At 47.8% G+C, this 483,253-nt stretch overlaps 19 protein-coding genes, 4 long non-coding RNA genes, 207 other non-coding genes and 1 pseudogene across 250 annotated transcripts; 154 read left to right on the top strand and 77 right to left on the bottom strand.

Annotated features, from left to right (window-relative positions):
- Window positions 1-381: 381 nt before the first annotated feature.
- Window positions 382-6,147, top strand: LOC148660806 (uncharacterized). 3 transcript variants are annotated; one of them, XM_088638059.1, is made up of 3 exons: window positions 382-1,054; window positions 2,062-2,422; window positions 3,639-6,147. In XM_088638059.1, the coding sequence occupies exon 3, from the start codon at window positions 3,786-3,788 to the stop codon at window positions 5,472-5,474; it is 1,689 nt and encodes a 562-aa protein (XP_088494185.1). In that variant the 5' UTR covers window positions 382-1,054; window positions 2,062-2,422; window positions 3,639-3,785; the 3' UTR covers window positions 5,475-6,147. The 3 variants fall into 3 exon arrangements, with proteins under 3 accessions (XP_088494185.1, XP_088494182.1, XP_088494184.1); XM_088638056.1 differs by lacking the exon at window positions 2,062-2,422; XM_088638058.1 differs by lacking the exon at window positions 2,062-2,422 and having other exon boundaries at window positions 382-1,232.
- A 1,105-nt stretch (window positions 6,148-7,252) lies between these two features.
- LOC148660805 (uncharacterized) lies at window positions 7,253-14,365 on the bottom strand. 2 transcript variants are annotated; one of them, XM_088638037.1, is made up of 3 exons: window positions 13,529-14,361; window positions 11,885-12,214; window positions 7,253-10,727 (listed from the first exon to the last, which is right to left on the bottom strand). In XM_088638037.1, exons 1-3 carry the CDS (start codon window positions 13,875-13,877, stop codon window positions 8,977-8,979), a joined length of 2,430 nt encoding a protein of 809 aa, XP_088494163.1. In that variant the 5' UTR covers window positions 13,878-14,361; the 3' UTR covers window positions 7,253-8,976. The 2 variants fall into 2 exon arrangements, with proteins under 2 accessions (XP_088494163.1, XP_088494166.1); XM_088638040.1 differs by lacking the exon at window positions 11,885-12,214 and having other exon boundaries at window positions 13,529-14,365.
- A 1,393-nt stretch (window positions 14,366-15,758) lies between these two features.
- On the bottom strand, window positions 15,759-24,065 carry LOC148660804 (uncharacterized). Its single transcript, XM_088638078.1, has 4 exons — window positions 23,591-24,065; window positions 22,575-22,904; window positions 21,657-21,944; window positions 15,759-19,484 (listed from the first exon to the last, which is right to left on the bottom strand). The coding sequence occupies exons 1-4, from the start codon at window positions 23,937-23,939 to the stop codon at window positions 19,030-19,032; spliced, it is 1,422 nt and encodes a 473-aa protein (XP_088494204.1). The 5' UTR covers window positions 23,940-24,065; the 3' UTR covers window positions 15,759-19,029.
- Window positions 24,066-27,304: 3,239 nt separating this feature from the next.
- trnam-cau (transfer RNA methionine (anticodon CAU)) lies at window positions 27,305-27,377 on the top strand. Its single transcript has one exon. It is a non-coding gene; the product is annotated as a tRNA-Met (tRNA).
- A 504-nt stretch (window positions 27,378-27,881) lies between these two features.
- On the top strand, window positions 27,882-27,954 carry trnaa-agc (transfer RNA alanine (anticodon AGC)). The gene has a single exon. It is a non-coding gene; the product is annotated as a tRNA-Ala (tRNA).
- A 735-nt stretch (window positions 27,955-28,689) lies between these two features.
- Window positions 28,690-28,761, bottom strand: trnap-cgg (transfer RNA proline (anticodon CGG)). Its single transcript has one exon. It is a non-coding gene; the product is annotated as a tRNA-Pro (tRNA).
- A 189-nt stretch (window positions 28,762-28,950) lies between these two features.
- trnaa-ugc (transfer RNA alanine (anticodon UGC)) lies at window positions 28,951-29,023 on the top strand. Its single transcript has one exon. It is a non-coding gene; the product is annotated as a tRNA-Ala (tRNA).
- Window positions 29,024-29,430: 407 nt separating this feature from the next.
- trnam-cau (transfer RNA methionine (anticodon CAU)) lies at window positions 29,431-29,503 on the top strand. The gene has a single exon. It is a non-coding gene; the product is annotated as a tRNA-Met (tRNA).
- Window positions 29,504-30,815: 1,312 nt separating this feature from the next.
- On the bottom strand, window positions 30,816-30,887 carry trnap-cgg (transfer RNA proline (anticodon CGG)). The gene has a single exon. It is a non-coding gene; the product is annotated as a tRNA-Pro (tRNA).
- Window positions 30,888-31,082: 195 nt separating this feature from the next.
- Window positions 31,083-31,155, top strand: trnaa-ugc (transfer RNA alanine (anticodon UGC)). Its single transcript has one exon. It is a non-coding gene; the product is annotated as a tRNA-Ala (tRNA).
- A 407-nt stretch (window positions 31,156-31,562) lies between these two features.
- trnam-cau (transfer RNA methionine (anticodon CAU)) lies at window positions 31,563-31,635 on the top strand. The gene has a single exon. It is a non-coding gene; the product is annotated as a tRNA-Met (tRNA).
- A 504-nt stretch (window positions 31,636-32,139) lies between these two features.
- Window positions 32,140-32,212, top strand: trnaa-agc (transfer RNA alanine (anticodon AGC)). Its single transcript has one exon. It is a non-coding gene; the product is annotated as a tRNA-Ala (tRNA).
- Window positions 32,213-32,947: 735 nt separating this feature from the next.
- Window positions 32,948-33,019, bottom strand: trnap-cgg (transfer RNA proline (anticodon CGG)). The gene has a single exon. It is a non-coding gene; the product is annotated as a tRNA-Pro (tRNA).
- A 195-nt stretch (window positions 33,020-33,214) lies between these two features.
- Window positions 33,215-33,287, top strand: trnaa-ugc (transfer RNA alanine (anticodon UGC)). The gene has a single exon. It is a non-coding gene; the product is annotated as a tRNA-Ala (tRNA).
- A 407-nt stretch (window positions 33,288-33,694) lies between these two features.
- trnam-cau (transfer RNA methionine (anticodon CAU)) lies at window positions 33,695-33,767 on the top strand. Its single transcript has one exon. It is a non-coding gene; the product is annotated as a tRNA-Met (tRNA).
- A 1,273-nt stretch (window positions 33,768-35,040) lies between these two features.
- trnap-cgg (transfer RNA proline (anticodon CGG)) lies at window positions 35,041-35,112 on the bottom strand. Its single transcript has one exon. It is a non-coding gene; the product is annotated as a tRNA-Pro (tRNA).
- Window positions 35,113-35,301: 189 nt separating this feature from the next.
- On the top strand, window positions 35,302-35,374 carry trnaa-ugc (transfer RNA alanine (anticodon UGC)). The gene has a single exon. It is a non-coding gene; the product is annotated as a tRNA-Ala (tRNA).
- Window positions 35,375-35,781: 407 nt separating this feature from the next.
- Window positions 35,782-35,854, top strand: trnam-cau (transfer RNA methionine (anticodon CAU)). The gene has a single exon. It is a non-coding gene; the product is annotated as a tRNA-Met (tRNA).
- A 983-nt stretch (window positions 35,855-36,837) lies between these two features.
- On the top strand, window positions 36,838-36,910 carry trnaa-ugc (transfer RNA alanine (anticodon UGC)). The gene has a single exon. It is a non-coding gene; the product is annotated as a tRNA-Ala (tRNA).
- Window positions 36,911-37,317: 407 nt separating this feature from the next.
- Window positions 37,318-37,390, top strand: trnam-cau (transfer RNA methionine (anticodon CAU)). The gene has a single exon. It is a non-coding gene; the product is annotated as a tRNA-Met (tRNA).
- A 1,312-nt stretch (window positions 37,391-38,702) lies between these two features.
- Window positions 38,703-38,774, bottom strand: trnap-cgg (transfer RNA proline (anticodon CGG)). Its single transcript has one exon. It is a non-coding gene; the product is annotated as a tRNA-Pro (tRNA).
- A 189-nt stretch (window positions 38,775-38,963) lies between these two features.
- Window positions 38,964-39,036, top strand: trnaa-ugc (transfer RNA alanine (anticodon UGC)). The gene has a single exon. It is a non-coding gene; the product is annotated as a tRNA-Ala (tRNA).
- Window positions 39,037-39,443: 407 nt separating this feature from the next.
- trnam-cau (transfer RNA methionine (anticodon CAU)) lies at window positions 39,444-39,516 on the top strand. The gene has a single exon. It is a non-coding gene; the product is annotated as a tRNA-Met (tRNA).
- A 1,312-nt stretch (window positions 39,517-40,828) lies between these two features.
- On the bottom strand, window positions 40,829-40,900 carry trnap-cgg (transfer RNA proline (anticodon CGG)). The gene has a single exon. It is a non-coding gene; the product is annotated as a tRNA-Pro (tRNA).
- A 189-nt stretch (window positions 40,901-41,089) lies between these two features.
- On the top strand, window positions 41,090-41,162 carry trnaa-ugc (transfer RNA alanine (anticodon UGC)). Its single transcript has one exon. It is a non-coding gene; the product is annotated as a tRNA-Ala (tRNA).
- Window positions 41,163-41,569: 407 nt separating this feature from the next.
- On the top strand, window positions 41,570-41,642 carry trnam-cau (transfer RNA methionine (anticodon CAU)). Its single transcript has one exon. It is a non-coding gene; the product is annotated as a tRNA-Met (tRNA).
- A 1,312-nt stretch (window positions 41,643-42,954) lies between these two features.
- On the bottom strand, window positions 42,955-43,026 carry trnap-cgg (transfer RNA proline (anticodon CGG)). Its single transcript has one exon. It is a non-coding gene; the product is annotated as a tRNA-Pro (tRNA).
- Window positions 43,027-43,215: 189 nt separating this feature from the next.
- Window positions 43,216-43,288, top strand: trnaa-ugc (transfer RNA alanine (anticodon UGC)). Its single transcript has one exon. It is a non-coding gene; the product is annotated as a tRNA-Ala (tRNA).
- Window positions 43,289-43,695: 407 nt separating this feature from the next.
- On the top strand, window positions 43,696-43,768 carry trnam-cau (transfer RNA methionine (anticodon CAU)). The gene has a single exon. It is a non-coding gene; the product is annotated as a tRNA-Met (tRNA).
- A 1,312-nt stretch (window positions 43,769-45,080) lies between these two features.
- On the bottom strand, window positions 45,081-45,152 carry trnap-cgg (transfer RNA proline (anticodon CGG)). Its single transcript has one exon. It is a non-coding gene; the product is annotated as a tRNA-Pro (tRNA).
- A 189-nt stretch (window positions 45,153-45,341) lies between these two features.
- Window positions 45,342-45,414, top strand: trnaa-ugc (transfer RNA alanine (anticodon UGC)). The gene has a single exon. It is a non-coding gene; the product is annotated as a tRNA-Ala (tRNA).
- Window positions 45,415-45,821: 407 nt separating this feature from the next.
- On the top strand, window positions 45,822-45,894 carry trnam-cau (transfer RNA methionine (anticodon CAU)). Its single transcript has one exon. It is a non-coding gene; the product is annotated as a tRNA-Met (tRNA).
- A 504-nt stretch (window positions 45,895-46,398) lies between these two features.
- On the top strand, window positions 46,399-46,471 carry trnaa-agc (transfer RNA alanine (anticodon AGC)). The gene has a single exon. It is a non-coding gene; the product is annotated as a tRNA-Ala (tRNA).
- Window positions 46,472-47,204: 733 nt separating this feature from the next.
- trnap-ugg (transfer RNA proline (anticodon UGG)) lies at window positions 47,205-47,276 on the bottom strand. The gene has a single exon. It is a non-coding gene; the product is annotated as a tRNA-Pro (tRNA).
- Window positions 47,277-47,465: 189 nt separating this feature from the next.
- Window positions 47,466-47,538, top strand: trnaa-ugc (transfer RNA alanine (anticodon UGC)). The gene has a single exon. It is a non-coding gene; the product is annotated as a tRNA-Ala (tRNA).
- A 407-nt stretch (window positions 47,539-47,945) lies between these two features.
- trnam-cau (transfer RNA methionine (anticodon CAU)) lies at window positions 47,946-48,018 on the top strand. Its single transcript has one exon. It is a non-coding gene; the product is annotated as a tRNA-Met (tRNA).
- Window positions 48,019-48,522: 504 nt separating this feature from the next.
- On the top strand, window positions 48,523-48,595 carry trnaa-agc (transfer RNA alanine (anticodon AGC)). Its single transcript has one exon. It is a non-coding gene; the product is annotated as a tRNA-Ala (tRNA).
- A 735-nt stretch (window positions 48,596-49,330) lies between these two features.
- Window positions 49,331-49,402, bottom strand: trnap-ugg (transfer RNA proline (anticodon UGG)). The gene has a single exon. It is a non-coding gene; the product is annotated as a tRNA-Pro (tRNA).
- Window positions 49,403-49,591: 189 nt separating this feature from the next.
- Window positions 49,592-49,664, top strand: trnaa-ugc (transfer RNA alanine (anticodon UGC)). Its single transcript has one exon. It is a non-coding gene; the product is annotated as a tRNA-Ala (tRNA).
- A 3,319-nt stretch (window positions 49,665-52,983) lies between these two features.
- LOC148660767 (baculoviral IAP repeat-containing protein 1-like) lies at window positions 52,984-73,325 on the top strand. 3 transcript variants are annotated; one of them, XM_088638024.1, is made up of 15 exons: window positions 52,984-53,146; window positions 54,644-55,193; window positions 57,257-57,356; window positions 58,973-59,054; window positions 59,462-59,525; window positions 59,897-60,025; window positions 60,870-60,969; window positions 61,350-61,416; window positions 62,376-62,430; window positions 62,727-64,841; window positions 66,492-66,659; window positions 67,739-67,897; window positions 68,525-68,611; window positions 69,972-70,136; window positions 71,097-73,325. In XM_088638024.1, the coding sequence occupies exons 1-15, from the start codon at window positions 53,144-53,146 to the stop codon at window positions 71,459-71,461; spliced, it is 4,209 nt and encodes a 1,402-aa protein (XP_088494150.1). In that variant the 5' UTR covers window positions 52,984-53,143; the 3' UTR covers window positions 71,462-73,325. The 3 variants fall into 3 exon arrangements, with proteins under 3 accessions (XP_088494150.1, XP_088494151.1, XP_088494152.1); XM_088638025.1 differs by having other exon boundaries at window positions 52,984-53,488; XM_088638026.1 differs by lacking the exons at window positions 66,492-66,659; window positions 67,739-67,897; window positions 68,525-68,611; window positions 69,972-70,136; window positions 71,097-73,325 and having other exon boundaries at window positions 62,727-62,817; window positions 64,157-64,263.
- A 760-nt stretch (window positions 73,326-74,085) lies between these two features.
- trnaa-agc (transfer RNA alanine (anticodon AGC)) lies at window positions 74,086-74,158 on the top strand. The gene has a single exon. It is a non-coding gene; the product is annotated as a tRNA-Ala (tRNA).
- A 971-nt stretch (window positions 74,159-75,129) lies between these two features.
- trnaa-ugc (transfer RNA alanine (anticodon UGC)) lies at window positions 75,130-75,202 on the top strand. Its single transcript has one exon. It is a non-coding gene; the product is annotated as a tRNA-Ala (tRNA).
- A 407-nt stretch (window positions 75,203-75,609) lies between these two features.
- trnam-cau (transfer RNA methionine (anticodon CAU)) lies at window positions 75,610-75,682 on the top strand. The gene has a single exon. It is a non-coding gene; the product is annotated as a tRNA-Met (tRNA).
- A 504-nt stretch (window positions 75,683-76,186) lies between these two features.
- trnaa-agc (transfer RNA alanine (anticodon AGC)) lies at window positions 76,187-76,259 on the top strand. Its single transcript has one exon. It is a non-coding gene; the product is annotated as a tRNA-Ala (tRNA).
- Window positions 76,260-76,994: 735 nt separating this feature from the next.
- Window positions 76,995-77,066, bottom strand: trnap-cgg (transfer RNA proline (anticodon CGG)). Its single transcript has one exon. It is a non-coding gene; the product is annotated as a tRNA-Pro (tRNA).
- Window positions 77,067-77,735: 669 nt separating this feature from the next.
- On the top strand, window positions 77,736-77,808 carry trnam-cau (transfer RNA methionine (anticodon CAU)). The gene has a single exon. It is a non-coding gene; the product is annotated as a tRNA-Met (tRNA).
- A 1,312-nt stretch (window positions 77,809-79,120) lies between these two features.
- On the bottom strand, window positions 79,121-79,192 carry trnap-cgg (transfer RNA proline (anticodon CGG)). Its single transcript has one exon. It is a non-coding gene; the product is annotated as a tRNA-Pro (tRNA).
- Window positions 79,193-79,381: 189 nt separating this feature from the next.
- trnaa-ugc (transfer RNA alanine (anticodon UGC)) lies at window positions 79,382-79,454 on the top strand. Its single transcript has one exon. It is a non-coding gene; the product is annotated as a tRNA-Ala (tRNA).
- A 407-nt stretch (window positions 79,455-79,861) lies between these two features.
- trnam-cau (transfer RNA methionine (anticodon CAU)) lies at window positions 79,862-79,934 on the top strand. Its single transcript has one exon. It is a non-coding gene; the product is annotated as a tRNA-Met (tRNA).
- A 504-nt stretch (window positions 79,935-80,438) lies between these two features.
- Window positions 80,439-80,511, top strand: trnaa-agc (transfer RNA alanine (anticodon AGC)). The gene has a single exon. It is a non-coding gene; the product is annotated as a tRNA-Ala (tRNA).
- Window positions 80,512-81,507: 996 nt separating this feature from the next.
- Window positions 81,508-81,580, top strand: trnaa-ugc (transfer RNA alanine (anticodon UGC)). The gene has a single exon. It is a non-coding gene; the product is annotated as a tRNA-Ala (tRNA).
- A 407-nt stretch (window positions 81,581-81,987) lies between these two features.
- Window positions 81,988-82,060, top strand: trnam-cau (transfer RNA methionine (anticodon CAU)). Its single transcript has one exon. It is a non-coding gene; the product is annotated as a tRNA-Met (tRNA).
- Window positions 82,061-82,564: 504 nt separating this feature from the next.
- On the top strand, window positions 82,565-82,637 carry trnaa-agc (transfer RNA alanine (anticodon AGC)). The gene has a single exon. It is a non-coding gene; the product is annotated as a tRNA-Ala (tRNA).
- Window positions 82,638-85,004: 2,367 nt separating this feature from the next.
- Window positions 85,005-85,076, bottom strand: trnap-cgg (transfer RNA proline (anticodon CGG)). The gene has a single exon. It is a non-coding gene; the product is annotated as a tRNA-Pro (tRNA).
- Window positions 85,077-85,265: 189 nt separating this feature from the next.
- On the top strand, window positions 85,266-85,338 carry trnaa-ugc (transfer RNA alanine (anticodon UGC)). The gene has a single exon. It is a non-coding gene; the product is annotated as a tRNA-Ala (tRNA).
- A 407-nt stretch (window positions 85,339-85,745) lies between these two features.
- On the top strand, window positions 85,746-85,818 carry trnam-cau (transfer RNA methionine (anticodon CAU)). Its single transcript has one exon. It is a non-coding gene; the product is annotated as a tRNA-Met (tRNA).
- Window positions 85,819-86,322: 504 nt separating this feature from the next.
- On the top strand, window positions 86,323-86,395 carry trnaa-agc (transfer RNA alanine (anticodon AGC)). The gene has a single exon. It is a non-coding gene; the product is annotated as a tRNA-Ala (tRNA).
- Window positions 86,396-88,762: 2,367 nt separating this feature from the next.
- trnap-ugg (transfer RNA proline (anticodon UGG)) lies at window positions 88,763-88,834 on the bottom strand. Its single transcript has one exon. It is a non-coding gene; the product is annotated as a tRNA-Pro (tRNA).
- A 189-nt stretch (window positions 88,835-89,023) lies between these two features.
- On the top strand, window positions 89,024-89,096 carry trnaa-ugc (transfer RNA alanine (anticodon UGC)). The gene has a single exon. It is a non-coding gene; the product is annotated as a tRNA-Ala (tRNA).
- A 407-nt stretch (window positions 89,097-89,503) lies between these two features.
- Window positions 89,504-89,577, top strand: trnam-cau (transfer RNA methionine (anticodon CAU)). The gene has a single exon. It is a non-coding gene; the product is annotated as a tRNA-Met (tRNA).
- A 504-nt stretch (window positions 89,578-90,081) lies between these two features.
- trnaa-agc (transfer RNA alanine (anticodon AGC)) lies at window positions 90,082-90,154 on the top strand. The gene has a single exon. It is a non-coding gene; the product is annotated as a tRNA-Ala (tRNA).
- Window positions 90,155-90,889: 735 nt separating this feature from the next.
- trnap-cgg (transfer RNA proline (anticodon CGG)) lies at window positions 90,890-90,961 on the bottom strand. The gene has a single exon. It is a non-coding gene; the product is annotated as a tRNA-Pro (tRNA).
- Window positions 90,962-92,018: 1,057 nt separating this feature from the next.
- LOC148660744 (baculoviral IAP repeat-containing protein 1e-like) lies at window positions 92,019-117,470 on the top strand (annotated as a pseudogene).
- Window positions 117,471-119,044: 1,574 nt separating this feature from the next.
- trnap-cgg (transfer RNA proline (anticodon CGG)) lies at window positions 119,045-119,116 on the bottom strand. Its single transcript has one exon. It is a non-coding gene; the product is annotated as a tRNA-Pro (tRNA).
- Window positions 119,117-119,305: 189 nt separating this feature from the next.
- On the top strand, window positions 119,306-119,378 carry trnaa-ugc (transfer RNA alanine (anticodon UGC)). The gene has a single exon. It is a non-coding gene; the product is annotated as a tRNA-Ala (tRNA).
- Window positions 119,379-119,785: 407 nt separating this feature from the next.
- Window positions 119,786-119,858, top strand: trnam-cau (transfer RNA methionine (anticodon CAU)). The gene has a single exon. It is a non-coding gene; the product is annotated as a tRNA-Met (tRNA).
- Window positions 119,859-121,170: 1,312 nt separating this feature from the next.
- trnap-ugg (transfer RNA proline (anticodon UGG)) lies at window positions 121,171-121,242 on the bottom strand. The gene has a single exon. It is a non-coding gene; the product is annotated as a tRNA-Pro (tRNA).
- Window positions 121,243-121,431: 189 nt separating this feature from the next.
- On the top strand, window positions 121,432-121,504 carry trnaa-ugc (transfer RNA alanine (anticodon UGC)). Its single transcript has one exon. It is a non-coding gene; the product is annotated as a tRNA-Ala (tRNA).
- A 407-nt stretch (window positions 121,505-121,911) lies between these two features.
- trnam-cau (transfer RNA methionine (anticodon CAU)) lies at window positions 121,912-121,984 on the top strand. The gene has a single exon. It is a non-coding gene; the product is annotated as a tRNA-Met (tRNA).
- A 504-nt stretch (window positions 121,985-122,488) lies between these two features.
- On the top strand, window positions 122,489-122,561 carry trnaa-agc (transfer RNA alanine (anticodon AGC)). Its single transcript has one exon. It is a non-coding gene; the product is annotated as a tRNA-Ala (tRNA).
- Window positions 122,562-123,296: 735 nt separating this feature from the next.
- Window positions 123,297-123,368, bottom strand: trnap-ugg (transfer RNA proline (anticodon UGG)). Its single transcript has one exon. It is a non-coding gene; the product is annotated as a tRNA-Pro (tRNA).
- Window positions 123,369-124,037: 669 nt separating this feature from the next.
- On the top strand, window positions 124,038-124,110 carry trnam-cau (transfer RNA methionine (anticodon CAU)). The gene has a single exon. It is a non-coding gene; the product is annotated as a tRNA-Met (tRNA).
- Window positions 124,111-124,614: 504 nt separating this feature from the next.
- trnaa-agc (transfer RNA alanine (anticodon AGC)) lies at window positions 124,615-124,687 on the top strand. Its single transcript has one exon. It is a non-coding gene; the product is annotated as a tRNA-Ala (tRNA).
- A 735-nt stretch (window positions 124,688-125,422) lies between these two features.
- trnap-ugg (transfer RNA proline (anticodon UGG)) lies at window positions 125,423-125,494 on the bottom strand. Its single transcript has one exon. It is a non-coding gene; the product is annotated as a tRNA-Pro (tRNA).
- A 189-nt stretch (window positions 125,495-125,683) lies between these two features.
- Window positions 125,684-125,756, top strand: trnaa-ugc (transfer RNA alanine (anticodon UGC)). The gene has a single exon. It is a non-coding gene; the product is annotated as a tRNA-Ala (tRNA).
- Window positions 125,757-126,161: 405 nt separating this feature from the next.
- Window positions 126,162-126,234, top strand: trnam-cau (transfer RNA methionine (anticodon CAU)). The gene has a single exon. It is a non-coding gene; the product is annotated as a tRNA-Met (tRNA).
- Window positions 126,235-126,738: 504 nt separating this feature from the next.
- Window positions 126,739-126,811, top strand: trnaa-agc (transfer RNA alanine (anticodon AGC)). Its single transcript has one exon. It is a non-coding gene; the product is annotated as a tRNA-Ala (tRNA).
- A 735-nt stretch (window positions 126,812-127,546) lies between these two features.
- On the bottom strand, window positions 127,547-127,618 carry trnap-ugg (transfer RNA proline (anticodon UGG)). Its single transcript has one exon. It is a non-coding gene; the product is annotated as a tRNA-Pro (tRNA).
- A 189-nt stretch (window positions 127,619-127,807) lies between these two features.
- trnaa-ugc (transfer RNA alanine (anticodon UGC)) lies at window positions 127,808-127,880 on the top strand. The gene has a single exon. It is a non-coding gene; the product is annotated as a tRNA-Ala (tRNA).
- Window positions 127,881-128,285: 405 nt separating this feature from the next.
- Window positions 128,286-128,358, top strand: trnam-cau (transfer RNA methionine (anticodon CAU)). Its single transcript has one exon. It is a non-coding gene; the product is annotated as a tRNA-Met (tRNA).
- Window positions 128,359-128,862: 504 nt separating this feature from the next.
- On the top strand, window positions 128,863-128,935 carry trnaa-agc (transfer RNA alanine (anticodon AGC)). The gene has a single exon. It is a non-coding gene; the product is annotated as a tRNA-Ala (tRNA).
- A 735-nt stretch (window positions 128,936-129,670) lies between these two features.
- trnap-ugg (transfer RNA proline (anticodon UGG)) lies at window positions 129,671-129,742 on the bottom strand. Its single transcript has one exon. It is a non-coding gene; the product is annotated as a tRNA-Pro (tRNA).
- Window positions 129,743-130,411: 669 nt separating this feature from the next.
- trnam-cau (transfer RNA methionine (anticodon CAU)) lies at window positions 130,412-130,484 on the top strand. Its single transcript has one exon. It is a non-coding gene; the product is annotated as a tRNA-Met (tRNA).
- A 504-nt stretch (window positions 130,485-130,988) lies between these two features.
- Window positions 130,989-131,061, top strand: trnaa-agc (transfer RNA alanine (anticodon AGC)). The gene has a single exon. It is a non-coding gene; the product is annotated as a tRNA-Ala (tRNA).
- A 735-nt stretch (window positions 131,062-131,796) lies between these two features.
- On the bottom strand, window positions 131,797-131,868 carry trnap-ugg (transfer RNA proline (anticodon UGG)). The gene has a single exon. It is a non-coding gene; the product is annotated as a tRNA-Pro (tRNA).
- A 669-nt stretch (window positions 131,869-132,537) lies between these two features.
- Window positions 132,538-132,610, top strand: trnam-cau (transfer RNA methionine (anticodon CAU)). Its single transcript has one exon. It is a non-coding gene; the product is annotated as a tRNA-Met (tRNA).
- Window positions 132,611-133,114: 504 nt separating this feature from the next.
- Window positions 133,115-133,187, top strand: trnaa-agc (transfer RNA alanine (anticodon AGC)). The gene has a single exon. It is a non-coding gene; the product is annotated as a tRNA-Ala (tRNA).
- A 996-nt stretch (window positions 133,188-134,183) lies between these two features.
- trnaa-ugc (transfer RNA alanine (anticodon UGC)) lies at window positions 134,184-134,256 on the top strand. Its single transcript has one exon. It is a non-coding gene; the product is annotated as a tRNA-Ala (tRNA).
- Window positions 134,257-134,661: 405 nt separating this feature from the next.
- On the top strand, window positions 134,662-134,734 carry trnam-cau (transfer RNA methionine (anticodon CAU)). The gene has a single exon. It is a non-coding gene; the product is annotated as a tRNA-Met (tRNA).
- Window positions 134,735-135,238: 504 nt separating this feature from the next.
- Window positions 135,239-135,311, top strand: trnaa-agc (transfer RNA alanine (anticodon AGC)). Its single transcript has one exon. It is a non-coding gene; the product is annotated as a tRNA-Ala (tRNA).
- A 735-nt stretch (window positions 135,312-136,046) lies between these two features.
- trnap-ugg (transfer RNA proline (anticodon UGG)) lies at window positions 136,047-136,118 on the bottom strand. The gene has a single exon. It is a non-coding gene; the product is annotated as a tRNA-Pro (tRNA).
- A 669-nt stretch (window positions 136,119-136,787) lies between these two features.
- On the top strand, window positions 136,788-136,860 carry trnam-cau (transfer RNA methionine (anticodon CAU)). Its single transcript has one exon. It is a non-coding gene; the product is annotated as a tRNA-Met (tRNA).
- A 504-nt stretch (window positions 136,861-137,364) lies between these two features.
- trnaa-agc (transfer RNA alanine (anticodon AGC)) lies at window positions 137,365-137,437 on the top strand. Its single transcript has one exon. It is a non-coding gene; the product is annotated as a tRNA-Ala (tRNA).
- A 735-nt stretch (window positions 137,438-138,172) lies between these two features.
- trnap-ugg (transfer RNA proline (anticodon UGG)) lies at window positions 138,173-138,244 on the bottom strand. Its single transcript has one exon. It is a non-coding gene; the product is annotated as a tRNA-Pro (tRNA).
- Window positions 138,245-138,913: 669 nt separating this feature from the next.
- Window positions 138,914-138,986, top strand: trnam-cau (transfer RNA methionine (anticodon CAU)). The gene has a single exon. It is a non-coding gene; the product is annotated as a tRNA-Met (tRNA).
- Window positions 138,987-139,490: 504 nt separating this feature from the next.
- Window positions 139,491-139,563, top strand: trnaa-agc (transfer RNA alanine (anticodon AGC)). Its single transcript has one exon. It is a non-coding gene; the product is annotated as a tRNA-Ala (tRNA).
- A 735-nt stretch (window positions 139,564-140,298) lies between these two features.
- Window positions 140,299-140,370, bottom strand: trnap-ugg (transfer RNA proline (anticodon UGG)). The gene has a single exon. It is a non-coding gene; the product is annotated as a tRNA-Pro (tRNA).
- A 669-nt stretch (window positions 140,371-141,039) lies between these two features.
- On the top strand, window positions 141,040-141,112 carry trnam-cau (transfer RNA methionine (anticodon CAU)). Its single transcript has one exon. It is a non-coding gene; the product is annotated as a tRNA-Met (tRNA).
- Window positions 141,113-141,616: 504 nt separating this feature from the next.
- Window positions 141,617-141,689, top strand: trnaa-agc (transfer RNA alanine (anticodon AGC)). Its single transcript has one exon. It is a non-coding gene; the product is annotated as a tRNA-Ala (tRNA).
- A 996-nt stretch (window positions 141,690-142,685) lies between these two features.
- Window positions 142,686-142,758, top strand: trnaa-ugc (transfer RNA alanine (anticodon UGC)). The gene has a single exon. It is a non-coding gene; the product is annotated as a tRNA-Ala (tRNA).
- A 407-nt stretch (window positions 142,759-143,165) lies between these two features.
- trnam-cau (transfer RNA methionine (anticodon CAU)) lies at window positions 143,166-143,238 on the top strand. Its single transcript has one exon. It is a non-coding gene; the product is annotated as a tRNA-Met (tRNA).
- A 504-nt stretch (window positions 143,239-143,742) lies between these two features.
- trnaa-agc (transfer RNA alanine (anticodon AGC)) lies at window positions 143,743-143,815 on the top strand. Its single transcript has one exon. It is a non-coding gene; the product is annotated as a tRNA-Ala (tRNA).
- Window positions 143,816-144,811: 996 nt separating this feature from the next.
- On the top strand, window positions 144,812-144,884 carry trnaa-ugc (transfer RNA alanine (anticodon UGC)). The gene has a single exon. It is a non-coding gene; the product is annotated as a tRNA-Ala (tRNA).
- Window positions 144,885-145,291: 407 nt separating this feature from the next.
- On the top strand, window positions 145,292-145,364 carry trnam-cau (transfer RNA methionine (anticodon CAU)). Its single transcript has one exon. It is a non-coding gene; the product is annotated as a tRNA-Met (tRNA).
- A 2,929-nt stretch (window positions 145,365-148,293) lies between these two features.
- Window positions 148,294-148,365, bottom strand: trnap-ugg (transfer RNA proline (anticodon UGG)). Its single transcript has one exon. It is a non-coding gene; the product is annotated as a tRNA-Pro (tRNA).
- Window positions 148,366-148,554: 189 nt separating this feature from the next.
- Window positions 148,555-148,627, top strand: trnaa-ugc (transfer RNA alanine (anticodon UGC)). Its single transcript has one exon. It is a non-coding gene; the product is annotated as a tRNA-Ala (tRNA).
- Window positions 148,628-149,034: 407 nt separating this feature from the next.
- trnam-cau (transfer RNA methionine (anticodon CAU)) lies at window positions 149,035-149,107 on the top strand. Its single transcript has one exon. It is a non-coding gene; the product is annotated as a tRNA-Met (tRNA).
- Window positions 149,108-152,036: 2,929 nt separating this feature from the next.
- Window positions 152,037-152,108, bottom strand: trnap-ugg (transfer RNA proline (anticodon UGG)). The gene has a single exon. It is a non-coding gene; the product is annotated as a tRNA-Pro (tRNA).
- Window positions 152,109-152,297: 189 nt separating this feature from the next.
- trnaa-ugc (transfer RNA alanine (anticodon UGC)) lies at window positions 152,298-152,370 on the top strand. Its single transcript has one exon. It is a non-coding gene; the product is annotated as a tRNA-Ala (tRNA).
- A 407-nt stretch (window positions 152,371-152,777) lies between these two features.
- On the top strand, window positions 152,778-152,850 carry trnam-cau (transfer RNA methionine (anticodon CAU)). The gene has a single exon. It is a non-coding gene; the product is annotated as a tRNA-Met (tRNA).
- Window positions 152,851-155,779: 2,929 nt separating this feature from the next.
- Window positions 155,780-155,851, bottom strand: trnap-ugg (transfer RNA proline (anticodon UGG)). The gene has a single exon. It is a non-coding gene; the product is annotated as a tRNA-Pro (tRNA).
- Window positions 155,852-156,040: 189 nt separating this feature from the next.
- Window positions 156,041-156,113, top strand: trnaa-ugc (transfer RNA alanine (anticodon UGC)). Its single transcript has one exon. It is a non-coding gene; the product is annotated as a tRNA-Ala (tRNA).
- A 407-nt stretch (window positions 156,114-156,520) lies between these two features.
- Window positions 156,521-156,593, top strand: trnam-cau (transfer RNA methionine (anticodon CAU)). The gene has a single exon. It is a non-coding gene; the product is annotated as a tRNA-Met (tRNA).
- A 504-nt stretch (window positions 156,594-157,097) lies between these two features.
- trnaa-agc (transfer RNA alanine (anticodon AGC)) lies at window positions 157,098-157,170 on the top strand. Its single transcript has one exon. It is a non-coding gene; the product is annotated as a tRNA-Ala (tRNA).
- A 735-nt stretch (window positions 157,171-157,905) lies between these two features.
- On the bottom strand, window positions 157,906-157,977 carry trnap-cgg (transfer RNA proline (anticodon CGG)). The gene has a single exon. It is a non-coding gene; the product is annotated as a tRNA-Pro (tRNA).
- Window positions 157,978-159,004: 1,027 nt separating this feature from the next.
- LOC148660691 (baculoviral IAP repeat-containing protein 1e-like) lies at window positions 159,005-177,350 on the top strand. Of its 2 annotated transcripts, XM_088638015.1 has the most exons (14): window positions 159,005-159,636; window positions 161,702-161,801; window positions 163,624-163,705; window positions 164,112-164,175; window positions 164,544-164,672; window positions 165,512-165,611; window positions 166,003-166,069; window positions 167,039-167,093; window positions 167,399-169,528; window positions 170,801-170,968; window positions 171,760-171,918; window positions 172,555-172,641; window positions 174,008-174,172; window positions 175,137-177,350. In XM_088638015.1, exons 1-14 carry the CDS (start codon window positions 159,090-159,092, stop codon window positions 175,499-175,501), a joined length of 4,218 nt encoding a protein of 1,405 aa, XP_088494141.1. In that variant the 5' UTR covers window positions 159,005-159,089; the 3' UTR covers window positions 175,502-177,350. The 2 variants fall into 2 exon arrangements, with proteins under 2 accessions (XP_088494141.1, XP_088494142.1); XM_088638016.1 differs by lacking the exons at window positions 159,005-159,636; window positions 161,702-161,801 and having other exon boundaries at window positions 163,628-163,705; window positions 164,544-164,682.
- A 766-nt stretch (window positions 177,351-178,116) lies between these two features.
- On the top strand, window positions 178,117-178,189 carry trnaa-agc (transfer RNA alanine (anticodon AGC)). The gene has a single exon. It is a non-coding gene; the product is annotated as a tRNA-Ala (tRNA).
- Window positions 178,190-178,924: 735 nt separating this feature from the next.
- On the bottom strand, window positions 178,925-178,996 carry trnap-ugg (transfer RNA proline (anticodon UGG)). Its single transcript has one exon. It is a non-coding gene; the product is annotated as a tRNA-Pro (tRNA).
- Window positions 178,997-179,182: 186 nt separating this feature from the next.
- On the top strand, window positions 179,183-179,255 carry trnaa-ugc (transfer RNA alanine (anticodon UGC)). The gene has a single exon. It is a non-coding gene; the product is annotated as a tRNA-Ala (tRNA).
- A 407-nt stretch (window positions 179,256-179,662) lies between these two features.
- trnam-cau (transfer RNA methionine (anticodon CAU)) lies at window positions 179,663-179,735 on the top strand. The gene has a single exon. It is a non-coding gene; the product is annotated as a tRNA-Met (tRNA).
- Window positions 179,736-181,047: 1,312 nt separating this feature from the next.
- On the bottom strand, window positions 181,048-181,119 carry trnap-cgg (transfer RNA proline (anticodon CGG)). The gene has a single exon. It is a non-coding gene; the product is annotated as a tRNA-Pro (tRNA).
- A 669-nt stretch (window positions 181,120-181,788) lies between these two features.
- On the top strand, window positions 181,789-181,861 carry trnam-cau (transfer RNA methionine (anticodon CAU)). The gene has a single exon. It is a non-coding gene; the product is annotated as a tRNA-Met (tRNA).
- A 1,312-nt stretch (window positions 181,862-183,173) lies between these two features.
- On the bottom strand, window positions 183,174-183,245 carry trnap-cgg (transfer RNA proline (anticodon CGG)). Its single transcript has one exon. It is a non-coding gene; the product is annotated as a tRNA-Pro (tRNA).
- Window positions 183,246-183,914: 669 nt separating this feature from the next.
- On the top strand, window positions 183,915-183,987 carry trnam-cau (transfer RNA methionine (anticodon CAU)). The gene has a single exon. It is a non-coding gene; the product is annotated as a tRNA-Met (tRNA).
- A 1,313-nt stretch (window positions 183,988-185,300) lies between these two features.
- trnap-ugg (transfer RNA proline (anticodon UGG)) lies at window positions 185,301-185,372 on the bottom strand. The gene has a single exon. It is a non-coding gene; the product is annotated as a tRNA-Pro (tRNA).
- A 186-nt stretch (window positions 185,373-185,558) lies between these two features.
- On the top strand, window positions 185,559-185,631 carry trnaa-ugc (transfer RNA alanine (anticodon UGC)). The gene has a single exon. It is a non-coding gene; the product is annotated as a tRNA-Ala (tRNA).
- A 407-nt stretch (window positions 185,632-186,038) lies between these two features.
- trnam-cau (transfer RNA methionine (anticodon CAU)) lies at window positions 186,039-186,111 on the top strand. Its single transcript has one exon. It is a non-coding gene; the product is annotated as a tRNA-Met (tRNA).
- Window positions 186,112-187,423: 1,312 nt separating this feature from the next.
- trnap-ugg (transfer RNA proline (anticodon UGG)) lies at window positions 187,424-187,495 on the bottom strand. Its single transcript has one exon. It is a non-coding gene; the product is annotated as a tRNA-Pro (tRNA).
- A 668-nt stretch (window positions 187,496-188,163) lies between these two features.
- Window positions 188,164-188,236, top strand: trnam-cau (transfer RNA methionine (anticodon CAU)). Its single transcript has one exon. It is a non-coding gene; the product is annotated as a tRNA-Met (tRNA).
- A 1,312-nt stretch (window positions 188,237-189,548) lies between these two features.
- On the bottom strand, window positions 189,549-189,620 carry trnap-ugg (transfer RNA proline (anticodon UGG)). The gene has a single exon. It is a non-coding gene; the product is annotated as a tRNA-Pro (tRNA).
- Window positions 189,621-189,809: 189 nt separating this feature from the next.
- trnaa-ugc (transfer RNA alanine (anticodon UGC)) lies at window positions 189,810-189,882 on the top strand. Its single transcript has one exon. It is a non-coding gene; the product is annotated as a tRNA-Ala (tRNA).
- Window positions 189,883-190,289: 407 nt separating this feature from the next.
- Window positions 190,290-190,362, top strand: trnam-cau (transfer RNA methionine (anticodon CAU)). The gene has a single exon. It is a non-coding gene; the product is annotated as a tRNA-Met (tRNA).
- A 504-nt stretch (window positions 190,363-190,866) lies between these two features.
- Window positions 190,867-190,939, top strand: trnaa-agc (transfer RNA alanine (anticodon AGC)). Its single transcript has one exon. It is a non-coding gene; the product is annotated as a tRNA-Ala (tRNA).
- A 735-nt stretch (window positions 190,940-191,674) lies between these two features.
- Window positions 191,675-191,746, bottom strand: trnap-ugg (transfer RNA proline (anticodon UGG)). The gene has a single exon. It is a non-coding gene; the product is annotated as a tRNA-Pro (tRNA).
- A 1,053-nt stretch (window positions 191,747-192,799) lies between these two features.
- Window positions 192,800-211,122, top strand: LOC148660672 (baculoviral IAP repeat-containing protein 1-like). 2 transcript variants are annotated; one of them, XM_088638014.1, is made up of 14 exons: window positions 192,800-193,405; window positions 195,471-195,570; window positions 197,393-197,474; window positions 197,881-197,944; window positions 198,313-198,441; window positions 199,284-199,383; window positions 199,775-199,841; window positions 200,811-200,865; window positions 201,171-203,300; window positions 204,640-204,741; window positions 205,533-205,691; window positions 206,328-206,414; window positions 207,780-207,944; window positions 208,909-211,122. In XM_088638014.1, exons 1-14 carry the CDS (start codon window positions 192,859-192,861, stop codon window positions 209,271-209,273), a joined length of 4,152 nt encoding a protein of 1,383 aa, XP_088494140.1. In that variant the 5' UTR covers window positions 192,800-192,858; the 3' UTR covers window positions 209,274-211,122. The 2 variants fall into 2 exon arrangements, with proteins under 2 accessions (XP_088494140.1, XP_088494139.1); XM_088638013.1 differs by having other exon boundaries at window positions 204,574-204,741.
- A 1,574-nt stretch (window positions 211,123-212,696) lies between these two features.
- trnap-cgg (transfer RNA proline (anticodon CGG)) lies at window positions 212,697-212,768 on the bottom strand. Its single transcript has one exon. It is a non-coding gene; the product is annotated as a tRNA-Pro (tRNA).
- Window positions 212,769-212,957: 189 nt separating this feature from the next.
- trnaa-ugc (transfer RNA alanine (anticodon UGC)) lies at window positions 212,958-213,030 on the top strand. The gene has a single exon. It is a non-coding gene; the product is annotated as a tRNA-Ala (tRNA).
- A 407-nt stretch (window positions 213,031-213,437) lies between these two features.
- Window positions 213,438-213,510, top strand: trnam-cau (transfer RNA methionine (anticodon CAU)). The gene has a single exon. It is a non-coding gene; the product is annotated as a tRNA-Met (tRNA).
- A 1,312-nt stretch (window positions 213,511-214,822) lies between these two features.
- Window positions 214,823-214,894, bottom strand: trnap-cgg (transfer RNA proline (anticodon CGG)). The gene has a single exon. It is a non-coding gene; the product is annotated as a tRNA-Pro (tRNA).
- A 669-nt stretch (window positions 214,895-215,563) lies between these two features.
- Window positions 215,564-215,636, top strand: trnam-cau (transfer RNA methionine (anticodon CAU)). The gene has a single exon. It is a non-coding gene; the product is annotated as a tRNA-Met (tRNA).
- A 1,311-nt stretch (window positions 215,637-216,947) lies between these two features.
- trnap-cgg (transfer RNA proline (anticodon CGG)) lies at window positions 216,948-217,019 on the bottom strand. Its single transcript has one exon. It is a non-coding gene; the product is annotated as a tRNA-Pro (tRNA).
- A 189-nt stretch (window positions 217,020-217,208) lies between these two features.
- Window positions 217,209-217,281, top strand: trnaa-ugc (transfer RNA alanine (anticodon UGC)). The gene has a single exon. It is a non-coding gene; the product is annotated as a tRNA-Ala (tRNA).
- Window positions 217,282-217,688: 407 nt separating this feature from the next.
- Window positions 217,689-217,761, top strand: trnam-cau (transfer RNA methionine (anticodon CAU)). Its single transcript has one exon. It is a non-coding gene; the product is annotated as a tRNA-Met (tRNA).
- A 1,312-nt stretch (window positions 217,762-219,073) lies between these two features.
- Window positions 219,074-219,145, bottom strand: trnap-ugg (transfer RNA proline (anticodon UGG)). The gene has a single exon. It is a non-coding gene; the product is annotated as a tRNA-Pro (tRNA).
- Window positions 219,146-219,334: 189 nt separating this feature from the next.
- Window positions 219,335-219,407, top strand: trnaa-ugc (transfer RNA alanine (anticodon UGC)). The gene has a single exon. It is a non-coding gene; the product is annotated as a tRNA-Ala (tRNA).
- A 405-nt stretch (window positions 219,408-219,812) lies between these two features.
- Window positions 219,813-219,885, top strand: trnam-cau (transfer RNA methionine (anticodon CAU)). The gene has a single exon. It is a non-coding gene; the product is annotated as a tRNA-Met (tRNA).
- Window positions 219,886-220,389: 504 nt separating this feature from the next.
- Window positions 220,390-220,462, top strand: trnaa-agc (transfer RNA alanine (anticodon AGC)). The gene has a single exon. It is a non-coding gene; the product is annotated as a tRNA-Ala (tRNA).
- A 735-nt stretch (window positions 220,463-221,197) lies between these two features.
- Window positions 221,198-221,269, bottom strand: trnap-ugg (transfer RNA proline (anticodon UGG)). Its single transcript has one exon. It is a non-coding gene; the product is annotated as a tRNA-Pro (tRNA).
- A 189-nt stretch (window positions 221,270-221,458) lies between these two features.
- trnaa-ugc (transfer RNA alanine (anticodon UGC)) lies at window positions 221,459-221,531 on the top strand. The gene has a single exon. It is a non-coding gene; the product is annotated as a tRNA-Ala (tRNA).
- A 405-nt stretch (window positions 221,532-221,936) lies between these two features.
- trnam-cau (transfer RNA methionine (anticodon CAU)) lies at window positions 221,937-222,009 on the top strand. Its single transcript has one exon. It is a non-coding gene; the product is annotated as a tRNA-Met (tRNA).
- Window positions 222,010-222,513: 504 nt separating this feature from the next.
- Window positions 222,514-222,586, top strand: trnaa-agc (transfer RNA alanine (anticodon AGC)). The gene has a single exon. It is a non-coding gene; the product is annotated as a tRNA-Ala (tRNA).
- A 735-nt stretch (window positions 222,587-223,321) lies between these two features.
- On the bottom strand, window positions 223,322-223,393 carry trnap-ugg (transfer RNA proline (anticodon UGG)). The gene has a single exon. It is a non-coding gene; the product is annotated as a tRNA-Pro (tRNA).
- Window positions 223,394-223,582: 189 nt separating this feature from the next.
- trnaa-ugc (transfer RNA alanine (anticodon UGC)) lies at window positions 223,583-223,655 on the top strand. Its single transcript has one exon. It is a non-coding gene; the product is annotated as a tRNA-Ala (tRNA).
- A 405-nt stretch (window positions 223,656-224,060) lies between these two features.
- Window positions 224,061-224,133, top strand: trnam-cau (transfer RNA methionine (anticodon CAU)). The gene has a single exon. It is a non-coding gene; the product is annotated as a tRNA-Met (tRNA).
- A 504-nt stretch (window positions 224,134-224,637) lies between these two features.
- trnaa-agc (transfer RNA alanine (anticodon AGC)) lies at window positions 224,638-224,710 on the top strand. Its single transcript has one exon. It is a non-coding gene; the product is annotated as a tRNA-Ala (tRNA).
- Window positions 224,711-225,445: 735 nt separating this feature from the next.
- Window positions 225,446-225,517, bottom strand: trnap-cgg (transfer RNA proline (anticodon CGG)). Its single transcript has one exon. It is a non-coding gene; the product is annotated as a tRNA-Pro (tRNA).
- Window positions 225,518-225,706: 189 nt separating this feature from the next.
- On the top strand, window positions 225,707-225,779 carry trnaa-ugc (transfer RNA alanine (anticodon UGC)). The gene has a single exon. It is a non-coding gene; the product is annotated as a tRNA-Ala (tRNA).
- Window positions 225,780-226,186: 407 nt separating this feature from the next.
- trnam-cau (transfer RNA methionine (anticodon CAU)) lies at window positions 226,187-226,259 on the top strand. The gene has a single exon. It is a non-coding gene; the product is annotated as a tRNA-Met (tRNA).
- A 1,311-nt stretch (window positions 226,260-227,570) lies between these two features.
- Window positions 227,571-227,642, bottom strand: trnap-ugg (transfer RNA proline (anticodon UGG)). Its single transcript has one exon. It is a non-coding gene; the product is annotated as a tRNA-Pro (tRNA).
- Window positions 227,643-227,831: 189 nt separating this feature from the next.
- Window positions 227,832-227,904, top strand: trnaa-ugc (transfer RNA alanine (anticodon UGC)). Its single transcript has one exon. It is a non-coding gene; the product is annotated as a tRNA-Ala (tRNA).
- A 405-nt stretch (window positions 227,905-228,309) lies between these two features.
- On the top strand, window positions 228,310-228,382 carry trnam-cau (transfer RNA methionine (anticodon CAU)). The gene has a single exon. It is a non-coding gene; the product is annotated as a tRNA-Met (tRNA).
- Window positions 228,383-228,886: 504 nt separating this feature from the next.
- trnaa-agc (transfer RNA alanine (anticodon AGC)) lies at window positions 228,887-228,959 on the top strand. Its single transcript has one exon. It is a non-coding gene; the product is annotated as a tRNA-Ala (tRNA).
- Window positions 228,960-229,694: 735 nt separating this feature from the next.
- Window positions 229,695-229,766, bottom strand: trnap-ugg (transfer RNA proline (anticodon UGG)). Its single transcript has one exon. It is a non-coding gene; the product is annotated as a tRNA-Pro (tRNA).
- A 669-nt stretch (window positions 229,767-230,435) lies between these two features.
- On the top strand, window positions 230,436-230,508 carry trnam-cau (transfer RNA methionine (anticodon CAU)). The gene has a single exon. It is a non-coding gene; the product is annotated as a tRNA-Met (tRNA).
- Window positions 230,509-231,012: 504 nt separating this feature from the next.
- trnaa-agc (transfer RNA alanine (anticodon AGC)) lies at window positions 231,013-231,085 on the top strand. Its single transcript has one exon. It is a non-coding gene; the product is annotated as a tRNA-Ala (tRNA).
- A 735-nt stretch (window positions 231,086-231,820) lies between these two features.
- trnap-ugg (transfer RNA proline (anticodon UGG)) lies at window positions 231,821-231,892 on the bottom strand. The gene has a single exon. It is a non-coding gene; the product is annotated as a tRNA-Pro (tRNA).
- Window positions 231,893-232,918: 1,026 nt separating this feature from the next.
- On the top strand, window positions 232,919-243,653 carry LOC148660640 (baculoviral IAP repeat-containing protein 1-like). 4 transcript variants are annotated; one of them, XM_088638030.1, is made up of 10 exons: window positions 232,919-233,551; window positions 235,618-235,717; window positions 237,334-237,415; window positions 237,823-237,886; window positions 238,258-238,386; window positions 239,228-239,327; window positions 239,708-239,774; window positions 240,723-240,777; window positions 241,074-241,164; window positions 242,504-242,626. In XM_088638030.1, exons 1-10 carry the CDS (start codon window positions 233,005-233,007, stop codon window positions 242,508-242,510), a joined length of 1,242 nt encoding a protein of 413 aa, XP_088494156.1. In that variant the 5' UTR covers window positions 232,919-233,004; the 3' UTR covers window positions 242,511-242,626. The 4 variants fall into 4 exon arrangements, with proteins under 4 accessions (XP_088494156.1, XP_088494153.1, XP_088494157.1 ...); XM_088638027.1 differs by having other exon boundaries at window positions 241,074-243,651; XM_088638031.1 differs by lacking the exons at window positions 240,723-240,777; window positions 242,504-242,626 and having other exon boundaries at window positions 241,074-241,235.
- Window positions 243,654-243,928: 275 nt separating this feature from the next.
- Window positions 243,929-250,318, top strand: LOC148660639 (baculoviral IAP repeat-containing protein 1e-like). The gene is made up of 4 exons (XM_088638091.1): window positions 243,929-244,891; window positions 245,519-245,605; window positions 246,969-247,133; window positions 248,098-250,318. The coding sequence occupies exons 1-4, from the start codon at window positions 244,537-244,539 to the stop codon at window positions 248,460-248,462; spliced, it is 972 nt and encodes a 323-aa protein (XP_088494217.1). The 5' UTR covers window positions 243,929-244,536; the 3' UTR covers window positions 248,463-250,318.
- A 1,824-nt stretch (window positions 250,319-252,142) lies between these two features.
- trnaa-ugc (transfer RNA alanine (anticodon UGC)) lies at window positions 252,143-252,215 on the top strand. The gene has a single exon. It is a non-coding gene; the product is annotated as a tRNA-Ala (tRNA).
- Window positions 252,216-252,622: 407 nt separating this feature from the next.
- On the top strand, window positions 252,623-252,695 carry trnam-cau (transfer RNA methionine (anticodon CAU)). Its single transcript has one exon. It is a non-coding gene; the product is annotated as a tRNA-Met (tRNA).
- A 504-nt stretch (window positions 252,696-253,199) lies between these two features.
- On the top strand, window positions 253,200-253,272 carry trnaa-agc (transfer RNA alanine (anticodon AGC)). Its single transcript has one exon. It is a non-coding gene; the product is annotated as a tRNA-Ala (tRNA).
- A 725-nt stretch (window positions 253,273-253,997) lies between these two features.
- On the bottom strand, window positions 253,998-254,069 carry trnap-ugg (transfer RNA proline (anticodon UGG)). The gene has a single exon. It is a non-coding gene; the product is annotated as a tRNA-Pro (tRNA).
- A 669-nt stretch (window positions 254,070-254,738) lies between these two features.
- Window positions 254,739-254,811, top strand: trnam-cau (transfer RNA methionine (anticodon CAU)). The gene has a single exon. It is a non-coding gene; the product is annotated as a tRNA-Met (tRNA).
- A 510-nt stretch (window positions 254,812-255,321) lies between these two features.
- Window positions 255,322-255,394, top strand: trnaa-agc (transfer RNA alanine (anticodon AGC)). The gene has a single exon. It is a non-coding gene; the product is annotated as a tRNA-Ala (tRNA).
- A 723-nt stretch (window positions 255,395-256,117) lies between these two features.
- On the bottom strand, window positions 256,118-256,189 carry trnap-ugg (transfer RNA proline (anticodon UGG)). Its single transcript has one exon. It is a non-coding gene; the product is annotated as a tRNA-Pro (tRNA).
- A 669-nt stretch (window positions 256,190-256,858) lies between these two features.
- On the top strand, window positions 256,859-256,931 carry trnam-cau (transfer RNA methionine (anticodon CAU)). The gene has a single exon. It is a non-coding gene; the product is annotated as a tRNA-Met (tRNA).
- Window positions 256,932-257,451: 520 nt separating this feature from the next.
- On the top strand, window positions 257,452-257,524 carry trnaa-agc (transfer RNA alanine (anticodon AGC)). Its single transcript has one exon. It is a non-coding gene; the product is annotated as a tRNA-Ala (tRNA).
- Window positions 257,525-258,259: 735 nt separating this feature from the next.
- On the bottom strand, window positions 258,260-258,331 carry trnap-cgg (transfer RNA proline (anticodon CGG)). Its single transcript has one exon. It is a non-coding gene; the product is annotated as a tRNA-Pro (tRNA).
- Window positions 258,332-259,000: 669 nt separating this feature from the next.
- Window positions 259,001-259,073, top strand: trnam-cau (transfer RNA methionine (anticodon CAU)). The gene has a single exon. It is a non-coding gene; the product is annotated as a tRNA-Met (tRNA).
- Window positions 259,074-259,577: 504 nt separating this feature from the next.
- Window positions 259,578-259,650, top strand: trnaa-agc (transfer RNA alanine (anticodon AGC)). The gene has a single exon. It is a non-coding gene; the product is annotated as a tRNA-Ala (tRNA).
- A 723-nt stretch (window positions 259,651-260,373) lies between these two features.
- trnap-ugg (transfer RNA proline (anticodon UGG)) lies at window positions 260,374-260,445 on the bottom strand. Its single transcript has one exon. It is a non-coding gene; the product is annotated as a tRNA-Pro (tRNA).
- A 189-nt stretch (window positions 260,446-260,634) lies between these two features.
- On the top strand, window positions 260,635-260,707 carry trnaa-ugc (transfer RNA alanine (anticodon UGC)). The gene has a single exon. It is a non-coding gene; the product is annotated as a tRNA-Ala (tRNA).
- Window positions 260,708-261,114: 407 nt separating this feature from the next.
- trnam-cau (transfer RNA methionine (anticodon CAU)) lies at window positions 261,115-261,187 on the top strand. Its single transcript has one exon. It is a non-coding gene; the product is annotated as a tRNA-Met (tRNA).
- Window positions 261,188-261,691: 504 nt separating this feature from the next.
- trnaa-agc (transfer RNA alanine (anticodon AGC)) lies at window positions 261,692-261,764 on the top strand. Its single transcript has one exon. It is a non-coding gene; the product is annotated as a tRNA-Ala (tRNA).
- Window positions 261,765-262,490: 726 nt separating this feature from the next.
- Window positions 262,491-262,562, bottom strand: trnap-ugg (transfer RNA proline (anticodon UGG)). The gene has a single exon. It is a non-coding gene; the product is annotated as a tRNA-Pro (tRNA).
- Window positions 262,563-263,231: 669 nt separating this feature from the next.
- trnam-cau (transfer RNA methionine (anticodon CAU)) lies at window positions 263,232-263,304 on the top strand. The gene has a single exon. It is a non-coding gene; the product is annotated as a tRNA-Met (tRNA).
- Window positions 263,305-264,607: 1,303 nt separating this feature from the next.
- On the bottom strand, window positions 264,608-264,679 carry trnap-cgg (transfer RNA proline (anticodon CGG)). The gene has a single exon. It is a non-coding gene; the product is annotated as a tRNA-Pro (tRNA).
- A 669-nt stretch (window positions 264,680-265,348) lies between these two features.
- Window positions 265,349-265,421, top strand: trnam-cau (transfer RNA methionine (anticodon CAU)). Its single transcript has one exon. It is a non-coding gene; the product is annotated as a tRNA-Met (tRNA).
- Window positions 265,422-265,925: 504 nt separating this feature from the next.
- On the top strand, window positions 265,926-265,998 carry trnaa-agc (transfer RNA alanine (anticodon AGC)). The gene has a single exon. It is a non-coding gene; the product is annotated as a tRNA-Ala (tRNA).
- Window positions 265,999-266,724: 726 nt separating this feature from the next.
- On the bottom strand, window positions 266,725-266,796 carry trnap-ugg (transfer RNA proline (anticodon UGG)). The gene has a single exon. It is a non-coding gene; the product is annotated as a tRNA-Pro (tRNA).
- Window positions 266,797-267,465: 669 nt separating this feature from the next.
- trnam-cau (transfer RNA methionine (anticodon CAU)) lies at window positions 267,466-267,538 on the top strand. The gene has a single exon. It is a non-coding gene; the product is annotated as a tRNA-Met (tRNA).
- Window positions 267,539-268,042: 504 nt separating this feature from the next.
- Window positions 268,043-268,115, top strand: trnaa-agc (transfer RNA alanine (anticodon AGC)). The gene has a single exon. It is a non-coding gene; the product is annotated as a tRNA-Ala (tRNA).
- Window positions 268,116-268,841: 726 nt separating this feature from the next.
- On the bottom strand, window positions 268,842-268,913 carry trnap-cgg (transfer RNA proline (anticodon CGG)). The gene has a single exon. It is a non-coding gene; the product is annotated as a tRNA-Pro (tRNA).
- Window positions 268,914-269,582: 669 nt separating this feature from the next.
- On the top strand, window positions 269,583-269,655 carry trnam-cau (transfer RNA methionine (anticodon CAU)). The gene has a single exon. It is a non-coding gene; the product is annotated as a tRNA-Met (tRNA).
- Window positions 269,656-270,159: 504 nt separating this feature from the next.
- Window positions 270,160-270,232, top strand: trnaa-agc (transfer RNA alanine (anticodon AGC)). The gene has a single exon. It is a non-coding gene; the product is annotated as a tRNA-Ala (tRNA).
- A 726-nt stretch (window positions 270,233-270,958) lies between these two features.
- Window positions 270,959-271,030, bottom strand: trnap-cgg (transfer RNA proline (anticodon CGG)). Its single transcript has one exon. It is a non-coding gene; the product is annotated as a tRNA-Pro (tRNA).
- A 669-nt stretch (window positions 271,031-271,699) lies between these two features.
- trnam-cau (transfer RNA methionine (anticodon CAU)) lies at window positions 271,700-271,772 on the top strand. Its single transcript has one exon. It is a non-coding gene; the product is annotated as a tRNA-Met (tRNA).
- Window positions 271,773-272,276: 504 nt separating this feature from the next.
- trnaa-agc (transfer RNA alanine (anticodon AGC)) lies at window positions 272,277-272,349 on the top strand. Its single transcript has one exon. It is a non-coding gene; the product is annotated as a tRNA-Ala (tRNA).
- Window positions 272,350-273,075: 726 nt separating this feature from the next.
- Window positions 273,076-273,147, bottom strand: trnap-cgg (transfer RNA proline (anticodon CGG)). Its single transcript has one exon. It is a non-coding gene; the product is annotated as a tRNA-Pro (tRNA).
- A 669-nt stretch (window positions 273,148-273,816) lies between these two features.
- On the top strand, window positions 273,817-273,889 carry trnam-cau (transfer RNA methionine (anticodon CAU)). Its single transcript has one exon. It is a non-coding gene; the product is annotated as a tRNA-Met (tRNA).
- A 504-nt stretch (window positions 273,890-274,393) lies between these two features.
- On the top strand, window positions 274,394-274,466 carry trnaa-agc (transfer RNA alanine (anticodon AGC)). Its single transcript has one exon. It is a non-coding gene; the product is annotated as a tRNA-Ala (tRNA).
- Window positions 274,467-275,192: 726 nt separating this feature from the next.
- On the bottom strand, window positions 275,193-275,264 carry trnap-ugg (transfer RNA proline (anticodon UGG)). Its single transcript has one exon. It is a non-coding gene; the product is annotated as a tRNA-Pro (tRNA).
- A 669-nt stretch (window positions 275,265-275,933) lies between these two features.
- trnam-cau (transfer RNA methionine (anticodon CAU)) lies at window positions 275,934-276,006 on the top strand. The gene has a single exon. It is a non-coding gene; the product is annotated as a tRNA-Met (tRNA).
- A 504-nt stretch (window positions 276,007-276,510) lies between these two features.
- Window positions 276,511-276,583, top strand: trnaa-agc (transfer RNA alanine (anticodon AGC)). The gene has a single exon. It is a non-coding gene; the product is annotated as a tRNA-Ala (tRNA).
- Window positions 276,584-277,309: 726 nt separating this feature from the next.
- On the bottom strand, window positions 277,310-277,381 carry trnap-ugg (transfer RNA proline (anticodon UGG)). Its single transcript has one exon. It is a non-coding gene; the product is annotated as a tRNA-Pro (tRNA).
- Window positions 277,382-278,050: 669 nt separating this feature from the next.
- Window positions 278,051-278,123, top strand: trnam-cau (transfer RNA methionine (anticodon CAU)). Its single transcript has one exon. It is a non-coding gene; the product is annotated as a tRNA-Met (tRNA).
- A 504-nt stretch (window positions 278,124-278,627) lies between these two features.
- On the top strand, window positions 278,628-278,700 carry trnaa-agc (transfer RNA alanine (anticodon AGC)). The gene has a single exon. It is a non-coding gene; the product is annotated as a tRNA-Ala (tRNA).
- Window positions 278,701-279,435: 735 nt separating this feature from the next.
- Window positions 279,436-279,507, bottom strand: trnap-ugg (transfer RNA proline (anticodon UGG)). The gene has a single exon. It is a non-coding gene; the product is annotated as a tRNA-Pro (tRNA).
- A 669-nt stretch (window positions 279,508-280,176) lies between these two features.
- Window positions 280,177-280,249, top strand: trnam-cau (transfer RNA methionine (anticodon CAU)). Its single transcript has one exon. It is a non-coding gene; the product is annotated as a tRNA-Met (tRNA).
- A 486-nt stretch (window positions 280,250-280,735) lies between these two features.
- Window positions 280,736-280,808, top strand: trnaa-agc (transfer RNA alanine (anticodon AGC)). The gene has a single exon. It is a non-coding gene; the product is annotated as a tRNA-Ala (tRNA).
- Window positions 280,809-284,268: 3,460 nt separating this feature from the next.
- On the bottom strand, window positions 284,269-287,215 carry LOC148660596 (avidin-like). Its single transcript, XM_088638103.1, has 4 exons — window positions 287,042-287,215; window positions 285,732-285,948; window positions 285,142-285,262; window positions 284,269-284,439 (listed from the first exon to the last, which is right to left on the bottom strand). The coding sequence occupies exons 1-4, from the start codon at window positions 287,132-287,134 to the stop codon at window positions 284,406-284,408; spliced, it is 465 nt and encodes a 154-aa protein (XP_088494229.1). The 5' UTR covers window positions 287,135-287,215; the 3' UTR covers window positions 284,269-284,405.
- Window positions 287,216-293,555: 6,340 nt separating this feature from the next.
- Window positions 293,556-297,185, top strand: LOC148660595 (uncharacterized). Its single transcript, XR_015939807.1, has 4 exons — window positions 293,556-293,819; window positions 294,114-294,180; window positions 295,944-296,067; window positions 296,520-297,185. It is a non-coding gene; the product is annotated as an uncharacterized LOC148660595 (long non-coding RNA).
- Window positions 297,186-299,794: 2,609 nt separating this feature from the next.
- Window positions 299,795-299,866, bottom strand: trnap-ugg (transfer RNA proline (anticodon UGG)). The gene has a single exon. It is a non-coding gene; the product is annotated as a tRNA-Pro (tRNA).
- Window positions 299,867-303,389: 3,523 nt separating this feature from the next.
- On the top strand, window positions 303,390-303,462 carry trnam-cau (transfer RNA methionine (anticodon CAU)). Its single transcript has one exon. It is a non-coding gene; the product is annotated as a tRNA-Met (tRNA).
- Window positions 303,463-305,766: 2,304 nt separating this feature from the next.
- On the bottom strand, window positions 305,767-315,737 carry btr30 (bloodthirsty-related gene family, member 30). The gene is made up of 9 exons (XM_088638055.1): window positions 314,834-315,737; window positions 311,878-312,671; window positions 310,697-310,792; window positions 309,893-310,126; window positions 309,547-309,703; window positions 309,099-309,167; window positions 308,552-308,578; window positions 307,600-307,626; window positions 305,767-307,500 (listed from the first exon to the last, which is right to left on the bottom strand). Exons 2-9 carry the CDS (start codon window positions 312,460-312,462, stop codon window positions 306,968-306,970), a joined length of 1,728 nt encoding a protein of 575 aa, XP_088494181.1. The 5' UTR covers window positions 312,463-312,671; window positions 314,834-315,737; the 3' UTR covers window positions 305,767-306,967.
- A 10,398-nt stretch (window positions 315,738-326,135) lies between these two features.
- rpusd4 (RNA pseudouridine synthase D4) lies at window positions 326,136-333,033 on the bottom strand. Its single transcript, XM_088638085.1, has 7 exons — window positions 332,451-333,033; window positions 330,752-330,917; window positions 330,254-330,455; window positions 330,015-330,108; window positions 328,513-328,663; window positions 327,657-327,754; window positions 326,136-326,562 (listed from the first exon to the last, which is right to left on the bottom strand). The coding sequence occupies exons 1-7, from the start codon at window positions 332,769-332,771 to the stop codon at window positions 326,377-326,379; spliced, it is 1,218 nt and encodes a 405-aa protein (XP_088494211.1). The 5' UTR covers window positions 332,772-333,033; the 3' UTR covers window positions 326,136-326,376.
- Window positions 333,034-336,312: 3,279 nt separating this feature from the next.
- Window positions 336,313-339,411, bottom strand: LOC148660590 (uncharacterized). The gene is made up of 7 exons (XM_088638171.1): window positions 339,408-339,411; window positions 339,253-339,300; window positions 338,118-338,165; window positions 337,798-337,845; window positions 337,243-337,290; window positions 336,881-337,018; window positions 336,313-336,482 (listed from the first exon to the last, which is right to left on the bottom strand). The coding sequence occupies exons 1-7, from the start codon at window positions 339,409-339,411 to the stop codon at window positions 336,376-336,378; spliced, it is 441 nt and encodes a 146-aa protein (XP_088494297.1). The 3' UTR covers window positions 336,313-336,375.
- A 539-nt stretch (window positions 339,412-339,950) lies between these two features.
- Window positions 339,951-341,342, bottom strand: LOC148660589 (uncharacterized). Its single transcript, XR_015939808.1, has 3 exons — window positions 341,293-341,342; window positions 340,965-341,012; window positions 339,951-339,981 (listed from the first exon to the last, which is right to left on the bottom strand). It is a non-coding gene; the product is annotated as an uncharacterized LOC148660589 (long non-coding RNA).
- A 7,362-nt stretch (window positions 341,343-348,704) lies between these two features.
- LOC148660588 (uncharacterized) lies at window positions 348,705-353,044 on the bottom strand. The gene is made up of 6 exons (XR_015939837.1): window positions 353,030-353,044; window positions 352,295-352,370; window positions 351,389-351,436; window positions 349,878-349,925; window positions 349,086-349,133; window positions 348,705-348,805 (listed from the first exon to the last, which is right to left on the bottom strand). It is a non-coding gene; the product is annotated as an uncharacterized LOC148660588 (long non-coding RNA).
- Window positions 353,045-356,926: 3,882 nt separating this feature from the next.
- LOC148660587 (uncharacterized) lies at window positions 356,927-365,960 on the bottom strand. 2 transcript variants are annotated; one of them, XM_088638100.1, is made up of 11 exons: window positions 365,677-365,954; window positions 364,741-364,816; window positions 364,423-364,470; window positions 361,939-361,986; window positions 361,237-361,284; window positions 360,689-360,736; window positions 359,861-359,908; window positions 359,393-359,440; window positions 357,952-357,999; window positions 357,697-357,834; window positions 356,927-357,104 (listed from the first exon to the last, which is right to left on the bottom strand). In XM_088638100.1, exons 2-11 carry the CDS (start codon window positions 364,787-364,789, stop codon window positions 356,998-357,000), a joined length of 630 nt encoding a protein of 209 aa, XP_088494226.1. In that variant the 5' UTR covers window positions 364,790-364,816; window positions 365,677-365,954; the 3' UTR covers window positions 356,927-356,997. The 2 variants fall into 2 exon arrangements, with proteins under 2 accessions (XP_088494226.1, XP_088494227.1); XM_088638101.1 differs by lacking the exon at window positions 361,237-361,284 and having other exon boundaries at window positions 365,677-365,960.
- Window positions 365,961-368,554: 2,594 nt separating this feature from the next.
- Window positions 368,555-376,592, top strand: LOC148660586 (butyrophilin subfamily 1 member A1-like). 2 transcript variants are annotated; one of them, XM_088638084.1, is made up of 9 exons: window positions 368,555-368,864; window positions 370,071-370,175; window positions 370,541-370,690; window positions 371,045-371,392; window positions 372,791-373,072; window positions 373,509-373,616; window positions 373,882-373,899; window positions 374,510-374,536; window positions 375,395-376,592. In XM_088638084.1, exons 3-9 carry the CDS (start codon window positions 370,639-370,641, stop codon window positions 375,898-375,900), a joined length of 1,341 nt encoding a protein of 446 aa, XP_088494210.1. In that variant the 5' UTR covers window positions 368,555-368,864; window positions 370,071-370,175; window positions 370,541-370,638; the 3' UTR covers window positions 375,901-376,592. The 2 variants fall into 2 exon arrangements, with proteins under 2 accessions (XP_088494210.1, XP_088494209.1); XM_088638083.1 differs by lacking the exon at window positions 370,071-370,175 and having other exon boundaries at window positions 368,556-368,864.
- A 12,643-nt stretch (window positions 376,593-389,235) lies between these two features.
- LOC148660585 (uncharacterized) lies at window positions 389,236-393,490 on the bottom strand. Its single transcript, XR_015939809.1, has 2 exons — window positions 392,744-393,490; window positions 389,236-389,959 (listed from the first exon to the last, which is right to left on the bottom strand). It is a non-coding gene; the product is annotated as an uncharacterized LOC148660585 (long non-coding RNA).
- A 4,371-nt stretch (window positions 393,491-397,861) lies between these two features.
- On the bottom strand, window positions 397,862-405,367 carry LOC148660584 (E3 ubiquitin-protein ligase TRIM39-like). 6 transcript variants are annotated; one of them, XM_088638068.1, is made up of 9 exons: window positions 405,067-405,358; window positions 404,696-404,784; window positions 403,237-403,346; window positions 402,769-403,155; window positions 402,193-402,288; window positions 401,185-401,418; window positions 400,107-400,254; window positions 399,833-399,859; window positions 397,862-399,704 (listed from the first exon to the last, which is right to left on the bottom strand). In XM_088638068.1, the coding sequence occupies exons 3-9, from the start codon at window positions 403,342-403,344 to the stop codon at window positions 399,151-399,153; spliced, it is 1,554 nt and encodes a 517-aa protein (XP_088494194.1). In that variant the 5' UTR covers window positions 403,345-403,346; window positions 404,696-404,784; window positions 405,067-405,358; the 3' UTR covers window positions 397,862-399,150. The 6 variants fall into 6 exon arrangements, with proteins under 6 accessions (XP_088494194.1, XP_088494191.1, XP_088494190.1 ...); XM_088638065.1 differs by having other exon boundaries at window positions 402,769-403,525; window positions 405,067-405,360; XM_088638064.1 differs by having other exon boundaries at window positions 402,769-403,346; window positions 405,067-405,359.
- Window positions 405,368-406,566: 1,199 nt separating this feature from the next.
- LOC148660583 (butyrophilin subfamily 1 member A1-like) lies at window positions 406,567-425,222 on the bottom strand. 4 transcript variants are annotated; one of them, XR_015939806.1, is made up of 10 exons: window positions 424,787-425,220; window positions 424,409-424,484; window positions 422,019-422,093; window positions 420,538-420,885; window positions 419,804-420,073; window positions 418,222-418,329; window positions 416,785-416,802; window positions 415,705-415,731; window positions 409,222-409,812; window positions 406,567-408,831 (listed from the first exon to the last, which is right to left on the bottom strand). XR_015939806.1 is itself a non-coding variant. In XM_088638081.1 (9 exons), exons 3-9 carry the CDS (start codon window positions 422,089-422,091, stop codon window positions 409,307-409,309), a joined length of 1,350 nt encoding a protein of 449 aa, XP_088494207.1. In that variant the 5' UTR covers window positions 422,092-422,093; window positions 424,409-424,513; window positions 424,787-425,222; the 3' UTR covers window positions 409,117-409,306. The 4 variants fall into 4 exon arrangements, 3 of the variants coding, with proteins under 3 accessions (XP_088494207.1, XP_088494206.1, XP_088494208.1); XM_088638081.1 differs by lacking the exon at window positions 406,567-408,831 and having other exon boundaries at window positions 409,117-409,812; window positions 424,409-424,513; window positions 424,787-425,222; XM_088638080.1 differs by lacking the exon at window positions 406,567-408,831 and having other exon boundaries at window positions 409,117-409,812.
- Window positions 425,223-426,049: 827 nt separating this feature from the next.
- Window positions 426,050-426,122, bottom strand: trnam-cau (transfer RNA methionine (anticodon CAU)). The gene has a single exon. It is a non-coding gene; the product is annotated as a tRNA-Met (tRNA).
- Window positions 426,123-426,529: 407 nt separating this feature from the next.
- trnaa-ugc (transfer RNA alanine (anticodon UGC)) lies at window positions 426,530-426,602 on the bottom strand. The gene has a single exon. It is a non-coding gene; the product is annotated as a tRNA-Ala (tRNA).
- A 190-nt stretch (window positions 426,603-426,792) lies between these two features.
- trnap-ugg (transfer RNA proline (anticodon UGG)) lies at window positions 426,793-426,864 on the top strand. The gene has a single exon. It is a non-coding gene; the product is annotated as a tRNA-Pro (tRNA).
- A 735-nt stretch (window positions 426,865-427,599) lies between these two features.
- trnaa-agc (transfer RNA alanine (anticodon AGC)) lies at window positions 427,600-427,672 on the bottom strand. The gene has a single exon. It is a non-coding gene; the product is annotated as a tRNA-Ala (tRNA).
- A 1,792-nt stretch (window positions 427,673-429,464) lies between these two features.
- LOC148660578 (avidin-like) lies at window positions 429,465-432,565 on the bottom strand. The gene is made up of 4 exons (XM_088638104.1): window positions 432,379-432,565; window positions 430,600-430,816; window positions 430,010-430,130; window positions 429,465-429,629 (listed from the first exon to the last, which is right to left on the bottom strand). Exons 1-4 carry the CDS (start codon window positions 432,469-432,471, stop codon window positions 429,596-429,598), a joined length of 465 nt encoding a protein of 154 aa, XP_088494230.1. The 5' UTR covers window positions 432,472-432,565; the 3' UTR covers window positions 429,465-429,595.
- Window positions 432,566-452,067: 19,502 nt separating this feature from the next.
- LOC148660577 (uncharacterized) lies at window positions 452,068-462,875 on the top strand. The gene is made up of 5 exons (XM_088638105.1): window positions 452,068-452,170; window positions 455,437-455,535; window positions 456,245-456,385; window positions 456,977-457,032; window positions 458,779-462,875. The coding sequence occupies exons 1-4, from the start codon at window positions 452,083-452,085 to the stop codon at window positions 457,018-457,020; spliced, it is 372 nt and encodes a 123-aa protein (XP_088494231.1). The 5' UTR covers window positions 452,068-452,082; the 3' UTR covers window positions 457,021-457,032; window positions 458,779-462,875.
- An 11,779-nt stretch (window positions 462,876-474,654) lies between these two features.
- Window positions 474,655-480,582, bottom strand: LOC148660576 (beta-2-microglobulin-like). Its single transcript, XM_088638107.1, has 4 exons — window positions 480,411-480,582; window positions 476,832-477,110; window positions 476,081-476,126; window positions 474,655-475,526 (listed from the first exon to the last, which is right to left on the bottom strand). Exons 1-3 carry the CDS (start codon window positions 480,478-480,480, stop codon window positions 476,113-476,115), a joined length of 363 nt encoding a protein of 120 aa, XP_088494233.1. The 5' UTR covers window positions 480,481-480,582; the 3' UTR covers window positions 474,655-475,526; window positions 476,081-476,112.
- Between the last annotated feature and the right edge of the window lie 2,671 nt (window positions 480,583-483,253).

The raw sequence follows: 483,253 nt of genomic DNA, 5'->3' as shown, positions 1-483,253 counted from the left end.
TTGGAATTAGTAATAAAACAGAATTTGCATTATATAAACAGGACTGGCTGACGCTGGTGCAGGAGGGAAACCATCCAGGACATTTTATACATCTCCAGTGTCTTATCACCTGTAACAACTGCGTTTTGTCCACTTAAGCAGGCTACTTGAGCAATTTAATAGTTTAGAGACAATTTGCAATGTCAATTCCATCAAGTCTCTAATTTGATCAAAAAATTTCTCATGTCTTCCAACTTCTTACAAATTGGTGAACAAAGAGAAACTTATAAGACCTACTGTATGTTTTAGATAGATTTAGATAAATTTAGAGAAATTCATCGTTTGTGCTGTCTGTAGGGGGGACAACTTCACAGAGCTACTTGGAGAACCTCGCAGCCTCTAGGTGACTCCAAGTCCCATGATGCAACGCTTCGCCTGGACGGAAGTGCCAATGTTGACGCGTCTGAGAACTTTTCCTGGCAGTAGTTACCATAAAACGAAGAAAACACAAACTTAACAAAATGGTGGAGGTGATTAAAAAACTTGAAATGTCGTTTGCAAAGCAACTCGCTGAAGATCTGAAGCTGAAGTCTGTAGTACTATCAGCTCAGTATTTGGATCCACTCAACAGGGGGAAAAACAACTATCAATCGAAATGGATGTGCGCGTATATACGAGAACTTGCGGGGTCTGTGCTTCTGCAGGAGGCCACTGCAATCTTGTCTTGAACATATGAAAGTTTACAAACAATAAGAGGTCTTTTCCTCTAACTCGCTCGTTTGGTTGCGAGTAGCCGTGGCGGTGAGGCAGATCACGGACAGTGTGGGACACAGCCTGGGCGCCCTGCTGCTCCTCATCGCCAGCACGGAGCAGGAGAACCGCGGACTGAGGCGGCGAATGCAGACCTGCCGCCCCGGACAGGCGCCTCCTGCGACCCGGGCTGGGGAGACCGAGAGCGCAGCGGCCCCCAGCAAGACGGCATCGCCTTCATCGCCGCCATCCTCCTCCTCCTCGGGCTGTGAGCGCCCCAAGCCCCCAGACACGGAGAGACAGGAGCAGAGAGCCCGGGTGCTGGGTGAGGGGCTCTTTCTCAGTTACACTCCTCCGTGATCCTGAAAACTGGTGACACTATTCTCATCAGTCACATTCCTCGCAGGATAGTTTTATTCTGGGTACACAGTAGAAATACGTCGGATAATTTTGATGTTTCTGCTTGCCATCGGGAAGAAACGGCACTGTCTCTGCTGTTCAACGTGAGTTTGAAATTCGCAGACGCAACATCTCCACGTTTCTGAAGCTTTTTTTTTTAAAAAAAAAATCAAATTCAGCTACACTGAAACGTCATGCATCCGTTGCTTCTCCGTTATCGAGAGCCCGGTTATACTCACATGCGTTAACCGTAATAATAATAATAATAATAATAATAATAATAATTGCTTACACTTATATAGCGCTTTTCTGGACACTCCACTCAAAGCGCTTTACAGGTAATGGGGACTCCCCTCCACCACCACCAATGTGGAGCCCCACCTGGACGATGCGACGGCAGCCATAGTGCGCCAGAACGCTCACCACACATCAGCTATTAGTGGGGAGGAGAGCAGAGAGTAATGAAGCCAATTCATAGATGGGGATTATTAGGAGGCCATGATTGGTAAGGGCCAATGGGAAATTTGGCCAGGACACCGGGGTTACACCCCTACTCTTTTTCGAGAAACGCCCTGGGATTTTTAATGAACACAGAGAGTCAGGACCTCGGTTTTACGTTTCATCCGAAGTTTGTACCAGATTAAACGGTGTGTATTTTCACAGGCGAAACGCCTGACAGTACATATTCTGTTACAGAGCCTGTTCTCTCTCTCCTTCAGTAAGATTGAGATATATAATCTGTCTTGATAGGCAGGAGCTTCAGTCATGTAATTTAGGATGCCATCCATCCAGCCATTGCTCAATCCAGTACAGGCTCACAGGGAAGATGGAGTATATCCCAGCAAGCAACAGGCACGGGGCAAGGTACCCCCTGGACAGGACACCAGTCCATCTCGGGACACACACTCACAGCAGGGCCAATTCTCCCAGCAGGTCTTTGGACTGGGGGAGGAAGCCCACCCAATCTGGGGAGAACATGCGAACTCCACCCAGATAGGACCCCAGGAGTTGAACCTGGAGCCCCGGGGCTGTGAAGCAGCAGTGCTGAGCAATGTGCCCCCCTGTCGCCCCTCGATGACCTAGAAGACCATTTCTCTTGTGGGTGTTGCCGTAGTTCTCTGGGCTGATCCTGACTCCTGGCTCAGTACTTTAGAGAAGAGAAGCTGCTGTCCTTCTGTCTTCCAGCAGAAAGGCCAGGTTCACGGCAGATCCCCACCCACAGCTACAAGGGGCAGGACCTCAGACTGGGGAGGAGGACAGCCCAGCGCAGGACACCCAGGCACACAACGATCAGGTGGAATCGGCCAGTTAAACCAGCCTGCACCGGTGTATTCAATTAAAAAGGCACAATCATAATAGATAGAATATATTACATATGTGTAGTAGTAGCATTTTCCACAAAATTCTGAAATCAAATGAACAAGGTTTACAGTACAAGTAACACCTGAAAAAAGTGATTAAATCAAAATCTATAACCATCCCAGATGGTTCAAATACTCGGTTAGCAATGTGGCTCGGATGAGAACTGGAAACAACACCGGTCACAAACGGGAGGCGGCCATTTGGCCCATGCAGCCAGTTTGGCAGCTAGTAGCTGATCAGTCCCAGGAGGCATTGATCCACAGTCATCTTATCTCCTGCTGCTCTCCGACACTTGCCCCTGACGAAAGGGTACTGAGAGGACTCCTGCTGACAGACTGCAGGAGCTTGTTGCTTTGTTTTTCCCAGGAGACCTCCTGGAAAAACTAAGGTTGCTGCTGGAAGAGGTGTTAGTGGGGCCAGCAGGGGGCGCTCACCCTGCAGTCTGTGTGGGTCCTAATGCTCCAGTATAGTGACAGTGACAAGGCGCCGTCCTTTGGATGAGACGTAAAACCGAGGTCCTGACTCTCTGTGGTCATTAAAAATCCCAGGGCGTTTCTTGAAAACGTTTCCTGGCCAAATTTCCCCCTGGCCTTTACCAGTCACAGCCTCCTAATAACCCCCCTCTCTGAACTGGCTTCATCACTCTGCTCTCCTCCCCACTGAGAGCTGGTGTGTGTGAGCAGACTGGAGCATCATCCAGGTGGGGCTGCACACTGGTGGTGGTGGAGGGGAGTCCCCATTACCTGTAAAGAGCTTTGAGTGGAGTGTCCAAAAAAGCGCTATTTAAGTGTAAACAATTATTATTATTAATTATTGTTGCAGGTCCAGGGGCTGAACTCTCCTAAAAGACCAGTGAGATGAGCAAAAGCACAAAATGGTCACAGGGGGTGTGTAGCTGTTCAGACACCTGAGGGGCAAAGATGTCAAGAAAGTGATAAAGAATTGTAGGTGGTTGTTTTAGGAACTTATTATCTAGCTGCTAAAACCTTTATTAGATTTACTGATTTTACAAATTAACTGTTACAGATGCACCGTGTGACGACTTTTTAACTTCTGCCTAGTGTGCTGTATATAAGCTGCCTGCACACTCATTGTCAGTGTCAGAGCTGCTGCTCACAGGCTCGTTCTGCTGTCTGCTTGTTCCCCAGGAGCTGGAGAGGCCGGCGCTCTCCCTGACACTGGGGAAAGGGCTCCCACTGAGCAGCAGCACTGGGAGCAGGAGTGGGGCTCCAGTCTGAGGCAGGACACAGAGCCCACAGCTACTGGAGGAGCTCGGGGGACTGGAGTCTGTCCACATGGCAGAGACAGACATGGAGGGCGTCCCACGGGGACTCCCCATGCCGGGATCTGATCTGAGCTCCATTAACGTTGCGCGTCATTCCAGGATACTGTCCAGCCCAAGGTCTTCTCAAATGGGAAAACAGACTGATAATCTGAATCTCATTAAACCAGAACATCACAATGACCTACCGTCCTTCAATGGCTCTGAGCTCAGTTCCATTAAAACAGAGATCGAACCCAGTCTGGTGTCTGATTACATTAAATTAGAGATGACTGGGCTGGAATCTGCTGGCACAGCAGACTCAAGGGAGTGTCCAAGTGTTGACAGACTTGTTGAGGTCAGATCAGGTTCTATTAAACCTGAGTCTGTTACAGAACAAGTCATTAAATCAGAGCCCGAGCCCGATGCTGAAGGCCAGTGTGTCCTGCAGTCTGCGGGCTCAGGAGAGGGGCTCAGTGCAGGGAGTCAGAGCCCTGAACCCTCCAGCACACCCTCCCCCTCCACGCTGTCTGTGAGCACCAGCACAGTGGAGACCCCCGGAGACCCTGCGGACTGCCATCGCTGTCCCCAGTGCGGGAAGACCTTCAGGACTTTGAAATACCTGAGGAGACACCAGCGCATCCATACAAAAGAGAGACCACATTCCTGCAGCCAGTGTGGGAAGAGTTTTACTCTGTTCGCATCATTGAAAACACACCAGCGCATCCACACAGGTGAGAAACCGCACTGCTGCCTCCAGTGTGGAAAGAGGTTCAGCCGTTTAGGGGACCTGAAAAACCACGAGCAGATTCACACCGGTGAGAAACTGTTCTGCTGCACTGAATGTGGGAGGAGTTTCAGTGAATTAGGATCCCTGACAGGACATCGGCGCATCCACACAGGAGAGAGACCCTATTCCTGCTCCCAGTGTGGGAAGAGCTTTCGAGAGTTAGGACACCTGAAAAGACACCAGCGCATCCACACGGGAGAGAGACCGTACTGCTGTACCCAGTGCGGGAAGAGCTTCAGTGAGTTAGGACACCTGAAAACACACCAGCGCATCCACACGGGAGAGAGACCCTATTCCTGCTCCCAGTGTGGGAAGAGCTTCAGTCGATTAGCAAACCTCAAACCACATCAGCTCATCCACACAGGAGAGAGACCGCACTGCTGCTCCCAGTGTGGGAAGAGCTTCAATAGATTAGCAAACCTGAGAACCCATCAGCGCATCCACACAGGAGAGAGACCCTATTCCTGCTCCCAGTGTGGGAAGAGCTTCAGTGAGTTAGGACAACTGAAAAAACACCAGCGCATCCACACGGGAGAGAGACCGTACTGCTGTTCCCAGTGCGGGAAGAGCTTCAGCGAGTTAGGACACCTGAAGCGACATCAACGAATGCACACAGGAGAGAGACCCTACTGCTGCTCCCAGTGCGGGAAGAGCTTCAGCGAGGTAGGACACCTGAAAACACATCAGCGCATCCACACGGGAGAGAGACCGTACTTCTGTACCCAGTGCGGGAAGAGCTTCAGAACATCGGGAAACCTGAAAATACACCAACAGTTCCACAGAGGGGAGAGGCGCTTCTGCTGCTGCGAGTGTGGGAAGAGCTTCATCGATTCATCGAGTCTGAAACGTCACCAGCTGATCCACGAGAGAGAGAAATCGGACAGGCGAGCAGCTCGCTCTCCTGATGCAGAGTCACAGGACTGTGGGGCGTGATCCTGGAATCTGGCTCCAGTAGAATATGAGGTCAAGGTCCATCGACACTCATGGTGAAAGCTAACACCAGGCCAAAGCAAAGTAACACTGCATTTAGTGAGAGAGAGAGTCTTCATTGTCCCCAAGGGGGAAAGTTGTTTTACAGCAGCAGTGTTGGTGTACAGATGGACAGAAGAAGAAAAACAACAGGAACAACTATATACAATATACATACATATTTGCATAGAAAGTCAAGTGTTAAGTAAGGATATGGCTACAGGTATGAATGAGAACTTAAATCTGTTGGTTTTGGTGTTTGGGAGTCGGTATCTGCATTCTGATGGGAGTAACTGGAAATTATTAAACAATGGGTGTGAGGGATCCTCACAGATTTTACTTTACGCAAAAAGTCCTTCTGAAAGATCAGTGTTTAAGCTGTTGTCCTGTGTCTCGGACTCTGGGTTGTTACTGCCTTGGTGTGGATTTGAAACCACTGAGGGCAGAAACATTCGTTTCCATGAAAAGCATGTTGTCCATTTTCACACCTTGTCAGGTGAGAAACTGTATTCTTGGTTTAAAAAAATCATTTTTGTTACCATGGAAAAATAAAAATACTCAGTTGATACTCTTGTGTTATAGCTTTAATTTGAAATAAATTAACATTCCAGACATTCCATCTGGGGACCTACCGAAACCTTGGGTCATTTTTATCTCTTATATTAACTCAGTCCTTTACCTCACTGAAACAAAAGATCTCTCAACACCAGAGCAAACAGGAACTCTATTTCTGATTTCTTTACACACCTGTTTTTTTTATTTCCCCTCGGGTCTCTTATAAAGCCTAGCTACACCTAACTTAATACACACTTGGCCTGAATGATTTAGGTCATCAGAGTCAAGTCATGGTCTCCCAGTACAATAGTAGAAAAAAGAAATGCATTTCAGCTGTGGAACCTCCTTCAGGTGGCAGTGACTTGTTCGTGTTAATGAAAGATTCAAAGTTAGTTACCTGAGCACTCAGCTGTTCATAAACCCTCGTAATATGTTTGCCATCAATTTTTTTTACAACAGTCAATGGTTGAAATTTGAATTAACTTTGAAATTTCAGTAATTGTCTACTAGTCAGTTTGTTCTAGGGGTTCACTTATATCAGGGTGGATTCTGCGAGGTTCAATTGCTGCAGCTCTCTCCGTGTGGTGCTCGTATGTTCTGTCTGTGTACGTGTGGGTTTTCTGCCGTGCTCTGGTTTCCTCCCACAGTCCAAAGGCATGCTGGTAGGTTCATGTGCTTCTGGGAATATTGGTCCTGGTGTGTGTTTGTGTCCCTGTTATGGACTGGCGTTCCGACCAGGTTGGACCCCACAACGTGCCTGTTCCTTGCTGGGATATTCACACATGTAAAATGAGGATGGCAATACAGAAAATCCTCAATCCGTTTGGACAGCCTGCGCGAATGATATTGTTGCTTCTTAATCAAAGCGTTCAACAGTGCTATGCTATATGGTAAACGTTTCATTAAAGCTTTTTGGTCCAAAGCAGATGTAATAAATTAGATGTTATTCAGCTATCCACTTTCTAGTAACGAACTGCGTCAGCGTGCGTAGGCTGCAAAGGAACAATAGGTTTATTCCGTGCCGAAAAGAGAAGAACGGAACAACGTACACTGGAGCACCCCAGACCTTTGCAAACTGTTGTCCCACGATTTCTAATGAGCTGTTCAGGGGAAAAATTGTGAGCAGTAGTTGACACACTGGAAGTGCGATACAGATGAAAATAAAAAAAACAGAATGAAGACATGAATAGGGTATTGAAATTTTATTTAAAAGGGACGGGAGTTTTCTTCTTGTCACGTGCTCAGAGCGAAGTAGACATCTGGTTAGTGTCACGTGTTATGTAAGTGGTAACAGAAAACAGCAGGCAAATCTAATTAGGTTAGAGTGCGGTATATTGTGTAAAACTCATCTGCAGATAGTAATAATGCTCTCTTCCGAAACTGGGTGTCTGAGACTGGAGTCACTGATAATGGGGTACCCAAAGACTTACTGTGACAGACTTACTGACATAACTGCAGTGGTTTCTGGGATCGCTGTGGAAACAATCGCGCAATGATGTCACTTCCACCTCACTTCGACCAATCGAAAGTGACACCAGTCTGTAGCTCCGACTGTGAATCATGGGAGATGGAAAGTTTGGGTTTTGTTACCAGAACGGACAGCTTGTAGCTCTTGGCTTTGGTTTAAGATGATGGTGGCCCGAGACTTGGGAAAGTTAATTTTTGCAGCAAAGAAAGCTTTACTTTGTCTTAAAAAGGGAAAGGAAATAATGCATCATACAACAGCCAAAATTTAATAATTTAAATAATTATAATTATTGTGTGTTTATTTACAGGTGACAGTCCATAAAGGCTGTATCCCATTAATCGGGTTCGGAAAAAAGAGAATCCCGGAAACAGCCAAACCTTTTCTGTCCAGTATTAAAAGTCTATGACCTAACTTAAATTCCCTCTTTAAGGGGAAATAAAAAAAACTTGTATTTTCGAATCCAGTTGAAGTGTCCACCTTGTGCATGATTATTTTTCTTAAGTGAAAATGTATGAAAAAGAAAAACAATCATTTTTACATAAACCTGACATTAATAGTTTGAAATGGTGCCGTTAGAGAAGAAGCTGCACACATTTGTAGAAAGTAGGGACAAGCCAATCATGATCGCGATTCTTTTCAGATCTGGGCGCTTGCTGGCGCAGATGAATCGGGGGTGAAAAGCGTCTGTGCTGATCTCTAGATCTCCGCGACAGCTTTACGGTGCTCCAGTATTTCTGCAAGGCAGTAATGTTTATTAATGGAAATTTATCCATTCAACAGAATTTTGAAACACGTCTGATTTTTGCTGTTATACGCAGTACTTCTGCACTTTAAGCCTCTCTCAGTCTAGGGGGGGCAGCTAAGCTTGCCACATGTGGCCGCACGGGTTTCTGGGAGATGTAGGCATTGCTTATGCAGTATAACCGGACTTTCTCCCGTTGGGAAAGCTCTCACATTAATACCCACTGAATTCAAATCAAGCAATTCCCACTCTGCTGCCAGTTTCAAACCCAGAGAGCCTGTGTGAACGCTCTCTGACACTTCAAGCATCAGAAGATCCTGTTAATAAATGGCTATCAAATCCATCAAGCACTGGACCAAATAATCAACAGCAGCGTTCCTTGAAGCAAGCTCACATTTCCCAGTAGTGTTCTTAAGAAAGCTGAGGGTCATTTCTCCTTAGAAAAGCCATCTACACTTTCAGCTTGAAATAAATATTTCCAGCCCTGTGAACAAAATCATTCAGGACATTAAAAGATGCTGCAAGAGGAGAAGGTTTGGGAAGCAATGCTTGAGGGCAAAAACAGGAAACCATCAGCCCTCGCAGCTTCACTGGGCACGGGTGAAATGTCAGCCCTTGAACCCGGATCGGTCCAGAAGGTTCGTTTGTAATATTTTTGCTAGACTAAGCAAGGCTGGCAGCCACCGTGACCCTGCTGGTGCTCAGCGAGCCCCGTTAGAGTCGACGAGCCCCTCGCTCGCCACTTCCCCCACGGCGGACTCTTGCGCGGGAAGTGCGATTTCCCACAATGCCACCAGCGGGGCGGTGATGAAATTCGGCAGCAGGCAGGCCGGTGGCGCTGCTCCGGCGTCCACCCCTCCTCCTCTTCCTCCTCCCCCCACCGCCGCCGCAGCCTGCCGGGCGCGTTTCAGGCACTTGGAGCAGCAGCAGGGCCGCTCCGCCGAGTGGGCGCTCTGGTGCTTTGACAGACAGCCGGACGTGATGAACCGCCTCCCGCAGCGGTCGCAGCCGAAGGGCTTCTCCCCCGTGTGGAGGCGCTGGTGCGCCCTCAGGCTGTCCGAGGCGGCGAAGCTCTTCCCGCACTGGGCGCAGCGGTAGGGCTTCTCCCCCGTGTGGATGCGCTGGTGCTTCTTCAGGTGGGTCCTGACCCGGAAGCTCTTGCCGCAGTGGGCGCAGGGGAAGGGCCGCTCCGCCGCGTGGGTGCGCAGGTGCTCAGTCAGCCGACCTTTGGCGCGGAAGCCCTTGCCGCAGCGGTCGCAGGAGAAGGGCCGCTCGCCCGTGTGGATGCGCTGGTGCTCGGTCAGCCGGGCCTTGGCGCGGAAGCCCTTGCCGCAGTGGCCGCAGCCGAAGGGGCGCTCGCCCGTGTGGCTCTGCTCGTGGTTCTTGAGGTTGTTGGCGGTGGTGTACTTCTTGCCGCACTGGGCGCAGCCGTACAGCCGCTCCCCGGTGTGGGTGCGCTGGTGGATCTTCAGGCCCGCGGACGTGACGTAGCCCTTCCCGCACTGGGAGCAGCGGAAGGGCCTCTCCCCGGTGTGCGTCCGCTGGTGAGTCTTCAGGGTCCCCAGCACCCTGAAGCTCTTGCCGCACTCCGTGCAGCGGTACGGCTTCTCGCCCGTGTGGATGCGCTGATGCGTTTTTAGCACCGCCAGCACCACGAACGTCTTCCCACACAGGGCGCAGGAATAGGGCCTCTCTCCCGTGTGGATGCGCTGGTGTCTCTTCAGGTATTTCACGGTTTTGAAGGTCTTCCCACACTGGGCACAGTGTTGGCGCTCCGGAGGGTCTCCGGGGGTCTCCACTGTGCTGGCGCTCACAAACGGTGTTGAGGGGGAGGGTGTGCTGGAGGGTTCAGGGCTCTGACTCCCTGCACTGAGCCCCTCTCCTGAGCCCGCAGACTCCAGGACACACTGGCCTTCAGCACCGGACTCGGGCTCCGATTTAATGACTTGTTCTGTAACTGACTCGGGTTCTAATTTAACTGGTACTTCTATGAGCGACTCAGGTTCTAATTTAATGGATCCTTTTGTCACGGATTCAGATCTGTGCCCTCTGAGTCGGCTGTGAAACTCCTCACCTGACTCTGTTGTGTCTGCAGACTCCAGTCCGCTCACCTCTACTTTAATGAAATCAGTGACTGGACTGGGTTCGTACTCTGTTTTAATGGAGTCATTGTGATGTTCTGGTTTGAAGTGATTCTGTTTATGACTCTCAGATTCTGAGAATTTCAAACCAAGATCCACACTGTTGAGGGACAGTATCCTGCAACAACCAGTGGCAGCCTCTGCCATGTGGACAGACTCCAGTCCTCTGAGCTCTTCCTCACCCTGTTTGCCTCCAGTAGCTGTGGGCTCTGGGTCCTGCCTCAGACTGGAGCCCCACTCCTGCTCCCAGTGCTGCTGCTCAGTGGGAGCCCTTTCCCCAGTGTCAGGGAGAGCGCCGGCCTCTCCAGCTCCTGGGGAACAAGCAGACAGCAGAACGAGCCTGTGAGCAGCAGCTCTGACCCTCAGACAGGTCAGCAGGTCCTGACTGGTGAGACTGAGACTCCTGACCAGCTGCCCCTTCCTGTCTGTGAGCTCGGCTGTGCTCCAAGCCTCTCAGGAGGAGCAATTCCTGGATCCTATCAAGGAATTTATTGGTTTCTTGGAAGCCCGACCTCTAGGTTCAAAGAATATTTTTACCACTCAGTCATAACACTCCTAAACTCCAGCTCTTAAATCCTCCTACCCCCATTTAAACCCTCTGTTTTTGCACTAAACTCAAAACATTGCCACTGCTTGCAATTTGCACACAGCTGGTATCTGAACGCTGCTTACAATTATAGTTGCAACCCTGTTCCTGTCTCCAACAATTTGTTAGCATTACGTCATTTGTCATGTGAGGAAAACACGCACATAAGCATTTCATTGTACTCAGGTACATATGGAGATAAACTTGAACTTACTTAATCATGTGGCTGCTAAGACAAATATAAACATCACTGAACAAGCATAGAGGAAAAGAAGACTGTGAGCAGCAGCAATCAGACAGACACAGGATATGAATTGATACTCTAATTAGATCTGATGAAGACATGGACACTGTTACCAAAACCTGGAGTGGATCAGACTGCTGTGCACTGGGAGCCTGTCTAATAGCAATGTAAGATCTGGAGTGGATCAGACTGCTGTGCACTGGGAGCCTGTCTAATAGCAATGTAAGATCTGGAGTGGATCAGACTGCTGTGCACTGGGAGCCTGTTAGTAACACTGTAAGTCCTGGCATGGATCAGACTGCTGTGCACTGGAAGCCTGTTAGTAACACTGTAAGTCCTGGCATGGATCAGACTGCTGTGCACTGGAAGCCTGTCTAGTAACACTGTAAGATCTGGAGTGGATCAGGCTGCTGTGCACTGGGAGCCTGTCTAGTAACACTGTAAGATCTGGAATGGATCAGACTGCTGTGCACTGGGAGCCTGTCTAATAGCAATGTAAGTCCTGGAGTGGATCAGACTGCTGTGCACTGGGAGCCTGTTAGTAACACTGTAAGTCCTGGAGTGGATCAGACTGCTGTGCACTTGGACTTGTTTCTCTCCATCAATCATTGAATTAAGTGAATTAAGAGAACAGTTACCAGCTGCTTCCAGACTGGGCCCTCTCTGTGTGCCCTCGCTCTCTGCACGGTCAGCACAGCCCAGCGGCTCCTGCTGTGTCTCGGCCTTCTGACAGTGGGCAGCTGCACTGGGAGTGCTGGGAGAGCTGGGGCTGCCTGCAGTTGGTAACGAGTCCTCTGGCCCAGCCGCCGCCCCCTCTGTGGACAGCTGGAGCCTCAGCTGCAGGCTCCTGTTCTTTCTCTCCTTGGCTGCCAGTTCGCTCAGCAGGTCGTCGAAGGTGTGCTCCACGTACTGCCTGACTTCGCTCGCAGCGGCCTGCAGCACGTGGTCCAACACCACCTGCAGCTGGGCTGGAAGAAAGGGGATTCCCACTGTGAGTCTCTGCTCAGTCCAGTCAAGACAGGTGGCACCGCTTTACACACACAGTGGTGGGGGTGTGGAACACGCTGCCCAGCCATGTTGTTGAGGCTGACACCTTGACTTCTTTCAAGAAACCGCCAAGATCAAAGAGCTGCCAACTATGAAAAGGATTGGAGGGGCTGAATGACCTCCAGTTTGCAACCTGTCTTATGTTCTTATGTTCCTAAAGGGCTGCTAAACGTTTCTGCATTTCTCAAGCTCTTCTTCCGAGGGAGATGAATTTGAACCTGCAGTATCAATCCACCATATCGCAGCCCCGACCACTGGCTGAGATAATAGGAATGATGTCAAGAGTCTCCACCTGACCCCTACTCAAGTCAAGAGCTGGCTCAAATAACTAAAATCAGCTTGATGGGTTAAACGCGTTAAGTGCTGGAATAATTCTCAAGTACCTCAAAACCGCTGGGACTTGGGTTTGGCCACCAAGCCTCCTGAGTAAAACACAGGGGTACTTCAATACTCTGTATTGGGGGCAAGGTATTTAAGTAATTTTACAAACAATAATCACCCCAAGGTATTTATACTAATTGACTGTTTCAATACCCATTCCATTCACAGTTAACAGGGGTCATAGGAATAGACCAGTTCCTTCTGAAATCAAAGATCATTTCCTTTGTTTTGTTTGTGTTTAAAACAGTGACTTATCCTGACACCAGTTACAAAAGAAATATTTATCTCCTGCTTGTAATTGGATTTTCCATCATTCACAAGTTCAATCGAGGCAACATCATCAGAACACTTTGTAATTGAACAGCTGTCGAAGTGGCTTACTCAATCACTGGTGTACAGTGTGAAAAGCAGTGGGCACCGCTGGTTCTGATGGTGGGAGACTTCCCCGAGCTCACTCGCTCATACCGCCGCCGATCAGTAAGAAAACTCTACAGGTATATCCGCCGAGTTAGTGTACTCCCATATCCAAAAGCTTCCCTACTCACCTGTTTGCCTGAATAGTGTAAACCGCCGACAAAAAAAATAGCAAAATGTATACGCGCATAGCATGATGGAGTTACTAAATGCGTAGAGCACCGATTTGCCGAATAAAAGTGGTACAAAACTATTCATTCAAACCATTTCATTGCGACTGAAGTTAGTGCTACTGGAGACGGAAATCTTTTCATTCAACAGGTTTTGCTGTTTTAGGCGTAGCTACAATTGTGGATGTTTTCCACAAGCTCGGAACTGTAAATGTGTCCCGAGACTGTGTGCGGGTGTCAGTGCGGTGTCGTGGAGAAAGAGCCCCTCACCCAGCACCCGGGCTCTCTGCTCCTGTCTCTCCGTGTCCGGGGGCTTGGGGCGCTCACAGCCCGAGGAGGAGGAGGATGGCGGCGATGAAGGCGATGCCGTCTTGCTGGGGGCCGCTGCGCTCTCGGTCTCCCCAGCCCGGGTCGCAGGAGGCGCCTGTCCGGGGCGGCAGGTCTGCATTCGCCGCCTCAGTCCGCGGTTCTCCTGCTCCGTGCTGGCGATGAGGAGCAGCAGGGCGCCCAGGCTGTGTCCCACACTGTCCGTGATCTGCCTCACCGCCGCCTGCACCACCCGCTCCAGCACCGACTCCAGCTGGCCCTGGAAGAAGGACAAATACAGCGCCTCGGCCATGCTCTCCGCGGTTCCCCGGAGTTTATCGGGCTCCTCTCCTCGCCTCTCACTCGGCTCCGCTGGTCGCGTCACCCCCCTGCCTCTCGCACGGTCCGGGCATGGCGCATCTTTCTCCACGACCAGAGACAAGCGAGCACTCCACTCACAGCTCGGTGCGAACGGATTTTATATTTTCTCTCAACGTTTATGTATTACAATATATCTTTCAGCTTTAATATATTACTCGTCCCAGACTTTGACAGACACCGAGCCGGTGAGGAGAGCTGAAATGGACTATCTAAGGGTAACAGGTAAACATCTGCACAGAAATTTCTAATTCTCATTCCGGCACCCATCTCATAGGGTTCATTTTGCCGTAGCCAAGCAAAGCAACACTAGGTTTCCACTACGAGCCTCATGTTTCCCGACCAGGTTTGTTTTTATTCCGTGTCCGACGCGGGGGTTCGAACAGCGCCCCCGCTGGCGAGGAGGATTAACTCCAACAACGTCCTTCTGCCCGGCTTCGGTCTGCTGCACCCCATGTCGTTAAAATTAATACATTCCTTGAGTTTCTACAGCGGTTTACTGTCATGGAGTGACAAAATACGGATCAAGGGCTCTGCTTGCTTGCGTTTTTACATACAATGGCCCGTGTTTTGTCAGGTTTGTCCCGGTTCCTTCTGATTTTCAGGTCTGCCTCTCTAGCACAAACAGTACAGCAGTGGACAACCCCGACAGACAGAGGGACACCCTGTTGGCTCAGAGACCTGTCACTGACCGCACAGTTAGAGGAGACACGTTAGATCACGGGGGGGGGGGCTGAGCAGACTGGGAGCTGAGGGACGAAGAGAAGAAATACGGGAGAGGAGCAGGAAGGAGAGACAGTGCACTGTGATACATCCAGCTCCGCATTCATTTTCATTCGCTGCTTCTTCAATTCAGGGTCACGGTGGCCCAGAGAGAGCAGGCGAGCGAAGGGGGGGGGGGGGCTGGCGATGGACTAACGCTACAGACTTCCTGTTGCTCCCCCAGGGAACATGGGGCTGTAACAGGCCTGAGCCGGGGTCAGGACTGATGGCACCCCCTGTGTCACCTGGACAGGACATGGTGTGTTCTGGTCTGGCAAGCCAGAGTTGTCCCCAGTTGTCACCTGTGTGTGCTAGGGACCCCCAAGCAATTTCTCAACTGTAAAACGCGTGAGATCGTTTTTGAAAAACACATGACATGGAAGCCCTTGCATTTTGTAGTAATTTGCTCAACATTCCTGTTCACACTGTCACCTGGAGATCTACAGTCTACTGGTCACCTCCTCCACACTCCTGTTCACACTGACACCTGGAGATCTACAGTACTGATCACCTCCTCCACACTCCTGTTCACACTGACACCTGGAGATCTACAGTCCCCTGATCACCTCCTCCACACTCCCCTGTTCACACTGACAACTGGAGATTTACAGTACTGATCACCTCCTCCACACTCCTGTTCACACTGACACCTGGAGATCTACAGTACTGATCACCTCCTCCACACTCCTGTTCACACTGACACCTGGAGATCTACAGTCCCCTGATCACCTCCTCCACACTCCCCTGTTCACACTGACAACTGGAGATTTACAGTACTGATCACCTCCTCCACACTCCTGTTCACACTGACACCTGGAGATCTACAGTACTGATCACCTCCTCCACACTCCTGTTCACACTGACACCTGGAGATCTACAGTCCCCTGATCACCTCCTCCACACTCCCCTGTTCACACTGACACCTGGAGATCTACACTCTACTGATCACTCAATGCATGGTGCCAGTAATTTTAAATTGTATTAATAATACACTGAATTTCCTCCTGGCAACCCAAAGAATTCTAACTGTAAAGAAGCATGAGCTGAGTAAATCTCACAAGACAATAATAATGTTTTATTTTTTAAAGGCAAATGCAGCAAGTCCATATGAATTGCACAGTTGATTGACAGTGGTTTGGCTTTTTCCCACTGATACTGAAATTAGTTTGCGTGAGAGTGGTTACTGGAAGAAAACCACAGCTCTGAGCCACACCTAAACCGTCTTCTAACGATTTGATAAACAGCACCCTCACCCCTCCTCTATATCCTGCCTGTGTCTGTAATCTTGTGCGAGAATCCATGTGTTTCCACTCAGGAACTCAAAACGATTCCATACAAGGGGGAACATTTGGCCCATGTGACTTATTGTTTTTTTTTCAGTAGCTAATCTAATCCAGCTGTGTCTTGAAAGAAGCCAGGAACAACATGGCTGCTTGTTCCACACTCCCCCCACCCTTCGTGTAAAAAAGTGCCTCTTGTTCTCAGTTCTGAATGCACTTCCCCACAGTTTGCTCTCTTGTTCTCTGGTTCATACACTGTGGTTGACTTTCATAAGGAGCATTGTCACAATGTCAGTGGAGCGGAAGTCAACATCATCACTGTAATCACCATCATAACCTTTATCATCATGACCATCACCATCATCATCTGCACATCAGCACCACCATCATCATAACTATTACCATCAGCACTATCACCATCACCATTGTCATCTTCATCATGACCACGTCACTGTCATCATCTTCATCATCAGCACCATCATCATCATGACCATCACCATCAGCACTATCACCATCACCATTGCTATCTTCATCATGACCATCACCATCATCATTGTTATCGTCATCATGACCACGTCACCGTCATCATCTTCATCATCAGCACCATCATCATCATGACCATCACTGTCACCATCATTATCTTCCTCGTCATGACCATCACTATTATCATCTTCAAATAGTTACCATCATTACAGAACATAACCCCCTCCATCCAGTTCACGGCATGGGAACAAAACTACGTTCTGGCCCATTCTGTTGTATGGATTTTATTCCTTACTCCACAGGCTACACGCTCGGCAGCAGATTCATAGAATCCAGCCCATGTCTGCTCCTAATTTCCCACCAGCTGGAGAAGATATTTAAAACCTCATTTCCAGGTACAGCTGTCAAACCTTCCCCTTTCAAAGCTCATTATTTTGTTGCAAATGACTCGTAGATCAGACCAGACCGAAACACCTATTAAATTGTTATTGATTATTGTGAAATGGGGATTATCTCCTATATGAAATGGTTTTATTCCTTTAACTATTCGCATTTCACTGTGGGAAAGTAAGGAATCTTGTCCGTGATCTTATTTCCAGGAAGGAGGTGATTGTCAAATCCAACTCTCAAATTCTCCCAAACACAGGGGATCAGATTATAACTGTAAAGGGTTTGGATAGCTGATGGTTTTAAAACACAACAACCGAAGAACTACGCCGCAGATTCAAAAAGGAGGGCATTTTTTTAATGGAAATAAATGACAGAAAGGGGGAAGTGAAACCTGAGGACACAGGGAAGTGCATTTCAAACCTAGGAGATAGTTCTTTACACCAAGGGGGTGGGAGTGTGGAACAAGCTGCCCAGCCATGTTGTTGAGCCAACACCCTGACTTCTCTCAAGCAACAGCTGGATGAGATCCTGGATTCAATTAACTACTATTAAACTGGGAGGATGGGTTGAATGGCCTCTCCTCGTTTGTGACCTGTCTTCCGACAGGCAGTTTAACACACTTAATCCCAACAATCGTTATTAAAAAGTTTTATTCATGTTAGTTGTAATAAGAAAAAAAAAAGTTTTTTTTTTTGCTCCATGAGCTGGTCAGAATAAAATCTATCTTAAAATCTCACGCATTTAGATCACATTAATTTAGTAAATGTGGTACCTTAATTACATAATCAGCAAACCCAGCAACACTGTAGAGGAGTGTGGTTTCATCAGTCCTTACAAAATACACTGTCCAAAACACCTTCAGGGAGACTTCCACACAAAGTGGAATAACGATGCTGGGAGCTACTGGAGTAATCTCTTCCCACAGATGCAGGATCTGAAAGCAAGGATTCGAGCACATCAGTGTTAAGGAGTTGGAAATCAGGAATACTCCTGGCCAGGCACGATTCCAGCAGTCTCAGTGACACACGTGATTTTTGTGCCTCAGAGCGACTCCTATCTTATGTTCTATATTGTATTTATATACAGCAGGGTGACGATACCCTGGCAGATTCAAAGACGCTGCGTTCAGGGTGACTCTGTGCCCCAGTCTGGGGGACTCCTGCTCTCCCCAGAACTCCCTACACACAGACAAACTGCTGGGACGCCCAGCAGTGGAGACCTGTTTGGATTTTGCGTTCGGATAAGAAGAAGGAAAAAGAGTTATAATTGAAGCAGGTTTTGAGGATGGGGGGCAGATAGCGTGCTGTGTGAAGAGTCGCTGTAAAGAGGAGAGTGCTTCTTTAAAAAAATACAAAACACAAAGATTAAAAGTAATACCCTGCATCAAGCTTCGATACCGTTACATATGCTATGAAACAGGATGGAGGATAATACCGATCTTTTGCGGTATACAGTCCAATATTTGTCAATTCTGGCAGAGGCGGGGAGGGTTTTGGCCTAACGTGACTGAACAGTGGACAGAGAGCACAGCTCATATGAAACAAAGACTCCATGGCTTTTAAAAGGACGCGCAAAAAAACTGCATCTCGCAGGCGGTCCTCCTTCCCCACGTATGGTTTTTTGCTTGGAAACAAGGAAGTTCAGTACAGGACTTAGAAAACAAAGATCCTCAGAAGGAATTGGCCCACACACCTTCCTCGCTCAGCTTTCTCAGTCTGGTTGAATATATAAGGGACAGCGATCAGGGAAAATCAGAATTACTCCCCCTCTGCGAAGGGAAAGAGCATCCTGTTCTCTTCCCTGATTGGGTGTATCTTTTTCTCTTCTCTGATTGGGTGGTGTATCCAGCTCTCTCCCCTGATTGGGTGGTGCATCCTGTTCTCTTCCCTGATTGGGTGGTGTATTTAGCTCTCTCCTCTGACTGGAAGATGCGTCCTGTTCTCTTCCCTGATTGGGTGGTGTATCCAGCTCTCTTCCCTGACTGGGTGACGGGATGGCGCCGAGGAAGCTGCACGCCACTGTGCCGCCTATAGTGCCGCGCCTGCCTGCGCCAACAGGTCCTTAGAAAATGCTCTGCGCCTGAAGTCCTCATGTGGACTGTGCACGAGGGCAGGTCTTGAAGTCCCGTTCGCCAGCAGGCCCAGGAGCGCGGCGCAGGCCAGCGGGGGGGCGTCAGTGCTTCTTGCCGGTGTGGAGCTGCTGGTGAGACTGCAGCCGCGCCGACTGCAGGAAGTGCTTCCCACAAGCCCCGCAGTGGAAAGGGCCGTCTCCCGCGTGGTTGAGCTGGTGCGACTTCAGGAGGGGCAGCCGGCTGAACTTCTTACCGCAGCGGCTGCACTGATGCCCCCTCGGCCCCGCCTGCGGGCGCTGCGGCGCCCCCTGGCTGTCGGCCTGCTCCCCCTCGCCCGCGGGAAGGGGCCCGCCCTCCGCGCTGAGGTTCTCGTTGCAGTCCAGCTGCGGGTCGCGGTCCGTCTGCAGCACCTCCATCTCAGTCTCGGTGAGCAGCCTGTGCAGCATGGAGGAGCCCGGCGGCGGGTCCTGCTCCGCCATCGCGCTGCCGGGAGACCGCCGCCCACTTCCTCCGCCGCAGGCAGCCTGGTCCGGGGAGGGGGAGGAGTGCCCTTCACCTGCGTCGCCCGGGTTCGAAAGCCCAACGAGACAGAGAGAGACAGAGAGAGAGAGGGACGTTACGGGCTGTTTCTTCTTCCCCTCTCATTACCCAGCTGGCAGAATCACCGCAGACAACTTTTTGTACTAAAAAGCTGTACAGTGGAATGCAAAACAAATGTAATTCTAATTGACAGAGAGGAATACCTAACAATCAGCTACATAAATCAAACCTTCCTCTTGTTACGTCTATCCTTTAGTGACTTTGCTTAATTTATTTAGTCCTGGTATCAAATGGCGTAGTGGGAGGGCAATGCCAGCTACAGATCTCTCTTAACTCTTCACTCAAGACAGCAGTGTTCTCCACCCTGTAGACTGATCCAGTCGGATCTCAGGAGCCCAGCAGGACTGGGCCGGGTCAGTACGGTCAGACCTCTAAGGAAAATCAAGCTGCTGCAGTAAGTGGAAGTGGTGTTGGTGGATCAGTAGGGGGTTCTAGACCAGAATCTTCAAGCAGGACTCCAGTATGGTGACATATGTGGGGACACTGTGCTCTACAGCTGCGCTCCGGATATATTCTCAGGGTTAGAAATGAGAATGTAATTTGCTGGGTACAGATGCATATCATAGCTAGCAGACATATCACCCTGCAACTCACCACTGGCAACCCACTGAAGCTCAGCAGGTGTGAGCCTGGTCAGTACCTGGAGGGGAGACTCCTGGGAAAGAAGTGTTAGTGGGGCCAGTAGGGGGTGCTCACCCTGCGGTCTGTGTGTGTTCTTATGCTCCTGTATAGTGATGGGGACACTATACTGTAACAAGGTGCTGTCCTTTGGATGAAATGAAGGTCTTGACTCTTTGTGGTCATTAAAAATCCCTGGGTCTTTCCTGAAAAGAGTAGGGGTGTTACCCTGGAGTCCTGGTCAAATCTCTCATTGGCCCTTACCAATCATGGCCTCCTAATAATCCCCATCTATGAACTGGCTTCATTACTCTGCTCTCCTCCCCACTATTGTGGGGTGAGTGTTCTAGCGCGCTATGGCTGCCCTTGCATCAGACTGGCGCATCATCCAGGTGGGGCTGCACACTGGTGGTGGTGGAGGGGAGTCCCCATTACCTGCAAAGTGCTTTGAGTGGAGTGTCCAGGATAGCGCTATATATAAATGTAAGCAATTATTATAATTGTATCTGCAAACAATTAATCCTTCTGTCTTCAGATGCCCCTGTAATGAAGTAAAACCTGGGACAATCATCAACAGTTCACTTGGAAACTCTTGGATCCAGGGCTCAATTCTGGATTGTAACTCACAGAAAGTTGGCTGCACAGCTGGGATTCAAACCTGGAACCACCTGCCCATGAACCTTCAGCTTTATTCAGCAAGCCACCACTGACTGGGGTTGTCTTCAAACCAACTGTGTTCCCGGAGCATTGTTTTGAAACTAACCTGGCTGCTGCCAGAGACGATATTTTGCAGCCAGTTTCACCGTCAAACATCAGCGCTGCTTCAGCTCTGCTCGAAACACACAGGTGTGGCCCCAGCGCGAAACAGAACGCTTTGTTCCAGATGAAAGGCAAGAAAAACCGCAAAGGAACAGCCTGATCACTCCCACCTTCTGTGCGGCCAGCTCATCTCAGGCCTTATCACCTCCATCTTGACCCGAAACGCCTTGTTCAGAAGCCAGTTCTCAGTCATCAGTTTCTGTTGTCAGACGGGCAGCCAGTGGCTCGGTGCTCGGGCTGCCTGTGCTCTGCATTTCCTGCAGCCTCAAGACAGACAGGCGCCAGTGCCGATGCCAGCGCTCGCTCGATCCCTGCTGTCTGGTTCTGCTCCTACACACCAGGTTGGACCACTTTGCTAGGTCACAGCTGGTGTGGACAAGGACAGCGGCATCGCCACTTTGTGGCCTGATCCTGTCAGATCTCTAAAGCTCAGCAGGGCTGGTCCCAGTCAGTAGTGGGTAGGGGACACCTAAGGAAAATTAGGTTGCATTAAGTTGCAACTGTGAGAATATTGGTGGACCTGTTGGGGGCGCTCTTCCTTCTGGTCTGTAGGCTTGTAGTAGGCTTTAGATGAGACAACATACTGAGATCCTCAATTAGTTGTTGAAGATTTCCTGGTACTACTCAGGAGAGCAGTGGTGTTTAAATTCCTCTGAGGCTGCCAGTCTTAAATGCCCTAATTGCCACCCACCTGCTGCAGTGACTGCCGCTCCTCCCTGGGGGTCCCGCTCGGGTCTCTCCGCTCGGCCCCAGTCCGGCCCCAGGCTCCCATCTGGCGCGGGCTCCCTGCTCTCCTCGCGACTGGGCTCAGAGCCGGCACTGAGAAAGCACTCCGGGTCGGCGCCACCCCCCTGGCAGTCAGAGGGCGCCAGCTCCCTCACCTGCCACCAGAGCTCACTGCACCACCTCTGCCCGAACACCCTGTCGAGAACGGGAACCCAGTCCTGGGCATCGGAGAGGACGGTCTGCTGCTCGGACACTGCGGAGAGACGAGGACAGGGGCTCGGGCTGGGGCAGAGAGCACTGCATGAAAAACCCCCAAGAGTCCAATACTAACCGCTCTGTATAGTGGGTTTGTCTGATAACACAGTAAGACCTGGACTGCTTCAGACTACTATTCAATTGAAGCCTGTCTAATAACACTGGAAGACCTGGAGTGGATCAGACTGCTGTGCACTGGGAGCCTGTTTAGTAACACTGTAAGATCTGGAGTGGATCAGACTGCTGTGCACTGGGAGCCTGTCTAGTAACACTGTAAGATCTGGAGTGGATCAGACTGCTGTGCACTGGGAGCCTGTCTAGTAACACTGTAAGATCTGGAGTGGATCAGGCTGCTGTGCACTGGGAGCCTGTCTAGTAACACTGTAAGATCTGGAGTGGATCAGGCTGCTGTGCACTGGGAGCCTGTCTAGTAACACTGTAAGATCTGGAGTGGATCAGACTGCTGTGCACTGGGAGCCTGTCTAATAGCAATGTAAGTCCTGGAGTGGATCAGACTGCTGTGCACTGGGAGCCTGTTAGTAACACTGTAAGTCCTGGAGTGGATCAGACTGCTGTGCACTTGGACTTGTTTCCCTACATCAATCATGTGAATTAAGAGAACAGTTACCAGCTGCTTCCAGACTGGGCCCTCTCTGTGTGCCCTCGCTCTCTGCCCGGTCAGCACAGCCCAGCGGCTCCTGCTGTGTCTCGGCCTTCTGACAGTGGGCAGCTGCACTAGGAGTGCTGGGAGAGCTGGGGCTGCCTGCAGTTGGTAACGAGTCCTCTGGCCCAGCCGCCGCCCCCTCTGTGGACAGTTGGAGCCTCAGCTGCAGGCTCCTGTTCTCTTTCTCCTTGGCTGCCAGTTCGCTCAGCAGGTCGTCGAAGCTGTTTTCTACAATCTTTCTCACCTCCGTAACAGCAGTCTGGAGTACGTGGTCCAACACCGCCTGCAGACGGGCTGGAACAGAGGGGATTCCCACTGTGAGTCTCTGCTCTGTCCAGTCAGGGCAGGAGGCACTGCTTTACACACAGGGTGGCGGGAGTGTGGAACACGCTGCCCAGCCTCGTTGTTGAAGCAGATACCTTGACTTCTTTCAAGAAACAGTTTGACAAGGTCTTGGGTTAGCTATTAACTGCTAAAAGGGGTTGGAGGGGCAGGTCGTTTCTGACCTGTTTTGTGTGTCTATTTTCATAAAGGCCTGCTAAAGTATCTGCATTTCTCTACTGAAAGAGATTTGAACCCGCAGCACCAGTAAGTATACGTCAGCTATGCCCACTGGATATAGTGATGTAGCTGGCTTGAGCAGACTAGAGACAGACTTCAATCACCTTCCCGACAGTCAATCCCCCAAACATACCCTGGTCACACCCTCAGCTGAAGAGGTCCTTTTTAAGAAATGGGTGGAACTCATATCTAAAAACCTGTACAACACATGCCACTCACTGCTCCCTGAACCTCGGCACCATACTTGCCATATTGGGACGACATCCCTATTATTGCAGATAATGTACGACAGTAAAATCAAATCTAGACATAGAGGTTGACAGATATGTGTGATCAAACTCGTACAGAGTCACTGCAATCAGAACTGACTGAGCCAAAGCACAGTCACCGAGCAGAGCAATGGAGAAAGAGCCCCTCACCCAGCACCCGGACTCTCTGCTCCTGTCTCTCCGTGTCTGGGGGCTTGGGGCGCTCACAGCCCGAGGAGGAGGAGGATGGCGTCGATGAAGGCGATGCCGTCTTGCTGGGGGCCGCTGCGCTCTCGGTCTCCCCAGCCCGGGTCGCAGGAGGCGCCTGTCCAGGGCGGCAGGTCTGCATTCGCCGCCTCAGTCCGCGGTTCTCCTGCTCCGTGCTGGCGATGAGGAGCAGCAGGGCGCCCAGGCTGTGTCCCACACTGTCCGTGATCTGCCTCACCGCCGCCTGCACCACCCGCTCCAGCACCGACTCCAGCTGGCCCTGGAAGAAGGACAGATACAGCGCCTCGGCCATGCTCTCCGGTCCCCGCAGCGATCTGGTGTTCCCCGGTGTTGATCGGGCTCCACTCCTCTCTCATTCTCTTCGCCACAGCGGTTCAGGCAGGTTCAGCTCCCCGCCTCCTACACGTCCTGTACTAGCCAGGATGCCCCCGTATGAACCCGTATATACGCGCACTACCTTTCCATTCCCGGGGAAATTTAGTTCCCAGTATGGAGTCAGTACTGGGGACCCGGGACTGACCAACACGTGTCTCGAGAATGGCCGATGCGCTCCGGAACCGAGCTGGACAGTCCGCTGAGCTTGGATAGTCTCGGGAGTCTCGGTTTACTGTCCATTTTCAGGTTTCAACGATGAAATAAATAGTTTAATTTTGTTTTCAGAACCCGGGTTTTCATTTTTAACAATAATGTTTTATTTTGGGGCTCTGAGCTCCAGACCATCTACCAGTGACCCACAGGAATGGAGCCGAGCAGGGTAACCATGGTTACGGGCGTCAGCGAGCACTTTTGTGTTGTTTTGTTAAAAAATGGTCGTTTTCACGTTTTATTCATTTGATTATTAATCATTTCAAGACAGGGTTCTTCACCCAGGTTTTGGACCTGCTAGCTTTCCTTCCAGCAGAGCTCCCACGTACTGTACATAACTGACCCCCAAAACTGAAATAAAACGGGGATCGATTTGAGCTCTAATCGTTTTCAGGCGCTTTTTTTATTTTTCGCAAGTAACTTAAGATATCTGAGATTTTAATGGAAATGGCACTCAAGGGTTTTGTTTTTTAAAAGTAATTCAGCGTCCTGTTAGCTCAGGATTCAATTAAGCCCAGAGCGCGACAGCAGCGATAACCAGTAGGCTCGTCAGCCCCCGGCCCGGGTCGGAAGCCCCTGACTCAGGACAAGGAAAGAAACCAACGCATTCAGCACCAGGTTTGCTCTCATTTCCGGGACGGGGGCAGAAGTGGTCAGCGTGGCTCAGGGAGGGACACACGCCGAGCCTTGAAGAGGTCAGAAACTGAATGAGGTCAGTCTGAGTACGTGAAGATTCTTAAGGTGTTAAAGCCAGAAAAGTTTTCCCTCAGCCGGTTGAGGAATTTAAATGTTTTGATTTTCAACACGCTTAAATTGAGGATTTATCTAAGACCAGAAAGAAGGGTAATTGTAACGTGTTCGATGGAGAAATGACCCGCGCGTTTCACTTTTTAATTTCACTATCCCCCCCCCACACACACACACAGAAAAGTGCGCTCCTCTTCTTTGATTTACGGTAGTCGTTGTCAAATTTGCTCCAATCATCTAAAAGCATATTATTTCCTGGTTCTGAATTTCGTTGTTTGTTGTTAGCATTTCTGGGCGGCGAAACCTTAGTATTTGCGCCCCCGGATGGCTTGGAGGACTCATTCCAGCGCCCGGAATTCCTCATTTGAGCAGCGGGGGAGCTGGTATTCAATTCAATTCAATTCAATTCAATTCAACTTTATTGTCCTTAAACTTACACAGGTGCATAGTATAATGAAAAGTGTTTCTCATTAGTCACTCAGGTGCAGTATATAAATAGGACAGAAGATAAGACAATAGACAGTTACACAATAGCAATAATAGTAACATGTAATAACATAACATAAATAACATGTAATCAAGTAATCGAAAACTGCAAAATTCCACAAACAGAGAAAATATAACAGGACAAAAACAGTGCAAGGTAATTCTTGGAACAGTGCAAACAATAGTATGGTTAAAAGTAGTATGGTTAATTAATAAATATTAAATATTATTATGCCTGTTACAGTTTTACTGGGCTATCGAGGGGACAGTACAATTTCGGCTTACATGTGCGTGTGGTGGTGTAGGAGTACAGTCGTTGTGGGTACAGGAGGACGTTAGGAGAGATCATAATAAGGTGGAAGGGAGTGGGGGAGTCACCAACTTGACAGCTCTGGGGAAGAAGCTATTTTGGAGTCTAGTTGTGTGTGACTGGAGTGACCGGAACCTTCTGCCAGATGGTAGGGGAATAAACAAGTTATGACTGGGGTGAGTGGGGTCAGACATAATTTTGGTGGCTTTTTTCAGACTCCTGGTGTTGTAGATTTCCTGGATGGATGGTAAGGCACTGCCGATGATGTGTTGGGCAGTTTTGACCACCCGCTGTAGTGCCTTACGGTCGGATGCGGTGCAGTTGCCGTACCAGACTGTGATGCAGGTGGTCAGTATGCTCTCCACCGTACATCTGTAGAAGTTGGTGAGGATCAGTGGGTGTAGGTGTATTTTCTTCAGCCTTCTCAGGAAGTACAGCCGCTGTAGTGCCTTCTTGATGAGACTGGAGGTGTTCAGTGTCCATGTAAGGTCCTTAGAGATGTGAATGCCTAGGAATTTGAAGTTATTCACCATCTCCACCGCAGACCCTTCTATGTAGATGGGGGAGTGAACTTTTCCTTGTCTTCTGAAGTCAACAATCAGCTCTTTGGTTTTGGTATGCGAAGATTGCTCCTGTTCTCCCAACACCTGGATCCTGGACATTCTTGAGCGGCTGCTCTGGATGGTCCAGCGTGTTTTAGTGAACATACAGTCTTGTTACCGGGAAGCATCTTGTTGATCCCTTTTATACCCTTTTTAAAGTAATGAAATCCTTCACGTGGTATGTTCAGCAAATCTCGGCACCATATCCTCGGTGACGTCTTTACCGCTGTGAAACATTTGAGATGTTCACATGATAGGAGATCAACACACCCATCCTGCTTAGGTTAGGTTGTTAACCAGTTCCTGAGTTCAAATGTCTCGTCCAGCTGTAGTCTTAAAGATCCCCAGTGAATCGACAGAATGAGGTATGTATTCTTTATTTGCTCCATGGAAAATATTGTGATATTTGAAATTGCAACTTCCTTCTGCACCCATCCGTTTTCTAACGGGTTTATCTAGTACAGGATTGTGTGTGAGCCAGGGATTGTACTAGAACAGCGCCAGGCAGGGTACACCCTGGATGGACTGTTCAGGGCTTCTTGATCACCTGTTTGTGGACAGATGGCCAGGTGTAACGATGCACTGTCCATTTTATCCCCTGTTCCAGAGGCCCAGTCAGGCATGTCACACACCTCTGACCTGGGTGGCAGCGACTGAATGTCTCAGCAAGGAAGCTCTAGAACAAGGACAGCTGAATGCAGCACCTTTAATGAGGCACAGGACATTAAATGCACACTTCAACGATTTCAAACGAGGCTCATACTCCCTTTTCAAGTGGGCTCTGGCGCCACCTGCTGGAGATATATTAAGAATCGCTTTTATTTACTGGATGCTTAAAGAATAAATCTTCACAGTGAAAAGTCACAGTGGTGATGAGTTTTCAGGACGTGATTGAACAAGCTATCAGGTGAGCAACTTGGATAACTGGTCTCGTTGGCGTCGTAGGTAGCGCATCAGACTCATAATCTGAAGGTCGTGAGTTCGATCCTCACACGGGGCAGGGCCACTTGCTTTCTTGCTCTTTTCAGACACTTGCAGCAACTATTCGCTCAGAACCACGTCTGCGTGCCTACCACGTGGAAAGCGTCACCTTTACACGGGAGAGGAGCAAAGCCGCACCCCTTTCCTACATAACACTCACATTCAGAGTTAAATCCCCAAATTTGCCCTAACTTTCGCTGGCGCTGCTGTCAGCCTGCCCCTGTTGCCGATGAAAGGCTCACACAGCGTCATGACAGTTGCAAAACAATGTTCCACACTCCGTAAGCGACAACTTCAGTGTTTCAAGTCACCCGATATGCCGAGAGTCAAAGGAGCGCAAAACCCCAAGCGTCAAAAGACAAGATGAGTTGATGGAAAGAGCATTGAATTGAGGAGCACAAAAGTTCAGCTCGTACAATAGGCAACGAAGGTCTATTCGTGCGTCTTCATCGCACTTGAAAGGACTGCCTTGCAGACCAAGGGCAGCGGGCGGTAAGACATGATGGCGAGAAGCCTGAAGCGAGGGGGATTAGCTCAAATGGTAGAGCGCTCGCTTAGCATGCGAGAGGTAGCGGGATCGATGCCCGCATCCTCCAGGTGCGAGTCTGGAGCTCTGGGAGCCAGGTGCTCTCCTTTAGCCTCTGCGACTTCTGATAGGTTCTCCTCCGCTCAACGTCCTTCAGCTGTCAAGTATTGAAGGGCCACGCCTCCTTCCCCACCTCAGTCTGCACCGAGTGCGTCTCCGGCATTTTCTCGTCCGATTTGGCAGCTTAGCAAATGAAAAGTATATCCGAGTGAAAACGGTGGTGAGAATACTCTCACGAATCCTTAGAAGACGTGCGTTTGATCAACGATTGCTTAACATTCCCATTCGAGCCATCAAGCTCGTAGTTTTCCTTCAAATATTGAAAGCTGTCAGCGAGCACATCACGCTCTGCAGGACGGTGAAGTATTTTGAGTACTTCAACAGAAAGAAGAGCAGACAGCTCCGCAAATATGCGAGGCGCAGAGAGCGCAAGGCGAGCCCCGCACACGTTTCGGTGGCTGAGAGAGGGCGGTTTTTGCTTCTGCATTTCTCAAGTAATGGCGCATGACAACAAGCGATCGCGGTGCTCATTTACGACATAGCGGTGAGGAGTTTTCAGGACGGGTTCTTTTGAACGAGCAACGAGGTTGCCGCCTTGGACAGCTGACTGCACGCTGGCATTGTGCCACGTGATGAGGATTGACCAGGCTCCTTCAGTCATCAGTCACCTTCCATCGTTTGCCGTAAGCAGACGCTGCGAGGTGATGTGGATATCAGTTCCCAGAAGTGAGGAAGAGGAGGAAAAGGGCTCGTCCGGGATTTGAACCCGGGACCTCTCGCACCCGAAGCGAGAATCATACGCCTAGACCAACGAGCCACAGCAACTCTTCCGCTTTTGTGTTGTCAGCGAGCTGGAGGACGGGGGGAGGCGTCATTCGCTCGTCCCGTCAGACCTTCATCAATTAGTCAAGAAAGCCGACTGCCTTGCAGGCGAAGGGCAGTGGACGGCGCCCGGTAAGAGGGGAACAAGCGGCACAAGGCGACGCCGAGGAGGAAAGCACAGCGAGGGGGATTAGCTCACATGGTAGAGCGCTCGCTTTGCATGCGAGAGGTAGCGGGATCGATGCCCGCATCCTCCAGGTGTACGCTGAGCGCTCGGTGTGCCGAGAGGTGTCCTTTAACCCCTGATCACGCCTTGCGAGGAGAGTGTGAAGCGTTTGGCAGCCACGCCCCCTTTTCATCTTCTCTCTGGTTTAAGTGCGTCTCCGCCACTCTCTCTTGACACTTCATGGCAGCATGTCAGGGGTCCGAGTGATGTTTTTAATGGCTGAGTGAGGGCACGACGCTGAAGCAGAGAGGCCATTTCAGCCAGAGAGACTTGTGCTAGGTGAGCTGTGAAAGACAGACTCGCGACAGAAACAAAGCCCCAAAGTCTCGGGTGAGATCAAAAGGCAAATGCAACACCCAGCAGAGGGTGTCGCAAGATTAGGGAACAGGCGTCTGAAATCCCTGTGAGGCAAACTTTCCGGCCCGAGCACCGCAGCTGGCCTCGTTGGCGTAGTAGGTAGCGCGTCAGTCTCATAATCTGAAGGTCGTGAGTTCGATCCTCACACGGGGCAGGGCCACTTCCTTTCTTGCTCTTTTCAGACACTTGCAGCAACTATTCGCTCAGAACCACGTCTGCGTGCCTACCACGTGGAAAGCGTCACCTTTACACGGGAGAGGAGCAAAGCCGCACCCCTTTCCTACATAACACTCACATTCAGAGTTAAATCCCCAAATTTGCCCTAACTTTCGCTGGCGCTGCTGTCAGCCTGCCCCTGTTGCCGATGAAAGGCTCACACAGCGTCATGACAGTTGCAAAACAATGTTCCACACTCCGTAAGCGACAACTTCAGTGTTTCAAGTCACCCGATATGCCGAGAGTCAAAGGAGCGCAAAACCCCAAGCGTCAAAAGACAAGATGAGTTGATGGAAAGTGCATTGAATTGAGGAGCACAAAAGTTCAGCTCGTACAATAGGCAAGGAAGGTCTATTCGTGCGTCTTCATCGCACTTGAAAGGACTGCCTTGCAGACCAAGGGCAGCGGGCGGTAAGACATGATGCCGAGAAGCCTGAAGCGAGGGGGATTAGCTCAAATGGTAGAGCCCTCGCTTAGCATGCGAGAGGTAGCGGGATCGATGCCCGCATCCTCCAGGTGCGAGTCTGGAGCTCTGGGAGCCAGGTGCTCTCCTTTAGCCTCTGCGACTTCTGATAGGTTCTCCTCCGCTCAACGTCCTTCAGCTGTCAAGTATTGAAGGGCCACGCCTCCTTCCCCACCTCAGTCTGCACCGAGTGCGTCTCCGGCATTTTCTCGTCCGATTTGGCAGCTTAGCAAATGAAAAGTATATCCGAGTGAAAACAATGCTGAGAATACTCTCACGAATCCTTAGAAGACGTGCGTTTGATCAACGATTGCTTAACATTCCCATTCGAGCCATCAAGCTCGTAGTTTTCCTTCAATTATTGAAAGCTGTCAGCGAGCACATCACGTTCTGCAGGACGGTGAAGTATTTTGAGTACTTCAACAGAAAGAAGAGCAGACAGCTTCGCAAATATGCGAGGCGCAGAGAGCGCAAGGCGAGCCCCGCACACGTTTCGGTGGCTGAGAGAGGGCGGTTTTTGCTTCTGCATTTCTCAAGTAATGGCGCATGACAACAAGCGATCGCGGTGCTCATTTACGACATAGCGGTGAGGAGTTTTCAGGACGGGTTCTTCTGAACGAGCAACGAGGTTGCCGCCTTGGACAGCTGACTGCACGCTGGCATTGTGCCACGTGATGAGGATTGACCAGGCTCCTTCAGTCATCAGTCACCTTCCATCGTTTGCCGTAAGCAGACGCTGCGAGGTGATGTGGATATCAGTTCCCAGGAGTGAGGAAGAGGAGGAAAAGGGCTCGTCCGGGATTTGAACCCGGGACCTCTCGCACCCGAAGCGAGAATCATACGCCTAGACCAACGAGCCACAGCGACTCTTCCGCTTTTGTGTTGTCAGCGAGCTGGAGGACGGGGGGAGGCGTCATTCGCTCGTCCCGTCAGACCTTCATCAATAAGTCAAGAAAGCCGACTGCTTTCAGGCGACAGGCGAAGGGCAGTGGACGGCGCCCGGTAAGAGGGGAACAAGCGGCACAAGGCGACGCCGAGGAGGAAGGCACAGCGAGGGGGATTAGCTCACATGGTAGAGCGCTCGCTTTGCATGCGAGAGGTAGCGGGATCGATGCCCGCATCCTCCAGGTGTACGCTGAGTGCTCGGTGTGCCGAGAGGTGTCCTTTAACCCCTGATCACGCCTTGCGAGGAGAGTGTGAAGCGTTTGGCAGCCACGCCCCCTTTTCATCTTCTCTCTGGTTTAAGTGCGTCTCCGCCACTCTCTCTTGACACTTCATGGCAGCATGTCAGGGGTCCGAGTGATGTTTTTAATGGCTGAGTGAGGGCACGACGCTGAAGCAGAGAGGCCATTTCAGCCAGAGAGACTTGTGCTAGGTGAGCTGTGAAAGACAGACTCGCGACAGAAACAAAGCCCCAAAGTCTCGGGTGAGATCAAAAGGCAAATGCAACACCCAGCAGAGGGTGTCGCAAGATTAGGGAACAGGCGTCTGAAATCCCTGTGAGGCAAACTTTCCGGCCCGAGCACCGCAGCTGGCCTCGTTGGCGTAGTAGGTAGCGCGTCAGTCTCATAATCTGAAGGTCGTGAGTTCGATCCTCACACGGGGCAGGGCCACTTCCTTTCTTGCTCTTTTCAGACACTTGCAGCAACTATTCGCTCAGAACCACGTCTGCGTGCCTACCACGTGGAAAGCGTCACCTTTACACGGGAGAGGAGCAAAGCCGCACCCCTTTCCTACATAACACTCACATTCAGAGTTAAATCCCCAAATTTGCCCTAACTTTCGCTGGCGCTGCTGTCAGCCTGCCCCTGTTGCCGATGAAAGGCTCACACAGCGTCATGACAGTTGCAAAACAATGTTCCACACTCCGTAAGCGACAACTTCAGTGTTTCAAGTCACCCGATATGCCGAGAGTCAAAGGAGCGCAAAACCCCAAGCGTCAAAAGACAAGATGAGTTGATGGAAAGTGCATTGAATTGAGGAGCACAAAAGTTCAGCTCGTACAATAGGCAAGGAAGGTCTATTCGTGCGTCTTCATCGCACTTGAAAGGACTGCCTTGCAGACCAAGGGCAGCGGGCGGTAAGACATGATGCCGAGAAGCCTGAAGCGAGGGGGATTAGCTCAAATGGTAGAGCGCTCGCTTAGCATGCGAGAGGTAGCGGGATCGATGCCCGCATCCTCCAGGTGCGAGTCTGGAGCTCTAGGAGCCAGGTGCTCTCCTTTAGCCTCTGCGACTTCTGATAGGTTCTCCTCCGCTCAACGTCCTTCAGCTGTCAAGTATTGAAGGGCCACGCCTCCTTCCCCACCTCAGTCTGCACCGAGTGCGTCTCCGGCATTTTCTCGTCCGATTTGGCAGCTTAGCAAATGAAAAGTATATCCGAGTGAAAACAATGCTGAGAATACTCTCACGAATCCTTAGAAGACGTGCGTTTGATCAACGATTGCTTAACATTCCCATTCGAGCCATCAAGCTCGTAGTTTTCCTTCAATTATTGAAAGCTGTCAGCGAGCACATCACGTTCTGCAGGACGGTGAAGTATTTTGAGTACTTCAACAGAAAGAAGAGCAGACAGCTTCGCAAATATGCGAGGCGCAGAGAGCGCAAGGCGAGCCCCGCACACGTTTCGGTGGCTGAGAGAGGGCGGTTTTTGCTTCTGCATTTCTCAAGTAATGGCGCATGACAACAAGCGATCGCGGTGCTCATTTACGACATAGCGGTGAGGAGTTTTCAGGACGGGTTCTTCTGAACGAGCAACGAGGTTGCCGCCTTGGACAGCTGACTGCACGCTGGCATTGTGCCACGTGATGAGGATTGACCAGGCTCCTTCAGTCATCAGTCACCTTCCATCGTTTGCCGTAAGCAGACGCTGCGAGGTGATGTGGATATCAGTTCCCAGGAGTGAGGAAGAGGAGGAAAAGGGCTCGTCCGGGATTTGAACCCGGGACCTCTCGCACCCGAAGCGAGAATCATACGCCTAGACCAACGAGCCACAGCGACTCTTCCGCTTTTGTGTTGTCAGCGAGCTGGAGGACGGGGGGAGGCGTCATTCGCTCGTCCCGTCAGACCTTCATCAATAAGTCAAGAAAGCCGACTGCTTTCAGGCGACAGGCGAAGGGCAGTGGACGGCGCCCGGTAAGAGGGGAACAAGCGGCACAAGGCGACGCCGAGGAGGAAGGCACAGCGAGGGGGATTAGCTCACATGGTAGAGCGCTCGCTTTGCATGCGAGAGGTAGCGGGATCGATGCCCGCATCCTCCAGGTGTCCGCTGAGCGCTCGGTGTGCCGAGAGGTGTCCTTTAACCCCTGATCACGCCTTGCGAGGAGAGTGTGAAGCGTTTGGCAGCCACGCCCCCTTTTCATCTTCTCTCTGGTTTAAGTGCGTCTCCGCCACTCTCTCTTGACACTTCATGGCAGCATGTCAGGGGTCCGAGTGATGTTTTTAATGGCTGAGTGAGGGCACGACGCTGAAGCAGAGAGGCCATTTCAGCCAGAGAGACTTGTGCTAGGTGAGCTGTGAAAGACAGACTCGCGACAGAAACAAAGCCCCAAAGTCTCGGGTGAGATCAAAAGGCAAATGCAACACCCAGCAGAGGGTGTCGCAAGATTAGGGAACAGGCGTCTGAAATCCCTGTGAGGCAAACTTTCCGGCCCGAGCACCGCAGCTGGCCTCGTTGGCGTAGTAGGTAGCGCGTCAGTCTCATAATCTGAAGGTCGTGAGTTCGATCCTCACACGGGGCAGGGCCACTTGCTTTCTTGCTCTTTTCAGACACTTGCAGCAACTATTCGCTCAGAACCACGTCTGCGTGCCTACCACGTGGAAAGCGTCACCTTTACACGGGAGAGGAGCAAAGCCGCACCCCTTTCCTACATAACACTCACATTCAGAGTTAAATCCCCAAATTTGCCCTAACTTTCGCTGGCGCTGCTGTCAGCCTGCCCCTGTTGCCGATGAAAGGCTCACACAGCGTCATGACAGTTGCAAAACAATGTTCCACACTCCGTAAGCGACAACTTCAGTGTTTCAAGTCACCCGATATGCCGAGAGTCAAAGGAGCGCAAAACCCCAAGCGTCAAAAGACAAGATGAGTTGATGGAAAGAGCATTGAATTGAGGAGCACAAAAGTTCAGCTCGTACAATAGGCAAGGAAGGTCTATTCGTGCGTCTTCATCGCACTTGAAAGGACTGCCTTGCAGACCAAGGGCAGCGGGCGGTAAGACATGATGCCGAGAAGCCTGAAGCGAGGGGGATTAGCTCAAATGGTAGAGCCCTCGCTTAGCATGCGAGAGGTAGCGGGATCGATGCCCGCATCCTCCAGGTGCGAGTCTGGAGCTCTGGGAGCCAGGTGCTCTCCTTTAGCCTCTGCGACTTCTGATAGGTTCTCCTCCGCTCAACGTCCTTCAGCTGTCAAGTATTGAAGGGCCACGCCTCCTTCCCCACCTCAGTCTGCACCGAGTGCGTCTCCGGCATTTTCTCGTCCGATTTGGCAGCTTAGCAAATGAAAAGTATATCCGAGTGAAAACGGTGGTGAGAATACTCTCACGAATCCTTAGAAGACGTGCGTTTGATCAACGATTGCTTAACATTCCCATTCGAGCCATCAAGCTCGTAGTTTTCCTTCAATTATTGAAAGCTGTCAGCGAGCACATCACGTTCTGCAGGACGGTGAAGTATTTTGAGTACTTCAACAGAAAGAAGAGCAGACAGCTTCGCAAATATGCACACGTTTCGGTGGCTGAGAGAGGGCGGTTTTTGCTTCTGCATTTCTCAAGTAATGGCGCATGACAACAAGCGATCGCGGTGCTCATTTACGACATAGCGGTGAGGAGTTTTCAGGACGGGTTCTTCTGAACGAGCAACGAGGTTGCCGCCTTGGACAGCTGACTGCACGCTGGCATTGTGCCACGTGATGAGGATTGACCAGGCTCCTTCAGTCATCAGTCACCTTCCATCGTTTGCCGTAAGCAGACGCTGCGAGGTGATGTGGATATCAGTTCCCAGGAGTGAGGAAGAGGGCTCGTCCGGGATTTGAACCCGGGACCTCTCGCACCCGAAGCGAGAATCATACGCCTAGACCAACGAGCCACAGCGACTCTTCCGCTTTTGTGTTGTCAGCGAGCTGGAGGACGGGGGGAGGCGTCATTCGCTCGTCCCGTCAGACCTTCATCAATAAGTCAAGAAAGCCGACTGCCTTGCAGGCGAAGGGCAGTGGACGGCGCCCGGTAAGAGGGGAACAAGCGGCACAAGGCGACGCCGAGGAGGAAGGCACAGCGAGGGGGATTAGCTCACATGGTAGAGCGCTCGCTTTGCATGCGAGAGGTAGCGGGATCGATGCCCGCATCCTCCAGGTGTACGCTGAGCGCTCGGTGTGCCGAGAGGTGTCCTTTAACCCCTGATCACGCCTTGCGAGGAGAGTGTGAAGCGTTTGGCAGCCACGCCCCCTTTTCATCTTCTCTCTGGTTTAAGTGCGTCTCCGCCACTCTCTCTTGACACTTCATGGCAGCATGTCAGGGGTCCGAGTGATGTTTTTAATGGCTGAGTGAGGGCACGACGCTGAAGCAGAGAGGCCATTTCAGCCAGAGAGACTTGTGCTAGGTGAGCTGTGAAAGACAGACTCGCGACAGAAACAAAGCCCCAAAGTCTCGGGTGAGATCAAAAGGCAAATGCAACACCCAGCAGAGGGTGTCGCAAGATTAGGGAACAGGCGTCTGAAATCCCTGTGAGGCAAACTTTCCGGCCCGAGCACCGCAGCTGGCCTCGTTGGCGTAGTAGGTAGCGCGTCAGTCTCATAATCTGAAGGTCGTGAGTTCGATCCTCACACGGGGCAGGGCCACTTGCTTTCTTGCTCTTTTCAGACACTTGCAGCAACTATTCGCTCAGAACCACGTCTGCGTGCCTACCACGTGGAAAGCGTCACCTTTACACGGGAGAGGAGCAAAGCCGCACCCCTTTCCTACATAACACTCACATTCAGAGTTAAATCCCCAAATTTGCCCTAACTTTCGCTGGCGCTGCTGTCAGCCTGCCCCTGTTGCCGATGAAAGGCTCACACAGCGTCATGACAGTTGCAAAACAATGTTCCACACTCCGTAAGCGACAACTTCAGTGTTTCAAGTCACCCGATATGCCGAGAGTCAAAGGAGCGCAAAACCCCAAGCGTCAAAAGACAAGATGAGTTGATGGAAAGAGCATTGAATTGAGGAGCACAAAAGTTCAGCTCGTACAATAGGCAAGGAAGGTCTATTCGTGCGTCTTCATCGCACTTGAAAGGACTGCCTTGCAGACCAAGGGCAGCGGGCGGTAAGACATGATGCCGAGAAGCCTGAAGCGAGGGGGATTAGCTCAAATGGTAGAGCCCTCGCTTAGCATGCGAGAGGTAGCGGGATCGATGCCCGCATCCTCCAGGTGCGAGTCTGGAGCTCTGGGAGCCAGGTGCTCTCCTTTAGCCTCTGCGACTTCTGATAGGTTCTCCTCCGCTCAACGTCCTTCAGCTGTCAAGTATTGAAGGGCCACGCCTCCTTCCCCACCTCAGTCTGCACCGAGTGCGTCTCCGGCATTTTCTCGTCCGATTTGGCAGCTTAGCAAATGAAAAGTATATCCGAGTGAAAACAATGCTGAGAATACTCTCACGAATCCTTAGAAGACGTGCGTTTGATCAACGATTGCTTAACATTCCCATTCGCTCGTCCCGTCAGACCTTCATCAATAAGTCAAGAAAGCCGACTGCCTTGCAGGCGAAGGGCAGTGGACGGCGCCCGGTAAGAGGGGAACAAGCGGCACAAGGCGACGCCGAGGAGGAAAGCACAGCGAGGGGGATTAGCTCACATGGTAGAGCGCTCGCTTTGCATGCGAGAGGTAGCGGGATCGATGCCCGCATCCTCCAGGTGTACGCTGAGCGCTCTGTGTGCCGAGAGGTGTCCTTTAACCCCTGATCACGCCTTGCGAGGAGAGTGTGAAGCGTTTGGCAGCCACGCCCCCTTTTCATCTTCTCTCTGGCTTAAGTGCGTCTCCGCCACTCTCTCTTGACACTTCATGGCAGCATGTCAGGGGTCCGAGTGATGTTTTTAATGGCTGAGTGAGGGCACGACGCTGAAGCAGAGAGGCCATTTCAGCCAGAGAGACTTGTGCTAGGTGAGCTGTGAAAGACAGACTCGCGACAGAAACAAAGCCCCAAAGTCTCGGGTGAGATCAAAAGGCAAATGCAACACCCAGCAGAGGGTGTCGCAAGATTAGGGAACAGGCGTCTGAAATCCCTGTGAGGCAAACTTTCCGGCCCGAGCACCGAGGCTGGCCTCGTTGGCGTAGTAGGTAGCGCGTCAGTCTCATAATCTGAAGGTCGTGAGTTCGATCCTCACACGGGGCAGGGCCACTTGCTTTCTTGCTCTTTTCAGACACTTGCAGCAACTATTCGCTCAGAACCACGTCTGCGTGCCTACCACGTGGAAAGCGTCACCTTTACACGGGAGAGGAGCAAAGCCGCACCCCTTTCCTACATAACACTCACATTCAGAGTTAAATCCCCAAATTTGCCCTAACTTTCGCTGGCGCTGCTGTCAGCCTGCCCCTGTTGCCGATGAAAGGCTCACACAGCGTCATGACAGTTGCAAAACAATGTTCCACACTCCGTAAGCAACAACTTCAGTGTTTCAAGTCACCCGATATGCCGAGAGTCAAAGGAGCGCAAAACCCCAAGCGTCATAAGACCAGATGAGTTGATGGAAAGAGCATTGAATTGAGGAGCACAAAAGTTCAGCTCGTACAATAGGCAACGAAGGTCTATTCGTGCGTCTTCATCGCACTTGAAAGGACTGCCTTGCAGACCAAGGGCAGCGGGCGGTAAGACATGATGGCGAGAAGCCTGAAGCGAGGGGGATTAGCTCAAATGGTAGAGCGCTCGCTTAGCATGCGAGAAGTAGCGGGATCGATGCCCGCATCCTCCAGGTGCGAGTCTGGAGCTCTGGGAGCCAGGTGCTCTCCTTTAGCCTCTGCGACTTCTGATAGGTTCTCCTCCGCTCAACGTCCTTCAGCTGTCAAGTATTGAAGGGCCACGCCTCCTTCCCCACCTCAGTCTGCACCGAGTGCGTCTCCGGCATTTTCTCGTCCGATTTGGCAGCTTAGCAAATGAAAAGTATATCCGAGTGAAAACAATGCTGAGAATACTCTCACGAATCCTTAGAAGACGTGCGTTTGATCAACGATTGCTTAACATTCCCATTCGAGCCATCAAGCTCGTAGTTTTCCTTCAAATATTGAAAGCTGTCAGCGAGCACATCACGCTCTGCAGGACGGTGAAGTATTTTGAGTACTTCAACAGAAAGAAGAGCAGACAGCTCCGCAAATATGCGAGGCGCAGAGAGCGCAAGGCGAGCCCCGCACACGTTTCGGTGGCTGAGAGAGGGCGGTTTTTGCTTCTGCATTTCTCAAGTAATGACGCATGACAACAAGCGATCGCGGTGCTCATTTACCACATAGCGGTGAGGAGTTTTCAGGACGGGTTCTTTTGAACAAGCAACGAGGTTGCCGCCTTGGACAGCTGACTGCACGCTGGCATTGTGCCACGTGATGAGGATTGACCAGGCTCCTTCAGTCATCAGTCACCTTCCATCGTTTGCCGTGAGCAGACGCTGCGAGGTGATGTGGATATCAGTTCCCAGGAGTGAGGAAGAGGAGGAAAAGGGCTCGTCCGGGATTTGAACCCGGGACCTCTCGCACCCGAAGCGAGAATCATACGCCTAGACCAACGAGCCACAGCGACTCTTCCGCTTTTGTGTTGTCAGCGAGCTGGAGGACGGGGGGAGGCGTCATTCGCTCGTCCCGTCAGACCTTCATCAATAAGTCAAGAAAGCCGACTGCCTTGCAGGCGAAGGGCAGTGGACGGCGCCCGGTAAGAGGGGAACAAGCGGCACAAGGCGACGCCGAGGAGGAAGGCACAGCGAGGGGGATTAGCTCACATGGTAGAGCGCTCGCTTTGCATGCGAGAGGTAGCGGGATCGATGCCCGCATCCTCCAGGTGTACGCTGAGCGCTCGGTGTGCCGAGAGGTGTCCTTTAACCCCTGATCACGCCTTGCGAGGAGAGTGTGAAGCGTTTGGCAGCCACGCCCCCTTTTCATCTTCTCTCTGGTTTAAGTGCGTCTCCGCCACTCTCTCTTGACACTTCATGGCAGCATGTCAGGGGTCCGAGTGATGTTTTTAATGGCTGAGTGAGGGCACGACGCTGAAGCAGAGAGGCCATTTCAGCCAGAGAGACTTGTGCTAGGTGAGCTGTGAAAGACAGACTCGCGACAGAAACAAAGCCCCAAAGTCTCGGGTGAGATCAAAAGGCAAATGCAACACCCAGCAGAGGGTGTCGCAAGATTAGGGAACAGGCGTCTGAAATCCCTGTGAGGCAAACTTTCCGGCCCGAGCACCGCAGCTGGCCTCGTTGGCGTAGTAGGTAGCGCGTCAGTCTCATAATCTGAAGGTCGTGAGTTCGATCCTCACACGGGGCAGGGCCACTTGCTTTCTTGCTCTTTTCAGACACTTGCAGCAACTATTCGCTCAGAACCACGTCTGCGTGCCTACCACGTGGAAAGCGTCACCTTTACACGGGAGAGGAGCAAAGCCGCACCCCTTTCCTACATAACACTCACATTCAGAGTTAAATCCCCAAATTTGCCCTAACTTTCGCTGGCGCTGCTGTCAGCCTGCCCCTGTTGCCGATGAAAGGCTCACGCAGCGTCATGACAGTTGCAAAACAATGTTCCACACTCCGTAAGCAACAACTTCAGTGTTTCAAGTCACCCGATATGCCGAGAGTCAAAGGAGCGCAAAACCCCAAGCGTCATAAGACCAGATGAGTTGATGGAAAGAGCATTGAATTGAGGAGCACAAAAGTTCAGCTCGTACAATAGGCAACGAAGGTCTATTCGTGCGTCTTCATCGCACTTGAAAGGACTGCCTTGCAGACCAAGGGCAGCGGGCGGTAAGACATGATGGCGAGAAGCCTGAAGCGAGGGGGATTAGCTCAAATGGTAGAGCGCTCGCTTAGCATGCGAGAAGTAGCGGGATCGATGCCCGCATCCTCCAGGTGCGAGTCTGGAGCTCTGGGAGCCAGGTGCTCTCCTTTAGCCTCTGCGACTTCTGATAGGTTCTCCTCCGCTCAACGTCCTTCAGCTGTCAAGTATTGAAGGGCCACGCCTCCTTCCCCACCTCAGTCTCCACCGAGTGCGTCTCCGGCATTTTCTCGTCCGATTTGGCAGCTTAGCAAATGAAAAGTATATCCGAGTGAAAACAATGCTGAGAATACTCTCACGAATCCTTAGAAGACGTGCGTTTGATCAACGATTGCTTAACATTCCCATTCGAGCCATCAAGCTCGTAGTTTTCCTTCAAATATTGAAAGCTGTCAGCGAGCACATCACGCTCTGCAGGACGGTGAAGTATTTTGAGTACTTCAACAGAAAGAAGAGCAGACAGCTCCGCAAATATGCGAGGCTCAGAGAGCGCAAGGCGAGCCCCGCACACGTTTCGGTGGCTGAGAGAGGGCGGTTTTTGCTTCTGCATTTCTCAAGTAATGGCGCATGACAACAAGCGATCGCGGTGCTCATTTACGACATAGCGGTGAGGAGTTTTCAGGACGGGTTCTTTTGAACGAGCAACGAGGTTGCCGCCTTGGACAGCTGACTGCACGCTGGCATTGTGCCACGTGATGAGGATTGACCAGGCTCCTTCAGTCATCAGTCACCTTCCATCGCTTGCCGTAAGCAGACGCTGCGAGGTGATGTGGATATCAGTTCCCAGGAGTGAGGAAGAGGAGGAAAAGGGCTCGTCCGGGATTTGAACCCGGGACCTCTCGCACCCGAAGCGAGAATCATACGCCTAGACCAACGAGCCACAGCGACTCTTCCGCTTTTGTGTTGTCAGCGAGCTGGAGGACGGGGGGAGGCGTCATTCGCTCGTCCCGTCAGACCTTCATCAATAAGTCAAGAAAGCCGACTGCCTTGCAGGCGAAGGGCAGTGGACGGCGCCCGGTAAGAGGGGAACAAGCGGCACAAGGCGACGCCGAGGAGGAAAGCACAGCGAGGGGGATTAGCTCACATGGTAGAGCGCTCGCTTTGCATGCGAGAGGTAGCGGGATCGATGCCCGCATCCTCCAGGTGTACGCTGAGCGCTCGGTGTGCCGAGAGGTGTCCTTTAACCCCTGATCACGCCTTGCGAGGAGAGTGTGAAGCGTTTGGCAGCCACGCCCCCTTTTCATCTTCTCTCTGGTTTAAGTGCGTCTCCGCCACTCTCTCTTGACACTTCATGGCAGCATGTCAGGGGTCCGAGTGATGTTTTTAATGGCTGAGTGAGGGCACGACGCTGAAGCAGAGAGGCCATTTCAGCCAGAGAGACTTGTGCTAGGTGAGCTGTGAAAGACAGACTCGCGACAGAAACAAAGCCCCAAAGTCTCGGGTGAGATCAAAAGGCAAATGCAACACCCAGCAGAGGGTGTCGCAAGATTAGGGAACAGGCGTCTGAAATCCCTGTGAGGCAAACTTTCCGGCCCGAGCACCGCAGCTGGCCTCGTTGGCGTAGTAGGTAGCGCGTCAGTCTCATAATCTGAAGGTCGTGAGTTCGATCCTCACACGGGGCAGGGCCACTTGCTTTCTTGCTCTTTTCAGACACTTGCAGCAACTATTCGCTCAGAACCACGTCTGCGTGCCTACCACGTGGAAAGCGTCACCTTTACACGGGAGAGGAGCAAAGCCGCACCCCTTTCCTACATAACACTCACATTCAGAGTTAAATCCCCAAATTTGCCCTAACTTTCGCTGGCGCTGCTGTCAGCCTGCCCCTGTTGCCGATGAAAGGCTCACACAGCGTCATGACAGTTGCAAAACAATGTTCCACACTCCGTAAGCGACAACTTCAGTGTTTCAAGTCACCCGATATGCCGAGAGTCAAAGGAGCGCAAAACCCCAAGCGTCATAAGACCAGATGAGTTGATGGAAAGAGCATTGAATTGAGGAGCACAAAAGTTCAGCTCGTACAATAGGCAACGAAGGTCTATTCGTGCGTCTTCATCGCACTTGAAAGGACTGCCTTGCAGACCAAGGGCAGCGGGCGGTAAGACATGATGGCGAGAAGCCTGAAGCGAGGGGGATTAGCTCAAATGGTAGAGCGCTCGCTTAGCATGCGAGAAGTAGCGGGATCGATGCCCGCATCCTCCAGGTGCGAGTCTGGAGCTCTGGGAGCCAGGTGCTCTCCTTTAGCCTCTGCGACTTCTGATAGGTTCTCCTCCGCTCAACGTCCTTCAGCTGTCAAGTATTGAAGGGCCACGCCTCCTTCCCCACCTCAGTCTGCACCGAGTGCGTCTCCGGCATTTTCTCGTCCGATTTGGCAGCTTAGCAAATGAAAAGTATATCCGAGTGAAAACAATGCTGAGAATACTCTCACGAATCCTTAGAAGACGTGCGTTTGATCAACGATTGCTTAACATTCCCATTCGAGCCATCAAGCTCGTAGTTTTCCTTCAAATATTGAAAGCTGTCAGCGAGCACATCACGCTCTGCAGGACGGTGAAGTATTTTGAGTACTTCAACAGAAAGAAGAGCAGACAGCTCCGCAAATATGCGAGGCTCAGAGAGCGCAAGGCGAGCCCCGCACACGTTTCGGTGGCTGAGAGAGGGCGGTTTTTGCTTCTGCATTTCTCAAGTAATGGCGCATGACAACAAGCGATCGCGGTGCTCATTTACGACATAGCGGTGAGGAGTTTTCAGGACGGGTTCTTTTGAACGAGCAACGAGGTTGCCGCCTTGGACAGCTGACTGCACGCTGGCATTGTGCCACGTGATGAGGATTGACCAGGCTCCTTCAGTCATCAGTCACCTTCCATCGTTTGCCGTAAGCAGACGCTGCGAGGTGATGTGGATATCAGTTCCCAGGAGTGAGGAAGAGGAGGAAAAGGGCTCGTCCGGGATTTGAACCCGGGACCTCTCGCATCCGAAGCGAGAATCATACGCCTAGACCAACGAGCCACAGCGACTCTTCCGCTTTTGTGTTGTCAGCAAGCTGGAGGACGGGGGGAGGCGTCATTCGCTCGTCCCGTCAGACCTTCATCAATAAGTCAAGAAAGCCGACTGCCTTGCAGGCGAAGGGCAGTGGACGGCGCCCGGTAAGAGGGGAACAAGCGGCACAAGGCGACGCCGAGGAGGAAAGCACAGCGAGGGGGATTAGCTCACATGGTAGAGCGCTCGCTTTGCATGCGAGAGGTAGCGGGATCGATGCCCGCATCCTCCAGGTGTACGCTGAGCGCTCGGTGTGCCGAGAGGTGTCCTTTAACCCCTGATCACGCCTTGCGAGGAGAGTGTGAAGCGTTTGGCAGCCACGCCCCCTTTTCATCTTCTCTCTGGTTTAAGTGCGTCTCCGCCACTCTCTCTTGACACTTCATGGCAGCATGTCAGGGGTCCGAGTGATGTTTTTAATGGCTGAGTGAGGGCACGACGCTGAAGCAGAGAGGCCATTTCAGCCAGAGAGACTTGTGCTAGGTGAGCTGTGAAAGACAGACTCGCGACAGAAACAAAGCCCCAAAGTCTCGGGTGAGATCAAAAGGCAAATGCAACACCCAGCAGAGGGTGTCGCAAGATTAGGGAACAGGCGTCTGAAATCCCTGTGAGGCAAACTTTCCGGCCCGAGCACCGCAGCTGGCCTCGTTGGCGTAGTAGGTAGCGCGTCAGTCTCATAATCTGAAGGTCGTGAGTTCGATCCTCACACGGGGCAGGGCCACTTGCTTTCTTGCTCTTTTCAGACACTTGCAGCAACTATTCGCTCAGAACCACGTCTGCGTGCCTACCACGTGGAAAGCGTCACCTTTACACGGGAGAGGAGCAAAGCCGCACCCCTTTCCTACATAACACTCACATTCAGAGTTAAATCCCCAAATTTGCCCTAACTTTCGCTGGCGCTGCTGTCAGCCTGCCCCTGTTGCCGATGAAAGGCTCACACAGCGTCATGACAGTTGCAAAACAATGTTCCACACTCCGTAAGCAACAACTTCAGTGTTTCAAGTCACCCGATATGCCGAGAGTCAAAGGAGCGCAAAACCCCAAGCGTCAAAAGACAAGATGAGTTGATGGAAAGAGCATTGAATTGAGGAGCACAAAAGTTCAGCTCGTACAATAGGCAACGAAGGTCTATTCGTGCGTCTTCATCGCACTTGAAAGGACTGCCTTGCAGACCAAGGGCAGCGGGCGGTAAGACATGATGCCGAGAAGCCTGAAGCGAGGGGGATTAGCTCAAATGGTAGAGCGCTCGCTTAGCATGCGAGAAGTAGCGGGATCGATGCCCGCATCCTCCAGGTGCGAGTCTGGAGCTCTGGGAGCCAGGTGCTCTCCTTTAGCCTCTGCGACTTCTGATAGGTTCTCCTCCGCTCAACGTCCTTCAGCTGTCAAGTATTGAAGGGCCACGCCTCCTTCCCCACCTCAGTCTGCACCGAGTGCGTCTCCGGCATTTTCTCGTCCGATTTGGCAGCTTAGCAAATGAAAAGTATATCCGAGTGAAAACAATTCTGAGAACACTCTCACGAATCCTTAGAAGACGTGCGTTTGATCAACGATTGCTTAACATTCCCATTCGAGCCATCAAGCTCGTAGTTTTCCTTCAAATATTGAAAGCTGTCAGCGAGCACATCACGCTCTGCAGGACAGTGAAGTATTTGGAGTACTTCAACAGAAAGAAGAGCAGACAGCCCCACAAATATGCGAGGCGCAGAGAGCGCAAGGCGAGCCCCGCACACGTTTCGGTGGCTGAGAGAGGGCGGTTTTTGCTTCTGCATTTCTCAAGTAATGGCGCATGACGACAAGCGATCGCGGTGCTCATTTACCACATAGCGGTGAGGAGTTTTCAGGACGGGTTCTTTTGAACGAGCAACGAGGTTGCCGCCTTGGACAGCTGACTGCACGCTGGCATTGTGCCACGTGATGAGGATTGACCAGGCTCCTTCAGTCATCAGTCACCTTCCATCGTTTGCCGTAAGCAGACGCTGCGAGGTGATGTGGATATCAGTTCCCAGGAGTGAGGAAGAGGAGGAAAAGGGCTCGTCCGGGATTTGAACCCGGGACCTCTCGCACCCGAAGCAAGAATCATACGCCTAGACCAACGAGCCACAGCGACTCTTCCGCGATTGTGTTGTCAGCGAGCTGGAGGACGGGGGGAGGCGTCATTCGCTCGTCCCGTCAGACCTTCATCAATAAGTCAAGAAAGCCGACTGCCTTGCAGGCGAAGGGCAGTGGACGGCGCCCGGTAAGAGGGGAACAAGCGGCACAAGGCGACGCCGAGGAGGAAGGCACAGCGAGGGGGATTAGCTCACATGGTAGAGCGCTCGCTTTGCATGCGAGAGGTAGCGGGATCGATGCCCGCATCCTCCAGGTGTACGCTGAGCGCTCGGTGTGCCGAGAGGTGTCCTTTAACCCCTGATCACGCCTTGCGAGGAGAGTGTGAAGCGTTTGGCAGCCACGCCCCCTTTTCATCTTCTCTCTGGTTTAAGTGCGTCTCCGCCACTCTCTCTTGACACTTCATGGCAGCATGTCAGGGGTCCGAGTGATGTTTTTAATGGCTGAGTGAGGGCACGACGCTGAAGCAGAGAGGCCATTTCAGCCAGAGAGACTTGTGCTAGGTGAGCTGTGAAAGACAGACTCGCGACAGAAACAAAGCCCCAAAGTCTCGGGTGAGATCAAAAGGCAAATGCAACACCCAGCAGAGGGTGTCGCAAGATTAGGGAACAGGCGTCTGAAATCCCTGTGAGGCAAACTTTCCGGCCCGAGCACCGCAGCTGGCCTCGTTGGCGTAGTAGGTAGCGCGTCAGTCTCATAATCTGAAGGTCGTGAGTTCGATCCTCACACGGGGCAGGGCCACTTGCTTTCTTGCTCTTTTCAGACACTTGCAGCAACTATTCGCTCAGAACCACGTCTGCGTGCCTACCACGTGGAAAGCGTCACCTTTACACGGGAGAGGAGCAAAGCCGCACCCCTTTCCTACATAACACTCACATTCAGAGTTAAATCCCCAAATTTGCCCTAACTTTCGCTGGCGCTGCTGTCAGCCTGCCCCTGTTGCCGATGAAAGGCTCACACAGCGTCATGACAGTTGCAAAACAATGTTCCACACTCCGTAAGCAACAACTTCAGTGTTTCAAGTCACCCGATATGCCGAGAGTCAAAGGAGCGCAAAACTCCAAGCGTCAAAAGACAAGATGAGTTGATGGAAAGAGCATTGAATTGAGGAGCACAAAAGTTCAGCTCGTACAATAGGCAAGGAAGGTCTATTCGTGCGTCTTCATCGCACTTGAAAGGACTGCCTTGCAGACCAAGGGCAGCGGGCGGTAAGACATGATGCCGAGAAGCCTGAAGCGAGGGGGATTAGCTCAAATGGTAGAGCGCTCGCTTAGCATGCGAGAGGTAGCGGGATCGATGCCCGCATCCTCCAGGTGCGAGTCTGGAGCTCTGGGAGCCAGGTGCTCTCCTTTAGCCTCTGCGACTTCTGATAGGTTCTCCTCCGCTCAACGTCCTTCAGCTGTCAAGCATTGAAGGGCCACGCCTCCTTCCCCACCTCAGTCTGCACCGAGTGCGTCTCCGGCATTTTCTCGTCCGATTTGGCAGCTTAGCAAATGAAAAGTATATCCGAGTGAAAACGGTGGTGAGAATACTCTCACGAATCCTTAGAAGACGTGCGTTTGATCAACGATTGCTTAACATTCACATTCGAGCCATCAAGCTCGTAGTTTTCCTTCAAATATTGAAAGCTGTCAGCGAGCACATCACGCTCTGCAGGACGGTGAAGTATTTGGAGTACTTCAACAGAAAGAAGAGCAGACAGCCCCACAAATATGCGAGGCGCAGAGAGCACAAGGCGAGCCCCGCACACGTTTCGGAGGCTGAGAGGGCGGTTTTTGCTTCTGCATTTCTCAAGTAATGGCGCATGACGACAAGCGATCGCGGTGCTCATTTACCACATAGCGGTGAGGAGTTTTCAGGACGTGTTCTTTTGAACGAGCAACGAGGTTGCCGCCTTGGACAGCTGACTGCACGCTGGCATTGTGCCACGTGATGAGGATTGACCAGGCTCCTTCAGTCATCAGTCACCTTCCATCGTTTGCCGTAAGCAGACGCTGCGAGGTGATGTGGATATCAGGTCCCAGGAGTGTGGAAGAAGAGGAAAAGGGCTCGTCCGGGATTTGAACCCGGGACCTCTCGCACCCAAAGCGAGAATCATACGCCTAGACCAACGAGCCACAGCGACTCTTCCGCTTCTGTGTTGTCAGCGAGCTGGAGGACGGGGGGAGGCGTCATTCGCTCGTCCCGTCAGACCTTCATCAATAAGTCAAGAAAGCCGACTGCCTTGCAGGCGAAGGGCAGTGGACGGCGCCCGGTAAGAGGGGAACAAGCGGCACAAGGCGACGCCGAGGAGGAAGGCACAGCGAGGGGGATTAGCTCACATGGTAGAGCGCTCGCTTTGCATGCGAGAGGTAGCGGGATCGATGCCCGCATCCTCCAGGTGTACGCTGAGCGCTCGGTGTGCCGAAAGGTGTCCTTTAACCCCTGATCACGCCTTGCGAGGAGAGTGTGGAGCGTTTAGCAGCCACGCCCCCTTTTCATCTTCTCTCTGGCTTAAGTGCGTCTCCGCCACTCTCTCTTGACACTTCATGGCAGCATGTCAGAGGTCCGAGTGATGTTTTTAATGGCTGAGTGAGGGCACGATGCTGAAGCAGAGAGGCCATTTCAGCCAGAGAGACTTGTGCTAGGTGAGCTGTGAAAGACAGACTCGCGACAGAAACAAAGCCCCAAAGTCTCGGGTGAGATCAAAAGGCAAATGCAACACCCAGCAGCAGGTGTCGCAAGATTAGGGAACAGGCGTCTGAAATCCCTGTGAGGCAAACTTTCCGGCCCGAGTGCCGCAGCTGGCCTCGTTGGCGTAGTAGGTAGCGCGTCAGTCTCATAATCTGAAGGTCGTGAGTTCGATCCTCACACGGGGCAGGGCCACTCGCTTTCTTGCTCTTTTCAGACACTTGCAGCAACTATTCGCTCAGAACCACGTCTGCGTGCCTACCACGTGGAAAGCGTCACCTTTACACGGGAGAGGAGCAAAGCCGCACCCCTTTCCTACATAACACTCACATTCAGAGTTAAATCCCCAAATTTGCCCTAACTTTCGCTGGCGCTGCTGTCAGCCTGCCCCTGTTGCCGATGAAAGGCTCACACAGCGTCATGACAGTTGCAAAACAATGTTCCACACTCCGTAAGCAACAACTTCAGTGTTTCAAGTCACCCGATATGCCGAGAGTCAAAGGAGCGCAAAACCCCAAGCGTCAAAAGACAAGATGAGTTGATGGAAAGAGCATTGAATTGAGGAGCACAAAAGTTCAGCTCGTACAATAGGCAAGGAAGGTCTATTCGTGCGTCTTCATCGCACTTGAAAGGACTGCCTTGCAGACCAAGGGCAGCGGGCGGTAAGACATGATGCCGAGAAGCCTGAAGCGAGGGGGATTAGCTCAAATGGTAGAGCGCTCGCTTAGCATGCGAGAGGTAGCGGGATCGATGCCCGCATCCTCCAGGTGCGAGTCTGGAGCTCTGGGAGCCAGGTGCTCTCCTTTAGCCTCTGCGACTTCTGATAGGTTCTCCTCCGCTCAACGTCCTTCAGCTGTCAAGCATTGAAGGGCCACGCCTCCTTCCCCACCTCAGTCTGCACCGAGTGCGTCTCCGGCATTTTCTCGTCCGATTTGGCAGCTTAGCAAATGAAAAGTATATCCGAGTGAAAACGGTGGTGAGAATACTCTCACGAATCCTTAGAAGACGTGCGTTTGATCAACGATTGCTTAACATTCACATTCGAGCCATCAAGCTCGTAGTTTTCCTTCAAATATTGAAAGCTGTCAGCGAGCACATCACGCTCTGCAGGACGGTGAAGTATTTGGAGTACTTCAGCAGAAAGAAGAGCAGACAGCCCCACAAATATGCGAGGCGCAGAGAGCGCAAGGCGAGCCCCGCACACGTTTCGGAGGCTGAGAGAGGGCGGTTTTTGCTTCTGCATTTCTCAAGTAATGGCGCATGACGACAAGCGATCGCGGTGCTCATTTACCACATAGCGGTGAGGAGTTTTCAGGACGTGTTCTTTTGAACGAGCAACGAGGTTGCCGCCTTGGACAGCTGACTGCACGCTGGCATTGTGCCACGTGATGAGGATTGACCAGGCTCCTTCAGTCATCAGTCACCTTCCATCGTTTGCCGTAAGCAGACGCTGCGAGGTGATGTGGATATCAGGTCCCAGGAGTGTGGAAGAAGAGGAAAAGGGCTCGTCCGGGATTTGAACCCGGGACCTCTCGCACCCAAAGCGAGAATCATACGCCTAGACCAACGAGCCACAGCGACTCTTCCGCTTCTGTGTTGTCAGCGAGCTGGAGGACGGGGGGAGGCGTCATTCGCTCGTCCCGTCAGACCTTCATCAATAAGTCAAGAAAGCCGACTGCCTTGCAGGCGAAGGGCAGTGGACGGCGCCCGGTAAGAGGGGAACAAGCGGCACAAGGCGACGCCGAGGAGGAAGGCACAGCGAGGGGGATTAGCTCACATGGTAGAGCGCTCGCTTTGCATGCGAGAGGTAGCGGGATCGATGCCCGCATCCTCCAGGTGTACGCTGAGCGCTCGGTGTGCCGAAAGGTGTCCTTTAACCCCTGATCACGCCTTGCGAGGAGAGTGTGAAGCGTTTGGCAGCCACGCCCCCTTTTCATCTTCTCTCTGGTTTAAGTGCGTCTCCGCCACTCTCTCTTGACACTTCATGGCAGCATGTCAGGGGTCCGAGTGATGTTTTTAATGAGTGAGGGTTCACGATGCTGAAGCAGAGAGGCCATTTCAGCCAGAGAGACTTGTGCTAAGTGAGTTATGAAAGACAGACTCGCAAAAATAGCTCACTCCCCATAATTTCTATCCCTTTATTTCATTCTGTTGGTGCATGTTTTTGCAGATAACCTGTTTCCTTTTTAACCTGTGTTCACGCCTGAGAGCATCATGCAATTCGTCACGCTAGCCTTTAGTAGCCCCACCTAGTTTTCATCTTTTGTCTGGATGCAAATGTTTTGTATCTTGTTTATGGCCTTATTTTTTTTTAAAGTAAGAATGTGTTAATTCTTTGAAATATTTCAGATCACTTATATGGTTCTTGTTGATTTAATAAATGTCTGATTCTCTTGTTGCCCGTTGCTACAGCTGCTGCAGAATAGTGTTCTTAAAACTAATTTGCCCTGTTTCCTTGCTTGTTGTAAACCAACCTGGGCAATAGTTACCCTGGTGAATCTTTAGTGTGATTACAATTATTTTGTCTTAATGTTATTATGGTGATTTTATTATGGCAGGCCGCTGTCTTGCACTGAAGCTTCATGCAGTGATCTGTCTCTCCTCTGAGTTCAGTGTTTTCTCCCTGCAGCAGCAGTATGAGGGCAAGGTACTCTTAAAGCAGAGCTTTCAGTCAGTCCTTGCAATGACATGGAAGAGTTTCTCCTGGAACTTTGTGTTTTTGTCTTATTTTACCTTTCTGATGACCAAAAAAGTTTGATTTTTATTAAATACAGACTGAGTGAATCAAATGGGTATTTCCACCAGTCCTGAGGTCTGTACTCAGAAACTCTACAGGTATGCTTGTGCATGCTTCTGAAAGGTTTTGTGCTAAATTTACTAAACGAAAGAATGATTAACAAGATATTTCTAGTTGGAGTCCTGTAACAAGTACTGTACAAAATTCTGGATGTTTTTTGTACTCTGCTTAATAGCATTCATTTCTTTAACATCTGCTGCATTCTGTTTCTCGGGTTCATTGTGACAAATGTTGTGCCCTTATAACTTCATCTGTTGACGAAATGTAGTGAAACAATTGTAGAGAAAGGTTCCTAGGTCTGTATTTCACAAAACAGTGTCTTTTGGGTATAAAAACCCGAATGGGGTCATAGGATTTTGAATTGATATTGACCTTTCCTCAGGGCGCGTGTAAGAAAAGTGCTGTGTACAGTTCAAGACTTCAAAGAGGAAATTCAGTGACTGAGAAAGTTAGTATCTGCTGCTCATCACGCAGATTTTCTAGTTCTTACTGAAACGAGTTCTGCTGCTGCGAAGCTGCGGGTGAGTTTTTGCCACTGTTCTTTTGGTTTTTGGCTAGCTGTGTGGGGTTGTTTTTCAAAAACATGTTTAACGAATACTGCATTGCTGGTGATTGGATCGCAGTGACATTTAATTTGGTTAGGTGTTTAAGAGGTAACATTTAATAGGTTACAATTAAGCAGGTGGTGAATCAGCATTCACACTGTGAATCGCCTGTAGATTTCGACGTAGATATATTCACATTATTAATATTGTGTCTTGATGGATGCCAGGGGTGGCAGAATGGTCAGCATAGCTATCTTGAAGTGCTGAGGCCCTGGGGTGCTCTCTGTGTTTTTATGTTCTTCCTGTGTTCACATGGGTTTCCTCCCACAATCCAAAGACATGCTGGTGGGTTAACTGGCTTCTGGAAAAAATGGCCATCGTGTGAATGTCTGTCTGCCCTGTAATATCCTGGTGTCTTGTTTAGGGTGTTTCTGGGATAGACACCATCTCCCCCATGACCCTGAAATTGATAAATCTGTTAGAACATGGATGAATGGAATAATGGCATTGTTAAGAATGGCAGTTTTGTTTTATATTTATAATTATCAGTTAGGAGGTACTTGTTGAAAGGGATCCATTGAAAACTTTGACCTCTGCCCAATATGAGTGTAGTGTATTAGAAGAGACTAATATATGTAATAAATGTGTTCTTTCTTGTGCATTGATTCAGTGATCCCAGGGTTAGGGTAGGGATTAGATTAGACACAGATCTCTGTGTCACGTATGTGTCACGTATGTTGGAAGGGACGAACCGTGGAGAGGCAGGAGAGCGGAAAAAGACCCTATGACCCTACGCGGGGGGGTTAGCGCGGGCTCAGCAGTTCAGGAGTCATGTTGAAACCTGTGCCCTCAGGCAGCGGACACGGGGCGACCTGGTGCCAGGCGGGTCTCAGGACATCCAAACGTTAATGCTGAGCGAAGGGGAATGAGTGATCCAGAAATATAGAGCCCCAGACAGAGAGACACCAGAAGGAGAGCAGAGCACAGGAAACTAGGGTCAGGACAGAGTAGGAGCGCCCTCTGGCTGCAGAGGGCGTGGCACTCTGTGACTTTTCCAAGTGTCTGCAGTGAAACGAAAACAAGAGGACACCGACGGAAACCTAGATAGACGTTTATTTAAAACCAAGAACAGAAGCCACCACTTTATCACAAAGGGTGGTGGGAGTGTGGAACATGCTGCCCCTCCGAGTTGCTGAAGCCGATAACACGATGGGACCCTGGAATCAATTAACTTCAATGTAGTAGGTCTTGGGTAGGTTCACAGTGACATCAGTAAAGACTGTGAGCCATGACATAAACACACTGTGGGGGGATCAAATTTGAGTTACTGTATAATAAATAATTGGCAGTTCCAAATAAAAAAAATGTACTTGTGCTAAACTGACTCTTAACTCAAAAGTAAATATTAAATGTTAAAGATTGCATAGAATTTTTAACATTTAGTTCACTGGGACAAATGGACGGAACAGTGTTTGAGTTAGTGAACTGTGACTTACCTTTAAGGATGAATTTCACCCTGACATGCCTTTAAAGACAAATACAAGGTACTACAGGCAATATAGTACTGTATGTTAAGAAAATGCAAAGATAAATACTTCATGTTTGTTTGTCCAGTGCTGAAGTATCAACTTAAGCATATCACAATTTGTACAGCTTCTCTACAGTGTGTTTTAGGAGTGTGTTTTGGTACCAGCTTCATGTAATCAGACCAAAGCCCCTTTAAGAAGGCGTAGACTTCACCCAGTCACTTAACCACTCACTTTACCTGTTCACCACCACACCCTCAGCTCTCTTATCTTAGGACTATCTTCCCTTCACTCAGTGCTCAGTATTGGGTTTTACCTTGCGAGCTAACTACCTGCGTCCTTTGATTTCTGTTCTATTGTGTTAGGATTCTCGGCGACTGGATTTCTGTACACTCCTACACTTTGACTTCTGGATTTCGTCTTTGGTTTGTTCCCTAGTGCTTTACATGGTGATTGAACTTTGGTTTGTCTTTTACCTCGATTTCTGGATCATCCCTCGGCTGTTTGTATGGGTTTGTTCACAGACCCGGAGTTCCTCATTCCTCGGCTTTTGCTCTCTCACAGTTACCTACTTTCTCATAGGCTCCATCTTTTACATAACAATAAGCTCGTGGTCTTAACAGAGGGTCTGTGCAGTAGAAAGTTTTGATTATCACTTCATTACCATACGGAGGTTTTTTTTTCACTTAAACATCTTCACTTTTCACCTTCTGGTTGTGCAGGATATTTCTTTTGCCTTCAGTAGAATCCTTTTAGCATATTCACCCTGCTTCGTCTCTCTGGCTGAGCAGGTATGTATGTTGCCGGTCAGGCTAAACAAGTCTCCCGTGTTTGCTGCTACCTGACATCTAGTTTTTTTGTTTAGGAATTAGACACTGAAAAGGAGACTGACTTTCATGCAGTCATAAATTCCATTGATTCCATTCATGAGACGGAATGGAACATCTTTCATATCACAGCAGGGTAGTTGTCTCAGGACAGCGGTAATATCCTAATAATCGCAGGTTTAGCAGCAGGAGTGTGCTGATCTCCAGTTTATTTTGGTTTCTGAGCTCCACCCTTTCCAGGATTAATAACTGAATGGCTTCCCCTTAAAAACCCAATTTCTACTTGTGTCCAAGTTCTTCTTCGGTCCTTGTATTGCTGTAGAGTTGAAAAAAACTGCCCTGAGCTGTCTGGGTCACAGTCTTTCAGGACTGAATATTTGAAAGACATTTCCATGCTTTTCTGGTCAGACAGAACAGACAATTACTGTGTTTTTCAATAGCTGGCTTATAAAGCAACTAGAAATTGCCACGTGATCAGCAAAAAAGAAGACTAACAGAATTCAGACCTTGACCCTAAGGTTCTTAGATAAATGTTTATGTTAGAAACAATGATAATTCTGGGATATAAGCAGAAGCACATAAGCTAGTATTTGCAGTGGAAATAATGTATTTACAGTACATTATTTAAATAATGGTTATATTGTACATCCATCCGTATTCTAACCACATCATCCAATTCAAGGTTGCGTAGGAACTGGAGCCTATCCCAGCAAGCAAGGGACGCATGGTAGTACTGGGGCCCTGTGTTCATGTCCTATAATATGATGGATTGGCGACATGGTGTATCTTGCCTTGTGCCTGTTGCTTGCTGGGATAGGCTCCTGCATCCCTCACAAACCCTGTTCACGATAATATGGTTTAGAAAATGGATGCATGATTGTGATATGATTGTTTACTATCGGTGTTTTGATTCTTGTCCAGTTTCATATTACGAAACAGTGTTCTAGTTTACCACAGTGAACAAAACATGTGGTCACAGTTGGAAATGTTGCATGACATTTTCATCACTGACTCAGATTCTTTTGTTTTCTTTTTTGTTTTCTGACTAACACATTGATAGGCAGTCGAGTTTCAATTCAGCAGTGATCTCTGACAATGCTTTTGTTTGTTTTCTCCTAGAGCATGGAGCACGCCAGGAAAGAGCCAGATCCTGAAATTGAGCTTGAGGACTGGGAATTACGTTGCTCTTCTCATTTGAATCTTAGTGCGAAAGCGATTTCAGAATTCTACAGCCGCAGTCTGAAAGCAGCTGTCAAAGACAACACACGGGGATATGATTACAAAATGAGGAGCGAACTGGCCAGGCTGAAATCGTTTGAGAGCTATCCCTCTCTTTCCCCCTTTGCGCCTGAAGAGCTGGCCGGTGCTGGGTTCTTTTACTTTGGATATGGATCGGCTGTGCAGTGTTTCTGTTGTGGGGTTGTCGTCACTATCGCAAGCTTTCAAACCCCCACACAGTTGCACCAAAAATACCAGGAGGACTGTACGTTCCAGAAGGGGCTGGAAGTGGGAAACATTAATAAGTACGACATCCGGGTCAAAGGTCTTGAAAGCAGTGGTCCAGTAGGTTATACAGAAGACAGCGAGAGGCTTGGGACTTTCAGCAACTGGCCCTACTACTGCGAGACAGAGCCAGCTGTGCTGTCTGACTGTGGATTTTTCTATACTGGTAAGATCCTGAATTGATTCTGTTAGTGATTCGAATTTATTAGAAGTAAATTTGAACCTAGAATGCAGAGGAAGACCCTCTTCAGTAGTCGAGGGAGAGGATTTTTTAAAGTAGTTTTATTTTTAATGTCTTTATTTCACAGCGTGCTTTCCTTAGTTAACTGAAGTCTGTTCCCCGGTAACAGTTTGGCGATGTGAATGATGTAAGGAGCAGGAGGTGTTAGGTGAATGCTGGACATTTGTGCAGGCTTTCTGATTCTGGGTAGGGCTCCCTTGAAGCGTAGCTCCGGACCCAATGCAGATGGTATAATCTGGAAGTACAGATGCAGCCATTCAAAATGCACGGTACGAACCTGTACCGTGGGCATCTACGCATGCGCCACCGCGCCCTACTGCGGTATGTGATTGGCTGGCCAAAATGACCGACAGGGGCACTCGTGGTGCGTTGGTTGGTTGTGGAAAGATTTAATCATTTAATCTCTTTACTGTGCTCGTTTTAATCCGCTTAGTATTGAATATTTATATGGAATTTTACCACTTAAGGGAAATTTTAGTAGCTGAGCATAAAAAGAATAGGAGCATAACGCATCTAAAGGTCATAAACGATATTAATTTAGGAACATAAACATATTATGTAAACTGTGTATTGCTGGTCTTGGTATTTTAAAGAAAAAATACACACCAGTATTCCATTTCTCCCTAAACATTTTAAGCATCAAAGTCTTACATGTGGTTATTTCGGAAACGTTTTTACGTGCTCCTTGCTCCCTCTGATGATGTTACTGACCGTTTATACAATATATAGTACTTTGTGAGAAAAGTGATAGTTTTAAGCTTTTCTGCGAATACACTCGATATTGGAGTAAAGAGAAGCATACTTTTAGAATTTGATTAATAGGGAATATAATATGGAATCACGTATCTAAAGAAATTAATAATGGTATAACTATATTCATGTACTGTTGCACAAATAGTAGTATAAGACTTTCCATTGAGCTATGCTCATCACATGACTCCCTTGGTGGTGTGATCGCTTAAGTGGCTGAGCTGTAATCCTGAGGTCAAGTGTTCAAACCCAGCTGTTGCCATTTGTTTTCTTCTTACAAATAAAAATGTCTTTGAAAAACTAAAATAGCAAATATTATCATCATTATATTGACATTTTTATATTTCTAAATCTCACAACATGTTCGTACTGTATGTACACAGTGGTAGGGCGCAAATTTACTTGAGCCCAAAAGCCCTACTTTAATGAGCAAAGTTATCGTATTTCTCACTCTCTCTCACTCTCTCTCTGTGTGACTACATTGTAAAGGAACCAGTTTCACAGGTATTTTCAAAGTAGAATAAGGGAAAGTCCACCTCCCCCACTCACATGTTTTCTTAGAAAAAGATTCACAACACGAAGCTGTGTCAGTCTTCTGTGTAAAAGAAAATCGGTTTGACCACCATGGGTGCTGGTTTTAAGACGCTGCTGAGTAAAGGAATTTTCCTGCTGTCAGCAGTATTGTGTATATAGTTGACCCTTACCTGAATGAAAACAGGACATAAAGAAAGGGTTTCAGAAATCAAACAAAGTTTTATTCCTTTGTTTTTGTGGTCTGGGTAATTGGAGGCTATGCTGTTATGCTTCCTATGGTGATATACGAGTTTTTCACATGAAGTTGTATTGAGCAGTATTTCTCACATTGTGAATGTGTGTACACAGCGGTCCCCCTGGGTTCCAGTTAGTGCGTAATTACGCATCGATGAAAAACCGGAGGTTTAAAAAAAGAGAATTAGTTCACTGATAGTTTTATGTGGAGACTGTGAACATTTTCACATGTCGTGGTCTTTAAAATGCATTTGGTTTGAAGGCTTTCTGTGTTTCCCTTCCAAAGATATGGACAGATGAATATTCGAGCGTGGTAAAAAACATGGCTTAAAAACGACATATACAGCTATATTATCAATGTACTGTAATCAATATTTAATCATAATAATATAATAAATATATAATTAAATAGAAGACCGTTGAAGAGGTTGCGCCTGCTCTTGATTTTGCTGTTCGTTCTGCGGCTGCAGGTGTTAAGGATCACGTGCAGTGCTTCTCCTGCGCAGGCCAGCTGGGAGACTGGGAGGTGGCCAGTGACCCCTGGAGGGAGCACGCCAAGTGGTTTCCAGAGTAAGCGATGCGGATTCGCTGTGTTTGACGACAGGGAGGAGAAAGAGCACACCCAATAGCACTTTAATCACTTCCAGGTCATCGCATCAATTTCAGTTCCCCTTTATCCAGTTCAGGGTTCCAGTGGCTCAGAGCAGCAGTGCCAACCCCTGCGCCCCCTGTGCTGCCCTGCCCACCGCTTCAGGTGCTGAGGTGTAACTTCTAAATTCTGTGACCATCGGCACTGAGCATCAAAAGAAACTAGAACCCTGAATGCCTGCAAGCTTCAGAAAAAAAACAAATATTAGGTTTCAAGATATCTACTATACAGATTTTGGATATTGATTAAAACTTTGTCCTCTTCTTATTTCATCATTCATGGCTGTCTAGGACGCACTGTACTTGAGTGACTTTGCCTGTTCCACTAGCGCTCAGCCACCTCATTACATCTTGGAACCTGGAAGCTGGAGTCGGTCACCTCTGGTGCACCTGCCTGCAGTGGAGCAGAGTCCTCTGTGACAATGGCCTTTGTGTGGACTGATAAGAGCCTGAAACAGATCTGCCTAAACAATATGAGTGTCTAGTCACTACAGAGCTCTTGAGTGCACTTTAGTACTTTGTTCAGGCCCTGAGAGCACTGCTGCACATGTTACAGGCTCGTTTCAGTGTGACCGAGTTCCAGGAGCACAACACGCGTTACTCACCTCTTTAGCCATCAATCAAGCCATTGTGTGGATTTATGGGAGCCTGTAATGCAGACCTGCCAATACACTATGAGTGACACTACAGAGGTCTATTTGTAGTGACTGATGGCAGCTTGATTGCACTGTCCTCTGGGAGCCCATGTGTTGTACACCTTACAGGCTCATTTCAAAGTGACTGTGTGCAACACGTTACACAAAGAGCTTGAGAAAACAGCTGCCTTCAGAGATGAGATGCATGCAGTAAATGCCCTACTTAAAAAAACTTACAAAACCCCAGAGGAAGTTTGTGGGACACACTGAGACAGTGTGTTGTCTAGAGCTGAGAGATCACTGAACAGCTTTGCACTTATCCTCCATAAAGGACATAATGGACAGGAATGGGACTGACACCCAAAAGACAGTATGTGTAACCTGGTACCCAAAATAATAGAGTTTGTGATGTTCCCATCTTTTTTATATTTGGTTCCAAGGAAAGAGCCACAGGGGCAGCAAAATGGTAGAATCTGTGTTACTGTGTTACAGTGTAGTAAAGCCAATCTCCCATCAGAACAAAAGCTTTTCTCCAGTTTGAAAGTCGAGCTGACTATGACTATTCTCTCTTGATACTAATACCAAAGCTGCTAATATTCTGCAAAACGAGAGTATCCTCTGTCTCTCTAATACATTACATTGACTCATCCTCACGGAGGGGCTTTATATTCTGGACCCCAGGAAGAGATGCACACAAACACAGGAAGACCATGCAAACTCCACACACATAGAGCCCCAGGAAGTTAGCCCAGGGCCCCAGCGCTATGCAACAGTAATGTTATTCAGTGCCACCAGCAAACTCCAAAGTGCAGTAGTCAGCAGTGTTGATTCTGATGAAAAATTAAGTGAGAAATATTCAGTTGATTTTCTTTTCTAACCGAAAAATATAATTTTTCTTCGTAGGTGTGACTACCTCCATAGCAGACTCTCAGAAAGGGAGATTTTAGAACATATCCGTTCATATGTTGGATTCCACGGAATAACGGTATGGGTACACAGTACATAAGATTTTTTGTTATCAGGTTCAAACTGTTTTACTTTTTATTTCAGTTTACTTAATATTTTTGTATTTTCAAAATATTATGTAATTTTGATCTGCTATGGTAATCATATATGGGATGAAATCATAGTATTTGATTTATTTAAATAGCATGTTAAAATAACAAATCTCAACCATTTTTCCATGATGGTCAAAAGCTGTCTGTTTGTCATGTGAAAATGAACTCTTCAAACTGACCCTTTTGAAATTTTGCCTTTAAATCCACAACAGTGTGTAAGATATTCATTGGAATCTAACATGGTTTCTTCGTCTTATTTGGTTTGAAGATGCTACCTTTTCAGGAATATTATTTTTCATTAATTATGCTGTTACTCTTTTTTATGTGACTATAGGCCAAACATTACTTTGTCGACAAAGTGAGTGAAGAAACTGAGATAGCAGAGCAGAGTCAGAAAGGTGAGTACAGAATGACTGGTCTAGCAAAGACTACCTGGAGAACCTGAACTTTACTCCAGACTCAACAGGATTTAGAATTATTATTTCAATCCATCCATTTTTTAACTGCTTCAGCCAGTACAGGGTAATGGGAGAGCAAGAGCCAATCCCAGCAAGCAACAGGTGCAAGACCTGCCCAGGCACACACCCTGGACACCCAGTCCATCACAGGGGACACACACTCACAGCAGGGCCAGTTTTCCCAGAATCCAGTTCACCTACCAGCATGTCTTTGGTACCCCAGGAGTTGAACCTCCGGCCCAGTGTTGCGTGGCAGTAGTGCCCACCATTGCCCTACCATACCCTCACCAAGGCCATTTCCGTCCCCACAGCCTCGTCAGAAGAGATCCTTCGTAGCATATTTGAGAATGAGTGCTCTCGAATGGAGTCCTACTCCCAATGGCCAAGCGACTCAGCTGCAGTCCCATCCAAACTGGCGAAAGCTGGCTTCTTCTACACAGGTGAAGAATGGTAATTTAAAAATCTAAAAACGCCAACACTGACATCTTGCATCTGTGCTCACCCAATGTCAGGCTTTTTATACATATCAGTTTAGTAACAATTTTGTTATTTTTAATAGAAACACTGGTGTGCTCATCCCATATATAATCACAACTGTTTTTTCTAAAGTCTGCTGTTCTTATCTTTTTATCAGTGTTTTTGTTGCGGAATTAGTGGACAAATTTAATTTTGGTGTGGCTGGTAATTTTAAATCAATCGTTCAGTCTTTTGTTTTCTCTAGAGCCCTTTGTAAAAGAATGCCACAGAGTGCCTTACAGATTGCTATAGCAGGTAAACGGCACCTGACCATGTGGCCAGGAAAGAGAAGAAAACAACCCCCCCCCCCCGTGGGTGACAAGAAACCTCTGGAGGTCCCAGGCCCCAGTGGCGACGCCCCCCACCCCTCCTTCCCCTAATGAGTTTTTTGGCACATAGATCATATTAAACCTGGGTCCACTATGTACCACTGTGTTCTGCTTGGTATGTGATGTTTTTAGCGGATCACTTAAATAAGGGGGCTCTAGACCCTTTAGTGTTTTGTGGAGAAGAAGAAATGCTTTAAAGTCTGTCCTAAAACAAACCAGGAGCCTCTGTGTGGATGCTGAAATTGAAGAGTTGTACTCTTGTTTTTTAATTCAAGTTGAGAGACACATTTCAACATTTTAAACAGGGTGAAGTCTGGATATAGTGCAGTCTTCTGAACCAGACAGCAGCAGGTTACAACAGTCTGGTCTCTGTAGAAAAGAAGTCAATCTTGTAAAGATCTTTCTGATGTGTCGATGTAACTTAAAAATGTATGTGTAGGTGACGAGGAAACTGTTCAGTGTTTTCAGTGTGGTGGGAGGATTTCACATTGGCCTGAAGGAGCTGATCCAGTACAGGAGCATCAGAAGATCTTCTCACAGTAAGTTATTCTTCCACAGATAAAAGAGATTTCCTTTTATCTATAGATAAAAGTTGCTACCTCCGCTCAAATCCACCTGTCAAACACCTGTAATAAAACATCTAACTGCAGTTATTAATGTCCTGCAGCACTGAGTAGCATAAGCCATTTTCTACAAGTTTTGACTTTCAGAGACGCAAATTTTTCTTTGCGCATATCAGTCTATGAGCTTGAGAATGGAAGCAGCTAGACGTATAGAATTGTAAATCTTTTTGCATCTGTCTGTAATGGGATTGAATTTCCTCAGGAAGGATTTTTAAGGCCTTTACATATCTTTATAAAGTGTCAAGATACCTCATTAATCTTATGTTATTAATACACAAATAAACGTCTGCTTTCAGATGCCAATATGTTATTAACATCGGTCAAAATCCTCAACAAAGTGAGACTGCCGTTAGCCTCAAAAAGGTAAGGGTTTGGATAGCTTTTAAAACTTCCACCTTTCCGTCTTGATTATTCAGCTATGATCCTTGGAGTGCTATCTGTTTCCAACTTGCTCAGAATCAGCCGGAGCACTAAAAAGACCTGAGAGGTACTGAGATCAAAGACCTATAGAGGAAAAAGGAGGGAGGATTAGCAGATGACTTCCGACAATTCAAAAATCCTGAGTTTCCAACTGCTTGTTTTCGGTTCCCCACCCTCTTAATTACCTAACTGAAGGCTTAATTTAAATAACGTGTTGATTCATTGGAGTATTTTTAGAAGTTTTATTTTTCTACCCAAAATTTTGGAATTTGAGATTACTTATGAGTAAGTGTTAAAAGCGACCAGACGTTGTCATTTCAAATTAATCCTATTGCTGAGTCAGTAAAGGATTCAAGTGTGTAACTGAAAGCTTGGTTGGAACAAAATCCAGTTCCAACCATCAGCACAGTGATTGGAGAGTGATTAGAGAACCTTTAAAACTTAAAACCTTAAGCAGAAAACTTTCTTCCCACTCATTGCAAAATTCTATGAAAAACAGGAACACAAAGACGTATGCAAAATCCAGCTAAATAATAATATTAAATGGTGAAAAAGAAAGAAGCTAGAATCACTATCAGGAAAACAGGGCATCAGGAAATTTTGGGGATTTTCCAAGACGTTATTTTAGAGGCATCAGGCTAAAAGACCAAATACTGTAAATCACTAAGCTTAGAGGAAACATCAGATATCACTCAGGAAGTGAAAGTGCATGAAACATTTGAGGTATCAAGTGATATCATGAAAGGAAGACATGAAAATAAATATTGGCACAAAGTTTCCCAGATATCATCAGTGATTTCAGGGCTTTATTTTAGATTAGCATTTGAGAAAATAATCTAGGAAACTAGTTGTCTTTCAGCGTGTATCGGTGTATTTAGAGATGCCTGTCTTCTCTTTGTAAGGAGCACAATCAAGATACTGGTGTTTCTGCCCAGCTTCTCCTCTCGTCTTCCACAGGTAGTAAATAGTTTATTTGGTATTTGACAATACTTGGGTCAGAACTCATGTATTTGTCTCTGTGAGCTGTATTCTACTCACTCATACCTTATTTATTTTTGTGTCACTCTATAGTGGCAGCAGCATTGGGAAAAATATACAGTACGTTTCCTGCAGTTCATTTGTAAATGTCTTGCACGGTGTATAGTTCAGTTTCATTTTACTGATGAATTTACCAGCTCGTAGGATTAACATGCAATTCAAGGAATCATTATGCAAGCTTGGTTCAGTTGTCTTTTATTTAATCATTATTTCAGAGTCTCGGCTGGAATTAAATATGTTGGAGAAGAAAGCCAGGAATCTGCAATTCCTCCTCAAGAAGGCCTACGCAACCAAGGAGTTCAGCAGGTCCTTCCCGTTCTCCGATATCCATATTCCTTTTGATATCCGCCTGCTGTACACGCAGGTAGTCATGGAGACGAAGGACTTCAGGAACATTCCTCTTGCTCGGGTCACTCTGCCTGAAGTGCTGAGAGACCTGCGAAACATCACAGTGTTAGAGGGCCAGTTAGGGAGTGGGAAGACAGCCTGTCTGAAAATGATAGCTATGCTCTGGGCTCAGGGGGCGTGTCCCGTTCTGAGGCGATTTGAATTAGTGTTTTATATTCCCTTGAACTGTGCCCCTGAAAAACTCAGCGTGACTGAAATACTTAGGGATCATCTTCTCAAAGAGGAGCTGGGTATTTCAGAGTCAACCTTCCGGGAATTGATCCGTCATTATCGAGAACGTGTCCTGTTCCTGCTTGATGAATTTGGGAAGGATGCAAGTCCTCTTCCCATGCTGATAGAGGAGTTGATTCATCGGACCCACTTGTGGAAAATCCCAGTAATCGTTGGTGTAAGAACCCAAAGCCTTTACCTTATCCGGAAGCATGCTGAGCTCCTGATCGCTATCCTAGATTTTCCTCTGCATGGCACCATTAGCATCTTACGGAGTGTGCTGTCTTTTAACATGGTCCAAGTGGAGGATGTTTACAAAAGATTATATACATTCCCTGCCATCTGCCCCATCATCAAGACCCCCCTCTTTGGGTTAGCAGCCTGTGTGTCAAGGATTAAGTTCCCCAACAGAGAGTTTACCAGCATCTGCCTCCTCGACTGCTACCTGCAGTTCATAAGGAAAGACTCCGCTGGGCAGACGGGTGTCTGCGTCGACACGGTGTCCAGCGTGGGGGAGCTCTGTCTGAGAGGGCAGTTCCGTGGGCAGTTTGAATTCACAGAGGCTGACCTTCTCCAGGCGGGAGTGAAGGAGCCAGAGGCCCTCAGGCTGGGGCTTCTGAACAGACTCACAGCCCAGAGAATCCAGCCAGTGTATCGGGTCTTTCACGTCTGTTTCCAGGAGTATCTGGCCGCGGTGCGCATGAACGAGCTCATGACCTCCAGCGTCCCTGAGGAGAGGGAACAAAGTCAGAAATACTTAGAAGAGATTGATTCTTTAGCTACTTTTTTATGCTTTGGGCATTTCCTTACCTTCACCTCTACAAGGTCAGAAAGAGCAGCTACAATCGTCACGGACCATACACTGAACAGGATTAACAAGAACGCTGCTTTTAGTGCTGACGAGGCAATCAAAGCGTTCCATACTCATCACCCTGAGATCCGGGTTTATATTGATACTTTCCTGCATGCTATGAATGCCGCCCCAGATTTACGCACCACTGTTACAGATACTTTTCTCTTCGACCAGGTTTTAAGAATGCTGATTGACTCCCTGTATTTACCGTCCTGTTCGCCAATAATCACAGAGGGCATGAAAGGGAAAAGCTTTCTCATCAACCAAATTCCATTACACGGACTGTTTTATTTCATAAATCAGTATCCAGAGAGCATTAAGGGGATCAAGAGCTTTCACCTCCATTTTTTCAAGGAAATTACCTATTTCAATGAGAATGAGGATCGCTTTCAAATAACAGAACCACCGGCTGTTGAAGAGGAGTTCGCTGGTTCATTTCGTGATCCTGAGAGATTGAGAATGAAAAAAAGGACATTAAATCATTTGTTTAATTTGGCAATCAGTTTTTTCTCTGCTCCCATACCTGAGGAGTTTATTGATGTGCTGTGTTCGGCTTACAACAGACATGAATATAAAATTCCCCTTCTGCACGTGTCCATCGTGCAGATGAGACAACTGGCGGAGAAAGAGCTGGAAAACTTGAGCCTGTTGTTCTTCCTGTCAGACTCTGTGGTTCTGGATGTCCTGGACAGTTCAGGAATAGTTCAAGAACTGCATCTTGTTCTGGAAAAATATGCAGCAAAGGTCAAGAGGTTGCTTGTGTTATCCAAACGAATGAGTGAAGAAGAACAGGCAATTCTTGCCTCACTGACCAATTTGAGGTCCTTAACACTATTTTGCATGAAAGCAGATATTCCAGGTAAGAGGTCAGTGGTGTTGTAATGGTGTGGTCAGCAGGCCCGGATCAAGTGTCAGGAAACTCTGTTTCAAGGACATCTTGACTGTTTCAGAAGGGATAAGGATGCTTCTCTTCATTCAATAACAAAGATACCTACTGAATTTCTAAACACATTGCAGATCTTTTCTACGTAGGCTATGTTATTTAAGTTATTTAAAACTCTCAGAATTTGTTTTTATGTTTATAAGAATCCATGGGAATCAGACTGCTGTAGTATGTTCAATGTACAGAACAGTCTGCCATCATGCTGTGTCAGATGATTTTAGACTCACACGTTAGCATTGTGCTTTCAGCAGTGAGGAAAAACAATGCTTAATTAGCATCTTAGTAATAAGAATAATGTGTAATTTTCTAAATGCACTTAAAAATCCCTGTAATTCAGGTATAATTTAGATCTAATATATCAAATAGTGTGGTGTAGAATAGCTTTCCTCATGAGCTGGACAGCTTTCTGACCTTTTTTATTTGGCAGCTAGTAGTGAATTGATCCCAGGATGTCATCCAATTGTTTCCTGAAAGAAAACTATCCCACCACCCTTTGTGAGCTATTGTCTCCCATGCTCATTTTTAAATGTATTTCCCTGTGGTTTCCATTTGTGAAACAACTTGAATATTTAGCTTGTTCCATGCTCCCACATCCCTTTGTGTAAAGGAGTGCCTCCATTCCTGGCTGGAGGACCTCATCCAGCTGTCTTGAATGAAGTCAGGGTATCGGCTTTAACACTATCGCTGGGCAGCATGTTCCACACACCTATAGCTGCTTTCGTAAAAAAGCCAGTTTGAAATTCACTTGTGCCCTCTAGTGTACTAGTACAGTGTACAGTAACACTTCGGTATTTATGAGGGTTAGGTGGCTTGAGGTCTCCTCAGATGGTGAATTTTCAAACATGGAACTTAATGCCTTGCTGGGAAATAATGTGTGGTTCCACAGTTCACAAAACCATAATAATGTTTTGTTATAACTTTTAACTATATCAGAAATAAGTGATATTAGTTATTAGTATTTTTTAAAAAAATTAGTACTGAAAACTTCAGAAAAGCATTCCGTCCTCCCTATAATTCTAATTATTGTATGTACAAACTAATAAGATCACTGCTGTATAACAGCTTACCATGTACTGGACTTAGTTTTTCTTTTCATTGTTGTGTGTATTTTCTTTCCTTTTAGATCTTGTTTTTATTATTGTTAAAAAATGCAGCACTATCGTCTTGTAATGACGTTTATTACCTCACAGGAATAACTGAAAGGAAAGTGAATTGAAACTGATAGCTTAGGGATACGTGGAAGGTATTTGTTTTAATAACATTTCTTTTATCTGGCAGCACAACACTGAGTCACGCACACGCACTGCTCTGGTAACAGGTCCACACACAAGCCACTTCTAACGCTTTCCTGAAGGAAACTGAACAACTGAAGCGTTACCCAGGATGCAGTGCTCCAGAATCCTGTTAAATCATGTTAGCGCAGCTGTGCCTTATAACATTGTATAACCTTATAACACTTTTGTGCAAAGAAGCGAAATCAAGAATATTGAACACGGTTTTACTACAGAAAGTTGTCTGTTGGTAGTTTACAGTTTAATAAATAAACCGCCTTTTCTAATTTTCCAGAATTACTACTCCGTCAAATGGACACATTTTCAAAACTGGAGGAACTGAAATTAGTACTGGGTCCATCTTCTGGAATTTTGTGTGCCCTACCAGTTGGATTCAGCAAGGTGGTTACTCTAAGGAAACTGTACTTGAATATTAACATACAAGAGGAAGACACTATATTAGGTAAGATCAGGTTAATCCATCCATCCACCCATTTTCTAAAGTGCTTTATACAGTACAGGGTCGTGAGGAAGCCAGAGCCTATCTAGCAACAGGGGTAAGGCAGGATACACCCTGGATGGGATGCCAGCCCACTGCAGAGCAGACAGATACAAGCATACATGCACACTCAGATCGGGGTCTGTTCACCTTCCAGCACTGCCAGTGGACTGTGGGAGGAAACTGCATCACCTGGAGGAAGCCCACATGAGCGCAGGGAGACATGCAAACTCCATGCAGACAGCACTGAAATTGAACCCAGGGCCACTGTGCTACAAGGCTAACCCTAACCCTGAACTGGAATAAGTGGTTAGGAAAAGGGTGGATGGATGAGTCAGACCAACAAAGATCTGTTGGAATGAATGGCTACTCCTGACCAAGACTGGGAAGCACTGTTTTTTAGGTGATCAAAACATGATTCCGAAAATATTGTGCCAGAGCAAACAAATATGGGCGTTTGGACTGCATTTTCTTCTAAAACATCAAACCATTTTGTCTTTAAAAACACTTAACATGACCGAACAGATGTGTTCCTTGGAGCAATACGAATGCAAAAAACATTGCTGCATGAATCTAAATATCTGCCTTAACTGCATTTCATCTAAAATTTCCAAACTCATTTATGTAATCAACTACAGCCTTCCCTTTATAGATTCGATAGTGTGTGACAAGTAGAAGCTACATTAATGCTTACAAATAACCAAAATGTAAGTCTTACAAAAGTGCTGATGAAAAGTTAAAGGACGAAGGAATAGAATGCACTTTGGGTGTTGTCACAGCATTGTTTGAAAAGGCACAAGCAGATAAATTAAGAATGCAAAGACCAAAATGAATCAAGGTAAGGACAATGCTGAGGTCAAATCAATATACAGTAATTATTATTGGGAAAGATCCTACTGTATTATTGCAGCGTGATTGCACTGCCCTGCTTGATGAAAGAACCAGCGGCTGTGGTTTTCAGGAGGAGTGGCCAGTCATCGTCTGCACCAGTAACAGTATGAAGCTTCTGATTTTTTTGTTTCGTTTTTTTGTTTCTGTTTTAGCGTGGCTTTTCGCACATTTCCCACTCTTGTCCAGCTTTGTATTGGAAAGTGACTCCTGTCCTGGGTTGGAAGGCATCATCGGCGCCCTGCCTTGCGCTAGCCTGCAGGAGCTCAAACTGGGCTGCATAGTGTTTACCGGTTCTCAGCTGAGCTCTTTTGGTGAGCCGTTTCCTTCTGCCAATGAGTCTGCGCCATGTTCTTATGGATCACATTCCAGATTGTTGTTCTAGCAGTTCTTATCCAGCGGGTTTTATAGAGGTTATCAAAACTAGTCACCCTGGCCTAGACTTTTTCACATATTACTGACAAAATAATGTCAAAATAAAAACAAAGGTCTACAGCTCATCCCAAATCAATTAGAAATATAAGACAGAATGTAACTTGCATGAGTAGTTAACTGCTTTTGCTATGAAACACTTGAATCCAGGGCATTATCCTCAACAACATGCCCGGGTATCTTGTTCTGCACTCTCATAGTTTCCTTCTGTGCTCTTTGGTTCACATTTCACTGTTCATTCTGAAGATGCCCAGCCAGAGTTTCTATTTCATTTTCATTTGCAATTACTGTTCAGAGCGTCTGACCATTTGTTTTTCACTTGGAAGACGTATTTTACAGTGTGTAAATAAAGGTAAAATAAATTGTGATTTTAGGTTTATTTCTCCTGCACAACCTTTTCACAGATCAAACTGTTCAGAGGGTATTCTATTTCTGGACTTAATAGAAGAGAAAATGTAAGAGTTGTAGTTGTGATCTCTGCTAATTGTAAAGTTTTGTTTTTTTCTCAGTTGCACAGCTGGGGAGATTCACAAATCTGAAAGTGCTGAAGCTGTGTAATGAAGTGTTTGACTCTGTGGAAGTAATGCCAGCTTTCGGTTGGTGGAAACTGACTTGGCGAAAGGCCAGGCACTTCTCGCTGAGTTACTGAAGCTTTCATGTGAACCACTCGTCTTATTGACAATGAGACTGTAACATATTCATGATTTGATCTTAAGTTCTATGACTTTTTTAATATAGGCTAATTGATTGGTTGATATGCAGTTCAGCTCCAATTTCTTCGAGATGCTGGGCATGATTGTGTTGACCTAAAATCAGTTTGCTTGCTCTGCATGGGTGGCACGGTGGCTCCCTGGGGTGTATTGCTGGGACATTGGCATTGCCTGTCATTGCACTAGCAGTTCTGGAGCCCTGGGTTTAATTCTGGACCTGGGTGTTGTCTGTGGGGAGTTTGCATGTTCTCTTCGGTTTAGTGTGGGTTTCATTCAGATGCTCTGGTCTCCTCCCTCAGTCCAAAGACATGCTGGTAGGTTATGTAGATCTGTGCATCCAGGATGTATCTGCCAGGCACCTGTTTCTTGCTGGGATAGACTCCAGCTGCCATGCAGCCCTGTACTGGATAACATGGCTAGAAAATGGATGGATGAATTTGGTTTACAGAATTATTAGTTCTTTAAAATACATCGCATAGATATTGTATTGTATGTGTGCCTATAAAACATTTAAGTATCTACAGCTGGCATCTATATGTGCCCTGTGATGGAAAACCAAATGATGAAAACATTTGACTGTCCATTGGACTTGTTGTAACAGTCTTGAAACACAGGCTAATGCAGAGAAACAGACATACAGACATAAGGCTCAGAAACAGCACTGTTTATTCATAGTGCAGGGAAATAAAAAACTCCAAAGTAAAAGCCTAGCTCTTTTTCAGTCCCTCACTATCAGGAGTGGGCAGCTAAGCGTATTGCCCTCCTCAAAGAACCGAACAACTCTTAACTCCAGTCTCTCTCTCTCTGTGACTCTTCACCAACAAAAAACATTTCCCTGAGTCTCTTCATACTAAACACTTCCAGAACCTTGCAGCTCTGTCCTCTGTGTCTTTCTCTTGGTCCCTCAGATGCACAAAGCCTAATGGAGGATCTGCCGTCTGTCTTCAAATGGCAGAAAGCACAGCAACTGACTTTTGGAAGCTTGAGCTTCCTTCTCTGTGATTTGACACCTGACCAATAATCTTCCACCAGCAGGTCAAGGGTCAAGTGACAGCGGGCAGCAGCTCACACCCCCCAGCAGTCTGGGAAATGTGGTCCAGACAAGAACCTCCAGTTTGTCTTGACTTACTCCCCTCTTGCACATATTTGTACAGTACGTATAGTAAAGAGACTGAATGTCCTGAAGGGATAGGCCGTCCTGAAAAGATATGAGTAAATAAGTGCTGCTAATTATCTGTGTTATCAGCTTGTGCTCTGCAGAAACTTAAAAACCTTGAAGTCTTGCATCTGCCATTTGGAAGAGGCATGAAGGAGGCAGCTGAGATGATTATTAAAGCTTGTCAAACTCTGCCGTGCTTGAGGTCCCTTCGAATGCACTCCTGTTTGAACGATGACAGTCTTGTCACATTTGGTAAGTTGTACCAAGATCCTTTACGTTTAGAATAGATCTGCAACAGAATAAGTGCTTGTTATGACAAGTCTACTGTATGATTTTCAAATGGTGTAAAAATAACTAAATCAAACCTGTGCTGGGGCCCTGGGTTCAGTTCCTAAGATGCTATCTGACTGGCGTTTGTTTGTTCTCTCTGTGTTGATGTGGGCTTCCACGCACATGCTGGTAGGTTAATTAGCCTAAGTCAAGAGTGTGTGTGCATCTGCCCTGTAATGGACTGGTGTGCCATCCAGGGTGTATCCTGCCCTACGCCTGTTGCTTGCTGAAATAGGCTCCAGCTCTCCTGCGCCCCCGTGTGGGATATTCTGGTTAGGAAGTGGATGGGTCACAGAACGCAGCCAGAAGGTTCAGAAACAGTATTCTCTACTTTATCATATTTTTTCTTTTCTATGTAATTTTTCAAATACATTGCTTAGGATGCATCCTACAGTACGTCTGTTTATAAAACATTCAAAACATCTAAATAAAGTAAGTGCTTTTAGTTATTTTAATCAGGCATAGGAAATCATAAAATTGAGCTTTTTCTAATTTTTGATAAGCTTCATGCCAGAATTGTTATCCTATTGATTTAGGACTGTGTTGTAATAAAACAGTAGTTCTGTTTCTAACAATAGTGCATTTCATTTTCCAATGCAATTGAAGATTTATTATTAGAAATATAAACAACATAGTAGTATTAGTATTCTAAAAAAATAATATTGTTTAAACCTATCTATCAGGAAAACATTATCTTGGTTAATACTACTGTTTTTAAACAGTAAAAATAGATTTTCATGGTAATGCTATATCAAATTTAGATAACTAATTTGTGGAAATGAAATTCAAATGAATTAAAATGCTTGATTAGCTGCCCTTACCTACAGCTGCAATACCACAACTGTATTCCATGTAGTAAACAAATATAAATCTATTTTTTAGCAAAGGCAACCCAAAATGGCCATTTCCTTGGACTTCATAAACTCATTATAGACTGCAGCATCAACACCACAGAGAGAGGCTGGCAGGAATTGTTCCACTGTCTGGGGCGCCTGAGTAACCTGGTGAAGGTGGACATCTCCAGACCCGTGTCTCATCTGATGAAACCTTCTTCCCGTCTTGTCATCACCTTTGTAAGGGCCATCGCGCAGCTCCCCAGAATCCAGCATGTTCTTCTGCTGGGCTGGCTGCTGGACGAAATGGACCGGAAGCTGTTTGAAGACATGAAGAAGAGGCATCCTCAGTCACAACACATTAGTTTGACCTACAAGTTCCACGTTCAGCCAAAGATTGTAGAGAGCGTTTGAGCTTTAGTTGGCAACACGTACCACAACTTAAACAACAGAAATCCATCCCCTTTCGACCATCGCTTTCAGACGCTGTTGGCACATGATGAAGTACAGGTGTACTTGAAATGAAATGAGATTTGTACTTGTACTAATTAACTGCTGTCTCTGTGTTTTTCTATTATTGGAAAATAAGACTGAAAAACCTCTAAATATATTAATATTAATTATATTTTCATTTTCCTGAGCAAGGTCTGAAACAACTCCTTAAGCCTTGCAATCTAACACTGACTGTTCTTGGATCCTATGGGGAAATAGAAAGGGCAGAAGGGTCATGATCTGTTTTGTAACCAAGTGTATTCTGTAAAAGGATGTGATGAACTGTCTCCAGTCATTCGTCCTGCTCTCCTAATATGGACTAGCTGTAGATTGCTGTAATATCTCTCGCTGTGCTGTTGTTACCGAGGGAGCTTGGTAAAGTCCCTGATTATCTCCAGCTGGCAGAAGAAATAAAGCTGCAGACTGTTGTTCGCTGTAATCTCCTGAGAGCTGGTATCCCATGACACCAGTTAACTGAGGCTCGTCACGTTATTGCTCATGCAAGCACATCACCAGTTGGGTCATCTGTCATTCCAGCATCCAGCATCCCAACAACTGGAGCTACTTGTGGGAATAGGTACTGGCCAGAAGGAGCCCCAATTGGAAATGGCTTCGCCCAGAGGTTGAATGAACATTCAAGCGCTTGTGAAGGGCAGGGTCTTTATTAACAGCAGTACATCTCTGATATCCACAAAATGTGTCCTCTCAGACATTTCCAAAGGTGTGTGTCCAGTGTTGTACACTGGGCCATGGAAGTGTCAGGGAATGACGATGCCTCAATAACGGAGTTACTTTTATTTTGTAACAAACTGCACGGCCGAGCAGTAGGAAAGGGTGCCAGGACACTCTACACATGTGTCTCTCGGGGGAAAGCAGGGATATTGGGGATTTGGGGGTACAGAGAATTAAGTTGTGGTGGCAAATGTATGGGGACGTTCAAGAAAAGAACATTCTACATCTTTTTGAAAGTGATTATTTACGGTAGTTCTTTGGAACACCGCCCCTTCTCTGTCCTGTGGCTGTGGTCCAGTTCTACACAGCCAGAGTGCTGCAAGTCTTGCAGACGGAAGAGGAGACTCCTCCTGTTCTGTACTGTACTGCAAGGCGGTGTAGGAGAGCACACGTCCCAGTGACTGTGCGGCTCCTACTGGACCGGTCCGCAGAGCAAGTGAGAGGCGAGCAACACGCTGCTCTGAATTTCCTGAGGCTCATTCCCAAGGTCAGAGGACTGACCTGAAAAGATCTATTACAAAAGTCTCTGAAGTTGATCTTTTTAGAGCTGCAAATACAATAAATTTGCAAATATAATTTGTTTTTTACTTGTAAGTCATATAATGCTACACAGGAGAGACCTCTGTAACTGCAGTGAACTAAAATGACCTGAAACGATCTGCTCCTCTGACCTTGTGAGTGAGTGGGAGAAGTGAGACTGTTCACAACTGTCTTTAATAATGACTTTTAAAAAGAGGACGTGTCCTTGCACTGGCCTACGAACGTTACACTCGGAATCCCCAAATCCTATCCATTTTCACACTCAGAAGTGTAGAGTACCATCCTAATGAAAAAGTAACAAATCTATTAAGTTAACAGTCAGAGGGGGCAGATCACATTTAAGACATACACTGAATTTAAATATGTATTTAATTTTTGTTCTTAATTAACCAGGAATTCTGAAAATTCACTATTGCATACTAAAGGCTCTACATCTATCAGATGAAATATAGAATCTTATAGACATTACAATATATTGTTAAATTGCACTGATTAATAAACATGAATTAATAAACTTCATTGTGTATATTTGTGGTGTGTCTATAAAGCAATTTTAGGGAAATATTACAATAAAATTCAAGCGACTGATGCAAGTTCATTTCTGACTGGGGATATTATTTCCACTGTATTCAGAAACGTTCTAATATCTGGTGTTCTCCTTAGTCCCCTACATCACCAAAGACTACAGGGCAGCAGCTGTTACTTTGGATTCATTATATATGAGTGACCTCTCGCACCCTCATAATCTCATCTTCAGAAAGTCGTGAGTTTAAGGGCAGGGCCTCTTGCTCTTTTCAGACACTTGCAGCAACTATTCGCTCAGAACCACGTCTGCGTGCCTACCACGTGGAAAGCGTCACCTTTACACGGGAGAGGAGCAAAGCCGCACCCCTTTCCTACATAACACTCACATTCAGAGTTAAGTCCACAAATTTGCCCTAACTTTCGCTGGAGCTGCTGTCAGCCTGCCCCTGTTGCCGATGAAAGGCTCACACAGCGTCATGACAGTTGCAAAACAATGTTCCACACTCCGTAAGCAACAACTTCAGTGTTTCAAGTCACCCGATATGCCGAGAGTCAAAGGAGCGCAAAACCCCAAGCGTCAAAAGACAAGATGAGTTGATAGAAAGAGCATTGAATTGAGGAGCACAAAAGTTCAGCTCGTACAATAGGCAAGGAAGGTCTATTCGTGCGTCTTCATCGCACTTGAAAGGACTGCCTTGCAGACCAAGGACAGCGGGCGGTAAGACATGATGCCGAGAGGCCTGAAGCGAGGGGGATTAGCTCAAATGGTAGAGCGCTCGCTTAGCATGCGAGAGGTAGCGGGATCGATGCCCGCATCCTCCAGGTGCGACTCTGGAGCTCTGGGAGCCAGGTGCTCTCCTTTAGCCTCTGTGACTTCTGATAGGTTCTCCTCCGCTCAACGTCCTTCAGCTGTCAAGCATTGAAGGGCCACGCCTCCTTCCCCACCTCAGTCTGCACCGAGTGCATCTCCAACATTTTCTCGTCCGATTTGGCAGCTTAGCAAATGAAAAGTATATCCGAGTGAAAACGGTGGTGAGAATACTCTCACGAATCCTTGCGTTTGATCAACGATTGCTTAACATTCACATTCGAGCCATCAAGCTCGTAGTTTTCCTTCAAATATTGAAAGCTGTCAGCGAGCACATCACGCTCTGCAGGACGGTGAAGTATTTTGAGTACTTCAACAGAAAGAAGAGCAGACAGCTCCACAAATACGCAAGGCGAGCCCCGCACACGTTTCGGTGGCTGAGAGAGGGCGGTTTTTGCTTCTGCATTTCTCAAGTAATGGCGCATGACGACAAGCGATCGCGGTGCTCATTTACCACATAGCGGTGAGGAGTTTTCAGGACGTGTTCTTTTGAACGAGCAACGAGGTTGCCGCCTTGGACAGCTGACTGCACGCTGTCATTGTGCCACGTGATGAGGATTGACCAGGCTCCTTCAGTCATCAGTCACCTTCCATCGTTTGCCGTAAGCAGACGCTGCGAGGTGATGTGGATATCAGTTCCCAGGAGTGAGGAAGAGGAGGAAAAGGGCTCGTCCGGGATTTGAACCCAGGACCTCTCGCACCCGAAGCGAGAATCATACGCCTAGACCAACAAGCCACAGCGACTCTTCCGCTTTTGTGTTGTCAGCGAGCTGGAGGACGGGGGGAGGCGTCATTCGCTCGTCCCGTCAGACCTTCATCAATAAGTCAAGAAAGCCGACTGCCTTGCAGGCGAAGGGCAGTGGACGGCGCCCGGTAAGAGGGGAACAAGCGGCACAAGGCGACGCCGAGGAGGAAGGCACAGCGAGGGGGATTAGCTCACATGGTAGAGCGCTCGCTTTGCATGCGAGAGGTAGCGGGATCGATGCCCGCATCCTCCAGGTGTACGCTGAGGGCTCGGTGTGCCGAGAGGTGTCCTTTAACCCCTGATCACGCCTTGCGAGGAGAGTGTGAAGCGTTTAGCAGCCACGCCCCCTTTCCATCTTCTCTCTGGTTTAAGTGCGTCTCCGCCACTCTCTCTTGACACTTCATGGCAGCATGTCAGGGGTCCGAGTGATGTTTTTAATGGCTGAGTGAGGGGACGACGCTGAAGCAGAGAGGCCATTTCAGCCAGAGAGACTTGTGCTAGGTGAGCTGTGAAAGACAGACTCGCCACAGAAACAAAGCCCCAAAGTCTCGGGTGAGATCAAAAGGCAAATGCAACACCCAGCAGAGGGTGTCGCAAGATTAGGGAACAGGCGTCTGAAATCCCTGTGAGGCAAACTTTCCGGCCCGAGCACCGCAGCTGGCCTCGTTGGCGTAGTAGGTAGCGCGTCAGTCTCATAATCTGAAGGTCGTGAGTTCGATCCTCACACGGGGCAGGGCCACTTGCTTTCTTGCTCTTTTCAGACACTTGCAGCAACTATTCGCTCAGAACCACGTCTGCGTGCCTACCACGTGGAAAGCGTCACCTTTACACGGGAGAGGAGCAAAGCCGCACCCCTTTCCTACATAACACTCACATTCAGAGTTAAATCCCCAAATTTGCCCTAACTTTCGCTGGCGCTGCTGTCAGCCTGCCCCTGTTGCCGATGAAAGGCTCACACAGCGTCATGACAGTTGCAAAACAATGTTCCACACTCCGTAAGCAACAACTTCAGTGTTTCAAGTCACCCGATATGCCGAGAGTCAAAGGAGCGCAAAACCCCAAGCGTCAAAAGACAAGATGAGTTGATGGAAAGAGCATTGAATTGAGGAGCACAAAAGTTCAGCTCGTACAGTAGGCAAGGAAGGTCTATTCGTGCGTCTTCATCGCACTTGAAAGGACTGCCTTGCAGACCAAGGGCAGCGGGCGGTAAGACATGATGCCGAGAAGCCTGAAGCGAGGGGGATTAGCTCAAATGGTAGAGCGCTCGCTTAGCATGCGAGAGGTAGCGGGATCGATGCCCGCATCCTCCAGGTGCGAGTCTAGAGCTCTGGGAGCCAGGTGCTCTCCTTTAGCCTCTGCGACTTCTGATAGGTTCTCCTCCGCTCAACGTCCTTCAGCTGTCAAGTATTGAAGGGCCACGCCTCCTTCCCCACCTCAGTCTGCACCGAGTGCGTCTCCGCCATTTTCTCGTCCGATTTGGCAGCTTAGCAAATGAAAAGTATATCCGAGTGAAAACAATGCTGGGAATACTCTCACGAATCCTTAGAAGACGTGCGTTTGATCAACGATTGCTTAACATTCCCATTCGAGCCATCAAGCTCGTAGTTTTCCTTCAAATATTGAAAGCTGTCAGCGAGCACATCACGCTCTGCAGGACGGTGAAGTATTTTGAGTACTTCAACAGAAAGAAGAGCAGACAGCTCCGCAAATATGCGAGGCGCAGAGAGCGCAAGGCGAGCCCCGCACACGTTTCGGTGGCTGAGAGAGGGCGGTTTTTGCTTCTGCATTTCTCAAGTAATGGCGCATGACAACAAGCGATCGCGGTGCTCATTTACGACATAGCGGTGAGGAGTTTTCAGGACGTGTTCTTTTGAACGAGCAACGAGGTTGCCGCCTTGGACAGCTGACTGCACGCTGGCATTGTGCCACGTGATGAGGATTGACCAGGCTCCTTCAGTCATCAGTCACCTTCCATCGTTTGCCGTAAGCAGACGCTGCGAGGTGATGTGGATATCAGTTCCCAGGAGTGAGGAAGAGGAGGAAAAGGGCTCGTCCGGGATTTGAACCCGGGACCTCTCGCACCCGAAGCGAGAATCATACGCCTAGACCAACGAGCCACAGCGACTCTTCCGCTTTTGTGTTGTCAGCGAGCTGGAGGACGGGGGGAGGCGTCATTCGCTCGTCCCGTCAGACCTTCATCAATTAGTCAAGAAAGCCGACTGCCTTGCAGGCGAAGGGCATTGGACGGCGCCCGGTAAGAGGGGAACAAGCGGCACAAGGCGACGCCGAGGAGGAAGGCACAGCGAGGGGGATTAGCTCACATGGTAGAGCGCTTGCTTTGCATGCGAGAGGAAGCGGGATCGATGCCCGCATCCGCCAGGTGTACGCTGAGCGCTCGGTGTGCCGAGAGGTGTCCTTTAACCCCTGATCACGCCTTGCGAGGAGAGTGTGAAGCGTTTGGCAGCCACGCCCCCTTTTCATCTTCTCTCTGGTTTAAGTGCGTCTCCGCCACTCTCTCTTGACACTTCATGGCAGCATGTCAGGGGTCCGAGTGATGTTTTTAATGGCTGAGTGAGGGCACGACGCTGAAGCAGAGAGGCCATTTCAGCCAGAGAGACTTGTGCTAGGTGAGCTGTGAAAGACAGACTCGCGACAGAAACAAAGCCCCAAAGTCTCGGGTGAGATCAAAAGGCAAATGCAACACCCAGCAGAGGGTGTCGCAAGATTAGGGAACAGGCGTCTGAAATCCCCGTGAGGCAAACTTTCCGGCCCGAACACCGCAGCTGGCCTCGTTGGCGTAGTAGGTAGCGCGTCAGTCTCATAATCTGAAGGTCGTGAGTTCGATCCTCACACGGGGCAGGGCCACTTGCTTTCTTGCTCTTTTCAGACACTTGCAGCAACTATTCGCTCAGAACCACGTCTGCGTGCCTACCACGTGGAAAGCGTCACCTTTACACGGGAGAGGAGCAAAGCCGCACCCCTTTCCTACATAACACTCACATTCAGAGTTAAATCCCCAAATTTGCCCTCACTTTCGCTGGCGCTGCTGTCAGCCTGCCCCTGTTGCCGATGAAAGGCTCACACAGCGTCATGACAGTTGCAAAACAATGTTCCACACTCCGTAAGCAACAACTTCAGTGTTTCAAGTCACCCGATATGCCGAGAGTCAAAGGAGCGCAAAACCCCAAGCGTCAAAAGACAAGATGAGTTGATGGAAAGAGCATTGAATTGAGGAGCACAAAAGTTCAGCTCGTACAATAGGCAACGAAGGTCTATTCGTGCGTCTTCATCGCACTTGAAAGGACTGCCTTGCAGACCAAGGGCAGCGGGCGGTAAGACATGATGGCGAGAAGCTTGAAGTGAGGGGGATTAGCTCAAATGGTAGAGCGCTCGCTTAGCATGCGAGAAGTAGCGGGATCGATGCCCGCATCCTCCAGGTGCGAGTCTGGAGCTCTGGGAGCCAGGTGCTCTCCTTTAACCTCTGCGACTTCTGATAGGTTCTCCTCCGCTCAACGTCCTTCAGCTGTCAAGTATTGAAGGGCCACGCCTCCTTCCCCACCTCAGTCTGCACCGAGTGCGTCTCCGGCATTTTCTCGTCCGATTTGGCAGCTTAGCAAATGAAAAGTATATCCGAGTGAAAACAATGCTGAGAATACTCTCACGAATCCTTAGAAGACGTGCGTTTGATCAACGATTGCTTAACATTCCCATTCGAGCCATCAAGCTCGTAGTTTTCCTTCAAATATTGAAAGCTGTCAGCGAGCACATCACGCTCTGCAGGACGGTGAAGTATTTTGAGTACTTCAACAGAAAGAAGAGCAGACAGCTCCGCAAATATGCGAGGCGCAGAGAGCGCAAGGCGAGCCCCGCACACGTTTCGGTGGCTGAGAGAGGGCGGTTTTTGCTTCTGCATTTCTCAAGTAATGGCGCATGACAACAAGCGATCGCGGTGCTCATTTACGACATAGCGGTGAGGAGTTTTCAGGACGTGTTCTTTTGAACGAGCAACGAGGTTGCCGCCTTGGACAGCTGACTGCACGCTGGCATTGTGCCACGTGATGAGGATTGACCAGGCTCCTTCAGTCATCAGTCACCTTCCATCGTTTGCCGTAAGCAGACGCTGCGAGGTGATGTGGATATCAGTTCCCAGGAGTGAGGAAGAGGAGGAAAAGGGCTCGTCCGGGATTTGAACCCGGGACCTCTCGCACCCGAAGCGAGAATCATACGCCTAGACCAACGAGCCACAGCGACTCTTCCGCTTCTGTGTTGTCAGCGAGCTGGAGGACGGGGGGAGGCGTCATTCGCTCGTCCCGTCAGACCTTCATCAATAAGTCAAGAAAGCCGACTGCCTTGCAGGCGAAGGGCAGTGGACGGCGCCCGGTAAGAGGGGAACAAGCGGCACAAGGCGACGCCGAGGAGGAAGGGACAGCGAGGGGGATTAGCTCACATGGTAGAGCGCTCGCTTTGCATGCGAGAGGTAGCGGGATCGATGCCCGCATCCTCCAGGTGTACGCTGAGCGCTCGGTGTGCCGATAGGTGTCCTTTAACCCCTGATCACGCCTTGCGAGGAGAGTATGAAGCGTTTAGCAGCCACGCCCCCTTTTCATCTTCTCTCTGGCTTAAGTGCGTCTCCGCCACTCTCTCTTGACACTTCATGGCAGCATGTCAGAGGTCCGAGTGATGTTTTTAATGGCTGAGTGAGGGCACGATGCTGAAGCAGAGAGGCCATTTCAGCCAGAGAGACTTGTGCTAGGTGAGCTGTGAAAGACAGACTCGCGACAGAAACAAAGCCCCAAAGTCTCGGGTGAGATCAAAAGGCAAATGCAACACCCAGCAGCGGGTGTCGCAAGATTAGGGAACAGGCGTCTGAAATCCCTGTGAGGCAAACTTTCCGGCCCGAGTGCCGCAGCTGGCCTCGTTGGCGTAGTAGGTAGCGCGTCAGTCTCATAATCTGAAGGTCGTGAGTTCGATCCTCACACGGGGCAGGGCCACTCGCTTTCTTGCTCTTTTCAGACACTTGCAGCAACTATTCGCTCAGAACCACGTCTGCGTGCCTACCACGTGGAAAGCGTCACCTTTACACGGGAGAGGAGCAAAGCCGCACCCCTTTCCTACATAACCCTCACATTCAGAGTTAAGTCCACAAATTTGCCCTAACTTTCGCTGGCGCTGCTGTCAGCCTGCCCCTGTTGCCGATGAAAGGCTCACACAGCGTCATGACAGTTGCAAAACAATGTTCCACACTCCGTAAGCAACAACTTCAGTGTTTCAAGTCACCCGATATGCCGAGAGTCAAAGGAGCGCAAAACCCCAAGCGTCAAAAGACAAGATGAGTTGATGGAAAGAGCATTGAATTGAGGAGCACAAAAGTTCAGCTCGTACAATAGGCAAGGAAGGTCTATTCGTGCGTCTTCATCGCACTTGAAAGGACTGCCTTGCAGACCAAGGGCAGCGGGCGGTAAGACATGATGCCGAGAAGCCTGAAGCGAGGGGGATTAGCTCAAATGGTAGAGCGCTCGCTTAGCATGCGAGAGGTAGCGGGATCGATGCCCGCATCCTCCAGGTGCGAGTCTGGAGCTCTGGGAGCCAGGTGCTCTCCTTTAACCTCTGCGACTTCTGATAGGTTCTCCTCCGCTCAACGTCCTTCAGCTGTCAAGCATTGAAGGGCCACGCCTCCTTCCCCACCTCAGTCTGCACCGAGTGCGTCTCCGGCATTTTCTCGTCCGATTTGGCAGCTTAGCAAATGAAAAGTATATCCGAGTGAAAACGGTGGTGAGAATACTCTCACGAATCCTTAGAAGACGTGCGTTTGATCAACGATTGCTTAACATTCACATTCGAGCCATCAAGCTCGTAGTTTTCCTTCAAATATTGAAAGCTGTCAGCGAGCACATCACGCTCTGCAGGACGGTGAAGTATTTGGAGTTCTTCAACAGAAAGAAGAGCAGACAGCCCCACAAATATGCGAGGCGCAGAGAGCGCAAGGCGAGCCCCGCACACGTTTCGGTGGCTGAGAGAGGGCGGTTTTTGCTTCTGCATTTCTCAAGTAATGGCGCATGACGACAAGCGATCGCGGTGCTCATTTACCACATAGCGGTGAGGAGTTTTCAGGACGTGTTCTTTTGAACGAGCAACGAGGTTGCCGCCTTGGACAGCTGACTGCACGCTGTCATTGTGCCACGTGATGAGGATTGACCAGGCTCCTTCAGTCATCAGTCACCTTCCATCGTTTGCCGTGAGCAGACGCTGCGAGGTGATGTGGATATCAGGTCCCAGGAGTGTGGAAGAAGAGGAAAAGGGTTCATCCGGGATTTGAACCCGGGACCTCTCGCACCCAAAGCGAGAATCATACGCCTAGACCAACGAGCCACAGCAACTCTTCTGCTTCTGTGTTGTCAGCGAGTTGGAGGACGGGGGGAGGCGTCATTCGCTCGTCCCGTCAGACCTTCATCAATAAGTCAAGAAAGCCGACTGCCTTGCAGGCGAAGGGCAGTGGACGGCGCCCGGTAAGAGGGGAACAAGCGGCACAAGGCGACGCCGAGGAGGAAGGCACAGTGAGGGGGATTAGCTCACATGGTAGAGCGCTCGCTTTGCATGCGAGAGGTAGCGGGATCGATGCCCGCATCCTCCAGGTGTACGCTGAGCGCTCGGTGTGCCGAAAGGTGTCCTTTAACCCCTGATCACGCCTTGCGAGGAGAGTGTGGAGCGTTTAGCAGCCACGCCCCCTTTTCATCTTCTCTCTGGCTTAAGTGCGTCTCCGTCACTCTCTCTTGACACTTCATGGCAGCATGTCAGAGGTCCGAGTGATGTTTTTAATGGCTGAGTGAGGGCACGATGCTGAAGCAGAGAGGCCATTTCAGCCAGAGAGACTTGTGCTAGGTGAGCTGTGAAAGACAGACTCGCGACAGAAACAAAGCCCCAAAGTCTCGGGTGAGATCAAAAGGCAAATGCAACACCCAGCAGCGGGTGTCGCAAGATTAGGGAACAGGCGTCTGAAATCCCTGTGAGGCAAACTTTCCGGCCCGAGTGCCGCAGCTGGCCTCGTTGGCGTAGTCGGTAGCGCGTCAGTCTCATAATCTGAAGGTCGTGAGTTCGATCCTCACACGGGGCAGGGCCACTCGCTTTCTTGCTCTTTTCAGACACTTGCAGCAACTATTCGCTCAGAACCACGTCTGCGTGCCTACCACGTGGAAAGCGTCACCTTTACACGGGAGAGGAGCAAAGCCGCACCCCTTTCCTACATAACCCTCACATTCAGAGTTAAGTCCACAAATTTGCCCTAACTTTCGCTGGCGCTGCTGTCAGCCTGCCCCTGTTGCCGATGAAAGGCTCACACAGCGTCATGACAGTTGCAAAACAATGTTCCACACTCCGTAAGCAACAACTTCAGTGTTTCAAGTCACCCGATATGCCGAGAGTCAAAGGAGCGCAAAACCCCAAGCGTCAAAAGACAAGATGAGTTGATGGAAAGAGCATTGAATTGAGGAGCACAAAAGTTCAGCTCGTACAATAGGCAAGGAAGGTCTATTCGTGCGTCTTCATCGCACTTGAAAGGACTGCCTTGCAGACCAAGGGCAGCGGGCGGTAAGACATGATGCCGAGAAGCCTGAAGCGAGGGGGATTAGCTCAAATGGTAGAGCGCTCGCTTAGCATGCGAGAGGTAGCGGGATCGATGCCCGCATCCTCCAGGTGTGAGTCTGGAGCTCTGGGAGCCAGGTGCTCTCCTTTAGCCTCTGCGACTTCTGATAGGTTCTCCTCCGCTCAACGTCCTTCAGCTGTCAAGCATTGAAGGGCCACGCCTCCTTCCCCACCTCAGTCTGCACCGAGTGCGTCTCCGGCATTTTCTCGTCCGATTTGGCAGCTTAGCAAATGAAAAGTACAGTGCCTTGCGAAAGTATTCGGCCCCCTTGAACTTTTCAACCTTTTGCCACATTTCAGGCTTCAAACATAAAGATATAAATTTTTTATTTTATGTGAAGAATCACCAACAAGTGGGACACAATTGTGAAGTGGAACGAAATCTATTGGATTTTTGAAACTTTTTTAACTAATAAAAAAATGAAAAGTGGGGCGTGCAAAATTATTCGGCCCCCTTGCGTTAATACTTTGTAGAGCCACCTTTTGCTGCGATTACAGCTGCAAGTCGCTTGGGGTATGTCTCTATCAGTTTTGCACATCGAGAGACTGAAATTCTTGCCCATTCTTCCTTGCAAAACAGCTTGAGCTCAGTGAGGTTGGATGGAGAGCGCTTGTGAAGAGCAGTTTTCAGCTCTTTCCACAGATTCTCGATTGGATTCAGGTCTGGACTTTGACTTGGCCATTCAAACACCTGGATACGTTTATTTGTGAACCATTCCTTTGTAGATTTTGCTGTATGTTTGGGATCATTGTCTTGTTGGAAGATAAATCTCCGTCCCAGTTTCAGGTCTTTTGCAGACTCCAACAGGTTTTCATCCAGAATGGTCCTGTATTTGGCTGCATCCATCTTCCCCTCAATTTTAACCATCTTCCCTGTCCCTGCTGAAGAAAAGCAGGCCCAAACCATGATGCTGCCACCACCATGTTTGACAGTGGGGATGGTGTGTTGAGGGTGATGAGCTGTGTTGCTTTTACGCCAAACATATCGTTTTGCATTGTGGCCAAAAAGTTCGATTTTGGTTTCATCTGACCAGAGCACCTTCTTCCACATGTTTGGGGTGTCTCCCAGGTGGCTTGTGGCAAACTTTAGACGAGACTTTTTATGGATATCTTTGAGAAATGGCTTTCTTCTTGCCACTCTTCCATAAAGGCCAGATTTGTGCAGTGTAAGACTGATTGTTGTCCTATGGACAGACTCTCCCACCTCAGCTGTAGTTCTCTGCAGTTCATCCAGAGTGATCATGGGCCTCTTGGCTGCATCTCTGATCAGTCTTCTCCTTGTCTGAGCTGAAAGTTTAGAGGGACGGCCAGGTCTTGGTAGATTTGCAGTGGTCTGATACTCCTTCCATTTCAAGATGATCGCTTGCACAGTGCTCCTTGGGATGTTTGAAGCTTGGGAAATCTTTTTGTATCCAAATCCGGCTTTAAACTTCTCCACAACAGTATTACGGACCTGCCTGGTGTGTTCCTTGGTCTTCATGATGCTCTCTGCGCTTTCAACAGAACCTTGAGACTATCACAGAGCAGGTGCATTTATACAGAGACTTGATTACACACAGGTGGATTCTATTTATCACCATCAGTCATTTAGGAAAACATTGGATCATTCAGAGATCCTCGCTGAACTTCTGGAGTGAGTTTGCTGCACTGAAAGTAAAGGGGCCGAATAATTTTGCACGCCCCACTTTTCATTTTTTTATTAGTTAAAAAAGTTTCAAAAATCCAATAGATTTCGTTCCACTTCACAATTGTGTCCCACTTGTTGGTGATTCTTCACATAAAATAAAAAAATTATATCTTTATGTTTGAAGCCTGAAATGTGGCAAAAGGTTGAAAAGTTCAAGGGGGCCGAATACTTTCGCAAGGCACTGTATATCCGAGTGAAAACGGTGGTGAGAATACTCTCACGAATCCTTAGAAGACGTGCGTTTGATCAACGATTGCTTAACATTCACATTCGAGCCATCAAGCTCGTAGTTTTCCTTCAAATATTGAAAGCTGTCAGCGAGCACATCACGCTCTGCAGGACGGTGAAGTATTTTGAGTACTTCAACAGAAAGAAGAGCAGACAGCTCCGCAAATATGCGAGGCGCAGAGAGCGCAAGGCGAGCCCCGCACACGTTTCGGTGGCTGAGAGAGGGCGGTTTTTGCTTCTGCATTTCTCAAGTAGTGGCGCATGACGACAAGCGATCGCGGTGCTCATTTACCACATAGCGGTGAGGAGTTTTCAGGACGTGTTCTTTTGAACGAGCAACGAGGTTGCCGCCTTGGACAGCTGACTGCACGCTGGCATTGTGCCACGTGATGAGGATTGACCAGGCTCCTTCAGTCATCAGTCACCTTCCATCGTTTGCCGTAAGCAGACGCTGCGAGGTGATGTGGATATCAGTTCCCAGGAGTGAGGAAGAGGAGGAAAAGGGCTCGTCCGGGATTTGAACCCGGGACCTCTCGCACCCGAAGCGAGAATCATACGCCTAGACCAACGAGCCACAGCGACTCTTCCGCTTCTGTGTTGTCAGCGAGCTGGAGGACGGGGGGAGGCGTCATTCGCTCGTCCCGTCAGACCTTCATCAATAAGTCAAGAAAGCCGACTGCCTTGCAGGCGAAGGGCAGTGGACGGCGCCCGGTAAGAGGGGAACAAGCGGCACAAGGCGACGCCGAGGAGGAAGGGACAGCGAGGGGGATTAGCTCACATGGTAGAGCGCTCGCTTTGCATGCGAGAGGTAGCGGGATCGATGCCCGCATCCTCCAGGTGTACGCTGAGCGCTCGGTGTGCCGAAAGGTGTCCTTTAACCCCTGATCACGCCTTGCGAGGAGAGTATGAAGCGTTTAGCAGCCACGCCCCCTTTTCATCTTCTCTCTGGCTTAAGTGCGTCTCCGCCACTCTCTCTTGACACTTCATGGCAGCATGTCAGAGGTCCGAGTGATGTTTTTAATGGCTGAGTGAGGGCACGATGCTGAAGCAGAGAGGCCATTTCAGCCAGAGAGACTTGTGCTAGGTGAGCTGTGAAAGACAGACTCGCGACAGAAACAAAGCCCCAAAGTCTCGGGTGAGATCAAAAGGCAAATGCAACACCCAGCAGCGGGTGTCGCAAGATTAGGGAACAGGCGTCTGAAATCCCTGTGAGGCAAACTTTCCGGCCCGAGTGCCGCAGCTGGCCTCGTTGGCGTAGTAGGTAGCGCGTCAGTCTCATAATCTGAAGGTCGTGAGTTCGATCCTCACACGGGGCAGGGCCACTCGCTTTCTTGCTCTTTTCAGACACTTGCAGCAACTATTCGCTCAGAACCACGTCTGCGTGCCTACCACGTGGAAAGCGTCACCTTTACACGGGAGAGGAGCAAAGCCGCACCCCTTTCCTACATAACCCTCACATTCAGAGTTAAGTCCACAAATTTGCCCTAACTTTCGCTGGCGCTGCTGTCAGCCTGCCCCTGTTGCCGATGAAAGGCTCACACAGCGTCATGACAGTTGCAAAACAATGTTCCACACTCCGTAAGCAACAACTTCAGTGTTTCAAGTCACCCGATATGCCGAGAGTCAAAGGAGCGCAAAACCCCAAGCGTCAAAAGACAAGATGAGTTGATGGAAAGAGCATTGAATTGAGGAGCACAAAAGTTCAGCTCGTACAATAGGCAAGGAAGGTCTATTCGTGCGTCTTCATCGCACTTGAAAGGACTGCCTTGCAGACCAAGGGCAGCGGGCGGTAAGACATGATGCCGAGAAGCCTGAAGCGAGGGGGATTAGCTCAAATGGTAGAGCGCTCGCTTAGCATGCGAGAGGTAGCGGGATCGATGCCCGCATCCTCCAGGTGCGAGTCTGGAGCTCTGGGAGCCAGGTGCTCTCCTTTAGCCTCTGCGACTTCTGATAGGTTCTCCTCCGCTCAACGTCCTTCAGCTGTCAAGCATTGAAGGGCCACGCCTCCTTCCCCACCTCAGTCTGCACCGAGTGCGTCTCCGGCATTTTCTCGTCCGATTTGGCAGCTTAGCAAATGAAAAGTACAGTGCCTTGCGAAAGTATTCGGCCCCCTTGAACTTTTCAACCTTTTGCCACATTTCAGGCTTCAAACATAAAGATATAAATTTTTTATTTTATGTGAAGAATCACCAACAAGTGGGACACAATTGTGAAGTGGAACGAAATCTATTGGATTTTTGAAACTTTTTTAACTAATAAAAAAATGAAAAGTGGGGCGTGCAAAATTATTCGGCCCCCTTGCGTTAATACTTTGTAGAGCCACCTTTTGCTGCGATTACAGCTGCAAGTCGCTTGGGGTATGTCTCTATCAGTTTTGCACATCGAGAGACTGAAATTCTTGCCCATTCTTCCTTGCAAAACAGCTTGAGCTCAGTGAGGTTGGATGGAGAGCGCTTGTGAAGAGCAGTTTTCAGCTCTTTCCACAGATTCTCGATTGGATTCAGGTCTGGACTTTGACTTGGCCATTCAAACACCTGGATACGTTTATTTGTGAACCATTCCTTTGTAGATTTTGCTGTATGTTTGGGATCATTGTCTTGTTGGAAGATAAATCTCCGTCCCAGTTTCAGGTCTTTTGCAGACTCCAACAGGTTTTCATCCAGAATGGTCCTGTATTTGGCTGCATCCATCTTCCCCTCAATTTTAACCATCTTCCCTGTCCCTGCTGAAGAAAAGCAGGCCCAAACCATGATGCTGCCACCACCATGTTTGACAGTGGGGATGGTGTGTTGAGGGTGATGAGCTGTGTTGCTTTTACGCCAAACATATCGTTTTGCATTGTGGCCAAAAAGTTCGATTTTGGTTTCATCTGACCAGAGCACCTTCTTCCACATGTTTGGGGTGTCTCCCAGGTGGCTTGTGGCAAACTTTAGACGAGACTTTTTATGGATATCTTTGAGAAATGGCTTTCTTCTTGCCACTCTTCCATAAAGGCCAGATTTGTGAAGTGTAAGACTGATTGTTGTCCTATGGACAGACTCTCCCACCTCAGCTGTAGTTCTCTGCAGTTCATCCAGAGTGATCATGGGCCTCTTGGCTGCATCTCTGATCAGTCTTCTCCTTGTCTGAGCTGAAAGTTTAGAGGGACGGCCAGGTCTTGGTAGATTTGCAGTGGTCTGATACTCCTTCCATTTCAAGATGATCGCTTGCACAGTGCTCCTTGGGATGTTTGAAGCTTGGGAAATCTTTTTGTATCCAAATCCGGCTTTAAACTTCTCCACAACAGTATTACGGACCTGCCTGGTGTGTTCCTTGGTCTTCATGATGCTCTCTGCGCTTTCAACAGAACCTTGAGACTATCACAGAGCAGGTGCATTTATACAGAGACTTGATTACACACAGGTGGATTCTATTTATCACCATCAGTCATTTAGGAAAACATTGGATCATTCAGAGATCCTCGCTGAACTTCTGGAGTGAGTTTGCTGCACTGAAAGTAAAGGGGCCGAATAATTTTGCACGCCCCACTTTTCATTTTTTTATTAGTTAAAAAAGTTTCAAAAATCCAATAGATTTCGTTCCACTTCACAATTGTGTCCCACTTGTTGGTGATTCTTCACATAAAATAAAAAAATTATATCTTTATGTTTGAAGCCTGAAATGTGGCAAAAGGTTGAAAAGTTCAAGGGGGCCGAATACTTTCGCAAGGCACTGTATATCCGAGTGAAAACGGTGGTGAGAATACTCTCACGAATCCTTAGAAGACGTGCGTTTGATCAACGATTGCTTAACATTCACATTCGAGCCATCAAGCTCGTAGTTTTCCTTCAAATATTGAAAGCTGTCAGCGAGCACATCACGCTCTGCAGGACGGTGAAGTATTTTGAGTACTTCAACAGAAAGAAGAGCAGACAGCTCCGCAAATATGCGAGGCGCAGAGAGCGCAAGGCGAGCCCCGCACACGTTTCGGTGGCTGAGAGAGGGCGGTTTTTGCTTCTGCATTTCTCAAGTAGTGGCGCATGACGACAAGCGATCGCGGTGCTCATTTACCACATAGCGGTGAGGAGTTTTCAGGACGTGTTCTTTTGAACGAGCAACGAGGTTGCCGCCTTGGACAGCTGACTGCACGCTGGCATTGTGCCACGTGATGAGGATTGACCAGGCTCCTTCAGTCATCAGTCACCTTCCATCGTTTGCCGTGAGCAGACGCTGCGAGGTGATGTGGATATCAGGTCCCAGGAGTGTGGAAGAAGAGGAAAAGGGCTCGTCCGGGATTTGAACCCGGGACCTCTCGCACCCAAAGCGAGAATCATACGCCTAGACCAACGAGCCACAGCGACTCTTCCGCTTCTGTGTTGTCAGCGAGCTGGAGGACGGGGGGAGGCGTCATTCGCTCGTCCCGTCAGACCTTCATCAATAAGTCAAGAAAGCCGACTGCCTTGCAGGCGAAGGGCAGTGGACGGCGCCCGGTAAGAGGGGAACAAGCGGCACAAGGCGACGCCGAGGAGGAAGGGACAGCGAGGGGGATTAGCTCACATGGTAGAGCGCTCGCTTTGCATGCGAGAGGTAGCGGGATCGATGCCCGCATCCTCCAGGTGTACGCTGAGCGCTCGGTGTGCCGAAAGGTGTCCTTTAACCCCTGATCACGCCTTGCGAGGAGAGTGTGGAGCGTTTAGCAGCCACGCCCCCTTTTCATCTTCTCTCTGGCTTAAGTGCGTCTCCGCCACTCTCTCTTGACACTTCATGGCAGCATGTCAGAGGTCCGAGTGATGTTTTTAATGGCTGAGTGAGGGCACGATGCTGAAGCAGAGAGGCCATTTCAGCCAGAGAGACTTGTGCTAGGTGAGCTGTGAAAGACAGACTCGCGACAGAAACAAAGCCCCAAAGTCTCGGGTGAGATCAAAAGGCAAATGCAACACCCAGCAGCGGGTCTCGCAAGATTAGGGAACAGGCGTCTGAAATCCCTGTGAGGCAAACTTTCCGGCCCGAGTGCCGCAGCTGGCCTCGTTGGCGTAGTAGGTAGCGCGTCAGTCTCATAATCTGAATGGCCTTGAGTTCGATCCTCACACGGGGCAGGGCCACTCGCTTTCTTGCTCTTTTCAGACACTTACAGCAACTATTCGCTCAGAACCACGTCTACGTGCCTACCACGTGGAAAGCGTCACCTTTACACGGGAGAGGAGCAAAGCCGCACCCCTTTCCTACATAACCCTCACATTCAGAGTTAAGTCCACAAATTTGCCCTAACTTTCGCTGGCGCTGCTGTCAGCCTGCCCCTGTTGCCGATGAAAGGCTCACACAGCGTCATGACAGTTGCAAAACAATGTTCCACACTCCGTAAGCAACAACTTCAGTGTTTCAAGTCACCCGATATGCCGAGAGTCAAAGGAGCGCAAAACCCCAAGCGTCAAAAGACAAGATGAGTTGATGGAAAGAGCATTGAATTGAGGAGCACAAAAGTTCAGCTCGTACAATAGGCAAGGAAGGTCTATTCGTGCGTCTTCATCGCACTTGAAAGGACTGCCTTGCAGACCAAGGGCAGCGGGCGGTAAGACATGATGCCGAGAAGCCTGAAGCGAGGGGGATTAGCTCAAATGGTAGAGCGCTCGCTTAGCATGCGAGAGGTAGCGGGATCGATGCCCGCATCCTCCAGGTGCGAGTCCGGAGCTCTGGGAGCCAGGTGCTTTCCTTTAGCCTCTGCGACTTCTGATAGGTTCTCCTCCGCTCAACGTCCTTCAGCTGTCAAGTATTGAAGGGCCACGCCTCCTTCCCCACCTCAGTCTGCACCGAGTGCGTCTCCGGCATTTTCTCGTCCGATTTGGCAGCTTAGCAAATGAAAAGTATATCCGAGTGAAAACAATGCTGAGAATACTCTCACGAATCCTTAGAAGACGTGCGTTTGATCAACGATTGCTTAACATTCCCATTCGAGCCATCAAGCTCGTAGTTTTCCTTCAAATATTGAAAGCTGTCAGCGAGCACATCACGCTCTGCAGGACGGTGAAGTATTTTGAGTACTTCAACAGAAAGAAGAGCAGACAGCTCCGCAAATATGCGAGGCGCAGAGAGCGCAAGGCGAGCCCCGCACACGTTTCGGTGGCTGAGAGAGGGCGGTTTTTGCTTCTGCATTTCTCAAGTAATGGCGCATGACAACAAGCGATCGCGGTGCTCATTTACCACATAGCGGTGAGGAGTTTTCAGGACGTGTTCTTTTGAACGAGCAACGAGGTTGCCGCCTTGGACAGCTGACTGCACGCTGGCATTGTGCCACGTGATGAGGATTGACCAGGCTCCTTCAGTCATCAGTCACCTTCCATCGTTTGCCGTAAGCAGACGCTGCGAGGTGATGTGGATATCAGTTCCCAGGAGTGAGGAAGAGGAGGAAAAGGGCTCGTCCGGGATTTGAACCCGGGACCTCTCGCACCCGAAGCGAGAATCATACGCCTAGACCAACGAGCCACAGCGACTCTTCCGCTTTTGTGTTGTCAGCGAGCTGGAGGACGGGGGGAGGCGTCATTCGCTCGTCCCGTCAGACCTTCATCAATAAGTCAAGAAAGCCGACTGCCTTGCAGGCGAAGGGCAGCTGTCTCAGGACAGCGGTAATATCCTAATAATCGCGGGTTTAGCAGCAGGAGTGTGCTGATCTCCAGTTTATTTTGGTTTCTGAGCTCCACCCTTTCCAGGATTAATAACTGAATGGCTTCCCCTTAAAAACCCAATTTCTACTTGTGTCCAAGTTCTTCTTCGGTCCTTGTATTGCTGTAGAGTTGAAAAAAACTGCCCTGAGCTGTCTGGGTCACAGTCTTTCAGGACTGAATATTTGAAAGACATTTCCATGCTTTTCTGGTCAGACAGAACAGACAATTACTGTGTTTTTCAATAGCTGGCTTATAAAGCAACTAGAAATTGCCACGTGATCAGCAAAAAAGAAGACTAACAGAATTCAGACCTTGACCCTAAGGTTCTTAGATAAATGTTTATGTTAGAAACAATGATAATTCTGGGATATAAGCAGAAGCACATAAGCTAGTATTTGCAGTGGAAATAATGTATTTACAGTACATTATTTAAATAATGGTTATATTGTACATCCATCCGTATTCTAACCACATCATCCAATTCAAGGTTGCGTAGGAACTGGAGCCTATCCCAGCAAGCAAGGGACGCATGGTAGTACTGGGGCCCTGTGTTCATTTCCTATAATATGATGGATTGGCGACATGTACATGGTCTATCTTGCCTTGTGCCTGTTGCTTGCTGGGATAGGCTCCTGCATCCCTCACAAACCCTGTTCACGATAATATGGTTTAGAAAATGGATGCATGATTGTGATATGATTGTTTACTATCGGTGTTTTGATTCTTGTCCAGTTTCATATTACGAAACAGTGTTCTAGTTTACCACAGTGAACAAAACATGTGGTCACAATTGGAAATGTTGCGTGACATTTTCATCACTGACTCAGATTCTTTTGTTTTCTTTTTTGTTTTCTGACTAACACATTGATAGGCAGTCGAGTTTCAATTCAGCAGTGTTCTCTGACAATGCTTTTGTTTGTTTTCTCCTAGAGCATGGAGCACGCCAGGAAAGAGCCAGATCCTGAAATTGAGCTTGAGGACTGGGAATTACGTTGCTCTTCTCATTTGAATCTTAGTGCGAAAGCGATTTCAGAATTCTACAGCCGCAGTCTGAAAGCAGCTGTCAAAGACCACACACGGGGATATGATTACAAAATGAGGAGCGAACTGGCCAGGCTGAAATCGTTTGAGAGCTATCCCTCTCTTTCCCCCTTTGCGCCTGAAGAGCTGGCCGGTGCTGGGTTCTTTTACTTTGGATATGGATCGGCTGTGCAGTGTTTCTGTTGTGGGGTTGTCGTCACTATCGCAAGCTTTCAAACCCCCACACAGTTGCACCAAAAATACCAGGAGGACTGTGCGTTCCAGAAGGGGCTGGAAGTGGGAAACATTAATAAGTACGACATCCGGGTCAAAGGTCTTGAAAGCAGTGGTCCAGTAGGTTATACAGAAGACAGCGAGAGGCTTGGGACTTTCAGCAACTGGCCCTTTTACTGCGAGACAGAGCCAGCTGTGCTGTCTGACTGTGGATTTTTCTATACTGGTAAGATCCTGAATTGATTCTAGGTTAGTGATTTGAATTTATTAGAAGTAAATTTGAACCTAGAATGCAGAGGAAGACCCTCTTCAGTAGTCGAGGGAGAGGATGTTTTAAAGTAGTTTTATTTTTAATGTCTTTATTTCACAGCGTGCTTTCCTTAGTTAACTGAAATCTGTTCCCCGGTAACAGTTTGGCGATGTGAATGATGTAAGGAGCAGGAGGTGTTAGGTGAATGCTGGACATTTGTGCAGGCTTTCTGATTCTGGGTACGGCTCCCTTGAAGCGTAGCTCCGGACCCAATGCAGATGGTATAATCTGGAAGTACAGATGCAGCCATTCAAAATGCACGGTACGAACCTGTACTGTGGGCATCTACGCATGCGCCACCGCGCCCTACCGCGGTATGTGATTGGCTGGCCAAAATGACCGACAGGGGCACTCGTGGTGCGTTGGTTGGTTGTGGAAAGATTTAATCATTTAATCTCTTTACTGTGCTCGTTTTAATCCGCTTAGTATTGAATATTTATATGGAATTTTACCACTAAAGGGAAATTTTAGTAGCTGAGCATAAAAAGAATAGGAGCATAACGCATCTAAAGGTCATAAACGATATTAATTTAGGAACATAAACATATTATGTAAACTGTGTATTGCTGGTCTTGGTATTTTAAAGAAAAAATACACACCAGTATTCCATTTCTCCCTAAACATTTTAAGCATCAAAGTCTTACATGTGGTTATTTCGGAAACGTTTTTACGTGCTCCTTGCTCCCTCTGATGATGTTACTGACCGTTTATACAATATATAGTACTTTGTGAGAAAAGTGATAGTTTTAAGCTTTTCTGCGAATACACTCGATATTGGAGTAAAGAGAAGCATACTTTTAGAATTTGATTAATAGGGAATATAATATGGAATCACGTATCTAAAGAAATTAATAACGGTATAACTATATTCATGTACTGTTGCACAAATAGTAGTATAAGACTTTCCATTGAGCTATGTTCATCACATGACTCCCTTGGTGGTGTGATCGCTTAAGTGACTGAGCTGTAATCCTGAGGTCAAGTGTTCAAACCCAGCTGTTGCCATTTGTTTTCTTCTAACAAATAAAAATGTCTTTGAAAAACTAAAATAGCAAATATTATCATCATTATATTGACATTTTTATATTTCTAAATCTCACAACATGTTCGTACTGTATGTACACAGTGGTAGGGTGCAAATTTACTTGAGCCCAAAAGCCCTACTTTAATGAGCAAAGTTATCGTATTTCTCACTCTCTCTCACTCTCTCTCTGTGTGACTACATTGTAAAGGAACCAGTTTCACAGGTATTTTCAAAGTAGAATAAGGGCAAGTCCACCTCCCCCGCTCACATGTTTTCTTAGAAAAAGATTCACAACACGAAGCTGTGTCAGTCTTCTGTGTAAAAAAAAATCGGTTTGACCACCATGGGTGCTGGTTTTAAGACGCTGCTGAGTAAAGGAATTTTCCTGCTGTCAGCAGTATTGTGTATATAGTTGACCCTTACCTGAATGAAAACAGGACATAAAGAAAGGGTTTCAGAAATCAAACAAAACTTTATTCCTTTGTTTTTGTGGTCTGGGTAATTGGAGGCTATGCTGTTATGCTTCCTATGGTGATATACGAGTTTTTCACATGAAGTCGTATTGAGCAGTATTTCTCGCATTGTGAATGTGTGTACACAGCGGTCCCCCTGGGTTCCAGTTAGTGCGTAATTACGCATCGATGAAAAACCGGAGGTTTAAAAAAAGAGAATTAGTTCACTGATAGTTTTATGTGGAGACTGTGAACATTTTCACATGTCGTGGTCTTTAAAATGCATTTGGTTTGAAGGCTTTCTGTGTTTCCCTTCCAAAGATATGGACAGATGAATATTCGAGCGTGGTAAAAAACATGGCTTAAAAACGACATATACAGCTATATAATCAATGTACTGTGATCAATATTTAATCATAATAATATAATAAATATATAACTAAATAGAAGACCGTGGAAGAGGTCGCGCGTGTTCTTGATTTTGCTGTTCATTCTGCGGCTGCAGGTGTTAAGGATCACGTGCAGTGCTTCTCCTGCGGAGGCCAGCTGGGAGACTGGGAGGTGGCCAGTGACCCCTGGAGGGAGCACGCCAAGTGGTTTCCAGAGTAAGCGATGCGGATTCGCTGTGTTTGACGACAGGGAGGAGAAAGAGCACACCCAATAGCACTTTAATCACTTCCAGGTCATCGCATCAATTTCAGTTCCCCTTTATCCAGTTCAGGGTTCCAGTGGCTCAGAGCAGCAGTGCCAACCCCTGCGCCCCCTGTGCTGCCCTGCCCCCCACTTCAGGTGCTGAGGTGTAACTTCTAAAGTCTGTGACCATTGACACTGAGCATCAAAAGAAACTAGAACCCTGAATGCCTGCAAGCTTCAGAAAAAAAACAAATATTAGGTTTCAAGATATCTACTATACAGATTTTGGATATTGATTAAAACTTTGTCCTCTTCTTATTTCATCATTCATGGCTGTCTAGGACGCACTGTACTTGAGTGACTTTGTCTGTTCCACTAGCGCTCAGCCACCTCATTACATCTTGGAACCTGGAAGCTGGAGTCGGTCACCTCTGGTGCACCTGCCTGCAGTGGAGCAGAGTCCTCTGTGACAATGGCCTTTGTGTGGACTGATGGGAGCCTGAAACAGATCTGCCTAAACAATATGAGTGTCTAGTCACTACAGAACTCTTGAGTGCACTTTACTACTTTGTTCAGGCCCTGAGAGCACTGCTGCACACGTTACAGGCTCGTTTCAGTGTGACCGAGTTCCAGGAGCACAACACGCGTTACTCACCTCTTTAGCCATCAATCAAGCCTTTGTGTGGATTTATGGGAGCCTGTAATGCAGACCTGCCAATACACTATGAGTGACACTACAGAGGTCTATTTGTAGTGACTGATGGCAGCTTGATTGCACTGTTCTCTGGGAGCCCATGTGTTGTACACCTTACAGGCTCATTTCAAAGTGACTGTGTGCAACACGTTACACAAAGAGCTTGAGAAAACAGCTGCCTTCAGAGATGAGATGCATGCAGTAAATGCCCTACTTAAAAAAACTTACAAAACCCCAGAGGAAGTTTGTGGGACACACTGAGACAGTGAGACAGTGACAGTGAGACTGAGACAATGTGTTGTCTAGAGCTGAGAGATCACTGAACAGCTTTGCACTTATCCTCCATAAAGGACATAATGGACAGGAATCGGACTGACACCCAAAAGACAGTATGTGTGACCTGGTACCCAAAATAACAGAGTTTGTGATGTTCCCATCTTTTTTATATTTGGTTCCAAGGAAAGAGCCACAGGGGCAGCAAAATGGTAGAACCTGTGTTACTGTGTTACAGTGTAGTAAAGCCAATCTCCCATCAGAACAAAAGCTTTTCTCCTGTTTGAAAGTCTAGCTAACATCCATAGACAGTCATAGTTTCCAGAAAAAGGACAGAAATTACGAGTTCTGGGACAGGTGCAACGGACACAACATTTTTGCCAATTGATGATAACAAAAATAAGAGACTGGCATCCAGCACATCCAACAACTAGAAAGATCTCTCCCAGTCCGAATGAGGTTTTCCATAAAAAAGTCCTTGTAGTCCCATACAGAAAAGGAGAAAAACATTAGAGTTGGAGATGGCAACATTGGAGGGTCAGTGTGTTTAAAGGCCTCAGTGAGCCAAAGCCCCAGGTTCAGCAAAGGAGGTCTGATTTAAGTAGAGATACCAAAAAATGAACACGCATCAGCCCAGGTTAACAGCTGCGCTTCACATCCTGCAATCTCCAACTTAACCCCAGCGCTATGCAACAGTAATGTTATTCTGTACCACCAGGAAACTCCACAGTGCAGTAGTCAGCAGTGTTGATTCTGATGAAAAATTAAGTGAGAAATATTCAGTTGATTTTCTTTTCTAGCCGAAAAATATAATTTTTCTTCGTAGGTGTGACTACCTCCATAGCAGACTCTCAGAAAGGGAGATTTTAGAACATATCCGTTCATATGTTGGATTCCACGGAATAACGGTATGGGTACACAATACAGAAGATTTTTTGTTTTCAGGTTCAAACTGTTTTACTTTTTATTTCAGTTTACTTAATATTTTTGTATTTTCAAAATATTATGTAATTTTGATCTGCTATGGTAATCATATATGGGATGAAATCATAGTATTTGATTTATTTAAATAGCATGTTAAAATAACAAATCTCAATCATTTTTCCATGATGGTCAAAAGCTGTCCGTTTGTCATGTGAAAATGAACTCTTCAAATTGACCCTTTTGAAATTTTGCCTTTAAATCCACAACAGTGTGTAAGATATTCATTGGAATCTAACATGGTTTCTTCGTCTTATTTGGTTTGAAGATGCTACCTGTTCAGGAATATTATTTTTCATTAATTATGCTGTTACTCTTTTTATGTAACTATAGGCCAAACATTACTTTGTCGACAAAGTGAGTGAAGAAACTGAGATAGCAGATCAGAGTCGGAAAGGTGAGTACAGAATGACTGGTCTAGCAAAGACTACCTGGAGAACCTGAACTTTACTCCAGACTCAACAGGATTTAGAATTATTTCAATCCATCCATTTTTTAACTGCTTCAGCCAGTACAGGGTCTTGGGAGAGCCGGAGCCAATCCCAGCAAGCAACAGGTGCAAGACCTGCCCAGGCACACACCCTGGACACCCAGTCCATCACAGGGGACGCACACTCACAGCAGGGCCAGTTTTCCCAGAATCCAGTTCACCTACCAGCATGTCTTTGGTACCCCAGGAGTTGAACCTCTGGCTCAGTGTTGTGTGCCAGCAGTGCTCACCCCTGCGCTACCATACGCTCACCAAGGCCATTTCCGTCCCCACAGCCTCGTCAGAAGAGATCCTTCGTAGCATATTTGAGAATGAGTGCTCTCGAATGGAGTCCTACTTCCAATGGCCAAGCGACTCAGCTGCAGTCCCATCCAAACTGGCGAAAGCTGGCTTCTTCTACACAGGTGAAGAATGGTAATTTAAAAATCTAAAAACGCCAACACTGACATCTTGCATCTGTGCTCACCCAATGTCAGGCTTTTTATACATATCAGTTTAGTAACAATTTTGTTATTTTTAATAGAAACACTGGTGTGCTCATCCCATATATAATCACAACTGTTTTTTCTAAAGTCTGCTGTTCTTATCTTTTTATCAGTGTTTTTGTTGCGGAATTAGTGGACAAATTTAATTTTGGTGTGGCTGGTAATTTTAAATCAATCGTTCAGTCTTTTGTTTTCTCTAGAGCCCTTTGTAAAAGAATGCCACAGAGTGCCTTACAGATTGCTATAGCAGGTAAACGGCACCTGACCATGTGGCCAGGAAAGAGAAGAAAACAACCCCCCCCCCCCCCCCCCGTGGGTGACAAGAAACCTCTGGAGGTCCCAGGCACCAGTGGTGACGCCCCCCACCCCTCCTTCCCCTAATGAGTTTTTTGGCACATAGATCATATTAAACCTTGGTCCACTATGAACCACTGTTCTGCTTGGTATGTGATGTTTTTAGCGGATCACTTAAATAAGGGGGCTCTAGACCCTTTAGTGTTTTGTGGAGAAGACGAAATGCTTTAAAGTCTGTCCTAAAACAAACCAGGAGCCTCTGTGTGGATGCTGAAATTGAAGAGTTGTACTCTTGTTTTTTTATTCAAGTTGAGAGACACGTTTCAACATTTTAAACACGGTGAAGTCTGGATATAGTGCAGTCTTCTGTACCAGACAGCAGCAGGTTACAACAGTCTGGTCTCTGTAGAAAATAAGTCAATCTTGTAAAGATCTTTCTGATGTGTCGATGTAACTTAAAAATGTATGTGTAGGTGAAGAGGAAACTGTTCAGTGTTTTCAGTGTGGTGGGAGGATTTCACATTGGCCTGAAGGAGCTGATCCAGTACAGGAACATCAGAAGATCTTCTCACAGTACGTTATTCTTCCACAGATAAAAGAGATTTCCTTTTATCTATAGATAAAAGTTGCTACCCCCGCTCAAATGAACCTGTCAAACACCTGTAATAAAACATCTAACTGCAGTTATTAATGTCCTGCAGCACTGAGTAGCATAAGCCATTTTCTACAAGTTTTGACTTTCAGAGATGCAAATTTTTCTTTGCGCAAATCAGTCTGTGAGCTTGAGAATGGAAGCAGCTAGACGTATAGAATTGTAAATCTTTTTGCATATATCTGTAATGGGAGTGAATTTCCTCAGGAAGGATTTTTTCAAGGTTTTTAAGCCCTTATATATCTTTATAAGGTGACAAGATTCCAGATTAATCCTTCTGTTATTAATACACAAATAAACGTCTGCTTTCAGATGCCAATATATTGTTAACATCAGTCAAAATCCTCAACAAAGTGACACTGCCGTTAGCCTCAAAAAGGTAAGGGTTTGGATAGCTTTTAAAACTTCCACCTTTCCGTCTTGATTATTCAGCTCTGATCCTTGGAGTGCTATCTGTTTCAAAATTGCTCAGAATCAGCTGGAGCACTAAAAAGACCTGAGAGTTACTGAGATCAAAGACCTATAGAGGAAAAAGGAGGGAGGATTAGCAGATGACATCTAACAATTAAAAAATCCTGAGTATCCAGCTGCTTGTTTTCAATTCCTCACCCTCTTAATTACCTAACTGAAGCCTTGATTTAAATAACGCGATGATTCATTGGAGTATTTTTAGAAGTTTTATTTTTCTACCCAAAATTTTGGAATTTGAGATTACTTATGAGTAAGTGTTAAAAGCGACCAGACATTGTCATTTCGAATTAATCCTATTGCTGAGTCAGTAAAGGATTCAAGTGTGTAACTGAAAGCTTGGTTGGAACAAGATCCAGTTCCGACCATCAGCACAGTGATTGGAGAGTGATTAGAGAACCTGTCTTGATTTAAAAACTTAAAACCTTAATCAGAAAACTTTCTTCCCACTCATTGCAAAATTCTATGAAAAACAGGAACACAAAGACATATGCAAAATCCAGCTAAATAATGATAATAAATGGTGAAAAAGAAAGAAGCTAGAATCACTATCAGGAAAACAGGGCATCAGGAAATTTGGGGGATTTTCCAAGACATTATTTTAGGGGCATCAGGCATGAAGACCAAATACTGTAAATCACTAATCTTAGAGAAAACATCAGCTATCACTCAGGAAGTGAAAGTGCATGAAAAATTTGAGGTATCAAGTGATATCATGAAAGGAAGATATGAAAAAGAAATATTAACACAATGTTTCCCAAATATCATCAGTGATTTCAGGGCTTTATTTTACATTAGCATTTGAGAAAACAATCTAGGAAACTAGTTGTCTTTCAGCGTGTACCGGTGTATTTAGAGATGCCTGTCTTCTCTTTTTAAGGAGCTCAATCAAGATACTGGTGTTTCTGCCCGGCTTCTCCTATCGTCTTCCACAGGTAGTAAATAGTTTATTTGGTATTTGACAATACTTCCCATATTGTCAAACCTAATATATTTGTCTCTGTGAGCTGTATTCTACTCACTCATTATACTTTATTCATTTTTGTGTCACTCTTTAGTGACAGTAGCATTGGGAAAAATATACAGTACGTTTCCTGCAGTTCATTTGTAAATGTCTTGCACGGTGTTTAGTTCAGTTTCATTTGACTGATGAACTTACCAGCTCGTAGGATTAACATGCAATTCAAGGAATCATTATGCAAGCTTGGTTCAGTTGTCTTTTTTTTAATCATTATTTCAGAGTCTCGGCTGGAATTAAATATGTTGGAGAAGGAAGCCAGGAATCTGCAATTCCTCCTCAAGAAGGCCTACGCAACCAAGGAGTTCAGCAGGTCCTTCCCGTTCTCCGATATCCATATTCCTTTTGATATCCGCCTGCTGTACACGGAGGTAGTCATGGAGACGAAGGACTTCAGGAACGTTCCTCTTGCTCGGGTCACTCTGCCTGAAGTGCTGAGAGACCTGCGAAACATCACAGTGTTAGAGGGCCAGCTAGGGAGTGGGAAGACAGCCTGTCTGAAAATGATAGCTATGCTCTGGGCTCAGGGGGTGTGTCCCGTTCTGAGGCGATTTGAATTAGTGTTTTATATTCCCTTGAACTGTGCCCCTGAAAAACTCAGCGTGACTGAAATACTTAGGGATCATCTTCTCAAAGAGGAGCTGGGTATTTCAGAGTCAACCTTCCAGGAATTGATCCGTCATTATCGAGAACGTGTCCTGTTCCTGCTTGATGAATTTGGGAAGGATGCAAGTCCTCTTCCCATGCTGATAGAGGAGTTGATTCATCGGACCCACTTGTGGAAAATCCAAGTAATCGTTGGTGTAAGAACCCAAAGCCTTTACCTTATCCGGAAGCATGCTGAGCTCCTGATCGCTATCCTAGATTTTCCTCTGCGTGGCACCATTCGCATCTTACGGAGTGTGCTGTCTTTCAACATGGTCCAAGTGGAGGATGTTTACAAAAGATTAAATACATTCCCTGCCATCTGCCCCATCATCAAGACCCCCCTCTTTGGGTTAGCAGCCTGTGTGTCAAGGATTAAGATCCCCAACAGAGAGTTTACCAGCATCTGCCTCCTCGACTGCTACCTGCAGTTCATAAGGAAAGACTCCGCTGGGCAGACGGGTGTCTGCGTCGACACGGTGTCCAGCGTGGGGGAGCTCTGTCTGAGAGGGCAGTTCCGTGGGCAGTTTGAATTCACAGAGGCTGACCTTCTCCAGGCGGGAGTGAAGGAGCCAGAGGCCCTCAGGCTGGGGCTTCTGAACAGACTCACAGCCCAGAGAATCCAGCCAGTGTATCGGGTCTTTCACGTCTGTTTCCAGGAGTATCTGGCCGCGGTGCGCATGAACGAGCTCATGACCTCCAGCGTCCCTGAGGAGAGGGAACAAAGTCAGAAATACTTAGAAGAGATCGATTCTGTAGCTACTTTTTTATGCTTTTTGCATTTCCTTACCTTCACCTCTACAAGGTCAGAAAGAGCAGCTACAATCGTCACGGACTATACACTGGACAGGATTAACAAGAACGCTGCTTTCAATGCTGACAAGGCAATCAAAGCGTTCCATACTCATCACCCTGAGATCCGGGTTTGTATTGATACTTTCCTGCATGCTATGAATGCCGCCCCAGATTTACGCATCACTGTTACAAATACTTTTCTCTTCGACCAGGTTTTAAGAATGCTGATTGACTCCCCGTATTTACCCTCCTGTTCGTCAATAATCACAGAGGGAATGAAAGGGAAAACCTTCCTCATTTGCTTCTTTCCATTGTACGGACTGTTTTATTTCATAAGTCAGTATCCAGAGAGCATTAAGGGGATCAAGAGCTTTCACCTCCAAATTACAAAGAAAATTACCTCTTTTGATGAGAACGATGATGCAAAGTGAGATGATCGCTTTCAAATAACAGAACCACCAGCTGTTGAACAAGAACTTGCTGGCTCATTTAGTGATCCTGAGAGATTGAGGACAGAAAAAAGAATGTTTAATCATTTGTTAAATTGGGTAATCGGTTTTTTCTCTGCTCCCATACCTGAGGAGTTTATTGATGTGCTGTGTTCAGCTTACAACAGACATGAATTTAAAATCCCCCTTCTGCACGTGACCATCGTGCAGACGAGACAACTGGCGGAGAAAGAGCTGGGAAACTTGAGCCTGCTGTTCTTCCTCTCAGACTCTGTGGTTCTGGATGTCCTGGACAGTTCAGGAATAGTTCAAGAACTGCATCTTGTTCTGGAAAAATATGCAGCAAAGGTCAAGGGGTTGCTTGTGTTATCCAACCGAATGAGTGAAGAAGAGCAGCCAATTCTTGCCTCACTGCCCAATTTGAGGTCCTTAACTCTGATATGGACGAAAGCAGACATTCCAGGTAAGAGGTCAGTGGTGTTGTAATGGTGTGGTCAGCAGGCCCGGATCAAGTGTCAGGAAACTCCCTTTCAAGGACAGCTTGACTGTTTCAGAAGGGATTAGGATGCTTCTCTTCATTCAATAACAAATGTACCTACTGAATTTTAAACACAATGCAGATCTTTTCAGTTATTTAAAACTTTGAGAATTTGTTTTTATGTTTATAAGAATCCATGGGAATCAGACTGCTGTAGTATGTTCAATGTACAGAACAGTCTGCCATCATGCTGTGTCAGATGATTTTAGACTCAGGCATGTTAGCATTGTGCTTTCAGCAGTGAGGAAAAACTGCTTAATTAGCATCTTAGTAATAATAATGTATAATTTTCTAAATGCAGCTAAAAATCCCTGTAATTCTGGGGTAGGTTAGATATAGAATATCAGATAGTGTAGTGTGGAATAACTTTTCGTCAAAAGAACCTTTCCTACATAGAAAGCCATCGAGTTCATTTTGTAGTTATTAGTGAATTGATCCAAGGATCCAGCTGTTTCCTGAAAGAAAACTCTCCCACCACCCTTTGTGTGAAGTGTTGTCTCCTATGCTATACTTTAAATGTGCTTCCCTGTAGCTTCCATCTGAGCAGCTCGTTGCACACTCCCACCATCCTTTCTGTAAAATAGAGCCTCCTGGCTTGACTGAAGGATCTCATCTAGCTGTTTCGAAATGCACTTGCATGTTGTTTCTACTTGTGCAAGGGTTAGCTTGATGTCTCCACAAATGGAGAATTCTCGAGCAGGGACTTAATGCTTATGAGGAAAAATGGGGTGTGGTTACCTGTGTTACAAAACTGTACATTTCGGTACTTATATTTTTTTATCATTGTTAAATGTTAAGTTTATGAGAAATAGTAAAGTGTTAGTAAATCTTACTAATGAGTATCATTGATGAAAATGAGTACTGTAAACTTCCAAAAAGATTTTTTTCTCCTATAATTCAAATCATGCTTTTGTGCAAACAAATTATATCAATGCTATGTGATAGTTTACTTACAGTATATTTGTTTTTTGTTTCATTTTTGTAGTGAACATTTCCTTTACTTTTTATATCTTGTTTGCATTACTATTATAAATGCAGCACTATCGTCCTGTAATAAAGTTTATTTCTGCACAGTAATAAGAGATTGATAGCTTAAGGGACCACAGAGGGTATTTGTTATTTAACTTTTCTTAGTTTCTTAGTAATGACTTACTAATTCATAGTTTAACAATTTAAATTGCCTTTTCTAATGTTCCAGAATTACTACTCCGTCAAATGGACAAATTTGCAAAACTGGAAGAACTGAAATTAGTTCTGTCTTCAGCTCCAGGAAGTTTGTGTGCCCTACCAGCTGGATTCAGCAAAGTGGTTACCCTAAGGAAGCTGCACTTGACTAATAACATGCAAGAGGAAGACACTATTCTGGGTAATATTAAGTGAATCCATCCATCCATTTTGTAAAGTGCCTTATACAGTACAGGGTCGTGAGGAAGCCAGAGCCTATCCCAGCAAATAAAGGGCGCAAGACAGGATTGACCCAATCAGACTGGATGCGACGCCAATCCGTTGTAAATCAGACTCAGACACAGACACAAACACACACACACCAGAGCCAATCTTCACAGAGGACAATTAACCTACCAGAGTGTCTTTGGACCGTGGGAGGAAACCCACATGAACATGGGGTGAACATACAAACTCCACATAGACAGCAGTCCAGGTGCAGAATTGAACCCAGTGTCCCAGTGCTACAAGACAGCTGCCCTGTGCCCCTGAATTGGAATAAACATTTAGGAAAATAAACTAAAAATAAAAATCAATCAAAACAAATATATATTTAAAAACAAAACACTTAATGTGACCAAACAAATCAAATGTTGTTGCTGCTTGAATTTAAATATCTGCCCAACCTGCGTTCCAGGTCTTAATTTTTCAAATTTGATTATGTAACCAACTACAGTATAAGTTACTTTCATTATTAATACCAATAACCAAAAGTAACTAAAATATTGGAAAGTACGATGCCGAAGTCAAATCAATATACAGTAATTATTATTGGGAAAGATCCTACTGTATTATTGCAACGTGATTGCACTGCCCTGCTTGGTGAAAGAACCAGCAGCTCTGGTTTTCAGGAGGAGTGGCCAGTCATCGTCTGCACCAGTAACAGTATGAAGCTGCTGATGGGTGGTTTTCGATTTTTTGTTTCTGTTTTAGCGTGGCTTCTTGCGCATTTCCCACTCTTGTCCAGCTTTGTACTGGAAAGTGACTCCTGTCCTGGGTTGGAAGGCATCATCGGCGCCCTGCCTTGCGCTAGCCTGCAGGAGCTCAAACTGGGCTGCATAGTGTTTACCGATTCTCAGCTGAGCACTTTTGGTGAGCCGTTTCCTTCTGCCAATGAGTCTGCGCCATGTTCTGATGGATCACATTCCAGATTGTTGTTCTAGCAGTTCTTATCCACACCAGCAGGTTTTATAGAGGTTATCAAAACTAGTCACCCTGCCCTAGACATTTTCACATATTACTGACAAAATAATGTCAAAATAAAAACAAAGGTCTACAGCTCATCCCAAATCAATTAGAAATATAAGACAGAATGTAACTTGCAAGAGTAGTTAACTGCTTTTGCTATGAAACACTTGAATCCAGGGCATTATCCTCAACAACATGCCCGGGTATCTTGTTCTGCACTCTCATAGTTTCCTTCTGTGCTCTTTGGTTCACATTTCACTGTTCATTCTGAAGATGCCCAGCCAGAGTTTCTATTTCATTTTCATCGCAATTACTGTTCAGAGCATCTGACCATTTGTTTTTCACTTGGAAGACGTATTTTACAGTGTGTAAATAAAGGTAAAATAAATTGTGATTTTAGGTTTATTTCCCCTGCACAACCTTTTCACAGATCAAACTGTTCAGAGGGTATTCTATTTCTGGACTTAATAGAAGAGAAAATGTAAGAGTTGTAGTTGTAGTGTAGTCTCTGCTAATTGTAAAGTTTTGTTTTTTTCTCAGTTGCACAGCTGGGGAGATTCACAAATCTGAAAGTGCTGAAGCTGTGTAATGAAGTGTTTGACTCTGTGGAAGTAATGCCAGCTTTCGGTAGGTGGAAACTGACTTGCGAAAGGCCAGGCACTTCTCGCTGAGTTACTGAAGCTTTCATGTGAACCGCTCGTCTTATTGACAATGAGACTGTAACGTATTTATGATTTGATCTTGATTTCTATGACTTTTTTAATATAGGCTAATTGATTGGTTGATACGCAGTTCAGCTCCAGTTTCTTCGAGATGCTGGGCATGATTGTGTTGACCTAAAATCAGTTTGCTTGCTCTGCATGGGTGGCACGGTGGCTCCCTGGGGTGTATTGCTGGGACATTGGCATTGCCTGTCATTGCACTAGCAGTTCTGGAGCCCTGGGTTTAATTCTGGACCTGGGTGATGTCTGTGGGGAGTTTGCATGTTCTCTTCGGTTTAGTGTGGGTTTTTTTCAGATGCTCTGGTCTCCTACCACAGTCCAAAGACATGCTGGTAGGTTATATAGATCTGTGCACATCTAGATACATCCAGGATGTATCTGCCAGGCACCTGTTTCTTGCTGGGATAGACTTGTAGTGATTCATAGCCGTTCAGGGACGCCAAATATGTAAGAAAACTGGCTCTCTGAAGGCACCAGTTCTGTAGGGTTTGGGCATTTACTGAGACAATTATTAATTGTAGCAGTAAATCACAAAGTTGATTCTTTTGATGGCTTTAGAGTCCAACCATGCGACATAACTCAAACAACGCACACACACAGGTACTAATACACGAGGATACATTTATTAATACATAGAATATGCCTATAAACCTAACAGATCTTATCGAGAGGGTTATCAGAATACAAAAGGTATATATTCAATCAGTTACAAAGTGTTACACATATCAAGAGGACATACGTTCAGTATATCATTCATTAAGACCGTTTCGTAAATGAACTTGGTTATAACTTCTACATTAGATACTCGAAACAAGTACATAACTCTTAGGAATTAAATTGATATCAACTGGTTGGGATAACAATTGAATTCTTGAGCTGTAATGCATTGAAGTTGAATACTCATCCAATCTTTGGGGATTCAGATCTCCTGCAGGCACAAAGAAACAGTTGCAGGCTGTTGCTGTCCAATCCGCGCTCTCTGGCTCGGTGCCAGGCTGTGCTGTGCGGCTTGCGACGGTGCGCTGCTGATGCTCACTGACCGGCTAGTTAGTGTTGGCTTTAACTAGCAAAGTTTGTGCACAGGAGAAAAGATGACTGTGGGTCCCAGCAAGTCAGGAAGAGGACCGGTTCGTTCCTGATGAAGAGATTGTTCTGAATAGTGATTCAGCTGTCCACAGTTCCGACCTGTTCACGAGGCCTGCTGCTGGGTACTCCCTGGCAACCTCCTCTCTAGACTCTCAGAACAAAGGAAAGTTCTGGCACTCGGACACACTGGCCGTTCCGTGGTTGTCCGGGCTGAGTCTCAGGATGGTCAGGAGGCGCGCTGCGAGAATGTCCTGCCCTTGGGAGCCTTCTTCTCCTGGGCCGTCCTGCCCTGGAATTCTCACAGAATCTTGTTGAATCTGAATCTGAATCCGAATCTGAATCTTGTCTGAATCTCTCAGGCTCTCTGTGTTGCCTGTTTTTACCTGGAGGAACTTTAGCTCATTGATTGGCTGAAAGTTCCATGGGCATCAGAGTCCCACGTGGGTTACTCGGCCCTACCAGTCCCTGATTGGTTGATCAAGGTGAGATATGAGTCACTTAGTCCTGACACTTAGTAATGCAGTCCAGATGTCCAACTGGCACTCCCTAGACAGATAGGCACCAATGGATGACCATTGATCATGATAGCCAGGCTTAGCTAAGTGCATCCCCCTTTGGGAGCAGTCCTTGGACCTTAAATCACCTTGCATGAATGGTTTCTCTTTGGCTGCACCACAGAGATGAACAGAGAAATGAGGCCTAATTTGGGAAAGCTCAGAAACACTTAATTCTGCCTTATTATTAAGCCTCGCCGCTACATATCCCCCCTTTTTGAAGGTCACGAGGTCCTGAGGCGTTGTTGCCTTCAAAACAAAACAGAGTTAAGTGATGTCCCTTGCCATTAGAACATTAATCTTAAATGTCTACATTACTCCTCGAGAATTCATACCGGAACCAGCATTGGATACAAACAGGATGACTAACATCTGGAGTATGTATAAACACGGTAGGAGACATTATCTCAGTCTAGGAATTACACATCAGGAAGTTCACTGTCAATATCTGATACCTCTGTGGTAGATATTTGGGGAGAAGTCACTTCCTTTCTTTTGACATGCTACCTTTGACTCATTCATGCTACCCAGAGTACATCTTGATGTGAGAGTACATCATTCAGAGTACACTGTCAGTCATGATCCAGCTACCTGGCAGTAGTGTTAAAATAACAACGGTTCCTGTTCCCAGCCCTCCGATAAACCACAACACCTGTGTTGGGTATCTGCTAGGGTGGTTTGGAGGTTTGTTCCATTAAAGCAAACTAACTACCTGTACCTCTTCAGGGCTTACTGTTTCTTGGATTTCTATCCAATTCCTTAGTGTGGCACCTGAAGGCATCCACGACCTCAAGTTTGGTCTTAAATTGTCTGGTTCCAGACCGTACAGTATTAAGTTCAAGAACACTGTGGCCTCCTCGGGAACTTGCAGGAAACTGTTTGATTAGGTAGCTGCATTGCGGTAGCTGTATCATGCCTGTCACAAGTCATAGTGTCAGTTAAATGTGGTGTGCTGACCAGCCATTTACTTCCCACCTGCTCTTCGTGGGGTTCATTAACCTCCCTCTGCTCGTTAGTAGCTTTACACCCTTCATTGGTGAATCGTTTAGACACAGCCAATGGATAGCTTTGGTAGCCATACCCATCTCAAGATTTGGAACCAAATTCAATCTTGGATTGCCTTCTGGGTGAGCTATGAGCGATGGGGTTAATGTCACATACTCCTCTACTGAGAAGAGTGGAATCAAGTGGGTTGGGAATTGTGCCATGGCTAGACTGGCCACAGTGGCACTAAACTCCCTTAACAGGTCTTGTGTCAACATTCTGGCCTGTTGCACACAAGCATAAACCCACTGTATAACACCAACAATCATGTCCACTGGTTGGGGAATAAGATTTAACCCTGTTGCATAGGAAGTTGCCTGTAGGGTTTCCCCTAAGCTTTCCAACTTTTGCTGCTGTTGATACAGTCTGTCACTACCCTCTGGCATCTCTGACACCTGCCTTCTTGGGGCAGTCAGGGTGAGAGTGCCAGTAGCACACAAGCCTACCAGAAATAGCAAACGTGCAACAGTGGCGGCAGCAATCAGTCCTCCCAAAAGTCTTTTCGGGTGGCTGATCCCAGTCATCTCCTTCTGAGTGACTGTTGCCTTTCTAAGCTGGTGCAGCGTGTACATGGTGTCTTTCTCAGTATGCCATGTGGCATCTTGGGCACCAACATCCTGGAAATCTGTGGAGATCTGACGCAGCTGCTGATGCTGCTCCTCCTTTTCCAGGGCATTTGCTTTTTCGATTTGTTCATGCCTGTGCTCTAGGAACCCTGCAGGGGGCGGTGCAGTGGTGGAGCATGCCTGACCCTCGGCTGAGTGGTCATCTGGAGCACCTGAGTGATCTGGGATTGTTACCCTATTCTCACTGTTCAGGTCCACCCTGCACACTTCCTGATTGAGGAATTCCTCTATCGGCATGTTTACAATCGTTTGCTGGGGGTAGGTGTAGGACACCTGCTCGCTCCCCCCTTCCCTCGCTAGGGGTTCAGGGAGCTGCCCCAGCAGTGGGATAGCTAGTTCACTGTCTTTGAACTTACTATCACTCACCAGGCCCATGTCAGTGCAGGCGGGGATTCTGACACCTCTCTTTGCGATGTCCTGCACTGGCAGGCGGGTGACTTGACCATCCAGCTCCAGTCTGGCTGAACCACTGTTGGTCAGACTCAGACTGACAGACTGAGCTGGTGGCTGTAAGAAAACCGGCTCGGCTTTCATTCCCTGTCCCTTCTGGGGGACTGGGTGTGTTGGAAACCCTGCCATTGAGGCAGGAACAATCAGGTCAGTCTCACTCACTACCTGGTAGTCGTGAGAAATAATGTTACCTGACTGCAGGTTCCCTGGGTCAAAGCAGAGGGAATCAGCATCTGGGATCAGGTGTGTCCACAGCGCAGTAGTCTCAGCGTCCAGCTGGACCTCCTGTCTAACCTGTGAATGTTGCACCAGGGGCACCTGGCGGTGGCCCTGTGACAGCTGCTCAAGCAGATCCTCACTAATAGAGGACCTCTCAGGGCTAAGGGTGAGGGCTACATCACCAACCTGCTCTCCTGCCATCTGGATCCCTTCCACCACTGCAGGGTGGTGGTCCTGACCCCTCTTGGGTGCCAGGGTGCACAGGGAAAGCTCCTTTTCATCGCCAGGTGGGGAGATCTGCTCCTCTTTAGGGACATAAAAGGTGTGTGCTTTACCTGGTGGATCAGGCGGCTGCTTGGAGCACCGCTCCTGTGGCATGGAGGCTGTTGGGACCTCAGCCGGGACACGACTTCCCTGTATATCCGGGGAACAAGGAAATATTTTTATTTCTTGTCCAGAGGGAACAGAAGGAATCTTCACATAGGCTTCTGTGTTCGGTGGGCACTGTGTGAGCACAGTCTGCCTCTTGGCCCCCCTTTCCTTCTGTACAGAAGACTTAGGAGCCTTGACCTGTTTCCACACTTTGCCTTTCTGGTGATCCACCAAAGGTTCCTCTCTGAGTCGCATGCCCTTTTCTTTTTCTACCCGTTTGAGCTTGCCGTGTGACATCAAACACCTCTCAACCTCAGTGTCAATCAGTGTCTCACTGTGTAAGACATCTCCCATGGCAGCCTTGAGGTAAAAGCTTCTTGCTTTTCCTCTGTGTTTTACTGCCTGCTCTGTGACTTCAGGGGTGGAGTCAGCACTCACTTGGGAGTGGCTGAATTCATCCAGGCAGGAACTCTTCCGCTCAATCAGATAGACTGAGGGAGGGAGAGGGGGCGGGTCTCCGCCTCCTCCAGTGGAGAGTATCAGCTCATTCACGCTTCCGGCAGCCTTGGGGAGCGGTTGTCCCTGTCCTAATAAAGCTTGTTCAAGCCTGGCCAGGCGGGCGGCTACTGAATTCTTTTGTTCAGCCTTTTCTAGCCCTTTCCCTGCCCCGGTGTTCTCATGGCACTTAGGACGCTGGGTGCGGTCCTGTGTGCCTGCTTTGGAACGGGGCTTAGCCAGCTCAGGAGCCTGTGCTCCTTCGAGCAGGAGGGAGTTAACCCTGCTGGCTCTGACGGCGAACACAGTCGCTTTAACAGCTTTTTGCTCAGAGCGACTTTGGACATCATACTCCCAGGCTTTCTGCACGAATCTCTTAATATCAGTCATTTTCATGGTCTGGGCATCTATATGCATTAAGATCATCTTTCTGACTGACGGGTGGAGATTCGCAATGAATAAACCCTTGAAATGTGTGTTCTCTTCGCAACCCTCATCATTTCGCCCTGCAAAATAAGTTCGTCTAAGTCTCTCGTAATATTCGCGAGGGGACTCTGCTCTCTCGTGCTTAATGTTAAGAGCGGCGGCTATCGCAGCAGTCGGGTCAATAAACGCACTGTATTCTTCGATAAGTACTTGACAAAGCTGCTCAAAGTCATTGCAGACTTCTTTCATCTGCCTAGCCATCCACTCATGTACAGCTCTGCTGGTAGTTTTCCTGACCAGAAACACTTTCTCCTGTTCTGTGGCGTTTGGCAGGTACTGCAGGGTATACCTGAGGTCTTTAATATAACTCTCGATATTATTCTCTGACACTGCTGGGTCAAATCTCTCTATGTCCTTCGCTAGCTCTCTCAGAGAATGGAGATTTATCCTTCTAGCTTCTCCGCTGACGGAGATATGGAAGAGATCGTGGTCAGACCTGTCGCTTCTAGAGAGAGTGCTTAATAGCGACTCGAATTCAGACCTTTTAGCAACCATCGTTAAACTTAAAGAGTATTACTTTTAAGTACGAAATTACAGTTTTACCACAGAAAACCACAAGATCAAGTATGCAATCAACCCGGTAGATTGCAAAAGATCACAAAACAATCAAGCACTGCTTAAAGAGCAAGGGGAACTTTTTTTTCCTTTCGGCTTTCAGCACACTGTATTGTCGTGTATGAAACCCGCGGCGTTTTATATTGAATTATTCCGCTTGGTTGACTCATTTCAGTCTTGCCACGCCCGTGCCAGGGACGCCAAATAAATGTAGTGATTCATAGCCGTTCAGGGACGCCAAATATGTAAGAAAACTGGCTCTCTGAAGGCACCAGTTCTGTAGGGTTTGGGCATTTACTGAGACAATTATTAATTGTAGCAGTAAATCACAAAGTTGATTCTTTTGATGGCTTTAGAGTCCAACCATGCGACATAACTCAAACAACGCACACACACAGGTACTAATACACGAGGATACATTTATTAATACATAGAATATGCCTATAAACCTAACAGATCTTATCGAGAGGGTTATCAGAATACAAAAGGTATATATTCAATCAGTTACAAAGTGTTACACATATCAAGAGGACATACGTTCAGTATATCATTCATTAAGACCGTTTCGTAAATGAACTTGGTTATAACTTCTACATTAGATACTCGAAACAAGTACATAACTCTTAGGAATTAAATTGATATCAACTGGTTGGGATAACAATTGAATTCTTGAGCTGTAATGCATTGAAGTTGAATACTCATCCAATCTTTGGGGATTCAGATCTCCTGCGGGCACAAAGAAACAGTTGCAGGCTGTTGCTGTCCAATCCGCGCTCTCTGGCTCGGTGCCAGGCTGTGCTGTGCGGCTTGCGACGGTGCGCTGCTGACGCTCACTGACCGGCTAGTTAGTGTTGGCTTTAACTAGCAAAGTTTGTCCACAGGAGAAAAGATGACTGTGGGTCCCAGCAAGTCAGGAAGAGGACCGGTTCGTTCCTGATGAAGAGATTGTTCTGAATAGTGATTCAGCTGTCCACAGTTCCGACCTGTTCACGAGGCCTGCTGCTGGGTACTCCCTGGCAACCTCCTCTCTAGACTCTCAGAACAAAGGAAAGTTCTGGCACTCGGACACACTGGCCGTTCCGTGGTTGTCCGGGCTGAGTCTCAGGATGGTCAGGAGGCGCGCTGCGAGAATGTCCTGCCCTTGGGAGCCTTCTTCTCCTGGGCCGTCCTGCCCTGGAATTCTCACAGAATCTTGTTGAATCTGAATCTGAATCCGAATCTGAATCTTGTCTGAATCTCTCAGGCTCTCTGTGTTGCCTGTTTTTACCTGGAGGAACTTTAGCTCATTGATTGGCTGAAAGTTCCATGGGCATCAGAGTCCCACGTGGGTTACTCGGCCCTACCAGTCCCTGATTGGTTGATCAAGGTGAGATATGAGTCACTTAGTCCTGACACTTAGTAATGCAGTCCAGATGTCCAACTGGCACTCCCTAGACAGATAGGCACCAATGGATGACCATTGATCATGATAGCCAGGCTTAGCTAAGTGCATCCCCCTTTGGGAGCTGTCCTTGGACCTTAAATCACCTTGCATGAATGGTTTCTCTGTGGCTGCACCACAGAGATGAACAGAGAAATGAGGCCTAATTTGGGAAAGCTCAGAAACACTTAATTCTGCCTTATTATTAAGCCTCGCCGCTACAGACTCCAGCTGCCATGCAGCCCTGTACTGGATAACATGGCTAGAAAATGGATGGATGAATTTGGTTTACAGAATTATCAATTTTTAAAAATACACCGCATAGATATTGTATTGTATGTGTGCCTATAAAACATTTAAGTATCTACAGCTGGCATCTATATGTGCCCTGTGATGGAAAACCAAATGATGAAAACATTTGACTGTCCATTGGACTTGTTGTAACAGTCTTGAAACACAGGCTAATGCAGAGAAACAGACATACAGACATAAGGCTCAGAAACAGCACTGTTTATTTATAGTGCAAGGAAATAAAAAAAACTCCAAAGTAAAAGCCTAGCTCTTTTTCAGTCCCTCACTATCAGGAGAGGGCAGCTAAGCTAATTGCCCTCCTCAAAGAACCAAACAACTCTTAACTCCAGTCTCTCTCTCTGTGACTCTTCACAAAAAAAATGTTTCCCTGAGTCTCTTCATACTAAACACTTCCAGAACCTTGCAGCTCTGTCCTCTGTGTCTTTCTCTTGGTCCCTCAGATGCACAAAGCCTAATGGAGGATCTGCCGTCTGTCTTCAAATGGCAGAAAGCACAGCAACTGACTTTTGGAAGCTTGAGCTTCCTTCTCTGTGATTTGACACCTGACCAATAATCTTCCACCAGCAGGTCAAGGGTCAAGTGACAGCGGGCAGCAGCTCACACCCCCCAGCAGTCTGGGAAATGTGGTCCAGACAAGAACCTCCAGTTTGTCTTGACTCACTCCCCTCTTGCACATATTTGTACAGTACGTATAGTAAAGAAACTGAATGTCCTGAAGGGATAGGCCGTCCTGAAAAGAGCTGAGTAAAGTAAGTGCTGCTAATTATCTGTGTTCTCAGCTTGTGCTCTGCAGAAACTTAAAAACCTTGAAGTCTTGCATCTGCCATTTGGAAGAGGCATGAAGGAGGCAGCTGAGATGATTATTAAAGCTTGTCAAACTCTGCCGTGTTTGAGGTCCCTTCGAATGCACTCCTGTTTGAACGATGACAGTCTTGTCACATTTGGTAAGTTGTACCAAGATCCTTTACGTTTAGAATAGATCTGCAACAGAATAAGTGCTTGTTATGACAAGCCTACTGTATGATTTTCAAATGGTGTAAAAATAACTAAATCAAACCTGCTAGTGCTGGGGCCCTGGGTTCAGTTCCTAAGATGCTATCTGTGTGGCATTTGTATGTTCTCTCTGTGTTGATGTGGGCTTCCACGCACATGCTGGTAGGTTAATTAGCCTAAGTCAAGAGTGTGTGTGCGTCTGCCCTGTAATGGACTGGTGTGCCATCCAGGGTGTATCCTGCCCTACCCCTGTTGCTTGCTGGGATAGGCTCCAGCTCCCCTGTGACCCCATGTGGGATATTCTGGTTAGGAAGTGGATGGGTCACAGAACGCAGCCAGAAGGTTCAGAAACAGTATTCTCTACTTTATCATATTTTTTGTTTTCTATGGAATTTTTCAAATACATTGCTTAGGATGCATCCTACAGTATGTCTGTTAAAAAACATTCAAAACATCTAAATAAAGTAAGTGCTTTTAGTTATTTTAATCAGGCATAGGAAATCATAAAATTGAGCTTTTTCTAATTTTTGATAAGCTTCATGCCAGAATTGTTATCCTATTGATTTAGGATTGTTGTAATAAAACAGTAGTTCTGTTTCTAACAATAGTGCATTTCATTTTTCAATGCAATTGAAGATTTATTATTAGAAATATAAACAACATGGTAGTATTAGTATTCTAAAAAAATAATATTGTTTAAACCTATCTATCAGGAAAACATTATCTTGGTTGATACTACTGTTTTTAAACATTTTAAGCATTAAATTTTCATGGTAATGCTATATCAAATTTAGATAACTAATTTGTGGAAATGACATTCAAATGAATTAAAATGCTTGATTAGCTGCCCTTACCTACAGCTGCAATACCACAACTGTATTCCATGTAGTAAACAAATATAAATCTATTTTTTAGCAAAGGCAACCCAAAATGGCCATTTCCTTGGACTTCATAAACTCATTATAGACCACAGCATCAACACCACAGAAAGAGGCTGGCAGGAATTGTTCCACTGTCTGGGGCGCCTGAGTAACCTGGTGAAGGTGGACATCTCCAGACCTGTGTCTCATCTGATGAAACCTTCTTCCCGTCTGGTCATCACCTTTGTGAGGGCCATCGCGCAGCTCCCCAGAATCCAGAATGTTCTTCTGCTGGGCTGGCTGCTGGACGAAATGGACTGGAAGCTGTTCGAAGACATGAAGAAGAGGCATCCTCAGTCACGACACATTAGTTTGACCTACAAGATGCATGTTCAGCCAAAGATTGTAGAGAGCGTTTGAGCTTTAGTTGGCAACACGTACCACAACTTAACAGAAATCAATCCCCGTTCAACCATCGCTTTCAGACGCTGTTGGCACCCGGTACAGGTGTACTTGAAATGAAATGAGATGTGTACTTGTACTAATTAACTGCTTTCTCTGTGTTTTTCTATTATTGGAAAATAAGACTGCAAAACCTCTAAATATATTAATATTAATTATATTTTCATTTCCCTGAACAAGGTCTGAAACAACTCCTTAAGCCTTGCAGTCTTACACTGACTGTTCTTGGATCCTATGGGGAAATAGAAAGGGCAGAAGGGTTGTGATCTGTTTTGTAACCAAGTGTATTCTGTAAAAGGATGTGATGAACTGTCTCCAGTCATTCGTCCTGCTCTCCTAATATGGACTAGCTGTAGATTGCTGTAATATCTGTCGCTGTGCTGTTGTTGCCGAGGGAGCTTGGTAAAGTCCCTGATTATCTCCAGCTGGCAGAAGAAATAAAGCTGCAGACTGTTGTTCGCTGTAATCTCCTGAGAGCTGGTATCCCATGACACCAGTTAACTGAGGCTCACGCAAGCACATCACCAGTTGGGTCATCTGTCATTCCAGCATCCAGCATCCCAACAACTGGAGCGACTTGTGTTAATAGATACTGGCCAGAAGGAGCCCCAATTGGAAATGGCTTCGCCCAGAGGTTGAATGAACATTCAAGTGCTTGTGAAGGGCAGGGTCTTTATTAACAGCCGTTCATCTCTGATATCCACAAAATGTGTCCTCTCAGACATTTCCAAAGGTGTGTGTCCAGTGTTGTACACTGGGCCATGGAAGTGTCAGGGAATGACGATGCCTCAATAACGGAGTTACTTTTATTTTGTAACCGACTGCACCGCCTAGCAATTTGAAAGGGTGCCAGGACTCTATACACTTGTGTTTCTCGAGGGAAAGCAGGGATATTGGGGATTTGGGGGTACAGAGAATTAAGTTGTGGTGGCAAATGTAAGGGGACGTTCAAGAAAAGAACCTTCTACGTCTTTTTAAAAGTGATTATTTATGGTAGTTCTTTGGAACACCGCCCCTTCTCTGTCCTGTGGCTGTGGTCCAGTTCTACACAGCCAGAGTGCTGCAAGTCTTGCAGACGGAAGAGGAGACTCCTCCTGTTGATCTCAAGGCGGTGTAGGACTCCACACGTCCCAGTGACTGTGCGGCTCCTACTGGACAGGTCCGCAGAGCAAGTGAGAGGCGAGCAACACGCTGCTCTGAATTTCCTGAGGCTCATTCCCAATGTTCGGAGAAGCAGCACTGAACTGAAATTACCTGAAAAGATCTGTTACAGAAGTCTCTGAAGTTGATCTTCTAAGAGCTGCAAATACAATTAATTTGCAAATATAATTTGTGTTTTACTTGCAAGTCATAAATGCTACACAGGAGAGACCTCTGTAACTACAGTGAACTAAAATGACCTGAAACGATCTGCTCCTCTGACCTTGTGAGTGAGTGGGAGAAGTGAGACTGTTCACAACTGTCTTAAATAATGACTTTTAAAAAGAGGACGTGTCCTTGCACTGGCCTACGAACGTTACACTCGGAATCCCCAAATCCTATCCCTTTTCACACTCAGAAGTGTAGAGTACCATACTAATGAAAAAGTAACAAATCTATTAAGTTAACAGTCAGAGGGGGCAGATCACATTTAAGACATACACTGAATTTAAATATGTATTTAATTTTTGTTCTTAATTAACCAGGAATTCTGAAAATTCACTATTGCATACTAAAGGCTCTACATCTATCAGATGAAATATAGAATCTTATAGACATTACAATATATTGTTAAATTGCACTGCTTAATAAACATGAATTAATAAACTTCATTGTGTATATTTGTGGTGTGTCTATAAAGCAATTTTAGGGAAATATTACAATAAAATTCAAGCGACTGATGCAAGTTCATTTCTGACTGGGGATATTATTTCCACTGTATTCAGAAACGTTCTAATATCTGGTGTTCTCCTTAGTCCCCTACATCACCAAAGACTACAGGGCAGCAGCTGTTACTTTGGATTCATTATATATGAGTGACCTCTCGCACCCTCATAATCTCATCTTCAGAAAGTCGTGAGTTTAAGGGCAGGGCCTCTTGCTCTTTTCAGACACTTGCAGCAACTATTCGCTCAGAACCACGTCTGCGTGCCTACCACGTGGAAAGCGTCAACTTTACACGGGAGAGGAGCAAAGCCTCACCCCTTTCCTACATAACACTCACATTCAGAGTTAAATCCCCAAATTTGCCCTAACTTTCGCTGGCGCTGCTGTCAGCCTGCCCCTGTTGCCGATGAAAGGCTCACACAGCGTCATGACAGTTGCAAAACAATGTTCCACACTCCGTAAGCAACAACTTCAGTGTTTCAAGTCACCCGATATGCCGAGAGTCAAAGGAGCGCAAAACCCCAAGCGTCAAAAGACAAGATGAGTTGATGGAAAGAGCATTGAATTGAGGAGCACAAAAGTTCAGCTCGTACAATAGGCAACGAAGGTCTATTCGTGCGTCTTCATCGCACTTGAAAGGACTGCCTTGCAGACCAAGGGCAGCGGGCGGTAAGACATGATGGCGAGAAGCCTGAAGCCTGAAGCGAGGGGGATTAGCTCAAATGGTAGAGCGCTCGCTTAGCATGCGAGAAGTAGCGGGATCGATGCCCGCATCCTCCAGGTGCGAGTCTGGAGCTCTGGGAGCCAGGTGCTCTCCTTTAGCCTCTGCGACTTCTGATAAGTTCTAATCCGCTCAACGTCCTTCAGCTGTCAAGTATTGAAGGGCCACGCCTCCTTCCCCACCTCAGTCTGCACCGAGTGCGTCTCCGGCATTTTCTCGTCCGATTTGGCAGCTTAGCAAATGAAAAGTATATCCGAGTGAAAACAATGCTGAGAATACTCTCACGAATCCTTAGAAGACGTGCGTTTGATCAACGATTGCTTAACATTCCCATTCGAGCCATCAAGCTCGTAGTTTTCCTTCAAATATTGAAAGCTGTCAGCGAGCACATCACGCTCTGCAGGACGGTGAAGTATTTGGAGTACTTCAACAGAAAGAAGAGCAGACAGCTCCGCAAATATGCGAGGCGCAGAGAGCGCAAGGCGAGCCCCGCACACGTTTCGGTGGCTGAGAGAGGGCGGTTTTTGCTTCTGCATTTCTCAAGTAATGGCGCATGACAACAAGCGATCGCGGTGCTCATTTACGACATAGCGGTGAGGAGTTTTCAGGACGTGTTCTTTTGAACGAGCAACGAGGTTGCCGCCTTGGACAGCTGACTGCACGCTGGCATTGTGCCACGTGATGAGGATTGACCAGGCTCCTTCAGTCATCAGTCACCTTCCATCGTTTGCCGTAAGCAGACGCTGCGAGGTGATGTGGATATCAGTTCCCAGGAGTGAGGAAGAGGAGGAAAAGGGCTCGTCCGGGATTTGAACCCGGGACCTCTCGCACCCGAAGCGAGAATCATACGCCTAGACCAACGAGCCACAGCGACTCTTCCGCTTTTGTGTTGTCAGCGAGCTGGAGGACGGGGGGAGGCGTCATTCGCTCGTCCCGTCAGACCTTCATCAATAAGTCAAGAAAGCCGACTGCCTTGCAGGCGAAGGGCAGTGGACGGCGCCCGGTAAGAGGGGAACAAGCGGCACAAGGCGACGCCGAGGAGGAAGGCATAGCGAGGGGGATTAGCTCACATGGTAGAGCGCTCGCTTTGCATGCGAGAGGTAGCGGGATCGATGCCCGCATCCTCCAGGTGTACGCTGAGCGCTCGGTGTGCCGAGAGGTGTCCTTTAACCCCTGATCACGCCTTGCGAGGAGAGTGTGAAGCGTTTGGCAGCCACGCCCCCTTTTCATCTTCTCTCTGGTTTAAGTGCGTCTCCGCCACTCTCTCTTGACACTTCATGGCAGCATGTCAGGGGTCCGAGTGATGTTTTTAATGGCTGAGTGAGGGCACGACGCTGAAGCAGAGAGGCCATTTCAGCCAGAGAGACTTGTGCTAGGTGAGCTGTGAAAGACAGACTCGCGACAGAAACAAAGCCCCAAAGTCTCGGGTGAGATCAAAAGGCAAATGCAACACCCAGCAGAGGGTGTCGCAAGATTAGGGAACAGGCGTCTGAAATCCCTGTGAGGCAAACTTTCCGGCCCGAGCACCGCAGCTGGCCTCGTTGGCGTAGTAGGTAGCTCGTCAGTCTCATAATCTGAAGGTCGTGAGTTCGATCCTCACACGGGGCAGGGCCACTTGCTTTCTTGCTCTTTTCAGACACTTGCAGCAACTATTCGCTCAGAACCACGTCTGCGTGCCTACCACGTGGAAAGCGTCACCTTTACACGGGAGAGGAGCAAAGCCGCACCCCTTTCCTACATAACACTCACATTCAGAGTTAAATCCCCAAATTTGCCCTAACTTTCGCTGGCGCTGCTGTCAGCCTGCCCCTGTTGCCGATGAAAGGCTCACACAGCGTCATGACAGTTGCAAAACAATGTTCCACACTCCGTAAGCAACAACTTCAGTGTTTCAAGTCACCCGATATGCCGAGAGTCAAAGGAGCGCAAAACCCCAAGCGTCAAAAGACAAGATGAGTTGATGGAAAGAGCATTGAATTGAGGAGCACAAAAGTTCAGCTCGTACAATAGGCAACGAAGGTCTATTCGTGCGTCTTCATCGCACTTGAAAGGACTGCCTTGCAGACCAAGGGCAGCGGGCGGTAAGACATGATGGCGAGAAGCCTGAAGCGAGGGGGATTAGCTCAAATGGTAGAGCGCTCGCTTAGCATGCGAGAAGTAGCGGGATCGATGCCCGCATCCTCCAGGTGCGAGTCTGGAGCTCTGGGAGCCAGGTGCTCTCCTTTAGCCTCTGCGACTTCTGATAGGTTCTCCTCCGCTCAACGTCCTTCAGCTGTCAAGTATTGAAGGGCCACGCCTCCTTCCCCACCTCAGTCTGCACCGAGTGCGTCTCCGGCATTTTCTCGTCCGATTTGGCAGCTTAGCAAATGAAAAGTATATCCGAGTGAAAACAATGCTGAGAATACTCTCACGAATCCTTAGAAGACGTGCGTTTGATCAACGATTGCTTAACATTCCCATTCGAGCCATCAAGCTCCTAGTTTTCCTTCAAATATTGAAAGCTGTCAGCGAGCACATCACGCTCTGCAGGACGGTGAAGTATTTGGAGTACTTCAACAGAAAGAAGAGCAGACAGCCCCGCAAATATGCGAGGCGCAGAGAGCGCAAGGCGAGCCCCGCACACGTTTCGGTGGCTGAGAGAGGGCGGTTTTTGCTTCTGCATTTCTCAAGTAATGGCGCATGACGACAAGCGATCGCGGTGCTCATTTACCACATAGCGGTGAGGAGTTTTCAGGACGTGTTCTTTTGAACGAGCAACGAGGTTGCCGCCTTGGACAGCTGACTGCACGCTGGCATTGTGCCACGTGATGAGGATTGACCAGGCTCCTTCAGTCATCAGTCACCTTCCATCGTTTGCCGTGAGCAGACGCTGCGAGGTGATGTGGATATCAGGTCCCAGGAGTGTGGAAGAAGAGGAAAAGGGCTCGTCCGGGATTTGAACCCGGGACCTCTCGCACCCAAAGCGAGAATCATACGCCTAGACCAACGAGCCACAGCGACTCTTCCGCTTCTGTGTTGTCAGCGAGCTGGAGGACGGGGGGAGGCGTCATTCGCTCGTCCCGTCAGACCTTCATCAATAAGTCAAGAAAGCCGACTGCCTTGCAGGCGAAGGGCAGTGGACGGCGCCCGGTAAGAGGGGAACAAGCGGCACAAGGCGACGCCGAGGAGGAAGGGACAGCGAGGGGGATTAGCTCACATGGTAGAGCGCTCGCTTTGCGTGCGAGAGGTAGCGGGATCGATGCCCGCATCCTCCAGGTGTACGCTGAGCGCTCGGTGTGCCGAAAGGTGTCCTTTAACCCCTGATCACGCCTTGCGAGGAGAGTGTGGAGCGTTTAGCAGCCACGCCCCCTTTTCATCTTCTCTCTGGCTTAAGTGCGTCTCCGCCACTCTCTCTTGACACTTCATGGCAGCATGTCAGAGGTCCGAGTGATGTTTTTAATGGCTGAGTGAGGGCACGATGCTGAAGCAGAGAGGCCATTTCAGCCAGAGAGACTTGTGCTAGGTGAGCTGTGAAAGACAGACTCGCGACAGAAACAAAGCCCCAAAGTCTCGGGTGAGATCAAAAGGCAAATGCAACACCCAGCAGCGGGTGTCGCAAGATTAGGGAACAGGCGTCTGAAATCCCTGTGAGGCAAACTTTCCGGCCCGAGTGCCGCAGCTGGCCTCGTTGGCGTAGTCGGTAGCGCGTCAGTCTCATAATCTGAAGGTCGTGAGTTCGATCCTCACACGGGGCAGGGCCACTCGCTTTCTTGCTCTTTTCAGACACTTGCAGCAACTATTCGCTCAGAACCACGTCTGCGTGCCTACCACGTGGAAAGCGTCACCTTTACACGGGAGAGGAGCAAAGCCGCACCCCTTTCCTACATAACCCTCACATTCAAAGTTAAGTCCACAAATTTGCCCTAACTTTCGCTGGCGCTGCTGTCAGCCTGCCCCTGTTGCCGATGAAAGGCTCACACAGCGTCATGACAGTTGCAAAACAATGTTCCACACTCCGTAAGCAACAACTTCAGTGTTTCAAGTCACCCGATATGCCGAGAGTCAAAGGAGCGCAAAACCCCAAGCGTCAAAAGACAAGATGAGTTGATGGAAAGAGCATTGAATTGAGGAGCACAAAAGTTCAGCTCGTACAATAGGCAAGGAAGGTCTATTCGTGCGTCTTCATCGCACTTGAAAGGACTGCCTTGCAGACCAAGGGCAGCGGGCGGTAAGACATGATGCCGAGAAGCCTGAAGCGAGGGGGATTAGCTCAAATGGTAGAGCGCTCGCTTAGCATGCGAGAGGTAGCGGGATCGATGCCCGCATCCTCCAGGTGCGAGTCTGGAGCTCTGGGAGCCAGGTGCTCTCCTTTAGCCTCTGCGACTTCTGATAGGTTCTCCTCCGCTCAACGTCCTTCAGCTGTCAAGCATTGAAGGGCCACGCCTCCTTCCCCACCTCAGTCTGCACCGAGTGCGTCTCCGGCATTTTCTCGTCCGATTTGGCAGCTTAGCAAATGAAAAGTATATCCGAGTGAAAACGGTGGTGAGAATACTCTCACGAATCCTTAGAAGACGTGCGTTTGATCAACGATTGCTTAACATTCACATTCGAGCCATCAAGCTCGTAGTATTCCTTCAAATATTGAAAGCTGTCAGCGAGCACATCACGCTCTGCAGGACGGTGAAGTATTTGGAGTATTTCAACAGAAAGAAGAGCAGACAGCCCCACAAATATGCGAGGCGCAGAGAGCGCAAGGCGAGCCCCGCACACGTTTCGGAGGCTGAGAGAGGGCGGTTTTTGCTTCTGCATTTCTCAAGTAATGGCGCATGACGACAAGCGATCGCGGTGCTCATTTACCACATAGCGGTGAGGAGTTTTCAGGACGTGTTCTTTTGAACGAGCAACGAGGTTGCCGCCTTGGACAGCTGACTGCACGCTGTCATTGTGCCACGTGATGAGGATTGACCAGGCTCCTTCAGTCATCAGTCACCTTCCATCGTTTGCCGTGAGCAGACGCTGCGAGGTGATGTGGATATCAGGTCCCAGGAGTGTGGAAGAAGAGGAAAAGGGCTCGTCCGGGATTTGAACCCGGGACCTCTCGCACCCAAAGCGAGAATCATACGCCTAGACCAACGAGCCACAGCGACTCTTCCGCTTCTGTGTTGTCAGCGAGCTGGAGGACGGGGGGAGGCGTCATTCGCTCGTCCCGTCAGACCTTCATCAATAAGTCAAGAAAGCCGACTGCCTTGCAGGCGAAGGGCAGTGGACGGCGCCCGGTAAGAGGGGAACAAGCGGCACAAGGCGACGCCGAGGAGGAAGGGACAGCGAGGGGGATTAGCTCACATGGTAGAGCGCTTGCTTTGCATGCGAGAGGTAGCGGGATCGATGCCCGCATCCTCCAGGTGTCCGCTGAGCGCTCGGTGTGCCGAAAGGTGTCCTTTAACCCCTGATCACGCCTTGCGAGGAGAGTGTGGAGCGTTTAGCAGCCACGCCCCCTTTTCATCTTCTCTCTGGCTTAAGTGCGTCTCCGCCACTCTCTCTTGACACTTCATGGCAGCATGTCAGAGGTCCGAGTGATGTTTTTAATGGCTGAGTGAGGGCACGATGCTGAAGCAGAGAGGCCATTTCAGCCAGAGAGACTTGTGCTAGGTGAGCTGTGAAAGACAGACTCGCGACAGAAACAAAGCCCCAAAGTCTCGGGTGAGATCAAAAGGCAAATGCAACACCCAGCAGCGGGTGTCGCAAGATTAGGGAACAGGCGTCTGAAATCCCTGTGAGGCAAACTTTCCGGCCCGAGTGCCGCAGCTGGCCTCGTTGGCGTAGTAGGTAGCGCGTCAGTCTCATAATCTGAAGGTCGTGAGTTCGATCCTCACACGGGGCAGGGCCACTCGCTTTCTTGCTCTTTTCAGACACTTGCAGCAACTATTCGCTCAGAACCACGTCTGCGTGCCTACCACGTGGAAAGCGTCACCTTTACACGGGAGAGGAGCAAAGCCGCACCCCTTTCCTACATAACCCTCACATTCAGAGTTAAGTCCACAAATTTGCCCTAACTTTCGCTGGCGCTGCTGTCAGCCTGCCCCTGTTGCCGATGAAAGGCTCACACAGCGTCATGACAGTTGCAAAACAATGTTCCACACTCCGTAAGCAACAACTTCAGTGTTTCAAGTCACCCGATATGCCGAGAGTCAAAGGAGCGCAAAACCCCAAGCGTCAAAAGACAAGATGAGTTGATGGAAAGAGCATTGAATTGAGGAGCACAAAAGTTCAGCTCGTACAATAGGCAAGGAAGGTCTATTCGTGCGTCTTCATCGCACTTGAAAGGACTGCCTTGCAGACCAAGGGCAGCGGGCGGTAAGACATGATGCCGAGAAGCCTGAAGCGAGGGGGATTAGCTCAAATGGTAGAGCGCTCGCTTAGCATGCGAGAGGTAGCGGGATCGATGCCCGCATCCTCCAGGTGCGAGTCTGGAGCTCTGGGAGCCAGGTGCTCTCCTTTAGCCTCTGCGACTTCTGATAGGTTCTCCTCCGCTCAACGTCCTTCAGCTGTCAAGCATTGAAGGGCCACGCCTCCTTCCCCACCTCAGTCTGCACCGAGTGCGTCTCCGGCATTTTCTCGTCCGATTTGGCAGCTTAGCAAATGAAAAGTATATCCGAGTGAAAACGGTGGTGAGAATACTCTCACGAATCCTTAGAAGACGTGCGTTTGATCAACGATTGCTTAACATTCACATTCGAGCCATCAAGCTCGTAGTTTTCCTTCAAATATTGAAAGCTGTCAGCGAGCACATCACGCTCTGCAGGACGGTGAAGTATTTGGAGTATTTCAACAGAAAGAAGAGCAGACAGCCCCACAAATATGCGAGGCGCAGAGAGCGCAAGGCGAGCCCCGCACACGTTTCGGAGGCTGAGAGAGGGCGGTTTTTGCTTCTGCATTTCTCAAGTAATGGCGCATGACGACAAGCGATCGCGGTGCTCATTTACCACATAGCGGTGAGGAGTTTTCAGGACGTGTTCTTTTGAACGAGCAACGAGGTTGCCGCCTTGGACAGCTGACTGCACGCTGTCATTGTGCCACGTGATGAGGATTGACCAGGCTCCTTCAGTCATCAGTCACCTTCCATCGTTTGCCGTGAGCAGACGCTGCGAGGTGATGTGGATATCAGGTCCCAGGAGTGTGGAAGAAGAGGAAAAGGGCTCGTCCGGGATTTGAACCCGGGACCTCTCGCACCCAAAGCGAGAATCATACGCCTAGACCAACGAGCCACAGCGACTCTTCCGCTTCTGTGTTGTCAGCGAGCTGGAGGACGGGGGGAGGCGTCATTCGCTCGTCCCGTCAGACCTTCATCAATAAGTCAAGAAAGCCGACTGCCTTGCAGGCGAAGGGCAGTGGACGGCGCCCGGTAAGAGGGGAACAAGCGGCACAAGGCGACGCCGAGGAGGAAGGGACAGCGAGGGGGATTAGCTCACATGGTAGAGCGCTCGCTTTGCATGCGAGAGGTAGCGGGATCGATGCCCGCATCCTCCAGGTGTACGCTGAGCGCTCGGTGTGCCGAAAGGTGTCCTTTAACCCCTGATCACGCCTTGCGAGGAGAGTGTGGAGCGTTTAGCAGCCACGCCCCCTTTTCATCTTCTCTCTGGCTTAAGTGCGTCTCCGCCACTCTCTCTTGACACTTCATGGCAGCATGTCAGAGGTCCGAGTGATGTTTTTAATGGCTGAGTGAGGGCACGATGCTGAAGCAGAGAGGCCATTTCAGCCAGAGACTTGTGCTAGGTGAGCTGTGAAAGACAGACTCGCGACAGAAACAAAGCCCCAAAGTCTCGGGTGAGATCAAAAGGCAAATGCAACACCCAGCAGCGGGTGTCGCAAGATTAGGGAACAGGCGTCTGAAATCCCTGTGAGGCAAACTTTCCGGCCCGAGTGCCGCAGCTGGCCTCGTTGGCGTAGTAGGTAGCGCGTCAGTCTCATAATCTGAAGGTCGTGAGTTCGATCCTCACACGGGGCAGGGCCACTCGCTTTCTTGCTCTTTTCAGACACTTGCAGCAACTATTCGCTCAGAACCACGTCTGCGTGCCTACCACGTGGAAAGCGTCACCTTTACACGGGAGAGGAGCAAAGCCGCACCCCTTTCCTACATAACCCTCACATTCAGAGTTAAGTCCACAAATTTGCCCTAACTTTCGCTGGCGCTGCTGTCAGCCTGCCCCTGTTGCCGATGAAAGGCTCACACAGCGTCATGACAGTTGCAAAACAATGTTCCACACTCCGTAAGCAACAACTTCAGTGTTTCAAGTCACCCGATATGCCGAGAGTCAAAGGAGCGCAAAACCCCAAGCGTCAAAAGACAAGATGAGTTGATGGAAAGAGCATTGAATTGAGGAGCACAAAAGTTCAGCTCGTACAATAGGCAAGGAAGGTCTATTCGTGCGTCTTCATCGCACTTGAAAGGACTGCCTTGCAGACCAAGGGCAGCGGGCGGTAAGACATGATGCCGAGAAGCCTGAAGCGAGGGGGATTAGCTCAAATGGTAGAGCGCTCGCTTAGCATGCGAGAGGTAGCGGGATCGATGCCCGCATCCTCCAGGTGCGAGTCTGGAGCTCTGGGAGCCAGGTGCTCTCCTTTAGCCTCTGCGACTTCTGATAGGTTCTCCTCCGCTCAACGTCCTTCAGCTGTCAAGCATTGAAGGGCCACGCCTCCTTCCCCACCTCAGTCTGCACCGAGTGCGTCTCCGGCATTTTCTCGTCCGATTTGGCAGCTTAGCAAATGAAAAGTATATCCGAGTGAAAACGGTGGTGAGAATACTCTCACGAATCCTTAGAAGACGTGCGTTTGATCAACGATTGCTTAACATTCACATTCGAGCCATCAAGCTCGTAGTTTTCCTTCAAATATTGAAAGCTGTCAGCGAGCACATCACGCTCTGCAGGACGGTGAAGTATTTTGAGTACTTCAACAGAAAGAAGAGCAGACAGCTCCGCAAATATGCGAGGCGCAGAGAGCGCAAGGCGAGCCCCGCACACGTTTCGGTGGCTGAGAGAGGGCGGTTTTTGCTTCTGCATTTCTCAAGTAATGGCGCATGACAACAAGCGATCGCGGTGCTCATTTACCACATAGCGGTGAGGAGTTTTCAGGACGTGTTCTTTTGAACGAGCAACGAGGTTGCCGCCTTGGACAGCTGACTGCACGCTGTCATTGTGCCACGTGATGAGGATTGACCAGGCTCCTTCAGTCATCAGTCACCTTCCATCGTTTGCCGTGAGCAGACGCTGCGAGGTGATGTGGATATCAGGTCCCAGGAGTGTGGAAGAAGAGGAAAAGGGCTCGTCCGGGATTTGAACCCGGGACCTCTCGCACCCAAAGCGAGAATCATACGCCTAGACCAACGAGCCACAGCGACTCTTCCGCTTCTGTGTTGTCAGCGAGCTGGAGGACGGGGGGAGGCGTCATTCGCTCGTCCCGTCAGACCTTCATCAATAAGTCAAGAAAGCCGACTGCCTTGCAGGCGAAGGGCAGTGGACGGCGCCCGGTAAGAGGGGAACAAGCGGCACAAGGCGACGCCGAGGAGGAAGGGACAGCGAGGGGGATTAGCTCACATGGTAGAGCGCTCGCTTTGCATGCGAGAGGTAGCGGGATCGATGCCCGCATCCTCCAGGTGTACGCTGAGCGCTCGGTGTGCCGAAAGGTGTCCTTTAACCCCTGATCACGCCTTGCGAGGAGAGTGTGGAGCGTTTAGCAGCCACGCCCCCTTTTCATCTTCTCTCTGGCTTAAGTGCGTCTCCGCCACTCTCTCTTGACACTTCATGGCAGCATGTCAGAGGTCCGAGTGATGTTTTTAATGGCTGAGTGAGGGCACGATGCTGAAGCAGAGAGGCCATTTCAGCCAGAGACTTGTGCTAGGTGAGCTGTGAAAGACAGACTCGCGACAGAAACAAAGCCCCAAAGTCTCGGGTGAGATCAAAAGGCAAATGCAACACCCAGCAGCGGGTGTCGCAAGATTAGGGAACAGGCGTCTGAAATCCCTGTGAGGCAAACTTTCCGGCCCGAGTGCCGCAGCTGGCCTCGTTGGCGTAGTAGGTAGCGCGTCAGTCTCATAATCTGAAGGTCGTGAGTTCGATCCTCACACGGGGCAGGGCCACTCGCTTTCTTGCTCTTTTCAGACACTTGCAGCAACTATTCGCTCAGAACCACGTCTGCGTGCCTACCACGTGGAAAGCGTCACCTTTACACGGGAGAGGAGCAAAGCCGCACCCCTTTCCTACATAACCCTCACATTCAGAGTTAAGTCCACAAATTTGCCCTAACTTTCGCTGGCGCTGCTGTCAGCCTGCCCCTGTTGCCGATGAAAGGCTCACACAGCGTCATGACAGTTGCAAAACAATGTTCCACACTCCGTAAGCAACAACTTCAGTGTTTCAAGTCACCCGATATGCCGAGAGTCAAAGGAGCGCAAAACCCCAAGCGTCAAAAGACAAGATGAGTTGATGGAAAGAGCATTGAATTGAGGAGCACAAAAGTTCAGCTCGTACAATAGGCAAGGAAGGTCTATTCGTGCGTCTTCATCGCACTTGAAAGGACTGCCTTGCAGACCAAGGGCAGCGGGCGGTAAGACATGATGCCGAGAAGCCTGAAGCGAGGGGGATTAGCTCAAATGGTAGAGCGCTCGCTTAGCATGCGAGAGGTAGCGGGATCGATGCCCGCATCCTCCAGGTGCGAGTCTGGAGCTCTGGGAGCCAGGTGCTCTCCTTTAGCCTCTGCGACTTCTGATAGGTTCTCCTCCGCTCAACGTCCTTCAGCTGTCAAGCATTGAAGGGCCACGCCTCCTTCCCCACCTCAGTCTGCACCGAGTGCGTCTCCGGCATTTTCTCGTCCGATTTGGCAGCTTAGCAAATGAAAAGTATATCCGAGTGAAAACGGTGGTGAGAATACTCTCACGAATCCTTAGAAGACGTGCGTTTGATCAACGATTGCTTAACATTCACATTCGAGCCATCAAGCTCGTAGTTTTCCTTCAAATATTGAAAGCTGTCAGCGAGCACATCACGCTCTGCAGGACGGTGAAGTATTTTGAGTACTTCAACAGAAAGAAGAGCAGACAGCTCCGCAAATATGCGAGGCGCAGAGAGCGCAAGGCGAGCCCCGCACACGTTTCGGTGGCTGAGAGAGGGCGGTTTTTGCTTCTGCATTTCTCAAGTAATGGCGCATGACAACAAGCGATCGCGGTGCTCATTTACCACATAGCGGTGAGGAGTTTTCAGGACGTGTTCTTTTGAACGAGCAACGAGGTTGCCGCCTTGGACAGCTGACTGCACGCTGTCATTGTGCCACGTGATGAGGATTGACCAGGCTCCTTCAGTCATCAGTCACCTTCCATCGTTTGCCGTGAGCAGACGCTGCGAGGTGATGTGGATATCAGGTCCCAGGAGTGTGGAAGAGGAGGAAAAGGGCTCGTCCGGGATTTGAACCCGGGACCTCTCGCACCCAAAGCGAGAATCATACGCCTAGACCAACGAGCCACAGCGACTCTTCCGCTTCTGTGTTGTCAGCGAGCTGGAGGACGGGGGGAGGCGTCATTCGCTCGTCCCGTCAGACCTTCATCAATAAGTCAAGAAAGCCGACTGCCTTGCAGGCGAAGGGCAGTGGACGGCACCCGGTAAGAGGGGAACAAGCGGCACAAGGCGACGCCGAGGAGGAAGGGACAGCGAGGGGGATTAGCTCACATGGTAGAGCGCTCGCTTTGCATGCGAGAGGTAGCGGGATCGATGCCCGCATCTTCCAGGTGTACGCTGAGCGCTCGGTGTGCCGAAAGGTGTCCTTTAACCCCTGATCACGCCTTGCGAGGAGAGTGTGGAGCGTTTAGCAGCCACGCCCCCTTTTCATCTTCTCTCTGGCTTAAGTGCGTCTCCGCCACTCTCTCTTGACACTTCATGGCAGCATGTCAGAGGTCCGAGTGATGTTTTTAATGGCTGAGTGAGGGCACGATGCTGAAGCAGAGAGGCCATTTCAGCCAGAGAGACTTGTGCTAGGTGAGCTGTGAAAGACAGACTCGCGACAGAAACAAAGCCCCAAAGTCTCGGGTGAGATCAAAAGGCAAATGCAACACCCAGCAGCGGGTGTCGCAAGATTAGGGAACAGGCGTCTGAAATCCCTGTGAGGCAAACTTTCCGGCCCGAGTGCCGCAGCTGGCCTCGTTGGCGTAGTAGGTAGCGCGTCAGTCTCATAATCTGAAGGTCGTGAGTTCGATCCTCACACGGGGCAGGGCCACTCGCTTTCTTGCTCTTTTCAGACACTTGCAGCAACTATTCGCTCAGAACCACGTCTGCGTGCCTACCACGTGGAAAGCGTCACCTTTACACGGGAGAGGAGCAAAGCCGCACCCCTTTCCTACATAACCCTCACATTCAGAGTTAAGTCCACAAATTTGCCCTAACTTTCGCTGGCGCTGCTGTCAGCCTGCCCCTGTTGCCGATGAAAGGCTCACACAGCGTCATGACAGTTGCAAAACAATGTTCCACACTCCGTAAGCAACAACTTCAGTGTTTCAAGTCACCCGATATGCCGAGAGTCAAAGGAGCGCAAAACCCCAAGCGTCAAAAGACAAGATGAGTTGATGGAAAGAGCATTGAATTGAGGAGCACAAAAGTTCAGCTCGTACAATAGGCAAGGAAGGTCTATTCGTGCGTCTTCATCGCACTTGAAAGGACTGCCTTGCAGACCAAGGGCAGCGGGCGGTAAGACATGATGCCGAGAAGCCTGAAGCGAGGGGGATTAGCTCAAATGGTAGAGCGCTCGCTTAGCATGCGAGAGGTAGCGGGATCGATGCCCGCATCCTCCAGGTGCGAGTCTGGAGCTCTGGGAGCCAGGTGCTCTCCTTTAGCCTCTGCGACTTCTGATAGGTTCTCCTCCGCTCAACGTCCTTCAGCTGTCAAGCATTGAAGGGCCACGCCTCCTTCCCCACCTCAGTCTGCACCGAGTGCGTCTCCGGCATTTTCTCGTCCGATTTGGCAGCTTAGCAAATGAAAAGTATATCCGAGTGAAAACGGTGGTGAGAATACTCTCACGAATCCTTAGAAGACGTGCGTTTGATCAACGATTGCTTAACATTCACATTCGAGCCATCAAGCTCGTAGTTTTCCTTCAAATATTGAAAGCTGTCAGCGAGCACATCACGCTCTGCAGGACGGTGAAGTATTTGGAGTATTTCAACAGAAAGAAGAGCAGACAGCCCCACAAATATGCGAGGCGCAGAGAGCGCAAGGCGAGCCCCGCACACGTTTCGGAGGCTGAGAGAGGGCGGTTTTTGCTTCTGCATTTCTCAAGTAATGGCGCATGACGACAAGCGATCGCGGTGCTCATTTACCACATAGCGGTGAGGAGTTTTCAGGACGTGTTCTTTTGAACGAGCAACGAGGTTGCCGCCTTGGACAGCTGACTGCACGCTGTCATTGTGCCACGTGATGAGGATTGACCAGGCTCCTTCAGTCATCAGTCACCTTCCATCGTTTGCCGTGAGCAGACGCTGCGAGGTGATGTGGATATCAGGTCCCAGGAGTGTGGAAGAAGAGGAAAAGGGCTCGTCCGGGATTTGAACCCGGGACCTCTCGCACCCAAAGCGAGAATCATACGCCTAGACCAACGAGCCACAGCGACTCTTCCGCTTCTGTGTTGTCAGCGAGCTGGAGGACGGGGGGAGGCGTCATTCGCTCGTCCCGTCAGACCTTCATCAATAAGTCAAGAAAGCCGACTGCCTTGCAGGCGAAGGGCAGTGGACGGCGCCCGGTAAGAGGGGAACAAGCGGCACAAGGCGACGCCGAGGAGGAAGGGACAGCGAGGGGGATTAGCTCACATGGTAGAGCGCTTGCTTTGCATGCGAGAGGTAGCGGGATCGATGCCCGCATCCTCCAGGTGTCCGCTGAGCGCTCGGTGTGCCGAAAGGTGTCCTTTAACCCCTGATCACGCCTTGCGAGGAGAGTGTGGAGCGTTTAGCAGCCACGCCCCCTTTTCATCTTCTCTCTGGCTTAAGTGCGTCTCCGCCACTCTCTCTTGACACTTCATGGCAGCATGTCAGAGGTCCGAGTGATGTTTTTAATGGCTGAGTGAGGGCACGATGCTGAAGCAGAGAGGCCATTTCAGCCAGAGAGACTTGTGCTAGGTGAGCTGTGAAAGACAGACTCGCGACAGAAACAAAGCCCCAAAGTCTCGGGTGAGATCAAAAGGCAAATGCAACACCCAGCAGCGGGTGTCGCAAGATTAGGGAACAGGCGTCTGAAATCCCTGTGAGGCAAACTTTCCGGCCCGAGTGCCGCAGCTGGCCTCGTTGGCGTAGTAGGTAGCGCGTCAGTCTCATAATCTGAAGGTCGTGAGTTCGATCCTCACACGGGGCAGGGCCACTCGCTTTCTTGCTCTTTTCAGACACTTGCAGCAACTATTCGCTCAGAACCACGTCTGCGTGCCTACCACGTGGAAAGCGTCACCTTTACACGGGAGAGGAGCAAAGCCGCACCCCTTTCCTACATAACCCTCACATTCAGAGTTAAGTCCACAAATTTGCCCTAACTTTCGCTGGCGCTGCTGTCAGCCTGCCCCTGTTGCCGATGAAAGGCTCACACAGCGTCATGACAGTTGCAAAACAATGTTCCACACTCCGTAAGCAACAACTTCAGTGTTTCAAGTCACCCGATATGCCGAGAGTCAAAGGAGCGCAAAACCCCAAGCGTCAAAAGACAAGATGAGTTGATGGAAAGAGCATTGAATTGAGGAGCACAAAAGTTCAGCTCGTACAATAGGCAAGGAAGGTCTATTCGTGCGTCTTCATCGCACTTGAAAGGACTGCCTTGCAGACCAAGGGCAGCGGGCGGTAAGACATGATGCCGAGAAGCCTGAAGCGAGGGGGATTAGCTCAAATGGTAGAGCGCTCGCTTAGCATGCGAGAGGTAGCGGGATCGATGCCCGCATCCTCCAGGTGCGAGTCTGGAGCTCTAGGAGCCAGGTGCTCTCCTTTAGCCTCTGCGACTTCTGATAGGTTCTCCTCCGCTCAACGTCCTTCAGCTGTCAAGCATTGAAGGGCCACGCCTCCTTCCCCACCTCAGTCTGCACCGAGTGCGTCTCCGGCATTTTCTCGTCCGATTTGGCAGCTTAGCAAATGAAAAGTATATCCGAGTGAAAACGGTGGTGAGAATACTCTCACGAATCCTTAGAAGACGTGCGTTTGATCAACGATTGCTTAACATTCACATTCGAGCCATCAAGCTCGTAGTTTTCCTTCAAATATTGAAAGCTGTCAGCGAGCACATCACGCTCTGCAGGACGGTGAAGTATTTGGAGTATTTCAACAGAAAGAAGAGCAGACAGCCCCACAAATATGCGAGGCGCAGAGAGCGCAAGGCGAGCCCCGCACACGTTTCGGAGGCTGAGAGAGGGCGGTTTTTGCTTCTGCATTTCTCAAGTAATGGCGCATGACGACAAGCGATCGCGGTGCTCATTTACCACATAGCGGTGAGGAGTTTTCAGGACGTGTTCTTTTGAACGAGCAACGAGGTTGCCGCCTTGGACAGCTGACTGCACGCTGTCATTGTGCCACGTGATGAGGATTGACCAGGCTCCTTCAGTCATCAGTCACCTTCCATCGTTTGCCGTGAGCAGACGCTGCGAGGTGATGTGGATATCAGGTCCCAGGAGTGTGGAAGAAGAGGAAAAGGGTTCGTCCGGGATTTGAACCCGGGACCTCTCGCACCCAAAGCGAGAATCATACGCCTAGACCAACGAGCCACAGCGACTCTTCCGCTTCTGTGTTGTCAGCGAGCTGGAGGACGGGGGGAGGCGTCATTCGCTCGTCCCGTCAGACCTTCATCAATAAGTCAAGAAAGCCGACTGCCTTGCAGGCGAAGGGCAGTGGACGGCGCCCGGTAAGAGGGGAACAAGCGGCACAAGGCGACGCCGAGGACGAAGGGACAGCGAGGGGGATTAGCTCACATGGTAGAGCGCTCGCTTTGCATGCGAGAGGTAGCGGGATCGATGCCCGCATCCTCCAGGTGTACGCTGAGCGCTCGGTGTGCCGAAAGGTGTCCTTTAACCCCTGATCACGCCTTGCGAGGAGAGTGTGGAGCGTTTAGCAGCCACGCCCCCTTTTCATCTTCTCTCTGGCTTAAGTGCGTCTCCGCCACTCTCTCTTGACACTTCATGGCAGCATGTCAGAGGTCCGAGTGATGTTTTTAATGGCTGAGTGAGGGCACGATGCTGAAGCAGAGAGGCCATTTCAGCCAGAGACTTGTGCTAGGTGAGCTGTGAAAGACAGACTCGCGACAGAAACAAAGCCCCAAAGTCTCGGGTGAGATCAAAAGGCAAATGCAACACCCAGCAGCGGGTGTCGCAAGATTAGGGAACAGGCGTCTGAAATCCCTGTGAGGCAAACTTTCCGGCCCGAGTGCCGCAGCTGGCCTCGTTGGCGTAGTAGGTAGCGCGTCAGTCTCATAATCTGAAGGTCGTGAGTTCGATCCTCACACGGGGCAGGGCCACTCGCTTTCTTGCTCTTTTCAGACACTTGCAGCAACTATTCGCTCAGAACCACGTCTGCGTGCCTACCACGTGGAAAGCGTCACCTTTACACGGGAGAGGAGCAAAGCCGCACCCCTTTCCTACATAACCCTCACATTCAGAGTTAAGTCCACAAATTTGCCCTAACTTTCGCTGGCGCTGCTGTCAGCCTGCCCCTGTTGCCGATGAAAGGCTCACACAGCGTCATGACAGTTGCAAAACAATGTTCCACACTCCGTAAGCAACAACTTCAGTGTTTCAAGTCACCCGATATGCCGAGAGTCAAAGGAGCGCAAAACCCCAAGCGTCAAAAGACAAGATGAGTTGATGGAAAGAGCATTGAATTGAGGAGCACAAAAGTTCAGCTCGTACAATAGGCAAGGAAGGTCTATTCGTGCGTCTTCATCGCACTTGAAAGGACTGCCTTGCAGACCAAGGGCAGCGGGCGGTAAGACATGATGCCGAGAAGCCTGAAGCGAGGGGGATTAGCTCAAATGGTAGAGCGCTCGCTTAGCATGCGAGAGGTAGCGGGATCGATGCCCGCATCCTCCAGGTGCGAGTCTGGAGCTCTGGGAGCCAGGTGCTCTCCTTTAGCCTCTGCGACTTCTGATAGGTTCTCCTCCGCTCAACGTCCTTCAGCTGTCAAGCATTGAAGGGCCACGCCTCCTTCCCCACCTCAGTCTGCACCGAGTGCGTCTCCGGCATTTTCTCGTCCGATTTGGCAGCTTAGCAAATGAAAAGTATATCCGAGTGAAAACGGTGGTGAGAATACTCTCACGAATCCTTAGAAGACGTGCGTTTGATCAACGATTGCTTAACATTCACATTCGAGCCATCAAGCTCGTAGTTTTCCTTCAAATATTGAAAGCTGTCAGCGAGCACATCACGCTCTGCAGGACGGTGAAGTATTTTGAGTACTTCAACAGAAAGAAGAGCAGACAGCTCCGCAAATATGCGAGGCGCAGAGAGCGCAAGGCGAGCCCCGCACACGTTTCGGTGGCTGAGAGAGGGCGGTTTTTGCTTCTGCATTTCTCAAGTAATGGCGCATGACAACAAGCGATCGCGGTGCTCATTTACCACATAGCGGTGAGGAGTTTTCAGGACGTGTTCTTTTGAACGAGCAACGAGGTTGCCGCCTTGGACAGCTGACTGCACGCTGTCATTGTGCCACGTGATGAGGATTGACCAGGCTCCTTCAGTCATCAGTCACCTTCCATCGTTTGCCGTGAGCAGACGCTGCGAGGTGATGTGGATATCAGGTCCCAGGAGTGTGGAAGAGGAGGAAAAGGGCTCGTCCGGGATTTGAACCCGGGACCTCTCGCACCCAAAGCGAGAATCATACGCCTAGACCAACGAGCCACAGCGACTCTTCCGCTTCTGTGTTGTCAGCGAGCTGGAGGACGGGGGGAGGCGTCATTCGCTCGTCCCGTCAGACCTTCATCAATAAGTCAAGAAAGCCGACTGCCTTGCAGGCGAAGGGCAGTGGACGGCACCCGGTAAGAGGGGAACAAGCGGCACAAGGCGACGCCGAGGAGGAAGGGACAGCGAGGGGGATTAGCTCACATGGTAGAGCGCTCGCTTTGCATGCGAGAGGTAGCGGGATCGATGCCCGCATCTTCCAGGTGTACGCTGAGCGCTCGGTGTGCCGAAAGGTGTCCTTTAACCCCTGATCACGCCTTGCGAGGAGAGTGTGGAGCGTTTAGCAGCCACGCCCCCTTTTCATCTTCTCTCTGGCTTAAGTGCGTCTCCGCCACTCTCTCTTGACACTTCATGGCAGCATGTCAGAGGTCCGAGTGATGTTTTTAATGGCTGAGTGAGGGCACGATGCTGAAGCAGAGAGGCCATTTCAGCCAGAGAGACTTGTGCTAGGTGAGCTGTGAAAGACAGACTCGCGACAGAAACAAAGCCCCAAAGTCTCGGGTGAGATCAAAAGGCAAATGCAACACCCAGCAGCGGGTGTCGCAAGATTAGGGAACAGGCGTCTGAAATCCCTGTGAGGCAAACTTTCCGGCCCGAGTGCCGCAGCTGGCCTCGTTGGCGTAGTAGGTAGCGCGTCAGTCTCATAATCTGAAGGTCGTGAGTTCGATCCTCACACGGGGCAGGGCCACTCGCTTTCTTGCTCTTTTCAGACACTTGCAGCAACTATTCGCTCAGAACCACGTCTGCGTGCCTACCACGTGGAAAGCGTCACCTTTACACGGGAGAGGAGCAAAGCCGCACCCCTTTCCTACATAACCCTCACATTCAGAGTTAAGTCCACAAATTTGCCCTAACTTTCGCTGGCGCTGCTGTCAGCCTGCCCCTGTTGCCGATGAAAGGCTCACACAGCGTCATGACAGTTGCAAAACAATGTTCCACACTCCGTAAGCAACAACTTCAGTGTTTCAAGTCACCCGATATGCCGAGAGTCAAAGGAGCGCAAAACCCCAAGCGTCAAAAGACAAGATGAGTTGATGGAAAGAGCATTGAATTGAGGAGCACAAAAGTTCAGCTCGTACAATAGGCAAGGAAGGTCTATTCGTGCGTCTTCATCGCACTTGAAAGGACTGCCTTGCAGACCAAGGGCAGCGGGCGGTAAGACATGATGCCGAGAAGCCTGAAGCGAGGGGGATTAGCTCAAATGGTAGAGCGCTCGCTTAGCATGCGAGAGGTAGCGGGATCGATGCCCGCATCCTCCAGGTGCGAGTCTGGAGCTCTGGGAGCCAGGTGCTCTCCTTTAGCCTCTGCGACTTCTGACAGGTTCTCCTCCGCTCAACGTCCTTCAGCTGTCAAGCATTGAAGGGCCACGCCTCCTTCCCCACCTCAGTCTGCACCGAGTGCGTCTCCGGCATTTTCTCGTCCGATTTGGCAGCTTAGCAAATGAAAAGTATATCCGAGTGAAAACGGTGGTGAGAATACTCTCACGAATCCTTAGAAGACGTGCGTTTGATCAACGATTGCTTAACATTCACATTCGAGCCATCAAGCTCGTAGTTTTCCTTCAAATATTGAAAGCTGTCAGCGAGCACATCACGCTCTGCAGGACGGTGAAGTATTTTGAGTACTTCAACAGAAAGAAGAGCAGACAGCTCCGCAAATATGCGAGGCGCAGAGAGCGCAAGGCGAGCCCCGCACACGTTTCGGTGGCTGAGAGAGGGCGGTTTTTGCTTCTGCATTTCTCAAGTAATGGCGCATGACAACAAGCGATCGCGGTGCTCATTTACGACATAGCGGTGAGGAGTTTTCAGGACGTGTTCTTTTGAACGAGCAACGAGGTTGCCGCCTTGGACAGCTGACTGCACGCTGTCATTGTGCCACGTGATGAGGATTGACCAGGCTCCTTCAGTCATCAGTCACCTTCCATCGTTTGCCGTGAGCAGACGCTGCGAGGTGATGTGGATATCAGGTCCCAGGAGTGTGGAAGAAGAGGAAAAGGGCTCGTCCGGGATTTGAACCCGGGACCTCTCGCACCCAAAGCGAGAATCATACGCCTAGACCAACGAGCCACAGCGACTCTTCCGCTTCTGTGTTGTCAGCGAGCTGGAGGACGGGGGGAGGCGTCATTCGCTCGTCCCGTCAGACCTTCATCAATAAGTCAAGAAAGCCGACTGCCTTGCAGGCGAAGGGCAGTGGACGGCGCCCGGTAAGAGGGGAACAAGCGGCACAAGGCGACGCCGAGGAGGAAGGGACAGCGAGGGGGATTAGCTCACATGGTAGAGCGCTCGCTTTGCATGCGAGAGGTAGCGGGATCGATGCCCGCATCTTCCAGGTGTACGCTGAGCGCTCGGTGTGCCGAAAGGTGTCCTTTAACCCCTGATCACGCCTTGCGAGGAGAGTGTGGAGCGTTTAGCAGCCACGCCCCCTTTTCATCTTCTCTCTGGCTTAAGTGCGTCTCCGCCACTCTCTCTTGACACTTCATGGCAGCATGTCAGAGGTCCGAGTGATGTTTTTAATGGCTGAGTGAGGGCACGATGCTGAAGCAGAGAGGCCATTTCAGCCAGAGAGACTTGTGCTAGGTGAGCTGTGAAAGACAGACTCGCGACAGAAACAAAGCCCCAAAGTCTCGGGTGAGATCAAAAGGCAAATGCAACACCCAGCAGCGGGTGTCGCAAGATTAGGGAACAGGCGTCTGAAATCCGTGTGAGGCAAACTTTCCGGCCCGAGTGCCGCAGCTGGCCTCGTTGGCGTAGTAGGTAGCGCGTCAGTCTCATAATCTGAAGGTCGTGAGTTCGATCCTCACACGGGGCAGGGCCACTCGCTTTCTTGCTCTTTTCAGACACTTGCAGCAACTATTCGCTCAGAACCACGTCTGCGTGCCTACCACGTGGAAAGCGTCACCTTTACACGGGAGAGGAGCAAAGCCGCACCCCTTTCCTACATAACCCTCACATTCAGAGTTAAGTCCACAAATTTGCCCTAACTTTCGCTGGCGCTGCTGTCAGCCTGCCCCTGTTGCCGATGAAAGGCTCACACAGCGTCATGACAGTTGCAAAACAATGTTCCACACTCCGTAAGCAACAACTTCAGTGTTTCAAGTCACCCGATATGCCGAGAGTCAAAGGAGCGCAAAACCCCAAGCGTCAAAAGACAAGATGAGTTGATGGAAAGAGCATTGAATTGAGGAGCACAAAAGTTCAGCTCGTACAATAGGCAAGGAAGGTCTATTCGTGCGTCTTCATCGCACTTGAAAGGACTGCCTTGCAGACCAAGGGCAGCGGGCGGTAAGACATGATGCCGAGAAGCCTGAAGCGAGGGGGATTAGCTCAAATGGTAGAGCGCTCGCTTAGCATGCGAGAGGTAGCGGGATCGATGCCCGCATCCTCCAGGTGCGAGTCTGGAGCTCTGGGAGCCAGGTGCTCTCCTTTAGCCTCTGCGACTTCTGATAGGTTCTCCTCCGCTCAACGTCCTTCAGCTGTCAAGCATTGAAGGGCCACGCCTCCTTCCCCACCTCAGTCTGCACCGAGTGCGTCTCCGGCATTTTCTCGTCCGATTTGGCAGCTTAGCAAATGAAAAGTATATCCGAGTGAAAACGGTGGTGAGAATACTCTCACGAATCCTTAGAAGACGTGCGTTTGATCAACGATTGCTTAACATTCACATTCGAGCCATCAAGCTCGTAGTTTTCCTTCAAATATTGAAAGCTGTCAGCGAGCACATCACGCTCTGCAGGACGGTGAAGTATTTTGAGTACTTCAACAGAAAGAAGAGCAGACAGCTCCGCAAATATGCGAGGCGCAGAGAGCGCAAGGCGAGCCCCGCACACGTTTCGGTGGCTGAGAGAGGGCGGTTTTTGCTTCTGCATTTCTCAAGTAATGGCGCATGACAACAAGCGATCGCGGTGCTCATTTACCACATAGCGGTGAGGAGTTTTCAGGACGTGTTCTTTTGAACGAGCAACGAGGTTGCCGCCTTGGACAGCTGACTGCACGCTGTCATTGTGCCACGTGATGAGGATTGACCAGGCTCCTTCAGTCATCAGTCACCTTCCATCGTTTGCCGTGAGCAGACGCTGCGAGGTGATGTGGATATCAGGTCCCAGGAGTGTGGAAGAAGAGGAAAAGGGCTCGTCCGGGATTTGAACCCGGGACCTCTCGCACCCAAAGCGAGAATCATACGCCTAGACCAACGAGCCACAGCGACTCTTCCGCTTCTGTGTTGTCAGCGAGCTGGAGGACGGGGGGAGGCGTCATTCGCTCGTCCCGTCAGACCTTCATCAATAAGTCAAGAAAGCCGACTGCCTTGCAGGCGAAGGGCAGTGGACGGCGCCCGGTAAGAGGGGAACAAGCGGCACAAGGCGACGCCGAGGAGGAAGGGACAGCGAGGGGGATTAGCTCACATGGTAGAGCGCTCGCTTTGCATGCGAGAGGTAGCGGGATCGATGCCCGCATCTTCCAGGTGTACGCTGAGCGCTCGGTGTGCCGAAAGGTGTCCTTTAACCCCTGATCACGCCTTGCGAGGAGAGTGTGGAGCGTTTAGCAGCCACGCCCCCTTTTCATCTTCTCTCTGGCTTAAGTGCGTCTCCGCCACTCTCTCTTGACACTTCATGGCAGCATGTCAGAGGTCCGAGTGATGTTTTTAATGGCTGAGTGAGGGCACGATGCTGAAGCAGAGAGGCCATTTCAGCCAGAGAGACTTGTGCTAGGTGAGCTGTGAAAGACAGACTCGCGACAGAAACAAAGCCCCAAAGTCTCGGGTGAGATCAAAAGGCAAATGCAACACCCAGCAGCGGGTGTCGCAAGATTAGGGAACAGGCGTCTGAAATCCCTGTGAGGCAAACTTTCCGGCCCGAGTGCCGCAGCTGGCCTCGTTGGCGTAGTAGGTAGCGCGTCAGTCTCATAATCTGAAGGTCGTGAGTTCGATCCTCACACGGGGCAGGGCCACTCGCTTTCTTGCTCTTTTCAGACACTTGCAGCAACTATTCGCTCAGAACCACGTCTGCGTGCCTACCACGTGGAAAGCGTCACCTTTACACGGGAGAGGAGCAAAGCCGCACCCCTTTCCTACATAACCCTCACATTCAGAGTTAAGTCCACAAATTTGCCCTAACTTTCGCTGGCGCTGCTGTCAGCCTGCCCCTGTTGCCGATGAAAGGCTCACACAGCGTCATGACAGTTGCAAAACAATGTTCCACACTCCGTAAGCAACAACTTCAGTGTTTCAAGTCACCCGATATGCCGAGAGTCAAAGGAGCGCAAAACCCCAAGCGTCAAAAGACAAGTTGAGTTGATGGAAAGAGCATTGAATTGAGGAGCACAAAAGTTCAGCTCGTACAATAGGCAAGGAAGGTCTATTCGTGCGTCTTCATCGCACTTGAAAGGACTGCCTTGCAGACCAAGGGCAGCGGGCGGTAAGACATGATGCCGAGAAGCCTGAAGCGAGGGGGATTAGCTCAAATGGTAGAGCGCTCGCTTAGCATGCGAGAGGTAGCGGGATCGATGCCCGCATCCTCCAGGTGCGAGTCTGGAGCTCTGGGAGCCAGGTGCTCTCCTTTAGCCTCTGCGACTTCTGATAGGTTCTCCTCCGCTCAACGTCCTTCAGCTGTCAAGCATTGAAGGGCCACGCCTCCTTCCCCACCTCAGTCTGCACCGAGTGCGTCTCCGGCATTTTCTCGTCCGATTTGGCAGCTTAGCAAATGAAAAGTATATCCGAGTGCAAACGGTGGTGAGAATACTCTCACGAATCGTTAGAAGACGTGCGTTTGATCAACGATTGCTTAACATTCACATTCGAGCCATCAAGCTCGTAGTTTTCCTTCAAATATTGAAAGCTGTCAGCGAGCACATCACGCTCTGCAGGACGGTGAAGTATTTTGAGTACTTCAACAGAAAGAAGAGCAGACAGCTCCGCAAATATGCGAGGCGCAGAGAGCGCAAGGCGAGCCCCGCACACGTTTCGGTGGCTGAGAGAGGGCGGTTTTTGCTTCTGCATTTCTCAAGTAATGGCGCATGACGACAAGCGATCGCGGTGCTCATTTACCACATAGCGGTGAGGAGTTTTCAGGACGTGTTCTTTTGAACGAGCAACGAGGTTGCCGCCTTGGACAGCTGACTGCACGCTGTCATTGTGCCACGTGATGAGGATTGACCAGGCTCCTTCAGTAATCAGTCACCTTCCATCGTTTGCCGTGAGCAGACGCTGCGAGGTGATGTGGATATCAGGTCCCAGGAGTGTGGAAGAAGAGGAAAAGGGCTCATCCGGGATTTGAACCCGGGACCTCTCGCACCCAAAGTGAGAATCATACGCCTAGACCAACGAGCCACAGCGACTCTTCCACTTCTATGTTGTCAGCGAGTTGGAGGACGGGGGGAGGCGTCATTCGCTCGTCCCGTCAGACCTTCATCAATAAGTCAAGAAAGCCGACTGCCTTGCAGGCGAAGGGCAGTGGACGGCGCCCGGTAAGAGGGGAACAAGCGGCACAAGGCGACGCCGAGGAGGAAGGAACAGCGAGGGGGATTAGCTCACATGGTAGAGCGCTCGCTTTGCATGCGAGAGGTAGCGGGATCGATGCCCGCATCCTCCAGGTGTACGCTGAGCGCTCGGTGTGCCGAAAGGTGTCCTTTAACCCCTGATCACGCCTTGCGAGGAGAGTGTGGAGCGTTTAGCAGCCACGCCCCCTTTTCATCTTCTCTCTGGCTTAAGTGCGTCTCCGCCACTCTCTCTTGACACTTCATGGCAGCATGTCAGAGGTCCGAGTGATGTTTTTAATGGCTGAGTGAGGGCACGATGCTGAAGCAGAGAGGCCATTTCAGCCAGAGAGACTTGTGCTAGGTGAGCTGTGAAAGACAGACTCGCGACAGAAACAAAGCCCCAAAGTCTCGGGTGAGATCAAAAGGCAAATGCAACACCCAGCAGCGGGTGTCGCAAGATTAGGGAACAGGCGTCTGAAATCCCTGTGAGGCAAACTTTCCGGCCCGAGTGCCGCAGCTGGCCTCGTTGGCGTAGTCGGTAGCGCGTCAGTCTCATAATCTGAAGGTCGTGAGTTCGATCCTCACAAGGGGCAGGGCCACTCGCTTTCTTGCTCTTTTCAGACACTTGCAGCAACTATTCGCTCAGAACCACGTCTGCGTGCCTACCACGTGGAAAGCGTCACCTTTACACGGGAGAGGAGCAAAGCCGCACCCCTTTCCTACATAACCCTCACATTCAGAGTTAAGTCCACAAATTTGCCCTAACTTTCGCTGGCGCTGCTGTCAGCCTGCCCCTGTTGCCGATGAAAGGCTCACACAGCGTCATGACAGTTGCAAAACAATGTTCCACACTCCGTAAGCAACAACTTCAGTGTTTCAAGTCACCCGATATGCCGAGAGTCAAAGGAGCGCAAAACCCCAAGCGTCAAAAGACAAGTTGAGTTGATGGAAAGAGCATTGAATTGAGGAGCACAAAAGTTCAGCTCGTACAATAGGCAAGGAAGGTCTATTCGTGCGTCTTCATCGCACTTGAAAGGACTGCCTTGCAGACCAAGGGCAGCGGGCGGTAAGACATGATGCCGAGAAGCCTGAAGCGAGGGGGATTAGCTCAAATGGTAGAGCGCTCGCTTAGCATGCGAGAGGTAGCGGGATCGATGCCCGCATCCTCCAGGTGCGAGTCTGGAGCTCTGGGAGCCAGGTGCTCTCCTTTAGCCTCTGCGACTTCTGATAGGTTCTCCTCCGCTCAACGTCCTTCAGCTGTCAAGCATTGAAGGGCCACGCCTCCTTCCCCACCTCAGTCTGCACCGAGTGCGTCTCCGGCATTTTCTCGTCCGATTTGGCAGCTTAGCAAATGAAAAGTATATCCGAGTGAAAACGGTGGTGAGAATACTCTCACGAATCCTTAGAAGACGTGCATTTGATCAACGATTGCTTAACATTCACATTCGAGCCATCAAGCTCGTAGTTTTCCTTCAAATATTGAAAGCTGTCAGCGAGCACATCACGCTCTGCAGGACGGTGAAGTATTTGGAGTACTTCAACGGAAAGAAGAGCAGACAGCCCCACAAATATGCGAGGCGCAGAGAGCGCAAGGCGAGCCCCGCACACGTTTCGGAGGCTGAGAGAGGGCGGTTTTTGCTTCTGCATTTCTCAAGTAATGGCGCATGACGACAAGCGATCGCGGTGCTCATTTACCACATAGCGGTGAGGAGTTTTCAGGACGTGTTCTTTTGAACGAGCAACGAGGTTGCCGCCTTGGACAGCTGACTGCACGCTGGCATTGTGCCACGTGATGAGGATTGACCAGGCTCCTTCAGTCATCAGTCACCTTCCATCGTTTGCCGTAAGCAGACGCTGCGAGGTGATGTGGATATCAGGTCCCAGGAGTGTGGAAGAAGAGGAAAAGGGCTCGTCCAGGATTTGAACCCGGGACCTCTCGCACCCAAAGCGAGAATCATACGCCTAGACCAACGAGCCACAGCGACTCTTCCGCTTCTGTGTTGTCAGCGAGCTGGAGGACGGGGGGAGGCGTCATTCGCTCGTCCCGTCAGACCTTCATCAATAAGTCAAGAAAGCCGACTGCCTTGCAGGCGAAGGGCAGTGGACGGCGCCCGGTAAGAGGGGAACAAGCGGCACAAGGCGACGCCGAGGAGGAAGGGACAGCGAGGGGGATTAGCTCACATGGTAGAGCGCTCGCTTTGCATGCGAGAGGTAGCGGGATCGATGCCCGCATCCTCCAGGTGTACGCTGAGCGCTCGGTGTGCCGAAAGGTGTCCTTTAACCCCTGATCATGCCTTGCGAGGAGAGTGTGGAGCGTTTAGCAGCCACGCCCCCTTTTCATCTTCTCTCTGGCTTAAGTGCGTCTCCGCCACTCTCTCTTGACACTTCATGGCAGCATGTCAGAGGTCCGAGTGATGTTTTTAATGGCTGAGTGAGGGCACGATGCTGAAGCAGAGAGGCCATTTCAGCCAGAGAGACTTGTGCTAGGTGAGCTGTGAAAGACAGACTCGCGACAGAAACAAAGCCCCAAAGTCTCGGGTGAGATCAAAAGGCAAATGCAACACCCAGCAGCGGGTGTCGCAAGATTAGGGAACAGGCGTCTGAAATCCCTGTGAGGCAAACTTTCCGGCCCGACTGCCGCAGCTGGCCTCGTTGGCGTAGTAGGTAGCGCGTCAGTCTCATAATCTGAAGGTCGTGAGTTCGATCCTCACACGGGGCAGGGCCACTCGCTTTCTTGCTCTTTTCAGACACTTGCAGCAACTATTCGCTCAGAACCACGTCTGCGTGCCTACCACGTGGAAAGCGTCACCTTTACACGGGAGAGGAGCAAAGCCGCACCCCTTTCCTACATAACCCTCACATTCAGAGTTAAGTCCACAAATTTGCCCTAACTTTCGCTGGCGCTGCTGTCAGCCTGCCCCTGTTGCCGATGAAAGGCTCACACAGCGTCAATGTTCGACACTCCGTAAGCAACAACTTCAGTGTTTCAAGTCACCCGATATGCCGAGAGTCAAAGGAGCGCAAAACCCCAAGCGTCAAAAGACAAGATGAGTTGATGGAAAGAGCATTGAATTGAGGAGCACAAAAGTTCAGCTCGTACAATAGGCAAGGAAGGTCTATTCGTGCGTCTTCATCGCACTTGAAAGGACTGCCTTGCAGACCAAGGGCAGCGGGCGGTAAGACATGATGCCGAGAAGCCTGAAGCGAGGGGGATTAGCTCAAATGGTAGAGCGCTCGCTTAGCATGCGAGAAGTAGCGGGATCGATGCCCGCATCCTCCAGGTGCGAGTCTGGAGCTCTGGGAGCCAGGTGCTCTCCTTTAGCCTCTGCGACTTCTGATAGGTTCTCCTCCGCTCAACGTCCTTCAGCTGTCAAGCATTGAAGGGCCACGCCTCCTTCCCCACCTCAGTCTGCACCGAGTGCGTCTCCTGCATTTTCTCGTCCGATTTGGCAGCTTAGCAAATGAAAAGTACAGTGCCTTGCGAAAGTATTCGGCCCCCTTGAACTTTTCAACCTTTTGCCACATTTCAGGCTTCAAACATAAAGATATAAATTTTTTATTTTATGTGAAGAATCACCAACAAGTGGGACACAATTGTGAAGTGGAACGAAATCTATTGGATTTTTGAAACTTTTTTAACTAATAAAAAAATGAAAAGTGGGGCGTGCAAAATTATTCGGCCCCCTTGCGTTAATACTTTGTAGAGCCACCTTTTGCTGCGATTACAGCTGCAAGTCGCTTGGGGTATGTCTCTATCAGTTTTGCACATCGAGAGACTGAAATTCTTGCCCATTCTTCCTTGCAAAACAGCTCGAGCTCAGTGAGGTTGGATGGAAAGCGCTTGTGAACAGCAGTTTTCAGCTCTTTCCACAGATTCTCGATTGGATTCAGGTCTGGACTTTGACTTGGCCATTCAAACACCTGGATACGTTTATTTGTGAACCATTCCTTTGTAGATTTTGCTGTATGTTTGGGATCATTGTCTTGTTGGAAGATAAATCTCCGTCCCAGTTTCAGGTCTTTTGCAGACTCCAACAGGTTTTCATCCAGAATGGTCCTGTATTTGGCTGCATCCATCTTCCCCTCAATTTTAACCATCTTCCCTGTCCCTGCTGAAGAAAAGCAGGCCCAAACCATGATGCTGCCACCACCATGTTTGACAGTGGGGATGGTGTGTTGAGGGTGATGAGCTGTGTTGCTTTTACGCCAAACATATCGTTTTGCATTGTGGCCAAAAAGTTCGATTTTGGTTTCATCTGACCAGAGCACCTTCTTCCACATGTTTGGGGTGTCTCCCAGGTGGCTTGTGGCAAACTTTAGACGAGACTTTTTATGGATATCTTTGAGAAATGGCTTTCTTCTTGCCACTCTTCCATAAAGGCCAGATTTGTGCAGTGTAAGACTGATTGTTGTCCTATGGACAGACTCTCCCACCTCAGCTGTAGTTCTCTGCAGTTCATCCAGAGTGATCATGGGCCTCTTGGCTGCATCTCTGATCAGTCTTCTCCTTGTCTGAGCTGAAAGTTTAGAGGGACGGCCAGGTCTTGGTAGATTTGCAGTGGTCTGATACTCCTTCCATTTCAAGATGATCGCTTGCACAGTGCTCCTTGGGATGTTTGAAGCTTGGGAAATCTTTTTGTATCCAAATCCGGCTTTAAACTTCTCCACAACAGTATTACGGACCTGCCTGGTGTGTTCCTTGGTCTTCATGATGCTCTCTGCGCTTTCAACAGAACCTTGAGACTATCACAGAGCAGGTGCATTTATACAGAGACTTGATTACACACAGGTGGATTCTATTTATCACCATCAGTCATTTAGGAAAACATTGGATCATTCAGAGATCCTCGCTGAACTTCTGGAGTGAGTTTGCTGCACTGAAAGTAAAGGGGCCGAATAATTTTGCACGCCCCACTTTTCATTTTTTTATTAGTTAAAAAAGTTTCAAAAATCCAATAGATTTCGTTCCACTTCACAATTGTGTCCCACTTGTTGGTGATTCTTCACATAAAATAAAAAAAATTATATCTTTATGTTTGAAGCCTGAAATGTGGCAAAAGGTTGAAAAGTTCAAGGGGGCCGAATACTTTCGCAAGGCACTGTATATCCGAGTGAAAACGGTGGTGAGAATACTCTCACGAATCCTTAGAAGACGTGCGTTTGATCAACGATTGCTTAACATTCACATTCGAGCCATCAAGCTCGTAGTTTTCCTTCAAATATTGAAAGCTGTCAGCGAGCACATCACGCTCTGCAGGACGGTGAAGTATTTGGAGTACTTCAACAGAAAGAAGAGCAGACAGCCCCACAAATATGCGAGGCGCAGAGAGCGCAAGGCGAGCCCCGCACACGTTTCGGTGGCTGAGAGAGGGCGGTTTTTGCTTCTGCATTTCTCAAGTAATGGCGCATGACGACAAGCGATCGCGGTGCTCATTTACCACATAGCGGTGAGGAGTTTTCAGGACGTGTTCTTTTGAACGAGCAACGAGGTTGCCGCCTTGGACAGCTGACTGCACGCTGTCATTGTGCCACGTGATGAGGATTGACCAGGCTCCTTCAGTCATCAGTCACCTTCCATCGTTTGCCGTGAGCAGACGCTGCGAGGTGATGTGGATATCAGGTCCCAGGAGTGTGGAAGAAGAGGAAAAGGGCTCGTCCGGGATTTGAACCCGGGACCTCTCGCACCCAAAGCGAGAATCATACGCCTAGACCAACGAGCCACAGCGCCTCTTCCGCTTCTGTGTTGTCAGCGAGTTGGAGGGCGGGGGGAGGCGTCATTCGCTCGTCCCGTCAGACCTTCATCAATAAGTCAAGAAAGCCGACTGCCTTGCAGGCGAAGGGCAGTGGACGGCGCCCGGTAAGAGGGGAACAAGCGGCACAAGGCGACGCCGAGGAGGAAGGGACAGCGAGGGGGATTAGCTCACATGGTAGAGCGCTCGCTTTGCATGCGAGAGGTAGCGGGATCGATGCCCGCATCCTCCAGGTGTACGCTGAGCGCTCGGTGTGCCGAAAGGTGTCCTTTAACCCCTGATCACGCCTTGCGAGGAGAGTGTGGAGCGTTTAGCAGCCACGCCCCCTTTTCATCTTCTCTCTGGCTTAAGTGCGTCTCCGCCACTCTCTCTTGACACTTCATGGCAGCATGTCAGAGGTCCGAGTGATGTTTTTAATGGCTGAGTGAGGGCACGATGCTGAAGCAGAGAGGCCATTTCAGCCAGAGAGACTTGTGCTAGGTGAGCTGTGAAAGACAGACTCGCGACAGAAACAAAGCCCCAAAGTCTCGGGTGAGATCAAAAGGCAAATGCAACACCCAGCAGCGGGTGTCGCAAGATTAGGGAACAGGCGTCTGAAATCCCTGTGAGGCAAACTTTCCGGCCCGACTGCCGCAGCTGGCCTCGTTGGCGTAGTAGGTAGCGCGTCAGTCTCATAATCTGAAGGTCGTGAGTTCGATCCTCACACGGGGCAGGGCCACTCGCTTTCTTGCTCTTTTCAGACACTTGCAGCAACTATTCGCTCAGAACCACGTCTGCGTGCCTACCACGTGGAAAGCGTCACCTTTACACGGGAGAGGAGCAAAGCCGCACCCCTTTCCTACATAACCCTCACATTCAGAGTTAAGTCCACAAATTTGCCCTAACTTTCGCTGGCGCTGCTGTCAGCCTGCCCCTGTTGCCGATGAAAGGCTCACACAGCGTCAATGTTCGACACTCCGTAAGCAACAACTTCAGTGTTTCAAGTCACCCGATATGCCGAGAGTCAAAGGAGCGCAAAACCCCAAGCGTCAAAAGACAAGATGAGTTGATGGAAAGAGCATTGAATTGAGGAGCACAAAAGTTCAGCTCGTACAATAGGCAAGGAAGGTCTATTCGTGCGTCTTCATCGCACTTGAAAGGACTGCCTTGCAGACCAAGGGCAGCGGGCGGTAAGACATGATGCCGAGAAGCCTGAAGCGAGGGGGATTAGCTCAAATGGTAGAGCGCTCGCTTAGCATGCGAGAAGTAGCGGGATCGATGCCCGCATCCTCCAGGTGCGAGTCTGGAGCTCTGGGAGCCAGGTGCTCTCCTTTAGCCTCTGCGACTTCTGATAGGTTCTCCTCCGCTCAACGTCCTTCAGCTGTCAAGCATTGAAGGGCCACGCCTCCTTCCCCACCTCAGTCTGCACCGAGTGCGTCTCCTGCATTTTCTCGTCCGATTTGGCAGCTTAGCAAATGAAAAGTACAGTGCCTTGCGAAAGTATTCGGCCCCCTTGAACTTTTCAACCTTTTGCCACATTTCAGGCTTCAAACATAAAGATATAAATTTTTTATTTTATGTGAAGAATCACCAACAAGTGGGACACAATTGTGAAGTGGAACGAAATCTATTGGATTTTTGAAACTTTTTTAACTAATAAAAAAATGAAAAGTGGGGCGTGCAAAATTATTCGGCCCCCTTGCGTTAATACTTTGTAGAGCCACCTTTTGCTGCGATTACAGCTGCAAGTCGCTTGGGGTATGTCTCTATCAGTTTTGCACATCGAGAGACTGAAATTCTTGCCCATTCTTCCTTGCAAAACAGCTCGAGCTCAGTGAGGTTGGATGGAAAGCGCTTGTGAACAGCAGTTTTCAGCTCTTTCCACAGATTCTCGATTGGATTCAGGTCTGGACTTTGACTTGGCCATTCAAACACCTGGATACGTTTATTTGTGAACCATTCCTTTGTAGATTTTGCTGTATGTTTGGGATCATTGTCTTGTTGGAAGATAAATCTCCGTCCCAGTTTCAGGTCTTTTGCAGACTCCAACAGGTTTTCATCCAGAATGGTCCTGTATTTGGCTGCATCCATCTTCCCCTCAATTTTAACCATCTTCCCTGTCCCTGCTGAAGAAAAGCAGGCCCAAACCATGATGCTGCCACCACCATGTTTGACAGTGGGGATGGTGTGTTGAGGGTGATGAGCTGTGTTGCTTTTACGCCAAACATATCGTTTTGCATTGTGGCCAAAAAGTTCGATTTTGGTTTCATCTGACCAGAGCACCTTCTTCCACATGTTTGGGGTGTCTCCCAGGTGGCTTGTGGCAAACTTTAGACGAGACTTTTTATGGATATCTTTGAGAAATGGCTTTCTTCTTGCCACTCTTCCATAAAGGCCAGATTTGTGCAGTGTAAGACTGATTGTTGTCCTATGGACAGACTCTCCCACCTCAGCTGTAGTTCTCTGCAGTTCATCCAGAGTGATCATGGGCCTCTTGGCTGCATCTCTGATCAGTCTTCTCCTTGTCTGAGCTGAAAGTTTAGAGGGACGGCCAGGTCTTGGTAGATTTGCAGTGGTCTGATACTCCTTCCATTTCAAGATGATCGCTTGCACAGTGCTCCTTGGGATGTTTGAAGCTTGGGAAATCTTTTTGTATCCAAATCCGGCTTTAAACTTCTCCACAACAGTATTACGGACCTGCCTGGTGTGTTCCTTGGTCTTCATGATGCTCTCTGCGCTTTCAACAGAACCTTGAGACTATCACAGAGCAGGTGCATTTATACAGAGACTTGATTACACACAGGTGGATTCTATTTATCACCATCAGTCATTTAGGAAAACATTGGATCATTCAGAGATCCTCGCTGAACTTCTGGAGTGAGTTTGCTGCACTGAAAGTAAAGGGGCCGAATAATTTTGCACGCCCCACTTTTCATTTTTTTATTAGTTAAAAAAGTTTCAAAAATCCAATAGATTTCGTTCCACTTCACAATTGTGTCCCACTTGTTGGTGATTCTTCACATAAAATAAAAAAAATTATATCTTTATGTTTGAAGCCTGAAATGTGGCAAAAGGTTGAAAAGTTCAAGGGGGCCGAATACTTTCGCAAGGCACTGTATATCCGAGTGAAAACGGTGGTGAGAATACTCTCACGAATCCTTAGAAGACGTGCGTTTGATCAACGATTGCTTAACATTCACATTCGAGCCATCAAGCTCGTAGTTTTCCTTCAAATATTGAAAGCTGTCAGCGAGCACATCACGCTCTGCAGGACGGTGAAGTATTTGGAGTACTTCAACAGAAAGAAGAGCAGACAGCCCCACAAATATGCGAGGCGCAGAGAGCGCAAGGCGAGCCCCGCACACGTTTCGGTGGCTGAGAGAGGGCGGTTTTTGCTTCTGCATTTCTCAAGTAATGGCGCATGACGACAAGCGATCGCGGTGCTCATTTACCACATAGCGGTGAGGAGTTTTCAGGACGTGTTCTTTTGAACGAGCAACGAGGTTGCCGCCTTGGACAGCTGACTGCACGCTGTCATTGTGCCACGTGATGAGGATTGACCAGGCTCCTTCAGTCATCAGTCACCTTCCATCGTTTGCCGTGAGCAGACGCTGCGAGGTGATGTGGATATCAGGTCCCAGGAGTGTGGAAGAAGAGGAAAAGGGCTCGTCCGGGATTTGAACCCGGGACCTCTCGCACCCAAAGCGAGAATCATACGCCTAGACCAACGAGCCACAGCGCCTCTTCCGCTTCTGTGTTGTCAGCGAGTTGGAGGGCGGGGGGAGGCGTCATTCGCTCGTCCCGTCAGACCTTCATCAATAAGTCAAGAAAGCCGACTGCCTTGCAGGCGAAGGGCAGTGGACGGCGCCCGGTAAGAGGGGAACAAGCGGCACAAGGCGACGCCGAGGAGGAAGGGACAGCGAGGGGGATTAGCTCACATGGTAGAGCGCTCGCTTTGCATGCGAGAGGTAGCGGGATCGATGCCCGCATCCTCCAGGTGTACGCTGAGCGCTCGGTGTGCCGAAAGGTGTCCTTTAACCCCTGATCACGCCTTGCGAGGAGAGTGTGGAGCGTTTAGCAGCCACGCCCCCTTTTCATCTTCTCTCTGGCTTAAGTGCGTCTCCGCCACTCTCTCTTGACACTTCATGGCAGCATGTCAGAGGTCCGAGTGATGTTTTTAATGGCTGAGTGAGGGCACGATGCTGAAGCAGAGAGGCCATTTCAGCCAGAGAGACTTGTGCTAGGTGAGCTGTGAAAGACAGACTCGCGACAGAAACAAAGCCCCAAAGTCTCGGGTGAGATCAAAAGGCAAATGCAACACCCAGCAGCGGGTGTCGCAAGATTAGGGAACAGGCGTCTGAAATCCCTGTGAGGCAAACTTTCCGGCCCGACTGCCGCAGCTGGCCTCGTTGGCGTAGTAGGTAGCGCGTCAGTCTCATAATCTGAAGGTCGTGAGTTCGATCCTCACACGGGGCAGGGCCACTCGCTTTCTTGCTCTTTTCAGACACTTGCAGCAACTATTCGCTCAGAACCACGTCTGCGTGCCTACCACGTGGAAAGCGTCACCTTTACACGGGAGAGGAGCAAAGCCGCACCCCTTTCCTACATAACCCTCACATTCAGAGTTAAGTCCACAAATTTGCCCTAACTTTCGCTGGCGCTGCTGTCAGCCTGCCCCTGTTGCCGATGAAAGGCTCACACAGCGTCAATGTTCGACACTCCGTAAGCAACAACTTCAGTGTTTCAAGTCACCCGATATGCCGAGAGTCAAAGGAGCGCAAAACCCCAAGCGTCAAAAGACAAGATGAGTTGATGGAAAGAGCATTGAATTGAGGAGCACAAAAGTTCAGCTCGTACAATAGGCAAGGAAGGTCTATTCGTGCGTCTTCATCGCACTTGAAAGGACTGCCTTGCAGACCAAGGGCAGCGGGCGGTAAGACATGATGCCGAGAAGCCTGAAGCGAGGGGGATTAGCTCAAATGGTAGAGCGCTCGCTTAGCATGCGAGAAGTAGCGGGATCGATGCCCGCATCCTCCAGGTGCGAGTCTGGAGCTCTGGGAGCCAGGTGCTCTCCTTTAGCCTCTGCGACTTCTGATAGGTTCTCCTCCGCTCAACGTCCTTCAGCTGTCAAGCATTGAAGGGCCACGCCTCCTTCCCCACCTCAGTCTGCACCGAGTGCGTCTCCTGCATTTTCTCGTCCGATTTGGCAGCTTAGCAAATGAAAAGTACAGTGCCTTGCGAAAGTATTCGGCCCCCTTGAACTTTTCAACCTTTTGCCACATTTCAGGCTTCAAACATAAAGATATAAATTTTTTATTTTATGTGAAGAATCACCAACAAGTGGGACACAATTGTGAAGTGGAACGAAATCTATTGGATTTTTGAAACTTTTTTAACTAATAAAAAAATGAAAAGTGGGGCGTGCAAAATTATTCGGCCCCCTTGCGTTAATACTTTGTAGAGCCACCTTTTGCTGCGATTACAGCTGCAAGTCGCTTGGGGTATGTCTCTATCAGTTTTGCACATCGAGAGACTGAAATTCTTGCCCATTCTTCCTTGCAAAACAGCTCGAGCTCAGTGAGGTTGGATGGAAAGCGCTTGTGAACAGCAGTTTTCAGCTCTTTCCACAGATTCTCGATTGGATTCAGGTCTGGACTTTGACTTGGCCATTCAAACACCTGGATACGTTTATTTGTGAACCATTCCTTTGTAGATTTTGCTGTATGTTTGGGATCATTGTCTTGTTGGAAGATAAATCTCCGTCCCAGTTTCAGGTCTTTTGCAGACTCCAACAGGTTTTCATCCAGAATGGTCCTGTATTTGGCTGCATCCATCTTCCCCTCAATTTTAACCATCTTCCCTGTCCCTGCTGAAGAAAAGCAGGCCCAAACCATGATGCTGCCACCACCATGTTTGACAGTGGGGATGGTGTGTTGAGGGTGATGAGCTGTGTTGCTTTTACGCCAAACATATCGTTTTGCATTGTGGCCAAAAAGTTCGATTTTGGTTTCATCTGACCAGAGCACCTTCTTCCACATGTTTGGGGTGTCTCCCAGGTGGCTTGTGGCAAACTTTAGACGAGACTTTTTATGGATATCTTTGAGAAATGGCTTTCTTCTTGCCACTCTTCCATAAAGGCCAGATTTGTGCAGTGTAAGACTGATTGTTGTCCTATGGACAGACTCTCCCACCTCAGCTGTAGTTCTCTGCAGTTCATCCAGAGTGATCATGGGCCTCTTGGCTGCATCTCTGATCAGTCTTCTCCTTGTCTGAGCTGAAAGTTTAGAGGGACGGCCAGGTCTTGGTAGATTTGCAGTGGTCTGATACTCCTTCCATTTCAAGATGATCGCTTGCACAGTGCTCCTTGGGATGTTTGAAGCTTGGGAAATCTTTTTGTATCCAAATCCGGCTTTAAACTTCTCCACAACAGTATTACGGACCTGCCTGGTGTGTTCCTTGGTCTTCATGATGCTCTCTGCGCTTTCAACAGAACCTTGAGACTATCACAGAGCAGGTGCATTTATACAGAGACTTGATTACACACAGGTGGATTCTATTTATCACCATCAGTCATTTAGGAAAACATTGGATCATTCAGAGATCCTCGCTGAACTTCTGGAGTGAGTTTGCTGCACTGAAAGTAAAGGGGCCGAATAATTTTGCACGCCCCACTTTTCATTTTTTTATTAGTTAAAAAAGTTTCAAAAATCCAATAGATTTCGTTCCACTTCACAATTGTGTCCCACTTGTTGGTGATTCTTCACATAAAATAAAAAAAATTATATCTTTATGTTTGAAGCCTGAAATGTGGCAAAAGGTTGAAAAGTTCAAGGGGGCCGAATACTTTCGCAAGGCACTGTATATCCGAGTGAAAACGGTGGTGAGAATACTCTCACGAATCCTTAGAAGACGTGCGTTTGATCAACGATTGCTTAACATTCACATTCGAGCCATCAAGCTCGTAGTTTTCCTTCAAATATTGAAAGCTGTCAGCGAGCACATCACGCTCTGCAGGACGGTGAAGTATTTGGAGTACTTCAACAGAAAGAAGAGCAGACAGCCCCACAAATATGCGAGGCGCAGAGAGCGCAAGGCGAGCCCCGCACACGTTTCGGTGGCTGAGAGAGGGCGGTTTTTGCTTCTGCATTTCTCAAGTAATGGCGCATGACGACAAGCGATCGCGGTGCTCATTTACCACATAGCGGTGAGGAGTTTTCAGGACGTGTTCTTTTGAACGAGCAACGAGGTTGCCGCCTTGGACAGCTGACTGCACGCTGTCATTGTGCCACGTGATGAGGATTGACCAGGCTCCTTCAGTCATCAGTCACCTTCCATCGTTTGCCGTGAGCAGACGCTGCGAGGTGATGTGGATATCAGGTCCCAGGAGTGTGGAAGAAGAGGAAAAGGGCTCGTCCGGGATTTGAACCCGGGACCTCTCGCACCCAAAGCGAGAATCATACGCCTAGACCAACGAGCCACAGCGCCTCTTCCGCTTCTGTGTTGTCAGCGAGTTGGAGGGCGGGGGGAGGCGTCATTCGCTCGTCCCGTCAGACCTTCATCAATAAGTCAAGAAAGCCGACTGCCTTGCAGGCGAAGGGCAGTGGACGGCGCCCGGTAAGAGGGGAACAAGCGGCACAAGGCGACGCCGAGGAGGAAGGGACAGCGAGGGGGATTAGCTCACATGGTAGAGCGCTCGCTTTGCATGCGAGAGGTAGCGGGATCGATGCCCGCATCCTCCAGGTGTACGCTGAGCGCTCGGTGTGCCGAAAGGTGTCCTTTAACCCCTGATCACGCCTTGCGAGGAGAGTGTGGAGCGTTTAGCAGCCACGCCCCCTTTTCATCTTCTCTCTGGCTTAAGTGCGTCTCCGCCACTCTCTCTTGACACTTCATGGCAGCATGTCAGAGGTCCGAGTGATGTTTTTAATGGCTGAGTGAGGGCACGATGCTGAAGCAGAGAGGCCATTTCAGCCAGAGAGACTTGTGCTAGGTGACCTGTGAAAGACAGACTCGCGACAGAAACAAAGCCCCAAAGTCTCGGGTGAGATCAAAAGGCAAATGCAACACCCAGCAGCGGGTGTCGCAAGATTAGGGAACAGGCGTCTGAAATCCCTGTGAGGCAAACTTTCCGGCCCGAGTGCCGCAGCTGGCCTCGTTGGCGTAGTAGGTAGCGCGTCAGTCTCATAATCTGAAAGTCGTGAGTTCGATCCTCACACGGGGCAGGGCCACTCGCTTTCTTGCTCTTTTCAGACACTTGCAGCAACTATTCGCTCAGAACCACGTCTGCGTGCCTACCACGTGGAAAGCGTCACCTTTACACGGGAGAGGAGCAAAGCCGCACCCCTTTCCTACATAACCCTCACATTCAGAGTTAAGTCCACAAATTTGCCCTAACTTTCGCTGGCGCTGCTGTCAGCCTGCCCCTGTTGCCGATGAAAGGCTCACACAGCGTCATGACAGTTGCAAAACAATGTTCCACACTCCGTAAGCAACAACTTCAGTGTTTCAAGTCACCCGATATGCCGAGAGTCAAAGGAGCGCAAAACCCCAAGCGTCAAAAGACAAGATGAGTTGATGGAAAGAGCATTGAATTGAGGAGCACAAAAGTTCAGCTCGTACAATAGGCAAGGAAGGTCTATTCGTGCGTCTTCATCGCACTTGAAAGGACTGCCTTGCAGACCAAGGGCAGCGGGCGGTAAGACATGATGCCGAGAAGCCTGAAGCGAGGGGGATTAGCTCAAATGGTAGAGCGCTCGCTTAGCATGCGAGAGGTAGCGGGATCGATGCCCGCATCCTCCAGGTGCGAGTCTGGAGCTCTGGGAGCCAGGTGCTCTCCTTTAGCCTCTGCGACTTCTGATAGGTTCTCCTCCGCTCAACGTCCTTCAGCTGTCAAGTATTGAAGGGCCACGCCTCCTTCCCCACCTCAGTCTGCACCGAGTGCGTCTCCGGCATTTTCTCGTCCGATTTGGCAGCTTAGCAAATGAAAAGTATATCCGAGTGAAAACAATGCTGAGAATACTCTCACGAATCCTTAGAAGACGTGCGTTTGATCAACGATTGCTTAACATTCCCATTCGAGCCATCAAGCTCGTAGTTTTCCTTCAAATATTGAAAGCTGTCAGCGAGCACATCACGCTCTGCAGGACGGTGAAGTATTTTGAGTACTTCAACAGAAAGAAGAGCAGACAGCTCCGCAAATATGCGAGGCGCAGAGAGCGCAAGGCGAGCCCCGCACACGTTTCGGTGGCTGAGAGAGGGCGGTTTTTGCTTCTGCATTTCTCAAGTAATGGCGCATGACAACAAGCGATCGCGGTGCTCATTTACCACATAGCGGTGAGGAGTTTTCAGGACGGGTTCTTTTGAACGAGCAACGAGGTTTCCGCCTTGGACAGCTGACTGCACGCTGTCATTGTGCCACGTGATGAGGATTGACCAGGCTCCTTCAGTCATCAGTCACCTTCCATCGTTTGCCGTAAGCAGACGCTGCGAGGTGATGTGGATATCAGTTCCCAGGAGTGAGGAAGAGGAGGAAAAGGGCTCGTCCGGGATTTGAACCCGGGACCTCTCGCACCCGAAGCGAGAATCATACGCCTAGACCAACGAGCCACAGCGACTCTTCCGCTTTTGTGTTGTCAGCGAGCTGGAGGACGGGGGGAGGCGTCATTCGCTCGTCCCGTCAGACCTTCATCAATAAGTCAAGAAAGCCGACTGCCTTGCAGGCGAAGGGTAGCTGTCTCAGGACAGCGGTAATATCCTAATAATCGCAGGTTTAGCAGCAGGAGTGTGCTGATCTCCAGTTTATTTTGGTTTCTGAGCTCCACCCTTTCCAGGATTAATAACTGAATGGCTTCCCCTTAAAAACCCAATTTCTACTTGTGTCCAAGTTCTTCTTCGGTCCTTGTATTGCTGTAGAGTTGAAAAAAACTGCCCTGAGCTGTCTGGGTCACAGTCTTTCAGGACTGCATATTTGAAAGACATTTCCATGCTTTTCTGGTCAGACAGAACAGACAATTACTGTGTTTTTCAATAGCTGGCTTATAAAGCAACTAGAAATTGCCACGTGATCAGCAAAAAAGAAGACTAACAGAATTCAGACCTTGACCCTAAGGTTCTTAGATAAATGTTTATGTTAGAAACAATGATAATTCTGGGATATAAGCAGAAGCACATAAGCTAGTATTTGCAGTGGAAATAATGTATTTACAGTACATTATTTAAATAATGGTTATATTGTACATCCATCCGTATTCTAACCACATCATCCAATTCAAGGTTGCGTAGGAACTGGAGCCTATCCCAGCAAGCAAGGGACGCATGGTAGTACTGGGGCCCTGTGTTCATTTCCTATAATATGATGGATTGGCGACATGTACATGGTCTATCTTGCCTTGTGCCTGTTGCTTGCTGGGATAGGCTCCTGCATCCCTCACAAACCCTGTTCACGATAATATGGTTTAGAAAATGGATGCATGATTGTGATATGATTGTTTACTATCGGTGTTTTGATTCTTGTCCAGTTTCATATTACGAAACAGTGTTCTAGTTTACCACAGTGAACAAAACATGTGGTCACAATTGGAAATGTTGCGTGACATTTTCATCACTGACTCAGATTCTTTTGTTTTCTTTTTTGTTTTCTGACTAACACATTGATAGGCAGTCGAGTTTCAATTCAGCAGTGTTCTCTGACAATGCTTTTGTTTGTTTTCTCCTAGAGCATGGAGCACGCCAGGAAAGAGCCAGATCCTGAAATTGAGCTTGAGGACTGGGAATTACGTTGCTCTTCTCATTTGAATCTTAGTGCGAAAGCGATTTCAGAATTCTACAGCCGCAGTCTGAAAGCAGCTGTCAAAGACAACACACGGGGATATGATTACAAAATGAGGAGCGAACTGGCCAGGCTGAAATCGTTTGAGAGCTATCCCTCTCTTTCCCCCTTTGCGCCTGAAGAGCTGGCCGGTGCTGGGTTCTTTTACTTTGGATATGGATCGGCTGTGCAGTGTTTCTGTTGTGGGGTTGTCGTCACTATCGCAAGCTTTCAAACCCCCACACAGTTGCACCAAAAATACCAGGAGGACTGTGCGTTCCAGAAGGGGCTGGAAGTGGGAAACATTAATAAGTACGACATCCGGGTCAAAGGTCTTGAAAGCAGTGGTCCAGTAGGTTATACAGAAGACAGCGAGAGGCTTGGGACTTTCAGCAACTGGCCCTTTTACTGCGAGACAGAGCCAGCTGTGCTGTCTGACTGTGGATTTTTCTATACTGGTAAGATCCTGAATTGATTCTAGGTTAGTGATTTGAATTTATTAGAAGTAAATTTGAACCTAGAATGCAGAGGAAGACCCTCTTCAGTAGTCGAGGGAGAGGATGTTTTAAAGTAGTTTTATTTTTAATGTCTTTATTTCACAGCGTGCTTTCCTTAGTTAACTGAAGTCTGTTCCCCGGTAACAGTTTGGCGATGTGAATGATGTAAGGAGCAGGAGGTGTTAGGTGAATGCTGGACATTTGTGCAGGCTTTCTGATTCTGGGTAGGGCTCCCTTGAAGCGTAGCTCCGGACCCAATGCAGATGGTATAATCTGGAAGTACAGATGCAGCCATTCAAAATGCACGGTACGAACCTGTACTGTGGGCATCTACGCATGCGCCACCGCGCCCTACCGCGGTATGTGATTGGCTGGCCAAAATGACCGACAGGGGCACTCGTGGTGCGTTGGTTGGTTGTGGAAAGATTTAATCATTTAATCTCTTTACTGTGCTCGTTTTAATCCGCTTAGTATTGAATATTTATATGGAATTTTACCACTAAAGGGAAATTTTAGTAGCTGAGCATAAAAAGAATAGGAGCATAACGCATCTAAAGGTCATAAACGATATTAATTTAGGAACATAAACATATTATGTAAACTGTGTATTGCTGGTCTTGGTATTTTAAAGAAAAAATACACACCAGTATTCCATTTCTCCCTAAACATTTTAAGCATCAAAGTCTTACATGTGGTTATTTCGGAAACGTTTTTACGTGCTCCTTGCTCCCTCTGATGATGTTACTGACCGTTTATACAATATATAGTACTTTGTGAGAAAAGTGATAGTTTTAAGCTTTTCTGCGAATACACTCGATATTGGAGTAAAGAGAAGCATACTTTTAGAATTTGATTAATAGGGAATATAATATGGAATCACGTATCTAAAGAAATTAATAATGGTATAACTATATTCATGTACTGTTGCACAAATAGTAGTATAAGACTTTCCATTGAGCTATGTTCATCACATGACTCCCTTGGTGGTGTGATCGCTTAAGTGGCTGAGCTGTAATCCTGAGGTCAAGTGTTCAAACCCAGCTGTTGCCATTTGTTTTCTTCTAACAAATAAAAATGTCTTTGAAAAACTAAAATAGCAAATATTATCATCATTATATTGACATTTTTATATTTCTAAATCTCACAACATGTTCGTACTGTATGTACACAGTGGTAGGGCGCAAATTTACTTGTGCCCAAAAGCCCTACTTTAATGAGCAAAGTTATCGTATTTCTCACTCTCTCTCACTCTCTCTCTGTGTGACTACATTGTAAAGGAACCAGTTTCACAGGTATTTTCAAAGTAGAATAAGGGCAAGTCCACCTCCCCCGCTCACATGTTTTCTTAGAAAAAGATTCACAACACGAAGCTGTGTCAGTCTTCTGTGTAAAAAAAAATCGGTTTGACCACCATGGGTGCTGGTTTTAAGACGCTGCTGAGTAAAGGAATTTTCCTGCTGTCAGCAGTATTGTGTATATAGTTGACCCTTACCTGAATGAAAACAGGACATAAAGAAAGGGTTTCAGAAATCAAACAAAGCTTTATTCCTTTGTTTTTGTGGTCTGGGTAATTGGAGGCTATGCTGTTATGCTTCCTATGGTGATATACGAGTTTTTCACATGAAGTCGTATTGAGCAGTATTTCTCGCATTGTGAACGTGTGTACACAGCGGTCCCCCTGGGTTCCAGTTAGTGTGTAATTACGCATCGATGAAAAACCGGAGGTTTAAAAAAAGAGAATTAGTTCACTGATAGTTTTATGTGGAGACTGTGAACATTTTCACATGTCGTGGTCTTTAAAATGCATTTGGTTTGAAGGCTTTCTGTGTTTCCCTTCCAAAGATATGGACAGATGAATATTCGAGCGTGGTAAAAAACATGGCTTAAAAACGACATATACAGCTATATAATCAATGTACTGTAATCAATATTTAATCATAATAATATAATAAATATATAATTATATATAAGACCGTGGAAGAGGTCGCGCGTGTTCTTGATTTTGCTGTTCATTCTGTGGCTGCAGGTGTTAAGGATCACGTGCAGTGCTTCTCCTGCGGAGGCCGGCTGGGAGACTGGGAGGTGGCCAGTGACCCCTGGAGGGAGCACGCCAAGTGGTTTCCAGAGTAAGCGATGCGGATTCGCTGTGTTTGACGACAGGGAGGAGAAAGAGCACACCCAATAGCACTTTAATCACTTCCAGGTCATCGCATCAATTTCAGTTCCCCTTTATCCAGTTCAGGGTTCCAGTGGCTCAGAGCAGCAGTGCCAACCCCTGCGCCCCCTGTGCTGCCCTGCCCTCCGCTTCAGGTGCTGAGGTGTAACTTCTAAAGTCTGTGACCATTGACACTGAGCATCAAAAGAAACTAGAACCCTGAATGCCTGCAAGCTTCAGAAAAAAAACAAATATTAGGTTTCAAGATATCTACTATACAGATTTTGGATATTGATTAAAACTTTGTCCTCTTCTTATTTCATCATTCATGGCTGTCTAGGACGCACTGTACTTGAGTGACTTTGTCTGTTCCACTAGCGCTCAGCCACCTCATTACATCTTGGAACCTGGAAGCTGGAGTCGGTCACCTCTGGTGCACCTGCCTGCAGTGGAGCAGAGTCCTCTGTGACAATGGCCTTTGTGTGGACTGATGGGAGCCTGAAACAGATCTGCCTAAACAATATGAGTGTCTAGTCACTACAGAACTCTTGAGTGTACTTTACTACTTTGTTCAGGCCCTGAGAGCACTGCTGCACACGTTACAGGCTCGTTTCAGTGTGACCGAGTTCCAGGAGCACAACACGCGTTACTCACCTCTTTAGCCATCAATCAAGCCTTTGTGTGGATTTATGGGAGCCTGTAATGCAGACCTGCCAATACACTATGAGTGACACTACAGAGGTCTATTTGTAGTGACTGATGGCAGCTTGATTGCACTGTTCTCTGGGAGCCCATGTGTTGTACACCTTACAGGCTCATTTCAAAGTGACTGTGTGCAACACGTTACACAAAGAGCTTGAGAAAACAGCTGCCTTCAGAGATGAGATGCATGCAGTAAATGCCCTACTTAAAAAAACTTACAAAACCCCAGAGGAAGTTTGTGGGACACACTGAGACAGTGAGACAGTGACAGTGAGACTGAGACAATGTGTTGTCTAGAGCTGAGAGATCACTGAACAGCTTTGCACTTATCCTCCATAAAGGACATAATGGACAGGAATCGGACTGACACCCAAAAGACAGTATGTGTGACCTGGTACCCAAAATAACAGAGTTTGTGATGTTCCCATCTTTTTTATATTTGGTTCCAAGGAAAGAGCCACAGGGGCAGCAAAATGGTAGAACCTGTGTTACTGTGTTACAGTGTAGTAAAGCCAATCTCCCATCAGAACAAAAGCTTTTCTCCTGTTTGAAAGTCTAGCTAACATCCATAGACAGTCATAGTTTCCAGAAAAAGGACAGAAATTACGAGTTCTGGGACAGGTGCAACGGACACAACATTTTTGCCAATTGATGATAACAAAAATAAGAGACTGGCATCCAGCACATCCAACAACTAGAAAGATCTCTCCCAGTCCGAATGAGGTTTTCCATAAAAAAAGTCCTTGTAGTCCCATACAGAAAAGGAGAAAAACATTAGAGTTGGAGATGGCAACATTGGAGGGTCAGTGTGTTTAAAGGCCTCAGTGAGCCAAAGCCCCAGGTTCAGCAAAGGAGGTCTGATTTAAGTAGAGATACCAAAAAATGAACACGCATCAGCCCAGGTTAACAGCTGCGCTTCACATCCTGCAATCTCCAACTTAACCCCAGCGCTATGCAACAGTAATGTTATTCTGTACCACCAGGAAACTCCACAGTGCAGTAGTCAGCAGTGTTGATTCTGATGAAAAATTAAGTGAGAAATATTCAGTTGATTTTCTTTTCTAGCCGAAAAATATAATTTTTCTTCGTAGGTGTGACTACCTCCATAGCAGACTCTCAGAAAGGGAGATTTTAGAACATATCCGTTCATATGTTGGATTCCACGGAATAACGGTATGGGTACACAATACAGAAGATTTTTTGTTTTCAGGTTCAAACTGTTTTACTTTTTATTTCAGTTTACTTAATATTTTTGTATTTTCAAAATATTATGTAATTTTGATCTGCTATGGTAATCATATATGGGATGAAATCATAGTATTTGATTTATTTAAATAGCATGTTAAAATAACAAATCTCAATCATTTTTCCATGATGGTCAAAAGCTGTCCGTTTGTCATGTGAAAATGAACTCTTCAAATTGACCCTTTTGAAATTTTGCCTTTAAATCCACAACAGTGTGTAAGATATTCATTGGAATCTAACATGGTTTCTTCGTCTTATTTGGTTTGAAGATGCTACCTGTTCAGGAATATTATTTTTCATTAATTATGCTGTTACTCTTTTTATGTAACTATAGGCCAAACATTACTTTGTCGACAAAGTGAGTGAAGAAACTGAGATAGCAGATCAGAGTCGGAAAGGTGAGTACAGAATGACTGGTCTAGCAAAGACTACCTGGAGAACCTGAACTTTATTCCAGACTCAACAGGATTTAGAATTATTTCAATCCATCCATTTTTTAACTGCTTCAGCCAGTACAGGGTCTTGGGAGAGCCGGAGCCAATCCCAGCAAGCAACAGGTGCAAGACCTGCCCAGGCACACACCCTGGACACCCAGTCCATCACAGGGGACGCACACTCACAGCAGGGCCAGTTTTCCCAGAATCCAGTTCACCTACCAGCATGTCTTTGGTACCCCAGGAGTTGAACCTCTGGCTCAGTGTTGTGTGCCAGCAGTGCTCACCCCTGCGCTACCATACGCTCACCAAGGCCATTTCCGTCCCCACAGCCTCGTCAGAAGAGATCCTTCGTAGCATATTTGAGAATGAGTGCTCTCGAATGGAGTCCTACTTCCAATGGCCAAGCGACTCAGCTGCAGTCCCATCCAAACTGGCGAAAGCTGGCTTCTTCTACACAGGTGAAGAATGGTAATTTAAAAATCTAAAAACGCCAACACTGACATCTTGCATCTGTGCTCACCCAATGTCAGGCTTTTTATACATATCAGTTTAGTAACAATTTTGTTATTTTTAATAGAAACACTGGTGTGCTCATCCCATATATAATCACAACTGTTTTTTCTAAAGTCTGCTGTTCTTATCTTTTTATCAGTGTTTTTGTTGCGGAATTAGTGGACAAATTTAATTTTGGTGTGGCTGGTAATTTTAAATCAATCGTTCAGTCTTTTGTTTTCTCTAGAGCCCTTTGTAAAAGAATGCCACAGAGTGCCTTACAGATTGCTATAGCAGGTAAACGGCACCTGACCATGTGGCCAGGAAAGAGAAGAAAACAACCCCCCCCCGTGGGTGACAAGAAACCTCTGGAGGTCCCAGGCACCAGTGGTGACGCCCCCCACCCCTCCTTCCCCTAATGAGTTTTTTGGCACATAGATCATATTAAACCTGGGTCCACTATGAACCACTGTTCTGCTTGGTATGTGATGTTTTTAGCGGATCACTTAAATAAGGGGGCTCTAGACCCTTTAGTGTTTTGTGGAGAAGACGAAATGCTTTAAAGTCTGTCCTAAAACAAACCAGGAGCCTCTGTGTGGATGCTGAAATTGAAGAGTTGTACTCTTGTTTTTTTATTCAAGTTGAGAGACACGTTTCAACATTTTAAACACGGTGAAGTCTGGATATAGTGCAGTCTTCTGTACCAGACAGCAGCAGGTTACAACAGTCTGGTCTCTGTAGAAAATAAGTCAATCTTGTAAAGATCTTTCTGATGTGTCGATGTAACTTAAAAATGTATGTGTAGGTGAAGAGGAAACTGTTCAGTGTTTTCAGTGTGGTGGGAGGATTTCACATTGGCCTGAAGGAGCTGATCCAGTACAGGAACATCAGAAGATCTTCTCACAGTACGTTATTCTTCCACAGATAAAAGAGATTTCCTTTTATCTATAGATAAAAGTTGCTACCCCCGCTCAAATGAACCTGTCAAACACCTGTAATAAAACATCTAACTGCAGTTATTAATGTCCTGCAGCACTGAGTAGCATAAGCCATTTTCTACAAGTTTTGACTTTCAGAGATGCAAATTTTTCTTTGCGCAAATCAGTCTGTGAGCTTGAGAATGGAAGCAGCTAGACGTATAGAATTGTAAATCTTTTTGCATCTATCTGTAATGGGAGTGAATTTCCTCAGGAAGGATTTTTTCAAGGTTTTTAAGCCCTTATATATCTTTATAAGGTGACAAGATTCCAGATTAATCCTTCTGTTATTAATACACAAATAAACGTCTGCTTTCAGATGCCAATATATTGTTAACATCAGTCAAAATCCTCAACAAAGTGACACTGCCGTTAGCCTCAAAAAGGTAAGGGTTTGGATAGCTTTTAAAACTTCCACCTTTCCGTCTTGATTATTCAGCTCTGATCCTTGGAGTGCTATCTGTTTCAAAATTGCTCAGAATCAGCTGGAGCACTAAAAAGACCTGAGAGTTACTGAGATCAAAGACCTATAGAGGAAAAAGGAGGGAGGATTAGCAGATGACATCTAACAATTAAAAAATCCTGAGTATCCAGCTGCTTGTTTTCAATTCCTCACCCTCTTAATTACCTAACTGAAGCCTTGATTTAAATAACGCGATGATTCATTGGAGTATTTTTAGAAGTTTTATTTTTCTACCCAAAATTTTGGAATTTGAGATTACTTATGAGTAAGTGTTAAAAGCGACCAGACATTGTCATTTCGAATTAATCCTATTGCTGAGTCAGTAAAGGATTCAAGTGTGTAACTGAAAGCTTGGTTGGAACAAGATCCAGTTCCGACCATCAGCACAGTGATTGGAGAGTGATTAGAGAACCTGTCTTGATTTAAAAACTTAAAACCTTAATCAGAAAACTTTCTTCCCACTCATTGCAAAATTCTATGAAAAACAGGAACACAAAGACATATGCAAAATCCAGCTAAATAATGATAATAAATGGTGAAAAAGAAAGAAGCTAGAATCACTATCAGGAAAACAGGGCATCAGGAAATTTGGGGGATTTTCCAAGACATTATTTTAGGGGCATCAGGCATGAAGACCAAATACTGTAAATCACTAATCTTAGAGAAAACATCAGCTATCACTCAGGAAGTGAAAGTGCATGAAAAATTTGAGGTATCAAGTGATATCATGAAAGGAAGATATGAAAAAGAAATATTAACACAATGTTTCCCAAATATCATCAGTGATTTCAGGGCTTTATTTTACATTAGCATTTGAGAAAACAATCTAGGAAACTAGTTGTCTTTCAGCGTGTACCGGTGTATTTAGAGATGCCTGTCTTCTCTTTTTAAGGAGCTCAATCAAGATACTGGTGTTTCTGCCCGGCTTCTCCTATCGTCTTCCACAGGTAGTAAATAGTTTATTTGGTATTTGACAATACTTCCCATATTGTCAAACCTAATATATTTGTCTCTGTGAGCTGTATTCTACTCACTCATTATACTTTATTCATTTTTGTGTCACTCTTTAGTGACAGTAGCATTGGGAAAAATATACAGTACGTTTCCTGCAGTTCATTTGTAAATGTCTTGCACGGTGTTTAGTTCAGTTTCATTTGACTGATGAACTTACCAGCTCGTAGGATTAACATGCAATTCAAGGAATCATTATGCAAGCTTGGTTCAGTTGTCTTTTTTTTAATCATTATTTCAGAGTCTCGGCTGGAATTAAATATGTTGGAGAAGGAAGCCAGGAATCTGCAATTCCTCCTCAAGAAGGCCTACGCAACCAAGGAGTTCAGCAGGTCCTTCCCGTTCTCCGATATCCATATTCCTTTTGATATCCGCCTGCTGTACACGGAGGTAGTCATGGAGACGAAGGACTTCAGGAACGTTCCTCTTGCTCGGGTCACTCTGCCTGAAGTGCTGAGAGACCTGCGAAACATCACAGTGTTAGAGGGCCAGCTAGGGAGTGGGAAGACAGCCTGTCTGAAAATGATAGCTATGCTCTGGGCTCAGGGGGTGTGTCCCGTTCTGAGGCGATTTGAATTAGTGTTTTATATTCCCTTGAACTGTGCCCCTGAAAAACTCAGCGTGACTGAAATACTTAGGGATCATCTTCTCAAAGAGGAGCTGGGTATTTCAGAGTCAACCTTCCAGGAATTGATCCGTCATTATCGAGAACGTGTCCTGTTCCTGCTTGATGAATTTGGGAAGGATGCAAGTCCTCTTCCCATGCTGATAGAGGAGTTGATTCATCGGACCCACTTGTGGAAAATCCAAGTAATCGTTGGTGTAAGAACCCAAAGCCTTTACCTTATCCGGAAGCATGCTGAGCTCCTGATCGCTATCCTAGATTTTCCTCTGCGTGGCACCATTCGCATCTTACGGAGTGTGCTGTCTTTTAACATGGTCCAAGTGGAGGATGTTTACAAAAGATTAAATACATTCCCTGCCATCTGCCCCATCATCAAGACCCCCCTCTTTGGGTTAGCAGCCTGTGTGTCAAGGATTAAGATCCCCAACAGAGAGTTTACCAGCATCTGCCTCCTCGACTGCTACCTGCAGTTCATAAGGAAAGACTCCGCTGGGCAGACGGGTGTCTGCGTCGACACGGTGTCCAGCGTGGGGGAGCTCTGTCTGAGAGGGCAGTTCCGTGGGCAGTTTGAATTCACAGAGGCTGACCTTCTCCAGGCGGGAGTGAAGGAGCCAGAGGCCCTCAGGCTGGGGCTTCTGAACAGACTCACAGCCCAGAGAATCCAGCCAGTGTATCGGGTCTTTCACGTCTGTTTCCAGGAGTATCTGGCCGCGGTGCGCATGAACGAGCTCATGACCTCCAGCGTCCCTGAGGAGAGGGAACAAAGTCAGAAATACTTAGAAGAGATCGATTCTGTAGCTACTTTTTTATGCTTTTTGCATTTCCTTACCTTCACCTCTACAAGGTCAGAAAGAGCAGCTACAATCGTCACGGACTATACACTGGACAGGATTAACAAGAACGCTGCTTTCAATGCTGACAAGGCAATCAAAGCGTTCCATACTCATCACCCTGAGATCCGGGTTTGTATTGATACTTTCCTGCATGCTATGAATGCCGCCCCAGATTTACGCATCACTGTTACAGATACTTTTCTCTTCGACCAGGTTTTAAGAATGCTGATTGACTCCCCGTATTTACCCTCCTGTTCGTCAATAATCACAGAGGGAATGAAAGGGAAAACCTTCCTCATTTGCTTCTTTCCATTGTACGGACTGTTTTATTTCATAAGTCAGTATCCAGAGAGCATTAAGGGGATCAAGAGCTTTCACCTCCAAATTACAAAGAAAATTACCTCTTTTGATGAGAACGATGATGCAAAGCGAGATGATCGCTTTCAAATAACAGAACCACCAGCTGTTGAACAAGAACTTGCTGGCTCATTTAGTGATCCTGAGAGATTGAGGACAGAAAAAAGAATGTTTAATCATTTGTTAAATTGGGTAATCGGTTTTTTCTCTGCTCCCATACCTGAGGAGTTTATTGATGTGCTGTGTTCAGCTTACAACAGACATGAATTTAAAATCCCCCTTCTGCACGTGACCATCGTGCAGACGAGACAACTGGCGGAGAAAGAGCTGGGAAACTTGAGCCTGCTGTTCTTCCTCTCAGACTCTGTGGTTCTGGATGTCCTGGACAGTTCAGGAATAGTTCAAGAACTGCATCTTGTTCTGGAAAAATATGCAGCAAAGGTCAAGGGGTTGCTTGTGTTTTCCAACCGAATGAGTGAAGAAGAGCAGCCAATTCTTGCCTCACTGCCCAATTTGAGGTCCTTAACTCTGATATGGACGAAAGCAGACATTCCAGGTAAGAGGTCAGTGGTGTTGTAATGGTGTGGTCAGCAGGCCCGGATCAAGTGTCAGGAAACTCCCTTTCAAGGACAGCTTGACTGTTTCAGAAGGGATTAGGATGCTTCTCTTCATTCAATAACAAATGTACCTACTGAATTTTAAACACAATGCAGATCTTTTCAGTTATTTAAAACTTTGAGAATTTGTTTTTATGTTTATAAGAATCCATGGGAATCAGACTGCTGTAGTATGTTCAATGTACAGAATAGTCTGCCATCATGCTGTGTCAGATGATTTTAGACTCAGGCATGTTAGCATTGTGCTTTCAGCAGTGAGGAAAAACTGCTTAATTAGCATCTTAGTAATAATAATGTATAATTTTCTAAATGCAGCTAAAAATCCCTGTAATTCTGGGGTAGGTTAGATATAGAATATCAGATAGTGTAGTGTGGAATAACTTTTCGTCAAAAGAACCTTTCCTACATAGAAAGCCATCCAGTTCATTTTGTAGTTATTAGTGAATTGATCCAAGGATCCAGCTGTTTCCTGAAAGAAAACTCTCCCACCACCCTTTGTGTGAAGTGTTGTCTCCTATGCTATACTTTAAATGTGCTTCCCTGTAGCTTCCATCTGAGCAGCTCGTTGCACACTCCCACCATCCTTTCTGTAAAATAGAGCCTCCTGGCTTGACTGAAGGATCTCATCTAGCTGTTTCGAAATGCACTTGCATGTTGTTTCTACTTGTGCAAGGGTTAGCTTGATGTCTCCACAAATGGAGAATTCTCGAGCAGGGACTTAATGCTTATGAGGAAAAATGGGGTGTGGTTACCTGTGTTACAAAACTGTACATTTCGGTACTTATATTTTTTTATCATTGTTAAATGTTAAGTTTATGAGAAATAGTAAAGTGTTAGTAAATCTTACTAATGAGTATCATTGATGAAAATGAGTACTGTAAACTTCCAAAAAGATTTTTTCTCCTATAATTCAAATCATGCTTTTGTGCAAACAAATTATATCAATGCTATGTGATAGTTTACTTACAGTATATTTGTTTTTTGTTTCATTTTTGTAGTGAACATTTCCTTTACTTTTTATATCTTGTTTGCATTACTATTATAAATGCAGCACTATCGTCCTGTAATAAAGTTTATTTCTGCACAGTAATAAGAGATTGATAGCTTAAGGGACCACAGAGGGTATTTGTTATTTAACTTTTCTTAGTTTCTTAGTAATGACTTACTAATTCATAGTTTAACAATTTAAATTGCCTTTTCTAATGTTCCAGAATTACTACTCCGTCAAATGGACAAATTTGCAAAACTGGAAGAACTGAAATTAGTTCTGTCTTCAGCTCCAGGAAGTTTGTGTGCCCTACCAGCTGGATTCAGCAAAGTGGTTACCCTAAGGAAGCTGCACTTGACTAATAACATGCAAGAGGAAGACACTATTCTGGGTAATATTAAGTGAATCCATCCATCCATTTTGTAAAGTGCCTTATACAGTACAGGGTCGTGAGGAAGCCAGAGCCTATCCCAGCAAATAAAGGGCGCAAGACAGGATTGACCCAATCAGACTGGATGCGACGCCAATCCGTTGTAAATCAGACTCAGACACAGACACAAACACACACACACCAGAGCCAATCTTCACAGAGGACAATTAACCTACCAGAGTGTCTTTGGACCGTGGGAGGAAACCCACATGAACATGGGGTGAACATACAAACTCCACATAGACAGCAGTCCAGGTGCAGAATTGAACCCAGTGTCCCAGTGCTACAAGACAGCTGCCCTGTGCCCCTGAATTGGAATAAACATTTAGGAAAATAAACTAAAAATAAAAATCAATCAAAACAAATATATATTTAAAAACAAAACACTTAATGTGACCAAACAAATCAAATGTTGTTGCTGCTTGAATTTAAATATCTGCCCAACCTGCGTTCCAGGTCTTAATTTTTCAAATTTGATTATGTAACCAACTACAGTATAAGTTACTTTCATTATTAATACCAATAACCAAAAGTAACTAAAATATCGGAAAGTACGATGCCGAAGTCAAATCAATATACAGTAATTATTATTGGGAAAGATCCTACTGTATTATTGCAACGTGATTGCACTGCCCTGCTTGGTGAAAGAACCAGCAGCTCTGGTTTTCAGGAGGAGTGGCCAGTCATCGTCTGCACCAGTAACAGTATGAAGCTGCTGATGGGTGGTTTTCGATTTTTTGTTTCTGTTTTAGCGTGGCTTCTTGCGCATTTCCCACTCTTGTCCAGCTTTGTACTGGAAAGTGACTCCTGTCCTGGGTTGGAAGGCATCATCGGCGCCCTGCCTTGCGCTAGCCTGCAGGAGCTCAAACTGGGCTGCATAGTGTTTACCGATTCTCAGCTGAGCACTTTTGGTGAGCCGTTTCCTTCTGCCAATGAGTCTGCGCCATGTTCTGATGGATCACATTCCAGATTGTTGTTCTAGCAGTTCTTATCCACACCAGCAGGTTTTATAGAGGTTATCAAAACTAGTCACCCTGCCCTAGACATTTTCACATATTACTGACAAAATAATGTCAAAATAAAAACAAAGGTCTACAGCTCATCCCAAATCAATTAGAAATATAAGACAGAATGTAACTTGCAAGAGTAGTTAACTGCTTTTGCTATGAAACACTTGAATCCAGGGCATTATCCTCAACAACATGCCCGGGTATCTTGTTCTGCACTCTCATAGTTTCCTTCTGTGCTCTTTGGTTCACATTTCACTGTTCATTCTGAAGATGCCCAGCCAGAGTTTCTATTTCATTTTCATCGCAATTACTGTTCAGAGCATCTGACCATTTGTTTTTCACTTGGAAGACGTATTTTACAGTGTGTAAATAAAGGTAAAATAAATTGTGATTTTAGGTTTATTTCCCCTGCACAACCTTTTCACAGATCAAACTGTTCAGAGGGTATTCTATTTCTGGACATAATAGAAGAGAAAATGTAAGAGTTGTAGTTGTAGTGTAGTCTCTGCTAATTGTAAAGTTTTGTTTTTTTCTCAGTTGCACAGCTGGGGAGATTCACAAATCTGAAAGTGCTGAAGCTGTGTAATGAAGTGTTTGACTCTGTGGAAGTAATGCCAGCTTTCGGTAGGTGGAAACTGACTTGCGAAAGGCCAGGCACTTCTCGCTGAGTTACTGAAGCTTTCATGTGAACCGCTCGTCTTATTGACAATGAGACTGTAACGTATTTATGATTTGATCTTGATTTCTATGACTTTTTTAATATAGGCTAATTGATTGGTTGATACGCAGTTCAGCTCCAGTTTCTTCGAGATGCTGGGCATGATTGTGTTGACCTAAAATCAGTTTGCTTGCTCTGCATGGGTGGCACGGTGGCTCCCTGGGGTGTATTGCTGGGACATTGGCATTGCCTGTCATTGCACTAGCAGTTCTGGAGCCCTGGGTTTAATTCTGGACCTGGGTGTTGTCTGTGGGGAGTTTGCATGTTCTCTTCGGTTTAGTGTGGGTTTCATTCAGATGCTCTGGTCTCCTACCACAGTCCAAAGACATGCTGTTGGGTTATATAGATCTGTGCACATCTAGATACATCCAGGATGTATCTGCCAGGCACCTGTTTCTTGCTGGGATAGACTCCAGCTGCCACGCAGCCCTGTACTGGATAACATGGCTAGAAAATGGATGGATGAATTTGGTTTACAGAATTATTAGTTCTTTAAAATACATCGCATAGATATTGTATTGTATGTGTGCCTATAAAACATTTAAGTATCTACAGCTGGCATCTATATGTGCCCTGCGATGGAAAACCAAATGATGAAAACATTTGACTGTCCATTGGACTTGTTGTAACAGTCTTGAAACACAGGCTAATGCAGAGAAACAGACATACAGACATAAGGCTCAGAAACAGCACTGTTTATTCATAGTGCAAGGAAATAAAAAAAAACTCCAAAGTAAAAGCCTAGCTCTTTTTCAGTCCCTCACTATCAGGAGAGGGCAGCTAAGCTAATTGCCCTCCTCAAAGAACCAAACAACTCTTAACTCTAGTCTCTCTCTCTGTGACTCTTCACAAAAAAAATGTTTCCCTGAGTCTCTTCATACTAAAGACTTCCAGAACCTTGCAGCTCTGTCCTCTGTGTCTTTCTCTTGGTCCCTCAGATGCACAAAGCCTAACGGAGGATCTGCCGTCTGTCTTCAAATGGCACAAAGCAGCTGACTTTTGGAAGCTTGAGCTTCCTTCTTTGTGATCTGACACCTGACCAATAATCTTCCACCAGCAGGTCAAGGGTCAAGTGACAGCGGGCAGCAGCTCACACCCCCCAGCAGTCTGGGAAATGTGGTCCAGACAAGAACCTCCAGTTTGTCTTGACTCACTCCCCTCTTGCACATATTTGTACAGTACGTATAGTAAAGAAACTGAATGTCCTGAAGGGATAGGCCGTCCTGAAAAGAGCTGAGTAAAGTAAGTGCTGCTAATTATCTGTGTTCTCAGCTTGTGCTCTGCAGAAACTTAAAAACCTTGAAGTCTTGCATCTGCCATTTGGAAGAGGCATGAAGGAGGCAGCTGAGATGATTATTAAAGCTTGTCAAACTCTGCCGTGTTTGAGGTCCCTTCGAATGCACTCCTGTTTGAACGATGACAGTCTTGTCACATTTGGTAAGTTGTACCAAGATCCTTTACGTTTAGAATAGATCTGCAACAGAATAAGTGCTTGTTATGACAAGCCTACTGTATGATTTTCAAATGGTGTAAAAATAACTAAATCAAACCTGCTAGTGCTGGGGCCCTGGGTTCAGTTCCTAAGATGCTATCTGTGTGGCATTTGTATGTTCTCTCTGTGTTGATGTGGGCTTCCACGCACATGCTGGTAGGTTAATTAGCCTAAGTCAAGAGTGTGTGTGCGTCTGCCCTGTAATGGACTGGTGTGCCATCCAGGGTGTATCCTGCCCTACCCCTGTTGCTTGCTGGGATAGGCTCCAGCTCCCCTGTGACCCCATGTGGGATATTCTGGTTAGGAAGTGGATGGGTCACAGAACGCAGCCAGAAGGTTCAGAAACAGTATTCTCTACTTTATCATATTTTTTGTTTTCTATGTAATTTTTCAAATACATTGCTTAGGATGCATCCTACAGTATGTCTGTTAAAAAACATTCAAAACATCTAAATAAAGTAAGTGCTTTTAGTTATTTTAATCAGGCATAGGAAATCATAAAATTGAGCTTTTTCTAATTTTTGATAAGCTTCATGCCAGAATTGTTATCCTATTGATTTAGGATTGTTGTAATAAAACAGTAGTTCTGTTTCTAACAATAGTGCATTTCATTTTTCAATGCAATTGAAGATTTATTATTAGAAATATAAACAACATGGTAGTATTAGTATTCTAAAAAAATAATATTGTTTAAACCTATCTATCAGGAAAACATTATCTTGGTTGATACTACTGTTTTTAAACATTTTAAGCATTAAATTTTCATGGTAATGCTATATCAAATTTAGATAACTAATTTGTGGAAATGACATTCAAATGAATTAAAATGCTTGATTAGCTGCCCTTACCTACAGCTGCAATACCACAACTGTATTCCATGTAGTAAACAAATATAAATCTATTTTTTAGCAAAGGCAACCCAAAATGGCCATTTCCTTGGACTTCATAAACTCATTATAGACCACAGCATCAACACCACAGAAAGAGGCTGGCAGGAATTGTTCCACTGTCTGGGGCGCCTGAGTAACCTGGTGAAGGTGGACATCTCCAGACCTGTGTCTCATCTGATGAAACCTTCTTCCCGTCTGGTCATCACCTTTGTGAGGGCCATCGCGCAGCTCCCCAGAATCCAGAATGTTCTTCTGCTGGGCTGGCTGCTGGACGAAATGGACTGGAAGCTGTTCGAAGACATGAAGAAGAGGCATCCTCAGTCACGACACATTAGTTTGACCTACAAGATGCATGTTCAGCCAAAGATTGTAGAGAGCGTTTGAGCTTTAGTTGGCAACACGTACCACAACTTAACAGAAATCAATCCCCGTTCAACCATCGCTTTCAGACGCTGTTGGAACCCGGTACAGGTGTACTTGAAATGAAATGAGATGTGTACTTGTACTAATTAACTGCTTTCTCTGTGTTTTTCTATTATTGGAAAATAAGACTGCAAAACCTCTAAATATATTAATATTAATTATATTTTCATTTCCCTGAACAAGGTCTGAAACAACTCCTTAAGCCTTGCAGTCTTACACTGACTGTTCTTGGATCCTATGGGGAAATAGAAAGGGCAGAAGGGTTGTGATCTGTTTTGTAACCAAGTGTATTCTGTAAAAGGATGTGATGAACTGTCTCCAGTCATTCGTCCTGCTCTCCTAATATGGACTAGCTGTAGATTGCTGTAATATCTGTCGCTGTGCTGTTGTTGCCGAGGGAGCTTGGTAAAGTCCCTGATTATCTCCAGCTGGCAGAAGAAATAAAGCTGCAGACTGTTGTTCGCTGTAATCTCCTGAGAGCTGGTATCCCATGACACCAGTTAACTGAGGCTCACGCAAGCACATCACCAGTTGGGTCATCTGTCATTCCAGCATCCAGCATCCCAACAACTGGAGCGACTTGTGTTAATAGATACTGGCCAGAAGGAGCCCCAATTGGAAATGGCTTCGCCCAGAGGTTGAATGAACATTCAAGTGCTTGTGAAGGGCAGGGTCTTTATTAACAGCCGTTCATCTCTGATATCCACAAAATGTGTCCTCTCAGACATTTCCAAAGGTGTGTGTCCAGTGTTGTACACTGGGCCATGGAAGTGTCAGGGAATGACGATGCCTCAATAACGGAGTTACTTTTATTTTGTAACCGACTGCACCGCCTAGCAATTTGAAAGGGTGCCAGGACTCTATACACTTGTGTTTCTCGAGGGAAAGCAGGGATATTGGGGATTTGGGGGTACAGAGAATTAAGTTGTGGTGGCAAATGTAAGGGGACGTTCAAGAAAAGAACCTTCTACGTCTTTTTAAAAGTGATTATTTATGGTAGTTCTTTGGAACACCGCCCCTTCTCTGTCCTGTGGCTGTGGTCCAGTTCTACACAGCCAGAGTGCTGCAAGTCTTGCAGACGGAAGAGGAGACTCCTCCTGTTGATCTCAAGGCGGTGTAGGACTCCACACGTCCCAGTGACTGTGCGGCTCCTACTGGACAGGTCCGCAGAGCAAGTGAGAGGCGAGCAACACGCTGCTCTGAATTTCCTGAGGCTCATTCCCAATGTTCGGAGAAGCAGCACTGAACTGAAATTACCTGAAAAGATCTGTTACAGAAGTCTCTGAAGTTGATCTTCTAAGAGCTGCAAATACAATTAATTTGCAAATATAATTTGTGTTTTACTTGCAAGTCATAAATGCTACACAGGAGAGACCTCTGTAACTACAGTGAACTAAAATGACCTGAAACGATCTGCTCCTCTGACCTTGTGAGTGAGGGAGTGAACAGTGAGACTGTTCAGAACTCTTAAATAATGACTTTTAAAAAGAGGACATGTCCTTGCACTGGCCTACGAACGTTACACTCGGAATCCCCAAATCCTATCCCTTTTCACACTCAGAAGTGTAGAGTACCATACTAATGAAAAAGTAACAAATCTATTAAGTTAACAGTCAGAGGGGGCAGATCACATTTAAGACATACACTGAATTTAAATATGTATTTAATTTTTGTTCTTAATTAACCAGGAATTCTGAAAATTCACTATTGCATACTAAAGGCTCTACATCTATCAGATGAAATATAGAATCTTATAGACATTACAATATATTGTTAAATTGCACTGCTTAATAAACATGAATTAATAAACTTCATTGTGTATATTTGTGGTGTGTCTATAAAGCAATTTTAGGGAAATATTACAATAAAATTCAAGCGACTGATGCAAGTTCATTTCTGACTGGGGATATTATTTCCACTGTATTCAGAAACGTTCTAATATCTGGTGTTCTCCTTAGTCCCCTACATCACCAAAGACTACAGGGCAGCAGCTGTTACTTTGGATTCATTATATATGAGTGACCTCTCGCACCCTCATAATCTCATCTTCAGAAAGTCGTGAGTTTAAGGGCAGGGCCTCTTGCTCTTTTCAGACACTTGCAGCAACTATTCGCTCAGAACCACGTCTGCGTGCCTACCACGTGGAAAGCGTCAACTTTACACGGGAGAGGAGCAAAGCCTCACCCCTTTCCTACATAACACTCACATTCAGAGTTAAATCCCCAAATTTGCCCTAACTTTCGCTGGCGCTGCTGTCAGCCTGCCCCTGTTGCCGATGAAAGGCTCACACAGCGTCATGACAGTTGCAAAACAATGTTCCACACTCCGTAAGCAACAACTTCAGTGTTTCAAGTCACCCGATATGCCGAGAGTCAAAGGAGCGCAAAACCCCAAGCGTCAAAAGACAAGATGAGTTGATGGAAAGAGCATTGAATTGAGGAGCACAAGAGTTCAGCTCGTACAATAGGCAACGAAGGTCTATTCGTGCGTCTTCATCGCACTTGAAAGGACTGCCTTGCAGACCAAGGGCAGCGGGCGGTAAGACATGATGCCGAGAAGCCTGAAGCCTGAAGCGAGGGGGATTAGCTCAAATGGTAGAGCGCTCGCTTAGCATGCGAGAGGTAGCGGGATCGATGCCCGCATCCTCCAGGTCCGAGTCTTGAGCTCTGGGAGACAGGTGCTCTCCTTTAGCCTCTGCGACTTCTGATAGGTTCTCCTCCGCTCAACGTCCTTCAGCTGTCAAGTATTGAAGGGCCACGCCTCCTTCCCCACCTCAGTCTGCACCGAGTGCGTCTCCGGCATTTTCTCGTCCGATTTGGCAGTTTAGCAAATGAAAAGTATATCCGAGTGAAAACAATGCTGGGAATACTCTCACGAATCCTTAGAAGACGTGCGTTTGATCAACGATTGCTTAACATTCCCATTCGAGCCATCAAGCTCGTAGTTTTCCTTCAAATATTGAAAGCTGTCAGCGAGCACATCACGCTCTGCAGGACGGTGAAGTATTTTGAGTACTTCAACAGAAAGAAGAGCAGACAGCTCCGCAAATATGCGAGGCGCAGAGAGCGCAAGGCGAGCCCCGCACACGTTTCGGTGGCTGAGAGAGGGCGGTTTTTGCTTCTGCATTTCTCAAGTAATGGCGCATGACAACAAGCGATCGCGGTGCTCATTTACGACATAGCGGTGAGGAGTTTTCAGGACGTGTTCTTTTGAACGAGCAACGAGGTTGCCGCCTTGGACAGCTGACTGCACGCTGGCATTGTGCCACGTGATGAGGATTGACCAGGCTCCTTCAGTCATCAGTCACCTTCCATCGTTTGCCGTAAGCAGACGCTGCGAGGTGATGTGGATATCAGGTCCCAGGAGTGTGGAAGAAGAGGAAAAGGGCTCGTCCGGGATTTGAACCCGGGACCTCTCGCACCCAAAGCGAGAATCATACGCCTAGACCAACGAGCCACAGCGACTCTTCCGCTTCTGTGTTGTCAGCGAGCTGGAGGACGGGGGGAGGCGTCATTCGCTCGTCCCGTCAGACCATCAATAAGTCAAGAAAGCCGACTGCCTTGCAGGCGAAGGGCAGTGGACGGCACCCGGTAAGAGGGGAACAAGCGGCACAAGGCGACGCCGAGGAGGAAGGGACAGCGAGGGGGATTAGCTCACATGGTAGAGCGCTCGCTTTGCATGCGAGAGGTAGCGGGATCGATGCCCGCATCCTCCAGGTGTACGCTGAGCGCTCGGTGTGCCGAAAGGTGTCCTTTAACCCCTGATCACGCCTTGCGAGGAGAGTGTGGAGCGTTTAGCAGCCACGCCCCCTTTTCATCTTCTCTCTGGCTTAAGTGCGTCTCCGCCACTCTCTCTTGACACTTCATGGCAGCATGTCAGAGGTCCGAGTGATGTTTTTAATGGCTGAGTGAGGGCACGATGCTGAAGCAGAGAGGCCATTTCAGCCAGAGAGACTTGTGCTAGGTGAGCTGTGAAAGACAGACTCGCGACAGAAACAAAGCCCCAAAGTCTCGGGTGAGATCAAAAGGCAAATGCAACACCCAGCAGCGGGTGTCGCAAGATTAGGGAACAGGCGTCTGAAATCCCTGTGAGGCAAACTTTCCGGCCCGAGTGCCGCAGCTGGCCTCGTTGGCGTAGTAGGTAGCGCGTCAGTCTCATAATCTGAAGGTCGTGAGTTCGATCCTCACACGGGGCAGGGCCACTCGCTTTCTTGCTCTTTTCAGACACTTGCAGCAACTATTCGCTCAGAACCACGTCTGCGTGCCTACCACGTGGAAAGCGTCACCTTTACACGGGAGAGGAGCAAAGCCGCACCCCTTTCCTACATAACCCTCACATTCAGAGTTAAGTCCACAAATTTGCCCTAACTTTCGCTGGCGCTGCTGTCAGCCTGCCCCTGTTGCCGATGAAAGGCTCACACAGCGTCATGACAGTTGCAAAACAATGTTCCACACTCCGTAAGCAACAACTTCAGTGTTTCAAGTCACCCGATATGCCGAGAGTCAAAGGAGCGCAAAACCCCAAGCGTCAAAAGACAAGATGAGTTGATGGAAAGAGCATTGAATTGAGGAGCACAAAAGTTCAGCTCGTACAATAGGCAAGGAAGGTCTATTCGTGCGTCTTCATCGCACTTGAAAGGACTGCCTTGCAGGCCAAGGGCAGCGGGCGGTAAGACATGATGGCGAGAAGCTTGAAGCGAGGGGGATTAGCTCAAATGGTAGAGCGCTCGCTTAGCATGCGAGAAGTAGCGGGATCGATGCCCGCATCCTCCAGGTGCGAGTCTGGAGCTCTGGGAGCCAGGTGCTCTCCTTTAACCTCTGCGACTTCTGATAGGTTCTCCTCCGCTCAACGTCCTTCAGCTGTCAAGTATTGAAGGGCCACGCCTCCTTCCCCACCTCAGTCTGCACCGAGTGCGTCTCCGGCATTTTCTCGTCCGATTTGGCAGCTTAGCAAATGAAAAGTATATCCGAGTGAAAACAATGCTGAGAATACTCTCACGAATCCTTAGAAGACGTGCGTTTGATCAACGATTGCTTAACATTCCCATTCGAGCCATCAAGCTCGTAGTTTTCCTTCAAATATTGAAAGCTGTCAGCGAGCACATCACGCTCTGCAGGACGGTGAAGTATTTTGAGTACTTCAACAGAAAGAAGAGCAGACAGCTCCGCAAATATGCGAGGCGCAGAGAGCGCAAGGCGAGCCCCTCACACGTTTCGGTGGCTGAGAGAGGGCGGTTTTTGCTTCTGCATTTCTCAAGTAATGGCGCATGACAACAAGCGATCGCGGTGCTCATTTACGACATAGCGGTGAGGAGTTTTCAGGACGGGTTCTTTTGAACGAGCAACGAGGTTGCCGCCTTGGACAGCTGACTGCACGCTGGCATTGTGCCACGTGATGAGGATTGACCAGGCTCCTTCAGTCATCAGTCACCTTCCATCGTTTGCCGTAAGCAGACGCTGCGAGGTGATGTGGATATCAGTTCCCAGGAGTGAGGAAGAGGAGGAAAAGGGCTCGTCCGGGATTTGAACCCGGGACCTCTCGCACCCGAAACGAGAATCATACGCCTAGACCAACGAGCCACAGCGACTCTTCCGCTTTTGTGTTGTCAGCGAGCTGGAGGACGGGGGGAGGCGTCATTCGCTCGTCCCGTCAGACCTTCATCAATTAGTCAAGAAAGCCGACTGCCTTGCAGGCGAAGGGCAGTGGACGGCGCCCGGTAAGAGGGGAACAAGCGGCACAAGGCGACGCCGAGGAGGAAGGCACAGCGAGGGGGATTAGGTCACATGGTAGAGCGCTCGCTTTGCATGCGAGAGGTAGCGGGATCGATGCCCGCATCCTCCAGGTGTACGCTGAGCGCTCGGTGTGCCGAAAGGTGTCCTTTAACCCCTGATCACGCCTTGCGAGGAGAGTGTGGAGCGTTTAGCAGCCACGCCCCCTTTTCATCTTCTCTCTGGCTTAAGTGCGTCTCCGCCACTCTCTCTTGACACTTCATGGCAGCATGTCAGAGGTCCGAGTGATGTTTTTAATGGCTGAGTGAGGGCACGATGCTGAAGCAGAGAGGCCATTTCAGCCAGAGAGACTTGTGCTAGGTGAGCTGTGAAAGACAGACTCGCGACAGAAACAAAGCCCCAAAGTCTCGGGTGAGATCAAAAGGCAAATGCAACACCCAGCAGCGGGTGTCGCAAGATTAGGGAACAGGCGTCTGAAATCCCTGTGAGGCAAACTTTCCGGCCCGAGTGCCGCAGCTGGCCTCGTTGGCGTAGTAGGTAGCGCGTCAGTCTCATAATCTGAAGGTCGTGAGTTCGATCCTCACACGGGGCAGGGCCACTCGCTTTCTTGCTCTTTTCAGACACTTGCAGCAACTATTCGCTCAGAACCACGTCTGCGTGCCTACCACGTGGAAAGCGTCACCTTTACACGGGAGAGGAGCAAAGCCGCACCCCTTTCCTACATAACCCTCACATTCAGAGTTAAGTCCACAAATTTGCCCTAACTTTCGCTGGCGCTGCTGTCAGCCTGCCCCTGTTGCCGATGAAAGGCTCACACAGCGTCATGACAGTTGCAAAACAATGTTCCACACTCCGTAAGCAACAACTTCAGTGTTTCAAGTCACCCGATATGCCGAGAGTCAAAGGAGCGCAAAACCCCAAGCGTCAAAAGACAAGATGAGTTGATGGAAAGAGCATTGAATTGAGGAGCACAAAAGTTCAGCTCGTACAATAGGCAAGGAAGGTCTATTCGTGCGTCTTCATCGCACTTGAAAGGACTGCCTTGCAGGCCAAGGGCAGCGGGCGGTAAGACATGATGGCGAGAAGCTTGAAGCGAGGGGGATTAGCTCAAATGGTAGAGCGCTCGCTTAGCATGCGAGAAGTAGCGGGATCGATGCCCGCATCCTCCAGGTGCGAGTCTGGAGCTCTGGGAGCCAGGTGCTCTCCTTTAACCTCTGCGACTTCTGATAGGTTCTCCTCCGCTCAACGTCCTTCAGCTGTCAAGTATTGAAGGGCCACGCCTCCTTCCCCACCTCAGTCTGCACCGAGTGCGTCTCCGGCATTTTCTCGTCCGATTTGGCAGCTTAGCAAATGAAAAGTATATCCGAGTGAAAACAATGCTGAGAATACTCTCACGAATCCTTAGAAGACGTGCGTTTGATCAACGATTGCTTAACATTCCCATTCGAGCCATCAAGCTCGTAGTTTTCCTTCAAATATTGAAAGCTGTCAGCGAGCACATCACGCTCTGCAGGACGGTGAAGTATTTTGAGTACTTCAACAGAAAGAAGAGCAGACAGCTCCGCAAATATGCGAGGCGCAGAGAGCGCAAGGCGAGCCCCTCACACGTTTCGGTGGCTGAGAGAGGGCGGTTTTTGCTTCTGCATTTCTCAAGTAATGGCGCATGACAACAAGCGATCGCGGTGCTCATTTACGACATAGCGGTGAGGAGTTTTCAGGACGGGTTCTTTTGAACGAGCAACGAGGTTGCCGCCTTGGACAGCTGACTGCACGCTGGCATTGTGCCACGTGATGAGGATTGACCAGGCTCCTTCAGTCATCAGTCACCTTCCATCGTTTGCCGTAAGCAGACGCTGCGAGGTGATGTGGATATCAGTTCCCAGGAGTGAGGAAGAGGAGGAAAAGGGCTCGTCCGGGATTTGAACCCGGGACCTCTCGCACCCGAAACGAGAATCATACGCCTAGACCAACGAGCCACAGCGACTCTTCCGCTTTTGTGTTGTCAGCGAGCTGGAGGACGGGGGGAGGCGTCATTCGCTCGTCCCGTCAGACCTTCATCAATTAGTCAAGAAAGCCGACTGCCTTGCAGGCGAAGGGCAGTGGACGGCGCCCGGTAAGAGGGGAACAAGCGGCACAAGGCGACGCCGAGGAGGAAGGCACAGCGAGGGGGATTAGGTCACATGGTAGAGCGCTCGCTTTGCATGCGAGAGGTAGCGGGATCGATGCCCGCATCCTCCAGGTGTACGCTGAGCGCTCGGTGTGCCGAGAGGTGTCCTTTAACCCCTGATCACGCCTTGCGAGGAGAGTGTGAAGCGTTTGGCCGCCACGCCCCCTTTTCATCTTCTCTCTGGTTTAAGTGCGTCTCCGCCACTCTCTCTTGACACTTCATGGCAGCATGTCAGGGGTCCGAGTGATGTTTTTAATGGCTGAGTGAGGGCACGACGCTGAAGCAGAGAGGCCATTTCAGCCAGAGAGACTTGTGCTAGGTGAGCTGTGAAAGACAGACTCGCGACAGAAACAAAGCCCCAAAGTCTCGGGTGAGATCAAAAGGCAAATGCAACACCCAGCAGAGGGTGTCGCAAGATTAGGGAACAGGCGTCTGAAATCCCTGTGAGGCAAACTTTCCGGCCCGAGCACCGCAGCTGGCCTCGTTGGCGTAGTAGGTAGCGCGTCAGTCTCATAATCTGAAGGTCTTGAGTTCGATCCTCACACGGGGCAGGGCCACTTGCTTTCTTGCTCTTTTCAGACACTTGCAGCAACTATTCGCTCAGAACCACGTCTGCGTGCCTACCACGTGGAAAGCGTCACCTTTACACGGGAGAGGAGCAAAGCCGCACCCCTTTCCTACATAACACTCACATTCAGAGTTAAATCCCCAAATTTGCCCTAACTTTCGCTGGCGCTGCTGTCAGCCTGCCCCTGTTGCCGATGAAAGGCTCACACAGCGTCATGACAGTTGCAAAACAATGTTCCACACTCCGTAAGCAACAACTTCAGTGTTTCAAGTCACCCGATATGCCGAGAGTCAAAGGAGCGCAAAACCCCAAGCGTCAAAAGACAAGATGAGTTGATGGAAAGAGCATTGAATTGAGGAGCACAAAAGTTCAGCTCGTACAACAGGCAACGAAGGTCTATTCGTGCGTCTTCATCGCACTTGAAAGGACTGCCTTGCAGACCAAGGGCAGCGGGCGGTAAGACATGATGGCGAAAAGCCTGAAGCGAGGGGGATTAGCTCAAATGGTAGAGCGCTCGCTTAGCATGCGAAAAGTAGCGGGATCGATGCCCGCATCCTCCAGGTGCGAGTCTGGAGCTCTGGGAGCCAGGTGCTCTCCTTTAGCCTCTGCGACTTCTGATAGGTTCTCCTCCGCTCAACGTCCTTCAGCTGTCAAGTATTGAAGGGCCACGCCTCCTTCCCCACCTCAGTCTGCACCGAGTGCGTCTCCGGCATTTTTCTCGTCCGATTTGGCAGCTTAGCAAATGAAAAGTATATCCGAGTGAAAACAATGCTGAGAATACTCTCACGAATCCTTAGAAGACGTGCGTTTGATCAACGATTGCTTAACATTCCCATTCGAGCCATCAAGCTCGTAGTTTTCCTTCAAATATTGAAAGCTGTCAGCGAGCACATCACGCTCTGCAGGACGGTGAAGTATTTTGAGTACTTCAACAGAAAGAAGAGCAGACAGCTCCGCAAATATGCGAGGCGCAGAGAGCGCAAGGCGAGCCCCGCACACGTTTCGGTGGCTGAGAGAGGGCGGTTTTTGCTTCTGCATTTCTCAAGTAATGGCGCATGACAACAAGCGATCGCGGTGCTCATTTACGACATAGCGGTGAGGAGTTTTCAGGACGTGTTCTTTTGAACGAGCAACGAGGTTGCCGCCTTGGACAGCTGACTGCACGCTGGCATTGTGCCACGTGATGAGGATTGACCAGGCTCCTTCAGTCATCAGTCACCTTCCATCGTTTGCCGTAAGCAGACGCTGCGAGGTGATGTGGATATCAGGTCCCAGGAGTGTGGAAGAAGAGGAAAAGGGCTCGTCCGGGATTTGAACCCGGGACCTCTCGCACCCAAAGCGAGAATCATACGCCTAGACCAACGAGCCACAGCGACTCTTCCGCTTCTGTGTTGTCAGCGAGCTGGAGGACGGGGGGAGGCGTCATTCGCTCGTCCCGTCAGACCATCAATAAGTCAAGAAAGCCGACTGCCTTGCAGGCGAAGGGCAGTGGACGGCGCCCGGTAAGAGGGGAACAAGCGGCACAAGGCGACGCCGAGGAGGAAGGGACAGCGAGGGGGATTAGCTCACATGGTAGAGCGCTCGCTTTGCATGCGAGAGGTAGCGGGATCGATGCCCGCATCCTCCAGGTGTACGCTGAGCGCTCGGTGTGCCGAAAGGTGTCCTTTAACCCCTGATCACGCCTTGCGAGAAGAGTGTGGAGCGTTTAGCAGCCACGCCCCCTTTTCATCTTCTCTCTGGCTTAAGTGCGTCTCCGCCACTCTCTCTTGACACTTCATGGCAGCATGTCAGAGGTCCGAGTGATGTTTTTAATGGCTGAGTGAGGGCACGATGCTGAAGCAGAGAGGCCATTTCAGCCAGAGAGACTTGTGCTAGGTGAGCTGTGAAAGACAGACTCGCGACAGAAACAAAGCCCCAAAGTCTCGGGTGAGATCAAAAGGCAAATGCAACACCCAGCAGCGGGTGTCGCAAGATTAGGGAACAGGCGTCTGAAATCCCTGTGAGGCAAACTTTCCGGCCCGAGTGCCGCAGCTGGCCTCGTTGGCGTAGTAGGTAGCGCGTCAGTCTCATAATCTGAAGGTCGTGAGTTCGATCCTCACACGGGGCAGGGCCACTCGCTTTCTTGCTCTTTTCAGACACTTGCAGCAACTATTCGCTCAGAACCACGTCTGCGTGCCTACCACGTGGAAAGCGTCACCTTTACACGGGAGAGGAGCAAAGCCGCACCCCTTTCCTACATAACCCTCACATTCAGAGTTAAGTCCACAAATTTGCCCTAACTTTCGCTGGCGCTGCTGTCAGCCTGCCCCTGTTGCCGATGAAAGGCTCACACAGCGTCATGACAGTTGCAAAACAATGTTCCACACTCCGTAAGCAACAACTTCAGTGTTTCAAGTCACCCGATATGCCGAGAGTCAAAGGAGCGCAAAACCCCAAGCGTCAAAAGACAAGATGAGTTGATGGAAAGAGCATTGAATTGAGGAGCACAAAAGTTCAGCTCGTACAATAGGCAAGGAAGGTCTATTCGTGCGTCTTCATCGCACTTGAAAGGACTGCCTTGCAGACCAAGGGCAGCGGGCGGTAAGACATGATGGCGAGAAGCCTGAAGCGAGGGGGATTAGCTCAAATGGTAGAGCGCTCGCTTAGCATGCGAGAGGTAACGGGATCGATGCCCGCATCCTCCAGGTGCGAGTCTGGAGCTCTGGGAGCCAGGTGCTCTCCTTTAGCCTCTGCGACTTCTGATAGGTTCTCCTCCGCTCAACGTCCTTCAGCTGTCAAGCATTGAAGGGCCACGCCTCCTTCCCCACCTCAGTCTGCACCGAGTGCGTCTCCGGCATTTTCTCGTCCGATTTGGCAGCTTAGCAAATGAAAAGTATATCCGAGTGAAAACGGTGGTGAGAATACTCTCACGAATCCTTAGAAGACGTGCGTTTGATCAACGATTGCTTAACATTCACATTCGAGCCATCAAGCTCGTAGTTTTCCTTCAAATATTGAAAGCTGTCAGCGAGCACATCACGCTCTGCAGGACGGTGAAGTATTTGGAGTACTTCAACAGAAAGAAGAGCAGACAGCCCCGCAAATATGCGAGGCGCAGAGAGCGCAAGGCGAGCCCCGCACACGTTTCGGTGGCTGAGAGAGGGTGGTTTTTGCTTCTGCATTTCTCAAGTAATGGCGCATGACGACAAGCGATCGCGGTGCTCATTTACCACATAGCGGTGAGGAGTTTTCAGGACGTGTTCTTTTGAACGAGCAACGAGGTTGCCGCCTTGGACAGCTGACTGCACGCTGGCATTGTGCCACGTGATGAGGATTGACCAGGCTCCTTCAGTCATCAGTCACCTTCCATCGTTTGCCGTAAGCAGACGCTGCGAGGTGATGTGGATATCAGGTCCCAGGAGTGTGGAAGAAGAGGAAAAGGGCTCGTCCGGGATTTGAACCCGGGACCTCTCGCACCCAAAACGAGAATCATACGCCTAGACCAACGAGCCACAGCGACTTTTCCGCTTCTGTGTTGTTAGCGAGCTGGAGGACGGGGGAGGCGTCATTCGCTCGTCCCGTCAGACCTTCATCAATAAGTCAAGAAAGCCGACTGCCTTGCAGGCGAAGGGCAGTGGACGGCGCCCGGTAAGAGGGGAACAAGCGGCACAAGGCGACGCCGAGGAGGAAAGGACAGCGAGGTGGATTAGCTCACATGGTAGAGCGCTCGCTTTGCATGCGAGAGGTAGCGGGATCGATGCCTGCATCCTCCAGGTGTACGCTGAGCGCTCGGTGTGCCGAAAGGTGTCCTTTAACCCCTGATCACGCCTTGCGAGGAGAGTGTGGAGCGTTTAGCAGCCACGCCCCCTTTTCATCTTCTCTCTGGCTTAAGTGCGTCTCCGCCACTCTCTCTTGACACTTCATGGCAGCATGTCAGAGGTCCGAGTGATATTTTTAATGGCTGAGTGAGGGCACGATGCTGAAGCAGAGAGGCCATTTCAGCCAGAGAGACTTGTGCTAGGTGAGCTGTGAAAGACAGACTCGCGACAGAAACAAAGCCCCAAAGTCTCGGGTGAGATCAAAAGGCAAATGCAACACCCAGCAGCGGGTGTCGCAAGATTAGGGAACAGGCGTCTGAAATCCCTGTGAGGCAAACTTTCCGGCCCGAGTGCCGCAGCTGGCCTCGTTGGCGTAGTAGGTAGCGCGTCAGTCTCATAATCTGAAGGTCGTGAGTTCGATCCTCACACGGGGCAGGGCCACTCGCTTTCTTGCTCTTTTCAGACACTTGCAGCAACTATTCGCTCAGAACCACGTCTGCGTGCCTACCACGTGGAAAGCGTCACCTTTACACGGGAGAGGAGCAAAGCCGCACCCCTTTCCTACATAACCCTCACATTCAGAGTTAAGTCCACAAATTTGCCCTAACTTTCGCTGGCACTGCTGTCAGCCTGCCCCTGTTGCCGATGAAAGGCTCACACAGCGTCATGACAGTTGCAAAACAATGTTCCACACTCCGTAAGCATCAACTTCAGTGTTTCAAGTCACCCGATATGCCGAGAGTCAAAGGAGCGCAAAACCCCAAGCGTCAAAAGACAAGATGAGTTGATGGAAAGAGCATTGAATTGAGGAGCACAAAAGTTCAGCTCGTACAATAGGCAAGGAAGGTCTATTCGTGCGTCTTCATCGCACTTGAAAGGACTGCCTTGCAGACCAAGGGCAGCGGGCGGTAAGACATGATGGCGAGAAGCCTGAAGCGAGGGGGATTAGCTCAAATGGTAGAGCGCTCGCTTAGCATGCGAGAGGTAACGGGATCGATGCCCGCATCCTCCAGGTGCGAGTCTGGAGCTCTGGGAGCCAGGTGCTCTCCTTTAGCCTCTGCGACTTCTGATAGGTTCTCCTCCGCTCAACGTCCTTCAGCTGTCAAGCATTGAAGGGCCACGCCTCCTTCCCCACCTCAGTCTGCACCGAGTGCGTCTCCGGCATTTTCTCGTCCGATTTGGCAGCTTAGCAAATGAAAAGTATATCCGAGTGAAAACGGTGGTGAGAATACTCTCACGAATCCTTAGAAGACGTGCGTTTGATCAACGATTGCTTAACATTCACATTAGAGCCATCAAGCTCGTAGTTTTCCTTCAAATATTGAAAGCTGTCAGCGAGCACATCACGCTCTGCAGGACGGTGAAGTATTTGGAGTACTTCAACAGAAAGAAGAGCAGACAGCCCCACAAATATGCGAGGCGCAGAGAGCGCAAGGCGAGCCCCGCACACGTTTCGGAGGCTGAGAGAGGGCGGTTTTTGCTTCTGCATTTCTCAAGTAATGGCGCATGACGACAAGCGATCGCGGTGCTCATTTACCACATAGCGGTGAGGAGTTTTCAGGATGTGTTCTTTTGAACGAGCAACGAGGTTGCCGCCTTGGACAGCTGACTGCACGCTGGCATTGTGCCACGTGATGAGGATTGACCAGGCTCCTTCAGTCATCAGTCACCTTCCATCGTTTGCCGTGAGCAGACGCTGCGAGGTGATGTGGATATCAGGTCCCAGGAGTGTGGAAGAAGAGGAAAAGGGCTCGTCCGGGATTTGAACCCGGGACCTCTCGCACCCAAAGCGAGAATCATACGCCTAGACCAACGAGCCACAGCGACTCTTCCGCTTCTGTGTTGTCAGCGAGTTGGAGGACGGGGGGAGGCGTCATTCGCTCGTCCCGTCAGACCTTCATCAATAAGTCAAGAAAGCCGACTGCCTTGCAGGCGAAGGGCAGTGGACGGCGCCCGGTAAGAGGGGAACAAGCGGCACAAGGCGACGCCGAGGAGGAAGGGACAGCGAGGGGGATTAGCTCACATGGTAGAGCGCTCGCTTTGCATGCGAGAGGTAGCGGGATCGATGCCCGCATCCTCCAGGTGTACGCTGAGCGCTCGGTGTGCCGAAAGGTGTCCTTTAACCCCTGATCACGCCTTGCGAGGAGAGTGTGGAGCGTTTAGCAGCCACGCCCCCTTTTCATCTTCTCTCTGGCTTAAGTGCGTCTCCGCCACTCTCTCTTGACACTTCATGGCAGCATGTCAGAGGTCCGAGTGATATTTTTAATGGCTGAGTGAGGGCACGATGCTGAAGCAGAGAGGCCATTTCAGCCAGAGAGACTTGTGCTAGGTGAGCTGTGAAAGACAGACTCGCGACAGAAACAAAGCCCCAAAGTCTCGGGTGAGATCAAAAGGCAAATGCAACACCCAGCAGCGGGTGTCGCAAGATTAGGGAACAGGCGTCTGAAATCCCTGTGAGGCAAACTTTCCGGCCCGACTGCCGCAGCTGGCCTCGTTGGCGTAGTAGGTAGCGCGTCAGTCTCATAATCTGAAGGTCGTGAGTTCGATCCTCACACGGGGCAGGGCCACTCGCTTTCTTGCTCTTCTCAGACACTTGCAGCAGCTATTCGCTCAGAACCACGTCTGCGTGCCTACCACGTGGAAAGCGTCACCTTTACACGGGAGAGGAGCAAAGCCGCACCCCTTTCCTACATAACCCTCACATTCAGAGTTAAGTCCACAAATTTGCCCTAACTTTCGCTGGCGCTGCTGTCAGCCTGCCCCTGTTGCCGATGAAAGGCTCACACAGCGTCATGACAGTTGCAAAACAATGTTCCACACTCCGTTAGCAACAACTTCAGTGTTTCAAGTCACCCGATATGCCGAGAGTCAAAGGAGCGCAAAACCCCAAGCGTCAAAAGACAAGATGAGTTGATGGAAAGAGCATTGAATTGAGGAGCACAAAAGTTCAGCTCGTACAATAGGCAAGGAAGGTCTATTCGTGCGTCTTCATCGCACTTGAAAGGACTGCCTTGCAGACCAAGGGCAGAGGGCGGTAAGACATGATGCCGAGAAGCCTGAAGCGAGGGGGATTAGCTCAAATGGTAGAGCGCTCGCTTAGCATGCGAGAGGTAGCGGGATCGATGCCCGCATCCTCCAGGTGCGAGTCTGGAGCTCTGGGAGCCAGGTGCTCTCCTTTAGCCTCTGCGACTTCTGATAGGTTCTCCTCCGCTCAACGTCCTTCAGCTGTCAAGCATTGAAGGGCCACGCCTCCTTCCCCACCTCAGTCTGCACCGAGTGCGTCTCCGGCATTTTCTCGTCCGATTTGGCAGCTTAGCAAATGAAAAGTATATCCGAGTGAAAACGGTGGTGAGAATACTCTCACGAATCCTTAGAAGACGTGCGTTTGATCAACGATTGCTTAACATTCACATTCGAGCCATCAAGCTCGTAGTTTTCCTTCAAATATTGAAAGCTGTCAGCGAGCACATCACGCTCTGCAGGACGGTGAAGTATTTGGAGTACTTCAACAGAAAGAAGAGCAGACAGCTCCACAAATATGCGAGGCGCAGAGAGCGCAAGGCGAGCCCCGCACACGTTTCGGTGGCTGAGAGAGGGCGGTTTTTGCTTCTGCATTTCTCAAGTAATGGCACATGACGACAAGCGATCGCGGTGCTCATTTACCACATAGCGGTGAGGAGTTTTCAGGACGTGTTCTTTTGAACGAGCAACGAGGTTGCCGCCTTGGACAGCTGACTGCACGCTGGCATTGTGCCACGTGATGAGGATTGACCAGGCTCCTTCAATCATCAGTCACCTTCCATCGTTTGCCGTAAGCAGACGCTGCGAGGTGATGTGGATATCAGGTCCCAGGAGTGTGGAAGAGGAGGAAAAGGGCTCGTCCGGGATTTGAACCCGGGACCTCTCGCACCCAAAGCGAGAATCATACGCCTAGACCAACGAGCCACAGCGACTCTTCCGCTTCTGTGTTGTCAGCGAGCTGGAGGACGGGGGGAGGCGTCATTCGCTCGTCCCGTCAGACCTTCATCAATAAGTCAAGAAAGCCGACTGCCTTGCAGGCGAAGGGCAGCTGTCTCAGGACAGCGGTAATATCCTAATAATCGCAGGTTTAGCAGCAGGAGTGTGCTGATCTCCAGTTTATTTTGGTTTCTGAGCTCCACCCTTTCCAGGATTAATAACTGAATGGCTTCCCCTTAAAAACCCAATTTCTACTTGTGTCCAAGTTCTTCTTCGGTCCTTGTATTGCTGTAGAGTTGAAAAAAACTGCCCTGAGCTATCTGGGTCACAGTCTTTCAGGACTGAATATTTGAAAGACATTTCCATGCTTTTCTGGTCAGACAGAACAGACAATTACTGTGTTTTTCAATAGCTGGCTTATAAAGCAACTAGAAATTGCCACGTGATCAGCAAAAAAGAAGACTAACAGAATTCAGACCTTGACCCTAAGGTTCTTAGATAAATGTTTATGTTAGAAACAATGATAATTCTGGGATATAAGCAGAAGCACATAAGCTAGTATTTGCAGTGGAAATAATGTATTTACAGTACATTATTTAAATAATGGTTATATTGTACATCCATCCGTATTCTAACCACATCATCCAATTCAAGGTTGCGTAGGAACTGGAGCCTATCCCAGCAAGCAAGGGACGCATGGTAGTACTGGGGCCCTGTGTTCATTTCCTATAATATGATGGATTGGCGACATGTACATGGTCTATCTTGCCTTGTGCCTGTTGCTTGCTGGGATAGGCTCCTGCATCCCTCACAAACCCTGTTCACGATAATATGGTTTAGAAAATGGATGCATGATTGTGATATGATTGTTTACTATCGGTGTTTTGATTCTTGTCCAGTTTCATATTACGAAACAGTGTTCTAGTTTACCACAGTGAACAAAACATGTGGTCACAATTGGAAATGTTGCGTGACATTTTCATCACTGACTCAGATTCTTTTGTTTTCTTTTTTGTTTTCTGACTAACACATTGATAGGCAGTCGAGTTTCAATTCAGCAGTGTTCTCTGACAATGCTTTTGTTTGTTTTCTCCTAGAGCATGGAGCACGCCAGGAAAGAGCCAGATCCTGAAATTGAGCTTGAGGACTGGGAATTACGTTGCTCTTCTCATTTGAATCTTAGTGCGAAAGCGATTTCAGAATTCTACAGCCGCAGTCTGAAAGCAGCTGTCAAAGACCACACACGGGGATATGATTACAAAATGAGGAGCGAACTGGCCAGGCTGAAATCGTTTGAGAGCTATCCCTCTCTTTCCCCCTTTGCGCCTGAAGAGCTGGCCGGTGCTGGGTTCTTTTACTTTGGATACGGATCGGCTGTGCAGTGTTTCTGTTGTGGGGTTGTCGTCACTATCGCAAGCTTTCAAACCCCCACACAGTTGCACCAAAAATACCAGGAGGACTGTGCGTTCCAGAAGGGGCTGGAAGTGGGAAACATTAATAAGTACGACATCCGGGTCAAAGGTCTTGAAAGCAGTGGTCCAGTAGGTTATACAGAAGACAGCGAGAGGCTTGGGACTTTCAGCAACTGGCCCTTTTACTGCGAGACAGAGCCAGCTGTGCTGTCTGACTGTGGATTTTTCTATACTGGTAAGATCCTGAATTGATTCTAGGTTAGTGATTTGAATTTATTAGAAGTAAATTTGAACCTAGAATGCAGAGGAAGACCCTCTTCAGTAGTCGAGGGAGAGGATGTTTTAAAGTAGTTTTATTTTTAATGTCTTTATTTCACAGCGTGCTTTCCTTAGTTAACTGAAGTCTGTTCCCCGGTAACAGTTTGGCGATGTGAATGATGTAAGGAGCAGGAGGTGTTAGGTGAATGCTGGACATTTGTGCAGGCTTTCTGATTCTGGGTAGGGCTCCCTTGAAGCGTAGCTCCGGACCCAATGCAGATGGTATAATCTGGAAGTACAGATGCAGCCATTCAAAATGCACGGTACGAACCTGTACTGTGGGCATCTACGCATGCGCCACCGCGCCCTACCGCGGTATGTGATTGGCTGGCCAAAATGACCGACAGGGGCACTCGTGGTGCGTTGGTTGGTTGTGGAAAGATTTAATCATTTAATCTCTTTACTGTGCTCGTTTTAATCCGCTTAGTATTGAATATTTATATGGAATTTTACCACTAAAGGGAAATTTTAGTAGCTGAGCATAAAAAGAATAGGAGCATAACGCATCTAAAGGTCATAAACGATATTAATTTAGGAACATAAACATATTATGTAAACTGTGTATTGCTGGTCTTGGTATTTTAAAGAAAAAATACACACCAGTATTCCATTTCTCCCTAAACATTTTAAGCATCAAAGTCTTACATGTGGTTATTTCGGAAACGTTTTTACGTGCTCCTTGCTCCCTCTGATGATGTTACTGACCGTTTATACAATATATAGTACTTTGTGAGAAAAGTGATAGTTTTAAGCTTTTCTGCGAATACACTCGATATTGGAGTAAAGAGAAGCATACTTTTAGAATTTGATTAATAGGGAATATAATATGGAATCACGTATCTAAAGAAATTAATAATGGTATAACTATATTCATGTACTGTTGCACAAATAGTAGTATAAGACTTTCCATTGAGCTATGTTCCTCACATGACTCCCTTGGTGGTGTGATCGCTTAAGTGACTGAGCTGTAATCCTGAGGTCAAGTGTTCAAACCCAGCTGTTGCCATTTGTTTTCTTCTAACAAATAAAAATGTCTTTGAAAAACTAAAATAGCAAATATTATCATCATTATATTGACATTTTTATATTTCTAAATCTCACAACATGTTCGTACTGTATGTACACAGTGGTAGGGCGCAAATTTACTTGAGCCCAAAAGCCCTACTTTAATGAGCAAAGTTATCGTATTTCTCACTCTCTCTCACTCTCTCTCTGTGTGACTACATTGTAAAGGAACCAGTTTCACAGGTATTTTCAAAGTAGAATAAGGGCAAGTCCACCTCCCCCGCTCACATGTTTTCTTAGAAAAAGATTCACAACACGAAGCTGTGTCAGTCTTCTGTGTAAAAAAAAATCGGTTTGACCACCATGGGTGCTGGTTTTAAGACGCTGCTGAGTAAAGGAATTTTCCTGCTGTCAGCAGTATTGTGTATATAGTTGACCCTTACCTGAATGAAAACAGGACATAAAGAAAGGGTTTCAGAAATCAAACAAAGCTTTATTCCTTTGTTTTTGTGGTCTGGGTAATTGGAGGCTATGCTGTTATGCTTCCTATGGTGATATACGAGTTTTTCACATGAAGTCGTATTGAGCAGTATTTCTCGCATTGTGAACGTGTGTACACAGCGGTCCCCCTGGGTTCCAGTTAGTGTGTAATTACGCATCGATGAAAAACCGGAGGTTTAAAAAAAGAGAATTAGTTCACTGATAGTTTTATGTGGAGACTGTGAACATTTTCACATGTCGTGGTCTTTAAAATGCATTTGGTTTGAAGGCTTTCTGTGTTTCCCTTCCAAAGATATGGACAGATGAATATTCGAGCGTGGTAAAAAACATGGCTTAAAAACGACATATACAGCTATATAATCAATGTACTGTAATCAATATTTAATCATAATAATATAATAAATATATAATTAAATAGAAGACCGTGGAAGAGGTTGCGCCTGCTCTTGATTTTGCTGTTCGTTCTGTGGCTGCAGGTGTTAAGGATCACGTGCAGTGCTTCTCCTGCGGAGGCCGGCTGGGAGACTGGGAGGTGGCCAGTGACCCCTGGAGGGAGCACGCCAAGTGGTTTCCAGAGTAAGCGATGCGGATTCGCTGTGTTTGACGACAGGGAGGAGAAAGAGCACACCCAATAGCACTTTAATCACTTCCAGGTCATCGCATCAATTTCAGTTCCCCTTTATCCAGTTCAGGGTTCCAGTGGCTCAGAGCAGCAGTGCCAACCCCTGCGCCCCCTGTGCTGCCCTGCCCTCCGCTTCAGGTGCTGAGGTGTAACTTCTAAAGTCTGTGACCATTGACACTGAGCATCAAAAGAAACTAGAACCCTGAATGCCTGCAAGCTTCAGAAAAAAAACAAATATTAGGTTTCAAGATATCTACTATACAGATTTTGGATATTGATTAAAACTTTGTCCTCTTCTTATTTCATCATTCATGGCTGTCTAGGACGCACTGTACTTGAGTGACTTTGTCTGTTCCACTAGCGCTCAGCCACCTCATTACATCTTGGAACCTGGAAGCTGGAGTCGGTCACCTCTGGTGCACCTGCCTGCAGTGGAGCAGAGTCCTCTGTGACAATGGCCTTTGTGTGGACTGATGGGAGCCTGAAACAGATCTGCCTAAACAATATGAGTGTCTAGTCACTACAGAACTCTTGAGTGCACTTTACTACTTTGTTCAGGCCCTGAGAGCACTGCTGCACACGTTACAGGCTCGTTTCAGTGTGACCGAGTTCCAGGAGCACAACACGCGTTACTCACCTCTTTAGCCATCAATCAAGCCTTTGTGTGGATTTATGGGAGCCTGTAATGCAGACCTGCCAATACACTATGAGTGACACTACAGAGGTCTATTTGTAGTGACTGATGGCAGCTTGATTGCACTGTTCTCTGGGAGCCCATGTGTTGTACACCTTACAGGCTCATTTCAAAGTGACTGTGTGCAACACGTTACACAAAGAGCTTGAGAAAACAGCTGCCTTCAGAGATGAGATGCATGCAGTAAATGCCCTACTTAAAAAAACTTACAAAACCCCAGAGGAAGTTTGTGGGACACACTGAGACAGTGAGACAGTGACAGTGAGACTGAGACAATGTGTTGTCTAGAGCTGAGAGATCACTGAACAGCTTTGCACTTATCCTCCATAAAGGACATAATGGACAGGAATCGGACTGACACCCAAAAGACAGTATGTGTGACCTGGTACCCAAAATAACAGAGTTTGTGATGTTCCCATCTTTTTTATATTTGGTTCCAAGGAAAGAGCCACAGGGGCAGCAAAATGGTAGAACCTGTGTTACTGTGTTACAGTGTAGTAAAGCCAATCTCCCATCAGAACAAAAGCTTTTCTCCTGTTTGAAAGTCTAGCTAACATCCATAGACAGTCATAGTTTCCAGAAAAAGGACAGAAATTACGAGTTCTGGGACAGGTGCAACGGACACAACATTTTTGCCAATTGATGATAACAAAAATAAGAGACTGGCATCCAGCACATCCAACAACTAGAAAGATCTCTCCCAGTCCGAATGAGGTTTTCCATAAAAAAAGTCCTTGTAGTCCCATACAGAAAAGGAGAAAAACATTAGAGTTGGAGATGGCAACATTGGAGGGTCAGTGTGTTTAAAGGCCTCAGTGAGCCAAAGCCCCAGGTTCAGCAAAGGAGGTCTGATTTAAGTAGAGATACCAAAAAATGAACACGCATCAGCCCAGGTTAACAGCTGCGCTTCACATCCTGCAATCTCCAACTTAACCCCAGCGCTATGCAACAGTAATGTTATTCTGTACCACCAGGAAACTCCACAGTGCAGTAGTCAGCAGTGTTGATTCTGATGAAAAATTAAGTGAGAAATATTCAGTTGATTTTCTTTTCTAGCCGAAAAATATAATTTTTCTTCGTAGGTGTGACTACCTCCATAGCAGACTCTCAGAAAGGGAGATTTTAGAACATATCCGTTCATATGTTGGATTCCACGGAATAACGGTATGGGTACACAATACAGAAGATTTTTTGTTTTCAGGTTCAAACTGTTTTACTTTTTATTTCAGTTTACTTAATATTTTTGTATTTTCAAAATATTATGTAATTTTGATCTGCTATGGTAATCATATATGGGATGAAATCATAGTATTTGATTTATTTAAATAGCATGTTAAAATAACAAATCTCAATCATTTTTCCATGATGGTCAAAAGCTGTCCGTTTGTCATGTGAAAATGAACTCTTCAAATTGACCCTTTTGAAATTTTGCCTTTAAATCCACAACAGTGTGTAAGATATTCATTGGAATCTAACATGGTTTCTTCGTCTTATTTGGTTTGAAGATGCTACCTGTTCAGGAATATTATTTTTCATTAATTATGCTGTTACTCTTTTTATGTAACTATAGGCCAAACATTACTTTGTCGACAAAGTGAGTGAAGAAACTGAGATAGCAGATCAGAGTCGGAAAGGTGAGTACAGAATGACTGGTCTAGCAAAGACTACCTGGAGAACCTGAACTTTACTCCAGACTCAACAGGATTTAGAATTATTTCAATCCATCCATTTTTTAACTGCTTCAGCCAGTACAGGGTCTTGGGAGAGCCGGAGCCAATCCCAGCAAGCAACAGGTGCAAGACCTGCCCAGGCACACACCCTGGACACCCAGTCCATCACAGGGGACGCACACTCACAGCAGGGCCAGTTTTCCCAGAATCCAGTTCACCTACCAGCATGTCTTTGGTACCCCAGGAGTTGAACCTCTGGCTCAGTGTTGTGTGCCAGCAGTGCTCACCCCTGCGCTACCATACGCTCACCAAGGCCATTTCCGTCCCCACAGCCTCGTCAGAAGAGATCCTTCGTAGCATATTTGAGAATGAGTGCTCTCGAATGGAGTCCTACTCCCAATGGCCAAGCGACTCAGCTGCAGTCCCATCCAAACTGGCGAAAGCTGGCTTCTTCTACACAGGTGAAGAATGGTAATTTAAAAATCTAAAAACGCCAACACTGACATCTTGCATCTGTGCTCACCCAATGTCAGGCTTTTTATACATATCAGTTTAGTAACAATTTTGTTATTTTTAATAGAAACACTGGTGTGCTCATCCCATATATAATCACAACTGTTTTTTCTAAAGTCTGCTGTTCTTATCTTTTTATCAGTGTTTTTGTTGCGGAATTAGTGGACAAATTTAATTTTGGTGTGGCTGGTAATTTTAAATCAATCGTTCAGTCTTTTGTTTTCTCTAGAGCCCTTTGTAAAAGAATGCCACAGAGTGCCTTACAGATTGCTATAGCAGGTAAACGGCACCTGACCATGTGGCCAGGAAAGAGAAGAAAACAACCCCCCCCCCCCGTGGGTGACAAGAAACCTCTGGAGGTCCCAGGCACCAGTGGTGACGCCCCCCACCCCTCCTTCCCCTAATGAGTTTTTTGGCACATAGATCATATTAAACCTGGGTCCACTATGAACCACTGTTCTGCTTGGTATGTGATGTTTTTAGCGGATCACTTAAATAAGGGGGCTCTAGACCCTTTAGTGTTTTGTGGAGAAGACGAAATGCTTTAAAGTCTGTCCTAAAACAAACCAGGAGCCTCTGTGTGGATGCTGAAATTGAAGAGTTGTACTCTTGTTTTTTTATTCAAGTTGAGAGACACGTTTCAACATTTTAAACACGGTGAAGTCTGGATATAGTGCAGTCTTCTGTACCAGACAGCAGCAGGTTACAACAGTCTGGTCTCTGTAGAAAATAAGTCAATCTTGTAAAGATCTTTCTGATGTGTCGATGTAACTTAAAAATGTATGTGTAGGTGAAGAGGAAACTGTTCAGTGTTTTCAGTGTGGTGGGAGGATTTCACATTGGCCTGAAGGAGCTGATCCAGTACAGGAACATCAGAAGATCTTCTCACAGTACGTTATTCTTCCACAGATAAAAGAGATTTCCTTTTATCTATAGATAAAAGTTGCTACCCCCGCTCAAATGAACCTGTCAAACACCTGTAATAAAACATCTAACTGCAGTTATTAATGTCCTGCAGCACTGAGTAGCATAAGCCATTTTCTACAAGTTTTGACTTTCAGAGATGCAAATTTTTCTTTGCGCAAATCAGTCTGTGAGCTTGAGAATGGAAGCAGCTAGACGTATAGAATTGTAAATCTTTTTGCATCTATCTGTAATGGGAGTGAATTTCCTCAGGAAGGATTTTTTCAAGGTTTTTAAGCCCTTATATATCTTTATAAGGTGACAAGATTCCAGATTAATCCTTCTGTTATTAATACACAAATAAACGTCTGCTTTCAGATGCCAATATATTGTTAACATCAGTCAAAATCCTCAACAAAGTGACACTGCCGTTAGCCTCAAAAAGGTAAGGGTTTGGATAGCTTTTAAAACTTCCACCTTTCCGTCTTGATTATTCAGCTCTGATCCTTGGAGTGCTATCTGTTTCAAAATTGCTCAGAATCAGCTGGAGCACTAAAAAGACCTGAGAGTTACTGAGATCAAAGACCTATAGAGGAAAAAGGAGGGAGGATTAGCAGATGACATCTAACAATTAAAAAATCCTGAGTATCCAGCTGCTTGTTTTCAATTCCTCACCCTCTTAATTACCTAACTGAAGCCTTGATTTAAATAACGCGATGATTCATTGGAGTATTTTTAGAAGTTTTATTTTTCTACCCAAAATTTTGGAATTTGAGATTACTTATGAGTAAGTGTTAAAAGCGACCAGACATTGTCATTTCGAATTAATCCTATTGCTGAGTCAGTAAAGGATTCAAGTGTGTAACTGAAAGCTTGGTTGGAACAAGATCCAGTTCCGACCATCAGCACAGTGATTGGAGAGTGATTAGAGAACCTGTCTTGATTTAAAAACTTAAAACCTTAATCAGAAAACTTTCTTCCCACTCATTGCAAAATTCTATGAAAAACAGGAACACAAAGACATATGCAAAATCCAGCTAAATAATGATAATAAATGGTGAAAAAGAAAGAAGCTAGAATCACTATCAGGAAAACAGGGCATCAGGAAATTTGGGGGATTTTCCAAGACATTATTTTAGGGGCATCAGGCATGAAGACCAAATACTGTAAATCACTAATCTTAGAGAAAACATCAGCTATCACTCAGGAAGTGAAAGTGCATGAAAAATTTGAGGTATCAATTGATATCATGAAAGGAAGATATGAAAAAGAAATATTAACACAATGTTTCCCAAATATCATCAGTGATTTCAGGGCTTTATTTTACATTAGCATTTGAGAAAACAATCTAGGAAACTAGTTGTCTTTCAGCGTGTACCGGTGTATTTAGAGATGCCTGTCTTCTCTTTTTAAGGAGCTCAATCAAGATACTGGTGTTTCTGCCCGGCTTCTCCTATCGTCTTCCACAGGTAGTAAATAGTTTATTTGGTATTTGACAATACTTCCCATATTGTCAAACCTAATATATTTGTCTCTGTGAGCTGTATTCTACTCACTCATTATACTTTATTCATTTTTGTGTCACTCTTTAGTGACAGTAGCATTGGGAAAAATATACAGTACGTTTCCTGCAGTTCATTTGTAAATGTCTTGCACGGTGTTTAGTTCAGTTTCATTTGACTGATGAACTTACCAGCTCGTAGGATTAACATGCAATTCAAGGAATCATTATGCAAGCTTGGTTCAGTTGTCTTTTTTTTAATCATTATTTCAGAGTCTCGGCTGGAATTAAATATGTTGGAGAAGGAAGCCAGGAATCTGCAATTCCTCCTCAAGAAGGCCTACGCAACCAAGGAGTTCAGCAGGTCCTTCCCGTTCTCCGATATCCATATTCCTTTTGATATCCGCCTGCTGTACACGGAGGTAGTCATGGAGACGAAGGACTTCAGGAACGTTCCTCTTGCTCGGGTCACTCTGCCTGAAGTGCTGAGAGACCTGCGAAACATCACAGTGTTAGAGGGCCAGCTAGGGAGTGGGAAGACAGCCTGTCTGAAAATGATAGCTATGCTCTGGGCTCAGGGGGTGTGTCCCGTTCTGAGGCGATTTGAATTAGTGTTTTATATTCCCTTGAACTGTGCCCCTGAAAAACTCAGCGTGACTGAAATACTTAGGGATCATCTTCTCAAAGAGGAGCTGGGTATTTCAGAGTCAACCTTCCAGGAATTGATCCGTCATTATCGAGAACGTGTCCTGTTCCTGCTTGATGAATTTGGGAAGGATGCAAGTCCTCTTCCCATGCTGATAGAGGAGTTGATTCATCGGACCCACTTGTGGAAAATCCAAGTAATCGTTGGTGTAAGAACCCAAAGCCTTTACCTTATCCGGAAGCATGCTGAGCTCCTGATCGCTATCCTAGATTTTCCTCTGCGTGGCACCATTCGCATCTTACGGAGTGTGCTGTCTTTTAACATGGTCCAAGTGGAGGATGTTTACAAAAGATTAAATACATTCCCTGCCATCTGCCCCATCATCAAGACCCCCCTCTTTGGGTTAGCAGCCTGTGTGTCAAGGATTAAGATCCCCAACAGAGAGTTTACCAGCATCTGCCTCCTCGACTGCTACCTGCAGTTCATAAGGAAAGACTCCGCTGGGCAGACGGGTGTCTGCGTCGACACGGTGTCCAGCGTGGGGGAGCTCTGTCTGAGAGGGCAGTTCCGTGGGCAGTTTGAATTCACAGAGGCTGACCTTCTCCAGGCGGGAGTGAAGGAGCCAGAGGCCCTCAGGCTGGGGCTTCTGAACAGACTCACAGCCCAGAGAATCCAGCCAGTGTATCGGGTCTTTCACGTCTGTTTCCAGGAGTATCTGGCCGCGGTGCGCATGAACGAGCTCATGACCTCCAGCGTCCCTGAGGAGAGGGAACAAAGTCAGAAATACTTAGAAGAGATCGATTCTGTAGCTACTTTTTTATGCTTTTTGCATTTCCTTACCTTCACCTCTACAAGGTCAGAAAGAGCAGCTACAATCGTCACGGACTATACACTGAACAGGATTAACAAGAACGCTGCTTTCAATGCTGACAAGGCAATCAAAGCGTTCCATACTCATCACCCTGAGATCCGGGTTTGTATTGATACTTTCCTGCATGCTATGAATGCCGCCCCAGATTTACGCATCACTGTTACAGATACTTTTCTCTTCGACCAGGTTTTAAGAATGCTGATTGACTCCCCGTATTTACCCTCCTGTTCGTCAATAATCACAGAGGGAATGAAAGGGAAAACCTTCCTCATTTGCTTCTTTCCATTGTACGGACTGTTTTATTTCATAAGTCAGTATCCAGAGAGCATTAAGGGGATCAAGAGCTTTCACCTCCAAATTACAAAGAAAATTACCTCTTTTGATGAGAACGATGATGCGAAGCGAGATGATCGCTTTCAAATAACAGAACCACCAGCTGTTGAACAAGAACTTGCTGGCTCATTTAGTGATCCTGAGAGATTGAGGACAGAAAAAAGAATGTTTAATCATTTGTTAAATTGGGTAATCGGTTTTTTCTCTGCTCCCATACCTGAGGAGTTTATTGATGTGCTGTGTTCAGCTTACAACAGACATGAATTTAAAATCCCCCTTCTGCACGTGACCATCGTGCAGACGAGACAACTGGCGGAGAAAGAGCTGGGAAACTTGAGCCTGCTGTTCTTCCTCTCAGACTCTGTGGTTCTGGATGTCCTGGACAGTTCAGGAATAGTTCAAGAACTGCATCTTGTTCTGGAAAAATATGCAGCAAAGGTCAAGGGGTTGCTTGTGTTATCCAACCGAATGAGTGAAGAAGAGCAGCCAATTCTTGCCTCACTGCCCAATTTGAGGTCCTTAACTCTGATATGGACGAAAGCAGACATTCCAGGTAAGAGGTCAGTGGTGTTGTAATGGTGTGGTCAGCAGGCCCGGATCAAGTGTCAGGAAACTCCCTTTCAAGGACAGCTTGACTGTTTCAGAAGGGATTAGGATGCTTCTCTTCATTCAATAACAAATGTACCTACTGAATTTTAAACACAATGCAGATCTTTTCAGTTATTTAAAACTTTGAGAATTTGTTTTTATGTTTATAAGAATCCATGGGAATCAGACTGCTGTAGTATGTTCAATGTACAGAACAGTCTGCCATCATGCTGTGTCAGATGATTTTAGACTCAGGCATGTTAGCATTGTGCTTTCAGCAGTGAGGAAAAACTGCTTAATTAGCATCTTAGTAATAATAATGTATAATTTTCTAAATGCAGCTAAAAATCCCTGTAATTCTGGGGTAGGTTAGATATAGAATATCAGATAGTGTAGTGTGGAATAACTTTTCGTCAAAAGAACCTTTCCTACATAGAAAGCCATCCAGTTCATTTTGTAGTTATTAGTGAATTGATCCAAGGATCCAGCTGTTTCCTGAAAGAAAACTCTCCCACCACCCTTTGTGTGAAGTGTTGTCTCCTATGCTATACTTTAAATGTGCTTCCCTGTAGCTTCCATCTGAGCAGCTCGTTGCACACTCCCACCATCCTTTCTGTAAAATAGAGCCTCCTGGCTTGACTGAAGGATCTCATCTAGCTGTTTCGAAATGCACTTGCATGTTGTTTCTACTTGTGCAAGGGTTAGCTTGATGTCTCCACAAATGGAGAATTCTCGAGCAGGGACTTAATGCTTATGAGGAAAAATGGGGTGTGGTTACCTGTGTTACAAAACTGTACATTTCGGTACTTATATTTTTTTATCATTGTTAAATGTTAAGTTTATGAGAAATAGTAAAGTGTTAGTAAATCTTACTAATGAGTATCATTGATGAAAATGAGTACTGTAAACTTCCAAAAAGATTTTTTTCTCCTATAATTCAAATCATGCTTTTGTGCAAACAAATTATATCAATGCTATGTGATAGTTTACTTACAGTATATTTGTTTTTTGTTTCATTTTTGTAGTGAACATTTCCTTTACTTTTTATATCTTGTTTGCATTACTATTATAAATGCAGCACTATCGTCCTGTAATAAAGTTTATTTCTGCACAGTAATAAGAGATTGATAGCTTAAGGGACCACAGAGGGTATTTGTTATTTAACTTTTCTTAGTTTCTTAGTAATGACTTACTAATTCATAGTTTAACAATTTAAATTGCCTTTTCTAATGTTCCAGAATTACTACTCCGTCAAATGGACAAATTTGCAAAACTGGAAGAACTGAAATTAGTTCTGTCTTCAGCTCCAGGAAGTTTGTGTGCCCTACCAGCTGGATTCAGCAAAGTGGTTACCCTAAGGAAGCTGCACTTGACTAATAACATGCAAGAGGAAGACACTATTCTGGGTAATATTAAGTGAATCCATCCATCCATTTTGTAAAGTGCCTTAAACAGTACAGGGTCGTGAGGAAGCCAGAGCCTATCCCAGCAAATAAAGGGCGCAAGACAGGATTGACCCAATCAGACTGGATGCGACGCCAATCCGTTGTAAATCAGACTCAGACACAGACACAAACACACACACACCAGAGCCAATCTTCACAGAGGACAATTAACCTACCAGAGTGTCTTTGGACCGTGGGAGGAAACCCACATGAACATGGGGTGAACATACAAACTCCACATAGACAGCAGTCCAGGTGCAGAATTGAACCCAGTGTCCCAGTGCTACAAGACAGCTGCCCTGTGCCCCTGAATTGGAATAAACATTTAGGAAAATAAACTAAAAATAAAAATCAATCAAAACAAATATATATTTAAAAACAAAACACTTAATGTGACCAAACAAATCAAATGTTGTTGCTGCTTGAATTTAAATATCTGCCCAACCTGCGTTCCAGGTCTTAATTTTTCAAATTTGATTATGTAACCAACTACAGTATAAGTTACTTTCATTATTAATACCAATAACCAAAAGTAACTAAAATATTGGAAAGTACGATGCCGAAGTCAAATCAATATACAGTAATTATTATTGGGAAAGATCCTACTGTATTATTGCAACGTGATTGCACTGCCCTGCTTGGTGAAAGAACCAGCAGCTCTGGTTTTCAGGAGGAGTGGCCAGTCATCGTCTGCACCAGTAACAGTATGAAGCTGCTGATGGGTGGTTTTCGATTTTTTGTTTCTGTTTTAGCGTGGCTTCTTGCGCATTTCCCACTCTTGTCCAGCTTTGTACTGGAAAGTGACTCCTGTCCTGGGTTGGAAGGCATCATCGGCGCCCTGCCTTGCGCTAGCCTGCAGGAGCTCAAACTGGGCTGCATAGTGTTTACCGATTCTCAGCTGAGCACTTTTGGTGAGCCGTTTCCTTCTGCCAATGAGTCTGCGCCATGTTCTGATGGATCACATTCCAGATTGTTGTTCTAGCAGTTCTTATCCACACCAGCAGGTTTTATAGAGGTTATCAAAACTAGTCACCCTGCCCTAGACATTTTCACATATTACTGACAAAATAATGTCAAAATAAAAACAAAGGTCTACAGCTCATCCCAAATCAATTAGAAATATAAGACAGAATGTAACTTGCAAGAGTAGTTAACTGCTTTTGCTATGAAACACTTGAATCCAGGGCATTATCCTCAACAACATGCCCGGGTATCTTGTTCTGCACTCTCATAGTTTCCTTCTGTGCTCTTTGGTTCACATTTCACTGTTCATTCTGAAGATGCCCAGCCAGAGTTTCTATTTCATTTTCATCGCAATTACTGTTCAGAGCATCTGACCATTTGTTTTTCACTTGGAAGACGTATTTTACAGTGTGTAAATAAAGGTAAAATAAATTGTGATTTTAGGTTTATTTCCCCTGCACAACCTTTTCACAGATCAAACTGTTCAGAGGGTATTCTATTTCTGGACATAATAGAAGAGAAAATGTAAGAGTTGTAGTTGTAGTGTAGTCTCTGCTAATTGTAAAGTTTTGTTTTTTTCTCAGTTGCACAGCTGGGGAGATTCACAAATCTGAAAGTGCTGAAGCTGTGTAATGAAGTGTTTGACTCTGTGGAAGTAATGCCAGCTTTCGGTAGGTGGAAACTGACTTGCGAAAGGCCAGGCACTTCTCGCTGAGTTACTGAAGCTTTCATGTGAACCGCTCGTCTTATTGACAATGAGACTGTAACGTATTTATGATTTGATCTTGATTTCTATGACTTTTTTAATATAGGCTAATTGATTGGTTGATACGCAGTTCAGCTCCAGTTTCTTCGAGATGCTGGGCATGATTGTGTTGACCTAAAATCAGTTTGCTTGCTCTGCATGGGTGGCACGGTGGCTCCCTGGGGTGTATTGCTGGGACATTGGCATTGCCTGTCATTGCACTAGCAGTTCTGGAGCCCTGGGTTTAATTCTGGACCTGGGTGTTGTCTGTGGGGAGTTTGCATGTTCTCTTCGGTTTAGTGTGGGTTTCTTTCAGATGCTCTGGTCTCCTACCACAGTCCAAAGACATGCTGGTAGGTTATATAGATCTGTGCACATCTAGATACATCCAGGATGTATCTGCCAGGCACCTGTTTCTTGCTGGGATAGACTCCAGCTGCCACGCAGCCCTGTACTGGATAACATGGCTAGAAAATGGATGGATGAATTTGGTTTACAGAATTATTAGTTCTTTAAAATACATCGCATAGATATTGTATTGTATGTGTGCCTATAAAACATTTAAGTATCTACAGCTGGCATCTATATGTGCCCTGCGATGGAAAACCAAATGATGAAAACATTTGACTGTCCATTGGACTTGTTGTAACAGTCTTGAAACACAGGCTAATGCAGAGAAACAGACATACAGACATAAGGCTCAGAAACAGCACTGTTTATTCATAGTGCAAGGAAATAAAAAAAACTCCAAAGTAAAAGCCTAGCTCTTTTTCAGTCCCTCACTATCAGGAGAGGGCAGCTAAGCTAATTGCCCTCCTCAAAGAACCAAACAACTCTTAACTCTAGTCTCTCTCTCTGTGACTCTTCACAAAAAAAATGTTTCCCTGAGTCTCTTCATACTAAAGACTTCCAGAACCTTGCAGCTCTGTCCTCTGTGTCTTTCTCTTGGTCCCTCAGATGCACAAAGCCTAACGGAGGATCTGCCGTCTGTCTTCAAATGGCACAAAGCAGCTGACTTTTGGAAGCTTGAGCTTCCTTCTTTGTGATCTGACACCTGACCAATAATCTTCCACCAGCAGGTCAAGGGTCAAGTGACAGCGGGCAGCAGCTCACACCCCCCAGCAGTCTGGGAAATGTGGTCCAGACAAGAACCTCCAGTTTGTCTTGACTCACTCCCCTCTTGCACATATTTGTACAGTACGTATAGTAAAGAAACTGAATGTCCTGAAGGGATAGGCCGTCCTGAAAAGAGCTGAGTAAAGTAAGTGCTGCTAATTATCTGTGTTCTCAGCTTGTGCTCTGCAGAAACTTAAAAACCTTGAAGTCTTGCATCTGCCATTTGGAAGAGGCATGAAGGAGGCAGCTGAGATGATTATTAAAGCTTGTCAAACTCTGCCGTGTTTGAGGTCCCTTCGAATGCACTCCTGTTTGAACGATGACAGTCTTGTCACATTTGGTAAGTTGTACCAAGATCCTTTACGTTTAGAATAGATCTGCAACAGAATAAGTGCTTGTTATGACAAGCCTACTGTATGATTTTCAAATGGTGTAAAAATAACTAAATCAAACCTGCTAGTGCTGGGGCCCTGGGTTCAGTTCCTAAGATGCTATCTGTGTGGCATTTGTATGTTCTCTCTGTGTTGATGTGGGCTTCCACGCACATGCTGGTAGGTTAATTAGCCTAAGTCAAGAGTGTGTGTGCGTCTGCCCTGTAATGGACTGGTGTGCCATCCAGGGTGTATCCTGCCCTACCCCTGTTGCTTGCTGGGATAGGCTCCAGCTCCCCTGTGACCCCATGTGGGATATTCTGGTTAGGAAGTGGATGGGTCACAGAACGCAGCCAGAAGGTTCAGAAACAGTATTCTCTACTTTATCATATTTTTTGTTTTCTATGTAATTTTTCAAATACATTGCTTAGGATGCATCCTACAGTATGTCTGTTAAAAAACATTCAAAACATCTAAATAAAGTAAGTGCTTTTAGTTATTTTAATCAGGCATAGGAAATCATAAAATTGAGCTTTTTCTAATTTTTGATAAGCTTCATGCCAGAATTGTTATCCTATTGATTTAGGATTGTTGTAATAAAACAGTAGTTCTGTTTCTAACAATAGTGCATTTCATTTTTCAATGCAATTGAAGATTTATTATTAGAAATATAAACAACATGGTAGTATTAGTATTCTAAAAAAATAATATTGTTTAAACCTATCTATCAGGAAAACATTATCTTGGTTGATACTACTGTTTTTAAACATTTTAAGCATTAAATTTTCATGGTAATGCTATATCAAATTTAGATAACTAATTTGTGGAAATGACATTCAAATGAATTAAAATGCTTGATTAGCTGCCCTTACCTACAGCTGCAATACCACAACTGTATTCCATGTAGTAAACAAATATAAATCTATTTTTTAGCAAAGGCAACCCAAAATGGCCATTTCCTTGGACTTCATAAACTCATTATAGACCACAGCATCAACACCACAGAAAGAGGCTGGCAGGAATTGTTCCACTGTCTGGGGCGCCTGAGTAACCTGGTGAAGGTGGACATCTCCAGACCTGTGTCTCATCTGATGAAACCTTCTTCCCGTCTGGTCATCACCTTTGTGAGGGCCATCGCGCAGCTCCCCAGAATCCAGAATGTTCTTCTGCTGGGCTGGCTGCTGGACGAAATGGACTGGAAGCTGTTCGAAGACATGAAGAAGAGGCATCCTCAGTCACGACACATTAGTTTGACCTACAAGATGCATGTTCAGCCAAAGATTGTAGAGAGCGTTTGAGCTTTAGTTGGCAACACGTACCACAACTTAACAGAAATCAATCCCCGTTCAACCATCGCTTTCAGACGCTGTTGGCACCCGGTACAGGTGTACTTGAAATGAAATGAGATGTGTACTTGTACTAATTAACTGCTTTCTCTGTGTTTTTCTATTATTGGAAAATAAGACTGCAAAACCTCTAAATATATTAATATTAATTATATTTTCATTTCCCTGAACAAGGTCTGAAACAACTCCTTAAGCCTTGCAGTCTTACACTGACTGTTCTTGGATCCTATGGGGAAATAGAAAGGGCAGAAGGGTTGTGATCTGTTTTGTAACCAAGTGTATTCTGTAAAAGGATGTGATGAACTGTCTCCAGTCATTCGTCCTGCTCTCCTAATATGGACTAGCTGTAGATTGCTGTAATATCTGTCGCTGTGCTGTTGTTGCCGAGGGAGCTTGGTAAAGTCCCTGATTATCTCCAGCTGGCAGAAGAAATAAAGCTGCAGACTGTTGTTCGCTGTAATCTCCTGAGAGCTGGTATCCCATGACACCAGTTAACTGAGGCTCACGCAAGCACATCACCAGTTGGGTCATCTGTCATTCCAGCATCCAGCATCCCAACAACTGGAGCGACTTGTGTTAATAGATACTGGCCAGAAGGAGCCCCAATTGGAAATGGCTTCGCCCAGAGGTTGAATGAACATTCAAGTGCTTGTGAAGGGCAGGGTCTTTATTAACAGCCGTTCATCTCTGATATCCACAAAATGTGTCCTCTCAGACATTTCCAAAGGTGTGTGTCCAGTGTTGTACACTGGGCCATGGAAGTGTCAGGGAATGACGATGCCTCAATAACGGAGTTACTTTTATTTTGTAACCGACTGCACCGCCTAGCAATTTGAAAGGGTGCCAGGACTCTATACACTTGTGTTTCTCGAGGGAAAGCAGGGATATTGGGGATTTGGGGGTACAGAGAATTAAGTTGTGGTGGCAAATGTAAGGGGACGTTCAAGAAAAGAACCTTCTACGTCTTTTTAAAAGTGATTATTTATGGTAGTTCTTTGGAACACCGCCCCTTCTCTGTCCTGTGGCTGTGGTCCAGTTCTACACAGCCAGAGTGCTGCAAGTCTTGCAGACGGAAGAGGAGACTCCTCCTGTTGATCTCAAGGCGGTGTAGGACTCCACACGTCCCAGTGACTGTGCGGCTCCTACTGGACAGGTCCGCAGAGCAAGTGAGAGGCGAGCAACACGCTGCTCTGAATTTCCTGAGGCTCATTCCCAATGTTCGGAGAAGCAGCACTGAACTGAAATTACCTGAAAAGATCTGTTACAGAAGTCTCTGAAGTTGATCTTCTAAGAGCTGCAAATACAATTAATTTGCAAATATAATTTGTGTTTTACTTGCAAGTCATAAATGCTACACAGGAGAGACCTCTGTAACTACAGTGAACTAAAATGACCTGAAACGATCTGCTCCTCTGACCTTGTGAGTGAGTGGGAGAAGTGAGACTGTTCACAACTGTCTTAAATAATGACTTTTAAAAAGAGGACGTGTCCTTGCACTGGCCTACGAACGTTACACTCGGAATCCCCAAATCCTATCCCTTTTCACACTCAGAAGTGTAGAGTACCATACTAATGAAAAAGTAACAAATCTATTAAGTTAACAGTCAGAGGGGGCAGATCACATTTAAGACATACACTGAATTTAAATATGTATTTAATTTTTGTTCTTAATTAACCAGGAATTCTGAAAATTCACTATTGCATACTAAAGGCTCTACATCTATCAGATGAAATATAGAATCTTATAGACATTACAATATATTGTTAAATTGCACTGCTTAATAAACATGAATTAATAAACTTCATTGTGTATATTTGTGGTGTGTCTATAAAGCAATTTTAGGGAAATATTACAATAAAATTCAAGCGACTGATGCAAGTTCATTTCTGACTGGGGATATTATTTCCACTGTATTCAGAAACGTTCTAATATCTGGTGTTCTCCTTAGTCCCCTACATCACCAAAGACTACAGGGCAGCAGCTGTTACTTTGGATTCATTATATATGAGTGACCTCTCGCACCCTCATAATCTCATCTTCAGAAAGTCGTGAGTTTAAGGGCAGGGCCTCTTGCTCTTTTCAGACACTTGCAGCAACTATTCGCTCAGAACCACGTCTGCGTGCCTACCACGTGGAAAGCGTCAACTTTACACGGGAGAGGAGCAAAGCCTCACCCCTTTCCTACATAACACTCACATTCAGAGTTAAATCCCCAAATTTGCCCTAACTTTCGCTGGCGCTGCTGTCAGCCTGCCCCTGTTGCCGATGAAAGGCTCACACAGCGTCATGACAGTTGCAAAACAATGTTCCACACTCCGTAAGCAACAACTTCAGTGTTTCAAGTCACCCGATATGCCGAGAGTCAAAGGAGCGCAAAACCCCAAGCGTCAAAAGACAAGATGAGTTGATGGAAAGAGCATTGAATTGAGGAGCACAAAAGTTCAGCTCGTACAATAGGCAACTAAGGTCTATTCGTGCGTCTTCATCGCACTTGAAAGGACTGCCTTGCAGACCAAGGGCAGCGGGCGGTAAGACATGATGGCGAGAAGCCTGAAGCCTGAAGCGAGGGGGATTAGCTCAAATGGTAGAGCGCTCGCTTAGCATGCGAGAAGTAGCGGGATCGATGCCCGCATCCTCCAGGTGCGAGTCTGGAGCTCTGGGAGCCAGGTGCTCTCCTTTAGCCTCTGCGACTTCTGATAAGTTCTCCTCCGCTCAACGTCCTTCAGCTGTCAAGTATTGAAGGGCCACGCCTCCTTCCCCACCTCAGTCTGCACCGAGTGCGTCTCCGGCATTTTCTCGTCCGATTTGGCAGCTTAGCAAATGAAAAGTATATCCGAGTGAAAACAATGCTGAGAATACTCTCACGAATCCTTAGAAGACGTGCGTTTGATCAACGATTGCTTAACATTCCCATTCGAGCCATCAAGCTCGTAGTTTTCCTTCAAATATTGAAAGCTGTCAGCGAGCACATCACGCTCTGCAGGACGGTGAAGTATTTTGAGTACTTCAACAGAAAGAAGAGCAGACAGCTCCGCAAATATGCGAGGCGCAGAGAGCGCAAGGCGAGCCCCGCACACGTTTCGGTGGCTGAGAGAGGGCGGTTTTTGCTTCTGCATTTCTCAAGTAATGGCGCATGACAACAAGCGATCGCGGTGCTCATTTACGACATAGCGGTGAGGAGTTTTCAGGACGTGTTCTTTTGAACGAGCAACGAGGTTGCCGCCTTGGACAGCTGACTGCACGCTGGCATTGTGCCACGTGATGAGGATTGACCAGGCTCCTTCAGTCATCAGTCACCTTCCATCGTTTGCCGTAAGCAGACGCTGCGAGGTGATGTGGATATCAGTTCCCAGGAGTGAGGAAGAGGAGGAAAAGGGCTCGTCCGGGATTTGAACCCGGGACCTCTCGCACCCGAAGCGAGAATCATACGCCTAGACCAACGAGCCACAGCGACTCTTCCGCTTTTGTGTTGTCAGCGAGCTGGAGGACGGGGGGAGGCGTCATTCGCTCGTCCCGTCAGACCTTCATCAATAAGTCAAGAAAGCCGACTGCCTTGCAGGCGAAGGGCAGTGGACGGCGCCCGGTAAGAGGGGAACAAGCGGCACAAGGCGACGCCGAGGAGGAAGGCATAGCGAGGGGGATTAGCTCACATGGTAGAGCGCTCGCTTTGCATGCGAGAGGTAGCGGGATCGATGCCCGCATCCTCCAGGTGTACGCTGAGCGCTCGGTGTGCCGAGAGGTGTCCTTTAACCCCTGATCACGCCTTGCGAGGAGAGTGTGAAGCGTTTGGCAGCCACGCCCCCTTTTCATCTTCTCTCTGGTTTAAGTGCGTCTCCGCCACTCTCTCTTGACACTTCATGGCAGCATGTCAGGGGTCCGAGTGATGTTTTTAATGGCTGAGTGAGGGCACGACGCTGAAGCAGAGAGGCCATTTCAGCCAGAGAGACTTGTGCTAGGTGAGCTGTGAAAGACAGACTCGCGACAGAAACAAAGCCCCAAAGTCTCGGGTGAGATCAAAAGGCAAATGCAACACCCAGCAGAGGGTGTCGCAAGATTAGGGAACAGGCGTCTGAAATCCCTGTGAGGCAAACTTTCCGGCCCGAGCACCGCAGCTGGCCTCGTTGGCGTAGTAGGTAGCTCGTCAGTCTCATAATCTGAAGGTCGTGAGTTCGATCCTCACACGGGGCAGGGCCACTTGCTTTCTTGCTCTTTTCAGACACTTGCAGCAACTATTCGCTCAGAACCACGTCTGCGTGCCTACCACGTGGAAAGCGTCACCTTTACACGGGAGAGGAGCAAAGCCGCACCCCTTTCCTACATAACACTCACATTCAGAGTTAAATCCCCAAATTTGCCCTAACTTTCGCTGGCGCTGCTGTCAGCCTGCCCCTGTTGCCGATGAAAGGCTCACACAGCGTCATGACAGTTGCAAAACAATGTTCCACACTCCGTAAGCAACAACTTCAGTGTTTCAAGTCACCCGATATGCCGAGAGTCAAAGGAGCGCAAAACCCCAAGCGTCAAAAGACAAGATGAGTTGATGGAAAGAGCATTGAATTGAGGAGCACAAAAGTTCAGCTCGTACAATAGGCAACGAAGGTCTATTCGTGCGTCTTCATCGCACTTGAAAGGACTGCCTTGCAGACCAAGGGCAGCGGGCGGTAAGACATGATGGCGAGAAGCCTGAAGCGAGGGGGATTAGCTCAAATGGTAGAGCGCTCGCTTAGCATGCGAGAAGTAGCGGGATCGATGCCCGCATCCTCCAGGTGCGAGTCTGGAGCTCTGGGAGCCAGGTGCTCTCCTTTAGCCTCTGCGACTTCTGATAGGTTCTCCTCCGCTCAACGTCCTTCAGCTGTCAAGTATTGAAGGGCCACGCCTCTTTCCCCACCTCAGTCTGCACCGAGTGCGTCTCCGGCATTTTCTCGTCCGATTTGGCAGCTTAGCAAATGAAAAGTATATCCGAGTGAAAACAATGCTGAGAATACTCTCACGAATCCTTAGAAGACGTGCGTTTGATCAACGATTGCTTAACATTCCCATTCGAGCCATCAAGCTCGTAGTTTTCCTTCAAATATTGAAAGCTGTCAGCGAGCACATCACGCTCTGCAGGACGGTGAAGTATTTGGAGTACTTCAACAGAAAGAAGAGCAGACAGCCCCGCAAATATGCGAGGCGCAGAGAGCGCAAGGCGAGCCCCGCACACGTTTCGGTGGCTGAGAGAGGGCGGTTTTTGCTTCTGCATTTCTCAAGTAATGGCGCATGACGACAAGCGATCGCGGTGCTCATTTACCACATAGCGGTGAGGAGTTTTCAGGACGTGTTCTTTTGAACGAGCAACGAGGTTGCCGCCTTGGACAGCTGACTGCACGCTGGCATTGTGCCACGTGATGAGGATTGACCAGGCTCCTTCAGTCATCAGTCACCTTCCATCGTTTGCCGTAAGCAGACGCTGCGAGGTGATGTGGATATCAGTTCCCAGGAGTGAGGAAGAGGAGGAAAAGGGCTCGTCCGGGATTTGAACCCGGGACCTCTCGCACCCGAAGCGAGAATCATACGCCTAGACCAACGAGCCACAGCGACTCTTCCGCTTTTGGGTTGTCAGCGAGCTGGAGGACGGGGGGAGGCGTCATTCGCTCGTCCCGTCAGACCTTCATCAATAAGTCAAGAAAGCCGACTGCCTTGCAGGCGAAGGGCAGTGGACGGCGCCCGGTAAGAGGGGAACAAGCGGCACAAGGCGACGCCGAGGAGGAAGGCATAGCGAGGGGGATTAGCTCACATGGTAGAGCGTTTGCTTTGCATGTGAGAGGTAGCGGGATCGATGCCCGCATCCTCCAGGTGTACGCTGAGCGCTCGGTGTGCCGAGAGGTGTCCTTTAACCCCTGATCACGCCTTGCGAGGAGAGTGTGAAGCGTTTGGCAGCCACGCCCCCTTTTCATCTTCTCTCTGGTTTAAGTGCGTCTCCGCCACTCTCTCTTGACACTTCATGGCAGCATGTCAGGGGTCCGAGTGATGTTTTTAATGGCTGAGTGAGGGCACGACGCTGAAGCAGAGAGGCCATTTCAGCCAGAGAGACTTGTGCTAGGTGAGCTGTGAAAGACAGACTCGCGACAGAAACAAAGCCCCAAAGTCTCGGGTGAGATCAAAAGGCAAATGCAACACCCAGCAGAGGGTGTCGCAAGATTAGGGAACAGGCGTCTGAAATCCCTGTGAGGCAAACTTTCCGGCCCGAGCACCGCAGCTGGCCTCGTTGGCGTAGTAGGTAGCTCGTCAGTCTCATAATCTGAAGGTCGTGAGTTCGATCCTCACACGGGGCAGGGCCACTTGCTTTCTTGCTCTTTTCAGACACTTGCAGCAACTATTCGCTCAGAACCACGTCTGCGTGCCTACCACGTGGAAAGCGTCACCTTTACACGGGAGAGGAGCAAAGCCGCACCCCTTTCCTACATAACACTCACATTCAGAGTTAAATCCCCAAATTTGCCCTAACTTTCGCTGCGCTGCTGTCAGCCTGCCCCTGTTGCCGATGAAAGGCTCACACAGCGTCATGACAGTTGCAAAACAATGTTCCACACTCCGTAAGCAACAACTTCAGTGTTTCAAGTCACCCGATATGCCGAGAGTCAAAGGAGCGCAAAACCCCAAGCGTCAAAAGACAAGATGAGTTGATGGAAAGAGCATTGAATTGAGGAGCACAAAAGTTCAGCTCGTACAATAGGCAACGAAGGTCTATTCGTGCGTCTTCATCGCACTTGAAAGGACTGCCTTGCAGACCAAGGGCAGCGGGGGGTAAGACATGATGGCGAGAAGCCTGAAGCGAGGGGGATTAGCTCAAATGCTAGAGCGCTCGCTTAGCATGCGAGAAGTAGCGGGATCGATGCCCGCATCCTCCAGGTGCGAGTCTGGAGCTCTGGGAGCCAGGTGCTCTCCTTTAGCCTCTGCGACTTCTGATAGGTTCTCCTCCGCTCAACGTCCTTCAGCTGTCAAGTATTGAAGGGCCACGCCTCCTTCCCCACCTCAGTCTGCACCGAGTGCGTCTCCGGCATTTTCTCGTCCGATTTGGCAGCTTAGCAAATGAAAAGTATATCCGAGTGAAAACGGTGGTGAGAATACTCTCACGAATCCTTAGAAGACGTGCGTTTGATCAACGATTGCTTAACATTCCCATTCGAGCCATCAAGCTCGTAGTTTTCCTTCAAATGTTGAAAGCTGTCAGCGAGCACATCACGCTCTGCAGGACGGTGAAGTATTTGGAGTACTTCAACAGAAAGAAGAGCAGACAGCCCCGCAAATATGCGAGGCGCAGAGAGCGCAAGGCGAGCCCCGCACATGTTTCGGTGGCTGAGAGAGGGCGGTTTTTGCTTCTGCATTTCTCAAGTAATGGCGCATGACGACAAGCGATCGCGGTGCTCATTTACCACATAGCGGTGAGGAGTTTTCAGGACGTGTTCTTTTGAACGAGCAACGAGGTTGCCGCCTTGGACAGCTGACTGCACGCTGGCATTGTGCCACGTGATGAGGATTGACCAGGCTCCTTCAGTCATCAGTCACCTTCCATCGTTTGCCGTAAGCAGACGCTGCGAGGTGATGTGGATATCAGGTCCCAGGAGTGTGGAAGAAGAGGAAAAGGGCTCGTCCGGGATTTGAACCCGGGACCTCTCGCACCCGAAGCGAGAATCATACGCCTAGACCAACGAGCCACAGCGACTCTTCCGCTTCTGTGTTGTCAGCGAGCTGGAGGACGGGGGGAGGCGTCATTCGCTCGTCCCGTCAGACCTTCATCAATAAGTCAAGAAAGCCGACTGCCTTGCAGGCGAAGGGCAGTGGACGGCGCCCGGTAAGAGGGGAACAAGCGGCACAAGGCGACGCCGAGGAGGAAGGGACAGCGAGGGGGATTAGCTCACATGGTAGAGCGCTCGCTTTGCATGCGAGAGGTAGCGGGATCGATGCCCGCATCCTCCAGGTGTACGCTGAGCGCTCGGTGTGCCGAAAGGTGTCCTTTAACCCCTGATCACGCCTTGCGAGGAGAGTGTGGAGCGTTTAGCAGCCACGCCCCCTTTTCATCTTCTCTCTGGCTTAAGTGCGTCTCCGCCACTCTCTCTTGACACTTCATGGCAGCATGTCAGAGGTCCGAGTGATGTTTTTAATGGCTGAGTGAGGGCACGATGCTGAAGCAGAGAGGCCATTTCAGCCAGAGAGACTTGTGCTAGGTGAGCTGTGAAAGACAGACTCGCGACAGAAACAAAGCCCCAAAGTCTCGGGTGAGATCAAAAGGCAAATGCAACACCCAGCAGCGGGTGTCGCAAGATTAGGGAACAGGCGTCTGAAATCCCTGTGAGGCAAACTTTCCGGCCCGAGTGCCGCAGCTGGCCTCGTTGGCATAGTAGGTAGCGCGTCAGTCTCATAATCTGAAGGTCGTGAGTTCGATCCTCACACGGGGCAGGGCCACTCGCTTTCTTGCTCTTTTCAGACACTTGCAGCAACTATTCGCTCAGAACCACGTCTGCGTGCCTACCACGTGGAAAGCGTCACCTTTACACGGGAGAGGAGCAAAGCCGCACCCCTTTCCTACATAACCCTCACATTCAGAGTTAAGTCCACAAATTTGCCCTAACTTTCGCTGGCACTGCTGTCAGCCTGCCCCTGTTGCCGATGAAAGGCTCACACAGCGTCATGACAGTTGCAAAACAATGTTCCACACTCCGTAAGCATCAACTTCAGTGTTTCAAGTCACCCGATATGCCGAGAGTCAAAGGAGCGCAAAACCCCAAGCGTCAAAAGACAAGATGAGTTGATGGAAAGAGCATTGAATTGAGGAGCACAAAAGTTCAGCTCGTACAATAGGCAAGGAAGGTCTATTCGTGCGTCTTCATCGCACTTGAAAGGACTGCCTTGCAGACCAAGGGCAGCGGGCGGTAAGACATGATGGCGAGAAGCCTGAAGCGAGGGGGATTAGCTCAAATGGTAGAGCGCTCGCTTAGCATGCGAGAAGTAACGGGATCGATGCCCGCATCCTCCAGGTGCGAGTCTGGAGCTCTGGGAGCCAGGTGCTCTCCTTTAGCCTCTGCGACTTCTGATAGGTTCTCCTCCGCTCAACGTCCTTCAGCTGTCAAGCATTGAAGGGCCACGCCTCCTTCCCCACCTCAGTCTGCACCGAGTGCGTCTCCGGCATTTTCTCGTCCGATTTGGCAGCTTAGCAAATGAAAAGTATATCCGAGTGAAAACGGTGGTGAGAATACTCTCACGAATCCTTAGAAGACGTGCGTTTGATCAACGATTGCTTAACATTCACATTCGAGCCATCAAGCTCGTAGTTTTCCTTCAAATATTGAAAGCTGTCAGCGAGCACATCACGCTCTGCAGGACGGTGAAGTATTTGGAGTACTTCAACAGAAAGAAGAGCAGACAGCCCCACAAATATGCGAGGCGCAGAGAGCGCAAGGCGAGCCCCGCACACGTTTCGGAGGCTGAGAGAGGGCGGTTTTTGCTTCTGCATTTCTCAAGTAATGGCGCATGACGACAAGCGATCGCGGTGCTCATTTACCACATAGCGGTGAGGAGTTTTCAGGACGTGTTCTTTTGAACGAGCAACGAGGTTGCCGCCTTGGACAGCTGACTGCACGCTGTCATTGTGCCACGTGATGAGGATTCACCAGGCTCCTTCAGTCATCAGTCACCTTCCATCGTTTGCCGTGAGCAGACGCTGCGAGGTGATGTGGATATCAGGTCCCAGGAGTGTGGAAGAAGAGGAAAAGGGCTCGTCCGGGATTTGAACCCGGGACCTCTCGCACCCAAAGCGAGAATCATACGCCTAGACCAACGAGCCACAGCGACTCTTCCGCTTCTGTGTTGTCAGCGAGTTGGAGGACGGGGGGAGGCGTCATTCGCTCGTCCCGTCAGACCTTCATCAATAAGTCAAGAAAGCCGACTGCCTTGCAGGCGAAGGGCAGTGGACGGCGCCCGGTAAGAGGGGAACAAGCGGCACAAGGCGACGCCGAGGAGGAAGGGACAGCGAGGGGGATTAGCTCACATGGTAGAGCGCTCGCTTTGCATGCGAGAGGTAGCGGGATCGATGCCCGCATCCTCCAGGTGTACGCTGAGCGCTCGGTGTGCCGAAAGGTGTCCTTTAACCCCTGATCACGCCTTGCGAGGAGAGTGTGAAGCGTTTAGCAGCCACGCCCCCTTTTCATCTTCTCTCTGGCTTAAGTGCGTCTCCGCCACTCTCTTGACACTTCATGGCAGCATGTCAGAGGTCCGAGTGATGTTTTTAATGGCTGAGTGAGGGCACGATGCTGAAGCAGAGAGGCCATTTCAGCCAGAGAGACTTGTGCTAGGTGAGCTGTGAAAGACAGACTCGCGACAGAAACAAAGCCCCAAAGTCTCGGGTGAGATCAAAAGGCAAATGCAACACCCAGCAGCGGGTGTCGCAAGATTAGGGAACAGGCGTCTGAAATCCCTGTGAGGCAAACTTTCCGGCCCGGGTGCCGCAGCTGGCCTCGTTGGCGTAGTAGGTAGCGCGTCAGTCTCATAATCTGAAGGTCGTGAGTTCGATCCTCACACGGGGCAGGGCCACTCGCTTTCTTGCTCTTTTCGGACACTTGCAGCAACTATTCGCTCAGAACCACGTCTGCGTGCCTACCACGTGGAAAGCGTCACCTTTACACGGAAGAGGAGCAAAGCCGCACCCCTTTCCTACATAACCCTCACATTCAGAGTTAAGTCCACAAATTTGCCCTAACTTTCGCTGGCGCTGCTGTCAGCCTGCCCCTGTTGCCGATGAAAGGCTCACACAGCGTCATGACAGTTGCAAAACAATGTTCCACACTCCGTAAGCAACAACTTCAGTGTTTCAAGTCACCCGATATGCCGAGAGTCAAAGGAGCGCAAAACCCCAAGCGTCAAAAGACAAGATGAGTTGATGGAAAGAGCATTGAATTGAGGAGCACAAAAGTTCAGCTCGTACAATAGGCAAGGAAGGTCTATTCGTGCGTCTTCATCGCACTTGAAAGGACTGCCTTGCAGACCAAGGGCAGAGGGCGGTAAGACATGATGCCGAGAAGCCTGAAGCGAGGGGGATTAGCTCAAATGGTAGAGCGCTCGCTTAGCATGCGAGAGGTAGCGGGATCGATGCCCGCATCCTCCAGGTGCGAGTCTGGAGCTCTGGGAGCCAGGTGCTCTCCTTTAGCCTCTGCGACTTCTGATAGGTTCTCCTCCGCTCAACGTCCTTCAGCTGTCAAGCATTGAAGGGCCACGCCTCCTTCCCCACCTCAGTCTGCACCGAGTGCGTCTCCGGCATTTTCTCGTCCGATTTGGCAGCTTAGCAAATGAAAAGTATATCCGAGTGAAAACGGTGGTGAGAATACTCTCACGAATCCTTAGAAGACGTGCGTTTGATCAACGATTGCTTAACATTCACATTCGAGCCATCAAGCTCGTAGTTTTCCTTCAAATATTGAAAGCTGTCAGCGAGCACATCACGCTCTGCAGGACGGTGAAGTATTTGGAGTACTTCAACAGAAAGAAGAGCAGACAGCCCCACAAATATGCGAGGCGCAGAGAGCGCAAGGCGAGCCCCGCACACGTTTCGGAGGCTGAGAGAGGGCGGTTTTTGCTTCTGCATTTCTCAAGTAATGGCGCATGACGACAAGCGATCGCGGTGCTCATTTACCACATAGCGGTGAGGAGTTTTCAGGACGTGTTCTTTTGAACGAGCAACGAGGTTGCCGCCTTGGACAGCTGACTGCACGCTGTCATTGTGCCACGTGATGAGGATTGACCAGGCTCCTTCAGTCATCAGTCACCTTCCATCGTTTGCCGTGAGCAGACGCTGCGAGGTGATGTGGATATCAGGTCCCAGGAGTGTGGAAGAAGAGGAAAAGGGCTCGTCCGGGATTTGAACCCGGGACCTCTCGCACCCAAAGCGAGAATCATACGCCTAGACCAACGAGCCAAAGCGACTCTTCCGCTTCTGTGTTGTCAGCGAGCTGGAGGACGGGGGGAGGCGTCATTCGCTCGTCCCGTCAGACCTTCATCAATAAGTCAAGAAAGCCGACTGCCTTGCAGGCGAAGGGCAGTGGACGGCGCCCGGTAAGAGGGGAACAAGCGGCACAAGGCGACGCCGAGGAGGAAGGGACAGCGAGGGGGATTAGCTCACATGGTAGAGCGCTCGCTTTGCATGCGAGAGGTAGCGGGATCGATGCCCGCATCCTCCAGGTGTACGTTGAGCGCTCGGTGTGCTGAAAGGTGTCCTTTAACCCCTGATCACGCCTTGCGAGGAGAGTGTGAAGCGTTTAGCAGCCACGCCCCCTTTTCATCTTCTCTCTGGCTTAAGTGCGTCTCCGCCACTCTCTTGACACTTCATGGCAGCATGTCAGAGGTCCGAGTGATGTTTTTAATGGCTGAGTGAGGGCACGATGCTGAAGCAGAGAGGCCATTTCAGCCAGAGAGACTTGTGCTAGGTGAGCTGTGAAAGACAGACTCGCGACAGAAACAAAGCCCCAAAGTCTCGGGTGAGATCAAAAGGCAAATGCAACACCCAGCAGCGGGTGTCGCAAGATTAGGGAACAGGCGTCTGAAATCCCTGTGAGGCAAACTTTCCGGCCCGGGTGCCGCAGCTGGCCTCGTTGGCGTAGTAGGTAGCGCGTCAGTCTCATAATCTGAAGGTCGTGAGTTCGATCCTCACACGGGGCAGGGCCACTCGCTTTCTTGCTCTTTTCGGACACTTGCAGCAACTATTCGCTCAGAACCACGTCTGCGTGCCTACCACGTGGAAAGCGTCACCTTTACACGGAAGAGGAGCAAAGCCGCACCCCTTTCCTACATAACCCTCACATTCAGAGTTAAGTCCACAAATTTGCCCTAACTTTCGCTGGCGCTGCTGTCAGCCTGCCCCTGTTGCCGATGAAAGGCTCACACAGCGTCATGACAGTTGCAAAACAATGTTCCACACTCCGTAAGCAACAACTTCAGTGTTTCAAGTCACCCGATATGCCGAGAGTCAAAGGAGCGCAAAACCCCAAGCGTCAAAAGACAAGATGAGTTGATGGAAAGAGCATTGAATTGAGGAGCACAAAAGTTCAGCTCGTACAATAGGCAAGGAAGGTCTATTCGTGCGTCTTCATCGCACTTGAAAGGACTGCCTTGCAGACCAAGGGCAGAGGGCGGTAAGACATGATGCCGAGAAGCCTGAAGCGAGGGGGATTAGCTCAAATGGTAGAGCGCTCGCTTAGCATGCGAGAGGTAGCGGGATCGATGCCCGCATCCTCCAGGTGCGAGTCTGGAGCTCTGGGAGCCAGGTGCTCTCCTTTAGCCTCTGCGACTTCTGATAGGTTCTCCTCCGCTCAACGTCCTTCAGCTGTCAAGCATTGAAGGGCCACGCCTCCTTCCCCACCTCAGTCTGCACCGAGTGCGTCTCCGGCATTTTCTCGTCCGATTTGGCAGCTTAGCAAATGAAAAGTATATCCGAGTGAAAACGGTGGTGAGAATACTCTCACGAATCCTTAGAAGACGTGCGTTTGATCAACGATTGCTTAACATTCACATTCGAGCCATCAAGCTCGTAGTTTTCCTTCAAATATTGAAAGCTGTCAGCGAGCACATCACGCTCTGCAGGACGGTGAAGTATTTGGAGTACTTCAACAGAAAGAAGAGCAGACAGCCCCACAAATATGCGAGGCGCAGAGAGCGCAAGGCGAGCCCCGCACACGTTTCGGAGGCTGAGAGAGGGCGGTTTTTGCTTCTGCATTTCTCAAGTAATGGCGCATGACGACAAGCGATCGCGGTGCTCATTTACCACATAGCGGTGAGGAGTTTTCAGGACGTGTTCTTTTGAACGAGCAACGAGGTTGCCGCCTTGGACAGCTGACTGCACGCTGTCATTGTGCCACGTGATGAGGATTGACCAGGCTCCTTCAGTCATCAGTCACCTTCCATCGTTTGCCGTGAGCAGACGCTGCGAGGTGATGTGGATATCAGGTCCCAGGAGTGTGGAAGAAGAGGAAAAGGGCTCGTCCGGGATTTGAACCCGGGACCTCTCGCACCCAAAGCGAGAATCATACGCCTAGACCAACGAGCCAAAGCGACTCTTCCGCTTCTGTGTTGTCAGCGAGCTGGAGGACGGGGGGAGGCGTCATTCGCTCGTCCCGTCAGACCTTCATCAATAAGTCAAGAAAGCCGACTGCCTTGCAGGCGAAGGGCAGTGGACGGCGCCCGGTAAGAGGGGAACAAGCGGCACAAGGCGACGCCGAGGAGGAAGGGACAGCGAGGGGGATTAGCTCACATGGTAGAGCGCTCGCTTTGCATGCGAGAGGTAGCGGGATCGATGCCCGCATCCTCCAGGTGTACGCTGAGCGCTCGGTGTGCCGAAAGGTGTCCTTTAACCCCTGATCACGCCTTGCGAGGAGAGTGTGGAGCGTTTAGCAGCCACGCCCCCTTTTCATCTTCTCTCTGGCTTAAGTGCGTCTCCGCCACTCTCTCTTGACACTTCATGGCAGCATGTCAGAGGTCCGAGTGATGTTTTTAATGGCTGAGTGAGGGCACGATGCTGAAGCAGAGAGGCCATTTCAGCCAGAGAGACTTGTGCTAGGTGAGCTGTGAAAGACAGACTCGCGACAGAAAAAGCCCCAAAGTCTCGGGTGAGATCAAAAGGCAAATGCAACACCCAGCAGCGGGTGTCGCAAGATTAGGGAACAGGCGTCTGAAATCCCTGTGAGGCAAACTTTCCGGCCCGAGTGCCGCAGCTGGCCTCGTTGGCGTAGTAGGTAGCGCGTCAGTCTCATAATCTGAAGGTCGTGAGTTCGATCCTCACACGGGGCAGGGCCACTCGCTTTCTTGCTCTTTTCAGACACTTGCGGCAACTATTCGCTCAGAACCACGTCTGCGTGCCTACCACGTGGAAAGCGTCACCTTTACACGGGAGAGGAGCAAAGCCGCACCCCTTTCCTACATAACACTCACATTCAGAGTTAAGTCCACAAATTTGCCCTAACTTTCGCTGGCGCTGCTGTCAGCCTGCCCCTGTTGCCGATGAAAGGCTCACACAGCGTCATGACAGTTGCAAAACAATGTTCCACACTCCGTAAGCAACAACTTCAGTGTTTCAAGTCACCCGATATGCCGAGAGTCAAAGGAGCGCAAAACCCCAAGCGTCAAAAGACAAGATGAGTTGATGGAAAGAGCATTGAATTGAGGAGCACAAAAGTTCAGCTCGTACAATAGGCAAGGAAGGTCTATTCGTGCGTCTTCATCGCACTTGAAAGGACTGCCTTGCAGACCAAGGGCAGCGGGCGGTAAGACATGATGCCGAGAAGCCTGAAGCGAGGGGGATTAGCTCAAATGGTAGAGCGCTCGCTTAGCATGCGAGAGGTAGCGGGATCGATGCCCGCATCCTCTAGGTGCGAGTCTGGAGCTCTGGGAGCCAGGTGCTCTCCTTTAGCCTCTGCGACTTCTGATAGGTTCTCCTCCGCTCAACGTCCTTCAGCTGTCAAGCATTGAAGGGCCACGCCTCCTTCCCCACCTCAGTCTGCACCGAGTGCGTCTCCGGCATTTTCTCGTCCGATTTGGCAGCTTAGCAAATGAAAAGTATATCCGAGTGAAAACGGTGGTGAGAATACTCTCACGAATCCTTAGAAGACGTGCGTTTGATCAACGATTGCTTAACATTCACATTCGAGCCATCAAGCTCGTAGTTTTCCTTCAAATATTGAAAGCTGTCAGCGAGCACATCACGCTCTGCAGGACGGTGAAGTATTTGGAGTACTTCAACGGAAAGAAGAGCAGACAGCCCCGCAAATATGCGAGGCGCAGAGAGCGCAAGGCGAGCCCCGCACACGTTTCGGTGGCTGAGAGAGGGCGGTTTTTGCTTCTGCATTTCTCAAGTAATGGCGCATGACGACAAGCGATCGCGGTGCTCATTTACCACATAGCGGTGAGGAGTTTTCAGGACGTGTTCTTTTGAACGAGCAACGAGGTTGCCGCCTTGGACAGCTGACTGCACGCTGTCATTGTGCCACGTGATGAGGATTGACCAGGCTCCTTCAGTCATCAGTCACCTTCCATCGTTTGCCGTAAGCAGACGCTGCGAGGTGATGTGGATATCAGGTCCCAGGAGTGTGGAAGAAGAGGAAAAGGGCTCGTCCGGGATTTGAACCCGGGACCTCTCGCACCCGAAGCGAGAATCATACGCCTAGACCAACGAGCCACAGCGACTCTTCCGCTTCTGTGTTGTCAGCGAGCTGGAGGACGGGGGGAGGCGTCATTCGCTCGTCCCGTCAGACCTTCATCAATAAGTCAAGAAAGCCGACTGCCTTGCAGGCGAAGGGCAGAGGACGGCGCCCGGTAAGAGGGGAACAAGCGGCACAAGGCGACGCCGAGGAGGAAGGCATAGCGAGGGGGATTAGCTCACATGGTAGAGCGCTCGCTTTGCATGCGAGAGGTAGCGGGATCGATGCCCGCATCCTCCAGGTGTACGCTGAGCGCTCGGTGTGCCGAGAGGTGTCCTTTAACCCCTGATCACGCCTTGCGAGGAGAGTGTGAAGCGTTTGGCAGCCACGCCCCCTTTTCATCTTCTCTCTGGTTTAAGTGCGTCTCCGCCACTCTCTCTTGACACTTCATGGCAGCATGTCAGGGGTCCGAGTGATGTTTTTAATGGCTGAGTGAGGGCACGACGCTGAAGCAGAGAGGCCATTTCAGCCAGAGAGACTTGTGCTAGGTGAGCTGTGAAAGACAGACTCGCGACAGAAACAAAGCCCCAAAGTCTCGGGTGAGATCAAAAGGCAAATGCAACACCCAGCAGAGGGTGTCACAAGATTAGGGAACAGGCGTCTGAAATCCCTGTGAGGCAAACTTTCCGGCCCGAGCACCGCAGCTGGCCTCGTTGGCGTAGTAGGTAGCTCGTCAGTCTCATAATCTGAAGGTCGTGAGTTCGATCCTCACACGGGGCAGGGCCACTTGCTTTCTTGCTCTTTTCAGACACTTGCAGCAACTATTCGCTCAGAACCACGTCTGCGTGCCTACCACGTGGAAAGCGTCACCTTTACACGGGAGAGGAGCAAAGCCGCACCCCTTTCCTACATAACACTCACATTCAGAGTTAAATCCCCAAATTTGCCCTAACTTTCGCTGCGCTGCTGTCAGCCTGCCCCTGTTGCCGATGAAAGGCTCACACAGCGTCATGACAGTTGCAAAACAATGTTCCACACTCCGTAAGCAACAACTTCAGTGTTTCAAGTCACCCGATATGCCGAGAGTCAAAGGAGCGCAAAACCCCAAGCGTCAAAAGACAAGATGAGTTGATGGAAAGAGCATTGAATTGAGGAGCACAAAAGTTCAGCTCGTACAATAGGCAACGAAGGTCTATTCGTGCGTCTTCATCGCACTTGAAAGGACTGCCTTGCAGACCAAGGGCAGCGGGGGGTAAGACATGATGGCGAGAAGCCTGAAGCGAGGGGGATTAGCTCAAATGGTAGAGCGCTCGCTTAGCATGCGAGAAGTAGCGGGATCGATGCCCGCATCCTCCAGGTGCGAGTCTGGAGCTCTGGGAGCCAGGTGCTCTCCTTTAGCCTCTGCGACTTCTGATAGGTTCTCCTCCGCTCAACGTCCTTCAGCTGTCAAGTATTGAAGGGCCACGCCTCCTTCCCCACCTCAGTCTGCACCGAGTGCGTCTCCGGCATTTTCTCGTCCGATTTGGCAGCTTAGCAAATGAAAAGTATATCCGAGTGAAAACGGTGGTGAGAATACTCTCACGAATCCTTAGAAGACGTGCGTTTGATCAACGATTGCTTAACATTCACATTCGAGCCATCAAGCTCGTAGTTTTCCTTCAAATGTTGAAAGCTGTCAGCGAGCACATCACGCTCTGCAGGACGGTGAAGTATTTGGAGTACTTCAACAGAAAGAAGAGCAGACAGCCCCGCAAATATGCGAGGCGCAGAGAGCGCAAGGCGAGCCCCGCACACGTTTCGGTGGCTGAGAGAGGGCGGTTTTTGCTTCTGCATTTCTCAAGTAATGGCGCATGACGACAAGCGATCGCGGTGCTCATTTACCACATAGCGGTGAGGAGTTTTCAGGACGTGTTCTTTTGAACGAGCAACGAGGTTGCCGCCTTGGACAGCTGACTGCACGCTGGCATTGTGCCACGTGATGAGGATTCACCAGGCTCCTTCAGTCATCAGTCACCTTCCATCGTTTGCCGTGAGCAGACGCTGCGAGGTGATGTGGATATCAGGTCCCAGGAGTGTGGAAGAAGAGGAAAAGGGCTCGTCCGGGATTTGAACCCGGGACCTCTCGCACCCAAAGCGAGAATCATACGCCTAGACCAACGAGCCACAGCGACTCTTCCGCTTCTGTGTTGTCAGCGAGTTGGAGGGCGGGGGGAGGCGTCATTCGCTCGTCCCGTCAGACCTTCATCAATAAGTCAAGAAAGCCGACTGCCTTGCAGGCGAAGGGCAGTGGACGGCGCCCGGTAAGAGGGGAACAAGCGGCACAAGGCGACGCCGAGGAGGATGGGACAGCGAGGGGGATTAGCTCACATGGTAGAGCGCTCGCTTTGCATGCGAGAGGTAGCGGGATCGATGCCCGCATCCTCCAGGTGTACGCTGAGCGCTCGGTGTGCCGAAAGGTGTCCTTTAACCCCTGATCACGCCTTGCGAGGAGAGTGTGAAGCGTTTAGCAGCCACGCCCCCTTTTCATCTTCTCTCTGGCTTAAGTGCGTCTCCGCCACTCTCTTGACACTTCATGGCAGCATGTCAGAGGTCCGAGTGATGTTTTTAATGGCTGAGTGAGGGCACGATGCTGAAGCAGAGAGGCCATTTCAGCCAGAGAGACTTGTGCTAGGTGAGCTGTGAAAGACAGACTCGCGACAGAAACAAAGCCCCAAAGTCTCGGGTGAGATCAAAAGGCAAATGCAACACCCAGCAGCGGGTGTCGCAAGATTAGGGAACAGGCGTCTGAAATCCCTGTGAGGCAAACTTTCCGGCCCGGGTGCCGCAGCTGGCCTCGTTGGCGTAGTAGGTAGCGCGTCAGTCTCATAATCTGAAGGTCGTGAGTTCGATCCTCACACGGGGCAGGGCCACTCGCTTTCTTGCTCTTTTCGGACACTTGCAGCAACTATTCGCTCAGAACCACGTCTGCGTGCCTACCACGTGGAAAGCGTCACCTTTACACGGAAGAGGAGCAAAGCCGCACCCCTTTCCTACATAACCCTCACATTCAGAGTTAAGTCCACAAATTTGCCCTAACTTTCGCTGGCGCTGCTGTCAGCCTGCCCCTGTTGCCGATGAAAGGCTCACACAGCGTCATGACAGTTGCAAAACAATGTTCCACACTCCGTAAGCAACAACTTCAGTGTTTCAAGTCACCCGATATGCCGAGAGTCAAAGGAGCGCAAAACCCCAAGCGTCAAAAGACAAGATGAGTTGATGGAAAGAGCATTGAATTGAGGAGCACAAAAGTTCAGCTCGTACAATAGGCAAGGAAGGTCTATTCGTGCGTCTTCATCGCACTTGAAAGGACTGCCTTGCAGACCAAGGGCAGCGGGCGGTAAGACATGATGCCGAGAAGCCTGAAGCGAGGGGGATTAGCTCAAATGGTAGAGCGCTCGCTTAGCATGCGAGAGGTAGCGGGATCGATGCCCGCATCCTCCAGGTGCGAGTCTGGAGCTCTGGGAGCCAGGTGCTCTCCTTTAGCCTCTGCGACTTCTGATAGGTTCTCCTCCGCTCAACGTCCTTCAGCTGTCAAGCATTGAAGGGCCACGCCTCCTTCCCCACCTCAGTCTGCACCGAGTGCGTCTCCGGCATTTTCTCGTCCGATTTGGCAGCTTAGCAAATGAAAAGTATATCCGAGTGAAAACGGTGGTGAGAATACTCTCACGAATCCTTAGAAGACGTGCGTTTGATCAACGATTGCTTAACATTCACATTCGAGCCATCAAGCTCGTAGTTTTCCTTCAAATATTGAAAGCTGTCAGCGAGCACATCACGCTCTGCAGGACGGTGAAGTATTTGGAGTACTTCAACGGAAAGAAGAGCAGACAGCCCCGCAAATATGCGAGGCGCAGAGAGCGCAAGGCGAGCCCCGCACACGTTTCGGTGGCTGAGAGAGGGCGGTTTTTGCTTCTGCATTTCTCAAGTAATGGCGCATGACGACAAGCGATCGCGGTGCTCATTTACCACATAGCGGTGAGGAGTTTTCAGGACGTGTTCTTTTGAACGAGCAACGAGGTTGCCGCCTTGGACAGCTGACTGCACGCTGTCATTGTGCCACGTGATGAGGATTGACCAGGCTCCTTCAGTCATCAGTCACCTTCCATCGTTTGCCGTAAGCAGACGCTGCGAGGTGATGTGGATATCAGGTCCCAGGAGTGTGGAAGAAGAGGAAAAGGGCTCGTCCGGGATTTGAACCCGGGACCTCTCGCACCCAAAGCGAGAATCATACGCCTAGACCAACGAGCCAAAGCGACTCTTCCGCTTCTGTGTTGTCAGCGAGCTGGAGGACGGGGGGAGGCGTCATTCGCTCGTCCCGTCAGACCTTCATCAATAAGTCAAGAAAGCCGACTGCCTTGCAGGCGAAGGGCAGAGGACGGCGCCCGGTAAGAGGGGAACAAGCGGCACAAGGCGACGCCGAGGAGGAAGGGACAGCGAGGGGGATTAGCTCACATGGTAGAGCGCTCGCTTTGCATGCGAGAGGTAGCGGGATCGATGCCCGCGTCCTCCAGGTGTACGCTGAGCGCTCGGTGTGCCGAAAGGTGTCCTTTAACCCCTGATCACGCCTTGCGAGGAGAGTGTGGAGCGTTTAGCAGCCACGCCCCCTTTTCATCTTCTCTCTGGCTTAAGTGCGTCTCCGCCACTCTCTCTTGACACTTCATGGCAGCATGTCAGAGGTCCGAGTGATGTTTTTAATGGCTGAGTGAGGGCACGATGCTGAAGCAGAGAGGCCATTTCAGCCAGAGAGACTTGTGCTAGGTGAGCTGTGAAAGACAGACTCGCGACAGAAACAAAGCCCCAAAGTCTCGGGTGAGATCAAAAGGCAAATGCAACACCCAGCAGCGGGTGTCGCAAGATTAGGGAACAGGCGTCTGAAATCCCTGTGAGGCAAACTTTCCGGCCCGAGTGCCGCAGCTGGCCTCGTTGGTGTAGTCGGTAGCGCGTCAGTCTCATAATCTGAAGGTCGTGAGTTCGATCCTCACACGGGGCAGGGCCACTCGCTTTCTTGCTCTTTTCAGACACTTGCAGCAACTATTCGCTCAGAACCACGTCTGCGTGCCTACCACGTGGAAAGCGTCACCTTTACACGGGAGAGGAGCAAAGCCGCACCCCTTTCCTACATAACCCTCACATTCAGAGTTAAGTCCACAAATTTGCCCTAACTTTCGCTGGCGCTGCTGTCAGCCTGCCCCTGTTGCCGATGAAAGGCTCACACAGCGTCATGACAGTTGCAAAACAATGTTCCACACTCCGTAAGCAACAACTTCAGTGTTTCAAGTCACCCGATATGCCGAGAGTCAAAGGAGCGCAAAACCCCAAGCGTCAAAAGACAAGATGAGTTGATGGAAAGAGCATTGAATTGAGGAGCACAAAAGTTCAGCTCGTACAATAGGCAAGGAAGGTCTATTCGTGCGTCTTCATCGCACTTGAAAGGACTGCCTTGCAGACCAAGGGCAGCGGGCGGTAAGACATGATGCCGAGAAGCCTGAAGCGAGGGGGATTAGCTCAAATGGTAGAGCGCTCGCTTAGCATGCGAGAGGTAGCGGGATCGATGCCCGCATCCTCCAGGTGCGAGTCTGGAGCTCTGGGAGCCAGGTGCTCTCCTTTAGCCTCTGCGACTTCTGATAGGTTCTCCTCCGCTCAACGTCCTTCAGCTGTCAAGCATTGAAGGGCCACGCCTCCTTCCCCACCTCAGTCTGCACCGAGTGCGTCTCCGGCATTTTCTCGTCCGATTTGGCAGCTTAGCAAATGAAAAGTATATCCGAGTGAAAACGGTGGTGAGAATACTCTCACGAATCCTTAGAAGACGTGCGTTTGATCAACGATTGCTTAACATTCACATTCGAGCCATCAAGCTCGTAGTTTTCCTTCAAATATTGAAAGCTGTCAGCGAGCACATCACGCTCTGCAGGACGGTGAAGTATTTTGAGTACTTCAACAGAAAGAAGAGCAGACAGCTCCGCAAATATGCGAGGCGCAGAGAGCGCAAGGCGAGCCCCGCACACGTTTCGGTGGCTGAGAGAGGGCGGTTTTTGCTTCTGCATTTCTCAAGTAATGGCGCATGACAACAAGCGATCGCGGTGCTCATTTACCACATAGCGGTGAGGAGTTTTCAGGACGTGTTCTTTTGAACGAGCAACGAGGTTGCCGCCTTGGACAGCTGACTGCACGCTGTCATTGTGCCACGTGATGAGGATTGACCAGGCTCCTTCAGTCATCAGTCACCTTCCATCGTTTGCCGTGAGCAGACGCTGCGAGGTGATGTGGATATCAGGTCCCAGGAGTGTGGAAGAAGAGGAAAAGGGCTCGTCCGGGATTTGAACCCGGGACCTCTCGCACCCAAAGCGAGAATCATACGCCTAGACCAACGAGCCACAGCGACTCTTCCGCTTCTATGTTGTCAGCGAGCTGGACGACGGGGGGAGGCGTCATTCGCTCGTCCCGTCAGACCTTCATCAATAAGTCAAGAAAGCCGACTGCCTTGCAGGCGAAGGGCAGCTGTCTCAGGACAGCGGTAATATCCTAATAATCGCAGGTTTAGCAGCAGGAGTGTGCTGATCTCCAGTTTATTTTGGTTTCTGAGCTCCACCCTTTCCAGGATTAATAACTGAATGGCTTCCCCTTAAAAACCCAATTTCTACTTGTGTCCAAGTTCTTCTTCGGTCCTTGTATTGCTGTAGAGTTGAAAAAAACTGCCCTGAGCTGTCTGGGTCACAGTCTTTCAGGACTGAATATTTGAAAGACATTTCCATGCTTTTCTGGTCAGACAGAACAGACAATTACTGTGTTTTTCAATAGCTGGCTTATAAAGCAACTAGAAATTGCCACGTGATCAGCAAAAAAGAAGACTAACAGAATTCAGACCTTGACCCTAAGGTTCTTAGATAAATGTTTATGTTAGAAACAATGATAATTCTGGGATATAAGCAGAAGCACATAAGCTAGTATTTGCAGTGGAAATAATGTATTTACAGTACATTATTTAAATAATGGTTATATTGTACATCCATCCGTATTCTAACCACATCATCCAATTCAAGGTTGCGTAGGAACTGGAGCCTATCCCAGCAAGCAAGGGACGCATGGTAGTACTGGGGCCCTGTGTTCATTTCCTATAATATGATGGATTGGCGACATGTACATGGTCTATCTTGCCTTGTGCCTGTTGCTTGCTGGGATAGGCTCCTGCATCCCTCACAAACCCTGTTCACGATAATATGGTTTAGAAAATGGATGCATGATTGTGATATGATTGTTTACTATCGGTGTTTTGATTCTTGTCCAGTTTCATATTACGAAACAGTGTTCTAGTTTACCACAGTGAACAAAACATGTGGTCACAATTGGAAATGTTGCGTGACATTTTCATCACTGACTCAGATTCTTTTGTTTTCTTTTTTGTTTTCTGACTAACACATTGATAGGCAGTCGAGTTTCAATTCAGCAGTGTTCTCTGACAATGCTTTTGTTTGTTTTCTCCTAGAGCATGGAGCACGCCAGGAAAGAGCCAGATCCTGAAATTGAGCTTGAGGACTGGGAATTACGTTGCTCTTCTCATTTGAATCTTAGTGCGAAAGCGATTTCAGAATTCTACAGCCGCAGTCTGAAAGCAGCTGTCAAAGACAACACACGGGGATATGATTACAAAATGAGGAGCGAACTGGCCAGGCTGAAATCGTTTGAGAGCTATCCCTCTCTTTCCCCCTTTGCGCCTGAAGAGCTGGCCGGTGCTGGGTTCTTTTACTTTGGATATGGATCGGCTGTGCAGTGTTTCTGTTGTGGGGTTGTCGTCACTATCGCAAGCTTTCAAACCCCCACACAGTTGCACCAAAAATACCAGGAGGACTGTGCGTTCCAGAAGGGGCTGGAAGTGGGAAACATTAATAAGTACGACATCCGGGTCAAAGGTCTTGAAAGCAGTGGTCCAGTAGGTTATACAGAAGACAGCGAGAGGCTTGGGACTTTCAGCAACTGGCCCTTTTACTGCGAGACAGAGCCAGCTGTGCTGTCTGACTGTGGATTTTTCTATACTGGTAAGATCCTGAATTGATTCTAGGTTAGTGATTTGAATTTATTAGAAGTAAATTTGAACCTAGAATGCAGAGGAAGACCCTCTTCAGTAGTCGAGGGAGAGGATGTTTTAAAGTAGTTTTATTTTTAATGTCTTTATTTCACAGCGTGCTTTCCTTAGTTAACTGAAGTCTGTTCCCCGGTAACAGTTTGGCGATGTGAATGATGTAAGGAGCAGGAGGTGTTAGGTGAATGCTGGACATTTGTGCAGGCTTTCTGATTCTGGGTAGGGCTCCCTTGAAGCGTAGCTCCGGACCCAATGCAGATGGTATAATCTGGAAGTACAGATGCAGCCATTCAAAATGCACGGTACGAACCTGTACCGTGGGCATCTACGCATGCGCCACCGCGCCCTACCGCGGTATGTGATTGGCTGGCCAAAATGACCGACGGGGCACTCGTGGTGCGTTGGTTGGTTGTGGAAAGATTTAATCATTTAATCTCTTTACTGTGCTCGTTTTAATCCGCTTAGTATTGAATATTTATATGGAATTTTACCACTAAAGGGAAATTTTAGTAGCTGAGCATAAAAAGAATAGGAGCATAACGCATCTAAAGGTCATAAACGATATTAATTTAGGAACATAAACATATTATGTAAACTGTGTATTGCTGGTCTTGGTATTTTAAAGAAAAAATACACACCAGTATTCCATTTCTCCCTAAACATTTTAAGCATCAAAGTCTTACATGTGGTTATTTCGGAAACGTTTTTACGTGCTCCTTGCTCCCTCTGATGATGTTACTGACCGTTTATACAATATATAGTACTTTGTGAGAAAAGTGATAGTTTTAAGCTTTTCTGCGAATACACTCGATATTGGAGTAAAGAGAAGCATACTTTTAGAATTTGATTAATAGGGAATATAATATGGAATCGCGTATCTAAAGAAATTAATAACGGTATAACTATATTCATGTACTGTTGCACAAATAGTAGTATAAGACTTTCCATTGAGCTATGCTCATCACATGACTCCCTTGGTGGTGTGATCGCTTAAGTGACTGAGCTGTAATCCTGAGGTCAAGTGTTCAAACCCAGCTGTTGCCTTTTGTTTTCTTTTAACAAATAAAAATGTCTTTGAAAAACTAAAATAGCAAATATTATCATCATTATATTGACATTTTTATATTTCTAAATCTCACAACATGTTCGTACTGTCTGTACACAGTGGTAGGGCGCAAATTTACTTGAGCCCAAAAGCCCTACTTTAATGAGCAAAGTTATCGTATTTCTCACTCTCTCTCACTCTCTCTCTCTGTGTCTACATTGTAAAGGAACCAGTTTCACAGGTATTTTCAAAGTAGAATAAGGGCAAGTCCACCTCCCCCACTCACATGTTTTCTTAGAAAAAGATTCACAACACGAAGCTGTGTGTCAGTCTTCTGTGTAAAAAAAAATCGGTTTGACCACCATGGGTGCTGGTTTTAAGACGCTGCTGAGTAAAGGAATTTTCCTACTGTCAGCAGTATTGTGTATATAGTTGACCCTTACCTGAATGAAAACAGGACATAAAGAAAGGGTTTCAGAAATCAAACAAAGCTTTATTCCTTTGTTTTTGTGGTCTGGGTAATTGGAGGCTATGCTGTTATGCTTCCTATGGTGATATACGAGTTTTTCACATGAAGTCGTATTGAGCAGTATTTCTCGCATTGTGAACGTGTGTACACAGCGGTCCCCCTGGGTTCCAGTTAGTGCGTAATTACGCATCGATGAAAAACCGGAGGTTTAAAAAAAGAGAATTAGTTCACTGATAGTTTTATGTGGAGACTGTGAACATTTTCACATGTCGTGGTCTTTAAAATGCATTTGGTTTGAAGGCTTTCTGTGTTTCCCTTCCAAAGATATGGACAGATGAATATTCGAGCGTGGTAAAAAACATGGCTTAAAAACGACATATACAGCTATATAATCAATGTACTGTAATCAATATTTAATCATAATAATATAATAAATATATAATTAAATAGAAGACCGTGGAAGAGGTTGCGCCTGCTCTTGATTTTGCTGTTCGTTCTGTGGCTGCAGGTGTTAAGGATCACGTGCAGTGCTTCTCCTGCGGAGGCCGGCTGGGAGACTGGGAGGTGGCCAGTGACCCCTGGAGGGAGCACGCCAAGTGGTTTCCAGAGTAAGCGATGCGGATTCGCTGTGTTTGACGACAGGGAGGAGAAAGAGCACACCCAATAGCACTTTAATCACTTCCAGGTCATCGCATCAATTTCAGTTCCCCTTTATCCAGTTCAGGGTTCCAGTGGCTCAGAGCAGCAGTGCCAACCCCTGCGCCCCCTGTGCTGCCCTGCCCTCCGCTTCAGGTGCTGAGGTGTAACTTCTAAAGTCTGTGACCATTGACACTGAGCATCAAAAGAAACTAGAACCCTGAATGCCTGCAAGCTTCAGAAAAAAAACAAATATCAGGTTTCAAGATATCTACTATACAGATTTTGGATATTGATTAAAACTTTGTCCTCTTCTTATTTCATCATTCATGGCTGTCTAGGACGCACTGTACTTGAGTGACTTTGCCTGTTCCACTAGCGCTCAGCCACCTCATTACATCTTGGAACCTGGAAGCTGGAGTCGGTCACCTCTGGTGCACCTGCCTGCAGTGGAGCAGAGTCCTCTGTGACAATGGCCTTTGTGTGGACTGATAAGAGCCTGAAACAGATCTGCCTAAACAATATGAGTGTCTAGTCACTACAGAGCTCTTGAGTGCACTTTAGTACTTTGTTCAGGCCCTGAGAGCACTGCTGCACATGTTACAGGCTCGTTTCAGTGTGACCGAGTTCCAGGAGCACAACACGCGTTACTCACCTCTTTAGCCATCAATCAAGCCTTTGTGTGGATTTATGGGAGCCTGTAATGCAGACCTGCCAATACACTATGAGTGACACTACAGAGGTCTATTTGTAGTGACTGATGGCAGCTTGATTGCACTGTCCTCTGGGAGCCCATGTGTTGTACACCTTACAGGCTCATTTCAAAGTGACTGTGTGCAACACGTTACACAAAGAGCTTGAGAAAACAGCTGCCTTCAGAGATGAGATGCATGCAGTAAATGCCCTACTTAAAAAAACTTACAAAACCCCAGAGGAAGTTTGTGGGACACACTGAGACAGTGTGTTGTCTAGAGCTGAGAGATCACTGAACAGCTTTGCACTTATCCTCCATAAAGGACATAATGGACAGGAATGGGACTGACACCCAAAAGACAGTATGTGTAACCTGGTACCCAAAATAATAGAGTTTGTGATGTTCCCATCTTTTTTATATTTGGTTCCAAGGAAAGAGCCACAGGGGCAGCAAAATGGTAGAATCTGTGTTACTGTGTTACAGTGTAGTAAAGCCAATCTCCCATCAGAACAAAAGCTTTTCTCCAGTTTGAAAGTCTAGCTGACTATGACTATTCTCTCTTGATACTAATACCAAAGCTGCTAATATTCTGCAAAACGAGAGTATCCTCTGTCTCTCTAATACATTACATTGACTCATCCTCACGGAGGGGCTTTATATTCTGGACCCCAGGAAGAGATGCACACAAACACAGGAAGACCATGCAAACTCCACACACATAGAGCCCCAGGAAGTTAGCCCAGGGCCCCAGCGCTATGCAACAGTAATGTTATTCAGTGCCACCAGCAAACTCCAAAGTGCAGTAGTCAGCAGTGTTGATTCTGATGAAAAATTAAGTGAGAAATATTCAGTTGATTTTCTTTTCTAACCGAAAAATATAATTTTTCTTCGTAGGTGTGACTACCTCCATAGCAGACTCTCAGAAAGGGAGATTTTAGAACATATCCGTTCATATGTTGGATTCCACGGAATAACGGTATGGGTACACAGTACATAAGATTTTTTGTTATCAGGTTCAAACTGTTTTACTTTTTATTTCAGTTTACTTAATATTTTTGTATTTTCAAAATATTATGTAATTTTGATCTGCTATGGTAATCATATATGGGATGAAATCATAGTATTTGATTTATTTAAATAGCATGTTAAAATAACAAATCTCAACCATTTTTCCATGATGGTCAAAAGCTGTCTGTTTGTCATGTGAAAATGAACTCTTCAAACTGACCCTTTTGAAATTTTGCCTTTAAATCCACAACAGTGTGTAAGATATTCATTGGAATCTAACATGGTTTCTTCGTCTTATTTGGTTTGAAGATGCTACCTTTTCAGGAATATTATTTTTCATTAATTATGCTGTTACTCTTTTTTATGTGACTATAGGCCAAACATTACTTTGTCGACAAAGTGAGTGAAGAAACTGAGATAGCAGAGCAGAGTCAGAAAGGTGAGTACAGAATGACTGGTCTAGCAAAGACTACCTGGAGAACCTGAACTTTACTCCAGACTCAACAGGATTTAGAATTATTATTTCAATCCATCCATTTTTTAACTGCTTCAGCCAGTACAGGGTCATGGGAGAGCAAGAGCCAATCCCAGCAAGCAACAGGTGCAAGACCTGCCCAGGCACACACCCTGGACACCCAGTCCATCACAGGGGACACACACTCACAGCAGGGCCAGTTTTCCCAGAATCCAGTTCACCTACCAGCATGTCTTTGGTACCCCAGGAGTTGAACCTCTGGCTCAGTGTTGCTTGCCAGCAGTGCTCACCCCTGCGCTACCATACGCTCACCAAGGCCATTTCCGTCCCCACAGCCTCGTCAGAAGAGATCCTTCGTAGCATATTTGAGAATGAGTGCTCTCGAATGGAGTCCTACTTCCAATGGCCAAGCGACTCAGCTGCAGTCCCATCCAAACTGGCGAAAGCTGGCTTCTTCTACACAGGTGAAGGATGGTAATTTAAAAATCTAAAAACGCCAACACTGACATCTTGCATCTGTGCTCACCCAATGTCAGGCTTTTTATACATATCAGTTTAGTAACAATTTTGTTATTTTTAATAGAAACACTGGTGTGCTCATCCCATATATAATCACAACTGTTTTTTCTAAAGTCTGCTGTTCTTATCTTTTTATCAGTGTTTTTGTTGCGGAATTAGTGGACAAATTTAATTTTGGTGTGGCTGGTAATTTTAAATCAATCGATCAGTCTTTTGTTTTCTCTAGAGCCCTTTGTAAAAGAATGCCACAGAGTGCCTTACAGATTGCTATAGCAGGTAAACGGCACCTGACCATGTGGCCAGGAAAGAGAAGAAAACAACCCCCCCCCGTGGGTGACAAGAAACCTCTGGAGGTCCCAGGCCCCAGTGGCGACGCCCCCCACCCCTCCTTCCCCTAATGAGTTTTTTGGCACATAGATCATATTAAACCTGGGTCCACTATGTACCACTGTGTTCTGCTTGGTATGTGATGTTTTTAGCGGATCACTTAAATAAGGGGGCTCTAGACCCTTTAGTGTTTTGTGGAGAAGAAGAAATGCTTTAAAGTCTGTCCTAACACAAACCAGGAGCCTCTGTGTGGATGCTGAAATTGAAGAGTTGTACTCTTGTTTTTTTATTCAAGTTGAGAGACACGTTTCAACATTTTAAACACGGTGAAGTCTGGATATAGTGCAGTCTTCTGTACCAGACAGCAGCAGGTTACAACAGTCTGGTCTCTGTAGAAAAGAAGTCAATCTTGTAAAGATCTTTCTGATGTGTCGATGTAACTTAAAAATGTATGTGTAGGTGAAGAGGAAACTGTTCAGTGTTTTCAGTGTGGTGGGAGGATTTCACATTGGCCTGAAGGAGCTGATCCAGTACAGGAGCATCAGAAGATCTTCTCACAGTACGTTATTCTTCCACAGATAAAAGAGATTTCCTTTTATCTATAGATAAAAGTTGCTACCTCCGCTCAAATCCACCTGTCAAACACCTGTAATAAAACATCTAACTGCAGTTATTAATGTCCTGCAGCACTGAGTAGCCTAAGCCATTTTCTACAAGTTTTGACTTTCAGAGACGCAAATTTTTCTTTGCGCATATCAGTCTGTGAGCTTGAGAATGGAAGCAGCTAGACGTATAGAATTGTAAATCTTTTTGCATCTATCTGTAATGGGATTGAATTTCCTCAGGAAGGATTTTTAAGGCCTTTACATATCTTTATAAAGTGTCAAGATACCTCATTAATCTTATGTTATTAATACACAAATAAACGTCTGCTTTCAGATGCCAATATGTTATTAACATCGGTCAAAATCCTCAACAAAGTGAGACTGCCGTTAGCCTCAAAAAGGTAAGGGTTTGGATAGCTTTTAAAACTTCCACCTTTCCGTCTTGATTATTCAGCTCTGATCCTTGGAGTGCTATCTGTTTCCAACTTGCTCAGAATCAGCCGGAGCACTAAAAAGACCTGAGAGGTACTGAGATCAAAGGGAGGATTAGCAGATGACTTCCGACAATTCAAAAATCCTGAGTTTCCAACTGCTTGTTTTCAGTTCCCCACCCTCTTAATTACCTAACTGAAGGCTTAATTTAAATAACGTGTTGATGCATTGGAGTATTTTTAGAAGTTTTATTTTTCTACCCAAAATTTTGGAATCTGAGATTACTTATGAGTAAGTGTTAAAAGCGACCAGACGTTGTCATTTCAAATTAATCCTATTGCTGAGTCAGTAAATGATTCAAGTGTGTAACTGAAAGCTTGGTTGGAACAAAATCCAGTTCCAACCATCAGCACAGTGATTGGAGAGTGATTAGAGAACCTGTCTTGATTTAAAAACTTAAAACCTTAATCAGAAAACTTTCTTCCCACTCATTGCAAAATTCTATGAAAAACAGGAACACAAAGACGTATGCAAAATCCAGCTAAATAATAATATTAAATGGTGAAAAAGAAAGAAGCTAGAATCACTATCAGGAAAACAGGGCATCAGGAAATTTTGGGGATTTTCCAAGATGTTATTTTAGAGGCATCAGGCTAAAAGACCAAATACTGTAAATCACTAAGCTTAGAGGAAACATCAGATATCACTCAGGAAGTGAAAGTGCATGAAACATTTGAGGTATCAAGTGATATCATGAAAGGAAGACATGAAAAGAAATATTGGCACAAAGTTTCCCAGATATCATCAGTGATTTCAGGGCTTTATTTTAGATTAGCATTTGAGAAAATAATCTAGGAAACTAGTTGTCTTTCAGCGTGTATCGGTGTATTTAGAGATGCCTGTCTTCTCTTTGTAAGGAGCACAATCAAGATACTGGTGTTTCTGCCCAGCTTCTCCTGTCGTCTTCCACAGGTAGTAAATAGTTTATTTGGTATTTGACAATACTTGGGTCAGAACTCATGTATTTGTCTCTGTGAGCTGTATTCTACTCACTCATACCTTATTTATTTTTGTGTCACTCTATAGTGGCAGCAGCATTGGGAAAAATATACAGTACGTTTCCTGCAGTTCATTTGTAAATGTCTTGCACGGTGTATAGTTCAGTTTCATTTTACTGATGAATTTACCAGCTCGTAGGATTAACATGCAATTCAAGAAATCATTATGCAAGCTTGGTTCAGTTGTCTTTTATTTAATCATTATTTCAGAGTCTCGGCTGGAATTAAATATGTTGGAGAAGAAAGCCAGGAATCTGCAATTCCTCCTCAAGAAGGCCTACGCAACCAAGGAGTTCAGCAGGTCCTTCCCGTTCTCCGATATCCATATTCCTTTTGATATCCGCCTGCTGTACACGCAGGTAGTCATGGAGACGAAGGACTTCAGGAACATTCCTCTTGCTCGGGTCACTCTGCCTGAAGTGCTGAGAGACCTGCGAAACATCACAGTGTTAGAGGGCCAGTTAGGGAGTGGGAAGACAGCCTGTCTGAAAATGATAGCTATGCTCTGGGCTCAGGGGGCGTGTCCCGTTCTGAGGCGATTTGAATTAGTGTTTTATATTCCCTTGAACTGTGCCCCTGAAAAACTCAGCGTGACTGAAATACTTAGGGATCATCTTCTCAAAGAGGAGCTGGGTATTTCAGAGTCAACCTTCCGGGAATTGATCCGTCATTATCGAGAACGTGTCCTGTTCCTGCTTGATGAATTTGGGAAGGATGCAAGTCCTCTTCCCATGCTGATAGAGGAGTTGATTCATCGGACCCACTTGTGGAAAATCCCAGTAATCGTTGGTGTAAGAACCCAAAGCCTTTACCTTATCCGGAAGCATGCTGAGCTCCTGATCGCTATCCTAGATTTTCCTCTGCATGGCACCATTAGCATCTTACGGAGTGTGCTGTCTTTTAACATGGTCCAAGTGGAGGATGTTTACAAAAGATTATATACATTCCCTGCCTTCTGCCCCATCATCAAGACCCCCCTCTTTGGGTTAGCAGCCTGTGTGTCAAGGATTAAGATCCCCAACAGAGAGTTTACCAGCATCTGCCTCCTCGACTGCTACCTGCAGTTCATAAGGAAAGACTCCGCTGGGCAGACGGGTGTCTGCGTCGACACGGTGTCCAGCGTGGGGGAGCTCTGTCTGAGAGGGCAGTTCCATGGGCAGTTTGAATTCACAGAGGCTGACCTTCTCCAGGCGGGAGTGAAGGAGCCAGAGGCCCTCAGGCTGGGGCTTCTGAACAGACTCACAGCCCAGAGAATCCAGCCAGTGTATCGGGTCTTTCACGTCTGTTTCCAGGAGTATCTGGCCGCGGTGCGCATGAACGAGCTCATGACCTCCAGCGTCCCTGAGGAGAGGGAACAAAGTCAGAAATACTTAGAAGAGATTGATTCTTTAGCTACTTTTTTATGCTTTGGGCATTTCCTTACCTTCACCTCTACAAGGTCAGAAAGAGCAGCTACAATCGTCACGGACCATACACTGAACAGGATTAACAAGAACGCTGCTTTTAGTGCTGACGAGGCAATCAAAGCGTTCCATACTCATCACCCTGAGATCCGGGTTTATATTGATACTTTCCTGCATGCTATGAATGCCGCCCCAGATTTACGCACCACTGTTACAGATACTTTTCTCTTCGACCAGGTTTTAAGAATGCTGATTGACTCCCTGTATTTACCGTCCTGTTCGCCAATAATCACAGAGGGCATGAAAGGGAAAAGCTTTCTCATCAACCAAATTCCATTACACGGACTGTTTTATTTCATAAATCAGTATCCAGAGAGCATTAAGGGGATCAAGAGCTTTCACCTCCATTTTTTCAAGGAAATTACCTATTTCAATGAGAATGAGGATCGCTTTCAAATAACAGAACCACCGGCTGTTGAAGAGGAGTTCGCTGGTTCATTTCGTGATCCTGAGAGATTGAGAATGAAAAAAAGGACATTAAATCATTTGTTTAATTTGGCAATCAGTTTTTTCTCTGCTCCCATACCTGAGGAGTTTATTGATGTGCTGTGTTCGGCTTACAACAGACATGAATATAAAATCCCCCTTCTGCACGTGACCATCGTGCAGATGAGACAACTGGCGGAAAAAGAGCTGGAAAACTTGAGCCTGTTGTTCTTCCTGTCAGACTCTGTGGTTCTGGATGTCCTGGACAGTTCAGGAATAGTTCAAGAACTGCATCTTGTTCTGGAAAAATATGCAGCAAAGGTCAAGAGGTTGCTTGTGTTATCCAAACGAATGAGTGAAGAAGAACAGGCAATTCTTGCCTCACTGACCAATTTGAGGTCCTTAACACTATTTTGCATGAAAGCAGACATTCCAGGTAAGAGGTCAGTGGTGTTGTAACGGTGTGGTCAGCAGGCCCGGATCAAGTGTCAGGAAACTCTGTTTCAAGGACATCTTGACTGTTTCAGAAGGGATAAGGATGCTTCTCTTCATTCAATAACAAAGATACCTACTGAATTTCTAAACACATTGCAGATCTTTTCTACGTAGGCTATGTTATTTAAGTTATTTAAAACTCTGAGAATTTGTTTTTATGTTTATAAGAATCCATGGGAATCAGACTGCTGTAGTATGTTCAATGTACAGAACAGTCTGCCATCATGCTGTGTCGGATTATTTTAGACTCACACGTTAGCATTGTGCTTTCAGCAGTGAGGAAAAACAATGCTTAATTAGCATCTTAGTAATAAGAATAATGTGTAATTTTCTAAATGCACTTAAAAATCCCTGTAACTCAGGTATAATTTAGATCTAATATATCAAATAGTGTGGTGTAGAATAGCTTTCCTCATGAGCTGGACAGCTTTCTGACCTTTTTTATTTGGCAGCTAGTAGTACAGGGTCGTGAGGAAGCCAGAGCCTATCTAGCAACAGGGGTAAGGCAGGATACACCCTGGATGGGATGCCAGCCCACTGCAGAGCAGACAGATACAAGCATACATGCACACTCAGATCGGGGTCTGTTCACCTTCCAGCACTGCCAGTGGACTGTGGGAGGAAACTGCATCACCTGGAGGAAGCCCACATGAGCTCAGGGAGACATGCAAACTCCATGCAGACAGCACTGAAATTGAACCCAGGGCCACTGTGCTACAAGGCTAACCCTAACCCTGAACTGGAATAAGTGGTTAGGAAAAGGGTGGATGGATGAGTCAGACCAACAAAGATCTGTTGGAATGAATGGCTACTCCTGACCAAGACTGGGAAGCACTGTTTTTTAGGTGATCAAAACATGATTCCGAAAATATTGTGCCAGAGCAAACAAATATGGGCGTTTGGACTGCATTTTCTTCTAAAACATCAAACCATTTTGTCTTTAAAAACACTTAACATGACCGAACAGATGTGTTCCTTGGAGCAATACGAATGCAAAAAACATTGCTGCATGAATCTAAATATCTGCCTTAACTGCATTTCATCTAAAATTTCCAAACTCATTTATGTAATCAACTACAGCCTTCCCTTTATAGATTCGATAGTGTGTGACAAGTAGAAGCTACATTAATGCTTACAAATAACCAAAATGTAAGTCTTACAAAAGTGCTGATGAAAAGTTAAAGGACGAAGGAATAGAATGCACTTTGGGTGTTGTCACAGCATTGTTTGAAAAGGCACAAGCAGATAAATTAAGAATGCAAAGACCAAAATGAATCAAGGTAAGGACAATGCTGAGGTCAAATCAATATACAGTAATTATTATTGGGAAAAATCCTACTGTATTATTGCAACGTGATTGCACTGCCCTGCTTGGTGAAAGAACCAGCAGCTCTGGTTTTCAGGAGGAGTGGCCAGTCATCGTCTGCACCAGTAACAGTATGAAGCTGCTGATTTTTTTGTTTCGTTTTTTTGTTTCTGTTTTAGCGTGGCTTTTCGCACATTTCCCACTCTTGTCCAGCTTTGTATTGGAAAGTGACTCCTGTCCTGGGTTGGAAGGCATCATCGGCGCCCTGCCTTGCGCTAGCCTGCAGGAGCTCAAACTGGGCTGCATAGTGTTTACCGATTCTCAGCTGAGCTCTTTTGGTGAGCCGTTTCCTTCTGCCAATGAGTCTGCGCCATGTTCTTATGGATCACATTCCAGATTGTTGTTCTAGCAGTTCTTATCCAGCGGGTTTTATAGAGGTTATCAAAACTAGTCACCCTGGCCTAGACTTTTTCACATATTACTGACAAAATAATGTCAAAATAAAAACAAAGGTCTACAGCTCATCCCAAATCAATTGGAAATATAAGACAGAATGTAACTTGCATGAGTAGTTAACTGCTTTTGCTATGAAACACTTGAATCCAGGGCATTATCCTCAACAACATGCCTGGGAATCTTGTTCTGCACTCTCATAGTTTCCTTCTGTGCTCTTTGGTTCACATTTCACTGTTCATTCTGAAGATGCCCAGCCAGAGTTTCTATTTCATTTTCATTTGCAATTACTGTTCAGAGCGTCTGACCATTTGTTTTTCACTTGGAAGACGTATTTTACAGTGTGTAAATAAAGGTAAAATAAATTGTGATTTTAGGTTTATTTCTCCTGCACAACCTTTTCACAGATCAAACTGTTCAGAGGGTATTCTATTTCTGGACTTAATAGAAGAGAAAATGTAAGAGTTGTAGTTGTGATCTCTGCTAATTGTAAAGTTTTGTTTTTTTCTCAGTTGCACAGCTGGGGAGATTCACAAATCTGAAAGTGCTGAAGCTGTGTAATGAAGTGTTTGACTCTGTGGAAGTAATGCCAGCTTTCGGTAGGTGGAAACTGACTTGGCGAAAGGCCAGGCACTTCTCGCTGAGTTACTGAAGCTTTCATGTGAACCACTCGTCTTATTGACAATGAGACTGTAACATATTCATGATTTGATCTTAAGTTCTATGACTTTTTTAATATAGGCTAATTGATTGGTTGATATGCAGTTCAGCTCCAATTTCTTCGAGATGTTGGGCATGATTGTGTTGACCTAAAATCAGTTTGCTTGCTCTGCATGGGTGGCACGTTGGCTCCCTGGGGTGTATTGTTGGGACATTGGCATTGCCTGTCATTGCATTAGCAGTTCTGGAGCCATGGGTTTAATTCTGGACCTGGGTTCTGTCTGTGGGGAGTTTGCATGTTCTCTTCGGTTTAGTGTGGGTTTCTTTCAGATGCTCTGGTCTCCTCCCACAGTCCAAAGACATGCTGGTAGGTTATATAGATCTGTGCACATCTAGATACATCCAGGATGTATCTGCCAGGCACCTGTTTCTTGCTGGGATAGACTCCAGCTGCCACGCAGCCCTATACCGGATAACATGGCTAGTAAATGGATTGATGAATTTGGTTTACAGAATTATCAATTTTTAAAAATACACCGCATAGATATTGTATTGTATGTGTGCCTATAAAACATTTAAGTATCTACAGCTGGCATCTATATGTGCCCTGCAATGGAAAACCAAATGATGAAAACATTTGACTGTCCATTGGACTTGTTGTAACAGTCTTGAAACACAGGCTAATGCAGAGAAACAGACATACAGACATAAGGCTCAGAAACAGCACTGTTTATTCATAGTCCAGGGAAATAAAAAACTCCAAAGTAAAAGCCTAACTCTTTTTCAGTCCCTCACTATCAGGAGTGGGCAGCTAAGCTAATTGCCCTCCTCAAAGAACCGAACAACTCTTAACTCCAGTCTCTCTCTCTCTGTGACTCTTCACCAACAAAAAACATTTCCTTGAGTCTCTTCATACTAAACACTTCCTTGCAGCTCTGTCCTCTGTGTCTTTCTCTTGGTCCCTCAGATGCACAAAGCCTAACGGAGGATCTGCCGTCTGTCTTCAAATGGCAGAAAGCACAGCAACTGACTTTTGGAAGCTTGAGCTTCCTTCTCTGTGATCTGACACCTGACCAATAATCTTCCACCAGCAGGTCAAGGGTCAAGTGACAGCGGGCAGCAGCTCACACCCCACAGCAGTCTGGGAAATGTGGTCCAGACAAGAACCTCCAGTTTGTCTTGACTCACTCCCCTCTTGCACATATTTGTACAGTACGTATAGTAAAGAGACTGAATGTCCTGAAGGGATAGGCCGTCCTGAAAAGAGCTGAGTAAAGTGCTGCTAATTATCTGTGTTCTCAGCTTGTGCACTGCAGAAACTTAAAAACCTTGAAGTCTTGCATCTGCCATTTGGAAGAGGCATGAAGGAGGCAGCTGAGATGATTATTAAAGCTTGTCAAACTCTGCCGTGTTTGAGGTCCCTTCGAATGCACTCCTGTTTGAACGATGACAGTCTTGTCACATTTGGTAAGTTGTACCAAGATCCTTTACGTTTAGAATAGATCTGCAACAGAATAAGTGCTTGTTATGACAAGCCTACTGTATGATTTTCAAATGGTGTAAAAATAAGAACTAAATCAAACCTGTCAGTGCTGGGGCCCTGGGTTCAGTTCCTAAGATGCTCTCTGTGTGGCATTTGTATGTTCTCTCTGTGTTGATGTGGGCTTCCACGCACATGCTGGTAGGTTAATTAGCCTAAGTCAAGAGTGTGTGTGCGTCTGCCCTGTAATGAACTGGTGTGCCATCCAGGGAGTATCCTGCCCTACGCCTGTTGCTTGCTGGGATAGGCTCCAGCTCCCCTGTGACCCCATGTGGGATATTCTGGTTAGGAAGTGGATGGGTCACAGAACGCAGCCAGAAGGTTCAGAAACAGTACTCTCTACTTTATCATATTTTTTGTTTTCTATGTAATTTTTCAAATACATTGCTTAGGATGCATCGTACAGTATGTCTGTTAAAAAACATTCAAAACATCTAAATAAAGTAAGTGCTTTTAGTTATTTTAATCAGGCATAGGAAATCATAAAATTGAGCTTTTTCTAATTTTTGATAAGCTTCATGCCAGAATTGTTATCCTATTGATTTAGGATTGTTGTAATAAAACAGTAGTTCTGTTTCTAACAATAGTGCATTTCATTTTTCAATGCAATTGAAGATTTATTATTAGAAATATAAACAACATGGTAGTATTAGTATTCTAAAAAAATAATATTGTTTAAACCTATCTATCAGGAAAACATTATCTTGGTTGATACTACTGTTTTTAAACAGTAAAAATAGATTTTCATGGTAATGCTATATCAAATTTAGATAACTAATTTGTGGAAATGACATTCAAATGAATTAAAATGCTTGATTAGCTGCCCTTACCTACAGCTGCAATACCACAACTGTATTCCATGTAGTAAACAAATATAAATCTATTTTTTAGCAAAGGCAACCCAAAATGGCCATTTCCTTGGACTTCATAAACTCATTATAGACCACAGCATCAACACCACAGAAAGAGGCTGGCAGGAATTGTTCCACTGTCTGGGGCGCCTGAGTAACCTGGTGAAGGTGGACATCTCCAGACCCGTGTCTCATCTGATGAAACCTTCTTCCCGCCTGGTCGTCGCCTTTGTGAGGGCCATCGCGCAGCTCCCCAGAATCCAGCATGTTCTTCTGCTGGGCTGGCTGCTGGACGAAATGGACCGGAAGCTGTTCAAAGACATGAAGAAGAGGCATCCTCAGTCACGACACATTAGTTTGACCTACAAGATCCACGTTCAGCCAAAGATTGTAGAGAGCGTTTGAGCTTTAGTTGGCAACACGTACTGTACCACAACTTAAACAATAAGAAATCCATCCCCTTTCAACCATCGCTTTCAGACGCTGTTGGCACCCGGTGAAGTACAGGTGTACTTGAAATGAAATGAGATGTGTACTTGTACTAATTAACTGCTGTCTCGATGTTTTTCTATTATTGGAAAATAAGACTGCAAAACCTGAAACCTCTAAATATATTATTATTAATTATATTTACATTTCCCTGTGCAAGGTCTGAAACAACTCCTTAGGCCTTGCAATCTAACACTGACTGTTCTTGGATCCTATGAGGAAATAGAAAGGGCAGAAGGGTCATGATCTGTTTTGTAACCAAGTGTATTCTGTAAAAGGATGTGATGAACTGTCTCCAGTCATTCGTCCTGCTCTCCTAATATGGACTAGCTGTAGATTGCTGTAATATCTCTCGCTGTGCTGTTGTTACCGAGGGAGCTTGGTAAAGTCCCTGATTATCTCCAGCTGGCAGAAGAAATAAAGCTGCAGACTGTTGTTCGCTGTAATCTCCTGAGAGCTGGTATCCCATGACACCAGTTAACTCACGCAAGCACATCACCAGTTGGGTCATCTGTCATTCCAGCATCCAGCATCCCAACGACTGGAGCTACTTGTGGGAATAGGTACTGGCCAGAAGGAGCCCCAATTGGAAATGGCTTCGCCCAGAGGTTGAATGAACATTCAAGTGCTTGTGAAGGGCAGGGTCTTTATTAACAGCCGTTCATCTCAGATATCCACAAAATGTGTCCTCTCAGACATTTCCAAAGGTGTGTGTCCAGTGTTGTACACTGGGCCATGGAAGTGTCAGGGAATGACGATGCCTCAATAACGGAGTTACTTTTATTTTGTAACAAACTGCACCGCCTAGCAGTAGGAAAGGGTGCCAGGACACTATACACTTGTGTCTCTCGGGGGAAAGCAGGGATATTGGGGATTTGGGGGTACAGAGAATTAAGTTGTGGTGGCAAATGTAAGGGTACGTTCAAGAAAAGAACCTTCTACATCTTTTTGAAAGTGATTATTTACGGTAGTTCTTTGGAACACCGCCCCTTCTCTGTCCTGTGGCTGTGGTCCAGTTCTACACAGCCAGAGTGCTGCAAGTCTTGCAGACGGAAGAGGAGACTCCTCCTGTTCTGTACTGTACTGCAAGGCGGTGTAGGAGAGCACACGTCCCAGTGACTGTGCGGCTCCTACTGGACCGGTCCGCAGAGCAAGTGAGAGGCGAGCAACACGCTGCTCTGAATTTCCTGAGGCTCATTCCCAAGGTCAGAGGACTGACCTGAAAAGATCTGTTACAGAAGTCTCTGAAGTTGATCTTTTTAGAGCTGCAAATACAATAAATTTGCAAATATAATTTGTTTTTTACTTGTAAGTCATATAATGCTACACAGGAGAGACCTCTGTAACTACAGTGAACTAAAATGACCTGAAACGATCTGCTCCTCTGACCTTGTGAGTGAGTGGGAGAAGTGAGACTGTTCACAACTGTCTTAAATAATGACTTTTAAAAAGAGGACGTGTCCTTGCACTGGCCTATGAACGTTACACTCGGAATCCCCAAATCCTATCCCTTTTCACACTCAGAAGTGTAGAGTACCATCCGAATGAAAAAGTAACAAATCTATTAAGTTAACAGTCAGAGGGGGCAGATCACATTTAAGACATACACTGAATTTAAATATGTATTTAATTTTTGTTCTTAATTAACCAGGAATTCTGAAAATTCACTATTGCATACTAAAGGCTCTACATCTATCAGATGAAATATAGAATCTTATAGACATTACAATATATTGTTAAATTGCACTGATTAATAAACATGAATTAATAAACTTCATTGTGTATATTTGTGGTGTGTCTATAAAGCAATTTTAGGGAAATATTACAATAAAATTCAATGGACTGATGCAAGTTCATTTCTGACTGGGGATATTATTTCCACTGTATTCAGAAACGTTCTAATATCTGGTGTTCCCCTTAGTCCCCTACATCACCAAAGACTACAGGGCAGCAGCTGTTACTTTGGATTCATTATATATGAGTGACCTCTCGCACCCTCATAATCTCATCTTCAGAAAGTCGTGAGTTTAAGGGCAGGGCCTCTTGCTCTTTTCAGACACTTGCAGCAACTATTCGCTCAGAACCACGTCTGCGTGCCTACCACGTGGAAAGCGTCACCTGTACACGGGAGAGGAGCAAAGCCGCACCCCTTTCCTACATAACACTCACATTCAGAGTTAAGTCCACAAATTTGCCCTAACTTTCGCTGGCGCTGCTGTCAGCCTGCCCCTGTTGCCGATGAAAGGCTCACACAGCGTCATGACAGTTGCAAAACAATGTTCCACACTCCGTAAGCAACAACTTCAGTGTTTCAAGTCACCCGATATGCCGAGAGTCAAAGGAGCGCAAAACCCCAAGCGTCAAAAGATAAGATGAGTTGATGGAAAGAGCATTGAATTGAGGAGCACAAAAGTTCAGCTCGTACAATAGGCAACGAAGGTCTATTCGTGCGTCTTCATCGCACTTGAAAGGACTGCCTTGCAGACCAAGGGCAGCGGGCGGTAAGACATGATGCCGAGAAGCCTGAAAGGGAGGGGGATTAGCTCAAATGGTAGAGCGCTCGCTTAGCATGTGATAAGAAGCGGGATCGATGCCCGCATCCTCCAGGTGCGAGTCTGGAGCTCTGGGAGCCAGGTGCTCTCCTTTAGCCTCTGCGACTTCTGATAGGTTCTCCTCCGCTCAACGTCCTTCAGCTGTCAAGCATTGAAGGGCCACGCCTCCTTCCCCACCTCAGTCTGTACCGAGTGCGTCTCCGGCATTTTCTCGTCCGATTTGGCAGCTTAGCAAATGAAAAGTATATCCGAGTGAAAACAATGCTGAGAATACTCTCACGAATCCTTAGAAGACGTGCGTTTGATCAACGATTGCTTAACATTCACATTCGAGCCATCAAGCTCGTAGTTTTCCTTCAAATATTGAAAGCTGTCAGCGAGCACATCACGCTCTGCAGGACGGTGAAGTATTTTGAGTACTTCAACAGAAAGAAGAGCAGACAGCTCCGCAAATATGCGAGGCGCAGAGAGCGCAAGGCGAGCCCCGCACACGTTTCGGTGGCTGAGAGAGGGCGGTTTTTGCTTCTGCATTTCTCAAGTAATGGCGCATGACAACAAGCGATCGCGGTGCTCATTTACGACATAGCGGTGAGGAGTTTTCAGGACGTGTTCTTTTGAACGAGCAACGAGGTTGCCGCCTTGGACAGCTGACTGCACGCTGTCATTGTGCCACGTGATGAGGATTGACCAGGTTCCTTCAGTCATCAGTCACCTTCCATCGTTTGCCGTAAGCAGACGCTGCGAGATGATATCAGTTCCCAGGAGTGAGGAAGAGGAGGAAAAGGGCTCGTCGGGGATTTGAACCCGGGATCTCTCGCACCCGAAGCGAGAATCATACGCCTAGACCAACGAGCCACAGCGACTCTTCCGCTTTTGTGTTGTCAGCGAGCTGGAGGACGGGGGGAGGCGTCATTCGCTCGTCCCGTCAGACCTTCATCAATAAGTCAAGAAAGCCGACTGCCTTGCAGGCGAAGGGCAGTGGACGGCGCCCGGTAAGAGGGGAACAAGCGGCACAAGGCGACGCCGAGGAGGAAGGCATAGCGAGGGGGATTAGCTCACATGGTAGAGCGCTCGCTTTGCATGCGAGAGGTAGCGGGATCGATGCCCGCATCCTCCAGGTGTACGCTGAGCGCTCGGTGTGCCGAGAGGTGTCCTTTAACCCCTGATCACGCCTTGCGAGGAGAGTGTGGAGCGTTTAGCAGCCACGCCCCCTTTTCATCTTCTCTCTGGCTTAAGTGCGTCTCCGCCACTCTCTCTTGACACTTCATGGCAGCATGTCAGAGGTCCGAGTGATGTCTTTAATGGCTGAGTGAGGGCACGATGCTGAAGCAGAGAGGCCATTTCAGCCAGAGAGACTTGTGCTAGGTGAGCTGTGAAAGACAGACTCGCGACAGAAACAAAGCCCCAAAGTCTCGGGTGAGATCAAAAGGCAAATGCAACACCCAGCAGCGGGTGTCGCAAGATTAGGGAACAGGCGTCTGAAATCCCTGTGAGGCAAACTTTCCAGCCCGAGTGCCGCAGCTGGCCTCGTTGGCGTAGTAGGTAGCGCGTCAGTCTCATAATCTGAAGGTCGTGAGTTCGATCCTCACACGGGGCAGGGCCACTCGCTTTCTTGCTCTTTTCAGACACTTGCAGCAACTATTCGCACAGAACCACGTCTGCGTGCCTACCACGTGGAAAGCGTCACCTTTACACGGGAGAGGAGCAAAGCCGCACCCCTTTCCTACATAACACTCACATTCAGAGTTAAGTCCACAAATTTGCCCTAACTTTCGCTGGCGCTGCTGTCAGCCTGCCCCTGTTGCCGATGAAAGGCTCACACAGCATCATGACAGTTGCAAAACAATGTTCCACACTCCGTAAGCAACAACTTCAGTGTTTCAAGTCACCCGATATGCCGCGAGTCAAAGGAGCGCAAAACCCCAAGCGTCAAAAGACAAGGTGAGTTGATGGAAAGAGCATTGAATTGAGGAGCACAAAAGTTCAGCTCGTACAATAGGCAAGGAAGGTCTATTCGTGCGTCTTCATCGCACGTGAAAGGACTGCCTTGCAGACCAAGGGCAGTGGGCGGTAAGACATGATGCCGAGAAGCCTGAAGCGAGGGGGATTAGCTCAAATGGTAGAGCGCTCGCTTAGCATGCGAGAGGTAGCGGGATCGATGCCCGCATCCTCCAGGTGCGAGTCTGGAGCTCTGGGAGCCAGGTTCTCTTTTTAGCCTCTGCGACTTCTGATAGGTTCTCCTCCGCTCAACGTCCTTCAGCTGTCAAGCATTGAAGGGCCACGCCTCCTTCCCCACCTCAGTCTGCACCGAGTGCGTCTCCGGCATTTTCTCGTCCGATTTGGCAGCTTAGCAAATGAAAAGTATATCCGAGTGAAAACGGTGGTGAGAATACTCTCACGAATCCTTGCGTTTGATCAACGATTGCTTAACATTCACATTCGAGCCATCAAGCTCGTAGTTTTCCTTCAAATATTGAAAGCTGTCAGCGAGCACATCACGCTCTGCAGGACGGTGAAGTATTTGGAGTACTTCAACAGAAAGAAGAGCAGACAGCTCCACAAATATGCGAGGCGCAGAGAGCGCAAGGCGAGCCCCGCACACGTTTCGGTGGCTGAGAGAGGGCGGTTTTTGCTTCTGCATTTCTCAAGTAATGGCGCATGACGACAAGCGATCGCGGTGCTCATTTATCACATAGTGGTGAGGAGTTTTCAGGACGTGTTCTTTTGAACGAGCAACGAGGTTGCCGCCTTGGACAGCTGACTGCACGCTGTCATTGTGCCACGTGATGAGGATTGACCAGGCTCCTTCAGTCATCAGTCACCTTCCATCGTTTGCCGTAAGCAGACGCTGCGAGGTGATGTGGATATCAGGTCCCAGGAGTGTGGAAGAGGAGGAAAAGGGCTCGTCCGGGATTTGAACCCGGGACCTCTCGCACCCAAAGCGAGAATCATACGCCTAGACCAACGAGCCACAGCGACTCTTCCGCTTCTGTGTTGTCAGCGAGCTGGAGGACGGGGGGAGGCGTCATTCGCTCGTCCCGTCAGACCTTCATCAATAAGTCAAGAAAGCCGACTGCCTTGCAGGCGAAGGGCAGTGGACGGCGCCCGGTAAGAGGGGAACAAGCGGCACAAGGCGACGCCGAGGAGGAAGAGACAGCGAGGGGGATTCGCTCACATGGTAGAGCGCTCGCTTTGCATGCGAGAGGTAGCGGGATCGATGCCCGCATCCTCCAGGTGTACGCTGAGCGCTCGGTGTGCCGAAAGGTGTCCTTTAACCCCTGATCACGCCTTGCGAGGAGAGTGTGGAGCGTTTAGCAGCCACGCCCCCTTTTCATCTTCTCTCTGGCTTAAGTGCGTCTCCGCCACTCTCTCTTGACACTTCATGGCAGCATGTCAGAGGTCCGAGTGATGTCTTTAATGGCTGAGTGAGGGCACGATGCTGAAGCAGAGAGGCCATTTCAGCCAGAGAGACTTGTGCTAGGTGAGCTGTGAAAGACAGACTCGCGACAGAAACAAAGCCCCAAAGTCTCGGGTGAGATCAAAAGGCAAATGCAACACCCAGCAGCGGGTGTCGCAAGATTAGGGAACAGGCGTCTGAAATCCCTGTGAGGCAAACTTTCCAGCTCGAGTACCGCAGCTGGCCTCGTTGGCGTAGTAGGTAGCGCGTCAGTCTCATAATCTGAAGGTCGTGAGTTCGATCCTCACACGGGGCAGGGCCACTCGCTTTCTTGCTCTTTTCAGACACTTGCAGCAACTATTCGCACAGAACCACGTCTGCGTGCCTACCACGTGGAAAGCGTCACCTTTACGCGCAAAAAGGTTACGAGCAAAGCCGCACCCCTTTCCTACATAACACTCACATTCAGAGTTAAGTCCACAAATTTGCCCTAACTTTCGCTGGCGCTGCTGTCAGCCTGCCCCTGTTGCCGATGAAAGGCTCACACAGCGTCATGACAGTTGCAAAACAATGTTCCACACTCCGTAAGCAACAACTTCAGTGTTTCAAGTCACCCGATATGCCGCGAGTCAAAGGAGCGCAAAACCCCAAGCGTCAAAAGACAAGGTGAGTTGATGGAAAGAGCATTGAATTGAGGAGCACAAAAGTTCAGCTCGTACAATAGGCAAGGAAGGTCTATTCGTGCGTCTTCATCGCACGTGAAAGGACTGCCTTGCAGTCCAAGGGCAGCGGGCGGTAAGACATGATGCCGAGAAGCCTGAAGCGAGGGGGATTAGCTCAAATGGTAGAGCGCTCGCTTAGCATGCGAGAGGTAGCGGGATCGATGCCCGCATCCTCCAGGTGCGAGTCTGGAGCTCTGGGAGCCAGGTGCTCTCCTTTAGCCTCTGCGACTTCTGATAGGTTCTCCTCCGCTCAACGTCCTTCAGCTGTCAAGCATTGAAGGGCCACGCCTCCTTCCCCACCTCAGTCTGCACCGAGTGCGTCTCCGGCATTTTCTCGTCCGATTTGGCAGCTTAGCAAATGAAAAGTATATCCGAGTGAAAACGGTGGTGAGAATACTCTCACGAATCCTTGCGTTTGATCAACGATTGCTTAACATTCACATTCGAGCCGTCAAGCTCGTAGTTTTCCTTCAAATATTGAAAGCTGTCAGCGAGCACATCACGCTCTGCAGGACGGTGAAGTATTTGGAGTACTTCAACAGAAAGAGCAGACAGCTCCACAAATATGCGAGGCGCAGAGAGCGCAAGGCGAGCCCCGCACACGTTTCGGTGGCTGAGAGAGGGCGGTTTTTGCTTCTGCATTTCTCAAGTAATGGCGCATGACGACAAGCGATCGCGGTGCTCATTTACCACATAGTGGTGAGGAGTTTTCAGGACGTGTTCTTTTGAACGAGCAACGAGGTTGCCGCCTTGGACAGCTGACTGCACGCTGTCATTGTGCCACGTGATGAGGATTGACCAGGCTCCTTCAGTCATCAGTCACCTTCCATCGTTTGCCGTAAGCAGACGCTGCGAGGTGATGTGGATATCAGGTCCCAGGAGTGTGGAAGAGGAGGAAAAGGGCTCGTCCGGGATTTGAACCCGGGACCTCTCGCACCCAAAGCGAGAATCATACGCCTAGACCAACGAGCCACAGCGACTCTTCCGCTTCTGTGTTGTCAGCGAGCTGGAGGACGGGGGGAGGCGTCATTCGCTCGTCCCGTCAGACCTTCATCAATAAGTCAAGAAAGCCGACTGCCTTGCAGGCGAAGGGCAGTGGACGGCGCCCGGTAAGAGGGGAACAAGCGGCACAAGGCGACGCCGAGGAGGAAGGGACAGCGAGGGGGATTAGCTCACATGGTAGAGCGCTCGCTTTGCATGCGAGAGTTAGCGGGATCGATGCCCGCATCCTCCAGGTGTACGCTGAGGGCTCGGTGTGCCGATAGGTGTCCTTTAACCCCTGATCACGCCTTGCGAGGAGAGTGTGGAGCGTTTAGCAGCCACGCCCCCTTTTCATCTTCTCTCTGGCTTAAGTGCGTCTCCGCCACTCTCTCTTGACACTTCATGGCAGCATGTCAGAGGTCCGAGTGATGTCTTTAATGGCTGAGTGAGGGCACGATGCTGAAGCAGAGAGGCCATTTCAGCCAGAGAGACTTGTGCTAGGTGAGCTGTGAAAGACAGACTCGCGACAGAAACAAAGCCCCAAAGTCTCGGGTGAGATCAAAAGGCAAATGCAACACCCAGCAGCGGGTGTCGCAAGATTAGGGAACAGGCGTCTGAAATCCCTGTGAGGCAAACTTTCCAGCTCGAGTACCGCAGCTGGCCTCGTTGGCGTAGTAGGTAGCGCGTCAGTCTCATAATCTGAAGGTCGTGAGTTCGATCCTCACACGGGGCAGGGCCACTCGCTTTCTTGCTCTTTTCAGACACTTGCAGCAACTATTCGCACAGAACCACGTCTGCGTGCCTACCACGTGGAAAGCGTCAGCTTAAGCGTAAGCTTTGCTTACACGGGAGAGGAGCAAAGCCGCACCCCTTTCCTACATAACACTCACATTCAGAGTTAAGTCCACAAATTTGCCCTAACTTTCGCTGGCGCTGCTGTCAGCCTGCCCCTGTTGCCGATGAAAGGCTCACACAGCGTCATGACAGTTGCAAAACAATGTTCCACACTCCGTAAGCAACAACTTCAGTGTTTCAAGTCACCCGATATGCCGCGAGTCAAAGGAGCGCAAAACCCCAAGCGTCAAAAGACAAGGTGAGTTGATGGAAAGAGCATTGAATTGAGGAGCACAAAAGTTCAGCTCGTACAATAGGCAAGGAAGGTCTATTCGTGCGTCTTCATCGCACGTGAAAGGACTGCCTTGCAGTCCAAGGGCAGCGGGCGGTAAGACATGATGCCGAGAAGCCTGAAGCGAGGGGGATTAGCTCAAATGGTAGAGCGCTCGCTTAGCATGCGAGAGGTAGCGGGATCGATGCCCGCATCCTCCAGGTGCGAGTCTGGAGCTCTGGGAGCCAGGTGCTCTCCTTTAGCCTCTGCGACTTCTGATAGGTTCTCCTCCGCTCAACGTCCTTCAGCTGTCAAGCATTGAAGGGCCACGCCTCCTTCCCCACCTCAGTCTGCACCGAGTGCGTCTCCGGCATTTTCTCGTCCGATTTGGCAGCTTAGCAAATGAAAAGTATATCCGAGTGAAAACGGTGGTGAGAATACTCTCACGAATCCTTAGAAGACGTGCGTTTGATCAACGATTGCTTAACATTCACATTCGAGCCATCAAGCTCGTAGTTTTCCTTCAAATATTGAAAGCTGTCAGCGAGCACATCACGCTCTGCAGGACGGTGAAGTATTTGGAGTACTTCAACAGAAAGAAGAGCAGACAGCTCCACAAATATGCGAGGCGCAGAGAGCGCAAGGCGAGCCCCGCACACGTTTCGGTGGCTGAGAGAGGGCGGTTTTTGCTTCTGCATTTCTCAAGTAATGGCGCATGACGACAAGCGATCGCGGTGCTCATTTACCACATAGTGGTGAGGAGTTTTCAGGACGTGTTCTTTTGAACGAGCAACGAGGTTGCCGCCTTGGACAGCTGACTGCACGCTGGCATTGTGCCACGTGATGAGGATTGACCAGGCTCCTTCAGTCATCAGTCACCTTCCATCGTTTGCCGTAAGCAGACGCTGCGAGGTGATGTGGATATCAGGTCCCAGGAGTGTGGAAGAGGAGGAAAAGGGCTCGTCCGGGATTTGAACCCGGGACCTCTCGCACCCGAAGCGAGAATCATACGCCTAGACCAACGAGCCACAGCGACTCTTCCGCTTCTGTGTTGTCAGCGAGCTGGAGGACGGGGGGAGGCGTCATTCGCTCGTCCCGTCAGACCTTCATCAATAAGTCAAGAAAGCCGACTGCCTTGCAGGCGAAGGGCAGTGGACGGCGCCCGGTAAGAGGGGAACAAGCGGCACAAGGCGACGCCGAGGAGGAAGAGACAGCGAGGGGGATTCGCTCACATGGTAGAGCGCTCGCTTTGCATGCGAGAGGTAGCGGGATCGATGCCCGCATCCTCCAGGTGTACGCTGAGGGCTCGGTGTGCCGAAAGGTGTCCTTTAACCCCTGATCACGCCTTGCGAGGAGAGTGTGGAGCGTTTAGCAGCCACGCCCCCTTTTCATCTTCTCTCTGGCTTAAGTGCGTCTCCGCCACTCTCTCTTGACACTTCATGGCAGCATGTCAGAGGTCCGAGTGATGTCTTTAATGGCTGAGTGAGGGCACGATGCTGAAGCAGAGAGGCCATTTCAGCCAGAGAGACTTGTGCTAGGTGAGCTGTGAAAGACAGACTCGCGACAGAAACAAAGCCCCAAAGTCTCGGGTGAGATCAAAAGGCAAATGCAACACCCAGCAGCGGGTGTCGCAAGATTAGGGAACAGGCGTCTGAAATCCCTGTGAGGCAAACTTTCCAGCTCGAGTACCGCAGCTGGCCTCGTTGGCGTAGTAGGTAGCGCGTCAGTCTCATAATCTGAAGGTCGTGAGTTCGATCCTCACACGGGGCAGGGCCACTCGCTTTCTTGCTCTTTTCAGACACTTGCAGCAACTATTCGCACAGAACCACGTCTGCGTGCCTACCACGTGGAAAGCGTCACCTTTACACGGGAGAGGAGCAAAGCCGCACCCCTTTCCTACATAACACTCACATTCAGAGTTAAGTCCACAAATTTGCCCTAACTTTCGCTGGCGCTGCTGTCAGCCTGCCCCTGTTGCCGATGAAAGGCTCACACAGCGTCATGACAGTTGCAAAACAATGTTCCACACTCCGTAAGCAACAACTTCAGTGTTTCAAGTCACCCGATATGCCGCGAGTCAAAGGAGCGCAAAACCCCAAGCGTCAAAAGACAAGGTGAGTTGATGGAAAGAGCATTGAATTGAGGAGCACAAAAGTTCAGCTCGTACAATAGGCAAGGAAGGTCTATTCGTGCGTCTTCATCGCACGTGAAAGGACTGCCTTGCAGTCCAAGGGCAGCGGGCGGTAAGACATGATGCCGAGAAGCCTGAAGCGAGGGGGATTAGCTCAAATGGTAGAGCGCTCGCTTAGCATGCGAGAGGTAGCGGGATCGATGCCCGCATCCTCCAGGTGCGAGTCTGGAGCTCTGGGAGCCAGGTGCTCTCCTTTAGCCTCTGCGACTTCTGATAGGTTCTCCTCCGCTCAACGTCCTTCAGCTGTCAAGCATTGAAGGGCCACGCCTCCTTCCCCACCTCAGTCTGCACCGAGTGCGTCTCCGGCATTTTCTCGTCCGATTTGGCAGCTTAGCAAATGAAAAGTATATCCGAGTGAAAACGGTGGTGAGAATACTCTCACGAATCCTTGCGTTTGATCAACGATTGCTTAACATTCACATTCGAGCCGTCAAGCTCGTAGTTTTCCTTCAAATATTGAAAGCTGTCAGCGAGCACATCACGCTCTGCAGGACGGTGAAGTATTTGGAGTACTTCAACAGAAAGAGCAGACAGCTCCACAAATATGCGAGGCGCAGAGAGCGCAAGGCGAGCCCCGCACACGTTTCGGTGGCTGAGAGAGGGCGGTTTTTGCTTCTGCATTTCTCAAGTAATGGCGCATGACGACAAGCGATCGCGGTGCTCATTTACCACATAGTGGTGAGGAGTTTTCAGGACGTGTTCTTTTGAACGAGCAACGAGGTTGCCGCCTTGGACAGCTGACTGCACGCTGTCATTGTGCCACGTGATGAGGATTGACCAGGCTCCTTCAGTCATCAGTCACCTTCCATCGTTTGCCGTAAGCAGACGCTGCGAGGTGATGTGGATATCAGGTCCCAGGAGTGTGGAAGAGGAGGAAAAGGGCTCGTCCGGGATTTGAACCCGGGACCTCTCGCACCCAAAGCGAGAATCATACGCCTAGACCAACGAGCCACAGCGACTCTTCCGCTTCTGTGTTGTCAGCGAGCTGGAGGACGGGGGGAGGCGTCATTCGCTCGTCCCGTCAGACCTTCATCAATAAGTCAAGAAAGCCGACTGCCTTGCAGGCGAAGGGCAGTGGACGGCGCCCGGTAAGAGGGGAACAAGCGGCACAAGGCGACGCCGAGGAGGAAGGGACAGCGAGGGGGATTAGCTCACATGGTAGAGCGCTCGCTTTGCATGCGAGAGGTAGCGGGATCGATGCCCGCATCCTCCAGGTGTACGCTGAGCGCTCGGTGTGCCGAAAGGTGTCCTTTAACCCCTGATCACGCCTTGCGAGGAGAGTGTGGAGCGTTTAGCAGCCACGCCCCCTTTTCATCTTCTCTCTGGCTTAAGTGCGTCTCCGCCACTCTCTCTTGACACTTCATGGCAGCATGTCAGAGGTCCGAGTGATGTCTTTAATGGCTGAGTGAGGGCACGATGCTGAAGCAGAGAGGCCATTTCAGCCAGAGAGACTTGTGCTAGGTGAGCTGTGAAAGACAGACTCGCGACAGAAACAAAGCCCCAAAGTCTCGGGTGAGATCAAAAGGCAAATGCAACACCCAGCAGCGGGTGTCGCAAGATTAGGGAACAGGCGTCTGAAATCCCTGTGAGGCAAACTTTCCAGCTCGAGTACCGCAGCTGGCCTCGTTGGCGTAGTAGGTAGCGCGTCAGTCTCATAATCTGAAGGTCGTGAGTTCGATCCTCACACGGGGCAGGGCCACTCGCTTTCTTGCTCTTTTCAGACACTTGCAGCAACTATTCGCACAGAACCACGTCTGCGTGCCTACCACGTGGAAAGCGTCACCTTTACACGGGAGAGGAGCAAAGCCGCACCCCTTTCCTACATAACACTCACATTCAGAGTTAAGTCCACAAATTTGCCCTAACTTTCGCTGGCGCTGCTGTCAGCCTGCTCCTGTTGCCGATGAAAGGCTCACACAGCGTCATGACAGTTGCAAAACAATGTTCCACACTCCGTAAGCAACAACTTCAGTGTTTCAAGTCACCCGATATGCCGCGAGTCAAAGGAGCGCAAAACCCCAAGCGTCAAAAGACAAGGTGAGTTGATGGAAAGAGCATTGAATTGAGGAGCACAAAAGTTCAGCTCGTACAATAGGCAAGGAAGGTCTATTCGTGCGTCTTCATCGCACGTGAAAGGACTGCCTTGCAGACCAAGGGCAGCGGGCGGTAAGACATGATGCCGAGAAGCCTGAAGCGAGGGGGATTAGCTCAAATGGTAGAGCGCTCGCTTAGCATGCGAGAGGTAGCGGGATCGATGCCCGCATCCTCCAGGTGCGAGTCTGGAGCTCTGGGAGCCAGGTGCTCTCCTTTAGCCTCTGCGACTTCTGATAGGTTCTCCTCCGCTCAACGTCCTTCAGCTGTCAAGCATTGAAGGGCCACGCCTCCTTCCCCACCTCAGTCTGCACCGAGTGCGTCTCCGGCATTTTCTCGTCCGATTTGGCAGCTTAGCAAATGAAAAGTATATCCGAGTGAAAACGGTGGTGAGAATACTCTCACGAATCCTTGCGTTTGATCAACGATTGCTTAACATTCACATTCGAGCCATCAAGCTCGTAGTTTTCCTTCAAATATTGAAAGCTGTCAGCGAGCACATCACGCTCTGCAGGACGGTGAAGTATTTGGAGTACTTCAACAGAAAGAAGAGCAGACAGCTCCACAAATATGCGAGGCGCAGAGAGCGCAAGGCGAGCCCCGCACACGTTTCGGTGGCTGAGAGAGGGCGGTTTTTGCTTCTGCATTTCTCAAGTAATGGCGCATGACGACAAGCGATCGCGGTGCTCATTTACCACATAGTGGTGAGGAGTTTTCAGGACGTGTTCTTTTGAACGAGCAACGAGGTTGCCGCCTTGGACAGCTGACTGCACGCTGGCATTGTGCCACGTGATGAGGATTGACCAGGCTCCTTCAGTCATCAGTCACCTTCCATCGTTTGCCGTAAGCAGACGCTGCGAGGTGATGTGGATATCAGGTCCCAGGAGTGTGGAAGAGGAGGAAGAGGGCTCGTCCGGGATTTGAACCCGGGACCTCTCGCACCCAAAGCGAGAATCATACGCCTAGACCAACGAGCCACAGCGACTCTTCCGCTTCTGTGTTGTCAGCGAGCTGGAGGACGGGGGGAGGCGTCATTCGCTCGTCCCGTCAGACCTTCATCAATAAGTCAAGAAAGCCGACTGCCTTGCAGGCGAAGGGCAGTGGACGGCGCCCGGTAAGAGGGGAACAAGCGGCACAAGGCGACGCCGAGGAGGAAGGGACAGCGAGGGGGATTAGCTCACATGGTAGAGCGCTCGCTTTGCATGCGAGAGTTAGCGGGATCGATGCCCGCATCCTCCAGGTGTACGCTGAGGGCTCGGTGTGCCGAAAGGTGTCCTTTAACCCCTGATCACGCCTTGCGAGGAGAGTGTGGAGCGTTTAGCAGCCACGCCCCCTTTTCATCTTCTCTCTGGCTTAAGTGCGTCTCCGCCACTCTCTCTTGACACTTCATGGCAGCATGTCAGAGGTCCGAGTGATGTCTTTAATGGCTGAGTGAGGGCACGATGCTGAAGCAGAGAGGCCATTTCAGCCAGAGAGACTTGTGCTAGGTGAGCTGTGAAAGACAGACTCGCGACAGAAACAAAGCCCCAAAGTCTCGGGTGAGATCAAAAGGCAAATGCAACACCCAGCAGCGGGTGTCGCAAGATTAGGGAACAGGCGTCTGAAATCCCTGTGAGGCAAACTTTCCAGCTCGAGTACCGCAGCTGGCCTCGTTGGCGTAGTAGGTAGCGCGTCAGTCTCATAATCTGAAGGTCGTGAGTTCGATCCTCACACGGGGCAGGGCCACTCGCTTTCTTGCTCTTTTCAGACACTTGCAGCAACTATTCGCACAGAACCACGTCTGCGTGCCTACCACGTGGAAAGCGTCACCTTTACACGGGAGAGGAGCAAAGCCGCACCCCTTTCCTACATAACACTCACATTCAGAGTTAAGTCCACAAATTTGCCCTAACTTTCGCTGGCGCTGCTGTCAGCCTGCCACTGTTGCCGATGAAAGGCTCACACAGCGTCATGACAGTTGCAAAACAATGTTCCACACTCCGTAAGCAACAACTTCAGTGTTTCAAGTCACCCGATATGCCGCGAGTCAAAGGAGCGCAAAACCCCAAGCGTCAAAAGACAAGATGAGTTGATGGAAAGAGCATTGAATTGAGGAGCACAAAAGTTCAGCTCGTACAATAGGCAAGGAAGGTCTATTCGTGCGTCTTCATCGCACGTGAAAGGACTGCCTTGCAGACCAAGGGCAGCGGGCGGTAAGACATGATGCCGAGAAGCCTGAAGCGAGGGGGATTAGCTCAAATGGTAGAGCGCTCGCTTAGTATGCGAGAGGTAGCGGGATCGATGCCCGCATCCTCCAGGTGCGAGTCTGGAGCTCTGGGAGCCAGGTGCTCTCCTTTAGCCTCTGCGACTTCTGATAGGTTCTCCTCCGCTCAACGTCCTTCAGCTGTCAAGCATTGAAGGGCCACGCCTCCTTCCCCACCTCAGTCTGCACCGAGTGCGTCTCCGGCATTTTCTCGTCCGATTTGGCAGCTTAGCAAATGAAAAGTATATCCGAGTGAAAACGGTGGTGAGAATACTCTCACGAATCCTTGCGTTTGATCAACGATTGCTTAACATTCACATTCGAGCCATCAAGCTCGTAGTTTTCCTTCAAATATTGAAAGCTGTCAGCGAGCACATCACGCTCTGCAGGACGGTGAAGTATTTGGAGTACTTCAACAGAAAGAAGAGCAGACAGCTCCACAAATATGCGAGGCGCAGAGAGCGCAAGGCGAGCCCCGCACACGTTTCGGTGGCTGAGAGAGGGCGGTTTTTGCTTCTGCATTTCTCAAGTAATGGCGCATGACGACAAGCGATCGCGGTGCTCATTTACCACATAGTGGTGAGGAGTTTTCAGGACGTGTTCTTTTGAACGAGCAACGAGGTTGCCGCCTTGGACAGCTGACTGCACGCTGTCATTGTGCCACGTGATGAGGATTGACCAGGCTCCTTCAGTCATCAGTCACCTTCCATCGTTTGCCGTAAGCAGACGCTGCGAGGTGATGTGGATATCAGGTCCCAGGAGTGTGGAAGAGGAGGAAAAGGGCTCGTCCGGGATTTGAACCCGGGACCTCTCGCACCCGAAGCGAGAATCATACGTCTAGACCAACGAGCCACAGCGACTCTTCCGCTTCTGTGTTGTCAGCGAGCTGGAGGACGGGGGGAGGCGTCATTCGCTCGTCCCGTCAGACCTTCATCAGTAAGTCAAGAAAGCCGACTGCCTTGCAGGCGAAGGGCAGTGGACGGCGCCCGGTAAGAGGGGAACAAGCGGCACAAGGCGACGCCGAGGAGGAAGAGACAGCGAGGGGGATTCGCTCACATGGTAGAGCGCTCGCTTTGCATGCGAGAGGTAGCGGGATCGATGCCCGCATCCTCCAGGTGTACGCTGAGCGCTCGGTGTGCCGAAAGGTGTCCTTTAACCCCTGATCACGCCTTGCGAGGAGAGTGTGGAGCGTTTAGCAGCCACGCCCCCTTTTCATCTTCTCTCTGGCTTAAGTGCGTCTCCGCCACTCTCTCTTGACACTTCATGGCAGCATGTCAGAGGTCCGAGTGATGTCTTTAATGGCTGAGTGAGGGCACGATGCTGAAGCAGAGAGGCCATTTCAGCCAGAGAGACTTGTGCTAGGTGAGCTGTGAAAGACAGACTCGCGACAGAAACAAAGCCCCAAAGTCTCGGGTGAGATCAAAAGGCAAATGCAACACCCAGCAGCGGGTGTCGCAAGATTAGGGAACAGGCGTCTGAAATCCCTGTGAGGCAAACTTTCCAGCTCGAGTACCGCAGCTGGCCTCGTTGGCGTAGTAGGTAGCGCGTCAGTCTCATAATCTGAAGGTCGTGAGTTCGATCCTCACACGGGGCAGGGCCACTCGCTTTCTTGCTCTTTTCAGACACTTGCAGCAACTATTCGCACAGAACCACGTCTGCGTGCCTACCACGTGGAAAGCGTCACCTTTACACGGGAGAGGAGCAAAGCCGCACCCCTTTCCTACATAACACTCACATTCAGAGTTAAGTCCACAAATTTGCCCTAACTTTCGCTGGCGCTGCTGTCAGCCTGCCCCTGTTGCCGATGAAAGGCTCACACAGCGTCATGACAGTTGCAAAACAATGTTCCACACTCCGTAAGCAACAACTTCAGTGTTTCAAGTCACCCGATATGCCGCGAGTCAAAGGAGCGCAAAACCCCAAGCGTCAAAAGACAAGGTGAGTTGATGGAAAGAGCATTGAATTGAGGAGCACAAAAGTTCAGCTCGTACAATAGGCAAGGAAGGTCTATTCGTGCGTCTTCATCGCACGTGAAAGGACTGCCTTGCAGACCAAGGGCAGCGGGCGGTAAGACATGATGCCGAGAAGCCTGAAGCGAGGGGGATTAGCTCAAATGGTAGAGCGCTCGCTTAGCATGCGAGAGGTAGCGGGATCGATGCCCGCATCCTCCAGGTGCGAGTCTGGAGCTCTGGGAGCCAGGTGCTCTCCTTTAGCCTCTGCGACTTCTGATAGGTTCTCCTCCGCTCAACGTCCTTCAGCTGTCAAGCATTGAAGGGCCACGCCTCCTTCCCCACCTCAGTCTGCACCGAGTGCGTCTCCGGCATTTTCTCGTCCGATTTGGCAGCTTAGCAAATGAAAAGTATATCCGAGTGAAAACGGTGGTGAGAATACTCTCACGAATCCTTGCGTTTGATCAACGATTGCTTAACATTCACATTCGAGCCATCAAGCTCGTAGTTTTCCTTCAAATATTGAAAGCTGTCAGCGAGCACATCACGCTCTGCAGGACGGTGAAGTATTTGGAGTACTTCAACAGAAAGAAGAGCAGACAGCTCCACAAATATGCGAGGCGCAGAGAGCGCAAGGCGAGCCCCGCACACGTTTCGGTGGCTGAGAGAGGGCGGTTTTTGCTTCTGCATTTCTCAAGTAATGGCGCATGACGACAAGCGATCGCGGTGCTCATTTACCACATAGTGGTGAGGAGTTTTCAGGACGTGTTCTTTTGAACGAGCAACGAGGTTGCCGCCTTGGACAGCTGACTGCACGCTGGCATTGTGCCACGTGATGAGGATTGACCAGGCTCCTTCAGTCATCAGTCACCTTCCATCGTTTGCCGTAAGCAGACGCTGCGAGGTGATGTGGATATCAGGTCCCAGGAGTGTGGAAGAGGAGGAAGAGGGCTCGTCCGGGATTTGAACCCGGGACCTCTCGCACCCAAAGCGAGAATCATACGCCTAGACCAACGAGCCACAGCGACTCTTCCGCTTCTGTGTTGTCAGCGAGCTGGAGGACGGGGGGAGGCGTCATTCGCTCGTCCCGTCAGACCTTCATCAATAAGTCAAGAAAGCCGACTGCCTTGCAGGCGAAGGGCAGTGGACGGCGCCCGGTAAGAGGGGAACAAGCGGCACAAGGCGACGCCGAGGAGGAAGGGACAGCGAGGGGGATTAGCTCACATGGTAGAGCGCTCGCTTTGCATGCGAGAGTTAGCGGGATCGATGCCCGCATCCTCCAGGTGTACGCTGAGGGCTCGGTGTGCCGAAAGGTGTCCTTTAACCCCTGATCACGCCTTGCGAGGAGAGTGTGGAGCGTTTAGCAGCCACGCCCCCTTTTCATCTTCTCTCTGGCTTAAGTGCGTCTCCGCCACTCTCTCTTGACACTTCATGGCAGCATGTCAGAGGTCCGAGTGATGTCTTTAATGGCTGAGTGAGGGCACGATGCTGAAGCAGAGAGGCCATTTCAGCCAGAGAGACTTGTGCTAGGTGAGCTGTGAAAGACAGACTCGCGACAGAAACAAAGCCCCAAAGTCTCGGGTGAGATCAAAAGGCAAATGCAACACCCAGCAGCGGGTGTCGCAAGATTAGGGAACAGGCGTCTGAAATCCCTGTGAGGCAAACTTTCCAGCTCGAGTACCGCAGCTGGCCTCGTTGGCGTAGTAGGTAGCGCGTCAGTCTCATAATCTGAAGGTCGTGAGTTCGATCCTCACACGGGGCAGGGCCACTCGCTTTCTTGCTCTTTTCAGACACTTGCAGCAACTATTCGCACAGAACCACGTCTGCGTGCCTACCACGTGGAAAGCGTCACCTTTACACGGGAGAGGAGCAAAGCCGCACCCCTTTCCTACATAACACTCACATTCAGAGTTAAGTCCACAAATTTGCCCTAACTTTCGCTGGCGCTGCTGTCAGCCTGCCCCTGTTGCCGATGAAAGGCTCACACAGCGTCATGACAGTTGCAAAACAATGTTCCACACTCCGTAAGCAACAACTTCAGTGTTTCAAGTCACCCGATATGCCGCGAGTCAAAGGAGCGCAAAACCCCAAGCGTCAAAAGACAAGATGAGTTGATGGAAAGAGCATTGAATTGAGGAGCACAAAAGTTCAGCTCGTACAATAGGCAAGGAAGGTCTATTCGTGCGTCTTCATCGCACGTGAAAGGACTGCCTTGCAGACCAAGGGCAGCGGGCGGTAAGACATGATGCCGAGAAGCCTGAAGCGAGGGGGATTAGCTCAAATGGTAGAGCGCTCGCTTAGCATGCGAGAGGTAGCGGGATCGATGCCCGCATCCTCCAGGTGCGAGTCTGGAGCTCTGGGAGCCAGGTGCTCTCCTTTAGCCTCTGCGACTTCTGATAGGTTCTCCTCCGCTCAACGTCCTTCAGCTGTCAAGCATTGAAGGGCCACGCCTCCTTCCCCACCTCAGTCTGCACCGAGTGCGTCTCCGGCATTTTCTCGTCCGATTTGGCAGCTTAGCAAATGAAAAGTATATCCGAGTGAAAACGGTGGTGAGAATACTCTCACGAATCCTTGCGTTTGATCAACGATTGCTTAACATTCACATTCGAGCCATCAAGCTCGTAGTTTTCCTTCAAATATTGAAAGCTGTCAGCGAGCACATCACGCTCTGCAGGACGGTGAAGTATTTGGAGTACTTCAACAGAAAGAAGAGCAGACAGCTCCACAAATATGCGAGGCGCAGAGAGCGCAAGGCGAGCCCCGCACACGTTTCGGTGGCTGAGAGAGGGCGGTTTTTGCTTCTGCATTTCTCAAGTAATGGCGCATGACGACAAGCGATCGCGGTGCTCATTTACCACATAGTGGTGAGGAGTTTTCAGGACGTGTTCTTTTGAACGAGCAACGAGGTTGCCGCCTTGGACAGCTGACTGCACGCTGTCATTGTGCCACGTGATGAGGATTGACCAGGCTCCTTCAGTCATCAGTCACCTTCCATCGTTTGCCGTAAGCAGACGCTGCGAGGTGATGTGGATATCAGGTCCCAGGAGTGTGGAAGAGGAGGAAAAGGGCTCGTCCGGGATTTGAACCCGGGACCTCTCGCACCCGAAGCGAGAATCATACGTCTAGACCAACGAGCCACAGCGACTCTTCCGCTTCTGTGTTGTCAGCGAGCTGGAGGACGGGGGGAGGCGTCATTCGCTCGTCCCGTCAGACCTTCATCAGTAAGTCAAGAAAGCCGACTGCCTTGCAGGCGAAGGGCAGTGGACGGCGCCCGGTAAGAGGGGAACAAGCGGCACAAGGCGACGCCGAGGAGGAAGAGACAGCGAGGGGGATTCGCTCACATGGTAGAGCGCTCGCTTTGCATGCGAGAGGTAGCGGGATCGATGCCCGCATCCTCCAGGTGTACGCTGAGCGCTCGGTGTGCCGAAAGGTGTCCTTTAACCCCTGATCACGCCTTGCGAGGAGAGTGTGGAGCGTTTAGCAGCCACGCCCCCTTTTCATCTTCTCTCTGGCTTAAGTGCGTCTCCGCCACTCTCTCTTGACACTTCATGGCAGCATGTCAGAGGTCCGAGTGATGTCTTTAATGGCTGAGTGAGGGCACGATGCTGAAGCAGAGAGGCCATTTCAGCCAGAGAGACTTGTGCTAGGTGAGCTGTGAAAGACAGACTCGCGACAGAAACAAAGCCCCAAAGTCTCGGGTGAGATCAAAAGGCAAATGCAACACCCAGCAGCGGGTGTCGCAAGATTAGGGAACAGGCGTCTGAAATCCCTGTGAGGCAAACTTTCCAGCTCGAGTACCGCAGCTGGCCTCGTTGGCGTAGTAGGTAGCGCGTCAGTCTCATAATCTGAAGGTCGTGAGTTCGATCCTCACACGGGGCAGGGCCACTCGCTTTCTTGCTCTTTTCAGACACTTGCAGCAACTATTCGCACAGAACCACGTCTGCGTGCCTACCACGTGGAAAGCGTCACCTTTACACGGGAGAGGAGCAAAGCCGCACCCCTTTCCTACATAACACTCACATTCAGAGTTAAGTCCACAAATTTGCCCTAACTTTCGCTGGCGCTGCTGTCAGCCTGCCCCTGTTGCCGATGAAAGGCTCACACAGCGTCATGACAGTTGCAAAACAATGTTCCACACTCCGTAAGCAACAACTTCAGTGTTTCAAGTCACCCGATATGCCGCGAGTCAAAGGAGCGCAAAACCCCAAGCGTCAAAAGACAAGGTGAGTTGATGGAAAGAGCATTGAATTGAGGAGCACAAAAGTTCAGCTCGTACAATAGGCAAGGAAGGTCTATTCGTGCGTCTTCATCGCACGTGAAAGGACTGCCTTGCAGACCAAGGGCAGCGGGCGGTAAGACATGATGCCGAGAAGCCTGAAGCGAGGGGGATTAGCTCAAATGGTAGAGCGCTCGCTTAGCATGCGAGAGGTAGCGGGATCGATGCCCGCATCCTCCAGGTGCGAGTCTGGAGCTCTGGGAGCCAGGTGCTCTCCTTTAGCCTCTGCGACTTCTGATAGGTTCTCCTCCGCTCAACGTCCTTCAGCTGTCAAGCATTGAAGGGCCACGCCTCCTTCCCCACCTCAGTCTGCACCGAGTGCGTCTCCGGCATTTTCTCGTCCGATTTGGCAGCTTAGCAAATGAAAAGTATATCCGAGTGAAAACGGTGGTGAGAATACTCTCACGAATCCTTGCGTTTGATCAACGATTGCTTAACATTCACATTCGAGCCATCAAGCTCGTAGTTTTCCTTCAAATATTGAAAGCTGTCAGCGAGCACATCACGCTCTGCAGGACGGTGAAGTATTTGGAGTACTTCAACAGAAAGAAGAGCAGACAGCTCCACAAATATGCGAGGCGCAGAGAGCGCAAGGCGAGCCCCGCACACGTTTCGGTGGCTGAGAGAGGGCGGTTTTTGCTTCTGCATTTCTCAAGTAATGGCGCATGACGACAAGCGATCGCGGTGCTCATTTACCACATAGTGGTGAGGAGTTTTCAGGACGTGTTCTTTTGAACGAGCAACGAGGTTGCCGCCTTGGACAGCTGACTGCACGCTGTCATTGTGCCACGTGATGAGGATTGACCAGGCTCCTTCAGTCATCAGTCACCTTCCATCGTTTGCCGTAAGCAGACGCTGCGAGGTGATGTGGATATCAGGTCCCAGGAGTGTGGAAGAGGAGGAAAAGGGCTCGTCCGGGATTTGAACCCGGGACCTCTCGCACCCGAAGCGAGAATCATACGCCTAGACCAACGAGCCACAGCGACTCTTCCGCTTCTGTGTTGTCAGCGAGCTGGAGGACGGGGGGAGGCGTCATTCGCTCGTCCCGTCAGACCTTCATCAGTAAGTCAAGAAAGCCGACTGCCTTGCAGGCGAAGGGCAGTGGACGGCGCCCGGTAAGAGGGGAACAAGCGGCACAAGGCGACGCCGAGGAGGAAGAGACAGCGAGGGGGATTCGCTCACATGGTAGAGCGCTCGCTTTGCATGCGAGAGGTAGCGGGATCGATGCCCGCATCCTCCAGGTGTACGCTGAGCGCTCGGTGTGCCGAAAGGTGTCCTTTAACCCCTGATCACGCCTTGCGAGGAGAGTGTGGAGCGTTTAGCAGCCACGCCCCCTTTTCATCTTCTCTCTGGCTTAAGTGCGTCTCCGCCACTCTCTCTTGACACTTCATGGCAGCATGTCAGAGGTCCGAGTGATGTCTTTAATGGCTGAGTGAGGGCACGATGCTGAAGCAGAGAGGCCATTTCAGCCAGAGAGACTTGTGCTAGGTGAGCTGTGAAAGACAGACTCGCGACAGAAACAAAGCCCCAAAGTCTCGGGTGAGATCAAAAGGCAAATGCAACACCCAGCAGCGGGTGTCGCAAGATTAGGGAACAGGCGTCTGAAATCCCTGTGAGGCAAACTTTCCAGCCCGAATGCCGCAGCTGGCCTCGTTGGCGTAGTAGGTAGCGCGTCAGTCTCATAATCTGAAGGTCGTGAGTTCGATCCTCACACGGGGCAGGGCCACTCGCTTTCTTGCTCTTTTCAGACACTTGCAGCAACTATACGCACAGAACCACGTCTGCGTGCCTACCACGTGGAAAGCGTCAGCTTTACACGGGAGAGGAGCAAAGCCGCACCCCTTTCCTACATAACACTCACATTCAGAGTTAAGTCCACAAATTTGCCCTAACTTTCGCTGGCGCTGCTGTCAGCCTGCCCCTGTTGCCGATGAAAGGCTCACACAGCGTCATGACAGTTGCAAAACAATGTTCCACACTCCGTAAGCAACAACTTCAGTGTTTCAAGTCACCCGATATGCCGCGAGTCAAAGGAGCGCAAAACCCCAAGCGTCAAAAGACAAGGTGAGTTGATGGAAAGAGCATTGAATTGAGGAGCACAAAAGTTCAGCTCGTACAATAGGCAAGGAAGGTCTATTCGTGCGTCTTCATCGCACGTGAAAGGACTGCCTTGCAGACCAAGGGCAGCGGGCGGTAAGACATGATGCCGAGAAGCCTGAAGCGAGGGGGATTAGCTCAAATGGTAGAGCGCTCGCTTAGCATGCGAGAGGTAGCGGGATCGATGCCCGCATCCTCCAGGTGCGAGTCTGGAGCTCTGGGAGCCAGGTGCTCTCCTTTAGCCTCTGCGACTTCTGATAGGTTCTCCTCCGCTCAACGTCCTTCAGCTGTCAAGCATTGAAGGGCCACGCCTCCTTCCCCACCTCAGTCTGCACCGAGTGCGTCTCCGGCATTTTCTCGTCCGATTTGGCAGCTTAGCAAATGAAAAGTATATCCGAGTGAAAACGGTGGTGAGAATACTCTCACGAATCCTTGCGTTTGATCAACGATTGCTTAACATTCACATTCGAGCCATCAAGCTCGTAGTTTTCCTTCAAATATTGAAAGCTGTCAGCGAGCACATCACGCTCTGCAGGACGGTGAAGTATTTGGAGTACTTCAACAGAAAGAAGAGCAGACAGCTCCACAAATATGCGAGGCGCAGAGAGCGCAAGGCGAGCCCCGCACACGTTTCGGTGGCTGAGAGAGGGCGGTTTTTGCTTCTGCATTTCTCAAGTAATGGCGCATGACGACAAGCGATCGCGGTGCTCATTTACCACATAGTGGTGAGGAGTTTTCAGGACGTGTTCTTTTGAACGAGCAACGAGGTTGCCGCCTTGGACAGCTGACTGCACGCTGGCATTGTGCCACGTGATGAGGATTGACCAGGCTCCTTCAGTCATCAGTCACCTTCCATCGTTTGCCGTAAGCAGACGCTGCGAGGTGATGTGGATATCAGGTCCCAGGAGTGTGGAAGAGGAGGAAAAGGGCTCGTCCGGGATTTGAACCCGGGACCTCTCGCACCCGAAGCGAGAATCATACGCCTAGACCAACGAGCCACAGCGACTCTTCCGCTTCTGTGTTGTCAGCGAGCTGGAGGACGGGGGGAGGCGTCATTCGCTCGTCCCGTCAGACCTTCATCAGTAAGTCAAGAAAGCCGACTGCCTTGCAGGCGAAGGGCAGTGGACGGCGCCCGGTAAGAGGGGAACAAGCGGCACAAGGCGACGCCGAGGAGGAAGAGACAGCGAGGGGGATTCGCTCACATGGTAGAGCGCTCGCTTTGCATGCGAGAGGTAGCGGGATCGATGCCCGCATCCTCCAGGTGTACGCTGAGCGCTCGGTGTGCCGAAAGGTGTCCTTTAACCCCTGATCACGCCTTGCGAGGAGAGTGTGGAGCGTTTAGCAGCCACGCCCCCTTTTCATCTTCTCTCTGGCTTAAGTGCGTCTCCGCCACTCTCTCTTGACACTTCATGGCAGCATGTCAGAGGTCCGAGTGATGTCTTTAATGGCTGAGTGAGGGCACGATGCTGAAGCAGAGAGGCCATTTCAGCCAGAGAGACTTGTGCTAGGTGAGCTGTGAAAGACAGACTCGCGACAGAAACAAAGCCCCAAAGTCTCGGGTGAGATCAAAAGGCAAATGCAACACCCAGCAGCGGGTGTCGCAAGATTAGGGAACAGGCGTCTGAAATCCCTGTGAGGCAAACTTTCCAGCCCGAATGCCGCAGCTGGCCTCGTTGGCGTAGTAGGTAGCGCGTCAGTCTCATAATCTGAAGGTCGTGAGTTCGATCCTCACACGGGGCAGGGCCACTCGCTTTCTTGCTCTTTTCAGACACTTGCAGCAACTATACGCACAGAACCACGTCTGCGTGCCTACCACGTGGAAAGCGTCAGCTTTACACGGGAGAGGAGCAAAGCCGCACCCCTTTCCTACATAACACTCACATTCAGAGTTAAGTCCACAAATTTGCCCTAACTTTCGCTGGCGCTGCTGTCAGCCTGCCCCTGTTGCCGATGAAAGGCTCACACAGCGTCATGACAGTTGCAAAACAATGTTCCACACTCCGTAAGCAACAACTTCAGTGTTTCAAGTCACCCGATATGCCGCGAGTCAAAGGAGCGCAAAACCCCAAGCGTCAAAAGACAAGGTGAGTTGATGGAAAGAGCATTGAATTGAGGAGCACAAAAGTTCAGCTCGTACAATAGGCAAGGAAGGTCTATTCGTGCGTCTTCATCGCACGTGAAAGGACTGCCTTGCAGACCAAGGGCAGCGGGCGGTAAGACATGATGCCGAGAAGCCTGAAGCGAGGGGGATTAGCTCAAATGGTAGAGCGCTCGCTTAGCATGCGAGAGGTAGCGGGATCGATGCCCGCATCCTCCAGGTGCGAGTCTGGAGCTCTGGGAGCCAGGTGCTCTCCTTTAGCCTCTGCGACTTCTGATAGGTTCTCCTCCGCTCAACGTCCTTCAGCTGTCAAGCATTGAAGGGCCACGCCTCCTTCCCCACCTCAGTCTGCACCGAGTGCGTCTCCGGCATTTTCTCGTCCGATTTGGCAGCTTAGCAAATGAAAAGTATATCCGAGTGAAAACGGTGGTGAGAATACTCTCACGAATCCTTGCGTTTGATCAACGATTGCTTAACATTCACATTCGAGCCATCAAGCTCGTAGTTTTCCTTCAAATATTGAAAGCTGTCAGCGAGCACATCACGCTCTGCAGGACGGTGAAGTATTTGGAGTACTTCAACAGAAAGAAGAGCAGACAGCTCCACAAATATGCGAGGCGCAGAGAGCGCAAGGCGAGCCCCGCACACGTTTCGGTGGCTGAGAGAGGGCGGTTTTTGCTTCTGCATTTCTCAAGTAATGGCGCATGACGACAAGCGATCGCGGTGCTCATTTACCACATAGTGGTGAGGAGTTTTCAGGACGTGTTCTTTTGAACGAGCAACGAGGTTGCCGCCTTGGACAGCTGACTGCACGCTGGCATTGTGCCACGTGATGAGGATTGACCAGGCTCCTTCAGTCATCAGTCACCTTCCATCGTTTGCCGTAAGCAGACGCTGCGAGGTGATGTGGATATCAGGTCCCAGGAGTGTGGAAGAGGAGGAAAAGGGCTCGTCCGGGATTTGAACCCGGGACCTCTCGCACCCAAAGCGAGAATCATACGCCTAGACCAACGAGCCACAGCGACTCTTCCGCTTCTGTGTTGTCAGCGAGCTGGAGGACGGGGGGAGGCGTCATTCGCTCGTCCCGTCAGACCTTCATCAATAAGTCAAGAAAGCCGACTGCCTTGCAGGCGAAGGGCAGTGGACGGCGCCCGGTAAGAGGGGAACAAGCGGCACAAGGCGACGCCGAGGAGGAAGGGACAGCGAGGGGGATTAGCTCACATGGTAGAGCGCTCGCTTTGCATGCGAGAGTTAGCGGGATCGATGCCCGCATCCTCCAGGTGTACGCTGAGGGCTCGGTGTGCCGAAAGGTGTCCTTTAACCCCTGATCACGCCTTGCGAGGAGAGTGTGGAGCGTTTAGCAGCCACGCCCCCTTTTCATCTTCTCTCTGGCTTAAGTGCGTCTCCGCCACTCTCTCTTGACACTTCATGGCAGCATGTCAGAGGTCCGAGTGATGTCTTTAATGGCTGAGTGAGGGCACGATGCTGAAGCAGAGAGGCCATTTCAGCCAGAGAGACTTGTGCTAGGTGAGCTGTGAAAGACAGACTCGCGACAGAAACAAAGCCCCAAAGTCTCGGGTGAGATCAAAAGGCAAATGCAACACCCAGCAGCGGGTGTCGCAAGATTAGGGAACAGGCGTCTGAAATCCCTGTGAGGCAAACTTTCCAGCCCGAGTGCCGCAGCTGGCCTCGTTGGCGTAGTAGGTAGCGCGTCAGTCTCATAATCTGAAGGTCGTGAGTTCGATCCTCAAACGGGGCAGGGCCACTCGCTTTCTTGCTCTTTTCAGACACTTGCAGCAACTATTCGCACAGAACCACGTCTGCGTGCCTACCACGTGGAAAGCGTCACCTTTACACGGGAGAGGAGCAAAGCCGCACCCCTTTCCTACATAACACTCACATTCAGAGTTAAGTCCACAAATTTGCCCTAACTTTCGCTGGCGCTGCTGTCAGCCTGCCCCTGTTGCCGATGAAAGGCTCACACAGCGTCATGACAGTTGCAAAACAATGTTCCACACTCCGTAAGCAACAACTTCAGTGTTTCAAGTCACCCGATATGCCGCGAGTCAAAGGAGCGCAAAACCCCAAGCGTCAAAAGACAAGGTGAGTTGATGGAAAGAGCATTGAATTGAGGAGCACAAAAGTTCAGCTCGTACAATAGGCAAGGAAGGTCTATTCGTGCGTCTTCATCGCACGTGAAAGGACTGCCTTGCAGACCAAGGGCAGCGGGCGGTAAGACATGATGCCGAGAAGCCTGAAGCGAGGGGGATTAGCTCAAATGGTAGAGCGCTCGCTTAGCATGCGAGAGGTAGCGGGATCGATGCCCGCATCCTCCAGGTGCGAGTCTGGAGCTCTGGGAGCCAGGTGCTCTCCTTTAGCCTCTGCGACTTCTGATAGGTTCTCCTCCGCTCAACGTCCTTCAGCTGTCAAGCATTGAAGGGCCACGCCTCCTTCCCCACCTCAGTCTGCACCGAGTGCGTCTCCGGCATTTTCTCGTCCGATTTGGCAGCTTAGCAAATGAAAAGTATATCCGAGTGAAAACGGTGGTGAGAATACTCTCACGAATCCTTGCGTTTGATCAACGATTGCTTAACATTCACATTCGAGCCATCAAGCTCGTAGTTTTCCTTCAAATATTGAAAGCTGTCAGCGAGCACATCACGCTCTGCAGGACGGTGAAGTATTTGGAGTACTTCAACAGAAAGAAGAGCAGACAGCTCCACAAATATGCGAGGCGCAGAGAGCGCAAGGCGAGCCCCGCACACGTTTCGGTGGCTGAGAGAGGGCGGTTTTTGCTTCTGCATTTCTCAAGTAATGGCGCATGACGACAAGCGATCGCGGTGCTCATTTACCACATAGTGGTGAGGAGTTTTCAGGACGTGTTCTTTTGAACGAGCAACGAGGTTGCCGCCTTGGACAGCTGACTGCACGCTGGCATTGTGCCACGTGATGAGGATTGACCAGGCTCCTTCAGTCATCAGTCACCTTCCATCGTTTGCCGTAAGCAGACGCTGCGAGGTGATGTGGATATCAGGTCCCAGGAGTGTGGAAGAGGAGGAAAAGGGCTCGTCCGGGATTTGAACCCGGGACCTCTCGCACCCAAAGCGAGAATCATACGCCTAGACCAACGAGCCACAGCGACTCTTCCGCTTCTGTGTTGTCAGCGAGCTGGAGGACGGGGGGAGGCGTCATTCGCTCGTCCCGTCAGACCTTCATCAATAAGTCAAGAAAGCCGACTGCCTTGCAGGCGAAGGGCAGTGGACGGCGCCCGGTAAGAGGGGAACAAGCGGCACAAGGCGACGCCGAGGAGGAAGAGACAGCGAGGGGGATTCGCTCACATGGTAGAGCGCTCGCTTTGCATGCGAGAGGTAGCGGGATCGATGCCCGCATCCTCCACGTGTACGCTGAGCGCTCGGTTTGCCGAAAGGTGTCCTTTAACCCCTGATCACGCCTTGCGAGGAGAGTGTGGAGCGTTTAGCAGCCACGCCCCCTTTTCATCTTCTCTCTGGCTTAAGTGCGTCTCCGCCACTCTCTCTTGACACTTCATGGCAGCATGTCAGAGGTCCGAGTGATGTCTTTAATGGCTGAGTGAGGGCACGATGCTGAAGCAGAGAGGCCATTTCAGCCAGAGAGACTTGTGCTAGGTGAGCTGTGAAAGACAGACTCGCGACAGAAACAAAGCCCCAAAGTCTCGGGTGAGATCAAAAGGCAAATGCAACACCCAGCAGCGGGTGTCGCAAGATTAGGGAACAGGCGTCTGAAATCCCTGTGAGGCAAACTTTCCAGCCCGAATGCCGCAGCTGGCCTCGTTGGCGTAGTAGGTAGCGCGTCAGTCTCATAATCTGAAGGTCGTGAGTTCGATCCTCACACGGGGCAGGGCCACTCGCTTTCTTGCTCTTTTCAGACACTTGCAGCAACTATACGCACAGAACCACGTCTGCGTGCCTACCACGTGGAAAGCGTCAGCTTTACACGGGAGAGGAGCAAAGCCGCACCCCTTTCCTACATAACACTCACATTCAGAGTTAAGTCCACAAATTTGCCCTAACTTTCGCTGGCGCTGCTGTCAGCCTGCCCCTGTTGCCGATGAAAGGCTCACACAGCGTCATGACAGTTGCAAAACAATGTTCCACACTCCGTAAGCAACAACTTCAGTGTTTCAAGTCACCCGATATGCCGCGAGTCAAAGGAGCGCAAAACCCCAAGCGTCAAAAGACAAGGTGAGTTGATGGAAAGAGCATTGAATTGAGGAGCACAAAAGTTCAGCTCGTACAATAGGCAAGGAAGGTCTATTCGTGCGTCTTCATCGCACGTGAAAGGACTGCCTTGCAGTCCAAGGGCAGCGGGCGGTAAGACATGATGCCGAGAAGCCTGAAGCGAGGGGGATTAGCTCAAATGGTAGAGCGCTCGCTTAGCATGCGAGAGGTAGCGGGATCGATGCCCGCATCCTCCAGGTGCGAGTCTGGAGCTCTGGGAGCCAGGTGCTCTCCTTTAGCCTCTGCGACTTCTGATAGGTTCTCCTCCGCTCAACGTCCTTCAGCTGTCAAGCATTGAAGGGCCACGCCTCCTTCCCCACCTCAGTCTGCACCGAGTGCGTCTCCGGCATTTTCTCGTCCGATTTGGCAGCTTAGCAAATGAAAAGTATATCCGAGTGAAAACGGTGGTGAGAATACTCTCACGAATCCTTAGAAGACGTGCGTTTGATCAACGATTGCTTAACATTCACATTCGAGCCATCAAGCTCGTAGTTTTCCTTCAAATATTGAAAGCTGTCAGCGAGCACATCACGCTCTGCAGGACGGTGAAGTATTTGGAGTACTTCAACAGAAAGAAGAGCAGACAGCTCCACAAATATGCGAGGCGCAGAGAGCGCAAGGCGAGCCCCGCACACGTTTCGGTGGCTGAGAGAGGGCGGTTTTTGCTTCTGCATTTCTCAAGTAATGGCGCATGACGACAAGCGATCGCGGTGCTCATTTACCACATAGTGGTGAGGAGTTTTCAGGACGTGTTCTTTTGAACGAGCAACGAGGTTGCCGCCTTGGACAGCTGACTGCACGCTGTCATTGTGCCACGTGATGAGGATTGACCAGGCTCCTTCAGTCATCAGTCACCTTCCATCGTTTGCCGTAAGCAGACGCTGCGAGGTGATGTGGATATCAGGTCCCAGGAGTGTGGAAGAGGAGGAAAAGGGCTCGTCCGGGATTTGAACCCGGGACCTCTCGCACCCAAAGCGAGAATCATACGCCTAGACCAACGAGCCACAGCGACTCTTCCGTTTCTGTGTTGTCAGCGAGCTGGAGGACGGGGGGAGGCGTCATTCGCTCGTCCCGTCAGACCTTCATCAATAAGTCAAGAAAGCCGACTGCCTTGCAGGCGAAGGGCAGTGGACGGCGCCCGGTAAGAGGGGAACAAGCGGCACAAGGCGACGCCGAGGAGGAAGAGACAGCGAGGGGGATTCGCTCACATGGTAGAGCGCTCGCTTTGCATGCGAGAGGTAGCGGGATCGATGCCCGCATCCTCCAGGTGTACGCTGAGCGCTCGGTGTGCCGAAAGGTGTCCTTTAACCCCTGATCACGCCTTGCGAGGAGAGTGTGGAGCGTTTAGCAGCCACGCCCCCTTTTCATCTTCTCTCTGGCTTAAGTGCGTCTCCGCCACTCTCTCTTGACACTTCATGGCAGCATGTCAGAGGTCCGAGTGATGTCTTTAATGGCTGAGTGAGGGCACGATGCTGAAGCAGAGAGGCCATTTCAGCCAGAGAGACTTGTGCTAGGTGAGCTGTGAAAGACAGACTCGCGACAGAAACAAAGCCCCAAAGTCTCGGGTGAGATCAAAAGGCAAATGCAACACCCAGCAGCGGGTGTCGCAAGATTAGGGAACAGGCGTCTGAAATCCCTGTGAGGCAAACTTTCCAGCCCGAATGCCGCAGCTGGCCTCGTTGGCGTAGTAGGTAGCGCGTCAGTCTCATAATCTGAAGGTCGTGAGTTCGATCCTCACACGGGGCAGGGCCACTTGCTTTCTTGCTCTTTTCAGACACTTGCAGCAACTATTCGCTCCTACCACGTGGAAAGCGTCACCTTTACACGGGAGAGGAGCAAAGCCGCACCCCTTTCCTACATAACACTCACATTCAGAGTTAAGTCCACAAATTTGCCCTAACTTTCGCTGGCGCTGCTGTCAGCCTGCCCCTGTTGCCGATGAAAGGCTCACACAGCGTCATGACAGTTGCAAAACAATGTTCCACACTCCGTAAGCAACAACTTCAGTGTTTCAAGTCACCCGATATGCCGAGAGTCAAAGGAGCGGAAAACCCCAAGCGTCAAAAGACAAGATGAGTTGATGGAAAGAGCATTGAATTGAGGAGCACAAAAGTTCAGCTCGTACAATAGGCAAGGAAGGTCTATTCGTGCGTCTTCATCGCACTTGAAAGGACTGCCTTGCAGACCAAGGGCAGCGGGCGGTAAGACATGATGCCGAGAAGCCTGAAGCGAGGGGGATTAGCTCAAATGGTAGAGCGCTCGCTTAGCATGCGAGAGGTAGCGGGATCGATGCCCGCATCCTCCAGGTGTACGCTGAGCGCTCGGTGTGCCGAGAGGTGTCCTTTAACCCCTCGCCTTGCGAGGAGAGTGTGAAGCGTTTAGCAGCCACGCCCCCTTTTCATCTTCTCTCTGGTTTAAGTGCGTCTCCGCCACTCTCTCTTGACACTTCATGGCAGCATGTCAGAGGTCCGAGTGATGTTTTTAATGGCTGAGTGAAGGCACGATGCTGAAGCAGAGAGGCCATTTCAGCCAGAGAGACTTGTGCTAGGTGAGCTGTGAAAGACAGACTCGCAAAAAAAGCTTTTTGTTGTTTTGCACTTTGCCTGTTGTTTTTTGCACGTTGCCTGTTGTTGTTTTTGCACATCACCTGTTGTTGTTCTTTGCACACTGCCTGTTGTCTCTTTCTTTTGTTGTACAATTGTATTGTTGTGTTTGGTGTTTTTTCTTTGTACTACTTATGTCCGAGAGCTAGCTAAATAGCTTTTCGTTACACCATATACCTGTATATGAGTATAATGACAATAAACTTGAAACTTGAAATTGACAGAAACAAACCAATACAGAAATAAAAACAAAAAACGCAAGCTTGCGGATTGCTAAAGCAGGTAAGCCCCACACAATTTTTGAAAAACCTTATTTACCGTTGGCAAAAGAGCTGACACGTATTATGTGTGGAGAAAAAGCTGCTAAACAGCTCGACCTGCTGCCCCCCCTGAAAGACACTTATTGAGATGGCGGATTATATCAAAAGTACGCTGATAGAGCGCGTTAAGATGAGCAGATGTTTTTCACTGCAATTAGATGAGTCTTTAGTTGATTTGGCCAATTTGCTCGTTTACGTTCGATACGAGTTTGAGGGCACGTCCCATGAGAACTTTCTGTTCTGTAAGCCGCTACCAACAGGAACTACAGGAGAGCACATATTTCAGCTTCTGAATGAATTTATCGAAGAGAATGGCATCGACTGGATAAAATGCGTCGGAGTTTGTACAGATGGTGCAAGAGCAATGACAAGCCGACACAGCTTTGTAGTTGCACGAATTAGAGAGGTTGCTCCAGAAATTAATGGACGTATTCAGCAGCCAGTAATCAGCCAATAATTAATTTTAAATTTAAAATTTTCAACTGTGTATTGTACTGTACAATTCTGTGCAGTCCAAAGACTTACTGGAAGGTTGTTTCTGGCAAAATTGGCTCCAGCATGAGTGTGTGTATCTGGATGAATTATTACAAGTGATGGTTTCGCAATTAAGGATTTCTTCACGGAATTCTTTAAGTTAAACAAAGTAGGGAACAAGGGTTATGTTTACAATTGCCAGTAACCGGAGAACAGCTTATCAACATGTTGAAACCGTGCCATGAGAGTGAAGACAGACGTGTTACACCTTTAAGTGAGCCAATGACTGTTGTTGACTATGTTGTGACAATGTTGTGTGGCTCTGTGGGAAATTGAAAAGTTATAGAGGAGACATGTTGTGTATCGCACCATTTTATATTTGTAAAAGCAATACGGAATATATTATTGTAACGCATACAGCCGACATTACAGGTTGTGCGAGCTGGCTCACCAGCGCGGAGACGTCACCATCCTTCCCTGTGAATAGCAGGCACCTCAGCCGTCTTTGGGGGACAGCAGATCTTCTGGTCGATGAACAGTATCCAGTCCTAATCCAAACCCTCAATCAAGAAAGAGGAGTAAATTGCCTAAATACTGTACTAATACTTATACTGTACTGTACTGTACTGTACTAAGGTCTTATGGACAGATTAGACCAACAAAACCCTTTAGCAAAGTGAATGAAAGGTGAATCTGGGGTGATGGAAAGGAACTGCAGGAGCTTCAGTGAGCACCTGTCTATGCAGACAGAACCCCAGGAACTGAACCCAGGACCCCAGCTCTGCAAGGCAGCAATGCTCACCACTGCATGACCATGCTGCCCACTATACTACAATAATGATAATCTTAACATTATTAATTGTGCTAGTTTACGATATATGAGTGTGTTCTGCCTTGTGTGGCACATACAGTAACACTTGTGTAACCTGTGCAGCAGGTGTACTTGTAAAGGCATATGACGAAAAGAGGGATCACTAATGAAACACAGCTCATATTCAAGAAGATCTGAAGCTCCTGAACATCAACATGTATCTCAGCAGGATCAGCAGATTCAGCCTGACTGTCTTTGAAGAAGTTTCCCAGCAGGAAAAGAGGAGACAAAGATGGAAAAGGTGAAGCCACAGGTCCCAATTGTCTGGAGCTGTGGAGAGAGACAAGGAAAACGCTAGAGACACAGTCAGATCGTCCACCCCCTGTACCGGGAGGTCAGTATTTTTTGGATGAGGAGTGATGCCAGGGTGCTGGGCCTTGACGCGAGTCTGATTGCTCCAGGCTAGTGCAGAGATTCTGACTAGGGTGGGCGGTGGCCACCTGTATTTGTGGTGGACAGTGGAGGCTGGTGGTCAGGTAGTGGACACTCAGGTGCCTCGTGGGGACATGTAAGGCTGGAGATCAGGGGCTGAATGTTGTCTTGATGCAGGGAGACATGACAGCACAGCCCCACTGTAGACAGGCCTATTGTAGACAGCCTCACTGAGGACAGACACACTGAGGACAGACACACTGAGGTCAGACATACTGTGGACAGACACACTGTGGACAGACACACTGTAGACCGACACACTGTAGACCGACACGCTGTAGACAGCCCCACTGTGGACAAGCCCACTGTAGACAGGCCCACTGAGAACAGACACACTGTAGACAGGCCCACTGAGGACAGACCCACTGTAGACAGGCACACTGTAGACAGGAACAGTGTTGTCCCCAGCTGTCAGGCCTCTTCAGCCCCTATTGCATGTTGTGATTCCTGGATTCACTGTGTCTACCTGCGCTAACAAGGCTGTGGTCCTTGTGGGAGAAGAGAACGATGCTCAACAGCTCTGGGAGGTGTTGTGACACTTGCAGGCTGGGGGATCTGGTTTAGAAGCTGTGATCTAGGGTGTTAAGTAGCTGCACAAGCTAACTCAGCCCTGATGAGAGTAAACTGGTACTGCACAGGTCTCCCATCTCCAGCAGTAGGCGTTACTATTACTTCCTTAAAGAAGCAGCCACTCCTGTCTGGCCTGGAGTATAAGATCAGCTCAGCTTATCATTACAGGAGTGTTCAGCACCCTATAGCATTGTCTAAAGCATGGCAGCTTATCTGTAATTATTCAAGTATAATAACACACAATGACTGTGATCCAGGTCCTACTAGACACAACATTTCAGCAGCAGATGTTCTTACACGATTAAGGGTAAATGGGTTTTGATATTGATGCTCAAAGCCTGGATATGAAATACTTGCCTCTCTCCAGTGAACTCTTTAGGTCCCAATCCTTTTTTGCATTGTGGAGATACATTTGATTTCTTTGACTTAGTTGACTTAAATATTTTTTTCCTCCTGGTGATTTAGAAAGTGAAATAATGGCCACTGCACACCGTGTAATGAGAAAACGCTTTATTGTGGAGCCATGATTCTCTAGGTGAGGTGAAAACATACAGACACAGAGATGAAGAGACAAGACTTTATTGGAGAAACTGTAGACTGAAATCCCACCCTTCTTGTTTTCTTCTGAAGTCTCAGTTTAGACGGGTAAACACATTTGTGCCAACCCTGTGAATGAAAAATACCAAAAAGTATGTTAAGGCAATGTTTGTCATTAGAGTTATCAGTAATTGTTTTAATGAACATTCTTGTTTTAGAGATCTCAGTATAACATTTACACAGTACTTAAGTAGCCTAGTGAAAAGTCTCTGAATGTGGAAAATATTGTTGCCCTGCCAGTAGGGGGCACTGCAGGATAGAGGCCTTGGCTCAGGACTCATTAGCTCCGCCCTGTCCTGGAGGGTTGGTATCCAGTCCTTATCCAGTCTCTCTTCTTTCATGATTGAGAAATATCTGCAGGCATTACACTGTAACTTGACTCTTAATGAGAACAATCAACTCATTATGGGCTAAATTGGGCCAACATGCAGGGTTCTCCTGGCTCTCTGGGCTCTGTGTTCCAAGAAATCTCAAAGACGGGTCCTCCAGGCCCAGGAATGGAGAGTCTGGCATTACCTGAAAGCTGATAGATTCCTCAAGGCCACCCTCTTGAGCCAATTGGCCTGAGTGTAGAGAGACTGGACAGCTAGAGCAGACTGAACTGTACGAAGAGATGCTCACACTGTACAGGTGCACTGTATACTCCCTGCACCTGTAGTGTCCCAGCTTGTCCTGGACACTGAATACTGATGACCCAGTGCATGATGGGAGCAAGGCTTCTGAGCATTACAGTGCGCCCCCTTCCCCAGAATGAACACGCAGTGAACTCGCCTGGTCTTGGACCAGTTGTCCGCCTCTGTGGCCGCTGAGCTCCTGAGCAGCCACATCGTCTGAAGGTGTTCGGTGCCATCCTTCTGCACGAAGCACTGCCCGACGAAGGAGGTCACAGAGTCTGCACAGAAACAGCACAGGCTGTGAGAGAGACAGCGTGCCATCATCTCAACACTTTCATTTTTAATGGGATGTGCATTTCCTACAGTCATCAGGTTCGCCCACTACTTTGGTGCTTGTGAATGAAACATCTCCACAATGGGGCGGGGCCTAGCCTGCAGCTCCGCCCCCTCCTCTGCTGCAAGAACACACAGCTGTCTGACTGCGCTCCTGGAGAGCTGCTGCCCGCTGGCTGGATTTACACTGCAGACACCAGCTGAGTGATGGTGTATGAATGGCCAGAGGAGGGCAGCAGATCCTGCACTTTTCAAAACCCTTTTTGAGATAACGAAACCTGTGTAGCAGAATATTAAGGTATAAAAATGTGAGCCAGGAAATCTTGTTTTGTTACAGACAGACTATATAGTAAAACAGGTAGGAGAAGGTAACTGAAAGTTTGGGAAGACATCTGGAGAAAAAGATTCCCCTACCTGAAAAAGTCCATTTCACCAGGAATCCAAACACTCTTCGTTGAGTTTTGGCACTAAACATGTTCAGGTTTCCCGTGAGTGGTGACTGCTTGATGACAAGAGTTTTGTTGGCAGTCACCGCAGTGTGGTAGGTGCCGGTGAAAAAGCCATTTGTATCTGGAGCACTGAGAGTCATGTTGGAGCCCAGCTCATTCTTCCACTGTCCTTGAAGGTTGCACTGAAATGACATTTGGAATGGGATTGCAGGGATCGTTCATCAGGAAAATGCTCTGTTTCACCATTAACATCTACACAATGTATAGAAGCAATTGAAAAGGCAAACAGAATGCTGGGGTATAGAGTAAGAAGTGCAGAATTTAAATCAAATGGTGAATAAAATGTATAATTCATTCGTAATTCATTTTGAATATTATGTACACTTTTGGTCACAATGTTGTAGAAAAGATAGAGCTGCTTCTAATCAGTACAGACAAGAGAAACTGGAGTCTTATACTGTCAGGTTGAAGCAACTGAGTCTCTTTAATCTGAAGGGAGCATCCTACACTGACAGGCTGGAGAAACTGTGTCTCTTTAGTCTGAAGGGAGTATCCTACACTGACAGGCTGAATGAACTGAGTCTCTTTAGTCTGAAGGGAGTGCCCCACACTGACAGGCTGAATGAACTGAGTCTCTTTAGTCTGAAGGGAGTGTCCCACTGACAGGCTAAAGCAACTGAGCCTCTTTAGTCTAAAGGTAGTGCCCCACACTGACAGTCTGAAGGAACTGAGGCTCTTTAGTCTGAGTGGAATGTCCTACACTGACAGACAGAAGGAAGTGAATCTTTGAAGATTTTGAACTCAATTTCAAAGAATTCATCAGTGTCACACCAGCAGCTTTGTTCAGAATGAGCACTAACATACTGTATGAACCAGAAAGTTCAGTGAAACAATTTCAAAACTGAGAACATAAAGGCTGTGTAAAATAGTACAATGACAATATTATCATTTTAACAGTGAAACTTCATTATCGTTTGGCCACTATAAAGAAATGCTGTTATAATTTGTTATACCAGAAAGTTTCTATAAAAAACTCACCAAGGAGCCATCTTTGCCGTGATTGTGGAAATAAAATGAAAATATATATCTTGTTAGCAAGAAAGTCATGTCAGGTCTTTTAGCCAAACAATTACATTTGGAAAGACACAAAACTGTTACTGACCTTGTGGGGTTACTGTCCCCAGTGTGATGAGATACTGCCCTGCACGGTCTCTACTAAAGGACTTGAGGACAGTTCACAAGGCACAGGGTTCGAATTGCAGACGAGAAGCTTACCTTGCTGTTGACAAGGCACTCGTACCCTCCGATCCAAGAGATCAGCGTGAGAGAGAGGAGGACCGTTCCCAGTCTCGTGTTGGAAGAGGACATGTTGTGGAGGATTGGGGCGTCTGAGCTGTGTCTCCTGTCTGCAGTAGCCTGTTCTGTCAGAGCAATGAGAGTCGGGACAGTTTGCGCTCACTTATAACTGCTCCATGCTGTCAGTTCATAAATCATCACTGCTCTCTTTAGTCAATAAAATTATTAATTCACCCCTCATATCTTCAATTACAACTTCCTCAAGAGCTGATCATGCCTTCAGTGCTTTAAAGAGCATATTGTCATCAAGTCCTCACTTACACAATGAAGATCAAATCAGGGATACTGTATATCTAATTTGTTATGTACCCAGTGTCTCCTTTCTTAAAAGAAACCCAATCAGATGCACAAACAGTTTTTCAATTCAAAGACGATTGCCAAGAGTCACGCTTCAGGAGTGATAAAATTAGGCATATGAAGCCCTATTCCTGTGTAATTAAAGTCAGCAATACAATAACAAGACTGTTGGCAATTGTTGAAGATCACAGTCCCAAGCACTTTAAATTCCAATTTGTCTCTTGGTCAGAAATCATCATGATGGCAAATTCATCTTTATTTCAAAATCCAGAGTTTGCTTTCCAAAGTATTTGGTATTTTTTAGATATACTTTTACAGCCCTATCCCTCCAGAAGCCATTTCCACCTGGAAGTATGAGCCCTTAAACATCTTGCATTATCTTTCAAAGCAGTGGTTCTCAAACTTTTTGGACCAAGTACCACCCCTGAACAAACCAAAGCATCCAAGTACCACCTACAAGTCATCTTCTCATAGGAACCCCACACACTCACACACACATGCTGTATAATCACACATATTATACATATATTAATCTAATAATAATAATAAACTTTATTTGATATAGGGCCTTTAAAGGTGTCTTCTCAAAGCGCTTTACAGAATGACAACAATTAAAAATAAACAATAAAAAAGCACCATTTCAGTGAGAGGGGTGAGCCTGTTTAGTCGAGGAAAGTAGATGTGAATTCATTGGTTGTGCCTTGATACAATTCACAACAGAGTCTAAAAGATTTTAAATCATCCGGCCTTTTCTTGACTGCCAAGGCCTCGCAGTGGATGCTGCAGTGCCTCCACCTCATTTCTGGAGCAACCTCTGTAATTCGTGCAACTACAGTACATTGCTGTGTCTGGATGTTATCGCTCTAGCACTGTCTGCACAAACTCCGACGCATTTTATCCAGTCGATGCTACTCTCTTCAATAAATTCATTCAGAAGCTGAAATATGTGCTCTCCTGTAGTTCTTGTTGGTAGCGGCTTACATCCTCATGGGACGTACCTTCCAACTCGTATCTAACGAGAAAATTGGCCAAATCAAAGGCATCTCCAGACTCATCCAGTTGCAGTGAAAAACATCTGCTCATCTTAACGCGCTCTAGCGGCATACTTTTGACATCATCTGCCATATCAGGGGGCAGCAGGTCGAGCTGTTTAGCAGCCTTTTCTTTACACATAATACATCTCAGCTCTTTTGCCAACGGTAAACAAAGTTCTTCACAAAAAGTGTGGGGCTTACCTGCTTTAGCAATCCGCAAGCTTGCATTTTTCCTTCTTTCCGTTTCAGTAGTCCGTTTCAGAAATTAAAAGAAGTTTTTATTTCATACACATGAGAGCAAAACACAGAGACGCTCAGTGTATTTTTCTCAAATTAACCTAGAACAGTCCTTAAATATGTTTCTGTTATCTATCACGCTTTCCAGTGCTAAAAAATTAGCACGCGCTGTATCGTAGTACGTAGGCTGCGTATTTGACACATAAACTACTTTTATTAAAATAGAAAATATGAAAACCCATCCCAAGTTTTCAGTGCACACAACAAATGTCCAGGCTCATCTGGTGTACTACCTGGGGGTGCTCCACATACCACAAGTGGTACATGTACCATAGTTTGAGAACCATGGCACTACACTAATCAAAGAGCTGGCTAAAAAGGCCTCACCTCCTTTTCTTACTACTATGAACATAATCAAGCAGACAGGAAGACAATTAAATTCCGTAAACTAATCAAACCACTAGAGAGATTATTTGAATTTTCAAGTTGCTGACGGTAGGATTGTCACTGACAAGATTGAACGTGTGCCACAAGTGCATCAAAAAGAAAAAAATAATGAGGCTTTATTTCCAATTTATCTTTCTAAAACACAGTAACAGATCCCCATATGACTGCTGGAACAGGTCGAGCTGGGAGTACTGGTCAGTAGTGTCCAAGTGTGCACCGGGTGCACACACTGGAAAGAAGCAGAGCTGCTTATATTCCCCATCTTCTTCACCTCTCCTGGGGGTCTGAGGCTGGGGGTCTTCAGGCTCCCTGTGCACCACTGCTACTACAGCCTATATAACGTATCTTGCAAATCTTGATCAATCTTTCTCAGGTATCCTTAACAGTAGACTTAACTTGTAAGGTGAAGTATTGTCCCTTTTTACAGGTTATAAAGTTTTAGGTTGTATGCTAGAGGTCAGAGATCAGGGATGCAAAGGAACACGTAAAGGTTTATTCCCTGCTGAAAAGAGAAGACAAGAAATATAACATTTAGGCTGTGGAGGCTTCTTCGTGTGTGAAGATTAAGACCCAACGAAGTCTCCACAGCCATAATGTTGTGTTTCTTGTCTTGGCATTTTCAATTGATTTCTTATGTTGCCTTCCCAAAATTCCCGGGTATTCCAAAAATATCTTGATCATGCATGATGTACTGCGAAACACTGATGGTGTTGTTAAAGACAGTAAAACAATACTCTTTTCAGCTCATGTTCTCTCAAAACTAATGATTAGTTTTTCGTTTTAGTGCTTCTATCAAGAAAAAAGGTCAACAATCACACTGGAGAGGTCCCAGTCTGGTCTAGCGCAGTGTAGTCATAGCCCAAATGTTGCTCTGATCGAAGGGCAAAATGATCTGTTTGTGCGTGCAGATACAAATATTAAAGTATATTTTAGCCTTTTTACGAGTGCTGAGAAAGTAAAATCTATATACAAATTTGTCCCCCAAACCATTTTAGCATTTCATGTTATCTACCATTAGTAAATTAGTAAATTAGTTATTACCTCAATTTGCTCTTGACAGAAATATTGCAATGGTATTTTTTTCTGGTAATAAAGACCATGCTCATCACATTCGTACTAAAGCTGTGATGAACACAAAAAAAAACACATTACTCCTGTGTTGGCTTCTCTTCACTGGCTTCCAGCATGTTGCAGGGCTGGATTTTGAATTCTTTTATTAACATGTAAAGCACTGGTGTGCTGTTTAATTAAGATGTTAATCCCAGACAGAAACACTCTTTCCAAAGAGTAAGTACAGAAGAAATACTGAATGAATCTTCCAAAGACTTCATTCTGAGGCTGATCTGTCTATTCCCTCAGCACCAGGAGGGTGTTCATACAATAAAGCCACAGTGCTGAGCTCTCTGTGTGTCCCAGTTTTTAGTTAATGTGCTTTATTAGTTTGTTAGCTGGAATTCTGACTCTGACAGCATCAGATTATCTGCAGTTATCTTGCTGTCACCCAGCAAGGCTGCTCATGTGAGGTAAACAACACCGAGCTGTGCCTGCTCACATGGTCACTGCCTCCTTCTGAGGGAGCGTCTCTGCTCCTGCAGGTCAGTAAACACAGGAGAGCAGCTTCCTCACAGTCACATGGTTTCTGTCTTCTGAGGGAGCGTCTCTGCTCCAGCAGGCCAGTAAACACAGTTTTATTGTCTTCAGTTTGATTTCAGTTTTGCTGTTGTGCCCCTCAAGCTCCCAGTTCCTCAGATGCACAAAGGCTACTCTTGCCGAAATCAGGTGAGGCTGGATTCCTTCACCAACATCAGCTTCATGTGAAAGGTACCTCCCAAGGAGTGGGAAGAGCTCTGCAGTCTCCACACTCTCGTCATGAATCAGAATCCAGGGATCTGGGTTGTGTTCAGGTGACTTCTTCTCATCTGTCTGAGCAAATATATTTAAATACACAGTGACTCTCCAGTTACAGTGGTTGTGCTATAATAGGATCCTTAAAATAGGCTGACACAGGAAAACTGACACATGAAACACAGATACATGGTCCAAACCAGAGCTCTTTATTTACAATGCAGGAAATCAAAACATCCACCAAACACAAGGTAACTAGAAACCAAAATATAAGACCTTTATTCCTTTTTAAGCTACTAGCTAACTCCTTCAAAGTCCATTACTAATTTTACTAATCTACCGAGCAGCTAAACTGCTTACCGGCCTGAAAAGCACTCAAATCTCTCCCTGAAACATTTCACAAAGTCCACTCTCTCTTTTAAAATTAGTCCCAAATGACTGTTTCAAAGTCCTATGGTCAGTTGGTCCTTCTACCTCTGGTTGAGCTGCATACGGAAGAGCTGGGCCCTAGACAGCAGATCAGAGCAACCCAGCAGCTGGTCAGGTGTCTGAGGACAGCAGCTCGTTCCCCACATGTGAAATGTGGTCCAGGACTCTTGTGTTTATCTTAACCTGCTGCCCTCTCACAACATTTAAACATGAGCCAGGGGAATTTTGCAGTAAAGATTTATAGACATACAATATGAGAACAAAATAACCCCTTATTAAACAGATTAAAGAGATTAAAGGGCATAAAATCAAATTTTGGCACTGAAAAATGTCACATGACTTTACTCTAAGATTTGCTCTAATGTTTCACTTGTTTGTGTGTTTCTGTATATCAGCTTGCCACCTAGCCCACAGACAGCAAGACATCCACAGTCAAACAATATACTTTGTCCTACACACACATCCATAACATTTCTTGTGTGTACAACATCCTAAGGTTGTGCAAAACCTGTTGTATGGAATATTTACAGAAAATGTTTGTGACATTTAAGCTGTGTTAGGCATACCATTTTAAAGGATTTGGTAATCAGTATTTTGAACCTAAAGGTTACTAACTGTATTGTGGTCCTGAAATATATTCTTAAGAAGTTTCTATAAAACTGACATTTACTGACAATTTTAGCTAGAGGGGTTTTAACTTTAAGTAACACATTTATTGAGGAATTTCGATATGAAAACTCTAAACTTCAAAAGAAAGTGGTTGCACTTGCGGAGACAACGGAAAATTAGCAAAATGAAAATACATGTTTAAAGGAATCGGTCTTAGATGTACAGTGTCGGAGCATGAGGAAAAATATTATATTAATGGGGTTGAGAAAGGAAGAGACGACTGAATCACATCAGAAAACAGAAGAGCTGGTGAAAACTTTCATGCGGGAAGTGTCTCGACCGCCAGCCAGCAAAGATCAACTCGTAAGGGAGCTAATCAGCACCAGCAGCGGGTTATTATTAACCTGTTATTAACATTGACACATTTAGCCAATTTCTGCCTGGAATTTCCTCCTCCTTAAACATTTGTTATATCTCTGCAGCAGAACATTGCATGAGCTTGGTTCAGGTCTTAAATTGACGCTAACCCCCTTGGCTTTGAGTGTGAACAGTCAAATTTCTTATATTTCTTAATGTGTCCACTCAGCAGACAGACATATGAAAAAAAAAACCTAAAAAACAGCAGGCAAAAATTTTTTTTGGGTCTTCAGAGGTCAGTTTTTTCAACTATATGCATTTGAAAACCTTGTTCTAGGTGACTACTAGCTTGGATAGAAATCTGGGACAAATTGATCAATTAGAAAACATTCTATATCATGTTTTGTGAAGACTGAACCTTTAATGAAATTTCACGCCTATAATAAAAAATCATAAAAATATTGAAAATTAGAATAATAACCATTGCAATTGCTATAAAAACCTTTAGACACTGCTAGAGAGCCTATATCTGCTGTTATGCAATGAAAAAAAACCTCAGAGTTGCCTTCTGGTGTGAAAAAAAGGAGCACTGATAAGAAACTGATAAAAAACTGATTGATTACTCCTTCTGAGTCAATTATTGACAGCTAAATGCAGGTGGAATGCAGCATGAGGCTTCTAGAGGAAGTCTTACCCCATAAGGGCTCTGAATGGCTGAAAATACAATGAATGACAGCGGTTTTTAGCAATCAGATCCCTTTTATTTCTAGCGGTCGTTCTTCAAACATTTACTATGAAGTCAATAACGTTCAATTCTCCAGGTCTGGAGATAATATTAGTCTGGGTTATTTTGGATATATATCATGCTTCAGAATAAGGTAAAAACATGGGATATATATATATATTTGCTGGTTTTTGCTTTTGTGGTTTTGTTGGTAAAAATGTATGATATGTATGTATGATATTGCTGACCGGGTGTTTTTATTGGGATTCTGCTAGTTCATTAATTTATTGGTTTATTGCATAATAGTGTCATATCTGTGGAAACAAACTTTATGGTTTTGTTGTGATGATATTGGAGAATACGTGCATGTGAGAAAATTTGTGCAGCGGTTTTAAAAAAAACGTTGTTTATCTTGCGTTTATCTTAAAAATAAAAATTGTCATCTGGGGTGTCACCAATGACCACGATCCGGGCAAACAGACAAGCGCCGCCGCACGAGTTAACACACCTGCAATTGCTCTACCGTGCGGCACGCCGGGTTATTTATGTGACCCAGTGGTGAATAGCGGCCTGTTATGCCAGATCCACTAGATGGCGCTACGTCTTAGCTCGCGGTTCCTGTCAGTTGATTTCAGCGTTCTGCGCGTGGGCAGTAGGGACTAAGAAGCAGTGAGTTACCGTTAAAAAGAACCCGAAATTACTTCAGAGAGTTGTAACGGTAAATACGATGTTGTTTCCCTATTTTACACCCTAAATGAGTATAAAGGGGTATTTCATAGGATTGAGACAAGATTAGCAAGATGGATATTAGATTTTAACGGAGTACACTGGCGGTAGCCAGTTTTTAGACAACTACTCGGGCTAGGGATATCTGTGTACTGATTTGTAAGTAATGGGTTTCACATGCTCCTTGTATTTTCTGTTCCTTCATTCTTTACAGGGACTTATGTTTAGCACCGTTTGTTAACTGTACGCAATTGTAAGTATTATACTAATTATTCTCGTAATGTAGTTCTCAGTGAGGGCTGAGAGGTGACATGCGCAGCCTGTGAGCGGCTTATTTCTGCACGCGCTACGTGGTGAGTTGTTTAAACTTCAACTGTAATGTAATGTTTTTGTTGTTGTTGTTGTTCAGTGTAGATGCGTTTCTGTAACGGTCAGATGGAATGTAAAAAACTGTAAAACTAAACATGTTTTCTTTGTTTTCCCCTCTGCGTGAAAGAACCACTACCGTATTTTGTGTATATAAAAATATTGTTATGTCATTTCTTTTGTTATTTTATTTTTTAAACTAAGAACAGATCAGACCACATACTCACCTAGAAATAAAGAACCCCAAAATTATATTTGTGTTCTGTGCTAATTATTCTTTGCCAGGCTACATTTATACCATTCTAACCTGCTTCCCGTTGCTCGGTATTGAGTTAACTTCTCGTAAGCTCTACCTAGCGTTTCTCTACCTTTTTGCCTTCCTGGAATTTTGGCTGACATTAAATGTTACAGGTGCGGACTAACAGTGCACAAAGCAGACGAATGCGGAGCGCGAACAGCAAAATGTCTACACTGTAAGAAAACAGGATATTATGCACGAGTGTGTAGAAAGAAAGACGGTTCCCATCAGGAAAAGAAACTTAATACAAATAAGGAAGGGACAAAACTGCGAGCAGTTCAAGAACCTTCTTCAGACTCAGATGAATTTGTTAATTCCATTGACCCTGAAGGTAAAGAAACTGTTCGAATAAATGGCCGAGAGATAAAATGGTGATAGATACATGAAGTCGAAGAAACTTCATTGGAGTAGAACTTTTCAAGAAAGTGTTTGCACACAGGACTGAACTTCAGCAGACTAAGAAGAAATTTTATGCCTATGCGCAAATTAGTCCACGTAAGCGTGTTGGCTACTTCGAGGCACTGCTGAAATGGCAGAAAAATGTAATAAAGGACAAAGTTTATGTAATTGATGGAAATGTAGAAGCGTTGTTGGGAAGAAAAGCATGTTTTGATCTGAAGATTCTGAATAAAGGAGACACCGTCAATGCGGTTGACCAGTCTTCAGAACGATTTAAGCGGTTAGCACAGGAATATGAGTCACTCTTTAAAGGTTTAGGACAGATCAAGGGTTACAGTCACAAGGTTACAGTAGATGAGAAAGTGTCACCAGTAGCTCAAAGTCTGAGACGAGTACCCTATCCGATGATAGAAGCTGTTAATCAGGAGTTAGATAAAATGCTGGATGATGGAATTATTGAAGACGTGAATGAAGGTGCAGAATGGATCTCAAATATTCTGATAATATCTAAAAAAGACACCAAGGAAGTGAGGCTGTGTGTGGATCTGCGAGAAGTGAATAAAGCAGTTACCAGAGAGAGACATCCAGTACCAACGGTTGACAGCATATTGCAAGCAGTGCAAGGAGCCAAAGTTTTTGCAGAGTTAGATGCTTGAAAAGGGTTCTGGCAAGTTGAGTTGGCCCCGGAATCAAGTCACCTGACTACCTTCATCACACACGGGGGTTGTTACCGTTTCAGAAGAGTTCCTTTTGGCTTGTCTAGTGCCCCAGAGGCCTATCAGAAGGCTATGGACTCAATGTTGTGTGCAATGCCAGGTGTTGTATGGTATATGGATGATGTTGTAGTACATGTGGAAAATGAAGTACAACTAGAACAGAGGCTCAGGCAAGTATTCCAAAGATTCCAAGACTGTCGCGCAGGGGCTGACTGCTGAGGATAGGGATCCAATGCAGTGCCTTTGGTAGGGTTGGTGCTAGACGTAGGCGTAGTCGGAGTAAACAGGCAGGGGAAGAGGCGTCGGAATGGATTCGGAAGGCGGAGGCGTAATCCAGGAGACTGGCAGGGGTCGGAGTCCAGGAAGGCGTAGAAGAGGCGTCAGAGTGGAGTCGGAAGGTGGAGGCATAATCGAAGAGACAGGCAGGGGTCAGGATCCGAGAGAGCGTTTTAGAGGCAAAGGTACAAAATCGAGAGGCAAAGAGGTAGTCGGAAAAGCAGGGTCGAGGTCCAGGGGAGAATCAATAGTAAAGCGAAGGCGTAGGTAATAGGTAAGCTCCGGGAGAGAATCTCAATAGTGAGCAATGACCGGGGGACTGATGAGCGTTTAAGTAGAGGACTGATTGACGCGTGCACATTTGGTACGGGAAGAGCTCGTGAGAATGCGGGAGCGCTTGCCTACGTGAGGGAGATTCGTGACAAAGACAGAGGCTTAACTTTAAATAAAGATAAGTGTATCTTTGGCCTAAAGGAGATCGAGATCCTGGGACATTTGGTCACTGCAGAAGGAATAAAACCAGACCCAAAAAAGGTGACAGCTGTTTGCAGTGCACCAAGACCTGAGAATGTTGCACTTTTGCGCTCGTTCTTAGGCACTTGTGGATTTTTGATAAAATTCATTCCTAATTATGCAGATCTATCGGAACCCCTTAGAAAACTAACGAGGAAAGGACAGAAGTGGGAATGGACATCGGAAACTGAGAAAGCCTTTGCCAAGTTGAAAAGAGCCATGTCTGGCATACTTCAAACTAGATGCGCCAACAGTAGTGATCAGTCATGTGAGTCCTGTAGGACTTGGAGCAGTATTGCTACAAAGGCAAGAAGATGGACAGAACAAGCCAGTGGCATATGCAAATCACTCACTTACTCCAACAGAAAGGCATTACTCGCAAATAGAGCGTGAAGCCTTGGGTTGTGTTTGGGCAGTGGAACATTTTAGGACATATTTATGGGAAGGCAAGTTCACACTTCAAACGGATCATAAACCCCTCATTTACATGTTCAATCCCAAAAAGGCAACATTGTTACCACCCAGGATACAAAGACTTGGATTGAGATTACAGCCATATGATTACAAAATTGAACACATAGTAGGGAAAACCAATGTTGTCACATCTTCCTTTACCAGACACAGAAGACACTGGTTATGTAGACACCTATGTTGATAGAGTGCTTTCAATCAGCACTTATGAACTGCATGCACTGACACTTGAGGAACTTAAGCAAGCAACAAACGAAGATGACGCATTGAAATTGTTGATGTCCATAGTGGAAAAAGGACAATGGCCTAATCCAATTCCAGAGGATTGTGTTACCGAAAACAAAAATCAGACAAGCATTGAAAATAGCACATGAGACACATCAGGATGTGGTTCGTACAAAACAGTACCTGAGAAGCAAATTTTACTGGCCCAACATGGACAGTGATGTTGAAAGACTAGTCAGGAATTGTTCCACTTGTATGTTGAATCAGCCATTGCAGGAGGATCAACCTCTCCAACCACTTGAATTACCACCAAGGCCCTGGACAAAACTGGGCATTGACCTGGTAGGTCCCATTCAGAATGAATACATATTGACTGTCATAGACTATTATACTTCTTACCCTGAGGCGGTTGTTGTATCAGACATATCTTCAGCCACAGTTATTAGAGAGCTGATGAACATCTTTGCACGATTTGGTTATCCACTAGAGGTAGTAACAGATAATGGCAGGCAATTTATAGGACAGTTGTTTGAATCAGTTCTGACTAACTGTGGAATTAAACACATCCGTGCATCACCTTACTATCGTATCACCTTACTATCCGAGAAGTAATGGCAAAATTGAAAGATTTCACAGATACCTGAAAAAGGCCTTGAGAGCAGCTGCTGGCTTATAGATCAACACCTCACAGGGCATCTGGAGAAACCCCAGCTAATCTTCTCTTTGGACGTGATATCCGGACTAAACTACCAAACGTGGAAAAGAAAGAAGAGCCGAGGGACATTCAAAAGACGAAAGATATCCATAGACATCATGAGGATTACACACACAAAATGAAATTATATGCAGACCAGACACATTGAGCAAGGGATCACAACTTCAAGGTCGGTGATGTAGTGTTTGTGGCTGGCCTAGACAACCTTAAATTGGATGCCAAGTTCAAAGACACTCGCTTGAGAAACACCTCTTGTAACTCTTTTGAATTAGTGAATGTGGAAGATGGCTCAAAAATAATAAGAAATGTAAAACATCTTCGACACGCTCCTCCATTGGATCTTGATTTTGAATCTGCAGAAACAGACAATGCTGAGAATACAGGTCTTTCTGACGTGCAGGAAGGGCCGAGTCCTCAGACAGTGGAGAGTACATCCGTAGGAGAGCCAGTAATTTTACCCCGAAGTGAAGTAACAACCAGAAGTGGCAGGGTTATCAGGAAACCTGCTCGTTACAGAGACATTTAAAAATATAGGACTTGCATAGCTCTCCAAATGTTAAATTGCCCTATTTTGTTTGTGTTACCTATGTAGATGTTGCTTAGACTGCTAGAAATGAGGTTATATTTAGAAGTGACTTAAGTAGAAATTGAACTAAAATTTGAGTTGGTACTCATAGAAATAGTTGTAAAAAAAAAGAAAAAAAAGTTGAATGTGTTGAATAGAAATGGAAGGTTTTACATACATTTTGTTGAAATAGTTAATAACCGTTTACTGTGTGTTGATATAGGATTGTTACAATTGTATGGTAAAGTTTTGGACTTTAAAAATAACAAAGGAAGGGATGTAGTATAGTGAGTAGACATCGCGAGACAACAGAACGAGAGAGTAGAAGGCGGGAATATATGGTGTAAGTGCGTGATCTGTGTAGTTAATAAAATAGTTAAAATAATAATATAAGAACGGCTCTTTATTAAGATACACAACACCGAGAGTCAAAGGAGCGCAAAACACGAAGCGTCAAAAGACAAGATGACTTGATGGAAAGAGCATTGAATTGATGAGCACAAAACTTCAGCTCGTACAATAGGCAAGGAAGGTCCCGGCGTCTTCATCGCACGTGAAAGGACTGCCTTGCAGACCAAGGGCAGCGGGCGGTAAGACATGATGCCGAGAAGCCTGAAGCGAGGGGGATTAGCTCAAATGGTAGAGTGCTTGCTTAGCATGCGAGAGGTAGCGGGATCGATGCCCGGATCCTCCAGGTCCGAGTCTGGAGCTCTGGGAGCCAGGTGCTCTCCTTTAGCCTCTGCGACTTCTGATAGGTTCTCCTCCGCTCAACGTCCTTCAGCTGTCAAGCATTGAAGGGCCACGCCTCCTTCCCCACCTCAGTCTGCACCGAGTGCGTCTCAAGCATTTTCTCGTCCAATTTGGCAGCTTAGCAAATGAAAATTATATCCGAGTGAAAACAGTGGTGATGATACTCTCACGAATCCTTAGAAGACGTGCGTTTGATCAACGATTGCTTAACATTCACATTCGAGCCATCAAGCTCCTTGTTTTCCTTCAAATATTGAAAGCTGTCAGCGAGCACATCACGCTCTGCAGGACGGTGAAGTATTTTGAGTACTTCAACAGAAAGAAGAGCAGACAGCTCCACAAATATGCGAGGCGCAGAGAGCGCAAGGCGCACACTTTTCGGTGGCTGAGAGAGGGCAGTTTTTGCTTCTGCATTTCTCAAGTAATGACGCATGACAACAAGCGATCGCGGTGCTCATTTACGACATAGTGGTGAGGAGTTTTCAGGACGTGTTCTTTTGAACGAGCAACGAGGTTTGCCGCCTTGGACAGCTGACTGCACGCTGTCATTGTGCCACGTGATGAGGATTGACCAGGCTCCTTCAGTCATCAGTCACCTTCCATCGTTTGCCGTAAGCAGACGCTGCGAGGTGATGTGGATATCGGGTCCCAGGAGTGTGGAAGAGGAGGAAAAGGGCTCGTCCGGGATTTGAACCCGGGACCTCTCGCACCCAAAGCGAGAATCATACGCCTAGACCAACGAGCCACAGCGACTCTTCCGCTTCTGTGTTGTTAGCGAGCTGGAGGACGGGGGGAGGCGTCATTCGTTCGTCCCGTCAGACCTTCATCAATAAGTCAAGAAAGCCGACTGCCTTGCAGGCGAAGGGCAGTGGACGGCGCCCGGTAAGAGGGGAACAAGCGGCACAAGGCGACGCCGAGGAGGAAGGGACAGCGAGGTGGATTATAATAATAAACTTTATTTTATATAGCGCCTTTAAAGGTGGCTTCTCAAAGCGCTTTACAGGATGACAATAACAATAAATAAGAAGACTACAACAATAAATAAGAAAATTTCACAAGACAGGACACAATTATAATTACAACAATACAACAATAACAATAGAGGAGACCGTGGAAGATGGTATTAAGAAGAGCAGAGGGGTGAAGAATGGAACCAGTTAAGTAAAGGCTTTTCTGAAAAGGAGGGTTTTGAGTCTGGATTTGAAGGAGTTTAGAGAAGGTGACTCTCTAATATCCTTGGGCAAGGAGTTCCAGAGCTTGGGGGCATAGCAGGAGAAGGCCCTGTCGCCCATACAATGTAGACGGGCTTGGGGGACAGTAAGGAGGGCAGAATTTGAAGAGCGGAGGTTGCGAGGTGGGGAGTAGGGCGATAAAAGTTCAGACAGGTATTGAGGTGCCAAGCCATGTAAAGCCTTGTAGGTGAGCATGAGGATTTTAAAGTCTACGCGGAATTTGACCGGAAGCCAGTGCAAGGACTCCAGGATAGGAGTAATGTGAACACTTGCACTAGATCTGGTCAGGATTCTGGCTGCTGAATTTTGGACATACTGCAGCTTGTTCAGAGTAGATTTAGATACCCCAGGGAGCAGAGCATTGCAGTAGTCAATTCGAGAGAATACAAATATGTTGATCAGCTTTTCAGCCACAGTTAATGATAGCATAGGGCGTAGTCTTGCGATATTTCTAAGGTGAAAAAAAGATGTTTTGACAGTATGCTGTACATGTGGGTCGAATGTTAAGCCAGAATCGAATATAACCCCAAGGTTTTTCAATTTTGATTGGAGCTCAAGTACAGAGCCATCTACAGACAGGGTTACAGGACTGGCTTTACGAAGTTGATGGGGGGTACCAATAAGCATGACTTCAGTCTTGTCACAGTTAAGATGAAGGAAGTTTTGAGTCATCCAAATTTTTATGTCAGAGATGCAATTAGATAGAATAGAGACAGCCACATCAGTGTCGGGTTTGGTATGGATGTATATTTGAGTATCGTCAGCGTAAAAATGAAAGCTGAGGCCATGTGATCTTAAAAGCTGACCAAGTGGGAACATGTAAATGCTGAAGAGCAAGGGGCCCAGTATTGAGCCCTGAGGGACACCAGACTTGACAAGACCAATTTCAGACCTGTACCCATTGAGAGAGACAAAGTGACAGCGATCAGTGAGGTAAGACTTAAACCATTTGAGGGCAGTGTCAGAGACTCCAAACACAGTCTCGAGACGAGAAAGCAAGATGTTATGGTCAACAGTGTCAAAGGCAGCACTGAGATCAAGAAGGATGAGTATGGAAAGAGAACCAGAATCAGAAGCTATTAGGAGATCGTTGGTGACTTTGACTAGGGCGGTTTCTGTGCTGTGAAGTTGACGGAAGCCAGATTGGAGGGGTTCGAAAAGGTTGTTTGTCATGAGGTGGTTATGTAACTGAAGTGTGACAGCACGTTCTAGAATTTTAGAGAGAAAGGGTAAGTTGGAGATGGGGCGAAAGTTGTTAAGATTGTCGAGAGCCATGTTAGGCTTCTTTGGCACTGGGGTAATAGCAGCAGTTTTGAGGACCGTGGGTACAATGCCGGTGCTCAAGGATTCATGTATTATATTGAGGACAATGGGACAGAGAGAAGAGAAACAGGACTGGAATAAAGTGGTGGGAATGGATTCTAAAATAGATGTGGTGGGTTTCATGCGCGTAACTAGTTTGTTTAGGGATGCTGAGTCAAGAAGAGAGAAGCTGGAGAGACGGGAACCAGAGAAGTTGGATGAGGAGGGAGGAGGTGTGGAAATTATATCCGTGGTGGAGAGAATGTGATGCCGGATGTTGTCAATCTTAGAACTAAAGAAATCTAAGAATGTGTTGCAAAGTTGTGATGAGGCAGGTAATGTGGTGGGGCAGTTTGGCTTGAGCAGTCTGTTGATGGTGGAGAAAAGATGTCTGGGATTGTTTTGGTGATTTTCAATGATGTGAGAGAAGTAGGTGGATCTAGCAGACTCTATAGTAACCTTATAATCAGATAAGTAATCTCTCCAGGCCTGATAATGTACATTTAGGCCGGAAAGACGCCACCTACGCTCAAGTTTGCGAGAGGCTGCCTTCATGAAACGCAGATGGTCATTGTACCAGGGGGCAGGGCGAGAGAAGGAGATGGTTCGAGTTTTTAAAGGAGCAAAGGTGTCGAGGGTAGATAAAAGAGCATTGTCAAGTAACTGTATTTTGTCCTCTAGAGGGTCAGAGGAAGAGAAACAGGATAAGGAGGACAGAACAGAATTTGCAAACCTTGGGTGATCAATTGATCGCCAGTTGCGGAAATTTACAGAGCGTGAGGGGGAAGTGTTAGAAACAGGTAATTCCAGATTGAAGAGAATGGCTAAGTGGTCAGAGAGGCCTAGATCAAGGGGGGAGCAGTGGGAGACAAAGGAGTCATTTGCAATAATTAGATCTAAGGTGTGTCCTTTGTTATGTGTAGGGGTACAAACAAACTGAGCAAGGTCAAAGCATCCCAAAAGAGAAAGGAAGTCTTTAGCCAGACTGGAGGAAGTTGAATCAATGTGTATATTAAAGTCCCCTAGAATAAGGATCCTTTTAAATGTAAGGGATAAGAATGAGAGAAAATCAGCAAACTCACCTAAGAAGACTCCACTGGGTTTGGGTGGTCTGTAAACTGTGGCAATAATAGTAGATTGGGGGATAGAAACATTTAAAACAAGACACTCAAATGAAGAGGGAGGAGGTATAGCTATAGGACTTAGACTGTAAAAAAGGTTGTAAAAAGCTCAGGTTGTAAATAGCTCAGCTAAAGGTGGATTAGCTCACATGGTAGAGCGCTCGCTTTGCATGCGAGAGGTAGCGGGATCGATGCCCGCATCCTCCAGGTGTACGCTGAGCGCTCGGTGTGCCGAAAGGTGTCCTTTAACCCCTGATCACGCCTTGCGAGGAGAGTGTGGAGCGTTTAGCAGCCACGCCCCCTTTTCATCTTCTCTCTGGTTTAAGTGCGTCTCCGCCACTCTCTCTTGACACTTCATGGCAGCATGTCAGAGGTCCGAGTGGTGTTTTTAATGGCTGAGTGAGGGCACGATGCTGAAGCAGAGAGGCCATTTCAGCCAGAGAGACTTGTGCAAGGTGATCTGTGAAAGACAGACTCGTGACAGAAACAAAGCCCAAAAGTCTCGGTGAGATCAAAAGGCAAATGCAACACCCAGCAGAGGGCGTCCCAAGAAGAGGGAACAGGCGTCTGAAATCCCTGTGAGGCAAACTTTCTGGCACGAGTGCTGCAGCTGGCCTCGTTGGTGTAGTAGGTAGCGTGTCAGTCTCATAATCTGAAGGTCGTGAGTTCGATCCTCACACGGGGCAGGGCCACTTGCTCTCTTGCTCTTTTCAGACACTTGCAGCAACTATTCGCTCCTACCACGTGGAAAGCGTCACCTTTTACATGGGAGAGGAGCAAAGCCGCACCCCTTTCCTACATAACATTCACATTCAGAGTTAAGTCCACAAATTTGCCCTAACTTTCGCTGGCGCTGCTGTCAGCCTGCCCCTGTTGCCGATGAAAGGCTCACACAGCGTCATGACAGTTGCAAAACAATGTTCCACACTCCGTAAGCAACAACTTCAGTGTTTCAAGTCACCCGATATGCCGAGAGTCAAAGGAGCGCAAAACCCCAAGCGTCAAAACACAAGATGACTTGATGGAAAGAGCATTGAATTGAGGAGCACAAAAGTTCAGGGCTTGCAGACCAAGGGCAGCGGGCAGTGCCCGGTAAGAAGGGCAGGAGAGTTGTGGATGCGAAGGCTGCTTTCCTGTAGACACTGCTAGTATAAATGTGGTTCAGCTGGTTCTGTTTGTGACCAGTAGATTTGCTGCCCATGTTGATGATGCTTGAGAGCTGGGTTCTACCCATGACTCCAAGAGGAGCTGTTTATTCGCAGGTTTCGACTTCACGCCTCTCTCGACTTCACACCACCTGAGTGCCCACTCCGCCCCCCCCCGCTCTCGGCTTCTTTTCTCCTCTGCTTTATCAGCTGCTGACTCCCCTGTCTTTCTCACACCTGAAGAAGGCTCTACAGCCGGAACATTGTGTTTCATTTCTTCTCTTTCTAGCAGGGAATAAACCTTTACTTGCTCCATTGAAGTAGTGAGGATGTCTTGATATTCGCCTCTGTGACTAAGTGGGGAAAATGTTTAAAAGCTGACAACTTTGAAAAGTATAATTCTGGATCTATGTTGTGGGTACTGTTTTGTGGTCTCACTGATGAGTTGGACGTAATACCTTTTCTATGATTTGAAACTTTCCTTACCATTACCGTGAGAGTTCTCACAGTACTGTTTGTAGAGACTGTAGTCTAAATGGGAGACCGTGACATTCTGACGATCGATCACACCTCTCTCTCGTGGGTCTGAGGACAGGCTCCTAATCTACCAGCTAATCAATCCATTGCAGGGTCTGTATTGATCTCCTAAATGCAACCAAAGAAGCGCTCTGTCATTGTGCTGCCAAGGGGGATACAGCTCTCAGCACAGCTGCGCAGTGCTCGGCAGCGGACCCAACCACCTTCTGAGCTTCTAACTCTCCCTGAACTCGCCTCCTTACAATCCTCTGCCTGAGCCAGAGTGGAGCTCGTCTCTGTTGTCTCTGCTCTGGCTGCCAGACATCTGAAGGCTCCACAGACAAAACCCCGTGTCTCCTTTCTTTTCCTTTCAGCCTGGAATACATCTTCACCTGTTCCTTTGCAACCTACGCATGCTGGGTAATTTATGCTGTAGATGAAGTTGGTGGTGCTTTCTTTGGTCAATTCCTTTTATAGAAAAAGACCCATTTGAACAAACATTAAAAACATCAAAATTAAAATCTTAACCCTCAGTAAAATATACTGAGTGAACTAAGCAAGCGCTATCTAGCACTACATGTACAAAGGAAAAAGTGAAGGTTTATTCCATGCTCAAAAGAGAACTAAAGAGACACAAAGTTTCGGGTGAGACCTGAAAAAGGCTCCACAGCCGAAACGTTATGTCACTTTTCTTCTCTTTTCAGCAGGGAATAAGCCTTTACTTGTTCCTGTGCAGCCTACACATGCTGACGCAGCTCCCTACGTGAGTTACATTTGCAACACTGGGAGCTTCACTGAGCACTGTGACTAATGACTTGCTTTCCCTAAACGTCTTGTTGATTTTAAAACATTATCTATGTCAAGCCCGGTACACCTAGAGGGCGCTCTACTTCTGTCCTGTTCCTAGTTCCCTGTGATTATTAATGTCTTTCTGGTGTGTCTGGTTGTGTAGCCTGTTTACTTCCTGTGTCTTCTCTGCTCCCAGCTCAGCATTGAGGGCTCGGATGTCCTGAGACCCGCCTAGCACCAGGTCGCTCCTGTCTGTGGCCTGAGGGCATAGGTTTCTATACCGACATTGTCCGACCCCCTGAGCCTGGGCTAACCCTGGTGTTGCCCCTGTTACCGCTACGCACAGGGTCTCTACTGCTCTCCTTGTCGTTCCACGGCTTGCCCTTCCGACATCCGCGACAATCTATTACACAAGCAGCTTGTATGTAACGAGCCACTGTTTTTGAAGTAGGTTTCGACAGTGCACGTCATTGTATCACGCTTATCTTGTATACTTTGAGGGTGTTGCCGTTGTTTTATCAGTGAATCATATAAAACGTGTTTTATCAAACGTGTTTTTTATTTAGTGTTCACACAGGGGGTGAAGAGAGGGGAAACAAAAGCCCAGACATACTGTAAGAAGTTACTTTCCCCAAATACTTAGAAAAGTGTGTTTAATGTTAATCCCCTCATCTCGCCCCAGACTGCCATCTGGCCTGGAAGGGTGACTGTCTGTAAGATGTCTGTGGGTTTCGAGGTACAGGTAGTGATCGGGCCCAGGGGTAATTCTAGGTACAGACACAAAACAAGAGCTGTTCTCCTTCCTGTGTCCTCAGGATTTGTGTCCTGCATGGCTCCAGCTGGGGCAGTATGAAGGTCCAGTATGTTTATGAGGGTTAAGTTAAATTAATTAATAATAATAATAATTGCTTACACTTATATAGCGCTTTTCTGGACAGTCCACCCAAAGCGCTTTACAGGTAATGGGGATCCCCTCCACCACCACCAATGTGCAGCCCCCCTGGATGATGCGACGGCAGCCATAGTGCGCCATAACGCTCACCACACACCAGATATCAGTGGGGAGGAGAGCAGAGTAATGTAGCCAAGTCATAGAGCTACAATTCATTGGCTACATAGAGTAATGTAGCCAATTCAAATTAATTGCTGTTCCTTTCATGTAACACTGTTGCCTAAGAGAGGGAGTGAAATAGCATAACAGCCAGGCCTCTGAGGGCATTAACGGTAAGCAGTCTGGTCTGACCACACGCTGCATGTTCTCTTACTCTCACAGCAGAAAGAGGTGCAGCTGAAATGAAAAATCCAGAGTAGGTCAAATGCATTGTTAATCTTCAGTCGATGTGCATATGTACACTACATCATTGTAAGAGTCGGTAAGATCTTTTTTATATTGATATTCAGTGTGATATTCATATTTACTTTGTTTTTGTGACTTGGACCTTTAGCTGTTAGCGTTTCACAGCAGAGTGTCTCCTCGGCCGAATGTAGCTTGGCTGAGAGAGATGTAATTCAGGAGACGGTCCAGCAGGGGGCAGCGATGAAGCACAGGCGCTGTCCTGCGGGGTCCAAGCTGAGTGGAGAGAGGGGACGGCTGGTGTTTCGTGTTGTACTTCCTCTCGGCCCTGTCCTGTGGGGAGCCGTGTTGATTATCGATCCCGTGCTGCGGCGTTCCTGTAGCGATGGACGCAGGCCAGCGTGGCTCCCGGTGGGAGCGAGTCCTGGAGTCTGTTTCCTCCCCGGCTCACTCGGCGATGGTGAGCAGAGAGCAGAGCACCAGGGGCACCTCCTTGTCCCCGGTGCCCAGCAGCGGGTACAGCCGCTCGGAGAACCTGTCGGTGAAGGTGTAGATCTCCGAGCCAGTCTTGGCGTTGTAGAAGGAGACCTGGCCTTCCTCGTAGTCCACGAACACGCCCACCTTCTTCAGCTTCAGCGAGTACTTCACCTTGGAGGCGGCAGGGCTGGTCAGGGCGCGCAGGTGGGACCCGCACCACCAGAGGGCCCAGTAGCCCGTGAGGGGGCTCATGTCGAACAGCCCCTTGCGGGGGGCCGACTCCCGCACCGCCCCCAGCTTCCAGTCCGTGTTGTCGCTCACCGCCACCTCCCAGTAGTGCCTCCCGGAGGTGAAGCCCTCCTTGCCCAGCACGCAGGACAGCACGTCGTAGCGCTGGGAGCTGTTGCGGTAGTGCTGCAGCTTCTCGCCCCTCTTCACCTGCTTGCGGTCCTCCGACAGGATGAGGAAGGGGTAGGCCGTCACCGGGTTCAGGGTGATGTCGTCTGGGGGGAGGAAGAGGAAGAGGAAGAGTCATGCGGCTGTCCCGTCGGCACGGTGTTAAACAGGGGCGAAAGGAAGGAGGGCGGGGGGACGTGACTCACCCGTGTAGGAGCGGATCCTCTTGATGCCTGCGGAGACAGGGGAGAAGGAGGATCAGCATGGCCTCGTGCCTCAGCACACAGGACAGCGGGTGTGTGTGCCTCCGCAGCGCAGCAGAGAGGCTCACGTCGTGCGGCTCTAGGTCAGAGCTGGCCAGCACGATCAGGAAGGGAATATCTCACGCGGAGCTGCTACTGCTATCCCTGCTGCTGCTACTCCCACTGCTGCACAGCCAGCAGCCATTTCACCCTGCAGCTCACAGCTCACAGCTGGCAGCCCAGTGGAGCTCAGCAGCTGTGAGCCTGGTCAGTACCTGGAGGGGAGACTCCTGGGAAAGCTGAGGTTGCTGCTGGAAGAGGTGTTAGTAGGGCCATCAGGGGGCGCTCACCCTGCAGTCTGTGTGGGTCCTAATGCCCCAGTATAGTGATGGGGACACTGTACTGTAAAAAACCGAGGTCTTGACTCTGTGGTCATTCAAAATCCCAGGGCATTTCTTGAAAAGAGTAGGGTGTCCTGGCCAAATTTCTCCCTTTACCAGTTATGTCTCCTAATAACCCCCCTCTCTGAACTGGCTTCATCATTCTGCTCTCCTCCCCACTGAGAGCTGGTGTGTGTGAGCAGACTGGAGCATCATCCAGGTGGGGCTGAACACTGGTGGTGGTGGAGAGGAGACCCCATTACCTGTAAAGCACTCGGAGTGGAGTATCCAGAAAAGCGCTACAGAAGGGTAAGGATGATTATTTATTTACTTCTACTGCACTGTCACTACTGTTACTGCACTGCTACTACTAGTACTGTTTCTGCAGCTGGCAGCATGTTTTCTACTCGCTACCACTATATCTGCTGTTATTGCTCCCACTGCTCCAGAAGTGTCCCACCGCTACTGCTGCTGCTCTTGGTGCTGTTACAGCTGCAGCACAGGGTTTCTGAAGACCAGCATAGAGGCAGACTTACCGGAGCCTGGTCGAATCCTGGTTAGATCTGGAAGACAGACAGACAGACATCAGGCTACAGATACAAGGGCTCAAGGGGAAAATTGGACAGAAGAGAGAGGGGTGTCAATATTGCAGAGAAGTTTAATAAACACACACAACAGGACAGGAGATAATGGGAGAGACAGGAGATAACAGAGAATCCCTCAGTAATAAACAGAGCAACAAGAGAGGAGACACCGTGAGAGAGGACATAGCAGTATCTCTCAGTAATAAACAACAGGACAGGAGACACGGTGAGAGATAGGAGATCTCACAAAATCTCTCAGTAATAAATACACACAACAGGACAGGAGACACAGTGAGAGAGAGAGGAGACATTAGAATCTCTCAGTAAATAGTACACAACAGGACAGGAGACAAGTGAGAGGGAGGAGACAGAATCTCTCAGTAATAAACACACACAACAGGACAGGAGACACAGTGAGAGAGAGGAGACAATAGAATCTCTCAGTAATAAACGCACACAACAGGACAGGAGACAAGTGCCACTGTGTCGACAGTCTCACCTTTCAGGGACCACTGACTCCTCCTCATCCCTCGTAGACTCATCGTGCTCTCGCTGTGAGAAAGAGAACCTGCAACACAGAGAAGACAGATTCAGAAGCACAGGCGTCTGGGTGTCTCTGATAGAGACACAAGCCAAGCTGCACCACAGAGTCTGAAGTCTAGTGCTGCACATTGCACGTACTCTAGTTCTCTTACAGTAGAGACCTGTGACCCACATTTTTGTTTCCCTTATAAAGCCCTGTGGTGATGCGGAGGAACTCGGACCAAAAGGGATCTTTGGGGTTTGGCAATATCCTCACACCACCACAAGAGGTCGCCATACGCACACAGTTCCTAAACTTCTGTCTGAGCAGGGAGGGAGGGGTCCTACCGCAGTCCTACCCACCGACCCTCGCTCGTGCCTCGCCCCCTGCCCCCCCGAGGCTGCGCCCCGCTGCTCAGACTCACCGGACCGCCGGGGCCGGACCTCGCCCATCCGGATGTCGTCCAGCCTCTCTCTCACGTCGCCCAGGGCTCTCTTCACCTCCTCCAGGTGGAAATGCATCTCCAGGCTCAGGCTGGACGTGTCCTCTGTCTGAATGGGCCTGCTGGCCTCCTGGAAGCCCTGGGAGGGGAGAGAGCGAGTGGAAGATCAGAGGTGAACAGCGGGTGACCTATTGACAAGGTATTGATTATCTGCAGTGAGGAACAGTGACTACCTGCAGACAGCTGATGTGATCCTCAGAGGTGGACAGTAGGTATTGATGACCTATTGAAGGTGTATTGATTTTGTGCAGTGAGGAACAGTGACTACCTGCAGAAAGCTGATGTGGTCCTCGGAGGTGGACAGGTGCTCCAGGGTGTTGTGCCGATTATTGAGCTCGGTCATCTCGTTGCCCAGCTGTCTGACCATCTCCTCCCCCCTGCTCTCCATAGCCTCCTGCTTCTGGTTGATCCCGGCGACCAGCTCCTCCCGGATCCGCTCTGCTGACCGGATCACCTCCGCCAGGACCTCCTCGCACTGTGCCTTCTCCCGCTGGGCCAGGCTCTGATGGGACAGCGGCGTGTTCAGACACGGGCAGAGGCTGATGGCCCCACCGTGTCACTGCAGTAGCAGAGGGAGCCCCGTAGAGGGCGCTTTGTGCAGCTGGGAGTGCACGGGCCCAACACAGTAACAGCAGCTCACCCATATGGTGACGCATGACACCCACAGGTCGCGCCCTGATTCCCATCAGCCCTTGCAGCTGTAACTCACTACGTTGCAAACATTGATATGTAGGGCCATGCCTCCTCACACTGTGGGCTGTGCTGTGGAAAAGTCTCAGGTGTCCAGCAGAATCAAAAGCGATCATGCATAATGAGTATAGATCGAGAACTGCATGGAGCTTTTTCCAGCTTTTAACCAAATGTTATACAGATGTGGAGATTGAAAAAGTGGTCAGATATTTCTTATTCACCCTGTTGTCTGTGTTTCAGCAATAAACCTTATTTTGGTTTGAGTGATTGATATCTTGGAATCATTTGGGATTGCTGTGAAAGGATGGGAGATGTTGAAAGTGAGGCGCGTGGGGAAAAGGGTTGGGAAGCTTTTGACAAGAGACTGGACTACAGGACTCACTCTGAGGGACTCCATCGTGCTCTGCAGCTCCGACAGCTTGAGACCCCGGAGCTCAATGCCCTTCCGCAGCTCCAAGCCCATCTTCCCAAGCAGCTTCTGCAAAAACCAAATGAGCTGCATGAGATAAATAGCACCCTGCACCCCATGTCCCTCAGATGTAATCTTGCTGGTTATTGCAGTCATTTTGGGTCAACTCATTGTCGAATCCCTTGAACCATCCACAGCCCTAGATAGGGGGGTCCTGTGAATCGAGCTTTAGAGTAGAGTAGAGTAGTTTATTGCCATACATGCACGTACGTTGGAATTCTTAATCGTGTTGATCTCTCAGGACATACACAGTACAACAGACAACACCATACACTGTAGACAACAGGAACAATAATTATGTAGTGGAAAAATAAATAAATCTGTTGTAGGGAGACTGAGGAAAACAAAAGGTAGACTATGTAAAAAGTGTAGAGTGCAGATGTGTGTTGAGTGTGAGGCCCTACAGTGAGCTGTTGAGGACGCACACTGCAGTGGGATAGGAGCTGTTCTTGAGTCTAGTGGATCTTGTTTTAACAGCGCGGTACCGCTTGCCAGGACGCAGGGGGGAGAACAGTTTGTGGCCTTTAGGAAAAAACAGGCTGCATGAAAAAACAAACGCTATGGCGACCACCATAGCAGCAGCATTGCAGCTCAGGGGCAGTGGTGGGGGGTGATGGGGTCAGACATCATGGGTCAGTGTGCTGCCTGGGTCAGGGCTGAGGGCTCTGGATAGTGGTGTGGAGTTGTGGTTAGGGGTCAGGGCTCTAGATGGCAGTCTGGAGCTGGGGTGAAAGGTCAGAGGTCAGGACTCTGGGAGGCAGTGTGATGCGGGGGTCAGAGATCAGGGGCCAGAGCTCTAGGTGGCAGTGTGGTGCTTGGGTGAAAGGTCAGGGGTCAGGGCTCTTGGAGGCAGTGTGGTGCTGGGGTGACAGGTCAGGGGTCAGGGCTTTGAGCAGTGGGGTGGGGCCGGGGTTGGACTCTTGGTGGCAGTGTAGAGCTGTAGTAGGGGTCAGGGCTGGGGTAGGCAGTGCAGAGCTGGTGTCAGGCATCAGTGAGCCTCTCCTTTCTTTGTGTTGAGCCTGTCCAGTGTGTGGCCTTTGGCAGTTCAAACTCCCATCCTGGCCTCTACCTGCTGCCCTCTCCCCTCCCCATACCTGCTTGCTGCTCCTCTCCACCTGGACGGACACTGTCCTGTGCTTGCGGTGCTCGGCCTGGGCGCAGCTGGCGCACACGCAGACCTGGTCCGTGCGGCAGTACACGTCCAGGAGCTTGTGGTGGATCGTGCACATGCGGCCCTGGAAGGCCACCCGGGGCTCCCGCAGCTGGTGGTGGGAGAAGGACGCCCCCTGGAGGTGCTGCTGGATGTGGGCCTCGCAGTAGGAGGCCATGCAGGTCAGGCAGGAGCGCACGGCTCGCCGCCTCCCGCCCAGGCACACGTCGCAGGCGATCTCCCCCGGCTGGGTGCGTTCGCCTCCCCACGCGGCGTCCTCCCCCGCCCTTGACTCCTTGTAGGTCTCGGCGATCTGGGCGAAGATGCGGTTGATGTTGAGCTCGGGGCGGCGCGGGAAGCTGCGCTTGCAGAGGGGGCAGCAGCACTTGTCGACCTCGCTGGTGTCCCAGTAGCCCCCGATGCACAGCTGGCAGAAGTTGTGGCCGCAGGGCGTGGAGACGGGGTCGGTGAAGATGTCCAGGCAGATCGAGCAGGTCAGCTCCTGCTCGCTGCACAGGGCCTCTGCCATCTTGAACAGGGGCAGCCGGGGTGGGTTGAAGGGTCAAAGATCAAAAGCCAAAGATCAAGGTCAAAGGCTAAAGGTCGAATGCTAAATGTTTGTGGTTTGCGATTTGAGGTCAAAGGTTAAATGTTTAAGACTAGCGGTCAAAGGTTAAAGGTGGTGTAAGCTCAGAGAGAGCTGGGGCGGGAAGCAGCAGAGAGAATGTAGTTGAGGCCCTGTGATAAAAAAAAGAAACATTAAGTAGAACGAAGATGAATGTGAATAACAGCATCTTATAGTGACCATATTGGACTGGAATACAGGGTTAGGGCAGTAAGGGCTTTGGAGAGTGTTGGGGCTTACAGAAAATGTGGATCGGTTGCTACAGTGAAAGAGAGAGGATGAGGATGTGGCTGAACTGAACAGCGTGCAGTGTGAGGGAACAGCGAAGGTTCACCTGAGTGAGTGATAACCTTGTGAAAAGAAGCTCCTGAAAGCCTGCAAGTTTCTCTTCAGCTGGCTGTCTAGTGCCCAGGACAGTGTGCCCCTGTACTCATCCCTGCCCTTCGTCCTGCCTGCGCGGGGTCTGCCTGTCTGATCTCTGATGATCAGGGCGCGTCCCAATGTGCTCTCACCCTTTTCAGAGCGAGCTGAGACTGAGCTGAGCTATTTTAGTCTGGGGGGGCGGGGTGGGGATTGACAGAGTAAATTCCAGTCGTGGTCCAGGGCAGAGTTTGCCTCTTCTTTATTCAGAGGAATCGCAGAAAGAGACACAAATGGATGACTTCCTTCCAGGCCGGGCACGGGTGCGCTCACTCTTTGCAACAGGATATTTGAAGGTGCCAATTATTGTGACGCCTCACTTCCGGATGTCTGCCCTAGGTTTCGGGTTCTGGGTCTGGGCTCCCCGCTCCTTCGTGTGACTTATGCGGGACAGGAAGGGGGTTTGAGGGCTATGGTTTTTGACATATTTTGGAAAATTGGCACTTGGAAAAGGGGGCTCCCCTCTTTTGGTAATTGTTACCAACTTGAGACCTGAAGAGCCAGACTCAGTGGTACCAGAATGAGACTAGTTCAGCCTCATTCTTCTAGAGAAGAGGTGATGGACCGGTGCTCACACCACAGACACTAACCTCAGAGTTCTGCTGAGGCCCCAGCAGGAGACTGTGCAAAAAGATTTTCTGAGACATTTTCTGAGACATTGTGCCATCTACTACAGATCCTGACCTCTGCTGTTCACAGCCAAGAACAATAAGATGAAAAATAAACCCTACAAAAATGTTTTGACTGATTGTCAACACTGATGCCCTGGGGGAACTAACATGATGTAATCCAGAACAAAAGACTCACTTGAATGTTTACACAGTCTGCCTTAGTGAGGTATTAGAGAATGATAGGCACCATAGGAGTGGACCATACTGTCCAAACAAAGGATGTTTCACAATTCTTGAAGCCTGTAAAGTAGCAGCAGACCAGTCCTTTTCCTCATCAGAACTTTATAAGAAGTGAAAGGAGGCCCTACTGACCTGGTTCTGTTCTTCTCTTGTAGGCCCAAAGCCAGAAGAGGACAAAATTCCCCCCCCCAATTAGATTGAATCCCCTTCAACCCCCCCTTCCTAGAAAGGGCTGTTTTGGAGTAGCCAATCAAACTTGCACGCCTTTAGGAGGTGGGAGAAACTGCAGCACCTAGCAAGAATCCACAGGGAGAACACGTCAGCTCTGCACAGACAGGACCCCCCCACCCAGAATCGACCCCTGAACTCTTCTGGGGAATGGGGCTGTGAGGCAGTGGTGCTAACTGCAACACCACAGTATAACCCCTGCATGCACGTGCTGCTTTGGCAAAGAAGGCTGCAGTGAATGAGGTCAAGGCAGGACCTCAATGAAGGCAACAGCACACCTAGCTAATGTTTTAAGTCCGACAGCTCCAATGGTCTATGGTTAGTGGATTCATAGAAAAATGCCAGCAGGAAATGGAACTCCGGGCCACAGGAAGTGTCTGAACTCCCACCCAGAGCAACACAGGATTGATACCAGGTACCTGAGCCTCTGTGAGGGCCATCCTCCAGCATTATTCTGTGTACATTTTAATTGCTTTAATTGCTTTAATTGCCGAAAAACTAGATATCTCAACTGGTACAAAAAATGCTTCACCCCTAAATTCCATGTGTCTCCCACTGAATCCTTTCCCTGCACGACCAGGAGCACCAGGAGGAGAAACATCCCCAGAGGCGGGTTCTCCTCATTGCGTTATTAACTTACAGATCTCAGAAGGAGCCCGGGTCAGTAGAGATTTGCAGACATAAGCACAGCCCTTATAAGGCAACAGCAGCTACCAACTTCTTCACCTCAGACCACCGAGAATGAAAGTCAGGGATAAAAAGACAGCAGATCCTACCTCCGGGTGCATGTCCTCTTCCTCACGACTAAACAGCAGAAATCTATGGCCAACTTGTCACTCAGCCCGTACGGAAGATGGGAATATCCTTACCCCCCTCACCCCCCAAAAACACCAACAGCTCCAGCAGCAGTGGCGTGCAGGAGAGCCTCTCAGACACGCTGGACCTGGTGTGCCTGTGCCTCTCAGCAGTGAGTCACTGCAGGAATCAGGTCAAACCAAACCTTTCTACTTACACACCCCCCAGCTGCTCCACCCCGAGAGACTGGTTCCACCACTTCTCCAGGATGCTCTGGATTTGCTGGATTCCCGGCTTTAAAGGAGCACCACACATCTAAAGCCTCTTCCCAGCATGTGTGAGAAAACGTCCTGCTGCTTTCTTGTGTTCATTGGCCCGGCCAGGCCTGTGTCATCTTTGGGTCAAGAGTGCTAATATCGCATACTAATGGTCAGGAGGGATTGTGCTGATGGTGTTTGGCCTCTTTTGGTTCACTACACAGATCAAGGACTGGGTAGGAATTTCCAAAAAGACTCATTCTAGGTCTCAAGGGTAGGAGGTCTGAGGAAAGAGTGGAGGAACTTGATCTCTTTGGTTTTAGTAAAAGACAGTGAAAGGTTCTGATCCCGGAGGGCCAGTGCATCTACAGGTTTGCAGTCCAACTGGTCTTTTAATGGCCTGAGTTGGCTCGTTATTTTCTGAACTGGAGCAGCTTCTCCCAGGCGCTTCAGGTGCTGCTGCTTTAGAAATTCCCTGACCCCCTGCAGGACCAGGATAGTGGACCCCTGGCTAAGAGATGGGACTGAAGGGCCACCCCAGATTTTAAATCTTTGAAAGGGTTAAATCAAGATGGCTGACCCCAGCAGTCACGTCAAGCTTGATGAACAGAGCGCGAGAACACAACTGGACAGTGAATGGCCAGGTTTGCACAAATATTGGAAAACACAATGGAAGGCAGAAGGGGGAGGAGGCTGAGCTCTGGTGCGATGAAGTGCCTGTTCTCAGCGTCATGTTTTTACACCATTGTGAGGACCATTGTGCTGACCTCTTTGTGCAGAGCCTGGAGGCTTTTTGTGTAAAAGGCTCTTCAGCAAGAGGTCGAAAGGCACAACAGAGAGGGAAGGCATATCTGCTCGTATCGAAAGCACAAATGCAGAACAGATGTGTTGAAGATGTCAGGACAAACGGCAGCCTTATACAGAAAGAAAGAGCTGTGCCGTGTGTTTCCCAGCCCTAGTGTCAACTCTGCGAAGTTTCTCGCCTGTTTCGTCAGGCAGGTTCTCTTATGTAGTAAGAGGAGTGCGGTTTATACCAGCTCTCGACTGAAGAAAATCTCGAATCATGCTGAGACAGACTCGCTTCCTGAAGTGGTTGGTTCAGGACAGTCAGTTTTCTATTTTACCCCATTCTGGAATGCAGCACTCCCAGACTATCCCGTCTGTCCAGCGGGGCGACATTCCAACCTTGCTGGTACAGCTGGATGAGACAGGAGTCCTTCAGCTGTGAGCGATTAGAATAGCACTGAAAGAACAACACTGCCTCTGGCAGAACATTACTGATTGAGGGCCGGACTGTTCTTTCTCCCCTCTCTCACTTTGCCTCCTGTCCTGTTGGGTGTGTTTATTACTGACAGATCCTGTGTGATCACCTCTCTCTCACAGAGACACTGCTGTCCCTCTCCTCTCACACTCCCCCTGAACTCACACACTGACACACCTGAGTGGACTGTAGACACTGCTAGAGACACTGCTGTCAATGTCAGTCAGTCAGTCAGTCACAGTGTATCCCAGTATCCCTTTGATACTAAACTTGATACCCAGTATCTCTTGGAAACCCAGTATCCATTTGACCCTTTAAAAGAGACTGAATATACAGTATACAGAGTATTGCCTGAAGTGCATTTCAGTGTTGCAATGCAGGTTTCAGTTTTGTGGGATTAAATACATGCCAAAGTGCATTTCAGTGTTGCAATGCAGGTTTCAGTTTTGTGGGATTACATACATGCCAAATGATGAGAGCTATTGGGTGTCTCTGGTCCCTATGTCCCATCTCAGGCCATTCTGGTACAATTCTACACTTAACTGGGGGCAAAGTGTGTAAAAAGCTCTCGGATCTTTTAGGATGGTCTAGCTGACACCCATTGATGGTTCGCCGGCAGCGTCTGGGCATCTTCCCTTTGGTTTTCTCGAGCTGCTCCAGCTGCTTCACCTTCTTCTCTGCTTGAGACACCAGTTCATCTCCCAGCTCTTTGAACTTCCTGGCCAAACCTCGAGACTTCGTTTTTATGCTCCTGCCGATATTAATCCCGAGCTTTTGTAGGCTGTCCAGGGTCATGAATTTTCTGGAGGCCTTTAACGTCCCTCTGAATGTCACAGTCTGGAGCTTTTTCGAGAGGCTCTTGCCTGCAGCATAGCTTTTAATTGCGATCCTTATTAAACCTTTGGGTGTTTTGATAGTTACACGTTTGACAATATTAACAGTATTTTTCACTGCCAGGTAAGTGCTTTTCAACGTTTTTGCGAGGGACTTCTGTAAAGTCTTTCTGAGTCCTTGCTTAGCTCCCGTTTTCAGGCTGGATCTTATCGAATGCATACTTAGTTTGGCTGAAGCCCTCATAGCTTTGTCAAAGGCCTTTATCCCGGCCTTGGTGCCGAGTTTCACGCCTGTTTTAATGCCGTACGCAAGCCCAGATGCCGCTCCAGCTGTGAGCGCAATGGCTAAATTGACAGCCACATCGATCGCGGCGCTATTGAGGCTTTCCTGCGCGACCGTGTGACATCCCTTCCCAGCATACACCGCGGAGCGGATGAGGTAGTAAAACACAGAGAGTACGGGGATGTAGCCAATGAGGTCGGCCGCCTTGTATTCATGGTTATCATGACATCAAGAGCACATGGATACCAGGTTGAGGTCCTCCTTCACCTCCTCCAGAGGCAGCCAGGTCCACTTCTGCGCCTCGGTACCTCGCGGCTCCAGTGTCATCACGCTGTCGCTCTCGGAAGCACGGCCTGATGAGGTCACCCTCCCGTGCCCACATCTGGAAAGGTTCGTAGCTGTATTTCTGCCGGAGCAACACCTGGGGGGCATGGCTTAACTCTGGGTGTCTGATACTCAGCGCCAGGACGTTGCCGGCACTGAGGAGGTGCTTCCCCTCCTAGAACCACAGCTGGTTCTCCACGAGGTCATCGCTGAACTCGTGGAGAGAGACCTGCCCACATTCAATCTGCGTTAACAAATGACAAGGGTCCTGCTCGTTCTTGATGAGGTAGAGCTCCACGTGACTGCGGTTGGGCAGGCAGTGGAGGGTGTCGGGATTGTTCAGCCCCTGGGTCTTGGGAATGAAGTACCATTTCTGACTAGGCCTGTTGTTGGGTGAGGAAACTCCTGCATTGGGGCCAAGAAGATCAAGGACTTTATCATTCCAAGCCGACTGAATGTACAGGTGGTTTTTCCCACTTCTGTGTCCTCCAATCACTGCGCCTCGTGGCCAGAGTAACATGGCTCCCTTTGAGGTTCCAGTCCATCGCCAGATGGTTAGCGTCATTGATCAGGTGGCGTCCATTCCAGTACCACAGCTGGGCGTGGGGAGATTCGAGCAACGGTCTCAATTTGATCGGCTCCCCGCTGGAAAAGCCAGTCAACAGCTCACATGGCTCCTAGCCGTTTTTAATTAAAAAGGTGCAGACCAGCTTCTCCAGTTTGGTCAGCTGGTCCTCGAAATGTATGATCTCCCACGGCTGAGCCCGGCCTCCTCGGCCCAAACAGGCCGTCGCCAGATTGACGCTCCCACTTGCGTCCTTCACCGCGTCCAGGACACAGACCCGGCTTCCCCAGACTTTGAAGCGGTCGCCCTCTTGAACCCATTTCTGGTTGTTCGCCAAGGCGTAAACAGGCCACAGAATGACCGTGGATGGGTCATTTTTCAGGGGCTGTCCCGCTTGCAGAGCCAGCCCACTTCCCACATTGACCAGATGGAAGTCGTCCCAGTACCAGAGCTGCAGATGCAATTGATCTTCGCTGAAGTGTTGAAAATCTGGACTCTGGCCCTTCTCTGTAGCTGTCAGCAATTCACAAGGCTTTTCCTCACTTTTGATGTAGAACAGAGCAGGATCGTTGTGAACCGAGGCACAATACAATCCTTTGGCATTTTCGAAATCCCGCCTCATTTCAATGAGTGTCCACCGCTGGAAGATTGTGCTGGACCTCTCGCTGAGTTTCACTTTCCCATCGTCTTCTGCGTTGTCGTCCAGCACTTTCTGAGCCCAAAACAAGGACCTGATGTCGTCTTTGTCGAATGCCCAATGCTGGCTGTTCACCACAGAGTCATTGCCTTTCTTCATCATCAAGATGGCATTGTGTGGCAGACTGTCTTCATCATCCAAGACCAGGCCGCTCTTCATATGAGTGAGACAGGCCCCATCCCAAAACCACAACTGGTCCTCCAGGAGCTCTTCAATGACAGGACGGACCAATACGACAGGCGGGGACGGCGGAGGAGGGTGAGGGGACACGGATCTGGTGGCATTTTCTTCAGGCACACAACGGCTTGGGTGGCTCTGTTCTTCAGCACGCTGCCCCTCGCCCAGTACCAGAGCTGGCTGTCCATTTGGTAGTGGCTGTAGTCGCTCTTCATGGGGAAGCCCGTGTCACTGTCGCTGGTGAGAAGCTTGCATTGGTTCAGCGCTTTGAGGAAGTAGAGCTGCGGGCCAGTGACATTTCTACTGGGGTAACAATCCCCCTGAGAGAGGTCTCGTTTGGCTCTCAGTCTCGGGCTGTGGGCAGCTGCCATGGCTTCTGTCAGATTACTTGGAGCCACATTGTTCACGCTAACACCTCCTATTCCTTTCCCAGCAAACGACCTTTCCAAAAAACTGGACCGCACTGGAGACGCCAATAATGCACTGTTGAGTACCATAAGTGGGGGCAGAGACACAGGCAGGGAGGTGTGGAAAGTAATGGAATCTGTTCTCATTTTGCCTGGTGAAGGAAAGCTTTTGTCAGCAGGATCCGCGTCCTTCCCTTGCTCGTTCCCTGCGTCCACATCCAACGAGTCCTTCATCGTGGCGGTGGTGCTTAAGATCACCTCCTGCAGCTGTGACCTTTCATTCTCTCCTTGGGCCTCCGACAACGAGCTCATGAGTTTCATCACCTCGCCCAGGCTCAGGACGTTCCGGGACAGCAGCTTGAATTTCTCCTCCAGCAAGTCGGCATTGCTTGGGGTCCGGGGAAGCGTCTGCCTCTTGGCCGGAATCTGCTTCTGCTGTGCCGTTCGATCCTTCGCCGAAGTCCGTGACGATCTCTAGCAGGGTTTCCAGGGCGGCCGCTGAAAGGCTGCAGCCCAACTTCTCTTAGCTTCGTTCAGCTTGACTGTCACCATTTCAGAGCAGTTCAGGACAGAATAGAGCAAAGCGGAAACCAGGGGATATAACGGGCCGAACAGGGGCTGGGTCTCCCAGAACTGACGGAACTGGGCTTCCTCTTCGGAGTTACAGCTGGATATCCATTCCCTTACCTTTTCCACTGTGCTAATGTGCTGCTGGTGGAGGACCTCCGCTACGCCGGTGGTTAAGTTCCAGAGGTCTGGGAGGCAGTCCCTCAGGTCATCCTCTTGGTCGAGCGAATCGGTGGCGTTCAGCAGCGGGAGACCTTTGTCCTCACTCCCGCGCTCCGGATGGTCGGAGGAGATCCCAGTTCTGTTCGTGTTCTGCAAAATCATGGGGTGGAACTGCTGCAGGAGAAGCAGCAGGCACCACAGGCCAGCCCAGCGCTGGTGGCCTCGTCTCCCAGCGGCGCTTGGCATTTCGTCTGTGCTCCTTGCTTGCCGAAAGGTGCTTTTATACACAGCCCACAGCTCCCTGCATTACACTTTGACTATACGTTATGCCAGTAAATGACGCAGACTGACTGGCAGAAATTGCATCAGACAAACAATTCCTGAATGCAGTTACTTAGAAACCTGGCAGGAAGGTCAAATAAAGTTGAATTCTGTGATAGAACTTTGCGGACGTGAAGGAGGGAGAACGAAAGTGAAAGCTGGTGGGCTCAGCAGGTGAGAGACAGTGTCCTTGTGAAGGGAGATCTGGGGGAAAGGCATGAAAAGCTGTGAGGAAGAATTTTAGCATTTACGTTTTTTTTAAGTGTGTAAGATAGTGACGCTCGTACAGTATGTACTCATACCAAGGGTGTGTTCCTTTTCAACTACTTTGATAGCCTGAGTGACCAAGGCACCAGTGAGGCGAAACTTGAAAAATGCCTTTTACCCAGCAACAGTATGAAAGAACAATTGCAAGCATTTTAGTTAATGTTTTGATGATAATGCTAGAAACTGCAGAAAGTCTAGCTAAATTTCACACCTTTTATTTATATACTGCCTTTTGTCTATACACAGGGTAAAATTGCTTCTTAAGAATAACGTGGTCAATTACAAAGAAATGTTTGTAGAGAGAAAAACAACTCCCGATATGGAAATTTAGAATCAGCTTTCCTGTGTGAATTTGGTGAAAGGGCAGCAGGTGCCCAAAGTTCTCTTGTATTAGCTTACGTATTACAGCTGTAGGTGGAAATGCTTGGTAACCGACACAGATACGAGTGGAAGGACTGCATGAAACATGTAGCGTCTAGCCAGTGTGAAAACGAAACAGTACGTGAAGGAAGCACTGAGCAATCCAAGAAGAAAACCCAAACGATATGTAAACACTTTTGAGGTAAAAAGCAGTCAAATATGTTACTGGAGTAAACGTACTGTTACTTCAAAAAACAAGTAACTCAGTGAAAATAAAAGTTTCCATTCTAGAAAACAACTGAAGTAAAAGTGTTGCCTCTTATCACTCAGGTATTAGAAAGTAAAAAGTAGCTGTCTTTCTGCTGTTACCATGACTTTATTACTTACCCTCTTCTTTTCCCTACCTCCAGAATTACAATTAACAACTGTAAAACTATTGCCAAACCAACAAGCGAGACAGTATGTTAACACACGTTCAATAACTGAATTATACAAAAGCGTTCTATCAACTTTGAAATAGTTCTATATTGAAATTGTTTTCTCCTAAGAGTCTGTGTTGGTCTTTTTTCTAAACAGTGTCACAACATTTGTCTCATATCAGGTCTGGGCCCATGAGTTTGGTCCCAAGTAAACAACTAACAATTTGTGCAGCACTTAATTACTGTAGGGGTGCTGCATTTTTCCTATAATGATCCTTTCAAGGCTGAACTTCAAAGAGAACTCGTTACACTCTTTATTAAAATCATTTAGAATGGGCACATAGTGATGTTTGTGAGGTAAATTGGGGGTTTTACGTGTTGCTCTGTACATTTTACGGTTATTGCGGTTTGAAATGCACTCCTCAACGCAGATTCTTTCTAACCCTGAAATATAAAAATGGATTGCGGTTCCCCTTCACAGTTCGTGCTGCAGTGAAGTAGTTCTGAGTGTTACTTCACACCCCTGCCAATCACACACTGGGCTCTCTGCTGAATTCCCTGAAGCAACGCCATAAGTGTGCTACCTGTACATCATCCAAATAAAACTCCTCAGAGGTCTTGACAATATCAGCCCAGCAGCGAAAACACAGCCCACAGGACACAAGTGGAAACTACATGGTGTCTGCCTACCCTGCATGTGGAGTCCCTGTGGGACATGCTTGGATCCCGGTTTGTACTCATACCAAGGGTGTGTTCCTTTTCAACTACTTTGATAGCCTGAGTGACCAAGGCACCAGTGAGGCGAAACTCAAAGCACAGCATCCAGCTTTACCTTTATAAATAAAACATTTTTTTTCTCCACTTGTAGACAGCTGATATTTCTGTTCTTTTGAGAGACTGAATTTTCATCCAAACGAATGTGCTGTCCAGGTTATTTGGCATCTCTGTTTTGCTCCCCTTTATACTGTATACACAGTGCCTTCAGAAAGTATTCACCCCTATTGATTATTTCTCATTCTGCTGTGTTGCAAAGTCAAATTAAAGCATGTTTAAATGGGATTTTTTTCCACTCCTGTAGAAGGAATTCTCTATAATGTTAAAATGAAATGAAGTATTTAGATGTCTTCAGAATTATATTAAAAATAAAGATCTGAAAATTACTTAATTGATAAGTTTTCACCCCCCTTTGTTTTAACAACCTAAATTGGGTGAGGTATTCAATTATCTTGAGAGATCACACTAAATACGTTAACAAGGTGCACCTGTGTTCATTTTGAATTCAGCTGTGTTTAATTGCTTGATTGCACAATAAATATCACTGCCTGTGAGGTCTCACAACTGAAACAGCAGATCAGATCAGTCCTACTATCCGTGAAGACCAAGGAGCTGCCCGTGGAACTTCAAGATGAAGTTGTTAGGAGGAAAAAAAGCTGGAGAAGGTTATAAAGAGATCGGCAAAGCTTTGAACCTTCCTATGAGCACCGTGAAGTCCATTGTAACAAAATGGAAAAAACATGGCACAACCCAGACACTACTAAGATCAGGGCCTCCTACCAAATTGAGCAACTGGACAAGAAGGGCAATTGTCAGCAAAGTGACCAAGAGGCCAGCTACAACACTGACGGGGTTGCAGAGCTCTTTGGCTGAAATGGAAGAAACTGTCCAGACATCAACAATCTTTTCAGCTCTTCGCAGATTCAGCCTCTTTGGGAGAGTGGCTAGAAGGAAGCCAATTTTGAGAAAGGCCAACATAAGTCACGCCTGGAGTTTGCTAGAAACCTGAAACCTTTTGGAAGAAAATGTTGTGGTATGATGAGGCTCGGAGTTTATCGAATGTGAGATTGCTCCATTGGCTCGGAGGCAAGTGCTCTTTCCGATTTCCTCACTCTCGGCTTGGTCACAGACCTGCAGATCTGGCCGCTCTCATTTCCTTTCCAGTCGTACTGGCATCCGAACTGGCTTTCCTCCCCCAGGCCTCACTCGGGGAGATTCCTACTTGCCTCTGAAGCAGGAGGTTCCGCAAAGCAGCGAAGCCACTGCTGTCCTGCTCACGGGCACTGGAGCGCCGAGGAGCAGGCTAGCAGGACCGTGGCGGCCGGCCACACCCCTTCCCACCCGTCAGTCAGCCTCGGCTGCCATGGGTACATAACCAGGACAGAAGTCTGCTCCATCTCTTCACAATTTACTACCATTGTAAATTGGTACACTCCAATTCACAGGAGCACCAGGCTGCTTCATGTCTGCCGTGGGACTGCTCTGGGTTGGGTTGTGGAAAGAGGTACCCGGGTTCCCTCTACCTCTTTCTACGGGTTCCCTGCCTTTTGCTCTGGATCCTTACTTTCTGGATGATCCCCTCGGTGGTTTACACTGCAGTTCCCTGGCTTTGGATCCTGCTGTGTTCTTCGATTCTTTTACAGGACTGCATATCGGCGCTTTTGCAAAGTCTTTCTGCTACCTGGCCGTGTTCTCGGACCACAGTTCTGAAATGGGTTTCGCCCGTTTCCCACTGCCGGCTCAGCTGCTCATTCTGCCCTGCACCTGTGCTTCCCTCCAGCCTCAGACCACTGCTTACTTCCACAAACAGTGGCCCTTACAGGCACAGTGCGGTGGAAGCGGAATAGTCAATCTGTCCAGCCTTATAATGCATCATAACAGATGAAAGGTTACAAATGATGGGGGGCCATTTGTCCTTCCAGCCTGCTTGGGAGTAAGTAGTTCATTGATCCCGGGATCTCATCCAGCCATTTCTTGAAAGACGCCAGGGTATCGGCTTCAACAACAGGGGTGGACAGCTTGGAGTGTACCCCACTCTTCATCTAAAGTAGTGCTTTGTGTCCTAATTGGAGGATTTTATTCAACCAGGGTCTCTGCTTCAACAACATAGCTTGGCAGCACGTTACACACTCCCATCCTAGGAGTCCCAGGGCATCCTGTTCTCAGTTTTAAACGCCCACCCCTGTAGTCTCCACCTCTGACCTCTGGTCTGCGTGTCCATATTTATTCTGAAGAGATCTTCTGAGCTTTAAAGTACAGTCTCTCTTAATATGAGGTACTTGCAAAACGGGGCACAAATGTTATTCCCATCAGGACAACGGAAGCTTGCAGTTCGTAAAGCGTGAAGAGAATCAGTCCGCTCTGCAATGGGAGTCTGACCGACTCGACAACCTGGAATGTATCAGACCTCAACCCAAGGCTACGGTTACCTTCACTTCTTCTCACAGCCTCTTTTACTTTTACTGAAACTAAGCCTACAAGAATTGTCATTGTGGGGACAGGTCAGCACAGGAGTGTAAGGAGTCCGTCAGTGGGACAGACTGCTCACTCTGGACAAGAGGGGAGCCGCTCCGGTCCTGGTGTCTGCACCACCAACAGAACTGGAGACGGGACCTACGCTGCTACAGTGGACACTCCGCTCCGATGAATTAGGCCAACAGGACCTCGAGCGTTTAGACAGGTTAACTGATCCTGTCAAACTGACAGGACTATAGCCCTTCACGTATGGGGCTCCAGCTACACTTCCACTCTGGACCGATTCCATTGCCATTATCATCCCCAGAGCACCCAGGTTCGCGCAGACGCATGCAGCCTTGAGTCAAGGATCGTTCGAAACAATCTGGGTCAGAAGTACCAACCACGATGTGACATACACAGCGCCCACAGAAGGTCTACACACCCTTTCTCCAGAAACTCATGTTTTTAAGTATTCAGCTGTAATGATTTTAGAACGTATCTTTTTCACTTGGAGCTGGTGCTTACAGGCCAGCACGGTGACGCAGTGTTTAGCTTTGCTGCCTCGCAGCACTCGGGCCCTGGGTTCAATTCCTGGGGTGCTGTCTGTGTGAAGTTCATATGTTCTCCCTGTGTTCACATGGGCTTCCTCTGGGTGCCTCCAGTTTTCTCCCACAGGCCAGAGACAAACTGGTAGGGAAAACTGGAGTGTGTGTGTCTGCCCTGTGATGGACTGGAGTATACGCTTATGTATTAATAAAGATAAAATACATTCTGATTTAAAGCATTTTGATTTCAGGCCACAGAATGTGTTATGTGGGAAAAGAGTTGGTCACCTTTCTCCAGACACTGCGGACGATTTCGGCACAAGCCATAATCCAGCTCCTGTTCCGAATACGAATCCTTCCGGAAAATTGGCACCGCTCATTGCCCAGCAACTCACATCAGTAGCACATCGCAGGGCGTTCTCAAACAGCCCATCATTAAAAGACAGAGACCTGTGGCCATACATCAGCTATGACGTCTGATGGTAAGTGACTCCTCTCTGTGTAGGTCTGCCCTGCCCAAGACTCAGTTCTCACTCTTGGATCTGGGCAAACCTGGCTCAAACACAGAAGCTCACATCTGCAAAGGAACAGGCTGCATCGCTCTGCATTTTACAGCTCAATATGGAAAATCCTTTATCTACATCCAACAGGAGGGCACAGGGAAAAACGCAGGCGTGTCCAACTGTACAGTGTCGGGTTCTGGTTGCGATGCAGCAGCGCAGACAGCTCCCCGTCTGCACACTCCTCTTCTTCCGGAGTCGCCCCATTCCAGTTCAGGGAGGTGGGAGGACCACCGCTCAGAGGTAAAGGCTCTTCTCAAATCCGCAGTCCTGCGCCATCCCGATCCGTCACTGCTCCGGGAGCTGGATTCCCAGCCTGCGCAGCGAGCCGAGGAAGAACCGGGGCAGGGGGCAGGAGAGGCTGACCCCCGGGGCGCCGGGCAGGACGAGCCCGCGGGCGTGCAGGTGGAGAGGGAGGTGTCGGGCCTTGCTCTGCTCCAGGCCCAGCCGCTGCAGGACCTTCTCCGGCAGCTTCTGAGGGAGAGAACGGGAGAACACAAGACCCGTCACAAACCGCCTAGCCAGTCTGCCTGGGAATCAGCACTAATTCATAGATCCCAAGATCCCATCAAGCTGTGTCCTGAGAGAAGCCAGGGTTTCAACTGGACTGAGCAGCTTGTTCCCTACTCCCACCACCCTCTTTGCAAGGACGTCCTTGGTTTGCACTTCCCTGTAGTTTAAAGGGACTTCTCAAAAAGCTGGAAAGTTGCTACATAAAATACAGTTTATCATCCTCCTCCTCCTCCTCCTCCTAACAATGTTATGCGTCATCTTTGTGCAGGTCATTCTGAGTCAGTACATAAAGTGTGCCAGGCAGTTCAGCTGCTCAGCTCATCACGTCAAGAGGGACTAGCGACTTTGGAGAGCAATCATCACTTCATGCAGCTGTGCAGCACACATGGGACACACACGTGTCCACCTGAACACGTTCTCCTGGACATTCTCCTTTATTTGGTTCCAGCACCTTGAATTAGGTGCCTCTTTTAAAATGACATCTTTAAGAGAAGCTGAGGAAACGCCAAACAAACACCCATGGGCTTGTACTGATTTAACACTTACAGCCAGGGGAACCACATCAGCAGGACACACATGTCGAACCCCAGAGCCTGGTGGTTATCTCTATGCAGGGATCTTTTAAACGTGTGAGACAGGTGCGGCACAATCCAGCTCCAGTCCACAGCCAGTGCTCAGAACAGCCCCAGCGGGGGGAGGGGCAGGAGGGGAGTTCTGCAGGTGTCCACGTGGGACGTCAAGCTCAACTGCATCACGGTCCAGGGAGGCGTTCCTCTCCCGACCATGAGTGAAGACACGAGAGAGCGAGGACTGACAGCTTTGACGACGGGCAATTCCCTACATCTCAGAAATGGCTTTGATTAGCCAGCTAGGTAGGAAAAGGTGGCAAACTAATACTCCTGTCAGAAGAGGAAGGGAGCTATCCCCGATCATTCACACATGTTCTTAATTACAATGATGACATTTAGGGGGTTGTAGTATCTGACATGAGGACACCTCTTAGGGGTTTTACGCCCTGATTTTTGCTTGATGCTGGACGGGATTCACTGCCTCACCTGCGGCGCCAGTTTACTCCAGTTGGCATATTTGTGGTCTCCCAGGATCTGGCATCCCAGCCCATAGGCCATGTGCACACGGATTTGGTGCTTCACCCCTGGCAGGCAAGGGACAGGTTTCAGTAGACGTTAAGCACAGAGATTGTTTAAAAATGTAGAATCTTGAGGTTTTATACTTTAGAAATACTATTTATACTATAGAAAATTACTTCTCTCTCTTTCCCTACTTCAAAGAGTATGGAGGGTGACTCTTCAGGCTCAAGACCCTACTTGGTACTGTCCCCTCCTCTCCTCACTTATGATTGCCTACAGACCTAGGTCCTCACACATCTGCTCCTGTCCTCACCTGTGATTGGCTACAGACCCTAGCTCACACACCACCTGCTCCTGTCCTCACCTGTGATTGGCTACAGACCCTAGTCCACACACCACCTGCTCCTGTCCTCACCTGTGATTGGCTACAGACCCTAGTCCACACAGCACCTGCTCCTGTCCTCACCTGTGATTGGCTACAGACCCTAGTCCACACACCACCACCTCCTCTCCTCACCTGTGATTGGCTACAGACCCTAGTCCACACACCACCTGCTTCTGTCCTCACCTGTGATTGGCTACAGACCCTAGTCCACACACCACCACCTCCTCTCCTCACCTGTGATTGGCTACAGACCCTAGTCCACACACCACCTGCTCCTGTCCTCACCTGTGATTGGCTACAGACCCTAGTCCACACACCACCACCTCCTCTCCTCACCTGTGATTGGCTACAGACCCTAGTCCACACACCACCTGCTTCTGTCCTCACCTGTGATTGGCTACAGACCCTAGTCCTCAGACCACCTGTTCCTGTCCCCACCTGTGATTGGCTGAAGCTCAACTAAGCTGCAGCCCCCAGCGCTGTCTAGCACACGGTATTGGGTCACAGCACTGTGAGCCTCCCGGTTGGCTCGAACCCGGGACACCTTCTGGCCTTCCTCCGAAATCCTGTACAAGGGGCTCAAAGACATCTAAAAAGACACAGGCAGAACAGAGAAGACTGAGGAGAAACCTTTTAAATGAGGCAATTAAATCAACATGAGATCTTGAGTGGCTAAACCAGTAAAGGCCTAAAGTCAGAGCACAGGCTGAGCACTACTGTCCTCAGACCACTGGTCTCAGTCTGTCCCAAGTCACTAACTAACTGGAACCTGCATTCCTGTCCAGAACAGCTGGTGGAGCTCTAGCAGGGTCTGGAGGGATGGAAGTCATCCAGGGTTTCCCCAGCCTGTGGCACACCAGCACTTACAGGGCTGGAAGAGAAAGCTGCAGGAGGCTTCTGACTGATGGCTGCACTGCTGATGGTGCCATGGGACTTGCAGACTTTTGACTGTATTTATAAAAACTATATTGTGCTGAGTTATTCAGCAATTCAGGTTCAAGTTCATTTGTCATTATACTTATACACAAGTATATGTTATAACGAAATGCTATTTAGCTAGCTCTCAGATGGTAAATAGTACAAAAAACAACAATACAATTGTGTAAGAAAAAGACGGAGACAACAGGCAATGTGCAAAACAGCAACAGTTGTGCAAAATCATACGTCAACAGAATGAAATAAAGGAAACAAAATTATGGGGAGTGAACGTCTTGACTTGAGGTAGAGGTAGATTTCAACGTGCGTTTCAGTTTTGATAAAGAGAGAAGGCACTGTGAGGGTTCAGACTGTAGGTCTGAGAGGAGAAGTCTGGAGAGGCTGGGAGTTTAATAGTGCGGGGGTAAAAACGGTCTCTGAGTCTGGTAGTCCAGCCCTGAAAGCTCCGGTGCCGTTTTCCAGATGATAGAGGGTCAAACAGTCTAGCTGAGGTGCGTGCTCAAAAAGCTGAGAACTTTCCTGTCATAAATGTCCAGGATGGATGGGAGAGCAACCCCATTGATGGACTGGGCAGTTTTCACCACCCGCTGTAGGGCTTTGTCAGCAATACTGCAGTTGCCATACCACACTGTGACGCAACCTGTCAGTGTGCTTTCTGTAGTGCATCTGTAAAAGTTAGTGAGAATCTTACTCTTCTTCAACTTTCTTAGGAAGTACAGGCGCTGTTGCGCTTTCTTAATCAGACAAGTGGAGTTGAGAGACCTTGTGAGGTCCTTGGTGATATGAACGCCAAGGAATTTGAAGTTACTGACCCTTTCCACTTCGGTCCCGTTGATTTGGATAGGGGCATGACCGTTTTGCAGTTTTCTGACATCAATGATCAGATCCTTGGTTTTGCCGACGTTGAGGGGAAAGGTTGTTGTCTTCACACCATGTTGTAAGGAGTTTGACTCCAATTATGGCTCCCTTGACTTATGCTTTGTCATGGAGGTGACATGACTGACCTTGTAGTGTGGCTGAGGCCCAGCGACTTCTTTCTCAATGATGGGGATGTCGATCACACCCTCCGAGGGTACTGGAACCCCAACACTCAGCACCCTGGAATCACACAACAGCCACTGGGATCAGCCTTGATCAGGACCACGTATACAACCTGTCACAGCGCCTCCGTGACCCTTGACCCCTCTTGTTTGTCACGGCGCCTTGGTGACCCTTGACCTGAACACAGGACAGCTTCACTTACAAGTACTTCTTCTCCACCTGGTGGGTTTTGAAGAGCTGGTGAATATGGTCGGCCGCCTCCTCGCTCTTGCCCAGCAGCATCACCCCGGTTGTGTCCTTGTCTAAACGGTGGCACAGATGCAGAGGTCCTGCCTTCATGCCACCAATCATCTTGGCGAGGACGGGCAGCACGTCTGCGATGCTGTTTTTCACTCCTGGTCCACCTGGAGGTGCATTAATCACATTGTAAGCAGCAAGAACCCCCTCCCACTCGCCAACCACTGGCCAACCTGGAGCTCCACGCACCCATCCACTGGCCAACCTGGTGCTCCACGCACCCACCCTCTCGCCAACCTGGAGCTGCAGCTACCACCCACCCACCCACCCACCCGCTCGCTCGCTCAACTGCATCAGTCATCTGCGAGAAGCAATCATACACTTCCCCCAAGCAACCTGTGCTCCTTGTACAGTTCCCCGGTCCCAGGAGTGTCCCGGGCTGGGGCGCAGGAGAAAGACGCACCATGCACTGGGACCCCGTAGGGCTTGTTGATGGCGACCAGCTGCTCGTTCGCCAACAGCATGCCCCTCTTCAGATCCTTGGCCAGCACGTTGGGATGGACCCTCTGGAGCTGCTGGCTGAACTGGTGGAGCTCTCGGACTCGCCGCAGAACCGGAGACGAGGGGCCCTGCGCAGAGTAGGACGGACACACACACATACCATGAAGTCCTTCTGCAGAGGAAGACAGTGCTACACTGACAACAGCAGCACTGCTGTTAAATCCCATCAGCCCCGATCTGGAAAGGCTTTGAAACAATGCCACCTGTGTGTCTCTTTCTGTCTCTCCTCAAGTGTATCAATCAGACTCCATTTTCTAACCGCTTCATCCAATTCAGAATCGCAAGGCAGGGTACACCCAGCCCATCCCAGGGAAGACACACTCACACACATTAGAACCTGAGAATCCAATTAATCTACCAGCTTGCCTCTGGACCGTAGGAGAAAATCAGAGCACCTGGAGAAAACCCACAGAGACACCATGCAGATAGCACCCTGGGAATTGAACCCAGGGCCCCAGCCCTGCGTGGCAGCAATAAAACACCGCGCCACCGGGCCGCTCTCGATCAGACGCATGGGTCATTATTAAGAGTTCACCCGGGAGTCTAGAACCAGGGCACCAGCAATTCAAATTGGGCTTCCAGATCCAGAAATCAAAAGGAAGGAACTGGGTGTCTTTAGTCTGGAAAAGATATTAAGGGGGGAACTGATTTCAATGTTCAACAGTCTTCAAAGTTATTGTCAAGGATACAGACAGGAGGCCTCGAGTGGTACCGACAGCTGTGGAGATGGCTGGAACAAACTGACTTACCAGGTGATTAAAATTAGGACGCTGGGGCCCTTTGAGAAACTGTGGGATTATATCATAGGATGAACGACTGAGCTCCAAAGAATTAAAATGTCAGTTTTTGAGTTTGATCAGTTCATCGCCTTCTTTATTGCATTGAAAACTGGCTTCGGGGATAACAACAAGCACCGCGACCCCGCAGCGCGACTGTAGGCGCCTTAAGGATTTAAATCAGGTGAAGAAAGCAGGCCGGTAAAGGTTTTACCGCCCTCTAGTGGCTCCCTGAGCTGAACACCCTCCCTGGCTGTCAGTGCTCTGAAGCAGGACAGGTTTCACCCTCTGTACGACAGTGTTGTCCCGACTGTAATGCCAGCTTCTCTCCGTCAGCGAGAAGACCGAGAGAAAACTGAAACAGAGTCAGATGTCAGCTTGCAAGGCTGATGTGCCGATGCTCAATTACATTTTATTTTTAGTCACGACAGAAAAGACCAGCAGTCTACAGGTGTATTAGAAGCAATGCTTAAATTTTGTATCGTGATCTTACGAAGAATCCTTAATATCCATTTGCGAGACGATCTTAAGAAAAAACACTTGAGGATTTAACATTGCCATCGGAGGCTGAGGCGTACCATAGCTGCGAACACACAGTGCTCGTATCTCAGTGTGATAAATCCCTGCGCTCTTTCACAGTCCCCCCGACCCCAGTCCTTCGGTTCAGATGGAAAACCCAGTCCCGGTGGAAGTAACTCTGCAGGAGCGGTTACTGACGCCAGTAAAGTGAGCGGATACGGTATACCGCGACTTGATTCACTGAGGCGTTCGCTAAATTAACCATTATAAAGAAAGGGCCAGCGCCTTTGAGCTTTATATCCATACCTCGGTTCTCGTTTCCTTTGGCTGTTTCTTTTCTTGGCGTATTTTCTCGGCCAGGTCGCTGGCTTTCAGCTTCGGGGAATCCGTGTTTTCCCTCCCGACGACGGTCTTCAGTCCCCTTTTCTGCCCGGTCGCAGCGCTGTGTGGCCGGAGAGTCCGTGCGACCACAGCCGCTAGGACACAAATTGACCGGGTTTCCCCTAAATTCGCGCACATGACTCCATGTCGCCCTATCAGGCGGTCAAGACAGCGAACTACATACATTCTGGGTAGATTGTAAGTTGACAAACTTGTAAAAGCCCCGGACTTAGAAAAACCATACATTCCACGCTCGTCTGCTCATGGGCGCCGTCATTTTCCTAACCTTTCACCTCTACAACCATTGGCCAGCCATTTGAATCAACTTTATTACTCATGGAACACACGAGGGCTATTTTAAAGAAGGAGGATTACTTTATTGAAGGTTTTCTCAAAATAGTCGAATTGAATTAACTCGACAACTGACTTCAGAATTACTCCAGTTCCACGAAAGTACGCTCTGGTTACGCGTATCCGGTTAAAGCGATTCAGGCTTTGAAAATCCGACCAGCTGCGCGTTCATGCCGCTCTCCACTAGGCAGGAGGGTCGAGCACCGATTCCTTCACCCGCACCAGCAAAACCCCGGCGAAAGTACGCGCAACTTAATCCAGTGAATATGAATTACAGCCCTTTATGGGAAAACTATGAGGATAAAGTATTTTTATAAATTTATTTTAAAAATAAAGATCGGTTGTAATAGCGAGGCGCCATTACAAGACAGATAAGACGCTTGGCAGATACATTGACCTATAAATTGAAATGTGGAAGTTAATTATGAAATCCAATAAAATAGCTCAAGATATAACACAACAATAAAAACTTCTCGAGCACGCATGAATTGGTATTACCCATTTGATAACACAGGAAACATTGTGGTGATGGAAACGTAACATTATTAACACCTAAGTCTAGGTAAGAGCCATTGTAGACACACACGTTTAAAAACTTCATTTAATTGGAATTATTGATATTTTTGTGGAATTTTGTGTAATCCATGTTTATATTTCGTCTGGGCTTGTACTTTTTTTTACCTTTACATTAATGCTGTGAATTGAATTTCTGTTCAAATCAGCCTCGTTTAGCCCTGTTGTGGCTTACATGAGGACGTCTGTGGAGTGCAGAGAACCTGTGATACTAGGAAAAGCTGTATGAAATATTTAGATCGCAGTATCTAGTTACTAGGAAGAGAAGCTACATTTACGGGATAGAATTATATAAGAGAATTGTAGCTGTTATTTCATATACAACCTATATGTATAATAATAAAATTGGTATACCTATATGAACAGATTTAGTCGGGAAGCGTGATGAATGCACGCAAAAACTGCTTTTGTGCGAACACCACTTTCCCTATTGCACATCACTGCTTTAGTGATGCAGGTTGTAAACACAGTAAAAAAAAAAACTGCACCAGTCACAAGGGGCCAGTTTATTTTAACGCTTAGCTATGAAGAGAAATATTAACAATGTATGCAACAATGTACAATTTACTAAAGTTACTGGCTGACTGAGTAATCTCTCTGAAACAGCCCCGTTATCTTTTCCCTAGAGCCTCTCAGCACTTTAACAAGCTACTGTTGTAAATTACGTTTCAAAAAGGTAACTGTTACAATGTCTTTCTGTATCAGATTTAATTATGTAGTCTCAAGAATTCTGTTTTTTATTCTTGTGACATAATCGACTTTAGTGTTGCAGGAGAGCTTGAGAACACACACACATTGATACCAGAGCTAATTAACCTACCAGTATATCTTTGGACTGTGGGAGGAAGCCCACACAAACACAGAGGGGACATGCAAACTCCACACAGACAGCATCCCAGGAATCGAACCCAGGGCTCCATCGCTGCGAGGCAGCAATGCTCACCACTGCATCAATGTGCTGCTTGTCTCTAAACACCATTTCTTCCATACTCACAGATAACAATAGATAAAATCAAATTACTGCTGCCAATCCTGTCTCTCCTGCAGTCAACAGGTCTGTTGTCATTAATATCTGACACCCCAAGGGAAACAGTGTTATGGATGGTTTAGTGTTAGTTACTCTTATTGCATTATACAGACAAGGCACTGTGCATTTCAGCAGGATAGAATTACCTTGAGTTGAGTATAATACCCATGTCTAGGATATTAAATTCCCGGGAACACAAGGGGCTGGGAGAGACTGATGTACACAGACACAATATGTGACCTGAATTCCGTGCTGGGGTGCGAGTGTCACATGGCCTGGAATGGCAGCTCCCAGGATCTCAGTAACTTGACCTCACAGTAGCTTTCCCTCGTTAACAGCGACTGGGGGCTGACACAGCGTCAGTTCCCAGGCTTGACCCCCCCGAGCTGGGAAACACCTAACAGCAAGGGTCTCTCCTCTCTCTGGAGCAGAATGTGGGGGTGTCTGATGTCTGGTGGTTTGGACAACTTCGTTCCAACTCAGGATCTTAAACCACAGGTCCGCAAGATGCTCGTCCTGTTGAAGAGGGAAGTGTCAATGGGAGCTGCTCCTCCTGATCTGCGCAGTCATCAACTAATGGACAAGTGGGCAATTAAGAATTTGCAGAGGCACAATGCCAAATAAATACAGTTTGACAAAGAATCTTCAAGACTTATAAACAAGGAATCATGTCAGATACAGTATAGGCGTTTAGAAGAGATAAGAACGGTTACAGATGAGAGGTCATTTTGCCCACTGGGCTTGTTTGATAGTCAGTAGTTCTTTGATCCTGGATCTCATCCAACCAATTCGTGGGAGATGTCAGGGCATCAGCTTCACAACGCGGCTGGGCAGTTTCATCCTCACTCCCACCACCCTCTGTGTAACATAGTGCCTCCTGTTCTTGCTGTTCAGTGCTTTTTCACAAAGTTTTCACTTGTTCAATAAGAAGAACTTTACTGGGTTGACCTTGTTGTTGTCTTTAAGGATTTTGAATACTCGTTCCTGGTCTCCTCGTAGCCTTCTCCTTTCAAGCCAAGAGAGACTCAGTTCCTTCAGCCTGACCACGGAGAACACTCCCTTAATCCCAGGAAAGCATCAATTAGCTCTTATATGGACTGACTCCAGAGCAGCAGTGTGTTTGCTATAACATGGTGACCAAAGCTGGCCACAGTATTCTAACGGAGGCCTTGCTTGTGCATTATATGGTACCATTTTAACACGGCACACCTTTATTTAAGTTCTATGCTTTTGACTATATATCCTAACATTGTGTTTGCTTTCTCAGTTGTTTCTCCACTTTGTCTATAAGGTGCTTAGTTTTTCTATAAAAGCTGAGTGCTAGTCTTGTCTATAAACTCCTTCATCTTTCTCGTGAGTACCCTGTTCTAGTTCAGTGTTTCCCGTTTTGTGTTGATACTTTGTTTTTCCTACCTGAATGCATTTGATCTGCCAGCTGATTTTTTTTTTTATTTTTTTGGCTGCTCCTGCAGCTTTAAGTAACCCTCCTAATTTGGGATCTTCTACAAACTTGACTAATTTACCCTTCATGGAATCTAAATCCATCCATCCATTTTCTACCCTCTTCATCCACCTCAGGGTCGCAGGGCAGCCGGTGCCTACCCCAGCGAGCAACAGGCAAGAGATGGGACACGCTTGGGACGAGAGACATCGGTGTCATCTCCCCACACTGGTCACTGGACTGCTACACTTTACAATCTCTTCCCTGTTTTTGAAAAAATCTCTCCTAATTGACTAGGAACGAAAGGAATTCTGCGCATCAATATAAAGCACTCCTGCTGTGATTTCGTCACCCTCTGGACGAGCTCGTGCTGAGGAAGGACACACACACTGGGGTCAATGTTCAGCTGTAGGTATTTATTGGGGAGCCCGGCCCATGGGGGTGTGGGGGCGCAATGATCAGTTGCAGAGGTCAGTGTCACAGCAGCGGGCTGTCACAAAGCTGCTGGGGTTGGACTCCAGGCTCTGGCACTCCCTCTCCGAGGCGCAGCGCCGGGCTATCCCGTCTGGGGAGAGGGAGGAAGAGGATGAGAGTCAGGATTCAATCTGCTCCCACACACTACCCTATTAAATATAGATGAACCTAAAGAAACAGATTCAAGGATTAAGCATTATGAGCAAACAGATTATTTTATAACTTATTCAAGGATCCAATGCATATCTGATCTTATTTTCTGATTAGGCGCACCAGATCAGGGTACTTATAGCACAGGACTTTTAACTGTGTGAGTGTGGACAGGAAGGAAGGACCTGACTTCTATCCAATGGTGAGACAATGGTGAAAGAGCTGGAGCATGATGGGAGTTGTAGTCTCCTGCCTGCCTGGTGCACCTAAAGGAATCCAGTGCTGATGGGGCCCCAGAGGAACAGCTGCAGGGGGTAAGAGACAAGGGGCTGCACTCACAGGCAGGAGGGGTGAGCATCATGTTGAGACAGCGGGTCAGACCAGGGCGACACTCCACCTCCTCAGGGCTGCTGCAGTTCGGCTGCTCGGAGATGTCGACACACTGATAGCACTTCAGAGACTGGAGCTCTGAGGACTCTGTGGAAATCGGTTAGACACTCTGGTCACACCTGAGACTCCATTGGCACACAGCAGAGATTAGTTAGACATGTTGAGCTTGTCTCCAAGGACATATGTTAGGCATGGTTAAACACTGAAGAGGCATCAGACACTAGGACATAACAAGGATTACAGTTTTATCCGTACAGAAAGGTATACAACTGATAGATCTGTGTGATTTAAACGGACAATTGCATTCATACCTGTATCTACGTCGTCCAGAGCACGAGCATAACGTTTTACAGTAGAAGCTGTAAAAGAAACAAGCAGAGCTGAGTCTCTCCTCTTTTGCTGACATTGCTCAAACTTTTTGAATGTCCCATCAGTAGCTGTTACTGGTCTCTGCCTCAAGGTATTTTCTAAACCAGCACTGAGAGAGAGAGAGAGAGAGCTGATGGGCTTGTGCATGAAGATGGAAAGAGTCTTTCTCACCTGTGGGTCTAGTTTCCTGGGGTACAGTCTGACGCACTGGAGTAGAAGCTGTAAAGACACAGAGATGAGACTCTTAATACAGTAGTCGCCTTATCCACACACTGGGTCAGTAACGACTCTGTGATGAAGGGACATATCATAATAAAGCCTTTACACAAATTAAGCCTGATACAGCATCACATTTCATCGTGTTTCTGAAACAGCTTGATCTTTCATATAGTTGGTCAGTAGCTGGTACTGGTATCTACCTGAAGGTGTTTTCTAAACTAGCACTTAGAGAGATAGCTGATGGGCTTGCATGTGAAGATGGAAAGTGTCTTTCTCACCTGTGGGTCTAGTTTCCTGGGGTACAGTCTGACGCACTGGAGTAGAAGCTGTAAAGACACAGAGATGAGACTCTTAATACAGTAGTCGCCTTATCCACACACTGGGTCAGTAATGACTCTGTGATGAAGGGACATATCATAATAAAGCCTTTACACAAATTAAGCCTGAAACATTTCGTATTGTGTTTCTGAAACAGCTTGATCTTTCACATAGTTGGTAAGTAGCTGGTACTGGTCTCTACCTGAAGGTGTTTTCTAAACCAGCACTGAGAGAGAGAGCTGATGGGCTTGTGTGTGAAGATGGAAAGTGTCTTTCTCACCTGTGGGTCTAGTTTCCTGGGGTGCAGTCTGACGTGCTGCAGTAGAAGCTTTAGAGACACAATCAGAGCTGTGTTTTGTATTAAGGCAGGGGATGGCAGTAACTTTCAGAATATTTATTAACAGCTCAGAACTTACAACCAGCTGTATTCTGTACACATGTCAACTAACTGTACTTCAGGATGCCAGTAACACACATATGACAAACCAGAGGCACAAGCTCACAATATCATTAGTTCAGAGTCTATAGACAATTAGAAAATAACTTCTCTTTCTTGTAAATACTGAAGTTGCCTTGTTGGAAAAGACACTCATTCTTCATGATCACACAGAGATGTTTCAATATCAAACAGCTGTTCTGACACTGATGAGTGACCAGTCACACCCAGGGAGATTAGAGTTACTGAACACACTACACAGACTGGGACAGTAATTAAACACTCTAGATCAGACTGACTGAACACACTTCAAACACTGGGACAGTAATAACACACAGTGGAGATCAGACTGACTGAACACACCTCACACACTTTGACAGTTTCAAATGTGTATCAAATGTAGCTTGTACTTTCAGAATGTCCCATCAGTTGCTAGCACTGGTCTCTGCCTGAAGGTGTTTTCTAAACCAGCACTTAGAGAGAGCTGATGGGCTTGTGTGTGAAGATGGAAAGTGTCTTTCTCACCTGTGGGTGGAGTTTCCTGGGGTGCAGTCTGACGTGCTGCAGTAGAAGCTTTAGAGACACGATCAGAGTGAAGACTCTTTAAATACTGTAGTCGCCTTGTTGCAAAACGAAGTCACTTACATGTCCTTTATGACCACAAAGTTATATTTTAATACCAATGAGCTCTTCTGACGGTGATAAGTGACCAGTCACTCACAGTGGAGATCAGATAGACTGAACACACTTCACACACTAGGACAGTAATGTTGCAGTGATTAAGATATCTTTCTCAATGAGGCCTTTAAAGAAATTAAGCCTCAAATACCTCATATTGTGTACTGTGATTCCTGATATAGCTTGAATATTCAGAGCATCCTGTCAGCTGTTGGTGTCAGTTGCTGCCTGAAAGTTTTTTTTTTTCTCAAGTAAAACTTTAAATAGGATTGTGAATGAAGATGGAAAGTGTCTTTCTCACCTGTGGGTCTAGTTTCCTGGGGTGTAGTCTGACGTGCTGCAGTAGAAGCTTTAGAGACACAATCAGAGCTGTGTTTTGTATTAAGGCAGGGGATGGCAGTAACTTTCAGAATATTTATTAGCAGCACAGAACTTACAACCAGCTGTATTCTGTACACATGTCAACTAACTGTACTTCAGTATGCCAGTAACACACATATGACCAACCAGAGGCACAAGCTCACGATATCATTAGTTCAGAGTCTCTAGACAATTAGAAAATAACTTCTCTTTCTTGTAAATACTGAAGTTGCCTTGTTGGAAAAGACACTCATTCTTCATGATCACTCAGAGATGTTTCAATATCAAACAGCTGTTCTGACACTGATGAGTGACCAGTCACACCCAGGGAGATTAGAGTTACTGAACACACTACACAGACTAGGAAAGTAATTACACACTCTAGATCAGACTGACTGAACACACTTCACACACTGGGACAGTTATAACACACAGTGGATATCAGACTGACTGAACACACCTCACACACTTTGACAGTTTCAAATGTGTATCAAATGTAGCTTGTACTTTCAGAATGTCCCATCAGTTGCTAGTACTGGTCTCTGCCTGAAGGTGTTTTCTAAACCAGCACTTAGAGAGAGCTGATGGGCTTGTGTGTGAAGATGGAAAGTGTCTTTCTCACCTGTGGGTGGAGTTTCCTGGGGTGCAGTCTGACGTGCTGCAGTAGAAGCTTTAGAGACACAATCAGAGTGAAGACTCTTTAAATACTGTAGTCGCCTTGTTGCAAAGGAAAGTCACTTACATGTCCTTTATGACCACAAAGTAATATTTTAATACCAATGAGCTCTTCTGACGGTGATAAGTGACCAGTCACTCACAGTGGTGATCAGATAGACTGAACACACTTCACACACTAGGACAGTAATGTTGCAGTGATTTAGACATCTTTCTCAATAAGGCCTTTAAAGAAATTAAGCCTCAAATACCTCATATTGTGTACTGTGATTCCTGATAGAGCTTGAACATTCAGAGCATCCTGTCAGCTGTTGGTGTCAGTTGCTGCCTGAAAGTTTGTTTTTTCTCAAGTAAAACTTTAAGTAGAATTGTTTGTGAAGATAATTAATAATAATAATTGCTTACACTTATATGGCGCTTTTCTGGACACTCCACTCAAAGCGCTTTACAGGTAATGGGGACTCCCCTCCACCACCACCAATGTGCAGCCCCACCTGGATGATGCGACGGCAGCCATAGTGCACCAGAACGCTCACCACACATCAGCTATCAGTGGGGAGGAGAGCAGAGTAATGAAGCCAATTCATAGAGGGGGATTGTTAGGAAGCCATGATTGGTAAGGGCCAATGGGAAATTTGGCCAGGACGCTGGGGTTACACCCCTACACTTTTTCGAGAAACGCCCTGGGATTTTTAATGACCACAGAGAGTCAGGACCTCGGTTTTCCGTCTCATCAGAAGGACAGCACCTGTTTACAGTATAGTGTCCCCGTCACTACACTGGGGCATTAGCACCCACATGGACCGCAGGGTAAGGGCCCCCTGCTGGCCCCACTAACACCTCTTCCAGCAGCAACCTTAGTTTTTCTCAGGAGGTCTCCTATCCAGGTACTGACCAGGCTCACACCTGCTTAGCTTCAGTGGGTTGCCAGTTGTGAGTTGCAGAGTGATATGGCAAGATGGTAATTGTCTTTCTCACCTGTGGGTCTAGTTTCCTGGGGTACAGTCTGACGCACTGGAGTAGAAGCTGTAAAGACACAGAGATAACACTCTTTTAATACAGTAGTCGCCTTATACACACTGGGTCAGCAACGACTCTGTGATGAAGGGACATATCATTATAAAGCCTTTACACTAATTAAGCCTGAAACAGCATCACATTTCGTATTGTGTTTCTGAAACAGCTTGATCTTTCATATAATTGGTCAGTAGCTGGTACTGGTCTCTATCTGAAGGTGTTTTCTAAACCAGCACTGAGAGAGAGAGCTGATGGGCTTGTGTGTGAAGATGGAAAGTGTCTTTCTCACCTGTGGGTCTAGTTTCCTGGGGTGCAGTCTGACGTGCTGCAGTAGAAGCTTTAGAGACACAATCAGAGCTGTGTTTTGTATTAAGGCAGGGGACGGCAGTAACTTTCAGAATATTTATTAGCAGCTCAGAACTTACAACCAGCTGTATTCTGTACACATGTCAACTAACTGTACTTCAGTATGCCAGTGACACACATATGACCAACCAGAGGCACAAGCTCACAATATCATTAGTTCAGAGTCTCTAGACAATTAGAAAATAACTTCTCTTTCTTGTAAATACTGAAGTTGCCTTGTTGGAAAAGACACTCATTCTTCATGATCACACAAAGTTGTTTGAATATCAAACAGCTGTTCTGACACTGATGAGTGACCAGTCACACCCAGGGAGATCAGAGTTACTGAACACACTTTACACACTGGGACAGTAATTAAACACTCTAGATCACACTGACTGAACACACTTTACACACTGGGACAGTAATGACACACAGTGGAGATCAAACTGACTGAACACACTTCACACACTTTGACAGTTTCAAATGTGTATCAAATGTAGCTTGTACTTTCAGAATGTCTCATCAGTTGCTAGCACTGGTCTCTGCCTGAAGGTGTTTTCTAAACCAGCACTTAGAGAGAGCTGATGGGCTTGTGTGTGAAGATGGAAAGTGTCTTTCTCACCTGTGGGTCTAGTTTCCTGGGGTGTAGTCTGACGTGCTGCAGTAGAAGCTTTAGAGACACGATCAGAGTGAAGACTCTTTAAATACTGTAGTCGCCTTGTTGCAAAAGAAAGTCACTTACATGTCCTTTATGACCACAAAGTAATATTTTAATACCAATGAGCTCTTCTGACGGTGATAAGTGACCAGTCACTCACAGTGGAGATCAGATAGACTGAACACACTTCACACACTAGGACAGTAATGTTGCAGTGATTAAGATATCTTTCTCAATGAGGCCTTTAAAGAAATTAAGCCTCAAATACCTCATATTGTGTACTGTGATTCCTGATATAGCTTGAACATTCAGAGCATCCTGTCAGCTGTTGGTGTCAGTTGCTGCCTGAAAGTTTTTTTTTCTCAAGTAAAACTTTAAATAGGATTGTGAATGAAGATGGAAAGTGTCTTTCTCACCTGTGGGTCTAGTTTCCTGGGGTGCAGTCTGACGTGCTGCAGTAGAAGCTTTAGAGACACAATCAGAGCTGTGTTTTGTATTAAGGCAGGGGACGGCAGTAACTTTCAGAATATTTATTAGCAGCTCAGAACTTACAACCAGCTGTATTCTGTACACATCTCAACTAACTGTACTTCAGTATGCCAGTAACACACATATGACCAACCAGAGGCACAACCTCACAATATCATTAGTTCAGAGTCTCTAGACAATTAGAAAATAACTTCTCTTTCTTGTAAATACTGAAGTTGCCTTGTTGGAAAAGACACTCATTCTTCATGATCACACAGAGTTGTTTGAATATCAAACAGCTGTTCTGACACTGATGAGTGACCAGTCACACCCAGGGAGATTAGAGTTACTGAACACACTACACAGACTAGGAAAGTAATTACACACTCTAGATCAGACTGACTGAACACACTTCACACACTGGGACAGTAATGACACACAGTGAAGATCAGACTGACTGAATACCCTTCAACACACTGGGACAGTAATGACACACAGTGGAGATCAGTTTGACTGAACACACTTCACACACTGGGACAGTAATAACACACAGTGGAGATCAGACTGACTGAATACACTTCACACACTTTGACAGTTTCAAATGTGTATCAAATGTAGCTTGTACTTTCAGAATGTCCCATCAGTTGCTAGTACTGGTCTCTGCCTGAAGGTGTTTTCTAAACCAGCACTTAGAGAGAGCTGATGGGCTTGTGTGTGAAGATGGAAAGTGTCTTTCTCACCTGTGGGTCTAGTTTCCTGGGGTGTAGTCTGACGTGCTGCAGTAGAAGCTTTAGAGACACGATCAGAGTGAAGACTCTTCAAATACTGTAGTCGCCTTGTTGCAAAAGAAAGTCACTTACATGCCCTTTACTGTATGACCACAAAGTAATATTTTAATACCAATGAGCTCATCTAACTGTGATAAGTGACCAGTCACTCACAGTGGAGATCAGATAGACTGAACACACTTCACACACTAGGACAGTAATGTTGCAGTGATTAAGATATCTTTCTCAATGAGGCCTTTAAAGAAATTAAGCCTCAAATACCTCATATTGTGTACTGTGATTCCTGATATAGCTTGAACATTCAGAGCATCCTGTCAGCTGTTGGTGTCAGTTGCTGCCTGAAAGTTTTTTTTTTTCTCAAGTAAAACTTTAAATAGGATTGTGAATGAAGATGGAAAGTGTCTTTCTCACCTGTGGGTCTAGTTTCCTGGGGTGTAGTCTGATGTGCTGCAGTAGAAGCTTTAGAGACATAATCAGAGCTGTGTTTTGTATTAAGGCAGGGGATGGCAGTAACTTTCAGAATATTTATTAGCAGCACAGAACTTACAACCAGCTGTATTCTGTACACATGTCAACTAACTGTACTTCAGTATGCCAGTAACACACATATGAAAAACCAGAGGCACAAGCTCATGATATCATTAGTTCAGATTCTCTAGACAATTAGAAAATAACTTATCTTTCTTATAAATACTGAAGTTGCCTTGTTGGAAAAGACACTCATTCTTCATGATCACACAGAGATGTTTCAATATCAAACAGCTGTTCTGACACTGATGAGTGACCAGTCACACCCAGGGAGATTAGAGTTACTGAACACACTACACAGACTAGGAAAGTAATTACACACTCTAGATCAGACTGACTGAACACACTTCACACACTGGGACAGTAATGACACACAGTGAAGATCAGACTGACTGAATACCCTTCAACACACTGGGACAGTAATGACACACAGTGGAGATCAGTTTGACTGAACACACTTCACACACTGGGACAGTAATAACACACAGTGGAGATCAGACTGACTGAATACACTTCACACACTTTGACAGTTTCAAATGTGTATCAAATGTAGCTTGTACTTTCAGAATGTCCCATCAGTTGCTAGTACTGGTCTCTGCCTGAAGGTGTTTTCTAAACCAGCACTTAGAGAGAGCTGATGGGCTTGTGTGTGAAGATGGAAAGTGTCTTTCTCACCTGTGGGTCTAGTTTCCTGGGGTGTAGTCTGACGTGCTGCAGTAGAAGCTTTAGAGACACAATCAGAGCTGTGTTTTGTATTAAGGCAGGGGACGGCAGTAACTTTCAGAATATTTATTAGCAGCACAGAACTTACAACCAGCTGTATTCTGTACACATGTCAACTAACTGTACTTCAGTATGCCAGTTACACACATATGACCAACCAGAGGCACAAGCTCACGATATCATTAGTTCAGACTCTCTAGACAATTAGAAATTAACTTCTCTTTCTTGTAAATACTGAAGTTGCCTTGTTGGAAAAGACACTCATTCTTCATGATCACACAGAGATGTTTCAATATCAAACAGCTGTTCTGACACTGATGAGTGACCAGTCACACCCAGGGAGATTAGAGTTAATGAACACACTACACAGACTGGGAAAGTAATGACACACTCTAGATCAGACTGACTGAACACACTTCACACACTGGTACTGTAATGACACACAATGGAGATCAGACTGACTGAACACACTTCAAATACTTTGACAGTTTCAAATGTGTATCAAATGTAGCTTGTACTTTCAGAATGTCCAATCAGTTGCTAGTACTGGTCTCTGCCTGAAGGTGTTTTCTAAACCACCACTTAGCGAGATAGCTGATGGACTTGCATGTGAAGATGGAAAGTGTCTTTCTCACCTGTGGGTCTAGTTTCCTGGGGTGTAGTCTGACGCACTGGAGTAGAAGCTGTAAAGACACAGAGATGAGTCTCTTAATACAGTAGTCGCCTTATCCACACACTGGGTCAGCAACGACTCTGTGATGAAGGGACATATCATAATAAAGCCTTTACACAAATTAAGCCTGATACAGCATCACATTTCATCGTGTTTCTGAAACAGCTTGATCTTTCATATAGTTGGTCAGTAGCTGGTACTGGTCTCTACCTGAAGGTGTTTTCTAAACCAGCACTGAGAGAGAGAGAGCTGATGGGCTTGTGTGTGAAGATGGAAAGTGTCTTTCTCACCTGTGGGTCTAGTTTCCTGGGGTGCAGTCTGACGTGCTGCAGTAGAAGCTTTAGAGACAAAATCAGAGCTGTGTTTTGTATTAAGGCAGGGGACGGCAGTAACTTTCAGAATATTTATTAGCAGCACAGAACTTACAACCAGCTGTATTCTGTACACATGTCAACTAACTGTACTTCAGTATGCCAGTAACACACATATGAAAAACCAGAGGCACAAGCTCATGATATCATTAGTTCAGATTCTCTAGACAATTAGAAAATAACTTCTCTTTCTTATAAATACTGAAGTTGCCTTGTTGGAAAAGACACTCATTCTTCATGATCACACAGAGATGTTTCAATATCAAACAGCTGTTCTGACACTGATGAGTGACCAGTCACACCCAGGGAGATTAGAGTTACTGAACACACTACACAGACTAGGAAAGTAATTACACACTCTAGATCAGACTGACTGAACACACTTCACACACTGGGACAGTAATGACACACAGTGAAGATCAGACTGACTGAATACCCTTCAACACACTGGGACAGTAATGACACACAGTGGAGATCAGTTTGACTGAACACACTTCACACACTGGGACAGTAATAACACACAGTGGAGATCAGACTGACTGAATACACTTCACACACTTTGACAGTTTCAAATGTGTATCAAATGTAGCTTGTACTTTCAGAATGTCCCATCAGTTGCTAGTACTGGTCTCTGCCTGAAGGTGTTTTCTAAACCAGCACTTAGAGAGAGCTGATGGGCTTGTGTGTGAAGATGGAAAGTGTCTTTCTCACCTGTGGGTCTAGTTTCCTGGGGTGCAGTCTGACGTGCTGCAGTAGAAGCTTTAGAGACACAATCAGAGCTGTGTTTTGTATTAAGGCAGGGGACGGCAGTAACTTTCAGAATATTTATTAGCAGCTCAGAACTTACAACCAGCTGTATTCTGTACACATGTCAACTAACTGTACTTCAGTATGCCAGTAACACACATATGACCAACCAGAGGCACAAGCTCACAATATCATTAGTTCAGACTCTCTAGACAATTAGAAAATAACTTCTCTTTCTTGTAAATACTGAAGTTGCCTTGTTGGAAAAGACACTCATTCTTCATGATCACACAGAGATGTTTCAATATCAAACAGCTGTTCTGACACTGATGAGTGACCAGTCACACCCAGGGAGATTAGAGTTAATGAACACACTACACAGACTGGGAAAGTAATGACACACTCTAGATCAGACTGACTGAACACACTTCACACACTGGTACTGTAATGACACACAATGGAGATCAGACTGACTGAACACACTTCAAATACTTTGACAGTTTCAAATGTGTATCAAATGTAGCTTGTACTTTCAGAATGTCCAATCAGTTGCTAGTACTGGTCTCTGCCTGAAGGTGTTTTCTAAACCAGCACTTAGCGAGATAGCTGATGGGCTTGCATGTGAAGATGGAAAGTGTCTTTCTCACCTGTGGGTCTAGTTTCCTGGGGTGTAGTCTGACGCACTGGAGTAGAAGCTGTAAAGACACAGAGATGAGTCTCTTAATACAGTAGTCGCCTTATCCACACACTGGGTCAGCAACGACTCTGTGATGAAGGGACATATCATAATAAAGCCTTTACACAAATTAAGCCTGATACAGCATCACATTTCATCGTGTTTCTGAAACAGCTTGATCTTTCATATAGTTGGTCAGTAGCTGGTACTGGTCTCTACCTGAAGGTGTTTTCTAAACCAGCACTGAGAGAGAGAGAGCTGATGGGCTTGTGTGTGAAGATGGAAAGTGTCTTTCTCACCTGTGGGTCTAGTTTCCTGGGGTGCAGTCTGACGTGCTGCAGTAGAAGCTTTAGAGACAAAATCAGAGCTGTGTTTTGTATTAAGGCAGGGGACGGCAGTAACTTTCAGAATATTTATTAGCAGCACAGAACTTACAACCAGCTGTATTCTGTACACATGTCAACTAACTGTACTTCAGTATGCCAGTAACACACATATGAAAAACCAGAGGCACAAGCTCATGATATCATTAGTTCAGATTCTCTAGACAATTAGAAAATAACTTCTCTTTCTTATAAATACTGAAGTTGCCTTGTTGGAAAAGACACTCATTCTTCATGATCACACAGAGATGTTTCAATATCAAACAGCTGTTCTGACACTGATGAGTGACCAGTCACACCCAGGGAGATTAGAGTTACTGAACACACTACACAGACTAGGAAAGTAATTACACACTCTAGATCAGACTGACTGAACACACTTCACACACTGGGACAGTAATGACACACAGTGAAGATCAGACTGACTGAATACCCTTCAACACACTGGGACAGTAATGACACACAGTGGAGATCAGTTTGACTGAACACACTTCACACACTGGGACAGTAATAACACACAGTGGAGATCAGACTGACTGAATACACTTCACACACTTTGACAGTTTCAAATGTGTATCAAATGTAGCTTGTACTTTCAGAATGTCCCATCAGTTGCTAGTACTGGTCTCTGCCTGAAGGTGTTTTCTAAACCAGCACTTAGAGAGAGCTGATGGGCTTGTGTGTGAAGATGGAAAGTGTCTTTCTCACCTGTGGGTCTAGTTTCCTGGGGTGCAGTCTGACGTGCTGCAGTAGAAGCTTTAGAGACACAATCAGAGCTGTGTTTTGTATTAAGGCAGGGGACGGCAGTAACTTTCAGAATATTTATTAGCAGCTCAGAACTTACAACCAGCTGTATTCTGTACACATGTCAACTAACTGTACTTCAGTATGCCAGTAACACACATATGACCAACCAGAGGCACAAGCTCACAATATCATTAGTTCAGACTCTCTAGACAATTAGAAAATAACTTCTCTTTCTTGTAAATACTGAAGTTGCCTTGTTGGAAAAGACACTCATTCTTCATGATCACACAGAGATGTTTCAATATCAAACAGCTGTTCTGACACTGATGAGTGACCAGTCACACCCAGGGAGATTAGAGTTAATAAACACACTACACAGACTGGGAAAGTAATGACACACTCTAGATCAGACTGACTGAACACACTTCACACACTGGTACTGTAATGACACACAATGGAGATCACACTGATTGAACACACTTCAAATACTTTGACAGTTTCAAATGTGTATCAAATGTAGCTTGTACTTTCAGAATGTCCAATCAGTTGCTAGTACTGGTCTCTGCCTGAAGGTGTTTTCTAAACCAGCACTTAGCGAGATAGCTGATGGACTTGCATGTGAAGATGGAAAGTGTCTTTCTCACCTGTGGGTCTAGTTTCCTGGGGTGTAGTCTGACGCACTGGAGTAGAAGCTGTAAAGACACAGAGATGAGTCTCTTAATACAGTAGTCGCCTTATCCACACACTGGGTCAGCAACGACTCTGTCATGAAGGGACATATCATAATAAAGCCTTTACACAAATTAAGCCTGATACAGCATCACATTTCATCGTGTTTCTGAAACAGCTTGATCTTTCATATAGTTGGTCAGTAGCTGGTACTGGTCTCTACCTGAAGGTGTTTTCTAAACCAGCACTGAGAGAGAGAGAGCTGATGGGCTTGTGTGTGAAGATGGAAAGTGTCTTTCTCACCTGTGGGTCTAGTTTCCTGGGGTGCAGTCTGACGTGCTGCAGTAGAAGCTTTAGAGACAAAATCAGAGCTGTGTTTTGTATTAAGGCAGGGGACGGCAGTAACTTTCAGAATATTTATTAGCAGCACAGAACTTACAACCAGCTGTATTCTGTACACATGTCAACTAACTGTACTTCAGTATGCCAGTAACACACATATGAAAAACCAGAGGCACAAGCTCATGATATCATTAGTTCAGATTCTCTAGACAATTAGAAAATAACTTCTCTTTCTTATAAATACTGAAGTTGCCTTGTTGGAAAAGACACTCATTCTTCATGATCACACAGAGATGTTTCAATATCAAACAGCTGTTCTGACACTGATGAGTGACCAGTCACACCCAGGGAGATTAGAGTTACTGAACACACTACACAGACTAGGAAAGTAATTACACACTCTAGATCAGACTGACTGAACACACTTCACACACTGGGACAGTAATGACACACAGTGAAGATCAGACTGACTGAATACCCTTCAACACACTGGGACAGTAATGACACACAGTGGAGATCAGTTTGACTGAACACACTTCACACACTGGGACAGTAATAACACACAGTGGAGATCAGACTGACTGAATACACTTCACACACTTTGACAGTTTCAAATGTGTATCAAATGTAGCTTGTACTTTCAGAATGTCCCATCAGTTGCTAGTACTGGTCTCTGCCTGAAGGTGTTTTCTAAACCAGCACTTAGAGAGAGCTGATGGGCTTGTGTGTGAAGATGGAAAGTGTCTTTCTCACCTGTGGGTCTAGTTTCCTGGGGTGCAGTCTGACGTGCTGCAGTAGAAGCTTTAGAGACACAATCAGAGTGAAGACTCTTTAAATACTGTAGTCGCCTTGTTGCAAATTAAAGGCACCTACTGTGCATGTCCTTTGTGATCACCATGTAATATTTTAATACCAAAGAGCTCCTCTAATGGTGATAAGTGACCAGTCACTCACAGTGGAGGTCAGACAGACTGAACACACTTTACACACTGGGGCAGTAATGATGCAGTCATTAAGGCACCTTTCTCAATAAGGCCTTTACATTAATTTGGTCTCAAACAGAAATCAAGCCTCATATTTTGTTCAAGCCTCCTGATGTGCAGAAGCTTGAACATTCAGGACGGCCGACCAGTAATTGTTCCTGCTCACTGCCTGAAGGTGTTTTCTAAACCAGGGGTTGAGTAGAACGTACTGTTGTGGAAGTTGTAGGGCGACAATCAGAGCTGAATGTCTCTTTTGTGGTTGAGGTAATTAGAAAATATCATGTCTTCACTTTAAACCCCGAAGGCTGCTTTGTTAGAAAATACTGTGCCAATCCAGGTATCGAGGTGTGGCCCATGACATCTATAACATTTGCAGCACCTATCTTATTACACTGCTCAAGGTCTCCTTCACAAAGCCATGGACAATGGCTTTTTTTTTTAGATGTATACAGTACATAGGGATGACCTAAACTCCATGGAAAATAGAGCAGATCATACAAAGAGCACGGAAGGAAGACAGAGCTTCAGGGAGGGGGAGAGAAGCTGACACCACCGGCCTCCTCTTCCTCTGAGTCTGGGCCATGTGAGAGGGCCCTGGAGACCCCAGAGACCGGACTCTGGCCGAGCAAACGCAGCCTGATTTAAGAGAGCCTGCCAGGCTATTTGCTTGAGCCGATTCGGATTTCTTGTACTGTGAAGATGTCAGACTCAAGATGTTCTTTCCCAGTTGATGATGCATCTTTAGAATAAGGCGAAAGAATCCTTTAGTTCGGAGTCATATTCGTTTATTAGGTCCCAGGGTATGTTTTCTTTTGGCCTGTTAAGGTGTTGCAAAGTGTTTCAGGTTACACTGGCAGAATTCTGTCTTTCCGGCTGTTCTTGATATAGGTCTCTCAAAGGCATTGATATGTACAGTATACTGTATATGCATTGTTGAATAATGGGAGTATGCTGTGTAATGTGTATTGTATATATTGTTTAGTTACCTTATTGCTGATAAATATTAATTTCTTTATTCTTTCTGTTGAAGTTCTGACTGCAGTAATATTTCTCTTTCTCCAGATCTGTGGCAAGAGAATATAAAGCACTCATGCCAGTAATGACACTGTGATGAAGATACCTACAGTATAACAATACTGCCTTGATAGAAATTACGCCTCAAAGAGCTTGATATTTTGCAGTAGCTGGAAGTGATCACAGCCTGAAAGTGTTTTCTGAACAAGTACTGAGAGATAGAAACCTGATAGACTTGCGTGTGAAGATGAAAAATAACTTTCTTACCTTTGGTTGTAGTTGACAAAGGCTGAGGAGCACTTGCTGGCGTGGAAGCTGTAAAGACACAATCAGAGCCGAGTTTTTCCTGTGTGGTCGATAGAAAATATCTTCTGTCGCTTTTATGTACTGAACTCCCTCACGAGGGATGTTTCATTACCTCAGAACTTTGATACCAGCAGTCACCGAATTTCATGTAATACTTCCTTTGGTTCTGGAGTCCTTTCAAAATGCGATTCAGAACAACCTGAACAGTCTGATCTCTATTGTGTGTCTTTACTGTCCCAGTGTGTGAAGTGTGTTCAGTCAGTCTGATCTTCACTGTGTGTCATTACTGTCCCAGTGTGTGAAGTGTGTTCAATCAGTCTGATCTCCACTGTGTGTCACTATCGTCCCAGTGTGTGAAGTGTGTTCAGTCAGTCTGATCTCCACTGTGTGTCATTACTGTCCCAGTGTGTGAAGTGTGTTCAGTCAGTCTGATCTCCACTCTGTGTCATTACTGTCCCAGTGTGTGAAGTGTGTTCAATCAGTCTGATCTCCACTGTGTGTCATTACTGTCCCAGTGTGTGAAGTGTGTTCAGTCTAATTCCTGTGGTCATGTCAAAGCAAAGCACTCAGCTGACATTATCATCATGGAAGTGGGTAATAGGGTAATATATAAGTATATTATAAGAATATTTATGTAAAAATGTGATAATTAATAATAATCCGCTGGAATACAGAACAACAAACAGAGCACAACGCAGAGCACGCTTGAGCACAGCAGGATCTCCTAGCTGGAAGGTGCGAATTGCGCGTTGTGGCGCTTGGACTGAACCACGTGATTCCACAGACGCGTCACATTCCTTCGGGAGCAAGACAGACACACAGGGGAGCCTGCTGGAGCCCCACACACAGCCTGGCTGTCTCACTCACCCTGACAGACGGCCAGGAGCACAGCGACGGTCAACCACAGGGACGCCATCACGATCAATCACTGCGGCTCGGAGCGCTGTCGGAGGGAAAGGAGAGCTCGTCACGCCTGCAGTTTCCTGCCGCGAACTTCAATTCAGCACTTCGCGGTACCAGCACCAGCCACGATAGCAGAAGAAACCGAGACGCTTCGTTGTTCATTAATATGGGTGGCTGTGGAGCGTGAGCAGATGTCAGTATGTTTGATCCCTAATCCAGACACTCAAGATGGTGCTTTCGTGATACAGATCATTCTGTGTATCACTCCACGGTCGCTTCTGTTCCGTCTGGCTGACATTCCTTATTTCGCTGGACCTGACCGTTCAGCAGCAAGAGAACAGATTGACAGGTCTTCATCCAACACTCATCTGAAACCGTTGCAAGAGAAGGAGTGAACCTCTGTCATTCCAAACAGCCCCCCCCCCAGAAAGAGTTCTTGACTTTTGAATATTTGAACAGCCAGTAAAACACACCTTAATGATAGTGCGAATTATATTGCCGCTGCTAAAGATCATCAACAAATCATTTGTCATTTCACTTTAGAAATGAAAACTTGGTGGTTGAGGTGACTTGGAATATGTGCTGTATTTCTATCACAGATGCACACACACGTATACAGGAACTACGAGGACAAAAAGGCAAAGACTCTTTACGTCAAAGAATTTCAAGAAATTAAAAAGACCTTGCAGCCCCTCTTACCTGTGTAGAGATGAGTGTTCTGTGTTGGGGAGAGGGAGTCGTGCTCTTATAGGAGAGACACCTGACCCTCCCCACACCGCCTCAGTCCTGATGCTGGAAGAACTGGTGTCACATCACAGCACCCCACCCAAACACAAGAACATGAGACAGGTGACAGACAAGAAGAGGCCATTTGGCATTTAACAGCTAATTGATCCCGAGATCTTATTGGCTTCAACAACATGGCTGGGCATCTTGGTCCACACTCCCACCACCCTTTGTGTAAAGTAGTGGCTCCTGTGCTTGATTTTAAATTCACTTCCACAAAGTCTTCTCTTGTTCCCCCAGGTTCATGTTTCACTGGTCCTACTGAATTAATTTGCTAGGCAGACTATGTTGCAGCCTTCTCCTTTCAAGCCAAGAGAGACTCAGTTTCTTCAGCCTGACCATGGAGAACACTCCCTTAATCCCAGGAAAGCATCAATTAGCTCTTATCTGGACTGACTCCAGAGCAGCAGTGTGTTTGCTATAACATGGTGACCAAAACTGGCCACAGTATTCTAACGGAGGCCTTGCTTGTGCATTATACGGTACCATTTTAACACGGCACACCTTTATTTAAGTTCTATGCTTTTAACTATATATCCTAACATTGTGTTTGCTTTCTCAGTTGCTTCTCCATTTTGTCTATAAAATGCAAATGATGAGTCAATACAAACCCCTTAGTCTTTTTCAGAAGCAGCCTTTTCTAGCTCAGTTTTTCCCATTTTGTGGTTATACTGTATGTCTTTACTACCTGAATGCAAAACCGTTCACTTGTCTCTGTAGGGACAAGGCCTATTATTACACTTTGCATTTTAGATGTTTTGTTTTCTAATAGTCTTTGTGTGCCTGGACCAAACAGCCTGTCGCCTGTCACAGGAGTGTACTGAAAGAGGCTCTCAGCCACAGGATGACCTGGTGGTCTCTGCGTGTGAGCAAGTGAGGAGACGAGCTTATCTTTCGGATAAGTGTCTGTCCCAGGACAGTCCAGATCTAGTGTCAATACTCTTTTCAGAGGGATGTCCACTGCTGGCAGCTGGATGTCTGGCAGAGGGACATAGGCACATCGGGAGATGATTCTACAGTAAAAGTCACAGGGCGTGGTCACTCATACACAAAGATGACCAACCAACCAGGGACCTGCAGGGTGTGGGTACCCACTCCACCCATATTGTCCCCAGTTAAAAAGCAGTGAATCACCTCTAGCTCTGCCACCCTCCTCTCTTCACTGAAGCAGCTTGGCTGACTCACAACAGAACCACGTGCCTGCCACACAGGTTGTCTGAACTTTGGGACTTAAACCTTTTCCCTGAAGTGCTGGGTCAGAGGGTGAGCTGGTATGTAAAGACAGAATTCTGCCCGAGGTCTAGCCTGCAGCAGGGCCCTGAGAGCAGACAGCTACACCGGGCCAGTGACGAATCCACAGTTGTGGGCGAGTATAAGTCAATATTCCACATGATCAAGAATTCAATTGTTATCGGAACACACATTGACATCAATTAATTTCATTTAAGTGGCAGTCTTTATTTACGAGCACCTGAATGCGAATATGTTAAGGGGACTGATAAGCGACCCATTGTAATAGATTTTATACAAAACATGTCATCCTTGTGTTATGTACCACTTCTTCATATTCCCTGTAGCTTGATGATTCATGTAACGAGCTGCCGTCTGGGTCCAGGCAGACTGCCACGTATTTAGCCTGGGTGCTTTTACGCACAGATTGTTCTTATGTGTTAAAAAATGTATTCCGTGTGCTTGTGAGTCCTTGTGAAGACTCCTTGTTCTCCTGCCAATTGATTCCTAATAGCCAATCTAAACTCACGCAATTTTCATACAATTTACGCAACATTGCGCCAGTAAATTCACACAACCCCTACATCTCCGTTGAACATCAACTCCCGGGATTTTTTTTTATTTCTTTATCTGCTTCTACAGTGTTAGTGGTATCATCTGCAAACTTGACTATTTTGCTATTCCGGAATCTCGATTATTGATATCCATCGAACGGAGCAGTGGTCCTAGTGCTCATCCCTTAGATGTGTTTTGGAAAGACAGGAGTGCTGACCCCTCCTGTTGTGGGGAGTGAATCGGGCTGGGTCATGAGGGCTTAGTGGCACCTCGTCTGACTGGCAGCAAATCGACTTTACAGGGGTAAGTCTTTGCCTGGTTTCTCCCATAAGATCTCAGGTCTGTATTTGGAAGCTGGGGAGTTGAATGGTGTCGCAGTGGTGAGCATCACTGCCTTGCAGTGCTGGGGTCCCGGGTTCAACTCCTCAGAGGCTGTGTAGATCTGTGGATTCCTTTGTATGGAATTTGCATGTTCTCCCTGAGTCTGTGTGAGTTTGCCTCCAGGTGCTCCTGTTTCCTCACACAGTCCACAGGCATGCTGGTAAATTAATTGGATTCTGGGAAAACCGGATTTGGTGTGTGTTTGACTGCGCCCGGCGCTGCTGTCCTGTTCAGCCTGTGCCCTGCCTTGTGCCCATTGCATGCTGGGATAGACTCTAGCCCCCCTTGCCCCTGAATTGGATAAGGTGGTTAGAAAATGACTGGATTACTTGAAATTTGATCAATGTGGCTATGTTACAGGGCGTGCTGCTTTGATGTTTTGTCGCATTTTTTACACTTTTCTGGGAGTATAATTGAGTAATTGAGAAGATCCTGAGGGTCACAGTTTCATAAAACTGTGGTGTTACCACACTTCACTTGACTGAGTTAATCTTTACAATCTCTCCTGGAAAAAATATCTGCTAGTTGACCCAGAAGATTACTATAAATCAATATAAACTGTATACAGCATATTTATTTTTAATTCATGCATGTAACGTATGTATCTGCTGTATCTTACACCCTAATGACCCAACGTCTTTGTCTTTCTAAATTGTAAGCCTTATCTTAAGTTGTTAACTCAATTTTCCATTCTTAAGTGTGTACGTTTCTTAATAAAATAATTGGGAAATGGTTATCTATATTCACTATACACTAACGATTGTCAAAGATTGTAACACAAAGATAAACATCTCATTAAGTTTGTTGATGACTCAGCCCTGGTCAGCTCATTAAGGGACAGAGAAAGGCATCATGGGTCCATCTGAAATAATTTTACTTAATGGTGTGATGACTTCTCCTTGACATGTCATGAAAACAAATAAACTTGTCTTTGATATTAAAAATTATAGACAAAAACCTGAGTTAGGACAAATGTTGTGACACCATTTATATAAAGACAAATATAGTTTCTTTTTTTCTTAAGAAACAGATCTTTTAAGTTAGATACTCTGATTTTAACATCTTTCTATGAGCAATTTGTTTGAAGTGTTTTAACATACTGTCTCACTTGTTGACTTTGCAACATCGTTAATTGTAATAGATTGGGGGAAAAAAGTGAAAATAAGAATAAGCAAAATAATTGGTACAAATCTAATTACGTATCCTCCACCAACGTCATGGGTGTCAAGGAGGAGTGGTTCATTATGGAGAGTTCCTACCCCCTCTTTTGTGAATTAACATCACTCCCATCTGGAAAACGCTTCTGTGTCCTCAGGTGTAAAAGTACCAGACTCTTTCATCTCTTTCACATCTTTCATCTCTTCTTAGCAATCTAAAGTAACTGCCTTCTGTGATCTCCTGCAACTGTCTTGTACTGTCTTCTCTATTGGGATTGTATCGGTCTTCCTTGTTCTACTGTTGTACTGGAATACAATAATTGCTAATAACAATAAAGCCCAAATTGGACTGAATGGATGTGTGTTTGTGTTGACTGTGTTGTGTGTTGTGTCATGTCTACCCCTCTGACACTGCCTTGGACACTCCTGCTGTGATTTCGTCACCCTCTGGACGAGCTCGTGCTGAGGAAGGACACACACACTGGGGTCAATGTTCAGCTGTAGGTATTTATTGGGGAGCCCGGGCCCTCTGCCCATGGGGGTGTGGGGGCGCAATGATCAGTTGCAGAGGTCAGTGTCACAGCAGCGGGCTGTCACGAAGCTGCTGGGGTTGGACTCCAGGCTCTGGCACTCCCTCTCCGAGGCGCAGCGCCGGGTTATCCCATCTGGGGAGAGGGAGGAAGAGGATGAGAGTCAGGATTCAGGGTCTGTGTTTCATGCGGACCTTCAAGCGCCGCGCAGGTGGGCAGTTCCACTCCTTCACCCCGAGCAGAGCAAGAAGAGCCCATTAAGGTGAACCCTACTCACCATAAGCTTGCTCCCTCAAGCGACCCTGTAATCAATAAGGATGAACATAAAGAGGGACTGATTTGGGCATCAATTCTTGGGGATCCAAGGAGCCCTTCCAGCTATTTCTTGAATGCTCCTGGGAAGTCATCTCAAGCACTGGAGTGAGCAGATTATTTTATGACTCTTACTTCAAAGGAACACCTCTGCACACAAATCCCATGTGGATCTGATCTTATTTTGCAATTAGGCCCAATAGATCAGAGTACTTATAGCACAGGACTTTAACTGTGTGAGTGTGGACAGGAAGGAAGGACCTGACTTCTATCCAATGGTGAGACAATGGTGAAAGAGCTGGAGCATGATGGGAGTTGTAGTCTCCTGCCTGCCTGTTGCACCTAAAGGAATCCAGTGCTGATGGGGCCCCAGAGGAACAGCTGCAGGGGGTAAGAGACAAGGGGCTGCACTCACAGGCAGGAGGGGTGAGCATCATGTTGAGACAGCGGGTCAGACCAGGGCGACACTCCACCTCCTCAGGGCTGCTGCAGTTCGGCTGCTCGGAGATGTCGACACACTGATAGCACTTCAGAGACTGGAGCTCTGAGGACTCTGTGGAAATCGGTTAGACACTCTGGTCACACCTGAGACTCCGATGAACATGTCTCAAACACAGATACACATCAGGGATCCCACATTCAAAACAGAAAGAGACAACAGCATCCATACCAGTATCTGTATCTTCCAGGGAGCGAGCGTGACGTCTTGGTGTGGAATCTGTAAAGAAACAAGCAGAGCTGAGTCTCTCCTGTGTGCTTGACATCAGTAGCAAATATGCTCTGTTCCTGTTGAAGCCCCCACATTTCCTCCCTTTGGCAAACCTTTCAAACGTTTCCTTCGGAGCTCCATGTCCAGGTGAACACTGACAAGGCTGAAGGTTAAATGCAGGGTGAGATTGGTTCACCCAGTCAGGAGGAGGGGAGGCTGACACTGAGGAGACTGTGTAAGCAAAGTGTGAAACCCTCATCCTCTGAGTTTCACATGGCAACAGAGCAGATCAGACTTCATACACTTCACACACTGGGACAGTAATGACACACAGTGGAGATCAGACTGACTGAACACACTTCACACACTGGGACAGTAATGACACACAGTGGAGATCAGACTGACTGAACACACTTCACACACTGGGACAGTAATGACACACAGTGGAGATCAGACTGACTGAACACACTTCACATACTGGGACGGTAATGACACACAGTGGAGATCAGACTGACTGAACACACTTCACACACTGGGACAGTAATGACACACAGTGGAGATCAGACTGACTAAACACACTTCACACACTGGGACAGTAATGACACACAGTGGAGATCAGACTGACTGAACACACTTCACACACTGGGACAGTAATGACACACAGTGGAGATCAGACTGACTGAACACACTTCACATACTGGGACAGTAATGACACACAGTGGAGATCAGACTGACTAAACACACTTCACACACTGGGACAGTAATGACACACAGTGGAGATCAGACTGACTAAACACACTTCACACACTGGGACAGTAATGACACAAAGTGGAGATCAGACTGACTGAACACACTTCACACACTGGAACAGTAATGACACACAGTGGAGATCAGACTGACTGAACACACTTCACACACTGGGACAGTAATGACACACAGTGGAGATCAGTTTGACTGAACACACTTCACACACTGGGACAGTAATGCCACACAGTGGAGATCAGACTGACTGAACACACTTCACACACTGGGACAGTAATGACACACAGTGGAGATCAGACTGACTGAACACACTTAACACACTGGGACAGTAATGACGTATGGAGACAAGATTCAATGAATGCAGTTCTCATACACTGGCATGATACTGTGGAGATCAGATTTACTTAACACACTTCACAAACATAAACAGTAGTGACACTGTGATGAAGACACATGTCACAGTACTGCCTTTATTGAACTTTAGCTTTAAACAGCCTCACATTTTGTATTGTGCTCCAAATGTAGCTTGAAATTTTAGGATATCCAAACAGTTGTTGGTCAGGGCCAAAATGTGCTTTCTAAGCCTGTACTGAAAGATAGTGACCTGATGCTTGTGTGAATATTGGAATTAACTTTTTACCTGTGGATTTAGTTTCCTTGGGTTGAGTAGGACGTACTGGTTTGGAAACTGTAAAGAAACAATCAGAGCTGAGTTTCTCCTGTTTGGTTTAGATCAATAGGAAACACAATCTGTTTGTGTTAAAAACTAAAATCACCTGGTTAAAAATAAAGACGGTTAACACTCACAAAGGGGTATTTTAATACAGACAGCTGGACTAACAGTAATAAATAACCCATCATATAAAATGTAAATCATATTTACTGAACACACATCACTGAACACACTTCACACACTGGGACAGTAATGACACTGTGATGAAGGCACTTATCACAAAAAGGCCTTTAAAAAATGTAGTCTCAAACATTATGCTAGTATAAACAGCCTGTAGTTTGAACTTTGTCTGTCTGAAGGTTTTTTTTTTTTAATAGTACTGAGAGAGAGACCTGATGAGCTTGCATGTGTGAAGATGGAAAGTGTTTTTCTCACCTGTGGGTCTAGTTTCATAGTGTTCAGTGTGACGTACTGGAGTAAAAGCTGTAAAGACACAATCAGAGTTAAGTCTCTCCTGTGAAGTTGAGATCGATAGAACATACACTCTGTTCCTTTTAAACCCAGAAGGCATGTTTTAGGAAAATTTAGATAAATCTATACTGTATATTTATCTATATTTAGTTTTTTTTTTAAAACCTGTATTAATAGTTATGAGTGACCAGTCACACACACTGCAGATCGGACTGACTGAACACACTTCAAACACTGGGACAGTAATAACACACAGTGGAGATCAGACTGACTGAACACACTTCACACACTGGGACAGTAATGACACACAGTGGAGATCAGACTGACTGAACACAATTCACACACTGGGACAGTAATGACACACAGTGGAGATCAGACTGACTGAACACACTTCACAAACTGGGACAGTAATGACACACAGTGGAGATCAGACTTACTGAACACACTTCACACACTGGGACAGTAATGACACACAGTGGAGATCAGACTGACTGAACACACTTCACACACTGGGATGATAGTGACACACAGTGGAGATCAGACTTATTGAACACACTTCATACACTGGGACAGTAGTAACACTATTATGCAGATGTGTATCACAATACTGACTTTAAAACAAATAAGCCACAAACATTTTCACATTTTCATTGTTTTCCAGATGTAGCTTGATTTCCAGAAGGTCTGGTCAGTAGCTGGTAGTGGTCACTGCTTTATGGCATTTTCTAAGCCAGTATTGAAAGATAGCAACCTGAAAGATGCTTGTGTGAATATCAGAAATATCTTTCTCACCTGTGGGTCTAGGTTCCTTGGGTTGGGTAGGATGTACTGTCTTGGAAACTGCAAAGACACAATCTGAGTTCAGTCTCTCCTGTATGGTTTAGATCAACAAAAAATACAGTCTGTTCCTTTTAAACACAAAAGACACATTGTTGGAAAACATAGACAATTAATCCTCATGTTAAAAAACAACCCTTTAAACAGCTGTACTAACTGATGTCTGACACACTGTGGAGATCAGAGTGACTGAATAAACTTCACACACTGGGACAGTAATGACACAAAGTGGAGATCAGACTGACTGAACACACTTCACACACTGGGACAGTAATGACACACAGTGGAGGTCAGACTGACTGAACACACTTCACACACAGACAGTAGTGACACACAGTGGAGGTCAGACTGACTGAACACACTTCACACACTGGGACAGTAATGACACACAGTGAAGATCAGACTGACTGAACACACTTCACACACTGGGACAGTAGTTACACTATTATGAAGATATGTATTAAAATACTGACTTGTGTAAATATTGGAAAAAACTTTCTCACCTGTGGGTCTAGTTTCCTTGGGTTGGGTAGGATGTACTGTCTTGGAAACTGCAAAGACACAATCTGAGTTCAGTCTCTCCTGTGTGGTTTAGATCAACAGAAAATACAGTCTGTTCCTTTTAAACACAAAAGACACATTGTTGGAAAACTTAGACAATTATTTCTCATGTTAAAAAACAACCTTTTAAACAGCTGTACTAACTGATGTCTGACACACTGTGGAGATCAGAGTGACTGAATAAACTTCACACACTGGGACAGTAATGACACAAAGTGGAGATCAGACTGACTGAACACACTTCACACACTGGGACAGTAATGACACACAGTGGAGATCAGACTGACTGAACACACTTCACACACGGACAGTAGTGACACACAGTGGAGGTCAGACTGACTGAACACACTTCACACACAGACAGTAGTGACACACAGTGGAGGTCAGACTGACTGAACATACTTCACACACTGGGACATGAGTGGCATCGTTACAAAAATCCGTATGCAAAAAGCTGCATTTAAAACAAATTGGCCTCAAACAGCCTCACATTTTTCATCATGTTCCAGGTTTATCTTGAATTTTCAGGAAAACTGGGCAATTATTAGTCACAGTCTGAAAGTGACCTTTACTTTAGTAGGCTAAAGTATTCTCTGAAGCTGTAGTGAAAAATAGGGATTTAAGAAGGCAAATATCATTCTCACCTGTGGGTCTAGTTTCATGGTGTGCAGTCTGACGTACTGGAGGGGAAGCTGTAAAGACACAATCAGAGCTGAGTCTCTCCTGTGAAATTGAGATAAATAGAAAATATCTTCTTTTCCTTTTCTAACCCTGAAGACAACTTGTTGGAAATTATTGTTTAAAACATATGGGTTAAGAAAAAATAGAGCACTCCAGAAACAACTCAGTGAGATCATAAATAGTTAAAATAAATAATCATAGCCCCCAAATGTAAAGATTATGTCATGAAATATACCCGAGCAGGGTGTATAATTAGAGGCACATGTGCCATTGGTCCCTGGCACATCTTTGGTGACGAAGTAATAAATCAAAAGGCAGACTGGGATAAACAAATACTGTATGTATTAATAATGACAATGCACACACTACCCAACACACAACATACAAGTTACGCTGTTTACAAACAAGGCGTCCTAGAGGCGTAATTCCTGACCAGCCAGAAAAATAACCCAGACTCTTACAAAGAATTCTCAGTCCTATTTAATTTTCAACAGGCCAGCAAGAGAAATTCACGGAAGCCCATTGCTCCCAGAAAGGAAAATAAAATCCCGTTATCATGTAATTAAGAGATTCCAAATGATCTCGCAATTACAAAATTATCGTGTCATTACGAGATAGCAACGGTCATATCAGCGCATGAACCACCTGTTACAGTGCAATGACAGTACCCACAAGCCGTCGATAGGGTTAGGTCTCGTTGTGGGTTCAGCGTCCCTGACAATGCGCAACGCTGCGAGATGCGCGCAGACTGATTTTCCCCCCGGACTTAATCAAAATGAAATGTCACAGTTTGTGCTGCATTTGAATACAGGTTTCACCACGAGGACGCTCACACATATTCTCAAACAATAACAAGTGTGCCCTGGAATCGATGCTACTGCTTAAAACTGGAAGTCACATAATCGCGATGCAGGTATTGTACAGTATGACAATTTTTGTGCTATCGCACGATCACGTACAGTACGCGAGACTTACTCTTACTGTATATACGAAATTATAGGCTATATAATAGGCGTAAATACGAGATAGCACAGTCTCTCATACTGTACTTGACATAACATACCTGTAATTATGAAAAAACTCAGGATTTGTTTTTAAATTCAGTATGATGTTTTCCCTTGGTGGCAGCGATGCGCTTCCGTAGAAATAAACCCGCCTTCTAATTGAAACAGAATGCGGCTGTAGCAGATCGGTCGGATCAGAACTGTATAGTCCGGGTTCAGCCACCAGGGGGCAGCGGTGCAACAATCACAGAGATGCATGCCTTGCATTCTCTGGCTGCACCTGGGAGGCCAGCTCCTTATAAAACCCCTGACCGCAGCCCTAGCGCTTTTCTAGCAAGACATCACTGGCAGTTGGGACAGTGAGCTTCAAAGATCTCAATGGGAGCTCCTTGGGGGGGTGGGGTGTGGGTGCAATTCAAACCTCCTCCAGCAGAATGTAAGGAAGGTTAGCACTTTCCATCTTGAGCGGCAGCCTCAGCAGTTGTCCATGTCGGATTGCTGGTAAGAAGGGGGATGGTTAAGGAGAGAGTCTGGCTGAAGGGAATCCACCAGGTGAGGGGTTTTCCACTTCCACCATGTGAGGGGGAGTGACAACAAACCGTGCTCTTAATAAGACAAGCAGGCAGGGAAATGAGTGTAACAGCAGGCTGGTTCCCCGAGCTGATCGACTTCCCGTATTCAGGCTGGTTCTTGTGTGCAGGCGCCCCTCCTACACCCCATCTGGGCGGGCAGGGGGGGACCGGTCACTGTGACCTGCACTTGAATCTCTCTCGGAATCCAAATGCGGCAAATCATCTTTACTAACCAGGAGACATTGTGGGTAACACTGTTTATATAGGAAACCAGTTTCCTAAAAACTGATTAGCAAGCTCTGTTCCCAAGGTCAGACACTGAACTAGAAGCTGGTCCTGAAGGGTCATCTGAACGAAGGCAAGAGGTTCTTGGTGTGTCCCTGCCTGTGGAACTTGTCTTTGAGTTCTGTGTTCCTGGACTGTTGATTAGCAATTTACCTAGAACTGAATTAACAGGTGAACCTTATGAATCCTTTCGTCAATCTCAAAACCCACCTTGGTTCCTCTCTTGCTTTTGAAGCTCCTGAAAAGTGTAAATATCGACACTACCTAGATGGTGACAACCCCCCCTTGTAACCCTTTGTTCGCAAAGGGGTGTTTTAATGTGCGGCCGTGAGTTGCACACAATGGAAATCGGAGCTCCTGATTGTCACTTCCCATGGGGACAATAACTCCTAGGAGAGATTAGGCTCACGGAATGCACTCTCTAGATTCGTAAGCCTCAGACATCCTGACATTTTGTATTGTTTCCTGATGTAGCTTGAAGTGAACTTGTCTGTTCAGTTGTTGGTCACTGCCTGAAGGGGTTCCCTGAACCAGCACTGAAAAACGGAGACGTGGAAGACGTCTGATCATTGGAAATGACTCTTACCTGTGGGTCTGGTTTCCGGGTGTTGAGTAGGACGTAGTGTTGTAGCAGCTGCAAGGAAACAATAAGAGCTGAGCTTCTCGTGTGGTCGAGATCAATAGACAATAGTGTTCCTTTTGATCCCTGACCTTGTAGAAAAAGTAGAGGGTTAGATCTCACGTTCACAGAGGGGTGTCGTAATAATATTCAAGAGCTGTCCTAATAGTAACAGTCTCTTCTGTGTTGTCGAGATTAAAGTGAAATTTCATCCTCTCATTTTGCGTGTTGTGATGGAGAAGGGGCCTGCTGGAGCCCCACACACAGCCCGGCTGTCTCACTCACCCTGACAGATGGCCAGGAGCACAGCGACGGTCAACCACAGGGACGCCATCACGATCAATCACTGCGGCTCGGAGCGCTGTCGAAGGGAAACAATCGGCCACCATGAGTTGCACACCTCTGCCTTCCTATTGTCAGCGTAACGTTGGCATTTTCAACCCCTGTCTAAAATGACAATTGGGTAGCAGGAAGCCGTGTGCTTTGGCTGCAAAGGAATAGGTAAAGGTCGATTTCCACCGCGAAGAAGCAACAGTGTTTCGGCTGCATAGTGCAATACAGAATAATGTATTAGAAGCTATTGGTGTAACCCACCTAGCAGAACGAACAGCAGGTTAGCAGTAAGGGGTGCGAGAGAAATAGGCAAAGGACTGTCCCAAAGCAAAAAATTATATATAAAAGCAGAAGTCATGTGACCCAACCTTCCTACCAAACCTCTTTTATAAACTATGAGCAGAAGTCAATATTTTAAAACCAATCTTATTGGAGGATATTAATTCCGTAACATGAATTTTATATACTGATCATGGTCATTCCCTCATCAGCTGGTACTGCATTGACAATTTTATTCCAGGCTGTGATTTTTTTCAGCATCAAGAGAATTAAACAAGACTTCAGAAAGGAAGACTCGTTCGTTTTCTAGGAAGCAGTCCACTGCTTCAGTATGCGTGGAGAAACTCGCTCTTTCCAAATGTAAACACCAGCTTTGAAAACAAATTCTTCACTTTCAAATGATTGATCAGCCAGCAAAACCATACTGATGTGATAGCGAGACTATTAAAATAATGAAACCTTTACTGCATTTTAAAAGCGAAAAGGTAACCTAAGATAAACTCATCTCGCACATCTTTACAACTACCACTGAGCAAAAGGAAAAGATTTAATTTTATAACAAAGTGGATTCAAGGTGGAAATTGTAAAAAATCTTGCAGCCCCTCTTACCTGTGTAGAGATGAGTGTTCTGTGTTGGGGAGAGGGAGGTGCCGTGCTCTTATAGGAGAGACACCTGACCCTCCCCACACCGCCTCAGTCCTGAAGCTGGAAGAACAGGTGTCATATCGCAGTACCCCACCCAAACACAAGAACATGAGACAGGAAGAGGCCATTTGACCCATCCAGCCGGTTTGGTAATTAGAGATGAACTGAGCTCAGGACCTCATACAGCTGTTGAAAGAATCCAGGGCCTTGGGTTCCACAACGTGGCTGGGCAGCTTGTTCCACACTCCCACCACCCATTGTGTAAAGTAGTGTCTCCTGTCCCGACTGGAGGATCTCATCCAGCTGTTTCTTGAAAGAAGTCAGGGTATCAGCTTCCACAACACAGCTGGACAGCTTGTTCCACACTCCCACCGCTCTTGGTATAAAGTAGTACCTCTAGTCCCGAGTGGAGGAGCTCATCCAGCTCTCATGAGAGAAGCCAAGTCAGCTTCAACAACACTGCTGGGCAGCTTGTTGTGCAATTCGGCAACTCTGTGTAAAGTAGGGCCTCCTGATCTTCGTTTTCGATGTACTTCTAGGGAGTTTCCCCTTCTGTCTGCGGGTTTGTGCTCCTGAGCAAGGTCAGGCCAGCAGGTCACTGGGCCAGACAGCAGGTTGGAGAGGACACGTAAGCAAGCAGGAGAAACTCAATCTTCTCGCTTGACAATGTGTATTGTACTTTTCCTTTGTTTACAACAAGCGGCAGCTCTGAGGCGCTGCAGGCAAGTCTGTGACAGGATCTTGGCTGATCCTCGAAAAACAGATTTTTTTTCCCTGTATAAGCGGATAAGAAAAAAGGACATCGCCTCTCAATCTGTCTCAGTATTACAGTTCAAATATAGTCAAAAGGTGTCTGAGAGTGGAAAGTGTCCCAAGGGCTTAAACTTTATAACTTGACGAACTTTGTTTTCACAATGAAGAATATTGAAATGCGTTGATATTCCATTCCAGTGACGCAAGCATTGAACCGGAGGAGCTCATGTTCCTGAGTACGTACTGCCATGAAACGTGAGGCCCTGGACAGAAATCAGGTCACTCATTGTTTCTCTTCAGCTAGACTGGAGCTCTCTCGGTTACCCAGACACACGCAAATGAATATCTTTGTGAAAAGAACAGAAACGGAATTATTGATACGTGCAAGAGCAGTTAACATAGTGGGGGGGGGGGGGATAATTAGATACCACAGTTAATGTCTGACACTGAGATTAGACAATGACTCTCAGGACAATCCACAACAGCAGTCAGAGTGCAGACCCTGACTCTTGGCCCTGCACCGGGACTGGAGACTGACCCTCGGCCCTGCGTGTCGCTGCGCCGGGACTGGAGACTGACCCTCGGCCCTGCACCGGGACTGGAGACTGACCCTCGGCCCTGCGCGTCGCTGCGCCGGGACTGGAGACTGACCCTCGGCCCTGCGCCGGGACTGGAGACTGACCCTCGGCCCTGCGCATTGCTGCGCCGGGACTGGAGACTGACCCTCGGCCCTGCGCCGGGACTGGAGACTGACCCTCGGCCCTGCGCATTGCTGCGCCGGGACTGGAGACTGACCCTCGGCCCTGCGCGTCGCTGCGCCAGGACTGGAGACTGACTCTTGGCCCTGCGTGACTGGAGACTGACCCTCGGCCCTGCGCCTCGCTGCGCCGGGACTGGAGACTGACCCTCGGCCCTGCGCCGGGACTGGAGACTGACCCTCGGCCCTGCGCGTCGCTGCGCCGGGACTGGAGACTGACCCTCGGCCCTGCGCGTCACTGCGCCGGGACTGGAGACTGACCCTCGGCCCTGCGCGTCGCTGCGCCAGGACTGGAGACTGACCCTCGGCCCTGCGCCGGGACTGGAGACTGACCCTCGGCCCTGCGCGTCGCTGCGCCGGGACTGGAGACTGACCCTCGGCCCTGCGCCGGGACTGGAGACTGACCCTCGGCCCTGCGCATTGCTGCGCCGGGACTGGAGACTGACCCTCGGCCCTGCGCATTGCTGCGCCGGGACTGGAGACTGACCCTCGGCCCTGCGCCGGGACTGGAGACTGACCCTCGGCCCTGCGCGTCGCTGCGCCGGGACTGGAGACTGACCCTCGGCCCTGCGCGTCGCTGCGCCGGGACTGGAGACTGACCCTCGGCCCTGTGTGTCGCTGCGCCGGGACTGGAGACTGACCCTCGGCCCTGCACCGGGACTGGAGACTGACCCTCGGCCCTGTGTGTCGCTGCGCCGGGACTGGAGACTGACCCTCGGCCCTGCACCGGGACTGGAGACTGACCCTCGGTCCTGCGCGTCGCTGCACCGGGACTGGAGACTGACCCTCGGCCCTGCGCGTCGCTGCGCCGGGACTGGAGACTGACCCTCGGCCCTGCGCGTCGCTGTGCCGGGACTGGAGACTGACCCTCGGCCCTGCGCATTGCTGCGCCGGGACTGGAGACTGACCCTCGGCCCTGCGCCGGGACTGGAGACTGACCCTCGGCCCTGCGCATTGCTGCGCTGTTCAGGCGGCACAGAGGTGTGAGACGCGTTTAGAATATTCTGAAAAGCTTCTATTTCACACGTGCTGAATCTTATTTTTGTAATTTAGCGTAATTGTATTATTATTTGTACCAAAAGTGTATGCATTTCCAGAAACTGATGAGGAATTGTTGATTAAAAACATATTAGTGAGCAAAACGTGTTTTCTCCCTGTTGGCCAGAAATACAAAAGGTCGAGCTAAGATTCACAGACGTACTTTACTGGATGAGAAGAAACCGAAAGGGGAGATTCAACTGCAACAGTAAAGCAATTTCATAACATCCACAAAATAATTCGTTGCTAAAACCGTCTGTCAGGCTCCTTTCGGAAAAGGAAATCGGCCATCTCGTAGTTTACTGTCACGGTTAGCGAGGCTCAAGTGTCAACACTGCTGACAACTGACAGATTTAATGTGAGCTCTGGGCGGCTACCATTGAATAAATATACAGCATTTAACTCGCTGGCGAGTGGCGTGCCGGGGACCCGACTGAAAACAAAGTACTCCTGTCAGAAGCTGACGGAGCGCAGCCGGGTCTCTGACGTCACGCAAGCTTCCTCGCAGAACTGCGCAGTGTTCAGAGTAAACGGTTCTTGTACTTTCTGAACAAAGTCGGACAAAGACCCAGCTATGGAGATTGGGGCTTATTAAAGGGCAGTGGTAAGTGATAAATATACTGTGCCACACGTTTACAGCTTGTGAGTGGCGTTTTGTAGATTTTCACTTTAAGAAAAAAAGTAAAAGTGAAATGCAGCTCAGGGCTGTTTGTTTTTTTAGGATGTCGTTACTATAGATCTCTGGAATTTCCTCTGTAGGCCCCATTCTAAACTCAACATTTTTTAACATTAAAACGCAGATTAAACTCGATCAAAGCACCGACGTTAGATGACAAAATCGGACTCGGGCTTGACTTAATTCACTTTCCCTGCTTGTTTTGTTTAAACGAGTTAACGCCTGAAATGGGGATGTTATTTTTTTCTATACAGTATCTACTGTATTGACCGAGTTGCGAAATGTAGGTTTCTTCTTCTTTGAGAAGAATTATTGAAGCATTAGTGAATTTCTCACGATTATAAATTGAGGTGTCATACAAATGTACTGTATGTAAAGGGGTCCAGAATACACTGTCATTAGCAGAGCTGTAGAAAAGTGTCCCATGTCCTAACTAGAGGGTCTCACCCTGACGTCTCACAAGCACCAGAGATATCGGCTTCAGCAGCATGGCTGGGCAACTTGTCCCACACTCCCACCACCCTACGTGTAAAGTAGTGCTCTACGTTTTAGATGCACTTCCCTGTAGTTTCCACTCGTCCTCTAAGTTTGTGAGACAGATATCGCCCAGTTATCCAACTTAAAAGATTACTGAACTTAACAACTGGGTTATGACTGGGAATTGTCAGGGCACATTTGTCACGACCATTCAAGGTTGACCTCTGGAATCTGGGGTCAACGGTGTAGCCACTGGGAAAATCTGAGATGTCTTTATGAACTGGTTTGGGCCATTGTTCTGGTCTGTTCATGTTTTGGTTATACAGTAATAACAGATTCACAGGGAAATACGTCAGCACAGGATTACCAAGGCAGCTGTAGCCTGTTTAAAATGACATGGATAGTGTTTATAAAATATGGCACAACCCAGATGGAAATGAACACTTTTTTGTTCATTAAGATGCAGAGACCACTTAAAAAGTAGTTATGACCATTTAAACAGATTATTAGCACAGATAACAAAAGGATTCTCACATATCAGACTAGAATGCTTATTTCAGATCCTGTGATAGCATTTTCATGACTCGTCAGTGAGACAGTGTTTACACCCAGTCCAGGGTGTCTGACTCTCTCCCATAATCCTCTGTTCTCAACCAGCCCAGGGCAAAGCTCAAAGTTTCAAACCCTCAGAGGGTTGCCCTCAGTCCAGCCCCTCATGGCACCCCACGTCTCACAGGTCACCCCCTGACTCTCAGCAGCCAGGTAACACCTCTGATTTAATATTGATTCTTTCAGCCTGGTGCTCTCGGATCCAGAGCCGTATCAGTCGCTGGTCCCAGGAGAGCTCATGAACTCCAGGACTGTCTGATGCATATCAGGGTTTCTCGGAGAAACCCTTCAGCCTGTACCTTCTGTGTGATGTTGTCACTGAACATATAATCCGTATTTAATCTCACTTTCACGTTTTTGAAATGCTGTGACTACAGTGCTGTGCTGTTTTCTCTGGTGGTATTCTGACCATTCAGGCAACATTTCTGCAGTTAAAATCTGTGATCTGTGAAACCGTACAATGTACATTTCAGGGGTGACAAAGTCTGCCAGCTCAGTGTCTCTTTTTGTTTTTCCAGGGATAATGTCTGACCAATCGGAGCGTGTGTTTCATGGATGATGATGCAAGACCAGTCAGACTCTCTTTCTCTCAGACATGGAATCTCACTAATCAGAAATGCTGTTTGTGCTTCTGCTGTTTCTTCACCAGGCCTGTCTCTCATTATCAGGTACAGTGAGGGCAGACGTATTCCTATATTTCATGAAATGATCATTCACTAGGAAAACAAAGGACTTGTGCTCAGCTCTTACCTCCAAATTTTACTCTAGTGAGGTACTCTGGACACTGATCTCCAGGCCGCTGATTAAGAGGAGCGTCAGTGGAGGGTTAAAGGTCAGGGATGGCTCCCAGCAGCTGGAATTCCCAGGGTTGGGATAGGCTCTGTCTCCCCCAGGACCCTGAATTGGATGAAGCCGCTAGCAAGACAGATGAATTGCATTCTGCCAGTAGCCAGCCCTTAGTGTGTTTGCCTGTTTAGCGGGGTTGCGTGACTCCAGCCAGCAGTGTGTTCTTGCTCTTTCAGAGCCCTTTCAGGTCGTGGCTCCAGCTGCCCCTGTTGTCGCCGCCGCGGGCAAAGACACGGTCCTGCCCTGTTCCCTCGCGCCAGGCATCAACGCCACGGACCTGGAGGTCAGGTGGTTTCGAGAGGATCGAAAGGCCATGGTCTGCTTGTACCAGTACCGCAGGTACAATGTGAACATCCAGGACCCCTCCTACGGGGGAAGAGCCGAGCTGTTCCTGGAGGAGCTCGGCCGGGGCAACGTGTCCCTGAGACTGCGGGATGTGAGGCGCTCCGATCACGGACACTACAAGTGCATGGTGCTGTCGCCGCACTACCACAGCGACGCGGACGTCCAGCTGGCTTTTACCAGTGAGTTTTCCGTCCTCGCTGGGGAAGATCGTGCACCATCCATACAGTTCCCCTGTAATGCTCCCTCTTAGCAGGCACAAGCTACTAGTTTATGCTGCCTGCTGTGCATGGGTTAGCATCAGTGATGAGGGGGCTCCCATAATATAGCATCTGTCCAGTGGCTGTATCCCCCTGCAGCTCACAGCTGGCAGCACCTGAACTCAGCAGGCATGAGCCTGGTCAGTACCTGGAGGGGAGACTCCTGGGAAAGATGAGGTTGCTGATGGAAGAGGTGTTAGTGGGGCCTGTAGAGGGTGCTCACCCTGCAGTCTGTGTGGGTCCTAGTGACCCAGGATAGCAATGGGGACACTATACTGTAAAAAGGTGCCGTCCTTCTGATGAGACATAGAACTGAGGTCCTGACATTCTGTGGTCATCAAAAATCCCAGGGTGTTGAGCTGGTGTGTGTGAGTAGACTGAAGCATCATCCAGGTGGGGCTGCACACTGGTGGTGGAGGGGATCCCCATTACCTGTAAAGAGCTTTAAATGCCGTGTCCAAGGCATTAGTGTATGGAACTAATTATTAGAAGAGCTCAGACGTGCTGCCTCAGTTAACAGGAACTACAAGTCCCATAAACCCACTGGGCGACTTCCTGATGGTATCTGTTACGAACCCTTAAACTGCCTGGCCATGGCGATATCCTCCAGGTCCCATCTGTCACTGGCAGCTGGTCTTTACTGGAATTGAATTGGAAAATATTGTGGGAGGGTTTCCATATATTTATCCACAGCCTGGCACAGAACAGGAGTACTGCAAATAATAACAGCAAGCTAACTCTCAGCCTCATGTGTCTAACTTTCCTTTTTTTAAAAAAAACATTTACATACACGACAACGCCTTTAAACACGATGTAACATTTCTAACATTACAGTTACATTATCTCGCAACAAACGGACACTAGTCACCTTACGGTTTAAAAGCACAGTTTCTCTTTGCAGGTAGAGGTACAGTATATTTTGAAATAAACTATTCCAACTTGCAGTGGATGCAAAATGTCCCCAGTTCCAACTTTATAATTTTCCTATAACCCTGTTATCAATCATTTTCCAGGTACTTTTACATGATGCGAAATGTTTTGCAGCTCCGGAAGATGTTCTGCAGAATTTGTTTCGAGCCTAAGGACACTCTTCGTTCTGAAAGTTTCTAAGACCCCCTGCTGAATTCCATCAATTCATTTCAAACTCTTTCATTAGATTACGGTCATCTAGCCATTCATTAATATAGATTTATTTCATGAAGGCCACACATCCACAGTGAAATGGGTCAAGACGTATCAGGGTGGCATAACGTCTCCTTTGCAAAATAAGGTCTTCTTGTCATCAGTCCTTTAATATCTCCTGTTGTGATGAATCCACAGCCCTGGGCTCCCAGCCCTCAGTGTCTCTCCACTCCCCTGGAGGAGGTCAGACCCAGCTGCTGTGCAGGTCAGAGGGCTGGTTCCCTGCACCTGCAGTGATCTGGACAGACAGGGATGGACATGATGTGACCTCACTGTCCAGCAGCACAGTGGAGAGGGACAGTCAAGGGCACCTCAGTGTCAGCAGCTACATCCCAGTCCAGCAGGAGTCCAACATCTTCTCCTGTCTGGTCAGAAGTGCTCTTCCTGAACCAGACTGGGAATCTCAGCTCCACATACCCAGTAAGTACTAGTACTACTGAGTATGTATGGATATATATGTACAGTATATTCTTTCTTGACTGGTTTCATGATTTCCTTCTGACTTTGACCTGTTTATAATCATTATTTTTCAATACACTGACCAGTAATAATCAGATCTCTTCTACAATTGTTTTGTTCCATCAGGCAGTATGGTGGCCACTAGGTCAGTGCTGCTGCCTCCCAGTTCTTTGGTCCTGGGGGGTTCAGTTCTAGATTTATCTGCCTTCGGTGTGGAGTTTGCATGTTTTCTGTTTTTTGCCATGCACTCCAGTCTCCTCCTACCTCTCCACGTCATGCAGGCTGCTTGGCAACTTCAAATTCACAATTTCAAGTTTTTAAACTTAGATAAGAGGAGGTGTGAAATCTGGGAACTGTCTGATTTCCTGTGGGATTATATCCCTTTGCTGTTTTCCAGGAGACTTTTTCCCTCGACCCTCTGGATGGATGGTGGCTTTCTGTGTAACAGCAGCTGTGATTGTAGCAGCATCAGCACTTCTGGTGATCCAGTGGAGAAGAATGGACAGTATGTGCTCATTATAGATGTGTGTCTGAATGTCTGTGGTTCTACTCTTTCTTACAGAGGAAAGACTCTGGGAATCTGGATTAGTGTGATTTTTTTTTAAAAGCCAGTGTCAATGCAGGAGTCTGTATCAGTTACTGACAACACTGTTTCTTACAGAGGAGAGACACTGATGAAATCGGAATGGCATTAAATTAGTGTGACTATAGAAGAGTATCGTTTGCAGGAGTCTGTATCAGTTTTGCTGACTCTTTTTGTTTCTCTACAGGTGAAGAGAGACAATATGGTGAGTGAACTCAGTGTTTTTCTGGACACAGTCTGCATGTGGGATCTAATTGCTTTATTTATGAAAGCATTTATGAAAACAGTGAAACATTTCTAGGATCATCTTATTCCCACTGTGTGTCTGTGACTAACAGTGTCTGTATCTCTGTGTTCACTGTGTGTCTGTGATTAACAGTGTCTGTATCTCTGTGTTCAGTGTGTGTCTGTGACTAACAGTGTCTGTATCTCTGTGTTCCAGTGTGTGTCTGTGATTAACAGTGTCTGTATCTCTGTGTTCAGTGTGTGTCTGTGACTAACAGTGTCTGTATCTCTGTGTTCAGTGTGTGTCTGTGATTAACAGTGTCTGTATCTCTGTGTCCAGTGTGTTTCTGTGACTAACACTGTCTGTATCTCTGTGTTCAGTGTGTGTCTGGGATTAACAGTGTCTGTATATCTGTGTCCCAGTGTGTGTCTGTGACTAACAGTGTCTGTATCTCTGTGTTCAGTGTGTGTCTGTGATTAACAGTGTCTGTATCTCTGTGTTCACTGTGTGTGTCTGTGACTAACAGTGTCTATATCTCTGTGTTCAGTGTGTGTCTGTGATTAACAGTGTCTGTTTCTCTGTGTTTCAGAGTGGCAGTGGCTGTGCAGTGCCGCAGGTAGGTCTGTCTCCTACTTGTTGAAGATGAAGACAAAATAAACACACTGATGCTGTAACAAAGAGGGGTTATTTTAGTCCTCTGGGGTCGGGGCTGTTGAGCACAATCCCAGGATATCTCTTTAGTGTGAAGTTGAAATCACACATTGGCATTTGTACTGTGTAAACAGCAGTAGCTGTGTACAGTCCTATGTTTCTGTAAATTCCAACATGGTGATTTCATCTCCCATGCAGGATGGAAAGATCAATAGGCGCTTCAAGGTGGGAATATCTGTCTCAATCTAATGGCCAATAGGGAATTCTCTGCTAGTGGGGTAAACAGTGCAGAAAACTTTTCACCCAAATGCTATGTGCTGTGGTCTGTGCTATTGAACTGGGATACAGGAGTCCCCTTCACAGTACAGGGCTGATATACAGGGTGTCTATGCTTCTGCCCTGACAGACTCTCCTGTGGAATGAGTCAGTGATTTGTACGCTGTCCAGTTCTACATGGAAACTGTGATATTTCAGTGGAGGATGTTGCCTTGCCAGTGTCTGGGCCAGGTCACACTTTCCCCTCTCGTCCAGCAGACAAAGAGATTGCTGTTCACTGGATAACTCCCAGGAACTGTCAGAAAACAAAAAGGCACTATATAAACTAAAAGTTAGAATCTTTAAGAAAACGGTCATTATGTGCTGTTTGTTTTATGCTTCATATGTGAAACATCCTACAGTAATCCAGCTATTTACAGAAGAGAGGGTATTTTGCACACCGTTAGCTGGAGTTTCTCTCTGCCCTTATCTGAGAATAATACTTTATTTACTTGGGGTCTTTAATGACCTATCGTCTCTCCCGCTGTTGTCCATTTTCGTCCTGCAGTTAACGTGACCCTTGATCCTGATACAGCTCACCCTGAGCTCACCCTGTCCGAGGATGGGAAGAGGGTGAGACTAGGAGAGCCGAGGGATGTCCCGGACAATCAGGAGAGATTCGACTGCCGGCTCTGTGTCCGGGGCAGCGAGGGGTTCACCTCTGGGAGACGCTACTGGGAGGTAGAGGTGAACGGTGACTGGAGAATAGGTGTGACCAAAGAGTCGGCCAGTGTTAGAAGCTGGGTCCAGTTTGTTCCCCGAGATGGGTACTGGTGCCTGGAGTCTTTCTCCTCTCAGCAGAGCGTGCGATCCAAGTCAGTGGGGGTGTGTGTGGATATTGAGGAGAGGAAGGTCTCCTTTTACACAGTGGAGTCCAGGACTCACATCTTCACGTTCACCGACATGGAGTTCGGTCAGGGAGAGAAGATCTATCCTGTCTTCGGTACCTGGGATCGATCGAAAGACCTTGTGCTGCTGCCTCCTGTCCGCTGTGGAAATGAGAGACGTCATTGACTCATGAACACAGGCTGACTTGCTCACAGCTTACTTGGAAAAGATCAATAGAGTCACAGCATGTTCGACAAACGTGAGACTCTGTCCAGGCAGTATTGGAATGTTATATATTGGGGGGGGGTTCTGTATCTGCACTGATGTTTTGTCTTAAATGCTCACTTGGACTGTGAAAAATTTGAACAATGATGGTATTATATAGTGTTAATATGATGGCAGTTATATTGATGACTGGCTGCTCTTTTTTATGGAAAGTAATAGTAGTGGGGGTGTTGACACTAGAAACTGGTTTATTGTTTATTACTTTTTTTTCTCTCTCATTTTCTCCTCACAGAGATGAGGAAAATGGTGGGGGTTGAAATGGAAATCTAATAAGTAAATTGATTCTTAAAATGTAGAGAGCTTTAGGAAAATATATAACAAGAATGTAACTGCTGTGCTACGTGCAGATTTTTAGAAGAAAGTGCGTCAACAAAGTATGCACTGTCTAGGTTACTTTTAGAAGACAGTGTATCAAAACAGTATGTACTGTCCTTGTCATTAGATTAGCCGAAGGTTACTGATAAGCTTTGCAAAAAATATACTGGTGCTTCTTTTTTTTGTTTTTATGATGTAATCTGTTTTTGTCCTGAGGAAAGTGCCAACAGGGCTCCCAATATTGCAATATTGAAATAAAGACCTTACGCAGGTGAGAACGCTCTCTTGTGGCTTGCTTGATAGTTATATTTCCATGACAGGGTCTTTCCACAGCTCTGGAGAGGGGTGATGGGGCTGGAGACACCCCCTGTGTGGGGGGTAGGGGGGGGTCCCTATTTTCCCAATAGGGTTGTGACCATGCTGCTGAGCCTTGACGCTTGGTCTTATTGTTCTAGACTAGTGCGGAGATTCTGACCAGGGCAGGGTGTGGCCATTGGTATTTGTGGTGGGCAGTGGAGGCTGGTGGTCAGGCAGTGACCGCTGGAGTACCTCCTGCTGGTTGGGAACATGCAGGGCAGGAGATCAGGGGTCTGACTGCTGTTTTGATGCAGGGGGACACGGCAGGGCAGCCCCACTGTAGACGGGCACACTGTAGATGGACAGACTGTTGTCCCTGGCCTCTTCAGTGCTGACTGAGATGCGGACTGGGATTCCTGGATTCTCTGTCGGCAGCTCCCTCTGTCTACCTGCGCTGACGATGTGGTGGTCCTTGTGGGAGGAGAGAACGATGCTCAACAGCTCTGGGAGGTGTAGCGACACTTGCAGGCTGGGGGGTCTGGTTTAGAAGCTGTGATCTAGGGTGTTAAGTAGCTGCACCAGCTAACTCAGCCCTGATGAGAGTAAACTGGTACTGCACAGGTCTCCCATCTCCAGTAGTAGGCGTTACAATTACTTCCTTAAAGAAGCAGCCACTCCTGTCTGGCCTGGAGTATAAGATCAGCTCAGCTAATCATTACAGGAGTGTTCAGCACCCTATAGCATTGTCTAAAGCATGGCAGCTTATCTGTAATTATTCAAGTATAATAACACACAATGACTGTGATCCAGGTCCTACTAGACACAACATTTCAGCAGCAGATGTTCTTACACGATTAAGGGTAAATGGGTTGTGAAATTGATGCCCAAAGCCTGGATATGAAATACTTGCCTCTCTCCAGTGGACTCTTTAGGTCCAATCCTTTTTTGCATTGTAGAGATAAATTTGATTTCTTTGACTTAGTTGTCTTAAATATTTTTTCCTCCTGGTGATTTAGAAAGTGAAATAATGGCCACTGCACACCGTGTAATGAGAAAACGCTTTATTGTGGAGCCATGATTCTCTAGGTGAGGTGACAACATACAGACACAATTAGAGATGACTGTACCCTTCTTGTTTTCTTCTGAAGTCTCAGTTTAGACGGGTAAACACATTTGTGCCGACCCTGTGAATGAAAAATACCGAAAAGTATGTTAACACAATGTTTGTCATTAGAGTTATCAGTAATTGTTTTAATTAACATTCTTGTTTTAGAGATCTCAGTATAACATTTACACAGTACTTAAGTAGCCTAGTGAAAAGTCTCTGAATGTGGAAAATATCGTTGTCCTGCCAGTAGGGGGCACTGCAGGATAGAGGCCCTGGCTCAGGACTCATTAGCTCTGCCCTGTCCTGGAGGGTTGGTATCCAGTCCTTATCCAGCAGCCAGCAGCCATATCACCCTGCAACTCACAACTGGCAACCCACTGAAGCTAAGCAGGTGTGAGCCTGGTCAGTACCTGGATGGGAGACCTCCTGGGAAAAACTAAGGTTGCTGCTGGAAGAGGTGTTAGTGGGGCCAGCGGGGGGCGCTCACCCTGCGGTCCCTGTGGGTCCTAATGCCCCAGTATAGTGACGGGGACACTATACTGTAAACAGGCGCCGTCCTTCGGATGAGACGTAAAACCGAGGTCCTGACTCTCTGTGGTCATTAAAAATCCCAGGGCGCTTCTCGAAAAGAGTAGGGGTGTAACCCCGGTGTCCTGGCCAAATTTCCAATTGGCCCTTACCAATCATGGCCTCCTAATAATCCCCATCTATGAATTGGCTACGTTACTCTGCTCTCCTCCCCACTGATAGCTGATGTGTGGTGAGCGTTCTGGCGCACTATGGCTGCCGTCGCATCATCCAGGTGGATGCTGCACATTGGTGGTGGTGGAGGGGAGTCCCCATTACCTGTAAAGCGCTTTGAGTGGAGTGTCCAGAAAAGCGCTATATAAGTGTAAGCAATTATTATTATTATTATTATTATCCAGTCTCTCTTCTTTCATGATTGAGAAATATCTGCAGGCATTACACTGTAACTTGACTCTTAATGAGAACAATCAACTCATTATGGTCTAAATTGGGCCAACATGCAGGTTTCTCCTGGCTCTCTGGGCTCTGTGTTCCAAGAAATCTCAAAGACGGGTCCTCCAGGCCCAGGAATGGAGAACCTGGCATTACCTGAAAGCTGATGGATTCCTCAAGGCCACCCTCTTGAGCCAATTGGCCTGAGTGTAGAGAGACTGGACAGCTAGAGCAGACTGAACTGTTCGAAGAGATGCTCACACTGTACAGGTGCACTGTATACCCCCTGCACCTGTAGTGTCCCAGCTTGTCCTGGACACTGAATACTGATGACCCAGTGCATGATGGGAGCAAGGCTACTGAGCATTACAGTGCACACCCCTGCTCCAGAATGAACACACAGTGAACTCGCCTGGTCTGGGACCAGTTGTCCTCCTCTGTGGCCGCTGAGCCCCTGAGCAGCCATGTCGTCTGAAGGCGTTCAGTGCCATCCTTCTGCACGAAGCACTGCCCGACGAAGGAGGTCACAGAGTCTGCACAGAAACAGCACAGGCTGTGAGAGAGACAGCGTGCCATCATCTCAACACTTTCATTTTTAATGGGATGTGCATTTCCCACAGTCATCAGGTTCGCCCACTACTTTTGTGCTTGTGAATGAAACGTCTCCACAATGGGGCGGGGCCTAGCCTGCAGCTCCGCCCCCTCCTCTGCTGCAAGAACACACAGCTGTCTGACTGCGCTCCTGGAGAGCTGCTGCCCGCTGGCTGGATTTACACTGCAGACACCAGCTGAGTGACAGTGTATGAATGGCCAGAGGAGGGCAGCAGAACCCTTCTTGAGATAACATAACCTCTGTACCAGAATATAAAGGTATGAAAATGTGAGCAAGGAAATCTTGTTTCGTTATAGATAGACTATGTAGGAAAACAGGTAGGAGCGGGTAACTGAAAGTTTGAAATAGGAAAACAGCTGGAGAAAAAGGTTCCCCTACTTGAAAAAGTCCAGTTGACCAGGAATCCAAACACTCTTTGTTGAGTGTCGGCAGTGAACACATTCAGGTTTCCCATGAGTGGTGACTCCTTGGTGACCAGGTTGCTGTTGGCGGTCACCGTGGTGTGGTAGGTGCCAGTGAAAAAGCCATTTTTATCCAAAGGACTGAGGGTCATGATGGAGCCCAGCTCATTCTTCCATTTTCCTTCTAGATTGCACTGAAATTACATTCGAAATGGGATTACAGGGATTGTTCGTCAGGATAATGCTCTGTTTCACCATTGACATCTTCTTATAGAAGAAATTGAAAAGGCAAACAGAATGGTGGGGTTTAAATCAAGGGGTGAATAAACTGTATAATTCATTAGTGAGGCCTCATTAGAATATCAAGTACAATTTTAGTCACCATGCTATATGAAAGATTTTGCAGCTCTGAAATCAGTACAGAGAAGAGAAAGCAGATACATTTTGGAGCTATAGGGAGTGTCCCACTGATAGGCTGAAGGAACTAAGTCTCTTTAGTCTGAAAGCAGTGTCCTACACTGATGTCTGAAGGAATTGAGTCTCTTTAGTCTGAAGGGGGTGTCGTACACTGACAGTCTGAAGGAACTGGGTCTCTTTAGTTTGAAGGCAGTGTCCTACACTGACAGTCTGAAGGAACTGAGTCTCTTTAGTCTGAATGGAATTGTCCTACACTGACAGACAGAAGGAAGTGAATCTTTGAAGATTTTGAACTGTATTCAAAGAAATCATCAGTGTCACACCAGCAGTTTTTTTTCAGAATGAACACTAACATATGAACCAGAAGGTTCAGGGAAATGCATTTAAAACTGAGAACAGGGGCACTTCATTACACAAAGGCTGTGTAAGGTAGTGCAACAATGACAATATTATCACTTTAACAATGAAACTTCATTATCATTCGGCCACTATAAAGAAATGCTGTTATAATGCCATGGTGAAGCATTTGTAATACCAGAAAGTTTGTATAAAAAAACTCACCAGGAGCCATCTTTGCCGTGATTGTGGAAATAAAATGAAAATATATATCTTGTAAGCAAGAAAGTCATGTCAGGTCTTTTAGCCAAACAATTACATTTGGAAAGACACAAAACTGTTACTGACCTTGTGGGGTTACTATCCCCAGTGTGATGAGATACTGCCCTGCATGGTCTCTACTAAAGGACTTGAGGACAGTTCACAAGGCACAGAGTTCGAATTGCAGACGAGCAGCTTACCTTGCTGTTGACAAGGCACTCGTACCCTCCGATCCAAGAGATCAGCGTGAGAGAGAGGAGGACCGTTCCCAGTCTCGTGTTGGAAGAGGACATGTTGTGGACGATTGGGGCGTCTCCACTGTGTCTCCTGTCTGCAGTAGCCTGTTCTGTCAGAGCAGTGAGAGTCGGGACAGTTTGCGCTCACTTATAACTGCTCCGTGCTGGCGGTTCATAAATCATCACCGCCCTCTTTAGTCAATAAAATTATTAATTCACCCCTCATATCTTCAATTACAACTTCCTCAAGAGCTGATCACGCCTTCAGTGCTTTAAGGTGAAAGGCACATCAAGTCCTCACTTACACAATGAAAATCAGATCAGGAATATATCTAATTTGTTATGCACCCAGTGTTTCTTAACAGAAACCTATCCAGATGTACATTTTTTAAATTCAAGACAATATTGGCAAGAGTCACACTCCAGGTGTAATAATATTAAGCATATAAAGCCCTATTCCTGTGTAATTAGAGTCAGCAATACAATAACAAGACTGTTGGCAATTGCTGAAGATCACAGTCCCAAGCACTGTAAATTCCAATTTGTCTCTTGGTGCAGAAATGATCATGTTGGCAAATTCATCTTTATTTCAAAATCCAGAGTTTGCTTTCCAAAGTATTTGGTATTTCTTAGGGATACTTTTACAGCCCTATCCGTCCAGAAGCCATTTCCACCTGGAAGTATGTCCCCTTAAACATCTTGCATTATCTTGTAAAGTATAGACCGTGTGGGGCCGGTTTAGGGCTTGAACTACGTTTTTAATTTCTCTTACTCGGTACACACACTAAAAAGACATATTCAAAACAAAAACAGAAAAAGCAACAAACTTTTTATTTCTCAATAAACTTCAAATGGGTTTTTCATGTTGTAGCACATGAAAAGATCCAGTGTTTTCCAAGATTTTCCAAGGATCTTCCAACCTTCCCAAAATGTAAAAATTGTGCAGATCATAATGGCCTGTCATGCACTAGCTTAAGGAGCAAATTTTATTAATCTCTTATATTTTAGATTGCATAAACATCATTTTTCAATACATTTTTTTCCTTGTAGTTTACTATTTTAATCCAAAAGGTGGCCTTTTCAGAAAGGATTAAGGTGTCCAGAATGCATCCATAATAAGCATGCATAACAAATACTCCATTTCATATGCACACAACTGTCAGACTCTCTCTTTCTGTAAAACGTCTTAAGTATTTCCATTAATACAAGTACTCAGGTTACTTAGTACTAAGGTTTTCTTAGCCTTTAAAATTAAACTTTCCTCTCCCTTTTAATGTAATCTCCCGTAAATATTAGTTCTTTTGATCGTTTCATGATAATCAGGCTGCCAGACTCCCAATCTCCACAGCCAGTTTCACTTCTTATGTTCACTACACCTATCAAAGAGCTGGCTAAAAAGGTCTCACCTCCTTTTCTCGATACTTTGAAAAAAATCAGGCTGACAGGAAGACAATTAAATTCCCTAAACGAATCAAACCACTAGAGAGATTATCTGAATTTTCAAGTTGCTGACGGTAGGTTTGTCACTGACAAGATTGAACATGTGCCACAAGTGCATCAGAAAGAAAAAACATTTTGAGGCTTTATTTCCAATTTATGTTTCTAAAACACAGTAACAGATCCCCATATGACTGCTGGAACAGGTCGAGCTGGGAGTACTGGGCAGTAGTGTCCAAGCGTGCACCGGGTGCACACACTGGACAGAAGCAGAGCTGCTTATATTCCCCATCTTCTTCACCTCTCCTGGGGGTCTGAGGCTGGGGGTCTTCAGGCTCCCTGTGCACCACTGCTACTACAGCCAATATAACGTATCTTGCAAATCTTGATCAATCTTTCTCAGGTATCCTTAACAGTAGACTTAACTTGTAAGGTGAAGTATTGTCCCTTTTTACAGGTTATAAAGTTTTAGGTTGTATGCTAGAGGTCAGAGATCAGGGATGCAAAGGAACACGTAAAGGTTTATTCCCTGCTGAAAAGAGAAGACAAGAAATACAACATTTAGGCTGTGGAGGCTTCTTCGTGTGTGAAGATTAAGACCCAACGAAGTCTCCACAGCCATAATGTTGTGTTTCTTGTCTTGGCATTTTCAATTTATTTCTTATGTTGCCTTCCCAAAATTCCCAGGTATTCCAAAAATATCTTGATCATGCATGATGTACTGAGTAAAGACAGTAAAACAATACTCTTTTCAGCTCATGTTCTCTCATGTTGCCGAAATCAGGTGAGGTGGGATTCCTTCACCAACATCAGCTTCATGTGAAAGGTACCTCCCAAGGAGTGGGAAGAGCTCTGCAGTCTCCACACTCTCGTCATGAATCAGAATCCAGGGATCTGGGTTGTGTGCAGGTGACTTCTTCTCATCTGTCTGAGCAAATATATTTAAATACACAGTGACTCTCCAGTTACAGTGGTTGTGCTATAATAGGATCCTTAAAATAGGCTGACACAGGAAAACTGACACATGAAACACAGATACATGGTCCAAACCAGAGCTCTTTATTTACAATGCAGGAAATCAAAACATCCACCAAACACAAGGCAACTAGAAACCAAAATAAAAGACCTTTATTCCTTTTTAAGCTACTAGCTAACTCCTTCAAAGTCCATTACTAATTTTACTAATCTACCGAGCAGCTAAACTGCTTACCGGCCTGAAAAGCACTCAAATATCTCCCTGAAACATTTCACAAAGTCCACTCTCTCTCTGAGACTCTTTATAAAAAACCTTTAAAATTAGTCTCAAATGACTGTTTCAAAGTCCTATGGTCAGTTGGTCCTTCTCCCTGCAGTAAAGATTTAAAGACATGCAATATGGGAACAAAATAACCCCTCATCAAAAAGATTAAAGAGATTAAAAGGCATAAAATCAAATTTTGGCACTGAAAAATGTCACATGACTTTACTCTAAAATTTGCTCTAATGTTTCACTTGTTTGTGTGTTTCTGTATATCAGCTTGCCACCTAGCCCACAGACAGAAAGACATCCACAGTCAAACAATATACTTTGTCCTACATACACATCCATAACATTTCTTGTGTGTACAGCATGAAATATTTGCTCTCCTGTAGTTCCTGTTATTTGCGGCTTACAGAACAGAAAGTCCTCATGAGACATACCTTCAAACTCATATCTAACGTAAATGAGAAAATTGGCCAAATCAAAGGCATCTTCAGACTCATCTAATTGCAGTGAAAAGCATCTGCTCATCTTAACAGGCTTGGAGAGGGGTTGGCACTTATCGCCTTCTTGTCCTCAGGGAATCTGAACTGTCCTCGCTGAGAAAAGAAAATGGAAAGAAATTATGGAAATGAGAAGAAATCCACAGATGACGCAATCTCCATTGCCACACACACGGCCCTATCCCATCTGGACAAAAAGAACACATACACAAGACTACTATTCATCGACTTCAGCTCCGCTTTTAACACTATCATCCCAGAGAAACTAGTCAAGAAACTCAGTGCACTGGATCTCAACACCAACCTCTGCAACTGGATTCGGGACTTTCTGATAGGCAGACCTCAGGCTGTCAGGCTTGGAAACCACACCTCTGGCACACTAACTCTGAACACTGGGGTCCCCCAGGGGTGTGTGCTTAGTCCATTGCTCTACTCCCTTTATACCCACGACTGTAAGGCCAAACACAACACCAACTCCATCATCAAGTTTGCCGATGACACCACAGTTGTAGGTCTGATCACAGACAATGATGAGAGGGCCTACAGGGAGGAGGTCAATCTCCTTACAACATGGTGTGATGACAACAACCTCACCCTCAACGTCAGCAAAACCAAGGAGCTGATCGTTGATTTCAGGAAACTGCAAACCAGACATGCCCCTATCCACATCGACGGGACTGAAGTGGAAAGGGTCAGTAACTTTAAATTCCTTGGTGTCCATATCACCGAGGACCTCACATGGTCTCTCAACACCACCTGTCTGATCAAGAAAGCGCAACAGCACCTGTACTTCCTAAGACGGTTGAAGAAGGCTAAGATATGTCCCCAGATCCTCACTAACTTTTACAGATGCACTACAGAAAGCACACTGACAGGCTGCATCACAGTGTGGTATGGCAACTGCAGTGCTGCTGACCGCAAAGCCCTACAGCGGGTGGTGAAAACTGCCCAGTCCATCACTGGGGTTACCCTCCCATCTATCCAGGACATTTATGACAGACGGTGCTTGAGGAAAGCTCTAAGCATAATCAAAGACCCCACACACCCCAGCTACAGACTTTATGATCTGCTACCATCTGGAAAACGGTACCAGAGCATTCGGGCCCGGACTACCAGACTCAGAGACAGTTTTTACCCCCGCACTATCAAACTGTTAAATTCCCAGCCTCTCTCACTCTCACCTCACCTCACCTCTCACCTATGATCTGAACCTCACAGTGTCTTCTTCCTTTCTTTCTTTCTTACCAAAAACCCAAACACACATTGAAAATCTACCTCTACCATACATGTCAAAAACTCACTCCCCATAATTTCTATCCCTTTATTTTATTCTGTTGATGCATATTTTTGCACATAACCTGTTACTACCTTTTTGTTGTTTTGCACATTGCCTGTTGTTGTTTTTTGCACATTGCCTGTTGTTTTTTTTGCACATCGTCTGTCATTGTTTTTGCACACTGCCTGTTGTCTCTGTCTTTCTTTTGCTACACAATTGTATTGTTGTTGTTGTTGTTGTTTTTTTTTCTCTTTGTACTACTTATGTCTGAGAGCTAGCTAAATAGCATTTCGTTATACCATATACCATGTATATGAGTGTAATGACAATAAACTTGAAACTTGAACTTGAACTTGAAAGAAATGTTCATTATGTTTATCACTGAGCTACAGGCAATAACACTGCAGACCAGCTGGCTGGCAGAAGGCAAACAGCTCAGTTTCTTTCACCCCCACCAACTGGATCCCTTGGTGACAGAGTTAGAAAAAAGCCATTAACCACTGAGCTACAGGTACCGCAGATAACAGGACTGCTTGAAGTCTGGCTGAGACTGCTGCAAAAATCCCAGCCTCTCCTCTTATCAGCACTTGATTGTCAGACGACAAACAAAGAAACACCCTGGCCTTTGAAAAGCTAAGTAAACACTGTCTCTAATGGAAAAAAATGGAAATGCGACAAGGAAATATAAAACATCTTTGTTTTACATCTGATAACACATTTATCCAGGACATTTAAGACAGACGGTGCTTGAGGAAAGCTCTAAGCATAATCAAAGACCCCACACACCCCAGCTACAGACTTTATGATCTGCTACCATCTGGAAAACGGTACCAGAGCATTTGGACCCGGACTTCCAGACTCAGAGACAGTTTTTACCCCCGCACTATCAAACTGTTAAATTCCCAGCCTCTCTCACTCTCACCTCACCTCACCTCTCACCTATGATCTGAACCTCACAGTGCCTTCTTCCTTTCTTTCTTACCAAAAACCCAAACACACATTGAAAATCTACCTCTACCATACATGTCAAAAGCTCACTCCCCATCATTTCTATCCCTTTATTTCATTCTGTTGATGCATGTTTTTGCACATAACCTGTTACCTTTTTGTTGTTTTGCACATTGCCTGTTGTTGTTTTTTGCACATTGTCTGTTGTTGTTTTTTTGCACATCGTCTGTTGTTGTTTTTTACACACTGCCTGTTGTCTCTATCTTTCTTTTGCTACACAATTGTATTGTTGTTGTTGTTGTTGTTTTTTCTCTTTGTACTACTTATGTCCGAGAGCTAGCTAAATAGCATTTCGTTATACCATATACCATGTATATGAGTGTAATGACAATAAACTTGAACTTGGGATATTTCTATGTAGATTGTGAGAAAAACAAGCATTTTCTAATATTTACGATCAACTGCATATAAAAAACACACATCATAATAAGTGTGGTACTAATCATTATGCTATTGATAGGGATGGTTTGTATGCTGATAATACTATTATACTCACAAATCCAACTGATCACAGCTGCTTCAGGAACAGATTCCAGTGAGGTGGTGGACAATCACACATTCTGGATCCAGGTTGCTTTCATAAAACTCCACTAAAATGTCACGAACACAAAGCAGTCTTCCGTTTTTTGTTCCTTCTGTGCCATTTTCTTTGTTTTTCTAAGCAACAGCAGCAAAACATTAAACAAAAACATTTTTTTTCTTTTGGCTGCTGTGTATAAAGATGTGCTCTCTCTATTGCAGTGTGCCTGGGAGAGGAATTGATAGCTAGTAGCAGGATTTATGTTACAGACCATTTCAACATGTCATTGGATTCCTGTAGACCCACTCTATATCTCTAATGGGCATGCTTCACCACGTGCAGCTAAACACACAGCTTCTATCATACTTTTTGGTAGAATAAGCAAGAGCCGGCAACACTTCTAAGGTTAAATGTCATCAATGGTATGGTGCCTAAGGAGGATTCCTTCAAGGTTTTACAATAGGGATGCTAGTTTTTGGTATTTGGGCAAGAAATATTTTTGGTAATATTTTCACTATTAAAAAAGAAATAGGGAAACATGCAGTATCTGTTCAGTACTTCGACGATATTACATATACTGGGTCATCGGGAAAATGGTCTTATATAAAAAGATCACATTGCCAGAGTGTGATTGGAAATACAGTGTTGAAGCAGGTCTTGTCTTGTTTCTTGCATTGTTTCTTGACGCGGTTAGTTTTTGCTGGCAAAACAGCAGGAATGCATGCCAACTGCAGAGGCTCAGCGATTTCCAGAGGCTGTCAGAATTTTCCAAGAAAAAAAAGGAAGAAACGGCGAAGAGGGAAAATTAGAAAAATTAGGAGACAGGACTTGAGACGGGGATTGAGGCAGGGAAGAGGGCTGAACTCCAGGCAGGAAGGACCCCAGGGAGAAGGTGTCAGCTGGACAGGGTTCAGGCCATTTCTGGTATTTGGAAGTCAGGTGCAAATCACAGGGACAATGTTTTCTAATTGGTCCTGCTCACAGGAACAGAGCCAGAAGGCAGGGCTGAGAGCAGTGGTAACTCAAATGAGAGAGGACCTTCCCCATGGCAATTCAGGTTTCATATAGGGAATCTGGTTGGATTAATTTAATGATTGGGAACCGCCAGGCAAAAGGATGGGGGAATCGGCAGATGACCCGGGACTGTTGGAATTGGAGCCCCGTGATTGGAGCGCTTGATTGGGGAAATGGTGTATTTCCTTGTGGCTGCTGTGAAATATACTGGTGGTGTTGAATTTTTTGCATTCTTGTGGTAGGGGGTGCTTCATTAATATGTTTGTTTTTTAAAAACTAGTTGTTAGTTGAGGATATTGGAGATCACTTGCATGTGCAATACATTGTGCATCAATTACACAATACATTGTTTACTATGATGCAACATTTAACATTATAGCGTTGTTATTGCCTAAAGGTGCGGGCATCTGTGAGTTCAGCAAGAGGTTTTTAAGTGCAGAATCAGTGATATCACTAAACCAGGCGCTGATTACTCCAATGCCTGAACAGTCCTACTGAGTGCCCAACTTACTATTGTCCCATTCCATTGCTTAATGCAGACATGAAGATCCAGAATTTTGTCTTTACTTTTGAAAAACAAGCGGGAAAATGTATTCACCCTGATCACTCCTGGTTTATTATGGGTTACTTTTCTGCAGACAGCTTCCACCAACATTTCACACATGAAGCCCAAAACTTAAAGACTCCCTGTGCCGTGTCACAGGATGCAAAAGGAGCAATGCCTGGTCTTAAATCGGAACTTAATTTGTATTGGAGAGATTTTGCTTGTGTGAAAGTTTTATTAACATAGGTTTGAGGGATAAGAGGTCTATTAAATGTCTGGCTCCACAAAAAATATATATCTCTACTATATAAAACGGACTGGAGAAAGCATTACCTCTGAGATGGAAAAGACCCAAAGGAATGACCTGCATGTTGTCCATATTATGTAGATTCTCGAGGTGAAGATGTGGAAGCAGGTGCCTGCTTTCGAGGTGCCATAGCAGCTCTCTCTGCAGCAGCTTGTGAACATTGTGAACTCAAGAAAAAGTGGAAACACTGGGGAGGGCAGCAGCAACAGCAGAGTGAATGAGCCAGCCAGCCTTACTTCTTTCCAGTTCATGGATGTGAGATTCAGCATAATGATTTAAGGAATACAGAGACCAAGCAAGAGATGCAAGGGGACTGGGAGAGAGACAGAAGAAGTTAGATTTATAAAAGCTTAAATAAATTTCTCTTCATCACTCATTGTGATTTAAATAATCCCACTGCAGTCAGAGTCCCTTTTCAAAATCCACAACACACAGCAGCACTGTTTCATTATTATTAGTAACTAATTCTTTATTTGAGTCATGTTGTCCACAATCCACAGGGATGAAGACATCAGTCCTGATAATGTTTCCTCAGTCCTGTGTCAGACCTGTCCTACCCATCAACCTCCATACAGACACCAGAAACCAACACCAGTGATCCAAGTTAATAGCATTGATACTGAGGCAGAGAGCTGGGAGTGAATCAGCCTGTGTTCATGAGTCAGTGACGTGTTTTATCTCCATGGCTAACAGGAGGCAGCAGCACAAGGTCTTTGTAAAAATCCAAGGTCCAGAAGACAGGATAGATCTTCTCCCCCTGATTGAGGACCATGTCAGTGAATGTGGAGATGTGAGTCCTGGACTCCACATTGTAAAAGGAGACCTTCCTCTCCTCAATATCCACACACACCCCCACTATCCTGGGTTGGACTTTCAGATGGGAAATGACAGAGTCCAAATACCAGTAACCTTCCTGGGGAGAGAGGCTGAACCCCCGTTTTCTCTCTGCAGACTCTCTGCTCACTCCTATTCTCCACCAGTCATTCACCTCCACCTCCCAGTAGTGTCTCCCTGAGCAGAAGCCTTCCCTGCTCGTGACACAGGGCTCCTTATTAAATCTCTGCGGAGAGTCAGGGAGACTCTTCCACTGTCGCACTCGCATTCCCTTCCCATCCTCAGACAGGTGAAGAGATGGGTTTGCTGTATCGGGGTCCAGAGTCACATCAGCTGAGGGAATATAACAGGAAACATCAGAAGAGACACTTGCAGATTATATAAAAAAAGAAAGTCAAATCTTTCCTATAAAATGTTTGTCTCCCCTATGAAAAACAAAAACAAGCAAATCACTCACTAATTTAATTTTTTTTTAATTATGACCAACAATAATAAGGAAAATAGAAAACAAGCAAATCCTTACAGAATAACAATTTTAATAAAACATGGGCCGTACAAATTATCTACATTATAAAGTTTATTATTTGTGTATTATTTATCCATTCTGCATATACTGCATACTGTAAATATGCTCATTCTTCCTGTATGGTATACTGTTTTTTACTCATCCCTAGTCAGTGTACTATATATAGGTTCATGCAGTATAACCTGAACCACCTAACCACTGTTTGTGATTAAAGGATATTTCTGCTCTTCAGAAGATCAGTGACCTCACTGCTGGCCATTGGCCCTTCTCTGAGGTCAAAAGGTAAAACAGCCTGTCTTCTCCCCCTGGACTTCACAAGCATCGGTTCAACAAGGGGCCACTGTGTTGTTTATTTAAAATTATATTTAAGACGCACAGTCTTAAATGAAACAAAAAACAGGTTTAAACATATTTAGAAGAGACAACTGACTTTTTTTTCTGGACATGGAGCTCCCGTAGTGAACCCTATATCAATCACTGACTCATTCCAGAGCAGAGTCTATCAGTGCAGAAGCACAGACACCCTGTACTGTGAAGAGGACTCCTGTATCACAGATAAATACCCCACCCTGTTCTAACCAAGCTGAAACAGTGAAATAATATCAAGTAATGTTATTGAATAACCACTTGTGACCACTGGCTGTGCTGAAGTAACAGATCCCACAGCTATTTCCACAGTCTTGGGAAGAAAGTCTCTCATTCCTAGATAATTACCCCCTGACTCATCATGATCAGTGTCACTATCATCAGATGGGGGGCTACTGGTGCCACAAAATGTCAGAGTTCCTGTAGCCACTCCTCCCAGCACACAAGTCATTACAGTTATTGTAATGTGAACAGAGTGTGGATCTGTCAAATCTAATTGCACTGGAAAGTCTATGACTATCACCTACGGCTGTTGTGTTATTTACAGTCAGTCCTTTATAAAGTACGTATATAAAGCTTCCTCTCCAGGCTCATCACAGGACAGCAGGCTGTGAGGGAGGACAGACCCTCAGCCAGTCCAGACAGCGTGTGAAGGACTGTGAACATGTGACACTGCTTGACATCTCCACACACTGATCGACAGTGTTGTGCAATGACCACAGTATGATGCAAGCAAGGAAATGAGCCCTGGGCAGGCTCCAACAGACAGGGTGTCTAACAGAACACTATAACACACAGTCCAGCAGCACAGTCTGAAAACAGGCTGAGTCTAAGAACCAGGAAGGCCATCCAGAGAGAAATAAAACACAGAAAGCGGGAGTCAGGAAACCAGGAGTAACCAGGAGAAGATCACGTGAAAAGAAGAACAAGAAAAAGAACAAGGACTGAACTGAACAAAAGAAGAAAGAAAGCCAAGAAGCAGGATACTAGGTACAGGGGAAAAAAACAACAAAAAACTTGTAAGCAGAGGCCCTGAGCTCAAACCAGAGGTCTACAATCATGAGCACTGAGAAGGAGTGAGAACACGGTTTATACAGAGCAGAGGAGCAGAGGGGTGGAGCCCGAGGTACTCCAGCCGATGTGTGATTGGATACAGCTGTCCGCATTGTTTGCGCCAGCAGCCTGTGCGCGAGGCGCCCTCTGGTGACGAGAAGATGGAACCCCAACACCCATCTGTCCACTCAAGGCATTGTTTTGGAGAAAAACATTTTATAAGCGTATTTTTAACAAAATGCTCTTTTTACTCAAATGAAAGTAGACATGATGATTCTGCTGAATTTTCCTTTTGTCTTGATGGTCAAAACAGAACCAGTCATGACCGTTTCTTCCTCCTGACCCATCAGCCTGGTTGACATGTCAAGAGCTCACTGGAGCGAAGCCTAACTGGCAGAACGTAAAGTCAAGTTTGTCTCTGAAGATCAGAAAAAAACTCACAACTTACTGATAGAATGTATCATTTTTAAAATGTAAGTCACAGCTGTCGTTTTGGGATTTTCAATAAACTTTCTAGAATTTTAACTATGTGTTCCCCATGTGTTAAGTGAGTTTTCTCCCATAGTCCAAAGATCTGCTGGTAGGTTAATTGGTTTCACGAAACAACTTTTAAGTTATGGATCGAACTACGGATTGGGAAGTTTGGAACATCAGGATGGTCTGTCCTAAGACAGTAGATCACAGTAGCCAAGACACAGAGATGCTGCTCTGAAGTGTCTCAGTGTATGTGGGTCCTCACCTTGCTAACTGAGTAGAAGGATCTGCTATAAGTGTCCCTGTCCTTGTGATAACTTGAAATCACAGGGCAGAAGATAAATTATTATTTTGTTCTATAAAAGACTGTCCCCAGCCCTGATTCCCACTGATATTCCACAGTTATTCCCAATCCAGAGTCGCTGGCTCTGCTTCAGTATGCAGACCCTCATCAAAACATTTGTGCAATGATCACAGTATGATGTCTTTGGGAAAAGACCTATCAACACCTTCAGAAGAGCCTCCGATTGGCCATTAGAGAGAAACACAATTTTCCACCCTGAAGCCATGATCTTTAAGGTTTCACTCTAAAATTATGTCCTTATCCTACATTGAGGATTTTACAGAAACACTGACCTGCACTCAATATTACAACAGCAGAATATTAATAATTTGTCTTTAACAGGAGACAGACCTACCTGCAGCACTGCACAGCCACTGCCACTCTGGAACACAGAGATACAGACACTGTTAATCACAGACACACACTGGGACACAGAGATACAGACACTGTTAATTACAGACACACACTTGAACACAGAGATACAGACACTGTTAATCACAGACACACACTGGAACACAGAGATACAGACACTGTTAGTCACAGACACACACTGAACACAGGGATACAGACACTGTTAGTCACAGACACACTGGAGCACAGCGATACAGACACTGTTAATCACAGACACACTGAATACAGTGATATAGACACTGTAAGTCACAGACATACACTGAACACAGAGATAAAGACTGTTAATCACATACACACTGGAACACAGAGATACCGACATTGTTAATCACAGACACACACTGAACACAGAGATACAGACACTGTTAGTCACAGACACACACTGGAATAGAGATACAGACACTGTTAGTCACAGACACACACTGAACACAGAGATACAGACACTGTTAATCACAGACACACACTGGAACACAGAGATACAGACACTATTAGTCACAGACACACACTGGAACACAGAGATACAGACACTATTAGTCACAGACACACACTGGAACACAGAGATACAGACACTGTTAGTCACAGACACAGACTTGAACACAGCGATACAGTCACTGTTAATCACTGACACACACTGAACACAGAGATACAGACACTGTTAGTCACAGAAATACACTGAACACAAAGATAAAGACTGTTAATCACAGACACACTGGAACACAGAGATACAGACACTGTTAATCACAGACACACACTGGAAGACAGAGATACAGACACTGGGCTCCACACTGGGAATAAGGTGGCCAGAAATGTCACTGATGGTGAAAGTCAATTTCAATTAACAGTTTTTATTTGGTTCTTTTAAAATTTTTAAGGGGGTGACTATTACAGTAATACGTTCTTTTGAAGCAACAGTATCTTAACACTTTTTGGAGTTTGGAGGTTATGTACAGCATAACACATGAGGCTTTATCCACATTCTGAATTTCTTGAAAAGTGCTTTTAAATAAAATTGTCATCATTTGTGAAAGATGTGTCTTTTACTGATGAGTAAGAGTACAGCTTCATCTTCATTCAGCCCGAATCAATCACTCTTCTTGGAAAAGATGATAATTTGTAGTCTGGATATTTTGCAGGTGAATGGAGACGATGTGTTTGGTTGTACAGTATGTAGCAGACAGTCACTGCAGTGCCGTCACTAGTTCTCAGAAGAGTACAGGTCAGGACAGTTAGACACAGCAAACTCCAGCTCAGGACCTTGAGATCACCAATGACACTACTTGCTACTTTCAAACCACTGGATACTCACCCAGTTCTCTATGAAGGAGGAACTTGACTGCAAAGAGATTTCACATGAGTCTAGTGTACAAAACATAACATTTAATGTTCCACACAGTCCTGTTTAGCAATGTCAACATAAAAAACATCAAAACAATATGGAACATTAATTTTCTTCATTACATTTGCGGCAAATATTCTATACATAAGTTATACTATATATCCCTTTACAAAAACTATATATAGCATTTATATATACTACTGTATATACTGTATCTACTATAAAAAATGAAAAGGCATTCTGAATGTGACCTTTTTTAAATACTATAGAAATTCAATATTCAGAAAATTAAAAATGTATTAATTACTTACCCTGTGAGATACATGTCTCCTCCTCTGTAAGAAACAGACCCCCAGTAACACTAATACAGAATCCAATACTGATGCTCTTTTATAGTCACACCGATATAATTCAGATTCCCTCAGTGTCAGAAACAGACAAGAGACATAAGGAGACAAGACTGTCACACTGACACAGATTCCTGTAATAAGACTGGCTTTTAAAGAGTCGTACTAATATCAGACCTGTCAGATTCCTAGTGGAGTCAGTAATCCAGATATAGGCTCCACCGCTGGCAGAGTCACACTAAATAGAAGTTCTTAACAGCAGTTTGGGAGAGATGACAACTGAGAAAGACAATTTCACTCAGCTGTTTTAAATCACAATCATAACCGCCTTTCACTGTATATCTTGAATACACCTCTTCTTGATTTTTGTTGCATTATTTCATTCCTTACATGTTCCAAAATGACAAAGAAGGAAAGAGAAGACAAGTGGGGAACAACAGAGAAATATATTATACGTCTTGCAATTGCTTCACACATTATTTGTTTGTACATGGATCCTTCTCCAAACTACAAAAAACAGAAAGAAAAACACTCTATCAGGTATCTACAATATCTGTTAGCTTCAGGCCGCCTATCACTGGCTCCGTCAACTGGCATCCTACAGCTCTTAATGTCTGTCTGGCCCAATGCCTTGGTGCTTTCTGTCCTGGGTTCCTCCTTTTGGTCAAGTTTTCTCTTCAAAAAGAATCTGGATTCTCCACTGAACAACTCGTCACTCGTTTCAATTTACTGCAGCCTTCTTAGTAGCTCTTCAAGGTGTATTCTTTAACACTGAAGATGAAGATGTCCCTGGTCTTTAGAAGCTCCAATCCAAGCCAATTCTGCTGTTCTGAAGTAGGCAGTCCTGCAGATTGGTACACTGATCCACAGACTCCACCAAACACTTGTACTGTCCACGATCAGAGAGACTCATGTTTGTGAGTTTTAGAGACATGTTGCCTCTGGGGAGCTCCTGCAGGAACAGCTCAGCTCTGTCCCTGTAGGCTGGGTTCTGTGTGTCAGAGTTATACTTCCGGTTTTCGTATAAGCATACAGGGGCACTGTAATCCCCTCGAAACCATCCTGAGGCTCAGCCCGGACAACCACGGAACCGACAGTGTGTCCGAGTGCCAGAACTTTCCTTTGTTCTAAGAGTTGAGAGCGGAGGTTGCCAGAGAGTAACCAGAGGATCCACCCGAGGTTAGCACCAGCAGCAAGCCTCGTGAACAGGTCGGAACTGTGGACAGCTGAATCACTATTCAGAACTAGCTCTTCATCAGGAACGAACCGGTCCTCTTCCTGACCTGCTGGGACCCACAGTCATCTTTTCTCCTGTGCACAAACTTCGCTAGTTAAAGCCAACACTAACTAGCTGGTCTTCAGAGAGCATCAGCAGTGCAGGAGTCTCCACCAAGCCGCACAGCACAGCCTGGCACCGAGCCAGAGAGTGCGGATTGGACAGCAACAGCCTGCAACTGTTTCTTTGTGCCCGCAGGAGATCTGACTCCCCAGAGATTGGATGAGTATTCAACTTCACTGCATTACAGCTCGAGAATTCAATTGTTATCCCAACCAGTTGATATCAATTTAATTCCTAAGAGTTATGTACTTGTTGTGAGTATCTAATGTAGAAGTTGTAACCAAGTTCAGTTATGACTCCTCCTGATGAGGAGTCTCTCTGTAGTGAACCATGTTCTGTTTCCTCACAAAGTGTCCAGAGATGATGAGGATCAGGTGTGGAAAATGGAGCCCCTCTCCTCTCCTCTCCTCCTCAGGCTGCCTTTTTGGTCTTTTTTGGTAATGGTCCTATTACTGTGTTCTACTGCTCCTGGACTCTGAGCTTAATAAGCAACGTGAAATCCTTTTTACCCCCAACAACTGCATGGCTTATTTCTTGGTTTTCCCTGTAAAATGTGAACTCTGAGCTGAATCTGTCTGATACTATTCCCCATCATGGAAACATTTCAGTAGCCAAAGCCTTGGAGGTCTTTGCTCATCCTGCATCAGTAACTGTTTTCAGGCTGGTGTTGTTCACTCAGCAGTTGTACTGTAGTGTAGCACCACCTTCTGACAGCTCAAAAAGTTTTCAACAGCCTTTACCAGTCATGGCCTCCTAATAACCCCCCTCTCTGAACTGGCTTCATCACTCTGCTCTCCTCCCCCCTGAGAGCTGGTGTGTGTGAGCAGACTGGCGCATCATCCAGGAGGGGCTGCACACTGGTGGTGTGGAGGGGATCCCCATTACCTGTAAAGAGCTTTGAGTGGAGTGTCCAGAAAAGTGCTATGTGAGGAGTTATAAAAAATAGCAAATAATATGAATAATATAATCATATTACTAATAATATAATACTATGATTATAATAAAATTATTAAATAATTCCATATAATTTCAGGTTTGGGATTTGTTGCAAGTTTGTCTCTAATACTTTAACTTGTTTTAATATCTGCATTCTTTGCATTTCTTGTTTTTTTTAACAAGAGATCCTCACGTATGTTTTAAAATACAGGTATTCCCAAAGCCAGTTCAGAGATGGTGTGTATTTCTATTTCAAGAAAAAACCTGTTTTTCATTGCTAAATATTATTATAAAGTCTTTATCAATTAATACATTTTAATTGCCAAGAAAAAATAGAATATATCATGGACTTTTGTTTGTCTATTACCAAATGATTGTCCCCTGCAATCGGTAGAGGAACTGAGGGCCACCAAGATGAGAATTGAAGGAGGCTTTGATACTTTTAGGAAAAATAAACATGAATTATATCTAATTCTTTAACATTTACTTTTGCCCTCCTTCCTACTCATCCGCCTTGTAAATCCTGTAGTGTATCTATTAAATGGCTAAGAATCTTTTTGTGTTTGCAAATGAGAATCTGGTCTGTGAGGTACAAAAAGGTGAGAATATCTGTCCCACCCTTTATCTCTGAAGTTTGTTTGCTTCACTGTCATCTAAGTGTGATTCCTGCTTTTAAAGCAAAGTCATAAATGGAGTTTATAACAAACGTTCAGGCAGGATGACAACAACCAAGTTCAATCAGCCTCCGCTGTCAGTAATTAGCAATCACTCCTGATAATCCATTCTTCTCCCAGACTCTAGAAATACCTACGAGATCCCGATCTCTCTCTCTTGCATCCCACCTCCCCCTCTGCAGCTGCCCCTTGGTCACCCTGCATGGGGGTCCTGGTCTCCTTGTCCTCTGGCCGGGAGGTCAGCCCTCAGTCAAGCGGGTTAAGTCACAATTTCGCTCCATGACCCCTTCATCTTGGGTGGTGTCATTCCTAGTGAATTCATTTTGGCTGGAGCAGAGAGATTTTATTTCATTTGATCAAGGAATGAGTCCCTTGACATGCCATAAGGTAATCCTTTAAATGTTCTTACTTACAAACAGGTGTTACAGTCACGTTGTGGTGTCAGAGCTTGAACTTGAACTTTATTGCCATATGTAACCGGTACATGTACTGGTACAATGGAATTCTTACTTACAGAAAGTCTCCGATTGTTAAAACAAGTGTGCTTCAGTAAGTCTGCTTTTGGTTTTCCTAACGTGACTAGGCAGTAGCATCATTGGTACACCTCACTGTAGCTTGAATTTCCCTAAAGTCAAATTTCACGTACCATCATCTATTTCCTGACGTGTTTGAGGTAGCAGGTCAGGTGTAACTCTTGTATGCATGTCTTCCAAAGACATTACTGATTTTAATTTGGACCATAGTCATTTCTTCTAAAAGAATTAAACAAAAAAAGTAAAAAACAGAAATAAATACAGTCAAATAAAGTTGATTTCTTTACCCAAAGGGATGTGGAGGTGTGGAACAACTTGTCCAGACTTGTTGCTGAAGTCGATACCCTGGTTATTTTCAAGAATCATTCATAGATCAAATAACTAAGTCTGTTACATTCGGTGTCCAGTGGCATTAGAGCACAAGTTTCTGGAAAATGTTTAAGTTTTGAGAATGAGTTTTGGAATTAAGAGAGTTGTGGTTTTGCAGGAGAGAGCCTGATTTTGATACTAGTATGCAGTTGAGCTGCCCAGTATTTAATAGAGAGTATCTAGAGAGATATTGTCGAGTTAGATCTGAAAGAAGAGCTAGGCTTTTGTTTTCTTTTCTGTCATAAAACATGAGAAAACGTCCCTGAGAAACTGGGAGCGGTAGCAATACTGTACTTGATATTTTTAATACTGTACTTCAGAAATAAAGCATTTTTACTAATGGTGCAGGTTCCTAAAGAAAAAAACAACAACATGCCTTTCTTTCTTAACGTCTGGCCCTCAATTGGAGGGAAGTGAGGACAGGATGCCTTGAGACCCTGATTGCCATTTTGGCTTGGCTCAATACACATCAATGTGGAGTAAAGAAACTAATGACACAGTAGTACAGCGGGCAGGAAGAGCTGACTTTCCAGTCCATTCCACTGAGGGGATGTGTACAGGTACAGTACAGCTGTCTACAGTACATATTATGTATATTATACATTATATAATATATTATATATATTATGTATATTAGTACCATTATGGTGGTGGTGGAGGGGAGTCCCCATTACCTGTAAGGCGCTTTGAGTGGAGTGTCCAGAAAAGCGCTATATAAATGTAAGCAATTATTATTATTATTATATTCACACAGTTGTGTGATGAATGCCCTGTTCTGGGATGGACTTCAGTGCCGCCTCAGTGACAGGACTGGTCTGTTTTAACAGACCCTGCTTCCCTCAGTGGGATTCACAGGGCAGAGGATCAGCGGCTCGGCGTCACTGGAATCTAAACAGGGGTCAAAGAACGGATACAGTTTCCCATTGAAGGTGTGCCGGAAAGTGTATATGTGGCACCTGGCTTTCAAGTTATAAAAGGAGATCTGCCCCTCCTCGTAATCCACATAAACCCCCACCCTCCGGGGTTTTAATCCCTGGGAAAGTGGGGTTGGGGGGAAAGTGCACGCTTCAAAGCCTTTCCGACTACTGAGGCACAAGGTCCAGTAGCCATTGTCGGGGTACAGGAACACCTCCCCCTTCCTCTTGACAGATTCTCTGGCCACCCCTACTGCCCAATCAGTCTTCTGCCTCACTTCCGCCTCCCAGTAGTGTTTCCCCGAGGTGAAGCCCTCTCTGGCCAGGACGCAGACGTCGTCACTGAATCTCTCCGGAGTGTCGGGGAGCGTCTGGGTTCCTGTGCAGTATCTCACTTCCTTCCCATCCTCAGACAGGGCGAGACGGGGACCTGCGGTTCTGGGATCCAGACTCACATCCACTGGAGACAAGACCCCCGGTACAGACAGAGTGACAGACAGGGAACAGAGTTCAGTATCGTTGGAATAAAAGACTCTCATTGTGGGTCTCTTATTCTTCAAAGGTGAAATTGAAAGCAGCACGAGTTACCTGCATATTTCTTTATCTCCTCCAGTTCTGCAAAAGAAAAACATGTTGGATGTGTCAAAGGTTAACAAAGATGTCCTCAGTAACTTTATAAAGGTCTATTTTCTAGCAAAATATTTGCTTTTCAAAGAGAACAACATAACAGCACAGCATCAATGTCACGAGGAAAAGAAATCTATTTGACTATTTTGATGATCCCAGAAAAAACGTAATTGTGTCCTGTTCTGATCACTTTGCTATTTTCTGTGTGATATTTATTCATTAATGCCATACTCACCCCTCTCAGAGAGATTGTTCTGTTCTCTCCAGACAGTCTGTGTCAGTTCTGATATGGCCTGTCTCAAAGCGCTCAAACACAGCTCGGTGGGAACGGTGACGTCAGACCAGTCTTTGGGGAGCGGAGGATAATGCGTGGATAGGAAACGCTACAGCAAAGAGAGAACAGTCCCATAAACCAGTGAAACCACCCAAGGGCTGCCTTAGGGAGTATATAGACTGTATACAATGTGTGCCCTGTCTGTTGTGGGAAAAACTAAAATCATAATTTTTTGTGAATAAAAGCTCTTCATTGCAGTGCTCATTAGCAGCAGTGTGAGCTGGCCTGTAGGACTCTCTGCTCTCTGTAGACACTGTATCTGCTCTCTACAGTGTGAGCTGACCTGCAGCTCTCTCTGCTCTCTGTAGATACTGTATCTGCTCTCTACAGTGTGAGCTGACCTGCAGCTCTCTCTGCTCTCTGTAGATACTGTATCTGCTCTATACAGTGTGAGCTGACCTGCAGCTCTCTCTGCTCTCTGTAGATACTGTATCTGCTCTCTACAGTGTGAGCTGGCCTGTAGGACTCTCTGCTCTCTGTAGATACTGTATCTGCTCTCTACAGTGTGTGCTGGCCTGTTGGACTCGCTGCTCTCTGTAGATACTGTATCTGCTCTCTACAGTGTGAGCTGGCCTGTAGGACTCTCTGCTCTCTGTAGATACTGTATCTGCTCTCTACAGTGTGAGCTGGCCTGTTGGACTCTCTGCTCTCTGTAGATACTGTATCTGCTCTCAACAGTGTGAGCTGGCCTGTAGGACTCTCTGCTCTCTGTAGATACTGTATCTGCTCTCTACAGTGTGAGCTGGCCTGTTGGACTCGCTGCTCTCTGTAGATACTGTATCTGCTCTCTACAGTGTGTGCTGACCTGTAGGACTCTCTGCTCTCTGTAGATACTGTATCTGCTCTCTACAGTGTGAGCTGGCCTGTAGGACTCTCTGCTCTCTGTAGATACTGTATCTGCTCTCTACAGTGTGAGCTGGCCTGTTGGACTCGCTGCTCTCTGTAGATACTGTATCTGCTCTCTACAGTGTGTGCTGACCTGTAGGAAGTAGATGTGGTCCTTAGTGTGGGAGAGCTTCTCCAGCTCAGTGTTTCTCCTCTTTAGCTCAGTGATTTCCTGCTCCAGCTCTTGAATGATCCCTTCAGCCCTCCTCTCTGCTGTTCTCTGCCTCTCCTCAATCAGTTTAATGAAATCGCTCTGGCTTCTCTCAATGGATCTCATCAGAGCAGTGAAGACCTGCACACTGTTCTTGATCTCTTTCTGTGCAGAGTTCTGAGGAGACACGAGGCAACACACAGAAGAACTGTAAGAATAAACAGGCATTCTCTAGTCTATCCCAGGTCACAGTGTTACTGGTACAGTAAGCTAAAGTTCACACCAGAGCACATTGGCCATACAGCCAGAGCTCATGTGCATACAGTAGTGTTGTGTGCACTAGCGACGCTGTCTGGCCATCAGAAGGATTATCCCTCTTATACAGCTGAGCAGCCCGGGGCAGCCAGGAAAGTGCCTCGCTCCAGGTACACCAGCAGTATCTGCAGCAAGCCTCGAGCCCTCAGCCACTTACAGCTGTCCATCAGATTGAGTCATTCTGGAATCACCCTTACTCTGCATGCTTTGCTTGTTCCAAGTAAACTTTCATACAACAAACTGGCCCCTTGTGAAGGGAGGGGGTGGTGTGGCAGGAAAATAGCTTTTGCGCTTTTCATTTGACAAAAACATTTCAAAATGTATTTGTCAATCTTTAATACTTGAATGGCTATTTTACAGATTTCCAAACATCGTGGGTACTTGTTGCAAATAAAACACCAAGGATCTAGTAATTCAATTAAAAATCAATCAAATCAAATCAATTGCCTTGCTGTGGTTGAAATGTCCAATATTCAGAAATCATTAGCACAAGCACAAGCCCATACCAGCAGCACAAACAGACTTTGTTAGTAATGTTTGAATTTAAATGGTACAGAATATAGTTGGGGGATAAGCAGATCAGAGCCCTGTGATTCCCCACACAGAAGAACTCAACAGGACTCCTGCAGGACTCACTCTGCTGAGCTCCAGTGAGTATTTGATCTCCTCCACCTTCCCCAGTCTTTCCTGGATCATCTGTTGTACTTCTGCCTTGGTCTTCAGCACCTGAGCCTGTAACACAACACAGTCACCTCCACCCCTCCTGCCATCACTCACATGCTGACAAACTGTGAGCGAGCTGAGGGACAGCCTGTGAAAGAATGCTGCATGCGATGTTTGAATGTTGTGCACGTAACATGTTTTTACCCGTTTCAAAGTAAAATAGCGTTTTACCCATTTAAAATGAGCCCTGAGTTGGGTCACACATTTGACTTCAATGACAGGGCTAGAAAGAGCTGGCCAGGGTCTTCTCAAATTCCCAGCAAAATGACAACTCCTGCCACTCCTGCATGCTTACAGTGCCCTCAGTCAGGCTACAGCTCCATTCAGAGTTTGGACAAACTCTACTGGAAAAATACTTTATTCAGCAAACAAACATGTATATCTTAAAGATTCATTCACCAACCAACGCTGCTAAATTAAGAAAACAAAAATGTTTATTCCAGACCTGGCCTGTATAATCTTTCAAACAAAGGTCTTAAGACATCCTACCTTTCTGTCTCTGCATTCCTCCTCTAAAGTCACAGTGCTGTGCGTCCTGTGGTCTGTCTCAGTGCAGAACTGACAAACACAGGTCTGGTCCGTCCTGCAGAACAGCTCCAGGAGTTTCTCATGCTTCTGACACAGCCTGTCCTCAAGTTTTTCCACGGGGTCAATCAGCCTGTGTCTCTTGAAAGCAGCTGCTTGATAGTGAGGCTGGATGTGAGTCTCGCAGTAAGAGGCCAGACAGACCAGGCAGGATTTGACTGCACCAAGCTTTCTCCCGGTGCAGACATCACAGGGCACATCCTCAGGCTTAGATGAGCACTCTTCGGGACTGCTTAATTTCCGCCTCTTGAACTGTTCTGTGATTTCGGCAAAGTTTCTGTCGATGTGCAGCTCAGGTCTCTTAGGGAATGTCTGCTTACACCTAGGGCACTCACACACATGTCTCATGTCCCAGTGCACTTCAATGCACACCTTGCAGAACTTGTGTGCACATGGAAGGGAGACTGGGTCGAGAAAATCTTCCTCGCATATTGAGCACTGAAGGTGCTCTTTACAAAGCACCATTTGGGATGAAGCCATTCCTGAGCACAGAGAAACAGTACAGGAGAGGATTACGCATAATCCAACACACTGGCACAGAGCTGGTCTGGAGGAACAGGGGCTTCAGACAGAGACCAAGCAGAAGGAGGTCACGATCTAAAACACTGCTGATAAGAGTCAATCAGCAATCATTCTGCTTCCCCTCAGTCACGAACCAAGACTGGAAGAAACAAATGTGATGTTGAGTATATAGTGACTCCAGCCATTTGTACATGTATAAAAACATGGGAAGACATTGTGCATTGGTCTTCAGAGTCTTGCTATAAAAGCAACAACTGTTACTTCGTTGTGAAGCCCCTTATATCCCCCAAACATCACACATGAAAGCCCTGTGAGAATGAACACCACCAATTATTTCATGAATTAACTAATAACTATCCACCTAATTACATGTGATAGGGGCCCCCTGGCTGGCCTCTACTTGCTGCCAGAACAGTCTCTCCATAGTGCAGCTACAGTATTTTAGACATTGGCTCTCTTCACTGTAACAGGGAAATGCAAAAAAGATACAACAAAGTAAAAATAAATACTATACAGGTTCACAATTCAGGAATATCACTCGTGTCCTGTAAGGGTAGGTCAGTTGCTTATGATGGAAGTAGTTTGTATTTTGTATGCTTTAGGGAATTTTATACAGTATATGTAGGACACATGAAATAAAGAGCTTGTATATCTGATGATGATTTGGGGTTTTGAAACTGCTCATTCATTTGTTAGTTCAGTATTAGCCCTTAGCAGATCTGAGAATTGGTACTTCATGTTCATGAGTCATAATGTAAATGTGTAATACCGGGAAATATTGTACAGATAGTTGTAGACTTTCCCCAGAGGCTCACGCAGTTAAAGAGCTCTCTATCGTGCCTGGGTCATGGCTCTGGATGACAGTAACTGAGACTGGCCAGGTGGTGGCGCTCTATGGGCTCAAGGTGGGATTAGTCAGCCAGTGAGGCAGTGACCCCCGAGGACTCTGGGACTCCCGCAGGTGGGCTGTGCTGTGAGGAGGGACGCGCTCAGCCTCAGGTACGAGGCTGTGGTCACTGTGGTGTATTGAAAGATGGACCCGTTCCTACACTTCCTCCCTTTCCTCTGTGTGCTTCTGCAAGGCCTGTAGCCATGAGAGCAGACAGAAAGAGCACGCAGCAGGCCACGCCCAGATGTGCAGGTAACGCCAAAACAAGTCAGAAATCTACTTCTGAAACACAGGGCATGTAAAAATAAAAGCACAGGAACATGAGCAAACATTCGACTTCTGAACCACTATTTTAAAGGAAAATAATATTCCCACACATTTACCAAGGTGAGAAGACACGCCTGAGGCACAGAGACATACCTGCACTGACAATCCGAGGAAGTATGAATCAGCTCCTTAGGATCCCAGAGTACAGGAAATCCCAACTCGTTTTACTGGAAGCCTTTGCTCTTTAATGGGACAGAAGAAAGGGGAGCATTTACAGTACAGAATGTGCTAGTCCATATCTACCGCAAAATGTTGACTCTTATACAACGTAACGTACTCCCATTTTTCCAAAACGTTATATTCCTCCAAAATAAAAGCTAAGAACAACCCTTGAGTTCCTAAGGATGTTTTTTAGTCCTAACCCTGTCTGTGACCTGTTTTTCTCCCCCAGAAGGATACTCTGTCTCCTATTCGGAATGCCTTCACACACTGTTGAGAGAGCCGTGGGGCCGTGGATGCCTTACCTGCCCGAGTTCCTTATTTCACACTGCTCTTTCAGTCCGCTGGCGAGCCGCAGACCCAGCACACACAGCTCGGTATTCACACGCACGTGGCCAGGGGGTCCTCAGCAGAGCTGCGCTTGAGTATGGGCACGAGCACGAAGGAGGAAAGGCCCAGCAGCTCTTACCAATGCCAGGGCACGGCTCCCCAGATAAGTTGCGTTTCTGCACAGTGAGGTAGCTGGGCTGTTCCTTTTCGAGAAGGCTCCTCCTCTTCCTCATTCATGGATGAACTGTTAACTCTTTGCACTCTCAGGGCTCACTGATTCTACCGCACAGCTGGGGACAACCCACAGAGAGGAGAGGCAGAGCGGAGAACCAAGATCTTCTGACATCCACGCCTTCTGGGCATCTTAATCCCCTGGACAACTTTAACACCTTCGCTGAGCCTCAGGACGGCTCCACAGCTAGAGTACATTTCAAACAGACAAACATAAAAGGACTCTAACTTTAAAACTGTCATGCAAATCGCAGTTAAAATTCATTGGAAGTAAAAGCTGGAATGAGGCACGACTAGAGCTTGACCCCTCTTTCAGAAGAACTGATGATCTGTAGATTCAGTGGTTGTTCCTAGATGTGAAGTGCGTTTTACATTCAGAATTAGAGTTCAGAGTTCAGTCTTCTGTCATATGCACAAGTGCAATGAAATGCTTATTTGCGTGTGTGCTCCAATACGCCAAAAACACAGAACAGAGGCAACAACAAGTTAAAAAAACATACATCTTAGAGAAAAAAGAATACATTATTAATTAACTTATTTGATCAATTCCTTTTTCTTTTCCAAGGTGACATACAATTAAAATTATTTGCATGCAGAATATCTGCACATGATATGTGAATTTCACCAACAGCTAATTTATTAGAACAAGCAAATGTGGCAATCCAATCATTTCTCATACTTTGAGGAGGTGAAAATAAGGTACAGAAATGATAAAAAACTGAGACTGGAAGGTTACAGTAGCTGAGGGAAGGGTATTAGGCGGCGTGGTACAGAAATGGACCCCACAGGCCAGACGAGGGGCAGTTCTGGTTCCACCCTGGACAAGGCAAGAAAGAGCAGAAGTACTGTACTCGGCACAGCTGGAAGAGAAGCAGCAACAGCAGCAGACCAGCGGGAGACTCGCTGAGAGGAGGGGAAGGGGGGAAGGAAGAAACTGGGACAGGAGGAGCGGTAGGTGACATAGCAGACCTTCAGTACCTTCATATCCTCTCCTAAAGAGAGAAAATAAAAAAACGATTCTCCTATTTCAGGACGATAGTTACAGAGCAAACAAGTACAGTATTCCCCAGAAAGCTCATCGCTGACAGTCCACCTGCTGACGGAGGTATTGATTAGGGTCAGCGATCACCGCAGGTCTGTTCATCACCTCGCAGACAAAGCCCAGCTTCAATTGTACAGAGAGTAGTTTGATCTCTTCTCTTTTGGGATCACAAGTTGAAGTAAGTGATAGAGGAAGAGGAATGTTTTTATCAAAATAAGCTTTATTTCAAAGCAACCACAACTCACAATTAGTACACGTTCTAAGAAAATATCAAACTGTCATCAAATAAAAACTTTCCGAAAGAGATGATTGTCCATTATCGAGTGGATGATGGGCCTGGATTTGCTCAATTAAAGAGTCCCTCCCAGCCCAACCACTGGCTCTTGTCCATTTCCCTGTCCCGGCTCTGAAACTGCGGAGCAGGAGCTCAGAGCACAGGGATTTCCTCTTTAATCCCTGTACAGTCCCACAGTCCCCTCCAGCGCTCCCTCACTGTGGAGAAGCCTCACCTGGCGACGTCGCTCATCACATCCTCCCTCTGAGCTCCGCCAGGATCCTCTCCTCCAGCTCCCTCGCTCCCCACTCTGTGTCGTCCCGGATGAGAGTGTACCTCGTCTTCCACAGTCCGTGTTCTGTCAGGAGCAGGAGCTGTGTCCCCTTGTCCAGTGTGGTCAGAGCCAGCCCCAGCAGGACGCACTGGTTGCTTAGCACTGTTCTCTCTCCCAGGAGTTGCATGGTGGAGTGGAAGGGGATACCGGACTCTAAATTTGGAGCTGTGAGGAAGAGTGATTCATGATTTTAAAGAACAATATCACAGAACAGACTTGAAGGGAGTCACATGAGTGATGGTGGGAGTGGGTGACCGAACAGAAGAGAGTGTTTCCTGAAGCAGTGCTGTGGGAAGCTGTTCAGTAGGGGAGCAGGAGATTCAGCCTGTCCGGAGCTCAGCACAGCAGGGGCTCTGCACTGCAGGACAGGCAGTTGATCACTTCTTCTCTTCTCAACCTCGTTAGGAGCAAACTAATTACAATCATTTTTACAAAGTTTATTCTGGTCTCACCTCGACATACCAAGAGGCCTTTAGGTAGTTGATACAGACAGTACACAGTAGCATTAACATATTCCAGTAATTATTCCATACATAAACACAAACACTGTAGCTTTGATTATGTGCTGATTTGTTTCCTGCTTCAACACTAAGCTGAGTCAACAGAACGAGAACACAAACCAAACATCACAACCTCACTGATTGGGACACACACAAACTGGAATGGTACAGAACCCTAAACAGACAAGACACGCTGGCTGAGTATCTAACCAGGGTAAAAGAGAAAGCAAAGAGAAACAGACTTTAGGGCAGGATCAATGACCACAGCCTGGACATTGACACTGGAAACAGCCAAACCTGGCTGCCCAGAGAGGACAGGCTGTTCTCCTACTACCAGCAGGGATTATCAGAAACAGAGATGCACTTTCTGCTGCACTGTGAGAGATACTCTGGGATAAGGCAAACATTCTTCACTTAAAATAAATCCCTTCCCAGAATTCCCCACATTTCTCAGAATCAGAACAGGTTTCAATCCTGCTGGAGTAGGGGACTCAATAGAGCTTCAGCCCTGATGAAAAGACAGTGTGCTGTCAAATATTTTATGTGATGTCTCTACATGTCCAGCATCTTGTTTCTATGGCAATGTTGGTTAAGTTAATAATATTCTCTTTGAGTTTCATAAACATGAATGTCATAACAGTGACATAGTGACACATACACACACATAAAGACACTGCAATACAGAGAGAGATAAGACACACTGACACAGGTTGGTAACAGTGACACAGAGAGTCACAGAGACACTAACAAAGAGACAGAAAGACACAGGGACACAGACAGAGACATGGTGACAAAGACATTTGGGGACACAGAGATATGATCTCACACACACAGAGACACTGAGATACAGAGAGAGACACTAACAGAGAGACAGAAAGATATAGTGACACTGACAGAGACACAGTGACAAAGACATTTGGGGACACAGAGATGTGATCTCACACACACAGAGACACTGCGATACAGAGAGAGACACTAAGAGAGACTGAAAAATAGTGACACTGACAGAGACACAGTGACAAAGGCATTTAGGGACACAGAGATATGATCTCACACACAGTGACAAAGGGTCACAGTGACACATACAGAGATACACTGACACAGTGACACTGATAGGGACACCAGGGATACAGGGACACAGAGAGACAGAGTGATACAGGCAGAGACACGGTAAGGAGCTGGAGTGAGAATTAAAGAGACTGTAGAGTGTAAAAACCAAGGGAAGAAATCTGGAGCTTTAGAATATTATGGACTACATGACGAGAACAAATGTGTGAATTGCAGATTTTTGTTTGGGCGTCAGAACAAAGAAATAAGCAATAACCTCGGACAAATGGGGACACCTACAGTTAGTAAAACAATTAAAGATGGAATCCAGGTACTGCTGGTGTTGAAACTAAACTGAGAGTTCATTCTTCTTAAGAAAGCAATAACCTTAATCTTAAATCAATTGAGAGCCAGCAGTTTGTTTATGTTGTATACATCTGTTCCATATGGTATTATTAACTTGAACTAGCCCAGGTGACATCACAATAATACAAAGTATATTAAAATCTCCACTGCACTCATTCTGCATTGAAATATTTAAATATTTCCACTGAAGTCAGTGTCTCTGGTCAAAATCCACAACACAGAGCTGCACTGTTTCATTACAATGAGTTATTAATTCTTTATTGGAGTTGTCCACAGGATAACGTCCTGATACAGATGTTTCCTCAGTCCTGTGACAGAACTGTGCCCCCCATCAACCTCCACACAGACACCAGAAAACAACAAGTTAATAACATCGATACTGAGGCAGAGAGCTGGGAGTGAATCAGCCTGTGTTCATGAGTCAGTGATGTGTTTTATCTCCACTGCTGATAGGAGGCACCAGCACAAGGTCTTTCGATCGATCCCAGGTACCGAAGACAGGATAGATCTTGTCTCCCTGACCGAACTCCATGTCGGTGAACGTGAAGATGTGAGTCCTGGACTCCACATTGTAAAAGGAGACCTTCCTCTCCTCAATATCCACACACACCCCCACTGTCCTGGGCCGGACCTTCAGAAGATCAGAGAAAGATGACAGACTCCAGTAACCCCCCTCAGTGGAAAAGCTGAACCCCCCTTTCCTCTCTGCTGTCTCTTTGCTCACTCCTATTCTCCAGCTGTCATTCACCTCCACCTCCCAGTAGTGTCTCCCTGAGCAGAAGCTTTCCCTGCTCGTGACAAATTCCCAGTAATCAAATCTGTGTGGATTGTGAGGGAGACTCTTCCACTGTCCGTTTCTCACCCTCTTCCCATCCTCAGACAGGGTGAGAGAACAATACGCTGTATCAGGGTCCAGAGTCACGTCCGCTGTGGGAATAAAACAGGAAACATCAGAAGAGTCTCTTAACAATTATACGAAAATTAAAATCAAATTGTACCTGTGAAATACATCTCTCCCTCCCCCCTACCAGAAACAAAAGAAGTTAATTATTAATTACTGAAATTAAATTATGATAATTAATAATAACTATTACATCTGAATAAAAATTAACAATATAAGCAACAAGGTATCTAAAATAAAAATTTAAAAACATCTACAATAATGTTTATTATTTACAGATTCTGTATATAAGAACAAGCTGTACGTACATGTATAAACTGGTTAATGAGCACATTCTGCTTGTAAAGTATATAAAGTATATGCAAAGTGTATAAATACTATATTCTATAGATGCTGTGTAAAGACTGTACAGGTCTCAACATCTAAAACACTGCCCATCTAATCCTTCCCACTACCTGTCTGCATCTTTCTACTTTTCAGCAAGGAATGAACCTTTCTTGTTTTTACATTGGAAGTATATGCAGTGGAGATACAGTACATACAGTCTCTGTATCCTGTACCACTGATTCTGATTAATCTGTTTGTCAAAGGATCAGTGACCCCACTGCTGTTTATCGATCCTTCTCTGTGGTCAAGAATTGAAAAAAGGTATTTTTCTCTTGGACTTCACAAGCTTCAGTTTGGAATAGGAACACCATTTTGATTATTGTGTATCAATTTAAGACTTGCAGGTTTAAACATGCATAAAAGACACTTGATGTCATTTCTGGACTTAGTGCTCCTGTTGTACAGTGATGATTGAGGGAGCCCTCTGCTGGGCAGGATGGAAACTGCAGTCTGGCCCTGAAGCTGACAAGGAAATATCTTCCACCCATATTTCACACTGATTCTGTGTAGAACAGGACCCTGTGTCAATCACTGACAAATTCCACAGGAGAATCAATCAGACACTGTGTATATCACTCCTGTCCTGAGATAAGGATCCCAATATCACAGGTGTAATAATATTGACACTCCAGTGTTACTTACTGACCAGCATTAGTGTGAACACCGGCTGAGCAGAAGAGAAAGACCCCAAAGTTATTACCCCTGTCCAAGAAGAGGAGCCCTAATGTACCAGTAAATACCCCTCCTAAAATAACCATGAGCTGCTAACTCTGACATGGCTGAGCTGTTCTGGGGAAAACAGCCCCCAGAGACGCTGACTTCATGTCATCACAACACTGTCTGTAAGGAGAGATCAGAATTAATCACCCCCCTGTGCCTTGAGAGAAGGACAGCTCACAGCTCAATGCCCTACTGCCCCTTCCTTTCACAGTGCTGGTCTGTGTGACTGAAGATCTTATTTTTGCAAGAAAATGACGACAAATGTATTACACCTGCCCTGGGAAAAGTCCCTCAATTAAAATTAAATATCCAAACTACTATAATAGAATATTTTTCTTAGATGTCCAGAAAGTATCAAACAAAATAAGAAAATAGATAACTAACTGATCTGGAAACACCAAAGCTAAATTTACTCCCCCTGTCCTGTGAAGACACCTCAAAATCTCAGGTAAGTACCCCAACATTCACTGAAATGACTAATCTATTCTGAGTCAAAGACACCAGTGGGTCTGTCCTTGAACCCAGATCACTGCAGCCAGCCTCAGTAATGAACACAGCTCTCAGATTTATTCCCCAGCCCAGGAAAGAGACTCCTTACTGACAGATAAACACCCCAACACTCTCCTCTTCCCTTGAAGAATAGGACACAAGACTCTGGAACAGAACCAGTCCACTGAGTTTCTTAATGCCTGGATCTGACAGTTGTCAGGACACACAAATATCCCCCCAGTGAGGGGAAGAGCCCCTCATTCCCAGATAAATACCCCCTAAGTGAAGGGGTAAAGGCTCCTGCCCCAGACCCCTATGTAAGCACCCCTTCCAGCACACAGGTGTGACCATGCAAGCATATGAACCACAGATCACAGCTCTTCATAATCCTCGTCATTAAATCAAGCAGACAAACCCCTCTGGGCTCCAAGATATCCCAGTGGTTCCTCTTCAGAGAGGCACAGTCCTCTGTTCAGACCTTCTTCCCACAACAGAGATTTCAGTAGTAGTCACTATTATTCCTTCTCTGCTCTTCAGAATAACCTCCATCTTCAGTCACTCTCAGTATATCCAGACTGGAGATCTCCTCTCTTCTCCATTACAATAATCACAAACGTCTCAATTCTCTACACACAGACCTGCTGCACATCAATCAGCACTGATCACCTTCCATAATGAGACGCTGGAGTCTTATGAGTGACTCTTAAACCACACAGAGTCTGCCTGAACTGGTCCTCACAGACCAGTACGATTCAGCACTCTCTGGAATTCCTGCTACACTGGAACCAGCCAGGTCTGCAGTCTTATTGCTTGGATATATTTCCACAGAGCACTATTCCAGTGAACATTTAAAAAACTAGGCTATAAGCATAGGAAAAGGGGAAAAGACTGTGTGAGGAATTAAAAAAACAACTCCTCTGCTGTCGATAATCCTGAGTTAATGTTCGGCCTGTTAGAAACAAGGCTGATGAGTTACAAGCTGTTGATGACTATGTGCACAGCTACAGGAGCGCTGTAGGTCTGCTGGCCTTTACAGAATCATGTGACACAGACTCAGGGCTGGACTCGGACCTGATCACTGATGGGTCTGGCTGGACTGAGACAGAACACTTACAAGTGAAACAGCAGGAGGTGATGTTTGTATATTACAGCCTTCTGCCCTCCTCTCGGAGGTAAATAATTATAAATAATAAAGGACAGTTTGTGAAGCTGCAAACCTGCCTTCTGCCTGTTCTCTGTCCTCTCGCTGAACCATGTTTGGGCCGATTCGCCACAATATCAACACAAGATGGTGCAGCAACGTCACTGTGTGAGAGAGGCTCTGTTTGCCTGGTACTGAGGTGCCGTCAGTGCCAGTAAGACCTTATCTACCCAGAGGACTCCCGCAGATATTCAAAACCTTTGTGTACATTCTTCCAAAAGCAAATGAAACAAACACAGTTACAGTGTTAGTAATGTCACTTTCTGCAGGCTCTATCGCCTGATGCATTTAACTTGACTCTGGGTGATTTAAACCTCTACAACCTCAGAATGTCTCTGAACAATCTCTCTCCACATGTATGAACAGAACTCTGGATCTGTGCTTCAGCTCAATCAGGGAGGCATAGAGGGTGACTGTGAAACCTCCGCTTGGCTCATCCAAACACAACCCTGTGCTCTTGATGCCAGCCTGCAGGACAGCACTGCACAGGGAGAGAGCAGGAGCAGTACATGTCAGTCACGGTCTGGTCAGAAACAGCACACAGTGCCTGCAGGGTCGTTTGTGATTGCAAGGACTGGCCTGTCTTTTCAGAATCTTGTAACAATTTTCAGTCAAACCCACAGACATGGCTTGTAGTTATATATCTTTCTGCAAAGAAACAGATATTCCTATAAAACACTTTAAAGTTTATTCATATAATATGCCTTGTGTAACAGACTGATGAGCCTGTTAAGAGGCAAATCAGAACTGAAGTTGGAGCAGAAATTAAAAGGGCAAAAATAAAGTACAAGAGAAAAAATCGAAGGCGCACCCAGTTGTAATATTCTGAGACCTGAATGGAGAGGAATACAAACTATGGTGGGGCTGCAGAAGAAAAGCAGTTTATCCAAAATCACAGTGAATACTGATGGTTTTAACAATATGAGTGGCGAATTAGGTAGTTTTACTTTAGATTTACTTTAGCACAACTTCAGTGGAGAAATCGGGGAACTTAAAGAGAAGCTCACTGCTTCCAGAAAGATTGTATTGGATACAGAGTGCGTTTCAAGCATTTTCAAGAAAACAAAAGTCAGGGAAGGACTTGGAGCTGAGAACATCAGGGGCAGGTACTGAGGTCATGAGCTGAGCAGCTCAGTACTGCGTTCCATTAGATTTTATCACATAGCTCTGCATCAGCAGAAAGTACCCAGGATTTGGAAACAGGCAACAATCATACCTGTTGCAAAACACAAACCCCCCAAGACATTAAACGATTTCAGACCAGCTATGAAGTCATTTGAGAAAATTGTTAAAATTCATGTATTCCACCAGACAGAGCACCAACTGGAGCCCATGCAGTTTGCCTACAGGACTGAAAGGGGAGTCAAAGAGTCTGCCCTCACATCACTGAATCTCTTACATTCACATCTAGAAGGTCTCAAGACACACAGCAGCCTTTTATTAATAGATTTCTCATCAGCCTTTATCACCATTCAACCACACTTGGTCGTGGACCGATTACGCTCAAATTCTAATCTACACTTTACTATTGTCAGTTGAATCGTAGGTGTTTTGACCAACAGATCACAAAGAGTCACAGAGTGAGGGTGGACAGTCTTATATCAGAGCAGCTTTGTTCTTCCACTGGGCTGTGTGCTGTCCCTATACTGTACATTCTGTACACAGACAGCTGTAGAAGCCCTTTACACTTCATGAAGTTCCGAGTTAAGTTACTGCACAGCACGTTAGCTGGTGACTCTGTCACTGTCAGTCTCCTACAAGACAGACACTGATCATGGGCCTGTAGGGGATTATTTTGCTGAATGGTGTAAGAACTCCTTCCTTCAGCTGAATGTGTCAAAAAACCAAAGACATGGTCATTGATTATAGAAAACGACCACCAGCTGCTAATCCCACAGTCTTTGAGGAGCAAGAAATTGAAACTGTCAACAGTTACAAATATATTAGCACAACTGTTGATTACAAGCTTTATTTGAGGAAAACATGGATGCCATATGTAAGAAGATTGTTACATATGAACAACAGCGATCGTTCTTCCTCTGCTCTTTTACCACAGTATGTGTACTACAACCATGACTTTATCCTGTAGAGCTTTCATTGAACCCGTCCTAACATTCACTGCAGGAGCCTGGTGTGGTAACCTGAGCCCACAATAGAAACAGACTGAGCAGGATTGTGAAGGCAGCCAGCAAAGTCATCAGAGCTCCAGCTGCAGCTGTCAGACAGACAGTATGATCACAGACAGTATAATCAATCACAGACAGTTTGATCACAGACAGTATAATCAATCACAGACAGTATGATCACAGACTCTCATGACCACCCCTTGCACTGTGAACCTGAGCTCCTTCTGTCTGGGTGTCGATTAAGACCCAGATTCAAGTGCAATGGAGCTACGTTATGCTTTATTCCCATGGCTATAAACCTGCTTATTCTGAACAATTGTATATTTCACCTTTTTATATATTTTTTCTATTTATATATTTTTATTTAATTTTTTTCTCGTCATACATGTATGTCTCTTATTTGTCAATGGATTAATTTTGTGTTAAATCTGTTGTGTTAAATGTGTTGCGTTATGTCTTTAACTGCCTGCAAAGACAATTTCCCATCTGGGACAATAAAGGGAAGTAAGTAACTTACGTTATTGTATATACATGTATCACTTATTTTACAACCACAAATATGAATTCCTTGAGAATAAAGCATAAATAACATTTTTACCATTGCTGTATGCCTACATACCCTTGGATGGCACTGTAGAAGGTAATTACTTTTTTTGGAGGAAAAAAGGAAAAAATAATTTTCCAAAAACCTGCATTGTATTATTTGTATTATTGTTGGGTTTTTTTTCTTTAAAAAAGGATCACTGCCACACTACTTTAATGATCAAGCTAGAAATCTGGTCTGCTTGCATATAGTATATATTTTATTCTCCTTTTAAGGGTTGAAAATATAAAATGTGGCTGAGTGTGCACTGTTAAAAACAATTACTGTAGCTGGTTGGAAGACATGTAGCACAGCCACCCCTATAAAGGATTTTACAGAATACTAACCTGTGATACAGACACTGCTGTTTATGTTGTGTTTTATTTTTGTTCTTAAAAAGAGACAGACTTACCTGCAGCACTGCACAGCCATTTATATACTGGAATAAAGAGATATAGACACTGTTAATCACAGACACACACTGGAACACAGAGATACAGACACTGTTAGTCACAGGCACACACTGAACACAGAGATACAGACACTATTAATCACAGACACACACTGAACACAGGGATACAGACACTGTTAGTCACAGACACACACTGAACACAGAGATACAGACACTGTTAGTCACAGACACACACTGGAACACAGAGATACAGACACTGTTAGTCACAGACACACACTGGAACACAGAGATACAGACACTGTTAGTCACAGGCACATACTGAACACAGAGATACAGACACTATTAATCACAGACACACACTGGAACACAGAGATCCAGACACTGTTAGTCACAGACACACTGAACACAGAGATACAGACACTGTTAGTCACAGACACACTGAATACAGTGATACAAACACTGTAAGTCACAGACACACACTGGAACACAGAAATACAGACACTATAAATCACAGATGCACACAGATCCAAAACAGTGATTAACAGACAAGGTAGTCATGAATTACCAAATTAATCTGGGGACATCATTTCACATTTTCCCAAATCTGTGTTTTTTTAAATTGTGACTTTATTAAGAAGACATTTAATACTTGGAAAATGCTTAAATATACCGAGACAATAAATAGAAAACATTCTATTGGTTTAAATACGTTGTGTAGTTTCACAGCCTGCAAACAGTTTAAATAACCAATGGCCACCTGGCTCCCCAGCGCCCTCTGGTGTTCAGAAGGAGAGCTGGTCTCCCCTTCCCACTGCACTACTGTTTAAACATTTACCCCCAGATCTGTGAAATGACTGGATCGTAATTGCTGTTGTAAACCTGTTGAGCTGTTGAGATGAATAATTGTTTTATTACATCAGGCTCCTGAATTTCAACAGAAGAGATGAATATGTTATGTTGTTTGTGAAAGAGCAGAAGAACACCACTTGGCCACTATGGCCAGTGACATTCCTTCCAACGTTATATCCCTGTTCCTGTTGAGTAATTCATGTCATTGTCTAAAGAGAAATGTTCACTTACCAAGTCGTTTCTCTTCCCCTGTAAAGAAACACAAGTAGTGGAGTCAGTAACGCCGATACAGACTCCTGCACTGACATTGGCTCTCAAAGAGTCACACTAATGTAACATCATTCAGATTCCCTCAGTGTGTCTCCTCTGTAAGAAACAGTGGAATCAGTGATACAGACTGCTGTGATATAGACCCCTATACCGACACTGGCTTTAGAAGAGTCATACTAATATAATCCAGATTCCCTCAGTGTGTCTTCTCTGTAAGAAACTGACACTCAGTAACACTGATACAGGTGAAATATGTGCTCAGATCCAGTGAAGTATGATGACAGGGGAGAATGCTGTATTTTCTGTGGTCCTCAATCCCTGTGTTGTTCCCACTGTTTTCACTAGTAAGCTCTCTGGGCCGAGAGAGAAGTGTTTATTTTATAAAGGTTTCTCAGTGACAATGTTCATCACAGTTTGGAATGCAGTTTTAAACAGAGTCAGGAAAAAATTATTGTGAGGTTATGAGAAATGTAAATATCTTGTATTTGTTCATCACTGTGCTGGGTTGTTGATTTGAACAGAAGCATGACAACATTCTTGTAAAAACTGAGAAAAGCTTTGATTGGTTGAAGAAGTATGGAAGGGACACTGTCTGGTGATTAAGAGCTCAATGACGTGCTTGGACTGTATAAATCACAGCTCCCTCCCCTGGTCTTGGTCAGCACTGACTGTGTCCCTTCCTCTACTGTTTGATAAGGTGGTGACTTTCCCACATGAAGCTAAAAACACTGAGCGAGTTACTGTACTGACTGTACTGTAAAGATCCTGTACTGACTGCAGTCTGGAGAGGTGTGCTCAGTAGAGTGTGTGACCCTGATATATCAACCAGCAGCTGTATCAGGTTGTGAGAGAAGATCCTGTACTGACTGCAGTCTAGAGAGCTCGGCCAAAGCAACTTAGATATCATGTGACAATTTGTAAGGGAATTTGAACACACTCTGCTTACGTCACCATAAGACTTAACCCACACTTCTCCAGGGGGTGAGAATCAGGAAGGAGCTCAGCAGGAAGTTCCTGGGTGTGTTGAGCTGCAGTGAATTTCCATCTCAGAGGAGAGGATAAGAGTTTCAATGTTTTCAGTGTTTCACTGATGCGCGTGGAAGAACTCCTGAGGGATTTCAGACAGACTTTCTGCCACTGTATAAAAGCTCACAGTGAGACTCATCTGAAGAGATAGATACTGGAGGAGCTGATTCTGTATCTGCAAATAGCTGTTGATGTACGATACTGGATCTGACTGATAGAAACACATCCCGCAGTGTTCTTGACATAGTGTCTGTACACTGACCCCTGTTCTCAAGAGCAGGGTGTCCTGTGCTGATTGTGAACTGCCATACAGTGGTGTTTAAACCCCTCCTCACACAGACATTCAGACACACATCTCTAATGAGCACATACTGTCCATTCTCCTCCACTGGATCACCAGAATTGCTGACGCTGCTACAGTCACAGCTGCTGTTACACAGAGAGCCACCATCCATCCAGAGGGTCCAGGGAAAAAGTCTCCTGGAAAACAGCACAGGAACACAGGAATATGATCCCACAGGAACTGAGATACAACCAATCTCCTAGTAGCCTGGTTCCCATAGAGTATATCCAGAACCTGGACAATGTTCCTGGTCAGAGATTTGAAAGTGATTCGTAAATTGCTATGGTAAAAGTATATCTATATTTATCTTTATAATCTAAATAATAAAATATCTCCCACTGGTCAGGTATATTGAAGAAGGTCATGTGTCAGTTAATACAGTTAATGATGTGGATGTGAGTCAAGATGACTCCCTGTTATTTGAGAAAAGCTGCAGAATGAGGCACAGCAGGTCTGAGAGAGTCAGGGTGAGTGGGAGTCCCTGTGAAGGACAGGAGCTGTCAGGACAGGCTCTGTGAGGAATGAACCACTCCTCTGGGCTCATAAAGGGGTTTCAGTCTGTGTCTGGGCTCCAGGTATAAGGAGAGGAGGGAGTGAGAGAGTGAGCGTGAGAGTGAGAGCTGGGAAAGACTAAAGACGACACAGAATGGGAGGCACTGAGGGGCTTCACAGGTTCTGGACAGGTGGACTGTGTGGGAGTTTCAGATGAGAGAAGACAGTTTTGGCAGCACAGACTGAGTCTAAAGTACTGCCTGTACCTTAAGATCTCCACATAGATATGAGGACTGAGAAAGCTACTTCTGTATCAGGGACACACCAGAAAGACATATTGGGACCAAACAGGATCAGTCTGGAGAGTGAAGAGTCAGAATGAGGAAGAGTTTTAGAGTGGCAGAGAAGTGCAGGTCAGAGAAGAGTCTAGCTGAAGAGAGACAATGAGGAAGAGGAAGAGAGGATTGGGTGACATGGAGTGAGTCAGAGTGAATATGACTCTCCAGTGCCAGGCAGTGAAGAGTTAGTGAGAAGAGTGACTGTGAAGAGCAACAGGAGAACTGGACATGAGAGATAAGACCAGGGAGGACCTGCAGACAGGAGGTGTCTGTTCACAGCGGAAGAACGTGGCTCTGTATTCGAGTGCAGACAGGCCCTGAAGACACTGAAAGTCAAGGTGTTGCTGCAGTGTGGGGTGAAAGTGGAGATGTGGGAAGGAAGGGCTGTGGTTGTCACTCTCAGACTGAACCAATCGCTGTCAAGTCATTATGTCAGACAGCTGAGAAGATGGGCTGGAAGGAACAGAGATAATTCCTCCTTTGACAGAACAAGAGACTGTTGCTGCCCTGGTAATGACTATAAAGGGACTGAATATAGGTTTAAGAAAGGGACTTCTTTTATAATTGTGTAAAAACTAATTTCCTTTTTGAGATACCTATCATGCTAAGGGAGTCCATAATCAATATCAGACCATGATCTGGGGAGACCAGGAGTCACAACACCTCATCAATATTGATGGGTGTCTAAGTGTGGAGATCAGGACAGGACTGTCCAATCCTAATGAACTCAACAAGCAAACAACCCTGAAAACATCACATTCTCATTCAATACAGTACTTACTGGGTATGTGGAGCTGAGATTCCCCGTCTGCCTTGGACTGTGTGCTTCTGACCAGACAGGAGAAGATGTTGGACTCCTGCTGGACTGGGATGTAGCTGTTGACACTGAGGAGCCCCTGACTGTCCTTCCCCACTGTGCTGCTGGACAGTGAGGTCACATCATGTCCATCCCTGTCTGTCCAGATCACTGCAGGTGCAGGGAACCAGCCCTCAGATCTGCACAGCAGCTGGGTCTGACCTCCTCCAGGGGAGTGGAGAGACACTGAAACATCTGCCAATAAAGAAAACATCCTAATTGCCAGAACCTCAGAATTGTTTCTGAGAAGTGACAGTGTCTGAAGTCTTGTCACTGATGAGCATCAAGGAGAGACACACTTCTCCTCCAATCACTGCAGACTCTTCTGTTAGTCACTATAGAGCTCACAGTGCAGTGTGTTCAATCCCTTAATTGAACAATTGACTGTGTGGATTCCAAGAAAAGCTCACTGAACTACAGAAGTCCTGCAATCCGTCCATCTACAGCTCACAGTCTCAGTGTTAAGCACATCTCCCTGAATCTGGCAGCTGATAACTGATCAATGTGGACCTGTTGGCTACTAAATGACATTTCATTGGCTCATAATAAACATCCTTCTGTAACTTTGCCACCTTTGGTAATGGCTAAAAAATAACTGTATTGTATTATTTATAGGATGCATATAATTTAAAACAATATAATAACAAAAGAACACTCACCTCTAACAGCCAGGGAAATTAGAGTGTCTTCATAATGATCCACAGACTCCACTAAACACTTGTACTGTCCATGATCTGAGAGACGCACGTCCGTGAGCTTTAGAGACACGTTGCCTCTGGGGAGCTCCTGCAGGAACAGTTCAGCTCTGTCCCTGTAGGCTGGGTTCTGTATCTTAGTGTTATAATTGAGGTTTTGATACAAACGCACGGGGGAATTATAATCCCCTCGAAACCACCTGATCTCCAGGTCCACAGCACTGATGCTGGGTGAGAGGTAACAGGGCAGGACAGCATCTTCACCAGGGGACACAACAACAGGAGCAGCTGGACCATGAACCTGGAAACTCTCTGAAAGAAAGAGCACACAGCTGTCATGAGTCTTCAGCCGCCACACAGACAAACTGTACCCTCTTCTAGAGGAATGATCACACTGAAACAGATCACACACAGGGGTGTAGTCACTGATCATGGTGCTGGAGCCCTGACCACTGTTATCTCACATGACACCACCATGAGGGCAAAGGTCACAGATCCTTACTTTAATTTCTGCCCGTCTAGTTTAATTAGACTGTATTTAAGATTATTTTCTATTGGTACTGGACTACTTTAACCAAGGCAAACTTAATCTATGCAGGATAATATTGTAAGGTTAGACAAACCAGAACACATATTTAAAGGGAAAAGCTTCAGTTTGGCTTTCAATAAAATAAATAGTAAAGTAAACATATACACGTCTTTTAGGCATTACAGAATAGCTGCCCCATAACCCTTATTTTACCCATGATGTTTTAGCTGGAAGACTGATCCACAATCACCTGGTTCAGATTGTGTTTTATACAGCACTGTGAAACTACAACACAAAGGAGAGATCTTACAGCCACTGGTGTGTGTATGTTGTGTTATTGTGTCAGTGACATTCCAGAGGTTTAACTGTACACAGTGACTGTTTAGCTGTGACACAGGGAAAGAAAAATCACATTAATCCAGGTGAAACGCCGCTGGTCACTGGAAATGGGCGATAAAGAAGGTGAAACCAAAATCACCTCTGTCTCGTCTGTGAGAATGCAGCTGATGCTCGTGAGCTCGCAGGTGTATCAGCAGCTCACTGGAGTATTTGGGTGTTCGAGTCAGAACCACGCTAACAGCAATACAGCTGAAGCACAGCTCTTTCCTTATCAAAACAAGACATTGAGACCAGGTATTTACGCTCCGAACAAGATCTTTACCGAGCAACCCCCTGTGTTTCATAGACACAGTGAAAATAACACCCCATTAGGTCACAATGCTTTATAAATATTTGGATTTTTCTAGTGATATAGAACACACTAATCATGTCACAAAGTAAATTGTTTGAAAAGATATTTAGATCTCTCCATCCATTTCTAAACTCGTGAGTTACCATAAGTTACTGTTCCTGTTCAGTGTGGAAAAGTCACCAGACTGAAGGTCTAATAAAATTCAGGAATTTCTGCTCATTGTACCTGATTTTGACACAGACGACTGGAGGAGAAGCAGAAGAGTCACACAGAGACACTCTGATTGGTCAGACTTCATTTCTGAAATAAGAAACCGCACTGATAAGTCAGACACCATAAACCTTAACAAAAAAATACAATTTGAATGGATACATTACCCTTGAACCAAAAAGATTTTTCTTTTGACAAATTTTTAATTTGACAGAAACAGACACTCAAAGTGAAAGATCCAGCTGTTGTACCACAGTGAGGTGTTTCTCTCAGCTTCAGTCCTGACTGACTGATCACTCACACACTGCTGTATCTGACTGACCTCACTGTCACTCCAGCACACAGCAGCTTCAGTCCTGACTGACTGATCACTCACACACTGCTGTATCTGACTGATCTCACTGTCACTCCAGCACACAGCAGCTTCAGTCCTGACTGACTGATCACTCACACACTGCTGTATCTGACTGATCTCACTGTCACTCCAGCACACAGCAGCTTCAGTCCTGACTGATCACTCACACACTGCTGTATCTGACTGATCTCACTGTCACTCCAGCACACAGCAGCTTCAGTCCTGACTGATCACTCACACACTGCTGTATCTGACTGATCTCACTGTCACTCCAGCACACAGCAGCTTCAGTCCTGACTGATCACTCACACACTGCTGTATCTGACTGATCTCACTGTCACTCCAGCACACAGCAGCTTCAGTCCTGACTGACTGATCACTCACACACTGCTGTATCTGACTGATCTCACTGTCACTCCAGCACACAGCAGCTTCAGTCCTGACTGATCACTCACACACTGCTGTATCTGACTGATCTCACTGTCACTCCAGCACACAGCAGCTTCAGTCCTGACTGACTGATCACTCACACACTGCTGTATCTGACTGATCTCACTGTCACTCCAGCACACAGCAGCTTCAGTCCTGACTGATCACTCACACACTGCTGTATCTGACTGATCTCACTGTCACTCCAGCACACAGCAGCTTCAGTCCTGACTGACTGATCACTCACACACTGCTGTATCTGACTGACCTCACTGTCACTCCAGCACACAGCAGCTTCAGTCCTGACTGATCACTCACACACTGCTGTATCTGACTGATCTCACTGTCACTCCAGCACACAGCAGCTTCAGTCCTGACTGACTGATCACTCACACACTGCTGTATCTGACTGATCTCACTGTCACTCCAGCACACAGCAGCTTCAGTCCTGACTGACTGATCACTCACACACTGCTGTATCTGACTGATCTCACTGTCACTCCAGCACACAGCAGCTTCAGTCCTGACTGACTGATCACTCACACACTGCTGTATCTGACTGATCTCACTGTCACTCCAGCACACAGCAGCTTCAGTCCTGACTGATCACTCACACACTGCTGTATCTGACTGATCTCACTGTCACTCCAGCACACAGCAGCTTCAGTCCTGACTGATCACTCACACACTGCTGTATCTGACTGATCTCACTGTCACTCCAGCACACAGCAGCTTCAGTCCTGACTGATCACTCACACACTGCTGTATCTGACTGATCTCACTGTCACTCCAGCACACAGCAGCTTCAGTCCTGACTGATCACTCACACACTGCTGTATCTGACTGATCTCACTGTCACTCCAGCACACAGCAGCTTCAGTCCTGACTGACTGATCACTCACACACTGCTGTATCTGACTGATCTCACTGTCACTCCAGCACACAGCAGCTTCAGTCCTGACTGATCACTCACACACTGCTGTATCTGACTGATCTCACTGTCACTCCAGCACACAGCAGCTTCAGTCCTGACTGACTGATCACTCACACACTGCTGTATCTGACTGACCTCACTGTCACTCCAGCACACAGCAGCTTCAGTCCTGACTGATCACTCACACACTGCTGTATCTGACTGATCTCACTGTCACTCCAGCACACAGCAGCTTCAGTCCTGACTGACTGATCACTCACACACTGCTGTATCTGACTGATCTCACTGTCACTCCTATTCCAGTGAACAGCAGATAAAATCAGTTACAGCTTTTACATTTTTCCAGGACTACAAAGAACTGAACATCACTATACATAACACAGAATTTAAACAACGTGATCACCAAGTGAACTTTCAGATTTAACACGTGCTGTAGCTGCATACTAGGTTGTGGAACATTGTGTTTCTTTTCTTCTCTTTCTAGCAGGGAATAAACCTTTACTGTTTCCTTTGCAGGAGTTTAGTCTACGTCTACGGCTCACCAGACAAGACACACTTGCCCCCCCCCAGATCACTCTTGCAGACAGTAAGACGGTATATATCCGCCCTTCAGACTAATCAAACATTAGCATCAATCGTGCTAAAGTACAGTACAGCAGGACAATAACATAGCATTCTCACACTCACCTTTTTATACTAACAGGATACCCACTGTGTTAATTACAGTCAGGAAAACGTTTTATCCTTTCAGTGCTGCGAGTAGCTGTTCATTGAAAAAGAGACGCCATTAATCTACAGGAAACACAACGAGAAACACAAACCTGAAGACGGAGCCATGGAATTTACTGTATGCCTGCTTCCAGCTCTCAAACATTACAAATAAGAGAGACCTGATTACAGACACCCTCAGATATAATATACAATACAATACACAAAACAATAATACAGATACAATAAAACGTCATCTGTAGTGTGAATAATTGTGCTGTTTTAACTGTTACAGAACAGCACCGAGGCCTGCAGGACACTTTACTGTTAACTGGACTAAAATGACAGGATACTTACAAACTGGATTACCAGGTCTGAGGACCACTCTCTGTTATTCTGGATTGTCTGACAAATCATGAATTGTGCGTTTGAAATCTGTTTAAAACTATATTTCAGAAACGATCAGCTTCAACTCTGACTTCCTGTTTATCACAGTAAAAGTCTATTTTCACTTTCACTTACTGCCATCACACAGAGAGGCAGGAAGGGATTGTGGGAAACTGGGCTGGGGCTGCAGGGTGTCGGGATCATGTGACTCGGGAACGGCTCAGTGCTCAGGGACCCCCGATCACAAGAGGAGTCCACAATAAGAAAAACACAGGACAAGAGTGGTGTGCAGGGGAGGATACCATGGAGGAAACCAAAAACTCTCCAGCAAAGAAACACTGCCACCCATCTCAGGTTTGCCAAAGTCCACCCGGGTGCTCTACCACACTACTGGAACAATGTTCTGTGGACAGATGAGATTAAAGTCAGGTCAAGCAGCATGAAAACAATCTTAAACACAGAAGGCAATCTACAACATGATGTCTTAAACAGAGGAAGTTTTGCATTTTGGAACGGCCAAGTCTGACCTTAACCCAATTGAAATGCTGTGGCATGACCTGAAGCAAGTCATTCACGCAAAATATCCCAAAAATATAAACAAATTGAAACAGTCCTATAAAGGGGAATGGGACACAATGTCTCTCAAACAGAGGTGCTGATCTTAGTCACGTGTGAGCTTTTTAATTTCAGAATCAAACAGAGCTTCTGTCTAAATTATGAAAATGTAACTAAAATATTTTAACAGACCCGCATTCAGTATTTTGCTTAATTCCAGATATCTCAGGGGGTCTGTTAAAAGGCTGTTACTTGGACTCTGCCAAGCACAGAGTGTTACAATGGAATAAATGTGTGAATCTCAGTCACTGTTGGTGGTGAAGGCCACCTCTGAACTTTATCTGTGTCTTAAGGCATTGTGACATTTCTATCAAACTGCTGAGATGATCATCAAAGGTGTTAGTGAACGCAATGGTAAGGAACACTATGGATAGCAGAAAAAACACTTCGGTACAGCATGGAACGGACACATCTTGGAAAGTAGGGCTGAGCAAATGAATGTTCTACAGATGAAATACTACAAGCAACAGCAAGTCCACAATCCAACATGCAGTGTGGTAACGTGCATACTGTATGTGTAGGATTATATCTCATCTTTCCACGTGGTAGGCAAGCAGACGTGGTTCTGAGCGAATAGTTGCTGCAAGTGTCTGAAAAGAGCAAGAGAGCAAGTGGCCCTGCCCCGTGTGAGGATCGAACTCACGACCTTCAGATTATGAGACTGACGCACTACCTACTACGCCAACGAGGCCAGCTGCAGCGTTCAGGCCGGAAAGTTTGCCTCACAGGGATTTCAGACGCCTGTTCCCTAATCTTGTGACGCCCTCTGCTGGGTGTTGCATTTGCCTTTTGATCTCACCCGAGACTTTTAGGCTTTGTTTCTGTCGCGAGTCTGTCTTTCACAGCTTACCTAGCACAAGTCTCTCTGGCTGAAATGGCCTCTCTGCTTCAGCGTCGTGCCCTCACTCAGCCATTAAAAACATCACTCGGACCTCTGACATGCTGCCATGAAGTGTCAAGAGAGAGTGGCGGAGACGCACTTAAGCCAGAGAGAAGATGAAAAGGGGGCGTGGCTGCAAAACGCTTCACACTCTCCTCGCAAGGCGTGATCAGGGGTTAAAGGACACCTTTCGGCACACCGAGCGCTCAGCGTACACCTGGAGGATGCGGGCATCGATCCCGCTACCTCTCGCATGCAAAGCGAGCGCTCTACCATGTGAGCTAATCCCCCTCGCTGTCCCTTCCTCCTCGGCGTCGCCTTGTGCCGCTTGTTCCCCTCTTACCGGGCGCCGTCCACTGCCCTTCGCCTGCAAGGCAGTCGGCTTTCTTGACTTATTGATGAAGGTCTGACGGGACGAGCGAATGACGCCCCCCCCCCGTCCTCCAGCTCGCTGACAACACAGAAGCGGAAGAGTCTCTGTGGCTCGTTGGTCTAGGCGTATGATTCTCGCTTTGGGTGCGAGAGGTCCCGGGTTCAAATCCCGGACGAGCCCTTTTCCTCCTCTTCCACACTCCTGGGACCTGATATCCACATCACCTCGCAGCGTCTGCTTTCGGCAAACGATGGAAGGTGACTGATCACTGAAGGAGCCTGGTCAATCCTCATCACGTGGCACAATGACAGCGTGCAGTCAGCTGTCCAAGGCGGCAACCTCGTTGCTCGTTCAAAAGAACCCGTCCTGAAAACTCCTCACCGCTATGTGGTAAACGAGCACCGCGATCGCTTGTTGTCATGTGCCATTACTTGAGAAATGCAGAAGCAAAAACCGCCCTCTCTCAGCCACCGAAACGTGTGCGGGGCTCGCCTTGCGCTCTCTGAGCCTCGCATATTTGCGGAGCTGTCTGCTCTTCTTTCTGTTTAAGTACTCAAAATACTTCACCGTCCTGCAGAGCGTGATGTGCTCGCTGACAGCTTTCAATATTTGAAGGAAAACTACGATCTTGATGGCTCGACTGTGAATGTTAAGCAATCGTTGATCAAACGCACGTCTTCTAAGGATTCGTGAGAGTATTCTCAGCATTGTTTTCACTCGGATATACTTTTCATTTGCTAAGCTGCCAAATCGGACGAGAAAATGCTGGAGACGCACTCGGTGCAGACTGAGGTGGGGAAGGAGGCGTGGCCCTTCAATGCTTGACAGCTGAAGGACGTTGAGCGGAGGAGAACCTATCAGAAGTCGCAGAGGCTAAAGGAGAGCACCTGGCTCCCAGAGCTCCAGACTCACACCTGGAGGATGCGGGCATCGATCCCGCTACCTCTCGCATGCTAAGCGAGCGCTCTACCATTTGAGCTAATCCCCCTCGCTTCAGGCTTCTCGGCATCATGCTAAGGGAGCGCTCTGCCATTTGTGTTCACACCTGAAGAAGGCTCCACGGCCGAAACGTTGTGTTTTCTTTCTTCTCTTTTCAGCATTGAATAAACCTATTCCTTGTATTTTTACAGCTTGCTGTCTGAGGAAGGCTTTAAGTATCACTAAGGATACCAGTCACCCTGGTTTCTCAGTTTTCTCGGCCCTTCCCTCTGGTACACATTATAGGAGCATAAAGGCACAAACTTCCAGATTCCCAGACTGTTTTTTTTCCCTCAAACTGTCAGATTACTGAACTCTACCCCTACCACTGGCTCACACTGCTGTTTTTTTTTCTTCTCACACTGCTTGTCTGACTTGCTTTTTTCAAGTTGTCTGTTATTTAACTTGTTGCTGCTGAACGAGACAAACTGAACTGAAGGGTGCTCACCAGCTCTGAGAGGTGTTGTGACACTCTCAGGCTGCGGTTTTAAAGCTGTGATCTAGGGTGTTAAGTAGCTGCACCAGCTGTCTCAGCCCTGAAGCCTGTAACCTGGAACTGCGCAGGTCTCCCATCTCCTGCATAGAGGTCACCGTTCCTTCCTTAAAGTTACAGCCACACTTGTCTGGTCTGGAATATCAGTGGAGTTGGGCTCCTATAGCATTTTGTAATGCATGGCAGCTAAGCCATAACTATTCAAATAGAAAAGCACACAATTTATTTTAGGAAAAATACAACCCCCCCAACCCACTTTAACTGAAGGGCAGCCTATTGAAATTGTCGATGACTACAAGTACTTGGGACTGGTCATTGACAAAAACCTGAAATGGGACAAATGTTGTGGCACTTTCTATAAAAAAGGCCAACAGAGACTTTTCTTTCTTAGGAAACTCAGCTACTTTAAGGTAGCAAAGGCACAAGCAAAGGTTTATTCCATGCTGAAAAGAGAAGACAGAAAACACAACGTTTCGGCTGTGGAGCCTTCTTCAGGTCAGTCTCGGGCTGACCTTCTTCACACCTGAGGAGGCTCCTCGGCCGAAACGTTGTGTTTTCTGTCTTCTCTTTTCAGCATGGAATAAACCTTTACTTGTCCCTTTGCAGCCTCCGCATGCTGACGCAGCTCCCCACCTGAACTACTTCAAGGTAGATGAAACTATTCTGACACTTTTCTACAAATCATTCATTGAAAGTGTCTTAACATACTGCTTCACTTCCTGGTTTGGCAACAAAAGTACCGGGAATTGTAACAGGCTGGATAAATTAGTGAATATAAGCGTCAGAATAAAAAATAAAATAAACTTCGGTATCCTTTACAAACAGAGGGTGACTAAGAAAGCCAAAAGCATCAGGGAGTGTGTGTCTCACCCCCTCCATCGCAAATTCACACATCTCCCGTCTGGGAGACGCCTCTGTGCCCCCAGGTGTAAAACCACCAGACTCAGAAATCTTTCATCCCCACTGCAATCACACTCTTAAACAACGCAAAGTCACTACCTTGTCTCTTGTCTCCTATCTCCTGTAACACTGATGTATCGACATTGATACTGATGTGTGTTTGTCACTGTGTTGTGTTGGACTGTCCCCCCCGTGGACAATAATACTACATGATTCAGGGTAATGGATTGTGGAGTTGATGCCCAAGGCCTGATTGTGAAATTTTTCCCTCTCTCCAGTGGATTCCTTAGGTCCTAATCTCTTTCTAGCATGGTAGAAATAAAGCTGATTTCTGTTGACCTGACCACATCAAATGTTTGTTTTCCACCTAGTCATTTTGAAAGTGAAATAATGGCTACTGCACACAGTGTAACGAGAGGATGCTTTATTGTGGAGTCATGACTCATTCTATAGGATACAACCCTGCAGACTGCAAACTGACACTCTATTGGAGAAACTGCAGACTGAAGCCCCACGCCTGTTGTTTTCTTCTGAGATCTCTCACCACAGACGAGTAAACACATTTGTGCCGACCCTGTGCATGAAAAACATCAAGAAGTATGTTAATGCCAGTTTTGTATCAGAGTTATCGGTAGTTGTTTTAATTAATTTTCATGTTTTTCAGATCTCAGCACACCATTCCATGGCCAGATGTCCAGGCCAAGATTGGTCAGCCTGGCGTTACCTAAAAGTTGATCTGTTCAATTGATCACTCAAAATGTGGCCGTAGAGGCAGTGTGGAGAGACTGAACGCTACAGCTGTCTGAATCGTATGAAAAGATGCCCTTTGGTCTGAAGGGGTCAACACCCGTCCCAGTTCGTCCCGGACACTGATGACTAGGTGCATGATGGGAAGAAGAGGACTGAGCATTACAGTGCGCCGCCTGCCCCAGAATGAACACACAGTGAACTCGCCTGGTCTGGGACCAGTTGTCCTCCTCTGTGGCCGCTAAGCCCCTGAGCAGCCATGTCGTCTGAAGGCGTTCAGTGCCATCCTTCTGCACGAAGCACTGCCCGACGAAGGAGGTCACAGAGTCTGCACAGAAACAGCACAGGCTATGAGAGAGACAGCGTGCCATCATCTCAACACTTTCATTTTTAATGGGATGTGCATTTCCTACAGTCATCAGGTTCGCCCACTACTTTGGTGCTCATGAATGAAACGTCTCCACAATGGGGCGGGGCCTAGCCTGCAGCTCCGCCCCCTCCTCTGCTGCAAGAACACACAGCTGTCTGACTGCACTCCTGGAGAGCTGCTGCCCGCTGGCTGGATTTACACTGCAGACACCAGCTGAGTGACAGTGTATGAATGGCCAGAGGAGGGCAGCAGATCCTGCACTTTTCAAAACCCTTTTTGAAAGAACGACACCTCTGTAGCAGAATATTAAGGTATGAAAATGCGAGCCAGGAAATCTCGATTCAGTATAGACAGACTTTGTAGGAAAACAGGTAGGAGAAGGTAACTGAAAGTTTGGGAAGACAACTGGAGAAAAAGATTCCCCTACCTGAAAAAGTCCAGTTGACCAGGAACCCAAACACTCTTTGTTGAGCATTGGCAGTGAACATGTTCAGGTTTCCCGTGAGTGGTGACTGCTTGATGACAAGGGTTTTGTTGGCAGTCACTGCAGTAAGGTAGGTGCCGGTGAAAAAGCCATTTCTATCTGGAGCACCGAGAGTCATGTTGGAGCCCAGCTCATTCTTCCACTGTCCTTGAAGGTTGCACTGAAATGACATTCGGAATGGGATCGCAGGGATCGTTCATCAGGAAAAAGGCACACAGCTCTGTATTGAAAAGGCAAACAGAATGCTGGGATATAGAGTAAAAAGTGTAGAGTTTAAATCCAGGGAGTGAATAAACTGTATAATTCATTAGTAAGGCCTCATTAGAATATCAAGTACAATTTTGGTCGCCACGCTATATGAAAGATGTTGCAGCTCTGGAATCAGTCGAGAGACGAGAAACCAGATACATTCTGGAGCTATAAGGAATGTCTCACGTCTCTCTGGAGGAACTAAGTCTCTTTAGTCTGAAGGGAGTGCCCCACACTGACAGGCTGGAGGAACTGAGTCTCTTTAGTCTGAAGGGAGTGCCCCACACTGACAGGCTGGAGGAACTGAGTCTCTTTAGTCTGAAGGGAGTGCCCCACACTGACAGGCTGGAGGAACTGAGTCTCTTTAGTCTGAAGGGAGTGTCCCACACTGACAGGCTGAAGGAACTGAATCTTTGAAGATTTTGAACTTTATTGAAAGACATCAACAGTGTCAATCCATTCTTCAGAATGGACAGTGAGGGATCAAACATTTATTTCCCTTAATTCACTAGTTGTTTTTTTCTGTGTAAATAAGTTACTAACATCATTTACTAACGATCCTGCTAGAATAATGGAAAATTACTAACTGCAACTTAAGTGTGAGCTGGCTGCATGCCCGGAACATGAAGGGCAGAACCAGCTTTGGGCAGGCTGACCAAAAATGAGAGTGCCTGATATCTGCTTAAGCCATGATTAACAAAATCTAGAAGTACACAATGCCTGCTTAAACAATAATTAAAGGAACCCAAGAATATTCTTACAGTTTATCATGTATCTTGGCTTGACACCATACTGTATATGGTATGGAATTGCACTGGAACTGTTCTGGGTGGGTTTTCTGTTTGTGATGTTGTATAAAAAGCATCCTTTTGTATCAGTGAGTTGAGTCAGTGCTTCATCGGCTTTGGCTTCCGTGTGCACACGTAGTAAAGGTCATGCCTGCTTCATACACACCCGGATCGTGTCTGCTTTTTTGGACACAACAACAGTAAGACATGGACCAGAGTTATCAAATAGAACACACAGGGAAGCACAGTTAAAACTGAGAACAGGAGGCGCTTCTTCACAGAAGGGATGGTGGGAGTGTGGCACAAGCAGCCCTGTCATGTTGTTGAAACCACTGTCCTCAATTAAATAAGTTCATGGTGAAGCATTTGCAACAGCACAAGGTCTCTAGTAAAAAACTGAGCAAGGAGCCATCTGTACTGTCATTGAAAAAAACTATAAGAAAATACACAGTCTATTTTGTCACTAAGAAAGTCCTATCAGATCTTTTCCTCAGACCGTTAAGTTTGGGAAGACACAAAAATATTACAGTAACTGTAACTGACCTTGTGGGTCACCTGCTGTGATAGATGCTGCCCTGCACTGCTTGTACTAAAGTGCTGGTGATTCATGCAGCACAGGGTTCAAATTGCGTATGGCTTATTAATTAGGGGTGAGCCAAGAAACCCCAGCAGATAAGCAGCTTACCTTCTTGATGACAAAGCACTCAGCCCCAGCGATCCAAGAGATCAGCGTGAGAGAGAGGAGGACCGTTCCCAGTCTCGTGTTGGAAGAGGACATGTTGTGGACGATTGGGGCGTATCAGCTGTGTCTCCTGTCTGCAGTAGCCTGTTCTGTCAGAGCAGTGAGAGTCGGGACAGTTTGCGCTCACTTATAACTGTTCCGTGCTGTCGGTTAAGATATCATCACCTCCCTCTTCAGTCAATAGAAGGATTGATTTTCCCTTCATATTTTTAAGACAACTTCCTCAAAAGTTGATCATGCCTTCAGCCCCTTAAAGTGCAAATACTCATCAAGTCCTCACTTACACAATGAAGATCAGATCAGGGGTATATCTAATTTGTCACACGCCCAGTGTCTCCTTTCTTAATAGAAACTTAACCAGGTGAGTTTTTTAATTCAAAGATGATACTGCCAAGAGTCACAATGCAGGAGTAATAATATTAAGCATATTAAGCCCTCTTCATGTGTAACTAAATTCACCATCTCAATAGCAATGCTACTGGCGATTGCTGCAGATCACAGTCCCATGCACTGTAAATTCCAATTTGTCTCTCAGTGCAGAAATCATTACTGCAATTTAGTTCATCTTTTTTTTAAATCCAGAGTTAGCATCCCTATTTAAATCTAAATTCTTAGTATGTTTTAGAAATCTGTAAAAAAAAATAATCGCAGGATCAGTGACATCACCATCTGAAAAGGAAGTTAATGTCCCACCGCCCTGCTTTCTGTTGGCCCATTTCGTTAATTAATGCAGACATGAAGCATGAGAATTTGGGCTTTACTTTTCAAAAGCGAGTGGAGAAATGTGTTCACCCTGATCACTCCTGGTTTATGAAGGGTTACTTTTCTGCAGACAGCTTCCACCACCTGTTACTTATCACACATGAAACCCATAATTCAAACACTCCTTGCGATTCATTTTCTCATTGGATACAGGTGAAGCCAGCTGTTGGGTTAATGAAACTTGGTTAGTATCAGAGATATTCAGCTTGGGGGAAGTTTGATTAAAATGAGTTTCTACAGGGTCGATTAAAAGTGTGGATCCACAGAAAATACACATTTCTTCCGTACGAAACTGGCTTTGAGATGGACATGACGCCATGACCCACCGGAATGACCTCTCACCAGATCTTACCCCACTAGACTGGAACATCTGGAATCTGTGCTTTACACCCCAAAATGAAACTGTCACGGCCGACATCCCTTCCTCCAGAGGGCGCTCTTATCCTCTCTAGGTAGTCCTTTTAATTATTACTTCCTGGTGTGTCTAGTTCAGTCTCTTATCTAAGTTTTCTTCCCCCAGCCTTCGGGACTTGGCTTTGGAAAATGGTTGTCTTATGGCCTGCCTACCACCAGGCTTCACGGGGAAGTCTGAGGGTATAGGCCAGTAGTAGTCACCCTGACCTTCTGAGCCCGGGGCCTGGGACGAAGCCCCATATTCCTGGTTCTTGTTTTTTTTGTGTGTCTGTTCCTGTTTTGTCTCCGGATGGATTTCCTGATATATGGATTGTTTCCTGATTCTCCTGTGGAACCTGGATTTGTTGGAGTGGATGCCTACCCTTCACTTCTGCATGGACTTCCCTGTCATCACAGTGAGCACCAATAAACCTTGTGTGTCTTCCCTCAACTCCGTTCCCTATTCCTTTCTGGATTGGCCGCCTCGCATAGGGTCTTAAAATACTCTTTCCACGGGAGCCTCACCCAGCAACCGTTGCAGAAACAGGGTTTAGGGTTAGGGTTCGGGTTAGGACTAGGGTAATGGCTAAGGTTAAGGTTAGGGCTAGGGTTAGGTTAGGTTTAGGGTTCACTGGGCTAAAATGGATTCTTTCATTAGCGGCTTTATGTGCGTCAGTGGCAAGCAATTCAATTTTAAAGCACTACAGCATGCACAAAGGGGCAAAGGGTCGCTAAATTCACAGTTGTATCATTGGCCTTTTTAACTACAGGCCATCAGAGGGAGTCTGTTGTGTCATAAAGAGATGCTGAAGACGAAAAGCAAATCCCATGAAACTGCAAGACATTTGATTGGCAGATCTCTCCATGTTGTACAGCTCTGGCATTGCTAACCCCTCAGCTGTCTGCAGGGCAATAGAAAACCACAAGGATATAAGATCAACCAACACTTATCTATGTGGAAAAAATTCTAACAAAGGCGTTAGTGTTCTCAACGACGGATTCAGGAAGGTGGAGCTTGATTTCCAGGACTTCACTTCACATTTTAATGTGCCAGGATCATCTCTCCTCATATCTCAGGTTACATTCCAAGTTAGCCACTTCTGGGTTTCCCAGGGGGATCGAAACATCTTATTTATCGGATCAGGTCTCGGGTGTTTCCTCTCTGGTCTCTGGTCTCAGCTGCACACTCACGCCTGCTTAAACACACTGTGAAAAATCCCCGACATGGTTCACACTGTGGAGAAATATCTCATTTCAGGAGAAGGGCAAACTGAATGGAGTGTAGTCCGGTACAACATATTTCATGAATCTAAAATAATATCACTGTATTTAAATGCATCTACTAGCAACTCAAGAGCCCGTATGGGCTGAATGGCCTCCTGTCATTTGTGTGTTCTTAGAAAAAGTTGTTTCTGCTCTGACACAAGTATTCAAAATCCTAACCGTCAACCCAGCGGATTTACTCAGAGTCATCAATGAAACACGAACCAGACGCACAGGTGGAATCTAAGTGGAACCGCATTTAAAACTTAAAACACAAGGCACTAGTTTACACAGAGGGTGGTGGGAGTGGGGAACAAGCTGCCCAGCCATGCTGTTAAAGCCGATACCCTGACTCAGGAAACAGCTGGATGAGATCCTCCAGTCGGGACAGGGGGCATTACGTTACACAGAGGGTGGTGGGAGTGTGGAAGAAGCTGTCCTGCCACGTTAAAACAAAAACAGCAGGATGGGCTGAAAAGAGGCCACTACAAAATGTGACAAGTGTAATGTTGAACCTTTGTTCTTATTTACTGTGGAGTTCGAAGAAGGAAATCACGGAGACGGGTGTCGTCTTCAGCAAGTCACAGTATCAAGTATATTTTCAGCTTCTCTCACGGCGCTGGGGCTCACTGCTCCCCTCCGCATTGTCATTCAAATATGATACAGAATTATCCTCCTTTGTCATCAGCCCCGGCCTGAAATTATAGAACCTATACGGTACATGCCAGCTTCTACGAAAATATCCCTGGGAGCTTTTCAAACACAAATGAAACTCAGTGAAAGTACAAAGATACAGTAAATATATGTCAAATGGACAGATCTTGGAGCTGTGCTATGGACCAATAGAACCTGGTCCCCCTGGGTCCTCATGTCCTGGAGTTAATCCATATTCTGACTGTCCAGTTAGGGGTCACAGGGGAGCCAGAACCTATCCCAACAAGCAATGGGCACAAGAGCACTGACATCCTGGACATCATAAGGCAGACACAGACAGACACACTCGCTCACACCACAGCCAGTATTGCCAGACGTCACTTCCCCCAGCAGCATGTCTTTGGACTATCAGAGGAAATCAGAGCAAAGACACTTGAATACAGGGAGAACATGCAGACCCCAAACAGACAGCACCACATGTCCAGAATTGGACCCAGGACCCCAGTGTTGCAAGACAGCAATGCTCACCACTGCACCACTGTGCCACCTACGTACCGGCTTCAACAACACAACTGGGCAACTTGTTCCCCTCTCCCACCACCAGTGGATTATCACAGATTATATTGAGTAAATCATCAAGGAGGTATTTTATTTAATTGGGAATATGGAACATAGGTCAGTACAGCACTCCAGCCACAGTAAGAGAGGACTTAAAAACAATGTGACGTTAGTAAGATGATGCAATTGTTGACGAACAAAAACAAATTCATCATTTAGACACGTGACAACCAATTGTAAGCTCTTTGAAGTCTAGTGTTCCTCAGGCCTCGGTATTGGACATCCTACTATTCACCATTTACATGTTCCCATTTGGTCACCTATTAAAATCACAGGGTCAGAATTATCATTTCAATGATACTCAAATCTATTGCGTAATTGTTCCTCTGATATAAAAAACTGGATGACTTCAAATTTCCTTCATTTTGACAGCACCAAAACTAAAGTTATGGTTCTCGGCACCTCCCATTCACTATAATAATAATAAAAACTTTATTTTTTTGTAGAACCTTTAAAAGTGGCTTCTCAAAGTACTTTACAGTAAACAAGTACACATGTATGTAGGGCAATACAGTAAGCCTATCTGTGGATGCTGCTGTACTTGAATTTCAATCTAGAATTGGGGGTGATAGCTGATCCAGGCTTGATGTTTGGCCCACATGTGCAAGATATTGTAAAGACATCATTCCTCAGAATGGCATACACCTCAGAAATAGCAACAGACTATGTTCTTTGTCATCTCTGACTGTAGAAATAATGCTGGTTAACACCTTCGTCTTTTCCCTATTTTGACTACTGCAACTATAGTCAAAATTACTGCACTGTAGTGGGGTGTCTAAATCTAAACTGAGCAACCTTCAATATGTCCAGAATTCAGCAGCCAGCATCTTGACCGGATCTAGTGCGAGTGATCACATTACTCCTGTCCTGGGGTCATTGCACTGGCTTCCTGTTAGGCTTCAAGCTGACTTCCAATTGCTCACCTATAAGGCTCTGCCTGGCTTGTCACCTCAGTACCTGGTTGACTTACTATCCTATTCCCCACCTCATGGCCTTTGTTCGTCTGCTTTGTGTCTCCTATCTGTCCCCCGTCTACACTATGGGTGTCAGAGCCTTCTTCTGCTGCACCCCAAAGCTCTGGAACTCTATCCCCAGGCCACTGTCCCTGAGACGAGAGGATCCCATTCTTTAAGAATGATTTGTAGCTAATTATCCACTTACTAATGGCAGTTGATCATCCAGTTATTTCTTGGAAGAAATCAGGGTATTGGTTTCAACAACATGTTGTTCCACGCTCCCGTCACCATGTGTGTGAAGAAGTGGATCCTGTTGTCAGTTATCCGAGCCGCTGCACTCCCAGCCAGCCGCAGGCAGGGAAGTGAGAGCCGAGCCGAACTCCTTCACTCCTGAGGCCCTCTAGTGGTGACCAGCGGCGTTTCGGCTTGGTGGTGTCTGCAGAGGGTGGCAGCTGTGACTGTAGCAGCGTCAGCACTTCTGGTGATCCTGTGGGGGAGAATGGACAGTATGTGCTCATGAGAGATGTGTGTCTGAATGTCTGTGTGAGGCGGGGTTTAAACACCACTGTATGGCAGTTCACGATCAGCACAGGACACCCTGCTCTTGAGAACAGGAGTCAGTGAATAGACACTATGTCAAGAACACTGTGGGATGTGTTTCTATCAGTCAGAACCAGTATCGTACATCAACAGCTGTTTGCAGATACAGAATCAGCTCCTCCAGTGTAAGAGCACCTCTCTCTCTTCAGATGAGTCTCACTGTGAGCTTCTATTAAGGGGAGGTCAGTCAGCCTGCAGTGTCTCAGGAGTTGTTCCATGAGTATCTGTGGGCGACACTGAGCAACAGATCATCTGTTCTCCAACACACCCAGGAGCTTCCTGCTGGACTCCTTCCTGATCCTCACACTGTAGGACGGTGTGTTAATGGTCACCATGTCTCCAGCACACAGTGTGTTCAGTCACCACTCAGAAATAGTCCGATACTCTCAGTGCTTCTTCAGCCCAGTTGATCAGTAACACTGTAACACTGCTCATCTAAACACTTTGAAGAGTGTGGAGCTGAAATCAGCATTAGTAATACTCCACTGCCTGTGTCTTACACAGAAGAGACACTGTGGGAATCTCAATTATATTTATATTAGTGTGGCTCTTTAAAAGAGTGTCATTGTTACTGACTGTTTCTTTCAGAGGAAGACAAACAGTTGAAATTTTAACTATATCATATGAAGGCAGTACATGGTGAAACAAATCAGTGTTGTTAAGACTGATAAGACTAAAGACCTTGTGCTGCTGCCTCCTGTCAAACACATCACTGAACACAGGTTGCTCTGACTCTTAACATTGCAATAACGTGAATCTAAGACAGTGCTGATCTCTGCCTACCAGACTGCTCCCTCTCTCAGCTGCATTAGTGATGAAGTGACATTAGCCATTATAAGATGGTCTATTATATAATGAACATTCTACACAATCTTTTGTATAAACTGCAGAAATAATACAAGTTAAAAGGCAATACAAAATACTCAAATGCAATAAGAATAGGGGTGACACAGTGGTTAGCATTGTGGTTAGCCCTGGGGTCCTGGGTTCAATTCCTGGGGTGCTGTCTGTGTGGCGCTTGTACATCCTCCTTGTGTTCACATGGGTTTCCTCCCACAGTCCAAAGACATGCTTGGAGGTTAATGGGCTTCTAGGAAAACTGGCCCTGGTCTGAGTGTGTGTGTGCGCTTGTGTTTGTATCAGACACATACCTGCCCTGAGCCTGTTACCCAAAACCCTGAACGGGATGAAGTATGTAGAAGATGGATGGATGGGATAGGACAAAACGCCCAAAGCAAAAGAGTATAGGAAGGTGTCAAACAGTCAAAGCAGAAGAAAAAGAAAAAGTTCTTTCAGTACTACAACATCAAAAGTACCATTTCCGTTAATCTTGAATATATTTTACTTTGACCCTGGTGATATACCTCAAAACAACGAGGGGCAACTGGTCGACGTAGTCAGTGAATATTTCACTCAGGTGTTCACTAAAAAGAGTCAATATCATGCCCCAGGCAGCAGAAGGACAGGGGTCTGTATTACAGGCTATCAGAGATTCAACTCTTCCAACAGTCCCTTAAAACAGGCCTTGTACCTCGGGGCTGGAGAATGAGTACTGCAGGGCTAGATGAATTGCTAAAGAAATAAAAAAGAGGGTCAAGCGGGGAGCTGTGTCAGTGTGTGAGCCGCAGAGCATCAGGTGGAGTTTAATCCTGCTCTGCAAATCAAGACGATAAAGCATGTCTCAGTCGTGGTGCCTCTTTAGGTGTGAGGGGTGTGAGAATGGGCTGGAGAAGGTCAGATCAGGGGTCCAAGGAGCTGGAGATCAGAAATCCAGGAAATTAAGATTGGGGAGGGCAGGGGGAAATTTGGTCTCTGATTTCTTTCTGGAGCAGGAGTCTTTCAATCCCTGTGAAAGAAAAACAGACAGAAAGGTCATTGTTATCACTGTCTTCTTCAGAAGGACTTCTTCAGAAAGAAAGTGACCCAGGTGGACACTCCTGGGATTTAAAATAGGAAGAGGCAGGAAGTACTGATTTACACAAAGGGTGGTGGGAGTGTGGAACAAGCTTGTCCAGCCATGTTATTGAAGCCAGTACTCTGATGTCTTTCAAGAAAGGGCTGGGTGACATCCTGGGATCAATTAATGACAAACGAATGAACAAACAAACTAGAAAAGTCTAACCCAATAATTTTCCTCCCCCCATCTTCATCTTCCTACTAAAAAAGCAGAGCCTGAAAAATAATTTCCTTAATAATCATCTTCTCAATCATACACATCTGAACACTGATGTCCAAATAATAAGCATAAAAAAGACGGAACCACCAGAAACAAGACACTACCCTGAGGTTTAAATCCCTAATGACATGGAGCGTAGAGGGAGTCTTATTTTTTCTTTGCCTTGTCTAAAGCGTGAGTTTATCCACAAACGACCACACGATGTCAGCACTTCCAAAAACAATAATAATACATTTACATCATTTAATACCTATATTTCTGTGTGCTATTCTCCTCCCCACTGAGAGCTGATGTGTGGTGAGCGTTGTGGTGCACTATGGCTGCCGTCGCATCATCCAGTAAGCAATTATTATTATTATTAGTGGTTGGTACAGTGTTGCGGTGGATTGTATTGCTGTGTCACAGTGCTGAGGCCCTAGGTTCAATTCCAGACCTGGGGTGCTATCTGTGTGGAGTTTGTGTGCTCTTGTTCACATATCTTTCTTCTGGCCTCCTCACAAAGTCCAAAGTCAATTTAGCTGAATTGGCTTCTGGAAAAACCGGCCCTGGTGTGAGTGTGTGTCTGTCTGTGTGTGCCCTGTGATGGACTGGCGTCCCTTCAAGAGTGTATCCTGCCTTGTCCCCGTTGCTTGCTGGGATAGGCTCCAGCTCCCCTGAAGTGTTTAGTAAATGGATGAATAGATTACCATATGGTGAGGAAAATTAAGGAACACCATCTTTACCATTTAATCAAATTTATGTTGGAGTCCCTGAATCACCATCTATCACTGGCCCAGTGACTGTCACCCTTTACTAAAATATTGTTGAAACATTATTCTTCCATCTCAGAAATAGCACCAGACTACGTACTATGTTGTGTCTCACTGTATCTGAAAAACTCATGAACACATTTGTGTTTTCTAGAATTGATTACTGTAATTCTGAGTTACTGCTTGCTAAGGTATCTAAATCCACATTGAACAAACTCCAGTATGTCCAGAATTTGGCAGCCAGAATCCTGACCGGGTCTTGTGTGAGTGATCACATTACTCCTATCCTGGCGTCCCTGCACTGGCTTCCTGGTAGGTTTTTGTGTCAACTTCAAAATCCTCAAAATGCTCACCTATAAGGCTCTGAATTACCTGGCACGTTGGTGCCTGTCTGATATACTATCATCCTACTCCCAATTTCTCATCCTACTCATCTTATTCTAGTCTCCTGTCTGTCCCCTAAGCCTGTCTACAATCAGCGGGTGACAAGTCCTTCTCCTGGTGTGCCCCAAACCTCTGGAACTCTATCCCCAAGGATAACAGAGAGTCGCTGTCTCTGAGCTCTTTCAAACCGAGACCCAAAACCTTCTTCTTTAGAAGGTCCCTCTCCTTAACTGGTGTCTGGGTCTTGATTTTACATTCCTACTGCATTCCAAACACTTGTTTGCAGTTGGGCTTATTTTAAAATTAGATGGAATCCACCAGAAAAAAAACACCACCCTGAGGTTAGTTCTTTCTTATTGTAAAGCGCTTTAAGATGTGACTTTCAAAGGCTCTGTATAAAGTTTATTAGTAGTACATGTAGTACTTTATTCTACCACTGGGTGGCAGGCTGTTTAGAGTTGAAATCCAGAACCCTTCTCGAAAGCTCAGCTTGACGATCTGTTTCCCACCGCTAAAAAACGTGATAGTTCTTGCTGTGCAGAAGAAGTTGTTTCAATGAGTGTGGCATGATGGTGTGGCATTTAGCTATCCTGCTTTGATTTTGGACTAGATCTTTCTGTGTTGAGTTTCCAGACAATGTCCAGGAATGTAGGCAGTTTTGATCGATTCATTTTTAGCAAATCGAGACTGGCACAGTCCAGTGAGACACAGCGCACTGAGACACAGCGCACTGAGACTGGTACAGTCCAGTGAGACACAGCGCACTGAGACACATAGAACTGAGACTGGCACAGTCCAGTGAGACACAGCACACTGAGACACATAGAACTGAGACTGGCACAGTCCAGTGAGACACAGCGCAGTGGGACACAGCTGTATGTTTCAGCCTCAATATCAATTCAAGACCTAGGTGGAACTGTGGCAGAAGGGGGGCGGGGCAGGGAGCAGCTCCGAGCTACATCTCCATTACAGGTTACAGGCTTTCCATGGCAACTATGCATTGCTCTATGGCAGGCGTGGTTCTGTATAAAACAAGCTGCCTTTTATTTGCAAAAAAAAGCAGCCAAAAATCTGGAAGTGATTGCTACCCCGGTCTCCGGAAAGCGTTTACAGACATGATTCCCAGCCCACTGCCTGTTAATCCATGAAGAATGTCGGTTCTCTGAATCCAATGTACTGCACAGACATTTTCATTGGAAAGGGTAGTAACACCATTAATTGCTTTCATCCTGCGTGTTACTGCAGCACAGTAATCCTGCTGTGCCAGTAACCAGCCATTCTGCAGTGTAAAATACCAGAATGCTCTCACACTGTATGCAATACCAGAACCACACTCACACGGAGTACAATACCAGAACACTGTCACACTGGGTACAATACCAGAACCACACTCACACGGAGTACAATACCAGAACACTGTCACACTGGGTATAATGCCAGAACCACACTTACACAGAATACAATACCAGAACCACACTCACACAGAATACAATACCAGAACACTGTCACACTGGATATAATACCAGAACCACACTCACATGGAGTACAATATCAGAACACTGACACACTGGGTACAACAGCAGAACCACACTCACACTGGGCATTTGGGTCGCACCAGAACCACTGGTTTTAAAGTAGTTCTCATTCACAAATCTGAACTAGAGTACGTGAGACAGCACAAATGGAAGTGCATTCACAATCGCTACAGAAATCTCTCCGCATCAGGGAGACGAAGAGGTACAGAAATCTCTACGCTTAAGGGATACACAGAGGTACAGAAATCTCTACGCGTAAGAGAGACGAAGAGGTACAGAAATCTCTACGCGTAAGGGAGACAAAGACAAACAGAAATCTCTCCGCATCAGGGAGATGCAGAGGTACAGAAATCTCTCCGCGTCAGGGAGACGCAGGGGTACAGAAATCTCTCCACGTCAGGGAGACGCAGGGGTACAGAAATCTCTCCTCGTCAGGGAGACGCAGGGGTACAGAAATCTCTACGCGTAAGGGATACGCAGAGGTACAGAAATCTCTCCGCATAAGGGATACGCAAGGGTACAGAAATCTCCACGCGTAAGGGAGACGCAGAGGTACAGAAATCTCTACGCGTAAGAGAGACAAAGAGGTACAGAAATCTCTACGCGTAAGGGAGACAAAGACAAACAGAAATCTCTCCGCGTCAGGGAGACGCAGGGGTACAGAAATCTCTCCGCGTCAGGGAGACGCAGGGGTACAGAAATCTCTCCGCGTCAGGGAGACGCAGGGGTACAGAAATCTCTCCGCGTCAGGGAGATGCAGGGGTACAGAAATCTCTCCGTGTCAGGGAGACGCAGGGGTACAGAAATCTCTCCGCGTCAGGGAGACGCAGGGGTACAGAAATCTCTCCGCGTCAGGGAGACGCAGGGGTACAGAAATCTCTCCGTGTCAGGGAGACGCAGAGGTAAGATCCACAGGAAGAGCACAATGGCTCCTCCCAGCTGTGGGCGCTGGGACCATGTCACTCCGCCCCCTGGAACGGGACCCTGCTGCGTAGGAAACCCCAGTGTACTGGGGCAGCGGGTGTTACGGAATAGTAGTGAGAAAGCCAGGGTGATCTCCAGTGGCATAGTCGAGAGAGCCATCCGAGGTCCGAGAGCCGTAGGTAAACAAGCCAAAACCAGAAGCAGAGCCGTAAGCCGTGAGGATGCGGAGGGTCAAAACCAGAATGATCAGTAAAGGGCCAAGACCAAAAATGGAGACCTCACCGTGACAGGGAAGGTGCTGGCCATCAAAGTCGAGCTCTTCCCCCTTTTGAATTTTCTGGCTTCTACCTTCCCAATCCCACACCGTGTGGCGGCGGGGATGAGGAGATTGCTGTTTCCATTTCATTTTAACATCAGCCCAGACAAGCAAGGTGTGGAAACGCACATCCTCTAGGTTTCTGTGCAGCGCTCACAGAGACTCAGCCTGGAGGGTCTTCCACCGGTGCCGACCGGTCCGAACCGTCTGGTACCGCAGGGGCCTCACCCCCAGCCCTGGCTGCGGTGAGGAGGAGACTGTGACACATCTCCTGTGGTCCTGCCAGGGTACTAAGGCTTTCTGGGCCCAGTTTGAAGACTGGTTGCAAGCCCATCCCTGACCGCTGCTTTCGTTATATACGGCATCTCTCCTGTCAAACTTCCTCCTGACGTGTTTGACAGGATCTGGGCCGTGGTGAACAGTGGGAAAGACGCCCTGTGGAGAGTGAGGAACATGGGGGTGTTCAAAGGCGGCGAGGTCCCAGTCAAGGCAGCAGGTAGCCTGGCCCTGCCCATCACCCGAGAGGACTATCGCCTCATAGATCTGTGGAGAGAAGGTAGGCAGGAAGCAGAAAAGCTGTGGGAAACAGAGGGTACAGGACAGTACCTCAGGAATCCGTGATATAGATGATCATGTAAAGGTAAACGACGGGATTTGTCCTGTTTTTGAAGTGACGCAAAATGACTTGAAAACTTGCACCTGCACCAGAGAAATTGTTGCTATGTAACTGTGACCTTGTCTAAACGTAATGAGATGTGTTATATATATATATTCATGTAAAGCTTTCTATTATGTGATTCTCTGTATTTATTTGTGAAAAGAAAATAAACTTCTTAAAAATCAAATGGCCAAGACCAACACCAGGAGACACAGCCGGGGAACAAACCAGGGTCAGGAAGCCAACAGACAAGTAGGAAGTCACAGCGACAGAGAGGGTAGCTCAAGCCACGACAAACCGAATACTGAGCAGAGAGCAGCCTGAAACAGGCTGGGGTAAATGGGTCGACTGGGAACCGTGTTGGAATGCGAGGTGCAATGACGAGTCCTCCGGGGGGGGGGGTGTGGCGTAACAGCGGGGGTCCAGCCCCTCACTCACGGTACAACAGCAGACTCTGCACACGGGCTCTGGTTCCAGGACCGACTTGTACAGCAGGGGGCTGAAGCAAGACCAGCTGGCGCTGTGCCCGGATTGCCCGGCACCATTGGTGTGGAGGGTGGGATTTTGGCAGCAAAACTGCTGGGCTCAGAGGTGCCACTGGAGGAAGGAGGGGCCCTGGGAACTCTGCTGTATTCGACCGTTGGTGCGCAACTTTGTTTCAGCAGACCGTGTCTCTGAGAATGTATCAAACTCACCTAATGTACCAAGTTCACAGTCTTCATTAGGGGACCTTCCGAAACCTTCGAACATCACACCCTCAATTCCCCCCTGAGTGGTTAAACAGACACAGGGGATCCGAGAATGCAGGACGTCCAGGGAGGAGGTCTGATCACACGGGCTGATTGGAAGTGGGTTTCTGTCAGGGCTGTGGTGTGTGTGTGTTCAACAGGAACTCTGACAGGATTCAAAAACACAGAGAGCTTTCCACCGGAAACAAAATATTATCTTTAAACTGCTTAATTGTGTATTTCGCTAAATGTATTATTGAGTGAAAGTCTTCACGTTACTCTAAAAACAACAGCAATGATAATAACAATAATAATATCATCATCATCATCATCATCGTTGTTGTGAGATTTCCTTTCTAAAACCGAAAAAATACCCATTGCGTTATATTCCGGACCAAAGCTCTGAAATTCGAAAGAACGAGGGCAAAGATGTCAATATTACGCAGGTACACATGAAATGAAACTAAATCACCTCCAAAAAACAGGGTTTGATCTTCTCTGCCGGCAGGGTTCCTGATAAATCCTGCGCGGTTTCGCTAGGTCGGGCGCGTGAACCTCAGAGCTTCGGAAATGAGTCAGAGCGCGGCGCGCGTGGGTGGTGCACTTTTAAACCCCGAGCTGGCTGTGGCGTGAGTCAGTCCGGCGACAAGCGAGCCTGTGTCGAGCCGCTCGGGAGTGAGAGGGGGCAGCCCTGCGCGACAGTACCACAGACCCAGAGAGGAGCTCCGTGCGGAGTCGCGGGGAAGCGGGACGGCATGGATTTCAAAGCGCTCTTCTGCCTGGCGTGCGCGCTGGTCGCCGCCGCGGGAGCCGAGGTGCAGAACAGCAGTAAGTCAGCGGTCCCGCGTGGGGGGGCAGGGGGCGCGAGGCAGCTGTGTGGCGTGGCCGGCGTGGAACCCAGCGCGGGTCGCCGTGGCTTGGAACGCGATATAGCGCCCGGAACAGGTCAAAGCCGGGAGACGGCTCTGGGACCGGGGTAGGCGGAGGGGGGAGAGAGAGACAGAGAGAGATCAGCGATTTCATCGCAGAAAGACGGGGAGAGCGGGTTTGGGTGCGAGGACAATGTACAGAACTTTTAATCTCACAGGGTCTGCATGTTTCCGGCTGCCCGAGTTTCTCCACAGCGTTGACACTGAAGTCTCTGTGCGCGTCGCAACACGGGGAGAGACGTGTGTGTGTGTGTTAGAGCGAAGGGACATTATTCCCTCTTTCATTTACTATTTAAAAAGACCCTAAGAGAAGACGAGCTTCTTTTAGCGGAGTCGGCTGTTAAACACGCTCCGAGTCGTGAAAACCCCCTGCTGGAGTTGAAGCTCTCGGGGGGACTCGGTGGCAGAGTGGTCTGGAGCAGGAGGTGTGGTGTTGGCAGGGTGTCCCTGCTCTGTCCTGACTCCCTCACACCGGGAGGCGAGAGCTTGCAGGGACAGAGGAGCAGGGACAGGCAGCGCAGCGCCGCCGACTTGCGAGACAGGGCCCGGGGGGGGATGAGTCTCTCCGACTCATCTGTTCCAAAACAGAGTCTGCTCGAGGTAACGGGGCTCCAGTGACATCATTCTTCTCCACAATAACAGGGTCTTATTTATCGAAGTATTTTGAACGATCAGTTGTCGGTAATACACGCGTGTGTGTGTGGTGTGGTGTGGTGTGGTGGGGAAGGGGGGCGTGACTCTGGCTGGCGCATTTAGCAAAGCCGACGCGCGGAATCCACCGTGAAGTTTTAGTTTTTACAACAGGTATGGGCAAGCTTTCGCTACATCACGGTCGCGTTTACCGCTGGCCGTGCTGCTAGGAGAATAAAAAGTCTGGAACTAGGTCAAACCAAGTTCACGATGCGGAGAGCAGTCCCGTTTGGGATTTGTTTTAAAGACGCGATTCCCAGTAAACGCCCAGTGTTTTTTCAAGTAAAGCCTCGGTGTCTGGATACGCCTCCCCCCCCCCCCGCGGCGATGCTGCTTAAGCCGGCGTGTGTTTATTGGATATCTTCGCACCGGAGGGTCTCGGGCTCCGGCCGTGACTCACAGCCCCGCATAGCGATGCAGTGATTTCACCGCGCCGGTGGAGAGAAAGACGGCGAGAGCGCTCTTCGTCACCTGTCCCCCTCCTCCACCGGCTCCTCTGAACGGATTACCGTCCCTTTCGAGCCGGGCTCGTCTGCGGGAGCTGACCGCAGCCTGGCGCGTCACTTCCGGGCCTGCTGATACAGCATTCCTTTGAATGTTTCGTCAAAAAAGAAAGACATACCTTTTCCCCTAGTTACCCCGACACTGAAAATTGTTCGGTGCCCCAGACTTCATACGCAAAAAGTTCCGGAAACCTGCACAGACAAAACCCAATGCAGTTCCATAAAAAAATGTAACGACCCAAAACTCAGGGGTGTAAGATGAATGGGGGGGATAAGGTACCCCCTGCCCCCAATGTCCAAAGAAAGTTGGTGTCTCCCTAATAATTGATAGACGTCCTGTACTATAATGGCTAACGCGTGTGTGGTGCCGGCGCTAGGACCCAGGAGACGCTCCGCTCCTCCCGCGACAGGCTCCCGCAGGTGCTGTCGAGGAGGGGGGGTCTTCGCATTTCCAGAACATGAAAGGGGACCAGTCTGAATCAAACCAGAGTCTCACTGCGTGTCTCCGCCCCTGTGGCGCTGCAGTCTGTCTGGCCGTCCTCTGGGTCACTGATTTAAGAGGCAGTTGTCCATATCAGTGCTGATATTCAGATGAAAAGTCAACTGCAGCTGCCAGCTGCAAGCCTTTGGGCCTGTCCGGCCCGTTTGGGAGTTAGTCATTAATTGATCCCAGGATCTCATCCAGCTTTTACTTATTTCACACTCCCACCACTCTTTGTGTAAAGTAGAGCCTCCTGTCCCGACTGTAGGATCTCATCCAGTTGTTTATTGAAAACGGCTAGGGTATCAGCGTCAACAACTGGGCAGCTTGTTTCCCACTCCCACCACCCTTCGTGTAAAGCAATGCTTCTTGTTCTCAATTCCATGTTGTCTCCGCTTCTGCCTTCTGATTTGTGTTGATCCTGAAGAAATTCACCATGTTGAGGTTTTTCAAAAATTTTGAATATTTGTATCTAGGGACTCAGCTCCTCCAGCCTGTCAGTGGGAGACACTCCCTTCAGACTAAAGAGACTGAGTTCCTCCAGTCTGTCAGTGGGAGACACTCCCTTCAGACTAAAGAGACTGAGTTCCTCCAGCCTGTCAGTGGGGGACACTCCCTTCAGACTAAAGAGACTGAGTTCCTCCAGCCTGTCAGTGGGGGACACTCCCTTCAGACTAAAGAGACTGAGTTCCTCCAGTCTGTCAGTGGGGGACACTCCCTTCAGACTAAAGAGACTGAGTTCCTCCAGTCTGTCAGTGGGAGACACTCCCTTCAGACTAAAGAGACTCAGTTCCTCCAGTCTGTCAGTGGGGGACACTCCCTTCAGACTAAAGAGACTCATTTCCTTCAGCCCCAGAATTCATCTGGTTGCTCTTTCTTGGACTGATTCCAGAGCAGCAATATCTTTGCTGTAACATGGTGACCAAAACTGCCCACAGTATTCTAAACGAGGCCCTGCTAGCGTGTTACACCGTTTTAACCCCTCATTTCTTGTCATAAAATCCTGTTGTTTTTCACTTTTATTCTAACATCTCTACACATCTTTCCCACAGTGTGTAGACGATGTAAATGACAACATCAGCACCTCAGTGTTTTCCACAGATCCCCCAGAATTCTGCTGGGCAGGTGTTTGTTTAACCCCCTTCGGTCAGCCGCGGGGCCGACGTCTCTGGTGCCAGAAACGCTTGCGCGCGGCCAGGCCGCTCTCGGGACGGTCGTGCGGGGCGCAGCCGTGTCCGCCCTGTGATCCGGCCCGCCTGCGCCCTGCACGAGCGGCAATGGAGCGCCATCAGTGGAATCTGATCCGGCCCGAGCAGCTCTGTGGAAGCGTGGGCTCTGCCGGCGCCCGCTGGAAGCCACAACAGGAAGTCTTCTGAAGAATCGTCTCCTCTGACGTCGCCGCGCATCGGGGTGTTTTTTTTTTTACATTCTTGTAAATCGCAAAAAACCGCCCTTCGCGACTCGCGTTCGGAGGAATTTCACGGCCCCGTTTCCCTCCGTGAGCCGTCTGAGCCCGTGACGTGTCTGTCGGCGTCACTGCTGCTGCTGCCTCCCAGGAGGCACTTTCTGGGGGGAGTCTGCATGTTGTCCACGTGGGTTGTCTCTGAGAGAGCTCCGTTTTCCACCCACAGTCCAAAAACATACTGCGCACTTAATTTGCCATAAACAGGAGAGAGTGTCCGTGAAGGACTGTCCTGTCCTGTCCACGAGGTGACACTCAAGCCGTCCTAAAAGAGTGGAGAGCATGAGAATCCTCTTGTTCTAGTCCGAAGCCCGAACCCCTCCCTCCTTCACCGATCCGGCCATGTTCTCCGGGGCCTTCCTATCCCAGCAAGCAACGGGGCGCAGAGGCAGGGCCCAAGCCAGGTTCGGGGCGAGCTGACCCGTCCTTCACTCTCGCTCCAGGGCCGGTTTGCACAGCGGCCCGTTCACTCACCCGTGTGTCTCCGGACCGTGGGAGGAAGCCCACGGGAACAGTGCTCACCACCACGCCACGGTGCCACTCCGTCCTGCACACACAGTCCCCTTCACCAGAACTGCAGCCGGCGCTGGCTCCTGCCCCAGGTGTGTGTGAGAGAGAGCGCGCGTGTGTCTGTGAGTGAGTGCCACACCAGCCCGGTGGAATTCCCCCTCTGCTTCTCAAGAACAGCCCAAAGGCTCTTGTCTGGTAAACAGCCAGTGTTTGGGGCTTCTTATCTCCCCTCTGTTTTTCTCTCAATATGCTCACAGGGCCTGTTTTTCAAATCTTGTTCCCCGGGTCTCCAGGGAAGGAGGGGAGGGAGGCTTAGCTCAGTCTTTGTGATAGAGCTAAGAGCGAGAGAGCAGAGTCAGAGAAGGAGTGAAACCATTCATGTCAGGACTACAAAAAGAAGGGAGCCACACAGCCCATCTAGCTGTTTGTGGATCTATAGCAGAGTATCATCCTCAACAACAAGGAGCTCTACGCCGAGGGTGGCGGGAGTGGGGAACAAGCTGTGCGCCCACCTCGTTGAAGCCGATGTTCTCCTCTCCGTCTTATGATCTTACACAGCACTTCTCCACAACTCCCTTTCGTCCCATAAGATGACGGCATCAGCCACATGGTTTAGGCATTTTCTAGAGGCAGATGTTTTTCTTAAAAGTCTAGCTGCCACGTTATAGAGGAGCACTCGAATGTCTTCTCATCCGTGTTTTCTAAACACGTCACCCGCTACAAGGTCACAGGGGAACTGGAGCCTATCCCAGCAAGCCGTGGGGACACGTGTATCTCGGGACAAGACACCAGTGCATCTCGGGGCAGCTCTACGCCAAGGGTGGTGGGAGTGTGGAACTGCGCCACAACGCTGCCCCCCCTTAAGCGTCATTACACGCATCCCAGCTATTTCAGTGGTATTTTGTCATTTTTGGGATATTTATGTGACGTTGGACACTGCCGAGTGACCCCGGGTAATAATGAACTATGCAAAGCACAATTGAGGCATGCCTCCCCCCGCCAGGGCTGGGCTCACAGCTGCCCGGATATCTGAGAACCCCCTTGGCCGAGGTCGGCCCTGTGCTGACGTCACGCAGCCCTAGATCCGCCGGGGGTGGCGAGGTGTTAATGACAGCTGTCATTCAACTACCGAGAGTCGGCGCGTGGAACCTCGCGGGAGTGTATGTGTGTGGTGGGGGGGAGCGTCCGTGACGTCAGCACGCACGCTTCCTGTTTGTTTCTCTGTGAGTTACTGCAAACAGATGAGAATCCGCCCGGCACTTATTTTCCTTCGGTTAGTGGATCAACTAATCGGGGCGCCTCAGCGGAGCCGCTGGTCCCGATGCCGGTATCAGTGAACCCCACTAATTTTAGAAGCTTGACTGCAGCTGGTAGCCGTTTCTTCAAAAAAAAAACCACGGACACACACGATGACACCGGTATCCTAAACTGGGACCGAAAGCGCTTACGGTTCCGCTTCGTTCTCTTGCAAGTTGTCTGAAAACAGCAGCCTTTGCTATCGCCTCGTGTGGCGTGAGGCAGGACACAGTGTAGGTTCGTGGAGAGCAGCGAAGGGAGGAAGTGGGTGCGATTACAATCGCACCGAGTCTGAAATAACACAGTTCCTGCCTTTTCTTCATTCAGCAACTTCTCGCCCGCCTCTGAGCGCGAGCCTGTGTTCGAAAGGATGTGATATTCTTCACCTAAAAACACAAATCTATTCCCAGAATTCCCATACCTGACAGGATCAGAACAGCCTCTCAATAATAATAATAATAATAATAATAGTGTTTGTCATCCAGGTGGGGCTGCACATTGGTGATGGTGGAGGCGAGTCCCCATTACCTGTAAAGCGCTTTGAGTGGAGTGTCCAGAAAAGCGCTATATAAGTGTAAGCAATTATTATTATTATTATTATTATTATCTCCTCTCGCAGGCTAAGGACAAGACGGTGAGGCTGTTTCTCAATAGTGCAGTGTTTTTTTGTGTTTGTACTGAGAAAATGGTGTGTTCATTGTGTCTTCTTTAGCCACACTCGTCGGTAATGCAACAGAAAACCTATCCGAGTATGAATCTGATAGGGAGCAGTGTCTCCTCTTACTGCCGTAAAAACACATTTTTGCTTTTCCAAGGCTGTGTGGCAAAGCGCTTCTCCTGACTGCAAACAAACTCTCGGTTCGGTCAGGACGAGCTCCGCGTGGGAACCGAATCGCGTGCCAGGAGGCGGTTTGTGTGGCTAAAATGTTTCCCTTTCAGAGGGCGTGTGAGATCACTCCGAACACAAAGGGTCCCTTTAATCCCGCAGCAGCCTGGAAATCCTGAGTTTCCAGGAAGCCCCAGGTACTGGGAAGCGCGCTTGTTAGACTGCCTCTCCGCGATGACTCATGTGGACACAGCCTTCCCGACATGCTCCGGCATTCAGCTGAGGAATGTCGGCTGTGGACACGAGCTCCCGAAATGGAAGCGTGAGTCACCGCTCCCTCGGGGGGGAGATCAATAAGAAAAGGGTTTCTTGTCGTTCCCCCCGAGGACTGTGGAAAGGGCCCGACCGTTGACATAGCAACGAGAAACGTGTGTGCCGCAACACCAAAGCAAAGACGTCTGGGGCGGAAAAGTGAGCTGGATTAATCACCACTGCAAACTCTTCTAGCGCCTGCCGGCCCGCTCCGCCGTCCTAGCGTAAAGGGAAACGATGGGATTCGTCCTGCTTTGGAAGTGACCCAAGATGACTCGGGGAAAATGCACTTGAATTAGAGAAATTATTGTCATGTAACTGTTGCCTTGTCTAGCCCTAACGAGATGTGTTCATATATACCGTTTTAAGTATATATATATATTAGTGCAACATTTTCTATTTTGTGATTATCTGTTTATTTGCGGAAAGAAAATAAAGTTCTTGAAAAATCGAAATCGGATCCGGGGGGGGGGAACGGAAGAGGAGAGACGTTCGCTTTAGAAGGAGAGATTGAAAGGGCTGTGGGCTCTTCATTAAGGCCAAGGACAGAGCACGCTGCCTGAATCAGCCCCTGTGGCCGGTCAGTCAGTGCTGGACAGCCAGGCGGACGGCAGAGAGGCACAACCACTGAGCTGGTAAACGTCACCTAGAGATTGTAAATGCTTAAGGACTTTGTCGGCCAGGCAGGAGTGATTTCACACCCCGGACGGCCCACGGAAAATAATGCAACCTGGGTGAATGTAGCAATAGGTATTGCATGCAAACTTGTAAATACTTTAATTGCTGTAATAAAATCATAACGATTACTGTAAGACTGCTGGAGGCCGTAGTACAGAACAAAGTGGCATTTCCCCCTGTAATTACATGTGAATGTGGGAGCAGTGGGTCCGCAGTCCGAGTTCGTCTTGGATGAACCTCAGAAGAGCCTCTTCTTTACCTTGGGAGCTGCAAGGAAATTCAGCTCCTCTTTTTTTTTTTTCCCTTGGCCTGAAACCAAAGAGATTCAGTTCCTTCTACGGGTCCCTTCAAAATGTCCTGTGAGCCTGAGGACCATCTCACGTTAAACGGTTTGCAGCCCAGCAAAGGTCTGTCTGTGACGCTGTGGGCAAAACACAAGACCACACCTGCGCGAGTTACTGTAGCCGGTTGTAATGTGCAACACTGTGGCAGGCACAATCACCATGTACTGTCATTCACCAGAGGACACCTGGAAGCCACAGGGAAGTGCATTTCACACTGAGAACAGGAGGCACTGCTTTGCCCACAGGCCGGTGGGAGTGTGGAACAAACCGTCCGGCCATGCCCTTAAGGCCGGTACCCTGACTTCTCTCAAGAAACAGAGCTGGATGCGATCCTGCGGTCAGAACAGGAAGCCCGACTTTACACAAAGGGTGGTGGGAGTGTGGAACAAGCCGCCCAGCCCTGTTGTTGGAGCCGATGCCCTAAGGAACGGTGGAAACCAAGGTTCGAGCGCAGAGCATCGTTCCCTGGCCCCAGCCCCAGTGCGCCGGTGAGGGAGGTTTCCTGGCACAGCTGGGGCGCCAGGGGTGTCGAGAGCTTAGTGACAGAGCTGCTCGAAGTCTGGAAAGGAAGTGACAGCGCAAGTCGGAGGGTGGAGTGATTAGAGATGTGGTTTAGCGGAAGATAACTAGAGTGCATTTCTCGAAGGGCAGAGAGCAAAACCAACATAGCGGTGAACCACGTGCTCGCTGACGAGACGGGGGGCCAGTGGTCTGAGAGCCGTTTATTTCCTTCTAGGGAACCAACAGCCTTCGAGGTCAAAGAGGTCAACGAACCTAAAGATTTGAACTCGCACTGGAACAGCTCCAGCTCATGAATCAATAAGAGGGGGGGGGCAGTTTTTAGCTGGTCTCAGGAGCCCAGCAGGACTGGGCTGTGTCAGTACTGTCAGACCTCTAAGGGAAGCCAAGCTGCTGCTGTAAGTGTAAGGGGTGCTGGTGGACCAGTAGGGGGTGCTCTTCCCTCTGGACCACAATTTCCATCAGATCTCAGGAGCGCAGCGGGCCGCTTTGGTCAGTACTGGGATGGGAGACCCGTAAAGATAACCAGGCTGCTACTGTGAGTGTAACTGGTGGACCAGTAGGTGGCGCGGTTCTCTCTAGAACAGTTATCCTACGAGGAATTGGGGAGTGATTTTGTTTTTTCCTGAAGGGATGGTTTCTAGATCCTGATCTGACACGCCGAGCACGCAGTCCTCGAAAGGTTCCTTTAGACTGTGTTCCTTTAAATCCCGTCCTTCGACCTTATTCGTTAAGTGACGTGAATGGGGGAGACTCGAAACAAAACGTCTTTCAGAAAAATGCGTAATCTGCAAAAGGAACAAGCAATAGGTTTATTCCATGCTGAAAAGAGAAGAGAGGAAACGCAACGTTTCAGCTGTGAAGCCTTCTTGGGGTGTCAAAAGTACAGGACCGGGGTCTGAGCCAAGTGATAAATAAGACAAACGCCAGGCAGGAGGAAGCACCGGCCGAATTTTAGACGCACCCAGATCAAATTTCACGCTTCTTTCTCGTTGCCTGGTTTGATGTTTCTCTCACATCCTCTGCGAAACCACTACCTGCCCTCTGCCCCCTTTGTCGACAGCAAGAAAGGAATTATTCGACACTTTTGACTTTCTGCTGACTCCAGAGGTGTCTCCCGCCGACACAGGCCGCGCGGTTTCGCGATGACTCTTCCCCAGGAAGTGAGTGGCCGCGATCGCTGTCGACGCGCGGGGGATATTTACAGCACCTCAGCCCAGAGCCGGCGCTCGTTTTCAGCCCTGACTCTCCCTCCCCCGCCCCCAGACAGAATCTGCTTGCCTTATGTGTCTGGGGCTGGAGCCACTCATTGTGCTCCGGGCCCTGTTGGCTTGAAGTCAAAGACCGTTTCTGAAGGGTGTGTGTGTGTGTCCCACAATGCACTCTTCCTTTCCGTGTGAGCGTGATGGGCTTGTAAAAAAACAACACGCGCGCGCTTCCTAGTTCAAATACGGGCCAGGGAAAGAACGCGTCACGCTCCCCGGTCAGCTGGAATAAGGAAGAACACTGGATTTTTCCAGCTTCCTCCTGGCGAACAGGGAAACCCTCTCGGTGGTTGGCGGAATGTCACGATGAAGTCGCTGAACGTCAGACCGGGCTGTGGGGGAGGGGTAGTGTTGAATTACGGCAGGAATAAAAATACCGCGGCCCTGCCGTCTAACTCGGGGGAGCTGTGATTCTGGGGGGGCAGGGAGCTCAGTGCGAGGACTGAACCCCTCTTCTCTCTCTCCCACAGAGCAGTGCAACAACACCGAGGTCTGGAACGCTGACTTGGAAGAATGCATCTCCTGCAGCATCTGCCAGAAGTACCCCAAAACTCTCTCCTGCGACGCCTGTGAGTACCAGGGGAGCCCCTCTTCTGGAGAGCCCCCATTTCTTTGACCCTGAAACTTAGTGCTTAGTGCAAGCTTGAATCGACTTAAATGATAAGTGAAGAAGGGACTACAATAGCTCAACTCGTCTGGGGGCGCAAATCTAACACCTTCGGATGTCAAGGACCAATCTCCCCTCGCTCAGCAAATGACTTGCTTAACTCCTTATGGCCTGAGGTTTGTTTAGTAAAAACAGGAAGCGCACCTGAGAGCTAATGATAGCTTGATTGCTAGCTTATACCTCCATCCATTCAGCCAGTTCAGGGTCGCAGGGGAGCTGGAGCCTATCCCAGCAAGCAGTGCGCACGGGGGCAAGATGAAGCCAGGCCGCCACAGGACAGACAGAGCCAACCCTGCATAGACACCAACACTCACACTGGGGCTGATTTTCCCAGAAACCCATTGACCTACCAGCATGTCTTTGGACTGTGGGAGTTAACCCCCATGAGCACAGGGAAAACATGCAAACTCTGCACAGATAGCACCCCTTGAATTGAAACCAGGGCTCCCCTGGGCTGTGCCATTGTGGTGCAAGGGGTTGTCATTCCCTATGTCTATTAACACAAATGAGCGGCCTCTAGTGGCCGGTCTGCTGTAACTGCAGCTGAAAGTGCTGCTGCTTGTCCACAGAATCTGAGTTGCTCAGGTGGGTGCGTTGACTCCTCTCTGCAGGCGTGAAAGAGGCGGAGCACAGCACGAACATCTGGATGGTGGTGGCGCTGGTCAGCTTCTCCCTCGTCACCATTCTCTTGGCCATGGGGATCGGGGTGCTGGTACATCACTGCAAGTCCCGCAGCGACAAGCCCCTGCGCGGTAAGACACCCTCCCGGAAGGGGGAGCAGAACAAGAGACGGGAAGACACCCACCACTCTTTGTGTACAGGAAGCATTTCCCATTCTCCGTCCAGAGCAAATTTCCCCTTAGTTTTCCAGTGTGAACTCCTATTCTTGTAAAGAACAACGTTCAATCTTCTCTGTAAGACAACAGAGCACGTGTGGAAATTGAACCAGTTTTGCAGCAGTATTTAATTTAAATAATTGTGCGAGTGGGGAATGAGCTACCCAGTCATGCTGTCAAAGCCAACATTACATTGCCCCCCTGGGGATGAATAAAGTATTTTAATTGAATTGGTACGCTGACTTCTCTCAAGAAACAACTGGATGAGATCCTTCAGTCAAGACGGGAGGCTGTACTTTACACAAAGGGGGGTGGGAGTGTGGAACAAGCTGCCCAGCCATGTTGTTGAAGCCGATACCTTGGCGTCTGGCAAAAGGCAGCTGGGTGTGGGATGAATTGGCTACTATCTGCCCAACAGGCCAGTCTCGTGTGAAATGGAGCCACAGAACAGTGCCGTCCTGCCTTTCCCTCCAGCACTCACGCCTGCTTTCCTCTTGCTTTGCGCAGAGCCCATTGAGGAGACGACGGGGCCGCTGTACGCCATCGTCTAGAAGGGGAGGCAGGTGAGATGCCGCTCGGGGGGCGGGGGCGTGGCGCTCGGAATCGTCCCGAGCGCTTCAAAGCAAGTGCTGGCAAGCATTGCCGGGCAGGGAGCCGACACGCCCTGTTCGAGGAAGAGCCCTGCACCTCCGCGGGGCTTGGCGATCCCTCTGGTGTCCCAGCTGCCGTTTGGCACGGATCCGGGACCGGTGCCGGGAGGGTGGCGTTTCCGATCAGGAGGAGTGTCTGGGAAAGGAACGGCGGATTCCTGTTACACTCCATTACCGGCAGCAGCATGTCACTTCAGAGAACGCAAACAGTAACGAGATCGTTTAGAGCTGAAATTACAGGAGCGTCTGTCACACCTCGCCAGGAGGTCAATTAGTGTCTAAACCCACTGAGCCGCAGTGGAGGTAAAGATAAAGCCGAACACCTGTATTGCACACCGCGATGGGAACACCGCCGCGGGGGTCCCCAGCGCTCCTGCTGGCTCTCGTTGCAGCCGAGCTCTTGACTCACACAGATCCTTCACTGAAGTCTGCTGGCTCTGGGATCAGAGACTTGGGAGTTACTCCTGGAGAGCCCCGGTCTTACACTGTAGGTCCCCCTCAATCAGAGGGGCTCCAGCCCCAGTCCAGTGAGTCTTATAAGTCCCCCTCAATCAGTGGGTCTGCAGCCCCAGTCCAGTGAGTCTTATAGGTCCCCCTCAATCAGAGGGGCTCCAGCCCCAGTCCAGTGAGTCTTATACAGTAGGTCCCCCTCAATAAGAGGGGCTCCAGCTGTAGGCTGTTAGGAAGACATGTTTAAGCAATCAACCAGTCAGTTAAGCAAGCAGTGTTTCCATGATGGGAACACTTCTCCTGGAGGGTTGAATGACCTTCCAGGTTTGTTCCAAATCATCTCTAAAGGACTTCACTGTCCACATCACCTGCTTAAATAATCACAGGGAAATCACTCCAGGCCTTCGGAGATTCAAGACTTCCAGGCTGCCGGACTGGGGCTCTCCGAGACCAGGGTTCGAGAGGCCTGGTCTACGCGTTACCCAGTGGGAATGTGGCTGAAAAGCTCCGAGAATATTGACCCTCTTGTTTAACAGTGCCGAGTGCTGTTCTTTCTGAAATACTGGGCCTGGAAGGAGCGGGCCTCTCTGTGGGCTAATTTGGCCTTTGATGACATCGTTCTGCTGAGCGCGAGAGCTTGGCTCTCGACTCCGGTGGCGACGTCACTGGTCCGGCACGGCTCCGGCTCCGTCATTCCTGGCTCCGCGCCCCCCGTTGTCCCTTTCATTCCGGCGCGGTCGTGCGCAGCTGTGTGGTATTTCAGGTTGACCTCTGCTCTGCCCTGTAGCGTAACTGGTTACTGGCAGCTGCTGGGGATTCAGGAGAGCCTCCAGGAGAGCCGTGCCCTGCTGACAGAGGGGCCTGGGCCTCAGCAGTTCTGCTTGAATAATTCCACCCCCTGCCCCTAAGCCTCCTCCTGCAGCACTGCCTGTTTCCACGAGGGGCAGCAGACAGGCGCACTGGGAACAGGGGCAGTGCCTTCCTACCCCTCACAGTGGGCATCCCTCAGTGCATGATGGGACTTCCTGCCACCGTGTTGCTGCCCTCGGATTAAGGCTTCACCCGCGGTCTGATGTGACACAGGTGCGGGCTGGGTCAGAGCCCGGCAGCGGTTTCCTCTCGTTTGTGACCGGTCCTGTGTTCCGACAGAACCGCCCCCGGAGGCACCTGCAAGTGAGTCTTCTCCTGTCGCCCCTCTGCTCCCTCTAGGACCTGAGATACTGGATTCGGCAGCTCCGCGACATGAACGTGCTAGCTTTGGGATCTCGGGAAGACCGTGCCGGATGGGAGCCGGGATGCGGCGGCGCCTCGACAGCTGGGCTCGGACCTGGACGCCCCTGGCTCGGCTCTCTCTCGCTCCATCCTCCCTCTGCGTTTGGACGAAAGAAAGCGCCGGCTGTCTTCCCCCTCCCCTGAGACACAGACACTTGGGGCCAATCACCTGGAGCTTTTCCCACGAGGAGATCCCATCCACGGCATTTCCTCTGAGGAACAGCTTCTGTGCTGGGATTGTAGATATGATCGGGAATTCTTTTTTTTTCTTTTATGTTGGGTGATGGGTTGTTGGGTTTTTTTTTGCGTATTAATCTATTTATTTATTTTCACATGAAGCAAAGCTGTTTGTTTTTGTTCTCACGCCGACAGCAATATGGGAAATATTTTTTTATGGGGGTGGGGTGGGGCGGTCAAGGTTTCATTTGGAATTCCGTGTTCTGCTTTCTCATTCGTATCCCTGTGCCGTAAGTAAAATCATTCGGAGTCTCCGGCCTCCCTGACGCTCCAGCCGGACTAGCGCCATGGCTACAGAGCGAGGGACCGGAAGTGCATGGCATGATGGGAAGGGCTAGGAAAAAGGGAGTCATGTTAGAGACTCGTAAACTTCGGATTTTTTCACCGGGAGCTCAGGCAAAGGCTAGTTATGACCCAAACTAGTACTCAGTGTGTCTCATTTTACACGCAGTAGCCCTTTTTGCATCTTATTTGCGCACGGCTTGCCGTCACGAATTCCGTTCTGCACTATTAAAATGGCGGCCGCGAGTTGTCTAGTTTGTGCGTCCCGCTATGCGCAGCTGTGCACGAGGCTACGATTGCCAGCCTACGTTTAAACTCAGGGTTCGGCTTGTGTAGGGTGAAGGATTGGCAGGGCCAGTTTTAACCGCGCGTAGACTCCTTTTCATCATTCGCCTTTTTTTATTTTTCAAACGCAATTCAGGCCAGACCCCCCCACCCCCGCGATCGTGCGACAGTGCCTGTTTTGCACAAGCACCGGGGCGGGATGGCGCTCCGAGGTTTCGGAGAAATCGAGGGAGTCTGCCCGCTCTGAGCAGAGCCCGAGCCGCATTTGCCCCAGAAATAGAAGCCTCTGAAAGTGGCCCCGGTGTTTCGCTCTGACTCAGAGCTCTCGCTTGTGCTGAATCAGGAAGCCCGCTCTCGGGGCTGTTCTCCAGCTGGGATGAACAGGCGGACGTCACTGGCGCTGCCTGGGCGTCGCGGCTTCCCTGCCCACGCGCTGCACGGCTGACTGAGCTTCAGAAGGAGTCACCTTCAAAGGTTTTTTCAAATGACCCCACAGGCTGAGCCGGGCGGCGGCGGCACCACCGGCAAAAATTATATATATATCAACAGAATAGGTCCATCTTAAGTGGTCGTGAGGAGAAGTTTCTTTTGAAAGAATTGGTCATCATCCATCCAATTTCTAACCACTTTATCCAGTACAGAGTCCCAGCACGCACCGGGCACAAGGCAGATGACACCAGTCCATCACAGGACACACACAGACACACACCCTGGACTGGACACCAGTCCATCACAGGACACACACAGACTCACACACCCTGGACAAGACACCAGTCCATCACAGGACACACACAGACACACACACCCTGGACAGGACACCAGTCCATCACAGGACACACACAGACACACACACCCTGGACAGGACACCAGTCCATCACAGGACACACACAGACTCACACACCCTGGACAGGACACCAGTCCATCACAGGACACACACAGACACACACACCCTGGACAGGACACCAGTCCATCACAGGACACACACAGACACACACCCTGGACTGGATACCAGTCCATCACAGGACACACACAGACACACACACCCTGGACAGGACACCAGTCCATCACAGGACACACACAGACTCACACACCCTGGACAGGACACCAGTCCATCACAGGACACACACAGACTCACACACCCTGGACAGGACACCAGTCCATCACAGGACACACAGTGTCACACACACACACACACACACACACACACACACCAGGGCCAGTTTTCCCAGAAGCCCATTAACCTGTCTTTGGACTATGGGAAGAAACCCACATGGGCCTAGAGGGAACATACAAACTCCACACAGACAGCACCCCAGGTCTGGGAATTGAACTCGGGGCCCCAGCACTGTGCCACCACGCTGGTCTCTAAGTCGCTCTGCTTGGCGAGTGTGTGCTGCTTGTGCGCACAGTCGTTCACACCCGTGTCTCCTAGCCCGCCGTGGAGCGGGTGCTGCGATCGCCGGCGGCTCCGGCCCCAGGAGCGCGTTTGCCAATGAGTTCCAGAGCAGTCAGCCGCGCGGCGTAGGGGCCGGGGCTTCGTCTTCCTGTCTCCTGGCCCGCCCGCCGTCCCGCTGCTGGGACAGTCTCTGCCCAGCCCCGTCAGGGCAGGGTGCTCTGCAGTACGGTGTCTCATTATTATTAGCACTTTACTGAGCACACCCACTTCGCGTTCAGGGATCCGCTGGGCATTCGAAACCAGAAGCAGATGTGGGAACAACCAGCTACACTCAGACGTGTGAATTGTGAATTTCACCAGAGAACTGCAGAGACTCTCGGTGCCCCAGCTGTAGGAGAAGACCTCGCAGTGGGGTCCTGTCTTCTCACATTTCAGGTGACCCCGATTTTGTATTTAGGTGTTCCGCATGTAGACAGAGGTGGTGTCAAAAGGTAGCCTAGGGCTGTCCAGTCCTGGTCCTGAAGGGGTCAGTGTTTCTGCAGCAGGGCTGTCCAGTCCTGGTCCTGGAGGGGTCAGTCAGTGTGTCTGCAGCAGGGCTGTCCAGTCCTGGTCCTGGAGGGGTCAGTCAGTGTGTCTGCAGCAGGGCTGTCCAGTCCTGGTTCTGGAGGGATCAGTCAGTGTGTCTGCAGCAGGGCTGTCCAGTCCTGGTCCTGGAGGGCTGGCTGTTCAGTGTGGCTACAGGATGTCTTAGTCTCTTTAAAGCTGTAGCACCTGAAGAGCCAGGAGGAGCTGGTGAACTGATCCAATTAAGCCATTAATGAGCTGATTCAGGTCATTAAGAGCCCAGCTGCACTGTGAGCCTACAGCCCCCCTGGCACCACGGCACCATGACCGGGGCCCCTGGCTGAGCAGTACAGCTCAGGAGGAGACAGGTCCCCTGGGGGACAGAGCAGGTGTGTCTTGGTTACTGTGTGTCCATGAGTCACTGCCATGGACTCTGCAATGGGGCTGTGTCCCTTGTGTATTTAAAAGAAGTGTCTTATTTCTTCCTTCTAAGCACAATGTAATGAGCAATAACTTCTGCATGCAATAAGAAAGACATTGAAGCAGGGGCCATGGAGCACACCCGCACAGCTGAAACCTGCCTGTCCCCGCTGTGAAAGGGATACCCGCCACTGAGGCGGCAGACAGGACGTGGGGCTCGTGAGACCCGACACAGCCCCCCGGCGTGTCTTTGTGAGACACAACACCAGGCACCAAAAGGAGCAGGCTCAAACCCACTAGCGCTTTGCCCATGAAGGGCTGAATGCAGAATGGATTCAGAACGACAGCTGATCGGGGGGGGGAATGGGGGTCGTCGTATATTTATCCAGGACAGAGAGGGGGGCTCTGCCGGTCTCCAGCCCACAGCGTTTATCAGTTGCAGCTGCTCCAGAGAGTGCTGGTGGAGATGAGGAGAAGACTCTCAAACACGTCTCTGCAGAGGAGAGTGGGGTTCAGACCTCTGACCTCTGACCTCCTCTCTCATAACAGACACACCTGTCTTCAGGGGGACACCCCCGGCTCCTATGTGTCCCATACACCCAGAAAATCACAATGCAGTTCTCTTGACAACTGTTGTATGAAATACTAAGAAACATTGTAAATAAACGTTATAGAATGTTTGTATTTTTAAATGCCTTATATATCCGCAAAGTTCGTTTTTCATACCGCCTGAGTTTTAAAAGCATTAATTTATTACACTTGCTAAAAAAGGAAACAGAGTTTATTAATTATTACGATGTGCAGGTTGTCATAAATTAATTTGAATAAACTGAGCACTTTGTGGTTTTCACATCTCGTCTCCGGTGTCATGACTCCAGTCTGAGAGGCCCGTGTCTGAGTGTGGGGGTGTGGAGGTGTGGGGGTGGGGTTTCTCCCCGTCTCTCCCAGACCGAGCCACGTGTCGGAGCGCTGTCGGAACTCCCGCAGCTTCCGGACCGGAATGAGTTCAGCATCCGTCTACAAAATACCTCACTTGCGCAGAAACAACTGCGAGGGCAGCTGGCTCAGGTGTTCAAAATCCTCAAGGACATCAGCCCGGTGAACCCGGAGGGGGCCTTCAGAACAAACAAAGAAACACAAACCAGGGAACACTGGTGGAAACTGTTGAAGTGCATTTGAAACCGAGAACAGGAGGGATGTCTTTACACCAAGGGTGGTGGGAGCGGGGAACAAGCTGCCCAAGTCTCTGTTGTTGAAGCCAATACCCTGACTTCTCTCAAGAAACAGCTGGATAAGGTCCTCCAGTCAGGAGAGGAGGCTCTACTTTACACAAAGGGTGGTGGGAGTGGGGGACACGCTGCACGGCCTTGTAAGAGCCATTGGAGGAAACAGCTGGATGAGATCCGGGGATCAGTTGACTACTAGGCAGGCTGAGTCACCTCCTCTCGTCTGTGACCCGACCCGTCTTACGGTCTTATGTTCCTATGCACCACAAACCTGAAAGGCATTTCAAAATCTAACACAGGGGGTAAACAGTGTCGGCGCCCCACTCCCTGACCTCGGACACGGGGGGGACCCCCGGGCTGGGTGGTCTGAGCCACGCGCCGGACAGTGAGGCTGACCGGACACTGGCGCGCATCCCGGTGATCCCAGAGGCTGGCTCGGAGAGAGGGACAGTGCTTCACCGGCAGCCGGAGAGACCCCACCGCAGGAAGAACTAACCAGGGTAAAACTGGCTTCATTGCTAGAATCAGTCTTTCACAGGAGGTCAGGTGAGTAGCTCCCAGGTATTCCAGGGCCGAGGGAGGGGTGTAAGCAGGCCTCTCTCAGCGCGGCGCCCGCTGTCTGAAGAAGACCTCAGACACAAGTCTGACTATAACACGCAGTACTGGGACACTGGGTTCAACAGTGTCGTAGTCTGATCAGTTCATGCTCCGGGCTCAGTCTGTGTGTAATATTAACATCCCTCTCCTGGGCACTCCAATCCCTGGGCGGCCCCACCTGGATGATGCTCCAGTCTGCTCACACACACCAGCTCTCAGTGGGGAGGAGAGCAGAGTGATGAAGCCAGTTCAGAGAGGGGGGTTATTAGGAGGCCATGACTGGTAAAGGACAGGGGGGAAATGTGGCCAGGGGGCTGGGGTAACACCCCACATCTTTCACGATCTTTAACCACAAAGTCAGGGCATTAGGACCCACACAGACTGCAGGGTGAGCGCCCCCTACTGGCCCCCCTAAATACCTCTCCCAGCAGCAACCTCAGCTTTCCCAGGAGTCTCCCCTCCAGGTACTGACCAGGCTCACACCTGCTGAGCTCCACTGGGCTGCCAGCTGGGAGCTGTGGGGAGATACAGCTGCTGTGTGTGTGTAATGGGAGGAGGGGTACCGTCTTTTTCCTACGTGTCGTGTTTTCCATCCCCACAAACGCTAGAAAGCTTTTGCTCTCTCTCTCTCTCTCGGCGTTTACCGCTGTGTGAAACTCGGGGAGACTGAGAAAAACGTGGCCCACCGAGCATGAGGCCTCGGTTGGGGCGCCCGCTGTTGGAGGCACTGGCGAGACCGCGGGTTTTCTGTCCGTGGTTTGATGAAAGGGACCGGCGCACATCGGTTACTCATTCTCCTGCGGCCCTGGAGTTTGTTTGGCTAAACTGTAACCAAAGACAGCTGTTTCCAAGCGCTGCCTCACCGCCCCGGCTCGGTTTGGACCGGGTGACTCACAGTCCCAAGAAAAGCGCAGCACGGTTTTATACCATTCCTCCGGCGTGACGTGGCGCAGACGGGAGCCGGCACGGGCCAATGTCCGCGTGGGAAAGACAGGCACAGGCTCGTCCCCCCCGGGCCCGCGTGCCAGCCTGGCCCTCTGGTGGGGGGGGGGCAGCGAGCGGCTCTGCGGCACATGACCGGCGCGAGGGGTCGAGCCCAGCCCGGCCCTGCTGAAGGCGGAGCGCCTGGCCCCTCCGGAAAATATTATCGTTCGCTCTGAGGTCTGACCTGCCGCTGGATGCCACAGTAACCGCCCGTGAACGCCGAAACCTGCGCGGGTTGTATTTGCACAGATACAAAGAACATGACTCCCAGGACACCGCTACTAGTTTCTGTGTTTGTTTCAGAATCTGTCAATACTGTCTTCGATTATTTTTGAGTTTCATTCAGAATCTCCCTCGGCAGACAACACACACACACACACGCGCGCGCGCGTGTTCGTGGGTGTTTCCTGTTCACGCGCAGTCTTTTTTTTAAATCTCCCTCGGTTGCTATAACTCCACCCGGAGAATGAAAGTTAGACCGTCGACAGCTTATTTAGACGTAGAAGAAGAGCCTTTAACTAAAAAAGGCCATTCACATCGTGAGAATGTCTCACATCGTCTGTTTGCCAGGCGATGACTGAGGGTAGAGGAGGGGGGGACATTTTTCCCGAACTGCAGTCCCACCCTTCCCCCGCACGCCCACAGACACGGACACAGTTCCGAGGAACTCCTTGATCCACAGCCGCGAGATAAGGATCAAGGAGTTCCTTGATTCCTCTCAGAAATGCCCGGTGTCCTCCTCTCTCTGCAGGTTCAAGTAACCCCTTACTCCCCACCCGCGTTCGCGAGGACAACCTTCACGCCACGCCCAAACGCCGACCGCAGGGCCAGTAACGACGGATAAAAGTTTATTTTTTATTATTATTTTGACCTTAGCCAAAACGTGCTTTCTTTTTTTTTTTCCACCAGCGGAGCAAAGCCTCCACGCCACACAGCCTGACCCGGCCGGCTCGCGCTTGAAGCCCACGCAAGAAGACGCAGAAGCGCGATTCCAGAGCTAATGGATAAGTCATTTTTAGTTGCCTTAGCTTTTACCTTTGTGTGAAGCACTTTGAGGTTCGCTGGAATGAAACGCGCTGTGTAAGTTTAGAGTATTATTAGTACTATAAGGAACGTGGACAAGGGCTCGCACTAGAACTAATGCGTCACCGCCCCCTGCTGGCCGGTTCTGATCGCAGCGCCATTCTGTCTCTAGGACGCCTGCGCGTTGTTTCCCTAGCAACCACGGCACTGAGGGCCAAACAGCAGCGTGTGGTGCCGATTATCAGCACCCCGGGTGGGCGCTGGAGCCTGAAGGCCGGGTTCGTGGTTTAGTGTGATCCGAGAGGAGCCAGAGCTATCTTTCCATTCCTCCCAGCGTTCTAGTGCAAATAGTATGACACCGGCTCCACATTCGTCAGAGACCCGGGCCCACAGGATGAACAGCATGGTGCAGTCCCGTCTGGAGTACAGACACCCCCTCTGTGTGTGAAGGAGACTGAGGATCACGGTGCCCCAGCCTCTGGTCACTGGCCCAGTTGGGAGTCTCACGTCAGACACAGGGACTGTCATTGCCCGGGTCGAGAGATGGAGGTATTTCCTCTTTATTTAGGTCAAGCGAGAGGTTCGATGGGCGTGAAGGCTGGTCAGCTGGTAACACTGAGGAACACAAGCTACCAACTAGAGGAGGCCCACCCAGCCTGTCTGGTAGTTAATAGTTCACTGATCACAGGATCCCATCCAGCTGTTTCTTGAGAGAAGTCAGGGTATTGGCTCCAACCACATGGCTGACCAGCTTGTTCCACACTCCCACCACCCTCTGTGTAGAGAAGAGCCCCCCCCTGTCCTGACTGGAGGATCTCATCCAGCTGTTTCTTGAGAGAAGCCAGGGTATCGGCTTCAACCACATGTTCGGAGTTCCACACTCCCACTACCCTTCATGTAAAGGAGTGCCCGCGGTTCATAGTTTTAAACGCACTTCCACATTGGACACAAACCACTCAGACAGACTTCTGAAAACAGCTCCTCCAGCAGCTACAAGCAGCACACGGCTGGAATAACAGTCACTCTAATAACCCTCGCAATCAAATTAGGCCGTAATTTTGGAACCTTGCATATGTGTAAGGTGATAAATTTTGTTCTACTTCAGACTTCTTTCACACCAACCAAAGCAAGCCTGAACTCCTTGCCAGAGCCCTGATAACACTGGAATAAACGTCTTCCCCGTCTAGCATGAGCCAGGACTGACTCCTTATACCCCTACTGGCTGCTATCTGATAAAAAAGTACACAAACGTGCCCTGTCTGATGTGTCAGCTCAGCAGGCTCGCAAAGCTTGTGCGGGTCTCTGCTGGCCTGATCTCATGAGAGACAGCCCTGCTCTGCTCCACAGGTAGATTTCCACTCTCATCAGCCAGGGGGCACAGCTGCCAGCCCCCCACTGGCCCAGCAGGAGAGGAAGCGTTGCCCTGGAAGCTGCCCAGGTTACAGGCCACGAGGAGGAGGAGGATGAGGAGGAGACTGGCTCCATGGAGTCTTACTCTCATCCCGGCACGAGACTGCTGCCCTCCGTCCACACACCCAGCCGTTTTCTAACGGCTTCATCCAGTACAGGACTGGGAGGGAGCCGGAGCCCATCCCAGCAAGCACCAGGAGCAAGGCAGGGTACGCCCTGGACAGGACGCCAGTCCGTCACGGACACACACTGATTTTCCTGGAGGTTAGTTAACATTCCAGCATGTCTTTGGACTGTGGGAAGACACGGGAGCACCACACATGTGTTGGAGAATGAAGAGTCTCAAGCTGCCTGTTCATTACCGCCGATGGACTCAAGTAATTGAATCCAGAGAGAATCTACTCTCTGTACACACCACGACAGGAAAGACGGAAATCCCCAGAGGCTGAAACAGCTCGGTTCAAGGCCTACGGCTGCCTGAAACCTGTTTTCTTGTGAAATCCGGCCTGTCACTGTAAATCAGCAGTTTCACAAATGCAAGGCAGCCTTCTGCAATAAATCCAGGAAAGATCACGGATGTTGGGAGAGATCGCAAGGTGGGTATACACAAATTACAAACAGAAAGCAGAATTCAGGGTTGGAAAATAAGAAGGGATTTTTAACGCAGTGGTGAGGTGTGTTCAGTGTCAAGGTATCGCAGAAGGAATTATGTGCTCAGCCATACCGAGGTCCTGACTCTCTGTGGTCATTAAAAATCCCAGGGCTCTTCTCGAAAAGAGTAGGGGTGTACCCCGGTGTCCTGGCCAAATTTCCAATTGGCCCTTACTAATCATGGCCTCCTAATAATCCCCCTCTATGAATTGGCTACATTACTCTGCTCTCCTCCCCACTGATAGCTGATGTGTGGTGAGCGTTCTGGTGCACTATGGCTGCCGTCGCATCATCCAGGTGGATGCTGCACATTGGTGGTGGTGGAGGGGAGTCCCCATTACCTGTAAAGCGCTTTGAGTGGAGTGTCCAGAAAAGCGCTATATAAGTGTAAGCAATTATTATTATTATTATTATTATTATATCTCCCTGCAGCTCATAGCCTTCAGCCAACTGAGGCTCAGCAGGTGTGAGCCTGGTCAGCACCTGGAGGGGAGACTCCTGGGAAAGCTGAGGCTGCTGCTGGAAGAGGTGTTAGTGGGGCCAGTAGGGGGTGCTCACCCTGCAGTCTGTGTGGGTCCTAATGCCCCAGTATAGTGACAGGGGCACTATACTGTAAACAGGTGCCGTCCTTCAGATGAGACATAAAACCGAAGTCTCTGTGGTCCTTAAAAATCCTGCGGCGTCTCTCAATAAGAGTAGAGGCATAATGCTGGTGTCCTGGACGAATTTCCCCCTGGCCTTTATCAATCCAGGCCTCCTAATAACCCCTGTCTCAAACTGGAGCTTCATCCAGGTGGGGCTGCACACTAGTGGTGGTGGAGGGGAGTCCCCATTACCTGTAAAGCGCTTTGAGTGCAGTGTCCAGAAAAGCGCTATATAAGGGTAAGAAATCATTATCATTATTATGTGCCTGGGTGCTGTCAAGACAGAGGAGGGTTTGTCCGTAAGAGCCGTGTGATTCGCTGGCGAGCTGTGTCTGTCTCCGCCCTCCGCAGGAAAGCGCCTACAAGCGCGGACGCCAGCAAATGCTGGTGTTGTCCACAAGGGGGAGCTATCTGACCACACTTCTGACAAGCAACCTTTTCTGTTAACTTCACAGTCGCGTCGCCGGATCAGCTGAACGGCTTCTCCCAGTTCTTTAACATTCTCCCAGTTCTCTTTAAAATAACATATTTTAACATTTAAATCAGATACTTTAAAGAGACCTGGAGCCCTTGCTGAGACCCTGGCGCTTCAGAACTAGCACTGGGTAGTGAAGTTGCCTTGAAAGAGGCCAGAGTATGAGATTCAAGAACTCCTTGTAGGCAGCAGCTGTATCTCCCTGCAGCTCACAGCCTTCAGCCCACTGAAGCTCAGCAGCTGTGAGCCTGGTCAGCACCTGCAGGGGAGACTCCTGGGAAAGCTGAGGTTGCTGCTGGGAGAGGTGTTAGTGGGGCCAGTAGGGGGTGCTCACCCTGCGGTCTGTGTGGGTCCTAATGCCCCAGTATAGTAATGGGGATGCTATACTGTAAAATGGTGCTGTCCTCTGAATGAGATGTAAAACTGAGGTCCTGACTCTCTGGTCATTAAAGATCCCAGGGCATCCCTTGAGAAGAGTAGGGGTGTTACCGCAGAGTCCTGGCCAAACTCCCCCTTGTCCTTTACCAACGAAGGCTTCCTAATAACCCCCCTCTCTGAAGTGGCTTCATCACTCTGCTCTCCTCCCCACTGAGAGCTGGTGTGTGTGAGCAGACTGGAGCATCATCCACATAAATTGAGAGGTCCAGAAAAGTGCAGTAAGTCTAAGAACATTATTATTGCTCACACCCTTAACTCAGTGCATGAAAATATCACCCGGGCGGGGCTACACATTGGTAATGTTAAAGAGAAGTTCCCATTACCTGTAAAACGCTTTGGGTGGAGTGTTCAGAGAAGCACTATATAAGAGCAAGGAATTGTTATTAAGAAATTATAAGAACAAGTCTGGGCTTCCTGTTACACACTCCCCCTCCTCTTTGTGTAAAGACCCATTACAGTTTCTAACATGGCCATACTATCATTTTTCCTGCAATGGTGTTAATTCAGGTGCGACCAAGATTGTTCTTTTAACTCCTGATTCCAGATGTGTCACTCTAGAGAGTGGTAGCCATTTATCAAATGTCAGAAACCGGCCCTTTACTTACTTGCAGAAGGAACTATTCTCCCAGCGATAACACCCCGTGTCACCTGGGCTGGTCTCAGCTCGAACCCGTTGGGATGAATGGGTTCAGTGAACTGACGGGGCGGGGGCCCGACCCAGCCGCGGTACAGTCTCTCCTGGACGCGCCCGCTGGCTGTGCGGGACCCACCCGAAAGTGAAAGGAAGTTTTAAGTCATGTGTCACGAGTCCAGAAAACCCCTGAAGATTTTCCCGAACATTCTGGACGCTAATAAGGAGTCTCTTTATTTGATTTTAATGCTTCGTGTGCTTTGAAGCTACCGCGGGAAAGGAGGGGAGGGGAATCGGGCCGTAAAACGATATCAAACGTATCAAATTGCGCGAAACAAGCAGCCACGATATCTCCAGGTGACGTCCTCAAGACGAACATGTAGAAACTGCCGTTTAAATACAAGGGCGCAGAGTGAAATGGAAAATTCTGTGCGGTTTAACGCTAGTCATATCCCCCTGCAGCTCACAGCCTTCAGCCCACTGAGGCTCAGCAGGTGTGAGCCTGGTCAGTACCTAGAGGGGAGACTCCTGGGAAAGCTGAGGCTGCTGCTGGAAGAGGTGTTAGTGGGGCCAGTAGGGGGCGCTCACCCCAGAGTCTGTGTGGGTCCTCATGCCCCCGTATAGTGGGGACACTGTACTGTAAAAAGGTGCCGTCCTTTGGATGAGACATAAAGCCGAGGTCCTGACTCTCTGTAGTCATAAAGAGTAGGGGTGTTACCCTGGCGTCCTGGCCAGATTTCCCCCTGGTCTTTACCAGTTATGGCCTCCTAATAACCCCCCTCTCTGAACTGGCTTCATCACTCAGCTCTCCTCCCCGCTGAGAGCTGGTGTGTGTGAGCAGACTGGAGCATCATCCAGGTGTGGAGACGCCATTACCTCTAAAGAGCTTTGAGTGGAGTGTGTCCAGAAAAGCGCTGTATACAGGTAAATGTAAGGAATTATTATCAGTCTGGAAGTACAAACAAGTTTGGATTCAAGGCAATCAAGGCTGAACTTCTGTTGTGGTATCCCTGAAAGCTGCCTTTTATTTGAAACACTGCCGATTTAAAGTAACTCGTTGGATTTCTAAAAATACAGGTTCAGGCAGCTGTAGGTCTTGAGTTGTTTCAGCCTCTGGGGATTTCCGTCTTTCCTGTCGTGGTGTGTACAGAGAGTAGATCACTGTAATGAACAGCCAGCTTGAGAAGCGTCGGACCTTTCACTCTCCGACACGGACTGGACACGATTCCTGCCAGCTTTTCCGACTCACTCGCTCTACCCGTCGGGCCGTCGAGGCTCCGGGCGAAAGCGAAAGTCTTTCTCGGCTCAGCGGTGCCCAGCGCCAGGGGAAACGCGGGAAGGGCGCCCTTTTATAGGGCGGAGTGTTGGCATTTTCCAGTTCGTCTGGATGCGTCATAGCCTGGTTAATGAAACTGATGCCCTTCTTGCACTGTACCGATTCTCTATTCAATACTCCATCGGGCCGTAGTCCTTTTTAACGTGGGACTTTTCACAGTTATGTGTCTTGGGTAAACGCGACCAACTTGCACGTTTTATCGTTGTGACGGATCATTAGTGTGGTTTATTCCACAGCTGGACACACACAGACACACACACTCTCATAATCTAGTTTTAGATTATGTGTCTTGGGTAAACGCGACCAATTTGTACGTTTTATCGTTGTGACGGATCATGAGCGCGGTTTATTCCACAGCTGTCCAGGTTTGTAGTGGTGTAGAGTGGCCTGAGTTTGCGTCAGTTCAATTCGCCTCACGGACGGGACACACGCTCGACCCGTGAGGGCGACTAGCCTGGTGTCCCTTCCTTTTGTGTTCCTCAGTAAAACCCAGTGTGAGGAAAATGGTTCTGCTTCCATTCACTTGAAACCTTGATGCTGTATGTCAGAAAAGCGCAGTGGGGCAGTGGTTTGCATTGCTGCTTCTTTTCACTGGGGCCCTTCCAATTCCACACCTGGGGTGCTGTCTGTGTGGAGTTTGCATGTTCTCCTCAGGCATGTGTGGGTTTCCTGTGGGTGTTCCAGTGTCCTCCCACAGTCCAAAGACATGCTGGGAGGTGAATTGGCTTCTGGGAGAACTGGCCCTGGGGGTGTGTGTGTCATGTGATGGACTGGTGTCTAGGGTGTGTGAGAGTGTGTGTCCTGTGATGGACCGGTGTCCAGGGTGTGTGAGAGTGTGTGTCCTGTGATGGACTGCTCTCCTGTCCAGGGTGTGTGAGAGTGTGTGTCTGTGTGTGTCCTGTGATGGACTGGTGTCCTGTCCAGGGTGTGCGAGAGTGTGTGTCTGTGTGTGTCCTGTGATGGACTGGTGTCCTGTCCAGGGTGTGCGAGAGTGTGTGTCTGTGTGTGTCCTGTGATGGACTGGTGTCCTGTCCAGGGTGTGTGACAGTGTGTGTCTGTGTGTGTCCCTGTGATGGACTGGTGTCCTGTCCAGCGTGTGTGAGAGTGTGTGTCTGTGTGTGCCCTGTGATAGACTGGTGTCCAGAGTGTGTGAGAGTGTGTGTCTGTGTGTGTCCTGTGATGGACTGGTGTCCTGTCCAGCGTGTGTGAGAGTGTGTGTCTGTGTGTGCCCTGTGATGGACTGGTGTCCTGTCCAGCGTGTGTGAGAGTGTGTGTCTGTGTGTGTCCTGTGATGGACTGGTGTCTAGGGTGTGTGAGAGTGTGTGTCCTGTGATGGACCGGTGTCCAGGGTGTGTGAGAGTGTGTGTCCTGTGATGGACTGCTCTCCTGTCCAGGGTGTGTGAGAGTGTGTGTCTGTGTGTGTCCTGTGATGGACTGGTTTCCTGTCCAGGGTGTGCGAGAGTGTGTGTGTGTGTGTCATGTGATGGACTGGTGTCCTGTCCAGGGTGTGTGAGTGTGTGTCCTGTGATGGACTGGTGTCCTGTCCAGGGTGTGTGACAGTGTGTGTCTGTGTGTGTCCTGTGATGGACTGGTGTCCTGTCCAGGGTGTGTGAGTGTGTGTCTGTGTGTGTCCTGTGATGGACTGGTGTCCTGTCCAGGGTGTGTGAGTGTGTGTCTGTGTGTGTCCTGTGATGGACTGGTGTCCTGTCCAGGGTGTGTGACAGTGTGTGTCTGTGTGTGTCCCTGTGATGGACTGGTGTCCTGTCCAGCGTGTGTGAGTGTGTGTCTGTGTGTGCCCTGTGATAGACTGGTGTCCAGAGTGTGTGAGAGTGTGTGTCTGTGTGTGTCCTGTGATGGACTGGTGTCCTGTCCAGCGTGTGTGAGAGTGTGTGTCTGTGTGTGCCCTGTGATGGTCAGACTTCATGGTGGGTTTGTGATCCGCTTCCTTAAGTCGTGGAGCCTAGAGACAGGTGTTCAGCCGCTGTGTGTGTGCAGACCAGCAGCGGGGCTCAGTACTGTGAGGGACCATCTCGGTTCTGACAGCGTTCGCCTGCACAGAGCAGGTACAGGTTGGGTGGGGCTGTGTTACCCTGATCTCTGTGGTGTGAGAGTGGGAGTGGGAGGGAGGGAGCCGGCCTTCTGTCTATCCACCCAGGCCTCTCCGGGCCGTCAGACCCAACACGCCTAAATCGAAATCCCCCAGGAGGCCCTGCTGCCCGACCTCACTCAGTGCGCGTGCGTGTGTGTGTTTGTAGCAGAGCTAGTTTGGATACAGCGATGTCAGCGCCCTCCCTGCACGTAGCAGGGTCCCCAGCTGCCTAGGGTGAGGGAGGTCTCGTTTAGCTCCTGCGGCTGGTTCCCTGTTGCGTTATGCCGGAGACCCGGGTTTGCGCCCCAGGTGTTGCGAGACGGGACGGGTGGCGGAGTGCACGAGCCCGCGCGGAACCGCGGCGGTCACATGTTCAGGCAAGATGGCTCCCTCTCCTCTTGGGCTGGGCAGGGGCCCCTGTGGCATGTCAGAAACCCAGCCAGGCCAGCTCGTCCTCTCTGAACACCTGGCCAGAGTCTCGCTCCTGTCACCGAGCGCTGGACGAGGAATGCGCGTCACATTAACCCAACTAGCTCTTTGGGCAGTAGCTACAGTGCGTAGAGAAAGTCTACACACCCCTCCCAGCACCGCCCAAGTACACCCCCACCCGAACAGCATCCTGCCTGTGACTGAAGCTTTCAACAGGGACGAGCTCAGGGGCGTGAGCCCCTGTCCAGCCCAGTTCACCAGGTCCTCATCCGGAATGACTTTCCAGAACGTCAGCGCACGTGCTTCTCACCCGGAGGGGTTGTGTGCAACAGAGTAAAACAAATTCTGTTTTAATGGGTCAGAAGGCAGGTGAATACATTCTGGTAAATACAGGTCAAATGGGTCTTGACGTCAGGCATTCGGGTCACAAAACGTCTCTCTCCCCATGTCTGACAATCTCACGGTGTCGTGCAACATTCAGACAGGACCCCACCGCAGGAACTTCCGATAGGCACTGACACGGACCCATCCAGGGTGTTCGGTAACTAGTAGCCAAGTGATCCCCAGACATCATTCAGACGTTTCTCGAAGGTTCCCAAACAAGACACATTTCCGAACCATGATCCGAGACCTTGTTCTACTCCTGCCACTTCATTTGTCAGGTGCCGGAACGAACAAATTCACACAATCACAAGACCCTGTTATCTAGTTTTATTTAAAAAACACAGGAATGTAATTCAAACGTTTTTTAAAACTTCTACATCTTTAATATTATTATTAATAACGACAATAAAGTTGAACTGAATTATGGTGCTCAGAGCAATTGAAAACCCCAAGGAGATTATACAGAGTCGCATTTAGAATGTATTCTTTACAGCATCATCACACACCTGTATTTCAATAGTTGGAGGCTGTCAAGGATAAGAATTTTCCATTTATTTGATCTTCAATATAGTCCCTACATCCAGTATCTCTCTATGGGCTCTTTATAGCTGAAGCTCTTTCCTCTTCAGGTCAGATTAATCTACCCGCTGGTTCATGATCAGTGGTTAAAGGAAGATTTACGGGCAGTGGTTCAGTGAAAGAGACCCCACCAGGCGACAGAACTGGCACTCTCCAGTCTACGATTCACCTTGTTCTAGTCTGCGAGGCGCCGTAAATCAACCTTTAACATTTCCTGGTTTGGGTGGTCCAGGACGTTCCCCTAAATTCCTAAATCTGGGCTGGGGCCAGAATGACTGACAATCTTTTCACTTAAATTGGTTTAGCCCCCAGTCCAGGTAAACCTGATCTGTACAAAGTCACCAACTCTCTACCTGAAAAGTTATAAAAAAAATAGGCACAAGAAATCCATACAGTTAAAGCAAACTCCCAAAACCCACCCACTCACGAAATTTACAGACACTCCTCATATCAGGGGAGACCACGTTTGAGAATGCACAAGTTTGCATGAGGATACACAGAGAAATTTAAGCTGTTGCTGTATGCATGATCAGTAGATTTAGTGGTTTTGAAAAACTAAAGGTTTACAAAGATAGATTGCATGAGACATGAGGCGTGATCTTCACCTGCAACAGAAGAAAAATAATCAGGCATGTGACACGCAATAATGCCGTTCATTTACTTAATCCACTGCACTGATCACAAGGTGTCTGGTTTTTAGTGCAACAGCATGGCCAAACACTGAGTTCCAGGTGAGGTTTGAACATAAGATCAAGAACATTTTTAGCATTTCAATTAACTGAATCCAGAATGTCTCCAGTAACAGATGAAGGGAAGCCAGCACAGAGGTGATATAAATGGTGGTTGTGCTGAGTTAAGGACAAGTTACAGTCCCAGGATTTTCAAAGATATAATGAGATGGTTCTAACTGTAAAAACAACTTGAATATATAATAAACAAAGGGCTTGGAAATTCTTATGTCCAATTGTTAGAACATGTTAGAATATTTCTAGTAATAATTATTGATATTCACATGTTTTTATATAACAATTGATAGCAGAACTGACAACTTATGAACCTAGGCCCAGTATAATTCTCCACCCACTGTTAAATCACATTGTATTGTGTTCTACACTACTGCAGCTCTGAGAAAAAGAAATATTCACAAAAAATCTCTCACCTTAGGTGCACAGGCCGATCCTCTGACAGAATTTACATGTCAGGTTCTGTAAGCAGAGAAGAGGAAAAAAGGAGATCGGTCACATTTCCGCATCACACTTCACAGGCTCAAGAAACTCCTATCCAAGAACTGGAGAGATCCTATCTAAGCAATGCGGTCTAAAATAACCGGTTTCGGTAGCATCAGCTCTGTTAATGTGATGACCGACCACCATCACACGCAAGTCTTCTACATTCTGGAACAAAATTGTTTTTCTCAAATACTGAGACAACTCACGAGGCTGAGGTTTATAAAAGGGTGTGGAAGGACTGCAGGAAGTGACCCCATGTTTCCTGGGACACTTTCAGAGGGGAGGAAGCTTGATAACGAGAGAGGACCACTGAATCCAGGTTCTCATCCCGCCAGGCTACTGGCTTAAACAACACGGCTGGGCAGCTTGTTCCACACTCCCACAGCCCTTTGTGTAAAGCAGTGTCTCCCACCCCGATTGGAGGGACTCATCCAGCTGTGCCTGCTTTCATCAACAACCTGGATCACGGATTTTAAGTTAAGGAGACACCCGGACGAAATCAATCAGAGAGGCACAATCAAATGAACTGCTGTTCGGGCGCCTCCCTGTAGAGGGCAGAGTGGAGTCTCAATTAAATCGCCATCATGTCCCGTCTCCCAGAGTGCTGGAGCCATGGGGTCTCCCCGATCAACCTCCCCTTTAGCTAGATGTGCTGCTGTGGAGCAGGAGCGGCACACCTACCCCAGGTGAACTCCTTTGGCACAGACAGGGTGCTGTGTGACACCCTGCAGGAGTAGGTGTCCCCCTTCTTGGGGGTGAAGGGCACGGTCTGGGTCAGGTGGAAGTGCCAGCCCTGCTCAAAGGCCAGGTCGCTCTGCTTGACGCCCTCCATCTGCTGCTTGTTCTTCAGCAGCTCGATCTTGATGTCAGGGGGGTGGAAGTCGCTGACGTGGCAGATCAGGGTGTTCGACTTGTCGTACTCCCCGGGGTTCCGGCTGTAGATCTGCACCTTGGGCTCGGCTGGGGGCAAAGGAAAAATACAAGACAAGCCGGTAAGCACACAGCTCCTCCGCTCGCTCTGAGCAAGGGGTCTCCCTGCACGACGTCCCGCGGCAGGAAGGGAAGGGCGGAGACGAGTCCTGCTCGGGGAAGCTGGAACGTTATTAGATGTCATCTCTAGACATACGGTGGCTCTGTGGCTCGGGATCTGCGCCTGTGGCTGGAAGGTTGCCGGTTCGTATCCCTCAGCCGGCAGAGGAATCCTACTCTGTTGGGCCCCTGAGCGAGGCCCTTCGCCCCAGCTGCTCCAGGGGCGCTGTATAAATGGCTGACCCTGCGCTCTGACCCCCAGCTTCTCTCCCTGTCTGTGTGTCTCATGGAGAGCAAGCTGGGGTCTGTGAAAAGACAAATTCCTAATGCAAGAAATTGTGTGGCCAATGAAGTGATCTGATCTTACAGTCCAGGAGAACACTGAAGAATTCTTGTCATGGGTTGCTGAGCGCCGCATTGTGCTGCTTTAAATACTAATGCTAACCCACTCCTTCTCCTAACTGGGTACAGCTCTATCCCCTTCCAGAGCCTGGTTTATATCGATTAAAACACAGAAACGTCTTCTGTGCCAGAACAGGCTGGTTTGGGTCAATATGTTTCACAGCTCAGTGCCAGCAGCCCTTTGGGTTGCATTTCAAACTGACGACAGGAGGCACCACTTTACACAAAGGAGGGTGGGAGTGTGGAACAAAGCTGCCCAGCCCAGCTGTTGAAGGAGATAACCCCGACTTCTCTCAAGGAGCTACTGGATGACGTCTTGGATCTATTCACTACTGACAAGCCTGATGGCCCGAATGGAGAACATGGGTTCGAGAGGTGGGCGGCCCAACAGTGATCCAAATGGTGAAACAGGGACAGACGCCCCCCCCGACAGAAACAGCGGACAGAGCTTGTCTGTGACATGATCAGTGGCCTGCAACGGGGATTTCCCTCATCATCGGGGGCTCAGACAGACCCCGCTGCCTCGCAAGGCTTCGACACCCCAGCGCTCCTGCGGAAAACACCGGGCCGCCCACGAGGTTCCCAACGCGGCCAGCTCAGTCTGGGGTTTCACACCGCCGGGGGGGAGGGCCGCCTTGCCCCGGGAGGTGTGCGCGTTCCAGCTCCCTGCCCCCGGGAGGGCAGCGGGGCACGAGAGCGACAAGCGATCGCGCGGCGGATCAGCCGACGGTGGGCTTCCGCGTCCCGAGGAGCAGGTTCAAAAGTCACACTAGGAAGACATTCGGTGACCAGTCCAGGAGCCGCAGCAAGGGGTACACGGCAGAGCCCACACACACACACACACACACAGTCCAAGAGCCGCAGCAACGGGTACACGGCAGAGCCCACACACTCACACACACACACACACAGACACACACACACAGACACACAGTCCAGGAGCCGCAGCAACGGGTACACGGCAGAGCCCACACACACACACACAGTCCAAGAGCCGCAGCAACGGGTACACGGCAGAGCCCACACACACACACACACACAGACACACAGTCCAGGAGCCGCAGCAACGGGTACACGGCAGAGCCCACACACGCACACACAGACACACACACACACAGTCCAGGGCTGACATTCCCGGACGCCAGCTTATCTCCCAGCATGTCCCTGGACTGTGGGAGGAAACCCATGTAAACCTGGGGAGAACATGCAGACTCCACACAGACAGCGCCCCAGGAACTGAACCCAGGGCCCCAGCCCAGCGCCGCCCCACGATAAAAACCTCCGGCTGGACCCGTGGAGAAGGAGTTTGGGAATACCTGCATGTTCTACACGGGCAGTTCGGGTAGGCAGCGTAGGCTGCAGAGGAACAAGTAAGGCTGTGGCGGTGGAGCCTTCTTCGGGCGTCTTTCCATCTCTTTCCGGCAGGGAATAACCCTTTACTTGTTCCCCTGCAGCCTGCGCAAGCCCTTCCGAAGCGGGGAGTATATTCAGCGCGCTGGATGGGCGCCAGGCGCCTGAGAGGAGCGACATCGCTGCGCCACAAGATGGAGGAGACGAGCCAGCTCCGGGGCCGTGCACGGCACGTGGGGCCTGACGCGGACGATCACACAGGCCGCCGGACGCAAGCGCAGCGTCTCCCACCAGGACACTCCCACCGACACACACACACACACACACTCGCAGCGATGGTTCAGGCACAGAGCCCAGCAACAAGAACAAATATCACAATCCGCACGCTGTACAGCTCCTACCATGATTAAACCTGACCTTTCCCCCACCCCAGTGTTTTTAACTGTAAAAGAGTGAATGAAAAGGGTTTTTCTTCCCTTGAATTGTAAAAGATCTCCCTGCACTTCGAAAGTACTTTTAAAAAAGATGTATTGGTGTCTGCTGGTGGGGTGGCGAGAGGTTTCTCTGTGTGTTTTGTCCTTATTTCTGATTTCTAGCCTGGTCTCCCTGACTGCAGTCCCATCAGTCTCCACAGTCTGCAGCAGAGCGGTCTTGAAAGCAGATGATTTCTCGGAACGCGGTATTGCAACGCCAGGGGGCGCTGTCACCCCGCCTTCTCTCACCCCCAAACATTTCGCACCTCATCCGCGAACAGGTTCCCCCTGAGAACGACGGAGACGCACGGCAGGCGGTGAAAACTGAACGGGCTGGACCACCCAGAGAGCCCCCTGTCGCCATCCTCCTGCTTTCCAGTGCGGCCTCGACGCCTGGACCTCTGTAGAAACTCGTACACAAACGGCGGCCGGGAAACCGAAAGTAAAACTTGCGATGCGGGAAAGTCCCTGGCGCTCGTCCAGGGGCCGTCGCCCCGAAAACAGAACAATAAAAGCGACTTTGCTGGCCCCTCAGACGCCCTAAAGGTGTTATTTCCAATAACTGACCGCGGTGAAGTTAGAGACCAGACGGACCAGCGGGTAAAAAAGCTGGCCGTGTAAATAACCGGCTCATACGAACAGGAGAGTCCGGTAATATCCAGACAGGGCGGCGCGGTACACGGATGTGTCATTTCTTCAGAGAAAAAGTTAAGGACAGCGACCCGGGACTCTAAACAACTTCTTCCCCCACTCCAACACATCCTGTTACACGACGGCGAAGGCTCCCCCCTTCCTCCTCAAACTGGCGTTGAGAATCTGGGCAACGTAAACCGCCGTCCGCCCCGGAGACCAGGGCGAGACGGACCCCCGCACTGCTGGCCTTCGCCACCGAGTTGTGCCGCCGAAGCCCCCCCAGACGGGGCTCAGAAGTTGAAACCGTCCACGGCGAAGGACGCGGCTGAAATAACCATCCCGACGGCAAGCCCAGACACCGAGAAGCTTTTACCTGCTGCGGCGGCCGCCGAGTCCAGGTAAGCGAGGAAGGCCACCAGGGCTGTTAGATAGAGGACCTTCATCTTCGGCTTCTGGGTCGGTAAAGTCGGGGTTTCTGCGCAGCACGGCTCCGTGCGCTGTACCGGGTGACTCTGCAGGCTTCTGAGACACAACAGGAGGGACGAGACGTTAAATGCGGCGGAGGGTGGAGCGCTGTCCCGCCTTGCCCCGCTGTCCAATCAGCTATTTCTCCGCTGCTGAGACAGACGTCGCCAGGCAGGTTTCGGCGGCGCAGGTTGGGTGGACGCTGGTAGATGCGCACGGCCGAAACCGAAAGTGCGGCATGAGGGGCGGGGGGTGACAGGAGCCACTCTGAATCATCAGCTGTGTCTTGTTCCACACTCCCCCTATCCTTTGTGTAGAGTCTCCCGTCCTGACTTTTTTCATTTGAAGCAAAGATTGTGCGTTTAGTCAGCTGCTCTGTCTGTCCTCTGCGTGTGTTCCGCCGGCTGAAGCCCAGAACGAGATTAAATCAGCGGAGACCACCGAGAAAAGGCGGGTTCGGGGTTCGGGGTTCTGGGTCCGCTCCCTGCTTGCTCTCACAGGACGGTCTCGCCCGGCCCAGCTGCGCAGTCAGGGCCAGAGATACTGGACACTGCTGGTGAGAGATGTTCTCTTACTGAGCCCGCTCAGGGCGGCCTCACACCTATCGAGAGAGGACATTTCCAAGGGCAGAGCCGCAGCGTGAGAGACACAGGGGGACACGGTGCCGTGCGGGTCAGAGGTGGTGGCCTGTTTACAAGCTCATAAGAAAGGTTTCAAACGAGAAGAGGCCATGTTGCCCATTCAGCCTGTCTGGGAGTAGCCAGTTCATCCAGGGATCTCATTCAGCTGTTTTTCGAAAGAAGCCACAGTATCAACAACAACAACAACAACAACAACAACAACAACAATGGGGTAGCGTGTTCCACACTCCCACTTCCCTTTGTGTAAAGTTGTGGTTCTATTTTCCAATTATGTCCTCAGTACCTTCAGTCTATCAGTGTGGGACACTCCCTTCAGACTAAAGAGACTCAGTTCCTTCAGCCTGTCAGTGCAGTCTTGTGGTTAGGCCCAAGCCTCTTGTCAGTGTAAGACATTCCTTTTACACTTATCATTTTTTCAAGTTTCAACGAGTAGAAACCTATTTTTCACCGCTATAAACAGTGGAACAACTAAATCAATAGTACCATTAATGAAACGCTCTGCCAACGCTGGGAACAAGAGCAGACTGGAATATAAAATAACTTAGAAATAACTTGGATTTAAATAATCCTTTATAAAAATCCTGTTTGTGCTGAGAATAGGAACAACTATTCCTAAAGTAAGATTTACTTTTTAAATCTGTTACAGCACTTTGTAACATGCGCCGTGGTGGATTAGTTGAACACAGTTGTGGAGATGCGGCTGTTGAAAACAACAGCCGTGTCTCCTGGAGGCGGCGTCACCAGCCCGACGTTTCCTGTTGTGTTGATGTTTTGTAATGGCTTCTGCGTGGAAGGTTAGGGACATCTTTAGACATTAAGAAGTATATATCCCGTGTTTTTATGCCCAATGGGATCCACACACATATACAGTATGCGTACCAGCCGTGTGTGCTGTGTTGTTAAAGCAGGGCTAAATACTGCGTGTGGTTTTGTACAGTTCACCATAGGAGCGCCCCTACCACACAGTACTGTATATCCACTCTGTTTTCTCCCAAACTGTGTAGTCAACTTATGCGCATGGTAGCGAATTGCTATCCACAGGATTTATCATTTGACGACTTGACAAGTTTTATATCAGGCCTGCCGCTGCCAAACAGCGAATCTACCGGAAGCAAAAAAAACCTAACGGCTCGACCCGCTCCTTAATCGTATACAAAAACAAGTCATTTAAAAGGTGTGAGGGGGAGTTGAGGATTGGTTTGTAGTATATTTTAAGATGAACAGCTGAACAAGAAATTGAAAAACTGACGCCTTTAAATGTACATGTCTCTGTTGTTTCGTGTTTTTTTTCAAGGCACGGGTTGAACATCACAGCCAGACCTGTAAACGGAACCACTCCTCGGTGCCAGAACACAGATTACAAACGGAAACCGAAACAAAGCGAGCGAAGACGACGCGGCGGTATTCCCCTACAATTCAGCCGCTCTCGTTGTGATGGTCTGTCAGTTTGTCGCTCTCTATTCGTGTCTGTGCCGGGGGATTTCGGCAATCAGGGAGTAAATAAATCACGGGATTTTGTCACGACCTGAAAACAGCTGCGTCCGCCGTAAAAATGGTTTTCTGGCGGTTAAAGCCGGCGAGGAGTTAAACAGAGATGTTAACGCACAGTTCCCGTCCTCGGTAACACTCAGGCTGCGTAATCGACCTCACTGGGCCCAGATCTTCTTGAGAGCAGTTAATCTGCTTTACCCTGTTTCCAGTCGCGGGGGATTCCGGTTGAACTTGCGCACCCGCACCTTGAAGTATATCAGGAACATGAACGCCTGCCTATAGTCAGTATTCACCACCGTTTCAAAAGGCTCACAACCAGCTGTTTCTTGGAAAGACGTCAGGGTCTCAGCTTCATCCACATGGCTGGGCAGCTTGTTCCACACTCCTACCACCCTCTGTGTAATGTAGAGCCTCCTGTCCTGACTGGAGGATATCATCCAGCTGTGTCTTGTTCCACACTCCCCCTATCCTTTGTGTAGAGTCTCCCTTCCTGACTTTTTTTAATTTGAAGCAAGCTTGTATTATTTTTACTCTTAGGTTACTTTCTTTTGTCAACACCTTTCTTAACCATATACAAATAATATCATCATCATTCTTACACTTATATAGCGTTTTTCTG

The sequence above is a fragment of the Lepisosteus platostomus genome, chromosome 6 (assembly GCF_059453375.1).
Source record: "Lepisosteus platostomus isolate fLepPlt1 chromosome 6, fLepPlt1.hap1, whole genome shotgun sequence".
Lineage (NCBI taxonomy): Eukaryota > Metazoa > Chordata > Actinopteri > Semionotiformes > Lepisosteidae > Lepisosteus > Lepisosteus platostomus.
Note: the sequence above shows the minus strand (reverse complement) of the source record. Positions and strands in the feature narration are given on the sequence as shown.

Bases quoted from the DNA above. Each gene is read 5' to 3' on its own strand.
- LOC148660806 (XM_088638056.1), top strand. From the start codon at position 3,786: ATGGCAGAGACAGACATGGAGGGCGTCCCACGGGGACTCCCCATGCCG.
- LOC148660805 (XM_088638037.1), bottom strand. From the start codon at position 13,877: ATGGCCGAGGCGCTGTATTTGTCCTTCTTCCAGGGCCAGCTGGAGTCG. The intron at 12,215-13,528 runs GTGAGGGGCTCT...CCTTTCTTCCAG, and splicing joins GCAGAGAGCCCGGGTGCTGG to CCCAGCTGCAGGTGGTGTTG. The intron at 10,728-11,884 runs GTAACTGTTCTC...CTTGTTCCCCAG, and splicing joins GCCCAGTCTGGAAGCAGCTG to GAGCTGGAGAGGCCGGCGCT.
- LOC148660804 (XM_088638078.1), bottom strand. From the start codon at position 23,939: ATGGCCGAGGCGCTGTATCTGTCCTTCTTCCAGGGCCAGCTGGAGTCG. The intron at 21,945-22,574 runs GTAACTGTTCTC...GTCTCTCCGCAG, and splicing joins GCCCAGTCTGGAAGCAGCTG to TGTCCGAGCAGCAGACCGTC. The intron at 19,485-21,656 runs GTGGGTGGCAAT...CGGGCGACGCAG, and splicing joins AGCGGCAGTCACTGCAGCAG to GTGAAGGGCACTCCTCCCCC.
- LOC148660767 (XM_088638024.1), top strand. The intron at 62,431-62,726 runs GTAGTAAATAGT...TCATTATTTCAG, and splicing joins TCTCCTCTCGTCTTCCACAG to AGTCTCGGCTGGAATTAAAT. The intron at 66,660-67,738 runs GTAAGATCAGGT...TTTCTGTTTTAG, and splicing joins AGAGGAAGACACTATATTAG to CGTGGCTTTTCGCACATTTC.
- LOC148660691 (XM_088638015.1), top strand. From the start codon at position 159,090: ATGGAGCACGCCAGGAAAGAGCCAGATCCTGAAATTGAGCTTGAGGAC. The intron at 164,176-164,543 runs GTGAGTACAGAA...CCGTCCCCACAG, and splicing joins AGCAGATCAGAGTCGGAAAG to CCTCGTCAGAAGAGATCCTT. The intron at 170,969-171,759 runs GTAATATTAAGT...TTTCTGTTTTAG, and splicing joins AGAGGAAGACACTATTCTGG to CGTGGCTTCTTGCGCATTTC.
- LOC148660672 (XM_088638013.1), top strand. From the start codon at position 192,859: ATGGAGCACGCCAGGAAAGAGCCAGATCCTGAAATTGAGCTTGAGGAC. The intron at 195,571-197,392 runs GTAAGCGATGCG...TTTTCTTCGTAG, and splicing joins CACGCCAAGTGGTTTCCAGA to GTGTGACTACCTCCATAGCA. The intron at 199,384-199,774 runs GTACGTTATTCT...GTCTGCTTTCAG, and splicing joins CATCAGAAGATCTTCTCACA to ATGCCAATATATTGTTAACA.
- LOC148660640 (XM_088638027.1), top strand. From the start codon at position 233,005: ATGGAGCACGCCAGGAAAGAGCCAGATCCTGAAATTGAGCTTGAGGAC. The intron at 238,387-239,227 runs GTGAAGGATGGT...ATGTATGTGTAG, and splicing joins AGCTGGCTTCTTCTACACAG to GTGAAGAGGAAACTGTTCAG. The intron at 239,775-240,722 runs GTAAGGGTTTGG...TCTCTTTGTAAG, and splicing joins CTGCCGTTAGCCTCAAAAAG to GAGCACAATCAAGATACTGG.
- LOC148660639 (XM_088638091.1), top strand. From the start codon at position 244,537: ATGCTGAGGTCAAATCAATATACAGTAATTATTATTGGGAAAAATCCT. The intron at 244,892-245,518 runs GTGAGCCGTTTC...TTTTTTTCTCAG, and splicing joins TTCTCAGCTGAGCTCTTTTG to TTGCACAGCTGGGGAGATTC. The intron at 245,606-246,968 runs GTAGGTGGAAAC...CTGTGTTCTCAG, and splicing joins GGAAGTAATGCCAGCTTTCG to CTTGTGCACTGCAGAAACTT.
- LOC148660596 (XM_088638103.1), bottom strand. From the start codon at position 287,134: ATGTCCTCTTCCAACACGAGACTGGGAACGGTCCTCCTCTCTCTCACG. The intron at 285,949-287,041 runs GTAAGCTTCTCG...ATGTCATTTCAG, and splicing joins AGTGCCTTGTCAACAGCAAG to TGCAACCTTCAAGGACAGTG. The intron at 285,263-285,731 runs GTAGGGGAATCT...GTTTCTGTGCAG, and splicing joins GGTGAAATGGACTTTTTCAG to ACTCTGTGACCTCCTTCGTC.
- btr30 (XM_088638055.1), bottom strand. From the start codon at position 312,462: ATGGCAGAGGCCCTGTGCAGCGAGCAGGAGCTGACCTGCTCGATCTGC. The intron at 308,579-309,098 runs GTGAGACTGTCG...TCTGTCTTCCAG, and splicing joins GAGTCAGTGGTCCCTGAAAG to ATCTAACCAGGATTCGACCA. The intron at 307,501-307,599 runs GTGAGTCACGTC...TCCTCCCCCCAG, and splicing joins GAGGATCCGCTCCTACACGG to ACGACATCACCCTGAACCCG.
- rpusd4 (XM_088638085.1), bottom strand. From the start codon at position 332,771: ATGTATGGTTTTTCTAAGTCCGGGGCTTTTACAAGTTTGTCAACTTAC. The intron at 330,456-330,751 runs GTGCGTCTTTCT...ATGCACCTCCAG, and splicing joins CTACGGGGTCCCAGTGCATG to GTGGACCAGGAGTGAAAAAC. The intron at 330,109-330,253 runs GTAAGTGAAGCT...GTGTGATTCCAG, and splicing joins CAGGTGGAGAAGAAGTACTT to GGTGCTGAGTGTTGGGGTTC.
- LOC148660590 (XM_088638171.1), bottom strand. The intron at 337,291-337,797 runs GTGAGAAAGACA...TTTCTTTTACAG, and splicing joins CCAGGAAACTAGACCCACAG to CTTCTACTGTAAAACGTTAT. The intron at 336,483-336,880 runs GTGAGTGCAGCC...CCCTCTCCCCAG, and splicing joins GATGCTCACCCCTCCTGCCT to ACGGGATAGCCCGGCGCTGC.
- LOC148660587 (XM_088638100.1), bottom strand. From the start codon at position 364,789: ATGGCGTCCCTGTGGTTGACCGTCGCTGTGCTCCTGGCCATCTGTCAG. The intron at 361,987-364,422 runs GTAAGAGTCATT...GTGTCTTTACAG, and splicing joins CCCGGAAACCAGACCCACAG to CTTCCCCTCCAGTACGTCAG. The intron at 357,835-357,951 runs GTATGGATGCTG...CGATTTCCACAG, and splicing joins CCTGGAAGATACAGATACTG to AGTCCTCAGAGCTCCAGTCT.
- LOC148660586 (XM_088638084.1), top strand. From the start codon at position 370,639: ATGCTGTTTGTGCTTCTGCTGTTTCTTCACCAGGCCTGTCTCTCATTA. The intron at 371,393-372,790 runs GTGAGTTTTCCG...ATGAATCCACAG, and splicing joins CGTCCAGCTGGCTTTTACCA to CCCTGGGCTCCCAGCCCTCA. The intron at 373,073-373,508 runs GTAAGTACTAGT...GCTGTTTTCCAG, and splicing joins ATCTCAGCTCCACATACCCA to GAGACTTTTTCCCTCGACCC.
- LOC148660584 (XM_088638065.1), bottom strand. From the start codon at position 403,344: ATGGCTTCATCCCAAATGGTGCTTTGTAAAGAGCACCTTCAGTGCTCA. The intron at 400,255-401,184 runs GTCAGCACACAC...TCTTTGCTGTAG, and splicing joins ACCACATCTACTTCCTACAG to CGTTTCCTATCCACGCATTA. The intron at 399,705-399,832 runs GTAACTCGTGCT...TCTTGTCTCCAG, and splicing joins GGAGATAAAGAAATATGCAG to TGGATGTGAGTCTGGATCCC.
- LOC148660583 (XM_088638081.1), bottom strand. From the start codon at position 422,091: ATGAAGTCTGACCAATCAGAGTGTCTCTGTGTGACTCTTCTGCTTCTC. The intron at 420,886-422,018 runs GTACAATGAGCA...TCTTTCTTTCAG, and splicing joins GTCGTCTGTGTCAAAATCAG to AGAGTTTCCAGGTTCATGGT. The intron at 409,813-415,704 runs GTAAGTCTGTCT...TTATTCCCACAG, and splicing joins ATGGCTGTGCAGTGCTGCAG to CGGACGTGACTCTGGACCCT.
- LOC148660578 (XM_088638104.1), bottom strand. From the start codon at position 432,471: ATGTCCTCTTCCAACACGAGACTGGGAACGGTCCTCCTCTCTCTCACG. The intron at 430,131-430,599 runs GTAGGGGAATCT...GTTTCTGTGCAG, and splicing joins GGTCAACTGGACTTTTTCAG to ACTCTGTGACCTCCTTCGTC. The intron at 429,630-430,009 runs GCGAGTTCACTG...TTTCATGCACAG, and splicing joins GACAACTGGTCCCAGACCAG to GGTCGGCACAAATGTGTTTA.
- LOC148660577 (XM_088638105.1), top strand. From the start codon at position 452,083: ATGACTCATGTGGACACAGCCTTCCCGACATGCTCCGGCATTCAGCTG. The intron at 452,171-455,436 runs GTGAGTCACCGC...TCTCTCCCACAG, and splicing joins CGAGCTCCCGAAATGGAAGC to AGCAGTGCAACAACACCGAG. The intron at 455,536-456,244 runs GTGAGTACCAGG...TCCTCTCTGCAG, and splicing joins AACTCTCTCCTGCGACGCCT to GCGTGAAAGAGGCGGAGCAC.
- LOC148660576 (XM_088638107.1), bottom strand. From the start codon at position 480,480: ATGAAGGTCCTCTATCTAACAGCCCTGGTGGCCTTCCTCGCTTACCTG. The intron at 477,111-480,410 runs GTAAAAGCTTCT...CTTTGCCCCCAG, and splicing joins CTCGGCGGCCGCCGCAGCAG to CCGAGCCCAAGGTGCAGATC.